This window comes from Zophobas morio, unplaced genomic scaffold (assembly GCF_036711695.1).
Source record: "Zophobas morio isolate AGI-343-1 ecotype UQ-CSIRO unplaced genomic scaffold, CSIRO_AGI_Zmor_V1 ptg000010l, whole genome shotgun sequence".
In the NCBI taxonomy this organism is placed as follows: Eukaryota; Metazoa; Arthropoda; class Insecta; order Coleoptera; family Tenebrionidae; genus Zophobas; species Zophobas morio.
Genome location: NW_026972115.1, coordinates 4802051 through 5378766, shown reverse-complemented (window position 1 = coordinate 5378766; position 576716 = coordinate 4802051). Strand labels below are relative to the sequence as shown.

General features: G+C 32.7%; 18 protein-coding genes and 8 non-coding genes across 61 annotated transcripts; 7 read left to right on the top strand and 19 right to left on the bottom strand.

Moving 5' to 3' along the window:
* Positions 1-22546: 22546 nt before the first annotated feature.
* On the bottom strand, positions 22547-24711 carry Spdo (sanpodo). 2 transcript variants are annotated; one of them, XM_064051784.1, is made up of 4 exons: positions 24488-24711; positions 23782-24432; positions 23140-23730; positions 22547-23090 (listed from the first exon to the last, which is right to left on the bottom strand). In XM_064051784.1, exons 2-4 carry the CDS (start codon positions 24218-24220, stop codon positions 22858-22860), a joined length of 1263 nt encoding a protein of 420 aa, XP_063907854.1. In that variant the 5' UTR covers positions 24221-24432; positions 24488-24711; the 3' UTR covers positions 22547-22857. The 2 variants fall into 2 exon arrangements, with proteins under 2 accessions (XP_063907854.1, XP_063907853.1); XM_064051783.1 differs by having other exon boundaries at positions 23782-24711.
* Positions 24712-30700: 5989 nt separating this feature from the next.
* LOC135126239 (inositol hexakisphosphate and diphosphoinositol-pentakisphosphate kinase 2-like) lies at positions 30701-69600 on the bottom strand. 14 transcript variants are annotated; one of them, XM_064052142.1, is made up of 23 exons: positions 69307-69600; positions 69140-69248; positions 61390-61584; positions 61112-61343; positions 60907-61067; positions 60634-60753; positions 53718-53908; positions 53389-53670; positions 53057-53331; positions 52864-53004; positions 47839-48073; positions 47582-47790; positions 47311-47537; positions 46998-47249; positions 41061-41309; positions 40811-41013; positions 40591-40754; positions 40270-40311; positions 38097-39092; positions 32504-32743; positions 32340-32457; positions 31930-32081; positions 30701-31884 (listed from the first exon to the last, which is right to left on the bottom strand). In XM_064052142.1, exons 2-23 carry the CDS (start codon positions 69215-69217, stop codon positions 30767-30769), a joined length of 5880 nt encoding a protein of 1959 aa, XP_063908212.1. In that variant the 5' UTR covers positions 69218-69248; positions 69307-69600; the 3' UTR covers positions 30701-30766. The 14 variants fall into 14 exon arrangements, with proteins under 14 accessions (XP_063908212.1, XP_063908210.1, XP_063908202.1 ...); XM_064052140.1 differs by lacking the exon at positions 69307-69600 and adding an exon at positions 68957-69069 and having other exon boundaries at positions 69140-69229; XM_064052132.1 differs by lacking the exon at positions 69307-69600 and adding an exon at positions 68385-68539 and having other exon boundaries at positions 69140-69156.
* Positions 69601-75824: 6224 nt separating this feature from the next.
* On the top strand, positions 75825-76956 carry LOC135126237 (non-structural maintenance of chromosomes element 1 homolog). The gene is made up of 3 exons (XM_064052130.1): positions 75825-76161; positions 76211-76665; positions 76716-76956. The coding sequence occupies exons 1-3, from the start codon at positions 76053-76055 to the stop codon at positions 76887-76889; spliced, it is 738 nt and encodes a 245-aa protein (XP_063908200.1). The 5' UTR covers positions 75825-76052; the 3' UTR covers positions 76890-76956.
* On the bottom strand, positions 76892-77863 carry LOC135126238 (vacuolar protein sorting-associated protein 28 homolog). Its single transcript, XM_064052131.1, has 4 exons — positions 77724-77863; positions 77414-77670; positions 77262-77363; positions 76892-77216 (listed from the first exon to the last, which is right to left on the bottom strand). The coding sequence occupies exons 1-4, from the start codon at positions 77737-77739 to the stop codon at positions 76947-76949; spliced, it is 645 nt and encodes a 214-aa protein (XP_063908201.1). The 5' UTR covers positions 77740-77863; the 3' UTR covers positions 76892-76946.
* Positions 77864-77944: 81 nt separating this feature from the next.
* LOC135125999 (uncharacterized) lies at positions 77945-125958 on the bottom strand. The gene is made up of 12 exons (XM_064051782.1): positions 125645-125958; positions 99959-100004; positions 99740-99910; positions 89806-89962; positions 89566-89649; positions 79786-79919; positions 79471-79607; positions 79188-79342; positions 79053-79131; positions 78839-79001; positions 78598-78784; positions 77945-78548 (listed from the first exon to the last, which is right to left on the bottom strand). The coding sequence occupies exons 1-12, from the start codon at positions 125659-125661 to the stop codon at positions 78355-78357; spliced, it is 1524 nt and encodes a 507-aa protein (XP_063907852.1). The 5' UTR covers positions 125662-125958; the 3' UTR covers positions 77945-78354.
* Positions 79689-79761, bottom strand: Trnak-uuu (transfer RNA lysine (anticodon UUU)). The gene has a single exon. It is a non-coding gene; the product is annotated as a tRNA-Lys (tRNA).
* Trnat-ugu (transfer RNA threonine (anticodon UGU)) lies at positions 100966-101037 on the bottom strand. The gene has a single exon. It is a non-coding gene; the product is annotated as a tRNA-Thr (tRNA).
* LOC135126454 (small nucleolar RNA U3) lies at positions 101419-101629 on the top strand. The gene has a single exon (XR_010280039.1). It is a non-coding gene; the product is annotated as a small nucleolar RNA U3 (small nucleolar RNA).
* LOC135126455 (small nucleolar RNA U3) lies at positions 107177-107386 on the bottom strand. Its single transcript, XR_010280040.1, has one exon. It is a non-coding gene; the product is annotated as a small nucleolar RNA U3 (small nucleolar RNA).
* An 819-nt stretch (positions 125959-126777) lies between the features above and the next one.
* On the top strand, positions 126778-126849 carry Trnad-guc (transfer RNA aspartic acid (anticodon GUC)). The gene has a single exon. It is a non-coding gene; the product is annotated as a tRNA-Asp (tRNA).
* A 13967-nt stretch (positions 126850-140816) lies between these two features.
* Trnad-guc (transfer RNA aspartic acid (anticodon GUC)) lies at positions 140817-140888 on the bottom strand. The gene has a single exon. It is a non-coding gene; the product is annotated as a tRNA-Asp (tRNA).
* Positions 140889-165845: 24957 nt separating this feature from the next.
* Trnar-ccu (transfer RNA arginine (anticodon CCU)) lies at positions 165846-165918 on the bottom strand. Its single transcript has one exon. It is a non-coding gene; the product is annotated as a tRNA-Arg (tRNA).
* An 8602-nt stretch (positions 165919-174520) lies between these two features.
* Positions 174521-193932, bottom strand: LOC135126234 (uncharacterized). Its single transcript, XM_064052126.1, has 4 exons — positions 193850-193932; positions 193110-193804; positions 192898-193063; positions 174521-175091 (listed from the first exon to the last, which is right to left on the bottom strand). The coding sequence occupies exons 2-4, from the start codon at positions 193710-193712 to the stop codon at positions 174796-174798; spliced, it is 1065 nt and encodes a 354-aa protein (XP_063908196.1). The 5' UTR covers positions 193713-193804; positions 193850-193932; the 3' UTR covers positions 174521-174795.
* Positions 193933-195330: 1398 nt separating this feature from the next.
* LOC135126236 (uncharacterized) lies at positions 195331-197067 on the bottom strand. The gene is made up of 3 exons (XM_064052128.1): positions 196681-197067; positions 195655-195828; positions 195331-195605 (listed from the first exon to the last, which is right to left on the bottom strand). Exons 1-3 carry the CDS (start codon positions 196793-196795, stop codon positions 195427-195429), a joined length of 468 nt encoding a protein of 155 aa, XP_063908198.1. The 5' UTR covers positions 196796-197067; the 3' UTR covers positions 195331-195426.
* Trnak-cuu (transfer RNA lysine (anticodon CUU)) lies at positions 196570-196642 on the top strand. The gene has a single exon. It is a non-coding gene; the product is annotated as a tRNA-Lys (tRNA).
* Positions 197068-197170: 103 nt separating the features above from the next.
* On the top strand, positions 197171-198207 carry Prosbeta7 (Proteasome beta7 subunit). Its single transcript, XM_064052127.1, has 4 exons — positions 197171-197370; positions 197419-197625; positions 197675-197810; positions 197863-198207. The coding sequence occupies exons 1-4, from the start codon at positions 197255-197257 to the stop codon at positions 198166-198168; spliced, it is 765 nt and encodes a 254-aa protein (XP_063908197.1). The 5' UTR covers positions 197171-197254; the 3' UTR covers positions 198169-198207.
* A 7863-nt stretch (positions 198208-206070) lies between these two features.
* On the top strand, positions 206071-267845 carry LOC135126232 (CLIP-associating protein). Of its 7 annotated transcripts, XM_064052122.1 has the most exons (23): positions 206071-206245; positions 206807-207008; positions 228048-228325; positions 237525-237781; positions 237837-237956; positions 238107-238148; positions 238413-238573; positions 245450-245686; positions 245736-245992; positions 246041-246231; positions 247935-248039; positions 248115-248240; positions 248445-248465; positions 248543-248629; positions 248679-248962; positions 249014-249142; positions 249259-249321; positions 254850-255452; positions 258443-258683; positions 258729-259059; positions 259109-259286; positions 259500-259703; positions 266550-267845. In XM_064052122.1, exons 2-23 carry the CDS (start codon positions 206817-206819, stop codon positions 266748-266750), a joined length of 4308 nt encoding a protein of 1435 aa, XP_063908192.1. In that variant the 5' UTR covers positions 206071-206245; positions 206807-206816; the 3' UTR covers positions 266751-267845. The 7 variants fall into 7 exon arrangements, with proteins under 7 accessions (XP_063908192.1, XP_063908189.1, XP_063908191.1 ...); XM_064052119.1 differs by having other exon boundaries at positions 258443-259059; XM_064052121.1 differs by lacking the exon at positions 238107-238148 and having other exon boundaries at positions 258443-259059.
* Positions 267846-268016: 171 nt separating this feature from the next.
* LOC135126230 (sodium/potassium-transporting ATPase subunit alpha) lies at positions 268017-375011 on the top strand. Of its 10 annotated transcripts, none has more exons than XM_064052111.1 (11): positions 268017-268208; positions 342365-342445; positions 343699-343830; positions 343881-344127; positions 349358-349930; positions 349983-351125; positions 359054-359355; positions 361373-361467; positions 368547-368721; positions 368774-369006; positions 373877-375011. In XM_064052111.1, exons 1-11 carry the CDS (start codon positions 268179-268181, stop codon positions 373995-373997), a joined length of 3132 nt encoding a protein of 1043 aa, XP_063908181.1. In that variant the 5' UTR covers positions 268017-268178; the 3' UTR covers positions 373998-375011. The 10 variants fall into 10 exon arrangements, with proteins under 10 accessions (XP_063908181.1, XP_063908180.1, XP_063908179.1 ...); XM_064052110.1 differs by lacking the exon at positions 361373-361467 and adding an exon at positions 359484-359578; XM_064052109.1 differs by lacking the exon at positions 361373-361467 and adding an exon at positions 360777-360871 and having other exon boundaries at positions 268018-268208.
* Positions 375012-378564: 3553 nt separating this feature from the next.
* Positions 378565-381590, bottom strand: LOC135126226 (uncharacterized). Its single transcript, XM_064052102.1, has 12 exons — positions 381348-381590; positions 381085-381294; positions 380855-381013; positions 380681-380802; positions 380278-380623; positions 380030-380231; positions 379900-379974; positions 379638-379844; positions 379448-379583; positions 379247-379400; positions 378873-379196; positions 378565-378808 (listed from the first exon to the last, which is right to left on the bottom strand). Exons 1-12 carry the CDS (start codon positions 381562-381564, stop codon positions 378630-378632), a joined length of 2331 nt encoding a protein of 776 aa, XP_063908172.1. The 5' UTR covers positions 381565-381590; the 3' UTR covers positions 378565-378629.
* A 6470-nt stretch (positions 381591-388060) lies between these two features.
* Positions 388061-391190, bottom strand: LOC135126228 (uncharacterized). Its single transcript, XM_064052106.1, has 13 exons — positions 391091-391190; positions 390887-390941; positions 390638-390831; positions 390375-390584; positions 390145-390303; positions 389971-390092; positions 389566-389914; positions 389302-389518; positions 389199-389245; positions 389005-389144; positions 388804-388957; positions 388439-388753; positions 388061-388375 (listed from the first exon to the last, which is right to left on the bottom strand). Exons 1-13 carry the CDS (start codon positions 391164-391166, stop codon positions 388209-388211), a joined length of 2205 nt encoding a protein of 734 aa, XP_063908176.1. The 5' UTR covers positions 391167-391190; the 3' UTR covers positions 388061-388208.
* A 5144-nt stretch (positions 391191-396334) lies between these two features.
* Positions 396335-399921, bottom strand: LOC135126225 (uncharacterized). 2 transcript variants are annotated; one of them, XM_064052100.1, is made up of 14 exons: positions 399834-399921; positions 399420-399474; positions 399171-399364; positions 398908-399117; positions 398678-398836; positions 398504-398625; positions 398102-398447; positions 397854-398055; positions 397725-397799; positions 397462-397668; positions 397272-397407; positions 397071-397224; positions 396697-397020; positions 396335-396632 (listed from the first exon to the last, which is right to left on the bottom strand). In XM_064052100.1, the coding sequence occupies exons 1-14, from the start codon at positions 399907-399909 to the stop codon at positions 396454-396456; spliced, it is 2439 nt and encodes an 812-aa protein (XP_063908170.1). In that variant the 5' UTR covers positions 399910-399921; the 3' UTR covers positions 396335-396453. The 2 variants fall into 2 exon arrangements, with proteins under 2 accessions (XP_063908170.1, XP_063908171.1); XM_064052101.1 differs by having other exon boundaries at positions 396697-397017.
* A 294-nt stretch (positions 399922-400215) lies between these two features.
* Positions 400216-403488, bottom strand: LOC135126227 (modular serine protease-like). 3 transcript variants are annotated; one of them, XM_064052103.1, is made up of 12 exons: positions 403381-403488; positions 403083-403137; positions 402834-403027; positions 402571-402780; positions 402341-402499; positions 402167-402288; positions 401765-402110; positions 401516-401717; positions 401386-401460; positions 401127-401329; positions 400657-401073; positions 400216-400608 (listed from the first exon to the last, which is right to left on the bottom strand). In XM_064052103.1, the coding sequence occupies exons 1-12, from the start codon at positions 403454-403456 to the stop codon at positions 400415-400417; spliced, it is 2253 nt and encodes a 750-aa protein (XP_063908173.1). In that variant the 5' UTR covers positions 403457-403488; the 3' UTR covers positions 400216-400414. The 3 variants fall into 3 exon arrangements, with proteins under 3 accessions (XP_063908173.1, XP_063908175.1, XP_063908174.1); XM_064052105.1 differs by having other exon boundaries at positions 400216-400604; XM_064052104.1 differs by having other exon boundaries at positions 400657-401070.
* Positions 403489-403756: 268 nt separating this feature from the next.
* LOC135126229 (actinia tenebrosa protease inhibitors-like) lies at positions 403757-405126 on the bottom strand. The gene is made up of 4 exons (XM_064052107.1): positions 405020-405126; positions 404699-404762; positions 404131-404621; positions 403757-404082 (listed from the first exon to the last, which is right to left on the bottom strand). Exons 1-4 carry the CDS (start codon positions 405093-405095, stop codon positions 403892-403894), a joined length of 822 nt encoding a protein of 273 aa, XP_063908177.1. The 5' UTR covers positions 405096-405126; the 3' UTR covers positions 403757-403891.
* Positions 405127-405314: 188 nt separating this feature from the next.
* On the bottom strand, positions 405315-550256 carry LOC135126223 (papilin). Of its 4 annotated transcripts, XM_064052098.1 has the most exons (30): positions 550089-550254; positions 444813-444870; positions 417092-417328; positions 415596-415675; positions 415397-415547; positions 414970-415347; positions 414786-414921; positions 414387-414727; positions 414154-414339; positions 413933-414106; positions 413550-413880; positions 413247-413500; positions 410291-413195; positions 410066-410242; positions 409831-410010; positions 409573-409743; positions 409214-409495; positions 408997-409167; positions 408738-408947; positions 408494-408694; positions 408248-408445; positions 407988-408176; positions 407634-407861; positions 407369-407581; positions 407186-407319; positions 406980-407130; positions 406376-406864; positions 406039-406194; positions 405872-405985; positions 405315-405820 (listed from the first exon to the last, which is right to left on the bottom strand). In XM_064052098.1, exons 1-30 carry the CDS (start codon positions 550115-550117, stop codon positions 405621-405623), a joined length of 8724 nt encoding a protein of 2907 aa, XP_063908168.1. In that variant the 5' UTR covers positions 550118-550254; the 3' UTR covers positions 405315-405620. The 4 variants fall into 4 exon arrangements, with proteins under 4 accessions (XP_063908168.1, XP_063908169.1, XP_063908167.1 ...); XM_064052099.1 differs by lacking the exon at positions 406376-406864 and having other exon boundaries at positions 550089-550256; XM_064052097.1 differs by lacking the exon at positions 407988-408176 and having other exon boundaries at positions 550089-550256.
* Positions 550257-551303: 1047 nt separating this feature from the next.
* LOC135125997 (uncharacterized) lies at positions 551304-553226 on the bottom strand. The gene is made up of 8 exons (XM_064051781.1): positions 553138-553226; positions 552901-553082; positions 552496-552852; positions 552258-552449; positions 552092-552211; positions 551959-552036; positions 551631-551909; positions 551304-551578 (listed from the first exon to the last, which is right to left on the bottom strand). Exons 3-8 carry the CDS (start codon positions 552770-552772, stop codon positions 551427-551429), a joined length of 1098 nt encoding a protein of 365 aa, XP_063907851.1. The 5' UTR covers positions 552773-552852; positions 552901-553082; positions 553138-553226; the 3' UTR covers positions 551304-551426.
* Positions 553227-562814: 9588 nt separating this feature from the next.
* Positions 562815-571823, bottom strand: LOC135126452 (zinc finger protein 768-like). The gene is made up of 3 exons (XM_064052498.1): positions 571815-571823; positions 569582-569960; positions 562815-564967 (listed from the first exon to the last, which is right to left on the bottom strand). Exons 1-3 carry the CDS (start codon positions 571821-571823, stop codon positions 563943-563945), a joined length of 1413 nt encoding a protein of 470 aa, XP_063908568.1. The 3' UTR covers positions 562815-563942.
* Between the last annotated feature and the right edge of the window lie 4893 nt (positions 571824-576716).

The window sequence follows — 576716 nt, the reverse complement described above, 5'->3', positions numbered from 1 at the left end:
CTCGAAATTCGTTCAATTTTTTTCAAAAATAAAACACCATCGAGTTTTGAAATTCTTTAAATTTTTTCAAAAGCGAATTGTGAAAAGTTTCTAAGATTCTTTAGGGTGCTTCCAGAATTAAAACACTAGAGACCCCTGAGATTCAATAGAACTTTGTTTAAAGAATAAAACACCAGGTCCCCAGAAAACACTCAAAATTCTTAAAATGTTTTCAAAAACAGAAGAATTCAGGGACAGATTAAATAGAATTTTTTCAAAAATTAGCGTAAAAATTCTCGAAATTCTTTCAATTTTTTTCAAAAATAAAACACCATCGAGTTTTGAAATTCTTTAAATTTTTTCAAAAGCGAATTGTGAAAAGTTTCTAAGATTCTTTAGGGTGCTTCCAGAATTAAAACACTAGGGACCCCTGAGATTCAATAGAACTTTGTTTAAAAAATAAAACACCAGGTCCCCAGAAAACACTCAAAATTCTTAAAATGTTTTCAAAAACAGAAGAATTCAGGGACAGATTAAATAGAATTTTTTCGAAAATTAGAGTAAAAATTCTCGAAATTCGTTCAATTTTTTTCAAAAATAAAACACCATCGAGTTTTGAAATTCTTTAAATTTTTTCAAAAGGGAATTGTGAAAAGTTTCTAAGATTCTTTAGGGTGCTTCCAGAATTAAAACACTAGGGACCCCTGAGATTCAATAGAACTTTGTTTAAAAAATAAAACACCAGGTCCCCAGAAAACACTCAAAATTCTTAAATTTTTTTCAAAAACAGAAGAATTCAGGGACAGATTAAATAGAATATTTTCAAAAATTAGAGTAAAAATTCTCGAAATTCGTTCAATTTTTTTCAAAAATAAAACACCATCGAGTTTTGAAATTCTTTCAATTTTTTCAAAAGCGAATTGTGAGAAGTTTCTAAGATTCGTTGGGGTTCTTCTAGAATTAAAACACTAGGGACCCCTGAGATTCAATAGAACTTTGTTTAAAAAATAAATCACCAGGTATCTCCAAAAATTTTTAGGAAACAAAATGCCGGAAACCCCTAAAATTCGATAGACATCTTTCAAAATGAGAGACTTTCAAGATTCTTTTAAAAACGAAACACCAGAAGCCCTTGAAATTTATTAGAATTCTTTCAAAAATTAAATCAGTGATTGTAGAGATTCTTTCAATCTTTTTCAAAAATAAGACAGCAAAGTCGTCAAAATTCTTCCAAAAACAGAATGTCGGAAACCCCTAAAACTGTAGAATTCTTTCAGAATTACTAACCAGGAGTCCTTAAATTTCTCTACAGTTCTTTCAAAACAAAGCCCCTAAGAAAACACCAAAATACCTGAGATTCCTTAGAATTCTTAAAAAAAAACACCAGGTCCCCAGAAACACCAAGATTCTTTCAAAAACAAAACACCAGGGGCTCCTGAGATTCATTAAAATTCGTTTAAACATTGGATCAGAGACACTCAACATTCCTTTGAGATTTTTTAAAAGTTCTTTTTCAAAAATGAAACACTATAGAGCCTCAAAATTTTTCCAAAAACAGAATGCCGAAAACTCCTAAAATTCTATAGAATTCTTTCAAAAATGAGAGACCAGGAACACTCAACACTCTTTAGAATTTTATCAAAACAATACATTAGGGTAGCTGAGGTTCCTTAGGATTCTTTAAAAAATAAAACACAGGAAGTCCCTAAAATTCTCTAGAGTTCTTTCAAAAATAAAACATCAGGTGCACAAGAAACACTGAAAATTCTTTAAATTTTTTCAAAAACAAAAAACCTCAGTGACACATTTATTAGAATTTTGTCTTCCAAAATAAATCACCATTGACTTCTAAGATTCTTTCAAATTATTTCAAAAACAAACCGCCAAGAGCACTTGAAATTGCTTAGAACTCCTTAAAAATGGAGGGCAAGGAGTCCCTGAAATTTTTTAAAATACTTTCAAAAATAAAACACCCCCCTCCCTTCAATTCTTTCAAAAATTAAATTACAGGTTCTTTTTAATTTTTTTCAAAGACAAAACACCAGGGACTCTTAAGATTATTTAGAGTTCTTTTTCAAAAATAAAATACCAGGGGTCCCCAAGATTTTTTCAAAAACAAAATGCCGAAAGCCTCTACAATTCGATAGAGGAGCTGGGATTATTTAAAATAAAAAAAAGCACCAGAGCCCTCTTAAAAATATACCTTACTGAAAAATTGAATTTACAGTAGAAAAACAAGTTTTAGAATGGACAAACTTCCATAGCCAACTCCGTGAACATATTCCGTGAATAATTTCTCAGGTGCGTTAACGCGACATTTTTCAGTGCAAACAACTGGAGAAACACAAAATTTACCCAAATTAATAAACCAGCTGAAGGTGTAATCGATTGTAAAAAACCCGAAACAGCTGGATCCGATAAAAACAAGGTCTGGAGTTCATTAAACGCAGTGCCAAGCAGGTGCCCCGGCGGCTACGCCACTGCCTCCAACTCCAGCAGGCGGCAGAACATTGTTTACACACGAACATAAAGATAACTCAAAAATGGCGAAAAAACAGCCACACTCCTACACACATGTATTTTTAGCCGATTACTTTCTTCAACTTTCATTTCGACACAAAATTATTAAGTAATAAATACAACAGAGAAAGTAAACCGTAACATTAATCACGAAAACGGCCATCAAACTCGCTATAATGACCGTCCTTTGGGGGCGTTCGAAAACAAAACCAAAACAAACAAGCGCAAAAACCCTAATTTAATTGATTCTCACGTGTTCGCCGCTAATTGATGACTTTTTCGATTTTGTTGCAGCGGATTGCGGCGTATGTGGGTCACAGCTACTCCGGTTGACAGCCTTGAGATCCTTCAGATTCCCAGATAGACAAGAGATGTAATATTAATGTTAATGGATGGCAATATGACTTGCGGTTACCTCGTCACATATTTATGTAAATTGACAACAGATCGTCTGTTCACATGCATATTGCACGTGTTGCACGTTGGCTGTGCGTACCTGCATCAAAACGCAGCGACATTCTGGATTTGCCCGGAAAAAATGCAATCGCATCTCGTGTGGTTTCAGTTTTACTATTTTCTTTCATTGCGGGCTTGCGGCTAGAATGCGGTTTGCGTTTTTTCGTTCTGTTTTGCATGCGGTGGACCGTAACGTCTTGCTAGGAGTAACTTCAGTTGCCTTATCAATAGAGAAATCCTATTAGAGCTTGCGTTTGGTTCGAGATTGGGAGTGAACTGGGTTTTATTGCCGTTGGAGAGTTTGATTTGGTATTTTTAAAACGGGTTCATATTTTTCTAATATTTGGTATTTTTAGATGGCTTATTTTTGTTGTATTATTTGTGTCGTGTCAGGTTAAGTACGGGAAATGAATTATTGACAGAGGTGCGAATGTGGGGCAAACATTTTGGGTAGGGGATGTTCCGAAAAATACTGCTAATATGTGTTTACGTGTGCCATTTATATTTTTAGGATTTTTTTTTATAAATGCATAAGAGAAAAATCTTTGCTTGCTACTTTCGGAAATTTCCAAGACAAGTAGAATTTTTTTTTTAATTACACCATAAGTGATTTTGTTAGTATGTGAATTTCGCTAGAAAACAAAATAACAGGAACCCTCAAGGTTCTTCTGAATTCTCTTAAAAACAGAACAATGGGAGCCCTTGAGATTCTTTAAAATTATTTCAAAAATAAATGACTGGATACCTCCGAGATTCTTTAAATACTTTCAAAAATAAAACACCAAGGACTCTCGAGATTCCTTTTTTTTTTCAAAAATTAAACATCAGGGGGCTTACGATTCCTAAATGATTGCAAAATTAAACACCGAGGGAAACCCAAAGATTCTTTCAATTCTTTCAAAAAGAACACATCAGCCGAAGATTATTTCTAATACTTTCCAAACAAAACACCAAAAAACCCTGAGATTCTTTAAATTCTTTCAAAAATAAAACACTTGAGACACCTGAGATTCTTGAAAATTCTTTCAAAATTAAACACTAGAGGCCTCTGAGATTCTTAAATTCTTTGCAAATTGTAACAAGATTCTTTAAATTCTTACAAAAAGAAAACACCAGGACTCCCTGAGATTCTTTAAAATTCTTTCAAAAATAAACACTAAAAGCCCCTGAGATTCTTAATTTTTTTAAGATGGCAACGCCACAGATTCTTTAAATTCTTTAAAAAATAAAGCACCAGAGACTACTGACGACCTTTTTTTTAATTAGCTTCATAAAATTGTTTCAATTCCTTCAAAAATAAAACACTTGAGACCCCCGAGATTCTTTAAAATTCTTTCAAAATTAAACACTGGAGATCCCTAAGATTGTTTAAAAATTTTTCAAAAATAAACACCAAAGGTCCTGAGATTCTTAATTATTTTTAACATGGCAACGCCACAGATTCTTTAAATTCTTTCAAAAATAAAGCACCAAGGACCTCTGAGGTCCTTTTCTTTAGATCAGTTTCCTAAAATTCTTTCAATTCTTTCAAAAATAAAACACTTGAGACCCCCAGATTCTTTAAAATCCTTTCAAAATTAAACACTAGAGGTCCCTGACATTCTTAAATTCTTTGAAAATTGTAACAACAAAGGTCCCCCACGATTCCTTAAATTCATTAAAAAATAAAACACCAGGGGCCCTGAGATTCTTATTTTTTTTAATGGCAACTCCACAGATTCTTTAAATTTTTTCAAAAATAAAGCACCAAGGACCTCTGAGGTCCTTTTTTTTAGATCAGTTTCCGAAAATTCTTTCAATTCTTTCAAAAATAAAACACTTGAGACACCTGAGATTCTTTAAAATTCTTTCAAAATTAAACACTAGAGGTCCCTGAGATTCTTAAAAGTCTTTGAAAATTGTAAGAACAATAGTCCCCCCAGATTCTTTAAATTTTTACAAAAAGAAAACACCAGGAGTCCGTGAGATTCTTTAAAATTCTTTCAAAAATAAACACTAAAAGCCCCTGAGATTCTTAATTTTTTTAAAAACGGCAACGCCACAGATTCTTTAAATGCTTTAAAAAATAAAGCACCAGGGACTTCTGAGGACCTTTTTTTTAATTAGCTTCATAAAATTGTTTCAATTCCTTCAAAAATAAAACACTTGAGACCACCGAGATTCTTTAAAATTCTTTCAAAATTAAACACTGGAGATCCCTAAGATTGTTTACAAATTTTTCAAAAATAAACACCAAAGGTCCTGAGATTCTTAATTATTTTTAACATGGCAACGCCACAGATTCTTTAAAGTCTTTCAAAAATAAAGCACCAAGGAACTCTGAGGTCCTTTTCTTTAGATCAGTTTCCTAAAATCCTTTCAATTCTTTCAAAAATAAAGAAACACTTGAGACCCCGAGATTCTTTAAAATCCTTTCAAAATTAAACACTAGAGGTCCCTGAGATTCTTAAATTCTTTGAAAATTGTAACAACAATAGTCCCCCCAGATTCTTTAAATTTTTACAAAAAGAAAACACCAGGAATCCGTGAGATTCTTTAAAATTCTTTCAAAAATAAACACTAAAAGCCCCTGAGATTCTTAATTTTTTTAAAAACGGCAACGCCACAGATTCTTTAAATGCTTTAAAAAATAAAGCACCAGGGACTTCTGAGGACCTTTTTTTTAATTAGCTTCATAAAATTATTTCAATTCCTTCAAAAATAAAACACTTGAGACCCCTGAGATTCTTTAAAATCCTTTCAAAATTAAACACTACAAGCCCCTGACATTCTTAAATTCTTTGAAAATTGTAACAACAAAGGTTCCCCAAGATTCTTTAAATTCATTCAAAAATAAAACACTTGAGACACCTGAGATTCTTTAAAATCCTTTCAAAATTAAACACTACAAATCCCTGACATTCTTAAATTCTTTGAAAATTGTAACAACAAAGGTCCCCCAAGATTCTTTAAATTCATTAAAAAATAAAACACCAGGGGCCCTGAGATTCTTATTTTTTTTTTTAAATGGCAACTCCACAGATTCTTTAAATTCTTTCAAAAATAAAGCACCAAGGACCTCTGAGGTCCTTTTTTTTTAGATCAATTTCCGAAAATTCTTTCAATTCTTTCAAAAATAAAACACTTGAGACACCTGAGATTCTTTAAAATTCTTTCAAAATTAAACACTAGAGGTACCTGAGGTTCTTAAATTCTTTGAAAATTGTAACAACAATAGTCCCCCCAGATTCTTTAAATTTTTACAAAAAGAAAACACCAGGAGTCCGTGAGAATCTTTAAAATTCTTTCAAAAATAAACACTAAAAGCCCCTGAGATTCTTAATTTTTTTAAAAATGGCAACGCCACAGATTCTTTAAATGCTTTAAAAAATAAAGCACCAAGGACTTCTGAGGACCTTTTTTTTAATTAGCTTCATAAAATTGTTTCAATTCCTTCAAAAATAAAACACTTGAAACCACCGAGATTCTTTAAAATTCTTTCAAAATTAAACACTGGAGATCCCTAAGATTGTTTAAAAATTTTTCAAAAATAAACACCAAAGGTCCTGAGATTCTTAATTATTTTTAACATGGCAACGCCACAGATTCTTTAAATTCTTTCAAAAATAAAGCACCAAGGACCTCTGAGGTCCTTTTCTTTAGATCAGTTTCCTAAAATTCTTTCAATTCTTTCAAAAATAAAACACTTGAGACCCCGAGATTCTTTAAAATCCTTTCAAAATTAAACACTAGAGGTCCCTGACATTCTTAAATTCTTTGAAAATTGTAACAACAAAGGTCCCCCAGGATTCCTTAAATTCATTCAAAAATGAAACACCAGGGGCCCTGAGATTCTTATTTTTTTTTAATAGCAACTCCACAGATTCTTTAAATTCTTTCAAAAATAAAGCACCAAGGACCTCTGAGGTCCTTTTTTTTAGATCAGTTTCCTAAAATTCTTTCAATTCTTTCCAAAATAAAACACTTGAGACACCTGAGATTCTTTAAAATTCTTTCAAAATTAAACACTAGAGGTCCGTGAGATTCTTAAAGCCTTTGAAAATTGTAACAACAAAAGTTCCCCCCAGATTCTTTAAATTCTTACAAAAAGAAAACACCAGGAGTCCCTGAGATTCTTTAAAATTCTTTCAAAAATAAACACTGAAAGCCTCTGAGATTCTTAATTTTTTAAAAAATGGGAACGCTGCAGATTCTTTAAATTCTTTAAAAAATAAAGCACTAGGGACTTCTGAGGTCCTTTTTTTTAATTAGCTTCATAAAATTGTTTCAATTCCTTCAAAAATAAAACACTTGAGACACCTGAGATTCTTTAAAATTCTGAGATTCTTAATTTTTTTTTAAATGGCAACGCCACAGATTCTTTAAATTCTTTCAAAAATAAAGCAGCAAGGACATTTCAGGTTCTTTTTTTTTAGATTAGTTTCTTAAAATTCTTTCAATTCTTTCAAAAATTTGCGACCCCGAGATTCTTTAAAATCCTTTCAAAATTAAACACTAGAAGTCCCTGAGATTCTTAAATTCTTTGAAAATTGTAACAACAAAGGCCCCCCAAGATTCTTTAAATTAATTCAAAAATAAAACACCAGGGGCCCTTGAGATTCTTTAAAATTCTTTCAAAAATAAACACTAGAGGCCCCTAAGATTCATTTATTTCTTTTTAAATGGCAACGCCACAGATTCTTTAAATTCTTTCAAAAATAAAGCACCAGGGACCTCTGAGGTCCTTGTTTTTTAATCAGTTTCCTAAAATTCTTTCAATTCTTTCAAAAATAAAACACTTGAGACCCCCGAGATTCTTTAAAATTCTTTCAAAATTAAAGACTAGAGATCCCTAAGATTTTTAAATTCTTTGAAAACTGAAACACCAAAGGTCCCCCAAGATTATTTAAATTCTTTCAAAAATAAAACACCAGAGGCCCTGCAATTCTTAAATTTTTTGAAAATTGAAACACCAAGGGTCCCTCAACATTCTTTAAAATGTTTTCAAAAATAAAACACTAAAAGCCCCTGAGATTCTTAGATTCTTTTAAAATCATAAAGCACCTGGGGCCTCTGAGGTCCTCTTTTTATAAATTAGAGTTTCCCAAATTCTTTCGATTCTTTGAAAAATAAAACACTTGGGAGCTCCGAGACTCTTTAAAGTGTTTTCAAAAATCAGCAGCCACAGTCCCTTGAGATTCTTTAATTCTTTAAAATTGAAACACCAAAGGTTGCCTAAGATTCTTTAATTCTTTCAAAAATAAATACCATAGGGCCCTGAGATTCTTAAATTCTTTGAAAATTGAAACACCAAAGGTCGCCCAAGATCCTTTAAAATGTTTTCAAAAATAAAACACTAGATATCCATGCGATTTTTAAATTCTTTTAAAATGGCAACACCAAGGATTCTTTAAATTCTTTAAAAAATAAAACAATAGAGGCCTTCGAGGACCTTTTTTTTTTAAATCAGAGTTCCCCAAAATTCTGTCAAAAATACAACACATGGGACTCCTGAGATTCTTTAAACTGTTTTCAAAAATCGAAGGCCATAGTTCCCAGATGTTTTTAAATTCTTTTAAATTTGAAACACCCAAAGTCCCCCAAGATTCTTTAAATTCTCTCAAAAATTAAACACCACGTATCTCTTAATGTGTCAATCCGTAAGGTTCGTACGCCTAGGCTGTTTTTTATACCAGTTCATAAAACGAATTATGCATTACATTCGCCTCTAAATAGCGTTTTGATGATTGCTAACGAATGCAACACTTTAGAGTTTTTTGGTATCTCCCTCAACGCCTTCAAGAAAGAATGTCGCAAATTGTTACTATTATGTTAATATGAATTGTTATGTTAATATTTTGTTATGTACTTTATGTAATGCCTTTACATCTTTCGGCGTAATAAAGCACTATTATTATTATTATTATTATCTCTAAGATTCTTTAAAATTGTTTCAAAAGTAAACACTAGAAGTCCCTGAGATTCTTAAATTCTTTTAAAACTGAAACACCAAAGGTCTCCCAAGATTCTTTAAATATATTTCCAAAAATAAAACACTAGAAGTTCCTGAGATTCTTAGATTCTTTTAAAATGGCAACACCAAGGGTTCTTTAAATTAAGAAAAAAAAGTACCAGGGGCCTGTGAAGTCCTTCTAATTTAAATTAGAATTTATCAAAATTCTTTCAATTCTCTCAAAAATACAACATTTGGGACCCCTGAGATTCTTAAATTCTTTTAAATTTGAAACACCAAAGGTCTCCCAAGATTCTTTAAATTCTCTCAAAAATTAAACACCAGTTTGAGATTCTTTAAAATTCTTTCAAAAATAAACACTAGAGACCTCTGAGATTCTTAAATTCTTTGAAAATTGAAACACCAAAGGTCCTTCAAGATTCTTTAAAATGTTTTCAAAAATGAAACACTAGAAGGCTATGAAATTCTTAAATTCTTTTAAAATGGCAACAGCAAGGATTCTTTAAATTCTTTCAAAAATCAAGCACCAGGGGCCTCTGGGTTTTTTTTAATTAGAGTTTCCCAAAATTCTTTGGAAAATAAAACACTTAGGACCCCCGAGATTCTTAAATTCTTTTAAAATTGAAACACCAAAGGTCCCCCAAGATTCGTTAAATTCTCTCAAAAATTCTTTAAAATTCTTTCAAAAGTAAACACAAGAAGCCCCTGAGATTCTTTAAATTCTTTCAAAAATGAAGCACCAGGGGTCTTCAAGGCTCTTTTTTTAAATTAGAGTTTCCAAAATTCTTTCAATTCTTTAAAAAAACACTTGGGATCCCCGAGATTCTTTCAAATGTTGTCAAAAAGTCCAGAGCCCCTTGAGATCCCTAAATTCTTTTAAAATTGAAACACCAAAGGTCCTCCAAAATTCTTTAAATTTTTTCAAAAATAAAACACCGGGGGTCCCCGAGATTCTTTCAAAAATAAACATTAGAAACCTCTGAGATTCTTTAAAATGTTTTCAAAAATAAAACACTAAAAGCCCCTGAGATTCTTAAATTCTTCTAAAATGGCCATACTAAAGATTCTTTAAATTCTTCCAAAAATAAAGCACCAGAGCCCTCTGTGGACCTCATTTTTAAAATAGAGTTTCCCAAAAATCTTTAAAATGTTTTCAAAAATAGAGAGAGATTTTAAAATTCTTTAAAAATTGAAACACCGAAGATCCCCCAAGATTCTTTAAAATGTTTTCAAAAATAAAACACTAGAAACTCCTGAGATTCTTAGTTTCTTTTAAAATGGCAACACCAATGATTCTTTAAATTCTTTCAAAAATAAAGCACCAGGGGCCTCTAAGGTCCTTTTTTTAAATTAGAGTTTCCCAAAATTCTTTCAATAATAAAACACTTGACATCTCCGACATCTTTATAATGTTATCAAAAATGAAAGGTCAGTCTCCTGAGATTCTTAAATTCTTTAAAAATGGAATATCAAAGGTCCCCCAAGATCCTTTAAAATTGTTTCAAAAATAAACACTAGAGGTCCCTGAGATTGAATGGGGTTTATTATTTAAAATAAAATTTAGACATAATTTACATTATTTATAATGTTCAAATATGGTAAGTAACTATTAATAACTATATGATAATGATAAAAACACGATGGTATTAAAAACAAAGCAATTTGTTTACATATTGTTAAGTTAATCCTGAAAATGTCTAATTTCCCGGCCAAAATATGAAAAATAATTTTTGCAATCTCATCGTGACGTGCGATGACGTCACTGTCACGTGAGCTACCTGTCCAAAGGTCATGTTTTCGGTCCTTTGTGTTCAGTATTAATTTCTGTTTCATGGCGGCAAGATTGTCGCTTCATTTTGGTGTAAAAGTGGAACGTTTTAGTGAATTTCTAATTTATTATTAACACATATTACCGAAAATATGTTGTGTTATTGTTGTGAACAAGGAAGAAAATGGATATTTTTCCGAAAAGGACCGAAAACAGGGTAAGTACGACTTCAGTTTTAATTTATCGGATTCCGTGATTCGTTTATTCGACAATGTTTAAATTTTGGAAAAATTTTCGAAACGATTGAAGTTGGTGGGTCAAAACTATACATTTCCGCTATATAATTAAATAAAATTTAAACATAATTAATATAATTCATAATGTTTAAATATGATAACTATTAATATATGATAATTAAACCGAAAACCATTTCCCGAAGAACACGAGGTTAGCAAAAACAAATTAGTTTGTTTAAACATTGATAAATTAACCCCGAAAATGTACAATTTCTGAGCTAAAATATGAAAAATAATATTTGCAATCTCATCGTGACGTACGACGACGTCACTGTCAGGTGAGCTACCTGTTAAAAGGTCCATTTTTCCGTCCTCTGTGTTTAGTTTTGATTCCGGTCTGGTAGCAACAACACTGGAGCTCCGTTTTGGGTTAAAAGTAGCACGTTTTCGCGAATTTCTAATTTATTGTTAATAAATATTAGCGAAAATGTTTTGTGTTGAGTGCTGTGAACACGAAGGAAAGTGGATATTTTTCCGAAAAGGCTGAAAATCATGGTAAGTACGATTTGAGTTTTAATTTATTGGGTTCCGCGATTTGTTTACTCGACAATGTTTAACTTTTTTGAAATTGGTTGATCAAAGCTATACACTTTCGCGATATAAATAAATAAATTTTAAACATAATTTGTAGCATTTATAATGTTTAAATATGATAATCATTCATATATGGCAATTAAACCGGACCTCGTTTTCTTACAAACCCGAAATTATTAGAAACAAATCAATTTGTATAAACATTGTTAAATTATCCCCGAAAATGTGCATTTTCCCGGCCAAAATATGAAAAATAATTTTTGCAGTCTCATCGTGACGTACGATGACGTCACTGTCACGTGAGCTACCTGTATAAAGGTCACGATCTTCGGTCCTTTGTGTTCCGTATTAATTTCTGTTTGATGGCGGCAAGATCGTCGCTTCATTTTGGCGTAAAAGTGGAGCGTTTTAGCGAATTTCTAGTTTATTATTAATACATATTACGAAAATTTGTTGTTAGTGCTGTGAACACGAACGAAAATGGATATTTTTCCGAAAAGGACCGAAAACAGGGTAAGTACGACTTCAGTTTTAATTTATCGGATTCCGTGATTCGTTTATTCGACAATGTTTAAATTTTGGAAAAATTTTCGAAACGATTGAAGTTGGTGGGTCGAAGCTATACATTTTCGCAATATAATTAAATAAAATTTAAACGTAATTAATAACTATCAATATATGATAATTAAACCGAAAACCATTTTCCTAAGAATACATAATTTTTGCAATCTCATCGTGACGTACGATGACGTCTCTGTCACGTGAGCTACCTGATAAGAGGTCACTTTTTCTCCTCTGTGTTCAGTTTTGATTCCGGTCTGGTAGCAACAACACTGGAGCTCCGTTTTGGGTAAAAAGTAGCACGTGTTCGCTAATTTCTAATTTTTTGTTAATAAATATTAGCGAAAATGTTTTGTGTTAAGTGCTGTGAACACGAAGGAAAGTGGATATTTTTCCAAAAATGCCCGATTTTTTTTCAAATTTGTTAATAACATGCATTCAGCACTGATAAAGTACGGCTTTAGAATAGACAAAGTACTGCGTTCATAATTCACAAAATACCGTATGCATCATTTTTAAAGTACGTCGTACAAATTTACAAAATACGGTGTCCTTCACCCTAGTCCTCTGTTTTAATGGCAAGACGCACTCCAGACCTCCTCGTATTGTTTGGTTCTTGCTGGGCAACAGCAACGAGCGAGCACAGTCATCGCTCTTTGTTGGCAAACGTGGAGAAATTTGTATATTGTAACTTTTGTAATTGAAGCATTTTCTACTGTATTTTTTATGTGTTACTAACTTAACTTGGGTCTTGCCAATTTAGCTCCTGTGGTGCAAATGCTTTGTTTTCACGGTGCACTTGCTTGGGTATTAACTTTGCAACAGTGCATTCTTTGGTTCCGAGTCTGAATTCTCCATGTCGTCAGACGCTCTGGCCTGGGGGGTTATGTTGGCCCTTAGACGCTGGGTCATCATCCTAAAAGGATGAGGTTCATCATCCCAAAGGGATGAGGTCAGTCGGCCCTGTATCTATGCGGCTGCGTTCTCCCTTGGCCGTGTGAGCGCTGCGACCTATAGATTTCGTCCCGAGTTCCATCGGTGTGCTTGCTTGGGTATTCATTTTTGCAACAGTGCATTCTTTGGTTCAGAGTCTGAATTCTCCATGTCGTCAGACGCTTTGGCCTGAGGGGGTTTTGTTGGCCCTTAGACGCTGGGTCGCATCATCCGATAAGGATGAGGTCAGTCGGCCTTGGATTTATGCGGCTGCATTCTCCCTTGGGCGTGTGAGCGCTGCGACCAATAGATTTCGTCTCGAGTTCCATCGGTGTGCTTGCTTGGGTTTTCATTTTGCAACATTCTCAATTTTTGGTGCAATTTCTTCCGGTGGTGTATTGGGTACTAACTTTGCATTTGTATTGTATTTGTAGTGTATTCTGTATTGTAGCTAGATTGTAGGTACCTGTATTGTATTTCCATTGTATTGTACTGTATAACGTTCTATCCCTCATTAACAAATCCTAGCCCTCTCCTTTCCTAGCGAGATCTGCTCCAGACCTTCCCGTGGTTCTTGCTGAGCATCAACTATCGAGGACAGATAATTCCAATTCAAAACCAGCAAAGTTTCACAAAAATCTTGAAAATCGCTCGTTGGTGGCCAACGTGGAGCAAAAGAGACTTTTGTAACTCGAATAACTTTGTTAACTTTGTATTCTTAAGGAAACAAAAATATGTTACATTTAATTTATTATTCATAAGGACAACTGTGAAGACAAGTTATTAACAAATTTTTCCTTCATTTTCCTTTTTTTCCTCGACAACTTCTACCTTTGATAGGAGTCGTTTCTTTGATAAGCGTCATCACTAAATCATCAATGTTAGTATTTTGTGACATTACGTTGGCACTATTGATAATAAAACCTATGCTGCCATGTATCGGTTTGTGCATTTGACAGTTAAATTGTAAAATAGAAATTGTCCATTATTAACGGACTCATTATTCGGAAAAATTTTTAGATGACGATCATTTTTTAATTCCCGAGCGTAAGCAAGGAAGTATTGTAATCGAGTCCGTCGGCCGACTCTCTACTTTTACGTTTTCTCGATCTTTCATGACCCCTAGAAGACGAAGAAATAGGTCTCCCATTTCCGTCTGTCTGTCCGTCTGTCCGTCTGTTGTCCCGGATTTTTATTAGACAGATAATCTCCGAAAGTACTCGACCGATTGTTGTGAAATTTTGTACTTATATTAAGAATATCACGTAGATGGTAAAACGCTAACCAAAATTTGTCTAATCATCCCCACCACTAATGCGATGACGTCACTTCAAAATTGTACATAGTAAATGGGTTTTCAATTGTATAAAATAACATAGTCCTACACATGTAGTTTACAACTCTGAATCGACTTTTCACCCGAAACGTCCAGATTTTTGGAAAAAAAATCAAAATTATAAAACAACATTTTGAAATTTAATTTTTAATCTGCTAACCAGAATGCTTTGAAATGTTGCAGATGTTTTAAGGCTATAAAGAGCATCATAAATCTTTAGTCAAAAAATATTTGCTTATCCCCTCCAAAAACTTGATGACGTCAGCTCAAAAGTTTGTGGAATAAATCATATCTAAAATGTACAAAATATGATGAGTCTGTACTTGTGATCTATCACTCCATTCATATTTTTTGGATTTGCATATACAGGGTGACTCAAAAAAAATTAATGAATGCGTAAATATATTTTATTGATTTAATCAGGAACTGCAAAACCGAATGCTCTGAAATCTTGCAGATGTTTTAAGGTCATAAAGAGCATAATAAATGTTTAGTCAAAATATATTTGCTTATCCCCTCCAAAAACTTGATGACGTCAGCTCGAAAGTTTGTGGAATAAATCATATCTAAAATGTACAAAATATGATGAGCCTGTACTTGTGATCTATCACTCCATTCATATTTTTTGGATTTGCATATACAGGGTGACTCAAAAAAATTAATGAATGCGTAAATATATTTTATTGATTTAATCAGGAACTACAAAACCGAATGCTCTTAAATCTTGCAGATGTTTTAAGGTCATAAAGAGCATAATAAATGTTTAGTCAAAATATATTTGCTTATCCCCTCCAAAAACTTGATGACGTCAGCTCGAAAATTTGCCGAATAAATCATATCTAAAATGTACAAAATATGATCAATCTGTACTTGTGATCTATCACTCCATTCATATTTTTTGGATTTGCATATACAGGGTGATTCAAGAAAATAAATGAAAGCGTAAATTTATTTTATTGATTTAATCAGGAACTACAAAACCGAATGCTCTTAAATCTTGCAGATGTTTTAAGGTCATAAAGAGCATAATAAATGTTTAGTCAAAATATATTTGCTTATCCCCTCCAAAAACTTGATGACGTCAGCTCGAAAATTTGCCGAATAAATCATATCTAAAATGTACAAAATATGATCAGTCTGTACTTGTGATCTATCACTCCATTCATATTTTTTGGATTTGCATATACAGGGTGATTCAAGAAAATAAATGAAAGCGTAAATTTATTTTACTGATTTACTCAGGAACTACAAAACCGAATGCTTCGAAATCTTGAAGATATTTTAAAATTATCATAAGCATGGTAAATTTTTGATCAAAACGTATTTGGTCGTCACCCCTAAAAAATTTATGACGTCACCACAAAATTTTGCTGAAAAAATCCTATCTAAAATGTACAAAATATGGTGAGTCTCTTCTTGTGATTTATCATTCCATTCAATTTTTTTCGATCTGCATATACAGGGTGACTCAAAAAAATTAATGAATGCGCAAATTTATTTTATCGATTTAATCAGGAACTACAAAACCGAATGCTTTGAAATCTTGCAGATGTTTTAAGGTTATAAAGAGCATAATAAATTTTTAGTCAAAATATACTTGGTTATCTTCTACAAAAAACTGATGACGTCAGCTCAAAAGTTTGCCGAATAAATCCTATCTAAAATGTACAAAATATGAATAGTCTGTACTTGTGATTTATCATTCCATTCATATTTTTGGATTTGCATATGCAGGGTGACTCAAAAAAATTAATGAAGGCGTGAATTTATTTTATCGATTTAATCAGGAATTACAAAACCGAATGCTTTGAAATCTTGGGAATATTTTAAAGTTATTATAAGCATGGTAAACTTTTGTTCAAAATGTATTTGTTCATCCCTCCTAAAAAAATTGATGACGTCACCCTTAAATTTTGCTGAATAAATCCTACCTAAAATGCAAAAAATATGATGAGTTTGTACTTGTGATTTATCATTCCATTCATATTTTTTAGATTTTCTTAAGAGGTGGTTCAAAAAAATTAATGAAGTCAATTTATTTTATTGATTAAATTAAAGGCAACACTTATTATTAGTATTACACCCCAACCAACCCAATTTGGTAGACACAAAATTTGTTAAAGGAAAAACTCGGTTGAAACATAAGGGTAGCACGCTTATTTACATCGACTTTAACATTACAGACCTGCATTTGTTTTATGCGTTCACTTGGTTCCGCGAATGTGAAATAGACATGTTTATAATCAACCAATTGTGAATTTCACCGTCAAGAATTAAAATAAAACCCAATGTTTTATATAATAAGCGGAAGTCGAAGCAATAAAACCGATGGTCGTTTTGTTTACAGTTTCTCTGTTTGACTCTCACGTATGCTGTTACGCCTGTCATCTTAAATTAAGAATGTTTATACATACACGATTTTCAGTTGCCTCTGATACGTATACGTGAGTAAATTGTTTCGTTATTTTATTGATTATTACAAATCAATATTCAAAACGACCCAATTCATTTTCCCGAAAATTTGAGAATATAATAATTTTATTCTTAGTATTACACTACATCTATCCCAACTGATATACGTGTCCTTGCAAAAATGTTGATGACGTCATCGCAATTTTTTTTTAAATTCCCACTACAAAAATGTAATGAGAAAAAAAACACAATAGGCATGCAGTCGTCAAGTTTCCGACAGCGAGGGAAGTACTGTCTAAACTCTTTAGACCAATTTTTTGGGGTTGATAAACAGATAACAACACAATTTTGGGGTGGCTCTAGCTCTTGTTCAAAAAATTGCCAGCTTTTTGTGCTACTGCGAGGTCATGAATGATCATGATCTACTTTTCACATTTACTTGTTCCAATTTGTGGGCTATATTTGACTTTTTATTGATTTTTTATGACTTTAAATAGGGTTTCTATGTTTATTTACAGCTTGATCATAAATTACGGAAATGGTTGTCTTTTATTGCACCTATTTATCGCCACTAAATAAGGATGACTAATTGGAACTATACTGTGTATATATAATAATTGCTTTCCTTACAAAAAATAATTTTAATTAAAACTTTGTACACCATTTTCACGTCGACACAAAGTGGACCACCACAGTCTAGACTCCACGTGAATTAAAAAATGCGACGTTTTCATTAACATAAGTGTTTCTAAAGTGCCGATTTCAGGAACGTTAAAATTCATGAATAATTTAAAATATTCGCTATTACTTCGTTCCATAAAAAAGTTCCTGTACCGTTCGGAATTCCTAACAGGACGCCCGAAAAAAATAACCAGACAAGTCAATCTACCACTTTCATAAACGACGAGCATGATTTTACTTTGCACTATCAATTTGCATAATGTTGCAATGAACGCGTCCAGGTTGCTCCACTACAATATATGCAACAAAAATATTTCTTCTTGGAAAGCCAGTTCTAATTTCCTTTTTGTTTGTGTGATCCGAGGTGGCTGTGACCGGCGCTTCGTTCAGATGACGCACTGAACTAGCCCGATCTCGGACCCTCATTTGAACGAATATTTATGATCACACTCCAGTAACTGCTTCAAAATAGGAAGTTATTAATCAAATCACTCCCGTTTTAACCTTACGATTTAGTACTTTCCTTCTTTTCGCTTTTTTTTTAGTGCAGTTGCATCGACATTCATTACAATAAATTATGAATGTTTTATAACTGGAATTATGTAAATGCGAAAACAAAACCAACGTCCAGTTGAAGTTCATTGCACAGACGCGCCGGAAGTCGTATAACCAATGATAAATTAAATAAGTTTAAAGGATAAAAATAAAACAAATTTTACTTTCGAAGAGAAATTGTTGAAGACGAGTATCATCAATATTAATTTTTGTGTGTTTTCTCTGGTTGTGTAATCTCGGCAAAAACGCGCAAAGTCGCGTTTTCGTCGTCGTATTGTCAAACTGTTTAATTAACAAAAAATTCTCACATCACCTTGACGAAACAAGTGTAAAGATTTATTGTTGTGATGGAGTGGCTCTGACGAAACGCCAATGCAATAGTTTTTAAAACCAAATTAAGAAAATAGGTTGCTTTTACAAGCCGAAAATAATTAACACCTACTAAAAATTTTCTACTTTCGGCAGGCGTCAAGTGAAAACACAGAACAAGTGGTTTAGACTGGCTGAGGTGCAATAAATTAATTTTGAAATTGAGTCGGAAACGTTCACCCATTAGCCACTCTGTCAACTTAATAAACTCGTCAGTGTTATTAATTTCGAACAAGCGGATCGGTTTTTTCTGGTGCCGGGATAGGTGTAAAGACGCAAAAATTGCATTTACTGTTAAACGAAAGTAAGCTAAAAAATCCATTAATATCTGTTGGCTGGCGAAAAAGCCAAGTCGGAATTTGGCACGAAATTACGAAGCTTGACAATTTCGCTGAGTATTAAACGCTCCAGTAAATACAAGACAAAGACAGCAGGGGCGGCTCATGACTTGAAAAATTGATGAGGCACAGCACAAAACGCTCTAAAATATAAATAAATCAAGTTTACTTAAATATTTTCTATTTAGTCAAATAAACAAATTTGTAAACTCATTTAACTGTCCACAAAGAACCAACGTGAAGGTGTAAGGAGGTCTTGCAAGGAAAGGATGAGAATGACAGGACAAAAGGAAAGGGAAGCGTGGTCAGAAAAAACTAATATAACTTCTAACAAAAAACAAAATTAAAATAAACTTTAAAGGAAACATATCGAAAAAGATCAAATACAACATAAAATAAAGCTAATTTGATTTATAACAAAAAACAAAATGAAAAAAATATAAAATATAAATACGGATTTATTTAAAAATTTTTTTTATGGATCAATTAACGATTTACTCAAATCAGGAACCGGCGGTTTTAATTCCTTAACTACATACAATTTATCATCATACGTGAAAGTAGAAAAAACAGAACTGCCATTGTCATTTAACGTTAGTAGAGAAAAATTCCGATTTACTCGTAATCTTAAATAACGATTACCGAAATCAAATTATGACAAGCACAAAGCACTAACGCGACCCACGCAAACGTAGGCACTTTTAAGACAAAATTCTGTTACCGAAATTTTGAATCAATTTATACACACACAGATTTGTGGCAAAACAATCAACGGCCTAATTTTGAATACTCCTGCGAATGCAGACTGCATTGCAATCGCACGTTCCCCGCGCGCAAATAATATAGTTGTCCATCTCTTTTGCAAGCACGGAAATGAGGCTAGCCTCAATTTTGTCTTTTTTCAACTCATACCGCTTATAAGTGTATTGCAGGTTGCTTGCCTATTAACAACATGATTTCTATATATGCTGTAGAGGCAAGCTTCGAGTCGGCCTCATTCGCGTCACAAAATACATGTTGTGCCGAGTGTTTAAGCGCGCTGTTTAATTAAGGGAGCAACGAGTACCTACCGAGATAAAAATAAGAATATAATTTTCTATATTTATTTTTAAAATTTTAGAAAAAAGACACAAATTATTGGCCGAAATGTGTCCGTATAAAATAATAAAAATCCTAATAAGGCGTAAAATTCATTGGTGAGGCACTGCCTCACCTGCCTCATAGGACAAGCCGCCCCTGAAAGACAGTCCTGGTAAAGCGAATTGTTTGAGAAAAACAGTGGCTAAGTAGGTTCGTACAATGGTATCTACAACCGCTAAAAAAATACGTTTCGAAAATAATAATAATGATCAGTTTCAATACTTACACAATTTAGGTTTCAACTGGATTGAATTCAATGTATCTTCCTAAGCAGGAAGACAACATTGAGCTCTATGGGGAAGAACCGGTCATAAAACAGTCGAAAATTGAAAATTCTAAAGTTTAAAAAACGAAAAACTGAAAATCGGGAAATCCAGAAGTCGAAAAATCGTAAGCTTATAAAATCGAAAAATTGAAAAATCAAAATCCTGAGAAATTGGAAAATTGAAGCATCAAAAACCTGAAAAATCGAAAAATTGAAAAAGTGAAAAATCGAAACTTTGGGAAGAAATGGGAACATAAAAAAAGATTCCTTCAGAAATCAGAAAACTGAAAATTTAGAAACGTCAAAATTTGAAAAATTCAGAAATTGAAAAATCGAAATATTTAGAAATCGTAAAATTGAAGAGGATAAAAATTGAGAAATTGTATAGCTGAAACATCGGAAAATTCAAAAATCGAAAAATAAAAAAATGGAGAAACCGAAAATTTGAAGAATGGAAAAATTGAAAATGCCCAAAATTGAAGTACTGAAAAATGAAACGTCTAAAGTAGAAAAATCGAAAAATCTAAAAGCCGAGTAATCTCAATAATGTATTTATAAACCACAAGTTCAGGATTATGCTATAGACAAAACTATTGATCCATTTATGGCTGATCAAATAAGAAAAGCCAGCAAGACTACTTTATAATTTTTTTTCATCCTCAACTCAAAAATTGGAAGTTTTATTATCTCAATTAAAAAAAGACACGTGCTGATGCTACTAGAGTTCTCTATACATATCGTGAAGGAATTTCTGCATTCGAGGTAATAAGGGAGACTGAAAGCCAAATGGAAATGTTAAACGTGTAGCTAAATAAATAGTAGAGAAAATAAAACCTTGAAAATGACTGTAATTATGTGTTTTTGAAACTGTATTTTAGTAAAATTCCATGACATACGTGAAAAACTTCAAAAATTGACTCATCCACTATTAATTAATGGTTTCTTCAGTTCAACAGAATCCTTCTTAAAATTATTTCGAGGTGAAAAAGAATTGAGATAGGGAGGATGGGCGGGCTTACATTTTGGCTTTTGATTTTAATATGTGTAGACTTCTTTTCACAACATGAAACTTAAAACGTGTTAAATTTCTTGTTATGAAAAGATGACTATGTATATTAAAAAAAAAAGGCCAAATATAAGCCCCGCCCACCCGCCCTAACTTAATTTTGATGATTCTTTTTTATTCGTTGTAAGCCGAGGGGCGGAGCTTAATTGCAAAATCCTCGCCTTTACCGTTTTATCTTTGAAAGAATTTAAAAATCCTGGCACCCTTCGGTGTTTAATTTTGCCTTTTTGTTTCTGGACTTCTTGTCACAACATGAAACTTAAAACATTTTTAAAATGGAAAATTTGTACAAGGAAATATAGATTTTGCAATTAGACTCCGCCCCATAATTGCAAAATCCGTATTTCCTTGCAAAACCCATTTTAACCATGTTTTAAATTTTTTGTTACGAAAAGATGGCTGTATATATATTAAGAAAAAAAGCAAACCATCTGCCCCGCCCACCCACCCTATCTCAATTCTGATGAATTTTTCATTCGTTGTCAGATCGTAATTGCAAAATCGATATTTTCCTAAACAAATTTGCCATTTTAAACGTGTTTTAAGTTTGTAAGAATAAAAAATCATCACAATTGAGACTTGGTGGGTGGGCGGGTTTTATATTTAGCCTTTTATTCTTAACGTACATAATATTCTTTGAACAACACGATACTCAAGAACATGTTCTTAATTTCTTGTAAAGAAATAAGTATTTTGCAGTTAAGCTCCGCCCCCACGGTTCACAGCGAATAAAAAAAATCATAACAATTGAGATAGGGCGGGTGGGCGGGCTTACATTTTCCCTTTTTGTTTTAATACGTGTAGACTTCTTTTCACAACATGAAACTTAAAACATGTTCAATTTCTTGCTACGAAAAGACGACTATGTAGATTAAGAAAAAAAATCCAAATATTAGCCCCGCCCACCCGCCCTATCTTAATTCTGTTGATTCTTTTTTATTCGTCGTAAGCCGAGGGGCGGAGCTTAATTGCAAAATCCTCGCCGTTGCAGCTTTATTTTTGAAAGAATTTAAAAATCTTGGCACCCTTCGGTATTAAACTTTTGTAAGAATTTAAGAATCGTAAAAATAATTTAAAAAACCTGACCAAACCTGTTCTGACCTGCCTGACTTAAACTGGCGATACCAGATTTGGACTTTACTTGACCTGACCTGAGATTTTGGGAATCCACAACCTTTATTTTAACCACATAAAAATAAATACGCTTACTTAAGTTTCATAATCAACATTTTTGAGAGTTTGTTTTTTTTGAATTAGAATCTTGGGAGGCTTTAGTATTTTTTTTTTTTTAATCAGAGCCAGTTTTCGAGTCCCTCTGTATGTTTTTATTTTAAGAATATGGAAAGATCATGGGGCTACGGTGACGAAGGATAATAACGGTGAATAGTTTTTTTATTTCATCCATAAAACCGTTTATTTAAGAAAAACAGTAACTATACAAATAACTACAATATTTAGTACAATAAATAATAAACCTATTTACAGCCAATAATCGATAAACTAGAAGCATTTGGTCCTGTTTTGTACATAATCTAAAATTACTAAGCAACCTCGTAAGAAACACAAAATCATAAAGACATCTGTTAAATAAATACCAACAATACTTAAGTACTTACAGTAATACAATATTTACATCGTCAGTCACAATTTATAAATATATACTTTTATCAAAGTCCAGCTATAAGATAAAAGTTTCTAAACCGTAAATCCGGGCACGCTGTGCTCCACCCTGTTATCCGGTGGTGGGTACTTACAACAATAACTCGTCAACACCCCCACGGAAGCCAGCACCAGCGACAAAACGGAAATCCCGCACACAGCCCCAGAAGTCATGTCCGCAAGCGGAGTACCTGGCTTGGGTTGCAGTACCAACAGTACCAACAACCCCGCGCACATCAAAAGACTAAAAACACTCAAAAGAATATACCCTAGAAAAAAACCGTTAGAAAAATCGACTTACAAAACCACCCCACCTACCTGATATGTAATTCCTGTTAGGCAACCAGTAGCAATTCCTCGTCCTGAACCCCAAAAGCCCCAAAACCAGACACGTAAACCCCGCTATGATCCCAAAATCCAGAAAATACAACCGCCCCATTATAGACACCATGTAAAAACACAACCCGGACGTGACCCCGCCGCACAACATCATCATCACCGCCGCCACCGCCAGCGTAACCTGAGTGGGTTTCTTGGGCCCTATGTTCATCCACGGCTCGCTTTTAGCGAAAGTGGTATCACTGTAGACGCTCTGAGTGGGGCTGGAGCACATGGGGGCCACGATCGCCGTGTGCCTCTTGTCCTGGTGCACCATCTGCTGCGCCCCCAGGGCGTAGTTGAGCTTCTGGCGGAACTTGGGAGCGGGCTTTGGCGGCGTCAAGAAGGGGTCTCGGTGAGGGGGCGACGGCAACCGTCTCTGGGCCTGCGGTGACCAAATTCGCCCGTTTTGGGGGAGTCGCGGCGACTTCTTCGGGGTGGAGAGGAGCTCGTGGAGTTTCTGGGTGGCGGCGGGGTTGGCGTGGCGCCGGGGGCTGGGGGGCTCGCTGTGAATGTACTCGTACCGGCTTCCTAACAATTAAGCGAGTTAGAGGATTTTGTTTATTGGGTGTGTATATTTACTAGTAACGGTTTTCTGCGGCGACGCCTCCTCGGGGATGTACTCGTACCGGTGCCGCCGCGGCCCCAGGTCCTCGTTGTTCGTCGTCTCCACCACGGCGTACCGGTGCACCTGGACCTTGGGCGGGTTCACGTACCGGCAGTTCTCCTGCATGGGAATGTACTCGTAGCGGGGTTTAGTTTTCGCCTCGATGCGCTCCTCGCCCGGTGAGGACACCACCAGGACCTTCTTCTCCTTGACGACGCCGCAGTCGTCCACCAGCATTTCTTCGTAGAACTCCTGCTCGTCGTAGCACTCTTCATGGTAGTGGCTCTGGGCCCCCACGGGGGACTGGCGCACGTTCTGGACGATCTGCGACAGCGGCTTGCCGTTGTAGAACTCGCTCTGCTGGCTGAAGGCGGGGTTCGAGTAGTAGTTCTTGTGGACGGTGCGAGTTGCCATTTTGGAGCCGAGTTTTAACCGTCATTTGTTGTCGTTTAGGGCACGGCCCGGTGACGACTGGTCGCCTGGTGGTTGTTAAAGAGCTGGCGGCGTAACGGCAGCATGGGGGACGCACTTATCAAACAGCTGCATATGTCTCGCGTCATGTGGGGTGAATTCCATGGGCGTGCACGTGCACAATTAAAGTTGGCGGGTCGGCAGTTTTGGCGCCACTATTTCGTCATACATTAAACGGACAATAATTGCGAGAAAAGTTATCAAACTTACTTCCTGACAACAACGAAACGTCGTGATACAGAAACCAGTGCCCCCCGCTGAGAAACCCTCGTTACGCCACTGGCGGCACGCTTCGCAACACAAAGTCATTTATTGGAAAGTTGCGACGCGTCCATTGTTGTAGTTTTTGAAGCACATCTGGTGTGTACCGAGAATACAACAAATTATTTAAACTGTGATAAGTCGGAGGAAGTATCTGCAGCCAATACGAAAAGCTCAGGCGGTATTCAAACAAGATTTCGTCCAGGCGCTATCTTCGCGCATTTTTCTGGTTCTTGGTTTCCTTTGTACCGGTCGTCGTGCATTGTTGGCGCTCTCGAATGTCAACAAATAACTGGTTGAGTGTATTCGGCTTAATTATACATGCTAGAGGAGCTCGACGTACCGTTGAGCGGATGTCTTGCATATTCTTGGGGGTCATTATGCATAATTTTTATCTTGGATGCAGGAAATTGGAGTAACGTACCTGAGGAGCGGCGGAGAGAAACGTCAGGATGGGTGTTTGTCGAAAAGATAACAAAGGCATTTCGGATAGATAGCGCAATGAATTTTTTATGCTTCAGTTATTTTTACTTTCAAATTTTTAAATTGTTGGTAAATTTTTGTTAAATGATCGTAGAAAAAGTGTGGATTTTTTTAAACGGGTGAACTAACGCCACAAGGGTCATTCATTCATTTTAATATAAAGAATAATTGGTGTCGGGTAGGGGATTATCCCCTGTTTTGGACGTAAATAGAGGTAATAGTATATGTCAAAGTACATACGTGATTCAGGAGTGAGTCACTTATTGCAAATAATGGTTATTGGTTAACAGCAAGGGTGATTTTTTACATCTCCCTAGGGGGACAATAGTGACAACATGAAGATATTAGCAGAGAACATAAATTTCGGTTGAGGACTCCTCGACTTATATTGGCAACAGTGTTTGTTTCTAACTAGGAATAAAATTAACTACGATAGAAAAAATGTCATAATATTTTTAACAACGGGTTCTACTTTCGACAAATTGACACTAGATTTACCAGAACATTACAATTCTTCAATTTTACGATTTTTAAATATTTCGATTTTTCAATTTTTTACTTTTATAAACTCTTTATTTGTCGATTTTTCAATTGATTGATTTTTCAGGTTTTTTGGTTTTTCAATTTTTCAATTTTTTCAGGTTTCGATTTTTCAACTTCACTTTTTTGATTTTCCGATTTCTCAATTTCTCAATTTTTCGATTCTTTAGATTCTCAGTTTTGGAATTTTTCAGTTTTTCGATTCGTCAGTTTTTGTTTCATTTTTCAGTTTTTCGATATTTCAGTTTGGGATTTTTCAATACTTCTGTTCTTCGACTTTTCCATTTTTGACTTCTGGATTTTTCGATGTGTCAACTTTTTACTTTTTCGATTTTTAAATTTTAGATTTCTCAATTTTTTGGTATTTTAATTTTTCAATATTTAAAATTTTAGATTTTTCGATTTCTCGATTTTTCATTTCAACTGTTCCATATTTCAATTTTTCAAATGTTTCGATTTCTTAATCTTTCGATTTTTCGACATCCCGGTTTTAGATTTTCTGTTTTTCAATTGTCGTTTTTTCAAATTTTCGATTTTTCATTTTTCAAATTTGACTTTCATACCTTCAAATTTTCGATTTTAAAATTAATCGATGGTTTGATTTTCCGATTTCTTGATTTTCGAGGGTTTCGATATTCCTGTTCTTCAATTCTTTAATTTTTCGATTTTTCATTTTTTAGTTTTTTAAGGTTTCAATTTTTCGACTTCACTTTTTGGATTTTTCGATTGCTCAATTTTTCGACCGTTCTCAGCTTTTGGATATGTCAGTTTTCGGATATTTCATGTTTTCCATTTTTCAGTTTTTCTTTCATTTTTCATTTTTGGATATCTCAGTTTTTCGATTTTTCAATTTTTCGATTTTTAAATTTTAGATTTTTTAATTTTTAAAATGATAGATTTTTCGATTTTTCAGTTCAGATATTTGAATTTTTTAAGTTTTCGAATTTTTCAAGTGTTTCGATTTCTTAATCTTTTGATTTTTCGACTTCCCGGTTTTAAATTTTCTGTTTTTCAATTGTCATTTTGTCAAATTTTCGATCTTTAATTTTTCAAATTTGAGTTTCATAAACTCTCAATTTTTCGATTTTTCAATTAATCGATGTTTTGATTTTCCCATTTCTTGACCTTCGAGTGTTTCGATTTTCCTGATCTTCAATTCTTTTTTTATTTTTCAGGTTTTTGATTTTTCAATTTTTCGATTTTTTAGATATTTCAGTTTTAGGATTTTTCAATATTTCAATTCTTCGGCTTTTCTATTTTTGACTTTTGGATTTTTTGATACATTTTTATTTTTTCAATTTTTCAATTTTTGGATTTTTAAGTTTTAGGTTTTTCAGTCTTTTGATATTTTAATTTTTCAATATTTCTTAATCTTTCGATTTTTCGACTTCCTGGTTTTAGATGTTCGGTTTTTCAATTTTTCGATTTGTTAATTTTCCATTCCTGATTTATCGAGATTTGATTGTTAAGGTTTTTGATTTATCAGTTTTTCAGTTTTTTATTTTGGCCTATTTCGGTTTCTCAGTTTTTCCAGTTTTCCATTTTTTCGTATTTTGATTTTTCCGGTTTTCCAATTTTTCAACTTTTAACTTTTTGTTTGTTGATTTCTCTATTTTTCGATTTTTCGACTTCATCACTTTTCGATTTTTCGTTCTTTTGATCTTTCAATCTCTCAATTTTTCAATTTTTCTAATTTTTAAGTTTTTTGCGTTTAGTTAAATTTCGAAAATCGTTGAAAATGGGTCGAAATGTGTTTCAGGAATTTTATTTTTGAAAAAATCGTCTAAAAATTCTCAAAAAATTTAGGGTTATAGATCTTGGCGTGCTAATTCCAAAAATATAGGGTGTTTAGGGTCACGCCGCAATCTTTTCGAAAAATTCGGTGTAAAATTCGAATTTTTTGAAATTTTAAAAAATTGCGATATTTCAATGGGCGAACAATTGTTAAATTCCCGAAATCTGTTTTTCAGACATCAATAAGTAAACCAGGTTTAGTAATTTATACGCAAAAATAAAAAATATTCTGATTTAAATTTATTATCGATTGGCTTGATTGGTTATGCAACTAGTAATACATATAATGTGTACATGTCGCGACTTATAATATTAATATTTTGTGCAGTTTGTGCATTTATTCCGTTTAATTTGTCCTACAATAATCATCACACTGGATAAAATAATTCAGTTTGACTTGTTCGTTGATTTCTGATGAGAATAATTTCTAATTTCACTTTGACATTTGAATTTTGCATGGGTAATGAAAAGACGCGATCGCCGAACTTCGACAGTACGACGGAACACTTCGCGACAATTCGGATCGGGCGCGAATTTCAAAATACGATTTTTAAAACCTTTTTACAGTGAATGAGCGCGATGCAACGATTTGAAAAAAATACTGGCCGATAGCCCTCTTCGACCTCCACAAAGGCATCACTCAATAATAGCTTTAAAGTGATCTGGGGAGATATTATAAAATAAAAACCAATTCCCATGTTAATTCCCTATATCCAGACTTGGATGCGGCACCCTGTATATATTTTTTCATGTTTTTTTTTTGTTAGTATTTGCTAAGATAAAACTGAATTTGGCAAATGACATATCCTCTAAGAAAAGTGAGGGCGGGTGGGCGGGCCTAGTACATGCTAAGATAAAAGTAACTTTGGCAAATGATATATATTCTAAGAAAATAGAGGGCGGGTGGGCGGATCTAGTATTTACTAAGGTAAGACTGCACAATAATAAGAGTAGTCACTGGAATGAAGAGCAGGCAGTGGGCGGGGCTACTACTTGCTTACAAGACTCTTAAGAAAAAAGCTATACTCAGCTCCGCCCACCTTTTCTTTTTTCTATTTCACTGACTTATTTTATTTACTGTACAGAGGGAATTGAATTCTATTTTGATAAGCGGTAGAATCTAAAATTTGAAACAAAATCAAAAGTGGCCCCTCCCACCCACCTCTATTCCGTTTTGATCATTCATTTTTATTGGTTCTGAAAAACAAATTTCACAAGTTTTTAATTTTTAATTATTCACTTTTCGATTTTTCAATTTTTGGCGTCTTCAATTTTTTAAAGCGCATTTTTTCAATTTTTCTCTTTTTTGTTAGTATTTGCTAAGATAAAACTGAATTCGGCAGATCACATATCTTCCAAGAAAAGTGAGGGCGGGTGGGCGGGCCTAGTACATGCTAAGATAAAACTGAATTTGGCAAATGACATATCCTCTAAGAAAATAGAGCGCGGGTGGGCGGGGCTAGTATTTACTAAGGTAAGACTGCACAATAATAAGAGTAGTCACTGGAATAAAAAGGGGGGCAGTGGGCGGGGCTACTACTTGTTTACAAGACTCTTAAGAAAAAAGCTATACTCAGCTCCGCCCCTTTTTTTTTCTATTTCACTACCTTATTTTATTTACTGTCAGAGGGAATTGAATTATATTTTGATAAGCGGTAGAATCTAAAATTTGAAACAAAATCAAAAGTGGCCCCTCCCACCCACCCCTATTCCGTTTTGATCATTCATTTTTATTGATTCCGAAAAACAAATTTCACAAGTTTTTAATTTTTAATTAATCACTTTTCGATTTTTCAATTTTTGGCGTTTTCAATTTTTTAAAGCGCATTTTTTCAATTTTTCTTTTTTTTTTTTGTTAGTATTTGCTAAGATAAAACTGAATTCGGCAAATCACATATCCTCCAAGAAAAGTGAGGGCGGGTGGGCGGGCCTAGTACATGCTAAGATAAAACTGAATTTGGCGAATGACATATCCTCTAATAAAACAGAGGGCGGGTGGGCGGGGCTAGTATTTACTAAGGTAAGACTGCACAATAATAAGAGTAGTCACTGGAATAAAAAGGGGGCAGTGGGCGGGGCTACTACTTGCTTACAAGACTCTTAAGAAAAAAGCTATACTCAGCTCCGCCCCTTTTTTTTCTATTTCACTGACTTATTTTATTTACTGTACAAAGGGAATTGAATTCTATTTTGACAAGCGGTATAATCTAAAATTTAAAACAAAGTCAAAAGTGCCAATTCACCCGCCCGCCCTCTGTTTTCTTAGAGGGTAGTCATTTGGCAAAATCAGTCCTATCTTAGCAAGTTTTAACCCCGCCCACCCGCCCTCTGTTTTCTTAGAAAGTATGTCATCTGCCAAAATTAGTCTTATCTTAGCAAGAACTAGCCCCGCCCACCCACCCTCTCTTTTCTTAGAAAGTATGTCATCTGCCAAAATCAGTCTTATCTTAGGAAATACTAGCCCCACCCACCCGCCCTCTATTTACTTACAAAGTATGTCATCTGTGAAAATCAGTCTTATCTCAGCAAGTATTATATACAGTTGCCGCCAAAAATTTCAGACGTCAATGTCATTCAGTCGTCAAATAGTGTAAAGCAACCTAAATCTAACCTAAATATTTGACAGTCATTTTTAACTTTTACATTTGACACTTACATGAAGTTTGACATTCCAGCTGTCCGAAATAAGGACAATAAAGCAATAGAGTACATTAAAATTTTTGACATGACAGAAAAGTGATGTTTGAAAATTTTTGTCGGAAACTGTATATATACAGGGTCATCAAAATTGATTGAGAGAGTTGGTAAACCTGAACTTGCATAATTTGGTTTGTTAAGTTGTATAAAAATATTAGCTGCTAGATTTGAAGTTTCAAGTTTCAAATGTCAAAACTCAGTGGCGTCTTTTTTCGATTTTTTTTTGGTAAAAAATATTAGTTGTCAGATTTGAAGTTTCGAATTTTACATTTGTTTCGGAGTGGTACTCAGACGAATTTGGGGCGTGGAATTATTCTTCAGAATCCACTTATGCTTATGAGTTCGACAATCAACCCCCCGTTCTCTTGTCACGGCACTGAATTCATTGCCACCTAACCTTAAACAAATCTGTCATAAGGTTGACAAACTTCACGGCAAAAACAGGGAGTACCAACTCTCTCAATCAATTTTGATGACTGTATATCAATAATTAAAGCAAATTTTTGTGTTGGCAATTCTAAATTATTGAAATGACCACACCTCACAAACACATGTTGATTAATTTTTAGGATTGAAATACGTTCAGTTGTGCTCCAGAGACCAGGTAAGCTGTGTAAATACCTTCAGACCACCAGAAAAAAAAAACGCTCAACAAAAAAATCTTTATTTGGACAATAATCACAAAGAATTTCAAAGTATACTTATCCCTCTTATTTACGTATTATCGCTTTTATCACTACTAAGACTCCTAAAATAAGAAACCTTACTACCAGACGCAATCTCTTTCTCCTTTTCCCTGTCGCCGTCTCCCTCGCTCGCCGCCTCCGTGACCAAAAACGGCCTGAAGCTGATCCCCATGGCCGCCGCATGCTCGGCCTCGTCCACCAGCGTCGTGGTAAACCTCTTCTTACCTACACCTACATCAGTCAAAGAAGTCTTCCTTAAACCTAAACCGGGAGACGGCATGGTGCTCCCGCAAGGCTGCGACAACTGCGTCACGAACTGAGGCCGCCCGCTCCTCTTTTCCAGACTGCTCTTCCGCCTACTCCCCCCACTCGAACTCGGGAAGTCTTGTTTCAGCGTATCGGGCTGCAGGTTCAAACTACGGCTAGTCAAGGGTATGCCTTCACTGGCTCTCCTGGGAGCCGAACCCGAGATGTCGAGGAAGCTGCTACTCGTGGGCGACTTCCCGTGGAAGCTCCTGGAAATTCGGGTCATCCGTGGGGGCTCTATGTAGTGTTCTTTGACCACGACGGTCCCGGGGTTGGGTTTGGGTTCGCCCGTTTTCTCGAAGGGTTGCTTCTTTTCGGACGAATCTGGAGTGAACGTCGCTTCTAGGAATTTTTCTTTGGTGGTGCACCACTTGTCGGAACCGAGAGCCACCAGGTTCTTACTCGTGCATGGCAAGTCTTTATCGTAGATGTTGGATTTCTTGGTGAAGTTCTTGAAGTCTCTGGTGCGGTCGAATTCGTTGTAGATTCTGCTGGAGGATGGCTGCATTCTGTCGATGTTTTCGATATGTTTGAGACTGATGTTGTCGGAGTTGGATGGGTGCAGGATGTTGGTGCATATGTTGATGTTGGTACTCATGGGTGAGATCACCTTGGGGGTTATGCTACCTTGGCACAGGAGATTGTTTTCGGTCATGCTTGTGATCATGTTGCATGGTAGAGACATGGGGCTTTCGATGCCGTGTTCGTCTCCGAGGAAGCACGAGTCGATGTCTTCGGTAACCGTGACGTCACACTCTGCAGTCGAGCCCGCGGTTGCATCGTTCGTGTTGAATTCGACTTCCGAGCCACCCGAGACTGGAGTGACGTCACCGCTGTCTCCTACAACACCACTGTACTAACACGGATTAGACAACCTTGACGTACCTTGAGGCCTGTGAATCTGGGAGTAGTACTCCGAGAACTCCATCGATCCTGAAATCTCCCGATCGAAATCGAGCAAGATCCCCACATTCCCCAAATCCTGATCCAACCCAGGAGCAGTTGGGAAGATTTTAGTAAAATTGTCCACATTTATCCTACACAAGAAAACCCATCAGTACCCAACCACACCTCAACCACACACAAGCAAATCAGTGCAGTGTGACGTCACGCAAACACAACAACCTAAGTGCCACATATAATACAGACCTGGCCGAAGAAAAAACATTCCCGACAAAAGAACCATGCACATACAATACAGACTGTATGAAAGAGAAAGGGTGAAATAAATAAAATCAAGAAGAATGATGACAGAAAGTGGCTATTTATTTAATTCGTTTAATTTTTGTAAGTACCCATCGGCGCTGATGATGCTCGACGACATCTCGCTGCTCTCCTTCGAGTTCTCGGAGACGCCGGGCGACGACGGGCCGCTGCTCGACACGAAACTCGGAGGGCCGCTCCACCCTACGCCTACAGACAAATCAGAAACAAGAACATCGACCGCGACGCGACTTACTGTTACTCGGCGACTGCAGCTTCAGCGGCTGGGACGCCGAACTCGTCACCATGGACTGGCCGCCGTTGGTGGGCGTCGGCAGCGGCGTCGAGGGGTACTTGGGCGGCGTGGACGACGGCGTCCGGAATAGCGGCGCGGCCGTCATCTGCTCCAAGAACGTGTCGATCTGCCTCAGCGAGAGAGCGTTGTGGAGGGTCTCCAGGGGGCGGATCGGGGGCACCCCGCCGAAACCTTCAATCGCTAAAAAAATTATTTTGCGTGTTGCCGATCGAACAGCGGTCTCCATCAATGGGGATAACGAAAAAATTTGGGGCGAAATTTAAAAAAGTCTGATAAATTGTTGGATTTATTAATGTCAAAATGATATGAATAATTTCAGAATATTAATGTTTAATGCAATAATAAGTAAGTGACTGAGAACTTGTTTGATCTGCAGACCAGAGCGCACTCAGGCCAATATCGACTCTAAGCGCTGATCTGATACTTATCCACTACGAAGAACTAATGTTCCCAACTGATAAAATTTACATTTCAAATTGTATTATCAAATGGTAAAACGCTCACCAAAATTTGTCACCAACAAGATTTTTGGGAAAAATCAACATTTTCCAATTTATAGTTACTGGAAGCATGTTAAATCGTCAGTCAAAATTTATCCGTTCGATAATTTTGTCGAATAAACGTTATTTAAATGTTAAAAAGTAGCATAGTTCTGAACTTGTGGTTTATAATTACGCTACTGAGATTTTTCGGCTTTCGAATTTGACGATTTTTTTTTAATTTTTCAGATTTTGATGTTTCTAAATTTTCAGTTTTCCGATTTCTGAACCAATCTTTTTTTTTATTTTCCCATTTCTCGACTTCCCAAAGCTTCAATTTTTTCAATTCTTCAATTTGTCAGGTTTTTATTTTTGAATTTTTCGATTTTTTTAAGCTTACAATTTTTCGACTTTGCTTTTTTAGTTTTTCGATTTCTTTTTTTATTTTTTTCAATTTTGGGATTTTTCAATATTTCGATTTTTGGACTTCTGGATTTTTTACTTTTTGAATTTTCAATTTTTCGTTAAATATTAATTTTTTTAATTTTTGAAATTCTAGGTTTTTCGATTTATCGAGTTTTCAATTCTTCTATATTTCAATTTTCCGAATTTTTGAATTTTCGATTTTTCCAATTTTTCATTTCTAAAATTTTTCAATTTTTCAATTTTTTGATTTCTCGGTTTATCGAATTTGGATCTTTCGATGTTTTGATTGTTCAGTTTCTCGATTTATCCATTTTTCAGTTTGTAACTTTCGGCTTTCGACTCCTCGATTTCTCGATTCTCTGATTTTTCGATTTCCCGGTTTTTCGATTTTTCAATTTTTCAATTAATTCTGGAGTTTTGATTTGTCGATTTTCCCATTTTTAAATTTTAGATTTTCGAATTTTTAAATTCTGGAGTTTCGATTTCCCGATTTATCGATAGGTATTTCAGTTTTTCGATTTTTAAATTTTAGATTTTCGAATTTTTATTTTTTGATTTTTCAATTATCCGATTTCTCAATTTTTCAATTTTTAAATTCTGGAGTTTCGATTTCCCGATTAATTTTTTGGTTTTTTCATGTTTGGATTTCTTGATTTTTCAATTTTCCGATATTTTAATTGGTCAATGTTTATTTCTATGTTTCAGTTTTTCAAATTTTGACGTTGGTAAATTTTCAGTTTTCCCATTTCTCAATTAATCTATTTTTGATTTTCCCATTTCTCGACTTCTCGAAGTTTCAATTTTTCAATTCTTCATTTCTTCGATTTTTCGACTTTGCTTTTTTTGGTTTTTCGATTTCTGAATTTTCCAGTTCTTAATTTCTCAATTTTTGGATATTTTTTTCAGTTTTGGGATTTTCCAATACTTGGATTCAACTTTTCGATTTTTCAGCTTCTGGATTTTTCGATTTTTTATTTTTTGTATTTTCAGTTTTTCATTTTTTAAACTTTGGATTTTTCAGTTTTTTTTTATTTTTAAAGTTTTGGATTTTTGAATTTTTCGGTTTTTTAGGTTTGCGATTTTTCGACTTTGCTTTTTTGACTTTTTGATTTCCCAACTTTTCAATTCTTTAATTTCTCAATTTTTTGATATTTCGTTCAATTTAGTGATTTTTCAGTTTTTCCATTCAATTTTTCGATATTTCAGTTTTAGGATTTTTAGTACTTCGACTTTTTGATTTGCCAACTTTGGGAATTTCGATTTTTTATTTTTTGGATTTTCAGTTTTTCATTTTTTAAACTTTAGATTTTTCAGTTTTTTTTATTTTGAAAGTGTTTCATTTTTCAATTTTTCGGCTTTTTAAGTTAGCGATTTTTCGACTTTGCTTTTTTGACTTTTTCATTTCCCAACTTTTCAATTCTTTAATTTCCCAATTTTTTGATATTTCGTTCAATTTTGTGATTTTTCAGTTTTTCCATTCAATTTTTCGATATTTCAGTTTTGGGATTAATATTTCGACTTTTTGATTTTTCAACTTCTGGATTTTTCGGTTTTTTATTTTTTGAATTTAGTTTTTCGTTTTTTAAACTTTAGATTTTTTAGTTTTTATCATTTTTAAAGTTTTTGATTTTTCAATTTTTCGGTTTTTTAAGTTTGCGATTTTTCGACTTTGCTTTTTTGACTTTTTGATTTCCCAATTTTTCAATTTTTCAATTTCCCAATTTTTGGATATTTCGTTCAATTTTGTGATTTTTCAGTTTTTCCATTCAATTTTTCAATTTTTCGATATTTCAGTTTTGGGATTTTTAATATTTCGACTTTTTGATTTTTCAACTTTTGGATTTTTCGATTTTTTATTTTTTGGATTTTCAGTTTTTCCTTATTTAAACTTAGATTTTTCAACATTTTTTTTTATTTTTAATGTTTTTGATTTTTCAATTTTTCGGTTTTTTAATTTTGCGATTTTTCGATTTTGCTTTTTTGACTTTTTGATTTCCCAATTTTTCGTTTCTTTAATTTCCCAATTTTTCAATATTTCGTTCAGTTTTGTGATTTTTCAGCTTTTCCATTTAATTTTCCAATTTTTCGATATTTCAGTTTTGAGATTTTTTGTATTTCGACTTTTTGATTTTTCAATTTCTGGATTTTTCGATTTTTTATTTTTTGGATTTTCAGTTTTTCCTTATTTAAACTTAGATTTTTCAAACATTTTTTTTATTTTTAATGTTTTGATTTTTCAATTTTTCGTTTTTTTAAGTCTGCGATTTTTCGACTTTGCTTTTTTGATTTTTTGATTTCCCAATTTTTCAATTCTTTGATTTCCCAATTTTTGAATATTATTTCGTTCAATTTTGTGATTTTTCAGTTTTTCCATTCAATTTTTCGATATTTCAGTTGTGGGATTTTTAGTATATCGACTTTTTGATTTTTCAACTTCTGGATTTTTCGATTTTTTATTTTTTGAATTTTCAGTTTTTCATTTTTTAAACTTTAGATTTTCCAAAGTTTTTTTAACTTTTAAAGTTTTCGATTTTTCAATTTTTCGCTTTTTTAAGTTTGCGATTTTTCGACTTTGCTTTTTTGACTTTTTGATTCCCCAATTTTTCAATTCTTTAATTTCCCAATTTTTGGATATTTCGTTCCAATTTTGTGATTTTTCAGTTCTAGGATTTTTTGTATTTCGACTTTTTGATCTTTCAACTTCTGGATTTTTCGATTTTTTATTATTTGGATTTTCAGTTTTTCGTTTTTTAAACTGTAGATTCTTCAAATTTTTGACAGTTTTATATTTCGATTTCTCAATTTTTCAACTTTTCGATATTTTAATTTTCAATTTTTAAAATCTAGGTTTTTCGACTTCTCGACTTTTTAGTTCTATATGTCAATGTTTCAATTTTCTGAATTTTTAAAATTCGATTTTTCAATTTCCCGATTCTCTAATTTTTCGATGTCTCAGTTTTTTAATTTTTCGATGTTTCAATTTTTGGATTTCTTGGTTTTTCGATTTTTACTTTGGGGCTTTTCAATTTTTCCTTTTTAAAATTTTAAATTTTCGAATTTTTTTTTTTGATGTTTGGATTTCTCGATTTTTCAATTTTGTGATATTTTAATTGTTCAATGTTTTAAATTTAACATTTTTCGATTTCTCGATTTTTTGAATTTTCAGTTGTTCAGTATTTCTATTTTTCAATTTTTCAAATTTTGAAATTGCTAAATTTTCAGTTTTCCGATTTCTCAGTTCTTTAATTCTTGGATTTTTCGATTTTTCGACTTTGCTTTTTTGGTTTTTCGATTTCCCAATTTTCCAATTTTTTAATTTCTCAATTTTTGGACATTTCTTTCAGTTTCGGGATTTTCCAGTATCCTGATTCTTCGACTTTTCGATTTTTCGACTTTCGGATTTTTCGATTTTTTTATTATTTTTTTTAACTTTAGATTTTTCAATTTTTCGACTGTTTTATACATATTTCTATTTCTCAAATTTTCAATTTTTCAATATTTTAATTATTCGGTTTTTAAAATTCTAGATTTTTCAATTTCTCGAGTTTTCAGTTCTTCTATGTATAATTTTATTTTTCAATTTTCCGAATTTCTAAATTTACGATTTTTCAATTTTTTGAGATCTCGATTCAGTTTTGGCCTACTTCGCTTTCTCAATTTTTCGATTTCTGACTTTAGAATCTTTCGATGTTTCGATTTGTCGGTTTTTTTAGATTAAACGATTTTTCATTTTCCAATTTTTTAAATTTTAGATTTTTCGATTTTTCAGTTCAATATTTTTTGATTTTCTCATGTTTCGACTTCCCAAAGTTTAGAAATTTCAGTTCTTCTCTTCAATTTTTCCAAGTTTTCGATTTCCCAATTTTTCAATTTTTCGATATTTCAGTTTTGGCATTTTCAGTATTATGACTTTTTGATTTTTCCATTTCTCGACTTTTTAATTTTTGGATTTTCAGTTTTTCCTTTTTTAAACTTTAAAATTTTTCGACTGCTTTATACTTTCCTAGTTTTACGAGCAAACAGTAGCCCCGCCCACCCACCCGTTCGTCATTCCAGCGACTACTCTTAATATTGTTCAGTTCTATCTTAGCAAGTTTTAACCCCGCCCGCCCGCCCTCTATTTTCTTAGAGGGCATATCATTTGCCACAATCAATCTTATCTTTGGCCAATGAAATACTCTCAAAAAAAGAGAGGGTGGGTGGGCGGGGCTAGTATCTGCTAAGATAAGACTGATTTTGGCTAATGAAATACCCTGATTCGTAAGTAATTTTTAATTTTCCATTTTCCGATTTTTCGAAGTTTCGATTTTTCAATTATCCGATTGTTCAATTTACAATAAAAAAAATAATTCTTAATTAAACAAAAAATAGTTGCATGTCAAAATCGAGTGAAACATGTGAGATGTAATTTTATGTTTTACGCAGAAATTCTAAACGCTTAGAGTCGACATTGGCTTGAGAGCGCTCCGGTCTGTGGATCAAACAAGTTCTCAGGCGACGATATTCTGAAGGGGTTGGGGAATTTTATGATAGCGTTTATCAATAATTAAAATACGTAAGAGAATAAAAAAAAAATCACAGGAAGACCGTGTAGCAGTTGTTGGTTAAATGAAAGAAAATCAACTTACCCGAGGCGCTGGCCGTGCTCGGGATCATGTCCCTCAGGTTGGGGGCGCTGCTGCTGCCCGAGATGACCGCCGTCGAGAAGAGCGAGTTGCCGCTCCCCGCCGCCAGCTTCTTGAAACCTAGAGGTCCTCCGCACCCGAACCCTAGCATCTTGTAATAGCTCATCTGTCCGGCAATACTGTGACGGTGGCGTCTGACTGTTGCGTTGTTGCACTCTGTATCGGACATGCACGGGTGGTTCACAGACACGCCGGGACTGGGGTGAGAGATTGAGCGAGAGGCGCGAGGGGGCGAAGAGAAGAAAGAGAGCAGGTTGGAGGGGGAGCGGGTGAAAGTGGTAGAGAACAGCGACAACGGGGGCGCGTGCTGGGGATGGAAACTGAACGGGATTCGGGACGACTCTCCCGGACTCAGGTTATTGCTCGAGTTCAGTGGCGTACCGTCGCGACTCAGACTCTCGTTGTACTTCTCCAAGAGGAACAGCTTCTCCCCGTCGAGGATGTTCGGGTCCGAGAACGACCGGTGGCGCTTGCTCCTCGCGCTCTCCTCCTCCTTGGCGTCGTTCTCCCAGTTCACCTCCAGCGAGACGTCGTCCACCTGGCTGTCGAGCGTGTTCTGCTTGCTCAGCTTGATGTCGGACAGCGGCAGCTCGTTCGTGCTCATCCTCGACGAGTTGAGGTACTCCTGCTCGGACGTGAACAGGGCGAGGTTGAGCTCGGTCAGCGGCAGCTCGTTGGTGGCGCTCTCGGGCCGCGACTTGGGGGTCTCCTCCGGCGACTTGAGCGTCACCGGGGAGTTCTGGTCGCTGCGGAAGTCGTAGTCGAACGAGCCGGAAATCGGACTGAGCTCGGGCCGGTCCGACCCGATGGGCTTGAACGAGTACGGACAAGAGTCTAGAGGCTCGCTAGGGTCGACGGTACGCACTGGGACCTCGATGGGTGGCGTTTTGGGTATGTTCGTGGGTGTTATTGACGTATCTGTGTCGTTATGGGGTGAGTCTGTGTTCGAATTAAAACGAAAGCAAATCATGGCGAGAGTTAGATGTGTTCGAGTCACCGTTAAAACAAACAAGGGAAGCGAAGCACGGGGTTTGGAAAAGAAAAAAGAATCGAGTCAGTAATTTGCTACCACCACTTGAATACAGTGACAGGGGGAGGGCCGAACCGCCGCCAGAATCAACAAAATCAAATTTTTTCGGACGTTATTCGTTTCTGGTGGCGGTTTGCCCCTCGCTAGACGCCCCCGGGGCCTGCGCACAGCCCACAACTCAAACCACAAAACGCACGCAAACAAACGAAAAAATAGTAAACGTTAAAAGAGGCATGCAGAAGCGAGAAAGATCGAAAGAAGCGAAGCGAGCATGAAATGAGACCTGGGGGGAGGATTTTGTTTCTATAACGATAAAATATCGGTACCGATAAAATATCGGTTACCGATAAAATATCGGTACCGATAAAATGTGGTCGTCTTTATCGCTTCGTATCGTATCGGTAGAAACAAAATCCCATCTCAGACACGATGCCTCAAGAGAAAGGAGGAACCGAAGAGGGAGCAGAATGCGCGGAAATGCATCAAACTCTATCCCGTTTCGTCGAAACGCTAAGAGAAAAATGTATTTCCGACGTAAAAATCGTGGGAAACACCAGTCGCACGGGTCTACCAGACAGATGAGTTCAGTATCACATCAACTTGACTTTGCTCATGCTAAGGCAAGCCGAGATTTCGACACGCCGGGCATAACGGTGAGGAAATCTCGGAAACATCCAGCAACAAGCAGAAAAATGTTCGGTACCAGTGCTGAAGATAACGAACCTTTCAAACATATCTAACTAAACCGACGGCAAAGAAATTTAGATATATTTAAACGGTCGCAAGATACGTGTCGTACGTAAAACGCAGTGCGTGCTTCTCCTACCGAACAAACTTCTACGCGTTCCAGTAACAGAAAAAGCAGAGATGTGGTGGAAGAGGACCCGGAAACAAAATCAAGTTGGATGTAATCGGCAATCAAACACGTGTGCGTTTTAACAAAATCCTGTAACGTCAAGGGGTTTACGCCGGATCGAACTAAACAAAAAACGATTGTCAATTTCTCTTTTCTGTGGACGTGGGGGTTGTCGGACAAAATGCGGCACAGTCAAGGGGAAAAGCTACTAGTCGTTCAGGTTTGCGTACCTTTGCTGTTAACAGCGTCCAGACTTTGATGCAGTTTCTCGGCTGCTCAAACAAATTAGTAGTAGGTTAGAACCGACGCATGCCACACACTCGGAGACAAACCGGGCTTAAATTCCAGTCCTTACTGGAACATAAGGCGCAATGTCGTCTACCACAACACAGACGGACGCTTACGTTCCAATAACGACCACATCCCCAAGCAGTCGCACGTCCTCGATACACCCAAAACCACCCAGCCCACCCTCGCCGGACTAACAAGGCGTACTTTAACCCGATTTGCACAAACTCGAAAGCAACAAAACTGGCTCGCCTCCGTCTCACCTTTCCCCTTCTGAGGACTCTTGTTCTCGTAGCTCTTGGACCTGGTTTCGGGCTCCGGACTTATGGCGCGGTTGGAGTAACTCCGGCTGCTCTGCTGCGCGAGTTCTTCGGTTAACCGCTGGGCGAGGTGCATGGCTTCGTGGCCGCTCACGGTGTGACTACTCCTGCCACAAATTAACGACTTTAGGTTGAAGGTGTCTCAAGGCCGCGTTTCGTTTACCCTATGGGGATGGGCTCGCTCGATTTTCCGTACTGTCGGTAGTACGTGTCGTCCGGCGAAGTCGTCGGCGATTGTTCCGCTGAACTGGCCGGCGTTTCCACGATTTCGGGCTTCTCTTCCTCGATCGGGCCCTCTTCTTCGATTCTTGTCGAACACTGGGGTTTGGGCTCGTCGGGGGTGGCGGTGGCCGAAGTCTCCGAACTCTGCAGAAGTTTTTAATGTTTTGTCAGTCTGTGGTTGGGTTAGTTACCGTGTTGTTTTTGCTGGCTGCGGATTCGTTCCGAGAGTGAGGTCGGAAGCCGGGTCCTGGTGGCAAATTTTTCTGGACGCAGCAATTCACTCCGGGGCTGAAGTGGAGTTCTACGTGGAATCTCTCTTCGCTGCAGGGGTCTTTGGTGGGGTCTTCGTACAACATTATCACAACCTGGGACATGTAGTTTAGTTCGGAGACCATGGATACGTATTCCATGGCTCGGCGCCACTGCTCGTCGCGTTTAATCTGGAAAAATTGGTCGGGAGTTGTTTAGGCTGAATTCGTTTCGAATTATAGCTAGACATCGAAATTTTTTAAAATAATTTGTAACTGAATTCTTAAAACAAAAAAAAAAAGAATATCACTAAACATTATTTCACGTTCTTTGAAAAAAAGGGACTTATTTTGTCAAAAATAAAACGCCAGAGACCCCCGAGATTCTTAAATTATTTCAAAAGTAGAACACCGAAGAGCCCCGAGATTTTTTTAATTAATTCAGAAATAAAACACCACAAGGCTCTGAAATTCTTAAATCTTTTCAAAAATGAAAGATCAGACTCTTGAGGTTCTTTAAATTTGCTTTAATAATGAAATACTAGGCGCCTCTGAGAATCTTTAAAATTGAAACATCAAAGATATCCGGAGATTTTTTTAATCAATTCAAAAATAAAACACCAGAGGCCCCTGAGATTCTTAAATTGTTTTAAAACTGAAACACCACATATATCTCGAGATTTTTTTAGTTATTTCAAAAATAAAACACCAGAGATCCCAAAAATTCTTAAATTATTTCAAAAATCAAACACCAAATGGCTTCCAGATTCTTAATTTCTTTCAAAAATAAAACATTCGAGGTTCCCGATATTCTTAAATTCTTTTCAACTTTAAACTCCAAAAATACCTTGAGATTTGTTTAATTCTTGCAAAAATAAAATAAGAAACGGCCCTGAAATTTTTAAATCCTTTCAAAAATAAGACATCAGAGGCTTTTGAAATTCTTAAATTTGCTTCAATAATAATTGAGAATCTTAAATTCTTTAAAACTGAAATATCAAAAATACGCGGAGATTGTTTTTTATTAATTCAAAAATAAAAGACCCGAGGCCCCTGAGAATCTTAAATTTATTTTAAAACTGAAACACTGCAGATACCCCGAGATTTTTTTTAAATTATTTCAAAAATAAAACACCAGAGGTTCCTGAGATTCTTAAAATTTTTTAAAAAACTGAAACACCAAAAAATACCACGAGATTCTTAAATATTTCAAAAATAAAACACCAAGGAACCCCCAGATTCCCAAACATCAGAGGCTCTTCATATTCTTTAAATTTGCTTCAAAAATAAAACACTATGAGCATCTGAGAATCTTAAATTATTTTAAAACTGAAACACCACAGATACCCCGAGATTATTTTAATTATATCAAAAATAAAACACTAGAAATCCCTGAGATTCTTAAATTAATTCAAAAATCAAACACCAAAGAGCCCCGAGATCCTTAAATCTTTTAAAATTGAAACACCAAGTATCCTCTAGATTTTTTAAATTAATTCAAAAATAAAACACCATTGGCCACTGGGATTCTTAAATTCTTTTTAAAATAAAACACCGGAGACCCCTGAGATTCCTAAATTAATTCAAAAATAAAACACCAAAGATCTCCGAGATCCTTAAATCTTTTCAAATTGAAACACCAAGGATACCCCGAGATTTTTTTAATTAATAAAAAAATAAAACACCATTGGCCACTGAAATTCTTAAATTCTTTTAAAACTGAAACACCAAAGATACCCCGAGATTCTTAAATTCTTTTAAAAATAAAACACCGGAGACCCCTGAGATTCTTAAGTTATTTAAAAAATAAAACACCAAAGAGCATCGAGATTCTTAAATCTTCTAAAACTGAGACACCAAGGATACCGCGAGATTTTTTTAATTAATTCAAAAATAAAACACTAGCGGCTCCTGAGATTCTTAAAATCTTTTAAAAAACTGAAACACCAAAAATACCCCCGGGACTCTTAAATGATTTAAAAAATAAAACACCAAGGAACCTCCAGATTCTTAAATCCTTTGAAACATCAGAGGCTCTTCATATTCTTTAAATTTGTTTCAAAAATAAAACATTATGAGCATCTGAGAATCTTAAATTATTTTAAAACTGAAACACCACAAATACCCCGAGATTATTTTAATTATATCAAAAATAAAACACCAGAGAATCCTGAGATTTTTAAATTATTTCAAAAATAAAATACCAAAGAGTACCGAGATTCTTAAATCTTTTAAAACTGAAACACCAAGGACCCCACGAGATTTTTTTAATTAATTCAAAAATAAAACACCATTGGTCCCAGAGATTCTTAAATTCTTTTAAACTGAAACACCCAAGATACCCCGAGATTCTTTTTTTTTTTTAATAAAACACCGGATACCCCTGAGATTCTTAAGTTATTTAAAAAATAAAACACCAAAAGAGCTCCGAGATTCTTAAATCTTTTAAAACTGAAACACCAAGGATATCCCCAAATTTTTTTAATTAATTAAAAAATAAAACACCATTGGCCACTGAGATTCTTAAATTCTTTTAAAAATAAAACGCCGGATACCCCTGAGATTCTTAAATCATTTCAAAAATAAAACACCAAAGAGCCCCGAGATCCTTAAATCTTTTAAAACTGAAACATCAAGGATACCCAGAGATTTTTTTAATTAATTCAAAAATAAAACACCATTGGCCACTGAGATTCTTACATTCTTTTTAAAATAAAATGCCGGAGACCCCTGAGATTCCTAAATTAATTCAAAAATAAAACACCAAAGAGCCCCGATATCCTTAAATCTTTTCAAATTGAAACACAAAGGATACCCCGAGATTTTTTTAATTAATAAAAAAATAAAACACCATTGGCCACTGAGATTCTTAAATTCTTTTAAAACTGAAACACCAAAGATACCCCGAGATTTTTAAATTCTTTTAAAAATAAAACACCGGAGACCCCTGAGATTCTTAAGTTATTTAAAAAATAAAACACCAAAGAGCCCCGAGATTCTTAAATCTTTTAACATTGAAACACCAAGGTTTCCCCGAGATTTTTTAAATTAATTCAAAAATAAAACACCAGAGGCCTCTGAGATTCTAAAATTCTTTTAAAACTGAAACACCAAAGATATCCCGAGATTCTTAAATTCTTTTAAAAATAAAACACCGGAGACCCTTGAGATTCTTAAGTTATTTCAAATATAAAACACCAAAGAGCCCCGAGATTCTTAAATCTTTTAAAACTGAAACACCAAGGATACCGCGAGATTTTTTTAATTAATTCAAAAATAAAACACCAGAGGCCTATAAGATTCTTAAAATCTTTTAAAACTGAAACACCAAAAATACGCCCAGATTTTTAAATTCTTTCAAAAATAAAACATCAGAGGCTCTCAACATTCGTTAAATTTGCTACAAAAATAAAACACTAGAAGCCTCTGAAAATTCAGTTTTTCCATTTCTCGTTTTTCTCTTGTTTAGATTTATTTTTCAATTTTTCGATTTTTTGATTTCTCAATTTTTCAATTTTTGGAATTTCCTCTATTTTGTTTACATTTTTCGGTTTTTAAATTTTTTGATTTTTCAGTTATTCTATTTCTCGATTTATCAAGATTTAGATGTTTTCGATTGCTCAATTTCTCGATTAATCGATTTTTTTTATTTTTTCTTCAATTTTTTGGTTTTCCCATTTCTCGATTTCTCCACTTTTCGATTTTTCAATTCTTAAATTTTTCGATTTTCCATTTTAGAATATTTCAATCCTACGACTTTTTTTATTTCAATTTCTTGATTTTTCAATTTCCCGACTTTTCAGTTTTTTGATTTCTTAATTTTTCTCCCATTTTACAATTATTCGATTTTCGATTTCTCATTCGTTTCCTGTTCCGATTGTTAAATTTTAGATTTTTCAATTTTTGGATTGTTTTATTTCTCAATTTTTCGATTTTTTTTCAAAGTTTGGAATTTTTTCCATTTTCAATTTCCCGATTTTTCAGTTTTTCGATTTTTTACTTTTCCTTCAATTTTTCAATTTTTCGATTTCACGTTTGTTTCCTGTTTCTATTGTTAAATTTTAGATTTTTTTATTTCTCAATTTTTCGATTATTTTCAATTTTTTGAATTTTTTCCATTTTAGATTTTTCGATTTTTCATTTACCTAATGTATTTCCCGACTTATTACGATTTCGAAGTTTCGATTTTTTAATTTTTCAATTTTTCGAGTTATCAGATTTTCGATTAATTGATTTTTTCATTTTCCAATTTCTCGATTTCTCCATTTTTCAGTTTTTCGATTTTCAGCTTTAGGATTTTTCAATTTTTTAGTTCCTCAGTTTTTCAATTTTTCCATTTCTCGTTTTTTCCTGTTTCTCTTTTTAAATTTTAGGTTTCTCTTCAATTTTTCGATTTTTCAATTTTTGGAATTTTCTGTATTTTATTTGGACCTTTTGGTATATAAATTTTTCAATTTTTCAGTTATTCTGTTTCTCCATTTATCAAGAGTTCGATGTTTTGACTTTTTCAATTTCTCAATTAATCGATTTTGTTACTTTTCAATTCGATTTTCAGTTTTCGCATTTTTCAATCCGACGGTTTTTCAACTTCGATGTTTCAGTTTTGTGATTTTTCAATTTTATCGATTCTTACCTGAGATTCTTAAATTATTTCAAAAATAAAACTCAAAAATAAAACACTAGGAGCCTCTGAGATTCTTAAATTATTTCAAAAATAAAAACATCAGAGATTCTTTAAATTTGTTTAAAAAATAAAACACTGAAGGGGCCCCTGAGATTTTTTAATTATTAAAAAAACAAACAAACCCTAGGGACCTCCTAGAATCTTAAATACCGTTAAAAATAAAACACTATGGGTTTTTTTTTTTTTTTGTTTAAACTGAAATCAAATGTGCCTTGAGACTTTACTATTTATTTCAAAAATAAGACACCACGGACCTTTGAGATTCTTAAAACACTTCAAAAAATAAAGCACCACAGGGGCCTGAAATTCTTAGATCCTTTCAAAAATAAAACATCAGAGGCTCTTGAAATTCTTAAAAACTGAAACACCAAAGATACCTCGAGTTTTTTTAATGAATTCAAAAATTAAATACCAGAGAGCTCAGAGGCCTCCTAGAATCTTAAATTCCTTTAAAAGTAAAACACCAAGGAAATGTGAGGTTCTTTACAATTTGTTAAAAAATAAAACACTATGGTTCCAGAAATCCCTGTTTTTTTTTTTATTAAAACAACAAATATCCCCCGAGATTTTATTAATTATTTCAAAAATAAGACACCACGCACCTCTGAGATTCTTAAAACACTTCAAAAAATAAACACCACGGGCCCCTGAGATTCTTCAATTCTTTAAAAAATAAAACTGAGATTTTTAAAAATTTGTTCAAAAATAAAACACCCTCCGAAGATTCTTGAATTTCTTTTTTTTTATTTAAATTTTAAAAATCCCCTGAGAATCTTTAGATTCTTTCAAAAATCAAACAGGACCTCTTTAAAAACAAATTACAAAGGGAACCGAAAATTCTTCCATATTCTTAAAACAGAAGGCAATAGGAGCCCCAAGATTCTTTCAAACTTTGTTAAAAACAAATCACCAGGAGTCCCCGGAATTGATCATTTTTTATTTATTTATTTATTTCTAAAACAAAAGACATCAAGACCCCAGAAGATTCTTTCACATTAAAAAAGACACTAGGGAGACTGAGCTCCCTTAATTTTTTTTCTAAAAACATACACCAGTGGCTCCAAAAAAAAAACCACTAAATTTCAAAAAGAAAACACTAGGGACTCCCAGGAGATTTACCAGCAAAATTTTAACATGACGTCATCAATTTTTTGGAGGAGACCAACACAAATTAAAAGTGGAATAATTTTACTTACATCTAGTAGTCCGCCGTGTCGCAGGACCGTAATTAACGAATGGACGTGGCTTTCACTGGTAAAATATAACCTAGTTCGGACGTGCCTACCCGGACTTGAAACCCCATGAGAGTACCGCGGATTGAGTCTATTAACACTCTCTTCCCCCAGCTCCTCTATATTTCGTTGAAGATCAGCCCTAATTTTTTTAAGAAGCGGCGTACAAATTCCCTGACCTATAGTTAGCTTCTCCTGGGCTGTCAATCCATATTCCTACATTAAAAAAAAAAATAATAAACAAAAAATAAACCAACATTTTTTTTTCAATAGCAACCTGTGGTATAACAATATCCGCCAAATACTTCGCATAAATGTACAACTCCTCAGCATGTTCGAACTGCAACGTGTGCTGATTATGCTGCAAATCATACTTGATGCAATCATAAATATCCGGGATTTTACTAATATCAAAAATCTTGTTCTTCGTGTAGAAATCCTTCTCGATTTTCCCCCACCGGCGCCCCATCAGCTCCCACGTCTCCCCATGGTACAAAATAGCATCTACAACACACCCATCAAACCTCATCTACACCTCCCCCACCTACCTTTCGTCTTCGGGTCCTCCTTCTTCACGTGGACGATCTCCATCAGCGACTTGATCAGCTCGTGCACGTGCTTGCAACACTTCACCGGGTTCTTGACGAAGTCCAGCGCGTCGGTGATGCTCGACGAGTTACAAGGGTTGATCTTGTCGCGGTCCTCCTGGCTAAAATCGCGGTCCAGCTGCATGAGTTCGTGGAGGCGCGCCTTACACCTGGGTTTGGCATAGCATTAAACGCACGATTCGGCCCGCCGGACTTACATGTTCTGGTACTTGCTGCTGTCGCAGTCGTTGTCGAGTAAGCCGTTGGTGTTGGCGCTCTTCACCATTTGGACTAAAATGGGGGTTAGTTCGCCCTCGAGGGCTAGTAAGCCTTTGGCGAAGGCGGCGGCGGTCATTTGGACGCGGCCTTCGTCGGAAGCGTAGATTTTCAGGTCGTGGCGGAAGGTGGAGTGTAGGCGGAGGAGGCCTAGGCCTTGGGCGCCCGCGTATTCACCTGGTTAAGATTTGGCGGGTTTTTGAAGTGTGTTTGGCGGGGTGGGGGACATTGTCATAACAAATGTGTTCGAGTGCGTTGTACGTTTTTTAGTTGAGATAGATGATCTTGAGTATCTTATGAGAATGGGCTAATAATGGGGGACTTGTATTCATGGGTTGGGTTGTTTGATTGAGTCGGCTAACTTCAAAAATTCGTTGGGCGAACTAGTTCCGTCTACTGTATTTTTTTTAATAGAATGAAAATTCGTATTTTGAAAAACTGAGAAATAGAAAATTTAAATCTGAAACCGCCATCACGATATGTGTAAAAATATACACGAAAAGTGAATTCAAAATTTCCAAAAATTTTCCAAAAAAGTGGTCAAATGTGGTTCAATCTACCAAAAATTGGTGCCAAATTGTGGATAATCTTCGCCTAATTACGAATCTGAAAGCGCCGTCACGATATCTGTTACTATAAACGCGAAAAGTGAATTCAAAATTTCCAAAAATTTTCCAAAAAAGTGGTCAAAAGTGGATCAATCTACCAAAAATTGGTGCCAAATTGTAGATAATCTTCCGCTAATTACGACTCTGAAACTGCCGTCACGATATCTATTATAATAAACACGAAAAGTGAATTCAAAATTTCCAAAAATTTTCCAAAAAAGTGGTCAAAAGTGGTTCAATCTACCAAAAATTGGTGCCAAATTGTAGATAATCTTCCGCTAATTACGAATCTGAAAGCGCCGTCACGATATCTGTTATTATAAACACGAAAAGTGAATTCAAAATTTCCAAAAATTTTCCAAAAAAGTGGTCAAAAGTGGTTCAATCTACCAAAAATTGGTGCCAAACTGTACATGATCTTCCGCTAGTTACGAATCTGAAAGCCCCGTCACGATATCTGTTATAATAAACGCGAAAAGTGAATTCAAAATTTCCAAAAATTTTCCAAAAAAGTGGTCAAAAGTGGTTCCATCTACCAAAAATTGGTGCCAAATTGTAGATAATCTTCCGCTAGTTACGAATTTGAAAGCGCCGTCACGTCAATATTTCCAAAAATTTTCCAAAAAAGTGGTCAAAAGTGGTTCAATTTACCAAAAATTGGTGCCAAATTGCAGATAATCTTCGCCTAATTACGAATCTGAAAGCACCGTCACGGTATCTGTTATAATAAACACGAAAAGTAAATTCAAAATTTCCAAAAATTTTCCAAAAAAGTGATCAAAAGTTGTTCAATCTACCAAAAATTGGTGCCAAATTGTAGATAATCGTCGGCTAATTACGAATCGAAACCGCCGTCACGATATCTGTTATAATATAAACGAAAAGTGAATTCAAAATTTCCAAAAATTTTCCAAAAAAGTGGTCAAAAGTGGTTCAATCTATCGAAAATTGGTGCCAAATTGTAGATAATCTTCCGCTAATTACGAATCTGAAAGCGCCGTCACGATATCTGTTAAAATAAACACGAAAAGTGAATTCAAAATTTCCAAAAATTTTCCAAAAAAGTGGTCAAAAGTGGTTCAATCTACCAAAAATTGGTGCCAAATTGTTGATAATCTCCGCTAATTACGAATCTGAAACCGCCGTCACGATATCTGTTATAATAAACACGAAAAGTGAATACAAAATTTCCAAAGATTTTCCAAAAAAGTAATCAAAAGCGGTTCAATCTACAAAAAATTGGTGCCAAATTGTAGATAATCTTCCGCTAATTACGAATCTGAAAGCGCCGGCACGATATCTGTTAAAATAAACACGAAAAATGAATTCAAAATTTCCAAAAATTTTCCAAAAAAATGGTTAAAATTGGTTCAATCTACCAAAAATTGGTGCCAAATTGTAGATAATCTTCGGCTAATTACGAATATGAAAGCGCCGTCACGATATCTGCTAAAATAAACGCGAAAAGTGAATTCAAAATTTCCAAAAATTTTCCAAAAAAGTGGTCAAAAGTGGTTCAATCCACCAAAAATTAGTGCCAAATTGTAGATCATTTTCCACTAATTACGACTCTGAAAGCGCCGTCACGATATCTGTTAAAATAAACACGAAAAGTGAATTCAAAATTTACAAAAATTTTCCAAAAAAGTGGTCAAAAGTGGTTCAATCTACCAAAAATTGGTGCCAAATTGTTGATAATCTCCGCTAATTACGAATCTGAAACCGCCGTCACGATATCTGTTATAATAAACACGAAAAGTGAATTCAAAATTTCCAAAATTTTTCCAAAAAAGTGCTCAAAAGTGGTGCAATCTACCAAAAATTGGTGCCAAATTGTAGATAATCTTCCGCGAATTACGAATCTGAAAGCGCCGTCACGATATCTGTTATAATAAACGCGAAAAGTGAATCCAAAATTTCCAAAAATTTAAAAAAAAAGTGGTCAAAAGTGGTTCAATCTACCAAAAATTGGTGCCAAATTGTAGATAATCTTCCGCTAATTACGAATCTGAAAGCGCCGTCACGATATCTGTTAAAATAAACACGAAAAGTGAATTCAAAATTTCCAAAAATTTTCCAAAAAAGTGGTCAAAAGTGGTTCAATCTACCAAAAATTTGTGCCAAATTGTTGATAATCTCCGCTAATTACGAATCTGAAACCGCCGTCACGATATCTGTTATAATAAACACGAAAAGTGCATACAAAATTTCCAAAGATTTTCCAAAAAAGTAATCAAAAGCGGTTCAATCTACAAAAAATTGGTGCCAAATTGTAGATAATCTTCCGCTAATTACGAATCTGAAAGCGCCGGCACGATATCTGTTAAAATAAACACGAAAAATGAATTCAAAATTTCCAAAAATTTTCCAAAAAAATGGTTAAAATTGGTTCAATCCACCAAAAATTGGTGCCAAATTGTAGATAATCTTCGGCTAATTACGAATATTAAAGCGCCGTCACGATATCTGCTAAAATAAACGCGAAAAGTGAATTCAAAATTTCCAAAAATTTTCCAAAAAAGTGGTCAAAAGTCGTTCCATCTACCAAAAATTGGTGCCAAATTGTAGATAATCTTCAGCGAATTACGATTTTGAAACCGCCGTCACGATATCTGTTATAATAAACACGAAAAGTAAATTCAAAATTCCCAAAAATTTTTCAAAAAAGTGGTCAAAAGTGGTTCAATCTACCAAAAATTGGTGCCTAATTGTAGATAATTTTCCGCTAATTACGAATCTGAAACCGCCGTCACGATATCTGTTAAAAGAAACACGAAAAGTGAATTCAATATTTCCAAAAATTTTCCAAAAAAGTGGTCAAAAGTGGTTCAATCTACCGAAAATTGCTGCCAAATTGTAGATAATCTTCCGCTAATTACGAATCTGAAACCGCCGTCACCATATCTGTTAAAATAAACACGAAACGTGAATTCAAAATTTCCAAAAATTTTCCAAAAAAGTGCTCAAAAGTGGTTCAATCTACCAAAAATTGGTGGCAAATTGTAGATAATCTTCCGCTAATTACGAATCTGAAAGCGCCGTCACGATATCTGTTAAAATAAACACGAAAAGTGAATTCAAAATGTCCAAAAATTTTCCAAAAAAGTGGTCAAAAGTGGTTCAATCTACCAAAAATTGGTGCCAAATTGTGGATAATCTTCCGCTAATTACGAATATGAAAGCGCCATCACGATATCTGTTATAATAAACACGAAAAGTGAAAATTTCCAAAAATTTTCCAAACATGTGGTCAAAAGTGGTGCAATCTACCAAAAATTGATGCCAAATTGTAGATAATCTTCCGCTAGTTACAAATCTGAAAGCGCCGTCACGATATCTGTTAAAATAAACACGAAAAGTGAATTCAAAATGTCCAAAAATTTTCCAAAAAAGTGGTCAAAAGTGGTTCAATCTACCAAAAATTGGTGCCAAATTGTGGATAATCTTCCGCTAATTACGAATATGAAAGCGCCATCACGATATCTGTTATAATAAACACGAAAAGTGAAAATTTCCAAAAATTTTCCAAACATGTGGTCAAAAGTGGTGCAATCTACCAAAAATTGATGCCAAATTGTAGATAATCTTCCGCCAGTTACGAATCTGAAAGTGCCGTCACGATATCTGTTAAAATAGACGCGAAAAGTGAACTCAAAATGTCCAAAAATTTTCCAAAAAAGTGGTCAAAAGTGGTTCAATCTACCAAAAATTGGTGCCGAATTGTAGATAATCTTCCGCTAATTACGAATCTGAAACCGCCGTCACGATATTTTTATTTCACAAAACTGTAAGATGACGTCATCAATTGCTTAGGGGACATGAACATGACATTTTTTTTGCATAAATTACCATTGCTAGTTACCCAACGAATTTCTGAGGTTAGTACAATCAATTTCAACAACGAAATTCCACAAGGGGCGCAGCTGACGCCATATCTTAGTAGGCCATGGCATTAAATTCCAATAGTGTGTTTTATCGTTGACGCTTAGCACGTCGCGCCAAGATGGCTTCCCAATTTAATTTTTTTCGTTTACGTTGGTATCACAAATGTGCTTACACACAAGTACCCCATCTCACTTAATGTAATTAATCAAGCAATCTATTACAGAACAAAACAAAATCACACGAACTTACCCTACTTAAAAAATTTAGAATCTGTGTACAACAATATTTCGAGACAGTACAGTACAGTACGGGACAAAAGTGCTGTGATCTCTACATTGAACTATACCTAACGACGAAAAACAAAAAGACCATTTCGCAAATAAACCTTAAACGAAATTTTAACCAATAATAAACGCAAATCAAGTGCTCAGTGCTAAAAACTAATTAGGTGTTAATAAGAAGCTGAATACGAACCGGCTAAATGTCTACCTTGTCCGCCAGGGTACATGCACCGGAAAATCCTCCCAAGCTCTTCTGCCTGGATTCTTCCGGCCGGAGTTAACTCGCCCCCCCACTTCAAAATCAAAACCAACGACGGCTCAGCTGGTTTATCTACTGACAATACAATCACAAGGTATTTCATCAGACTAAAAATAGACTTTAGTACCATCGTCGGAACTGGACCCTCTGGGACGCCCCTTGGGCTGGTACTTCATCTGCACCTTGCGGTTAATCCCGGAGAAGTGACCATACATCTCGAGCACACCCTTCAGCTGCTCCAGCTTCCCCTGTTTCTCTTCGATCTCCGGGTCGGCTTCGTGCTGCTGGATCTCGGCCAGGAGAGACCTCGCCGTGTCTAGAATCTCCTGGAGTTGCTTGGGTCGCTTCAGCTTAACGTGACCGTGCTTATACCCATCGTACTTTTCGAAAATTTCGAAAAACCTTCAACAATAACAAATTTTTCAAAAACTAATATCTCTAGAAGGAGCGAAAACTCACTTCGGGTGTCTCACTTCCACCTTCATCTTCTGCTTCGGCGTGCGGTCGCCGTGTCGTATCACCGCCACCACGCACCTCAACTCCATCATCTTCCCGAAGGTGGTGGGCACGATGGGCGGGTCGTCCAGCTGGAACGGCACCGACCAGGGGATGTGCAGCGTGGGGGCGAGCTCCCGCAGGATCATGTTCCCGAGGATTTTGGCACAGTCGTCGTAGTACTTGTTGGAGTTCTTAACGAAACTGAAGCCGTTGACATCGCAGACGAAGGATTTGCCGTTGGCTCTGGAAAGTCGTTGTATAGCACTTTGGACGAAAATTTTCAGGTTTACCTCAGGAGGTCGAAACCGCACACCGCTTGTTTGAAAGCCAGACAGACTTTCCTCGAGATGAGTTTTTCGGCGTTGCTGAGGATCACCGGGTAGCGGATTTCCTTGCCTTCGCGGTCGCGCTCCACTTTTCCGTCGAGGGCTGGGGATTTGCGGGCTTCGGCGTGGGCGTAGTCGGGGCCCACGGTGTATACCTTCACAGATTTAGGGAATGAATTTGGGGGTTTGGACACGGTGGGTTGGGAATTGAGTGTGAAAGTGGCTTTGAGTGTTTCACTCGAAGCGGTCTGAAAATAGCTCACTGAAAGTTCATCGGCGATAAAGGAGGCATGGGTTAGTCAGCGCTATGTGGAAGAGGTTGTTAAGTTTGAAAAACTCATAGCCAAACAAAAATTTGAAACATGTATTAGCCGTAAATCAGTGATGTGTGTTTAGGTTATTTAAATTTTATTGCGATTTTATTGTTTTACGATGTTATTACAATCAATTTATTGTTGTTCAATTTGTGTTTCCTCAATTTACTGTCTGACCTTGACTTCTATCCTCCAATACGAAAACAATGATAAATCGACATTCTTTATTGTTAAAAGTTTCAGCTGAGGAGTCATGTGATTAATTGGTTTATAGTTATTGAGACCGAACTTCCCTTGTTTCTGAAGTACACTCAAAGAAATTCAGTTTCATATATAATTTACAAAATTTGATTCTGCGCATTTTGTTTTTATGATCACTCCTAGAAGTAAATGGGTAAAAAACCGGTACAAAAATGTGACTAAAAATGGCGACAAAAACAGGTAACAAAAGGATAAAAATGTGAAAAGAGAAAAAAAAACAAAGAGTTAAAAAAAACGCAACCAACGTCCACAAAATATATACAAAAAACGGCTACAAAAAGAGGCAAAAATGCAAAAGTAGAAATTAAAAAAAAACAATTAAAAAATGTGAATTAATGTGACGGAATTAAAAAAGGTCACAAAAAAAGACAATGAAAAAAGGACAAAATGTCCATAAAAGGACAACAGAATTTTGTGAAAACAGGGGACAAAAAAACATAAAAAAATTACAAAAAATGCCAAGAAATCGTGAAAATAAAAAATCAATTAACCAAGAAATTGAGTAATCGAAAAATTTAAAACTTAGAAATACAAAACAAATTAAAAAATCGTAACACTAAAACATTGGAAAATTTAGAAATCCAAAAATGAAGAAATCGACAAATCGAAAATTTGAAAAATTGATGAATCGAAAAACTGAAAGTCGAAAAATCGAGAAATGGAAAAACCAAAAAATCAATTAATTGAGAAATTGAAAAATCGAAAATTTCAAATTTTGTAGCGTTAAAACTGAAAAATTATAATATCGAAAAATTAAAAAATCGTAAAAGTGAAAGATCGGAAAACTGAGAAATCTTGTACTGAAGAAATCGAAAAATCAAAAATTTGAAGATTATAAAAAAAGGTCCCGATGAAACAAGAAAAAAAAAACAATCAAAAAAGGACAAAACTCCATAAACGAGCCACAGAATTTTTGAAAACGGGGGACAAAAAATCCACAAAAAATTGCTTGAAAAATGAAGCACTCTAAAAATCGAAAAGTCGAAAAATTTTACAAATCGAATAAACGAGATGTCAAGAAATCGAAACACCATAAAATCGTAAAATCCAGAAATTTAAAAATAGAAATATCGAAGAACTGAAAAATCGATGAGAAATCGAAAATAAAAAATTTTAAAATCGCAAAAATTGAAAAATTCTAAAAATCGAGAAGTCGAAAAATCAAAAAGTCAAAAAATTGAGAAATCGAAGTAGGCTAAAATCGAAAAGTTAAAAATTGAAAACTCGAAGAAAAATTGAAGAATCGATAAAATTGAAAAATCCCAAAACTGAAACATCGACAAATTGAGAAACCGAAGAACTGGAAAATCGAACTAAAAAATTGAATCGAAGTGGGAAAATCAAAAAATCAATCAAGGAATTGGGAAATCGAAGAATTGAAATCTTGATAAATCGAAAAATACAATAAGTGAAAAATCAAAAAATTTAAAAATATAAAAATCCAAAATGGAGAAAATTCCAAAAATTGAAAAAATGCAAAATTTATCTAAAATTTACCAATCGAAACAAGAAAAGAACGAGAAATCGAAAAATCGAAAAATTGAAAAATTGAAGAAAAATTGAAAAATCGAAAAATTGAAAACTTAGAAACGTCAAAAATTGAAAAATTGAAGAGTCGAAAAATTGAAACATCTAAATCTTAATAAATCGAGAAATAGAATAAATGGTAAATCAAAAAATCTAAAATGGAGAAAATACCAAAAAGTGAAAACTCGGGAAATCAAAAAATCAAAAAAAAATTAAAAATCGAAAAATTAAAGAATCGAAATTTTCCAAAATTCCAAAACTGAAACATCGAAAAATTGAAAAATGGAAGAAAAATTGAAGAATCAATAAAACTGAAAAATCACAAAACTAAAACATTGGAAAATTGAGAAACCGAAAAACTGAAAAATCGGGAAATCCAAAATTTGAAAAATCAAACACTTGTAGAATTGAAAACCTGAACACTCTCAAAATTGAAAAGTCGAGAAATTGCGAAATGGAAAAATAAAAAAATCATTTAATCGTGAACGAGAAACCGAGAAATTGAAAACTTAGAAACGCAAAAAACCGAAAAATTGAAATAGTGAAGAGTCGAAGAACTGAAAAATCGTAAAACTGAAACATTGGAAAATTAAGAAATCGAAAAATGTAGAAATCGAGTACTTTGAAAATTTGAGAAATTGATGAATCGAAAAACTGAAAATCGAGAAATTGAAAAATCGAACAATTGAAGAATTGAAAAATCTCAAAACTAAAATATGGGAAAATTAAGAAACCGAAAAATTAAAAAATCGGGAAATCAAAAACTCGAGAAATCGAAGTGAAAAAATCGCAGGATTGAAAAATCCTAAAACTAAAAATCGAATTGAGAAATCAAAAAATCAACTAATCGAGAAATTGAGAAATAGAAGAATTAAAAACTTTGAAACGTCAAAAATTGAAAAATTGAAAAGTCAAAAAATTGAAACATCGAAATCTTAATAAAATAGAAGAAAAATTGAGAAGTCAAAAAATTAAAAAATTGGGAAATCGAAAAGTCGAGAAATCGAAATTGAAAAATCATGGGATTGAAAAATCCTAAAATTGTAAAATCAAAAAACTGAATAATCGAAACATTGAAAAACAATGAAAAAATGACAAAACTCCATAGCTGGGCGACAGAATTTTATGAAAACAGAGGATAAAAAAAATCCACAAAAAATTACTTGCAAAATCGAGCAATCTAAAAATTAAAAAGTCGAAAAATTTTAAAAATCAAATAACCAAGATGTCAAGAAATCGAAAAAGCATAAAATCGTAAAATCGAGAAATTTAAAAATAGAAATATCGAAGAACTTAAAAATCGATGAGAAATCGTAAATAAAAAATTTTAAAATCGCAAAAATTGAAAAATTCTAAAAGTGAAGATGAAAAATTGGGAAATCGGAAAATAGAAAAATCCAAACATCGAAAAATTGGAAAATCGAAAAGTTAAAAATCGAGGAAATCGAAACATCAAAAATTCGAAAAATCGGGAAATCGAAAAGTCGAGGAATTGTAGGATTGAAAAATCCTAAAACTGAAAAACGCATTGAAAAATCGAAAAATTGAATCGAAACATTGAAAAGTGGAGAAATCGAGAAATGAAAAAATCAAAAAATCAATTAATCGAGAAATTGGGGAATCGAAGAATTGAAAAGTCAAAATTTGAAAATTTGAAATATCGAAATCTTTATAAATAATACAATAAGTGAAAAATTTAAAAATTGAAAAATCCAAAAATTAAAAAATCTAAAATCTAACAATCGAAACAGGAAGAAACAAAAAATCAAAAAATCGAAAAATTGAAAAATGGAAGAAAAATTGAGAAATCGAAAAATAATAGTACTGAAAAATCCTAAAACTGAAAATCGAATTGAAAAACGGAATAATTGAAACATTGAAGTCAAAAATCAATTACTCGAGAAATTGAGAAATCAAAGAACTGAAAATTTAGAGACCACAAAAATTAAAAAATTGAAGAGTCAAAAAATTGAAACATCGAAATCTTGATAAATGGAGAAATAAAATAAGTGAAAAATTAACTTGAAAAATCAATAAAACAAAAAAATTAAAAACCGAATCGCCGAAAAATTGAAAAATCACAAAACTGGAACATCGAAAAACTGAAAAATCGGGAAATTGCAAAGTAGAGAAATTGAAATGGAGAAATCGCAGGATTGAAAAATCCTAAAACTGAAAATCGAAAAATCGAAAATTTGAAAAATCGAACACTCGTAGAATTGATTGAAAAGTCGAGAAATCGCGAAATGGGAAAATAAAAAAATCAATAGAAACGCAAAAAACTGAAAAATTGAAAAGTCAAAAAATTGAAACATCGAAATCTTAATAAAGCAAGAAATAGAATAAATGGAAAATCGAAAAACTTAAAAACCGAAAAATCTAAAATGGAGAAAATTCCAAAATTGAAAAAATTGATAATTCAAAAAATCCAAAAATTTAACAATCGAAACGAAAAAAACGAAAATTGAAAAAAGAAGAAAAAGTGAGACATCAAAAAACTAAAAAATCGGAAAATCGAAAAGTCGAGAAATCGAAATTGAAAAATCATGGGATTGAAAAATCCTAAAACTGAAAATCGAATTGAAAAATCGAAAAACTGAATAATCGAAACATTGAAAAGTGGAAAAATCGACAAATAGGAAAACCAAAAAATTAATTAATCGAGAACTTGAGCCATCGAAAAATTGAAAACTTGGAAACCTCAAAAATTGAAGTATCAAAAAATCCAAAAATTGAAAAACCTCAATTTAACAGTCGAAATAGGAAAAAAACGAGAAATCGAAAATCGAATAATTGAAAAATGGAAGAAAAAGTGAGAAATCGAAGTCGAAAAATCATAGGATTGAAAAATCCTAAAACTGAATAATAAAAAAAAAGCTCAAAATCTAAAAAATTGAAAAATCAAACAATGAGAAATAGAAAAAGTGAAAATTCGAAAAATTTTAAAACCGAACAATCCAAAATGGAGAAGATTCCAAAAATTCAAAAAAATCGAAAAATCGAAGCTGGAAAAAAACAAGATATCGAAAAATTGAAAAGTCGAGAAATCGCGAAATGGGAAAATAAAAAATCAATTTATCGAGAAATTCAGAAAAAAAAATGAAAATTTCGAAATGCCAAAAATTGAAAAATTTAAAAGTTGAAATATTCACGTCAAAAAATGGAAAAATCGTAAAACTAAAACATCGAAAAGTTGAGAAATCCAAAAATGAAGAAAATAAAACTGAAACATCGGCAAACTTAGAAATCCAGAACTGCAGAAATCGGGAAATCAGGAATTTGAAAAATCGGGAAATTGAAGAATCGAAAAATTTAAAAATCCCAAAACTGAAATATCGAAAAATGGAAGAAAAATTGAGAAATCGAAAAACTGAAAAATCGGGAAATCGGAAAAATCGAGAAATTGAAATCGAAAAATCCTAAAACTGAAATCGAAAAAATGAAAAATCGAATATTTGAAGAATTGAAAACTTGAACAAACTAAAAATTGAAAAGTAGAAAAATCGCGAAATGGGAAAATGAAAAAATCAATTAATCGAGAAATTTAAAAGTTGAAACATTGAAGAAGTCAAAAAATTGAAAAATCATAAAACTGCAACATCGAAAAACTAAGAAATCCAGAAATTGAAAAACTGGAAATTTGAAGAATCGAATCCCAACGCCGAAATATCGAAAAATTGAAAAATGGAAGAAAAATTGAGAAATCGAAAAACGGAAAAATCGGGAAATCGAAAAATCGTAGGATTAAAGAATCCTAAAACTGAAATAGAAAAATTGAAAAATCGAAAAACTGAAGAACTGAAACACAATCAAAACATTGGAAAGTCGAAAAATCGAGAAGTGGGAACATCAAAAAATCGATTAATCGAGAACGAACCCACAAAAATGGCCTCAAAAAAAAGCTAATCAAAAAATGATGTTTCAAAACAGAAAGTAAAAACAAAAAAATACAAACATTGACAAAATGTCCACAAAAAAACTACAAAAATTACTTGATCACAAAAAAATCATTAAAAAGGTGACAAGGAGGCCAAAACCTGATAAAAAATGCGACTAAAAAAAGGCCACAAAAAGCGACAAAAAGTTCAAAGAAAAAGCTACAAAAAAGGCGACGAAAACATGATAAAAAAAATAAAACTGGCAATTACAAATACTTGGTCGAAAGTTATTTCGACAGAACTTCCCTCGCCTCTGAATTACCCAAGTTTTTCGAAAACTTATGATATTTGATTTTACAAATTTTATTTCTTTTATGATAACCCTTTTAAATTTTTCCGATGACGTCACCAACTTTTTGGAAGGGGATAAACGAATAAATTTTGACTAATGATTTACAATGATTACGATTTTAGAGCATTCAGTTTTACAGTTTCAAAGTTAAATTGCAAATTGTGATTTTTTCCAAAAATAGAGATGTTTACGGTAAAAACTCAACACGGATTCATACACCACAAGGACAAAGGTATCTTATTTTACAAATTTCGGACAGACAGACAGACAAGCAAACGACAGACAGACAGACAGACAGACAGGTCATAAAAGTGGGGACAATTTGAAACTAATTCAAGCTAGACAAATGATAGTGAAACAAATGTTGAAAACATATAGATCGCATTCGCTTAGTATTACATTCTGGTCAAAAAATTATCACAGCAAAACCTGGACGTCACAATCAAAAAACCACCCAAAATCATGCACAAATTATCACTAGTCACTAGTTTTAACGTACGTATGTATCTCTCGCCAACAGTGCTCAGCACAACTTTAATAACACTCACTTTTACGTCAGTGCCGTCCGTCGGCATGAAGTCTTCATAAATAAAACTACCAGTCTTGCGTACCCTGGATTCTGGCGAATAAACGCTACTCCTGCTGCCGATCTGGGAATAATACAAACGCTTAAATTAATTAATAGTTATTTTGCGCACATCTGTTACACTTAATCTGGAAAAATACATAAAAAAAAGACACAACCACGCAACAAAACGTCCCCGAATACACAAAGACAGAGAAAGGATCGAACTAACATTACCCGCCACCCGGATATCTACCTTGCGAAACAGTCTCTGGCTGCCGCCGCCAGCAGACGTCGGATAATAAATGTAGATATTGTGGTCTTCCGCCGACACCGGTTTTTCCACAAAAGGCTTATTAAACACCACCCCGTTCACCTCCACGTGGTCCTCCGACTCCACCAGCTCGTGATCTACAACTACTACATCTAGAAAAGAGCCTTCACCTCCGCCAAACCGCTACGTTTCGGGTCCGAGCTGTCCCTGTCCAGGACGGCGTACCGCGGGATTTCGATCCCCTCGTTCTCCAAAGTGGCATAAACCTTCCTCCGGTCCTGGATATCGTACTGCATGTGCAGGTTATTTATCACGTAGGGGTTGTGCAGCTGGGCGTACTGAATCGCCTTCTCTAAAGGAAAACCTTTCGAATGGAATGATATCAGACAATCACACACGGGCCACTCTTCGACCGGCTTCTACAAAAGCAAATTAAATCAATTCTGAATGCCTGCATATACGTACATGTAAAATCACATCCTCTGGAAAGACCGTCACTTTAATGTACTCGAACTCCTGGAGGCGGGTCAGGATCTCCGTCATCGGCTTGCTCTGGGATTTTTTCGCCATGGCGCACACGCCCACGATGACGACTTTGCCCCCGTCCTCCATCTCTTGGGGGCTTAGCGAGGGGTCGGGGTCGCATAGCTCTAGGTCCCCCTAAAAACGACGATGATGTGATTTTTGACAAGGCGGGGTTTAGGGGCAAGCGCAGGGTTGTGATTATTCCGTGCCAGAACGACAACGTTTCGCCTAGTGATGTGCGCATATACAGGGTGTTTCACAAAGTTAGTGTCTAGGGTATTTTGGTAATTTTGTTACGTAAGAGAAAAAAATTATCTCAAGATTAACAACGTTAAGTAACTTCAGTCAGCTGATTAATTTTGAATATCTTTTAAGGTGACGATTAATATTATTACGCTTAAAATGAAGCTTAGCTTTCTATTTTGGGTTTACTAAGGCTTAGTAGATTAATTGTTATTGATTACATTTTAAATTATTGTTATATAAAAACGTTTCAATTGATATTCGGTTTATCAAAAAGTTGGAGACTACGATGTGCTGTAATATATTTATAATTTTATGAAAAATCTCAAGCAGCTTATCTCCATTAAATAATACACAGGTAATTCTAATTTCCGCATTCCATCAGAAATAAAACAAAAATCGAGAAATTGCGAAATAAAGAAAAAACTGAGAACTTGAAGAATCGGTAAAATCAAAAATTTTAAAAGTCAAAAATTAAAAAACCGAAAAATCTAACACCAAGAAGTCGAAAAATAGAGAAATTGAAACATCAAAAAATTGAAAATTGATAAATCTAAAATCTCAAATATATCAGAAAAAAAAATGGAAAAATCAAATATCTGAAAAATCGAAACATTGAAAAGCTGAATAATAGAATAATCGAAAGCATTGAAAAGTTGAAAAATAGACAAATGGGAATATCAAGAAAATTGCAAATTGGAAAAATCGGGAAAGTCGAAAAATCGATTAATCGAGAATTCGAAAAATCAACAAATGAAAAATTGAAGAATCCAGAAACTGAATAATCAAAAAATTAAAAAAAAAGAGAAATTGAAGAATTAAAAAATCCCAAAACTAAAATATTGAAAAATTGAGTAGTCAAAAAAATTTTAAATCGAGAAATCGAAAAATCGAAAGTCGAAAATTTAAAAATCCGAATTTCGAAGAACCGAAACATTGAGAAAAATCTAAGATTTAAAAGTCAAAAAATTAAAAAATCGAAAATTCCAAAAATTCCAAAAGTGACATACTTACCGAAAAATTGAGAAATCGAAAAATTAAAAAAAAAATCGAGAAATCGGAAAAACGAAAAATCGAAAAAATGGAAAAATTGAAAACTGAAAAATCGAAAAATAGAAAACATTGAAGAATTAAAAAAATTAAAAATTCTAATATTTAAAAACCCCAAAACTGAAATCTGGAAACATTGAATAGTCAAAAAAAAATTGGAAATCGAAAACTGGAAAAATCTAAGACTTAAAAGTCATAAAATTATAAAATCGATAATTCGAAACATCAAAAAATCGAAAAATTCCAAAAGTGACATACCGTAAAATTGAGAAATCAAAAATTAAAAAAAAAATCGAGAAATCGGAAAAACGAAAAATCGAAAATCTGAAATATCGAAAAAAAATGGAAAAATCAAATATTTGAAAAATCGAAAAATTGAAAAATTGAATAATCGAAAAATGGAAAACATTGAAAAATTGAGAAATTGGTAAATGGGAATATCGAAAAATCTAAATGTCGAAAACTCGATTAATCGGGAAATCGAGAGTTCGGAAGATCGACAAATGAAAAATCGAAGAAACCAAAAATTGAAGAATTATAAAATTTGAAAACTGAAAAACCCCAAAACTGAAATCTTGAAACACAGAGTAGCCAAAAAAAAAAAAATGGAAATCGAGAAATGGAAAAATGTAACACTTAAAAGTCACAAAATTAAAAAATCGATAATTCGAAACATCAAAAAATCGAAAATCAAAAAAAAATGGAAAAATCAAATATGTATTTGAAAAATCGAAAACTGAATAATCGAAAACATCGAAAAATTGAGAGATCGAGAATTGGGAATATCGAAAAATCGAAAAGTGGAAAAATCGGGAATTCAAAAAGTGAAAATGAAAGATCAAGAAACCGAAACATCAAAAAATAGAAAAACTAACGAACTGAAAAATCGAGAAATTGAAACATCAAAAAATCGAAAAATTGAAAAATCGAAAAATCTAGAACCGTGACGTCGAAAAAATGAAAGATCAAGAAATCGAAACATCAAAAAATTGAAAAACTGAAAAATTGAAAACCAGAAAAATTGAAGAACTGAAACATCGAGAATAGAAAAATTTAAGATTTAAAAGTCAAAAAATTAAAAAATCGAAAAATCTTAAATTTAAAAAGTGGAAGAATTAAAATATCCAAAAATTTAAAAATACAGAAACTCAAGGTTACCCAAAACTGAAATATGTATTGAGGAATCGAAATCTTGAAAAATCGAGAAATCAAAACACCAAAAATTCGAAAAATTGAAAAGTCGATAAAATCAAAATTTTTAAAAGTCGAAAATGGAAACACCAAAAATTGTAAAACTGAGAAAACCGAAAAACCCAAAGATGGAGAAATCGAAACATCAAAAAATTTGAAAAATTGAAAATGGAAAAATCTAAAATTTCAAAAATCAAAAAATTGAAAAATCGAGAAATCGCAAGCAAAACTGAAAAATCGAGAAATCGAAAAATCGAAAAATAGCAAGTCGAAAACAAAAATTCGAAAAATTGAAAACCAGAAAAATCGAAGAACTGAAACATCGAAAAATCTGAGTTAACGACAACAATTGAAAAATGGAGGAATTGAAAATTTAAAAATTCGAAAAATTGAAAACCAGAAAAATCGAAGAATTAAAAAAACGGAAAAACCAAACATCGGGAAACTGAAGAATCAAAAAATTAAAAAATTGAGAAATCGGAAAGGACGACAAATAGAAAAGTCAAAATATCGACAATTTAAAAATCAAAAACCTGAAAAATCGAAATATCGAAAAATCTAAAGTCGAAAATTTAAAAGTTCGTAAAACTGAAAAGCAGAAACATCAAAAAATCGAAAAATCGAAAAATTCCAAAACCCACATACCGAAAAAAACTGAAAACTTTAAAATCGAAAAATGTAAAATTTTAAAAATCAAATTGAAAAATCGAGAAATTGAAAATTTAAAAATTCGAAAAATTGAAATCCAAAAAAATCGAATAACTGAAACATCGAGAAATCAAAAAATATAGGAATTAAAAATGGAAAAACCAAACATATATAAACTGAAAAATCATCAAATTAAAAAAATTGAGAAATCAGACATACAAAAATCGGAAAGACGAAAAATCGAAAAAACCCAAAACTGAAGTATCGAAAAATTGTGAAATCCAGAAATTGTGGAATACCCAAAACTGAAATATTGAAAAATTGAGAAATCGAAATCTTGAAAAATCCAGAAATCGAAACACAAAAAATCGAAAAATTAAAAAATAGATAAAATCAAACATTTTAAAAGTCGAAAAATTGAAAATCCGAAAGACCTAAAACCGGGAAGTGGAAAATACGAAAGATCGAGAAATCAAAACATCAAAAAATTGAAAAATCTAAAATTAAAAAATTCGAAATATTGAAAAATTGAAAAATCGAGAAATTGAAACATCAAAAAATCGAAGAATTGAAAAATTTTAAATCGAAAAAACTAAAACTACAAAAATCAAAAAATTTAAAAATTCGAAAATTAGAAAACCCGAAAAATCGAAGAACTGAAACATCGGGAATTCGAAAAATTTAAGATTTAAATAATCGAAAAATCGAAAACAGAAAAGTTGAGAAATCGAAGTCAACAAATTGAAAAATCGAAATATTTAAAACCGAAAAGTCAAAAAAACGAAAGATCGAGTACTCGAAACTTCAAAGAATCGAAAAATCTAAAATCAAAAATTCGAAAAATTGAAAAATACGAAAATCAATGAACTCAAAAATCAAGAAATCGAACAATATAAATAAAATATTGAAAAATTGAAGAATCAAAAAATTGAAAAATCGAGAATTTGAAACAGCAAAAAATCGAAAAATTTCAAAAATCAAAAAGTTGATCGAGAAATTGAAAATTTAAAAATTCTGAAGATAGAAAACCAGAAAAATCGAAGAACGAAACATCGGGAAAATTTGAAACATCAAAAATACCAAAAATCGAAAAATTCCAAAACTGACATACTGAAAAATTGAGAAATCTAGAAATTTAAAAAAATAAATAGAGAAATTGGAAAAGACGAAAAACGAAAATTTGAGATATTAAAAAAAAAACTGGACAAATCAAATACCATCTGAAAAACCGAAAATTTGAATATAATCGAAAAGTCGAAAAATCGAAAAATCGAGGAATCAAAAAGTCGAAAAATTGAAAAATCGAAAAATCCAAACCTGATAAGTCGAAGAAACGAAACATCGAGTAATCGAAACCTCAAAAAATTGAAAAATCGAAAATTAAAAGAATTAAAAAAATTAAAAAATAGGAAAATCAAGGAACTGAAAAATCGAGAAATCGAAAAATATAAAATTTAAAATATCGAAAAACTGAAAAATGGAAAAATTGAAAAATCGAGAAATTAAAACATCAAAAAAACGAAAAATTGAAACATTAAAAAATCGAAAAACTGAAAAATTTTAAAACGAAAAATTGAAAACTCGAAAAATCGAAGAAGTGAAACATCGGGAAATCGAAAAATCTAAGATTTAAAAGTGAAAAAATTAAAAAATCAAGAATTCGAAACATCAAAAAAAACAAAAATCGAAAAATTCCAAAACTGACATACTTCCTGAAAAATTGAGAAATCGAAAAAAAAAAGAGAAATCGGAAGACGAAAAATCGAAAATTTAAAATATCAAAAAAATGGAAAGATCAAGTACATTTTTGATAAATCAAAAACTTGAATTGGTATACGAAAAGTCGAAAAATCGAAAAATCAAAAAATCGAAGAATCAAAAAGTCGAAAAATTGAAAAATCGAAAGATCCAAAACCGAGAAGTCGAAAAAACGAAAATTCGAATAATCGAAATCTCAAAAAATTGAAAAATAGGAAGAACTGAAACGAATTGAAAAATCAAGAAATCGGAAAATATAAAATTTAAAATATCGAAAAACTGAAGAATCGAATAATTGAAAAATCGAGAAATTGAAACATCAAAAAATCGCAAAAATTAAAAATTTAAAACCGAAAAATAAAAACCAGAAAAATCGAAGATCTGAAACATCAATCAATCAATACTTTATTGGTGTTAAAAACTTACAAATCCAATTTTACACAAATCAGATAGAACAAACTAAATCTCAATAATCTATTAAAATTCTATACCGAAAATAATCCTCATAATAAGAAAAATTTTTAGTTTTTTTTTTCAATATATTAAAAAAATTTATTACAAAACTCTTCGGATAGATAACACATTAAAAAAAAAAAGAAAACATTGGGAAAATATAAGATTTAAAAATTGGAAAAAACCAAACATCAGGAAACTGAAGAGTCAAAAAATTAAAAAATTGAGAAATCGAACATCAAAAAATCGACCATTGAAAAGATCAACAACCTGAAAAATCAAAAAAAAAAAGAAAACATTGGGAAAATATAAGATTTAAAAATTGGAAAAAACCAAACATCAGGAAACTGAAGAGTCAAAAAATTAAAAAATTGAGAAATCGAACATCAAAAAATCAACCATTGAAAAGATCAACAACCTGAAAAATCAAAAAATGGACCAATTGAAAAATTCCAAGACTGAAATATTGAAAAATTGCAATACTCCCTTAGTTTACGCTCGGTATGATTTCAATATCAATCAATCAATCAATCAATCAAATAAAATATTCATATACACCGTGTTTATAAAAATTATATACATCAGGACTTTTAGATATCGATATTTCAGATTTTTCAAACAGAAGACCCTGTATTTACCTACACCTACACTTACTATAAAAAAGAAAAAGAACAAAAAATAGAATACGATGCAGTAATAAAACACATGGTGTTCTACTTGAAAAAACTGAAAAATCGATATTTAAAAATTGTTATAATTTAATTTTTTTATAAACATTTTGAACATTAAAACTAAATTTTATTTACAATTCTATTGCGATGTGTAAGTACATACGTAGCAATTTATCAGTTTACCTGAATTATGGGTTGCCTATATATAAAAAAAAACACCATGAGAAAGTTTAAGATTCAAAGTCAACTTGATGTACAACCTCATATAAAATCAAATTATAAAAAATAAAAACTTTGCTTACAATAAAATTGAAGTATATGCATTTTTGTACTCCTAGGACTTGAAGTGTCACACAATTCAAAATTAATTTTTTCTCGATCCCTAGTGCGATTATTCTTATCTAAAACCTCAGGGATTAATTAATCCATTTTAGTCCCTTGTTGTGTAATATACTATTTTTAACACAATTTTAACGTTCAGTCACTCTTGAAAAAAGTTGTATTTTGGTAAACCATCAGTGCCACCAAAATATTGCTTATTTTTGAAAAAGTATCGCACAATTTTCATTTTAGACTGTCAGTGCTTGCAGGAGTTAACAGATGGCGCTTTATTAAGTTAGTCTCAAAGAACTAGCCAGGATGTGAATTAAAATCTCTGTATCTATACAATCTATAGTATTCCTGCACCAGACTTGGTCTCATGTGAAAATGGTGCCCAAACGGCGCAAAAGTGACTTTATTTGACAGAACGGCCGAAGGGACCCCATTTTTCCAAATCTGGAGAAAAATTTAGAGTCCAGTTCTGTCAATAGTGTCAATTTTGGTTTGGTTTGCACTTGACATTAAATTAGTGACAAAAATCCGACGTTCGAATTTTCCGAGTTGTCGCTTCGGCACAGAATAACCTAAAAATTTAATTACGTTTTCGGCGTCTTGCAAGCACTCATCGCAAAAACAAACACTGTCGTTTTCACTGGTTTTATTTTTTCTCCACCGCTTTAAACGCCACCAGTCTTTTAACCAAGTCCACTCCATTTTTTTACTCATCACAATTTAACAAAACATTAGAAACTACACTACAAATAAAAAAATCACACAGGTCAAATTCGCTAACAGTGTTAACTAGATGACTACGGAGTATCGAGTGTGAACTAGAGGATGCTGCAATGTATTTAGCACTACGTTCAAGGTTACATCAACCAATAAATTAATGAAACTGTTTTGCAACAAATATTTATCTACCTTCACGATAACACCTCCACATGCACACAATCGCGCTAATCACGATAAGCCAATGGAAACTAAAAAACTGTTGACCTTTTTTTAGGACCGATTAACCGCCCATTATTTGATAAGGCGACTTTTTAATCCGTCTTCGAGCTCCAAAAACGCCGCTACCGATCATTTAGTAAATATTTACGTTGTGCTCATGCCATGTGTTTAATAAAAGCGCCAGCACTACGACAAACACAAGCAGCGCATGCAAATAATACCCAAAATGAAGACGAAAGCAGGGGACTGTCGACGTCTTCGACAAGCACCGAAGGGACAACCTGTTCCCGGAACGCCTGTATCTGATCAGAATTCATGGAAACCAAAGAAACGACTAAATGGAAAGACGTGCGTTTAGACGAAATCCTAGCAATGCGAACGCATAAACAGCGAAAATAACTCACCGCACCGATGTAAAACTGAGTAGGCCTCGTCGCTTTACGAAGACCTTGATAACCGTGCTCCAGTTCTGTGTAAGACATGGCTTTTGCGACACATTCCTGCGGGATTTGCCTGAAACGGGACGTGCAAAGGCCGGTTTAATGGATCAGAAGCCGACGTGGAGGCTCACCTATGTTGCGAAATACATTGGGCAGGTCAGGATATATTGATTGGCCCAGTTTGGTTTTTATGGCGCTTTTGCGATTTAAATCATCGAGGGTTACGCAAATGATCCCAAAATAAACATTTTTAAGGTGAAACGAGTCACCGGCACGGAACCATTCACGAAATGCGATTTTGGATTATTTTTAAACAGATTGCGTTTGACAGGTCATTGACAGGAATGACAAGTGACGTACCGACGCGTTTACAGCAATAAACAATAAATCTCGGACAAGGAATTGGGTTTTTCACACGCAAAACAGTGATTTTTAACATTATCTTCCTTTTTTCTTATCAGAGAAGCTAATTCTAGGTATATGATATGATGGAAAGATTCATTGGTTATTTTACGACCAGTGGCGTAACAAGTGTCAAAATTAAATTTTCCCATTTATCAATTTCAATTTTTCATTTGATCAGCTTTTCGATTTTACGGTCTTAATAATAATAATAATGCGTTAGCCACGGCTGAACCATTTTACAAAATAGTTGAAGTCACGTCAGGTCACGTCACGTGAGGTTAGGTCAGGTCAGGTCAATCTTGCAATTTTTCAGGTTTTACATAATTAAAATTTTCGTTTTTCAATTGTTCGTGTTTTCTACACAACAAAAATTACCAGTTGAAATTTTTTAAAATTCCGAACAAGGAGATTCTTGATTATTTTCCTAGATAGACATCATAACACGCGTTTCTTAGAAAAATTGAAAAATCAAAAAATTGAAAAAATAGAAAAATTGTGAAATCGAAAAATTGAAGTACCTATCGAAAATTTAAGTATTTGAAAACTGAATATTTGAAATACTGTGAAATCTAAAAATTCAAGAAACGAAAAATTGAAACACCTAAAAATTTAAAAAAATTAAAATTCGAAAAACTGAAACGTCGAAAAAATGGAAAAAAACTGAAAATTCGAATAATATAATTGTCCAAAAATTGAGAAATTGAAGAAATGGGAATTTTTTTTGGACTTTGAGATTTTTGACTTTGAAAATTTTCAGTTTGTCAGTTTCAATTTTTGATTCTTCGGTTTTTCGATTTTAAAATTTTGCGATTTTTCAGATTTTACATAGCTAAATTTTTTTAATTCGAACCTCTACGACAAGAGACTGAACAGAAATAAAATCCTTGGAATAAAAACAGGGTGGGTGGGCGGGGCTAGTACCTGCTAAAATAAGACTGATTTTGGCAAATAATATACCTTCTAAGAAAATGGAGGGCGGGTGGGCGGGGCTAGTACTTGCTAAGATAAGACTAATTTTGGCAAATGACACATTCTGTATTCCTAACACATTTCACTTATAGAATTCACCATTTTTAAATTATTTTAAATTATGTAGTTATACAGGTCTTAGAAAAATTGAAAAATCAAAAAATTGAAAAAATCGAAAAATTGTGAAATCGAAAAATTGAAGTATAGATATTGTGATTTTGAACTTTGAAAATTTTCAGTTTGTCAGTTCAATTTTTGACTTCTTCGGTTTTTCGATTTTAAAATTTTGCGATTTTTCAGATTTTACATATTTATTTTCATTTTTTTTATTTCGAACCTCTACAAGAGACTGAACTGAAATAAAATCTTTGGAATAAAAACAGGGTGGGTGGGCGGGGCTAGTACCTGCTAAGATAAGACTGATTTTGGCAAATAATATAGCTTCTAAGAAAATGGAGGGCGGGTGGGCGGGGCTAGTACTTGCTAAGATAAGACTAATTTTGGCAAATGACATATTCTGTATTCCTAATACATTTCACTATTAGAGTTCACCACTTTTAAATTATTTTAAATTATGTAGTTATACAGGTCTTAGAAAAATTGAAAAATCAAAAAATTGAAAAAATCGAAAAATTGTGAAATCGAAAAATTGAAGTATAGATATTGTGATTTTGAACTTTGAAAATTTTCAGTTTGTCAGTTCAATTTTTGACTTCTTCGGTTTTTCGATTTTAAAATTTTGCGATTTTTCAGATTTTACATATTTATTTTCATTTTTTTTATTTCGAACCTCTACAAGAGACTGAACTGAAATAAAATCTTTGGAATAAAAACAGGGTGGGTGGGCGGGGCTAGTACCTGCTAAGATAAGACTGATTTTGGCAAATAATATACCTTCTAATAAAATCGAGGGCGGGTGGACGGGGCTAGTACTTGCTAAGATAAGACTAATTTTGGCAAATGACATATTATGTATTCCTAATACATTTCACTATTAGAGTTCACCACTTTTAAATTATTTTAAATTATGTAATTATACAGGTCTTAGAAAAATTGAAAAATCAAAAAATTGAAAAAATCGAAAAATTGAAGTATCGAAAATTTAAGTATATAATAACTGAAAATTTGAAATACTGTAAAATCTAAAAATTCAAGAAAAGAAAAATTGAAATATCTAAAAATTTTAAAAAATGGAAAAATGAAAATTCGAGAAACTGAAACGTCGAAAAAATGAAAAAAAATGAAAACTCGAATCATTGAAGTGTCCAAAAATTGAGAAATTGAAGAAATGGGAAATTTTTTTGGATTTTGTGATTTTTAACTTTGAAAATTTTCAGTTTGTCAGTTCAATTTTTGGCTTCTTCGGTTTTTCGATTTTAAAATTTTGCGATTTTTCAGATTTTACATATTTATTTTCATTTTTTTTAATTCGAACCTCTGCAAGAGACTGAACAGAAATAAAATCTTTAGAATAAAAACAGGGTGGGTGGGCGGGGCTAGTACCTGCTAAGATAAGACTGATTTTGGCAAATAATATACCTTCTAAGAAAATGGAGGGCGGGTGGGCGGGGCTAGTACTTGCTAAGATAAGACTAACTTTGGCAAATGACACATTCTGTATTCCTAATACATTTCACTATTAGAGTTCACCACTTTTAAATTGTTTTAAATTGTGTAATTATACAGGTCTTAGATAAATTGAAAAATCAAAAAATTGAAAAAATCGAAAAATTGAAGTATCGAAAATTTAAGTACATATATAAAAACTGAAAATTTGAAATACTGTAAAATCTAAAAATTCAAGAAAAGAAAAATTGAAATATCTAAAAATTTTAAAAATGGAAAAATGAAAATTCGAGAAACTGAAACGTCGAAAAAATGGAAAAAAATGAAAACTCGAATAATTTAAATGTCCAAAAATTGAGAAATTGAAGAAATGGGATTTTTTTTTGGATTTTGTGATTTTTAACTTTGAAAATTTTCAGTTTGTCAGTTCCATTTTTGACTAATTCGGTTTGTCGATTTTAAAATTTGGCGATTTTTCAGATTTTACATACTTGTTTTAATTTTTTTTAATTCGAACCTCTACAAGAGACTGAACAGAAATAAAATCCTTAGAATAAAAACAGGGTGGGTGGGCGGGGCTAATACCTGCTAAGATAAGACTGATTTTGGCAAATAATATATCTTCTAAGAAAATGGAGGGCGGGTGGGCGGGGCTAGTACTTGCTAAGATAAGACTAACTTTGGCAAATGACACATTCTGTATTCCTAATACATTTCACTATTAGAGTTCACCACTTTTAAATTGTTTTAAATTGTGTAATTATAGAGGTCTTAGATAAATTGAAAAATAAAAAAATTGAAAAAATCGAAAAATTGAAGTATCGAAAATTTAAGTATATAAAAACTGAAAATTTGAAATACTGTAAAATCTAAAAATTCAAGAAAAGAAAAATTGAAATATCTAAAAATTTTAAAAAATGGAAAAATGAAAATTCGAGAAACTGAAACGTCGAAAAAATGAAAAAAAATGAAAACTCGAATCATTGAAGTGTCCAAAAATTGAGAAATTGAAGAAATGGGAAATTTTTTTGGATTTTGTGATTTTTAACTTTGAAAATTTTCAGTTTGTCAGTTCAATTTTTGGCTTCTTCGGTTTTTCGATTTTAAAATTTTGCGATTTTTCAGATTTTACATATTTATTTTCATTTTTTTTAATTCGAACCTCTGCAAGAGACTGAACAGAAATAAAATCTTTAGAATAAAAACAGGGTGGGTGGGCGGGGCTAGTACCTGCTAAGATAAGACTGATTTTGGCAAATAATATACCTTCTAAGAAAATGGAGGGCGGGTGGGCGGGGCTAGTACTTGCTAAGATAAGACTAACTTTGGCAAATGACACATTCTGTATTCCTAATACATTTCACTATTAGAGTTCACCACTTTTAAATTATTTTAAATTATGTAATTATACAGGCCTTAGAAAAATTGAAAAATCAAAAAATTTAAAAAATCGAAAAATTGAAGTATCGAAAATTTAAGTATATAAAAACTGAAAATTTGAAATTCTGTAAAATCTAAAAATTCAAGAAAAGAAAAATTGAAATATCTAAAAATTTTAAAAATGGAAAAATGAAAATTCGAGAAACTGAAACGTCGAAAAAATGGAAAAAAACTGAAAACTCGAATAATATAATTGTCGAAAAATTGAGAAATTGAAGAAATGGGAATTTTTTTTGGATTTTCGATTTTTAACTTTGAAAATTTTCACTTTGTCGGTTTCAATTTTTGACTTCTTTGGTTTTTCGATTTTAAAATTTTGCGATTTTACATATTTAAATTTTTTTAATTCGAACCTCTACGACAAGAGACTGAACAGAAATAAAATCCTTACAATAAAAACAGGGTGGGTGGGCGGGGCTAGTACCTGCTAAGATAAGACTAATTTTGGCAAATAGTAGACCTTCTAAGAAAATGGAGGGCGGGTGGGCGGGGCTAGTACTTGCTAAGATAAGACTCATTTTGGCAAATGACACCTTCTGTATTTCATTTGTTCTTTTTTTTTCGAAAAACGACTGCGTCGGCGTTTACACACAGTAATAAACAAATAAATTGTATAAAGTAGACACAACTAGATACAGTTGTAAACGCCGCCTATTTTTTCCGGGCCAATGAAATGATTTATTAACGCGGAGCTTTTAGAAGTGGGAGGAACATCGGTAATTTTGCTTTTTAAATATGATTCTCATGTCGGTATGCTTATTCAACACCAATTTAATACTTTTTAGATATTTTGTTTAACAATTTATCAATTCTCTCACCAACGATTAACAGATTTGCCTAAGATTCTAATAAGATAATAATTTTGTCATTAATTAACAACAGCAAGAGTGGTCACTAGAATGAAGAGGGGGTGGGTGGGCGGGGCTATTGCTTCCTTATAAAAAACTCCGTAGGAAAAATTTTAACTTAGCCCCGCCCACCCACCCGTTCTCTCATTTTTTCATCTGTACTAAGAAATAAATCTGTGTAACAAAAATTACGATTAGCCCTTTTTTTCTTTTTTTCTTAACAACCGACGTTCCATTAGTTCCCTCTACAGAAGAACATATAATTAACCCCGCCCACCCACCCCGTCTCTATTTCACTGATTACTTTTATCTGGTCCGAATGAACGGTGATTCTTTAACTGAACAGAAATAAAATTGTTAGAATGAAAACCGGGTGGGTGGGCGGGGCTAGGTCCTTCTAAGATAAGACTGATTTTGGCAAATAATATACCTTCGCAGAAAATAGAGGGCGGGTGGGCGGGGCTAGTACTTGCTAAGATAAGACTAATTTTGCCAAATGACATATTCTGTATTTCTAATATGTGTGGCAATTAGAATTCACCACTTTTAAATTGCCTTAAATTATGTAATTATACAGGGTCGCTAAAAAGTAGAGATGGACGCAATTGAATATCGGTCGAATGGTTTGTTGAATCTTATTGAAATTTGGACTGTTCCTAGAAAATTCTATTTTCTGCAATTTTTTCAAATTTTGTACTTTATTGTTTTTTTTTTACACTTTAATAATAAAGAAATAAATTGTGTAAAGTAGATACAACGAGATACAGTTGTAAACGCCGCCCATCTTCTCCGGGCCAATGAGATGATTTATTAAGGTGGAGCTATTGCAAGTGGGAGGAGCATCGGTAATTTTGCTTTTTAAATATAATTCTCATGTCGGTATGCTTATTCAACACCAGCTTAATACTTTTTATATATTTTGTTTAACAATTTATTTATTCTCTTACCAATGGTTAACAGATTTGCCTAAGATAATAATTTTGTCATTAATTAACAATAGAAAGAATAGTTACTAGAATGAAGAAGGGATGGGTGGGTGGGGCGTGTTCTCTGGGTGAGGCTATTGTTTGCTTATAAAAAACTCCATAGGAAAAAGGTAAACTTAGCGCCGCCCACCCACCCGTTTTCTCATTTTTTTTCATTTGAACCAAGAAATAAACCTTACAACAAATATTATATTTTATTATCCCCTCCAAAAAATTGATGACATCAGCTCAAAATTTTTCTTATGTTTTAGTTTCCAGAAATTCTTTACGGCTACATTTCTCATTAGAAATTCCTACCATTTTTCCATTTACCACTGAAACACGACATGACACTATTATAAAAGAAATATAAGTAACTTGATAAAAAGCTTAGTAAAATTTCAATTACAGATAAAACGTGTTAAGTGTTTCCTCATGCCAAAATATCGATCAATTTATCTTTTAAAATTATAATGACTGAAATTTTGAAATTAACTGTCACAGGATTTTTTCGAAATGAAAAATAGCCTGTTAGGACGTACGTCCAGTACGCCACTGTCCCCCAATTAGCATAAAACACCCAATCACGTCCTCTCGTTACCACCTGGCGGCACATTTTAATTTTTGAGGTTATGTTCTCTGTTTTGCTTTCAAACCCATTTTTGACCAAAACAAACCCGCAAAATGGGCACCGCTTTCAATAACACCCACAGATATTTCACGCAGTTTATGTTGAGCAACGGAATTGTGACCCTGGACAATGCCATGAAGTTCTTCGAAGAAATCAGTCCAGGTAGGAAAACAAATCAACAACAATCAATAAAATTGGGCTTTAATTTCAGAACGAAACACGCTGGCGTTTTTGAAGACACTGGTAATAGAAATAAACCGCGAGATTTGCAAGCAGTCTTTCAAAATCGCTACCACTATTTGTGAAATCACCGGTGACAAGGTGTTTGTGTGGCTCAACACGAAAAGCGACGAAGTGAGTCGCTTGCAGGTGGGATTTTCAGCCGTCGAGTTGGAATATTTTCACGCTATATTGCAAGAAATCGTGACTTCGGAAGATCACGTGATCCAGTACCCCCGTGCCATTAATATAGCGTCAACATTGACGGCGACTTTGAGTAGAGATAATGGCGAGAAAGCGCTAATCAGGTGGATTAAAGGGGGCTATTACGTCAAACAAGACGAACGGGTTTTCCTAGGTCCAAGAACTATATTAGAGTTCACGACATTCTTAAGAACAAACACAGAAAATTGCTCCTGTGATCTATGTTCAGAATTAGTTTTTGTGGTAATGTTACTTAAAAAAAAAACGACTTTCAATTTAAGGGTTACTTTTAGGGAGAAACTTGTAACAGTTGTAGCAAGACCTTCCACAAGTTGTGCATCAACAAATACCTCCAAAACCAACAGTCCTGCCCCAGTTGCAGAAACACCTGGGGGGACCCAAATTCCACCATGGACGTTGACTCTGACGCAGACCCCAGACCCAGCCGCCGCCGCCGCCACAATTAAAATTCCAGCGTAATTCTTATTTAATAGAAAAAATATTTTTACATGTTTCAATAAAAATTAAGAAGAATTGTGCAAAAGCTTATTGAAAGCGGCATAAGAACTTTCCAGATCGAAGAGCAGTTGCCGGATTTGCGATTCTGAGAGCTCATCTGAAGCCTGCATGTTATTCAAAGTGTTAAGCCATTCGGTAACTTTCTGTTTGCCTTCAAAATCCGAAGGTAGGATGCTCAGCCTGTTCATAGTGTCCACCAGATCTCTAATTTCCGGATGAAGGTCATCCATGGCCTTTATGTTTAATCTCAACTTATCCATAATGGTAATAAACAACTAAAACAAAAGTTGAATACTGATAACAACCATGACAAGACTTACAGAGACAATGTCTGCAATACACTTGCTAGTGTTGCCCTTATCATCTTTGATTGTGATTGGTCTGTCCTCTTTTATTCTTTCTAGTGCAGCTGGACAGTCCAACTAAAAGTCACCATTATTATTAGGTGGAAGGGAAAATAGTACACACGTACCCGATATTTACGGACGAAAGCATCCACTGTGGGAAAATCGTTTCCTTTGACCTGTCTGAAGGCTGCTTTGTATTGCACCAACAACTTGCTGCAAGCCCCCGTATATTCTTTCGGGGTGACGCAATCTCTAATGTAGGCCTTCTCTAACTGTTGAAGAGTATTTATCACCGCGAATAAGTCAGCCAAATTATCGTACTTCTCTCGTTCACGGGCATTGTGATAGAGTTTGACTTCCTCGTAGAGTTCGGGGCGGTTTTCTAAGACGTGAGGGTGCATCAAGAGTACAGAAATAGGCTTTAAGTGAACGTACCTTGGTTGACTGACATTGTTATTGAGGAAAGTCGGTGAAAACGAGCCGAAAGTGGTTGATTGATTACAGATTAATTGCTTTAGTCATTTTACGACTAATTGTCAAGTTGACAGGTGTTTGACAGTTCACACTGACAGAACAGACGTGTTAAGATGGCGCTTCAATTTAAGTGAGTCACTAGATGGCGCTGACGAAATTCTCCATTACAATGAAAGACAACATTTTCGAAATACTTTATTGATCGAGACAAATTCAGTAAATTAAAACTAACTTGTTATGTACAGGTTTCAAGTGTTCGACACAAATTTGGATCCGTGTCGTACACCGTTAATACACATACAGAAGAAGAAGTTAATTTTCAAACGAATTCTCCGTGTACGTGTATTTCGTTGAACTAACTAACATCTAACTTACTCTAGATTCATAACTCTGTAATAAACTGCTACTCTAGTGCGTCTTAAGTATAAAATAAATTATGTCGTGTACGCTAAGTTATTTTACGATTAAGATCACTCACTTACGCTTTAAAGAGCTATTTCGTTTCCATAAATATGCACTGATAGGATTACAAAAATAAAGCTTTCGGGTAAAAAATAATTGCACTTGAAATTAAACTACGTTTTAGATTTAATTAATTAATACTGCCCTTGTGGTTCATGTAACCGTTAAACTGGGAACTCGCTAGTACTTTATCTATGGCAACTCTTCTCATTCGGGTGCAGGTGGCTAAAAGCGCACCCCCCAACAGACACATGGCGCCGCCCCCTAGCGCTAGAAGCGCGGAAAACCAGCCGGTTTTTAAGCAAACGCTGTTGGGGTCCATCTCTGAAATTCACAAAATTAACAAAACCAACTAAATAGAGTGAAAAGTCACCATAACGTGTCAACGTTACGTTCCGCTCTTCTTCCGATTCGCCCTCCTGAAGAACCCTCAAAGCCTGAAACAGGTTGACGTTTTCTGATAAAGGCGCTGTGTTTGTGGGTAAGGTGGTGGGTTGAGTGGTGGCCTCGATTGAACGCTTCTTCACGTTTTTCACGTTCCTCCAGTGGCAGGGTTGGCTCTGGAAAGTGACAACAATTGGAATAGTTGTGCGTGGTGTTTCGGAAATGTTTACCGGACATCTTCCATGACACATCCTGACGTCACACTCGATATAAAGGGCCGGCGATCCGGTGAACCGGAACGTCTTCATGTAGGCGAACACTTGAGTTTCGTAGACTCCGGTTTCCGACCAGGAACCCCGGAAGCGCGAAATCAGCTTGTCGTCGACCGGACACCTGAAAACACGCTTTAAGATTTTAATTTTTAATAAATGTGTAAATAGGTACCCGTATTCATCTATGAGCTGGATTTTTTTGTGGGCCCCATTATGGGCAAAGCAGTCGTTTACCACAATGTCGAACCCATCTAAACCATAAAAAAATATTAATGTTAATCAAGTCTGGAAATCAGTAGGTTCTCACCATATTTGCTGCGCATGTAGATAATGAGGGTCAAGGGATCGCCCACCCGGACTGGTCCGGTGACTCGGTTCCCACTCGTGCCGTAACCGTACCGGATTTCCATGTAGCATTCCGGAGGTGTCAACGTAAACACTACCGGATTTCCCGTGGCGACTCTGCAACATCATCTCCTGATAAAAATCGCGCGACGTCGCAACTAACTGTCAAACAATTATTGTTGGTCCACACCGCAAAAAAGACATTATGGTGGCGTTTATTCCGACATTAAGCCGATTTAACTTACTCGACGTCTAAGAACGGAAACGTAACGGTTTTCCAGAAGTCGTAGCCGTACTCGCAGGTCACTTTGAAGTGCTCGTCGTACTCTTCCTCGATGAGGGGGTTGTATTGGACGGTGACGGTGTTCCACATGAAGTTTTTCTAAAACACAGTGGTAGTTGTGGATAATGGTAATATGGTTATAAAACCAAAAACGAATATAAAAAAGAAAAAAAAGTTGGCCGCCCGAGCAGGGACTTGAACCCTGGACCCTTGGATTAAAAGTCCAATGCTCTACCGACTGAGCTACCCGGGCTGTTGATAGATGGTGGGGACTTACTGTAGGGGTTTTCCGGTTGTCGTCGTTGTGGGTATTTTTGCCCAAAGTTCCACATCGATTTAGCTGGATGTAGAATTCGTAATAGTCGCGGCCTGTGCCGTTGATGTACATACAGTCTGGGTCGTAGGCATAACCTGAAAAAAGTTTAATTTAATTCATTCATTTATTTATTAATTGATTTGCCGCCTTGTCGAAATAGAAATTATGGGCAATTTGTCAAACTGGTGTTACGTGTGATTGTGCGGCCGATAGTGACCGTTACTGTAAAAGTGAGCGGCACATTTAGATTGTTAGTGATAGTCTGATTATGAGTTGACCTGAATTAATTCACAGGCACCCTGTATTAATTAGTTCTTATCTGCTTTTTAACGTTGTTGAATTATTTATGTCGTCGTTATTTTTCACCTGCTTTAATAAAAATTTCACAAAAAATGACTGAAACATTTTTTCCGACTTGATAAAATACCATTGTGAAATTTTATCGCTATAAAACAATGTAAAAAAATATTACACTGCCTAGATTCTAAACGGGCAAACATTTCGGAGTGAAAATCGCTCAATGCGACTAGAAAACTTCAGGGAAGTCGAAAATCGAGAAAATCTAAGAACTGAGAAACCGAAAAATTGAAAAATCAACAAATTAAAAATCATTTTTGGATTTTTTTAGCTTTTGGAATCAAAAAATTAAAAACTACAAAATTGTAAAACTAAAAAATCAAAAGAAAAACGAAAATGTATAAGACACAAATTTTGAAAATCTGAAAATTGGAAATGAGGAAAAAATTTAAAAAACGAGAAATTTATTCGATTTATTAATTTTTATAATTTCTCGATATTTCATTTTTCAGTTTTTCGATCTTTACGATTCTGACAGTTCTATAATTTTTCAGTTTTATAGTTTTCGATTTTTAAGTTTCCCCATTTTTAGTTTTTCAGTGTTCAATTTTCCCTTTCCTTAGTTCTTCGATTTGTAATTTTCCTATTTTACAATTTTTCGTTTTTTCAGTTTTTTGATTTTTCAATTTTTTCCAATTTTTATTTTTTCGATTTGCAGGTTTTCAATTTTTCAGCAAAAAAACAACTGATATTTTGAAAAATTGCAAAATGAAATTTTAGGTTATTTTTCCTGATAGACTGTATAAAATCTAGAATTTCAAATATCGAAAAATTAAGAAATCGAAAAATTGAAAAACTCAACAAATTAAAAATCATTTTTGGATTTTTTAACTTTTCGAGTCAAAAAATTAAAAACTTCAAAATTGTAAAATTAAAAAATCGGAAGAAAAACGAAAAAGTATACGACAAAAACTTTGAAAAATCGAGAATTCTAACAAATGGAAAATCGAAAAATTGTAAAATCCAAGAGTTGGAAATTGAAAAATTTAAAAATCGAATGATTAGAAAACGAAAAACTAAAAATCGAAAAACTGAAAAATGAAAAAATGAAAATTTGCAAAATTGAAAAATCGACAAATTAAAGCTAGAGATACAAAAAACCGAAAAATTCCAAGAACGGAAAATTGAGTAATTAAAAACTGAGAAGTCGAAAATCGAAAAAATCTAACAATTGAAAAATTGAAAAATCAACAAATTAAAAATCATTTTTGGATTTTTTAACTTTTCGAATCAAAAAATTAAAAACTACAAAATTGTAAAACTAAAAAATCAAAAGAAAAACGAAAATGTTTAAGACAAAAATTTTGAAAAATCTGAAAATTGGAAATGAAGAAAAAATTGAAAAAACGACAAATTTATTCGATTCATTAATTTTTATAATTTCTCGATATTTCATTTTTCAGTTTTTCGATCTTTACGATCCTGACAGTTCTATAATTTTTCAGTTTTATAGTTTTCGATTTTTAAGTTTCCCCATTTTTAGTTTTTCAGTGTTCAATTTTCCCTTTCCTTAGTTCTTCGATTTGTAATTTTCCTATTTTACAATTTTTCGTTTTTTCAGTTTTTTGATTTTTCAATTTTTTCAAATTTTTATTTTTTCGATTTGCAGGTTTTCAATTTTTCAGCAAAAAAAACAATTGATATTTTGAAAAATTGCAAAATGAAATTTTAGGTTATTTCTCCTGATAGACTGTATAAAATCTAGAATTTCAAATATCAAAAAATTGAAAAATCGAGAAATTGAAAAAATCAACAAATTAAAAATTATTTTTGGGTTTTTTAACTTTTCGAATCAAAAAATTAAAAACTTCAAAATTGTAAAATTAAAAAATCGGAAGAAAAACGAAAAAGTATACGACAAAAACTTTGAAAAATTGAGAATTCTAACAAATGGAAAATCGAAAAATTGTAAAATCCAAGAGTTGGAAATTGAAAAATTTAAAAATCGAATGATTAAAAAACGAAAAACTGAAAATCGAAAAACTGAAAAATGAAAAAATGAAAATTTGCAAAAATGAAAAACCGACAAATTAAAGCTAGAGATACAAAAAACCGAAAAATTCCAAGAACGGAAAATTGAATAATTAAAAACTGAGAAGTCGAAAATCGAGAAAATCTAACAATTGAAAAATCGAAAAATTGAAAAATCAACAAATTAAAAATCATTTTTGGATTTTTTTAATTTTTTGGAATCAAAAAATTAAAAACTACAAAATTGTAAAACTGAAAAATCAAAAGAAAAACGAAAATGTTTAAGACAAAAATTTTGAAAAATCTGAAATTTGGAAATGAAGAAAAAAATGAAAAAACGACAAATTTATTCGATTTTTCAATTTTTCGATCTTTACGATTCTGACAGTTCTATAATTTTTCAATTTTATAGTTTTCGATTTTTAAGTTTCCCCATTTTTAGTTTTTCAGTGTTCAATTTTCCCTTTCCTTAGTTCTTCGATTTGTAATTTTCCTATTTTACAATTTTTCGTTTTTTCAGTTTTTTGATTTTTCAATTTTTTCCAATTTTTTATTTTTTCGATTTGCAGGTTTTCAATTTTTCAGCAAAAAAACAATTTATTAAAACTGATATTTTGAAAAATTCAAAAAAGAGATTTTAGATTATTTTTCCTGATCGACTGTATAAAAGCTATAATTTCAAAAATAGAAAAATTGAGAATTGGAGTAAAGGAAAAATCGAAAAATTGTAAAGTCCAAGAATTGGTAATCGAAAAGTTTAAAAATCGAACGATTAAAAAGCGGAAAACTAAAAATCGAAAAACTGAAAAATGGAAAAAATGAAAATTTGGAAAATGAAAAATCGACAAATTAAAGCTAGAGAAACAAAAAACCGAAAAATTGCAAGAACGGAAAAGTGAATAATTAAAAACTGAGAAGTGGAAAATCGGGAAAATCTAAGAACTGAGAAATAGAAAAATTGAAAAATCAACAAATTAAAAATAATTTTTGGATTTTTTAACTTTTTGAATCACAAAATTAAAAATTTCAAAATGGTAAAATAAAAAAATCGAAAGAAAAACGAAAAAGCATAAGACAAAAACTTGGAAAACTTTTAAAATTGGAAAGGAAGAAAAAAATTGCGATTTGCAGTTTTTCAATTTTTCAGCAAAAAACTCAATTTATTAAAACTGATATTTTGAAAAATTGCAAAAAAAAGATTTTAGATTATTTTTTCTGATGGACTGCGCAAAATCTGTAATTTCAAATATCGAAAAATTGAGAATTCGAATAAATGAAAAATCGAAAAATTGTAAAATCCAAGAATTGGAAATCGAAAAATGTAAAAACCGAACGATTAAAAAGCGAAAAACTAAAAATCGAAAAACTGAAAAATGAAAAAATGAAAATTTGCAAAATTGAAAAATCGACAAATTAAAGCTAGAGACACAAAAAACCCAAAAATTCCAAGAACGGAAAATTGAATAATTAAAAACTGAGAAGTCGAAATCGAGAAAATCTAAAAATTGAAAAATCGAAAAATTGAAAAATCAACAAATTAAAAATCATTTTTGGATTTTTTTAACTTTTCGAATCAAAAAATTAAAAACTACAAAATTGTAAAACTAAAAAATCAAAAGAAAAACGAAAATGTATAAGACAAAAATTTTGAAAAATTGAAAATTCTAACAAATGGAAAATCGAAAAATTGTAAAATCCAAGAGTTGGAAATTGAAAAATTTAAAAATCGAATGATTAAAAAACGAAAAACTAAAAATCGAAAAACTGAATAATGAAAATTTGCAAAATTGAAAAATCGACAAACTAAAGCTAGAGATACAAAAAACCGAAAAATTCCAAGAACGGAAAATTGAATAATTAAAAACTGAGAAGTTGAAAATCGAGAAAATCTAACAATTGAAAAATCGAAAAATTGAAAAATCAACAAATTAAAAATCATTTTTGGATTTTTTTAACTTTTCGAATCAAAAAATTAAAAACTACAAAATTGTAAAACTAAAAAATCGGAAGAAAAACGAAAAAGTATACGACAAAAACTTTGAAAAATTGAGAATTCTAACAAATGGAAAATCGAAAAATTGTAAAATCCAAGAGTTGGAAATTGAAAAATTTAAAAATCGAATGATTAAAAAACGAAAAACTAATAAAAATCGAAAAACTGAAAAATGCAAATTTGCAAAATTGAAAAATCGACAAACTAAAGCTAGAGATACAAAAAACCGAAAAATTCCAAGAACGGAAAATTGAATAATTAAAAACTGAGAAGTCGAAAATCGAGAAAATCTAACAATTGAAAAATCGAAAAATTGAAAAATCAACAAATTAAAAATCATTTTTGGATTTTTTTAACTTTTCGAATCAAAAAATTAAAAACTACAAAATTGTAAAACTAAAAAATCTAAAGAAAAACGAAAATGTATAAGACAAAAATTTTGAAAAATCTGAAAATTGGAAATGAAGAAAAAATGAAAAAACGACAAATTTATTCGATTTATCAATTTTTAAAATTCCCAGATATTTCATTTTTCAATTTTTCGATCTTTACGATTCTGACAGTTCTATAATTTTTCAGTTTTATAGTTTTCGATTTTTAAGTTTCCCCATTTTTAGTTTTTCAGTGTTCAATTTTCCCTTTCCTTAGTTCTTCGATTTGTAATTTTCCTATATTACAATTTTTCGTTTTTTCAGTTTTTTGATTTTTCAATTTTTTCCAATTTTTATTTTTTCGATTTGCAGGTTTTCAATTTTTCAGCAAAAAAAAACAATTGATATTTTGAAAAATTGCAAAATGAAATTTTAGGTTATTTTTCCTGACAGACTGTATAAAATCTAGAATTTCAAATCTCGAAAAATTTAAAAAATCAACAAATTAAAAATCATTTTTGAATTTTTTAACTTTTCGAATCAAAAAATTAAAAACTTCAAAATTGTAAAATTAAAAAATCGGAAGAAAAACGAAAAAGTATACGACAAAAACTTTGAAAAATTAAGAATTCTAACAAATGGAAAATCGAAAAATTGTAAAATCCAAGAGTTGGAAATTGAAAAATTTAAAAATCGAAGATTAAAAAACGAAAAACTAAAAATCGAAAAACTGAAAAATGAAAAAATGAAAATTTGCAAAATTGAAAAATCGACAAATTAAAGCTAGAGATACAAAAAACCGAAAAATTCCAAGAGCGGAAAATTGAATAATTAAAAACTGAGAAGTCGAAAATCGAGAAAATCTAACAATTGAAAAATCGAAAAATCGAAAAATCAACAAATTAAAAATCATTTTTGGATGTTTTTAACTTTTCGAATCAAAAAATTAAAAACTACAAAATTGTAAAACTAAAAAATCAAAAGAAAAACGAAAATGTATAAGACAAAAATTTTGAAAAATCTGAAAATTGGAAATGAAGAAAACATTGAAAAAACGACAAATTTATTCGATTTATTAATTTTTATAATTTCTCGATATTTCATTTTTCAGTTTTTCGATCTTTACGATTCTGACAGTTCTATAATTTTTCAGTTTTATAGTTTTCGATTTTTAAGTTTCCCCATTTTTAGTTTTTCAGTGTTCAATTTTCCCTTTCCTTAGTTCTTCGATTTGTAATTTTCCTATTTTACAATTTTTCGTTTTTTCAGTTTTTTGATTTTTCAGTTTTTTCCAATTTTTATTTTTTCGATTTGCAGGTTTTCAATTTTTCAGCAAAAAAAAAAACAATTGATATTTTGAAAAATTGCAAAATGAACTTTTAGGTTATTTTTCCTGACAGACTGTATAAAATCTAGAATTTCAAATATCGAAAAATTGAGAAACCGAAAAATTGAAAAAATCAACAAATTAAAAATCATTTTTGGATTTTTTAACTTTTCGAATCAAAAAATTAAAAACTTCAAAATTGTAAAATTAAAAAATCGGAAGAAAAACGAAAAAGTATACGACAAAAACTTTGAAAAATTGAGAATTCTAACAAATGGAAAATCGAAAAATTGTAAAATCCAAGAGTTGGAAATTGAAAAATTTAAAAATCGAATGATTAAAAAACGAAAATCTAAAAATCGAAAAACTGAAAAATGCAAATTTGCAAAATTGAAAAATCGACAAACTAAAGCTAGAGATACAAAAAACCGAAAAATTCCAAGAACGGAAAATTGAATAATTAAAAACTGAGAAGTCGAAAATCGAGAAAATCTAACAATTGAAAAATCGAAAAATTGAAAAATCAACAAATTAAAAATCATTTTTGGATTTTTTTAACTTTTCGAATCAAAAAATTAAAAACTACAAAATTGTAAAACTAAAAAATCTAAAGAAAAACGAAAATGTATAAGACAAAAATTTTGAAAAATCTGAAAATTGGAAATGAAGAAAAAATGAAAAAACGACAAATTTATTCGATTTATCAATTTTTATAATTTCTCGATATTTCATTTTTCAGTTTTTCGATCTTTACGATTCTGACAGTTCTATAATTTTTCAGTTTTATAGTTTTCGATTTTTAAGTTTCCCCATTTTTAGTTTTTCAGTGTTCAATTTTCCCTTTCCTTAGTTCTTCGATTTGTAATTTTCCTATTTTACAATTTTTCGTTTTTTCAGTTTTTTGATTTTTCAGTTTTTTCCAATTTTTATTTTTTCGATTTGCAGGTTTTCAATTTTTCAGCAAAAAAAAAAACAATTGATATTTTGAAAAATTGCAAAATGAACTTTTAGGTTATTTTTCCTGACAGACTGTATAAAATCTAGAATTTCAAATATCGAAAAATTGAGAAACCGAAAAATTGAAAAAATCAACAAATTAAAAATCATTTTTGGATTTTTTAACTTTTCGAATCAAAAAATTAAAAAATTCAAAATTGTAAAATTAAAAAATCGGAAGAAAAACGAAAAAGTATACGACAAAAACTTTGAAAAATTGAGAATTCTAACAAATGGAAAATCGAAAAATTGTAAAATCCAAGAGTTGGAAATTGAAAAATTTAAAAATCGAATGATTAAAAAACGAAAAACTAAAAATCGAAAAACTGAAAAATGAAAAAATGAAAATTTGCAAAATTGAAAAATCGACAAATTAAAGCTAGAGATACAAAAAACCGAAAAATTCCAAGAACGGAAAATTGAATAATTAAAAACTGAGAAGTCGAAAATCGAGAAAATCTAACAATTGAAAAATCGAAAAATTGAAAAATCAACAAAATAAAAATCATTTTTGGATTTTTTTAACTTTTCGAATCAAAAAATTAAAAACTACAAAATTGTAAATATAAAAAATCAAAAGAAAAACGAAAATGTAGAAGACAATAATTTTGAAAAATCTGAAAATTGGAAATGAAGAAAAAATTGAAAAAACGACAAATTTATTCGATTTATTAATTTTTAAAATTTCCCGATATTTCATTTTTCAATTTTTCGATCTTTACGATTCTGACAGTTGTATAATTTTTCAATTTTATAGTTTTCGATTTTTAAGTTTCCCCATTTTTAGTTTTTCAGTGTTCAATTTTCCCTTTCCTTAGTTCTTCGATTTGTAATTTTCCTATTTTACAATTTTTCGTTTCTTCAGTTTTTTGATTTTTCAATTTTTTCCAATTTTTTATTTTTCGATTTGCAGTTTTTCAATTTTTCAGCGAAAAACTCAATTTATTAAAACTGATATTTTGAAAAATTGCAAAAAAAGATTTTAGATTATTTTTTCTGATGGACTGTGTAAAATCTATAATTTCAAATATCGAAAAATTGAGAATTCGAATAAACGAAAAATCGAAAAATTGTAAAATCCAAGAATTGGAAATCGAAAAATATAAAAACCGAACGATTAAAAAGCGAAAAACTAAAAATCGAAAAACTGAAAAATGGAAAAAATAAAAATTGGAAAATTCAAAAATCAACAAATTAAAAACCATTTTTGGATTTTTTAACTTTTCGAATCAAAAAATTAAAAAGTTCAAAATTGCAAAATTAAAAAATCAAAAGAAAAACGAAAAGTATAAGACAAAAATTTTGAAAATTCTGAAAATTGGAAATGAAGAAAAAATTGAAAAAACGACAAATTGAAAAATGAGAAACTCAAAAATCGAAGTGCGACATCGAAAAAACGAGTAATTGAGAAAAACACGAAAAAACGAAAAATTGCGATATCAAGAAATTGTGAAATCAAAGAAGGAAAAACGAAGCATTATTATATTATATATTCTTAGAGAGTATGTTATTTGCCAAACTCAGTCTTATCTTAGCAAGTAGTAACCCCGCCCACCCTCCCTCTATTTTCTTATAAGATATGTCATCTGCCAAAATCGTCTTATCGAATCGGAATTTTTTTAACACAAGGTTCTTGATAGGGAAGGGAACAATTTTCAAACAAACAGGGTCCGTTTAAGCGAGATATGATCCAAATCTGAAAAATTTGGCCACAGAATGACCACGGAAAAATTTAGTCGAAAATTAAACAGTTTCCGATCTGCTTGAAATTCGATTTCTAGACTAATTTTGCTCCATTGAGTCCGTTTCTAGCGTCAGTTGTTGAAAATTTTCACTATTTTAAACGAAATTTTTTTTAATTCGTACTCAAAAACCAAATTTTGAGTTTGACAGTCCATAACTTCGAAACCGGCTGAGATTCAGAGTTCAGGTTTTCATCATTCGTTTTTTTGAAGTTTTCTAGTCGCACTGAGTAATGTTCAGGCCGAAATTTTTGCCCGTTTATCCCATCAAACTTACGTTTTAATCTTCAATTCGAAAAACAAAAACCGCCTCAACCAGTAAACGCACTCCGCTCCGTCAAATCCCCGATTTGATGCGATCCTGGCACCTTTCCCACGACGAACCAACCGTCAAAATCGAAGGATCGAAGAACAGAATTGCGGTTTCGCCTCAGGTTAGCAACCTTAAATTTAATTACCGACGACAAAACGGTGCAGGATTAAAAGATTAAACAGCACGTCTCGTTGGCATTCCGTCGCTTATCTAATTACCCATCTTTTTTATTCAAACACCCATCGTTTTGCGCGAAATTACTATCTAGCGAAAAAGCGAACAAAGACGCTCTTGGATCGCCAGCCACCGTGTAATGCGACTTTTTTAAAAACCATTAAAACAATTTAGAGCACTGTTATTTTGATTTGACTTGCATTTCGCACTTCTGCTATGCCGTGATGTAAGTGCGATTTTTTCTCGCCGCTGGAATTCAAACTGGTGCCGTTTTTAATGGACGTTTTGTGGGAGATTATTGCTTCTTTTATGGTAATTTAAAGGCGATTTGCGGAGTTTTTCGGCGTTCTCGAAACGCGATCGATTCCGAGGATAAATGGTAGCGCGTCTGGTTAACAGTTTAATTTGGTGGGTAGCATGGTCTGATAACTGGCGAAAATTCCCATGACCCAGTGGGATTATTACCATCACATCGTTAAAAAGTGTGTGTGTCGTACCTGCCGAGTACACCAGTCCCGTGAAGGTTCCGTTGAATCCGATCCTGATTTTCATGTAGTCGTCCTGGCACTCCGCCTCGATATCTGCAAAGAAAAACCACGTCATCGCCAAAGTAGGCCAGGAGTCCTTATCGCAGGATCGCCGACGGTCACTTTCCCGCCAAGCTGACCGGAACACTTACGCAAACTTAACACCGGAAACACTTTCCGTATCGAGATTAAGTATCGGCGAAAACTTACGTTGGACCCGCGTGGTGTTGAACCGGAATCTCCTGTACTCGCGGTCCCAGCTCTCCACGGGGTGGTGCCAGTCGACGTCGTCGGGGGCGGACGGGAGGTCGCGGGTCCTCAGGTTCGGTAAGGGGACGTAGCCCGAGGTGTCCCCAATAAATACCACCTAAAAATGATTGTTTTTTTCAATGTCGAGCTGAGATAAGTGACAGTGGCACACAAAGCCACAAACCTAGCTCGTGAACATCCCACTGACATAGAAGACATGGGCTCTTTGAGCGATTATGGTCGAAATAGAGCAAAACGGGCGATTTGCATATTACGTTACACGCGTGCGAGATTTCGATGCAGGGGCAGAGGTTTTTCTGTATTAGCCAAAATGATTACCACATCACTTTCTATGCACACAATGGAGGATCTACATCGAAACCTATGTACTCAATTGACATTGCTCAAGAGTTCCTTTATGAGGGATAATAAGTATGTTTCATTTTTGACAGATCGGATACATCTCTGAATTGTAAGGAGGCGTTCAAGGAGCGGGTAAAGGCTGTAGTGAGGTTTTGCCAAAAAGCGAGTCGTAGTTGGAAGCATTTTAACGTTTTTTTTTTAATATGAATTTGATTTTTTTTTAATATCGACCTATTTCAAAATTTTCGAAATTTTGACGTGCTCGTTAGAAGTAAATTTTTAGCTTCATACGTTGGCACAGTTATTTTTTTGCCATCTTAAAATTTTGGTTTACTTTTAGATTAATTCTACTTAATATCTTGAAATTTTAATTATAGTGTGCAAATTTGAATTCAATCAGGTGAAAGTTTCGATTTTTTCAAAAATTTAAATACCTGGAAATTCACTATTTTGAAATTTTGATCCACGTACTTTATTGAAATTTCGGAAAAACGAATTGAAATTTTATTTTTCATAATCTTTATTTATGACGATAGTTCAAAGTTCCCATTTACTAGTTCTAGCTTTTTTTGGTACCTATTTTTGTATGTTCTTTCAACACTTCGTTGAATTTAGATTTGGTTCTACAATTAAGTATTTCAAAATTTCTATTTGGTTAAATTGATACTGAAAGCTTTTATTTCGAAATTTGTATTATTTTTACGTAATTTCTTGTCATTATTTCAAAAATTTGATTTATTACCTCCAAATTTCATAATAATGAACTTCAAATCTCAAATTTCTTGGAATTTCACTAGACGGAAAATTTGTTTTGGGACATTTTGTGCAATCTTTTGAAGTTTTCAGTTGCTTCCCAAAATTTTGACTAGCTAAAATTTCGATTCACTTACTTAAAAATGTAAGCCCGGCCACCCGCCCTATCTCAATTGTTATGATTTTTCTATTCGCTGTGAACCAAGGGGGCGGAGCTTAACAGCAAAATACTTATTTCTTTACAAGGAATTAAAAACATGTTTTTGAGTATCGCGTTGTTCAAAGAATACCACGTACGTTAAGAAAAAAGGCAAAATATTAAACCCGCCCACCCACCCCGTCTCAATTGTGATGATTTTTTTATTCTTACAAATGAAAACACGTTTCAAATGGTAAATTTGTATAGCAAAATATCGATTTTGAAATTAGGCAACGCCCCTCGGTCTGACAACGAATGAAAAATTCATCACAATTGAGATAGGGCGGGTGGGCGGGCTTATATTTTGCCTTTTTTTTTCTTAATATATATAGCCACCTTGTCATTACAAGAAACTTAAAACATGGTTAAAATGGTTTGTGTAAAAAAATATGGGTTTCGCAATTATGGGGCGGAGCCTAATTGCAAAATCCATATTTCCTTATACAAATTTTCTATTTTAAAAATGTTTTAAGTTTCATGTTGTGAAAAAGATATTAAAAGAAAAAGGGAAAATGTAAGCCCGCCCACCCGCCCTATCTCAATTGTAATAATTTTTCTTTATTCGCTGTGAACCAAGGGGGCGGAGCTTAACTGCAAAATACTTATTTCTTTACAAGAAAAACCTGTTTTTGAGTATCGTGTTGTTCAAAGAATACTATGTACATTAAGAAAAAAAGGCAAAATGTATACCCCGCCCACCCACCTCTCTCAATTGTGATGATTTTTTTAATCTTACAAACTTAAAACACGTTTAAAATGGTAAATTTGTATAGGAAAACATCGATTTTACAATTACGCTACGCCCCTCGGTCTGACAACGAATGAAAAGTTCATCAGAAATGAGAGAGGGCGGGTGGGCGGGGCTTATATTTTGCTTTTTTTTTCTTAATTTAAAATATGGTTAAAATGGTTTGGCAAGGAAATGTGGGTGTTGGAATTATGGGACGGAGCCTAATTGCTAAATCGATATTTCCTAATACAAATTTTGCCTTTAAAAAATGTTTTAAGTTTCTTGTTGTAAAAAAAGTCTACACATATTAAACGAAAAGGCAAAATGTAAGCCCGCCCACCCGCCCTATCTCAATTGTTATAATTTTTTTTATTCGCTGTGAACCAAGGGGGCGGAGCTTAACTGCAAAACACTTATTTCTGTACAAGAAATTAAAAACATGTTTTTGAGTATCGTGTTGTTCAAAGGATACCATGTACGTTAAGAAAAAAGGCAAAATATTAATCCCGCCCACCCACCCCGTCTCAATTGTTATGATTTTTTTTATTCGCTGTGAACCAAGGGGGCGGAGCTTAACTGCAAAATAGTTATTTCTTTACAATAAAATTAAAAACATGTTTTTGAGTATCGTGTTGTTCCAAAAATACCAAGTATGTTAAGAAAAAAAGGGAAAAAAATGAAAATTGGAAATGAAAAAAAATTTTAAAAAACGACAGATTTATTAGTTTTATCAATTTTTATGATTTCTCGATATTTCATTTTTCAATTTTTCGATCTTCCGATGGTTTTAGACTTCACGATTCTGACAGTTCTATAATTTTTCAATTTTACTGTTTTCGATTTTTAGGTTTCCCCATTTTTAGTTTTTGAAAGTTCAGTTTTTCTTTTCCTTGGTTCTTCGATTTGTAATTTTCCTATTTTACAATTTTTCGTTTTTTCAGTTTTTTTATTTTTCAATTTTTTATTTTTTGATTTTTTCGATTTGCAGTTTTTCAGCAAAAAAAAAAACAATTTATTAAAATTAATATTTTGAAAAATTGCAAAACTAGATTTTAGATTGTTTTTCCTGATAGACTGTATAAAATCTATAATTTCAAATATCGAAAAATTGAAAATTCGAATAAATGAAAATCCAAGAACTGGAAATCGAAAAATTTAAAAATCGACAGATTACAAAGCGAAAAACTAAAATCGAAAAACTGAAAAATGAAAAAATGAAAATTTGGAAAATTGAAAAATCGACAAATTAAAGCCAGAGAAACAAAAAACCGAAAAATTGCAAGAACGGAAAATTGAATAATTAAAAACTGAAAAGTCAAAAATCGAGGAAATCTAAGAACTGAGAAATCGAAAAATTGAAAAATCAACAAATTAAAAGTCATTCATGGATTTTTTAACTTTTCGAATCAAAAAATTTAAAACTACAAAATTGTAAACTTAAAAAATCAAAAGAAAAACGAAAAAGCATAAGACAAAAATTTTTAAAAATTTGAAAGTTGGAAACGAAAAAATTTAAAAAACGACAAATTTATTCGATTTATCAATTTTTATGATTTCTCGATATTTTATATTGTTAATTTTTCGATCTTCCGATGGTTTTAGACTTTAGGATTCTCACAGTTCTATAATTTTTCAATTTTATAGTTTTCGATTTTTAAGTTTCCCCATTTTTAGTTTTTCAATGTTCAATTTTCCCTTTCCTTAGTTCTTCGATTTGTAATTTTCCTATTTTATAATTTTTCGTTTTTTCAGTTTTTTTATTTTTCAATTTTTTATTTTTCGATTTTTTCGATTTGCAGTTTTTCAGCAAAAAAAAACAATTTGTTAAAATTAATATTTTGAAAAATTGCAACACTAGATTTTAGATTGTTTTTCCTGATAGACTGTATAAAATCTATAATTTCAAATATCGAAAAATTGAAAATTCGAATAAATGAAAATCCAAGAACTGGAAATCGAAAAATTTAAAAATCGACAGATTACAAAGCGAAAAACTAAAATCGAAAAACTGAAAAATGAAAAAATGAAAATTTGGAAAATTGAAAAATCGACAAATTAAAGCCAGAGAAACAAAAAATCGAAAAATTGCAATAACGGAAAATTGAATAATTAAAAACTGAAAAGTCAAAAATCGAGGAAATCTAAGAACTGAGAAATCGAAAAATTGAAAAATCAACAAATTAAAAATCATTTTTGGATTTTTTAACTTTTCGAATCAAAAAATTTAAAACTACAAAATTGTAAAATTAAAAAATCAAAAGAAAAACGAAAAAGCATAAGACAAAAATTTTGAAAAATTTGAAAGTTGGAAATGAAGAAAAAATTGAAAAAACGACGAATTTATTCGATTTATCAATTTTTATGATTTCTCGATATTTCATTTTTCAATTTTTCGATCTTCCGATGGTTTTAGACTTTAGGATTCTGACAGTTCTATAATTTTTCAATTTTATAGTTTTCGATTTTTAAGTTTCCCCATTTTTAGTTTTTCAATGTTCAATTTTCCCTTTCCTTAGTTCTTCGATTTGTAATTTTCCTATTTTACAATTTTTCGTTTTTTCAGTTTTTTTATTTTTCAATTTTTTCCAATTTTTCAGCAAAAAAAAAACAATTTATTAAAACTGATATTTTAAAAAATTGCAAAAAAGAGATTTTAGATTATTTTTTCTGATGGACTGTATAAAATCTATAATTTCAAATATCGAAAAATTCAAAATTCGAATAAATAAAAAATCGAAAAATTGTAAAATCCGAGAATTGGAAAACGAAAAATTTAAAAATCGAACGATTGAAAAGCGAAAAACAACATGTTTTTGAGTTTCGTGTTGTTCAAAAAATACTATGTACATTAAGAAAAAAAGTCAGAAAAATCTACACAGCATTTTTTTAATTATAGTTTCTTCAGAAGGAAAATTAGTTTTGGAATATTTCGTGCTATTTTTTTAAGTTTTCAGTTCATTCCTAAAATTTTGACTCTCTAAAATTTCGATTTAATTATTTAAAAATTTTAACAACGGCTATTCAAAAATTTTTATTTCGTTAACTCAAAATAGGTAGATAATTATTGCCTCAGAATTTTTATTTATTAGGAAGCTTCAAACTTTTGATTTACAAGTTTGAACTTTCGACTTTTTTTTAGTTTTTTTTTTGTGTTTCTTCAACACTAACAAATTAAGATTTCGTTCTACAATTTCGAAATTTCGACTTCGTTAAATTGAAACTAAATTTTTTCATTTCTTTTATTCAAAATTTTGTTTTAGTTTGACGCAATTTCTTGATATTATTTAGAAATTTTCATTTATTACCTCGAAATTTCTATATAATAATTAATCCCAAGTTTCAAATTACTATGTTGAAATTTGAAATAATTTTTAAATTATTTAGGTAAAAATTGTGATTTACTTTTCGACTACTCAGCATTTTTTTAAATTCGAGTTTCATCAGATGGAAAATTTGTTTGTGGATAATTCGTTTTGTTGTTTTGAAGTTTTAAGTTGATTTTTAAAATTTTGACTGGCTTAAATTTCGATTTAATTATTTAAAAATTTTGACAATGGCTGTTCAAAAGTTTCGATTTCGTTGACTCGAAATAGGTAGATAATTAATGTCTCAGAATTTGTATTCATTACGAAGCTTCAAACTTTTGATTTTCAAGTTAGAACTTTCGACTTTTTTTTTAGTTTTTTTTGTGTTTCTTCAACACTAACAAATTAAGATTTCGTTCTACAATTTCGAAATTTCCACTCCGTTAAATTGAAACTAAATTTTTTCATTTCTTTTATTCAAAATTTTGATTTAGTTTGACGCAATTTCTTGGTATTATTTAGAAATTTTCATTTATTACCTCGAAATTTCAATATAATAAGTAATCCAAAGTTTTAAATTACTATGTTTAAATATGAAATAATTTTTAAATTATTTAGGTATAAATTTTGATTTGCTTTTTCGAAATTCCGTCTTGATGTCTCGAATTTTCAAGTCGTACAACAATAAAGTTTCTGTGTGATTATGTTATAACTATATATCTACTCAGCATTTTTTTAAATTCGAGTTTCATCAGATGGAAAATTTGTTTTTGGATATTTCGTTTTGTTGTTTTGAAGTTTTAGTTGATTTTTAAAACTTTGACTCACTTAAATTTCGATTTAATTATTTAAAAATTTTGACAATGGCTGTTCAAAAGTTTCGATTTCGTTAACTCGAAACAGGTAGATAATTAATGTCTCAGAATTTTTATTAATTACGCAGCTTCAAATTTTTGATTACAAGTTTGAATTTTCGTCTTTTTTTTTGTGTTTCTTCAACACTAATAAATTAAGATTTTGTTCTACAATTTTGAAATTTCGACTTCGTTAAATTGAAACTAAATTTTTTCATTTCTTTTATTCGAAATTTTGATTTAGTTTGACGCAATTTCTTGGTACTACTTAAAAATTTTCATTTATTACCTCAAAATTTCAATATAATAATTAATCCCAAGTTTTAAATTACTTGTGTTGAAATTTGAAATAATTTTTAAATTAATTAGGTAAAAATTTTGATTTGCTTTTTCGAAATTCCGTCTTGATGTCTCGAATTTTCAAGTCGTACAACAATAAAGTTTCTATGTGATTATGCTATAACTATATATCTACTGAGCATTTTTTTAAATTCGAGTTTCATCAGATGGAAAATTTGTTTTTGGATATTTCGTTTTGTTGTTTTGAAGTTTCAGTTAATTTTTAAAATTTTGACTCGCTTAAATTTCGATTTAATTATTTAAAAATTTTGACAACGGCTGTTCAAAAGTTTCGATTTCGTTGACTCGAAATAGGTAGATAATTAATGTCTCAGAATTTGTATTCATTACGAAGCTTCAAACTTTTGATTTTCAAGTTTGAACTTTCGACTTTTTTTTAGTTTTTTTTTGTGTTTCTTCAACACTAACAAATTAAGATTTCGTTCTACAATTTCGAAATTTCGACTTCGTTAAATTGAAACTAAATTTTTTTCATTTCTTTTATTCAAAATTTTGATTTAGTTTGACGCAATTTCTTGATATTATTTAGAAATTTTCATTTATTACCTCGAAATTTCAATATAATAAATAATCCCAAGTTTTAAATTACTTGTGTTAAAATTTGAAATAATTTTTAAACTAATTAGGTAAAAATTGTGATTTACTTTTTCGAAATTCCGTCTTGAAGTCTCGAATTTTCAAGTCGTACAACAATAAAGTTTCTATGTGATTATGTTATAACTATATATCTACTCAGCATTTTTTTAAATTCGAGTTTCATCAGATGGAAAATTTGTATTTGGATATTTCGTTTTGTTGTTTTGAAGTTTTAGTTGATTTTTAAAATTTTGACTCGCTTAAATTTCGATTTAATTATTTAAAAATTTTGACAATGGCTGTTCAAAAGTTTCGATTTCGTTAACTCGAAATAGGTAGATAATTAATGTCTCAGAATTTTTATTCATTACGAAGCTTCAAACTTTTGATTTTCAAGTTTGAACTTTCGACTTTTTTTTTAGTTTTTTTTTGTGTTTCTTCAACACTAACAAATTAAGATTTCGTTCTACAATTTCGAAATTTCGACTTCGTTAAATTGAAACTAAATTTTTTCATTTCTTTTATTCGAAATTTTGATTTAGTTTGACGCAATTTCGTGGTAGTACTTAGAAATTTTCATATATTACCTCGAATTTTCTATATCATAAATAATCCCAAGTTTTAAATTACTTGTGTTGAAATTTGAAATAATTTTTAAATTAATTAGGTAAAAATTGTGATTTACTTTTTCGAAATTCCGTCTTGAAGTCTCGAATTTTCAAGTCGTACAACAATAAAGTTTCTATGTGATTATGTTAGAACTATATATCTACTCAGCATTTTTTTAAATTCGAGTTTCATCAGATGGAAAATTTGTTTGTGGATATTTCGTTTTGTTGTTTTGAAGTTTTAGTTGATTTTAAAAATTTTGACTCGCTTAATTTCGATTTAATTGTTTAAAAATTTTGACAATGGCTGTTCAAAAGTTTCGATTTCGTTAACTCGAAATAGGTAGATAATTAAAGTCTCAGAATTTTTATTCATTACGAAGCTTCAAACTTTTGATAACAACTTTGAACTTTCGACTTTTTTTTTAGTTTTTTTTTTGTGTTTCTTCAACACTAACAAATTAAGATTTCGTTCTACAATTTCGAAATTTCGACTTCGTTAAATTGAAACTAAATTTTTTCATTTCTTTTATTCAAAATTTTGATTTAGTTTGACGCAATTTCTTGGTACTACTTAGAAATTTTCATTTATTACCTCGAAATTTCTATATAATAATTAATCCCAAGTTTCCAATTACTATGTTGAAATTTGAAATAATTTTTAAATTATTTAGGTAAAAATTTTGATTTGCTTTTTCGAAATTATGTCTTGAAGTCTCGAATTTTCAAGTCGTACAACAATAAAGTTTCTATGTGATTATGTTATAACTATATATCTACTCAGCATTTTTTTAAATTCGAGTTTCATCAGATGGAAAATTTGTTTTTGGATATTTCGTTTTGTTGTTTTGAAGTTTTAGTTGATTTTTAAAATTTTGACTCGCTTAAATTTCGATTTAATTATTTAAAAATTTTGACGACGGCTATTTAAAAGTTTTGATTTCATTAACCCAAAATAGGTAGATAATTATTATCTCAGAATTTTTATTTATTACGAAGCTTCAAACTTTTGATTTTCAAGTTTGAACTTTCGACTTTTTTTTAGTTTTTTTTTTGTGTTTCTTCAACACTAACAAATTAAGATTTCGTTCTACAATTTCGAAATTTCGACTTCGTTAAATTGAAACTAAATTTTTTCATTCCTTTTATTCAAAATTTTGATTTAGTTTGACGCAATTTCTTGGTTTTATTTAGAAATTTTCATTTATTACTTCGAAATTTCAATATAATAATTAATCCCAAGTTTCAAATTACTTTTGTTGAAATTTGAAATAATTTTTAAATTAATTAGGTAAAAATTTTGATTTACTTTTTCGAAATTCCGTCTTGATGTCTCGAATTTTCAAGTCGTACAACAATAAAGTTTCTATGTGATTATGTTATAACTATATATTTACTCAGCATTTTTTTAAATTCGAGTTTCATCAGATGGAAAATTTGTTTTTGGATATTTCGTTTTGTTGTTTTGAAGTTTTAGTTGATTTTAAAAATTTTGACTCGCTTAATTTCGATTTAATTGTTTAAAAATTTTGACAATGGCTGTTCAAAAGTTTCGATTTCGTTAACTCGAAATAGGTAGATAATTAAAGTCTCAGAATTTTTATTCATTACGAAGCTTCAAACTTTTGATTACAACTTTGAACTTTCGACTTTTTTTTAGTTTTTTTTTGTGTTTCTTCAACACTAACAAATTAAGATTTCGTTCTACAATTTCGAAATTTCGACTTCGTTAAATTGAAACTAATTTTTTTCATTTCTTTTATTCAAAATTTTGATTTAGTTTGACGCAATTTCTTGGTACTACTTAGAAATTTTCATTTATTACCTCGAAATTTCAATATAATAAATAATCCCAAGTTTTAAATTACTTGTGTTGAAATTTGAAATAATTTTTAAATTAATTAGGTAAAAATTTTGGTTCATTTTTTCAAAATTCCGTCTTACTTTCTCGAAATTTTGACCTAATGTGTCTTGAAGTTTTGAGTTGACATTTGTTGTTCTAAAATTTTGGTTCTGATAACTTTTGCTTTAATTTTTCTTTACTATTGTGTTCTTTCAAGACTTTAGTAAATTGACATTTTGAATTTTTTTTCCAAATTTTTGACTTTTTTTTTTGGACTTTTATGACTAAATCTTTCGATCCTTACCGCTTCATGGTCACTAGCGTCTCTCGTCAACGCCTCCCTCGTATGATTCGCATCCGGATCCACCAAGGCGGCACTCTGCGGCACCCCCAGCGACTCATTCTTCGCCTGCTCCACACTAGTACTAGTACTAACACTATACGACACCTCCGTGGTCTCATCGCAGCTGCAACACTACAAAACTCCCCCATTAACCCCAATCAAGCCTGCCAACCAACTCACCGTCAACACCCCCAGACAGATCCCCAGCACGAAGACGGGCCGCCACCTGGACCAAACAAAAGTGAAATTAGGTGAAATCGAACAACTGTAACCCGCAAGGGTCTCGCTAGCCTAACAGTACATAATTCAATTTTCGGTATCCTGGGCACGCTAAACGACCAATTATCTTTTTGCTGGTGTTAATGCAGGCTCGGTCCTAGCTGGATGTGTGACAGTCAAGCGAGAAGCCGTAACGGCTCTCAGTTCCGTGCGGTGGCTTCACACCGCGTAGTATACGCGGTTTTCGCAAAAAAATTGCAGCACTGGGATAACATTAAATGGCCACGCCGTAGTGACCTTGAAACTACCGTTTTAATGTCTGTTTTGTGGCGTTTTTTGCGCGGTAATTATTAGGCCGCTTCCTAGGTTTATTACTATTATTATTGTCATATTGTCTGACATTTATATATATTTATATAAATTACATGGTTTACCAGATCACTTTTTTTTTTTTTCATTTAATCAGAAGTTGCTCCAGATATGTCGTTTTTTTTACAACAATAATTAAAACCGCAGCCACTTCTCGAACGACGCCAGATGTTGCCAACACAAAGATCAAGATCAAACCGTCCTCGACCGGAAGCTCGCATTGATTTTGATCTGGCGTATCTGGGAAAAATCGTCGCTTTCAACGCAAGCCCCAGCAATTTGCTCCGATAAAGCTTTCGTTTAGCGTTTAATTAATTTATTTATTCCCATTTACGACACGAATTAGCCGTCAGTCAGAGCACGTCGACTCTCGCTTCCAGCATTTTGTAATTTAGTTTCTTTAAATAAGTCCTTGGCGGGTCGATTGCGCGAAATAGTACACAACGCTCTATTTCAAGGTCGGTTTTAATTAATTTTTGTGGATGGCTTCGTGGAATCGCGGTATCGATTTGGGAAAAAAACGCCGTATGAATGAGGTTGCGGGAAGCGTTTAGTAAAAAATGCGCGACAAAAAAAAGTGGTTGGTAATGAAATCGATTTGCCTCCTGTGAGGATTGAACTCACGACCCCTGGTTTACAAGACCAGTGCTCTGCCACTGAGCTAAAGAGGCTACGATTGTTTGGGCGGCGTGAAATGGGTGATATGGTGCAAGTAGTATACCGTGCGATTTGGAGTCGATTGGGGGGATAAATGGCACTTAGACTCACGTGAAATCGTGGCAGAGGGAGTTTTCGCGTTTGGGTTGGTAGAAATGTAGTGGAATGTAATGAAATGTAGTCAAAGTACAATTATTATATACAATTATTATTTCATAGAAATCGTAGAACGTAAATTTGATAATATTTTTTTTAAACTGTTCTGTGCAGTGGCGGAGAGGTTCGAAAGTACTTTTATAGTTAGAGTACTTGTGGATAGAGGGCGCTAAAGGGTTGTACTCCCGCGTACCTCACGCTCCTTCGCTAATAACTAGCTTGTGAACTGTGGAGTCATCAAGATCATACTTCACAGGATCATTTCTGTAGTATATCTTCACATACTCCACATTCACATGTGGAGTTGACGCAACCACGATGACGAGTGACAGTTTCGTGTCCTGAGCGTGAGGCAGATCCGTATTCAGTTTCTGAGACTGGATTCAGATCATCGATGATCGTTCAGCACAGGCTTTGCTTGTGTGACGGACATGGAACAGTCTGAGTGGTCTTTTTTTTAATTTCAAACACAAGAATTTCGAGAAGTGATTATATACTCTGATCTCTGATGAACTACTTCTGAATTGAATTGTTCTGTAGTTTTCCTGATTTTTAGATCAGTTTTTCGAAAAATTTGTAAGAATTTTATATATTTTTGAACTTATTAAATTTTTAAAAATTCAGATTCTCTTCAGAAAAGACCAGAAAAATCAAGAAATTTAGAAAATTCTAACATTTCGTTATCTGTGAAGTAAAAGCACTTTCATTTTTTTTTCAATGTACGAAAAAAAAAATTATGCATATTTTAAAAATCCGGGTTTTTTTATTTATTACCAAATCAAAATTTTTAAGTTTTTTTTCCAAATTTGTACAGACATAACAAAATATCACTTTAAAACGCAACACAATAAAGAGTAATAGAAAAATAATTTTTAGAACCATAATTAATCAGTTAAAAATAGTAAAATAATTTAAAAAATATATACAAGAGACTCATAGTTACGACATAATTCATGTAATCAAAATTGATTTTTTTTCGAAAACGTTTAGAGACCAATATTCTTTTTTAAAATATACAACAGGGTGTCACTAAACCCGCGTTCCTAGATATCTCATTATTTATTAGCAATAGAAAAAAAAATTTTGAAGATTTGCTCAGTTTTTTTGCTTTTTGTGTAACACGATTAGTTAAGAACATAAGGTAATTTCTCGTAGAAAAATAAGGATTTTACAATTAAGCTCCGCCCCTCGGCTTAAAACGAATAAAAAAATCATCAGAATTGAGATTGGGCGGGTGGGCGGGGCTTATATTTTGTCTTTTTTCTTTTCAACACTTCTTTTCACAACAAGAAACTTAGAACATGGTAAAGATGGTACATTTTTGCAAAGAAATATGGATTTTGCAATTATGGGACGGAGCCTTTGCAAAATCGATATTTCCTTAAACAAATTTTCAATTTTAAACAAGTTTTAAGTTTCATGTTGTGAAAAGAAGTCTACACATATTAAAACAGAAAGCCAAATGTAAGCCCGCCCACCCGCCCTGTCTCGATTGTGATGATTGTTTTTATTTGTGGTGAACCACGGGAGGCGGAGTTTGACTGCAAAATACTTATTTGTTTATAAGAAATTAAAAACATGTTTTTGAGTATTGTGTTGTACAAGGAATATTATGTATATTTAGAAAAAAACGAAAATATAAACCCCGCCCACCCACCCCATCTCAATTGTGATGATTTTTTTATTCTTAGAAACCTAAAACACGTTTAAATTGGTATCCTTTTGTAAGGAAATCTGGATTTTGCAATTAGGCCCCACCCCTAGGTCTGCCAACGAATGAAAACTTCATTACTTTTTAGATCAGGGCAGGAATGGGTAGGGCTTAATCTTGAGTTTTAATTTTTATCTTAATATATGTACATGGTGTTCTTTGAATAACACTGATACTCAAAAATATTTCTTACATGGTAATTTCTTGTAGAGAAAAAAATAAGAATTTTGCAGTTAAATTCCACTCTTTGACTCTCGAGGATTAAAAAAAAATCATCAAAATTGAGATAGGGTGGGTGGGCGGGGTATATATTTTGCCTTTCATCACATCTTTTCACAATAAGAAACTTAGAACATGGTTAAAATGGCCGACACATATTGACACAAAAAGGCAAAATGTAAGCCCGCCCACCCGCCCTATCTCAGTTCTGACGATTTTTTTTTATTCACCGTGAACCACGAGAGGCGGAGCTTAACTGCAAATTACTTATTTGTTTACAAGAAATTAAAAACATGTTTTTGAATATCGTGTTATCAAGAAATACTATGTATATTAAGAACAAAAACGCAAAATATATATCCCGCCCACCCACCCCATCTCAATTGTGATGATTTTTTTTATTCTTTTAGAAAAAAAAAAAGAATTTTGCATTTAAATTCCGCTCCTTTGGCTTTCGACGATTAAAAATAACGTCAGAATTGAGATAGGTTGGGTGGGCGGGGTTTATGTTTTGTCTTTTTTTTTCTTAATAAACATAGCATTCTTTTCACAATAAAAAACTGCCCGCCCACCCGCCCTATCTCAATTGTGATGATTTTTTTTATTCGCCGTAAACCAAGAGGGCGGAGCTTAACTGCAAAATACTTATTTGTTTACAAGAAATTAAAAACATGTTTTTGAGTATCGTGTTGTTCAAGAAATACTATGTATGCTAAGAAAAAAAGTCAAAATATTAACCCCGCCCACCCACCCCGTCTCAGTTGTGATGATTTTTTTATTCTTAGAAACTTGAAACACGTTTAAAGTGGTACATTTTTGTAACGAAATGTGGATTTTGCAATTAAGCTCCGCCCCTCGGTTAGACAACGAATGAAAAATTCATCACGATTGAGATCGAGTCGGACGGGTGGGGCTTCTTTTTTGGTTTTTATTTACATTCATACATTTAGTTTTCTTTCTATAACACGATTACTTAAGAACAAAGTAAGGATTTTTACAATTAAGCTCCACCTCTCGGCTTACGACAAATAAAAAAAAATCATCAGAATCGAGACAGGGCGGGTGGGCGGGGCTTATGTTTTGCCTTTTTTTCTTGATATATGTATAGCCATCTTTTCATAACAAGAAACTTAAAACATGATTAAAATGATTTGTGCAAGGAAATATGGGTTTTACAGTTATGGGGCGGAGCCTAATTGCAAAATCGATATTTCCTTATACAATTTTCCATTTTAAACAAGTTTTAAGTTTCATGTTGTGAAAAAGTCTACACATATTAAAACGAGAAGGAAAAATGTAAGCCCGCCCACCCGCCCTATCCCGATTGTGATGATTTTTTTTATTCACCGGGAACCACGGGGGGCGGAGCTTAACTGGAAAATACTTGTTTACAAGAAATTAAAAACATGATTTTGAGTATCGTGTTGTCAAGGAATACTATGTATATTAAGAACAAAAACGCAAAATATATAACCCGCCCACCCACCCCGTCTAAATTGTGATGATTTTTTTATTCTTGTATAGAAAAAATAAGAATTTTGCAATTAAATTCCGCTCCTAGGGCTCTCGACGATTAAAAAAAATCATCAGAATTAAGATAGGGTGGGTGGGCGGGGTTTATGTTTTGTCTTTTTTTTCTTAATAAACATAGCCATCCTTTCACAATAAAAAACTGCCTGCCCACCCGCCCTGTCTCAATTGTGATGATTTTTTTATTCGCCGTTAACCAAAGGGGCGGAACTTAACTGCAAAATACTTATTTGTTTACAAGAAATTAAAAACTTGTTTTTGAGTATCGTGTTGTGATTTTTTAATTCTTAGAAACTTGAAACGCGTTTAAAGGGGTACATTTTTGTAAGGAAATATGAATTTTGCAATTAGGCTCCGCCCCTCGGTCTGACAACGAATAAAAAAGTCATCACGATTGAAATCGAGACGTATGGGTGGGGCTTCTCTTTTGGTTTTCTTTTTAAATGAATACATTTAATTTTCTTTCTATAACACGATTACTTAAGAACAAAAAAAGGATTTTTACAATTAAGCTCCACCCCTCGGCTTACGACAAATAAAAAAAAATCATCAGAATCGAGAGAGGGCGGGTGGGCGGGGCTTATGTTTTGCCTTTTTTTCTTAATATTATAGTCATCTTTTCACAACAAGAAACTTAAAACATGGTTAAAATGATTTGGGCAAGGAAATATGGGTTTTACAATTATGGGGCGGAGCCTAATTGCAAAATCGATATTTCCTTATACAAATTTTCCATTTTAAACAAGTTTTAAGTTTCATGTTGTGCAAAAAAGTCTACACATATTAAAACAAACAAGAAATATGTAAGCCCGCCCACCCGCCGTATCCCGATTGTGATGATTTTTTTTATTCGCTGTGAACCACGGGGGCGGAGCTTAACTGCAAAATACTTATTTGTTTATAAGAAATTAAAAACATGTTTTTGAGTATCGTGTTGTTCAAGTAATACTATGTATATTAAGAAAAAAAAGCCAATATATAGACGCCGCCCACCTACCCCATCTCAATTGTGATGATTATTCTTAGAAACTTAAAACACGGTTAAAGTGGTACATTTTTGTAAGGAAATATGGATTTTAGATTTAGGCTCCGCCCCTGGGTCTGCCAACGAATGAAAACTTCATTACTATTTCGATCGGGGCAGGTAGTAGGGTGGGGCTTAATCTTTGGCTTTAATTTAATAAAAAAATCATCACAATTGAGACAGGGCGGGTGGGCGGGGCTTATAGTTTGCCTTTTTTCTTAATACACGTAGTCGCCTTTTTAGAACAAGAAACTTAAAACATGAAGAATAAACATAACATGGTTAATTTTTGTAGCCACGCCCCTCCATCTGACAACGAATGAAAAATTTATTACAATTGAGACTTGAGATCGAGGCAGGTGTAATCTTTAAGAATAAAAAAGTTACAGGAGTTGTATCAAATAAAAGAAACACCCTGTATATTTTTACACATCTTGATTAGTCTCTTTTCTTATTTACAACCAAAGTTTATTTTTGAAATTACGATGCGACGTTGTCACGTTATCCCAATTTTCTTTGAATTTTTTAACACTGGAGGGTTTTATAAAAAAGAACACTGTAGGGTTATTATAAAAATCTGTCTTACAACATTTTGTAGAGAGCTAAAAAAAAGTACGCGCTTTATTGTCGTATAAATGAGATTAAATTTTCTTGTACAGAGTGTTTATAAAAAATCCTACAATTTTCAAATACCGATGTTTCAGTTTTTCAAACAGGAAACCAAATATTTTATTACTGCATCTTGATAGTCGCTGCGATTTTTAATGAGGACAAAACATACAGTAAAGATACAGCAGTAAAATACAGGGTATTCCTTGAAAAAACTGAAACATCGATATTTGAAAACTGTGAAGTTTTAGAATTTTTTATAACCACTCTGTATATTAAAATTTGAATTAGTTGATACCGTAACAACTTTTATTTATCCTTGCACGAATTATTGTAAGCCATACTTTAAAAATAACCCGGTTGCGATTTTTTTTGTAAACCCTTCCATTGCCAAAACACAAGTTTGGTCTAAAACTATAGTAGCATACCTTAAAAATAACGTCATTGTGATTTTTTTATGCAGCTATTGATAAAAAAATTAAAAAAATAGAATAAAATTAACCGTGATTATAAAATCCATGGAATTCTATTTAAATTATCTCCATTTTAAATCTAAAAGAGAAATTCTTTAATCAGCGTTGTTTTGAAGTTGATTAAAGGCATTTCTCTTTTAATAAACAAAATTATGGGCATACTCTATTTACATTTATCGTAACTAATTGTTTTATAAACATTTATAATTATTTTGTTCATCTTTTAAGGTATACACTGTTTGAGCTATCGGTAAAAACTGTAAAAACTTTAATCCAGCATTAAAATAAATATGAGTGGCTAACTTCATTTAGACTTAAAATAAGCAGCCAAAGTTTTCCAAAACTACCGCCTGCAGACAAATTAATCCAAAAATTAACAGATCAGTCAGATTTGATCATTTGAGAGATTTATGTTTGAAACTTAAAAAAGAACCACTCAGACTGTCTCATGTCCGTCACACAAGCAAAGCCTGCGCTGAACGATCATCGATGACCTGAATTCAGCTCAGAAACTGAATACACGTCTGCCTTACGCTCAGGACACGAAACTGTCACTCGTCATCGTGGCTGCGTCAACTCCACGTTTGAATGTGGAGTATGTGAAGATATACTACAGAAATGATCCTGTGAAGTATGATCTTGACGAGTATAGTTTTTACGGGATAGTCATTAGCAAAGGGGCTTCAGGTAATCGGCAACACAAGACCACAGCGCCCTCTACAGCTATATATCAAGACTGTAATAATGATTTTACTGCAGGCATGCGTTATGACGATTATATAATGAACATTTTTCTAAACACTCATTGAAAAAACTACAATTTTGCATTATCGTGGCTAAGAGTGAGTTTAAAGTGTAAAGTGCAAGCAAACTACTAAAAAATGTAACAACACGTCTTTAAACCTTTCTAATTAAAGGTTACGTGGGTAATGGGTAATAAAATCAGACGCTTGTGTCATAAAATCAGTTATTTTTTTCACCCACAATAAACAACTTCTAGTTATTTCATTTTTCAAATCTTTCAAATTGTCTCCCACAAAAAAACATCCAAGAATTTAGCCAATGCTGGAGGATGTTCCGGCTTAGCTACCCGAGAAGCATTTTTGCAAGAAAAGTTCAGCGATTATGGCTCGGCGTTATAATTTGATTTATTTCACGCTAGACGTGAGCGTTTCAAACGACGCTGGACAACGTCTGAGGATTTTCTTGCGCTGAAGCGATTATTTGATTTGCCGAACAACAATCCAAACGACATAAAAGCCTACGCGGTGCGTGAAATGAATTGAATCTTTTTAAAAAGCTCGCTTTGTGCTTCTTTCTTTGGCCGTTCGCGACCGTGTAAAGAGGGACGTGGTGATGCGTTGAAGATGAGGCGTAATCTGCAAGTAAGTGGCTGGTTTTCAGTTTTCAGTGGTAATGGCGAGGATTCGGTTGGACATTTTTGAGGAACTCGAATGTGGTTTTGAGTGTTTAAATAACTGTAAAGAATTCCCAGATCGTTTATTTTTTACGAAGAGTTATGTGCTCGGACGCTATTATTTCAGTTACGAGTGTCTTCACATTTATTACAAACACATTAAATTATTTTTTACTGAAAATGTCGTTATTATTATAAACAGTTGCAGGTTTCTAACTGTATTTAATTTCACTAAATGCAAACAGACACGGAGTGTGTTCACCTTTCTACGTTCCTTGTAGCCATGATTAAATATGGATACTATAATTTAGTTGAAAAAGGTGATGGCTTTAGAAAAATATAGATTTCTCATGCAGACAACAGTACCTTTGTTTTTTGGAAATCAAATAGAAACATTAATCGAATTATTTGTTCGCTCATTTCTAAAATATTTGTGATTTTTTTGTCAAATTGGTAACATATTAAACATTTTATGATGGCGTCCCTGATTGTTAAATTGACAGATTAGCATGGCTGCCAACAATTCAGAATTGCCTACACCCGGTACAAGTCGTGCGGAATACTATTTTAATTAATTTAAACGATGTGGAAGAGCAGTCTTCGGGTTCTTAATAAGAGGACTTAACATTCTCTGGCGTCTTTTCTTGTACAACTAAGAACAGCTAATTTTTTTTCCAAAGACTCAAACATAAAAAAAATCAGACAAAAATCGGGAGCTTTCGTACAATTTTTCTAAAATTAAATTCTTGTTCAGGAGGTTCGAATTAGGGCAGGGAGCAATTTTGAGACAAATCGGGGTTCGTTTAAGCGAGAGAGCTTGATATGATCTAAATCCAAAAATTTTGCCCATTCGGAAAAATTTGCTCAAAAAATTAACATGTTCCAATCGGCCTGAAATTCGGTTCCTTGACTAATTTTACTCCGCTGAGTCCATTTTTGCCATCAGAAGTTGAACATTTTCACTATTTTAAGCAAAATCCTTCTCTAACCCATACTCAAAAACTAAATTTTGAATTTGACGATCCGCAACTCCTGAACGGGCAAAGATAACAAATTTTCGTTTCCATCATTCGCTTTCCTCAAGTTTTCTATGGACGCGGCTGAATTTTCAACTCGGTGTCGATGTCCATTTAGAATCTACGCTTAAATTTATCGGAAGGTGTCATTTTCCGAAAATTCCAATATAAAAAAAATATATATAAAAATCAGGTGTCGTCCTACAATTTTTGTGAAACTAAATTCTTGTTCAGGAGGTTCGAATTAGGGCAGGGAACAATTTTCGGACAAATTGGGGTCCATTTAAAGAAGATAGCTTGTTTTGATCTAAATCAGAAAATTTTGCCCATTTGAAAAAAATTTGATCAAAAAATAAACAGGTTCCAATTGGCCTGAAATTCGGTTTCTAGACTAATTTTACTCCGCTGAGTCCGTTTCTGCCATCAGAAGTTGCAAATTTTCACTATTTTGGGCGAAATCCTTTTTTAACCCGTACTCAAAAACTAAATTTTGAGTTTGACGGTCCGCAACTCTTGAACGGACAAAGATAACAAATTTTCGCCTCCAGCATTCGCTTTCCTCAAGTTTTCTAAGCATGTGGGTGAACTTTCAACTCGGAGTTCATGTCCATTTAGAATCTACGCATAAATTTATCGAAAGGTGTCATTTTTCGAAGACTCTAAAATTAAAAAAAATATTTAAAAATCAGGAGGAGTCCTGCAAATTTCTTGAAACCAAATTGTTGTTTAGGAGATTCGAATTAGGGCGATGAGCAATTTTCAGAGAAATCGGGGTCCCTTTAAGGAAGATATTTTGTTTTGATCTAAATCCGAAAATTTTGCCCATTCGGAAAAATTTAATTAAAAAATAAACATGTTCCAATTGGCCTGGAATTCGGTTTCTGGACTACTTTTACTCCACTGAGTCCGTTTCAGCCGTCAGAAGTTGAACATTTTCACTATTTTAAGCAAAATCCTTCTCTAACCCATACTCAAAAACTAAATTTTGAATTTGACGATCCACAACTCCTGGAGGGACAAAGATAACAAATTTTCGTTTCCACTATTCGCTCTCCTCAAGCTTTTTATGCATGTGGGTGTACTTTCAACTCAGTGTCCATGTCCATTTAGAATCTACGCATAATTTTATCGGAAGGTACCATTTTCCGAAGACTCCAACATAAAAAAAATATTAAAAAAAATCAGGAGGCGTCCTACAATTTTCGTGATACCAAATTCTTATTGAGGAGGTTCGAATTAGGGCGAGGAGCAATTTTCAAACAAATTGAGGTCCGTTTAAGGAAGATAGCTTGTTTTGATCTAAATCCGAAAATTTTGCCCATTCGGAAAGTTTGATCAAAAAATAAACATGTTCCAATCGGCCTGAAATTCGGTATCTAGACTAATTTTACTCCGCTGAGTCCGTTTCTGCCAACAGAAGTTGAAAATTTTCAATATTGTAAGCGAAATCCTTCTTTAACCCATACTCAAAAACTAAATTTTGACTTTGACGATCCACAACTCCTGAACGGACAAAGATAACAAATTTTGGTTTCCACCATTCGCTTTCCTCAAGTTTTCTAAGCACGTAAGTGAACTTTCAACTCGGTGTCCGTGTCCATTTAGAATCTACGCTTAAATTTATCGGAAGGTGTCATTTTCCGAAGATTCCAATATAAAAAAAATATAAAAAAAAATCAGGAGGTGTCCTACAATTTTTGTGAAACCAAACTCTTGTTCAGGAGATTCGAATTAGGGCGATGAGCAATTTTCAGGGAAATCGGGGTCCCTTTAAGAAAGATATTTTGTTTTGATCTAAATCCGAAAATTTTGCCCATTCGGAAAAATTTAATTAAAAAATAAACATCTTCCAATTGGCCTGAAATTCGGTTTCTGGACTACTTTTACTCCGCTGAGTCCGTTTCAGCCATCAGAAGTTGAAAATTTTCACTATTTTAGGCCAAATCCTTCTGTAACCCATACTCAAAAACTAAATTTTGAATTTGACGATCCACAACTCCTGAACGGACAAAGATAACAAATTTTGGTTTCCACCATTCGCTTTCCTCAAGTTTTCTAAGCACGTAAGTGGACTTTCAACTCGGTGTCCGTGTCCATTTAGAATCTACGCTTAAATTTATCGGAAGATGTTATTTTCCGAAGACTCCAATATAAAAAAAATTGGTATAAAAATGAGGAGGCATCCTACAATCTTCGCGAAATCAGATTCTTGTTCAGGAGGTTCGAATTAGGGCGAGGAGCAATTTTCAGACAAATTGAGGTCCGTTTAAGGAAGATAGCTTGTTTTGATCTAATTCGAAAATTTTGCCCATTCGAAAAAATTTGATCAAAAAATAAACATGTTCCGATCGGCCTGAAATTCGGTTTCTGGGCTAATTTAACTCCGCTGAGTCCGTTTCTGTCATCAGAAGGTAAAAGTTTTCACTATTTTGGGCGAAATCCTTCTTTAACCCGTACTCAAAAACTAAATTTTGAGTTTGACGGTTCGCAACTCTTGAACGGACAAAGATAACAAATTTTCGCCTCCGGCATTCGCTTTCCTCAAGTTTTGTAAGCATGTGGGTGAACTTTCAACTCGGAGTTCATGTCCATTTAGAATCTACGCATAAATTTATCGAAAGGTGTCATTTTTCGAAGACTCTAAAATTAAAAAAAATATTTAAAAATCAGGAGGAGTCCTGCAAATTTGTTGAAACCAAATTGTTGTTTAGGATGTTCGAATTAGGGCGATGAGCAATTTTCAGAGAAATCGCGGTCCCTTTAAGGAAGATATTTTGTTTTGATCTAAATCCGAAAATTTTGCCCATTCGGAAAAATTTAATTAAAAAATAAACATGTTCCAATTGGCCTGAAATTCCGTTTCTGGACTACTTTTACTCCACTGAGTCCGTTTTAGCCGTCAGAAGTTGAAAATTTTCATTATTTTAGGCGAAATCGTTCTTTAACCCATACTCAAAAACAAAATTTTGAATTTATCGACCCACAACTCCTGAACGGACAAAGATAACAAATTTTCGTTTCCAGCATTCGCTTTTCTCAATTTTTCGATGCAAGTGGGTGTACTTTCAACTCGGTATCTATGTCCATTTAGAATTTACACTTAAATTTATCGGAAGGTGTCATTTTCCGAAGATTCCAATATAAAAAAAATATAAAAAAATCAGGAGGCGTCGTACAATTTTCGTGAAACCAAATTCGTGTTCAGGAGGTTCGAATTAAGGCTAGGAGCAATTTTCAGATAAATTGGGGTCCGTTTAAGGAAGATAGCTTGTTTTGATGTAAATCCGAAAATTTTGCCCATTCTGAAAAATTTGATCAAAAAATAAACATGTTCCAATCGTTCTGAAATTCGGTTTCTACACTAATTTTACTCTGCTGAGTCCGTTTCTGCCATCAAAAGTTGAAAATTTTCACTATTTTAGGCGAAATCCTTCTGTAACCCATACTCAAAAACTAAATTTTGAATTTGACGATCCACAACTTCTGAACGGACAAAGATAACAAAGTTTCGTTTCCACCATTCGCTTTCCTCAAGTTTTCTAAGCATGTGGGTGAACTTTCAACTCGGTGTCCGTGTCCATTTCGAATCTACGCTTAAATTTATCGGGAGGTGTCATTTTCCGAAGACTCCAATATAAAAAAATTAAAAAAAAATCAGGAGCGGTTCTACAATTTTCTTGAAACCAAATTTTTGTTCAGAAGATTCGAATTAAGGCGAGGAGCAATTTTCAGACAATTCGGTGTCCGTTTAAGGAAGATAGCTTGTTTTGATGTAAATCCGAAAATTTTGCCCAATCGAAAAAATTTGATCAAAAAATAAACATGTTCCGATCGGCCTGAAATTCGGTTTCTAGGCTAATTTAATTCCGCAGAGTCCGTTTCTGTCATCAGAAGGTAAAAGTTTTCACTATTTTAGGCGAAATCCTGATTTAACCCGTACTCCGAAAGTAAATTTTGAATTTGACGATCCACAACTCCTGAAGGGACAAAGATAACAAATTTTCGTTTCCACCATTCACTTTCCTCAAGTTTTCTAAGCAGGTGGGTCGACTTTCAACTCGGTGTTCATGTCGATTTAGAATCTACGCTTAAATTTATCGGAAGGTGTCATTTTCTGAACACTCCAACATAAAAAAATATAAAAAAAAATCAGAAGGCGTGCTGCAATTTTTGTGAAACCAAAGTCTTCTTGAGGAGGTTCGAATTAGAACGAGGAACAATTTTCGGACAAATTGGGGTCCATTTAAAGAAGATAGCTTGTTTTGATCTAAATCAGAAAATTTTGCCCATTTGAAAAAATTTGATCAAAAAATAAACAGGTTCCAATTGGCCTGAAATTCGGTTTCTAGACTAATTTTACTCCGCTGAGTCCGTTTCTGCCATCAGAAGTTGCAAATTTTCACTATTTTGGGCGAAATCCTTTTTTAACCCGTACTCAAAAACTAAATTTTGAGTTTGACGATCCACAACTCCTGAACGGACAAAGATAAGAAATTTTCGTTTCCACCGTTCACTTTCCTTAAGTTTTCTATGCACGTGGGTGAACTTTCAACTCGGTGTCCGTGTCCATTTAGAATCCACGCTTAAATTTATCGGAAGGTGTCATTTTCTGAAGACTCCAACATTAAAAAAATATATAAAAAAAATCAGGAGGTGTCTTACAATTTTCGTGAAAACAAATTCTTGTTCGGGAGGTTCGAATTAAGGCGAGAAGCAATTTTCAGATAAATTGAGGTTCGTTTAAGGAAGATAGCTTGTTTTGATCTAAATCCGAAAATTTTGCCCATTCGGAAAAATTTGATCAAAAAATAAACATGTTCCAATTGGCCTGAAATTCGGTTTCTGGACTAATTTTACTCCGCTGAGTCCGTTTCAGCCGTCAGAAGTTGAAAATTTTCATTATTTTAGGCGAAATCCTTCTTTAACCCATACTCAAAAACTAAATTTTGAATTTGACGATCCACAACTCCTGAACGAACAAAGATAGCAAATTTTCGTTTCCACCATTTGCTTTCCTAGAGTTTTCTAAGCATGTAGGTGAACTTTCAACTCGGTGTCAATGTCCATTTAGAATCCACGCTTAAATTTATCGGAAGGTGTCATTTTTCGAAGACTCCAACATAAAAAATATATAAAAAAAATCAAGAGGTGTCCTACAATTTTCGTGAAACCAAATTCTTGTTCAGGAGGTTCGAATTAGGGCGAGGAGCAATTTTCAGACAATTTGAGGTTCGTTTAAGGAAGATAGCTTGTTTTGATCTAAATCCGAAAATTTTGCCCATTCGGAAAAATTTGATCAAAAAATAAACTGGTTCCAATCGATTTGAAATTCAGTTTCTAGACTAATTTTACTCCACTGAGTCCATTTCTGCCATCAGAAGTTGAAAATTTTCACTATTTTAGGCGAAATCCTTCTTTAACCCGTACTCAAAAACTAAATTTTGAGTTTGACGGTCCGCAACTCTTGAACGGACAAAGATAACAAATTTTCGCCTCCAGCATTCGCTTTCCTCAAGTTTTCTAAGCAGGTGGGTCGACTTTCAACTCGGTGTTCATGTCGATTTAGAATCTACGCTTAAATTTATCGGAAGGTGTCATTTTTCGAAGACTCTAAAATTAAAAAAAATATTTAAAAATCAGGACGAGTCCTGCAAATTTCTTGAAACCAAATTGTTGTTTAGGAGATTCGAATTAGGGCGATGAGCAATTTTCAGAGAAATCGGGGTCCCTTTTAGGAAGATATTTTGTTTTGATCTAAATCAGAAAATTTTGCCCATTCGGAAAAATTTGATTGAAAAATAAACAGGTTTTAATCGGCCTGAAATTCGGTTTCCGGACTAATTTTACTCCGCTGAGTCCGTTTCTGCCATCAGAAGTTGCAAATTTTCACTATTTTGGGCGAAATCCTTCTTTAACCCGTACTCAAAAACTAAATTTTGAGTTTGACGGTCCGCAACTCTTGAACGGACAAAGATAACAAATTTTCGCCTCCAGCATTCGCTTTCCTCAAGTTTTCTAAGCATGTGGGTGAACTTTCAACTCGGAGTTCATGTCCATTTAGAATCTACGCATAAATTTATCGAAAGGTGTCATTTTTCGAAGACTCTAAAATTAAAAAAAATATTTAAAAATCAGGAGGAGTCCTGCAAATTTCTTGAAACCAAATTGTTGTTTAGGAGATTCGAATTAGGGCGATGAGCAATTTTCAGAGAAATCGGGGTCCCTTTAAGGAAGATATTTTGTTTTGATCTAAATCCGAAAATTTTGCCCATTCGGAAAAATTTAATTAAAAAATAAACATGTTCCAATTGGCCTGGAATTCGGTTTCTGGACTACTTTTACTCCACTGAGTCCGTTTCAGCCGTCAGAAGTTGAACATTTTCACTATTTTAAGCAAAATCCTTCTCTAACCCATACTCAAAAACTAAATTTTGAATTTGACGATCCACAACTCCTGGAGGGACAAAGATAACAAATTTTCGTTTCCACTATTCGCTCTCCTCAAGCTTTTTATGCATGTGGGTGTACTTTCAACTCAGTGTCCATGTCCATTTAGAATCTACGCATAATTTTATCGGAAGGTACCATTTTCCGAAGACTCCAACATAAAAAAAATATTAAAAAAAATCAGGAGGCGTCCTACAATTTTCGTGATACCAAATTCTTATTGAGGAGGTTCGAATTAGGGCGAGGAGCAATTTTCAAACAAATTGAGGTCCGTTTAAGGAAGATAGCTTGTTTTGATCTAAATCCGAAAATTTTGCCCATTCGGAAAGTTTGATCAAAAAATAAACATGTTCCAATCGGCCTGAAATTCGGTATCTAGACTAATTTTACTCCGCTGAGTCCGTTTCTGCCAACAGAAGTTGAAAATTTTCAATATTGTAAGCGAAATCCTTCTTTAACCCATACTCAAAAACTAAATTTTGATTTTGACGATCCACAACTCCTGAACGGACAAAGATAACAAATTTTGGTTTCCACCATTCGCTTTCCTCAAGTTTTCTAAGCACGTAAGTGAACTTTCAACTCGGTGTCCGTGTCCATTTAGAATCTACGCTTAAATTTATCGGAAGGTGTCATTTTCCGAAGATTCCAATATAAAAAAAATATAAAAAAAAATCAGGAGGTGTCCTACAATTTTTGTGAAACCAAATTCTTGTTCAGGAGATTCGAATTAGGGCGATGAGCAATTTTCAGGGAAATCGGGGTCCCTTTAAGAAAGATATTTTGTTTTGATCTAAATCCGAAAATTTTGCCCATTCGGAAAAATTTAATTAAAAAATAAACATCTTCCAATTGGCCTGAAATTCGGTTTCTGGACTACTTTTACTCCGCTGAGTCCGTTTCAGCCATCAGAAGTTGAAAATTTTCATTATTTTAGGCCAAATCCTTCTGTAACCCATACTCAAAAACTAAATTTTGACTTTGACGATCCACAACTCCTGAACAGACAAAGATAACAAATTTTGGTTTCCACCATTCGCTTTCCTCAAGTTTTCTAAGCACGTAAGTGAACTTTCAACTCGGTGTCCGTGTCCATTTAGAATCTACGCTTAAATTTATCGGAAGATGTTATTTTCCGAAGACTCCAATATAAAAAAAATTGGTATAAAAATGAGGAGGCATCCTACAATCTTCGCGAAATCAGATTCTTGTTCAGGAGGTTCGAATTAGGGCGAGGAGCAATTTTCAGACAAATTGAGGTCCGTTTAAGGAAGATAGCTTGTTTTGATCTAATTCGAAAATTTTGCCCATTCGAAAAAATTTGATCAAAAAATAAACATGTTCCGATCGGCCTGAAATTCGGTTTCTGGGCTAATTTAACTCCGCTGAGTCCGTTTCTGTCATCAGAAGGTAAAAGTTTTCACTATTTTGGGCGAAATCCTTCTTTAACCCGTACTCAAAAACTAAATTTTGAGTTTGACGGTTCGCAACTCTTGAACGGACAAAGATAACAAATTTTCGCCTCCAGCATTCGCTTTCCTCAAGTTTTGTAAGCATGTGGGTGAACTTTCAACTCGGAGTTCATGTCCATTTAGAATCTACGCATAAATTTATCGAAAGGTGTCATTTTTCGAAGACTCTAAAATTAAAAAAAATATTTAAAAATCAGGAGGAGTCCTGCAAATTTGTTGAAACCAAATTGTTGTTTAGGATGTTCGAATTAGGGCGATGAGCAATTTTCAGAGAAATCGGGGTCCCTTTAAGGAAGATATTTTGTTTTGATCTAAATCCGAAAATTTTGCCCATTCGGAAAAATTTAATTAAAAAATAAACATGTTCCAATTGGCCTGAAATTCCGTTTCTGGACTACTTTTACTCCACTGAGTCCGTTTTAGCCGTCAGAAGTTGAAAATTTTCATTATTTTAGGCGAAATCGTTCTTTAACCCATACTCAAAAACAAAATTTTGAATTTATCGACCCACAACTCCTGAACGGACAAAGATAACAAATTTTCGTTTCCAGCATTCGCTTTTCTCAATTTTTCGATGCAAGTAGGTGTACTTTCAACTCGGTATCTATGTCCATTTAGAATTTACATTTAAATTTATCGGAAGGTGTCATTTTCCGAAGATTCCAATATAAAAAAAATATAAAAAAATCAGGAGGCGTCGTACAATTTTCGTGAAACCAAATTCGTGTTCAGGAGGTTCGAATTAAGGCTAGGAGCAATTTTCAGATAAATTGGGGTCCGTTTAAGGAAGATAGCTTGTTTTGAAGTAAATCCGAAAATTTTGCCCATTCGAAAAATTTACTCAAAAAATAAACATGTTTCAATCGGCTTGAAATTCAGTTTCTAGACTAATTTTACTCCGCTGAGTCCGTTTCTGCTATCAGAAATTTAAAATTTTCACCATTTTACGCGAAATCCTTTTTTAACCCATACTCAAAAACTAAATTTTGAGTTTGACGGTCCACAACTCTTGAACAGACAAAGACAACAGATTTTCGTTTCCAATATTCGCTTTCCTCAAGTTTTTTATAGCCGTGAGTGAATTTTCAATTCGGTGTCCATGTCCATTTAGAATCAAGGCATAAATTTATCGGAAGTTGTCATTTTCCGAACACTACAATATAAAAAAATATAGAAAAAATCAGAAGGCGTTCTTCAATTTTCGTGAAATGAAATTCTTGTTCAGGAGGTTCGAATTAGGGCGAGGAGCAATTTTCAGACAAATTGAGGTCCGTTTAAGAAAGATAGCTTCTTTTGATCTAAATCCGAAAATTTTGCCCATTCGGAAAAATTTGATCAAAAAATAAACATGATCCAATCGTCCTGAAATTCGGTTTCTAGACTAATGTTACTGTACTGAGTCCGTTCCTGCGGTCAGAATTTAAAAATTTTCATTGTTTTAAGAGAAATCCTTCTGTAACCCATACTCAAAAACTAAATTTTGAGTTTGGACATCCACAACTCCTGAACGGACAAAGATAACAAATTTTAGTTTCCACCATTCACTTTACTCAAGTTTTCTAAGCATGTGGGTGAACTTTGAACTCGGTTTCTGAATCCATTTAGAATCTACGCTTAAATTTATCGAAATGTGACATTTTCCGAAGACTCCAACATAAAAAAAATATTTAAAAAATCAGAAGGCGTCCTACAGTTTTCTTGAAACCAGATTCTTGTTCAGAAGGTTCGAATTAGGGCGAGGAGCAATTTTCAGACCAATTGAGACCCATTTATGGAAGATAGCTTGTTTTGATCTAAATCCGAAAATTTTGCCCATTCGGCAAAAATTTGATCAAAAAATAAACATGTTCCGATCGGCCTGAAATTCGGTTTCTAGGCTAATTTAATTCCGCTGAGTCCGTTTCTGTCATCAGAAGGTAAAAGTTTTCACTATTTTAGGCGAAATCCTGATTTAACCCGTACTCCGAAACTAAATTTTGAATTTGACGATCCACAACTCCTGAAGGGACAAAGATAACAAATTTTCGTTTCCACCATTCACTTTCCTCAAGTTTTCTAAGCAGGTGGGTCGACTTTCAACTCGGTGTTCATGTCGATTTAGAATCTACGCTTAAATTTATCGGAAGGTGTCATTTTTCGAAGACTCTAAAATTAAAAAAAATATTTAAAAATCAGGACGAGTCCTGCAAATTTCTTGAAACCAAATTGTTGTTTAGGAGATTCGAATTAGGGCGATGAGCAATTTTCAGAGAAATCGGGGTCCCTTTAAGGAAGATATTTTGTTTTGATCTAAATCAGAAAATTTTGCCCATTCGGAAAAATTTGATTGAAAAATAAACAGGTTTTAATCGGCCTGAAATTCGGTTTCCGGACTAATTTTACTCCGCTGAGTCCGTTTCTGCCATCAGAAGTTGCAAATTTTCACTATTTTGGGCGAAATCCTTCTTTAACCCGTACTCAAAAACTAAATTTTGAGTTTGACGGTCCGCAACTCTTGAACGGACAAAGATAACAAATTTTCGCCTCCAGCATTTGCTTTCCTCAAGTTTTCTAAGCATGTGGGTGAACTTTCAACTCGGAGTTCATGTCCATTTAGAATCTACGCCTAAATTTGTCGGAAGATGTCATTTTCCGAATGCTCCAACATAAAAAAAATATTTAAAAAATCAGGAGGTGTCTTACAATTTCTGTGAAATCAAATTCTTGTTCAGGAGATTCGAATTAGGCCGAGGAGCAATTTTCAGACAAATTGAGGTCCGTTTAAGGAAGATAGCTTGTCTTAATCTAAATCCGAAAATTTTGCCCAGTCGGAAAAATTTGATCAAAAAATAAACATGTTCCAATTCGCCTGAAATTCGGTTTCTAGACTAATTTTCCTCCACTGAGTCCATTTCGGTAACCAGAAGTTGAAAATTTTCACTATTTTAAGCGAAATCCTTCTTTAACCTATACTCAAAAACTAAATTTAAAATTTGACGATCCACAACTCCTGAACGAACAAAGATATCAAATTTTCGTTTCCACTATTCGCTTTCCTCAAGTTTTCTATGCACGTGGGTGAACTTTCAACTTGGTGTCCGTGTCCATTTAGAATTAACGCATAAATTTATCGGAAGGTGCCATTTTCCGAAGACTCCAACATAAAAAAAATATTAAAAAAATCAGGAGGGCTCCTACAATTTTCGTTAAATCAAATTCTTGTTCAGGGGGTTCGAATTAGGCCAAGGAGCAATTTTCAGACAAATCGGGGTCCGCTTAAGGAAGATAGCTTGTTTTGATCTAAATCAGAAAATTTTGCCCATTCGGAAAAATTTGTTCAAAAAATAAACATGTTCCAATCGGCCGGAAATTCGGTTTCTAGACTAATTTTACTGCGCTGAGTCCGTTTATGCCATCAGAAGTTGAAAATTTTCACTATTTTAGGCGAAATCCTTCTTTAACCCATGCTCAAAAACAAAATTTTGAATTTGACGATCCACAACTACTGAACCGACAAAGATAACAAAATTTCGTTTCCACTATTCGCTTTCCTCAAGTTTTCTACGCATGTGGGTGAACTTTCAACTCGGTGTCCGTGTCCATTTAGAATTTACGCTTAAATTTATCGGAAGGTGTCATTTTCCGAAGACTCCAATATAAAAAAAAAAATATTTAAAAAATCAGGAGGCGTCCTACAATTTTCGTGAAACCATATTCTTATTCAGGAGGTTCGAATTAGGGCAAGGGACAATTTTCAGACAAATCGATGTTCGTTTAAGGAAAATAGCTTGTTTTGATCTAAATTCGAAAATTTTGCCCATTCGGAAAAATTTGATCAAAAAGTAAACATGTTCCAATCGGCCTGAAATTCGGTTTCCGGACTAATTTTACTACGCTGAGTCCGCTTCTGCCATCAGAAGTGGAGAATTTTCACTATTTTAGGCGAGATCCTTCTTTAACCCATACTCAAAAACTAAATTTTGAGTTTGAAGGTCCACAACTCCTGAACAGACAAAGACAACAGATTTTCGTTTCCAATATTCGCTTTCCTCAAGTTTTTTATAGCCGTGAGTGAATTTTCAATTCGGTGTCCATGTCCATTTAGAATCAAGGCATGAATTTATCGGAAGTTGTCATTTTCCGAACACTCCAATATAAAAAAATATAGAAAAAATCAGAAGGCGTTCTCCAATTTTCGTGAAATGAAATTCTTGCTCAGGAGGTTCGAATTAGGACGAGTAGCAATTTTCAGACAAATTGAGGTTCGTTTAAGGAAGATAGCTTGTTTTGATCTAAATCCGAAAATTTTGCCCATTCGGAAAAATTTGGTCAAAAAATAAACTCGTTCCAATCGATTTGAAATTCAGTTTCTAGACTAATTTTACTCCACTGAGTCCATTTCTGCCATCAGAAGTTGAAAATTTTCACTATTTTGGGCGAAATCCTTCTTTAACCCATACTCAAAAACTAAATTTTGAGTTTGACGATCCACAACTCCTGAACGGACAAAGATAACAAATTTTCGTTTTCAGCATTCGCTTTCCTCAAGTTTTCTAAGCATGTGTGTGAATTTACAATCAGGTGTCCATGTCCATTTAGAATCTATGCTTAAATTTATCGCAAGGTGTCATTTTCCGAAGACTCCGACAAAAAAAAAAAAATTAAAAAAATCAGGAGGCGTCCTACAATTTTCGTGAAATCAAATTCTAGTTCAGGGGGTTCGAATTAGACCGAGGAGCAATTTTCAGACAAATTGAGATCCATTTAAGGAAGATAGCTTGTTTTGATCTAAATCAGAAAATTTTGCCCATTCGGAAAAATTTGATAAAAAAATAAACATGTTCCAATCGGCCTGAAATTCGGTTTCTAGACTAATTTTACTCCGTTGAGTCCGTTTCTGCCACCAGAAGTTGAAAATTTTGACTATTTTAGGCGAAATCCTTCTTTAACCCATACTCAAAAACTAAATTTTGAATTTGACGATCCACAACTCCTGAACGGACAAAGATAACAAATTTTCGTTAGCACCATTCGCTTTCCTCAAGTTTTCTAAGCATGTGAGTGAACTTTCAACTCGATGTCCGTGTCCATTTAGGATCTACGCTTAAATTTATCGGAAGGTGTCATTTTCTGAAGACTCCAACATCATTTTTTTTTTAAATCAGGAGGCGTCCTACATTATCGTGAAACCAAATTCTTATTCAGGAGGTATGATTAGGGCGGGGAGCAATTTTCAGACAAATTGAAGTCCGTTTAAGAAAGATAGCTTGTTTTGATCTAAATCCGAAAATTTTGCCCATTCGGAAAATTTTGATCAAAAAATAAACATGTTCCAATTGGCCTGAAATTCGGTTTCTAGACTAATTTTACTCCGCTGAGTCTGCTTCTGCCATCAGACGTTGAAAATTTTCACTTCTTTCGGCAAAATCCATCTTTAACCCATACTCAAAAACTAAATTTTGAATTTGACGATCCACAACTCCTGAACGGACAAAGATAACAAATTTTCGTTTCCACAATTCGCTTTTCTCAAGTTTTCTAAGCATGTGGGTGAATTTTCAATTCGGTATCTATATCCATTTAGAATCTACGCATAAATTTATCGGAAGGTGTCATTTTCCGAAGACTCCAACATAAAAAAAATATTTAAAAAATCAGGAGGCATCCTACAATTTTCGTGAAACCAAATTCTTGTTCAGGAGTTTCGAATTAGGGCAAGGAGCAATTTTCAGACAAATTGAAGTCCGTTTAAGGAAGATAGCTTGTTTTGATCTAAATCGGAAAATTTTGCCCAGTCGGAAAAATTTGATCAAAAAATAAACATGTTCCAATCTGCCTGAAATTCGCTTTCTAGACTAATTTTACTCCGCTGAGTCCGTTTCTGCCATCAAAAGTTGAAAATTTTCACTATTTTAAGCGAAATCCTTCTTTAACCCATACTTAAAAACTAAATTTTGAATTTGACGGTCTACAACTCCAGAACGGACAAAGATAACAAATTTTCGTTTCCACCATTCGCTTTCCGCTAGTTTTCTATGCACATGGGTGAACTTTAAACTTGGTGTCCGTGTCCATTTAGAATTAACGCATAAATTTATCGGAAGGTGCCATTTTCCGAAGACTCCAACATAAAAAAATTATTAAAAAAATCAGGAGGCGTTCTACAATTGTCGTGAAACCAAATTCTTGTTCAGGAGGTTCGAATTAGGGCGAAGAGCAATTTTGAGACAAATTGAGGTCCATTTAAGAAAGATAGCTTCTTTTGATCTAAATCCGAAAATTTTGCCCATTCGGAAAAATTCGATCAAAAAATAAACATGTTCCAATTGGCCTGAAATTCAGTTTCTAGACATATTTTACTCCGCTGAGTCCGCTTCTGCCATCAGAAGTTGAAAATTTTCACTATTTTAGGCGAAATCCTTCTTTAACCCATACTCAAAAACTAAATTTTGAATTTGATGATCCACAACTCCTGAACACACAAAGATAACAAATTTTCGTTTCCACCATTCGCTTTCCTCAAGTTTTCTAAGCATGTGGGTGAATTTTCAATTCGGTATCTATATCCATTTAGAATCTACGCATAAATTTATCGGAAGGTGTCATTTTCCGAAGACTCTAATATAAAAAAAATATTTAAAAAAATCAGGAGGCGTCCTACAATTTTGGTGAAACCAAATTCTTGTTCATGAGATTCGAATTAGGCCGAGGAGCAATTTTCAGACAAATTGAGGTCCGTTTAAGGAAGATAGCTTGTTTTGATCTAAATCCGAAAATTTTGCCCAGCCGGAAAAATTTGATCAAAAAATAAACATGTTCCAATCGGCCTGAAATTCGGTTTCTAGACTAATTTTACCCCGCTGAATCCGTTTCTGCCATCAGAAGTTGAAAATTTTCATCATTTTAAGCAAAATCCTTCTTTAACCCATACTCAAAAACTAAATTTTGAATTTGACGATCCACAACTCCTGAACGGACAAAGATAACAAATTTTCGTTTCCACCATTCGATTTCCTCAAGTTTTCTAAGTAGGTGGGTGTAATTTCAACTCGGTGTTCATGTCGATTTAGAATCTACGCTTAAATTTATCGGAAGGTGTCATTTTCCGAAATCTCCAATATAAAAAAATATATAAAAAAAATCAGGAGGTGTCCTACAATTTTCGTGAAACCAAATTCTTGTTCAGAAAGTTTGAATTAGGGCGAGAAGCAATTTTCAGACAAATCGGGGTCCGTTTAAGGAAGATAGCTTGTTTTGATCTAAGTCCGAAAATTTTGCCCATTCGGAAAAATTTGATCAAAAAATAAACATGTTCCAATCGGCCTGAAATTCGGTTTCTAGACTAATTCTATCCCGCTGAGTTCATTTCTGTAATCAGAAGTTGAAAATTTTCACTATTTTAGGCGAAATCCTTCTGTAACCCATTTTCAAAAACTAAATTTTGAATTTGACGGTCTACAACCCCCGAACGGACAAAGATAACAAATTTTCGTTTCCACCATTCGCTTTCCTAGAGTTTTTTAAGCATGTAGGTGAATTTTCAACTCGGTGTCAACGTCCATTTAGAATCCACGCTTAAATTTATCGGAAGGTGTCATTTTCTGAAGACTCCAACATTAAAAAATATATAAAAAAAATCAGAAGGTGTCCTACAATTTTTGGTGAAATCAAATTCTTGTTCAGAAGGTTCGAATTAGGGCGAGGAGCAATTTTCAGACCAATTGAGACCCATTTAAGGAAGATAGCTTGTTTTGAACTAAATCAGAAAATTTTGCCCATTCGGAAAAATTTGATCAAAAAATAAACATGCTCCAATCGGCCTGAAATTCGGTTTCCAGACTAATTTTACTCCGGTGAGTCCATTTCTGCCATCAGTTGTTGAAAATTTTCACTATTCTAAATGAAATCTTGCAACCTATACTCAAAAACTAAAGTTTTTGACATTTTTCTCAAGATTTCGAGCAGAACACTTGTAAAGAACATAGAAAACTTTATTCGTGAAGATTTTAATGAGAAAAGAATTTCTCAGCTTTATTTTGGCTTTCAGTGGAGAGTATACCTATTGATTTCGTTAAAATTTAAACCGATACTTTAACAACGTCTCAGTTTCCTCTAAAATACTTAAGTACACGTTTGTAACAACTTCCTGAAAGTAACGCGCTCGATAATTACATCCCTCGAACTTTTCTCTAATCTTTAACCTTTCAGTTAATTTCAGTGCTGAAAAAGTGCAAAATCACAGTCGTACCACACGCAGGCACTAAATATGTTATAGCAACGTGTAAATACGTTCTGATTGCTTTAATCCTCCAAAGAAACACTTAACTCCGGTAGTCTCCGGTAATAAGAGCCCATGATAAACAAGCGCCAGCGCTTCTAATTGAAAACGGCGTCCGTAACGAAATTATGACGGCGCTAATTTAAAATAAATAACACAAATTAGCTCGATCAAGCCGGGGTAAACACGCGCCATCTTCATTTTCACTTTCCTTGCGCTACACTCTTCGATTTCGTCCGCATAAATCTAAATAACTAATGAAACGAAAGTAAAACTAATTACAACCTTACCTCGTAACAAAATCCATGTCGCTTTTTGGAACTAGTCGAACCAGCAAGACATTGGTTGCAAATTACAAAAGTTTTTAGTGCTTCCTCTTGCAGTATCCTCTTTCGACACTAACCCTCGCACAACATGTAATTTAGCAGATCTCGGACCCGATTAGCGCAAACGACATTAATACCGTCCGATCTTCCACATTTTTTCGCGTGTTCTTCGGACGCACGACACCGCAGGAACGACACCTGGAGATGAGGAAGGCGGGTACTCAACTAGTGAAGAAACGTTATGGAGTAGTTCTTGCGCGAAATCTTCTACGGTTGTAGTGAAATCCTAAATTGCACTGAGATACATATTCTGCCCCTTCCACCGGCTTCTGCTATTTTTTCTTGGCTTTCGTGGCCTAGACATTACCTTCGGTTCGACAAGCCGACATTTTTTGGGATGCATGTAATTTGATTGTTTCGGCGCTTGCGGAGGTTGGGATCTTCGGCGCGCCGGAGAAATTATTGTACGCTTTTTGAGAGAAGATGAGTAAGAATTAGTGAAATTAATTTTGCGCTCGTGAGGGGTTATGGCGAATTTCGGGTTCTTTGGAAGTTGGTTGGTTTTTACTTTGAGGAAACTGTTTATCGTGGAATGTTAATCAGGTGACAAGCGGAGACGATTTTAGGGTTTTCCGGCTGTCTGTTTTCGAAAGAAAAGAGTAACAGTGTTTGTAAATCAAGCATACTTAATGGAATTTCTTCAGAAGAGGATTTCTCGGGACGCTCGCCAATTATTGCGGTTTAATTGCAGAAAATTTATAAATGTAAAATTTAATTAAATGTCTGTTGCTCTAACAAAAATTTTACAATTTAAATTAGAAACTACAAAACCGATTTTAACATCACACACCACAATTCTTCCTACTGTCAAAACTGACAAAGTATGACAAAGTTGACAGTGACATTTAATTTAAATCAAAATCTGTTATTGATTATTATTTTTAAAATGTCGTAATCCAACTTCCTTGACTTTTTAAAAATGCAAGAAATATTTCTCAGATTTAGTAAATTCTACTATCAATTCAAACAGTATTCGATACTTATCGCAGCACCAGTTACAAAACAAGTACGTGTAGTTTGAATAGTCAGACATGAAATCCTCGGTAGTATAGTGGTCAGTATCCCCGCCTGTCACGCGGGAGACCGGGGTTCGATTCCCCGCCGGGGAGGATTTTTTTTTAATTTTTTTTTCTTTTTTTCAGTTCCCTTTGTTTTACTAGAGACTAGGCTGAAACTTTTTCGATGAAGAATATAAAGTACACCGATAAAATAACGAATTTAATAAGTAATGTAAAAGTTGTAAGTAAGTATAGGTCATTTCTATTTACCGTACGGTTGGTTACACTGTCCTGTTAGGGTTTTTTATTCAATACGGTTGTCAGCGACGAGATTTGACGTTCCATCACAAAATTTCGTTTTTACGTGTCATTTCTCTCAAATTCTTCTTGTTTCTTCGAAAAATGGCAAAATTTGATTTTGTTGTTTTTGATGACCTCTATACAGTAAAGACAATGTAGATATTGCTAATCACAATGTAAGATATTTTTTTTGTGAAAATTACAAAGGGAAAATTTCAAATCGGATTCATACACCACAAGTGTATACCATTTATACTTTTTTAATGCAGACACTTTGGAGATGACGTCATCAAATGGTTGCTATAGATGATTAGCCACATTTTGGTTAGCGTTCTACCATCCACATGATGTACTTATATACATACAAAATTTGACAACAATCGGTCCAGTAGTTTCGGGAATTATCGTTCTTATAAAAATCGACACAGACGACAAAAGACAGACAGACGGAAACGGGGACCACTTTTTTTCGTATTCATGAAACGTCGAGAAAACATTAAAATATCCATTCGCTCGATGGACGTTATTACAAAATAATAATCAAAAAGGAGGGAAAATAGGCGATAAAAGAGTGACAAAGAAACACCAAAAACGCGAGCAATAAACGACAAAAAAGACACGAAAAATGATAAAAAAATACAAACTAAAAAAAGGTTACTAAAAAAGCGATAAAAATGAGGGTGAAAGACCACAAAAAAAACAAACCACAGAAAAAGTGATCAAACAGGCGAAAAAAACTATTAAAAATTAAAGAGTACGAAAAAAAGACAACAAACAAATAAAAAGAGAAAAAAAAAACTAATAACGATAAAAGCGTGTTCAAATATTGACAAAACAGGCACGAAAAATGAAGAGGGGGGGGGGGGAAATGTCAAAGAAATAACCCAAAAAACGCACAAAAAATGGATAAAAAATGCCACAGCACAACGACAAACAAACTAAAAAAAAAAATGACCAACGAAAAGGTCAATAAAAAGGTGAAAAAGGCGATAAAGAATAAGACAAAAATCGATAAAAAAAAGCTACAAACAAGTAATCAAAAAAAGAGGACAAAAAATCCAACAGAAAGCCCAGCACAAAAAAAAGATAAAAAATATTACAAAAAAAAAAACAAAAAAACTACAAAACAAAAACGCGACCAAAAAATGATATAAAAAACCACAGAACAACGACAAAATAAGTTAAAAAAACTACCAACGAAAAAGTCAATACAAAGGCGACAAAAAAAAATCAATAACATAATCTACAGAAAGAAAGCCAATAAAAAAAGACAAAACTCGACAAAAAAAAGATGCTACAAAAAAAGAGCAAAAAAAACCAACAGAAAGGCCAGAAGAAAGACCACAAAAAAGTCATAAAAAATATTACAAAAAAAATCAACCAAAAAAGACTATAAAACAAAAATCCAAAAAACCGATAAGTAAGAGACCAAAAAAATAATAAATAAAGGCGATAAAAATGTGGACTAGTTGTGATAAAAAGGGCTCCATAAAAAATTGATGGAGGAGGGAGCGGCGACAAAAAAATACCAAGAAATGACCCAAAAACACGACTAAAAAACTATAAAAAAGATCACAGAACAATGACAAAAAAGGGCTACAAAAACCAACCAAGAAGAAAGGTGAATAAAGACGATAAAAAATCACCAAAAAAATCTTTCAAAAAAAATACGACAAAAAAAGATGCTACAAAAGAAAGTGATGATAAGGAGAAGGAAAAGGACACAAAAAAGCTGATAAAAAATGAGGGTACAAAAAAGCAGCAGAAAGCTTAGAAAAAAGGTCATAAAATGTTCAAAAAATTGAAAAATGTTGACCAATAAAAAGGGGCGACTGGAAAAATGACAAAAAATGCAACAAAAAAAAAATGTCAATAAAAAAAGACGAGAAAAAATCAACACCAAAATCTACAGAACAAAAAGGTGTTAAAAAAAGACAAAAATCGATAAAAAATAGATGCTATAAAAAGAGTGGTCAAAAAAAGGAGGAGAATGGCACAAAGGAGCTGGAAAAAGGAGGACAAAAAATGAAACAGAAAGCCCAGTGAAAGACACAAAAAATATTACAAAAAAATTCAACCAAAAAAAGGTCACAAAACAAAAAGGTAAAAAATGGATAAATAAAAAACAAAAAATAATGATTGGGGGGAAAGGGGAGGTCGACAAAAAAAGGTCAAGAAATCACCAAAAACACGACGAAAAAACGATAAAAAAGACCACAAAACAATGACAAAAAAAACTACAAAATAACCAAAAAAAAGGTGAATAAAAAGATGACAAAAAATCCGCAAAAAAAAAACTATTGAAAAAAAGCCGATAAAAAGAGGGTATAGATAAGGCAAAAAAAGATGTTGCAAAAAAAAGTGATGATAAAAATGAGGGAATAAAAATAAAAGCAACAGAAAGGCCAAAAAAGCTTAAAAAATAGAAAGATGTTGACCAAATAATGGCGACTAAAAAAATGACAAAAAAATCAACAGAAACGGACAATAAAAAACACGACAAAAGAAGGCGACAAAAAAGTGACTAAGAAATAAATCAAAAACGAGACCAAAAATCGATAAAAAAGCCACAGAACAACGATAAAAAGACTAAAAAAACAGACCAAAGAAAAACTCCATAAAAAAGCGACAAAAAAATCAACAAGAAAATCTACAGAAAAAAGAATACAAAACTCATCAAAAAATATGTTAAAAAAAAAGGGACCAAGAAAAAGAGGGAAAATGGCACAAGGAAGCTTAAAAAAAAGAAAACAAAAAATACAACAGAAAGCCCAGAAGAAAGACCACAAAGAGTGATAAAATATTTAATATTACAAAAAAAAAATTCAACCAAAAAAAATTACAAAACCAAAGGGCGAAAAAACAATAAATAAGAAAACAAAAAAATAATGATGGGGTATCCACAAAAAAAGACCAAGAAATCACCCAAAAATACGACGAAAAACCGATAAAAAGAGACCACAGAACGATGACAAAAAAGGACTACAAAAATTAAACAAAAAAAAAGTGAATAAAAAAAAAAGACGACAAAAAATGCAAAAAAATCTACCACAAACAAAGATGGCATAAATACAACAAAAAGAGATGATACAATAGAAAGTGATGAAAAAGAGCAGGGAAAGTACACAAAAAAGTTGATGAAAAATGAGGGAACAAAAAGAATGTGACTGAAAGCACAGAAAAAAGGTCATAAAAAGGTCCAAAAAGGACAATAAAAAGACCACAAGAGAAGGCGACAAAAAAGTGACGAAGAAATAAACCAAAAATGGATTAAAAAAAAGGCTACAGAACAACGACAAAAAAAGACCAAACAAATGACCAATGAGAAAGTCAATAAAAAGGCGGCAAAAAAATCAACACCAAAATCTACAGAAAAAAGGCGATAAAAAAAGAAAACAAAAGTCAACAAAAAAAGATGCTCAAAAAAATTGATCAAAAAAAAGGTGAGAAAACGACGCAAAAAAGCTGAGAAAAAGAGGACAAAAATTCAATAGCAAGCCCAGAAAAAAAGCGCCAAATATTAAAAAAAAAAACAGAAAAAAAGATTACAATATAAAAAGGCAAAAAAACGATAAATAAGACAACAAAAAATAACAAATCAAGGCGATGAAAACGTGGAAAAGTTGTTAAAAAAGTACGCAAAAGTTGATAAAAAAAGAGAGGACAAAAAAAGGCAACAGAAAGCCCAAAATAGGTCATACAAAGGCCAAAAAAATATAAAACTGTTGACCAAAAAAACGCGAATGAAAAAAATTACAAAAAATATAACAGAAAAGGACAATAAAAAAACGACAACAGAAAGCGGCAAAAAAGTAACAAGGGAATAATCCAAAAACGCTACCAAAAATAAATAAAAAAGGCCACAGAACGACAACAACAGACCAAAGAAAAAGTTAATAAAAAGGGCAAATAAAATAAAAAATCAACAACAAAATCTACAGAGAAAAAAGAATCCAAAACTCGACAAAAAAGATGTTATAAAAAGGGACTAAAAAAAGAGGGAAGACGACACAAGGAAGTTAAAAAAAAAGGGGCAAAAAATGCAACAGAATGCCCAGAAAAAAGACCACAAAAAGTGACAAAAAATAATAATAAAAGGCGATAAAAACATGGACAAGTTGTGACAAAAAAGGCACTATAGAATAAAAAGACGACAAAAAAAATCTACCGAAAAAAAACCGATAAAAAAGAAGGCATAAATACGATAAAAGAAGATGCTACAAAAGAAAGTAATGATAAAGAGAAGGAAAACGTCACAAAAAAAAACTGATAATAAAATGAGAGAGCAAAAAAAAAAACAGATAGCCCAGAAAAAAGGTCATAAATAAGTTAAAAAAGAAGTAAAAAATGTTGACAAAAAAACGCAACTGAAAAAAAATTACACAAAATGCAAAAAAAAAGGACAATAGAAAAGAAGACAAAAGAAGGCGACAAAAAAATGACTAAGAAATAACCCAAAAACGTGATCAAAAAATGATAAAAAAGACCACAGAACAACGACAAAAAGACTAGAAAAACCAACCAAGAAAAAAGGTAAAACAAAAAATTGACAAAAAATCTATCGAAAAAACTCGAAAAAAAAGAGGGCATAAATACAACACAAAAAGATGCTACAAAAGAAAGTGATAATAAAGAGAAGAAAAAGGACGCAAAAAATCTGATAAAAATGTGGGAACAAAAAAAAGGGAACAGAAAACCCAGAATAGTATATTAAAGAACGAGTTTCATAAGGCAAATATTGAGGCACGAATCCAAGTTTATAGAACGAGCGGCGAAGCCGCGAGTTATATAAAGGATGAGTGCCTCAATGGCCTTATGAACGAGTTCTTTATACTATTTTTTCTACCGCACACGTTTTTTTCCAAAATTGAATTGAAATTTGCATTTTTTTTAATTTGGGGACTTTTGTCGTGGTTGGTGATGGGTTGGTCTGACACTAACCACGAAATATTTGAGGTTCGAATTTTCACAACAACAATTGTAATTCGAATCAATTCGAGTTTTTGTAATTTAAAATTGGTTAAAATGTCTTGCGAAGAAGTTACGCGTCCGGAAACGTCGGAAATTTTAAGTTTAGATTTGCCACTGACATTCACCTGACATTTCTCGTCATTGCTACCAATCTTACCGATCTAAATTACACCAGATCTATTAAAGAACGCCTTTCCGCTATTAACGAACTGCTGTGACGTCATTTGCGTGCGTTAATAGCTCTATTAGAAAACCAAAAAACGTGGGCGGTAGAAAAAGATCTTTAAAAAGTTCAAAAAACAGAAAAATGTTGACAAAAAAAAGGCGACTGAAAAAATGCAGCAGAAAAGACAACAAAAAAGACGGCAAAAGAAGACGACTAAAAAGTGACAAAGAAATAACCCAAAAAGGCTGCTATAGAAAGGGATAAAAAACAGAAAACCCAGAAAAAAGTGACAAAAATATTACAAAAAATCAACAAAAAAGACTACAAAACAATGCAAAAAACCGATAAACAAGAGGAGAAAAAAATAACAATTAAACGATAAAAACGTGGGCAAATAAAAAAAACAAAAAATGATCAGAAAGAAAATTTGGACTGAGGAGTGGACAGGCAGAAATGGCTTAGACTTTCATAAAATATTAATTTTAATTTTTTAATTATTTTTTTACGACAATCCTTATCAATTAAATTTCTCACAGACTGACTTGACCAAAACTCATCAGACCTCATCTGACCTGACTTGATCTGATCTGACTTGACTTGACCTGACATGACCTGTTCTGATCTGACTTGATATGACTTAATATGACCTGACCCCTAACCAGAGCGTTGCCAGGGAAGTTTGTCGAGTATTATTGACGACCAACAATTAACAGTTTTAGAATAATGTCTAGAATATTTTGGAACTGAAAATGCCCACTACACAATGAAGAGAAAAAAAAAAAAGTAAAAAAAAGGACGTAAAAACGTGCTGAAAATGTCTACAACACAATAAAGAGCAGCGAGGTAAGAAAAAGAATATAAACGACGTACATTTCTCACCCAAACTAGAATCATAACATAAATTTATGGATCTTATCTTGGAAGTGGAACTAAACAAGCCGCAATTTACCGAATTAGGTACCAACGAAAATCTCCACTTTGATCTAGTCATGGTAGATTGTTTACACTCAGTCATGGGCTTTTAACTCTACACCCCGTCCTATTAATTCTGGATCTGGGGAGCCAAAAACTTAGATTGAAATAAAGAAAATCCGTGACATAGCATTTGATAAATCTTTATCTTCGCCCGATAAAGATATTTTTTGTTCGTGAACGTTTTATTCCACTTTTCGTGATTCATCCTTTCATAAGAAAAATACTTTCGCTTAGCACAAACCTCTTCCTAAATTTCGTTCTCAGCCCATTCCTCACTCTAGAACTGGAAGCGCAAGAAAGTGCTTCGCATTTCACACCTGATTATCCGGATCGGCTCGTCCGACGACCGTCGTCGTAAAACAAAGGGCAAATTTAAATCACGGCGGATTTGGCGCTGTGTCATTTCACTGGTCCATGAATGAAACGTGCTTTGTGTATTCTCACGGTGCGTGGGAATCGTCCAATTTCAACCTCACCCTCTCGCTATAAACTCCATTTTTAACTCATTTTTATTAGTCAAAATGGGGCAAAAAATCCCTCGTGTCCGTAACAACGCATCGAACTTTATGGAACACTCGTTAATAACGTAATATAAAGTTTAACCACAACCGGCGAAGAGACGCAAAAAGCTCGCAGTCTCGTTGGCGCGGTTATGGGGTTCTAAAATGGAAATGCCAGTAATTACGCAGCTTTAAACGGGGTTTAATAACGTTCGAGTGCGAAATGGTGTCTTAAATTAAGCCACAAGTGCGCTGAAGCTCGTAATTTTAGACAGAATCGGACGAAAAGTGCAAGTAAAAAATCGAGCTCTGAAACGAAAAGTGTGTCCGCATTGTCGCCAGTGAAAAGCCTCTCTCAAATTAGCCGTGATTGAAAAGCCCACAAAAGCCATAACGCGAAATTATAAAGGACGCTTCGCACGTATAACGCAACAATAACAAACATCTGCGCCGAGTTATTCGTGCAAATCACTTTAACGGTGGTCCGCGCCGGCCAAAGAATTATCATTTTTCAATAACCTCCTCCTCAATATGATGGATAACTGTAACGAAGTTGCACAATGTGACGAGTAGTGCCGCTGATCCGAAAAAATCTCTTAATTTATACGCGACGCGATGCGTAACATTGCGTTAACGCAGCGCCGAACCGCAGTTGTCTAACTTTCAGCAGGATCGTTACAAGAGATCTGGGGATTGCAGGCTACGACATGAAGTGTGTTAAGGTCGGGTGTTGCAAAAGGAAGTGATGTTTACCGGCCACAGCCAAGACGAAAAACGCTAATACATTGTCTTATAGAAAACAAACGGCCTGACGAAATGCATACCCGTTAATTAAATAATTTATTAATTAGTGTGAGGTGAATATAATTACGGGTACAAAGTCAAAGCTGCTGCAACAGGGATTTTGAAACGCAAGGTCGGGCTGGTCGATGCTTTCGGATACGGATTTTTCTCCCAAATTTGCGAGAACTGTAACGATTGTGAAATAGAGTTCTGAAGATACACAAGGCGGACGTCGAGCGTGAAATTCCGGCTTTATCTGCTTGTGTTTGACGCTTGCGAAGAACCAACGAGTCGAATTTGTTTATTGTTGGACTACTTTAAAAAACCAACCTATCTTTGGAGTTTTAACTCCTTTCTTGTCGTAATATAGAACACGTAAACGACGCGCGCCGGATTAGGATGTCGAGTTCGAGCTACGGGCTCGGTGTCGGTGTCGGTGTCGGTGTTGGTGTCGAGGTCACCAATGATATTTCTACATAATAAATAAATAAAAAAGTATATTTTATATTAAACAACAATTAACAATACATGGATATTTACTTTAATTAACCCAATCATAATCATTTTGTCAAAAAATACAAATGCAACATATATTTTTGGAATCAGCACGTCAGGTCGATATACCTAAATTTTTTCAGAATTTTTAGATGACTTTTTTAAAAATTAAATTTTCCGCTTGAAATTTAACTAAATAGATTTTCTTGTAGATTCGAGACTTTAGAAGTCAATTTCCACCTTATTTCTTCGATAACTCCAACCGTTTTTCTAGAATCGTCCATTGCAATATTGCCATTTGTAAAAATCTCAAAAATTCGAATTTTATACCGAATTTTCCAAAAATATTTCTCTGTCACTATAAACACGCAAAATTTTTGGAATCAGTAGGTCAAGATCTATAACCCTGAATTTTTTGACGATTTTTTGACGACTTTTTCAAAAATAAAAATTGCAAATTTCGACCCATTTTCGACGATTTTCGAAATTTAACTACATAGATTTTCTTTAGATTTCGGGCCGCAGAAGTCACTTCCGGTCTCATTTCGTCAATAACTCCAACCGTTTCTTCAGAATCGTCCATTGAAATATCGTAATTTTTTATTTAGAACCTAGGCATAAATTTACCGGAAAACTTGAACATACAAAAATAAAAAAAAAATCAGGAGCCATCCCGGAATTGTTTTGACACCAGATTCTTGTTCAGGAGGTTCTAATTAGGGTAGGTAGCACTTTTCAGACAAATTGGGGTCCATCTAAGGAAGATAGCTTGCTTTGGTCTAAATCTGAAAATTTCTCTTTTGGAAAAATATGGTCAAAAAATAAACATCTCGCAATTTGCCTGAAATTCGGTTTCTAGACTAATTTTGCCCCGCTGAGTCCATTTTTTGCATCAATTGGTAACAATTTTCATTATTTTAAACGAAATTCTTCTTTAACCCGTACTCAAAAACCAAATTTTTAGTTTGACTGTCCATAACTTCGGAACCGATTGAGATTTAGAGTTTCGGTCTTCATCATTCGATTTCTTGAGGTTTTTTAGTTGCAATAGTTAATTTTCAAGCCGAAGTCCTTGCCAGTTTAGAATTTAGGCGCAAATTTATCGGATGGGGTCATTTTTAGAAAACTTGAAGATACAAAAATTAAAAAAAAATCAGGGAGCATCCCGAATTGTTTTCACACTAGATTCTTGCTCAGGAGGTTCTAATTAGGGTAGGGAGCAATTTTCAGACAAATTGGGGTCCGCTTGAGGAAGATAGCTTGCCTTGATCTAAATTTGAAAATTCCTCATTTTTGGAAAAATTTGGTCAAAAAATAAACTTTTTCCAATTTGCCTGAAATTCGGTTTCTAGACTAATTTTGCACCGCTGAGTCCATTTTTGGCATCATTTGGTAACAATTTTCACTGTTTTAAACAAAATTCTTCTTTGACCCGTACTCAAAAAGCAAATTTTGAGTTTGACAATCCATAACTTCGGAACCGGTTGAGACTCAGATTTCTGGTTTTGATCATTCGATTTCTTGAGGCTTTCTAGTTCCTGTAGTTACTTTTCAGGATAAAATTCTAGACCCTTTAGAGTCTAAGAACAAATTTATCGCATGGTGTCATTTTCGGAAAATTCGAACATACAAAAATTAAAAAAAAATCAGGAGCGATCCCGGAATTGTTTTGACACCAGATTCTTGTTTAGGATGATCAAGTTACTGATGGAAGCAATTTTCAGACAAAGATAGATCTGTTTAAGAGAGATATACCTTGATATGTTCCAAATCTGAAAATTTTGGCCCCAGACTAATCACGGAAAAATTTATTGAAAAAATAAACACTTTCCAATCTGCTTGAAATTCGGTTTCTAAACTAATTTTGGCCCCTGAGTCCGTTTCTAGCATCAGTTGTAGAAAATTTTCAGTATCTTAAATTAAATCCTTCTTTAACATACAGGATTATTAAAAACCAAATTTTGAATTCGACAATTCATAACTTCAAACTCAGTTGAGATTCACAGTTTCGGTTTTCACCATTCAATTTGTAGAGGTTTTTTAGTGCTTCCTGGATTTTTCGGTTTTTTTAATTTTCCATTTTTTGGCTTAAATTTTTAGACTTTTCGATTTCTCGATTTTTCGGTATTTCAGTGGAGGAAATTTTCTATTTTTCACTTTCTAAATTTCTTCAAATTTTCAATTGTTTTCCATTTTTCGGTCTCCCAATTTTTCGATTAATCGATTTTTTGGTTTTTCGACTTTTCGATTTTTCGGACACTCGATTTCTGCTTTTTTTGATTTTTTAATTATTTGAAATCTGAATTTTCCGAAGTTTCACGATTTTTGAATTCTTTAATTTTTGACATTTCTTAATTTTCGATTTTTCGATTTCTTAATTTCTCGATTAATCGATTTATCCGTTTTTCGACTTCTTGATTTCTTGATTTTTCGATTTTTCAGTTTTTCAATTCCTCAATTTTACGATTTTTTAAATTTTTGAGTCTTGGGCTTCCATTTTTCGAACTTTTGATATTTCAGTGGTGGGATTTTTCAATTTTTCGATACCTAAATTTCTCGGTTCTTCAAATTTTTTTTTTTTTAGTTTTTGGCGTTTCTAATATCCGATTTTTTCGACTTTTCGGTGTCCCAATTTCTCGATTAATTGATTTTTTGGTTTTTCGACTTTTCGATTTCTCGTCTTTTCTTTTATTTTTCAATTTTTCAAATTTTCAGGTTTATGATTTTTGGAATTTTCGATTTTTTGGTTTAAGTTTTTGATCTTTCGATTTCTCGATTTTTCGATATTTCAGTAGTGAGATTTTTCAATTTTTCGATTCCTAAATTTCTCGGTTCTTCAAATATATCTTTATTGATATCTATTTTTGGTTTTTTGACTTTTCGATGTCTCGACATCTCGATTTCTCATTTTTCTTATTCTTAAATTTTTCGATTTCTCCATTTTCCGAAGTTACAGTTTTACGATTTTTCTATTTTTCGATTTTTTAATTTTTCAGTTTTAGAAACATTTTCGATTTTTCGATTTCTTAACTTCTCGATTAATCGATTTTGTCGTTTTTTGACTTCTCGATTTCTGGATTTTTTGATTTTTCAGGTTTGTGATTTTTCAAGTTTTCCGCTCCCATTTTTCAACTTTTCGATTTCTCGTTTTCTCGTTTTTTTGATTTTTAAATTTTTCGATTTTTCAATTTTTCAATTTTTGACGTTTCTAAATTTTCGATTTTTCGATTCCTTAATTTCTCGATTAATCAATTTTTTGGTTTTTCTTCTTCTTGATGTCTGGCTTTTTCGATTTTTCAGGTTTATGATTTTTCAATTTTTCGATTTTTAAATTTTTGAACTTGCGGGTTCCATTTTTCGATTCTCGATTTCTGAATTTTCCGATATTTCAGTTTTATGATTTTTTATTCGATACTTCCATTTCTCGATTCTTAAAATTTTCGATTTCTCGATTTTTTCATTTTTCGATTTGCTAATTTTTCGATGCTTCAATTTTACGATTTTTCAGTTTTTCGATTTTTCAATTTTTTGATTTTTAAAATTTTTTCAATTCTTCGGTTTCCATTTTTCGAATTTTCGATATTTCAGTGGTGGAATTTTTCAATTTTTTTATACCTAAATTTCTCGGTTGTTCAAATATATCCCAATTTCTCGATTTTTGTTTTTTTGACTTTTCGATTTCTCGACTTCTCGATTTTTCATTTTTCTTATTCTTAAATTTTTCAATCGCTCCATTTTCCGAAGTTGCAGTTTCACCATTTTTCAATTTTTCGATTTTTGAATTTTTCAGTTTTAGAAACATTTTCGATTTTTCGATTTCTTAACTTCTCGATTAATCGACTTTGCCGTTTTTCGACATCTTGGTTTCTTGATTTTTGGATTTTTCAACATTTCGGCTCCCATTTTGCGACTTTTCGATTTCTCGTTTTCTAGTTTTTCCGATTTCTCAATTTTCCGAGCCTTCAGTTTTACGATTTTTCAGTTTTTCAATTTTCGGCGTTTTCCAAATTTTCGAATTTTCGACTCCTTAATTTCTCGATTAATCGATTTTTGGTTTTTCTTCTTCTTGATGTCTGGCTTTTTCGATTTTTCAGGTTTAGGATTTTTCAATTTTTTGATTTTTTAAATTTTCGATCTTTCGGCTTCAATTTTTCGATTTCTCGATTTCTGAATTTTCCGAGATTTCAGTTTTTTTATTTTTTGCTTCATCCGATGCTTCAATTTTACGATTTTTCAGTTTTTCGATTTTTCAATTTTTTGATTTTTGAATTTTTCAATTTTAGAAACATTTTCGATTTTTCGATTTCTTAACTTCTCGATTATTCGATTTTGTCGTTTTTTGACTTCTCGATTTCTGGATTTTTGGATTTTTCAGGTTTGCGATTTTTCAATTTTTCGGCTCCCATTTTTCGATTTTTCGATTTCTCGATTCTTAAAACTTTCGATTTCTCGATTTTTTCATTTTTCGATTTCCTAATTTTCCGATTTTTCAGTTTTTCGATTTTTCAATTTTTTGATTTTTGAATTTTTCAATTTTACAAAAATTTTCGATTTTTCGATTTTTTAACTTCTCCGTTAATTAATTTTGTCGTTATTTGACTTCTCGATTTCTCAATTTTTTTATTTTTCAGGGTTGTGATTTTTCAAGTTTTCGGCTCCCATTATTCGACTTTTCGATTTCTCGTTTTCTCTTTTTTTTTATTTTTAAATTTTTTGAATATCTCAATTTTCTGAGACTTCAGTTTTACGATTTTTCAATTTTTCAATTTTTGACGTTTCTAAATTTTCGAATTTTCGATTCCTTAATTTCTCGATTAATCGATTTTTTTGTTTTTCCTCTTCTTGATTTCTCCGAATTTTCAGGTTTAGGATTTTCAATTTTTGAATTTTCTAAATTTTCGATTTTTCAGTTTTGGGATTTTTTTCTTCAGTATTTCTATTTCCCGATTCTTAAAATTCTAGATTTCTCGATTTTTTCATTTTTCGATTTCCCAATTTTCCGATACTTCCATTTTACGATTTTTCAGTTTTTCGATTCTTTAGTTTTTCGAATTTTCAATTTCTCAATTTCCCGATTAATCGACTTTTTGGAATTTGAGAATTTTTGTGTTTTCAGGATTTGAGGATTTTGGTATTGTGAGGATTTTGGTGTTTTGAGGATTTGGGGATGATGTTGTTTTCAAGATTTGGAGAATATGGTGTTTTGAGGATTTGAGGATTATGGTGATTGAGGAAGAAAAATTTGGTCAAAAAATAAACACTTTCCAATCTGCCTGAAATTCGGTTTCTAAACTAATTTTGACCCCCTGAATCCGGTTCTAGCATCAGTTGTAGAAAATTTTCACTATCTTAAACTAACATATATATATTTAAAATCCAAATTTTGAGTTTGACAGTCCATAACTTCGGAACCGGCTAAGATTCCGGGTTTCATCATTCGCTTTCTTGGAGTTTTCCAAACGCATTGGATTATTTTGAGGCCGAAATTCTTGCCCGTTTAGAATCTACGCACACCTTTATCGAACGGTGCCATTTTCGGAAAACTCGAATTTCAAAAATTTTTCGAAATTCTAAACACATTTTCTTGTAGAGCGTTTTTTTAAAATACAATTTTAAATAAAAAAATCAGTCTATATATTGTCACCAAGAAAATTCTCTTAAGAAAAAAACCGGTCATGGAACTACCTTGTGTGACTTATCCCCACGCTCCCCTAGTTCGAAAATCGCTCCACTGCTCAGTCGTGGCGATACTATTTGATTTGGAGTCGTGAATGTGGCTGTTCGTTGTATTGTAAATAAGATAACAAAAACTTTCCGTGCTTCTCAGAATTTACTGCATTATCGAGTTCACACTTTGATTTAAAAAAATAAAATAAGTAAAAAAAAAACTCCCCGGCGGGGAATCGAACCCCGGTCTCCCGCGTGACAGGCGGGGATACTGGCCACTATACTACCGAGGACTGATCATCGTCACACTCGTACCACTCACAGTCCGTCTGCAAAAATTCGTAGACAATTTTTTACGCAAACGCGAAATAACATTCTCAGGGATAAAAAATGTAAACAGAGCAAATATTGACTGTCACGCTGATTATTGCCTCCATTGTGATTCCTCTCGAGAAACGATTAAATTCTGAATTGGATTTGATGGTCGCTGTTTTTCTAAAATAGCCTGTAGGTAGGTGATGAGAACTCGCAAAAGGACCAGCCAGTCGTGACAGAGGACAAAGACTAGAGCCACTCAAGCGGAGAGTGTTACTTGCAATCTTTACCGATGTTCATATTTGTGCGTTAACATGCCAGACGTTATTTTCGAAACGGAAAACCTCGCTGAAGACGACAGTTTCTAGGGGTTCAGTTCATGGTCGCCGGTTTTTTTCAAATTTTTTTATAGAACCGCTACAACATCGCCAAATTACCCAAATTCACCGTAAAATTAAAAAAAAAAATTAATATATTCATTGAACAATTTTTCATGAAAGCCTAACTGTAAACCCAACCTTGTCAGTTCCAACAATACCCAAATTGAGACTTTTCAATCCGTCTCCTCCAAAAAGTCATACGCTTCCAATTTACTGAAACATTTCTGCTGTCAGTTCGCTCCGGACATCTTCCCACCGAGAATTGATTATCATCTCGAGAAATGGTAGCGCAGCTCCGGGTATTTAGTCGAACCGGTTAGAATGACGGCTGTCTGTTCCGGAGTAGCCGTCCTCTTCCAATTATTATCGCGATTTCGAGTCGAGGAAAGTCCGCATAAAATCAATGTGTGAATGGGACGAAGTACTAATTTCAGCGATGTTTGCAGTTCTGGTTGATTTGATTTCACCGTTAGCGTAGATGCATCCAGGATCGCATGCGGAACGAGCCTGTTATTAGTGTGATGGAGATTCTGCAAAAATGCAGCGGTCAGCCTGATTAGCGCAGTTCGTGGCCAGACTTTTGCGGAAGAGCGGCCAGAGGTACCGCAAATGGGTCAGAAAACTGTTGGATATCGTGCTGAAGGGCTTTCTCAGGGGCGCGAGCTTTACGTCCGTGTCTAGAACGTTGAAATACAGTGCCTAAGATTTTGAGAAACAAAATTTTAACAATAATAACACTTTTTTGTCGAAATTATGCAAAGAACAATTAGAACAACTGATACCGGGATGACAACTCACTATTACAAATGTGGAAGATTCTTGGGGCCCTTGGTATTTTGTTTTAGAAAAACATTTAAAGAATCTTTGGGGCTTCTGGTGTTTTCTTTTATATTTTCTCGACGTTTCATTTTAGGCATCTTTTAAGTTTCTTGTTATCAAAATAAGTCTATACATAATAAGAAAACAAAAGGCAAAATGTAGCCCCACCCACCCGCCCTATCTCAATTGTGATGATTTTTTTTATTCGTCGTGGGCCGAGAAGGCGGAGCTTAAGTGCAAAATCCTCATTTCTCTCTCTACAAGAAACTAAAAACATGTTTTTGATTATCGTGTTGTTCAAAGAATAATATCTATTTTAAGAAAAAAAATAAAGAAGCTGAAGATTAGGCCCCACTCATACCCGCCCCGATCTTAATGCTCAATTGTGATAAATTTTCATTTGTTGCCAGATCGAGGGGCGGGGCTTAACTGCAAGATCCATATTTGTCTATAAGAATTGACAATTTTAAACAGGTTTTAAGTTGTTTGTTCTGAAAAGACGACCATGTATATTAAGAAAAAAGGCAAAATATAAGCCCGCCCACCCGCCCTATCGCAATTGTGATGGTTTTTTTTCAATCGTTGAAACTCAAAGGAGCGGAATTTAACTGCAAAATCCATATTGTTTCTTTACAAAAAATTACCATGTAAGACATGCTTTTGAGTGTCGAAGATTAAGCCCCACCCATACCTGCCCTGATCTAAATAGTAATTAAGTTTTCATTCGTTGACAGACCTAGAGGCGGAGCCTAATTGCAAAATCCAGACTGCCTTAACAAAATATACCACTTTAAACGAGTTTTAAGTATTGTTACTAAGAATAAGAAAAATCATCGCAATAGAGATGGGGTGGGTGGGCGGGGTTTATATTTTGCCTTTTTTTCTTAATATACATAATATTTTTTTCAACAACACGATACTCAAAAACATGTTTTTCATTTCTTGCGAAGAAATAAGTATTTTGCAGTTACGCTCCGCCCTCTTGCTTCACGACGAATAAAAAAATCATCACAATTGACACAGGGCGGGTGGGCGGGCTTATATTTTGCCTATTTGTTTTAATATGTGTAGATTTCTTTCCACAACATTAAACTTAAAACATGTTTAAAATGGAAAATTTGTATAAGGAAATATCGTTTTTGCAATTAGGCTCCGCCCCATAATTGCAAAATCTATATTTCCTTGCAAAGATCTAGCATTTTAACCATGTCCTAAGTTTCTTGTTGTGAAAAGACGGCTATGTATTTAGAAAAAAAATTTAAACCCCGCCCACCCTCCCTATCTCTATTCTGATGATTTGTCGTAAGCCGAGGGGCGGAATTTAATTCTAAAATTCTTATTTTTTCAATGTTTCTTTCCATTTAATAATTTTTCGTTTCTTTAATTTTTCAAATTTTCAATTTTATTTTTGGGTTTCTCAATTTTCCAACCCGATTTCTGAATTTTTCGATGTTTCAGTTTTGCGATTTTTTTCTGCCGTATTTCCATTTCCCGATTCTTAAAATGTTCGATTTCTCGATTTTTTCATTTTTCGATTTCCCAATTTTCCGATGCTTCAATTTTACGATTTTTCACTTTTTCGATTCTTTGGTTTTTCGAATTTTTGAATTTTGTAATTTTTGGGATTTCTAAATTTTTGGATTTTTCAATTTCTCAATTTCTCGATTTTTCTCGACTTTTGGAATTTGGGAATTTTTGTGTTTTCAGGATTTGAGAATTTAAGTGTTTTGAGAATTTGTGGATTTTAACGTTATGACGATTTGAGGATTTTTGGATTTTTCATCAGGTTTGGGATTTTTTGACTTTTCGATTTCTCGTTTTCTCATTTTTTTGATTTTTAAACTTTTCGATTTTTCACTTTTTTGAGGCTTCAGTTTTACGATTTTTCAATTTTTCAATTTTTGACCTTTCTAAATTTTGGAATTTTCGATTCCTTGATTTATCAATTTTGGTTTCTCTTCTTCTTGACGTCTGGTTTTTTCAATTTTTCAGGTTTATAATTTTTAAATTTTTTTCTTTTTCTTTTATATTTTCTCGACGTTTCATTTTAGACATGTTTTAAGTTTCTTATTGTCAAAATAAGTCTATACATGTTAAGAAAATCAAAGGCAAAATGTAGCCCCACCCACCCACCCTATCTCAATTGTTATGATTTTCTTTTATTCGTCGTGAGCCAAGGGGGCGGAGCTTAACTGCACAATCCTCATTTCTCCACGAGAAATTAAAAACATATTTTTGAGTATCGTGTTGTTCAAAGAATACTATATATGTTAAGAAAAAAATTCAACTAAAAATTAGGCCCCACCCATATCCGCCCCGATCTCAATTCTCAGGTGTGATACATTTTTCATTCGTTGTCAGATCGAGGGGTGGGGCTTAATTGCAAAAGCCATATTTGTCTACAAGAATTTACCATTTTAAACATGTGTTAAGTTTCTTGTTCTGAAAAGATGACTGCATATATTAAGAAAAAAAGGCAAAATATAAGCCCCGCCCACCCGCCCCACCTCAATTCTGATGATTTTCTTTTTGTCGTCGTATGCCGAGGGGCGGAAATTAATTGTAAATTACTTATTATTTCTCTTACGTAAGACATGTTTTTGAGTGTCGTGTTATTCAAAGAATACTTTGTATATTTGGAAATAATTAAAACCAACGATTAAGCCCCACCCATCCCTGCCCTGATCTAAATAGTAATGAAGTTTTCATTCGTTGGTGGATCTAGGGGCGGAGCCTAATTACAAAATCCAGATTTCCTTACCAAAATTTACCATTTTAAACGTGTTTTAAGTTACTAAGAATAAGAAATATCATCACAATAGAGATGGGGTGGGTGGGCGGGGTTTATATTTTGGCTTTTTTTTCTTAATATACATAATATTTTTTGGACAACACGATACTCGAAATATGTTTTTAATTTCTTGTAAAAAAATAAGTATTTTGCAGTTAAGCTCCGCCCTCTTGCTTCACGACGAATAAAAAAAATCATCACAATTGAGACAGGGCGGGTGGGCGGGCTTACATTTTGTCTTGTTGTTTTAATATGTGTAGACTTCATTTCACAACATAAAACTTAAAACATGTTTAAAATGGAAAAAATGTATAAGGAAATATCGATTTTGCAATTAGGCTCCGCCCCATAATTGCAAAATCCAATTTCCTTGCAAAAATGTAGCATTTTAACCATGTCTTATGTTTCTTGTTGTGAAAAGATGGCTATGTATTTAAAAAAAAAAGGGAAAATATAAACCCCGCCCACCCGCCCTATCTCAATTCGCATGATTTTTTTTTATTTGTCGTAAGCCGAGGGGCGGAGCTTAATTGTAAAATTCTTATTTTCCCGATTTTTTCATTTTCATTTTCTCAATTTTTCGTTTTTTCATTTCTTTTATTTTTTCAATGTTTCTTCCGATTTTATAATTTTTCGTTTCTTAAATTTCTCAAAGTTTCAATTTTATTTTTGGGTTTCTCAATTATCCAATCCGATTTCTGAATTTTTCGATGTTTCAGTTTTGGGATTTTTTTCTTCAGTATTTCCATTTCCCGATTCTTAAAATTTTCGATTTCCCAATTTTCCGATGCTTCAATTTTACGATTTTTCACTTTTTCGATTCTTTGGTTTTTCGAATTTTTGAATTTTGTAATTTTTGGGATTTCTAAATTTTTGGATTTTTCAATTTTTCAATTTCCCGATTAATCAACTTTTGGAATTTGGGAATTTTTGTGTTTTCAGGATTTGAGAATTGATGTGTTTTGTGAATTTGTGGATTTTAACGTTATGACGATTTGAGGATTTTTGGATTTTTCATCAGGTTTGTGATTTTACAACTTTTCGAATCCCATTTTTTGACTTTTCGATTTCTCGTTTTCTCGTTTTTTGATTTTTAAATTTTTCGATTTCTCACTTTTTTGAGGCTTCAGTTTTACGATTTTTCAATTTTTCAATTTTTGACATTTCCAAATTTTGGAATTTTTGATTCCTTAATTTGTCGATTAATCGACTTTTTGGTTTTTCTTCTTCTTGACGTCTGGTTTTTTCGATTTTTCAGGTTTATGATTTTTCAATTTTTCGATTTTTTAAATCTTCGATTTTTCGGCTTCCATTTTTCGATTTTTCGATTTCTCGATTTCTGAATTTTTCGATGTTTCAGTTTTGGGATTCTTTTCTTCAGTATTTCCATTTCCCGATTCTTAAAATTTTCGATTTCTCGATTTTTTTCATTTTTCGGTTTCTCTATTTTCCGAGACTTCAGTTTTACGATTTTTCAATTTTTGACGTTTCTAAAGATTCGAATTTTCGATTCCTTAATTTCTCGATTTTTTAGTTTTTCTTTTTCTTGATTTCTGGTTTTTTCGATTTTTCAGGTTTATAATTTTTAAATTTTCGATTTTTCGATTTCCCGATTTCTGAATTTTTCGAGAATAAGCAAAATCATCACAATAGAGACGGGGTGGGTGGTCGGGTTTTATATTTTGGCTTTTTTTTTAATATACATAATATTTTTTGGACAACACGATATTCAAAATATGTTTTTAATTTCTTGTAAAAAAATAAGTATTTTGCAGTTAAGCTCCGCCCTCTTGCTTCACGACGAATAAAAAATCATCACAATTGAGACAGAGCGGGTGGGCGGGCTTACATTTTGTCTTTTTGTTTTAATATGTGTAGACTTTTTTCCACAACATGAAAATTAAAACATGTTTAAAATAGAAAATTTGTATAAGGAAATATCGATTTTGCAATTAGGCTCCGCCCATGTCCTAAGTTTCTTGTTGTGTAAAGATAACTATATGTATTAAAAAAAAAAGGCAAAATATAAACCCCGCCCACTCACCCTATCTCAATTCTGATGATTTTTTTTATTTGTCGTAAGCCGAGGGGCGGAGCTTAATTGTAAAATTCTTATTTTCACAATTTTTCATTTTCATTTTCTCAATTTTACATCACAATTTTTTGTTTTTTCATTTCCTTTCTTTTTCAATATTTCTTCCGATTTTATAATTTTTCGGTTCTTCAGGTTTCCAAATTTTCACTTTTGTTTTTGGATTTACCAATTATCCGATTTTCCGATTTCTTTAATTTTCAATATTTCGATTTTACAATATTTTGTTTTCCGATTCTGCACATTTTTCATTTTTCAGATTTTCATTTCTTCAATTTCAATCCTTCAACTTCTTAATTTACATCTTGATTTTATTTTTCAGTTTTACAATTTTGCAATTTTTCCATTTTTTTTTTTATTGAAGAGTTGAGAAATCTAAAAATTGAAAAATGAAAAATTTTTAAAAATCGGAAAACTAATAAATCGAAAAAATTGAAAAATCGAAAAAATGAAAAATCGCAAAATCGAAAAATTTAAAATCAAGACCTTAAAAATCGAAAAAATTTGTGATTCGAAAAATTCGAAAAAAGAAAAATCGAATCGTATCGAAAAATTGGAAAACCCAAGAATTTTAAAATCGAAAAATTGAAAAGTTTTATATCGAGAAACTGGAAAATTAAAAATTTGAACAATGAAAAATCGAATAAATGAAAACGTTTTAAAATCCAATAAATGAAAAATGGAAAAATTCTAAAACATTAAAATTGAAAAAGTGAAAAATTTTTAAAATTATACTTATTATTACACGTTTAAAATGAAAACAAAAAAAAATGTAAATAAAAAATTGTACAATAATTGAAAAATCGAGAAAATGAGAAATCTAAGACTTTTAATTCACTTTCTATAAATCGGATTTCCTCTAAAATTGAAAAAACTAACAATTAAAAAATCCAAAAATTGGAAACCCAAAAAATTGTAAATCGAAAAAAAAAATTCAAAAATTGAAAAATTTTACATTGAAAATTATAAGGATTATAAAATCAGAACATTGAAAAGCAGTAATTTTGAAAAAAATTCAGAAAATAAAAAACCGAAACGAAATGAAAAGTTGAAAAATAAAATTTCAAAACTCGTGAAATTGCAAATCAAAAAATTGAAATATTCAAAAGTTGGAAAATTGAAAAATCGAAAAATTTAAAATGAAAACTCGGAGAATTGCATGTCGTAATTTTGAAGAAACATAAAAAAAAAGAAAAATTGCACATCCAAAAATTTGAAAAAATTTTAATCTAAAAAAATTGTAAAATCAGAACACTGAAAAACTGTAAATAAACAAAAATTAAAAACCGAAACTAAAAATTGCAAGTCGCAAATTGAAGAAATGAAAAATTAATGAATCGAAAAATCCACAAATTAAAAATTGAAAACTCGCGGAACTGCAAAATCTAAAAATTGAATATTCGAAAGTTGGAAAATTGAAAAAGTGAAGAATTTAAAATTGATAACTCGAAAAATTGCAAATCAAAGAACTGAAATATCCAAAAGTTGGCAACTCAAAAAATTGAAAGATTTTAAATGAAAACTCGGGGAGTTGCATGTCGTAATTTTTAAGAAACAAAAAAAAAATTGAAATCGAAAAAAAAATTATAAAATCGAAACATTGAAACTTGTAAAAATGAAGACAATAAAAAAACGAAACGAAAAATTGCAAGTCGAAAATTGAAGAAATGAAAAATTAATGAATCGAAAAATCCAAAAATTAAAAATCGAAAATTTAAAAACTGAATAATTCGAAATTTAGAAAATTGAAAAAATTAAAAATTTAAACTTGAAAACTCGAAAAACTGCAATCAAAAAATTAAAATAACCAAAATTTGGAGAATTGAAAAACTGAAAGAAATGAAAATTTGAAAAACTCGAATAATTACACTCGTAATTTTGAAGAAACAAAAAAAAAAGAGAAATTGCACATCCAAAAATTTGAAAAAATTGGAATCTAAAAAAAATTGTAAAATCAGAACACTGAAAAACTGTAAAAATAAACAAAAATAAAAAACCGAAACGAAAAATTGCAAGTCGAAAATTGAAGAAACGAAAAATTAATGAGTCGAAAAATCCACAAATTAAAAATTAAAAACTCGCGAAACTGCAAAATCTAAAAATTGAATAATTAAAAGTTGGAAAATTGAAAAACTGAAAATTTAAATTTGAAAACCCGAAAAATTGCGATTCAAAGAACTGAAATATCCAAAAGTAGGAAAATCCAAAAATTGAAAAATTTGGAATGAAAACTCGGAGAATTGCATGTCGTAATTTTTAAGAAACAAAAAAAAATTGAAATCGAAAAAAAAATTTTAAAATAGAAACACTGAAAACTTGTAAAAATGAAGAAAATAAAAAAACGAAACGATAAATTGCAAGTCGAAAACTAAAGAAATGAAAAATTAATGAATCGAAACATCCAAAAATTAAAAATCGAAAACTCGCGAAACTGCAAAATCTAAAAATTGAATAATTCGAAAGTTAGAAAATTGAAAAACTCAAAAATTTATACTTGAAAACTCGAAAATTGAAATATCCAATAGGTGGAAAATCGAAAAACCGAAAAATTTTAAATGAAAACTCTGGTAATTGCATGTCGTAATTTTGAAGAAACAAAAAAATTGCACATCCAAAAATTTGAAAAAATTGAAATCGAAAAAAAATATATAAAATCGAAATACTGAAAAACTGTAAAGATAAAGAAAATAAAAAACCGAAACGAAAAATTACAAGTCGAAACTTGAAATGAAAAATTAATGAATCGAAAAATCCAAAAATTAAAAACTGAAAAATCGCGAAACTGCAAAATCTAAAAATTGAATATCGAGAGTTGGAAAATTAAAAAACTGAAATTTAAACTTGTAAATTTGAAAAATTGCAAATCAAAAAACTGAGGAAACAAAAAAATTTAACATTTAAAAATTGAAAAATTCAAGTAAAAGACGTTGTAGTGCTAAGTTTTTAACTTATACTTCAGGGGTGACGGAAATTCTGTCGAAATAACCTTCGACCAAATTTTTAAAAATGTACAACCTTCTCGGGACCCCTAAATGTATTTTTTTACCAATGTGAAACCTTCTCGAAAGTCCCAAGTGTCTTTTTAAAAATGTAAAACCTTCTCGGAGGTCCCAAATATATTTTTTTATGGAAATCGGGAACTTTCCAGCTAGTAGCCGTTGTCCTAGCCGCCCCTGGTGGCACTGAAACCCTTCTGGGGGACAGGAACATTGACCTGAGGTATAAGTGACGCTATAGTGCTAACCTAATTATTTTTCTCACTGAATTGTGACTAAACTAGCATCTATGTAAAGCTTTAATATACAAATCTGGTGAAAATTTTGACACAGATGACGTTTCTTTCTCGTTACGTTTTCTCTGCTACTTTATATTATTCTTCCCAGGCATCCGCCTCCACCCACTCTCCCCTACCGCCCACGCTTACAAAGACAAACTGCCCCACGGAATGACTTCCCGCTTAAAAATGAAATTTCTAATTACCGAGTATTTACGACGGGCATATCGCACTTTGCTCAGCGAAGTGAAGAAGTGAGAAAGTTCACGTGCGTGGAGGTCCATCACGTTGTTCCCCCGAAGGGGCCATTAATTGAATGCCATGGTACACATCGATACCTTTAGTCACTCCGCACTCCAATGATCGCCCATGCAGTACCGGTAATGACAGGATGTGGTCTCTAAATTAAAGATGCTTCTTCGCGCATCATTTATCAAGGAGAAAAAATTCGTGAAAAATATTACGAAAATCGACCTTCCCTCGAGGCAGACGAACTTTGGCTCGCTTTGTTTGGAGGCGTTGAGGTTGTGCGGTTTTTGATCGATTAAGAGGTTCTTGGTTCCACGTTCTTCCGGGAAACGAATCGTACAGTTAGAGAGCGATTCGAGCCGGTGTTTTGCATGTACGCACCTGGAGTAAAATATTGAACTTTTTGGATGAAATTTAATATGTTGACGAAAATCCATTGTGATTACAGTTTTAATAACGTCGTGACACAACATTTTTTCTTCGCTTCAGTTGGAACCACGAATTTCGTACAATGGGAAGAAACCACGAGAATCTAGAAAACGCGCGACTCTAATTACCAAGCGTACAGTTAATCCATCGCCTGGGTTTTAATTAAATAGTCATCTTTTTGTCAGTGAAAGATATACTCCACCACAAAGGTAATAAAAGTAAACTGTAGTCTCATTGTCGGGCTAAATTAAAAACGCAGTAAACTATTTGTGCACGCAAATTATGTGTGGACAACACAGTTACTTATTCATTGCGGGGATTTTTCTCGTCGTACGTACACATCATGGTAACTGTGATATTGAATGGATCGTACTTTATTCATCAGCCACATGGTCGTCCATTGTCGAGATTCAATCAACCCTCGGTGGCGCTTTTCTTCCCATACACATGATTATGACGCAATGGAGCTCTTTACTCGTGTAAATTACTTCCTGAACGGAGTACAGTATTATCTCAAAATAAGGAATTCATAAAGCATAAAGTGTGAAATTGTCAAATAAAAAGATTTGCTCTATTGGGTTTAGTCTGAGAAGATTAAGGTGTTACGAGCTTCACGACAGTTAGTTTTTAATTTATTTGTACGAGAGTTAGCAAGTTTAAAGAAAACGACCTTTGCTTTTATTTAAGCAACTATCCGAACAGATAATTATGGTTCTGGGTTTAATTCAGACTAATTTGATTACTACATATTTAAAATAATAAAATTATACTGAGTTATTTTTCTGGTTAAAATTGTAAGTGCCAAAAACGACTTCCAAACAAAAACTTCTTTTATGAAGAGTCAATTTTCCACCAAATGTTATTCTTAAAATTTCAGTTGGGTTTTTAAACACATTACGGATATCATGCAACATTTAATTTCTCACAAATTTCGTATTTCTGCGTTATAAAATACCGATTCGACTTTAAGTTTCTCCACGGATGACAATTTCACATTTTTGCTTTTTCCAAAAACATGTTTCATTTTAGCTTTGATTTTTTTTATTGTGATTAAAAAATTTATAAAAAAGTCGAGCAAAATTTTTTTAAGCCACGTTTATGAAGAGCCACTTTTTCGTACAGCAATGTCAGAATTACTTTTTTGGACTCAAACTCAAACTTACCTTTTCGTCTTTGCAATTGTATTTTTGTCCAACATTTTTTTAACTTAAACACTCCGTTTTTTGAACTCCACTTTTAGTGAATATCGTTATGAAATATGATGCTACCAATTTTTTTCTTGGTAGGACATTTTGGTTTTTATTAAATCTCCAAACTTTTCTAACCTCAAATTGTCGGCCTCATCTGATTTTCATTTCGGTTGTTTTCAAAAGTAGTAATGAAAAATTAAAAAAAAAGATCTTAAAAAAAGGTAAAAAAACCTCAAAAAGCTGTAAAAAAACAAAAAACGCAACAAAAAGATGACGGGAGACAAAAAACGAGAAAGAAAGGCGACAAAAAAGTGCTGAAAAAGAAGCATAACAACGGGCACAAAAAAAAAGATAAAAACGGCGCTACAGAAAAAGACGGAAAAATCGTGAACAAAAAACGCAAAAACAAGCTACAAAAGGGACGACCAAGAAAAATGTGACTAAAAAATTGATAAAAAAAATATGAAATGAAAATGGCTAAAGCTTCACAAAAAATGCGTAACTAAGAAAACTATAAAAAAAATTGGTCTAAAGAGTTTAAACAGTACTTCCCTCGCTGTCGGAAACTTGACGACTGCATGCCTATTGTGTTTTTTTTCTCATTACATTTTTGTAGTGGGAATTAAAAAAAAAATTGCGATGACGTCATCAACATTTTTGTAAGGACACGTATATCAGTTGGGATAGATGTAGTGTAATACTAAGAATAAAATTATTATATTCTCAAATTTTCGGGAAAATGAATTGGGTCGTTTGAATATTGATTTGTAATAATCAATAAAATAACGAAACAATTTACTCACGTATACCTACGTATCAGAGGCAACTGAAAATCGTGTATGTATAAACATTCTTAATTTAAGATGACAGGCGTAACAGCATACGCGAGAGCCAAACAGAGAAACTGTAAACAAAACGACCGTCGGTTTTATTGCTTCGACTTCCGCTTATTATATAAAACATTGGGTTTTATTTTAATTCTTGACGGTGAAATTCACAATTGGTTGATTATAAACATGTCTATTTCACATTCGCGGAATCAAGTGAACGCATAAAACAAATGCAGGTCTGTAATGTTAAAGTCGATGTAAATAAGCGTGCTACCCTTATGTTTCAACCGAGTTTTACCTTTAACAAATTTTGTGTCTACCAAATTGGGTTGATTGAGGTGTAATACTAATAATAAGTGTTGCCTTTAATTTAATCAATAAAATAAATTGACTTCATTAATTTTTTTGAACCACCTCTTAAGAAAATCTAAAAAATATGAATGGAATGATAAATCACAAGTACAAACTCATCATATTTTTTGCATTTTAGATAGGATTTATTCAGCAAAATTTAAGGGTGACGTCATCAATTTTTTTAGGAGGGATGAACAAATACATTTTGAACAAAAGTTTACCATGCTTATAATAACTTTAAAATATTCCCAAGATTTCAAAGCATTCGGTTTTGTAATTCCTGATTAAATCGATAAAATAAATTCACGCCTTCATTAATTTTTTTGAGTCACCCTGCACATGCAAATCCAAAAATATGAATGGAATGATAAATCACAAGTACAGACTCATCATATTTTGTACATTTTAGATACGATTTATTCGGCAAACTTTTGAGCTGACGTCATCAGTTTTTTGTAGAAGATAACCAAATATATTTTGAATAAAAATTTATTATGCTCTTTATAACCTTAAAACATCTGCAAGATTTCAAAGCATTCGGTTTTGTAGTTCCTGATTAAATCAATAAAATAAATTTACGCATTCATTAATTTTTTTGAGTCACCCTGTATATGCAAATCGACAAAATTTGAATGGAATGATAAATCACAAGAAGAGACTCACCATATTTTGTACATTTTAGATAGGATTTTTTCAGCAAAATTTTGTGGTGACATCATAAATTTTTTAGGGGGGACGACCAAATACGTTTTGATCAAAAATTTACCATGCTTATGATAATTTTAAAATGTCTTCAAGATTTCGAAGCATTCGGTTTTGTAGTTCCTGAGTAAATCAGTAAAATAAATTTACGCTTTCATTTATTTTCTTGCATCACCCTGTATATGCAAATCCAAAAAATATGAATGGAGTGATAGATCACAAGTACAGACTGATCATATTTTGTACATTTTAGATATGATTTATTCGGCAAATTTTCGAGCTGACGTCATCAAGTTTTTGGAGGGGATAAGCAAATATATTTTGACTAAACATTTATTATGCTCTTTATAACCTTAAAACATCTGCAAGATGTCAGAGCATTCCGTTTTGTAGTTCCTGATTAAATCAATAAAATATATTTACGCATTCATTAATTTTTTTGAGTCACTCTGTATATGCAAATCCAAAAAATATGAATGGAGTGATAAATGACAAGTACAGGCTCATCATATTTTGTACATTTTAGATATGATTTATTCGGCAAACTTTCGAGCTGACGTCATCAAGTTTTTGGAGGGGATAAGCAAGTATATTTTGACTAAACATTTATTATGCTCTTTATGACCTTAAAACATCTGCAAGATTTCAGAGCATTCGGTTTTGTAGTTCCTGATTAAATCAATAAAATATATTTACGCATTCATTAATTTTTTTGAGTCACCCTGTATATGCAAATCCAAAAAATATGAATGGAGTGATAGATCACAAGTACAGACTCATCATATTTTGTACATTTTAGATATGATTTATTCCACAAACTTTTGAGCTGACGTCATCAAGTTTTTGGAGGGGATAAGCAAATATTTTTTGACTAAATATTTATGATGCTCTTTATAGCCTTAAAACATCTGCAACATTTCAAAGCATTCTGGTTAGCAGATTAAAAATTAAATTTCAAAATGTTGTTTTATAATTTTGATTTTTTTTCCAAAAATCTGGACGTTTCGGGTGAAAAGTCGATTCAGAGTTGTAAACTACATGTGTAGGACTATGTTATTTTATACAATTGAAAACCCATTTACTATGTACAATTTTGAAGTGACGTCATCGCATTAGTGGTGGGGATGATTAGACAAATTTTGGTTAGCGTTTTACCATCTACATGATATTCTTAATATAAGTACAAAATTTCACAACAATCGGTCCAGTACTTTCGGAGATTATCTGTCTAATAAAAATCCGGGACAACAGACGGACAGACGGACAGACGGACGGACAGACAGACGGAAATGGGAGACCTATTTCTTCGTCTTCTAGGGGTCATGAAAGATCGAGAAAACGTAAAAGTAGAGAGTCGGCCGACGGACTCGATTACAATACTTCCTTTGCTTACGCTCGGGAAGTAAAAAGACGATTAAAAATTAAACTATCGATAAAAAACGCTAAAAAAGGCTATAAGCGATAAAAAAAGAAGCTAAACGAGACAAAAATAAAGGCGCCAAAAAGCGACATAAAAAAGGTAAAAAAGATGACAAAAAATTCACAATTCAAGCCCAAAAAAAACTGAAAATTGGAGCAAAACAAGCGACAATAAACCAAACTAACAGTGAAAAAAAAAATACAACAGAAAAAGGCCGAAAAAATGGGGACGAAAATGCAAAAGAAATGCGACAAAAAAAGGAAAACATCCGATAAAAAAAGAAACCATAGAACCGAGACAAAAATAAAAAGCCTAAAATAGGCGACAAAAAAGGTGAAAAAAGTAGGAAAAATGTGATAAAAATAAAACGAAAAAAGGCGGTTAAAAAAGCCACAACAAAATGACCCAAAAAAGAAAGTAGAGAAAAAAGAGATCAATTAAAAGCAACCAAAAATGCGATAAAAAAATGTAAAAAGGATGACAAAAACCCACAAAAAAATTAAAAAAAAACGGATCAAAAAGCGAGAAGAATGCCAACAAAAAAAAAGACGGGACAATATTGAAAAAAAAAGGCGAGAAAAAAATGGGATAAAAAAAAGAAGCCATAAAAACGGGGCAAAAATACAGACGCCAAAAAATAACACACAAAAAAGTGACAAAAACGGACAAAAAATGGTAACAAAATCACGAGAAAAAAGCGTAACAAAAGTAAAAATGTGAGCCAAAAAGGCGACAAAAAAACACAAAGAATTCACGAAAATAAGCCTAAAAAACTGAAAAATAGGGCAAAAAAAAAGGGGACGCGACAATAAAGCAAACTTAAAGAGAAAAAAAAAACGCACAAAAAAGCCGGGAAAAAATGGTCTCAAAAAAAAAATGCAAAAGAAATGCGACAAAAAGAGAAAAAAACCGATAAAAAACATCGAAACGGGACAAAAATTAAAGCTATAAAAGAGGCGACAAAAAAAGATAATTAAAAGTAGGAAAAAATATGACAAATATAAGACGAAAAGAATACGATTAAAAAAGTCATAAAAAAGCTACCAAAAAACTAAAAAGTAGACGAATAAAAGATGACTAAAAAAGCGATAGAAAATTAAAAGAAGGATGACAAAAACCTACAAAAAATGCACAAAAAACTGCAAAAACGAGCAAAAAGCGGCAAGAATCGCAACAAAGTAAAAAAACACAATACCAGAAAAAAAACGGCGTCAAAAAATGGAATAAAAAAAAAAGCCATCAAAACGGGACAAAAATAAAGACGCCAAAATATAAACCCAAAAGAAAACAATAAAAAGGCATCAAAAAAATGGCCAAAGAGTGTAAAAAAAGTGAAAAAAATGAGCCAAAAAAAAGACTAAAAAGACAAAAACACAACAGAAAAGAACTGAAAAAACGGGGTACAAAAACGCAAAAGAGAGGCGAAAAAAGCGACAAAAAACAAAAAAAGAAAGCTACAGAAAAGAAAAAAAGCCGACAAAAAAAACATTGAAACGGGATAAAAATAAAAGCCATAAAAGAGACGACAAAAAAAAGATAAATAAAAGTAGGAAAAAATATGACAAATATAAGACTAAAAAGATACGATTAAAAAAGTCATAAAAAGCTACCAAAAAATTAAAAAGTAGACGAATAAAAGATGACTAAAAAAGCGATAGAAAATTTAAAAAAGGATGACAAAAACCTACAAAAAATGCACAAAAAACTGCAAAAACGAGCAAAAAGCGGCAAGAATCGCAACAAAAAAAAAGACACAATACTGGAAAAAAACGGCGTCAAAAAAATGGAATAAAAAAAAGAAGCCATCAAAACGGGACAAAAATAAAGACGCCAAAATATAAACCCAAAAGAAAACAATAAAAAAGGCACCAAAAAAATGGCCAAAAAGTGTAAAAAATGTGAAAAAATGAGCCAAAAAAAAAATTAAAAGACATAAACACAACAGAAAAGAACTGAAAAAACGGGGTACAAAAACGCAAAAGAGAGGCGAAAAAAGCGACAAAAAAGAAAAAAAAGAAAGCTTCACAAAAGAAGAAAAAGCCGACAAAAAAAACTTAGAAACGGGACAAAAATAAAAGCCGTAAAAGAAACGACATTAAAAGTTGAAAAAGTACAGAAAAATGTAACAAAAATAAGAAAAAAAGGCGTAAAAAATCCATAAAAAAAGCGACAAAAAATTTCGAAAGTATAAATAAAGCAACCAATATGCGATGAAAAAAAAATTAAAAAATTACAAAACCCACAAAAAACGCACAAAAAAGTGAAAAAACGGACAAAAGCGACAATAATAATAAAAAAAGGTAGGACAATACTGGAAAGAAACGGCGAAAAAAGGCGACAAAAAATGCGATATAAGAACGGCACAAAAAATAAAAACACCAAAAACACAAAAGAAGGCATTACAAAGTACATCAAAAAAGGGATAAAAAAAAATGATAAAAAAGATGATAAAAAATTCACGAGGAAAAAGCGTAAAAAAGTGATAAAATAGGCCAAAAAAAATACGATAAAAAAAAACAAAATATAACACAAAATTATTGAAAAAGGTATAAAAACACAAAAGAAAAAAAGCGAGAAACAAACAACAAAGACTGCCACATAAAACGTGAAAAAAGGGGGGAAAATGCGACTAGAAAAACATTAAAAACACATCAAAAACGATAAAAAATCGACAAGAAAGGCCAATGAAAAGCAACAAAAATGACAGAAAAAATGCCGAAAATAATTGTCATAGATAAAAGTGGCAAAGAAGTCCTTAAAAAACATGGAAGAGGATCTGCAAAAAAAACGACAAAAATAGGAACAATTAAAAAACAAAAATATTTAAATTTGAAATGAAATTTGAAGAAAGTGCAATTTTTAAGAACCGAATTGAAAAGATCCATATTTTATTCTAAAGGTAAATTCTGTCAAGATAAATTTAGACCTTTTTTTCCGATAGCCGCACACTGTGGCTATTTTTGAGTGTATTATTTATACAAGTAATAATTATTTATTATTTATTATGTATATTTTGAATATATAATGTATTTTTTAAAGACTAGCCGAAACGGATTTTTTACAAAAACAACATTCTGAGTATACATAATTAAACTTATAATATAAAAACAGGACGAGCCGGTACTACTTTACAAATAATATTACATATTATTAACAATATGAGTGCTTCAATTATGAAAAAAATGTTTGCTCGTCCACATTATCTTAACACTCTTCCTGTAAAACTAGTTTATAACAGTATTTTTCTGCGTACGACGACAGACGTTCATTTATTAAATTTTATGGCTCTTGTTTATTTTATGCTCGAGTTTGTCGAAGGTATAATGCTGATGAACCATAAAGACCATTTTTAACGTCTTGTGAATCTGCGCTTCTGTTTTACACAACAAATCATTTCCGCTTTTAAAAACGATTTCGTAAAAACAAAGAAAACTAAACTAGACACTAATTTAACCCAGACCTTTAAAGCAATCAGCCTCGCGGGCTTAGATACCACATTAGAGACAACACCATCGACTTCCTGATCCTCTGGTGTGAAATAACAGCACCACAGAACAGTAAAAGTGAATTATGAATATGAGTCCGGTACTGCTCGTAACATTAGTCCAGCGTAACTACCTTCTTGTTCATCCATCATCCCGGACTTGTCGTTCCATTAGCACAGCCAACCGATTAATTTTCCGGGGACAAAAAAAACGCACTCACTTCCAGTAGTCCGGAGTCAATTAATCGAGAATGAAGTGGACTGGTGTGACCCCGGGCGAGCTCGTGACCACGTTTTTCATTTTCCGCCCCATTGTTGCACCTTGTTGGTCCTTTATGACGGCTCTTATCAGATGAACAGGAACACGCCCAAGCTCATACCGGCTGTTTTAATTACACACACTGTAGACATGAGCCGATTAGTTCTGGGTTTTGTTAAAAAGCTGCGTGGGATGGCCGTAAAGAGGAGTTTGAGGAAAAAAGCGAAAGTGGACGCGGGGCAGGGCCGGACTTGGAACTTTAGCTCCTCCAATTAATTTATTTTTCTAAATGATTCTAAAATATGTAACCTAAAGACAAGAAAAATAGTTTTTAACGATTGTAATTATCAGAACACGTTTCTAAATAGCTTCATGTTGATCCAGTTCATTTTCTATGCAAGCGTTAAGTTCGTATGCGGTCTCTGCAGGACTGTCTTTCACTACAACGCATTTTGTGACAATTTCTGCTGCAACTTTATCACTTGTCACGTTTTTGAGGATGTTGTTTTTGAGGACGTCGACGACAATTTCTCCAGATTCGTCCATAATGCCCACCTTAGTCAAAAAACAAAGAGTAAATTTCTTCAGTTTGGGTAGAACGGTGATCTCTGGGTATTGCTCAGGTCGCGAGTTTATCAAGTCTTCTTCACTGAGGCCGTTTTCAACCATACAATCGTTTTGAAATTTTTTGAAATTTTCTTCTGAAAGCTAATAATAAATATGTATCTATCAGAATAGCAATAAGTGGGTTCTGAAGTTACCTGAGCTGAAGCCAACGTGAAAATAAAAACGCAGAGAAGGTATGGACTCATGCTGATTGTAGTACTAGTCGGAAGAAAGTATTTTTTTTAAGTGGGGAGTTTTATTTTTATATGGTTTGCTGACACCTTAATTAAGAGTGGCTTTGGCTTTAGGGGCTGTTTTTTTCCGATATTATAAATACATAAAAGTAACTGGATAAAAGATAACAACTATTGTACTTAGTATACATTTTATTATTCAGTGCGTCTTTAAAAAAAACTGGTCCAAATTTAAAAAGGCAGAAATTCCTTCTTGGTGCTGATAAAAAAATTCGACAGGAAGTCTGAAAAAAAGCTATTAAAAAACTGTCAAAATAAAGAGGCACAAGGTTGTTAGGTCCAAGAAGAATCCCCTCCGTTTCATATTTTTCGTCAGCTCAAAATTTGTTTCATTATTTTGAAAATTCATAATTCGACAACTACCGATGCTACGCATCTAAAATAAAAAATGTTCGATTTCTCAGACTTTTGTGAATCAGAAAAAAAATCACCGACAGGACAGCTTAAGTGGTTTAGTCGCAAAAAACGAATTTATCGGACGATGTCATTTTTCTTAAAGTTGAACTAGGACAGCTCGTAGAAAATTATTGCGACGTCAGAGAGCAAATCTGAAGCCCGATCCTTGTTAAGAAGGTTCGAATTACTAAGTAGAGCAAATTTCAAGAAGATCGGTGCCTTTTGAGAAAATTCTCAAAATCTGATTTCGAAAAAAATGAGAAAAAAATTAAGATTCTCATATCGAACTAAGAATTTGGTCTAAGGTCAATTCGATGCTGCTGAATTGATTTTGACAAACAGCCGTTGCAAATTTATAACGGCTAAAGAAGAATCCGCCTTCATTTCATATTTTTCGTTGCTCAAAATTTTTTTCTTCATTTTGAAAATTCATAACTCGAGAACTACTAATGCTACGCAACTGAAATAAAAACTTTTAGATTCCACAGACTTTTGTGAATCAGAAAAAAAAATCGTCAGTAGGACGGCTTAAGTGATTTAGTCCCAGTAAACGAATTTGTCGGATCATGTCATTTTTCTTAAAGTCGGACTAAGCAGCTCGTAAAAAATTATTGCGGCCTGAGAAAGCAAATCTGAAGCTCGATTCTTGTTCAGGAGGTTCGCATTACTAAGTAGCGTAAATTTCAACGAGATTGATGCATTTTGAGAAAATTCTCAAAAAGTGACGATTTCGCGAATTCGGAAAAAATGAGAAAAAAATTAAAATTGTCACATCGTGCTGAAATTTTGGTCTAAGGTCAACTCGATGCTGGTGAATTGATTTTGACAATCAGTCGTTGGAAATTTATAACGACTAAAGAAGAATCCGCCTTCATTTCATATTTTTCGTTGCTCAAAATTTGTTTCTTCAATTTGAAACTTCATAACTCGAGAACCACTAATGCTACGCAACTGAAATAAAAATTGTTCGATTTCTCAGACTTTTGTGAATCAAGAAAAAAATCGTCAGCAGGACGGCTTAAGTGGTTTAGTCGCAGGAAACGAATTTATCGGACGATGGCATTTTCTTAAAGTAGGAATAGGACGGCTCGTACAAAATTATTGCGAACTCTCAGAGCAAACACGAGCCAAGATGATCAAAACGATGGACGAAAAAGAGAGTAGAAAAGCTTACAAAAAATGACACCAAAAAAAAAACACAAAAAAAGCTTACAAAAAAAAAACATAAAAGAGATTAGAAAAAAATAAATAAAAAACTACAAAAAATTCAACCAAAAAAATACCAAAAAGTATGCGGTTAAAAGGAACCGACAAAAGAAGACTTAAAGAAACGGCAATAAAAAAGGGTGACAAAAAAAGAAACGAAAACATAACAAAAAAAGTAATCAAAAAGGGAGGAAAAGTTGACAAAGAAATGACTCAAAAAACAAGCAAGTGACAAAAAATGCCACAGAAAAGCAACGCAAAAAGACAGACCAAAAATTAGAGTACAAAAAAAGCGAAACGATTAAAAAAAACAAGAAAATTAAAAAAACAAGAACAAGAAAAAATCTTGATAAAAAAGGATTAGAAAACAGAAAAATAGGACAAAAAAAAAACATGACCCTAAAAAATTAATCAAAAAGGGGGGACGAAAAAACTATAAATTTATTTAGATAGATTATCTTAGATTCTCTCACATTCTTCGAAATTCTCCCAGATTTTCGAAGGTTCCCATAAATTCCTTCAGATTTTCCCAGTTTCCTTCACATTCCTTCAAACTATTTCCAAATCTTTCAATTTCTTTCAGTTTCTCGCAGTTTCCCTCAGATTTTTCACGTAATTTTTATCTGATTTCAAATCACTCGTCCCAGATTCTTTCAAATTTTTCCGATTCTTTTCGTTTCTCTACCATTCTGTCTTTCAGATTCTTTCAGATTTTATTAGATTATCTTAAATTTCCTCACATTCTGCGAGATTCTCCCAGCTTCTTGTAGTTTCCCCCAAATTCCTTCAGATTTCCCCAGTTTCCTTTATATCCCTTCTGATTTTTTCCAAATCTCTCAATTTCTTTCAGTTTCTTTAAGTTTCCCTCAGATTCTTTCACATTATTTTTATCTCATTTCAAATCACTTGAGCTCCTTCCAAATTGTCCCAGATTCTTTCAAAGTTTTCCCATTCTTTCTGTTTCTCTGTTATTCTGCCATTCTGTCTTTCAAATTCTCTTAGATTTTATTAGATTATCTTAGATTCCCTCACATTCTTCGAGATTCTCCCAGATTCTCGCAGGTTCCCCCAAATTCCTTCAGATTTTCCCAGTTTCCTTTATATTCCTTCGGATTATTTTCAAATCTCACAATTTCTTTCAGTTTCTTTAATTTTCCCTCAGATTCTTTCACATTATTTTTATCTCGTTTCAAATCACTTGAGGTCCTTCCAAATCGTTCCAGATTCTTTCAAATTTTTCCCATTCTTTCTGTTTCTCTGATATTCTGCCATTCTGTCTTTCAGATTCTCTCAGATTTTGTTAGATTATCTTAGATTCCCTCAGATTCTTCGAGAGTCTCCCAGATTCCCCCAAATTCCTTCAGATTTTCCCAGATTTTTTCATATTCCTTCGGATTATTTCCAAATCTCTCAATGTTTTTCAGTTTCTCTCAGTTTCCTTCAGATTCTTTCACATAATTTTGATCTCATTTCAAATCACTTTAGGTCCTTCCAAATGGTCCCAGATTCTTTCAGATTTTTCGGGTTCTTTCTATTTCTCTGCGATTCTGTCTTTCAAATTCTCTCAGATTTTATTAGATTATCTTAGATTCTCTCACATTCTTTGAGATTCTCCCAGATTCTCGCAGACTCTCCCAAATTCCTTCAGATTTTCCCAGTTTCCTTCATATTCTTTCGGATTATTTCCAAATCTCTCGATTTCTTTCAGTTTCTCTCAGTTTCCCTCAGATCCTTGCACATAATTTTTATCTCATTTTAAATCACTTTAGGTTCTTCCAAACTGTCCTAGATTCCTTCAAATTTTTCCTATTCTTTCCGTTTCTCTGCCATTCTGTCTTTCAGACTCTCTCAGATTTTATCAGATTCTCTTAGATTCCCTCAGATTTTTTCAGATTTTCTCAGATTCTTCCAGATTTCATCAGGTTCTTTCAGATTCTCTCAAAATCTTTCAGATTCTTTCGATTTCTTTTTCGGATCTGTTTAAAATTGTAAGAATTTTCGAAAAAATTTGCCCAACACAACTTTTGGTGGTCTAAATCAACAAACAATTCCGCTACTAATTTTTGAATGCAAAAACAAAAAAAAATATATTGGAAAGTTTAACTTTTGGAAAAGTTACCTAAAAATCAACCAAAAAATCTGTGAAATGGATTCCAAAGAGTTGAATCGAAAAACAGCATGTTGATGGTTCAGGACCAAGATTTTCGAATTATTCGCTTTCAAAGTCGAATTTTTCAAATATCCCAAAATTTCCGTATTCTACATATTTTAGCTAACTATTAAACTGTTAGGATTTTTCGACGAGATGAAGCAGTAAAGAACTACTAGAAATGGAAACCAACAAAAGAACAAAGATCGTGTTGATGGTTTTTGTTCATTTTCAAAATATTGGTTTTCAAAGTCCAATTTCTAAAATATCAAAAATTTTCACATTTCAAGTTGGGAATTCTGAAAAAATTGAAAAATTGTAGTAATTTTCGAGAAATGAAGCCCAAATCAACTATAGAAATCAAAGTTAACACAAGATTTTCTTTTGGTAATTTTCGAAAATGCTAGGGAAAAAGTCCAAAATTTGATCCATGAAGAATTGAGCTTCCGGCAAAAAGTCACAAAAAATTCTGAGACAGATTTCTACGAACTAAAACCAAAAACAAGTCGCGTTGGTGGTTTAAAACCAAGATTTTCAAAATATTGGCCTTCAAAGTGAAATCTCTAAACTATCATAAAAAAATCCATATATTATTTGGCGATTCTCGAAAATTTGTAGGAAACGTCTAAGAAACACAGTCCAAATCAACTTCTAGAAATCGGAATAAAAAAAACAGAAAAAAATTTCAGAAAAGTGATCGAAAACGTTGACGAAAAAGACAACAAAAAATTGGAACAAAAAAAACACAACAAAAAATTTGACCAACAAAAAGAAGGAAAAAAATCGCCCGAAAAGCTACAAACACAAAGCAACAAAAAATCCTCCAAAAAAAAGACAAAAAAATTGGACCTAAAAAAGAAGAATATAAAAATTTTTGATAGGAATTAGAAATCAAAATTTTGAGATGACGTCATCGAGCTTTTAGGGCAGATAAGTAAAACAAATTTTTGTTAACGATTGACAATTCGGTATAGTGGCTTTTAAGTTCAACTGTTAAACTTATCTCACAGTTTTTAGTTTTTCCAAAAATCTAGACGTCAAGGGTGACCTGACTTGACATGATTTGACCTGATCTGACCTATGGAACAGTACAGTTATCTAGATAAGGATAGTTTATCTCCACCTAAGTTAGATCCGACTAATATAGGTCCTACGTTCTACGTGTTTTTAGTAATAAACTTTAATAATAATGTTAATAGAAACTACAACAATAACAACAACAACAAAACAATGCAAATATGGAACACTTTTACGTTTCTGCTGTTTTCTGTTTTCGGGTCCGGCCCTGGTAGCGCGTTCAGATCGCGTTCGCGGCCTGCTCTCAAACTGTCGTAATTTCCTCCCATCCAGATCGTTTAGCGCTTTATCTTTAATTGGCATCGGCCCCCTCCGGGCACTTTTTGCGCAAATCCCTCGTATTTTCGCGCAAAAAAGCACACGTGCCTGCGTCGACCTGCCATCGTCTGCATTTTATGGGAACCAGATCTGCTTAGCGTTTTCACAGCGGCAAAAAAGGGAAAACGTGTGCGGTTACGGAACGGTATCACATTATGGTTTGACTAACCATCTGCAAATGCAAAAAGGTCGCCGTATTTCGTCGATAACTGTTCCGACTGAAACTGCGACCCGAGCCGTGCGTTAACGAACCATAATGCTTTCAGCGATTTTTTTCAGCCGAAGCGACATAATGGGCAAATTGCACGATAAAAGCCGTCTTGCTTGAGGACAAATCGGCCTGGAATGATGGCAATTTGTTCACAGCTTTGTAAACACAACCAGGATTATCCTGAGTACTGTGATTACGGCTTTTTGTTAAATCACTTTGCTTATTTCTGAACATTAAAGCTCGATTACGGTCGTTTAATTAGGTATAATGACGCCGGATAGCGAGGAACTTCGACTGTATTTTATGAGGATGGAGTCCATTAAGTCATACGTGAAATATGATTGATTTGATCAAAAATTACGATAGATGGTTGCTGGTTTATTATGGGTAATGGTATGGTGAATCTATAAAATGTTATGGAGGAAGTAGGAGGAAAAAAAATGTGTACCCCTGGTGGGACTCGAACCCACAGTCCCCGGCTTAGGAGGCCGATGCCTTATCCATTAGGCCACAGGGGCGTTGAGAGTACGCCTGTCCGCGGTTGGTGTTACGTCACCTTGATGCCACATATAAACCAGTTTATTTCTGTTGTTCTTAAATAAAGATTTATTTTAACACTATCACAACGAGAAATAATGAGTTCGACAATGTTTAACGATTTACGACTACAGATGTCAGTATTTATTTGTCTGCTAGGTTTAATTATTTGCGCTTAATGCATAGGAAACTAATTTTTCTGTAATTACTAATTAACCAAGAATCTACAAATATATAGTTTTTAATTTAAAAAATAAAAAAAACTTTTAATTTAATCTTGGTTATTACTAGATTTTTATTTCCTCGCCCCTCAAGTACGGTCCAACAAATCCTGCTTCTTTGAAAAATTAAAAAGTTTGATTAATTTTGAGGAATTTAATTTTTTGTGATAACCTCTAAAAATAACATAAAGTACTAGTCAGAGTGTAAGAGAAGAAAAAAAACGAAAGACTGTTGGGACGAGAAGGTTTCACCTTAAAAAAAGACAGTTGGGGCGCCCGAGAAGGTTTGAGCTTACAAAAGCGACAGTCGAGGGCCCTGAGAAGGTTTCACCTTTAAAAAAAAACCCAGATGGGCCCCCCGAGAAGGTTTCACCTTGTTAAAAAACTCAGTTGGGGCCCCCGAGAAGGTTTGACCTTCTTAAAAAAAAGACAGTTGGGCCCCCCGAGAAGGTTTGACCTTAAAATAAAGACTGTTGGGGCCCCCAAGAAGGTTTGACCTTCTTAAAATAACACAGTTTGGGTCCCCGAGAAAGTTTGACCTTCTTAAAAAAAGACAGTTTGGGTGCCCGAGAAGGTTTGACCTTCTTAAAAAAAGACAGTTGGGGCCCCCGAGAAGCTTTCACCTTAAAAAAAAAAAGACGGTTGGGGCCCCCGAGAAGATTTCATCTTCTTAAAAAAATGTTAGTCAGGGCCCTCGAGAAGGTTTCACCTTTAAAAAAAAAGGTTGGGTCTCCCGAGAAGGTTTCACTTTGTTAAAAAAAATAGTTGGGATCCCCAAGAAGGTTTCAACTTCTTAAAAAAAAACAGTTTGGGTCCCCGAGAAGGTTTGACCTTCTTAAAAAATCACAATTGGTGCCCTCGAGAAGTTTTCGCCTTTAAAAAAAAGACGGTTGGGCCCCCCGAGAAGGTTTCACCTTGTTAACAAAAATAGTTGGGGTTCCAGAGAAGGTTTCACCTTCTTAAAAAAAAAACAGTTTGGGTCCCCGAGAAGGTTTGACCTTCTTAAAAAATGACAGTTGGGGCCCCCGGGAAGTTTTAGCCTTTAAAAAAAAGGCGGTTGGGCCCCCCGAGAAGGTTTCGCCTTGTTAAAAAAAATAGTTGGGATCCCCGAAATGGTTTCAACTTCTTAAAAAAATCAGTTTGGGTCCCCGAGAAAGTTTGATCTTCTTAAAAAATGACAGTTGGGGCCCCCGAGAAGCTTTCACCTTTAAAAAAAAAAGAACAGTTGGGGCCCCCGAGAAGATTTCATCTTCTTAAAAAAATGTTAGTCAGGGCCCTCGAGAAGGTTTCACCTTTAAAAAAAAGACGGTTGGGTCCCCCGAGAAGGTTTCACTTTGTTAAAAAAAATAGTTGGGATCCCCAAGAGGGTTTCAACTTCTTAAAAAAAAAACAGTTTGGGTCCCCGAGAAGGTTTGACCTTCTTAAAAAATCACAGTTGGGGCCCCCGAGAAGTTTTCGCCTTTAAAAAAAAGACGGTTGGGCCCCCCGAGAAGGTTTCACCTTAAAAAAAACGCACAGTTGGGCCGTCCGAGAAGGTTTCACCTTGTTAAAAAAATAGTTGGGGTCCCCGAGAAGGTTTGACCTGCTTAAAAAAAGACAGTTTGGGTCACCGAAAAGGTTTGACCTTCTTAAAAAAAGGCAGTTGGGGCCCCCGAGAAGCTTTCGCCTTTAAAGAAAAGACAGTTTGGGTCCCCGAGAAGGTTTGACCTTCTTAAAAAAAGACAGTTGGGGCCACCGAGAAGCTTTCACTTTTAAAAAAAAAAGACGGTTGAGGCCTCCGAGAAGATTTCACCTTCATAAAAAAACGTTAGTCAGGGCCCCCGAGAAGGTTTCACCTTTAAAAAAAAGACGATAGGGCTCCCCAAGAAGGTTTCACCTTGTTGAAAAAAACAGTTTGGGTCCCCGAGAAACTTTGACTTTCTTAAAAAAAGGCAGTTGGGGCCCCCGAGAAGCTTTCGCCTTCAAAAAAAAGACAGTTTGGGTCCCCGAGAAGCTTTGACCTTATTAAAAAAAGACAGTTGGGGCCCCCGAGAAGTTTTCGCCTTAAAAAAAAAGACGGTTGGGCCCCCCGAGAGGGTTTCACCTTATTAACAAAAATAGTTGGGGTTCCAGAGAAGGTTTCACCTTCTTAAAAAAAAGACAGTCGGGGGCCCCGAGAAGGTTTCACCTTCTTAAAAAAAAAGACAGTTAGGGCCCCCGAGAAGGTTTCACCTTGTTAAAAAAAATAGTTCGGATCCCCGAGAAGGTTTCACATTCTTAAAAAAAAGACAGTCGGGGGCCCCGACAAGGTTTCACCTTAAAAAAAAACACAGTTATGCCCTCCGAGAAGGTTTCACCTTGTTAAAAAAAATAGTTGGGGTTCCCGAGAAGGTTTCACCTCCTTAAAAAAAAGACAGATAGGGCCCCCGAGAAGGTTTGACCTTCTTAAAAAAAGACAGTTTGGGTCCCCAAGAAGGTTTGATCTTTTTAAAAAAAGACAGTTGGGGCCCCGAGAAGCTTTCGCCTTAAAAAAAAGGCGGTTGGGCCCCCCGAGAAGGTTTCGCCTTGTTAAAAAATAGGCAGTTGAGGCCCCCGAGAAGGTTTGACCTTCTTAAAAAAAGACAGTTTGGGTCCCCGAGAAGGTTTGACCTTCTTAAAAAAAGACAGTTGGGGCCCCCGAGAAGTTTTCACCTTTAAAAAAAAAAGACGGTTGGGGCCCCCGAGAAGATTTCATCTTCTTAAAAAAATGTTAGTCAGGGCCCTCGAGAAGGTTTCACCTTTAAAAAAAAAACGGTTGGGTCCCCCGAGAAGGTTTCACTTTGTTAAAAAAAATAGTTGGGATCCCCAAGAAGGTTTCAACTTCTTAAAAAACACAGTTTGGGTCCCCGAGAAAGTTTGACCTTCTTAAAAAAAGACAGTTTGAGTCCCCGAGAAGGTTTGACCTTCTTAAAAAAAGACAGTTGGGGCCCCCGAGAAGCTTTCACCTTTAAAAAAAAAGACGGTTGGGGCCCCCGAGAAGATTTCATCTTCTTAAAAAAATGTTAGTCAGGGACCTCGAGAAGGTTTCACCTTTAAAAAAAAAACGTTTGGGTCCCCCGAGAAGGTTTCACTTTGTTAAAAAAAATAGTTGGGATCCCCAAGAAGGTTTCAACTTCTTAAAAAAAAACAGTTTGGGTCCCCGAGAAGGTTTCACCTTCTTAAAAAATCACAATTGGGGCCCCCGAGAAGTTTTCGCCTTTAAAAAAAAGACGGTTGGGCCCCCCGAGAAGGTTTCACCTTGTTAAAAAAATAGTTGGGATCCCCGAGAAGGTTTCAACTTCTTAAAAAAAAAACAGTTTGGGTCCCCGAGAACGTTTGACCTTCTTAAAAAATGACAGTTGGGGCCCCCGGGAAGTTTTCGCCTTTGAAAAAAAGACGGTTGGGCCCCCCGAGAAGGTTTCGCCTTGCTAAAAAAAATAGTTGGGATCCCCGAGATGGTTTCAACTTCCTAAAAAAATCAGTTTGGGACCCGAGAAAGTTCGATCTTCTTAAAAAAAGACAGTTTGAGTCCCCGAGAAGGTTTGACCTTCTTAAAAAAAGACAGTTGGGGCCCCCGAGAAGCTTTCACCTTTAAAAAAAAGACGGTTGGGGCCCCCGAGAAGATTTCATCTTCTTAAAAAAATGTTAGTCAGGGACCTCGAGAAGGTTTCACCTTTAAAAAAAAAACGGTTGGGTCCCCCGAGAAGGTTTCACTTTGTTAAAAAAAATAGTTGGGATCCCCAAGAAGGTTTCAACTTCTTAAAAAACACAGTTTGGTTCCCCGAGAAAGTTTGACCTTCTTAAAAAAAGACAGTTTGAGTCCCCGAGAAGGTTTGACCTTCTTAAAAAAAGACAGTTGGGGCCCCCGAGAAGCTTTCACCTTTAAAAAAAAAGACGGTTGGGGCCCCCGAGAAGATTTCATCTTCTTAAAAAAATGTTAGTCAGGGACCTCGAGAAGGTTTCACCTTAAAAAAAAAACGGTTGGGTCCCCCGAGAAGGTTTCACTTTGTTAAAAAAAATAGTTGGGATCCCCAAGAAGGTTTCAACTTCTTAAAAAAAAACAGTTTGGGTCCCCGAGAAGGTTTCACCTTCTTAAAAAATCACAATTGGGGCCCCCGAGAAGTTTTCGCCTTTAAAAAAAAGACGGTTGGGCCCCCCGAGAAGGTTTCACCTTGTTAAAAAAATAGTTGGGATCCCCGAGAAGGTTTCAACTTCTTAAAAAAAAAAACAGTTTGGGTCCCCGAGAAGGTTTGACCTTCTTAAAAAATGACAGTTGGGGCCCCCGGGAAGTTTTCGCCTTTGAAAAAAAGACGGTTGGGCCCCCCGAGAAGGTTTCGCCTTGCTAAAAAAAATAGTTGGGATCCCCGAGATGGTTTCAACTTCCTAAAAAAATCAGTTTGGGTCCCCGAGAAAGTTCGATCTTCTTAAAAAATGACAGTTGGGGCCCCCGAGAAGCTTTCACCTTTAAAAAAAAAAGAACAGTTGGGGCCCCCGAGAAGATTTCATCTTCTTAAAAAAATGTTAGTCAGGGCCCTCGAGAAGGTTTCACCTTTAAAAAAAAGACGGTTGGGTCCCCCGAGAAGGTTTCACTTTGTTAAAAAAAATAGTTGGGATCGCCAAGAGGGTTTCAACTTCTTAAAAAAAAACAGTTTAGGTCCCCGAGAAGGTTTGACCTTCTTAAAAAATCACAGTTGGGGCCCCCGAGAAGTTTTCGCCTTTAAAAAAAAGGCGGTTGGGCCCCCCGAGAAGGTTTCGCCTTGTTAAAAAATAGACAGTTGAGGCCCCCGAGAAGGTTTGACCTTCTTAAAAAAAGACAGTTTGGGTCCCCGAGAAGGTTTGATCTTCTTAAAAAAAGACATTTGGGGCCCCCGAGAAGTTTTCACCTTTAAAAAAAAAGACGGTTGGGGCCCCCGAGAAGATTTCATCTTCTTAAAAAAATGTTAGTCAGGGCCCTCGAGAAGGTTTCACCTTTAAAAAAAAGACGGTTGGGTCCCCCGAGAAGGTTTCACCTTGTTAAAAAAAATAGTTGGGATCCCCGAGAAGGTTTCAACTTCTTAAAAAAAAAAACAGTTTCGGTCCCCGAGAAGGTTTGACCTTCTTAAAAAATGACAGTTGGGCCCCCGAGAAGTTTTCGCCTTAAAAAAAAAGACGGTTGGGCCCCCCGAGAAGGTTTAACCTTGTTAAAAAAAAATAGTTGGGGTCCCCGAGAAGGTTTCACCTTAAAAAAAAAGCACAGTTGGGCCCTCCGAGAAGGTTTCACCTTGTTAAAAAAAGTAGTTGGGGTCCTCGAGAAGGTTTGACCTTCTTAAAAAAAGACAGTTTGGGTCCCCGAGAAGCTTTGACCTACTTAAAAAAAGACAGTTGGGACCCCCGAGAAGTTTTCGCCTTTAAAAAAAAGACGGTTGGGCCCCCCGAGAAGGTTTCACCTTGTTAACAAAAATAGTTGGGGTTCCAGAGAAGGTTTCACCTTCTTAAAAAAAAGACAGTCGGGGGCCCCGAGAAGGTTTCACCTTCTTAAGAAAAAGACAGTTAGGGCCCCCGAGAAGGTTTCACCTTGTTAAAAAAAATAGTTCGGATCCCCGAGAAGGTTTCACTTTCTTAAAAAAAAGACAGTCGGGGGCCCCGAGAAGGTTTCACCTTTAAAAAAAACACAGTTATGCCCTCCGAGAAGGTTTCACCTTGTTAAAAAAAATAGTTGGGGTTCCCGAGATTTCACCTTCTTAAAAAAAAAGACAGTTGGGGCCCCCGAGAAGGTTTGACCTTCTTAAAAAAAGACAGTTTGGGTCCCCAAGAAGGTTTGATCTTTTTAAAAAAAGACAGTTGGGGCCCCCGAGAAGCTTTCACCTTAAAAAAAAAAGCACAGTTGGGCCCTCCGAGAAGATTTCACCTTCTTAAAAAAAAAACAATTGGAGCCCCCGAGAAGGTTTCACATTAAAAAAAGACATTTGAGGCCCCGAGAAAGTTTCACCTTATAAAAACTTCATCGAATGTTGTTTCGACAGAACTTCTCTCGCTCCTGAAGTACAATGAAAGGTATCCAGTATTTTCGAATTGAGTTTTTTCTTTACATATTTGTTATAACACATTTTCTTGCTTAATCTGTTTGTTGGCGCTGCTCTATTAGCAAAATTTTGTAAAGTTTTATTTTTGTAATTTTTTTTCTCTTCTTCATTCCCTATTTTTTCTCAAATCAACACGATAATGCTTCAAAAATATTTCGCTCTGTAATTTCTTGTAGATTAAGAAAAAGAAGTCAGTGATTAATTAAGCCCCACCCACCCGCTCCTGTCTCAATTGTGAGGGATTTTTTATTTATTGTAACTTCAAAAAACGGAAAATAATTTCGACAAAACTTCCCTCATCCCTCGAGTACGGTCCAACAAATCCTGCTTCTTTGAAAAATTATAAAATTTGATTGATTTTGAAGAAGTTTATTTTATGTAAAAATAATATAGAAAGTACTAGTCAGAGTATAAGAGAGGAAAAGAAGGTTTCATCTTCTTAAAAACGAAAGACTGTTGGGGCCCCAAGAAAGTGTCACCTTCTTAAAAAAAAGACAGTGAGGGCCCCCGAGAAGGTTTCACCTTTTAAAAACTTGATCGAATGTTGTTTCGACAGAACTTCCCTCGCTCCTGAAGTACAATGAAAGGTATCCAGTATTTTCGAGTTGAGTTTTTTCTTTACACAATTTTGTTATGACACATTTTTCTTACTTAATCTGTTTATTGGCGTTCTTTATTAACAAAATTTTGTAAAGTTCTTGGCTCCCTATTTTTTCTCAAAATAACAGGATAATGCTTCAAACATCATTTCTTGTACAGAACTACGGACTTTGCGGTTAAGCTCCACCCCTCAGTCTCACGACGAATAAAAAAATTCATTACAATTGAAATGGGGCGGGTGGGTGGGGCTTATTCATTTCAATAATAAAATACTTAAAATATCAAATGGTGAATTCGAGGTTAGAATTATGTTAAGCATTATGTTGTTGAAAGAAAAGTCTATAGATTAAGAAAAAGAAATCAATGATTAAAAAAATGTAATAATGTAATTTTTTTACTGTTGGAACAGTCTTGATTGAAAAATAACTAAAAGGGGAAAGGAAAATAGAAAAAATCTAAATAAAACTACCAAATTTCCCTGTTTATTCTGAATTTAAACAGCCGAAATCTCAAAATTTGAACACGGCAGCCCCCAAGAATCTTTAAATTTCTTTTAAGAACCGATGAGCAAGAGCCTCAAGACTTTTTCAACAACAAAACACTGGGGCTTTAAAATTTTTACAAAGTCTTTCAAAAATAGAACATCAGAATCACTCAAAGGTATTTCCAGGCAATGAATCAAGTTTTATATTCTTACAAAATTAGTCCATGAGGTTCCTTTAAATTCTTTCAAAAATTAAAAAACCACCAAAGGCTCCACAGGTTCTTTCAAATAATTTGAGAAGAAAACACCATCAGCTCTCAAGATTATTTCAAAAAAGAGAACACTAGTAGGAGTCCCAGAAATTTTTCCAACCAGTGGATTGTGAACGATCTTATTTTAAAAAATAAAATCGACCCCCAAGATTCTATTTTTTCATTTTTATTTTTTTTTTTAATAAAACACCAGGGACTTACAATATTCTTTCAGATTTTTTGGTAAATTGCTAACTAAAAGTTTTTGAAATTTTGGCAAAATGGTAATATTGATTTAGTGAAAAGAAACAAAATGGAGCTAACAACAATGTGTACAATCTCACTTACCTCGCTCGCAATCTACGAACTCCATCTCGCCCGTTCCAAGCTTTTGGTGCACGCTGTATAAATTTCAATAATTAATAACTGATAATTAGATACCAGCCAGCAAACTTTCCAACGACTCCGCAATAAATCTAATTGTTTTGCCCTTCTGTTTCCGACGCTTTTGTAAAGTGGCCTCCGCGTTTCCTCTTTATCCCATTAACAAGAACATTCAACGAAATCAATTTTTTCAAGGCATCATCTGAACTATTGTTCACAAAAATTTGAAGATACATAATTACAAACAATGGAAAGTGGCCGGTGATTAGCGCATATAATGTTTGTCGCTCCATTCAACACGAAGATGTAGGAGATGCATTTTAATTGACAACACAAAATAAAATGTTATCACGAGAACATTACGTCGCAAAAACGTGTTTTCAAATCGTAAAAAAAAATAATGTTTGTCTGATTTTGAGGGAGATATGTCGAACAATGGTGTTTTCCCTGGAAAGTTTTCCTGAATGAAAATGCCTAAACTAGTTTTCGAATTTGTATAAAACCAGTTACGAATACACCAAACCAGATTGCGATTATTTTAGAAAATAATTATCTCCATCGGGTCGTGTTAATAAGACGCGTCATTTCGTTTGTATTTTTATTCTATTAATGTTTGTGTCTTAAGTAGACGATTTAAATAAAACCTTGACACTCCGAACGTTTATTATATTTATCACAAAGCTCACAATACAAAAATTTCTAAATTTATCTGACATTTCAAAGTTCCTACTATTAAAAACCCTAGGTACCCTATCTAACACTAAACAGACACCGGAACTTGAAAAAGTCAGACAAACTGAAGCCCCAACCCACCAATTACCCCCCATATAATATATACAAAAAATAAATAGTAGAAGCCCTACAGTATTCTTCCGTAGGGCATCCTCCTCGTCGGCGGCTGCCCTAAACACGGGCTTTCATGCAGCAACAATTTGCTCCCGTACGCCGAGCCGCCGCTGCTGCTAGAAAATAAACTCCTTGTGTAAAAAGGGCCCTCGTTTCCGCCCTTTCGGCCTCTGATAAGGGCCAAGGCCGCCACCACGACGGCACACAGGAAGACGATTCCTAGCACACAGAAAGTAATGGCGATTTTATCCGGAGACACGCAGAACGTTCTGTCGCCGGGGAGGTTCGTGAAGGGGAAGGTTTCCGGTTCTGCGAACAATAAAAATAAAAGGTGCAAGAAACACGAAAGCGATGTGACACACAGGGGATAAACACAATGGCGTTTCACTCGCCCATTGTCTAATTATTTAAAAAAATTATAAAGAATCACAAAAATGGAAATAGAAGAATTTATTTACTTACTTGTTTGTGGATTTTTTTCTCCAAGAAAAGCTACATTTCTAACCATACGAGACCATACCAATGAAAACTACAGAAGGAAGGACAGATGCCACCACTAGTACAAAAAATCCCACTTCTTTGAAAAATTATAAAAAATGTTTGCAACTTTTGTTTTCTGATAATTTTAATTTATCAGTTCTTCGATTTTTCTTTTTGTTTTGTTTCTTCAGTTTCTCGATTTGCAATTTTTCGTTTCGGTTTTTTAATTATAATTGAAAAAATAAATAAATAATATATAATAACAATAAAATATTGATTTTATGGGTCGATTGTTAAACATCTTCAGATTGTCCATTTTTAATTGTCCGCTTTTTCAATTTTTCCTGTTTTCGATTTTTAAAAGTGCATTTATTGAGTTTTCAGTTTTAAAATTTTCAATGATTTCAATTTCATGATTTGCAAATTCACAAACTTCGATATTTTGGAATCTCAATTTTTAATGTTTCCATTTATTATTTTTCGATTTTTCAGATTTTAGATATTTTAATTTTTCAATTCTTCGATTTGCATTTTTCTAAAATTAGCAGGACAATTTTGGATTTTATTTGTTAAAATTTTGTTCAAAGTTATTAGACAGAACTTCAACAAATCTAACTTCTTGATGATCTGCTGTGATAACTCCGAATTCTCCGAAATTCTTTAATTTTTCGTTTATTTATTTTATTCAATTTCCTAATTCTTCACTTTTTCGTTTCTTCAAATTTTAGATTTGCCATTTTTCGTTTCGGTTTTTTATTTTCTTTATTTTGACAATTTTTCGATTTTTTAGTTTTTCATTTTTCTTGTTGCTTCAATTTTTAGATTTTGTAATTTTTCGATTTAAAATTTTTCGAGTTTCCAATTTTTGATTTTTTAATTTTTAGATTCTTATTTTAAATTCTCCAGTTTTCCGATTTTCCAACTTTTGGATGTTTCAATTTTTAAATTTTACAATTTTCCGATTTGTAATTTTTCATTTTGGTTTTTTACTTCCTTTATTTTTTCTATTTTCGGTTTTTCAATGTTCTGACTTTATAATTTTTCTTTTTTCAGTGTTAAAATTTTTCTATTTTTTATTTTGCAACTTCAGATTTTTAAATTTTTCGTATTTTTATTTTATTCAGTTTCATGATTTTTCAATTTTTCGTTTCTTCAAATTTTAGATTTGCAATTTTTCAATGTGTAATTTTTCGGTTTTCTATTTTTTGATTCTACATCAGATTTTTTAATTTTTGGTTTTTCTTATTTTAGGTTTGCGTTTTTTCGTTTCGGTTTTTTCTTTATTTTTTCAATTTTTCAATTTTTCGACGTTTCGATTTTATACTTTTTTGTTTTTTCAGTTTATCATTCTTCTTGTTACTTGCATTTTTAGATTTTGCAATTTTTCGATTTAATTTCTGGAGTTTCCAATTTTTATTTTTTTAATATTTAGGTTCTAATTTTAAATTCTCCAGTTTTCCAAATTTGCAACTTCCGGATGTTTTAACTTTTAAGTTTTGCAACTTTTCGAATTGTAATTTTTCGTTTCGTTTTTAATTTTTTTATTTTTCAATTTTTCGGTTTTTCAATTTTTCAATGTGCCATTTTTCGACTTCAGATTTTTTAATTTTTAGATTTTATCGAGTTTTATGATCGTTCAATTATTCGTTTCTTCAAATTTATATAAGCAATTTTTCGTTTCGGTTTTTTATTTTCTTTATTTTTACAATTTATCGATTTTTCAATGGTCTATAATTTTTTATTTTTCCATTTTAAATTTTTTCAATTTTTCGTGTCTTCAATTTATTGATTTTTAATTTTTCGATTTCTCAAATTTTAGATATTTAATTTTCCGTTTTTTCAATTTAAAATTTTTCAGTTTCATAATTTTTTAATTTTTCGTTGCTTTAATTGTTGATTCACAATTTTTCGATTTTTATCATTTTTCTTACAATTTCAGTTTTATCAATTTTTCGTTTTTTCAATTCTTCGATTTGTATTTTTTCAATTTTTGGATTTGCCAATTTTTAATTTTTTCCAATTTTTCAATGTGTAATTTTTTGTTTCGGATTTTTATTTTCTTTATTATTTCAGTTTTTCGCTTTTACAATGTTCTGATTTTATAATTTTTCTTTTTTCAGTGTAAAAATATGTTTCAGTTTTTTGATTTTGCAACTTCACGATTTTTAATTTTTTTTTTATTTTATTCAGTTCCATGATTTTACAATTTTTCGTTTCTTCAAATTTTAAGTTTGCAATTTTTCGTTTCGGTTTTTCGTTTTGTTTAATTTTACAATTTTTCGATTTTTCAATGTTCCGAGTTTATATATATTTTTTAGTTTTTCATTATAAATTTTTTCAATTTTCCGTGTCTTCAATTTTTTTGATTTTCAATTTTTTGATTTCTCAACTTTTAGATTCTTTATTTTTCCGTTTTTTCATTTTAAAATTTTTCGTTGCTTTAATTGTTGATTTATAATTTTTCGGTATTTAATTTTTTTTTATTTCAATTTCATCAATTCTCCGCTTTTACATTTCTTCAATATGCATGTTTTTGATTTTTTTTTAATTTTTAGAATTTACAATTTTTCATTTCTTCAGTTTTTCGATTTGTAATTTTTCGTTTCGGTTTTTTATTTCCTTTATTTTTTCAATTTTTTGCAATTTCAATTTTTCGGTTTTCAATTTTTTGATTTTCCAGCTTGAAGATTTTTAAATTTTTCTTTTTTTATTTTGTTCAGTTTCATGATTTTTCCATTTTTCGTTTCTTTAAATTTTAAGTTTGCAATTTTTCGTTACGGTTTTTAATTTTTTTTTATTTTTACAATTTTTCGATTTTTCAATGTTCAGATTTTATAATTTTTTATTTTTCCGTTTTAAATTTTTTCAACTTTTCATGTCTTCAGTTTTTTGATTTACAATATTTCGATTTTTCAATGTTCGGTTTTTATAATTTTTTTTTTTTAATTTCAATTTTATCAATTTTTTTATCAATTTTCCGTTTCTTCATTTATTCAATTTGCATTTTTTCAATCAGTGGTTTTTTCAATTTTTCGCAATTTCAATGTTCTAATTTTATAATTTTTCAATTTTTAATGTTTCAATTTTTCGATGTGCAATTTTTCGGTTTTCATTTTTTTGATTTTCCAGCTTGAGAATTTAAAATTTTTCCTTTTTTATTTTATTCAGTTTCATGATTTTTTAATTTTTCGTTTCTTTAAATTTTAAGTTTGCAATTTTTCGTTTCGGTTTTTAATTTTTTTTATTTTTACAATTTTTAGATTTTTCAAAGTTCGCATGTTATAATTTTTAATTTTTCCTTTTTATTTTTTTTCAGTTTTTTGATTTTCAATTTTCTGTTTTTTCAATTTAAAATTTTTCAGTTTCATGATTTTTCAATTTTTCGTTGCTTTAATAAAATTGTTGATTTACAAATTTTAGATGTTTCAATGATCGGTTTTTAAAATTTTTGTTTCAATTTCAAGTTTAGCAATTTTCCATTTCTTCAATTCTTGGATTTGGATTTTTCAATTTTTATTTTTTTTTTTTCAATTTTTAATTTTCCAATATTTCATTTCTTCAGTGTTTCGATTTGTAATTTTTCGTTTCAGTTTTTTATTTTCTTTATTTTTACAATTTATCGATTTTTCGATGTTTCGATTTTATAATTTTTTTAATTTTTGGATTTTCCATTTTCAATGTTCCGAATTTATAATTTTTTATTTTTCCATTTTAAATTATTTCAATTTTTCATGTCTTTTTGATTTACAATTTTTCGATTTTTCAATGTTCGGTTTTTATAATTTTTTTTTCAATTTCAATGTTATCAATTTTCCCTTTCTTCACTTTTTCGATTTGCGTTTTTCCATTTCGGTTTTTTATTTTCTTTATTTTTATAATTTTTCGTTTTGGTTTTATCAATTTTTCATTTTTTTCGTTTCTTCAATTTTGCGATATACATCTCTTCGAGTTTTCATTTTTAAGTTTTTCAATTTTCCGAATTTTTAACTTTTGAATATTTAATTTTTCAATTTTTGGATTTTTCAGTTTATCGATTTGCAATTTTTCGGTTTTCAATTTTTTTACTTTCAGATTAGTAATTTTTCGTTTTCTCAATTTTAAATTTTCCAATTTCCCGATTCGATTCTCTTGTTCTTTTTTATAAGTTTTCGTCATTTTTTAATTATTTCCATTTCTAAGTTTCTCGATTTTTAGTTCTTCAATGTTCCGATTTTTCGTTCCTGCAACTTCGATTTGCAATTTTTCGATTTTCCGCTTATTCGATTTTTCAATTTCTTTCGATTTGCCATCTTTTTGAATAAAGAAAAAATGGAAAAATTGAGATTGTAAAATTAAAAAATCAAAAACGGAAAAACGAAAAAGTATAAAATGAAAATTTTGAAAAATCTGATGGTTGGAATTCGAGAACTTGAAAATTTGAAGAAACGAAAATTCGAAAAATCGAAATGTGTATTGTAAAATCGAAATACTGAAAATTAAAGAAATCCGAAAATCGGATAATTGAAAAATTGAAAACTGAAGAATCAAAGATTCAAATTTTGAAAAATTGAGTACCTGAAAAATTAACAATCGAAGAGACATTGAAAAAATAAAGGAAGTGAGAAAACGAAAAATTGCGATATAAAATCGAAAGAATGAAAATTAAAAAATCGGGAAAATGAAAAAAAAATCAAGATCTTGAAAAACTGAGGAAACGAAAAATTGAAAAATTTGGAAGTTAAGAACAGCTGAAAAAAAAAAGTTGAAAATCGAAAGTAATCAAATCCAGACTTTTCGAAAAATTAAAAGATTTGATGTCGCGAATTCTATTTTTTATGATATCCCTTATAAATTAAAATAAAGATATGTACGTAATATTATTATTTTTTTTAATATAAAGTTATATTAAATAAATTGCCTTATTTTTTTTGTCACCCTGTATAAGTAAACTAGAAATACGAATGCAATGACAAATCACAGGTATAGACTCATCTTATTTTGCACATTTGAGATAAGATTTACTCGGCAAAATTTGAACATTACGTCATTAATTTTTTGGAAGAGTATAAATGAATAGATTTTGATTAACGATTTACCAAGGCTACGACAACCTTACAACGTTTGCAATTCAATTAATTTTTTTCCAAAAATCTGTATGTCTCAGGAAGTAAAAATACAAAATTGCGTATTTCTTCAGCCTTGAAGGCACGAATAATCGCTGGAAAATTTCAGTTTAATTTAATTCGAAGCGGCATTATGAATCCGTGCTCCGTCTCTTCATTAATCAAATTTTGAGTCGTAGCCCCAGGCACCTAGAAAATTTTGCGCTCCAGTGCCTCCACTGTCAGACCACCACGGCTTCAAAAATAAACATACTGTGCATAATAACGACGCTATATTAGTTGTTTATGGGGTGCCATTTGTAACGGGCGTCATGGCGTACAAGGATAGATGGGTTTTTATTGTGCGAAATGTCGTTTTAATACTGTGGCGGAAAGGCAAAAAACCCAACAAAGACTATGAGTTGCACTTCATCATACACCCCGACGCTTGTATCATTTCTAGGTGATAATAAATCGCGCTGAGACGTACGTTACAATTACCTCTTGTATCCACTAATTACTTGTGCGCGGCGTAAAATACCGATTGGGATTTAAATTGGCCATTATGGAAAACGGGCCGATAAATCAGACGCGGGGGTTTCGAGAGCTAGTCGCTTATAGGGGAGGGTGGAAACAATATTTTACTTATTTTACTGACAGGTTAGAGTTTATGTCCGTGCTCCCCTACCCATCTCGAGATTCCTACGCTTCAGAAGCAAATAAAAACCGCGATAACAGCGACAGTTCGAATTGTAAATATTGAATCTTGGGGCAAATAAATCTGCCTTGTGTGTTTTATTAGCGCTATCAGTGATCGGCGAAATTATTAAATTGCACGTTTAGTCTCGCTGTTTGATTTATTGTAAGTCAAAACCAGATACCTCTCTATCGGTTTCCACTAAAGCAAATTTAATCAACAAATTGGCACCCCGCCGCTAATAAACTGAAACAATCCGTAGATCATAAATAGAGCCCGATCTTATAATAATAAATCGCAAAATTGCCGCTTTCCCACGACGAGAACGCCGGATTAAATTCGCCTTGGTATTCAAATGTGCTGGCCAAGACCAATCGGGCCCTCAAAGGAGTCAAAGGGGCACTTACTGCTGGTTTTAATTATTGTACCATCAGGTAGCCGCAGATCGGCCGTCACGAATTATTGCGGCCTTCGACAAATTGCTTTTTAATATAATTTTAATGCCCTTGGGTCGCAAGCGTGTGGTGAAGAAAAGGAAGTGTGCTAGGAAGAATAAGAAAAGAGACAGCGTGCATAACGATATATTTACTATATACAGGGTATGTACAAAGACAAGATACAAAGAAGAATGTGGCATTCGGTGCCGAAACCACAGCGCATTTTGGGGTTTTTTCTAAAGGTGGACAGAAGAGAGTCTGTATACCGGAAAAATTGATAACAAAACTACATTAAAAATTATAAAATTTGTATGTTTCTTGGTTTCCGTCTGTCTGTCTGCCGTCTGTCCGCGTCTGTGTCGATTGTTGTCAAATTTTGCCGAATATCGTGTAAATGGAAAAACGCTAACCAAAATTTGTCTAATCATCTATACCAATCAATTACAATAGTAAATGTTATTTAAATTTTATAAAATAATATACTCCTTCACTTGTGGTTTATGTTTCCGTCTTGAGTTTATACTCCAGTATCCAGATTTTTGTAAAAAAAAGCTGTATTTGTTCAACTGTACTTTGGGGACGAGGGAAGTTCTGTCGAAATAACCAGCGACCAATTTTTTTTATAATAATCCCTATATGTTAAAATTGGTTACGTTAAACTGCAAAATCTTATTACAAAATTTTTTTGATTTTTTTTGTCTAAAAATGTGTATATCCAGTATATTTTCGAAATTTTTGGTTTCAAAATTAAATTTTGAAAATATGCAAAAATTGCCAAATTTCATCTGGTCATTCTGGAAAAGTTATCGGAATTTTCGAAGAAAATGACTGGAAAGAAAACAACAAAAAATTCTTTGGTAATTTTCGAACGAGCTACGAAAAAGTCAAAAATTGTATTGAAAATTTGAACTTTTCGCAGTGTCTAAAAATCATCAGACTTTTGGAATTAGATACCACCGAGCTTATTAAAAAAAAGCCTGTTGATGGTCCCTCACCAAGATTTTTGAAATTTTTTCGTTTTTAAAATCAAATTTTGAAAACTTTTCAAAAATGGTCTATCTCCATTTTGATAACTCTGGAAAAGTGGCTTGGAAAAAGTAAAACATTTCAAATTTCAAATTTTGACAAAGTTACCTAAAAGACCTTAAAAAATGAGGAAATATAGATATCGTGAAGCTGATTCAAAAAACATAGCCTCTTGATGGTTCGAGACCAAGATTTTTGAAATTTTCGATTTCAAAATCAAATTTTGAAAATTTTCCAAAACTGATCATGCTTAATTTTGATAATTCCGGAAAAGTGATTAGAATCAAGAAAAAAAAAGCTCCCAAAAATTACTTCTACAAGTCGAAAAATCAACATGTTCGATAATTTTCGAAAATGCTTGGAAACACATCAAAAATTTAAATTTTTAATTTTTTCAATTGTTCGTGTCTTCATTTTTTTATTTCAATTTTTCGGTTTTCGATTCTTTGATTTCTCAACTTTAAAATTTTTTAATTTCCGTTTTTTCAAACTAATATTTTTCAGTTTTATGATTTTCAATTTTTTGTTACTTTAATAAATTGTTGTAGAATTTTTCGATTTTTTAATGTTCGGATTTTATTATTTTTCTTTCAATTTCAATTTTATCGATTTTCCATTTCGGTTTTTAATTTTCTTAATTTTTTCAATATTTCGCTTTTTCAATGTTCTAATTTTAAAATTTTTCTTTTTTCAGTGTAAAGATTTTTCAACTTTTCGATGTGGAATTTTTTGTTTTTCAATTTTCTGATTTTTCAACTTCCAGATTTTTTAATTATTCGATTTTTTAATTTTATTCAACTTCATGATTTTTCATTTTTTCCTTTCCTCAAATTTTAGGTTTGCGATTTTTCGTTTCGGTTTTTTGTTCTCTTTATTTTTGCAATTTCTCGATTTTTCAACATTCCAATTTTATAATTTTTTATTTTTCATGTTAAACTTTTTCAATTTTTCGTGTCTTCAATTTTTTTATTTTCGATTTTTCGCTTTTCAGTTTCTCGATTTCTTAACTCTTAAATTTTTTAATTTTCCGTTTTTTCAATAAAAAAATTTTGAGTTTCATGATCTTTTAATTTTTCGTTGATTTAATTATTTGTAATTGTTCGGTTTTTATAATTTTTCTTTCAATTTCAATTTTATCACTTATCCGTTTTTTCAATTCTTCGATTTGCTTTTTTCAATTTTTAATTTTTTTTTTCAATTTTTGGATTTTCCAATTTTTCATTTCTTGAAATTTTCGATTTGCGATTTTTCATTTCTGTTTTTTATTTTCTTTATTTTTACAATTTTTCCATTTTTCAATGTTCCGTTTTTGTTTTTTCTTCAATTGTTCAATTATCCTTCCTTCAATTTTTCGAATTGCAATTTTTCAGTTTTTTAATTTTGTAATTTCATGAGTTTTCAATATTTAATTTTCCAATTTATCATTTCTTCAATTTTTCGGTTTTCAATTTTTTAACTTTTAAGTTATTCATTTTTGGTTTTTTCAATTTTTCCTGTCTTCAATTTTTTGATTTTCAATTTTTCGGTTTTCAATTCTTTAATTTAAAATTTTTCAGTTTTATGAATTTTTAATTTTTCGTTGTTTTAATTGTTGATTTGCAAATTTTCGATTTTTCAATGTTCGGTTTTTGTAATTTTTCTTTCAATTTCTATTTTATCAATGTTCCGTTTCTTCAGTTATTCGATTTGTAATTCTTCACTGTTTTTTCAATTGTTGGCTTTTCCAGTTTTTCATTTCAATTTTTCGAATTGTGATTTTTCATTTTGTTTTTATTTTCTTCATTTTTTTTATTTTTAAATTTTTCGAATGTTCCGTTTTTTACTCATTTTTTTAATTTTTTAAACTTTTTCACTTATTCGATTTTTTAATTTTTCAGTTTTTCAATTTTTCATTTTTTTTCGTTTCTTCAATTATGCGATATGCAACTCGAGTTTTCATTTTTAAATTTTTAAATTATTCGAATTTCTAACTATTGGATGTTTCAACTTTTAGATTTTTCAATAATTATTATAATTAAAAAAAATCACTTTCTTAATTTTACGATATTAAAATTTTTCAAAAATTACTTCTACAGGTTTTTCGTTAATTTTAGGTAGAGGCTTGGAAAAAGTAAAAAATTTCAAATTTGAAATTTTAATAAAGTTGCCTAAAACTCCTCAAAAAATCCAGGAATATACATATCGTAAAGCTGATTCAAAAAACATAGCCTCTTGATGGTTCGAGACCAAGATTTTTGAAATTTTCGATTTCAAAATCAAATTTTGTAAATTTTCCAAAACTGATCATAGTTAATTTTGATAATTCCGGAAAAGTGATTAAAATCAAGAAAAAAAAAGCTCCCTAAAATTGCTTCTACAAGTCGAAAAATCAATATGTTTTTCGATAATTTTGGAAAATGCTTGGAAACACGTCAAAAATTTCAAATCGAAAATTTGAGATTTTGGCAAAGTTGCCTAAAAATCCTCCAAAAATTCTACGACACATACATCGTCAAGCTTATTTTAAAAACATAGCCTCTTCATGGTTTCAGACCGAGATTTTTCAAATTTGCCATTTCATAATCAAATTTTGAAAATTTGCTAAAAGTGGCCTGATCATAATTAATTTTTATAATTCCGGAAGTGATTAGAATTAAGAAAAAAAAAATGCTCCCAAAAATTACTTCTACAAGTTTTTCGATAATTTTAGGAAGAGGATTGGAAAAAGTAAAAAATTTCAAATTTCAACAAACTTGCCTAAAACTCCTCAAAAAATTCGAGGATATAGATATCGTAAAGTTGATTCAAAAAACATAGCCTCTTGATAGTTCGAGACCAAGATTTTTGAAATTTTCGATTTAAAAATCAAATTTTGAAAATTTTCCAAAACTGATCATACTTAATTTTGATAATTCCGGAAAAGTGATTAAAATCAAGAAAAAAAAAGCTCCCTAAAATTGCTTCTACAAGTCGAAAAATCAACATGGTTTTCGATCATTTTCGAAAATGTTTGGAAACACGTCAAAAATTTCAAGTCGAAAATTTGAGATTTTGGCAAAGTTGCCTAAAAATCCTCAAAAAATTCTGGGACATAACATCGTCAAGCTAATTCTGAAAACACAGCCTCTTCATGGTTCCAGACCGAGATTTTTTATATTTCCCATTTCATAATCAAATTTTGAAAATTTTCCAAAAGTGGCCTGATCATAATTAATTTTTATAATTCCGGAAGTGATTAGAATTAAGGAAAAAAAAATGCTTCCAAAAATTACTTCTACAAGTCTTTGGGTAATTTTAGGAAGAGACTTGGAAAAAGTCAAAAATTTCAAATTTCAAATTTTGACAAAGTTGCCTAAAACTCCTCAAAAAGATCGGGGATATAGAGATCGTGAAGATGATTCAAAAAACATAGCCTCTTGATGGTTCGAGACCAAGATTTTTGAAATTTTCGATTTCAAAATCAAATTTTGAAAATTTTCGTAAACTGATCATACTTAATTTTGACAATTCCGGAAAAGTGATTAGAATCAAGAAAAAAAAGCCCCCGAAAATTACTTCTGCAGGTCGAAAAATCAACATGTTTTTCGATAATTTTCGAAAATGCTTGGAAACAAGTCAAAATTTTCAAGTCGAAAATTTGAGATTTTGGCAAAGTTGCCTAAAAATCCTCAAAAAATTCTGAGACATGGACATCGTCAAGCTTATTCTAAAAACATAGCCTCTTCATGGTTCCAGACCGCGATTTTTGAAATTTTCTATTTCATAATCAAATTTTGAAAATTTTCCAAACGTGACCTGATCATAATTAATTTTTATAATTCCGGAAGTGATTAGAATTAAGAAAAAAAAAATGTTCCGAAAAATTACTTCTACAAGTCTTTCCGTAATTTTAGGTAGAGGCTTGGAAAAACTAAAACATTCAAATTTGAAATTTTGACAAAGTTGCCTAAAACTCCTCAAAAAATTCTGGGATATAGATATCGTGAAGCTGATTCAAAAAACATAGCATCTTAATGGTTAGAGACTGAGATTTTTGAAATTGTCGATTTCAAAATCAAATTTTGTAAATTTTCCAAAAGTGATCCACTTAATTTTTATAATTCCGGAAAAGTGATTATAATCAAGAAAAAAAAAGCTCCTAAAAATGACTTCTACAAGTCGAAAAATCAACATGTTTTTCGATAATTTTCGAAAATGCTTGGAAACACGTCAAAAATTTCAAGTCGAAAATTTGAGATTTTGGCAAAGTTGCCTAAAAATCCTCAAAAAATTCTGGGACATAGACATCGTAAAGCTTATTCTAAAAACATAGCCTTTTCATGGTTCCAGACCGATATTTTTCAAATTTTCCATTTCATAATCAAATTTTGAAAATTTTTCAAAAGTAAAAAATTTCAAATTTCAAATTTTGACAAAGTTGGCTAAAACTCCTCAAAAAAATCGGGAATATAGATATCGTGAAGCTGATTCAAAAAACATAGCCTCTTGATGGTTCGAAACCTAGATTTTTGAAATTTTCGATTTCAAAATCAAATTTTGAAAATTTTCCAAAACTGATCATACTTATTTTGATAATTCCGGAAAAGTGATCAGAATCAAGGAAAAAAAAGCTCCCAAAAATTGCTTCTACAAGTCGAAAAATCAACATGTTTTTCGATAATTTTCGAAAATGCTTGAAGAACTAATATTTTTCAGTTTTATGATTTTAAATTTTTTGTTACTTTAATAAATTGTTGTAGAATTTTTCGATTTTTTAATGTTCGGATTTTATTATTTTTCTTTCAATTTCAATTGTATCAATTTTCCATTTCGGTTTTTTATTTTCTTAATTTTTTCAATATTTCGCTTTTTCAATGTTCTAATTTTAAAATTTTTCTTTTTTCAGTGTCAAGATTTTTCAACTTTTCGATGTGGAATTTTTTGTTTTTCAATTTTTTGATTTTTCAACTTCCAGATTTTTTAATTATTCGATTTTTTAATTTTATTCAACTTCATGATTTTTCATTTTTTCCTTTCCTCAAATTTTAGGTTTGCGATTTTTCGTTTCGGTTTTTTGTTCTCTTTATTTTTGCAATTTCTCGATTTTTCAACATTCCAATTTTATAATTTTTTATTTTTCATGTTAAACTTTTTCAATTTTTCGTGTCTTCAATTTTTTTATTTTCGATTTTTCGCTTTTCAGTTTCTCGATTTCTTAACTCTTAAATTTTTTAATTTTCCGTTTTTTCAATAAAAAAATTTTGAGTTTCATGATTTTTTAATTTTTCGTTGATTTAATTATTTGTAATTGTTCGGTTTTTATAATTTTTCTTTCAATTTCAATTTTATCACTTATCCGTTTTTTCAATTCTTCGATTTGCTTTTTTCAATTTTTAATTTTTTTTTTCAATTTTTGGATTTTCCAATTTTTCATTTCTTGAAATTTTCGATTTGCGATTTTTCATTTCTGTTTTTTATTTTCTTTATTTTTACCATTTTTCCATTTTTCAATGTTCCGTTTTTGTTTTTTCTTCAATTGTTCAATTATCCTTCCTTCAATTTTTCGAATTGCAATTTTTCAGTTTTTTAATTTTGTAATTTCATGAATTTTCAATATTTAATTTTCCAATTTATCATTTCTTCAATTTTTCGGTTTTCAATTTTTTAACTTTTAAGTTATTAATTTTTGGTTTTTTCAATTTTTCGTGTCTTCAATTTTTTGATTTTCAATTTTTCGGTTTTCAATTCTTTAATTTAAAATTTTTCAGTTTCATGAATTTTTAATTTTTCGTTGTTTTAATTGTTGATTTGCAAATTTTCGATTTTTCAATGTTCGGTTTTTGTAATTTTTCTTTCAATTTCTATTTTATCAATGTTCCGTTTCTTCAGTTATTCGATTTGTAATTCTTCACTGTTTTTTCAATTGTTGGCTTTTCCAGTTTTTCATTTAAATTTTTCGAATTGTGATTTTTCATTTTGTTTTTATTTTCTTCATTTTTTTTATTTTTAAATTTTTCGAATGTTCCGTTTTTTACTCATTTTTTTAATTTTTTAAACTTTTTCACTTATTCGATTTTTTAATTTTTCAGTTTTTCAATTTTTCATTTTTTTTCGTTTCTTCAATTATGCGATATGCAACTCTTCGAGTTTTCATTTTTAAATTTTTAAATTATTCGAATTTCTAACTATTGGATGTTTCAACTTTTAGATTTTTCAATAATTATTATAATTAAAAAAAATCACTTTCTCAATTTTACGATATGAAAATTTTTCAAAAATTACTTCTACAAGTTTTTCGTTAATTTTAGGTAGAGGCTTGGAAAAAGTAAAAAATTTCAAATTTGAAATTTTAATAAAGTTGCCTAAAACTCCTCAAAAAATGCGGGAATATACATATCGTGAAGCTGATTCAAAAAACATAGCTTCTTGATGGTTCGAGACCAAGATTTTTGAAATTTTCGATTTCACAATCAAATTTTGTAAATTTTCCAAAACTGATCATACTTAATTTTGATAATTCCGGAAAAGTGATTAGAATCAAGAAAAAAAAAGCTCCCAAAAATTACTTCTGCAAGTCGAAAAATCAACATGTTTTTCGATAATTTTCGAAAATGCTTGGAAACACGTTAAAAATTTCAAGTCGAAAATTTGAGATTTTGCCAAAGTTGCCTAAAAATCCTCAAAAAACTCTGGGACATAGACATCGTCAAGCTTATTCTAAAAACATAGCCTCTTCATGGTTTCAGACCGAGATTTTTTAAATTTTCCATTTCATAATCAAATTTTGAAAATTTTCCAAAAGTGGCCTGATCATAATTAATTTTTATAATTCTGGAAGTGATTAGAATTAAAAAAAAAAATGCTCCCAAAAATTACTTCTACAAGTCTTTCGGTAATTTTAGGAAGAGGCTTGGAAAAAGTAAAAAAATGCAAATTTAAAATTTTGACAAAGTTGCCTAAAACTCTTCAAAAAATTCGGGAATATAGATATCGTGAAACTGATTCAGAAAACATTGCCTCTTGATGGTTCGAGACCAAGATTTTTGAAATTTTTTATGTCAATATCAAATTTTGAAAATTTTCCAAAAATGATACTTGATTTTGATAATTCCTGAAAAGTGATTAGAATTAAGAAAAAAAAAATGCTCCCAAAAATTACTTCGACAAGTCGAAATCATCATGTTTTTCAATAATTTTCGAAAATGCGGAAAAAGGCCAAACATTTCAAATTGAAAATTTGAGCTTTTGGCGAAGTTGCCTAAAAATTATCAAAAAATTCTGGATGTAGATATAGACAAGCTGATTCCAAAACATAGCCTGTTGATGGTTCCACGTCAAGATTTTTGAAATCGTCGACTTCAAAATCAAATTTTGAAAAATTTCCAAAAGTGATCAAACTTCATTTTGATAATTTCGAAAAAGTGGTAGGAATTTTTGAAAAAAATGTTGTCAAAAATGACTTCTGCAAGTCTAAATGAACAAAAAAATATCTTTCCGTAATTTTAGAAAGAGCCTTGGAAAAAGCCAAAAATTTCAGTTGAAAATTTGAAATTTTGGCAAGGTTGCCCAAAACTCCTCAAAAAACTCTCTTGATTTTTGAAATTTTCGATTTCATAATCAAATTTTGAAAACTTTTCAAAAATGATCACACTTCATTTTAATAACTCTGGAAAAGTGGTTGGAATTTTTGAAAACGTGATGCCGAAAATGGCTTCTGCAAGTCGAAATCGACAAAAAAATATTTTTGGTAGTTTTCGAAAATCTTTGGAAAAGAGTCAAAAATTTTTAGTTGAAAATTTGAGCTCTTGGAAAAGTTGCCTAAAAATCCTCAAAAAATTCTGCGATATAAATATCGACAAGTTGATTCAAAAAACATAGTCTATTGGTGGTCCTGACCAGTATTTTTGAAGTTTTCGATGTCAAAATCAAATTTGGAAAACTTTTCACAAATTTCAAGTTGAAAATTTGAGTTCTTGGAAAAATTGGCTAAAAATCCTCAAAAAATTCGGCGATAAAGATGCGACAAGCTGATTCAAAAAACAGCCTGTTGATAGTTCCAGACCAAAAGTTTTGAAATCTTCGACTTCAAAATCAAATTTTGAAAACTTTCCAAAAATGATCATACTTCATTTTGACAAATCCGGAAAAGTGGTTGGAATTAAAAAAAAATTGCCAAAAATAAAGTCGAAATCAAGAAAAAAATGTTTTTCGGCAATTTTCGAAAGTGCTTGGAAAATGGTCAAAAATTTGAAGTTGAAAATTTGGAATTTTGCCAAAGTTGCCTAAAAATCCACAAAAAATTCTGGGATATAGACATCGACGAACTAATTTGAAAAACAGTTTATTGATAGTCCCAAACCAAAATTATCGAAATTTTCGCTTTCAAAAACACTTTTTCAAATTATCCGAAAAAGTCAGATTTTATTTTGATAATTCTAGAGAAATTATTGGAATTTTCGAACAAATGTTGCCGAAAATGACTTCTGTAGGTCGAATTGAAGAAAAAATGTCTTTGGATAATTTTCGAAAGTGCTCCGAAAAAACTCAGAAATGGCATTGTATTGAAATGAAAATTTGAACTTTTCGAAAAGTTGCCTAAAAATCCACAAAAAATTATGCGATACTTATGGATATCGACAAGCTAATTCAAAAAACAGACTATTGATGGTTCCAGACCAAAATTTTTGAAATCTTCGACTTCAAAATCAAATTTTGAAAACTTTCCAAAAATGATCATATTTCTAAAAGTCGAAATCAACAAAAAAATATCTTTTCAGTAATTTTCGAAAAAGCTTGGAAAACGACGTGAACAGGTTGAAATCAACAAAAAATGTCTTTCAGTAATTTTCGAAAGTAATTGGAAAAAGTCAAAAAAAAAATTTCAGGTTGAAAATTAAATTTGAGATTTTGGCAAAGTTGCCTAAAAATCCAGAAAAAAAATCTGGGATATAGATATCGACAAACTTATTCAAAAAACATAGCGTGTTGATGGTTCCAAACTAAGATTTTTGAAATTTTGATTTCAAAATCAAATTTTGAGAAAACTTTCCAAAAAGTTCATATTTCATTTTGATAATTCCGGAAAACTGGTTGGAATTAAAAAAAATCTTGCCAAAAATGACTTCTACAAGTCGAAGTCAACAAAAAAATGTCCTTCGGTCATTTTCGAAAAAGCTTAGAAAATGTCAAAAATTTCAAGTTGAAAATTTGAGATTTTGGCAAAGTTGCATAAAAATCCACAAAAAATTCTGGATAATAGACATCGACGAACTAAATCGACAAACAGCTTATTGATAGTCCCTGACCAAGATTTTCAAAATTTTCGCTTTCAAAATTACTTTTTGAAAATATCCCAAAAAGCCAGATTTTATTTTGGTGCTTCTAGAAAAACGATTGGAATTTTCGAACAAATTTTGCCTAAACTGACTTCTGTAGGTCGAATTGAAGAAAAAATGTTTTTCGGTAATTTTTGAAAGTGCCCCGAAAAAGATAAAAAATTTCAAATTAGAAAATTTGAACCTTGGACAAAGTTACCTAAAAATCCACAAAATTCTGGGATATAGGTATCGATAAGCTGAATTGAAAACAGATCCTCCTGATGGTCTTGGACCACGATTTTTGAAATTTTCGGTTTCAAAATCAAATTTTGAAAAATATCCCAAAAAATACTTATATTTCGTTTTCTTCATTCTGGATAAATGATCGTAGTTTTCGAAGGATGTTACCGAAAATGACGTCCACAGGTCGAAATCAGATTGGATAATTTTCGAAAGTTCTCCGAAAAAACTCAGAAGTGTCATTGTTTTGAAAATTTCAGCTATTGGGAAAATTGCCTAAAAATTCTTAAAAAATTCTGCTATGTATATATCGACAAACTGATTCAAAAAACAGCCTGTTAATGGTTACAGACCAAGATTTTTGAAATCTTCGACTTCAAAATCAACTTTTGAAAGTGGTTGGAATTTCTGAATCACCCTGTATAAGCAATTCTAGAAAATATGAATGCAAAGATAAGTACAGACTCATCATATTTTCCACATTTTAGATAGGAAATTTTAATAAGATGACGTCATCAATTTCGGACGAGGGATAAAAAGATATATTTCGATTAAAAATTTACCTTTGAAAGATTCTGATTTTGTTTAAAAAAAATTGGATGCCTCGGAAAAAACTCAACACGAATTCATAAATTAGACCTGTAGGACTATGTTATTTTATAAAATTTAAATAACGTTTACTAGGTAAAATTTTGACGTGACGTCATAACATTGTTGGTGGGGATGATCAAACAAATTTTGGTTGGCGTTTGACCACTACACCTCCTAGTGCTCCGATATACAGACCCCCTTTGGTCCACCCCCGAAAAAACCCCAAAACACCCCACTTCGGCACCGAACCCCTATATACAACTTCGCCCCGACACACCACAAACTCACCACTAATTTGCAAATTGTCACTTTTCCTCAAATCGTCGATCGCTGGTGCCAGAACCTCGACGCTATTGAACACCTTCAGCCTATCCAGAACCTCCCCTTGAGTCCCTTTGGCCAAAGTCCTCCCCAAACGATTCTCCAAACCTTCACTCTTCGCCCCACAATCCACCTACAACCCACCAAATAACCCCCAGCCACAAAAAACAACAACTTACATTAGGACAAGAACCTCGACACAACTCCAAGTAGCACGACAGATGCAACCTATCTCGATCCGGGAACTTGAAGGCAGCAAACTTAGCAAAAGCTTCTTGGTGCTTCATGAGCGAAATCGCCTGAACGGGACCCATCTGCGGCGATGGGAGTAGCAGTTCGTCGATGGGGCACCCATCATCGTCTAGGAGCCTCTGGGAGGAGTCTCCTAGACCATCGTGAGCGACGCACTCAACGACTTTCCAGCCGATTCCAGAGGGTAGGGTTGATTTGAGGGTGAGGATCGCTGACTCGCCGACTTTGAGGGTGTCAGTGAACTTGTGGAGTTGGTCTTCGGGGGTGATTTCCATCCAGGCACGAGACGCAGAGAGCGCTTCGTTCATTTCTTCACCCACCAGGTCTTTGGTGTCTTCTTTCTTCATTCTACCGCTTCTTTGGTTTTTGTTGGTGCGTTCCAATAGAGTTGTTTTAAGCGCTTGGGCTACGGAGTTGCTTTTGATTGAAAAAGCGTCGTCTTCGACGACGCACTCCAGGTACTTTTCTTGGTCGGCGATTTGTCGTAGGTGACGATCTTGCTGTGCCACTAAGACCACGCTGTAGACCATTTCCTTGTGGGAGTTTTCGTTGATTCTGGAGCTCAAGCGGATGCCGCAGCCCGAAGTCGAGAGACTTACGGTAACCGAGTTCGACAAAGTACCTAAAATAGTGATTGTAGTACCAGTTGCGGTACCAATCGACTTACCCAGGGTGTTACACTCGTGCGAAAAATCCCTGGCGAAAACCAACCCTTTGAATGGGTGCTGGAGCGTTACCGTGGCGTTGAAACTCCTCTGGTCGCAAGTAACATTCGCGTTGACAATCCTGTTCACGGACACTGGAATCGGGTACCTCAGACTCGGAGGAAACGCGGCTTTGGCCACACAAACGAAGCAAAAAAAGCTGATGGCTCGGAGTGTCATTGTTCAAATGATCTGGAAGAAAATGTGAACGGGTTTAGCAATTAAAGAATGATTTTATTGTTCGAGATTCACACGATTTTCTGAATTACCATGTTTTCTCCCGGAGTGAATGGTCGCTCTTAAACGAGTTAATTGGTTTATTTCGGTACGGTACCATCAAAGAAATTCTAATGGAATTGGAATAACCGTTATGGTTGCGGATTTTACCGCGCTCACATAGTGACCCAGACAAATTAGCTAAAAATCGAATTATGCCCATATTGGAAGCGGTTGGCCTTGCCACAGTGATGACCTCAGTACCAAGATAACCAAATCGTTCTTAGCGGTACCGCTAGCTCGCATGCACATTCTAACGTTTCTTCGCGGAGGATTAGGTTACGGTAGATGGGTACTTATGTGGTCCACAGACCAGGATGTCCACAAGGGAATATCGACTTTAATCTTAAGATAACGTTATATAAGTTGCAGATATCATCCACGATTTGCATACAAAGCCCAAGTGATAACAACAAGTGAAACCAACCTGCGAAAAGTGACAACCAAAGTGCGATGCCCGCCTCAGTAATTGCAAGCTCGCCTTAACAATGAAGAAAGTTTTTCATTTTCATTAAGATTTTCGTCTAATTAGACAATCCGTTCTGATTAACGCGCATTACGTTCATTGCACACCCGTCTCACTTTTATTTTTTTTAGTCGGTAGCTGCATACCTAGGGACTATTATTGAATCGTGGATTTACTTTGAAGAATAATCTCGAGATAGAATCGTCGCTCATGCGTTACTAATAACCGCTGGAGTGTGAATGGGCACAACTTCCAAGGGCCAACTACAAAGAAGTCATCACCGACAGATAAAAACTAATATTGGTACCGAGCACCTGCATCGAATTGGTACTTACCTCTTGTCAGAAAATTTCGGAACGACCACTGGACACTGTTTACTTTTGAACCGTGAGCATTTTCGAGCGACTCTTAAGTCAAGTTCGGATTAAACTGCGAGAAGGTGAGCGAACGTACGTAGCGTTACCTGACAAATACAGTTTTTACGGGACTTTGCAGTGGCGTAATGGTACTCTAGCCTGAATCTGCTGGGTCCGTGCGCCCATCAGTATCTCTTGTGCAACAGCACTTCAAAGACTACCGCAGGAGGAAAAAGTGGATAATTAGAGCGGCGTCACGCGCGTAATGGTACTAAATGAAGACGACATTCTTGAAGGGAAAAAACGGTACCATTACATCTGAAAGTGTAGCAATTAAAAAACGAAATCTTCTGGAATTTGTTTATTAAAAATAAATCAGTCATACAAGTTTTAACCTAGATACAAAAATACAAACGAAATTTTCGAGTCGGTATGGCTGGGATTAGGGAGTGATTTCCTGGGTCTCGGCGGAGGTTTCTTCTTGAGCGGGCTCTTCTCTGAGTAAAGTATGATTATGCTTACTATAAGATCTCGCATAGTATTGCAAGATTAGGCCGCTTTTTAGGGTGATGAGGCACCAAACCATGGCAATGACTGCGCTATCTTGGATGGGTAGAAGTGCTAAAAATTTCCATAGTTTGATAAGAGTGATAAAAATACACCGACGTACGTTTTTTGTCCATTATTTCTAGTACCGCGAAGTAGACTAGAATGGAAGTGCTAACTGCGAAGCTGTAGAACCCGAACCAGCTGATTTGGCGCAAGTGTGACGGGTTGTACCATTCCTGGAGTTGGTTCCGGTGGTTGAGGAAGTGCAGGTGGCTCAAGATGGCGTTAATTACACCTAAAAAAAATATTTTTCAAATTTCGTTAAACAATATGTGTAAAAAACGTTTCCAAAAGAAAGATTTAGAGTGTTATTGAAGCTTTCAGCGGCTGGATAATCTTCAGCAGCTGCTCTTTGTTTCGTAACACTTTAAAAGATTAATGTATTTGAAGCGGAATATATTGATAAAATATTTACTTAATGACAACGCGCTTAATTTACATTGAAAATAAGCCAGCTAATAATAAGTAGATCAACTAGAATCTAAGTACAGGTTCTACAATTAGTGTACAAGGTGGTATGAATTAATAAAATTATAGATATAAAAATTACACGTTTTTGTGTCTTAAATGTTATTATTGGGTAAGCAGGATGTACTTAAGTACCAAGTTCTTGAGCAATCGAAAAACAATATATTTTTTTTTAACTCGAATCGAAATATCCAGGAAGTTGTCGCAACGTTACAATTAACAAATCCATCTAATGAGAGCAGTCGAGATTGATAAAAAAATATTACAATCGTGTAACTTTTAAATAAATAATTTTAAGTTCAAATAAAGTAAAATAATTGCGCTAAAACGAAACGTATTAAGACGCTCCGGCACGTGCTTTTTGTCTTGCTCTAAACCCCGATAACAAATATAGTAAACAAGTATCATTACTTTATCAAACATTCACAAATAAGTGACTAATAAATTGATTACAATATTTAAAAAACGCACCACCTGAAATACCACGTATTCTTATCTCCTAACAACTGCCCGGCTAGCTCAGTCGGTAGAGCATGAGACTCTTAATCTCAGGGTCGTGGGTTCGAGCCCCACGTTGGGCGCACTTTTTTTTCCAAAAATAACCGCACAATGCATTTACCTGTTGCAACAGCTAGAACTGCAGCTGGATAATTTTTGAAATAAAAAAACGCGAAACACCCCGATAACCCGACCAGGGTATACGTAAACGAAAAAATAAGTCGCACCCAAGTCATCCCGGATTTAGTTTAGCCCGAATTTTGGAACAGGTCACCGAAACACTTATTAATTGAATCTTATCACAGAACTGAGGCGCGTCGGGAACTACCGCACGAATTATTGCAATATTATGGGCAACAGAAGGTTATGTTTTGCCTAAATAGTCAGGGCCGTACTACCTCAATGTGCTCCGAAGTACACGAAACGCGTTTTTTTACATTTTATAACTCGTATCGTCGTCGTGCGGTGACTACTTAGCAGTCTTGTCGCGCGCGCAAGTCAGTGTCACGTAAACAAAAATAAAGAAAAACTTGTAAAAAGACCGAGTTATTCCGGGCCTGACTTTTATCAAGTGCATTGTTGTCCGACAGGGAATTTAGCGTTCGCGCTAACTCTAATCCTCCTGTCATCTGTCAATAGTGTCAATATTGTCATTCAAACAAACGCGAAATAGTACAGTCACTCTACTAGCGAAAATGTTCAACTCTGTCATGAATGCGCCCCCTTTCTGGCACAACGGTCCCGCCCCGGGTGCCTTCTACAATTTTCCAGGCGCGTCTACGACGCCCCAAGATTTCAGACAACACTCACAGTAAGTTAACCTCAAATGTTTCGAATGACTGGCAAGTTTGTAATTTAGGGCTCCAGTGACCACAGCCACTTCGATCGTAGCGCTGCAGTACAAGACTGGGGTGGTCATCGCCGGCGACATGCTAGGTTCGTACGGCTCCTTGGCCAGATATAGGAATTGTCCGCGGATCTTGAAAGTCAACGACAATATAATTCTGGGGGCTGGGGGCGACTACGCCGATTTTCAGTACGTGAAGGACATCATCGAGCAGAAAATGTAAGTTTGGGTGTGGTTGGTGTAACGCGAGTAACGCGGTGAGTTTCAGAATCGATGAGGATTGTTTAGATGATGGCTTCAAGTTGAAACCCAAGTCGCTGTATTGTTGGTTGACGAGAATTATGTATAATCGCAGGAGTAAGTTTGATCCGTTTTGGAACAACTTTGTGGTTGGGGGAATTCAGGTTTGTCCACTTGCTATTTTTTTTATTTATTTATTAATAGTTGTGGTTCTAGGATGGAGAACCTTTCCTTGGCACTGTAGATAAGTTAGGGACTGCTTATGCAGACAAAATTATTTGTACGGGGTATGGGGCTTACATTGCGGTGCCACTTTTGAGGGATGCAGTGGAGAAGAATCCTAACCTTACTAAAGTTGAGGCACGGCAACTTGTTGAGAAATGTATGGAGGTTTTGTACTATAGGGATGCTAGGAGTTTTCCCAAATACCAGATTGCTACCATTGATGAAACTGAAGGTGCTGTGGTTGAAGGGCCCATAGATGTTAATCAGAACTGGAATTTGGCACACATGATTCAATAAATGTATTTCATTAATTACTTTAATAAATGATTTTTTGTAGTACCGTGTTTTTTTTTAAGATGATTAAGATTTTTTGGTTTTGGTCACATTCTTTAGTTTTTTGGTAATTTTTTTCTCGCTTTTCCTTTTTTTTGTTGCGTTTTTTAGTTGGCTTTGAAGCATTTTTTGTCGTCGTTTTTTCATCATTTCCTTGTAGGTTTTCCCCTTCTTGTTGTCGTTTTTTTGCCACATTTTTTATCATTTATTTCAGTCGGTTTTTTTTTGTTATTTCATCTGTTTTTTTTTGTTGTTTTTTTTTCGTCGTTTTTACTTCCCGAGCGTAAACTAAGAAAATATTGTTATCCAGTCCATTGAACGACTGGCCACTTTCATGTTTTCTCGACGTTTCATGACCCCTAGAATACGAGAAAATTGTTCTCCCGTTTTTGTTTGTCTATCTGAGATTTCCTAGAATTTTAAATATATGAAAATTTTGGAAATACAATGTCAGTAGTCCTAATAAATTCAAAAATCCCAAGATATTCAAGCATTCTAAGAAACCTAAAAAAACTCAAAAAATTCAAAAATAATTCCAAAAAAAACCAAGAAATTCAAGCAACCTGAGCAATCTAAGAAATCCCCAAAAATCAAAATCCTAGAAGACCAAGAAATATTACAAATTCAAGTTATGAAAGCTTCAAGAAATCAAAATTAAAAAAATTACAGAAATTCAAGCACCTACTTAGTGCCAAAAATCCCAAGAATCTAAGAATCGGAAGAATCTCAAGAATCCCAAAAAATTTAAGAATTCCAAGAAATCCAAAAAACTAAAGAAGTTCATGGAATTAAAAAAAAAAAAACAAAAAACCCAAACAACCTGAGAAATCTAGGCAAGTCAAAAAACCACGAAATTCAAGAAACCCAAAAAATTTAAGAAACCCCAGAAATTCAAGCAACTCAAGAAATTTGAGAAACCCCCAAAAAAAAAGTTCCAAGGGGACTAAGAAATTCAACAAATTCAAGACACGAGTGGTTCAAGAAATTTTATATTTTCTAGAATTTCAAAAATTATAGAAATCCAAGAAATTCAATAAGTTCAAGAAACTCCAGAAACTCAAGCAACCCAAAGATCTTAAGAAACCCAAAAAATATAAAGTTCCAAGAGGACTAAGAAATTCAACAAATTCATATACGAATGATTCAAAAAATCTGAGAATTCCTAGGATTTCAAAAATTCCAAAAATTATAGAAATCTAAGAAACCCAGATATTCAAAAAACCCAAGGGACCTAAGAAAGCTTAAAAAAATCAGAAATGCTAGGGGACCAAGAAATATCAGAAATTCAAATTAGGAAAGCTTTAAGAAGTCAGAAAAAATCCAAAAATTGCAGAAATCCAAATAGTGCCAAAAATCCCAAGAATCTAAGAATCGGAAGAATTTCAAGGATGTCAAGAAATCCCAGAAATTCAAGAATTCCAAGAAATTAAAAAACTAAAGAAGTTCAAAAAATTCAATAAAAATAAGAAACCCAAGCAATCTGAGAAATCTAAGTCAAAAAAAACATGAAATTCAAGAAACATAACAAATTCAAGAAACCTCAGAGAATCAAGAATCCTAAGAATACTGAGAATTCTAAGAATCTGAAGAATTTCAAGGATCGAAATAAATCTGAGAAATCCAAGTAGTTCAGGAAACTCAAGGAATTAAAAAAAAAAAACTAAGAAACCCAAGCAATCTGAGAAATCTAAGCAAGTCAAAAAAAAAAACACGAAATTCAAAAAACCCAAGAAATTCAAGAAACCACAGAAACTCAAGCAACTCAAATAACTTACGAAACCCAAAAATATATAAAGTTCCAAGGAGACTAAGAAATTCAACAAATTCAAGGTGCGAGTGATTCAAGAAATCTGAGGTTTCCTAGAATTTTAACAATTCCAAAAATAAAAACCCAAAAAAATCAGAAATGGTAGGGGACTAAGGAATATCAGAAATACAACTTACGAAAGCTTCAAGAAATCAGAAAATTTACAAAAATTACAAAAATCCAAGTGGTGCCAAAAATCCCAAGAATACTGATAATCCCAAGAATCAAGGATCGGGAGAATCTCAAGAATCCCAAGAAATTCCAGACATTCAAGAATTCCAAGAAATCCAGAAAACTAATGTTCATGAATTCAAAAAAAAAAACTGAAAAACCCAAGCAACCTGAGAAATCTAAGCAAGTCAAAAAAAATACACGAAATTCAAGAAACCCAAGAAATTCAAGAAACCTCAGAAACTCAAGCAGCCCAAGGAACTTAAGAATCCCCAAACAAAATATAGAAAGTTCCAAGGGGACTAAGAAATTCAACAAATTCAAGATACGATTGGTTCAAGAACGCTGAAAACTTTAAAAATTCCAAAAATTATAGAAATCTAAGAAATCCAAGAAATCTAAGAAACCTCAGAAACTCAAGCAACCCAAGGAACTTAAAAAACCGAAAAAATATAAAGTTCCAAGGGGACTAAGAATTTCAACAAATTTATATACGAATGATTCAAGACATCTGAGATTTCCTAGGATTTCAAAAATTCCAAAAATTATAGAAATCTAGGAAACCCAGAAATTCAAAAAACTCAAGGCACCTAAGAAAGCCCCCAAAAAATTATAAATGCTAGGGGACCAAGAAATATCAGAAATTCAACTTACGAAAGCTTTAAGAAGTTAGAAAAAATCCAAAAATTGCAGAAATCCAAATAGTGCCAAAAATCCCAAGAATACTAATAATCCCAAGAATCTCAAGAATCTCAAGAAATCCCAAAAATTCAAGAATTCCAAGAAATTAAAAAAACTAAAGTCAAAAAAACTATGAAATTCAAGAAATAAAAAATTCAAGAAACCTCAGACAATCAAGAATCCTAAGAATACTGAGAATTCTAAGAATCCGAAGAATTTCAAGAATCGAAATAAATCTGAGAAATCCAAGTAGTTCAGGAAACCCAAGGAATTAAAAAAAAAACTAAGAAACCCAAGCAATCTAAGAAATCTAAGCAAGTCAAAAAAAAACACGAAATTTAAAAAACCCAAGAAATTCAAGCCCCAGAAACTCAAGTAACCAAAATAACTTACGAAACCCAAAAATGTATAAAGTTCCAAGGGGACTAAGAAATTCAACAAATTCAAGGTACGAGTGGTTCAAGAAATTTGAGGTTTCCTAGAATTTTAAAAATTCCAAAAAACCCCAAAAAATCAGAAATGGTAGGGGAATAAGGAATATCAGAAATTTAACATACGAAAGCTTCGAGAAATCAGAAAAATTCCAAAAATTACAGACATCCAAGTAGTGCCAAAGGACCAAGAATCTAAGAATTTGAAGAATCTCAAGAATCCCAAGAAATTCCAGAAATTCAAGAATTCCAAGAAATCCAAAATACTGAAGAAGTTCAAGAAGTTAAAAAGAACTACGAAACTCAAGCAATCTGAGAAATCTAAGCAAGTCAAAAAAAGACGGAATTCAAGAAACCTCACAAACTCAAGGAACCCAAGGAACTGAAGAAACCATAAAAAAGTTCCAAGGGATCTAAAAAATTCCACAAATACCAGATACGAATAGTTCAAGGAATCGAAGATTTCCTAGAATTTTAAAATTATCGAAATCTAAGAGGAATCCAAGAAACCCAAGGAACTTAAGAAACCCTAAATTACCAGAAATGCTAGGGGACTAAGAAATACCACAAATTCAACTTACGAAAGCTTCAAGAAATCAGAAAAATTCCAAAAATTACAGAAATCGAAGTAGTGTCAAAAAACCCAAGAATACTATTAATAATCCCAAGAATTTAAGAATCGGAAAAATCTCAAGAATCCCAAGAAATTACAGAAATTCAAGAATTCCAAGGAATCCAAAAAACTAAAGAAGTTCAAGAAATTCAAAAAAACTAAAAAATCCAAGCAACCTCAGAAATCTAAGCAAGTCAAAAAAATACGAAATTCACAAAACCCAAGAAATTTAAAAAACCTCAGAAACTCAAGCAACCCAAGGAGAACTTAAAAAATAAAAAAAAAATTCAAGGGGTGTAAGAAATTCACCAAATTCAAGAAACGAATGGTGTAAGGAAACTAAGATTTCCTAGAATTAAAAAAAAAATTAAAAGAAACCCAGAAACTCAAGAAACCCAAGAAACCTAAGAAACCCAAAAAAAATCAGAAATGATAGGGGACTAAGAAATACCACAAATTCAACTTACGAAAGCTTCAAGAAATCAGAAAAATTCCAAAAATTACAGAAATCCAAATAGTGCCAAAAATCCCAAGAGTAGTAATAATCCCAAGAATCTAAGAATCGAGAGAATCTCAAGAATCCCAAGAAATTCCAGAAATTCAAGAATTCCAAGAAATCCAAAAAACTAATGTTCATGAATTCAAAAGAAAAAACCTGAAAAACCCAAGCAACCTGAGAAATCTAAGCAAGTCAAAAAAAACACGAAATTCAAGAAACTCAAGAAATTTAAGAAACCCCAGAAACTCAAGTAACCCAAGGAACTTAAGAAACCAAAAAAAAAAAAAAATAGAACGGTCCAAGGGGACTAAGAAATTCAACAAATTCAAGATACGAATGGTTCCAGAACGCTGAGACTTTCTGGAACTTTAAAAATTGCAAAAATTATAGAAATCTAAGAAATCCAAGAAATTCAAGAAACTTCAGAAAGTCAAGCAATCTAAGGAACTTAAGAAACCCAAAAAATATAAAGTTCCAAGGGGACTAAGAATTTCAACAAATTCATAAAGGAATGATTCAAGAAATCTGAGATTTTCTACGATTTCAAAAATTCCAAAAATTATAGAAATCTAGGAAACCCAGAATCGAAAAACCCAAGGAACCTAAGAAAGCCCAAAAAAATCAGAAATGCTAGGGGACCAAGAAATATCAGATATTCAACTTACGAAAGCTTTAAGAAGTCAGAAAAAATCCAAAATTGCAGAAATCCAAATAGTGCCAAAAATCCCAAGAATCTAAGAATTGGAAGAATCTCAAGAAATCCCAGAGATTCAAAAAGAAGTTCAAGAAATTCAACGAACATAAGAAACCCAAGCAATTTAAGAAATCTAAGCAAGTCAAAAAAAACATGAAATTCAAGAAAGCTCAGAGAATCAAGAATCCTAAGAATACTGAGTATTCTAAGAATCCAAAGAATTTCAAGAATCGAAATAAATCTGAGAAATCCAAGTAGTTCAGGAAACCCAAGGAATTAAAAAAAAAATAAGAAACCCAATTAGTCTGAGAAATCTAAGCAAGTCAAAAAAAAAAAACACGAAATTCAAAAAACCCAAGAAATTCAAGAAACCCTAGAAACTCAAGCAACCCAAATAACTTACGAAACCCAAAAATATATAAAATTCCAAGGGACTAAGAAATTCAACAAATTCAACTTACGAAAGCTTCAAGAAATCAGAAAAATTCTAAAAATTACAGAAATCGAAGTAGTGCCAAAAAGCCCAAGAATACTATTAATAATCCCAAGAATCTAAGAATCGAAAGAATCGCAAGAATCCCAAGAAATTCCAGAAATTCAAGAATTCCAAGGAATCCAAAAAAACTAAAGAAGTTCAAGAAATTCAAAAAAACTAAGAAACCCAAGCAACCTGAGAAATCTAAACAAGTCAAAAAACACGAAATTCACAAAACCCAAGAAATTCAAGAAACCTCAGAAACTCAAGCAACCAAGGAAAACTTAAGAAATCCAAGAAAAAGTTCCAAAGGGTCTAAGAAATTCAACAAATTCAGGATACGAATGGTTCAAGGAAACTAAGATTACCTAGAATTTAAAAAAAAATTAAAAGAAACCCAAAAACTCAAGAAACCAAAACAAAAATCAGAAATGGTAGGGAACTAAGAAATATCATAAACTCAACTGCGAAAGCTTTACGAAATCAGAAGAATTCCAAAAATTACAGAAATCCAAGTAGTGCCAAAAATTCCAAGAATAGTAATAATCCCAGGAAACTAAGGATTGGAAGAATCTCAAGAAATCACAGAAACTCAAAAAAAAACACGAATTTCAAGAAACCCCGGAAACTTAAGCAACCCAGGGAACTTAAGAAACCCAAAAAAATAAATCCAAAAGGACTAAGAAATTCAACAAATTCAAGATACGAGTGGTTCAAGAAATTTGAAATTTCCTAGAATTTTAAAAATCCCAAGAATGGTAATAATCCCAAGGATCTAGGAATCGGAAGAATCTCAAGAATCCCAAGAAATCCCAGAAATTCAAGAATTCCAAGAAATTAAAAAAACTAAAGAAGTTCAACAAATAAAAAAAACTAAGAAGCAAGTCAAAAAAAAAACATGAAGTTCAAGAAAAATAAGAAATTCAAGAAACCTCAGAGAATCAAGAATCCCAAGAAGACTGAGAATTCTAAGAAACCTGAGAAATTCAAGAAATTAAAAAAAATCAAGAAACCCAACAACCCCAAGAAATCTGAGAAACAGATTCCAAGAAATACAGAAATTCTACAAAAAGTCCAAGAAATCTCCGAAATTCAAGAAAAGTAAGAAATTCCAACAACTCAAATTTTAGATTTCCTACAGTTTAAAAATTCCGGGTCCAATAAACACAAGGAAGACAAGCAGACCAAAAAATCCAAAAACTCCGAGAAATCCAAGAAATACAAGAAATACAAGAGATCCAAGGAATCCAAAAACTTCGAAAAATCCAAGAAATCTAAAAAACTAAGGAAGTTCAAGAAATTAAGAAAAACTAAGCAAGCCAAGCAACCTGAGAAATCTAAGCAAGTCAAAAAAAAAACGAAATTGAAGAAACCAAGAAATTCAAGAAACCCCAGAAACTCAAGCAACCCAACGAACCCCAAAAAAATAGAAACTTCCAAGGGGACTAAGAAATTCAATAAATTCAAGGTACGATGAATGCTTCAAGAAATCTGATATTTCCTAGGATTTTAAAAATTTCAGAAATTATAGAAATCTTCAGAAACTCAAGAAACCCAAGCAACCTGAGAAATCTAAGTAAGTTAAAAAAACGAAATTCAAGAATCCCAAGAAATTCAAGAAACTCCGGAGAATTCAAGAATCCCAAGAATACTAAGAATTCTAAGAATCCGACGAATTTCAAAAATCGAAAGGCATCTGAGAAATCCAATTAGTCCAGGAAACTCAAGAAATTAAAAAAAATCAAGAAACCCAACAACCCCAAGAAATCTGAGAAACCGCAGGATTCCAAGAAATCCAGTAATTCCACAAAAAGTCCAAGAATCTACGAAATTCTAAAAAACTAAGAAATTGAAGCAACTCAAATTTCAGATTCCCTACAGTTTTAAAAATTCCAAGTCCGATAAACACAAGGAAGACAGGCAGACCAAGAAATCAAAAAATTCCCAGAAATCCAAGAAATACAAGGAATCCAAGACACCCAAGAAATGCGAGAACCCAACAAATCTAAGATTTTGGTTTTTTATTAGACAGATATTCTCCAAAATTACTGCACTGATTGTTTATGTACATTTGGATTTTTTTTTCGCTTTTTTTTCTCAATTTTTTAGGTGGCTTGTTTTTGTCACTTTTTTTGTGGACTTTTTAATTTTTTGTTTTTTAGTTTTTTCTGAATGTTTCCCTTTTTCGTGTTTTTGGCTCTTTTTTGTCGCATTTTTGCCGTTTCTTGATTGCTGTTGCTTTTTTTTGTGGTTTGAATAAAATTCGCATAATCAGTGTTAATTCAGGGGGAAGGAAAATTTTGTTTAATAATTGTTCAGAATTTTGCATGGCGTCATAAATTTTGTAAGAACAATTATATTGGTAATCAAAACTTTGTTTGTGGTTGTAACGGTCGTTTTCAGTCCATATTGTTTCTAGGTCTGTGGTTTTCTCTACCTTTCCGATTTTGCTGCGGTGCGCCGGCAGGTGTCGCCCTCGTCGCAATGCCGGTAAATCTTGCGTTGAGCGTTGACGGTTGTTGTCAAATCTGTCATGTTGTGGAAAGAATATGGCGGCGTGAGAAGGCCCCCAAAATTAGTTTGTTAGTGAAATTAGTGTCCAAAGTACTGTTTATTGTGATAGTGTAACGTTAAAGGTGGTTTTCCATGAAATTGCACATAACTTGACATGTAAGTCCGCCGAGGATCGCCCCAGCCTACGCACAGCCAATTTTGGCATAAGTGCGGCTAATGCGGCTATTATTTGTGTTTTCTTCGCGGATTAGCACCCATTAAGCAATTTAGAGGTCGGCTTTGTTGCATTTTCTCCCGTCGGTCGCATTCTTTCTCCGCGTTTCACTTTTTTGTGCAATTCGATTTATCCGCGAAGGACATCATCCTTATATGCAGACTTGCCTTTGACATAACGCACTCGATAATTTTTAAACGCGCTTTGCGAATGGTAAATACGCCCTGTTATCCAATTAACGGGCATGTGACGATCGGGTCACACTTTTACTTTGCTATTTTTATCGTCCACTTTGATTTAACTGTAAATCGGGGATTATTAAGACCTCGCCGACTCGGGTATGTCAAGACTTGTTTTACTCTCATACCCATATCAGGTGACATCATTTACGATTTAAACGCATATTTGTTTACAACAAACACTCTTATCGATTTTTTTGCGCAATGATTTGTTTGGAAACATGCCTCTGGTGCCGGTTTCTCTCTACTTCCATGTCTTTCCAGAATAGCCACAATGGCATATTCTCTCCCGAAAGACTTGGACGGGTTCATCCCCCATCTGGCCAAAGCAGACACGAGGTTCCGGCTGCAGGTCGGAGCCGACCTTCTGACTTACCTGGCCGAACCTTCGAATCCTATCGTATGCCAGGACATCGGGCTGCTCATCGACGGCTTGATCCCCTGGATGCAGAGCAGCAACTACAAGGTAAGACAACAATCGGAAAAAAACACCCTTTCAATCTAAATCACTCATCTGAAAGTCTAAAAAGGTAATTTAGTGGCGAACAGATCAGAGGTATTGTCAGCCTCATTAATGCAAATCCGCTTTCGATGCAGATAAGGGCTCATTGTATTTTCAAAACCGCGAAATTTGCGGTTTTGCTTTTTAAATTGGAGGATTAGTAAATCGTTGAATGAATTGCATTTGATGGCGGTTAGAAAGTGATGGATGTGTTTGGTCTTGAATTAAACACGATTTTTGATTAAGTTGGTCTGGCGGTAAAAGATTGCACATTTCCTGTGCACTGGCGAAAAAATCGGTTCACATAGTCTGATGGAACTTATTTAGATCTAATTATTTTTAATTTTACAGAGTGTTCCGTTGGACAGTTTCACGTCAAAGTTGGATTTGTTTAAGCAAAGAATTCATGTTAAGGCTCCTCCTTACAGTCATTAAAATCTGCCGAAATACGGCAAAACGCCACTTCCAATATCATCCTTACTATAGCACTTGAAGACTTGTGCGACATATCTACTTGTTCGTGATACAAAAATCTTCATGGAAATAGTTTTTATATTGCATTAAAGGCTTTCGTTTTTTTAATAAAAAATAAAAACAGAAAAACTTATTTTTCTCTTTCAGTCAAAACTATAACGTATTTTGGCTTATAAAAATCTGAGAGTGTAGATAATATTATTGCTCACTTGGGACTAATAATTATTTTTTCGTTAAACTATCCATTTTTTAGTTATTGTTGATTAAAGCAAGACCTAAAAAGGGCATTTTTTGTAAATGTAGGCAACCAAACATTTTCTTTCGTCAAGAACGAGCCAAGAAAGTGTATGATTTACGATAGGGGTTAGCCACTATTGAGAGATTAGACGGATTTAAAACCCTTGTTGAGAAAATATGCAAATGAGGTCACCGTAGTGTGTTCTACCTGAAGGTTGTGGAATCGTACAATTATGTAGGAGTATTATATTAATCTAATTTCAGAATAACAAATAAATAACCGAGTTTGGATTTTTTACAAAACTGCCTAACTTGTTTCAACAGCTATAATTGCTGCTGATCCCAAATGTGAAATAACTTAGACAAATTTTAAAATTATCACTGAGAAAGAAAAGAATAGAACAACTTTTTCCAAAGCACACTATGAAGATTCTTTATACATATTATAGCCTCTTCTAAATTTAAAAATGTATGTAAATTTTTTTGACTGAGATAGAATATAATAAATATAATGATATAAAAATAAATAATGGTCGGTAAATCATAAATCTTTTTTTATTATAGGACGAAGTTGCTGATTTCGACTCCATCGTGAATCAGTAATTTCTGGGAGCATGGCTTTTAAATAAAATTTTTCCAAATAATTTTCCATTTCCAGGGGTTACGGAAATTTCTATCTCAGTCTACATTTTTAAATTTAGAGGAACTTATAATATAAAGATATAAGGATAAGTAATTCAGTACATACACACGATTAGTGCCAAATAACTATTTAATCTTCATAATTTGCTTTGAATAAGTTTATTCTATTCTATTCATATTCATTGATTCATGATAATTTTGAAATTGGTCTAACTTGGGATCAGCAGTAATTATAGCTGTTGAAACAAGTTAGGCAGTTTTGTAAAAAATCCAAACTCGGTTATTTATTTGTTATTCTGAAATTAGATTAATATAATACTCCTACATAATTGTACGTTTCCACAACCTTCAGATAGAACACACTGCGGTCACCTCATTTGCATATTTTCTCAACAAGGGTTTTAAATCCGTCTAATCTCTCAATAGTGGCCAACCCCTATCGTAAATCATACACTTTCTTGGCTCGTTCTTGACGAAAGAAAATGTTTGGTTGCCTACATTTACAAAAAATGCCCTTTTTAGCTCTTGCTTTAATCAACAATAACTAAAAAATGGATAGTTTAACGAAAAAATAATTATTAGTCCCAGGTGAGCAATAACATTATCTACACTGTCAGATTTTTTTAAGCCAAAATAGGTTATAGTTTTGGCTCAAAGAGAAAAATAAGTTTTTCTGTTTTTATTTTTTATTAAAAAAACGAAAGCCTTTAATGCAATATAAAAACTATTTCCGTGAAGATTTTTGTATCACGAACAAGTTGATATGTCGCACAAGTCTTCAAGTGCTATAGTAAGGATGATATTGGAAGTGGCGTTTTGCCGTATTTCGGCAGATTTTAATGACTGTAAGGAGGAGCCTTAATTAAATTCGGTCTGGAAAAAATCAACCAAATTAATGATCGTCGTTTTCGTTTTTGAATATTTTTTTGTGTTTTGTTAAATTTTTATGCAAAAACACCCACCCACCAAATTTAATACTCAATACTGACACAAAAAATACATCAGTGTCCTTGAAAACTAAATTATTTATAAGAGAATTTTTTTATTGTCTGATAAAGTGAATCCTAAAAATGTTTGGGATTGTCTGCGAATTCTAGTGTGTTTTTCTTAAAGTCTAGAGATTTTTTTTTTGCAATAAAACCCAAATAACTTCGCTGAGACACTTTCTTTTACACTGGTATGAGAATGAAGTTGAAAAATAGAAGTTTAAAATGCGAGTGCAGCGAGCACGTTCAGGTGTAATTAAAAAAAATATTCATTGGTGTCCCTAAGAAGCCAAATTAATAAGAACAATTTTGTTATTTAAAACTGTGAGTTAAAGGATTGTTTGTGATCAGTTTTTCACGTTGACAGAGAAATTTCGAGAATTATTTTAATAAAATCTAAGTAAATGTTTTCATGACAGTAGATTGATTAACCAAAGAACATACAGAATGCGAGTGCAGCGAGCACATTTATATGCTAAGTGAGAGAATTGGGTTTTTTCTCTTCTGCGTTCCCTTTTTTTTCTCAAAATAATTGAAAATGTTTCGGTCATATTTCACTCCGTAGTTTCTTTTACAGAAATATGGACTTTGTGGTTAAGCTCCACCCCTCGGTCTCACGACGAATAAAAAAATTCATTACAAATGAGATGGGGTGGGTGGGTGGGGCCTATCCATTTCAATAGTAAAATACTTAAAATATCAAATGATGAATTCGAGGTTAGAATTGTGTTTTAAGTAATATGTTGTGGAAAATAAATTCTATACATTAAGGAAAAGAAGTTAATGAATAATTATGTATTGACTCCTTTTCACAACATGAAACTCAAACAGGTTTAAAATGGAAAATTTGCAATTAGGCTCCACCCCATAATTCCAAAATCCATATTTTCTTGCAAAAATGTACCATTTTAACCATGTTTTAAGTTTCTTGTTGTGAAAAAATGGCTGTGTATATTAAGAAAAAAAAAAGGCAAAATATAAGCCCCGCCCACCCGCCCTTTGTCAATTGTGACGAATTTTTTTATTTGTCGTAATCCGAGGGGTGGAGCTTAATTATAAAATCCTTGTTTTTCCACGAGAAAATACCATGTGAAATATGTTCTTAAGTAATCGTATTATACAAAGAAAACTAATTGTAATAATTAAAGAAGAAAACCAAAAGAGATTTTCGATTTCTCAGTTTTCCGGTATTACTGTTTTATGACTTGACAATTTTGATTCTTCAATTTTTCAATTTTTTATTTTTGGCGTTTTTAAATTTTCGGTTTATCGATTTTACGACTTCTCGGTTTCTTGACTTTTCGATTTTTTGATATTCCTATTTCTGGTTTTCCCGATTTTTTGGTTTTTCGATTCTTCAGATTTTTTATTTTTCAATTTTTCGGTTGTCTTAATTTTCGATTCGACTTTTCAGCATTTCGATTGTTCGATGCTTCAGGTTTGAGATTTTTGAATTTTTTGGTTTTTCAATTTTTCGTCGCTTTTTTAATGCTTCGATTTTCGATTTATCAATTTATTAATTTTTCAATAAAATTTTTGCGATTTTTCAATTCCTCGAGTTTTTATTTTCGATTTTTCAAATTCTAGATCTTTCGATTTTAAATTTCCAATTTTTTCATTTGTTGATGCTCGATTTCACTGTTTTTCGGTTCTTCGATTTTTCTGTTCAATTTATCGAATTTTTGAATTCTAGATTCTTGATTTTAAGTTTTTCTATTTTACGATTTTTCTATTTTCCAATGTCTCGATATCTCGATCTTCCGATTTTTCGACTTCCAGGCTTTGAAATTTTTGAATGAAATTTTTTATATTTTTCTATTTCTCGAATTATCGACATTTCTATCTAGGAAGGAGCTTAATTACAAAATCCACATTTCTTTAGAAAAATGTACCATTTTCAAGATGTTTTAAGTTAAAAAATGTTTAAAATTGTATCCAGTAAATTTCCGTAAGTTTTATAAAATATCAAGTGTATTTTATGAATTAGTGTTGATGTTTGGCCCGAAACATCCAGATTTTGAAAAAAAAAATCAAAAAGGTATGACAAAATTTTGCAATTTAATTTTGAAACTGCAAAACCGAATGTTCTAAAATTTTGCAAACGTTTTAAGGTTATTATAATTCATAAGCATGGTAAATCGTTAATCAAAATCCGTTTACCGCCTCCCAAAAAATGGATGATGTCTCTCAAGAATGGCTCAAAACATGTTGCTGAAAATGTTATAAATTTGGACCAATTTTTTTAATAAAACCTGGATATGCTCGCTGCGCTCGCCTTCTTAAAGGTCTTTCATTAAAGACTAGTTTCAAAAATATTCAAGAAAGTGTTTTAGCGAAATTGTTTGGGATCATTATAATAATAATTTTGTAGAAAATTTGGGAAACTAACCCTTTGAATACGAGCGCAGTGAGCACATTTAGGTCTTTTTTGTATGCGATAAATAAATTTTTTGTTATAATTTAGCTTCTCATTTGCTAAAATCATTCTTATCTTAGCAAGTACTAACCCCGCCCACCCACCCTGTGTTTTCTTAGGGGATATGTTATTTGCCAAAATCACTCTTATCTTAACAGGTACCAGCCCCACCCACCCGCCCTCTATTTTCTTAGAAGCATCTCATTTGCCAAAAATCAGTCTTATCTATTTTTGTGGTTTTTTAAGCGCCTTTTTACACATTTTTTGGCTTTTTTTATAGTTTTTTTTCATTTTTTTGTCAGCTTTTTCTTATCCTGTTTTTTGTCGCATTTTTAAATCGGCTTCTTATAATTTTTTTATGCCCTTTTTCATTTTTTGTCGATTTTTTCTTTTCGCATTTTCTCCACTTTTTATCAGCTTTTTCGTCACTTTTTTCCGCTCTTTTTAGTTTCCCTTTTTTTTGGCTCTCGTTTTTCATAAAAACGCCTGTTTTTTATCGTTTTCTCCCCTCTTGTTTCATTTTTCGGATGTTGTTTCCTTTTTTCCGTTTTTTGTTTGTCCAACTTTTTTGTCGCATTTTTTTTGTAATATTTTCTCGCCTTTATCGCTTTTTTTTGTACCTTTTTTTGGTCGTTTTTTCCTATCGTTTTTTGTTCCTTTTTTTGGAATTTTTTGCCTTTTTTTTTTATCTCGTTTTTTGTCGTCTTTTTTTGTTTATTTTTTTGGAATTTGTTTATGTCTCGTTTTTTGTCTCGTTATTTATGGCTTCTTTTTTCCCTTTTTTTTTTGTGTTTTTTTTTCGGGTTTGTGTCATTTTTTTGAGTAAGTTTTTTGACGCATTTTCGGGTTTATGACGCCTTTTATTTTTTGGTTACTTTTTTTTGTTGTTTTTAGACCTCATTTTTTGACACTTATGTACACATTTTTTTGTGGACTTCTTAATGTCGCTTTTTTCGTTTCTTCTTTTTTTTCTACCTTTCTTTCGGTGATTTTTTTGTCTACTTTTTTATTGCATTTTTTTGCATTGGATTTGTTATTTCTAAATTTTTGTTCAATGTTCTAAATTTCGATTATCTTAAAATTTTGAAGTAACTTAGATTTTTTTGACTTGATTTTTTGAAATTTTGATTCAATTCAGCCCTAATTATATTGCGACTTGGTTTTTTGAAATTATCACTTGAATTTTGAAATTTTACGAAATTATCTGGGATTTTTTTTTCTTTATAAAATTTTAACATCAACTAGTTCCTGTCAGGAATTTCGATTTTATTGTTTTGTCTGTCAATTGGTAATTTCACAAGTTTTCAGTTTTTTTTCTTCAATTTTTCGAATTGCAATTTTTCTTTTTTTCAATGTGAAAATTTTCAGTTTTTTGATTTATCAACTTTAGATTTTTAAAATTTTTCGTGTTTTCAGTTTTATGATTTTAAAATTTTTTCATTTTTCAATATTTTTTATTTTTCAGTTTTTGGATTTTCCAATTTTTTCGTTTCGATTTTTCTTTTGTTGATTATTTCAATTTTTTAACTTTGGGTTTTTATTTTCTTAATTTTTTTGGTTTTTTAATGTTCTGTTTTTTTTTTCATTGTGAAAATTTTCAATTTTTGGATTTTTAAATATTTTTCAACTGTTAGATTTTTATAATTTTACGGTTTTTTTTGGTGTCGTTTTTTTAGTTTTTTGTCATCTTTTTTGACGCATTTTTCGCTTTTTTGATCATTTTTTTTTGGTGTTTTTCGACCTCTTTGACACTTACGTACAAATTTTTTGGTGGACTATTTAATGCCGCTTTTTCCGTTTTTTTTCTTTTCTTTTTTGTACTTTCTGTTGGTGACTTTTTTGTTCACTGGATTTATTATTTCTGTGTTCCAAATGTTCTAAATAACTCTAATGTGATTCAAATCAATCGTATCTTACCAAGTACTAGCCCCGCCCACCCGCCCTCTCTTTTCTTTAGGGTATCTCATTTGCCAAAATCACTCTTATCATAGCAGATACTAAGCCCGCCCACCCACCCTGTGTTTCCTTAGAGGATATGCTATTTGCCAAAATCACTCTTATCTTAGCAGGTACTAGCCCCGCCCACCCGCCCTCTATTTTCTTAAAGGGATCTCATTTGCCAAAAATCAGTCTTATCTATTTTTGTTGTTTTTTAAGCGCCTTTTTACACATTTTTTTGGCTTTTTTTTTATAGCTTTTTTTCATTTTTTGTCAGCATTTTCTTATCCTGTTTTTTGTCGCATTTTTAAATCGGCTGCTTATAATTTTTTTATGCCCTTTTTAATTTTTCGTCGATTTTTTCTTTTCGCATTTTCTCCCCTTTTTGTGTTTTTGTCACTCTTTTTATCAGCTTTTTTAGTCACTTTTTTTTCGCTTTTTTTATTGTTTTCTTCCCTCTGGTTTCTTTTTTTCGGATTTTGTTTCCTTTTTTGTCGCATTTTTTTGTAATATTTTCTCGTCTTTATCGCTTTTTTTTGTACTTTTTTTGTTTGTTTTTTTCTTATTATTTTTTGTTCCTTTTTTTGGATTTTTTTGTCAATTTATTTATCCCGTTTTTTGTCGTCTTATTTTTTTTTATTTTTTTGGAATTTATTTATGTCTCATTATTTATTTATGGCTTTTCACTTTTTTTTCGGGTTTGTCTCGTTTTTTTGAGTAAGTTTTTTGACACATTTCGGGTTTTTTACGCGTTTTTTTTTGTTTTTTTGATTACATTTTTTTTGTTGTTTTTCGACCTCATTTTTTGACACTATGTACATATTTTTTTGTGGACTTTTTAATGTCGCTTTTTTCGTTTCTTCTTTTTTTTTCTACCTTTCTTTCGGTGATTTTTTTGTCTACTTTTTTATTACATTTGTTTGCATTGGATTTGTTATTTCTAAATTTTTGTTCAACGTTCAAAAGTTTCCAAATAACTCTAAATTTCGATTATCTTCAAATTTTTATGTAACTTAGATTTTTTTGACTTGATTTTTTGAAATTTGATTCAATTCAGCCCTAATTATATTGCGATTTGGGTTTTTGAAATTATGACTTGAATTTTGAAATTTTACGAAATTATCTGGGATTTTTTTTTCTTTATAAAATTTTAACATCAACTAGTTCCTGTCAAGAATTTCGATTTTATTGTTTTGTCTTTCAGTTGGTAATTTCACAAGTTTTCAGTTTTTTGTTTCTTCAATTTTTCGAATTGCAATTTTTCTTTTTTTCAATGTGAAGATTTTCAGTTTTTTGATTTATCAACTTTAGATTTTTAAAATTTTTTGTGTTTTCAGTTTTATGATTTTAAAATTTTTTCATTTTTCAATTTTTTATTTTTCAGTTTTTGGATTTTCCAATTTTTTCGTTTCGATTTTTCTTTTGTTGATTTTTTCAATTTTTTAACTTTGCGTTTTTTATTTTCTTGATTTTTTTGGTTTTTTAATATTTTTCAACTGTTAGATTTTTATAATTTTACGGTTTTTTTTTGGTGTCGTTTTTTTAGTTTTTTGTCATCTTTTTTGACGCATTTTTCGCTTTTTTGATCACTTTTTTTCGGTGTTTTTCGAACTCTTCTTTGACACTTATGTACAAATTTTTTGGTGGACTATTTAATGCCGCTTTTTCCGTTTTTTTTTCTTCTCTTTTTTGTACTTTCTGTTGGGTGACTTTTTTGTTCACTGGATTTATTATTTCTGTGTTCCAAATGTTCTAAATAACTCTAATGTGACTCAAATCAGTCTTATCTTACCAAGTACTAGCCCCGCCCACCCGCCCTCTCTTTTCTTTAGGGTATCTCATTTGCCAAAATCACTCTTATCATAGCAGATACTAACCCCGCCCACCCACCCTGTGTTTCCTTAGAGGATATGCTATTTGCCAAAATCACTCTTATCTTAGCAGGTACTAGCCCCGCCCACCCGCCCTCTATTTTTTTAGAGGGATCTCATTTGCCAAAAATCAGTCTTATCTATTTTTGTTGTTTTTTAAGCGCCTTTTTACACATTTTTTTGGCTTTTTTTATAGCTTTTTTTCATTTTTTGTCAGCTTTTTCTTATCCTGTTTTTTGTCGCATTTTTAAATCTATAAATTTAATTTTTTTATGTCCTTTTTAATTTTTTGTCGATTTTTTCTTTTCGCATTTTCTCCCCTTTTTGTGTTTTTGTCACTCTTTTTATCAACTTTTTTTGTCACTTTATTTTCGCCTTTTTTATTGTTTTCTTCCCTCTGGTTTCCTTTTTTCGGATTTTGTTTCCTTTTTTCCGTTTTTTGTTTGTCCAACTTTTTTGTCGCATTTTTTTGTAATATTTTCTCGTCTTTATCGCTTTTCTTTTTTTTTGTACTTTTTTGTTTGTTTGTTTTTTTCTTATCATTTTTTGTTCCTTTTTTTTGGATTTTTTTGTCAATTTATTTATCCCGTTTTTTGTCGTCTAATCTTCTTTTATTTTTTTGTTATTTATGGCTTCTTTTTTCACTTTTTTTTTTCGGGTTTGTCTCGTTTTTTTGAGTAAGTTTTTTGACACATTTCGGGTTTTTTACGCGTTTTTTTTTGTTTTTTTTAGATTACATTTTTTTTTGTTGTTTTTCGACCTCATTTTTTGACACTTTGTACATATTTTTTTGTGGACTTTTTAATGTCGCTTTTTTCGTTTCTTCTTTTTTTATACCTTTCTTTCGGTGATTTTTTTGTCTACAGTTTTACTGCATTTTTTTGCATTGGATTTATTATTTCTAAATTTTTGTTTAATATTCGAAATTTTCTAAATAACTCTAAATTTCGATTATCTTAAAATTTTGATGTAACTTAGATCTTTTTGACATGATTTTTTGAAATTTTGATTCAATTCAGCCCTAATTATATTGCGACTTGGTTTTTTGTAATTATGACTTGAATTTTGAAATTTTACGAAATTATCTGGGATTTTTTTTTCTTTATAAAATTTTAACATCAGCTAGTTCCTGTCAAGAATTTTATTGTTTTGTCTTTCAGTTGGTAATTTCACAAGTTTTCAGTTTTTTGTTTCTTCAATTTTTCGAATTGCAATTTTTCTTTTTTTCAATGTGAAAATTTTCAGTTTTTTGATTTATCAACTTTAGATTTTTAAAATTTTTAGTTTTTTCAGTTTTATGATTTTAGAATTTTTTGCAATTTTTGAATTTTAGATTTTTCAATTTTTCTATTCCTCGAATTATCGACATTTCGATTATTCATTCATTTCGAAGGACGGAGCTTAATTACAAAATCCACATTTCTTTAGAAAAATGTACCATTTTCAAGATGTTTTAAGTTAAAAAACGTTTAAAATTGTGTCCAGTAAATTTACTTAAGTTTTATAAAATATCATGTTCTTACGTGTATTTTATGAATTAGTGTTGATTTTTTGCCCGAGACATCCAGATTAAAAAAAAAATCAAAAATGTATGACAAAATTTTGCAATTTAATTTTGAAACCTTAAAATGTTCTAAAATTTTGCAAACGTTTTAAGGTATCAACTTTAGATTTTTAAAATTTTTCGTTTTTAATTTTTCAATTTTTTATTTTTCAGTTTTTCAATTTTCCAATTTTTCTTTCGTTTCGATTTATCTTGTGTTGATTTTTTCAATTTTTTAACTTTGGGTTTTTTATTTTCTTAATTTTTTTGGTTTTTTAATGTTCTGATTTTATTTTTTTTCATTGTGAAAATTTTCAATTTTTGGATTTTTTAATTTTTTTCAACTGTTAGATTTTTATAATTTTACGGGTTTTTTTGGTATCGGTTTTTTTTAAGTTTTTTGTCATCTTTTTTGACGCATTTTTCGCTTTTTTGATCACTTTTTTTGGTGTTTTTCGACCTCTTCTTTGACACTTATGTACACATTTTTTTTCTATTTAATGCCGCTTTTTCTGTTTTTTTTTCTTCTCTTTTTTGTACTTTCTGTTGGTGACTTTTTTGTTCACTGGATTTATTATTTCTGTGTTCCAAATGTTCTAAATTACTCTAATGTGATTCAAATCAGTCTTATCTTACCAAGTACTAGCCCCGCCCACCCGCCCTCTCTTTTCTTTAGGGTATCTCATTTGCCAAAATCACTCTTATCATAGCAGATACTAACCCCGCCCACGCACCCTGTGTTTCCTTAGAGGATATGCTATTTGCCAAAATCACTCTTATCTTAGCAGGTACTAGCCCCGCCCACCCGCCCTCTATTTTCTTAGAGGGATCTCATTTGCCAAAAATCAGTCTTATCTTTTTTTGTTGTTTTTTAAGCGCCTTTTTACACTTTTTTTTGGCTTTTTTATAGCTTTTTTTCATTTTTTGTCGGCTTTTTCTTATCCTGTTTTTTGTCGCATTTTTAAATCGGCTTCTTATAATTTTTTTATGCCCGTTTTAATTTTTTGTCGATTTTTTCTTTTCGCATTTTCTCTTCTTTTTGTGTTTTTGTCACTCTTTTTATCAGCTTTTTTTGTCACTTTATTTTCGCTTTTTTTATTGTTTTCTTCCCTCTGGTTTCCTTTTTTCGGATTTTGTTTCCTTTTTTCCGTTTTTTCTTTGTCCAACTTTTTTGTCGCATTTTTTTGTAATATTTTCTCGTCTTTATCGCTTTTCTTTTTTTTTGTACTTTTTTGTTTGTTTGTTATTTTCTTATCATTTTTTGTTCCTTTTTTTTTTGGATTTTTTTGTCAATTTATTTATCCCGTTTTTTGTCGTCTAATCTTCTTTTATTTTTTTGGAATTTATTTATGTCTCGTTATTTATGGCTTCTTTTTTCACTTTTTTTTTTCGGGTTTGTCTCGTTTTTTTGAGTAAGTTTTTTGACACATTTCGGGTTTTTTACGCGTTTTTTTTTGTTGTTTTTCGACCTCATTTTTTGACACTTTGTACATATTTTTTTGTGGACTTTTTAATGTCGCTTTTTTCGTTTCTTCTTTTTTTCTACCTTTCTTTCGGTGATTTTTTTGTCTACACTTTTACTGCATTTTTTTGCATTGGATTTATTATTTCTAAATTTTTGTTTAATATTCGAAATTTTCTAAATAACTCTAAATTTCGATTATCTTAAAATTTTGATGTAACTTAGATCTTTTTGACATGATTTTTTGAAATTTTGATTCAATTCAGCCCTAATTATATTGCGACTTGGTTTTTTGTAATTATGACTTGAATTTTGAAATTTTACGAAATTATCTGGGATTTTTTTTTCTTTATAAAATTTTAACATCAGCTAGTTCCTGTCAAGAATTTTATTGTTTTGTCTTTCAGTTGGTAATTTCACAAGTTTTCAGTTTTTTGTTTCTTCAATTTTTCGAATTGCAATTTTTCTTTTTTTCAATGTGAAAATTTTCAGTTTTTTGATTTATAAACTTTAGATTTTTAAAATTTTTCGTTTTTTCAGTTTTATGATTTTAGAATTTTTTGCAATTTTTGAATTTTAGATTTTTCAATTTTTCTATTCCTCGAATTATCGACATTTCGATTATTCATTCATTTCGAAGGACGGAGCTTAATTACAAAATCCACATTTCTTTAGAAAAATGTACCATTTTCAAGATGTTTTAAGTTAAAAAACGTTTAAAATTGTGTCCAGTAAATTTATTTAAGTATTATAAAATATCATGTTCTTACGTGTATTTTATGAATTAGTGTTGATTTTTTGCCCGAGACATCCAGATTAAAAAAAAAATCAAAAATGTATGACAAAATTTTGCAATTTAATTTTGAAACCTTAAAATGTTCTAAAATTTTGCAAACGTTTTAAGGTATCAACTTTAGATTTTAAAAATTTTTCGTTTTTCATTTTTCAATTTTTTATTTTTCAGTTTTTCAATTTTCCAATTTTTCTTTCGTTTCGATTTATCTTTTATTGATTTTTTCAATTTTTTATTTTTCAGTTTTTCAATTTTCCAATTTTTCTTTCGTTTCGATTTATCTTTTGTTGATTTTTTCAATTTTTGAACTTTGGGTTTTTTATTTTCTTAATTTTTTTGGTTTTTTAATGTTCTGATTTTATTTTTTTTCATTGTGAAAATTTTCAATTTTTGGATTTTTTAATTTTTTTCAACTGTTAGATTTTTATAATTTTACGGGTTTTTTTGGTATCTTTTTTTTTTAAGTTTTTTGTCATCTTTTTTGACGCATTTTTCGCTTTTTTGATCACTTTTTTTGGTGTTTTTCGACCTCTTCTTTGACACTTATGTACACATTTTTTTTCTATTTAATGCCGCTTTTTCTGTTTTTTTTTTCTTCTCTTTTTTGTACTTTCTGTTGGTGACTTTTTTGTTCACTTTTTTTTATTGCATTTTTTGCGTTGGATTTATTATTTCTGTGTTCCAAATGTTCTAAATAACTCTAAATGTGATTCAAATCAGTTATATCTTACTAAGTACTAGCCCCGCCCACCCGCCCTCTATTTTCTTAGAGGGATCTTATTTGTCAAAAATCAGTCTTATCTAAGCCTGTGCGTACTTAAAAAATAATCGTCGGCACTTCCTTACTGAAGTTCTTTTTACTACTTATTATTCACTACTAGAAGCATCCGTAGCTAGCATTTTAAATAATGATAACAATCCGTGGCGACAAAATTTGATAAATTTTAAGTAAATAAGCAATATCGGAATTTGGGTGACTCACTAATAAAAAAAATTCAGTCTTGATTTTTTTTACAGCGTTTATAGAGCATCATTTTTCAGCCAATTAAATTCGAACGTCCACACTTTTAAGGCGTAACCGAGGCACGAAGTCCACCGGATAAGAGCTTTCCACGTATCGATCATTTTAATATTTTTAGTCATTTTTACCCACAGCGTACGTCCGAAGAAAGTTAGACACTATTTATAGGTACTTGCATCAACAATTAAAGATAAAGCTCTTATCATGGTTAAAAAATATCAAATAGTGATTAGTGTGGACATTTAATAACAAAGATTCGTATTTACTTGATTCAGCTACTGGGAATAATTCTAAAACGGAGTGCCAAAAGTTAGTTTACATAACACACCTGCTTGAATTTTTCACTTAAAACAAATAGGTAGAAGTGGCCTTGATATTTTCTTCTATACCGCATTCACTTTTCTGGATAACCGTTATGAAATTATCCGAGTTTTAAAGTGGCTAAATCCCTCCTCATTTTAATTCGAAAGCTGGAAATTTTAATAAAATTCAGAAGTAATTTTAGAAAATTGCGACGACCGGCTGCGACTTAAGGCCATCCTATTCCTTGAATTTATCCCTAATAAATTGGTATTCATAAGTGTTTTATTTATGGTTCGGTTTCTTGGCACAAGCCGCTTTATGTGAGTTATTGCAGTACAGGTCAAAGTAATACATCGATCGAAGCATAAATAAAACACTCGAATTCGTCTGAGTGGCCCTTAAGCAATTCCGATTTTTGTTAATTGAACACTAAAAACACCATAGCCTCAGATGCTTATAGTTTGTATCAGAATGCTTTTAAAATCCGATAAAAATACATCAAGGAATGCAAACTGAAATATATAACCTGGATAACTGGAGTCCGAGAGGGAAATATTTTTATTTGTTGAAAATAACTGTACGAGTCATTCTAAATCGGTTACCGTTACCTATCATTCCGACAGATTGACAGAAATAGCCGAAAATGCGATTTTCGTTAACACTTACCCGTGTTAAATAAAAAGTCGAAAAAGCCGCTCGACGACCGTTTTATTTTTCTGCGTGGGAACCATCCATGACCTCCGCTAAACAATCCAAGTCATTCCGGCGTACGGTAAATCCTCATTCTCACTTTTATTGCAGAAAACGCCTCATTACAGCAGTTAGGCCGTCCCAATGCATCCAGCAACGTGTTTCGGAAAAAAACACATCCTCTTCGGGGTCGTTGCTCTGCCTTAACAGACCTCGATATTTTCAAGAGCATTATTTTCACAGAAAACCTGAAGCGCCCGTGCCATAATAACTGGCCCACATTGTTTGCGTCACCAACCTGTAAACATAAAAAAAATCCGCGCTCCCGCGACCATAAAGATAATTTTTTCGTTCGAAATCTTTACGACTCTCGAATGCGATTAGCCATTATAAAAAATCAATTAACCCGTTGAGGTCGAGGCTATCAATTAAGCCGGAGAACTGTCGCGTTATTAATACCATCATCCACTTCTCCCCGTTTAATGGCGTCATTATTTTAGTCGGCGTTTCGTGTGCACCGTGCAGATTTTCTGCTTCTTGTTTTGTTTGCTCTCGGTCGGGATAAATGTACCGAGTTTTTAAATCTCGGAGTGTCTCTTGAACGTAAATAGAATACGTATTTTTAGATCATACGGTGCACCCGTCAGCGCCGATCCAAGCAGTAGTTGTCCATTATTCAGTGGTTATGTAAACCATTGATGTAAGACGGGCTTAACGATAATGCCCTATTGTTTTTATTAGTATGGGTGTGATGCGCAATCTTGGGCTAAATATAGAATAATTTGCGGACGGCCTTGATTGGTGGGCCCGTGACGCAGAACCCCCTTTCGGGACGCTATTTATGCATTTGCTGCATAAAGAATCAAATTGGCGGCGTGGTAGTTTTCCTGTGGTAGTAATAATATTTCTCTTTGTTTAGGTTAAAGCAAGCTTACAAAATGTTAAAACATGCAATAAATCATTTTTTTCCTTGTATGATTGTGTTCTAAATCATAAAAAGCACGTGTACTTTAAATGGAAAAATTTAATTGCTTTTTTAAGTGTTTCATAATTTAAACTTTAATAAATTGGGACGATCATTGTATTGCTCCTTGTATTGCAGATCATTTTTGTATACCAGGATTAAGAGCGGTCCGAGGACAGAACTCTGTCGAACACCGTATTTAATTTTTTAATGACGATCGGTTATTGACAGTAGTAACAAATTGCCGGCGATTTTATGAGATTGTGTCGCGTGATTGTTTTTTAATTTTTGCTCTAGTTGGCCGTGACACGATATTATTAGATTTGTGAAAATATAACAATTAAGTTTGATGGAAAATTGTATTTATTTTGTTTTTTGTTGTCGCTCTTTTTATTTTTTTTCTGGTGCTTTTTTCGTCGCTCCTATTTTTGTCGCTTCCTGTTGCCTTTTTCTGTCGCATTTTTAAGCATTTATTTTTGTCTCTGTTTTTCGCCGGATTTTTTTTTGCTTTTTTCTAACCTAGTTACCTTTTTTTGCTCTCTTTCGGACATTTTTGTCGTTTTTTAATCGCCTTTTTTGCACATTTTTTTGGTTTTTAGTTTTATAGCTTTTTCATTTTTTTGTCGGCTTTTTCTTATCCTCTTTTTTGTCGCATTTTTAAATCGGCTTCTTTTACACATTTCTTCGTTTTTTGCACCTTTATCATTTTTTATCGCCTTTTTCATTTTTTGTCGATTTTTTCTTTTCGCATTTTTTGCCTCTTTTGTGTTTTTTCAGTCTTTTTTTTAATCGCATTTTTTGTCACCTTTTTTCTCTCGTTTTTTTGTCATCTTTTTTTCTCTCGTTTTTTTACTGTCCCTTTTTTTTGGCTCTCATTTTTATGGCATGTTTTTTATTGTTTTTCCCCTCGTTTCATTGTTTCGGGTTTTGTTTCCTTTTTTCCGTTTTTTGTTTGTCCGACTTTTTTTGCAATATTTTCTTGCCTTTATCGCTTTTCTTTTTTTGTACCTTTTTTGGTCGGTTTTTTCTTATCGATTTTTGTTCCTTTTTTTTTGGATTTTTTGACATTTTTTTATCTTGTTTTTTGCCGTCTTATCTTTTTTCGTCTATTTTTTTGGAATTTGTCTTTTTTTGTCTCGTTATTTATGCCTTTTTTTTTCTATTTTTTGTTGTTTTCTTTCGAGTTTGTGTCGTTTTTTTTGAGTAACATCTTTTTTTGACACTTATGTACACATTTTTTTGTGGACTTTTTAATGTCCCTTTTTTCGTTTTTTTCTTCTTTTTTTTCTACCTTTCTATTGGTGATTTTTTTGTCTACTTTTTTATTGCATTTTCTTCCATTGGATTTATTATTTCTAAATTTTTGTTTAATGTTCGAAATTTGTTTGACTTGATTTTTTGAAATTTTGATTTAATTCAGCGGAAATTATATTGTGACTGGTTTTTTGAAATTATGACTTGAACTTTGAAAGTTTACGAAATTTTCTGGAATTTTTTTTCTTTATAAATTTTAACATCAACTAGTTCCTAGTCAAGAATTTCGATTTTATCAATTGGTAATTCCACAAGTTTTCAATTTTTTGTTTCTTCAATTTTTCGAATTGCAATTTTTCGGTTTTTCAATGTTTCGATTTTATAAGTTTTTTTTTTCAATGTGAAAATTTTCAATTTTTTGATTTTTCAACTTTGGATTTTAAAATTTTTTCGTTTTGTCAGTTTTATGATTTTGGAATGTTGTCATTTTTCAGTGATTGGATTTAAAAATTTTTTCATTTATTCCACTTTTCAATTTTTCAATTTTTCTTTCGTTTCGATTTTTATATTATTGATTTTTAAAATTTTTAACTTTCGGTTTTTATTTTTTATTTCTTCAATTTTTCGATTTGCAATACATATTTTGTTTGGGTTTTTTATTTTAATTTTTTCATTTTTGTTCTGATTTTATAATTTTTTTTCATTGTGAAAATTTTCAATTTTTGGATTTTTGAATTTTTTCAACTGTTAGATTTTTATAATTTTTCGTTTTTTTTGGTGTCGTTTTTTTTTGAGTAAGTTTTTTTGTCTTTTTTTGACGCATTTTTCGCTTTTTTGATCACTTTTTTTTGTGTTTTTCGACCTCTTCTTTGACACTTATGTACAAATTTTTTTGTGGACTTTTTAATGCCGCTTTTTGTCAGTTTTTTTCCTTCTCTTTTTTTGTTCCTTTCTGTTGGTGACTTTTTTGTCCACTTTTTCATTGCATTTTTTGCATTGAATTTATTATTTCTATGTTCCAAATTTTCTAGCCAACTCTAAATTTCGATTATCCTAAAATTTTAATTTAACTAAAATTTTTTTGACTTCATTTTTTGAAAAATTCGCCCCAGATTAAATTGTTACTTGGTTCATTTCAAAATTGTAACATTTTTTTCATTTTTCAATGATTGGATTTTAAAAACTGTTTCATTTATTCCACTTTTCAATTTTTCGATGTTTTTATTCTTTAATTTTTCATGTATCAGTTTTTCGATTCTTCAATTTTTCTTTCGTTTCGTTTTTTATTTTGTTTATTTTTTCAATTTTTCGATTTTTTAACTTTAGTTTTTTTTATTTTTTGCTTCCTCAATTTTTTATTTACAATTTTTACAGTTTTCCTTTAGAATATGCAATTCAGTTTTTCAATTTTTAATTTTTCATTGTTTCGATTCTCCAATCTTTCAATTTCTTCAGATTTTTGGATTTGATATTTTCCTTTTTTTTGTTTCGTTTTAACTTTTTCAGTTTTTCGATTTTCTGACTTCTGGATGTTCCAATGTATGGATTTTGCAAATTTTCGATCGGTAATTTCATGAGTTTACAATTTTTCAATTTTTTGTTTGATTTTTTTAATTTCTTAATTTTTTTGGTTTTTTAATGTTGTCATTTTGTTTTTTTCATTGTGAAAATTTTCAATTTTCGGATTTTTCAATTTTTTTTCAACTGTTACATTTTTTAATTTATCGTTTTTTTTTTGAGTAAGTTTTTTTTTGTCATCTTTTTTTTGGCCTTGATTTTTTGAAAAATTCACCCCAGATTAAATTGTTACTTGGTTTCTTGAAATTATGACTTGAATTTTCAAATTTTACGAAATTATCTCGGATTTTTTTTCCATTTCAAAATTTTAACATCTACTAGTTCCTAGTGAAAGTTTTCAATTTTTTGATTTTTCAACGTTGGATTTTTAAAGTTTTCGTTTTTTATTCTTCAATTTTTTATTTATCAGTTTTTCGATTCTTCAATTTTTTTCGTTTCGATTTTTGTTTTGTTTATTTTTAACTTTGGATTTTTTTATTTTTTGTGTCTTCAATTTTTGGTTTACAATTTTTCCAGTTTTCCTTTAGAATATGCAATTCACTTTTTCGATTTTTAATTTTTCAAATTTTCGATTCTCCGTTCCATCAATTCTTCAAATTTTCGGTTCGTGGTTTATCGTTTGGGTTTTTATTTTCTTAATTTTTACAATTTTTCGATGTTCGGATGTTATAATTTTTTGTTTTTTCAATTTCAATTTCTTCAGATTTTTCGATTTGCTATTTTCCTTTTTTTTTTGTTTCGTCAATTTTTTGACTTCTTCATTTTTAAATTTTTCAGTTTTTCGATTTTCTGATTGGATTTTGCAAATTTTCGATTGGTAATTTCATGAGTTTACAATTTTTCAATTTTTTTGTTTAATTGTTTTATTTTCTTAATTTTTTCGTTTTTTAATTTTCCAATTTTATAATTTTTTTTTCAATGTGAACATTTTCAGTTTTTTTCGTTTTTGGATTTTTAAATTTTTTTTGAACTGTTAGATTTTTTAATTTTTGTTTTTTTTTGGTATCGTTTTTTTTGTTTTTTTTTGTCATTTTTTTGACACATTTTCCGGCTTGTTGACGCGTTTTAACTATCTTCGCTTTTTTTGACCAGTTTTTTTTTTTTGTTGTTTTTCGATCTCTGTTTTGACACTTATGTACATATTTTTTGTGGACTTTTTTCGTTTTTTTCCCATCTCTTTTTTGTTGTACCTTTCTTTTGGTCATTTTTTTTGTTCACTTTTTATTGCAGTTTTTGCATTGGATTTATTATTTTTCGAAATTTTCTAGATAACTCTAAATTTCGATTTTCTTAAAATTTTGATTTAACTTAAATTTTTTGACTTTTTTTTTATTTCATGATTTTAAGATCAAGTTCGTAGAATTTTTCGTAGTCAACAATTTCGATTTTATTGTTTTGTCTTTCAGTTGGCAATTTCACGAGTTTGTAATTTTTCTTTTTTCAATTTTTTTTTCTTAAATTTTTCGAATTGCAATTTTTCGGTTTTTCAGTGTGAAAGTTTTCAATTTTCTGATTTTTCAACTTTGGATTTTTTAATTTCTCGATTCTTCAGTTTTTGATTTGCAATTTTTCTAATTTTCATTTTAAATATGTAATAACGATAATAACATTTTTTCTTTTTAATTTTACGATTTTAGAATTTTTCCATTTATTCCAATTACTGGATTTTAAAACTTTTCGGTTTATTTTAATTTTTTAATTTTTTCGATTTTCCAATCTTTCATTTCTTCAAAATTTCGGTTTGTGGTTTATCGTTTCGGTCTTTATTTTCTTTATTTTTACAATCTTTCGATGTTCCGATTTTTAAATTTTTTCAGTTTTTCGATTTTCCAAATTCTGGATGTTTCAATTCATGGATTTTGCAGTTTTTCGATTGGTATTTTCGTGAGTTGTCAATTTTTCAATATTTTTTTTTTCAATTTTTCGATTTGCAATGTTCTGATTTTATAAATTTTTTTCAGTGTGAAAATTTTCAATTTTTGGATTTTTAAATTTTTTAACTTTTAGATTTTGTAATTTTTCGATTTTTTTGGTCACTTTTTTTGTTGTTTTTCGACCTCTTTTTTTGACACTTATGTACATATTTTTTATGAACTTTTTAATTGCGTTTTTTTTAATTTTTTTTTGCGCATTTTTTTGGTGACTTTTTTGTCTAATGTTCGAAATTTTCTAGATAACTCAAAATTTCGGTTATCTTAAAATTTTGATTTAATTTAAATTTTTTTGACTTGATTTTTTGAAATTTTGACTTAATTCTGCCCAAATTATATTTTGATTTGGTTTTTTGAAATTTTGGCTCGAATTTTCAAATTTTACGAAATTATATCAAGATTTTTTTCTTATTTCAAATTTTTAACATCGACTAGTTCGTAGTATTTTTCCCAGTCAAGAATTTCGATTTTATTAGTATAATATTATTGCGAGTTACATTTAGCAGATCATTTGTTTATCTCAGAAATAAAGCCGTCCAAGGACAGAACCCTGTGCAATTCCCTGTTTAATATTTTTTGATTACGAGATGTTGGTGAAAATCGTCCACTGTACATTTATACAATTTTAGTGGTAATAACAAAAACCGTTTTTAATTGACGACTTAATACACAAATAGTATTAAAAGAATGTCGTGTCATATTTTCGTAGAACGTGACTCACCCTATTGATTAAAGCTGTTTAATATTTACCTATTGTTATCGGACAATTTAAAAAACCCAATCGAAGTTCTCTCACAGCATAATAAAACCCACCGAACCCTGAGAAAAAATCCGTTCATTCATTTCCAACCAAAAATAAAAAATTCTCAACGATACACACAAATGTGACTTTTTTTGCAGGTTTCCAGCAATGGCATCGAGGTCATGACATATCTAATAGACAGGCTCGGGACCGACTTCAGACCATACCTACAGACAGTATTACCAAACGTGATAGACAGATTGGGCGACGCCAAAGACACCGTGAGGGAAAAAGCCCAGCTGCTGATCCTGAAACTGCTCGAGAGGAACGCGCTTTCGCCGCAGACGCTCCTGGAGAAGCTCACGCCGGGCTTCACGCACAAAAACGCCAAAATCCGGGAGGAAGTGTTGCGATGTCTGCTCAACACGCTCAATGAGTAAGGGAATTTCCGCACCTGTTGCATGCAAGGGTTTTAAATCGGTTATAACAAATTTGCGAATTTTGTTGCTAACGGAACTTCGGCTTCAGACGAAGTTCAATCTTGTCGAGATTGCGAGTGTCGTAGACGCGGCGGAATAAACGAGGGGAGAAAATCATTTATGGATACAGCTGCCAGGAGTCAAATAAAACCCCACAGTTAGAAGCTTTCATTGCCGGAGCTTTCGTTGGGTATCGAACCTGTGGATGAGCGGAAGTTTAATTTATGTATAGATTTTGTTTCCGAGGATTGATCTGGCAATGTGGGGGATAAATTATTAGTCGCGCGGAAATTGCGGTCAATTTGTGAACACCTGTTGTGGGAGCTTTTTTCGCAGTTATTTTTAAAGCAATTTACCACTTAATTAATTGGTGGAATCTCAAGATATTATCGGTAACGATGCGGTGATACGTAGTCTCGTTTTGGCAGAAATTTAAAACGAATAAAGCTGTGTTCTAGCTTTCTGGTTCGTTCAGATTTAGTAAAGCAGTAAATACGGACCAAATTCGTCAGACTATTTATTTGTGTAGCGTTTATTGCAGCGTTTTATTCACGCCATAATTGCCAAACTTTGATAATGTTTATTTATTACTTAATTTCAAGGCCGCAATTGATGATACTTTGCAAATACAAACTGCTTAATTCCTATAAGTACTGGTGACTAGCAGAAGTCAAACAATAAAAAGCAAACAATTCGATTTTTCGGGTTCATAAATATTTATGCGATATTTCGGTCGCGATAACGTTGCGAAAAATATCTCCGTGTTATATTTCCATTATTTGCTCCATTATTTCTTGTGGGAAAATCTAATTTTTCTTGGAGTTTTCGAATTCTGTAAAACATTTTTTCACTAATGGAATTCTCTAATCAAACGAAATCTCAGCGAGTGGTCGCTTCAATCAAGGTCGGACGATATTTCGACAGAAATTCCCTTACAATTTTCCAGTTTTTCAATTTTCTATTATTAAATTTTGCAATTTTTCGTTTTGGTTTTTTATTTTCATTTATTTTGTAATTTCTCATTTTTCAGTTTTTCGATTTTCGAACTTTTAAGTTATGCTTAAATTTTTTGTCAGTGTTCCCATTTCAACTTTTGGATTTTTTAGTTTTTCGTTTATCCTACTTTTTTTTTGTAAATATGTAATACTAATTATATATTTAAAATAAATTTCACTTTCAATTTTACGCTTTTAGAATTTTTCCATTTTTCAATTACTAGATGTTTCATTTATTCGGTTTTTAAATTTTTCGACTTTTAATTTTTCAGTTCCTCGATATTTAATTTTTCAATTTTTCGATTTCTCAGTGTTACAGTTCTTCGACTTTGCAATTTTTTGTTTCCAATTTTTCGAATCATTAATTCTTTTCGATTTTTTAGATTCTCAATTTTTCGATGATTCGGTTTTTAGTTTTCTTAGTTTTCGATTTGCAAATTTTGAATTTTCCACTTTTTCGATTTTCCAACTTCTGCATTTTCCAATTTTTAGATTTTGTAAGTTTTCGATTTGAATTTCTCGTGTTTTCAGTTTTTCAATTTAAGATTTTCAATTTTTCATTACTTAAATTTTTCATTTTGGTTTTTATTTTCTTAATTGTTTCAATTTTTCCGTTTTTCAGTGTTCTGATTTTATAATCAACTTTTAGATGTTTTTAGTTTTTCGTTTGTTCTAGTTTTTATTTTAATATGTAACTTTAAAAAAAAAAACTTTTTCAGTTTTTCGATTTTAATTTTTCAATTTCTCGAATGTATTAAAGTTTTCAATTTTTCGATTTCTCAGTGTTACAGTTCTTCGACTTTGCAATTTTGACGATTCCATAATTTTTAGATTTTCCAATTTTTGGATTCGATGCATTTTTTTGTTTCCAATTTTTCGAATCATCAATTCTTTTCGATTTTTTAGATTCTCAGTTTTTCGATGATTCGGTTTTTAGTTTTTTCAGTTCTTCGATTTGCAAATTTTGAATTTTCTACTTTTTCGATTTGAATTTCTCGTGTTTTCAGTTTTTAAATTTTTCATTACTTAAATTTTTCATTTTGGTTTTTATTTTCTTAATTGTTTCAATTTTTCCGTTTTTCAGTGTTCTGATTTTATAATCAACTTTTAGATGTTTTTAGTTTTTATTTTAATATGTAACTTAAAAAAAAAAACTTTTTCAGTTTTTCGATTTTAATTTTTCAATTTCTCGAATGTATTAAAGTTTTCAATTTTTCGATTTCTCAGTGTTACAGTTCTTCGACTTTGCAATTTTGACGATTCCATAATTTTTCGATTTTCCAATTTTTGGATTCGATGCATTGTTTTGTTTCCAATTTTTTGAATCATCAATTCTTTTCGATTTTTTAGATTCTCAATTTTTCGATGGTTCGGTTTTTAGTTTTTTTAGTTCTTCAATTTGCAAATTTTGTATATTCCACTTTTTCGATTTTCCAACTTCTGCATTTTTCAATTTTTAGATTTTCAATTTTTCATTACTTAAATTTTTCATTTTGGTTTTTATTTTCTTAATTATTTCAATTTTTCCGTTTTTCAGTGTTCTGATTTTATAAACAACTTTTAGATGTTTTTAGTTTTTCGTTTCTTCTAGTTTTTATTTTAATATGTAACTTAAAAAAAAAACTTTTTCAGTTTTTCGATTTTAATTTTTCAATTTCTCGAATGTATTTAATTTTTCAATTTTTGGATTTCTCAGTGTTACAGTTCTTCGACTTTGCAATTTTGACGATTCCATAATTTTTCGATTTTCCAATTTTTGGATTCGATGCATTTTTTTGTTTCCAATTTTTCGAATCATCAATTCTTTCCGATTTTTTAGATTCTCAATTTTTCGATGGTTCGGTTTTTAGTTTTTTTAGTTCTTCGATTTACAAATTTTGAATTTTCCATTTTTTCGATTTTCCAACTTCTGCATTTTCCAACTTTTAGATTTTGTAAATTTTCGATTTGAATTTCTCGTGTTTTCAGTTTTTCAATTTTAGATTTTCAATTTTTCATTACTTAAATTTTTCATTTTGGTTTTTATTTTCTTAATTGTTTCAATTTTTCCGTTTTTCAGTGTTCTGATTTTATAATCAACTTTTAGATGTTTTTAGTTTTTCGTTTCTTCTAGTTTTCATTTTAATATGTAACTTAAAAAAAAACTTTTTCAGTTTTTCGATTTTAATTTTTCAATTTCTCGAATGTATTAAAGTTTTCAATTTTTCGATTTCTCAGTGTTACAGTTCTTCGACTTTGCAATTTTGACGATTCCATAATTTTTCGAATTTTCAGATTCTCAATTTTTAATTTTTCGATAGTTCGGTTTTCAGTTTTTTTAGTTCTTCGATTTGCAAATTTTGAATTTTCCACTTTTTCGATTTTCCAACTTTTGCATTTTTCAATTTTTAGATTTTTCAATTTTTCATGTCCTCAATTTTTCGATTTGCAATTTTTCATTCCGGTTTTTCAATGTTCTAATTTTATAATTTTCAACTTTTAGATGTTTTTGGTTTTTTTTCGTTTCTTTTAGTTTTTTATTTTAAATATGTAATGCTGATTAAAATTATATTTAAATTTTTTTATTTTTTTCATTTTACGATTTTGGTTTTTTCCATTTTCAATTATCAGATTTTAAACCTATTTCTTTTGTTCGATTTTACAATTTTTCAACTTTTAATTTTTCAATTTTGTGATATTTAATTTTTTAATTTTTTGATCTTTCAATGTTACGGTTTTTCGATTTTGCAATTTTGACGATTCCATAGTTTTTTGGTTTTCCAATTTTTGGATTCGATGCACTTTTTTCTTTCCAATTTTTTCGATTTTTAAGTTTCTTGTTTTTTAGTTTTTCAATGTTCCAGTTTTTCGTTTCTTCAGTTCTTTGATATGCAATTTTTCGATTTTCCACTTTTTCGATTTTCCAACTATTGAATTTTTCAATTTTTAGATTTTGCAGTTTTTTTATTTGAGTTTCTCAAATTTTACGCTTTTATTTTTCGATTTTTCAATGTTTCGATTTTATATGTATATTTTTTCAGTTTTAGTTTCATTTCCACATTTTTTAATTTTTTTTTTCAACTTTACGAGATGTAACTTTTTGGGTTTTCATTTTTAAGTTTTTCAGTTTTTTGATTTTCCAACTTTTGGATGTTTCATTTCTTAGATTTTGCAATGAACTTTTTGATTTCACGAATTTTCAGTTTTTCAGTTTGTAATTTTTCATTTCGGTTTCTTATTTTCTTTATTTTTTCAATTTTCGGTTTTTCAATGTTCTGATTTTAAAATTGTGTAGAAGTTTTCAATTTTCCGATTTTTCAACTTTGGATTTTTTTTTAATTTTTCGATTCTTCAGTTTTTGGTTTGCAATTTTCTAATTTTCATTTTAAATATGTAATAACGATAATAATGATTTTTAAAATTTTTCGTTTTTTCAATTCTACGACTTTATAATTTTTCAATTATTGAATTTTAAAACTTTTTCATTTATTTGACAATATTTCGATTTTTTGAACTTTGGATTTTTTAATTTTTCGTTTCATTGTAATTTTTTATTTACAATTTTTCTTGTTCTTTTAAATTTACAATGATGATTTTTAAAATTTCTCGTTTTTTCAATTTCGTGTTTAGAATTTTTCAATTCTTCCATTTTGAATTTTTCATTTTTTCAGTTCTCAAATTTTTGATTTCTTCAAATTTTGAGTTTGTGATTTTCGTTTCGGTTTTTTATTTTCTTTAATTTTATAATTTTTCGATTGTATAATTTTTTGTTTTTTCAATTTCAGTTTTTTCAGATCTTTCGATTTACAGCTTTTTTTTTTGTTTCGTCAATTTTTCTAGTTTTTCATCTTTAAATTTTTCAGGTTTTCGATTTTACAACTTTTGGATGTTTCAATTTATAGATTTTTCAATTTTTTGTTTCTACAATTTTTCGTTTCGGTTTTTTATTTTTTTTAGGTTTCTCAATGTTTTCCAATTTTTCAGTTTTTCAATGTGAAATTTTTCAATTTACAACTTCAGGTTTTTTTAATTTCTGGATTCTTCAGTTTTTAATTTGCAATTTTTCTAATTTTATTTTAATTATGTAATAATGGTGATGATTTTCAAGTTTTCGTTTTTTTAATATTACGATTTTAGAATTTTTCCATTTTTCAATTGTTGGATTTTAAAACTTTTTCATTTATTCAAATTTTCAATTTTTGTATTTTTTATTTTTCAGTTTTTCTTTCGTTTCGTTTTTTATTTTCTTTATTTTTTCAATTTTTCGATGTTTTAACTTTAGATTTTCTTATTTTTTCTTTCTTTAATTTTTGTAGTTTTTCATTTAAATATGCAATGATGATTTTTAAAATTTTTCGTTTTTTCTCATTTTACGATTTTAGAATTTTTCCATTTATTCAGTTACAGGATTTTAAACCTTTTCCATTTATTCAACTTTTCAGTTTTTCGATTTTTAATTTTTCATTTTTTCAAATTTTCGGTTTGTGGTTTTTCGTTTCTGTTTTTTTATTTTCTTTACTTTTACAATTTTTCGATTGTATAATTTTTTGTTTTTTCAATTTCAATTTTTTCAGATGTTTCGATTTGCAGCTTTTTTTTATTTCGTCAATTTTTCGAGTTTTTCATCTTTAAATTTTTCAGGTTTTCCATTTTACAACTTTTGGATGTTTCAATTTATAGATTTTTCAATTTTTTGTTTCTACAATTTTTCGTTTCAGTTTTTTATTTTTTTTTTCGGGTGTTCAATGTTCTGATTTTCCAATTTTTCATTTTTTCGATGTGAAATTTTTCAATTTTTCAATTTACAACTTCAGATTTTTTAATTTCTGGATTCTTCAGTTTTTAATTGCAATTTTTCTAATTTTATTTTAATTTTGTAATAAAGATGATGATTTTCAAGAGTTTTCGTTTTTTTAATATTACGATTTTAGAATTTTTCCATTTTTCAATTGTTGGATTTTAAAACTTTTTCATTTATTCGAATTTTCAATTTTTGTATTTTTTATTTTTCAGTTTTTCCATTCTTCAATTTTTCTTTCGTTTCGTTTATTTTCTTTATTTTTTCAATTTTTCAATTTTTTAACTTTAGATTTTCTTATTTTTCCTTTCTTCAATTTTTTTCTTTTAAATATACAATGATGATTTTTAAAATTTTTCGTTTTTTCTCATTTTACGATTTTAGAATTTTTCCATTTATTTAACTTTTCAGTTTTTCGATTTTTAATTTTTCATTTTTTCAAATTTTCGATTTGTGGTTTTTCGTTTCAATTTTTGTTTTTTTTTTTTAACAATTTTTCGATGTTCCGATTTTATAATTTTCAGGTTTTTCAATTTCAAATTCTTCAGATTTTTTTATTTGCAATTTTTCTTTTTTTTTTGTTTTGTCAGTTCGAGTTTTTCATTTTAAAATTTTTCAGTTTTTCGATTTTCCAACTTGTGCATGTTTCAATTTATAGATTTTTTAATTTTTCGATTGGTAATTTCACCAGTTTTTAAAATTTTCAATTTTTTGATTTGCAATTTTTTGTTTCGTTTTTTTATTTTTTCAATTTTTCTTTTTTTTAATGTTCTGATTGTATAATTTTTGAATTTTTCGTTTTTAATTTTTTCAATTTTTGGATTTTTTACATTTTAGATATTTCAATTTTAGATATTTCAATTTTAGATTTGCAATTTTTCTAATTTTCATTTTAAATATGTAATAATAATTATAATTTAACAAATTTTATCACATTTTTAGTTTCCCAATATTTAATTTTTCAATGTTTCGATCTTTCAATGTTACAGCTTTTTGACGTATAATTTTTGGGTTTACTTATTTTTCCATTCGATTCTTTTCAATTTTTCGTTTCTTCAGTTCTTCGATTTGGAATTTTTGGATTTTTCAGTTTTTTCCTATTTTTTAGGTTTTCGATTTTTTATTTTTCCATTTTTCAACTTTTTATAAAAAAATAAAAAAATTGTAAATTTGGAAAATCTAAGAACTTGAAAAATTGAGAAACTTAAAAATCGAAAAAACGAAATATTCGTTGTAAAGAAACCGAAAAATAGGATAATTGGAAATCCAAAAATTGCAAAGTTAAAAATTGAAAAATTGGAAAACCGAGGAATTAAAAAATCAAAGTTTGAAATTTCAAAAAATCGAATAAACGAAAAATTATAAGATCAAAAGAAACATTGAAAAATATTGGACATGAAAAAAAAAAAGGAAAAACTGATACAAAAACGAAAAATAAAAAAATTAAAAGCTTGAAAAATTGAGGAAACGTACAATAAAAAAATCGATTGTAGTACGTGTCGGATAATTGCAAATCGATAAATTGAAGAAACGAAAAATTGAAAAATTTGGAAGTCTACATTTCTCGACTCGAAACACTGAAAAATGAAAGATAATGAAAAACGAAAAATTGTGATATCAAAAAAAATATATATATCACTTCAATTTTGCAGTGCTTGGATTTTAAAACTTTTCGATCTTGATACATAATAAAGTTTCAATTTCAATTTCCATCTTTCAATGTTACAGCTTTTTGACTGTACAATTCTGACAGTTCTATAATTTTTCGATTTTTTTGGATCCGTTGAATTTTTTTCTTTCCAATTTTTGGAATCATTAATTCATTATTTATTAAACATTCAATGTAAGGAATCCGGAAAATTGGAAAATTGAAAAATTGCAAATCGAAGAACTAAAAAAACTAAAAACCGAACCATTGAAAAATTAAAATTGAGAATCTGAAAAATCGAAAGTAAATTAATGATTCGAAAAATTGGAAGGAAAAAAATGCAACGAATCCAAAAATTGGAAAATCGAAAAATTATGAAATCGTCAAAATTGCAAAGTCGAAGAACTGTAACACTGAGAAATCGAAAAATTGAAAAATTAAATGCATTCGAGAAATTGAAAAATTAAAATCGAAAAACTGAAAAAGTTTTTTTTTAAGTTACATATTAAAATAAAAACTAGAAGAAACGAAAAACTAAAAACATCTAAAAGTTGATTATAAAATCAGAACACTGAAAAACGGAGAAATTGAAAGAATTAAGAAAATAAAAACCAAAATGAAAAATTTAAGTAGTGAAAAATTGAAAATCGAAAATTGAAAAACTGAAAACACGAGAAATTCAAATTGAAAACTTACAAAATCTAAACATTGGAAAATGCAGAAGTTGGAAAATCGAAAAAGTGGAAAATTCAAAATTTGCAAATCGAAGAACTAAAGAAACTAAAAACCGAATCATCGAAAAATTAAGAATCTAAAAAATCGAAATGAATTAATGATTCGAAAAATTGGAAACAAAAAATTGCAAAGTCGAAGAACTGTAACACTGAGAAATCGAAAAATTGAAAAATTAAATATCGAGGAACTGAAAAATTAAAAGTCGAAAAATTTAAAAACCGAATAAATGAAACATCTAGTAATTGAAAAATGGAAAAATTCTAAAAGCGTAAAATTGAAAGTGAAATTTATTTTAAATATATAATTAGTATTACATATTTACAAAAAAAAGTAGGATAATTCTGACGGTTCTATAATTTTTCGATTTTCCAATTTTTGGATCCGTTGAATTTTTTTCTTTCCAATTTTTGGAATCATTAATTCATTATTTATTAAACATTCAATGTAAGGAAACCGGAAAATTGGATAATTGGAAATCCAAAAATTGCAAAACTAAAAAATTTAAAAATTATAAAACCGAGGAATTGAAAAATCAAAGTTAGAAATTTTGAAAAATCGAATAAACGAAAAATTGTGAAATCGAAAGCAATATTGAAAAATAACGGACTTGGAAAAAACGAAAAACTGATATAAAATCGAGAACATGGAAATTAAAAAAAAACGGCAAATGAAAAATAAAAATCAAAAACTTGAAAAATTGAGGAAACGAACAATTAAGAAAATTGGAAAAGAAATCTAGGAACTGAAAAAAATAGTTTAAAAACCGAAAAATTTTAAATAGAAACATTGAAAAATGGAAAAATGAAAAAAAATGAGAAACGAAAAATTGTTATATATAAAAAAAAATTATATTTTGGACATGATAATGTGGAGTCGCTGTCGCCAAGCGTCGGTTTTCCACGTTTACACTTTATCGTACAAAATCTGGTTGTAATAATTTCCTAGTTTATAATAAAATTTCAATTATTTCGTTTGTACTAAAAAAAACCGCTTTTTGCCAGACACGGCGCCCAGTCGCTCACCCTGAGCCGCTTCATCCCCGACATAGTGAAACTCCTATCGGACCCCACCTCCACCGTCAGAGACACCGCTTTCAACACCCTGGTCGACCTCTACAAGCACGTCGGCGAAAAGCTGAGGGTAGACCTCCAGAGACGCAACATCGTGCCGCCCGCTAAATGGCAGGCATTGTCCGCCAGGTTCGACGAAGTCAAAGATAGTGGGGAATTGCTCCTGACGGCCAGTAGGTCTGCGGATTGTTAGTACTGCTATAATTAGTAGGAATCGTCGGGATTAATCTCGCAACTCCGCAGATAACACCGACGAGATAGACAGGGCGGTGATGCAGAAGCCGGTGATTCCTGTGAAGAAGGCCAACCTGGGCAGCGGCGTCAAAGCCAGGACCATCACGACGGCGAGCAGCGCCAATCCCGGTGAGGAATGTTCATAAAAAAACAATGTTAATCCATCATCAGTTCGTTGCTTTTTTTATTTATTATTTTCTATCGTGAGTTAACCTTGTTTAATTTTGTTTTAATCTTTTTATTTCTTTTTTTCATTATTAATTTCTCTTGCATGAACAGTTTTAAGCAGAGTGGGTTCCGTGAGAAAACTTCACTTTTCATGTAAGTTAGCATTTGTTTACGTCATTGCCATCACGACTAATCTGTGTAGGGCGTGCCCTTGTAAAACCGGGCGGCGGACGTGTGGAAAAGTGTTATTACGTCACGTGCAGGACCGCAATTAAACTCGTAGCGCAAATACGACCCTGTTCGGGGTTTTACGACCAAAATTATTATTATAAAAAAAAAAATTGTTTCTTTTCCACCCGTTTGTCGGCTCGAAGGGCACAAAATCTCGACAACCTCATCCACAACATAAACTTTCAGCGGGTTCAGCTGGTAGCGTGGACGAAGATACGTTTACCAGGTCGTTCGAGGACGTGCCCACGGTGCGAATTTTCTCTCCACGTGAAGTGAACGACCATATGAAAAACATCCAGGACACGATATCCGACCCTAGTAAAGAATGGAACAAACGAGTGGACGCTGTAAGTAATTTTCACTTTAATCAAATAAAGTCGGCGATTTCTTCGTCTATTGCCGGCTGGGGTGTGCGAGAATTATGATTTATTCCGACGCAATTGGGACGTTGTGGCTCTGGGGGCGTAAGTGATACTTGACTTACGCTTCGAGGCCAACAATATTTTACCGATGTTAATCTGCACCTCGACCCATATGATTTGAGGTTAAATTCTATTTTTATGTAATTCTTGGTTGTTGAAAGTTCCAAGAACAATGCCGTAACAAGATCTCAAAGACTCGACAATAAAAAACAACAAAGGCCAGTTTCACTAACAGTAATTTTCAATAAAGTTGAATTGAATTGACGACACCTCGTTTTATCCGTCCTTAACAAAATCGCCCTTATTGCTATCAGGAGGTTTTCCTGGAGACGGTGCTCCCATTTTCCCGACTTTGTGTGTTGTTTCCATGGAGCTATTGAATTCCCTTTATAAAAGGAATTGTTGGTGGCGGCTGTTAATTTTCGTTTTCTCGTTGATTTCCCTTATTCTAGGGCTGATTATTGAGTTTAGTGGGGGCGATCGTGAATTTGGGGGCGAGATAAGGAACACAATGCGTAGATGTGCAAAAAGTAGGGGTGCGACTCCTCCAGGAAACATCTATAGAGAGTCACGTGTATGAATGTGAGGGTCCAATTCCGCCAGGAAATTCCATTTTACGACAAACAATTCTTCAAATTTTTCCTTTTAAAATGTTTCAGTTTTTCGTTTTTGCAACTGTTGAATTTTTCAGTTTATGGATTTTACAGTTTTTTGATTGGTAATTTCACGAGTTTTCAATTTTTTGATTTTGCAAATTTTTATTTCTCGAATTTTTCGATTTGCAGTTTTTCGTTTCGGTTTTTTTGTCTTTATTTTTTCAATTTTTCGTTTTTTTAATGTTCCGATTTCATAATTTTTCTTTTTTCATTGTGAAAATTTTCAATTTTTGGATTTTTCAATTTTTTGGTTTTTAGTTTTTTCAATTTTAGATTTGCAATTTTTCTAGTTTACATTTCAAATATGTAATAATAAATTATTTACAATTTAAAACATTTTTCACTTTTTCAATTTTGCGGTGTTCGAATTTTTCCATTTTTATTTTAAGACTTTTCAATTCCTCAATATTTAATTTTTCAATATTTCGATCTTTCAAATTGTTTTTCGATTTTTCAATTTTTGGGTTTTCTAATTTTTTGATTTGATTCGTTTCAATTTTTCGTTTCGTCTATTCTGGATTTGCAATTTTTCGATTTTTTATTTTTCCATAATAATTAATAAATTTAATAAAAAAATGGAAATGCTGTAAAATTGAAAAATCAAAAATGAATAAACGAAAAAGTATAACCTCAAAAATGAAAAATCTAAAAACTGAAAAAATCTAATCCAAAACTTGCAAAACTGAAAAATTAAAAAAATTGAAAAGCCAAAGTTTGAAATTTTGAAAATTCGAATAAACGAAAAATTATTCCATCGAAAGAAACAATGAAAAATAACGGACATGAAAAAACGAAAAATGAAAAAATGAAAATATTGTGAAATTGAAAATTCAGAACTGAATAAATGAAAAATCTAAAAACTGGAAATCAAAAAGTTGAAAAATTGATGAAACGAAAATTTGAAAAATCGACATTAAAAATTGAGTAAGTTAAAAATTGAAAGCACGAAATATTCATTGTAAAAACCCGGAAAATCGGATAAGTGAAAATCCAAAAATTGCAAAATTGAAAAATTAAAAAGTTGGAAAACAGAGGAAATCAAAGTTTGAAATTTTGAAAACTCGAATAAACGAAAAATTATAAAATCGAAAGAAACATTGAAAAATAACGGACATGAAAAAACGGAAAAACTGATATAAAATCGAGAAAATGGAATTTAAAAAAAATAGGGAAATGAAAAATAAAAAAACTTGAAAGATTGAGGAAACGAATAATTAAAACATCGAAAAATTAAAAATTGAGAAACCGAAAAATTAATAAAAAATGAAAATTTTGTAAAATTGAAAAATCAAAACTGAATAAACGAAAAAGTGTAACATGAAAAATAAAAAATCTGAAAACTGGAATTCAAAAACTTGAAAAATTGATGAAATGAAAATTTGGAAAATCGACAGATTGAGAAATTTAAAAATCGAAAAAACGAAATATTCATTGTAAAGAAACCGGAAAATCGGATAAGTGGAAATCCAAAAATTGCAAAATAAAAAATAAAAAAATTGGAAAACAGGAATTGAAAGATCAAAGTTTGAAATTTTGAAAACTCGAATAAACGAAAAATTGTAACATCGAAGGAAACCTCGAAAAATAACGGGCATGAGAAAACGAAAAACTGATATAAAATCGAGAAAATGGAAATTAAAAAAATCTGGAAATGAAAAATAAAAAAAAACTTGAAAGATTGTGGAAACGAATAATTAAAAATTGAAAAATTAATTAAAAATGACAATATTTTAAAATTGACAAAGCAAAACTGAATGAACGAAAAAGTATAAGTTTTTGCTTTTAAAATTTTTCAGTTTTTCGTTTTTCCAACTGTTGAATTTTTCCGTTTAAGGATTTTACAATTTTTTGATTGGTTATTTCAGGAGTTTTCAATTTTTTTATTTTCCAGATTATTTCTCGAATTTTTCGATTTGCAGTTTTTCGTTTCGGTTTTTTTGTCTTTATTTTTTCATTTTTTGTTCCATTGTGAAACTTTTCAATTTTTTGATTTTTCAATTTTTTGGTTTTCAATTTTTTCAACTGTTAGATTTTTTTTAATTTTCGTTTTTTCAATTTTAGATTTGCAATTTTTCTAGTTTTCATTTTTTCAATTTTACGGTTTTAGAATTTTCCCATTTTCATTTTAAAACATCTTCAATTTCTTAATATTTAATTTTTTAATGTTTCGATCTTTCAAATTTGTTTCTATAATTTTTCGATTTTACAATTTTTGTGTTTTCCAATTTTTCGATTTGATTCGTTTCAATTTTTCGTTTCGTCAATTCTTTGATTTGCAATTTTTCGATTTTTCAGTTTTTTCCTATTTTTAAGTTTTCGATTTTTTATTTTTCCATTTTCACTTTTTTAATAAAAAAATGGAAATGCTGTAAAATTGATGAAACGAAAATCGACAGATCAAAAATTGAGAAATTCAAAAAACGAAATATTCATTGTAAAGAAACCGGAAAATCGGATAAGTGGAAATCCAAAAATTGCAAAATAAAAAATAAAAAAATTGGAAAACAGGAATTGAAAGATCAAAGTTTGAAATTTTGAAAACTCGAATAAACGAAAAATTATAACATCGAAGGAAACCTCGGAAAATAACGGGCATGAAAAAACGAAAAACTGATATAAAATCGAGAAAATGGAAATTAAAAAAGTCGGGAAATGAAAAATAAAAATGCTTGAAAGATTGAGGAAACGAAAAATTAAAAATTGAGAAACAGAAAAATTGAAAAATTAATAAAAAATAAAAATATTGTAAAATTTAAAAATCAAAACTGAATAAACAAAAAGTATAACATGAAAAATGAAAAATCTAAAAACTGGAAATCAAAAACTTGAAAAATTGATGAAACGAAAATTTGAAAAATTGACATTAAAAATTGAGAAAGGTAAAAATCGAAAAAATGAAATATTCATTGTAAAGAAACCGAAAAATCGGATAAGTGGAAATCCAAAAATTGGAAAATTGAAAAATTAAAAAATTGGAAAACAGAGGAATTGAAAAATCAAAGTTTGAAATTTTGAAACCTAGAATAAACGTAAAATTATAAAATCGAAAGAAACATTGAAAAATAACGAACGAAAAATTGATATGGAAATTAAAAAAAATCGGGAAATGAAAAAAAACTTGAAAGATTGAGGAAACAAGTAATTAAAAAATCGAAAAATTAAAAATTGATGAACTGAAAAATTAATAAAAAATTAAAATATTGTAAAATTGAAAAATTAAAACTGAATAATGAACGAAAAGGTGTAACTTGAAAAATGAAAAATTTAAAAACTGGGTCTTAAAAAGTTGAAAAATTGATGAAAATATGAAAAATCGACATTAAAAATTGAGAAAGTTAAAAATCGAATAAGTGGAAATCCAAAAAATGCAAAATTAAAAAATTGGAAAACAGGAATTGAAAAATCAAAGTTTGAAATTTTGAAAACTAGAATAAACGAAAAATGATAAAATCGAAAGAAACATTGAAAAATAACGGACATGAAAAAATGAAAAATTGAAAATGAGAAAGTTAAAAATCGAATAAACGAAATATTCATTAGAAAAAAACTCTAAAATAGAGAAATTGAAAAATCAAAAATTGAAATTTTGAAGACAGGAATAAACGAAAAATTATAAAATCGAAAGAAACATTGAAAAATAACGGACATGAAAAAAACGAAAAATTGATATGAAATCGAGAAAATGGAAAATAAAAAAATCGGGAAATGAAAAAAAACTTGAAAGATTGGGAAAACGAATAATTAAAAAATCTAAAAATTAAAAATTGGTAAATTGAAAAATGAACAAAAAATGAAAATATTGTAAAATTGAAAAATTAAAACTGAATAAACGAAAAGGTGTAACTCGAAAAATGAAAAATCTAAAAACTGGGTCTTAAAAAGTTGAAAAATTGATGAAACGAGAATATGAAAAATCGACATTAAAAATAGAGAAAGTTAAAAATCGGACAAGTGGAAATCCAAAAAATGTAAAATTAAAAAATTGGAAAACAGGAATTGAAAAATCAAAGTTTGAAATTTTGAAAACTAGAATAAACGAAAAATGATAAAATCGAAAGAAACATTGACAAATAACGGACATGAAAAAAAAGAAAAATTGATATGAAATCGAGAAAATGGAAAATAAAAAAATCGGGAAATGAAAAAAAAAAACTTGAAAGATTGAGGAAACGAATAATTAAAAAATCGAAAAATTAAAAATTGATAAACTGAAAAATTAATAAAAAATGAAAATATTGTAAAATTGAAAAATTAAAACTGAATAAACGAAAAGGTGTAACTTGAAAAATGAAAAATCTAAAAACTGGGTCTTAAAAAGTTGAAAAATTGATGAAACCAGAATATGAAAAATCGACATTAAAAATTGAGAAAGTTAAAAATCGGAAAAGTGGAAATCCAAAAATTGTAAAATTAAAAAATTGGAAAACAGGGGAATTGAAAAATCAAAGTTTGAAATTTTGAAAACTAGAATAAACGAAAAATTATAAAATCGAAAGAAACATTGAAAAATAACGGACCGGAAAAAATCGAAAAATTGATATAAAATCGAGAAATTGGAAATTAAATAAATCGGGAAATGAAAAGTAAAAAAAAATTGGAAGTTTAAGGAAACGAATTATTAAAAATCGAAATATTAAAAATTGAGAAACTGAAAAATTGAAAAATGAAAAATAAAAAAATTAATAAAAAATGAGGATATTATAAAATTGAAAAATCAAAACTGAATAAACGAAAAGGTATAACATGAAAAATGAAAAATCTAAAAACTGGAAATCAAAAACTTGAAAAATTGCTGAAACGAAAATTTGAAAAATCGTCAGATGAAAAATTGAGAGAGTTAAAAAGCGAAAACAACGAAATATTCATTGTAAAGAAACCGGAAAAGTGGAAATCCAAAAATTGCAAAATTTGAAAAATTAAAAAATTGGAAAACAGACGTTGAAAAATCAAAGTTGAAATTTAGAAAACTCGAATAAACGAAAAACTAATATAAAATCGAGAAAATGGAAATTAAAAATAATCGGGAAATGGAAAATTAAAAAAAAACTTGAAAAATCGAGGAAACGAATAATTAAAAACTCGAAAAATTAAAAATTGAGAAACTCAAAAACTGAAAAATCAAAACTGAATAAACGAAAGAGTATAGCATGAAACATGAAAAATCTGAAAACTAGAAATCAAAAACTTGAAAAATTGATGAAACAAAAATTTGGAAAATCGACAGATTAAAATTTGAGAAAGAAAAATCGAAAAAACGAAATATTCATTGTAAAGAAACTGGAAAATCGGATAAGTGGAAATCCAAAACTTGCAAAATTAAAAATTAAAAAATTGGGGAACAGGAATCGAAAAATCAAAGTTTGAAATTTTGAAAACTCGAATAAACGAAAAATTATAACATCGAAAGAAACATTGAAGAATAACGGACATGAAAAAACGAAAAATTGATATAAAATCGAGAAAATGGAAATTAAAAAAAAAAATCGAAAAATGAAAAATTGTAGTACAAATCGGAAAATTGCGTATGGCCACTATGTGAAGATCAACCGATCGTTAAACCAACACAATTTTTAGCGGTGACGCTTAATTAACTTCATAAATGTACCGTATAAATTGAACCGCAATAAATTCGTTTTTGGCATTTTCGTATTTTCATCTAGGAAACTAGATTTATTAAATTCTATTGTGGGAACTAGGGAATTATCATCTAAATAACTTTAGATGAATTTTTATAACGCAAGTTTTTTATTAAAAATATAAGAGAGAATTTTTTAGCTTAATATATACAGGGTGGGTCACTAAAGAAAATCAGTGGTGAAAGTTGAACAATTCTTTGAAGAATATACTTTAAAATTATGTTTAACTATACAGAGTGTTGTTTCTTTATCTCCTCACAAAATGTTGTAACAGAGATTTTAAAAATAACTCCACTATATTTTTTTTTTGTAAACCTTTCTATGCTCCAAAATTCCAAAAAAATTACAATAACGTGGCAACGTCGCATCGTAATTGAAAAAATAAGCTGTGGCTGTACAGCCTAGGAAGCGGTCACTTAAAATATGTAAAGATATATATTTCATTTACTTGACCTGACTTGTGCTGACCCGGCCCTATTACACCTCAAGTAACGTAACTTCCCCCACAGTTGAAAAAAATCCGCGCCCTCATCCTCGCCGACGCGATGAACTACGAAGAATTCCACCACGGCCTTAAGCAACTCGACATCCCCCTCCAGGCCACCATCAAAGACCTGCGATCCCAGGTGGTGCGAGAAGCCTGCATCACAATCGCCTACCTATCCCAGGTCATAGGCAGCAAATTCGACCGAACCGCCGAGCTCCTCATGCTGCCCCTACTCAACCTGATCCAGAACTCGGCCAAGGTAACCGCCCCCGACCCGCCGACCCCATCTTCACCCTCACCCTTTGCAGATCATGTCCACGTCCGGCATCGTCACCCTGAGGTTCATCATCCAGAACATCCACAGCCCGCGCCTCATCCCCATCATCACCAGCCACGCCGCCACCTCCAAGAGCAAGGACATCCGCAGGAGCTGCTGCGAGTTCCTCGACTACATCCTCAACAACTGGCCTCCGCACTCGCTCGAGCGGCACGTGGCGGCCCTCCAGGAGGCCGTGAAGAAGGGAATCGCGGACGCCGACCCGGACGCCAGGGTGTCATCGCGAAAGTAGGTTGGAGGGTTGCAAAAGTTCGCCAGGTAATGAGGTGGTTGCAGGGCGTTCCGGGGCTTCCGGGAACACTTCCCGGACCAGGCGGAAGCGCTGCTGCAGAGTCTGGAGCCTAGTTACCGAAGGGCCTTACAAGGGGATGGGATGTCGGCGAGTTCGTCTAATAATAATCTAGCGAGCGGGTTCAAGACGCCGAGGGGGTATGGACGGACTTTGGCAACGCCGCAAAGTGCCACAGGTACGATTTTTTTAATTTCTATTTTTTATAATTTATTTTTTTTTGGGGGCGTAGGCAAAGTTATGTTGTATATGGATTGGCAATAATGAAAAAGAAAGGTTAAGGTTCAAATCGCGTTTAGATCGATCGCGTTGTTAACCTTTTGGTAACGAGTTTTGTTTTGCTTGTCACAAGAAGGTGATTTAATTTGAATTAAAATAAAAACGGTGTTTCAAAGGTTTTAGGCGCTGAAGGGGTTTAAGTCAAAGTTAGCCGACGAGTAATTAGACGATAAAAATAGACGTTTATGAGAATAATGAACTTTTGGGAGTTTATATCGCTAGAAGCACGATGAGTTTTAAACTTGTGTTCAGAATTTAGAAAGCGGTGATAATTTTTTTGTTTGTAAAAATAATTGGTTTGGCTATTTAGACAAAAGAAGTTTTTTGTTTTAAAATTGGTACACACTATAGAGTGCGTTTTTTAAAATTATTTGGATGGTAGTGTCATTTTTCAGTGCAAAGATGCTTGTCAGGTTCTAAAAAGGCAGATATTTTTTAACAGTTTGCATGTTCTTTTTCCACCATTTTTCGGTAGGTCTTTTAAGTCTGAAACCCTAGAAAAATTGTCGAGTTTAAGCTAGAAATTTCTTGTTTTTAAATTTTGGTGTTTCCCCAAACCGTCTCAGTTTCTAAAAAAGACGATCCATATCTATATGACGGTGGTAGTTTTGGTTGGATAATCAGAATTGTGGTCCTAATATTTCCAAGTCTTTTCTAACCTTCGTAATGAATCTAGCTTTTTTTTAAAACAGCCATTTTAGTAGTTTTTCCATTTTTGTTACTTTGAATATTTTTGGTGTACGATTTTCTTTCTGCATGGGGATGTTTTCCATACTATACCTGAATGACCAACAATTTAAATATATTTTTTCAGAAATCACGAAGGAGTAGATTTATATTTTTTAGAAAATGATTTGTCTTCCTGTATTATGTAAATAAGCATCCATTATTTTTGTTACTTAAGTTAGAGAGTATTTTTTGACTCGAATTATATACGTCTATTAACGTTTCTTCCTTAACTCCCATCTTACTTTTAAATCATTATTTAACCACTTGTTATCGAGTCACCTTAACCTCATTGTAATTATATTTTTTTATAAATAAATAGCCAAACAGTTGTAATGTTTTATAGCTCAAAATAAACGTAATGTGCAATTAACAACGTTTAATTTTTTCCAAGCTTGCGCCCGCCATCACGCAACTTTATTATAAATAGATTTAAAAGTGGCGACAGTCACGGAACACATGTGATTATCACTTAATTAAATACGGTGTTTTTTACACTTCGTGATGCAGACATTTAACACGAAATTTGGAAATTAGGACAAAATTTAGCGAAATTACAGAAATCGGAAAATATATTAATGATTTCCCGCATCCTCAAATAAACAGCGACGTTTAATCAACCTCTATTGACTCTAATGATGCAAGTTTTGCTTATTTTCGCAATTAATGGAACTGTGCATGCGTGTCACTGCAATAACAAACTCCATTAAGTCAGGCTTTGAGCAGTACGTGGGGGATTTGTGTGCGATTTGATAAAACCGACTCGTGTAGAAATTGCACCGGAAGCAGGTTATCGCAAGCGCAACCATACAAAACGCTAATTAAGGGAAGTGGTGATTTAAAATTTTTTAATCTGTTTTGCTGCTGGGACGTCAGGTAGCACCGAAAACCTCACCGGTACCGGTGGTGGCCTTCAGAGGGCGCCTTCGTTGCCCAGAAGCTACAGACAACGTAGCGGGATACCGGTACTCTCAAGGGAAAGTACGTCAGTTCGTTGTACATTGTTAATCTAGCCAAGTTTTCAATCTGAGAGTAATCGGAGCTTTCGGTTTTCAGATTCAGGCCGCAAAGGCTTCCGAAGCAATTCAGCCATCGATTTGCAGGCGGCCCAGAGGGCGAAAGTGCGAGCTCAATATGCCGCCATGGGGCGTAATAAAATATCGTCGGGGACGGCTAGTCTGCGTAAGTGCTTACTTGTCGGGGGGTACTAGTACATCTGTTATCACCCTGCTCACTAATAATAATAATAAAAATAATACGAATATCTTTTTTGTATTCTAATTCGAATAACAGCAAGCGACGTAATCGTAGATTTTAACATGCTTTAGTTTTAGGAGTGTTCTTACCATTTTCTAACCTAGTTGTTGCTTTTTTCCATGTCTTTAGAGGGAGAGGTTGCGCAATCAGGTATTTAACATTTTTTTTAACAATTATTAACTAATCGTCGTTTTGAAAATGCCGAATTTTAAGTATTTGTTGTCCAGCACGGCCGAGGAAAGCCGCCGACACGGTCTCCACCCAGTCGCCAGAACGCCTCGGAAGAACGAGGAACAGAAACTCGCAATCTCAACGTAACTATTTTCACTGATTATCGAACTCTCGTAATAATAAGCGTTGCAGCGACCAGCAGATCGGGCTCTCCGAGTTCGCGTCTGGCCTACTTGTACAATAGGAGCACGGAGCACGATTCTCCCAGACCTCGAAGACTGTCTTCAGGCATCCCCAGGTCCACCACCGGATCGCGGGACACCTCCAGAGAGACCAGCCCCAACCGATCCACTCTGGGTAGATTTAGAAACCGAGGAAGCGAGAGGCCTCCTCTGAGCCCGGCCTCCAGGCCCGTGCTAGCCCAGAAAATCCTCCAGCAGAGTCGAGAGGCCGAAAACGCTTTGGCGGACGCTTTCGTGAGTATTTTCTTACGAGACTTTTTGGTCGCTTACTACTATTGTGTCTAGAATGACTCAGCGGACCACTACCGGAGCCCCAGGAAAACCATGCGTTCCTTGGAAAACCACTCAGACGAATCCGAGACGTCTAGCGTATGTTCGGAGAGATCTTTTGATTCGTTTAGGCGACCCAGTGACGTAAGTGTTTAGTTTACGTGTTGCTTGATGCGTTAATGTCGTCAAGCTTGATGTTTTTTCGTTTCGTAATCGATGTTTTATGTTGTGCTTGTGATAACGAAGCGTTTTTTTGTCAGTCATATTCATGGAGTGGTTCTCAGCAAAGACTTTCGAGCAGGGAGTTGTGGGAACCCTGCCGTGTAAGTAATTTTACGTTACGGATTGTACTAATCTCATTCTTTAACAACATTACGCACTAGTGGTTGCAGTTCATTTTGGTTTGCTTATTTAGACGTTTTTTTCTGAGGACGGACTTTGCATGACTGAGTTATTACTAGCTGGGAATGCTTGGTGTAGTGACCACGCACGGGTGTCCCATTGTGTGTGGACGCCACTATTTTCCGTGCAACGTATCAGATTGAAGTGGGATTTATAAACGTGCTGTTGACGTTGAAGTTCACGCTGCTTTTAGAGCTGGAAATTGTCATTTATATTTGTTGCCAAGTATAGTAACTTTGACGTTCAACTTTTGCCATAATTAAAGGGGTTGTAGTAGAAAAGTGGCGGATTTAAGTTGATTACTACAAAAGTTTATTATTTTTAACATGTTTAAAGTTTCTTGTTGCCGAAATAAGTCTACATATAAAAAGAAACAAAGCCAAAATGTAGCCCCGCCCACCCACCCTATCTCAATTGTGATGATTTTTTTTATTCGTCGTGAGTCAATGGGGCGAAACTTAACTGCAAAATCCTTATTTCTCTACGAGAAATTAAAAATATGTTTTTGAGATGTGATTGTGATGAATTTTTCATTCGTTGTCAGATAGAGGGGTGGGGCTTAATTGCAAGTTTCATATTTTTCTACAAGAATTTGCTATTGTAAACATGTTTTAAGTTTCTTGTTCTGAAAAGACGATTACGTATATTAAAAAAAAAAAACGCAAAATATAAACCCCGCCCACCTGCCCTATCTCAATTCTGATGATTTTTTTTTATCGTCGAAAGTCAACGGAGCGGAAATTAACTGCAAAATCCTTAATATTTGTCTACAAGAAATTAAGAAAAAATTAAAGCCAAAGATTAATCCCCACCCATAGCTGCCCTGATTTAAATAGTAATGAAGTTTTCATTCGTTGGCAGCCTTAGGGGCGGAGCCTAATTGGAAAATCCATATTTCCTAACAAAAATTCACCATTTTAAATGTGTTTTAGGTTTCTAAGAATTAAAAAAATCATCACAATTGAGGTAGGGCGGGTGGGCGGGGTTTATATTTTTGATTTTTTTCTTAATATACTTGGTATCTGAATAACACGATACTCGAAAACATTTTTTTTTAATTTCTTGTAAAGAAATAACTATTTTGCAGTTAAGCTTCGCCCTCTTGGTTCACGACGAATAAAAAAAATCATCACATTTGAGATAGGGCGGGTGGGCGGGGTTTATATTTTGGATTTTTTTCTGAATCTAAAAACTGAGAAATTGAACAATCGAAAAATGGAAAGTTCAAAATCTATAAAAAAAAAAAATCGAAAAATCTGGAATTTTAAAAATCTCGAAAAATTGAAAAATTGTGAATTTAAAAATCGAAAAATTGAGAATCCAAAAGTCGAAAAATTGAATCGAAATTTTGAAAAATCTCAAACCTGAAATATCGAAAAATTGAAGAAAAAGTGAAATTAAAAAAACGAAAAATTGAAGGATTGAAAACTGAAAAATCGAAAAATTTTGAAATTGAAAAATGTAAACTTTAAACATCGAAAACCCAAAAACTAAAAAATCGAGAAATCGATACATTGAAAAGTAAAAAAATTGAATCTCAAAACTGTTATCGAAAAACCGGAGAGAAATTGAAAAATCCCAAAATTGAAAAATCGGGAAATTGAGAAATCAAAATGAGAAATCGACGACGAAAAATCGAAAAACTGAAGAATTGAAAACTGAAAAATCGAAAAATCGAGAAATTGAGAAGTCAAGATGTGAAAGTCGAAAATCTAAGAAATCGACTAATCGAAAAATTTTGAATCTTAAAAATCGGAAATTTAGAAACGTCGAAAAATTTAAAAAGCTAGCAATATAAAAATTGAACAATCGAAAAATCGAAATTTCAAAATCTCCATAAAAAAGAAATCGAAAAATCGAAAATTTTTAAATAAAAAAAATTGAACAATCGAAAAAAAAAATTAAATTGAAAAATTCAAAAACCGAAAAATTAATACAGAAGAGTCGAAAAGTCGAAAGATCTAAAGATCGAAACATCAAAAAATTCAAAAACCTAAAATTGAAAAAGTTGAAAAATAGAAATGGCGAACTGAAAAATCGAGAAATCGAAAAATTAAAAATTGACAAATTGAAATATGTATCGAAAAATTAAAGAATCTAAAAAACATGTTTTTTATTTCCTGTAAAGATATAAGTATTTTGCAGTTAAGCTTCGCCCTCTTGGTTCACGACGAATAAAAAAAGTTACCACAATTGAGACGGGGCGGGTGGGCGGGCTTACATTTTGCCTTTTTGTTTTAATATATGTAGATTTCTTTTCACAACATGAAACTTAAAAAATGTAAAATAGAATATTTGTATAAGGAAATATCGATTTTGCAATTAGGCTCCGCCTCATATTTCCTTGCAGAAATGTACCCCCACCCACCCGCCCTATCTCAATTGTGGTGATTTTTTTTATTCGCTGTGAATCAGCCGAAGGGCGGAGCTTAATTGTAAAATTCTTATTTTTTTACGAGAAATTACCATTTGAAATATGTACTTAAGCAATCATGTTATACAAAGAAAACTAAATGTATTCATTAAAAAAGAAAACCAATAGAGAAGCCCCACCCCCGTCTCGATCTCAGTCGTGATGACATTTTTCATTCGGGGCGGAGCGTAATTGGAAAATCGATATTTCCCTATGCAAATTTACCATTTTAAAAATGTTTCAAGTTACTTGTGAAAAGGTGACTACACATAATAAGAAAAACAAAGGCAAAATCTAGCCCCGCCCACCCACCCGGTCTCAATTGTGATAATTTTTTTATTCATTGTGAGCCAAGAGGGAGGAGTTTATCTGCAAAATCCGTATTTCTCATGTTTTTGAGTGTCGAGTTGTTCAAAGAATACTATGTATATTAAAAAAAAAAATTAAAGCCACAGATTAATCCCCACCCATATCTGCCTAATTCCAGAATCCATATTTCATTCATCACAATTGAGATGGGGTGGGTGGGCGGTGTCTATATTTTCCCTTTTTTACTAAATATACATATTATTCTTTGAAGAATACGATACTCAAGAAGATGTTTATTTCTTGTAAAGAAATAAATATTTTGCAGTTAAGCTCCACCCTCTCGGTTCACGGCAAATAAAAAAAATATCGCAATTGAGATAGGGCGGGTGGGCGGGCTTACATTTGGCTTTTTATTTTGATATGTGTAGACTTTTTTTACAACATGAAACTTAAATATCGATTTTTCAATTAAGCATAACTGCAAAATCCATATTTCCTTACAAAAATGTACTATTTTAACCGTGTATTAAGTTTCTTGTCGTGAAAAGATGGCTATGTATAAAGAAAAAAAGGCTAAATATAAGCCCCGCCCGCCCGCCCTATCTCAATTGTGATCATTTTTTTTTTAATCGTCGAGAGCCAACAGAGCGGAAATTAATTACAAAATCCTTAATATTTGTCTACAAGGAATTAAGAAAAAATTAGAGCCAAAGATTAAGCCCCACCTATACCTGCCCTGATCTAAATAGTAATGAAGTTTTCATTCGTTGGCAGCGTTAGGGGCGGAGCCTAATTGCAAAATCGATATTTCCTAACAAAAATTTACCATTTTAAACGTCTTTTCAATTTCTAAGAATAAAAAAAATCATCACAATTGCGATGGGGTGGGTGGGCGGGGTTTATATTTTGGATTTTTTTCTTAATATACATGGTATTTGAATAGCACGATACTTAAAAGCATTTTTTTTTTAAATTTCTTGTAAAGAAATAAAAATTTTCCAGTTAAGCTTCGCCCTCTTGGTTCACGACGAATAAAAAAATCATTACATTTGAGATAGGGTGGGTGGGCGGGCTTAGATTTCGCCTTTTTTTTTAATATGTGTAGACTTTCCTTGCGGAAATGTACCATTTTAACCATGTATTAAGTTTTTTGTTGTGAAAAGATGGCCATGTATATTAACTAAAAAAGGCAAAATATAAGCCCCGCCCACCCACCCTGTCTCAATTCTGATGATTTTTTTTCGTCGTAAGCCGAGGGGCGGTGCTTAATTGTAAAATCTATATTTCCCTATACAAATTTACTATTTTAAAAATGTTTCCAATTTCTTGTTGTGAAAAGATGACTGCACATATTAAGAAATAAAAGGCAAAACATAAGCCCCGCCCACCCGCCCTATCTCAATTGTGATGATTTTTTTTTATTCATTGTGAGTCAAGAGGGCGGAGCTTAACTGCAAAATTCCTATTTATCTACGAAAAATTGAAAACATGTTTTTGAGTATCGTGTTCAAAAAATACTATGTTATTAAGAAAAATTAAAGCCAAAGATTAAGACCCACCCATACCTGCCCTGATCTAAACATGTAGTAATGGAAGTTTTCATTCGTTGCTAGATCTAGGGGCGGAGTCTATTTCCAAAATCCATATTTCCCCACAAAAGTGTAGCAGTTTAAACGTGTTTTTACGTTTCTAAGAATAAAAAAAAGTCATCACAATTGAGATAGGGTGGGTGGGCGGGGGTCTATATTTTCCCTTTTTTTTCTAAATATACATAGTATTCTTTGAACAACATGATACTCATACATGTTTTTAATTTCTTGTAAAGAAATAAGTATTTTGCAGTTAAGCTTCGCCCTCTTGGTTCACGGCGAATAAAAAAAATCATCACAATTGAGACAGGGTGGGTGGGCGGGCTTACATTTTGCCTTTTTGTTTTAACATGTGTAGACTTCTTTTTACAACATGAAACTTAAAATATGTTTAAAATGGAAAATTTGTATAACGAAATTTTGATTTTGCAATTAGGCTCCGCCCCATTACTGCAAAATCCATATTTCCTTACAAAAAATGTACCATTTTAACCAGATTTTAAGTTTCTTGTTGGGAAAAGATGGCTATGTATATTAATAAAAAAAAGCTAAATATAAGCCCCGCCCACCAGCCCTATCTCAATTCGGATGATTTTTTTTATTCGCCGTAACCTTATTTTTTTACGAGAAATTATCATGTTAAATACGTTTTTAAGTAATCGTGTTATACAAAGAAAACTAAATGTATTCATTAAAAAAGAAAACCAAAAGACAAGCTCCACCCATTAAATTTACTATTTAAAAAATGTTTCTAGGTTCTTGTTGTGATAAGATGACTATTGAGAAAAAAAAGCAAAATGTAAGCCCCGCCCACCCGCCCTATCACAATTATGACGATTTTTTATTCGTCGTGAGTCAAGGGGGTGGAGCTTAATTGCAACGTCAACGAATGAAACGGCGCATACCTTTGCTGCGTGTTTATTTATCTTACAACGGCAACGTCAGCGGCAAGTTTATAAATCGACCTCTAGACTCCGGATCAAAATAGTGAAAAATTTGGGGACACCTGTGTATACAAAACCGAGGTTTCGATTCTACCACTTTCTTGCCACATTTAGAAACCATAAAACTCAAATTTGGTGTTTTTCACAATGGTGTCGCTCTAGTCACCGCCCCCTCTAACTCCCTTTTCTTGCAGGACATCAACGAGATCATCTCCCTCTGCGCCAGCACCGTGTGGCAGGAGCGCAAGGACGGCCTCTTATCCCTGCAATATTACCTCAGCAACGAAGTGCCGCTAACCCCCGGCGAGCTAAAATACCTGACCGAGATCTTCACGAAGATGTTCATGGACTCGCACACGAAAGGTCTGAGCGTGTTCCTGGACACCCTCCACGAAGTGATCAAGATGCACAAGAACGACCTCCACAGCTGGGTGTACGTTCTTCTGCAGCGAGTTTTCCTCAAGATCGGCACGGAAACCCTCAACTCCGTCCAGTCGAAGCTGATGGCCACGCTGGAGATCGTGCGCGCCAACTTCCCGATACCGCTGCTCATGCAGAACGTGTATAGGTTCCTGGTGGACGCGACGCAGACGCCTAACGTCAAAGTCAAGACGGTGGTGTTGACGTTCCTGACGGCGCTATGCAACTGCGCCGACGGCAGCCAGTTCGTGGGGGCGGCGCCGGCCAATCAGGCGCTCCAGAAGATCGTGGCTTTCACGCAAGACATGAAGTCGGTGGAGTTGAGGAACGCGGCGAAGATTTGTATTGTGGCGATGTGGAACTGCAACACACCTCAGGTATTAATAACTAGCTGACCTCGTGAACTTCGTTTCACCTACAATTTAATTTTGAATCTGCAAAATCGAATGCTTTGAAATCTTGCAGATGTTTTAAACATATGATAAGCATAATAAATTTTTATTCAAAATATATTTACTTATCCCCTCCAAAAAATTGATGACGTCAGCCCAAAATTTTGCCAAATGAATTCTATCTAAAATGTCCAAAATAGGATGAGACTATACTTGTGATTTATCATTCCATTCATATTTTTTAGTTTTGCTTATAGGGGGTGTCTCAAAAAAATTAATCACTGAGTCAATTTATTTTATTGATTGAATCAAGAATTATAAAACTGAATTTTGAAATATTGCAGAGGTTTTGAAGTTACTGTTTGACATGGTAGGTTTTCAATCAAAATATATCTGTTTATCAAGCCCAAAAACTTGAAGACGTCATCTCAAGATTTTGCCGAATAGATCCTATCTAAAATGTGGAAAATATCATCAGTATATTTTCGTAATTTATCATTGCATTCATATTTTTTAGATTTGCTTTTACAGTGACTGCAAAAAATGTATGGATCAGTCAATTTATTTTAGTGAATAACTCAAGAGTTGCAAAAATGAATACTTTGAGATCTTGCAGACGTTTTAAAGTTATTGTAAGCATGGTAAATTGTTAAGAATATTTATTTATTGCCCCCAAAAAATTGATGGAATGGCTCACTCGATTTTCGCAGATAATTTTGGGAATACAATACAGTTATTTTTAGTATTACACTGCACCAATCCAAGGTGGTATACGTGTTGATCGTAAATGTTGATTAGGTCATCACAAAATTGTGTGAAGAAAATACTCAACTCGAAAATGCTGAATATGTTTCATTATACTTTTGGTGCGAAGGAAGTTCTGTCAAAACAACGTTCGATCAATTTTTTGACAATGGTTGATATAAATAAAACTCAATAGATGCTCATACTCGAAATACGAAGTATCTACTCGAATATCAAATCAAAATATTTCTAGTTTTTCTAGATGATATTAATACTTCAGTAGGTAACAGTTGATGCTCAAATAGCATCTCGATACAACAAAAAAGGACAACAGTGACAGTGTTCAACCATCAAAGCAAAAATCGAGTCACCAAAATATAAGTTAGTATGGGGTAGACACCTTGAGATGAGAATCTCTATGGCCAGTGTTATAAAAAACGCACTGCACAATTTATGCATAAATAAGAGTTAATTACCTGAAAAATTTTCGATATTCATGCTCCTAATGTGTTTTTCAAACTGAATGCACCTTTTGACGACGTTCCACGTTCATGAAAGTCGCCATGTTTAGTTAAAATTCACTCTTACAACGATCCTACTCGTTTTCTAAACTGCTTTACAGACAGCTCAGTTATTTGCCACGCCGATCCTCATTTTTAGATTAAATGCTCACAAAACGCGTAGATGTTCAATTTGTGTCCGGGGATATACAATGTTTCCAAGTAGGTACTCAGTACATAGAGTAGATGCTCAGGTATATAAGAGTAATAATGAAGTAGGTACTCCGTACTTCGAATATTAGTTTCTACTCAGTTTTATTCATTTTATTCATGTTGATTATGAGCACAACGCTGATCAACTTCCATATCCGAATTACCCATGAAATAAATCATTGCGGTTTGCACCTGAGGTAGTTCGTCGCACATTTGATTGACTTCGTGGACCTATGTGAGACTGTCGTCTTCTCGGCATTTTAATGAACTTCATAAAACGACACAGAATTATTTTCACAGTCAATCAAATCTGTAAATTTTGTCTTGAGAATTTTAAAATATTGAAAACTTCAAATTAAATCCTCAAATAACGGTAAAGTTTGAGGTTTTGTCGAAACCAACAAAGTGAATATAGGTAAATAGAATGGCAGATCAAAATTAATAAGAAACTTTCGCAATGTGTAATTAAATTCACCAAGACTTTTCTTAAAATAAACGACGTTTTTTTTTACGAAAAACAAAGAACGATTTGAAATGCAATATACTTTTCACAATTGCACGGAAGAATTAGTTTTGTGTGACACGTCAGTTAGACGACAGGTCCGTCAGAAATGCCAACTATTGAATTAATTCGAAGTGGCGATTCCCGTACAAAATTTTTAGATTTTTTTATTTTTTAACTGTTCTTTTAAGTTTTCCTTATTTTTTTTATTTATAAACCATCCCCGTAATATATAAAATTCTTCAAATCGGTCAAGCCGTTTTTGAGTCTTAGCGAGACTAACAGGAACAGCAATTGATTTTTATTATATAGACGATTAAAAAATGGGGGTTGGTGGTAGAAAGGTGAAAATTTAGGGTTATGTGTATTTTTTGATGCCAATTCTTAAAAAAATAAAAATAAAAAATGTTGTCCAAAAAATAGACCAACATTTTTTAGGGTGGGCCACCCTTATCACTTAGGGGTTTAAAAAATAGTTTACAACCTATTCTCAGACCTACCGAATATACATAAAAAATTTCATACAAATCGGTCAACCCATTTCGGAGAAGTTCGGTTACAAACACTGTGACGCGAGAATTTTACACATAATGCATTATTATTTTAGAACAAATTTCATTACCATAAAAAAGGTTATACTGAGTCGACTTTAAAAGATAGACATATGCTGTCGCGGACTTTTCTTTAGAACTTTTAGAGGGGAACAATTTCGTCATACATGATTTTTACGTAACTTTAACCGTTTAAGCAGCGTACGCAACGGAAGCTCTCAAAGGAGGAATAATTTTCCCGTTTTTCCGAATTTTTCATTGCCACTTCGCTCCTAATGATCGTAGCGTAATGTTATATAGCCTATATGTAGATATGATACATAGACTATCCAACACAAAAAGATTTTTTGAATTTGAACCAGTAGTTTCTGAGATAAACGTGTTCAAATAAACAAAAGCTTCAGTTTTATTATATAAGTATAGATAATAGTAGTAATGGTGTGGTGGTAACGTGGTTGGTTGCAGGTGACGATGATGCTGTCCGAGTTGTCCAAGGAGCAGCAAGACGTCGCCAGGAGCATAGTCCACAACCACATGAGGAAAAACTCGACCGGGAGCGAGCCGGGCAGCCCTCTGGTGAACCCCAGCCCGAAGACCCTGTCACCTGGGACGCCGCCCCTGCGCGAGGGTCTAGACCAAGAGGAGATCTACAGGAGTCTGAGGAAGACCACCGCCGAGATCCAGAACTACAGCTACGAGACGCTAGGTTCGAAATTAGACAGAGACAGAGATACCACGTCGCAAGATTCAGGAATATCGCAGATGTCCATCGGGAACGACATCAAAAGCGACATCGGCATCCTGGAGGAGAGGATGGAAGATCTCACCATTCGGGCCAATTTCAATTCCCGTTCCGGACCCAGGTCCTTGCCGCCGTACACTTCCGTCAACGGGATCACGGAAACCGACTCGAACGGCTACAAGAGTCTGGGCGAGTGGAAGGAGTCTGATATTATTAAGAACATTTTCGAGAAGTGCGTGGTGGATCATCCGACGCCCGTGCAGGAGAAGAGGATGCTGCTGGCGCAGTTGATCGACATGATCAAGCAAGGGCAGACGGAGTCGATCGTTCAAAATTTTAAGTAAGGTTTCGGAAGGGAGTTGCGATTTATTGCAGTGGTTTGTTTGCAGGAAGCTTCTTCGTCTGCTGATAGACAATTTGAATGAAAAAGACACGAACACTCAGGTTATTGTATTAGAAATCCTAAGTGCGATTTTCCAAAGCAAGGAACTGAAGGATTGTTGGTGCAATTTTGTAGAGTTGCTCACGTTGAGAGTCCTGAATGCCCACTGTGATGAAAAACGAGAGGTAGGTGCACAATAAAATGCCTTTAAAAAAACGAAGGATGTGTACCATTTATTGACAGTTTGCGTATTATTGGTTGCATAACCAAGAGTTACAATTGACGTATTATTGGTTGCCTAAGCACCGTTTTGAACAATGAGAAGATATTTACATTTTATTTCTAATAAATATAAAAAGTACGAAGTTGCGACTGCTGACAATTTCTGTTTTCTCTAGGTTGTGAAAATGGCGGAAGCGACTGCCGCCGCCATGAGCGTTTGTCCATTCCATACCATCGTGACGACGCTCGCGCCTTTAATCCAGACGAGTCCTTACCCTCCGGTCCTGGGGGCCATCAAAATGCTCACGAAGCTGATCGAAACGAACCCTACCGACGTGACTGACGAACACTTATCGATGATAATGCCCGGATTAATCAAGGTTAGTGCTGTGTTGTTGAGGACTCAATTTTTAAGGTCGATTCATGAACTGCCGCTGCTGTTCGCCGTTGACGTTGCCGTTGTAAGATAAATAGAGATTTTTCTGGTTGACAGCACTAATTCCAGGAAAATCATATTTTGATGAGGTCCACTAATGTTAAGCCCTCTTGACTCACAATGAATAAAAAAATCATCACAATTGAGATAGGGCGGGTGGGCGGGACTCATTTTGCATTTTTTCTTAATATACGTAATCGTCTTTTCAGAACAAGTAACTTAAAACAGGTTTAAAATGATAAATTTGTGTAGGGAAATATCGTTTTTGCAATTACGCTCCGCCCCTCGGTCTGACAACGAATGAAAAATTTATCACGATTGAGATCGAGACGGATGGGTGGGGCTTGTCTTTTGGTTTTCTTTTTAATTAATACACTTTGTTCTTTTTGTATAGCACAATTACTCAAGAACATATTTCATATGGTACTTACTTTCTCGTCGAAAAATAAGGATTTTACAATTAAGCTCCGCCCCTTGGCTTACGACGAATAAAAAAGTCGTCAGAATTGAGAATGGGCGGGTGGGCGGGGCTTGTATTTCGCCTTTTTTTCTTAATATACATTGCCATATTTTCACAAGAAGAAACTTCAATCGCCAAATTTTTAAATTCTCACCCACACCCTGTGAGTGAGAATTACCGAATCTTGCGTGTTTTTCTAATGTGTCTTTTAAAAAAGTAACTTATAATTAACTTTCAATTTCGAAAATTGAAAAATTCAAATATAGAAGAACTGAAAACTCGAGAAATCGAATAAAAAGTCGAGAAATCGAAAAATCCAGAACGTGAAAAATCCAAAAGTCGAAATACTAAAAAAACCCCAAAATTGAAAAATTGAAGAATCGAAAAACTGAGAAAACTCACAAAATTGAACGAAATGTCCAAAAATTTGGAAATTAAAAATTTGAAAAATTGGGAAATCGAAAAGCCGAAAAATTGCAAACCTAAAGAATCGAAAAATCGAAAAATTGAGGAACTGAAAAACTGAAAAATCGAAACCTTGGCAAGTCGAAAATGGGAAAATCAAAAAATAGATTAATTGAGAAATCGGAAAACTGAAAATTCAGAAATTCAAACTTGAAAATTTAAAAAATTGGACAATTGAAAAATCGGAAAATTCAAAAATCGAAAAGCCGAAAAGTAAAAAAACGAAAAACCGATAAATCGAAAAATTCAAAAACTGAGACAATTAAAACATCTAAACATCCGAATCTCGCTAAATCGAGTTCTCAAAAAATTGAAAAATCGAAAAATTCGGAAAAAAGAAAAATTAAAATATGCAAGAAGTGAAAAGTCGAAAAATTCACAAATCGAAATATATATAAAACAGTCGAAAATCAAAAAATCGAAACTGCGAATTCGAGAAACGGGAAAATAAAAAAATATATATATTAATCGAAAAATCGGAAAACTGAAAATTTAGCAACGTAAAAATTTGAAATACTGAAGAACTGGAAAATCAAAAAATCCAGAAATCGAAAAATCTAAAATTTTTTAAGACATTGAACAATTGAAATATCGAAAATTGAAAAATGGAGAAATCCAAACATCAAAGAATCAAAAAAGAAAAATTCGAAAATCTAAAACTGAAAAATCGACAAATCGAAACTCGAGAATTTAAAAAAGTTCAAAAATAAATCGGATAACTGAAAAATCGAAACATCGAAAAACTGGAAAATCGAAACATCGAGAAATAGAAAAAAATTGAGAAATTGATAAATTGAGAAATTGAACAATCAAAACATCCAAACATCTGAATTCGATAAATCGAGAAATAAAAAAAAATTGAAAAATTTTAAAAAAGAAAAATTAAAACATCGAAAAGTTGAAATAGTATATTAAAGAACGAGTTTCATAAGGCAAAGATTGAGGCACGAATCGAAGTTTATAGAACGAGCGGCGAAGCCGCGAGTTATATAAAGGATGAGTGCCTCAATGGCCTTATGAACGAGTTATTTATACTATTTTTTCTACCGCACACGTTTTTTCCCAAAATTTCATTAAAATTTGCATTTTTTTTTAATCTGGGGACTTTTGTCGTGGTTGGTGATGGGTTGGTCTGACATTAACCACGAAATATTTGAGGTTCGAATTTTCACAACAACAATTGTAATTCGAATCAATTCGAGTTTTCGTAATTTAAAATTGGTTAAAATGTCTTGCGAAGAAGTTACGCGTCCGGAAACGTGGGAAATTTAAGTTTAGATTTGCCACTGACATTCACCTGACATTTCTCGTCATTGCTACCAATCTTACCGATCTAAATTACACCAGATCTATTAAAGAACGCCTTTCCGCTATTAACGAACTGCTGTGACGTCATTTGCGTGCGTTAATAGCTCTATTAGAAAACCAAAAAACGTGGGCGGTAGAAAAAAACAATTAAGAAATCGAAGTATAACACTGTCGAAAATTTGAGAACTCCAAAAAGTAAAAAAATGGTGGAAACTCAAAACTGCATACTGAAAAATTTAAAAATTGGAAAATCGACGAATTGGAATCGATTGGCTTGAAAATTTGAAAAATTGAATAAACGAAAAAGTGGAAAATCGAAAGAAACAACAAAAATTAAGGAAATGAAAAGACAAAAAATTGTGATATAAAATCGAGAAAATGAAACATAAAAAATCAGGAAAATGCAAAATCAAAATCGGGGAGTTGAAAAATTGAGGGGACGGAAAATTGAAAAAGGACACAATTAAAAATCGAGAATGTGAAAAATGGAAAAACGTGAAATTTTAATATTGAAAAATTGGAAAATTTGGAAGTCGAGAAATTGTAAAATTGAAAAATCAAAAATAAAAAAACGAAAAAGTGTATAATAAAAACTTGAAAAATGTACAAAGTGAAAATCAAACTTGAAAATTTGAAGAAAAATTGCTAAAAACCTGAAAATTTGAAAAACTTAATAAAGGAAAAACTGTAAAATCGAAAGAAACAGCAAAAAATAAAGGAAATCAAAAAAAGGAAAATTGTGAGATATAAAATCGAAAAAGGGAAAATTAAAAAATCGGGAAAATGAAAAATAAAATCGGAAACAAAAAATTGGAAAAAGGAAAAATGAAAAATTGAGAAACTGAAAAATCGAAAAATGAAAATCTGTAATATTGAAAAATTGAAAAATTGATGCAAACCGAAAAATTGAAGGAACGAAAAATTGAAAAATCGAAAAATAAAAAAAATCGGAAAAAAGAAAAATTAAAATATGCGAGAACTGAAAACTCGAAAAATTCACAAATCAAAATATATATAAAACAGTCGAAAATTGAAGAACTGAAAAATCGAAACTGCGAATTCGAGAAACGGGAAAATAAAAAAAAATATATTAATCGAAAAATCGGAAAATTGAAAATTTAGCAAAGTCGAAATTTGAAAAATTGTAAAATAGAAATACTGAAGAACTGGAAAATCAAAAAGTCCAGAAATCGAAAAATTTAAAATTTAAAACATCGAACAATTGAAAAATGGAGAAATCCAAACATCAAAGAATCAAAAAAGAAAAATTCGAAAATCTAAAACTTAAAAATCGAAAAACTGAAAAATTGACAAATCGAAACTCGAGAATTTAAAAAAATTGAAAAATAAATCGGATAACTGAACAATCGAAACATCGAGAAATAGAAAAAAATTGAGAAATTGATAAATTTAGAAATTGAACAATTAAAACATCCAAACATATGAATTCGATAAATCGAGAAATAAAAAAAATAAAAAATTTTTTAAAAAAGAAAAATTAAAACATCCAAAAGTTGAAAAAAAAATTAAGAAATCGAAGTATAAAACTGTCGAAAATTTGGGAAATCTGAAGTTTAACGAAAAATTGAACACCCAAAAAGTAAAAAAAGGGGTGGAAACCCAAAACTCCAAACTGAAAAATTTAAAAATTGGAAAATCGACGAATTGGAAGCGATTGGCCTGAAAATTTGAAAAATTGAATAAACGAAAGATTGAAAAATCGAAAGAAACAACAAAAATTAAGGAAATGAAAAAACAAAAAATTGTGATATAAAATCGAGAAAATGAAAAATAAAAAATCAGGAAAATGCAAAATAAAAATAGGGGTATTGAAAAATTGAAAAAGAGCACAATTAAAAATCGAGAATGTGAAAAATGGAAAAATGAGAAATTGTAATATTGAATAATTGGAAAATTTGGAAGTCGACAAATTGTAAAATTGAAAAATCAAAAATAAAAAAACGAAAAAGTGTGTAATAAAAACTTGAAAAATGTACAAAATGGAAATCAAGCTAGAATTGAAGAAAAATTGCTAAAAACCCGAAAATTTGAAAAATTTAATAAAGGAAAAATTGTAAAATCGAAAGAAACAACAAAAAATAAAGGAAATCAAAAAAAGGAAAATTGTAATATAAAATCGAAAAAGTGAAAATTTAAAAATCGGGAAAATGAAAAATAAAAATTTTAAATAAAAAATTGGAAAAGGGAAAAATTAAAAATTGAGAAACTGAAAAATCGGAAAATGAAAATCTGTAATATTGAAAAATTGCCAAATTGAAAAACTGATGCAAACCGAAAAACTGAAGGAACGAAAATTTGAAAATTTTGGAAGTCGAGAAATTATAAAATTGAAAAATCAAAAATAAAAAACGAAAAATTACTGAATGAAAACTGGAAAAATTTTAAGAATCGAAAGAGTGAAAAAAAAAGAAACGTGTATTATGAAATAGAAATATTTAAAATTAAAGAAATTGGAAAATCGGAAGACTGGAAATCCAAAAACTGCAAACTGAAAAATTTAAAATTGAAAAATGGACGAACTGAAAATTCAAAATCTGAAAATTTGAAAAATTGAACAAATGAAAAATTGTAAAATCGAAAAAAAAAACACAGAAAATAAAGAAAATGAAAAAACGGACAATTGTGATATAAATCTAGAAAATAAAAATTAAAAATTTGCCACACTGATAAATAAAAATCGAAAGAAACAACGAAAAATAAAGGAATTGAAAAAATGAAAATTTGTGATATAAAATCGAGAAAATGAAAATTTAAAAAATCGGAAAAATGAAAAATAAAAATCGAGAACTTGAAAAATTGGGGAAACGAAAAATTGAAAATGACAAAAATTAAAAACTGAGAGTGTGAAAAATCGAAAAATGAGAAACTACTATCGAAAAATTGTAAAATTAAAATAATGCAAATCGAAAAATTGAAAAATTTAGAAGCCAAGAAACTGTAAAATTAAAAGATCAAAAATAAAAAAACGAAAAAGTTTATGCTGAAAACTTGAAAAATGTCAAAAGTGAAAATCAGACATGAAAATTTGAACAAACAAAAATTTGAAAAATCGAAAGATTAAAAATTGAAAAAGTGAAAAATAAAAACAAGAAATATGTATTGTAAAATCAAAATATTGAAAATTAAAGAAATTGAAAAATTGGAAGACTGGAAATCGAAAAACTGCAAATTGAAAAATTTTAAACGTGGAAAATCATGGAATCAAAAAACGAAAAAGTGTATAATAAAAACTTGAAAAATGTACAAAGTGAAAATCAAACTTGAAAATTTGAAGAAAAATTGCTAAAATCCTGAAAATTTGAAAAATTTAATAAAGGAAAAACTGTAAAATCGAAAGAAACAACAAAAAATAAAGGAAATCAAAAAAAGGAAAATTGTGATATAAAATCGAAAAAGTGAAAATTAAAAAATCGGGAAAGTTAAAAAATAAAAATTGTAAAAGGGAAAAATTAAATAGTGAGAAACTGAAAAATCGAAAAATGAAAATCTGTAATATTGAAAAATTGCCAAATTGAAAAACTGATGCAAACCGAAAAACTGAAGGAACGAAAATTTGAAAATTTTGGAAGTCGGGAAATTGTAAAATTGAAAAATCAAAAATAAAAAACGAAAAATTACAAAATGAAAACTTGGAAAATCTGAAGAATCGAAAAAGTGAAAAATCAAAAAAAAAGAAATGTGTATTATGAAATAGAAATATTTAAAATTAATGAAATTGGAAAATCGGAAGACTGGAAATCCAAAAATTGCAATGTGAAAAATTTAAAAATTGAAAAATGGACGAACTGAAAATTCAAAGTCTGAAAATTTGAAAAATTGAACAAATGAAAAATTGTATAGCCGAAAAAAAAACACAGAAAATAAAGGAAATGAAAAAACGGACAATTGTGATATAAATCGAGAAAATAAAAATTAAAAATTTGTCACATTGAAAAATAAAAATCGGGAACATGAAAAATTGAGAAACTGAAAATTCGTAAAATTGAAGAAACGAAAAATTGGAAACTCGAAAGAAACAACAAAAAATAAAGGAATTGAAAAAATGAAAATTTGTGATATAAAATCGAGAACTTGAAAAATTGGGAAAATGAAAAATAAAAATCGAGAACGTGGAAAACCATGGAATTAAAAAATGAAAGCCTGAAAATTTGAAAAATTGAATAAACAAAGAATTGTAAATCGAAAGAAACAACAAAAAAATAAGGGAAATAAAGAAACCAAAAATTGTGTTATAAATTCAAAATAATAAATTTTAATATAAGGGGGACCATCGTCCTAAGTCAATTTCTCTCGTTTTTACAGGACATTTCAAATGGGATGAAAACTGTCCCAAACCAGGCCTTAATCTGTACACACTTATTTCGGCATCAAGAAACTCAAAAAATTCTAAAATGTTAAATTTTTGTAGTAATCAATTCATATCCTCCACTTTCTTCCTTTAAATACGGCAAAAGTTGACCATCAAAGCAACGTCAGCGGGACCAGCAACTCCAACGTCGCCAGCAAGTTTACAAATTTGACTTTGTTTGTTTTCAGAGCACGGATCATCTGGAAAGTGCCGTGAGGAAGAGTTCGATTTTCTGCATGGTGGCGCTGTACAAGGCGGTGGGCGAGGAGCGCCTGTCCTCGTACATTTCGTGCTTGACCGGGAGCAAAGTCAAGTTACTGAGATTATACATAAGTAGGTCGCAGCAGAACGCGTCTGTGCCGACCAGTCCAAAAAATTCAGCTAGCTAGTCCTTTGAGAGTTTCGGTTAATCTTCCAGATGATAGTTTAGCACATTTTTATTTTATAATAAGCTTAATGATTTCGAGAATGCGTAGGTTAGTTTTTGTGTTATATTTGGCAGTAAGTTTACAAACCAATGTGATGACACGATCTAAAATGAGAAATTTTGTATATAGTAAATATAGTCACTTATTGCTTTTGTGTTAATTTTATAGTTAACCTTTTTACTAATGTTACTGTTGTTCATTTTTATCGGTTAGGCGCACTGGAGTTTATTTAAGTGCCATTTGCGAGGGAATTTTACAAACAAAAACAACAAATTTACATTTGCAGCTTTAAGTTTAACGTTGTTCTTTGAAGTAGAGTTATTATGCGTGTTTATGGGCTTGATGAGTTTACACTTTGGAGAGAGGTCTTATTTGTATATAAGTGTAATGTTGTTTTTGTTACTATTCTTCATTTACATATATTTATTGAACGTTCGATTTATGGGAAGAGTTGAAAAGATAGAGTTTCGCGTGAGGTACTCTGCATTTAATTCGCGTGTTGTGATGATTACTGTAGTTCGTCAAATGTGAGTTTATTTACGTCAACCTTGCACATTAAGTTTATCTCCCTAGTCATAGACATCTGGTATTGTTGTTGTCTTTTAAGTTTTTGCGATTGTGTGGGACAGTTTTATCATTCGGCTGTACATATTTCAATTTTGATGTTTTCTAGACTAAGACCAGACGTTATTAGATTTGATCTTTTTTTTTTTATTGAAACGTTTTGTATGACTGCGTTGATGATTCGGTTAAATCCAACTGATATAGAATATTTTGAAGACTTGTAACATGCAACATATTTGAGTAGATGATATAACTGCAGATTTTTTACATAGAAATTTCAAGATCTAGCTTAAAGAAATGATATTTTATATGCCAAATAATATATTAACTGTATGTGCTATATCTTTTTTTAAACAACCTTCGTAGCCTGTATATACTGTACCTTAGGACTAGCGCTGCAACCACGTCAAAGAAGTGCTTTGCCATTGGTTTTGTTTTCAATAACCATCCCAGCTGTACATTTCAGTATGACCTATTAAAACCTAATTTCAACACCACCTGTTTCATTTACCACACCCAAAACGATGCAGTCATACTAATAATAACAAAAATTCTAAACATATTTTTGCGTTGTTTGAAACGCGCGCTTCTGGCGTCGCCAGTGCTACCAACCCTCACCCGGCTCCCCGATTGAGGTTAAGTCCCCCCAAAAGTAAACAATCGTGCTAATCTTCCACCAAGCACTCACCTGCCACGTAAAGAATGCATCGCGAAATATAATCCGCCCCCGGCGCTCTCCATCAACACAACAATCGCGTTACCATTCCAAGAAACACCTGATTTAGTGTCGTTGCGTTTGCCACACTGTCCGTCCAGGTTGTTCTGATGGCTTTGAAGAGCGAGATGAAGGAAGAGGTGAGTGATTTTTTTTGATTTCTAAGTGAATGATTTTTGTAAAACGCGTTCGTTCGTGTTTTCAAATGATTGCATTGTTGTGGGAGCGCGTTTTCGCGCACTCCACCTGATAAGATAACGGTCGCTGGATTGTTGTTCTGGTTGCCAAGGCCACGCCTATTCAGTGTTTTTGTTGACAATTGGGGTGAAATGCCAACATGACAACAGGTGCATTGCCCCAATTAGGCGTTAATTTTGAATTAAACCCTCGCCCCGAACGACACAAGGGGGAAATTCGCCGAATTTTGGATTGAAATCGATCCTCGGCGCGTAATTAAGTCGAGGTGTGTCGTTGATTGAATTAATTATCGCTGTGACTAATGCGGTCGCTTCGGGTTTCAAAGATTCACGACACGAATTGACCGCTTAATTCCACTTTAATTATTATTTAGGACTTCGCTAGATGTGTAAATACTAATTAAATAAGCGCCTGATAAAATGGGGATTGTGCAGAAAAAATTCAAATTTCGAAAATCTAGTCGCCTTTGAAATTTGAACTGTCAAAAGTATAAAAAATTATGGCTGAAGTTGCATCGAAATACAAGAAGCCCCCTTTTTCGTACTTAATTTAGTGATAACCAGTGAAAATCAAGATTATCTAGGCAGGGTTGTGCTCTTCTTTGAAAGTAGGTATTGATTAAATGTCAGCAATGTTTTTATTATATTTATTTATGACCCCAAATCTGCACATCTTGGGTAGCGCTTTTTCCTCTATCTATGGAAATTGGCGACGATTCAGATGAAGAATTTCCTCACAATCGATTTAACGAATAAAATAATGTAATAATAATCATAATAATAATAAGATTGTGCGCACACACCGCCTTCATTTCACTTCATATGTGTATATTGTGTTGCATAACTTAGCACAATGCCCTTTAAATTTTGTCAAGATTCCTCGCTAGACGAGGTATAACATTTTTTTGGTTTTTTGTATGAAAAAATGATATTAATATAGATGTGTCATACATCAAACTGCAGCTTTTTGCATATTCTAGGGCGCAGAGACAAGTTCAATCAACTAAAAAAATATGGCTGAGAAATATCGTAAAAAAGCACCATTTTATTTTTCTTTTCAAGTTTTTTGAGTCATAACCATCATAAAATCGCTTGAAAATTCGCACATGGATAAAACATCACTTTTTACAGGGCGCAGAATCATTAAATGTTTGTTAGTGGTACAATTTGTTTAAATAATAATGTGTTTATTAAAATCAAAATATACCACAAATTAATGCAAAATACGTCGAATAGTTTTAACAGGAATATCAGAGGAAAATTAATGATCTATTGTTTAGCAGAGTTTTTAACCAAAACTAACAGTTATTGAAAATAATGGGTATCAATTCGACAGAATTTGAGCAGTTAGTTCAGTACTTTGCCGATAGGAGCGCCACTAAAATTTACGGAAGCGACTTTTCAGGTAAAACGCTTATCGCCTGGTCTACCATAAGCTGATTGTTAGAGTTCTCGGCTGATTTTTCTAATTTATGGCAAGGAACTCAGTTTTATAACAAGCCGCCAGGACCGGCCGTAGTAATCTATTGTTAAGGAATTTAACTTTTACCCAATGAGGTACTATCATAAAACCGAATTAAAACTGGGGAACTATAATATTTTTACTCCACTCAGGATCCTGAATTCAATACACATGATTACTAAAAATTCATTGTAATATTATTGTTAATATATATTTGGTTTCTTAATTAATAAAACTAATAAACATATTTATAATAATAATAAAAAATATATAAAATACAGCTTTTGTTTAACACGTATAAGTAGCAAAGTGTATCTACTACTTATCCCAGAAAGGAGGTGTTTTAAAAAAGCCCTACGCCCAGTAACTTCTCCCTTCATTGTTTACTCGAAAAAAGTGCTCGTATATGTTTTCATTTGCCGAGAGATCATTTTCAAAATATATTTATAATAAAAATATGCAAGTCTTGGTGATGAAAAATATACTCCTAATAAATTATTAAAGTACATAAAAAAATAGAAACAAATTTTATTTAGGTGTTTTAAAAAAATCTCTCGCAAAGGCAGGTTCCTCTCTCTTCTTGAATCAATTATTTCGGGCAATAAAGCACCAAAGCAAAATCTGCCATCTTTTTTCATATATTTCTTCGTCTTTATAATTTTTTTCTATATTTATTCCATTGGATGTCCATACAACAAAATAAACTTGTGAAATACCCGTAACAAGCATTTGTCCCTGGACTTGAAAGTAGTAATCATGATTTTTTTTTAGTTTCAATTCTCTGTCTGTCAATGTACAAAATTTGATTATTTTTTTTCTAACCGCTTCTTCGGGAGACAAATCTTGCGATTTTGAAGGGCATTTAATTTCGACTAATGCACTCCTATCCTCTAGAACCCTGTCTGGACTAGCAGCCAAGAAAGGAAATTGTTTTGAAATAAACAAGCCACACAGTTCAGTTTTTATATTTTTATTTATTTCAAAACACTTGACAGCTTTTTCCTCACTTTGCTGTCCATGGTATGTATGACTGTTACCTCTAAATGTACTGTACAACAGAGACTCCACAGTTTTAGCTATTGCTGTAGTCGGTCTAAGTTTGTAAATACGTCCAAAATTTGAAGTCGTAACCCTAATTTCTCTTTCTTTTGCCCAAATGTGCCTGTTGCCTAGTGTCTATTTCAGTTTGGTGTAAATTCAAAGATAATTTTCTCAGAAAAACCCCTTTGGCTGTCACAAATGTTTCTACATCCATGACAGGATTTTCTAAAAAATATTTAAACCATAATCGCAGTCGGAACCAGCATACGTAAATTTTTTTACGACATACTTTTTTACGAATACTTTGTCTAAGACGAGCTTGTTTTATAGACGAACAACATTTTTTTGTTATTAAACCAAGACCGTTTTAATCACAATATATTTACTTATCCCCTCTAAAAAATTGATGACGTCACCTCAAAATTTTGCTGAATAAATCCTACCTAAATTGTATAAAATATGATGAGTCTCTTCTTGTGATATATCATTCCATTCAAATTTTTTCGATTGGCATATACAGGGTGACTCAAAAAAATTAATGAATTCGTAAATTTATTTTATTGATTTAATCAGGAACTACAAAACCGAATGCTTTGAAATCTTGCAGATGTTTTAAGGTTATAAAGAGCATAATAAATTTTTAGTCAAAATATATTTGGTTATCTTCTACAAAAAACTGATGACGTCAGCTCAAAAGTTTGCCGAATAAATCGTATCTAAAATGTACAAAATATGATGAGTCTGTACTTGTGATTTATCATTCCATTCATATTTTTGGATTTGCATATGCAGGGTGACTCAAAAAAATTAATGAAAGCGTGAATTTATTTTATCGATTTAATCAGGAATTACAAAACCGAATGCTTTGAAATCTTGGGAATATTTTAAAGTTATTATAAGCATGGTAAACTTTTGTTCAAAATGTATTTGTTCATCCCTCCTAAAAAAATTGATGACGTCACCCTTAAATTTTGCTGAATAAATCCTATCTAAAATGCAAAAAATATGATGAGTTTGTACTTGTGATTTATCATTCCATTCATATTTTTTAGATTTTCTTAAGAGGTGGTTCAAAAAAATTAATGAAGTGAATTTATTTTATTGATTAAATTAAAGGCAACACTTATTATTAGTATTACACCCCAACCAACCCAATTTGGTAGACAAAAAATTTGTTAAAGGAAAAACTCGGTTGAAACATAAGGGTAGCACGCTTATTTACATCGACTTTAACATTACAGACCTGCATTTGTTTTATGCGTTCACTTGATTCCGCGAATGTGAAATAGACATGTTTATAATCAACCAATTGTGAATTTCACCGTCAAGAATTAAAATAAAACCCAATGTTTTATATAATAAGCGGAAGTCGAAGCAATAAAACCGACGGTCGTTTTGTTTACAGTTTCTCTGTTTGGCTCTCATGTATGCTGTTACGCCTGTCATCTTAAATTAAGAATGTTTATACAGACACGATTTTCAGTTGCCTCTGATACGTAGGTATACGTGAGTAAATTGTTTCGTTATTTTATTGATTATTACAAATCAATATTCAAACGACCCAATTAATTTTCCCGAAAATTTGAGAATATAATAATTTTATTCTTAGCATTACACTACATCTATCCCAACTGATATACGTGTCCTTGCAAAAATGTTGATGACGTCATCGCAATTTTTTTTTAAATTCCCACTACAAAAATGTAATGAGAAAAAAAACACAATAGGCATGCAGTCGTCAAGTTTCCGACAGCGAGGGAAGTACTGTCTAAACTCTTTAGACCAATTTTTCTAATTTATGGCAAGGAACTCAGCTTTATAACAAGCCGCCAGGACCGGCCGTAGTAATCTATTGTTAAGGAAATTAACTTTTACGCAATGAGGTACTATCATAAAACCGAATTAAAACTGGGGAACTATAATATTTTTACTCCACTCAGGATCCTGAATTCAATACACATGATTACTAAAAATTCATTGTAATATTATTGTTAATATATATTTGGTTTCTTAATTAATAAAACTAATAAACATATTTATAATAATAATAAAAAATATATAAAATACAGCTTTTGTTTAACACGCATAAGTAGCTAAGTGTATCTACTACTTATCCCAGAAAGGAGGTGTTTTAAAAATGCCCTACGCCCAGTAACTTCTCCCTTCATTGTTTACTCGAAAAAAGTGCTCGTATATGTTTTCATTTGCCGAGAGATCATTTTCAAAATATATTTATAATAAAAATATGCAAGTCTTGGTGATGAAAAATATACTCCTAATAAATTATTAAAGTACATAAAAAAATAGAAACAAATTTTATTTATTTAAAAAAAATCTCTCGCAAAGGCAGGTTCCTCTTTATTCTTGAATCAATTATTTCGGGCAATAAAGCACCAAAGCAAAATCTGCCATCTTTTTTCATATATTTCTTCGTCTTTATTATTTTTTTCTATATTTATTCCTTTGGGTGTCCATACAACAAAATAAACTTGTGAAATACCCGTAACAAGCATTTGTCCCTGGACTTGAAAGTAGTAATCATGATTCTTTTTTTAGTTTCAATTCTCTGTCTGTCAATGTACAAAATTTGATTATTTTTTTCTAACCGCTTCTTCGGGAGACATCTTGCGATTTTGAAGGGCATTTAATTTCGACTAATGCACTCCTATCCTCTAGAACCCTGTCTGGACTAGCAGCCAAGAAAGGAAATTGTTTTGAAATAAACAAGCCACACAGTTCAGTTTTTATATTTTTATTTATTTCAAAACACTTGACAGCTTTTTCCTCACTTTGCTGTCCATGGTATGTATGACTGTTACCTCTAAATGTACTGTACAACAGAGACTCCACAGTTTTAGCTATTGCTGTAGTCGGTCTAAGTTTGTAAATACGTCCAAAATTCGAAGCCGTAACCCTAATTTCTCTTTCTTTTGCCCAAATGTGCCTGTTGCCTAGTGTCTATTTCAATTTGGTCTAAATTCAAAGATAATTTTCCAAAAAAACCTCTTTGGCTGTCACAAATGTTTGTACATCCATGACAGGATTTTCTAAAAAGTATTTAAACCATAATCGCAGTCGGAACCAGCATACGTAAATTTTTTTACGACATATTTTTTTACAAATACTTTGTCTAAGACGAGCTTGTTTTATAGACGAACAATATTTTTTTGTTATTAAACCAGGACCGTTTTAATCACAATATATTTACTTATCCCCTCTAAAAAATTGATGACGTCACCTCAAAATTTTGCTGAATAAATCCTATCTAAATTGTATAAAATATGATGAGTCTCTTCTTGCGATTTATCATTCCATTCATGTTTTTTGGATTTGCATATACAGGATGACCCCAAAAATTAATGAATGCGTAAATTTATTTTATTGATTTAATCAAGAACTGCAGAACCCAATGCTTTGAAATCTTGCAAATGTTTTAAGGTTATAAAGAGCATAATAAATTTTTAGTCCAAATATATTTGCTTATCCCCTCCAAAAAATTGATGACGTCAGCTCAAAAGTTTGCCGTATAATCCTATTTAAAGTTTACAAAATGTGATGAGTCTCTTCTTGTAATTTATCATTACATTCATATTTTTTGGTTTCGGATATACAGGGTGACACAAAAAATTTAATGAATGCGCAAATTTATTTTATTGATTTAATCAAGAACTACAAAACCGAATGCTTTGAAATCTAATGTGAAAAAAAAACATAATAGGCGTGCAGTCGTCACGTTTCCGATAGCGAGGGAAGTACCGTCTAAACTCTTTAGACCAATTTTTTTTATTTTCCCATTTCTCAATTTTTCAATGTTTCAGTTTGGGATTTTTTCACTGTTTCGATTCTTTAATTTTCCTTCCATTTTTAGGTTTTTCAATATTTCAGCTTTGGAATTTTGCAATATTTCGTTTCTTCAATTTTTCAGATTTTTGATATTGTGTTTTCTCGGTTTTTAAATTTTTCGATATTTTAATTTTTCAGTGTTTAAAGTTTTAGGTTTTTAGATTTCTCACTATCTCGACTTTTCGATTTTTCAGTTCCATGATTTTTCAATTTGTCGAATTTTTAAATTTTAGATTTTTTGTTCTCGATCATTCAATTTTCTGAGTTTTCAGGCTTAGATTTTTTTTGTTGTTCAATTCTTGGATTTTTAAAATTTTTGTTTTTTAAATTTTCCTATGTATCAACTTACTGGGATTTCAATGTTTTGATTTTTACTTCCCGAGCGTAAGCAAAGGAAGTATTGTAATCGAGTCCGTCGGCCGACTCTCTACTTTTACGTTTTCTCGATCTTTCATGACCCCTAGAAGACGAAGAAATAGGTCTCCCATTTCCGTCTGTCTGTCCGTCTGTCCGTCCGTCTGTCCGTCCGTCTGTCCGTCTGTCCGTCTGTTGTCCCGGATTTTTATTAGACAGATAATCTCCGAAAGTACTCGACCGATTGTTGTGAAATTTTGTACTTATATTAAGAATATCATGTAGATGGTAAAACGCTAACCAAAATTTGTCTAATCATCCCCACCACTAATGCGATGACGTCACTTCAAAATTGTACATAGTAAATGGGTTTTCAATTGTATAAAATAACATAGTCCTACACATGTAGTTTACAACTCTGAATCGACTTTTCACCCGAAACGTCCAGATTTTTGGAAAAAAAATCAAAATTATAAAACAACATTTTGAAATTTATTTTTAATCTGCTAACCAGAATGCTTTGAAATGTTGCAGATGTTTGAAGGCTATAAAGAGCATCATAAATTTTTAGTCAAAAAATATTTGCTTATCCCCTCCAAAAACTTGATGACGTCAGCTCAAAAGTTTGTGGAATAAATCCTATCTAAAATGTACAAAATATGGTGAGTCTCTTCTTGTGATTTATCATTCCATTCAAATTTTTTCGATTTGCATATACAGGGTGACTCAAAAAAATTAATGAATGCGTAAATATATTTTATTGATGTAATCAGGAACTACAAAACCGAGTGCTCTGAAATCTTGCAGATGTTTTAAGGTCATAAAGAGCATAACAAATGTTTAGTCAAAATATATTTGCTTATCCCCTCCAAAAACTTGATGACGTCAGCTCGAAAGTTTGCCGAATAAATCATATCTAAAATGTACAAAATATGATGAGTCTGTACTTGTGATTTATCATTCCATTCATATTTTTGGATTTGCATATGCAGGGTGACTCAAAAAAATTAATGAAGGCGTGAATTTATTTTATCGATTTAATTAGGAATTACAAAACCGAATGCTTTGAAATCTTGGGAATATTTTAAAGTTATTATAAGCATGGTAAACTTTTGTTCAAAATGTATTTGTCCATCCCTCCTAAAAAAATTGATGACGTCACCCTTAAATTTTGCTGAATAAATCCTATCTAAAATGCAAAAAATATGATGAGTTTCTACTTGTGATTTATCATTCCATTCATATTTTTTAGATTTTCTTAAGAGGTGGTTCAAAAAAATTAATGAAGTCAATTTATTTTATTGATTAAATTAAAGGCAACACTTATTATTAGTATTACACCTCAACCAACCCAATTTGGTAGACACAAAATTTGTTAAAGGAAAAACTCGGTTGAAACATAAGGGTAGCACGCTTATTTACATCGACTTTAACATTACAGACCTGCATTTGTTTTATGCGCTCACTTGGTTCCGCGAATGTGAAATAGACATGTTTATAATCAACCAATTGTGAATTTCACCGTCAAGAATTAAAATAAAACCCAATGTTTTATATAATAAGCGGAAGTCGAAGCAATAAAACCGATGGTCGTTTTGTTTACAGTTTCTCTGTTTGACTCTCACGTATGCTGTTACGCCTGTCATCTTAAATTAAGAATGTTTATACATACACGATTTTCAGTTGCCTCTGATACGTATTGTTTCGTTATTTTATTGATTATAAGAAATCAATATTCAAAACGACCCAATTCATTTTCCCGAAAATTTGAGAACATAATAATTTTATTCTTAGTATTCAACATCTATCCCAATTGATATACGTGTCCTTGCAAAAATGTTGATGACGTCATCGCAATTTTTTTTTAAATTCCCACTACAAAAATGTAATGAGAAAAAAAAACACAATAGGCATGCAGTCGTCAAGTTTCCGACAGCGAGGGAAGTACTGTCTAAACTCTTTAGACCAATTTTTTGATTGTTCAATTTGTCGATTTTTTGAATTTTTAGTTTTTGAAACGATTTTTTTTTCAAAAATTTTCAGTTTTTCAATTTATTAACTTTACGATATTTCAGTTTTACGATTTTTAATTTTTTTTATTTTTCAGTTTTCAATTTTTGACGTTTCTAAATTTTTCGATTTTTCAATTTTTCGATTAACTGATTTTTTGATTTTCCCATTTCTCGATTTCTTGATTTTTCAATTCTTTCTTCAATTGTGATTTTTCAATTGTACGATTTCTGGATTTTTCAATGTTTCAGTTTTGGATTTTTTCACTTTTCCGATTCTTCAATTTTCTTTCCATTTTTCAGTTTTTCAAGATTTCAGTTTTGAATTTTTTCACTTTTTTGATTTTTCAATTTTCCTTCCATTTTTCAGTTTTTCAGTATTTCCGTTCTGAGATTTTGCAATGTTTCGGTTCTTCAATTTTTCCATTTTTTGATGTTTCGATTTCTCGGTTTTTCAGTTTTTCGATAGGTATTTTAATTTTTCAATTTTTAAGTTCTAGATGTTCCGTTAATTTTTTGTTTTCCTTGATGTTTCGATTTTTAAATTGTTTAATTTTTAGATTGTTCAATTTCTCGATTTATAAATTTTCCAATAATCTAAACTTCTTCGGATCGTCTGGTGGTCAATATATTGATTGGGTTTTACCTTAGGGCTACTTTAAATTATTTAAAGGCAGCAACCGCACTACAATTTGAGTTGGATTTTCCGTGTTGTATCATGCAAGAAGAAATTGTAAAATAATCAATACCAACTGTGAAAATAGATGTAAACCACGTAAATTTATCGGAATAAATAAACGTTAACGGAGTGTAATAATCAGAACTTTAATGACAATAACAAATACAAATCATTGTTAGTAAATTAATTAAAGTTAATACTCGCGATATTTATCTTCCGGCAAACATCAGCCAAATCTAAAACCCGTTTGAGATAGTAGACATCAATTAAACCGTTTTTTATTTGTGATTTCAATGTTTATGTCACTTTCTAGATAACGAATCCATGTTTACTTGACATTTGAATTTCAGTTACAAAAATAGTGATAAATTTATATAAATTCTGTGTTAGAAATCTTTTTGAATTGTTTAATTCTGAATTTAACACAGTGAACGTCGATGATCTTATCTATTTTGAATAATTGTCCTTATCAGCAAAATTAGTTTATATGATTACAGCATTCACGTCACGACTCTTTCAAAGAGTGAAAATTTGTAAATCTAGTTGATAAAAGTCGAGTGTTTGTTGCGAAAACCCCATTGCACCTGGCACGATTAAGATAATAATAATTACAAAATTGTGTAAATAATTATTATTTGTATTTTAATTAATAAAAAGAATCGTTCCCCAAATGCGCTCCCCAGTTGGTTCTACTATTTATTTAAAGCTTTGGAATTTCCGTACGTTACTATGCCCCGTGTTATTTATTTGCCTTGGCGTTAAAGGATGAATGGTCCAAACTCGCCAAAACCTCCGTTATTGTTTTATATTTGCCGAAAGAATTACAATCGTCCTTATCTACACAAACGATTTTTCTCAGTGTACGCCCAGGCGTGACGTCAAATGATAAAACTCCCGTCTGGGACAGCTAGTAACAAGCAGTCTTACATCGTCGCGATATTTTCTTACTGTCAACTTTGACCCACTCGACGAAATTTATCAAGCACGCTATGCACTCTTTGACCCATTTTTGCCAGTCATGGATCACGTGGGAGGAAAAGAAGCGTTTTGTCAAAATAATCAATTCGGACGTCCCTATGTGAGAACGAATCAAACTGGCACGGCGTCTTGCAGACTGCCACCGCTGTCGGAGGGTCGCGACTTCCATCGATCCTGCAAGGTCGCTCACATCACGAAAGCCTTTATCGACATTTTGCCGTCAGGGCTCCCGAAAAAGCTCGCAATTATTTATGTATTAAATTCAATCAGTGTCGAGGGGAAATTGTTGGGCCGAAGGCTGGAATTCGAGCCGGAAAAATGGGGGTGGGCAGTCGGGGTTAGTGGGTGGGTGGTTTCGAATAATCGAGGAAGAGCGAGGTGGATTGGACGAGTGGTTCAGAAACGTGAGGTTTCGTATGCTTCGGATTTTCATGTGGGTGCATGCATCAATTTAGTGGAACATTCAAGTAATTGGTTTTTCAATTGTCCAGTTGTTCGGTATTTGATTTTTCAGTTATCAAATTTTTCAATTTTGCGATTTTGGAATCCTTTGATTTTTCAATTTTTCGATTTTTCATTTTTCAATTGTTCTATTTTTCAATTTAATAATTATGAAATTTGTCGTTTTTACAGTTTAATCAGTTTCTTGTTGGGAAAAGAAGACTTCGTATATTAAGAAAAAATGTACAAAATATAAGCCCCCCACCCCACCCCCCTACTCCATTGTGATGAATGTTTTATTCATCATGCGCTGAAGGTCGGAGTTTAGTCGCAAAATCCTCATTTTTCTACAAGAAATTATCATATGAAATATATTTTAAAAAGGGTAGAATTTTCTAGAGAAATAATATACATAATATTAAATAATTAAACTCCGCCCCTCGTCTGATTAGGAAAGATATAATAAAAAACATAAAGTCAATCTATTATTCAATAATTTTGGACTGTATTCCGAATGTAAATCACGTAGTAACTTGTGCTTTTTTTTCGAAAACTGAAAAATCTAAAAATTGAAAAATTAAAAATGGAAAACTCGTGAAATCTCAATCGAAAAACTGCAAAATCGTTAAATTGAAACGTCCAAAAGTTAGAAAATCGCAGAACTGGAAAATTTAAAAATGAAAACTCGAAGAGATATCGTAAAATTAAAGAAAAAAAAAAACGGAAAATTGATAAATTGCAAATTGAAAAACTGACGAACCGAAAAATTGAAAAAACAAACAATTATAAAATCGGAACATTGAAAAATTGTAAAAATTAAGAAAGTAAAAACTGAAAGAAAAATGGCAAATGGAAAAATTAAAAATTGAAAACTCGAGAACTCAAATCGAAAAATTGCAAAATCTAGAAATTGTATTGAAAAATTGGAAAATTAAATTTAAACTTCAAAACTCGAAAAAATTCAGGAACAAAAAAAATGAAAAATTGAAGAAAAATTAATTTTTAATATTTCAAAATTTCGATTTCCAATTTTCTCTTTTTTAATTTTTAATTTCATGATTTTACAATTTTTCGATTTTCCAATTTTGTAATTTTTCTGTTTAACAATTGATGATTTTTCAATGTGAAAATTATACGATTTTTCAGTGTTGTAATTTTGCATTTTTTTTTAGTTTTCAGTTTCATATTTTTACAATTTTTCGATTTCTCAATTGTCCAATTTTTAATGAAGTTTTAGAGATTTTTCAATTTTTCAAGTCTTCGATTTTTGAAATTTTCGATTTGCGATTTTGTTAATTTTTCCACTCCTCAGTTCTTCAAATTTTTTACTTTTCGATTATGCGATATTAAAATTTTCAACCTTTTTATTTTTTTATTCGTTTCTTCATTTTTTTGATTTTTTTTGATTTTCAATTTATTTAGAATTTAGTTCCAAAATTTTATATTTTTTAATTTTTGAATATTTGGATTTTGTAATTTTTCATTCCTTCAATTTTTAGATTTTTCAAATGTTCAATTTTTCAGTTTTTCTGATTTTTTGAATATTCCCTTCTTCAATTTTTCGATCTTTAGTTTTTTGTTTCTTCAAATTTTCGATTTTCAAATCTAATTTTTTTAATTTTTTGATTTTTCAGCTTTTGAATTTTTGAATTTTTTATTTCTTCAGATTTTTCGATTTTGGGCTTTTTGTTTTTTCAATTTTCCAACTTTTGAATATTTTTATTTCTTAAATTTTTTGTTTTTTGGTTTTTTTTATAATTTTTCTAGTTTTCAATTTCAATTTTTAAGTTTACAGATTTTGAATTGTTTGATTTTTAAAATTTTTCATTTCTTCATTTTTTAGATTTTCAATTTTTCGAGTTTTGAAGTTAAAATGTTTGAACCATTGAATTTTTTGTTATGTCAACTTTAGAATTTTTACATTTTTGTTTCGATTGTTCAATTTGCAATTTTAATTTTTCAAACATTCAAATTTTCAATTTATTTAGAATTCAGTTCTTAAATTTTGTATTTTTAAATTTTTGAATATTTGGATTTTGTAATTTTTTATTTCTTCATTTTTTAGATTTTTCAGATGTTCAATTTTTCAGTTTTTCTGGTTTTTTGATTTTTCCTTTCTTCAATTTTTCGAGATCTAGTTTTTTGTTTCTTCAAATTTTCGATTTTCAAGTCTAAATTTTTGAATTTTTTGATTTTTGAATTTTTGAATTTTTCATTTCTTCAGATTTTTCGATTTTGCGCTTTTTGTTTTTTCAATTTTCCAACTTTTGAATAGTTTTATTTCTTAAACTTTTTGTTTTTCAATTTTGTATAATTTTTCTAGTTTTCAATTTCAATTTTTATATTTACAGATTTTGAATTGTTTGATTTTTTTAATTTTTCATTTCTTCATTTGTTAGATTTTCAATTTTTTGGATCTTTCAGTTCCTTGTTGGTTCAATTTTTCGAGTTTTGAAGTTAAAATGTTTGAATTATTGAATTTTTTGTTTTTAGAATTTTTACATTTTTGTTTCGATTGTTCAATTTGCAATTTTTCGAGTTTTCAATTTTAATTTTTCAAACTTTCAAATTTTCAATTTATTTAGAATTCAGTTCCTAAATTTTGTATTTTTCAAATTTTTGAATATTCGGATTTTGTAATTTTTTATTTCTTCAATTTTCAGATTTTTTGAATGTTCGATTTTTCAGTTGGTTTTCTGATTTTTTGATTTTTTTTTCGATATTCGCTTTTTCGATTTTAGAATTTTCGACTTTCTGTATTTCTTTTTTTTCTATATTTCGATTCTCGGATTTTTAGATTTTAGATTTTCGGTTTTCCGATTTCTTGGATTTTCCAGTTTTCTATTAATTCATTTTTCGAATTTTCGATTTTTTTCAGTTGGTTTCATTTCATTTAGATTTGTGATTTATTCAATTTTTCCAGTCCTCAGTTTTAGACTTTTCAATTTTTTTACTTTTCGATTATTCGATATTCGAATTTTCAATTTTTACATTTTTCAATTTTTAGACTTGTCAGTTTTTTTTTCGACTTCTCAAATTTTCAATTCCATTCTTCAGTCTTTCGGTTTTTCAAGACAGAGTTTGGCACTTTTGACATTTTCGGAACATAATTAGTATTGATTCTACAGTCATCAAATTTTCAATTTTTCGGTTTTTCATTTTTCTAATGTTCTATTTTTCAATTTAATAATTATGCAATTTGCCATTTGTATAGTTTAATAATTTTCGATTTTACAATTATCCAATTTTTCAATTTTAAAATTGTACAATTTTTTGATTTTTTATTGTTCAAAATTTCTATTTTAATTTTTCAACTTATTAATTTTTTTTCCGTTTTTGAAGGTATCCGATTTTTCAGTTTTTGATTTTTCCATTACCCGAATTTCATTGTTTCGATTTCCTAATTTTTTGATTTTTAATATTTCAAAATTTCGATTTCCAATTTACTCTTTTTCTGTTTTTTTAATTTTATTATCTTACAATTTTTTAATTTTGTCATTAAAACACTCACTTGAAACATACACATATCATGCTTCTTTACCTTTACTTTAAGATTGCATATATAACTTATTTTAAGTTATAGGGTTATTATAAAAAATTAAATGTGATAATTTTTTAGAAAGCTGGACTGTTGTATTCCAGGGGCGCTAGTTTTGTCTAAAAAACTTTAGGCCAATTTTTCAATTTTGTGTATTTTTACAAATTTTTAAATTTTTCTATTTTTCATTTCTCAATTGCTTGACATTTGAATTTTAGAATTTTTGCGATTTCAAAATTTTTAGATTTTACAGTTATCAAATTTTTCAGTTTTTTGATTTTTTAACTGAATGATGTTTCAATTTTAGTGCATATGATTTTACAATTAGTTTTATTCATTTTTGCAGTTCAATAATTTTTCGATTGTAAAATTATCCAATTTTCCCATTTTGGATTTGCACAAAGCTTCAAGTTTTTCGTTCTCCAATTAATTATTTTACGATTTTTCGGTTTTAAAGGTATCCGATTTTTCAGTTTTTGATTTTTCAATTACCCGAATTTCAGTGTTTCGATTTCTTATTTTTTTTATTTTAACTGTTTCAAAATTTCCCAAGTTTCTAAGTTTTTGATTTGCAATTTTTCGATTTTCTAATTTTGTAATTTTTATTTTATGTACAATTGCCTGATTTTTCAATTTTAAAATTATACGCGTTTTAAGTGTTGTAATGTTGCAATTTGAGTTTTCTGTTTCATATTTTTACAATTTTTCGAATTCTCAATTGTCTAGTTTTTAATGAATCAGTTCTTCAATTTTTTATTTTTCCGTTTTCAGATTTTCGATTTTAAAATTATCCAAAATTTCGATTTTAATTTTTCAAGTTTTTGACTTTCTAGTTTAATTATTTTACAATTTTTCGTTTTTAAAGGTATGCGATTTTTCAATTACCCGAGTTTCATTGTTTCGATTTCCTACTTTTTTGATTTTTCAATTTTTCGACTGTCTAATTTTGCAATTTAGTTTAATAAATTTTCGAGTTTATACATAGTTTTCCCATTAGATTGTAATTTTATAATTTTTCAATTTTTTTACTTTTAATTACTCAAAATTTCAATTTTAATTTGATTGGTATCCAAGCGTAAGGTAAGGAAGTAGGTATATAGGGTCTATCGGTAATTGAGTATGGAAAAATAGGTCTCCCGTTTCCGCCTGTCTGTCTGCCGTCTGTCCAAGCTTTTATTATACAGATAATATCCGAAACTACTGGACCGATTGTTGTCAAATTTTACATGTATGTTAGGACTATCATGTAGATGGTAAAACTGTAACTAAAATTTTATAGAATAATTATTCTCCTGTATTTGAGTTGTTCCTGAGGCATCCACATTTCCGCAAAAACATAGAAATTGTAAAGCAACCGTTTACACTAGCATTGCAAAGCCGAGAGAAGTCTTATTCGAATAACCTTCGACCAGTTTTTCATTGTTGGGCAAAATATTGCCCACAGACTTCGGTTGTGTGAACTCTTTTAATTGTATTATTTGCAACAGCAATGTTCCTTGCATGCGGGTCTTGGTTTTAAAATTCCGCCCACGAAAACATCGCTTTCGTCCTCAATATCGTCAGTAGTTGTGTTGATTAATTCATGACAATAGTAAACGCTGGCTATTTCGATAATTCAGGCAACCTTTTAAAATGAGCGACGGCAGTGAAGAATAACGAAATATCAAATGCCACATTGATCCCGTTTTCATGAATAAGCGATCTTCGTCTTGTGCTCTTGTGCGGATTTCGCCAAAGATCTTCGAAAACTGTGCCCTGTGTGATATACGCGATTTTAAAATCACTAGAGGCCAATGCAGGGAACTTGTGAAAATCGTAGAATTCTTATTTGCTAATGTTAATAATAGCATATCAAATAATCCTGGATATTTTTGGTGGTTTATCAATGAAGAAAAGAAACAATGGTAATTAATCTTAACGAAATTATATTTATCAAAGAGTGCGCTATAACCTATAGGTTTTGCCGGATTGTTATTATTAATTTATATACCTACTTTGTTTCCAGGATGTATTAATGATTTCACGCTTCTACGAGGAACAATTTATTTACATTATCATAAAAATTTTCGCTTTTGGTTGATGGGATAAGTCGTAACGTAAATGAAGTTAAAGAAATCTCACGTCGGATCGCCAAATTACAGTACTCAACTTTAGATTAGCTTTAATGGTGCGATAAAACTATTAGATCCACTTAATAATATTAAAATTTCACAACATAGAGACGGTTAAGTCGGTGGAGACCCGATTTAGAGTGGCGAGAAAAGTCTAGAATTGACGGTTTGAAGTACCGCAGATAGTCACTAGTTTACGTATAAATAGGGACCTTTTTGGTACTAACCTCTGTCGAGTCCGCCGCTCCATTGATCAAAACGGTCGATTCATGTCAATACCCGAAGGCCGCTCCACCATTTTTCACCCATTATTCGTCCGTCCAGTGACGCAATTCGCAATAAGGGCATTTCCGGTGTCGCCCCCCTAGTTACGTCACAAGGCTACACTATTCAACCGCTATCATACACTTAATTCATTGAGTATAATGTGACTCATTTATTCGTTAGATATGTGTTAGTAGCACAATGGATCTAAGGTAATCCCTCCCTTCCCCCAAGCGTCGCCGCCGCCACCTTCCACGTTTTTCCGCCACCGAACCGCAGGAAGTGCCCGATTGAAAAAAGTCTAGCAGGATTTTTGAGGACTGCTCCGGTTCTAACTCGTTAATATTAAATTAGAAAATAAGCGTGGCCATAATTGAATTTGTCTGAAGAACGAAACGGATTGCTCGCCGGTGCTAATACGAATTTCTTGCCTGCGTTTTTTCGGGGTTTAACTCCCGATTAGCGCCCTAATGCGAAACGCAACGTTGAGTGACTTTAACATGTAAATAATTGCAAGGTTTTTTGATTTTTTTCAGCAGGAAAATTTATTTTCCAATTTTACTAGTTTTCGCTGAGCGCTTGCACTATGTTGTCGTAAAAATTGATCACCGATTGTCTGCGTTTTTGTCTTCGTTCTTGGCCTTCCCGAAGCGCGGCTGCTGCCCCATTGACGCCATAATAGCATGTAATGTCGCGGGATAATTGAGGTAATTATGGCTAGTTGTGCCCCGTGTGGGCCAGGCCTGTGGATCCGCTTTGCAATTTCATAGTTGCCAGTAGCAGTGAACGTACCTAGCGCGACACGACGACGGCTCTTGCTCCAGAGGTCTAGTGATAAGTGCCAATGGCCACAGTACAGCAGAACGACCCCAACCCCTTCGACCTGGACGACGAGGTAAAGCGCGGCTTCCCGCCGGAAGCGAACGCATGATCTCGAGCTTGCCAAAAACGCAAATTTCGGCCGTCCGCGGGCTCACGCTTCTTCGGCTTTGGCAAAATTACGTCGTAAATTTTCGCGCTTGTGCAATCTTTGCGAAATTACGAGCATCTCCTTATTTCGCGAAATTACAATTTGAGAACTATAAAAGGATGATTTATGACTTCCTAGTTACGAATGTATCCTGGGCTTTTTATGGGATTAAGATTAGATAATCTGGGGCTCGTTTGAGATAGATGAAGGAATTTTACAGTGACAGTCTGAGATTGCTGCGATTGGACGCGGTACGGCGACGCCACATTAAATGATTGTTGGATTTTAGATTTTTTTTCTTGGCCGAATTCGAAAAACATTTAATTCAGTTACGCTTTTGCCAGTTCGGTTCTTTCTCACGAATTCCAGCGGGAATTTTAAAGGTTAACTAAAAATTAATAGGCCGCCCAGGTATTTATCGACGGGCACTTTTATTGCTCCCTCATCGTGGTCTCCCAGTGTTCACGAAAATTTATTTTCATTAGAATTTCAGTTTTTTGTCTTGGATTCTATTTGCCTTTCAACTCGGCGAATGCAATTATCGGTCATTGAAATGGAGAAAGGGTGGGTGGGCGGGACTAATGTTATTATGTATTGTTTTTTAATGTTTTTATCTTTCATTTCATACCAAATAAAATGGGTGCTCTTAATTTAATTTTCTGTGTCTTAGATTCTAGTATTTGCCAATGTAAAGTCTGTCTTTGGTGTCAAAGCGAATGAATATTCTGTGTGAACGTTCGTCGCCTGTGTTAGTTTTTATTAGAGAGATAAGCTCCGAAACTACTAGACTGATTGTTGTCAAATTTTGTATTTATATTAGGAATATCATGTAGATGGTAAAACGCTAACCAAACTTTGTCTAATTCAAACTATGTTTGTCCCCCGTGAAAAATTGATGACATCATCTCAAAATTTTGCCAAATAAATCCTACCTAAAAATGTGTGAGTTTTGTGACACATTATTGCATTCGTAGTTTTCATAATTACTTTTACAAGCTGACTCAAAAAAAAAATGTTTGAGACAGTTTATTTTACTGATTAAATCAGGAAAAGCTCAACCCATTTTTTTTTGTTATTACTGTTGATATACGCAAAAATGTTGACGTCGTCATCACAAAATTTTGTAAAGAAAACGCTCACTTGAAACATATACGTAGCATGCGTCTTTATTTTAACTTATAGGGGTGTCATAAAAAATGAAATGTTAAAATTTTTCGAAAAAACTGGATTTGTTGTATTGTATTCCAGGGACGCGAGAAGTTTTGTCTAAATAACTTTAGACCAATTTTGTAATTTTTAAGTTGTATTTTTTACAATTTTTCCATTTTTTTAATTATATAATTTAAAATTTTTCGTTTTTGTAGTTTAATAATTTTCGATTTTACAATTATCCAATTTTTCAATTTCGAAATTGTACAATTTTTCAAGTTTTTGAAGTTTAATTGTTCAAAATTTCGATTTTAATTTTTCAAGTTACTGATTTTCCAGTGTAATTATTTCCAATTTTCTGTTTTCGTAGGTATCCGATTTTTCAATTTTTGGTTTTCCAATTTTGTAATTTTTTTTTCAATTGTCTGATTTTTCAATTTAAAAATTATACGATTTTTGAGTGTTGTAATTTTGCATTTTTTTGAGGTTTCAGTTTTATATTTTTACAATTTTTCGATTCCTCAATTGTCCAGTTTTTAATAAATCAGTGTTCTTCACTTTTTGATTTATCAATTATCAGATTTTCCAATTTTTCGGTTTTGAAGTCCTTAGATTTTTCAAGTTTTCGATTTTTTATTTGTTCAAAATTTCGATTTCGATTAATTTTTCAACTTACTGATTTTCCAGGGCAATTATTGTACAATTTTCCGTTTTTGAAGTTATCCGATTTTTCAATTTTTTATTTTTCATTACCCGATTTTCATTGATTCGAATTCCTAATTTTTTGATATTTACAAATTCAGAATTTCGATTTCCTATTTTCTCAATTTTTGATTTTTCAATTTCATCTTACAATTTTTCGATTTTTCAGTTTTGTAATTTTTCTGTTTTACAATTGTCTGATTTTTCAATTTTAAAATTAGACGATTTTTCAGTACTGCAATTTTTTTTTGACTTTTCCGTTTTAGATTTTTTACAATTTTTCGATTTCTCAATTGTCCAGTTTTTAGTGAATCAGTTCTTCAATATTTAATTTTTCGGTTATCAAATTTTTCAATTTTCCGATTTTTCATTTTTCAATTGTTCGACAAATTTTTCAATTTAATAATTTGTCATTTTTACTGCCTAATAATTTTCGATTTTACAATTATCCAATTTTTCAATTTAAAATTGTACAATTTTTCAAGTGTTTGATTTTTAACTGTTCAAAATTTCGACTTTAATTTTTCAACTTGTTGATTTACCAGTGTAATTATTTTACAATTTTCCGTTTTTGAAGGTATCAGACTTTTCAGTTTTTGATTTTTCCATTACCCAAATTTCATTGTTTCGGATTCCTAATTTTTTGATTTTTAATTTTTCAAAATCTCGATTTCCAATCTTCTCATTTTTGATTTTTCAATTTCACGATCTTACAATTTTTCGATTTTCTAATTTGTAATTTTGTGATTTACAATTGTCTGAATTTTCAATGTAAAAATTATACGATTTTTCAATGCTGTAATTTTGCAATTTTTTTTGTTGTCAATTTTATATTTCTGCAATTTTCCGATTTTTCAATTGTCCAGTTTTTATTAAATTAGTTCGTCAATTTTTGATTTTTCAGTTATCAAATTTTCCAATTTTTCGATTTTTCAATTTTGGAATCCTTAGATGTTCTATTTTTCAGGTTTATAATTACGCAATTTTTCGATTTTACAATTATCCAATTTTTCAGTTTTAAAATTGTACAATTTTTCAAGTTTTTGATTTTCAATTGTTCAACATTTCGATTGTATATTGATTTTCCAGTGTAATTATTTTGCATTCTTCCGTTTTTGAAGGTATCCGATTTTTCAATTTTTGATTTTTCTATAACCGGAATTTCATTGTCTGGATTTCCTAATTTTTTAATTTTTAATATATCAAAATTTCGGTTTCCAATTTTCTTTTTTTTTTCATTTTTCAATTTCATGGTCTTACAATTTTTCGATTTTCCAATTTTGTAATTTACCTTTTTTTACAATTGTCTAATTTTTCAACTTTAAAATTATAGGAGTACAATTTTTGACTTTTTTTGAGTTTTCAGTTTTATATTTTTACAATTTCTCGATTGTCCAGTTTTTAATAAATTAGTTCGTCAATTTTTGATTTTTTGAATGTTCAAAATTTCGATTTTAATTTTTCAACTTATTGATTTTCCAGTGTAATTATTTTACAAAAAGGCATCCGATTTTTCAATTTTTGATTTTTCCATTACCCGAATTTCATTATTTCGATTTCCAATTTTCTCAGTGTTGTAATTTTGCAATTTTTTTTGAGTTTTTAGTTTTGTGTTTTTACAATTTTTCGGTTTCTCAATTATCCAGAATCAGTTGTTCAGTTATTGATTTTTCAATTTTTGGAATCCTTGGATTTTTGAATTTTCCAGTTTTTCATTTTTCAATTGTTCTACATATTTTTCAATTTAATATTTATGCAATTTGTCATTTTTAGAGTTTAATAATTTTCGAATTTACAATCATCCAAAATTTCAAATTTGAAATTGTACAATTTTTCAAGTTTTTGATTTTCAATTGTTCAAAATTGCGATTTTAATTTTTCAACATATTGATTTCCCAGTGTAATTATTTTGCGATTTTCCGTTTTTAAAGGTATCCGATTTTTCAATTTTTGATTTTTTTATAACCCGAATTTCATTGTTTCGATGTCATAATTTTTTGATTTTTAATATTTCAAAATTTCGATTTCCAGTTTTTTCAGTTTTTGATGTCTCAATTTCATGATCTCACAGTTTTTTGATTTTCCAATTTTATAATTTTTCTGTTTTACAATTGTCTGATTTTTCAATTTTAAAATTATGTGTTGTAATTTTGCATTTTTTTTTGAATTTTCAGTTTTATATTTTTACAATTTTTCCATCTCTCAATTTTTGAATTTTCAGATTTTCCAATTTTTTGGTCTTTCATTTTTCAGTTGTTATATTTTTCAATTTAATAATAATGAAATTTGTCATTTTCACAGTTCAATAATTTTCGATTTTACAATTATCCAATTTTTCAATTTTGAATGTCTACAATTTTTCAAATTTTTGATTTTTAATTGTTCAAAATGTCGATTTTAATTTTCCAAGTTGTGAATTTTCAGTGTAATTATTTTACAATTTTTTTGAAGGTATCCGATTTTTCAATTTTTGATTTTTCCATTACTCGAATTTCATTGTTTAGATTTCCCAATCTTTTTTTCTGATATTTCAAAATTTCGGTTTTTTATATTTCTATGTCATGATTTTACAGTTTTCGATTTTCCAATTTCTTAATTTTTCTGTTTTACAATTGTCTGATTTTTATAATTTTAAAATTATACGATTTTTCAGTGTTAATTTTGCAATTTTTTTTTTGAGTTTTCAGTTTTATATTTTTGATTTTTCAATAATTAATTATCAGATTTTCCAATTTTTCGATTTTCCAGTTTTTCGATTTTCCGGTTTTGGAGTCCTTAGATTTTTCATTTTTCAATTTAAAAATGATGCAATTTGTCATTTATACAGTTTAATAATTTTCGATTTTACAGTTACCCAATTTTTTATTTTAAAATTGTACAATTTTTCAAGTATTCGATTTTTAATTGTTCAAAATTTCGATTTTAATTTTTCAAGTTATTGATTTTCCAGTGTTTTTGATTTTTTAATTTCATGATCTTACAATTATTTTTCGGTTTTCCAATTTTGTAGTTTTTCTGTTTTACAATTTTGCAATTTTTTGAGTTTTCACAATATTTTTTAGTTTTCGATTTCTCAGTCCGGTTTTTAATAAATCAGTTTTCCAGTTTTTCGGTTTTGAAATCCTTGGATTCTTCAATTTTTCGATTTTTCATTTTTCAATTGTTCGATTTTTCATTATTCAATTGTTCGATTTAATAATTTGTGTCGAGTTTACAGTTATTGACTTATATCAAAATTTTATAATTTTTCAATTTTTTGATTTTTATATGATTGTTCAAAATTTCAATTTTAATTTTTCAGGTTAATTTTACAATTTTTTCTTTTTGAAGGTATCCGATTTTTTAATTTTGCGATTTTACACTTTTTTCATTGTTCGGTTTTTAATTATAGTCAAAATTTTTCAAAATTTCAATTTTCAAGTGATTTTTCAATTTCATAATTTTGTAATTTTTCGATTATTCAATTTTGTAATTTTTTATTTTACAGTTAGCTGACTTTGCAGTTTTTGGAATCTAAAATTATTCCATTTTCAATTTTATACTTACTTATTTATGGAATTTTTCGGTTTTACAGTTGAAAAATTTTTCGATTTTACAATTATCCAACTTTTCAATTTTGCAATTTTGCTTGCCTTTTGTTTTTCCCAAAACAAAAATTATAGTCTGTCAAAACTCATCTGTCAGTTGTCATTTAGTTTCGTACACTGTTACTAGTATTGGTTATGTTTGTTTTAATGTATAGACGTTATCATAAATAAAAGTTCGCAAAATCATTTTTTTTATTTTTCAAAGAAGCGGAATTTGTTCAATTGTACTTCAAAGGCAAGGGAAGTCGTGCCGAAATAACCTTAGACCATTTTTTTTTATTTTAGATGTAAAATCTTAATTAATAAAATAAAAAAAAAAAAAAAATCTGCGTTTGGTGTCACAGCCAATGAAATCAGTCATCACACCGGAGAAGGGGTGGGTGGGCGGGCCTAGGTTTATCTTTTGAATACATTTTTCATCAAAATCACAAACTTCAGAAATGAGATGAATGCCAATTTTTCTAAAGATTCTAAATACGAATTGATCCTTTTTCTATTGACTGATTGAGTTCAACAAAAAACCGTGTGAACATCCTTAACTTTCCACGTAAGCATCCTCCACAAACCCCTAATGCGAATTCCTTGTCGGCGCCCGATCTTTATTTAAAAATTAACCGAAATCAGGGTTTTCCACTAACGCAATCTAATACGTTACGGCGGCGACACGGCTCATAAATTTTCCTTTTATACGTGAAAATGTGAGGTATTTATAAGGGTGTAGCCGGCCATTTCACGCATGGACTGAAAACTTCAAGTTATACGGCGGCATTAAGATAACAGGGTTTGAGGGTTCGACGATTCTGCGGTGCCACAATTCAATTATACGTCGTCTCGACCACCATGGAGGGTTATCTAGTCGTGTTATTTTCCGAAGAGAAGCTCGCGAAAACCGCCCGGAATATTGAATTCTGGCACAATAACAAACAAGCAGAGAGGATTATCGGTGGCCGATGGAAAGGGAACCGTCTGCCGAGTTTGCTCTTCGAGTCGCCGCCTAATTGGGGGCGGAAAGTTTTTTCGCGGCGACGTTGAGTTCAGTTAATGCTTAATTATTTCGGGTTTTGCGAAAAGTGGAGGGAAGCCGCAGAGGGGACCGTTTCGGATTTCTATAGAGTGTAGAAACGCAAATGGGGGCTGAACTGGTTACTGGTTTATTTTGGCGACGTAGCCAATTTTTGCTTTTATCGTGTGAATGCTTCGTTTGCATATCATTATTGTGTGGAAGTGGAAGCACAAAACGATTCCGGTTGGGAAGATCGTATGGGAATCAATTTGGACGAACAAGTAATAATGTGTTGGTGATGGAGAGGGGTTAATATTTTATTTGTGATTGGTATTTTTGGAAGCGGGGGACTTGGGTGCTGGTTGTGGATTTTTTTCATCAATTATTCTGTTTGTGTGGAAGTTTCCGTCGATTATTCACAATTGTGGTGTTTGTACAAGATCGATTTTTTCGGTCGTTACTCGTAGTCTTTTAAATTGGTTTTCTTGTAGAGTAATTTTTTAGGTGAATGTAGTTTTGCACCTTTTCATATTTTTGCATCGTTTTTCTTACTTGTTTTCCTCTTGTCTAAATAACTGTCCCAAAAATAAATTTGTATTTGCGGCATACCAAATAATTCGTGTTTAAGATTGGATTTTGGTCTGTGATTATTAAAAAAAAAACATAGTCAACCTGGTATAATTTTTTATTTTTATTATTATTATTATTATTATTATTATTAGTTACGTTGGCCAACAGGTATTACAACCCAATTACAGACCAACGGGAAAAACTTTGGCTTTAGATGAAACAACTCTGTTAACAACAGCTAATATTACTGCAGTACCCATTGGGATACAGAGACACAGCGGATTTAGAAATACGTATACTTTATAACCACATACCAAATTAAAGAAGTCTAAAGTAACTACCTAAAAATATCAAAATCATTCTGGTGAGTGTTGTACTGGGTGCACATTTCATAAATAGGTGAGTGTTTTGTGATATTTAAACGAGGAGTGGACAAGTAAAAACAGGGACAAGATCTCGATGCCAATCTGGGAACCAAAAAGTATAATCTATCAAGTAGATTAGGACAGTCAAATTGAAAATGAATAAGTTTACACAGAAAGGACATGGACGCATTTACTCGTCTACTATCTAGGCTTTGAAATTGAAAGCGTTCTAAAAGAAGGGTATGAGAGATACCTCGCTCAGGATATATGCCATCAACTTTAAATACTAAGTATTTAAGAAACCGACGTTGTATTTTCTCCAAGGATTCAATATGAATACGGGAAAATGGGGACCAAACCACACTAGCATACTCCAGCTTAGAGCGGACATACGCAAAGTAAAGAGTACGAAGGCAGCTAATGTGATTAAAAATTTTACCACATCTCATAATAAAACCAAGAGATTTTAGTGCTCCTGAACAAATGTTACTTATATGGTCAGCGAAAGTAAGCCTCGAATCGAATGTAACACCCAGATCACGAAAAGTATCAACTCTAGTTAGTATACCGTTATTAAGGGTATAACCATACGATATTAAAGATGTCTTGTTAGTAAACGACATGATGTAACACTTAGCATAATTTACAGGTAGTAGATTGGAATTACTCCAGTTGTGAAATGTGTGAAGATCATTTTGTAGTGACAAGCAGTCTTCGAATGAATTAACTTCTCTGAATATTTTTAGATCATCAGCATACATGAGAACATTTGATTTGATATCCCTAACAACGTCATTGATGTAGATAACAAAAAATAGCGGCCCCAATATAGAACCCTGTGGGACTCCAGAAGAGACAACAGTTTTGGAGGATTCATAGCCATTATACTTTACAACTTGAACTCTGTTGGATAAATAGGAACTGATTAAGTCAAACAGGGCACTTGAGAAGCCGAAATTTCGCAGTTTTACAAGTAAAAGGCCATGATCTAATTTGTCAAAAGCCTTAGAGAAATCTGTATAGGCCACATCCACCTGGCGTTTAGCATCAAGATTATCAGCTACAAACTGCGTGAATTCGCAGAGATTGGAGGTGGTAGATCGTCCATTAACAAATCCATGCTGAGACACAGTGATTAAACTCCGGGTATTAAATGAGATAAATTTATGTAGAATAGTCTCAAAAATTTTCGCAAAATTACAGATTAACGATATAGGCCGATAATTTTCAATCATAGTTCTATTTCCAGATTTAAAGATAGGTGAGATGATAGACAATTTCCACACATCTGGGAACACACCAGTTCGAAAAATTAGATTGAATATTATCATAAGAGGAAAAGCTAAAATGGATGCACAGTCGAACAGCAGAAAAGCTGGAATCCTATCATGACCAGATGTAAAGTTAGGTTTAATTTTCTTTAAAGCCCACAGTACATCAGGTTCAGAAATATTAGTACAGATAATATTATTATTAAACGAATCCTCTGAATAAGCGTCAGCGATAGCTGTGGGACCCTTGTTTAGATTGAAGTTGCTACAGAAATGTTCCGCAAATGCATTTACAATATCATAAGGATTTGTTAAAAGACTGTTAGAGTATGACATCTGAGAGGGAATACCATTACAGTTCTTTAAATTATTAACATGTGACCAAAATTTACCCGGATTAGATTTGATATTAGATTCCAAATTCAATATATAACTACTATATGCTGTTTTAACGTCCTTCTTAATTTCAGTTCTAATTCTTTTAAACTCATCATGAGTTTCCGTGTTCTCAGTTTGTCTGAATTTACGTAATAACTTCCACTTGCGCTTCAGCTTACCAATAATAACTGGAGTAAACCAGGATGGAAAATTTGAGTTACGTATTATTACGTATAGTTTATTGTAATACAGAAAATGATTTTGTCTTATCGAGAAAAATATTTCCAAAGTAAATTTGTGTCTGTAACAAAAAATAGTTTGTACGGTTTTCCATGAGTGTTGTGCTCGATAACGCACATTTATCCTGATGTTGATAATAAAATTGACGAAACATGTTACGTATTTATGCACCAACAATGAAATTACATCGTGTCCAAATCTTACAATAGTAAATATTATTTAATTTTTATATAGTAACGTATTCCTCTACTAGTGGTTTATGAGTCCGTGTTGAGTTTTTACCCTAGGTATTTTTGTAAAAAAGTCAAAAATGTACAACATTTTGTCGAATTTTCGTTCTTTCGGCTTTCGATTTCACGATTTTTCAACTTTCTATTTCTCATTTTTCAATTTTGATTTTCTAATTTTTCGCGTTTCTAAATTTTCGACTTCTGAGATTACTCGATTTTTGAGTTTTTCAATTCTACAATTTTTCGACTTTTCTATTTTTGAATCTTTCAGTTTATAGATTTCTCAATTTTTGATGTTTTAGTTTTGGAATTTTTCAAGACATTTGTGTTCTTCGATTTTACGATTCTTTAATTTTTCGATATTTTAATTTCCGGTTTTTTAAATTTTAGATTAGATGTTTCAATTTTTCAGTTCTTCGGTTTTTCAATTTGTGGAATTTTTAAATTTTAGTATTCTCAAATTTTCGATATTTAAGTTTTGGAATTTTTCAGTCTTGATTCAATTTCTCGATTTTTCAGTTTCATGATTTTTCAATTTTTCGATATTTTTGTTTTGGAATTTTTCAAATTTTCGATTCCATTTTTCGATTTTTAAATTTTCGACTTCTCGATTTTTTTGTTTTTTGAATTTCTCCATTTTTTTTATTATCGACTTTTTGATTTCTCAATTTTTCGTTTTCTCAATTTTTAGATGTTTCAGTTTCAGGTTTGGATGTTGATAAATCCAGAAATCAAAACATTTGAAAAATCGAAAAATTGAAAATCAAAATATTGAAAAATTTAAAAATTGAAAAATCGCAGAACTGAAAATTCGAAAAATTAAAAAAATCAAATGGCAAAAAATTGTAGAATCGCAAAATTGTTCTTCTATTTTTCACTTCTTCGATTTTTCAATTTTTGTATTTCCCGATTTTCAATTTTTCAATATTCTAGTTTTGGGATTTTTTAATTTTTTTATTTTTAAAATTTTCTAATTCTCAATTCTCCGATATTTCAGCTTCACGATTCCTAAATTTTTCAATATTTGGCATTTCTAAATTTTCGAATTTTCGACTTCCCGATTTTTCGTGTTTATGATTTTCCCATTCCTAAATTTTTCGAATTTTCGATGTTTCACGTTTCGAATTCTCAATTTTTCATTTTTTCGATTTCTTAGTTTTTAGATGTTTCAGTTTCAGAATTGAAACATCGGAATGTCGATTAATCGAGAAATCAAAACATTTCAAAAATCGACAAATTGAAAAATCGAAAAATCCAAAACCGAGTGGAAAAATGGAAAGGAAAAATCAAATCATCAAAATATTGGAAATCTAAAATTTAAAAATTTCCAAAAATTGAAAAATAACAGAACTGAAAAATCGAGAAATCGAAAACATAAAATATCGAAAAATTGAAGAATCGCAAAATTGAAAAATTCTTCGATATTTCGTTTTTTGGTTTTCGGTTTTTCACGTTTTCAAATTTTTAAATTCCAGTTTTTTTGATATTTCACTTTTTTGATTCATCAGTTTTTCGATTTTTCAATTTTTCAATTTCTCGTTTTTCAATTTTCAATTTTTCAGTATAATTTGGGATTTTCAGGTTTTGGTTTTCCAATTTTTCCGTTTTTCATTGTTTCCACTTTCCGATTTTTCGAATTTTCGATGTTTCGATTCCTCGATTTTTCAGGTTTTGGTTTTTCGATTTCTCAATTTTTCGATTTTTCGAATTCTCAATTTTTAGATATTTCAGTTTTAGTATTGAAACATCGAAATGTCGATAAATCGAGAAATGAAAAGATTTCAAAAATCGAAAAATTGAAAAATCAAAAATTTCGGAAATTGAAAAATCGAAAATTCAAATTCAAGAGAGGTCAAAAAATGGAAAGGACGAAAAATCGAAACATCAAAAAATTGAAAAATCTAAAATTTAAAAATTGCAAAATTGAAAAATTCTTCGATTTTTCAGGTTTTCGGTTTTTTACTTTTTCTAATTTTTTAATTCCAGATGTTTCAATTTTTCGATATTTCAGCTTTGGTATTTTTGAGTTTTTTTGATTCATCAGTTTTTCGATTTTTCAATTTTTCAGTGTTAGTTTTTCAATTTTTAAAATTTTCGATTTCTCAATTTTTTATTTTTCGATTTCTCCATTTTTTTATTTTTCGATTTCAAAATTTTTCAATTTTTCGGATTTCTAAATTTTCGATTTTTCCTGTTTTTGATTTTCCCATTCCTAAATTTTTCGAATGTTTGATAGTTCGATTTTTGAAAAACTAAATATTTAAAAAATTGAAAATCCAAAATTTCGGAAAATGAAAAATCGAAAAATCTAAAACCGAAAGAGAAGTCGAAAATGGGAAAGGACCATAAATCGTGTCATCAAAAAATTGAAAAATCTAAAATTTAAAAAAAAGTAAAAATTGAAAAATCGCAGAACCGAAAAATCGAGAAATCGAAAAAATAAAATATCGAAAAATTGAAATCGCAAAATTGAAACATTCTTCAGTTCTTTGCTTTTTCCCTTTTTCGAATTTTTAAATTCCACATTTCTCAATTTTTCGCTATTTCAGTTTTAGTATTTTTCAGTTTTTTGATTCATCAGTTTTTAGATTTTTCGATTTCTGTGTTTTTCAATTTTTTGATTTTTAAAATTTTCGATTTCTCGATTGTTTTATTTTTCGATTTTTCAATTTTCGGATATTTGAGTTTTACGGTTTCTAAAATTTCCAATTTTTGGCATATCTAAATTTTCCATTTTTCGTATTTCTGATTTTCCCATTCCTATATTTATCGAATTTTTGATGTTTTCTCGATTTTCTAGGTTTTGGTTTTTCGTTTTTTCCATTTTTTAGTATTTCGGCTTTCGATTTCCGGATTTCTTAATTTTTAGATGTTTCAGTTTCAAGATTGAAACATCGAAATTTCAAAAATCGAAACATTGAAAAATTGAAAAATCAAAAATTTTGGAAATTAAAAAATCGATAAATCTAAAACCGGGAAGTGGAAAAATGTAAAGGACGAAAAATCGAAACATCAAAAAATTGAAAAGTCTAAAATTTAAAAATTCCAAAAATTTAAAAATCGCAGAACTGAAAAATTCTTCGATTTTTCGATTTTTCAGTTCTTCGGTTTTTCACGTTTTCAAATTTTTAAATTCGAGATTTCTCAATTTTTCGATATTTCAGTTTTGGTATTTTTCGGTTTTTTGATTCATCAGTTTCTCGATTCTTCAGTTTCTCGATTTTCCATTTTTCAGTATTTTAGTTTTGGGATTTTTCATTTTTTCGATTTTTAAAATTTGCTATTTCTCGATTTCTTTATTTTTCGATTTTTCGATTTCTCAATTTTCCGACATTTCAGTTTACGATTTCTAAATTTTGCAATTTTTGGTATTTCTAAATTTTCGATTTTTCGGCTTTCCGGTCTTCCGTATTTTTGATTTTCCCATTCCCCAGATTTTTCTAATTGTCGATGTTTCGATTTCTCGATTTTTCAAATTTTGGTTTTTCGATGTTCTATTTCCCAATTTTTCAATTTTTCGATTTCTCAATTTTTGATGTTTCAGTTTCAAGATTGAGACATCGGAATATCGATGAATAGAGAAATCAAAACATTTCAAAAATCGAAACATTGAAATTAAAAAATTGAAAAACTGAAAAATTGAAAAATTAAAAATTTTGGAAATTGAAAATCGAAAAATCTAAAACCGAGAGAGAAGCCGAAAAATGGAAAGGACGAAAAGTTGAAAAATCGAAAAAGTAAAATATCCTAAAATTGTAGAATCGCAAAATTGAAAAATTCTTCAATTCTTCTGTTCTTGGGTTTTCCGCTTTTTCGAATTTTTAAATTCCAGTTTTGGTATTTTTCAGTTTTTGGTCCACCAGTTTTTTGATTTTTGAATTTGTCAATTTTTCGATTTTCAATTTTTCTATGTCTTAGGTTTGGGAATTTTTCAATTTTTAGCATTTCTAAATTTTCCATTTTTCGACTTTCCGATTTTTCGTATCTTTTTCTCAATTTTTCGACTTTTCAATGTTTCGAATTCTAGATTTTTCAATTTTTTAAATTGTCGATTTTTCGACTTTTCTATTTTCTACCTTTCGATTTTCCATTTTTCAATTTCTGCATGTTTCAGTTTGGGATTGAAATCAAAACTCGAAAATCGAAAATTTCTTCCGTTTCTCTATATCTCAATTTTTCAATTTTCCTTCGACCTTCGACCAATTTTCTTTTTAATACAGAAATTTTTCCACTGTTTGCAAACAATTGTTACGAAGACAAACGCTAATTAAAAGTTCGTTACGTAAATAGTAATACATAAGCGATTAGTTGCCTCTATAATTTAAAATAATGTTTGTCTAAGCACTAACAAATAGAAAACAGTTTACACAAGCGTAGTTTTGTAACGTCTGCTGTGTAAAACAAACCCATCTATTTTATTCTCTCTCCCATTCGTGCTTTTTACAATTATCTCGAATTCTTTTATGCGAATTTTTTAATGTAATTCCGCGACCTCGCATACAAACGAACTGCTACACTTTTCATAACGTTCCTGACGTCGGAAAAATTTAAGTAAATAGCCATTAATGGATGGAAACGTATTTAATTAAACCGGTTTACAGCTCTTATCCTGCCTTCCCTTTTCGGCACTCATCCCGCGTCCATTTTGAATTCTCACCCCCACACACTGTGGCTGCCTTTCAACTGTGTATTTTTTAATCGCACCTTCGTATAACCCTAGTTTTGTTTCCAAGAATTCATTAGCGCTAAAACCTGTATAAATCAAAGGAAACAAGAGCCAAAGAAAATCGCCCGAAATAACCCGAAATCTTGCAAATCCACCCCTGACATTTCCGACTTCAAAAATATCAGCAATAATTTGTACAAGAGCCCTCAATAACGAAACACGGAGAACAAAAAAGTTAATTGAAAATATCTGCTGGGTCGATTTCCCCCTCCAGACGCCCCAAAAAAATACCCCGGCTCAGACCTCCCGAGCGCGATAGGGGAGAGCGGGCACATTTGACAGCCGACAAAATGGCGCTTTTAATTTGAACTGTCAACCGAAAAGGTACATATTGACTTGTATATGACACCGTGTTCCGTTTTTTTTTGAACGCTTGATACATCGTCATAAATCTTTTACTGTTACTAATATTATTATTATTCTTGCATTAATCAGTTAAATATTAGTTTATCGACGGGATGACTCAGCCGGTCTCGTTTGATCAAACACCCCCGAAAGCAATCTCATAAAGTAAATCTCCCCGTCGCACACGCCGCCCCCGGCCTTCTAATTTTACACGGATTCCTCGAGCACCTCCTCCAGGGCTGCCGCTCTAACCTGGGGAAATCGCGAAATTTTAATAAAACGCCTCTATCAAATAACAAACGCGTGAGGAGACGGCGACGGGACAAGGCCGAAGCGGTCCTCCAACCCCCAGTCTGGAGCGAGAGGGAGAAGGGCCGACGTGCGCGCCGCCGAGGTTCGGGGGCGGCCGCGCGACGGAGACGGAGCGAGTGACCCGGAGTCTGGAGCCGACGGGTGGATCCGGTGGCAGGCGAGTCTATGCATGTCCTGGGGGTGGCCGTTGCTATTGATCGCCGCCAAGAACGAGGTCACCAGAATCTGTTCGCCTTCGCAACAGCGGGATGGAGCGAATTCGGCTGAAATGGGAATTCTCGCAGAACGGGAGACGTGGTCTAGGGAAAAGTAGTCGGGGTCAAAAGGGGTACTTGTTATTACGGGTGATTGTGGCCCAGATGACGTTATGGGGTGATTATGGTGGAAGTGGTTATTAATTTTCACGAATGTTTATTACTACGGAACCGTGGGGGGTTGTAACGGTGTTTATTTTTCAAGCCCGCGTAATGAAGATGAATTTCGGTTAACTTTTATTGGTGGAACGAAATAATAATAGTCATTAATTCGTTATTGCGTACGTAAACAGAAAAACGGGTCACTAGTTTTATTTTTTGTTCGAAAAAAAAAAATCGTTTCGATTCATTATTTAGGAATGTGTGTCAGTCGCTTAGGAAATAATCTCTGTCATCACTACTGTCGTCATATAAATCGATAGTTAATGCCGTTCCTAATCGTTCTCTGTAAATATTTTCCTCTTCTATCACATGGTTGTTTTCGAAACTTTTTCCTTGATTATATTGATCCACGATGGCTAATTTTTGGCGCAGCATTTTTTCTTCCGACATGACTAAATTTCCGGTCGAATCGGAACTGGATTAAAATTTTTAAAGTTTTAGTCCTTCCAAAATTTGTTTATTTGTGTCATATCTTTACAGAAAATTTTAGTCAGAGTTTGGAAATTTTTGATATGTCCCAGACCATATGAAAATCCCTGATATTTTTGAAATTATTTCAAAAACAGGACACACAAGGGGTTCTTTCAAAATACTTCAAAAACCAGGAACAAGGGTTCCTCGAGATTCTTTCAAACTACTTCAAAAACCATACAAAATGGTCCCCGAGATTCTTTCAAACTACTTCAAAAACAAAACACAAAGGGTTTCTGAGATTCTTTTAAACTACTTCAAAAACCAGACATAAGAAGTCCCCCAGATTCTTTCACACTACTTCAAAAACCAGACATAAAAGGTCTCCGAGATTCTTTTAAACTACTTCAAAAACCAGGCACAAGGGCTCTCCCAGATACTTTCAAACTACTTCAAAAACTACACACAAGTGATCCTCGAGATTATTTCAAACCACTTCAAAAACGAAACAAAGGGTTCCCAAGATTGCTTCAAATTACTTCAAAAACCAGAAAGAAGGGGTCTCCAAAGTTCTTTCAAACTACTTCGAAAAAGGCAAAATATAGGCCCCGCCCATTCTTAAGTGCGATTTTTTTTTAATCGTCGAGAGCCTAAGTAGCAGATTTCATTGCAAAACCCTTATTACTTCTCTACAAGAAAGTACCATATAAGACATGTTTCTGAGTATCGTGTTATTCAAAGAATACTATGTATATTGAGAAAAAATTAGAACCAAAGATGAAGCCCCACCCATACCTGTCCTGATCTAAATAGTAATGAAGTTTTCATTCGTTGGCAGATCTAGGGGCGGAGCCTAAATGCAAAATCCATATTTGTTTACGAAAAAATTTACCATTTTAAACGTGTTTAAAGATTCTAGGAATAAAAAAATCATTACAATTGAGATGGGGTGGGCGGGTGGGGCTTATATTTTGTCTTTTTTTTCTTCACCTCCATGATTCACAGGGAAAAAAAAATAACGAAATATCGATTTTGCACTTTGCCTCCGCCCCATAATTGCAAAATTCATATTTCCTGGCAAAAATGTACCATTTCAACTATGTTTTAAGTTTATTGTTGTGAGAAGATGGCTATGTATATTATAAAAATAAGGCAAAATATAAGCCCCGCCCACCCGCCCTATCTCAATTCTGATGATTTTTTTATTGGACGTAAGCCGAGGGGCGGAGCTTAATTGCAAAATCATTATGTCTCTACAAGAAATAAAAAACATGTTTTTGAGTGTCGTGTTGTTCAAAGCATTCTACGTATATGAAGAATAAAACAAGCCAAAAATTTTGGTTTCTTGAGGTTCTTTCAAACGACTTCAAAAACCAGATTCAAGGAATTTTCGAAATTCTCACAGACTATTTTGAAAACAAAACGTTCTTTCAAACTATGTATTTACTTTAAAAACCTGACACAAGGGGTCCCCGAAATCCTTTCAAACTACTTCAAAAAAGGCAAAATATAAGCCCCGCCCACCCGCCTATTCTCAAGTGTTTTTTTTTTTTAATCGCTGAAAGCCAAAGGAGCGAAATTTAATTGCAAAATCCTTATTACTTCTCTATAAGAAATTGCCATATAAAACATGTTTTTGAGTATAAAAAAGTCCTCACAATTGAGCAGGGGGGGGTCTATATCTTGTCTTTGTTGCTTAATATACGTAGTATTCTTTGAATGAACACGATACTCAAATACATGTTTTTAATTTCTTGTAAGGAAGTAAATGTTTTGCAGTTAAGCTCCGCCTCCGTGGTTCACGAATAAAAAAAATCATCACAATTGAGATAGGGCGGGTGGGCGGGCTTACATTTTGTCTTTTTGTTTTAATGTATGTAGACGTCTTTTCACAACATGAAGCTTAAAACATGTTTAAAATGGAAAATTTGTATAAGGAAATATCAATTTTGCATGTAGTCCCCGCCCCGTAATTGCAAAATCCATATTTCCTTGCAAGAATGTACCATTTTAACTATGTATTAAGTTTCTTGTTGTGCGAAGATGGCTATATATATTTAAAAAATAAGGTAAAATATAAGCCCCGCCCACCCGCCCTATCTCAATTCTGATGATTTTTTTATTCGTCGTTAGCCAAGGGGACGGAGCTTAATTGTAAAATCCTTATTTCTCTACAAGAAATAAAAACATGTTTTTGAGTATCGTGTTATTCAAAGAATACTAGTATGTTAAGAAAAAAACGAGCCAAAAATTTTGGTTTCTTGAGGTTCCTTCAATCTACTTCAAAAACAAGATACAAGTGGCCTCCTAGATTTTTTCAAATTATTTCGAAGACGGGCAGTGCGGTAATATTTTTTTACACAGCCATTTTCAATTTGCATGTAATATCATTCTTTACATTCTTTTCACTGCATTTATCGCACCATTTTTGTCGTAGTGTCGTGGTTGTCACACCATGTCCCATTAAGTAATTTAATGCTACATTTCCATGACGGAATTTTTTAATTTGCTCAAATAATAATTAACACACCATTCCCAATTTCGTGAAGATTCCATTAATACCTGGCTTTGTTAGCTATTTTCAACCGAAATTCCATTTAATGACAGTTATAAAATAATAATCTTTGCCAATAAATCCAATAAATTAATTAAAGTTGACATAGTCACATCTAAAACACGTTTGAGATAGTAGATTGTATAGTTATGGTTCTAAAATGGTGAACATACAGCCATAATTTTGAATTTGAACTTGGGGGGTTCACATTTAATCGTCTCTGTAAAACTGTTTACTTTGTGTTTTGCGCAAATATTACCAGTGACTTTAAAGCAGTAACTATCGAATTTATGAAGTCTCGTAAACATTTCATTGTTAGAATAGATAGGGTGATTTATGGGGATGTAAAGGGTGAGATCATCCCTACGATGGTCATTGCCACCCATTTATAACCCTCGTAAATAAGCTTATCAGTTCTAGCAGTGAGATATTTGTGAGACTTATTAATCTTTCGGGAGTTGGTGTTTTAAAGTCACGTAGATTCTACCTGCCACGTTACACTTTTAGTGACACAAAAACGGCCCTAAGCATACTGTTAATCTTGTAGTATACGAAAGTGCAGGTTTTTCGTCATCCTGTATTCCTGTGTCAATATATCACTCCGTTCGGATTTATTAGACACAAAACATCCAAATCTACTCTAGAAAAACCGCCTCAAGGTGCCGACTTGCCAGAGTTAGTTTTTGTCCGCGCCGTCAGTGCGTCTGGATCTCCCCGAGTTTTTGCTTCATTAAATGGCAATTACTGGATGGAGTGGAGGGATTGAGCAAAAAGCGCGAATGGCAGCCAGGGCGTTACCGTTGTTCATGGAAAGATGATTTCAGACGATAGCGGAATAACGACGAGGAGGGCCTGAAAAATGTTCCAGTTGCGCTTTATCAGTTTTCAGTGGACAAGTTATCGATTAACCATATCTCATACACCTCCCCTCAAAAGAAAAACACATATTTCAAAGAGTCTTTAAAACTTGACCCAATTCCCCCGCAAAAGCCCGGAATTACTCGAAAAGAGACTGCTTTTATTCGTGTGGATGGTGTAGATGGATACACAGCGCAAGGGCGTAGCTGCTACTCTATTGAATTAGTCGGGGGAATTTCCTGAATATTTCATCCGAAAGCCCGATTATGAAGTTGTTTACCAGGTTGCAATTTGTTTTTGTTCGACGGACGTCAATAGCTCGTTACCGAACGCAACTAAATCATAGGTCGTTCCAGGATTGTCTGGAACGAACGCCCCTTGTTCCTGCCGCATTCACCAGAGACAGAGTTACGTTGCTGAAGTTTCATTACATACGGTTTAATAGGTTAACAAAGCCACCGCAGCAATTTTCCAGATCTGTCTACCTAACAAGAAACGGGATTTAATTAAAAGTATCGGTTCGGGAGGAAGCGAGACGGCCGTTTCGTTCGACTATGACAAAAGGAGCATTCGAAATTCATAATGGTGAAGTTTTTTAATCGAAGGGAATGAATAAAAGTTCCGACTGCGACAAACAAAACCGTAATGGTAAAAGTTTAGGAATATCTGGCTTGTTTTAAACAAAGGGGACTGTCTGGATAATGGATTGACCCAGAAGAGACGCGGACTGCCAAGGGAATACCTGGATGCGTTTGAAAAACGTCACGAGACACAAAGAAACGGGATTTTTTGCAAATTTTAAAGGGAATAGGGGCGGCTTAAAGGTGACTAAAGAGCTGGTTAGCGAGGGAAAATTGAAATCTTGGTTGTTCGCAGTTTCAACAGTACGTGCGACGAAAACGCTTAATTGCATAATCGAAAATTATTATGGAAATGGAGTTTAATAATACTTAATTATTCAAGGAATTTTATTTCGATGTAATAAAGCATCACGCAACGACGAAAAAAGTGTGTGGACGATGTAGACACTTCAAGTTGAAACTCATTTAGAATAATAGATAAAAGTTAAAAAAAAGATCAGGCAGCCCCGTACCCCAATTCTGAAACCGGATTCGTATTCAGAAGGGTCGAATTAGTAAAGACACAAATTTTCAGAAAGCTGAGAGTCTGATTAACAGGGGATAATTTGGAATGGTCCAAGTTCGAAATTTTCATGCGGAAAATGAGATGAAAAAGTCTTTGGATTTGCCAGAAATTGAATTTCTACGGTAATTTTTCAGGACAGGATTCAGGCATTAATTCAATTTTGGAATATTAATTCGATTTGAAGAAATTGCCTTTCAATCTAATTCTCAAAAACGGCTTAAGATATCTAGTTGTCGTTCGGGGACCCGTTGTGTCTGGTTTTTGAAGTAAATACATAGTTTGAAATCATGTTTTGTTTTAAAGTAGGTTGGAAGAATTTCGAAAATTCCTTGTGCCTGTTTTTTGAAGCTGTTGGAAAGAACTTCAAGAAACCAAAATTTTTGGCTTGTTTTTTTCTTAATATACGTAGTTTTCTTTGAACCACACGATACTTAAAACCAGGTTTTTTATTTCTTGTAGAGAAATAAGGATTTTGCAATTTAGCTCTGTCCCCTTGGCCTACGACGAATAAAAAAAATCATCAGAATTGAGGTAGGGTGGGTGGGTGGGGCTACATTTTGATTTTTTTTCTTAATATGTGTAGACTTATTTTGACAACAAGAAACTTAAAACGTGTCTAAAATGGTAAATTTGTAGAGGGGAATATCGATTTTGCAATTATGCTCCGCCCCTCGGCCTGACAACGAATGAAAAATTCATCACGATTGAGATCAAGACGAATGGGTGAGGCTTCTCTTTTGGTTTTCTTCTTTAATTAATCCATTTAGTTTTCTTTGTATAACATGATTACTTAAGAACATATTTCAAATGATAATTTTTCGTATAAAAATAACTATTTTACAATTAAGCTCCGCCCCTCGGCTTACGACGAATAAAAAAATCATCAGAATTGAGATAGGGCGGGTGGGCGCGGCTTATATTTTGCCGTATTTTTTTAACATACATAGCCATCTTCTCACAACAAGAAAATTTAAAAACATGGTTGAAATGGTATATTTTTTCAAGGAAATATGGATTTTGCAATTATGGGGCGGAGGCTAATTGCAGCTTATCAACTTAACTTTCGGCCTTCGACTCTTCGATTTCTCGATTCTCTGATTTTTCGATTTCTCTGTTTCAGTTTTTGAATTTTTCGATATTTCAATTTTTTGACTTCTCGGTTTTTCGATTTTTACTTTTGGGCTTTTAGATTTTTCGATTTTTCAACTTTTCAATTTTTTAAATTCTGGAGTTTCGATTGGCCAATTTTCCCATTTTTAAATTTTAGATTTGACGATTTTTTTTTTAATTGATTTTTTTGGTGTTTGCATTTCTAGATTTTTCGATTTCTCGTTTTTTTGAATTTTTGCTATTTTTCAATTTTTTGAATATTGCTATTTTTCAATTTTTCAAATTTTGAAGTTGCTAAATTTTCAGTTTTTCGATTTCTCAGTTTTTTAATTCTTGGATTTTTCGATTTTCTACTTTGCTTTTTGGCTTTTCAATTCCTCAATTTTCCAATTTTTATTTCTCAATTTTTGGATATTTCTCTCAGTTTTTGGGATTTTCCAGTATTTTGAGTCTTCGACTTTTCGATTTTTCGATTTTTAATTTTTCGGATATTCAGTTTTTCATTTTTTAAACTTTAGATTTTTCAGTTTTTTTATTTTTAAAGTTTTTGATTTCCCAATTTTTCAGGTCTTTAATTCCCCAATTTTTGGATATTTCGTTCAATTTTGTGATTTTTCAGTTTTTCCATTCAATTTTTCCATATTTCAGTTTTGGGATTTTCAGTTTTTCATTTTTTAAACTTTAGATTTTTCAGTTTTTTTATATTTAAAGTTTTTGATTTCCCAATGTTTCAAGTCTTTAGTTTCCCAATTTTTGGATATTTCGTTCAATTTTGGGATTTTTAGTATTTCGACTTTTGATTTTTCAACTTCTGGATTTTTCGATTTTTTATTTTTTGGTTTTTCAGTTTTTCATTTTTTAAACTTTGGATTTTTCAAAGTTTCGACTGTTTTATATTTCGATTTTTCGAGTTTTTAGTTCTTCTATATTTCAATGTTTCAATTTTCCAAATTTCTAAAATTCGATTTATTCCAATTTTTCCTTTTTAAAATTTTTCGATTTTTCAATTTTTTGATTTCTCGATTTATCGAATTCAGATCTTTCCATGTTTTGATTGTTCAACTTCCCGATTTATCAATCGGGTCAAAAATATAAGCAAAATCGATATTTCTTTATACAAATTTTCCGTTTTAAACATGTTTTAAGTTGGATGTTGTGAAAAGAAGCCTATATATATATTGAAACAAAAAGGCAAAATGTAAGCCCGCCCACCCGCCCTCTGTCTATTGTGATGATTTTTTTTATTCGCCGTGAACCAAGGGGGCGGAGCTTAGCTGCAAAATACTTATTTCTTCATAAGAAATCACAAACATGTTTTTGAGTGTCTTGTTCAAAGAATACTATGTAACTTTGGAAAAAAAAGCAAAATATAAACCCCGCCCACCCACCCATCTCAATTGTGATGATTTTTTTTCTTCTTAGAAACTCAAAATACGTTTCAAATGGTAAATTTTTTTGTAAGCAAATATGGATTTTGCGTTTAGGCTCCGCGCCTAGATTTGCCAACGTCTGTGTCCGGTTTTTGAAGTAATTTTGAAGTAATTTTGAAATAATTTGAAAAAATCTTGGGAACTCTTTGTGTTAATTTTTGGAAGTGTTTTGAAATAATCTCGAGGATCACTTGTGTGTAGTTTTCGAAGTAATTTGAAAGTATCTACGAGAGCCCTTGTGCCTGGTTTTTGAAGTAGTTTAAAAGGATTTGGATGACCCACTTTTGTTTTGTTTTTGAAGTAGCTTGAAAGGATCTCGGGGACCACTTGTGACTGGTTTTTGAAGTACATAGTTTGAAAGAATCTCAGGGAACCCTTTTCTTTTGTTTTTAAAGAAGCTTGAAAGAGCTTCGAAGGTCTCTTATGTCTGGTTGTTGAAGTTGTTTGACAGAATATCGAAAACTTCTTGTATCTGGTTTTTGAAATTGTTTGAAACCTATAAAGCGGACGATCTCATTTTTCAGAGATAGTTTGAAGTGGTAGAAGTTCGAAATTTTCATTCGCGGAAAATATAGTGAAAAATGAAACTCTTCAGATCTGAGTAAAATTGAGTTTCCATAGTAATTTTGCAGTGCAGAATTCACTTCTACCCTCAGATGTGGAATATAAATTCGATTTCAAGAACTAATTATATTTTTTGAGTTTACGGGTTCATCATTCCAAAACGGTCCAAGATATCGACTTGCGGTTTATACCATTCGATTCCTTGGAGTTTTCTAGTCTCATAAATAATTTTTTTGAAGAAAAGAGTTAGCCGTTCGGACCTGAGGGACCGATACAACTCACGATGTCATATTTCCATAGATAGCATCATTCAAAAAATCGAAAAAATTCAGGATGCTTTGTAAATCAATTCTGAGTCTGGATTCATATTTAAGAGATTCGAATGAATAAAGACCCCAATTTTCCGAAAAGAAAGGACATCTCCGGTTAAAATCTCCCTCTGTAAACCTCACCCACCACCTAGTTTACAGCTGTGGCGAGTTCCTAGACCTAATATCCGTTTAAACCGCGTAATTGTACTTTATGGTAGTGGATCGCCTATTTCGGCGCTAATCCCCCACAGGTCATAAACTGCGCCCGGATTTCCATCGAAGCGGCCCCAAAGCCACCCGATTTACTGTCTCCAGCGCGAAAAACGTGAAGCAAGTATAAAGCAGTCACTCCAGCCCTCTCAAAAACGCCTCCTCGAAACTAGCGACGTGATTAATCCCGAAATTATGTGCGTCCATGCAAATTCCCTAAATTTCCCGCCCACTCCAAGATGATTAAAAAAGCGACGGATATCCTCTGGTCCAGCTACAAAGCCTTTCATTACGGCTTGCAATAAACTAGTAACCCAATCTTTCCGTTGTGTGTCACGTTAACATCGCATGACCAGAATAACAATTGATCCAACAATGCGCAAGATGCACACGAGTCGAAAGTAGATTTTAACGTTATGCCGTTTATCCAGATCCTGGCACTCCATTACGATATGAAGAATGTCGGGCGTTCGAAATATCTAGAATTTCCCCGGCGGAAAAGCAATTTTTAATATCGATACGCCATAACAATCGTGATGGAATCGACACGGTTTGAAAAATGGACGACGGTTTTAATGGAAGAGACCTTCTGGTTCATTACGTTTTGGCCGAATTTGCATAGTAGGAACAATTTAGTTAGAAGATACTTCCTATTCATACGATAATAAATAACGAGCTTAATTAAGTCGAGAGCCACTATAATGGAGCACATAATTTTCAATTAGTTTGTCGGTTTCCTCGCATGCCATTTATTCGGAGAGGTCAGTCAAAGGATCTAATTAGCGCCGCGAACTTGCTCAATCAAAACTTGACCCTTTTTCCTTCTTAATTCCACTTAGTGGTGGGGCAGTTGGAGGATTCGCGGCTTGAAAATCCTGGTTTTTGAATGAGTGACAATGGGAATTTAACACCCTGGGAAAACGATCCCAACACGTAAACGAAGACTTCATTTATGGCATATTTGTTTATCGGGAGACTAAAAATATCGGGAATAAATCGGGACGTAGTATTTTGTGGTTCAAACTAGATATTGTTTTGAAATATCATATTGTACTTTAATTTCAGCAGCTTTTCCCACCACATGAAAAATTCGTTCAATTTCCTGGAAATGAAGCTTTAAAATTTCATTTCTGGTGGGTGGATTTGTGGGAAAACAACAGAATTTAAAATATCATGATTTCTCTAGCTCACTATCTAAAGTTTTCAGACTTCGAGTGCCTTCTAATTTCCAGATCACTCAATAAAAGAGCTAGATAAACTCGGTCGTAAATAATTGTTACAATCTTTGATACCATGTGTCCAATACCCAGTTCGTTATCCGAAGCCAACCATCCATTTATTATAGATTTTTCATTTATTTCCGTCTTATTTACGACTTAATTAACGACGCACGAATTGCGCTTTTAATCAACTTCCACAATAAAATATTCACTATCGATATGAATTTTTCCGCGCGTTCTGAAACTTTGATCACTTTTTTACGTCCTCACGAATCCCGAATTATATTTTTGGAAAAGTACCAATTTCATTAATGACTTATTTTAGTGCCCCTAATTAATGCAAACGTGCTATTTTTGGCGGCCAAATGCCACGCGGAATTATTCATATTCGGAGAACAGCGAATTTCTTGTAATTAGATTGCAGAACATCTTTATCTTAAGCCGAGTTATTCGCGATACCAAAATGAGAAAATTCTAAATTTAGATGGAGGTTTATCGCCGGGATGAGATGAGAATCGCTGGAAATAAATAATTTTCTCGGTAAATTGGGGGGATTAAAGAAATGGAAGGAATAAGATAACTGCGTGCATGACCTCTTTTAATATTTAAATAAAAGCGGTGTGGGACGATGTAAATAATATATCGTGCGGTCTTGTAAAATAACGTTGTTTTCGAACGACTCGTAAAATACTTATGAACTTTTGAGTGGCAATAACTGTGCAGCGTTGAAAACTTCCGGACTTTAACATACTTTGTTACTTTTGGACGAAAAGTAGCAGTTTTATGGCCTCCCAATATTGTAATTTTTCGCTGTTTCGCTAATTGAAAAGGTTGCATCGCTCTCATCTTTAACACAACACTTACAACACACAAACACCGTGTGATGCAATGTGTGTTTACACTCTGCCTCCTAAATTTAATCAACTGCTTGTTTCAACCCGAGAAATGACTAACACCTTTCCCCGAAGCGAAAATCCACTCGTAACAAATTTTTCGTCTAGAAATAATTATCACTAGTAATTAACATCGTTTAAATTATGCACAGACCTTCAAATAGGGGAAATTGCGCCCGGAGCCTTTATTCAGCAACGCTTCGCCTCCCCAATTCCGCAATAATTGCAGCAAGAATTGGCGCAATTAGGAATTTCGGAATTCGATCAAACAGCAATTTGGAATGCTTTGATGTCTCAAAATTAAACCCGTCTGGCACACTTGCCATGCAGTGAGTCAGCAAGACATACAGTAGGTTGTGTAATGCGCCACTTCCTCTGTGTAGGCCACTAATAATTCATGTAACCCTGAACGCTTCCAACAGGGCATGGTGTCGTGGCCCTAATTTTCGTGAACCAGAAATGCGATTTTTACTGCTGGCTCAAATTTTTTCGTCATTGCTGAAAGGTTTTGGAAGGAAAAACTAATTTTTGGGAGTTTGAATGTGGTTGTGGTGGACGTGGATTTGGTATTCAGAGGAAGTTGAGTAATAAAACCTTGGCGTGGGAGAGTATTAACTAGTAAGTTAGGGAAAATAAAGGTGAATTAGAGATGAATTAATGACTACAGTTTAGCAGCAAGTGAAGTCAGTTTGAGCTTGGAAGGTGTTATTTTTTGCACCAGAAGATCCTCGTTGATAACAAAGTCCAAGCAGGATTTCATACTCTGATTTCTTTCCAAGTTTTGTATTTTTTACTTCCCGAGCGTACGTTTTCTCGACCTTTCATGACCCCTAGAGTACGAAGAAATAGGTCTCTTTTCCGTCCATCTGTCTGTCTATCCGTGTGTCTGTCTGCCGTCACGGATTTTTATTAGACAGATAATCTCCGAAAGTACTGACTGGGTCCATTGTCGTCTAATCATCGCCACCAATAATATGATGACGTCACTGCAAAATTGTGCATAGTAAATCGGTTTCAGATTGTATAAAATAACATAGTCCTACACATGTAGTTTATGACTCCGTGTTGAGTTTTTAGCCACAACTTCCAGATCAAAAATGTCTAAAATACCATGAGTCTGTACTACTTGTGATTCAAATCAGTCTTATCTTACTAAATACTAGCCCCGCCCGCCCGCCCCCTATTTTCTTGGGGGATATATCATTTGCCAAGATAAGACTTGTGTTAGCAATTACTAGCCCCGCCCACCCGCTCCTATTTTATCAGAGTATATGTAATTTGCCAAAATCAGTCTTATCTTACTAAGTACTAGCCCCGCCCACCCGCCCTCTGTTTTTTTGAAAGATATGTCATTTGCCAAGATAAGACTTGTGTTAGCAAGTACTAGCCCCGCCCACCCGCCCCTCGTTTTTCATGGGATGTCATTTGCCAAAATAAAACTAGCAAGTACTACCCTCTGATTTTGGCAAATTTGTTAAGATAAAACTTATTAATCTTGTAAAAACTTGTGAAATTTAAAGGTGATAAATTGCATAGTTCCATAGTAACGAGTTAAATTCCTAAGTCTGATAATACTTGAGCGTCAGATTGCTATTATCTAGTGTTGAAGGACAAGGGTTGTTAGAGATGGATTATTTCAAGTTCAACATGGTGAGTCATCAGAATCTGACAACGGACTATCAGTCAGTAGCGTAACATGCACACTTCAGAAGGTGGTGGTTTTTAAATTTATTTTTTTTTAATCTCGATAACACGCGGAAACATAAACTTAAGTGAACTGGTCAACACGTTAGCACGAATGCGGGTGAATCTATTAGGCACTAATCTAAACAGGTACAGGTCCCCATCCCAGGTAGGAAAGTACTTATATACTATGACAGAGAAACGATGACGGACGCCTCTGAGGGTGTGCCCATTCGAAAATGCTGGATGTTTCACTGTACTTTAGGAGCGAGGGAAGTTCTGTCGAAACAACTTTCGACCAATTTTTTAAATTTGCTTAAACAGGGAGACTCAAAAAAATTAATGAATGCGTGAATTCATTTTATCGATTTAATCAGGAACTATAAAACCGAATCCTTTGAAATCTTGGAGATTTTTTGAAATTTTTAATCAAAATGTATTTGCTCATCCCCCCTAAAAAAAAAATCTTAAATGTGCAAAATATATATGATGAATCTATACTTGCGATTTATTTTTAATACATAAGTAATATTTTTTAATTTACTTATACAGGGTGTCTCAGAAAAATTAATGACTGAGTTGTTAAAAAATAAATATCCAATCAGATTTAGAAATTTAACTCGTTACTATGGAAATATGCAATTTAAAACCTTTTACAAGATTAATAACGGCAAGATCAGTTTTATCTTAACGAATACTAGGCCCGCCCATCCGCCCCTATTTTCTTGGAGGATGTGTTATATGCCAAGATAAGACTTGAGTTAGCAAGTACTAGCCCCGCCCACCCGCCCATGTTTTCTTGTTGGATATGTCATGTGCCAAAATAAGACTTATCGTATCAAGTACTAGCAAGTACTATTCTCTGAGAGAATAAAAGGCGGTTGGGCGGGGCTAGTACTTGCTAACACAAGTCTTATCTTACGGAAACAAACTTCAGTGAACTGGTCAACACGCTAGCACGAATGCGGATGAATCTATTAGGCACTAATCTAAACAGGTACAGGTACCCATCGCAGGTAGAAAAATTCACTATGACAGAGAAACGATGACGGATGCCTCTGAGGGTGTGCCCATTCGAAAATGCTGTATATTTCATTGTACTCTAGGAGCAAGGGAAGTTCTATCGAAACAACTTTCGACCATTTTTTTAAATTTGCTTAAACAGGGAGACTCAAAAAAAATTAATGAATGCGTGAATTCTTTATTGATTTAATCAGGAACTACAAAACGAATCCTTTGAAATCTTGGAAATTTTTTGAAATTTTTTATCAAAATGTATTTGCTCATCCCCCCTAAAAAATTTATGACATCACCTCAAAATATTGCTGAATGTGCAAAATATGATGAGTCTATACTTGCAATTTATTTTTAATATATAATTAATATTTTTTAAATTTGCTCATACAGGGGTCTCAGAAAAATTAACTAAGTTGTTTAAAAATAAATATCCAATCAGATTTAGGAATTTAACTCGTTAATATGGAAATATGCAATTTAATACCTTTAAATTTCACACGTTTTTACAAGATTAATAGCGGCAAAATCAGTTTTGTCTTAACAAATACTAGACACGCCCACCCGCCCCTATTTTCTTGGAGGACATGTTATATGCCAAGATAAGACTTGAGTTAGCAAGTACTAGCCCCGCCCACCCACCCATGTTTTCTTGTTGGATATGTCATCTGCCAAAATAAGACTTATCGTATCAAGTACTAGCAAGTACTATCCTCTGAGAGAATAAAAGGCGGTTGGGCGGGGCTAGTACTTGCTAACACAAGTCTTATCTTGGCAAATGACATATCTTCCAAGAAAATAGGGGACGGGTGGGCGGGGCTAGTACTTGGTAAGATAAGACTGAGTTTGGCAGCTGATATATGCTCCAAGAAAATAGGGGGTGGGTGGGCGGGGCTAGTATTTGTTACGATTAGACTGATTTTGGCAAATGACATCCTATAGGGAAACATGGAGCGGGTGGGCGGGCCAAGTATTTGTTAAGATAAAACTGATTTTGCCCCTATTAATCTTGTAAAAACTTGTGAAATTTAAAGGTGTTAAATTGTAACTTTCCATAGAACGAGTTAAATTCTTAAGTCTACCCGAAATATGCAAAATTTTTAGATCTGCTTATACAGGTGGCTCAAAAATATTAATAATTTTGTCAGTTTATTTTGTTCATTAAATCAGGAATGGCTTACTCCATTTTCCCAGAAAATTTTGGAAATACAATACTGTTATTTTTAGTATTACAGTGCATCAATCCAAGTTGATATACTTGTCCTTGCAAAATGTTGATGACGTCATCACAGAATTGTGTAAATAAAAAACTCAACTCAAAAATGCTGAATAGGTTTCACTGTACTTTAGATGCGAGGAAAATTCTGTCCAAATAGCTTTCGGTCAATTTTTTTCTGCGTGTAGAAAGCAACTGTTGACATGTTCTATTTTTTTCTATGTTGATGTATTTATTGAATTTTAAATAGTAATTAATATAAATATATTCATATTTTGAACAATAGAAGCAAACTTCTACTTTCAAGTTTCTCTACGTTCTTAGTGACTCGCTCTACAATAAAAAATATGTGATGGCAGGTTCAGCTTGAAAAAACATCGACAAAGGAAAGTCGCGTCAGAGGAACACCCTGTAGATGTTAAAAAAGCCTATTACCGTGTTATTACAGACTGTGTTAGTTCTAATTCAGTCATTCACTCAAAATTTGTTTTGTTTATTTAAGTTCCTGAATGTATTCGAACTCATTTTTCTAACCCATTTTTTCGTACAAAACACAAATTGGTAAATTTAGCTGTGGAGCTTGGTGTCGCAGTTAATGGCAACCACCGACTTTCCGAAAACTCGACCTACTATTTGTTGTCATTTTTTCCGCTCAATGACTTTGTTTTCAACAGTGTAATCCAAAATTAGCCCTTCCGTGTGGTTAATTGAATCGTTTTCTCACCAAAAATCCCCAAACGAATTACACTTCGCACTTTTGGCAGATGCATCAAAGAAACACGTAACTGTGTAGTAAAACTACCGGGTTTGAAAACAAATACTGACGTATTTAACGTCATGACTCCCAAATAATTTTTCTTTGACGGCGTCGTAGATTATTTAATTAAGAAAATGAACGCAAATTTTTAAAAACGTGGATTGATCTCATAAAATATTGTGCAAGATATTTATTTGACGACGTGTGCTGCTAAAATAGATTAATCGCGCGATTTTTTGACGCTTTAGTTACCTACTCAAAGACGTCGTTGGCCACCACACGCTTGCCAAAATTTCTGGCACGTGTTCGGACCAAACGAGTGCACACTAGTACAAGTAAATTTTCCTCGGTTTTGTCAAGTCATCTCTCGAATCGATGATAATACCAAAATTTGAGTGGTTGGAATTTTTTCTAAGTACTAATCTTGACTTTTACCACTCACTTGATAAATCTGTGGACGCCTCTATCAAACGTAAATTATTATCTACACGATTTTTACGAAGCCCGGAGAAAAATGAATACTGCAAAGCTTACATCACGTTTTATGTAGCAAAGCTTTCACCTTCCCCTACGAATTAAGCCCATCCTGTAAAAACTCCGAAATAAAATCTTATGATCACTCGGGCTGTTTTTGATGTCGCTCCACGTGAACATAATGACAGTAATCAGTTCTGTTGACAGCGCTGATCCCAAAAACAACCCCTTCTTTCGTCAAAGCGCACCTCGTAATCGCGATCTTAAAAACATCTTGTAATTAAAATTAACGGGCCATCACTCAATAGTTTCGCAACTGCGTAAATTTGGCGAGATTCCTGAAAAATTTCAAAATATCTCAACAAAGAGCTCTTTAAGCGTCGTTCGGCGACAAAGCGAACGCGTTCTCGACTTGAGGCAGGTTCGATTTTCACATCTTTATAATTAAAAATGTGAGTCAAGGGTAAATTGAACAGACTGCAACGCTACAAAAATAAACGCTTAATCGATAGCTTCGCGGGAAACTATAGGTTTGTATTTTCTTTCTATTTATTTTTATGCGGCACAAATCTGGTGTGTATAGAATAAACTGGATCGAAAAGCATGAATGAAGTAGAAAACCGGTTTGAAACCGGTTTGTTTACTAGAGTTACTACTAGTGATTGGGCAAAATGTCGTTTTTATTGTTGCGGACGGACTTGACTGATCTAATCAGAAGCAAAAATTAATCCTTATTATATCGCGTCTAGCGACGTCATTAGTGACGCCGGCTAATTTTAACCCGGATAGTCATCTATATTTGTCCGTGCAAATTAACGCAAATTTGACGAAAGGGGTGACGTAAAACACGCATTATAAATTCGGGCCGACGTAAAAAGCGCTTTACGACTTTTAAGCACGAATAAGGAACGGATTTATGCGAATTGTATGCTACATTATTAGCCGAATCTCGTGCTGCTGAAAAATTGAAATTTTGAAAACTTTCACTATCTTGGCAATAAACAAAAACTATATATTTTTGTTGGGGGATCGATATCATATTTGGATACATTTTTCTATATTTATATGTCTTTTTATGGCCTTTTGTTAACGCTTTATTAAGTGATGATTTTCTTTGTATGAGTTTCAGTCTCCTAAAAACAGTCTCTTTCAAGATTACTAGCTAAACTTGCTTACTTTTCTTGTCGTCATTGGATTTTTTCAAAATTTTAAATGCGATTTCTAAAATAATTCTGAATGAATATATGTAATTATCCTGATTTTCAAAATTTCTGAAAATTGCCATATTCCCGTTTATTAGTAAAATTTTTCTAACAATAACACTGAAATCTTATTTTGTTAGTTTTGTATTTTAAAATATAAAAACTTGCCCTTTTGACAGTTTAAAATGTGTTGTAACTGGAACGGAAAATTATTCGGTTTTTATTGTTAAATTTCCTCCCAACTCTGGATAATTAGTAAGACATGAAAAATTCTAAATTTTATGTATTTTTCGGCGCTCCCGGAGATTCTTGTTCAAGAGGTCCAAATTACTAAAGAAAGCAATTTTCAGACTAATCAGACACTCAACTCAAAAACATTTCTTGCCCCCTTTACTAATTCGAATTTCCTGAAACAGAATCCGGACCTAAAAGATGTCTCTAAAATTATAAAGGTTACAGACATCTCTTGAGTCAGGATTCTTGTTCAACAGGTTTGAATCAGTAAAGAAAACAATTGTTTTCAGCCAAATTGGAGCTAACGCTTTACTATTTTCAAGTACCGATATTTCAGTTTTTTCAAATGGAACACCCTGTATTTTATTACTCCATCTTACTTTATTTTTTGTCCTCATTCTTCTAATAATTAAAAAAAAATTAATGCATGGATAGAATTTATTTCGAAATTATCCAGAAATTTTTGCGTTGACATCGACTTGCAGAAGTTATTTTTGTCTTATTTCTTCGAAAATTCCAACCATTTTTCTAGAGATAACAATGTTTAATTTTGAAACCGAAAACTTCGAAAATGTTTGTCTAGCTCCATCAACAAGGTGTTTTTTCGAATTAGCTCGTCCCGATTTACAGCTCAGAATTATTGATGTATTTTTAGGCCATTTTCACAAAAGTTCAAATTTTTGAAAACCCTTTTGAAACTTCTGATTTTTCCCGAGCATTTTCAAAAATTTCCGAAAGATTTTTTTGTTGATTTTGACTTATAGAATTCATTTTCGGCTTAATTTTTTCGAAAATTCCAACCATTTGTCCAGAATCGTCAAAATAAAATGTAGAAATTGTTGCGATTTATTAAAAATTTGATTTTGACATCTAAAACTTAAAAAATTTTGGTCTGGCTTCATCAACAGGCTTTTTTTCGAAATAGCTCATCGAGATTTGTATCCCAGAATTATTGGTATATTTTTTGGCCATTTTCACAAAAGTCCAAATTTTCAAAACCCTTATCAAATTTTTTACATTTTTCCAAACATTTTCGAAAATTATCCAGAAATTTCTGTATTGACTTCGACTTGCAGAAGTTATTTTTGTCTTATTTCTTCGAAAATTCCAACCATTTTTCCAGAATTGCCAAGACGAAATGTGACGATTTTGGGATATTTAAAAAATTTGATTTTGAAACCGAAAATTTCGAAAATCTTTGTCTAGCTCCATCAACAAGCTGTTTTTTCGAATTAGCTCATATACATTTACAGCTCAGGATTATTGGTGTATTTTTAGGCCATTTTCACAAAAGTTCAAATTTTTGAAAACTTACGAAATTTCTGATTTTTCCCGAGCAGTTTCAAAATTCCCCAGAGATTTTTTGTTGATTTTGACTTGCAGAATTCATTCTCGGCTTAATTTCTTCGAAAATTTTAACCATTGTTCCAGAATCGTCAAAATAAAATGTAGACATTTTTGCGATTTATTAAAAATTTGATTTTGACCTCTAAAACTTCAAAAATTTTGGTCTGGCTTCATCAACAGGCTTTTTTTTCGAAATAGCTCATCGAGATTTGTATCCCAGAATTATTGGTATATTTTTTGGCCATTTTCACAAAAGTCCAAATTTTCAAAACCCTTATCAAATTTTTTACATTTTTCCAAACATTTTCGAAAATTATCCAGAAATTTCTGTATTGACTTCGACTTGCAGAAGTTATTTTTGTCTTATTTCTTCGAAAATTCCAACCATTTTTCCAGAATTGCCAAGACGAAATGTGACGATTTTTGGGATATTTAAAAAATTTGATTTTGAAACCGAAAATTTCGAAAATCTTTGTCTAGCTCCACCAACAAGCTGTTTTTTCGAATTAGCTCATATACATTTACAGCTCAGGATTATTGGTGTATTTTTAGGCCATTTTCACAAAAGTTCAAATTTTTGAAAACTTACGAAATTTCTGATTTTTCCCGAGCATTTTCAAAATTACCTAGAGATTTTTTGTTGATTTTGACTTGCAGAATTCATTTTCGGCTTAATTTCTTCGAAAATTCCAACCATTTTTCCAGAATTGCCAAAATAAAATGTAGACATTTTTGCGATTTATTAAAAATTTGATTTTGACATCTAAAACTTCAAAAATTTTGGTCTGGCTTCATCAACAGGCTTTTTTTTCGAAATAGCTCATCGAGATTTGTATCCCAGAATTATTGGTATATTTTTTGGCCATTTTCACAAAAGTCCAAATTTTCAAAACCCTTATGAAATTTTTTACATTTTTCCAAACATTTTCGAAAATTATCCAGAAATTTTTGTATTGACTTCGACTTGCAGAAGTTATTTTGGTCTTATTTCTTCGAAAATTCCAACCATTTTTCCAGAATTGCCAAGACGAAATGTGACGATTTTTGGGATATTTAAAAAATTGGATTTTGAAACCGAAAATTTCGAAAACCTTTGTCTAGCTCCATCAACAAGCTGTTTTTTCTAATTAGCTCATATACATTTACAGCTCGGGATTATTGGTGTATTTTTAGGCCATTTTCACAAAAGTTCAAATTTTTGAAAACTCTTACGAAATTTCTGATTTTTCCCGAGCATTTTCAAAATTCCCTAGAGATTTTTTGTTGATTTTGACTTGCAGAATTCATTTTCGGCTTAATTTCTTCGAAAATTCCAACCATTTTTCCAGAATCGCCAAAATAAAATGTAGACATTTTTGCGATTTATTAAAAATTTGATTTTGAGATCTAAAACTTCAAAAATTTTGGTCTGGCTTCATCAACAGGCTTTTTTTTCGAAATAGCTCATCGAGATTTGTATCCCAGAATTATTGGTATATTTGTTGGCCATTTTCACAAAAGTCCAAATTTTCAAAACCCTTATCAAATTTTTTACATTTTTCCAAACATTTTCGAAAATTATCCAGAAATTTCTGTATTGACTTCGACTTGCAGAAGTTATTTTTGTCTTATTTCTTCGAAAATTCCAACCATTTTTCCAGAGTTGCCAAGACGAAATGTGACCATTTTTGGGATATTTAAAAAATTTGATTTTGAAGGCGAAAATTTCGAAAATCTTTGTCTAGCTCCATCAACAAGCTGTTTTTTCGAATTAGCTCATATATTTACATTTACAGCTCAGGATTATTGGTGTATTTTTAGGCCATTTTCACAAAAGTTCAAATTTTTGAAAACTCTTACGAAATTTCAGACTTTTTGTTGATTTTGACTTGCAGAATTCATTTTCGGCTTAATTTCTTCGAAAATTCCAACCATTTTTCCAGAATCGTCAAAATAAAATGTAGACATTTTTGCGATTTATTAAAAATTTGATTTTGACATCTAAAACTTCAAAAATTTTGGTCTGGCTTCATCAACAGGCTTTTTTTCGAAGTAGCTCATCGAGATTTGTATCCGAGAATTATAGGTATATGTTTTGGCCATTTTCACAAAAGTCCAAATTTTCAAAACCCTTATCAAATTTTTTACATTTTTCCAAACATTTTCGAAAATTATCCAGAAATTTCTGTATTGACTTCGACTTGCAGAAGTTATTTTTGTCTTATTTCTTCGAAAATTCCAACCATTTTTCCAGAATTGCCAAGACGAAATGTGACGATTTTTGGGATATTTAAAAAATTTGATTTTGAAACCGAAAATTTCGAAAATCTTTGTCTAGCTCCATCAACAAGCTGTTTTTTCGAATTAGCTCATATACATTTACAGCTCAGGATTATTGGTGTATTTTTAGGCCATTTTCACAAAAGTTCAAATTTTTGAAAACTCTTACGAAATTTCTGATTTTTCCCGAGCATTTTCAAAATTCCCTAGAGATTTTTTGTTGATTTTGACTTGCAGAATTCATTTTCGGCTTAATTTCTTCGAAAATTCCAACCATTTTTCCAGAATCGCCAAAATAAAATGTAGACATTTTTGCGATTTATTAAAAATTTGATATTGAGATCTAAAACTTCAAAAATTTTGGTCTGGCTTCATCAACAGGCTTTTTTTTCGAAATAGCTCATCGAGATTTGTATCCCAGAATTATTGGTATATTTGTTGGCCATTTTCACAAAAGTCCAAATTTTCAAAACCCTTATCAAATTTTTTACATTTTTCCAAACATTTTCGAAAATTATCCAGAAATTTCTGTATTGACTTCGACTTGCAGAAGTTATTTTTGTCTTATTTCTTCGAAAATTCCAACCATTTTTCCAGAGTTGCCAAGACGAAATGTGACCATTTTTGGGATATTTAAAAAATTTGATTTTGAAGGCGAAAATTTCGAAAATCTTTGTCTAGCTCCATCAACAAGCTGTTTTTTCGAATTAGCTCATATATTTACATTTACAGCTCAGGATTATTGGTGTATTTTTAGGCCATTTTCACAAAAGTTCAAATTTTTGAAAACTCTTACGAAATTTCAGACTTTTTGTTGATTTTGACTTGCAGAATTCATTTTCGGCTTAATTTCTTCGAAAATTCCAACCATTTTTCCAGAATCGTCAAAATAAAATGTAGACATTTTTGCGATTTATTAAAAATTTGATTTTGACATCTAAAACTTCAAAAATTTTGGTCTGGCTTCATCAACAGGCTTTTTTTCGAAGTAGCTCATCGAGATTTGTATCCGAGAATTATAGGTATATGTTTTGGCCATTTTCACAAAAGTCCAAATTTTCAAAACCCTTATCAAATTTTTTACATTTTTCCAAACATTTTCGAAAATTATCCAGAAATTTCTGTATCGACTTCGACTTGCAGAAGTTATTTTTGTCTTATTTCTTCGAAAATTCCAACCATTTTTCCAGAATTGCCAAGACGAAATGTGACGATTTTTGGGATATTTAAAAAATTTGATTTTGAAACCGAAAATTTCGAAAATCTTTGTCTAGCTCCATCAACAAGCTGTTTTTTCGAATTAGCTCATATACATTTACAGCTCAGGATTATTGGTGTATTTTTACGCCATTTTCACAAAAGTTCAAATTTTTGAAAACTTACGAAATTTCTGATTTTTCCCGAGCAGTTTCAAAATTCCCTAGAGATTTTTTGTTGATTTCGACTTGCAGAATTCATTTTCGGCTTAATTTCTTCGAAAATTCCAACCATTTTTCCAGAATCGTCAAAATAAAATGTAGACATTTTTGCGATTTATTAAAAATTTGATTTTGACATCTAAAACTTCAAAAATTTTGGTCTGACTTCATCAACAGGCTTTTTTTTCGAAATATCTCATCGAGATTTGTATCCCAGAATTATTGGTATATCTTTTGGCCATTTTCACAAAAGTCCAAATTTTCAAAACCCTTATCAAATTTTTTACATTTTTCCAAACATTTTCGAAAATTATCCAGAAATTTTTGTATTGACTTCGACTTGCAGAAGTTATTTTTGTCTGATTTCTTCGAAAATTCCAACCATTTTTCCAGAATTGCCAAGACGAAATGTGACGATTTTGGGATATTTAAAAAAATTGATTTTAAAACCGAAAATTTTGAAAATCTTTGTCTAGCTCCATCAACAAGCTGTTTTTTCGAATTAGCTCATATATTTACATTTACAGCTCAGGATTATTGGTGTATTTTTAGGTCATTTTCACAAAAGTTCAAATTTTTGAAAACTCTTACGAAATTTCAGATTTTTTGTTGATTTTGACTTGCAGAATTCATTTTCGGCTTAAATTCTTCGAAAATTCCAACCATTTTTCCAGAATCGTCAAAATGAAATGTAGAAATTGTTGCGATTTATTAAAAATTTGATTTTGACATCTAAAACTTCAAAAATTTTGGTCTGGCTTCAACAACAGGCTTTTTTTTCGAAATAGCTCATCGAGATTTGTATCCCAGAATTATTGGTATATTTTTTGGCCATTTTCATAAAAGTCCAAATTTTCAAAACCCTTATCAAATTTTTTACATTTTTCCAAACATTTTCGAAAATTATCCAGAAATTTCTGTATTGACTTCGACTTGACAAGAAGATTTATTTTGACAAATGACATATTCTCTGAGAAAATAGGGGGCGGGTGGGCGGGGCTAGTACTTGCCAAGATAAAATCGATTTTGGCAAATCACATACCTTCTAAGAAACGACAGGGTGGGTGGGCGGGGCTAGTACTTGCTAAGATAAGATCGATTTTGGCAAATGACATACCTTCTAAGAAACGACAGGGTGGGTGGGCGGGGCTAGTACTTGTCAAGATAAGACTGACTTTGCCTCTACCAATTTTATAAAAACTAGTTCAATTTAAAAGGTGTTAAATGGCAAATTTCCACAGTAACGAGTTAAATTCCTAAATCTGATTGGGTCTTTATTTTTATGTTTCATTCTACTTCAGGAGCGAGAGAAGCTTGTTGAAACAACTTTCGACCAATTTTTTTATTCTATTTCTAACAATTGCTGAGATATCGAGGAACGCACACTTGGTGACTCACCTTGTACATCGAAAGAGTTCGATTATTAGCACGTTCGCTTAACAATTGCTTTAAAAGAAAATGAAATCTGATGAAGTTGTCGCTGTAGAACTGAGAAGAGAAGTAATTAAATTGCTTAATTTCCATAAGGAGCAAAATGGTCCGAATATTATTTTGAGCGAGGATCTGATGTAATGGTTATTATTATATTATTATTAAATATAGGCGGGCGCGACATTACTGTATTTTTCCATTTTCGAGAAAAAAAAATGGAGACGCTGAGGGATCGAACTGATGTGACTAAAGAAGAAGAAGAAGGTTGAAACAATAATAATAATAATAAATAAAAACAGGGCGGATTCATAAAGTACAAATATGGGAATATAATTTTGTGAAATTTAAATAATGTTTACCTGACCAGTGGACACAGATGTGCAGTTGGAAATGGGAGACCCATTTTTTTGTTTTCTAGGGATCATTTTGATTTAAAGTGAAGTATTTAGAATATAATTTCACAAATAAAATAAACACTCATTTTGTTATGGAAATAAATTTGTCAGTCTAATACCGGATGATTTTTAAAATTTCTGATCTAGTAACCCAGGAATAGCGAAAACTAAATCAGAAATTTAAAAAATCACCCGGTATTTACGACAAGTTGCTCTTAGAGATTCGAAACTGTAGCACTACTAAATCAAGCTAAAATTGTGAGTAACGAGTAAATTATGTCAAAAAAATAGTGCCAGATACGACAGATTCAGTCGATTTTTTTAACTTTTCAGATAAAGTCGTCGATTTGATAGGAGTTGAATTGACAAAATCTGGCCAATATTTGCTTTTCAGTTTAATGTTCCGGAATAAAGAATACAGAAAGAAATTGACTGTGCTTTTTTTCCCAAATCACATGTCATTTTTTTTTTTGAGTGTGTTTCTAGCAAATAATGACGCCATAAATTAATAACAATAAAATAAAAATTACAACGAATAATCAAATGATGGAAAACTGAATCGCGTATTGAAAATAGAACGCCGTAGGTAGTTATTTTGAAATTTTCAAAGCACGGTTGTAATATTGTCGAGGAAATTGCACCCAAGACATCAACCGGCGAGATTGTTCCTGCATTCTTTCCCGTAAAAGCGAATAACTCCTGTTTAAGATGTTATTACATTGACTTTTACCTTAACATACACGACACCATAAACCCGGTATTTGCGCGTTGAAATTGCAACTGCAGAGGATCGGACTGCAGTGGCAATAAACATTTAGCGAAACAGTTCTAGCAAATTAACACCAGCCAATCTTTGTTGATAAACCAAACGCGTTGTGTAGCTTCACACCGATATTTATTAAACTGTAGCGATTGATGTGACAGCGTAGTGATATTATTGGTAAAAATACTTGCATCGATTTTAATTACTTTCTATTCATTAAAATTCTATCGGTGCTTGTTTCAGTCTAGTGGACTCATCAATTGTGGCGCTGGACTAACAACACCATTGTTTAGTAGCACAATGAAAAGAATTGCTTCATCGTAAAAAAATATCAGCAATGAGATCGAGCAGTCGCTTTTTCGATCGAATTAAGCTCTTCGTACGTCTCAGTTTCAAAGTAATCCAGCACTCCGTAATCCCTCAAGAGCACATAACTAATTTATATTTCCCCGACTGTGTTTGACGTTCGGGGCATTATTTACATTTTGCCTTCTCTATGTTTCGCAATCTATCTGACATCTCCTTCCATAAAACATGAAGGCATCGTCAAGATTGATTCCATATGGGAAGCATGCCTATGAAATGCAATACCCTCGAGCGGAACAGCTGATAAAATCGTAACTTTATTCAGGTTTTTTAAATTCAGTTGATGCTAATCTTAATTTTTAACTACAGGGTGTGAACAAGATCTTGACAATTCGGACCACGCAAAACAAACAAACACGCGGTTTAGTCAACTTTTACACGAATTTTCTAAGTAAACAAATTGTTAGCACGTGTATTACCGAGAAGATGATTGCTCATTTTTGCGATCGTGGAGTAAATTTTATTGTTGGTTTAAATCATCCGATTACCCCGGTTTGTGTTTATGATTAGGATCTTATCAGTGAATGTACACTGGCATGACGAACAAAACTGATAAGCCGTGCGTCGGTCGAGCAAGAACGTTGCGGTTCCCGGTGTTTGTTTTTAGAACTTCCACAACAATAAAATTTACATTCGGGAGTAAAGTCTCTGGAATAACAGTAGACCGGCGAGGGGAGTCTGTACACAATTAGAATAGTCGATGTTTATCTACAGAGCTAAGAAAACACAAACAGAGTGGCATGTCGTGGACTGAACGTAATTTCAAACTTGTACATTATTTATAAGCATGAGCGTTTGTTGAAACGGATTTTTTCTGGAGTCACGTTTATGACTGAATAGAGCACAAGGATGAGCAAAAATAGGATTACGGGTTTAGTCTCCAACTACCAAATTTTTATTGTAGTGGTAAATCTGAAAACACGTTTTTTTTTGTAAAAAAAAAACCTCTTTAGTGGTTTTCAGAAATGTAGAAAAATTACCACAAACCTGTTTGAGTGGTTTATAAAATATTGAAATTGATTAATGCGGTTTTCACGACGCTGTTAATATTTCATGTTCATTTTATGTGTTTTAAAATTTTCAATGAGTTCGGTACTGTGGTATCAAAGTCTACTACAAAAAGATAATTGGCGATAAAGAATAATCACAACAGTAATTGGCGTCACGACATCACGTTCATCTAAGCCATAATTATAAACAATAAGTTCGCTTTAAAAAATAGTCAATTGAAACTTTTGTGTTTCCAAATGATTCAACAAGACGGTGCGCCGCCTCATTAAATTAAAGTAGATTTGACAGGTTGATTATAGAAGATCAGTAATGTGATTTATCGGACGATTACATAATCCATTTTCGAAATGGATTTCCTTGGTACAACTGCATCCATCGAGTATGTTTTATCTGAAGTGTGTCAATAACAACCTCAATCAGATGTTTGCGTTTTTCTAACTCATGTGGTACTTCATTGACGCATAGGTATAGTTAATGTCGTCAAACAAATGAAGTGGATGAATCTGGATTTTAAATCATGTTTAATTAGAGCTTAAGTGTAAATAGTCGGCAATAAAGGTAATTACCTGAATTTAGAGTCTTGGAGTGATAGTACCGTTTTCATCACCCAAGAAAAATTATTAACTCCGAACTATGCAAGATTTTATTTCTATCGAAAAAATGCTGTTTACAAGAAAACAGGTCTTTACAAAGGCTATAACACTCCCTAAGCAGATGTAGCCCCCGAAGCCCGGAAAATGCGTCCCCGTCCTAGAATAGGTGAATAAACACCGAAAGGGATGATAAACAAAGCCATAAAACAAATCGATTCCATTACGAATGCATGCATTAAACTGAAATATCCTTCAGTGTCACCCTGTTCCAGCGCAGCACCTCGCCGCCAGTGGCGTAACAAACGAACTTTTTTAGAATAACTCGAAAATTACAAATAACGTAATTTAAAAGTGGCGTTCCAGGGGTCTGTCCTTGGACCGTCCTTATTCCCAGAATATGTAAATGATCTCTCAACTGTAACCAATAATGATGTAATTCTTTCTGTTGATAATGTTACGGTGCTTGAAAGACGTGCTAATTTTATTTAAATAAATAAATAATAAAGCATCTTTAGAAGCACGTAAGGAAGTTATTAAATCGAATTAACAAATCGTTATGTGCTAACAAATTACTTAGTTTCTAATTGTGACAAAATTCAATAAATTTTTTTTTTTCTTAGCACCGGGTTCTAAATACTGTGTACATTTTGCCCATTTTATTAAAAGTTTAAATCGTAAAACATTTAAAACATCAGTTGTATTTTTTCGTTTAAACATGCTTCTTACGATTTTTCAGTTTAAAATTCTGGTAGAGAAAGAAATTATTGACTAACAAGCTGTTATTTTTCATTAATAAATAAACCAAAAAAAAAAAAAAACATTTAATAAGACATTTCTAAATTATACAACAAAAACAAAACCAACAATAGAAAAATCCATTAAAGTATGACCAACTAAACACTAGAGAAGATGTTAAAAATTCCTGCTTTGTGCATACACTTAAGTAAGTTCATGATGTTTTCAAATTTCGATCATTTTTTTTGTAAAAGTTAGTCATCAACTCATCAGTAGTTTCTAAGATAAAACTGATTTTGGCAAATGAAATACTCTCTAAGAAAAGAGAGGGCGGGTGGGCGGGGCTAGTACCTGCTAAGATAAAACTGTTTTTGGCAAATGGGATACTCTCTAAGAAAAGAGAGGGTGGGTGGGCGGCGCTAGTAGCTGCCAAGATAATACTGATTTTAGCAAATGACCTATCCCCTAAGAAATTATTTTAAGAAAAGATACTAGAGGTTCCAAAGCACTTTCAGTTTTTTTCCAAACTGGAATACCTAGAACCGCAAGAATGTTTTAAGTTTTTCAAAAAAAAATAGAAAACACCAAAATCCCCCAAAGTTGTTTTAAATAATTTACAAAAAAAAATTCCAGGAGCTCCCAAAATAATACACCATGAGTACCCAAGAGTCTCCCCAATTAAAAAAAAAACACTGTGGCACTCGAGACTTTCAGTTTTAATACTAGTTATTATGATAATGAATGTGTTGTTTAGTTGTTAAATGTAGCAAAAAACCAATTTTAAAATCTTTGTAACTCCAGCAAAATGTGAGAAGGAATTTTTTTACTGTTTTTTCCAGAGTCACCAGTTGATTGTTAACAGCGTAGCGGAGAGTTTATCCACCATTTTGCAGACACGCGGTATATATAATTTCGAGTACCATAACCTGTTACGGATAATAAATTAATACACATTTGTTACTTTAAAACCAACTTTACTTGTTCTGCCTGAAGACGAGAACGTAGGCTCTCGAAACATGTTCCGTTACTAATAAACTAATTTTCAAAAACATGGGGACGTACTTTTTTCAAATTTTAACCTCCATTTTCTGAAATAGGATCGGTAAAATTTTTTTAATTTAGTTCTACTTAAAATATATTTTTTCTCGTACTATTTCAAATACGAATGGCGTTCTGAAAATCGGTGATCTATTTAGTTTCCAAATGCCAAAATTTAGATATTAAAATTTTAAAATGTTTGTTACTTTAAAAACAACTTTAATTTTTCTGCCTGAAGACGAGAATGTAGGCTCTCGAAACATGTTGCTAATAAAACTAATTTCAAAAAACATGAGGAGGCACTTTTTTCAAATTTTAAGCTCCTTTTTGTGAAATAGGATGGGTAAAAATTTTTGGATTTTAATTCTACTTTAAATAATTTTTTTTTTTCGTAGGAATTAAAATACGAATGGCGTTCTGAAAATCGGTGATCTAGTTCTCAAATGCCACAATTAGATATTAAAATTTTACAAAATCCGAGTCGAAACAGATACACCACGATCAAAAACATTTTGATTTAGAGTTGGCCTTACGAGCGCTCGCGTTTCAGACCATTGATATTGTTGACAAAAATTACAGAATTCAAGTGACATTTAACTAGGGTAAAAATTAAGGTTCAAGAGCATTTTATTTAGATAGACAAACTTTATGGTAAGAATAACTCTTTTCTCTTTAATCATAGCTAACTCTGAACCAAAACGTTTTCGACCTTCATAAACTATCAAAAAAAGCAAAAAACACAATTTATACTCATAATTAATGACTACATAAAATAGTAACATCTAATGTTATTTAACGTTACACAAAAATCGGTTTTTGTGAATAGAGCTGTATTTAAAGTAAATAAGTCGATTATAAAATAAAAATTAATTTATAACTTAACTTCGTCTGACCTCACAAGACCTGATCTACTCTGACATGACTTGACCTGAGCTAACTTACGCTGATCTGACCTGACCTGAGTTGAAAACAAAACCATAAATCCACACCGAAATATGATATTTTTCATTCTATATTTTATATATCATTTCGAGTACCATAACCTGTTAGGTATAATTAGAAACATGAATTTAAAAATCTTGATTTTCAAAACTTTTATTTAATGGAAATAACGATTAACATCATAATTATTTATACAAAATGATAAATTTATCATCGCCACACCTGCTCTTGGAAGCAGAACACACATTTCTTACTTTAAAAACATAACTGTAATTTTTCTGCCTGAAGACGAGAACGTAGGCTGTCGAAACATGTTCCGTTACTAATAAACTATTTTGAAAAACATGGGGAGGTACTTTTTTCAAATTTTAACCTCCATTTTCTGAAATAGGATCGGTAAAATTTTTTGAATTTAGTTCTACTTAAAATATATTTTTTCTCGTACTATTTCAAATACGAATGGCATTCTAAAAATCGGTGATCTATTTAGTTTCCAAATGCCAAAATTTAGATATTAAAATTTTAAAAATGTTTGTTACTTTAAAAACAACTTTAATTTTTCTGCCTGAAGACGAGAACGTAGGCTCTCGAAACATGTTGCTAATAAAACTAATAAAATTAAAAAAAAGCTAATAAAAAACATGGGGAGGCACTTTTTTCAAATTTTAAGCTCCATCTTGTGAAATAGAATGGGTACAAATTTTTGGATTTTATTTCTACTTTAAATAAATTTTTGTTTTCGTACGAATTAAAATACGAATGGCGTTCTGAAAATCGGTGATCTAGTTCTCAAATGCCACAATTAGATATTAAAATTTTACAAAATCCGAGTCGAAACAGATACACCAGGATCAAAAACATTTTGACTTAGAGTTGGCCTTACGAGCGTTCGCATTTCAGACCATTGATATTGTTGACAAAAATTACAGAACTGAAGTGACATTTAACTAGGGTAAAAATTAAGGTTCAAGAGCATTTTATTTAGATAGAGAAACTTTACGGTAAGAATAACTCTTTTCTCTTTAATGGTAGCTAACTCTGAACCAAAACGTTTTCGACCTTCATAAACCATCAAAAAAAGCAAAAAACACAATTTATACTCATAATTAATGACTACATAAAATAGTAACACCTAATGCTATTTAACGTTTTTGTGAATAAAGCTGAATTTAAAATAAATACATAAGTCAATTATAAAATAAAAATTAGTTTATAACTTAACTTCATCTGTCCTCACAAGACCTGATCTACTCTGACGTGACTTGATCTGACTTAACTTACCCTGATCTGACCTGACCTGAGTTGAAAACAAAACCATAAATTCACACCGAAATATGATATTTTTATAATTCCAACTTGAATTTAAAAATCTTGATTTTCAAAACTTTTATTTAATGGAAATAACGATTAATATCATAATTATTTATACAAAATGATAAATTTATCATCGCCACACCTGCTCTTCGAAGCAGAACACACATTTGTTACTTTAAAAACATAACTGTAATTTTTCTGCCTGAAGACGAGAACGTAGGCTGTCGAAACATATTCCGTTACTAATAAACTAATTTTAAAAAACATGAGGAGACACTTTTTTCAAATTTTAAGCTCCATTTTGTGAAATAGGATCGATACAAAATTTTGAATTTTATCTCTACTTAAAATATATTTTTTCTCGTACGAATTTAAATACGAATGGCACAATTTAAATATTAAAATTTCACAATGTTACAAATATTTACAAAATCCGAGTCGAAACAGATATACCAGGATCGAAAACATTTTGATTTAGAGTTGGCCTTAGGAGCCTCCGCGTTTCAGACCACTGATATCGTTGACAAAAATTACAAAATTGAAGTGAAAGTTAACTAGGGTAAAAATTAAGGTTCATGGGCATTTTATTTAGTAACAAACTTTACGGTAAGAATAACTCTTTTCTTTAATCATAGCTAACTCTAAACCAAAACGTTCCCACACCTTCATAAACCATCAAAAAAAGCAAAGAACACAATTTAAATGTATCGACGGAACTCTTAAATTTATAAAGACAAAAAGTTTATCAGTAATACTTGGAATTTCGTTGTTTCTGATACGAATTTTAGAGTCTAAAAAATTTCGACAATAATTAACAAAATCACAAATCTAGACCAAAATCTCATATTTTTGGAATGACCTGATCTGACCTAATTTTTTTCTTAGCACTAAATGTTATACCGGGTGTTTGGAAAATGGCAGATTAACTCTCCGCTACGCTATTAACTATCAACTGATGAGTCTGGGAAAAATACTAAAAACATTCCTTCTCACATTTTAGTGGAGATAAAATGTCATTTGCCAAAATCAGTTTTATCTTAGCAGATATTGGCCCCACCCACCCGCCCTCACTTTTCTTAGAGGATATGTGATCTGCCAAAATCAGTTTTATCTTAGTAGGTACTAGCCCCACCCACCCGCCCTCTTTTTAATTAGAGGATATGTGATTTGCCAAAATCAGTTTTATCTTACTAGCCCCGCCCACCCGCCCTCTCTTCCATTAGAGGGTATCCCATTTGCCAAAATCAGTTTTATCTTAGTAAATACTAATCACTAGTATTGCCAACTTTACTTTTATAATATTAGGTTTATTTCGTAACATACTTCATAAAGAATTGTTTTATTTATTAATTTTTTTTGGGATTTCTGAAACCCTCATACATAGCGTACTGAAGAGTTAATCCGCCATTTTCCAGACACCCGGTATATAATATATATTCATTATACATAAATCAGAGTGAGCGAGGAAACCCCAGTCATAGTTACGCCACTGCCAATTGTTCTTTCTTGCGACGTCATAAAAAAGCGACTCGTACTCCCGAATGAGTAAGCGCGTCTACGTCAACGTAGGGGAAGGGGGCCTAAAGCGGGCATAGAGCCTAAAGCGGGCACTCTCTTTAGTTTTGGCGTTTCAAAAGATGGTGCGCCCTAACCGCGCGGACATAGTGCATCCCCCTCCGCATATTTCACATCAGTCGCCCGGGTCTCCTGCGAGTACCCAATTATGTGCTGTAATAAATAAATAATTTTAACATGATTTTGAAAAATATTGCAAAGTGTGTCACATCTGTTTTTTCTATGTTTGTGATTTTTAAGCTAAAAATGAAATTCGTTAATCAATTTGTGTTTATTCGGCTACCATAAGGTAGCAGTTAACTGCCACTTGTCGCATCTTTTTGAGTTTAGATGTTGTTTGCAATTTTAATTGTCGAAATGGGCAAAGCGGGCAGGGCAAAGCGGGCACTTGTCCGGTTTGTCCTTCTAGTGTATTTACTATATATCTATAGTTGTTTCGAAAAGAAGAACAAAGGCAATGTGGAGTCTGTGAAACAAATTATAAAAGAAGAACTTGCTGAAGATAAAACGAAGTCTAAGAAGTGAAAAATCCAAAAAGAAAAATACGAGATATATCGGTTTAAAAAAATTATATTTCGAATTACCAAACTTCAGTCCAGGGGACCTTCATATTTATATTCATATCTAGTCTACAGTTTTTACAAAAAAAAAATTATAGAGTTGAGCAACTTTTACATCACACTTTAATCGGCACATTGATGCATTTTTTGACGAAGTGCTGAAGAGGTTTGCATTTTGAGATAGAAGGTCATCTGGGGAAAAGTGTCAGCTTTCTTTTGATACCATTTATAATCCTAAAAAAATCCATGACTGAAGTAAATAACTCTCGAAAATCAAAATCTATTAAAATGAGCTTACTTAACTTCTGGTTTGGTTGCAGACTTCAGTATTTCTAAAATGCAATTCCGGAAACCCCGACAATGTTTTCAATGTATTTAGTATAGAGCGAAATCGAACCAGACGCCAACCTTTACCATTGCCTGATTTGCCCTAGCTGAATGCCCGCTTTAGGCCTCCCCGTAGGGCAAAGCGGGCAGTTGTAAAGATTTAGTTATCTGCTTATAACTTTTTTTTTAATAAACTTTCTTCAATTTTAGTTATGCATCATTGAAAAGGGTTAAATCAAGCATTATAATATAAAAATTTAAAGGATCTAGATTATCCATAAACTACTTTTTTAAATATTTTTCCTTATGGTGCCCGCTTTGGGCCCTCTTCCCCTATTTAGTTTCAAAATTGAAAATGCCCAAATTATGGTTACTGGGTGTACAGAAACCCTTTGAACAATTTTTGATTTTTTTTTTTCGAAAATATGACACCGGTTGGATTTTTCGGACGACACTCAATACGGCGTTCAGCAGCCACGCTGTCATCTCGGCCCCAACTGATGCAATATAAAAAATTTTCTCATGCCTTCCCCCGACCGTCCGCCCCTCCCACCCCCATTTGCTAATCCTGTCCATCAGCCCCCGATTGAAATAGCACCGCATGCATAAAAATAGGCGTCGCAGCAGTCGCGCCCTTCCTGCCACCCCTTCGCCTCGGCCTCCACTTAACCGTTACGTCAACTATGACGTATGTGATGCAACCGCCTCCTAGGGCAGAGCCGGCCGCGACCCGGGTCCGAGTATCGACGCTCTTCGAGGGAGCCCAACGCCGAAGTCCGTAACTTGGGGCAGGTTTGAGGCCGGAGGTCTGTCCCTTCGGCGCCCCCCGCCACCGTCGCGGCGCCGATCCGCAGTATGACGTCAAGGCTCAATACGTGCCGCGGCAGCGCAGGCGGCGAACTTCAGTGGGTCCGCGCCCGTCGTCGTTGCTCTAGTGCGATTTGTGTGCAGTGTCCGACATCACATGAAGTACTGTATTTAACACCGCTCCCCGGGATCTTATCACACAAGCAGCATGGGGGAGGTATGTGATTGAGCGTCCGTCGCGGACGCGGATTTACTTTTGCGAAAATGACGACCCGAAATCGGTTATCGATTGGGGCCCGGAGGCCGGCGGGCCGATTTTGCGAAACCGGAAAAGCCGGCACGGGATCGATAGGGCTCCGGGGGCAGGGTTGGTCTTATCGGTTATGTAACGACAAAACGGAGATTAATGATAATGATAAGTATCGGTGATGGGTCGAAAATCGGGCGAGATTTCGACAACTGGAATTTTTCGCTCTGGAAATTTACGTACAACCGAATCGTTTAGTAGTAGTATTGTGCAACGCAAACGAGACAATTCGACTTCGACGGGTCGTTTTGGTGGCCTAAATTCGCCAAAATTTCCGATTCCTTGCCACCGGCGAAAAGCGCAGGCTCCCGGCCACTAAAATAGATCAGAAACGGATTTTTGCGTTTATGCTTTATCTAGATTGTTACCACATCGATTCATAACTGTGCAACTTTGTAGCACCCGACTTTGTGTTTCGAACTAAAACCGTAATTTAATTCCTGGTGGGTCAAAACCGCCAAAGCGCCAGCTGGTTTTAGTTAGTTATCGCGTCCGAGTGACCTCCGCTCCCAGTCATACAACATCTTCATAATTCGATCGCACCGAATCGATTGACATGATTTACAGAACAATGTAACCTAGTCCTTGAATTTCGACTGGAATTTAAACGCGCGTTACATAACCGAGTTCATTAACCAAAAAGTACACGCAGCGATGACTCACAAGGTGTTTTCAAAAGCCGATTGCATGGAATTGCGTGTAATGGTTGTGTACTTTAATTGAAAATTTTTGGGTCGGAGGCGCCTCGGAACGGTGGCCGGTTCTGCGGTGGCTTGCGCAGCATCGCGCCAGACTGGGTGTCTGGATGGGAATTCATTCCACCCGAAGTGTCAATTTTTCGGGAAAATAAATTCGAATCAATTCGCTGCGATAGAAATGGGATTTAAACGTGGTATTTGAATCGTGGAAAGCTGATTTATAAGTAGTTCACGGGAAAACCGGTATCTGGGAGTGACGCGGGGACTCCTCTTGGAACCGGCGTTTATAATGATTTTTGTCAGTGATGTAACATTGTAGCCAATTGCGAAATGTCGTTACGAGCAGAATTTTAAAACGATTGAGTGATATTGTTTTGAGACTGTCACACTGTAATTCATTACTTTTTTTTATAAATAAGACATAAATCCATTGAAAGATTAATCCTTGATTTCAAGGGATTACTGTATTATTTTTAGACAGCAATGATAAATTTTCACGGGCAGGCCTTAATGCGCAATGAAATATTTAATAAGGCATTAATTTTTAATTTGCTACATAGGAAGCGACCCTGGTGTGGTTGCAACTAAGTGACTTACACACAAAATGTTACCACATCCTACCTTACATGGGATGTAGTAGAGTTTTGTAAAATTAAATTTGTAGCTACGGAAAATGTTTTAGAAAAAGAAGTAATTTTAAAAGTACATGTTTATTTAAATTTACACCCTATAGATGAGCAACGCATTTTTTAATGGCTTTGAAATAAAAAAAAAGCTTTAGAGATCGTGTGGATTCATAAATGAATAATTTTCAGATAATTTAATACTAAAAATTTTGGCGAAATTGTCATAAATATTTTGAAAATTGGTAAATGGAATCTATTCAGTAAGATTTTTTTTCCATTGAAAATTTCCAAAATTTCCAAGATTAGTTTCCTATTTTTCAAAATTTTTAGTTGAATATATATTTTAAATTTAGTAAAATAGCAAGTTTTTTGAGTTAGGTATTCAAAAAAAAAATATATATATTAAGAAACTAAAAAAATTAAAAGATTTTTGAGAATGAGAACTCTTTTAATTTCAGAAACTTTGCTCATTTAAAAAAAAACCATTTTAAGTGCCCAGATAATAAAAAATAGAAATTTTAGCACTGACATTTTTTGCTAGTCTTTTTCATAGAAAAAAACTCCCAACTTTTGCAAATTTTTAACTTCAAAATTCAAAATATCTTTAATCGTTTTCTAAATAAATATTTAAAAAGCGACTTTTTCTAAGTTCGATACTTAAAAAGAATAAATTGATCTTCAAACAAAGATTTTTTTAATTAAATTAATTTAATTTTAATAAATTTTGCAACATAATTTTTGCTTCCAAAATAATTTACTTATAACAAATTTCTACAAATAAATTGATTTTAAAAAAAGTTGGCAAACTGTTGGTAATTTTTGAGTATGCAACTCTTTTTTCCAATTTGTGTCATTTCAAGATCCCAAAATTCTCTAAAGGTAGTTCACAAACAAAAGAGTCCTTAAATAGTCAAAAAATTAAAACGCCTTGTGTCCAGATTTATTTAAAATAAAACGCCAAGAGCTCCTCGATTTTTTCGAATTTTTTCAAAAACAAAACCTCAGGTGTCCCTGAGATATTTGAAACTACTTCAAAAACAAAACATCTGGGGCCCATGAGATTCTTTAAATTCTTTATTAAACAAAACACCAAGTGCCCCTGAGATTCCTAAAAATACTTCAAATACAAACGTCTGGATCTTCTGAGATCCTTTAAAACTACTTCAAAAACAATCATTTTGGCCCCCTGAGACTCTTTAAATATACTTCAAAAACAAAACACCGGGTGCCCCTGAGATTCTTAAAACTACTTCAAATACAAACGTCTGGAACCCCTGAGATTCTTTAAAACTACTTCAAAAATAAACGCTTGGGGCCCCTGAGATTCTTTAAATATACTTCAAAAACAAAACACCGGGTGTCCTTGAGATTCTTAAAATTACTTCAAATACAAACATCTGGGACCCCTGAGATTCTTTAAAACTACTTCAAAAACAAACGTTTGGGGCCCCTGAAATTATTTAAATCCGTTAATAAACAAAACACCAGGTGCCCCTGAGATTCTTAAAGCTACTTCAAATACAAACGTCTGAAACCCTTGAGATCCTTCAAATTGTTTAATAAAACAAAAAAAAAACATTTAGGGCTCCTGAAATCCTTTAAAACTACTTCAAAAACGAACATTTGGAGCCCCTGAGATTATTTAATTCTTTAATAAACAAAACACCAGGTGCCCCTGAGATTCTTAAAACTACTTCTACTTCTACTACGTCTGGAACCCCTAAGATTCTTCAAATTCTTTAATAAAACGAAAAATATCTGGGGCCTTGAGATTCTTTAAATATACTTCAAAAACAAAACATCAGGTTCTCCTGAGATTTTTAAAACCACTTCAAATACAAACAGCTGAAACCCCTGACATCCTTTAAAACTACTTCAAAAACAAACGTTTGGGGCCCCTGAAATTCTTTAAATATACTTCAAAAACAAAACATCAGGTGACCCTGAGACTTTTCAAATTCTTTAATAAAACAGAAAACATCTACTACTTCAAAAGCAAACGTTTGGGGCCCCTGGGATTCTTTAAATTTACTTCAAAAACAAAACACCAGGTCCCCTGAGACTCTTCAAATTCTTTAATAAAACAAAAAACATCTGGGGCCCCTGAGATTCTTAAAACTACTTGAAATACAAACGGCTGGAACCCCTGAGATCCTTTAAAACTACTTCAAAAACAAACGTTTGGAGCCCCTGAAACTCTTAAAATATACTTCAAAAACAAAACGCCTGGGACCCCCGAGATTATTTCAATTCTTTAATAAACAAAACACCAGATGCCTCTGAGATTCTTAAAACTACTTCAAATACAAACGTTTGGAACACCTGAGATTTTTCAAATTCTTTAATAAAACACAAAACATCTAGGGCCCCTGAGATCCTTTAAACTACTTGATCAGCAAACTTTTATGGTTCCTGAAATTCTTTCAATATACTTGAAAAACAAAACGCATAGGATACCAGAGATTATTTAAATTTTGTATTAAACAAAACACCAGGTGCTCCTAAGATTTTTAAAACTACTTCAAATAGAAACGTCTGGAACCCGTAAGATTCTTCAAATTATCTAATAAAACAAAAAACATTTGGGACCCCTCAGATCCTTTAAAATTACTTCAAAAACAAACATTTGGGTTCGCTGAGATTCTTTAAATATACTTCAAAAACAAAAAACACCTGGGGTCCCTGAGATCCTTTAAAAGTACTTCAAAAACGACGTCTGAGGCCCCCGAGATTCTTTAAAATTATGTCAAATTCAAACGTCTGGGGCCCCTGAGATTTTAAAAACTACTTCAAATAGAAACGTCTGGAACCCATGAGATTCTACAAATTATTTAATAAAACAAAAAACATTTGGGACCCCTCAGATCCTTCAAAATTACTTCAAAAACAAACATTTGGGTTCGCTGAAATTCTTTAAATATACTTCAAAAACAAAAAAACACCTGGGGTCCCTAAGATCCTTTAAAAGTACTTCAAAAATGACGTCTGAGGCCCCTGAGATTCTTTAAAATTATGTCAGATTCAAACGTCTGGGGCCTCTGAGATTTTTAAAACTACTTCAAATAGAAACGTCTGGAACCCGTGAGATTCTTCAAATTATTTAATAAAACAAAAAACATTTGGGACCCCTCAGATCCTTTAAAATTACTTCAAAAACACACATTTGGGTTCGCTGAGATTCTTTAAACATACTTCAAAAACAAAAAACACCTGGGGTCCCTGAGATCCTTTAAAAGTACTTCAAAAACGACGTCTGAGGCCCCCGAGATTCTTTAAAATTGTGTCAAATTCAAACGTCTGGGGCCCCTGAGATTTAAAAAACTACTTCAAATAGAAACGTCTGGAACCCATGAGATTCTTCAAATTATTTAATAAAACAAAAAACATTTGGGACCCCTCAGATCCTTTAAAATTACTTCAAAAACAAACATTTGGGTTCGCTGAGATTCTTTAAATATACTTCAAAAACGACGTCTGAGGCCCCCGAGATTCTAAAAACTACTTCAAATAGAAACGTCTGGAACCCATGAGATTCTTCAAATTATTTAATAAAACAAAAAACATTTGGGACCCCTCAGATCCTTTAAAATTACTTCAAAAACAAACATTTGGGTTCCTTGCGATTCTGTAAATATGCTTCAAAAACAAACATTTGGGGCCCCTGAAATTCTTTAAATATACATCAAAATCAAAACGTCTGGGGCCCGTGCGATTCTTCAAATTATTTAATAAGACAAAAAACATCTGGGCCCCGCAGATCCTTTAAAACTACTTCAAAAACAAATGTTTGCCTATGAGATTTTTTAAATTGTCAAAAAATTTAAAAATCGGGTACGTGTGGTTTATGAATCCCTGTTGAGTTTGTACGTTAGACATGCAGATTTAACAAAAAAATCTATAACAACATTTTGCAATTTAATTGTAAGGTTATCACAGACTTTGTAAATAGTTAATCAAAATTTATCCGTTTATCCCCTTCACAAAATTGATAAATAAATAAATCAAAACACATATATATACTACAAGTATAGACTGTAGTTCATCAATGCTTTTATATTTTTAGAATCACTTATACAGGGTGACTCAAAAAAATGGAAACATTTGCTTGAAATATACGCATAGCATGCTTTTTGCCTGTATTTTATTAATCCACACTGATTTTTTTTAACTTATTATCGTATTTTTCTAAGTTTTCTTTATAATTTTTCGAAAAAGCTGGATTTGATGTGAAGTAATTCAAATGCGAGGAAAGTTTTGCCTAAATAATTTATATAACTCACAATGCTTAATTATCAGTCGTGAAATCCCACACAGAAAAAAATAGTTGTTTTTTTTTTTTTCAAAAATGGCCAAACAAAATAATAAACGTTACTACGAAATCTAGTACCCTGGAATGTTACTTACACTGCGTTGTATTATCAAACTTTGTAAACTTTGACCAGAACTTTTCTAATATACTCATAAACATGAACTTTTCAAATTCAATTTTTTTTTTTTTTTTCAAATAATTTTGAAAATACCCAAAATTAACAGGTTACTCGTTTTACAATACTGTAACAATTTTTTATTTTTTCCCACTTAAAGGCTACAAAAAATGTAATCTTCTTAGCAGCCATTGCCAAATATGTTTTTCTTATCCCGATATAATTGTTATTATCATTCCGTTGTTCAGTTACATAATCACTAGTATTTTAGAAAGAATTTTAATCGGGAAGCAACGAGTTTTTTATCTATATCTCAATTTCCAATTTATGTCGATAATGATGTCCTAGACCCAAAAGATTTGTAAACATTGACAAAAAACAAACAAAAACTCGTAATCAGAGAATCGATTAAGCTAATTCTAAGTAAACGCTCTGATAACCTTCGCACAATTTTTCGAAAACAAGCCGCCAAAATAACGCCACATTGCAACCACCCTGTATACGACATTTCCGCTATTCAAAACGCGCCAGCAGGTGAGACCCGACTCCAAAATGGCGCTTTTCCGGAATTTCCCCCAACCGCCGCTCAATTAGAGCTCGTCCATCGGAAAATTTCCACCTGCCCCATCGTTCCGGCCCCGATAAACCCACCAAAGGTGTTCCCACACGCAAATCGATTGAGGGTCTATTTATAGTTTTGGCACCAGAAGTCCCGCATGAGTCCCGCCAGCAATGCAATCATTAATTCGGCGATTTTTGCTCTGTCTTGTTTGTTTTGGTGTGACGGCGACACATTTCGGCCGAATTCCGAAATGTGTCGCTCTTTTTCGACCGAAGCAGAGTGAAGCGGTATGTAGGAATGAGTGTTTTTAGACCGTAGTGATTTTTTCAGCACGGCCGTTCAGACTCGTACCGAGTGGCAACGATTCCGTCCAATTACGACGACAACAAAACCGCAGACGGTAGAGCTAAGGTATTTTTCGACACTACATGTGTACTTACGTCTTGTGGGCTCTCTACTTTGTTTATTTCTTTTCACACTTTGAGTAGGTTGTTGGGTCAAGGACTCTACTATCTTGTTTTTCTCTGTTTCTAATGATTTATTTATTTAATGCCGTTTTACTTTTTGTTTGATTAGATCGATTCTTTTATTGGGACTGGGGTCTGGTTTTTATTGATCGCGATGTTTGGAACCACTATAATCTGACGGATGTAACCAGTGGAGGTAGGTCATTGATAACGCGATCAAGTCTTCACAAAATTTTTGCATCGGACATCCTGAATCGGCTGGATGCCCCAATGACGTCACCACAGATATCGCGATAACTTAAAGTAGTAGTAAAATTATTCTAGTAAAATTTGACATTTGAAAATGCTGTTTATCTCTAGACTTGGAGCTTGTTATTTACATTAAAAAAACTTAGTTAAATATACGGAGCTTTTGGAAGATTAAGGTACGACACTTTATTAAATGTCATACATTCTATTCTGTGGTACATAGATAAAGTATTGCGAATTTTTATAGAACAAGGAAGCGAAAATGAGGCTAAAGCTAATTTCTGGGCGATCGATCGCATCCACTGGTTATTTTTAAACGTACTAAGAAAGTGTCAGAATCTAGTGGTTCGTATTTTCGAAAATAGTAAGGCGGCAATTTTGGTTTTGTGTCACCCGTAAGTAATTCAGCGCTAACACCACTAACAGCACTCCGCAAATATTGCACTTAGGTATGTATATAAGACGTAACTCCGTAACAACTTAATTGTTTTATGGCTCGTTATCTGTGCAATACAACAATAGTAGTAATAATAGTCCCTCTAATGCTTGTTAATTTTCTAACTTAGTCGTTATCAGTAACGTAAAAAATGGCAGTCCGCCTACAGGATTAACCAACGTTTCCTGCGGGTTGGTTTCGTTATCTCGTAAGGAAAAGCGTAATCTCTAACCGTAACGCTAGTTCCTATGACGTCAGCCTACCGCGTCCATTTCTTCCAAGGTTTGAGAGTAGATCTTTTGAATACACCGTTACTGGATCGTTGCAGTTAAACTCAGATTGTCTAGACATAACTAGAACGAAAATGACCCCCCACCTCCAATTATCACAATTTCCTCGCTTGCATGAGCCGCTTTGGTTTTGGTATTTTTTGTAATAATTACGGAATTGGGTTCGAACCGGTTAAATCGAAGCCTAACCGATTCTCTGTGCTAATTCGTTCGATTTTCTAGTCACGGAGGAAAAATGTAAAGAAGCAAAGGAAAGCGGAAGACTTAGATGACTTGAAACAAGAATTGGACATCGACTATCACAAGATCACCCCGGAAGAGTTATATCAAAGGTTTCAGACTCATCCAGAAAATGTAGGTATGCGCGCAGCGCACGTGCCGCCTGATCGAGCTTGCTGTTTCAGGGCCTCAGTCACGCGAAAGCGAAAGAAAATTTGGAACGGGACGGACCCAATGCACTCACGCCCCCAAAGACCACCCCCGAATGGGTGAAGTTTTGTAAAAATCTCTTCGGGGGTTTCGCTCTCTTATTGTGGATCGGCGCCATCCTTTGCTTCATAGCCTACTCTATCCAGGCTAGCACCGTCGAGGAGCCCGCCGATGATAATCTTTATCTTGGCATCGTCTTAGCTGCCGTTGTTATCGTTACAGGTGGGTTAAAGTGTACGAACTTTCGGTTTTCTGTAAATAGCGCATTTTCATCATAATAGTGATTGTGTTGTTGTTTGATCTTCGCAGTTGAATACAAAAGACAATGCACTTTTGACTTGTGACAAAAAAAAACGGGGTCATAAAGATATAGAAATTTCGTCACTTCAGCTACTTACTTGTTCGTTGTTTGGTTCTCCACACAAACTGTAACTAATTGGTAAAAAAAATGTTTATAGCCTATTAAATTGCAATACGTGTTCGAAATAGTAACCTTGCATTAAACGAAGTTGCTGTAGAGCCTAGATAATTGTTGTCAGGTATAAATAAAAACTTTGAGTTTATTGTGTCAAGTTTTAATTTAAAATTGTTGAAATTTTTGTGTTTTATGTCGGAAAAATTTGACGAATCGGATACTCCTAAATTCCTGACCCGATTTGAGGTCGTTCATTTTTTAATTTTAACTTAGATTAGCAAACTGGATAAAATACGGATTATGTTCATTCAGATGCAGGAATCCAGCCTGATTTTGAAGGTTTTTGGAAAAAAAAAAATAAAAAAGGCGAAATGATGATTCTTTAATAAACAAAACACCAAATGCCTCCGAGACGCTTTAAAACTACGTCGAAAACAAAAGGTCGTAGGCCCTTCAGATTATTATGTAAATTTTCAAAAAAATGAAACACGAAGGGCCCTCAATATTTTTTCAAATTATTCGAAAATGAACGTCAGGTACCGCCAGATTTTTTTAGATCCTTCAAAAATAGAATGCCATACCACCTAGATTCTTTCGAATTCTTTAAAAAAAAAAAAAAACATCATTTGCCCTTGAGATTCTTTAAAACAACGTCTGGAACCTCTGAGATTCTTTAAAAATTCTAATAAACAAAATCCCAGGTGCCTCTGAAACATACTTTAAAACTACTTCAAAAACAACGTCTGAGGCTCCCGACATTCTTTAAAACTATGTTAAAATCAAACGTCTGGAGCCCTTGAGATTCTTTTAAACTACTTCAAAAACAAACGTTTGAAGCCCCTGAGATACTTTAAAAACTATATCAAAAACAAACATTCAAGACCCTGAGATTGTGTAAAACTATGTCCAAATCAAACGTCTGGCGCCCCTGAGATTCTTTTAAACTACTTCAAAAACAAACGTTTGAAGCCCCTGAGATACTTTAAAAACTATATCAAAAACATTCAAGACCCTGAGATTGTGTAAAACTATGTCCAAATCAAACGTCTGGCGCCCCTGAGATTCTTTTAAACTGCTTCAAAAACAAACGTTTGAAGCCCCTGAGATTCTTTAAAACTATATGAAAAACAAACATTGGAGCCCCTGAGTTTCTTGAAAGCTATGTCAAAATTAAACGTCTGGCGTCCTGAGATTCTTTAAAACTACTTCAAAAGCAACGTCTGAGGCTCCCGAGATTTTTAAAACTATGTCAAAATCAAACGTCTGGCGCCCCTGAGATTCTTTTAAACTACTTCAAAAACAAACGTTTGAAGCCCCCGAGATTCTTAAAAACCATATCAAAAACAAACATCTGGGACTCTTGAGCTTCTTTAAAACTACTTCAAAAATAAACGTCTGGAATCCCTGAAATTCTTTAAAAGTTTTAATAAACAAATATTCTTTAAAACTACTTCAAAATCAAACGTGTGGCGCCCCTGAGATTCTTGTAAACTACTTCAAAAACAAACGTTTGAAGCCCCTGAGATTCTTTAAAACTATATCCAAAACAAACATCTGGACTCTTGAGATTCTTTAAAACTACTTCAAAAACAAAGGTTTGAAGCCGCTGAGATTCTTAAAAACTATATCAAAAACAAACATCTGGACCCTTGAGATTCTTTAAAACTACTTCAAAATAAACGCCTGGGATCACTCAGATTCTTTAAAAATTTTAATAAACAAAATACCAGGTGCCTCTGAAACATTCTTTAAAACTACTTCAAAAACAACGTGAGGCTCCCGACATTCTTTAAAAATATGTCAAAATCACAAGTCTGGGGCCCCTGAGATTCTTTTAAATCACTTCAAACAGAAACGTTTGAGGCCCCCGAGATTCTTAAAAACTATATCAAAAACAAACTTCTGGAACTCTTGAGCTTCTTTAAATCTACTTCAAAAACAACGTCTGGGTTTCCCGGGATTCTTTAAAACCATGTCAAAATCAAACGTCTGGGGCTCCTGAGATTCTTTTAAACTACTTCAAAAACAAAGGTTTGAAGCCGCTGAGATTCTTAAAAACTATATCAAAAACAAACATCTGGACCCTTGAGATTCTTTAAAACTACTTCAAAATAAACGTCTGGAATCCCTCAGATTCTTTAAAAAATTTTAATAAACAAAAGACCAGGTGCCTCTGAAACATTCTTTAAAACTACTTCAAAAACAACGTGAGGCTCCCGACATTCTTTAAAAATATGTCAAAATCACAAGTCTGGGGCCCCTGAGATTCTTTTAAACTACTTCAAAAACAAACGTTTGAAGTCCATGAGCTTTTTTAAAACTATATCAAGAACAAACATTGAAGCCCCTGAGATTCTTGAAAACTATGTCAAAATCAAACGTCTGGCGCCCCTGAGATTCTTTTAATTCACTTCAAAAAGAAACGTTTGAGGCCCCCGAGATTCTTAAAAACTATATCAAAAACAAACTTCTGGAACTTTTGAGCTTCTTTAAAACTACTTCAAAAACAACGTCTGGGTTTCCCGGGATTCTTTAAAACCATGTCAAAATCAAACGTCTGGGGCTCCTGAGATTCTTTTAAACTACTTCAAAAACAATGGTTTGAAGCCGCTGAGATTCTTAAAAACTATATCAAAAAAAACATCTGGACCCTTGAGATTCTTTAAAACTACTTCAAAATAAACGTCTGGGATCACTCAGATTCTTTAAAAATTTTAATAAACTAAATACCAGGTGCCTCTGAAACATTATTTAAAACTACTTCAAAAACAACGTGAGGCTCCCGACATTCTTTAAAACTATGTCAAAATCAAAAGTCTGGGGCCCCTGAGATTCTTCTAAACTACTTCAAAAACAAACGTTTGAACTCCATGAGATTCTTTAAAACTACATTAAAAACAAATATTGAAGCCCCTGAGATTCTTGAAAACTACGTCAAAATCAAACGTCTGGCGCCCCTGAGATTCTTTTAAACCACTTCAAAAAAAAACATTCGAGGCCCCTAAGATTCTTTAAAAGTACTTCAAAAACAACGTTTGAGGCTCCCAAGATTCTTTAAAACTAGTCAAAATCAAACGTCTGGCGCCCCTGAGATTCTTTTAACCACTTCAAAAAAAAAAAAGTTTGATGCCCCTGAGATTCTTTAAAAGTACTTCAAAAACAACGTGAGGCCCCTGAGATTCTTTAAACCTATGTCAAAATCAAAAGGCCTGAGATTTTTTTAAACTACTTCAAAAACAAACATTTGAAGCCCCCGAGATTTTTAAAAACCATGTTAAACACAAACATCTGGGACTCTTGAGCTTCTTTAAAACTATGTCAAAATCAAACGTCTGGCGCCACTGAGATTGTTTTAAACCACTTCAAAAAGAAACATTTAAGGCCCCTGAGATTCTTTAAAACTACTTCAAAAACAACGTCTGGAACTCCCGAGATTCTTTAAAACTATGTCAAAGTTAAACGTCTGGGAGCCCTGAGATTCATTAAAACTACTCCAAAAACAAACATCTACCGAAATTCTTTAAATATTTTAATAAGGAAAACACCAGGAGCTGTTGAGATTCTTAAAAACTACTTCAAACAAAAGTGTTTGTTTGAGGTCCTTGAGATTCTTTGAAACTATGTCAAAAACAAACGTCTGGGGCTCCTGAGATTTTATAAATATTTTAAAAAACAAAACACGAGGTTCCTCTGATATTTTTGAAAACTGCTTCGAAAAGAAAACGCGTAAAAGCCATGACATCTTATAAAATTATTTCGAAACGTGTAGGGCCTGAAACTCAAAATTTTCAAAAAATTAAAACCTTGGGTGTCTCCTAGATTTTTTTAAATCCTTTTAGAAATAAAACACCTAATAAGTCCCTGAGATTCTTTATAAATTAAAACACCACGGACACCCAAAATTCATTCAAACTTTATCAAAAATAAAACGCAAGGAGTACTCAAAATTCGTTAATAAAATGCAAAAACGAAACATCGAGGATCGTGAGCTTCTTCCTTTCTTTTTTTTTACGAATAAAACGCACTTCACCCCTCAAGATTTTTTACAATTATTTCAAAAACAGTGACAGCCTTAAGATTCATTAATTTTTTTTCAATATCTTCAAAAATAAAACACCAGGAGCCTTATTGTCCCGCTTACGTGTTTTCTTTTGCATCTAAGTTTAAAAAAATCAACTCGAAGTATATTACCAATCATTCAAATATTCGTTTTCGATTCGATTTGTTAATTGCTTCGTCGTTGCATTTTTAACCAAAAAATTTACAACAAAATATAATTTTTTTCCAAATTTCCAAACTTTAATTCTATAACTAACGGTTTTTCTTTGATATCAGGTTTTCCGTTCCTCCTTTCTGGTGCGATTAAGATATTTTAAAATTCAGAACTAATTAAATTTAAAACAGATGCCTAAACATTGTCTGTTTACGTATCAAAAATCGAACTATTCATTCTCTACTAACATTGTAGCACATTTTATTACTCCACTGTGTACTTTAGTGTTCTGCTCCCAAATTTACTTTTAATGGCGTGTTTATTTTAACTTTGTCAGGCGAAACATAATAGCGTTAGATACAAATTTCTTGGAAATGTTTAACGTAGCGCAAAATAAGTAAATTTTGCGAGCCTGGCCTCCGGGGCCGCCTCTGGCTGCATAATTCCTTTGAACTAACAAAATATTTATCGCGGAATTTCGAGTTTAAATTAAATTCTCGAACAGAGATATTATAAGTGAAACACCCTTTAGAGGTTATAGAAGCTTTTTACAGTCGTACTGCATCTAATCGAAATGTTGTTTCTGTTCACGCTTCCTACTTCGGGTCATAAATGCTAATGAAATAATGAAACGCTTTGTTTACCAGTAATAAAACATAACTTTATTCAAGGAATGAAAACGTTTATTACATAAACGAACACAATTGTTCCCAGTATGCACGTAAATCAATAAGGTGGTTTTTCCTTTAGTATTGTTTTTAAATCAGAGTCGCAACATTATTATTATTATTATTAGTATTATTGATGTTGATGGGTTGTTGCAGGTATATTTTCTTATTATCAAGAAAGCAAGAGCTCGAAAATCATGGAATCGTTCAAAAACATGGTCCCCCAGTTCGCTACCGTACTTAGAGAGGGCGAAAAGCTGACCCTCCGCGCCGAAGACCTGGTCTTGGGCGACGTGGTCGAGGTGAAATTCGGCGATAGGATCCCGGCCGACATCCGAATCATCGAATCCCGAGGCTTCAAAGTGGACAACTCATCACTGACCGGCGAATCAGAACCGCAATCCCGCAGTCCGGAGTTCACTCACGAGAATCCTCTCGAAACGAAGAACTTGGCGTTCTTCTCCACTAACGCCGTCGAAGGCACTGCCAAAGGTGTTGTGATTAGTTGTGGTGACAATACCGTGATGGGCCGCATCGCTGGTCTCGCCTCCGGACTGGACACCGGCGAAACACCCATCGCCAAAGAAATCCATCATTTCATCCACCTCATCACCGGCGTCGCCGTTTTCCTCGGTGTCACCTTTTTCCTCATCGCGTTCATCCTCGGCTACCACTGGCTCGACGCCGTCATCTTCCTGATCGGTATCATCGTCGCCAACGTCCCCGAAGGTGAGTGAACACTGTTTTTACGACAATCGGGGTTCGAACCGACTCGTTTCAGGTCTCCTGGCCACCGTGACCGTCTGCCTCACCCTCACCGCCAAGAGGATGGCCTCCAAAAACTGCCTGGTGAAGAATCTCGAAGCCGTGGAGACATTAGGCTCCACCAGCACGATCTGCTCTGACAAGACCGGAACGCTCACCCAGAACCGGATGACGGTGGCCCACATGTGGTTCGACAACCAGATCATCGAGGCAGACACTACCGAGGACCAGTCCGGCGTGCAGTATGACCGCACCAGCCCCGGCTTCAAGGCGTTGTCGCGCATCGCCGCCCTCTGCAACCGGGCCGAGTTCAAGCCCGGCCAGGACAACGTGCCGATTCTCAAACGCGAAGTCAACGGCGACGCCTCCGAAGCCGCTCTCTTGAAGTGCATGGAACTAGCCCTCGGCGACATCATGTCCATCCGACGCAAGAACAAGAAGGTGTGCGAAATTCCATTCAACTCCACGAATAAGTACCAGGTGTCTGTCCACGAGAACGAGGACGCCAGCGACCCCAGACACATCCTGGTGATGAAGGGCGCTCCAGAGCGCATCCTGGAGCGCTGCAGCACGATCTTCATCTGCGGAAAAGAAAAAGTATTGGACGAGGAGATGAAAGAAGCGTTCAACAACGCATACTTGGAGCTAGGTGGCTTGGGAGAACGAGTGTTGGGTTTCTGCGACTTCATGCTACCAACGGATAAATTCCCCATCGGGTACAAATTCAACTCCGACGACCCCAATTTCCCTCTGGACGGGCTGCGCTTCGTGGGTTTGATGTCGATGATTGATCCCCCGAGAGCCGCGGTGCCGGACGCCGTCGCCAAGTGCAGGAGCGCCGGTATCAAGGTCATCATGGTGACGGGCGATCACCCGATCACGGCGAAGGCTATCGCCAAGTCGGTGGGCATCATCTCCGAGGGTAACGAGACCGTGGAAGATATCGCGCAGAGGCTCAACATTCCGGTGTCGGAGGTCAACCCGAGGGAGGCCAAGGCTGCTGTTATTCACGGTTCGGACCTCAGGGATTTGTCGTCGGAGCAGTTGGATGAAATCCTGAGATATCACACTGAGATTGTATTCGCTAGGACTTCGCCTCAACAGAAATTGATTATCGTGGAAGGTTGCCAACGGATGGGTGCTATTGTCGCTGTGACCGGTAAGTGGGATTTGTGATTGTTTTGGGTCAAAGAACTCGCGGTTTTGATCGTTTAGTCGGGATTAAGAGCGACGGCGGGTTGATTAGCGTGGAATTGGAGGTAACGGAGCGAGTAATGTGATGTTTTGAGTACGTTTCGTTTACGAGAGTTGTGTAATGAGCGTAGCGAGTTTTGTAATAGGCGTCGATTGGATTTTCGATAAGTGGAGGTAATGAAACTGACTCATGGATTTAGCGTCATTCTATTTCGTAATGTCGTTTACATTTTGCTATTAATTTTTTAATTAGAAATTTGGACTAGAACGAAAACTCCCCTTCCCTTTCGATTCGTTTTTCAGTTGTATTATAATCTGGCTTATATAATATGGGCGAACGAATAACAGCAACAATAAAAAATATCCGAAAAAGCGGCGAAACTTTTTATTAGTTCTGAAAGAAACTGTCTGTAAAAGAAAATAATGTCCACGAGCCAGACAAACAACAAAAAAAGACGCTGAAGGAAAGTTCTTTTCCTTTGAAACTTTATGCCAAAACTCCACTTGACGAATTGCTAAGTTTATGTTTTCTCGACATTTCATAGATCCTAGGCTGTAAAAAGTGGGTACCCTTTCCGTTTGTCGTTTTTGGCGATTTTCTTAGGCAGATCATTTTTTAAACTGGGTTTGTTTGATTCCTTTAAATTCTTCCAAAAACAAAATACCAAGGGGTTTCAAATTTCTTTCAGCCGTTTCCAAAAATAAAATATTAGGGTAGCCAAAAATTGTTTTAAATTCCTCCAAAAATAAAGTACCAAGGGCCCTCAAGATACCTTCATATTCTTTCAAAGTTTTCCAAAAATAACAACTTTAGGACCCCCAAGATTCTACAAAATTCTTTCAAGATGCTTTCAAGGTCTTTCAAAAACAGACATCAGGGTTCCTACGTGAATTTTTTATAAAAATAAAACATTAAGGGATCTCAAGATTCTTTCGAATTCTTCCAAAAATAAAACATTCAGGACCCCCAAGATTCTTTAAAATTCTTTCAAAATAAAACACCACGGGCCCTCAAGAATCTTAAAAATACTTCTAAAAATTAAACAATAAATACCCTCAAGATTCTTTTAACTTCTTACAAAACTAAAACACCAGTGGTCTCACAGATTCTTTCCACTTCAAAAAATAAAACATCAGGGACCGCAAGATACCTTTATATTCTTTCAGAAACAGAACACCAAGAACCCCCAAGTTTTTTAGCTTGTTCCAAAAATAACACCTTTAGGATCCCCAAGATTCTTTAAAGTTTTTTCAAAATAAAACATGATTGGTTCCGGAAATTCATTCACCTTCTAAAACGAAACCAGCATGGGTCCCCAAGATAATTTGATATTCATCCAAAATAAAATACCAAGATTGTTTCAAGTTCTTTCAGAAACAGAACACCATAAGCCCCTAAGATTTTTTCAACTCAAAATTAAACCTTTAGGACCTCAAGACTTTTTAAAATGTTTGCAAAATAAAACATTGGGGTAGTTTTTCCTTCACCTCGTTCCAAAAATTAAACACCAGCCCCCCTCCCCTTCCCAAGATTCTAACTTTTTCCAAAAGTAGTATAACACCAGGAGTCTCCAAAATGCTTTTAGATATTTTAAAAATACAACACCAATTTTTAGCTCTTCAATAATCTTTTAGCTTCTTTAAAAAATAAGCCAGTGATGTTCGAGATTTTTTCAACTTTTTCCTAAATAAAACACCAGGAACTATCAAAATATTTAAGATATTTACTTTTATAGTCTTTCAAAATAAGACACCAAAGGGCGTCAAAATTAGCCCAATTTCATTCAGAAACAAAACCTAAAAGCCTCCAAGTTTTTTTAACTTCTTCCAAAAATTAAATCTTGAGTACTTCTAAGGTTCTTTAAAATTCTTTCCAAAATAAACACCAGTGGACTCCAAGAATGTTTTATTTTCTACCAAAAATAAAACACCAAAGGCCTTCAAGATTGTTTCAGCTTTCTCTAAAAATAACACACTAGGGCCCGCCAAAACTGTTTCAACTTTTACCAAAAATAAAACACCAGAGACCCCCAAAATGATTTCATCTTCTTCCAAAAATAAAACACCAGAGCCACCCAAGATTGTTTCAACAAAAAAAAAAAAAAAACAAAGACCCCTAGGGGTCTCCAAAATTGTTTATTAATCTTTTTCAAAAAATGAAGCACCAAGGTCCCCCAAGATTGTTTCATCTTCTACCAAAAATAAAACACCAAAAAAACCCAAGATACCTTTATATTCTTCCAAAATAAAACACCTAGGGTCCTCAAGAGCACCAAAGTCCTCGCAAGTTTTTTCAACTTTTTCCAGAAATAAAACCTTTGGAAACCCCAAGATTCTTCAAAATTCTTCCAAAATTATACACCAAGGACCCCCAAGATACTTTCAACGTCTTTCAAAAACAAGAAATCTGGGGTACCAAAATTCTTGGAAATTTTTATAAAAATAAAACATTTGGGGACTTCAAGATTGTTTCAAACAAAACCCCACGATTGTTCTAACTTCTTTCAAAACAAATACATCAATGCTTTCAAGATCTTTCAACTTTTTCCAAAATTAAACTCCAAGAGATCTCAAGATTCTTTAAAATTCTTGCAAAATAAAACACTAGTGGTTCGCGAGATTTATTCTTTCAACTTCTTCTAAAACTAAACCACCATGGACTGCCAAAATTCTTTCAACTTTTTTAAAAATAAAACACTGGAGGCCCCTAAGATCATTCAATTTCTTCCAAAAATAAAACACCAAGGGACCTCAAGATTTTTTATAATTCCTTCAAAATGGAACACCACAGGCTCCCAGAATTCTTTCCACTTCTTCCAAAAACAAAACTTAAGACCGTCAAGATGTTTTTCAAATTCTTTCAAAATAAAACATCAGTGCTCTCCGAAATTCTTTGCTCTCCGAAATTCTTTTAACTGCGTCCAAAAATTAAACACTTCTCCCCAAGATTCTTTTAGATTTTTTTAAAAATAAGAAACTAGTGATGTTCGAGATTCTTTCAACTTTTTCCAAAAAGTAAAACATCATGGGTCGCCAAAATCATTTCAATTTCTTTCAAAAATAAAACATTTGGGACCACCAAGACTATCCTAACTTCTTCCAAAAATAAAACACCAGGGGCTCCGAAGGTATTTACTTTTATATTCTTCCAAAATAATACACCAAGGGACTTCAAAATTATTCCAAAGTCTTTCAGAAATAGAACACCAAAAGCTCTCAGGATTGTCTCAAATTCTTTCAGAAACAAAACACCAAGGACCTCCAAGATTTTTTCCACTTCTTCCAAAAATAAAACCCTAAGGACCCAAGATTCTTTTAAATACTTCTAAAAATAAAGCACCTAGTACTCTCAAAGTTCTAACTTCTTTCAAAAAATGCAAAAATAAAAACCAGTGGTCCCCTAGATTTTTTTCATCTTCTACTAAAAATAAAACACTAGGTGCCCCCAAGATTGTTTCCACTTCTATGAAAAAAAAGGACACCAACACTAAATTTAATTTTTTACCAAAAATAAAACACTAGGAATCCAAGATTGTTTCATCTTCTACCAAAAAAAGAACACCAGTGCCCCCTAACATTGTTTAATCTTTTGCCAAAAATAAAACACTGGGAACCCAAGATTGTTTCATCTTCTACCAAAATAAAACACCTGGTGCCCCCTGATTTTTTCATCTTCTACCAAAAATAAAACACTAGGTGGTCTCTAGTTTGTTTCAACTTCTACTAAAAAAATAGAACATCAGTGGCCCCTAACATTGTTTAATCTTTCTCCAAAAATAAAGAACACCAAGAACCCCCAAGATTGTTTCATTTTCTACCAAAAATAAAACACCAGGTACCCCTGATTTTTTGATCTTCTGCCAAAAATCAAACACTAGGTGTCCTCAAGATTGTTTCAACTTCCACTAAAAAAAAAACACCAGGGGCTCCTAACATTGTTTAATCTTTTGCCAAAAATAAAATACTAGGAATCCAAGATTGTTCCAATTTCTACAAAAAATGAAGCACCAAGGTCCCCCAAGATTGTTTCATCTTCTACCAAAAATAAAACACCAAAAAAACCCAAGATACCTTTATATTCTTCCAAAATAAAACCCCTAGGGTCCTCAAGATTGTTATAAATTCTTTCAGAAACAGCACCAAAGTCCTCCCCAGTTTTTTCAACTTTTTCCAGAAATAAAACCTTTGGAAACCCCAAGATTCTTCAAAATTCTTCCAAAATTATAACACCAAGGACCCCCAAGATACTTTCAACGTCTTTCAAAAACAAGAAATCAGGGGTCCCAAAATTCTTGGAAACTTTTATAAAAATAAAACATTTGGGGACCTCAACATTGTTTCAAACAAAACCCCACGATTGTTCTAACTTCTTTCAAAACTAATACACCAAGGCTTCCAAGATCTTTCAACTTTTTCCAAAATTAAACTCCAAGAGATCTCAAGATTCTTTAAAATTCTCGCAAAATAAAACACTAGTGGTTCGCGAGATTTATTCAACTTCTTCTAAAATTAAACCACCATGGACTTCCAAAATTGTTTCAACTTTTTCTAAAAATAAAACACCGGAGGCCCCTAAGATCATTCAATTTCTTCCAAAAATAAAACACCAAGGGACCTCAAGATTTTTTATAATTCCTTCAAAATGAAACACCACAGGCTCCCAGAATTCTCTCCATTTCTTCCAAAAACAAAACTTAAGACCGTCAAGATTTTTTTCAAATTCTTTCAAAATAAAACAGTGCTCTCCGAACTTCCTTTAACTGCGTTTAAAAATTAAACACTACCCCCTAAGATTCTTTTAGATTTTTTCAAAAAGTAAAACATCATGGGTCGCCAAAATCATTTCAATTTCTTTCAAAAATAAAACATTTGGGACCACCAAGACTGTCCTAACTTCTTCTAAAAATAAAACACCAGGCGCTCCGAATTCTTCCAAAATAAGACACCAAGGGACTTCAAAATTATTCCAAAATCTTTCAGAAATAGAACACCCAAAGCTCTCAGGATTGTCTCAAATTCTGACAGAAACAAAACACCAAGGACCTCCAAGATTTTTTCAAAATAAAACACTAACCCCGCCCTCCAAGATTCTTTTAAATACTTCTAAAAATAAAACACCTAGTACTGTCAGTCCCCTAGATTTTTTTCATCTTCTACTAAAAATATAACACTAGGTGCCCCCAAGATTGTTTCCATTTCTATGAAAAAAAAAAAAAAAGAACACCAGGGGTCCTCAACACTAAATTTAATCTTTTACCAAAAATAAAACACCAAGAACCTAAGATTGTTTCATCTTCGACCAAAAATAAAACACTAGGTGGTCTCTAGTTTGTTTCAACTTCTACTAAAAAAAAAGAACATCAATGGCTCCAAACATTGTTTAATCTTTTGCCAAAAATAAAACACTAGGAATCCAAGATTGTTCCAATTTTATTTTCTTAGAAGAATAAGTCATCTGCCAAAATCAGTCTCATATTGACAAGTACTAGCCCCGCCCACCCACCCTTTACTTTCTTAGAAGAATGGGTCATCTGCCAAAGTCAGTCTTATCTTGACAAGTACTAGCCCCACCCACCCACCCTTATTTTCCTAGAGAATATGTCATTTGCAAAAATCAGCGTCATACTTGCCAAGATAAGATTGATTTTGGCAGATGACCTACTCTTCTAAGAAAACAAGGGGTGGGTGGGTGGGGCTAGTACCTTTTCTTAGAAGAGTAGGTCATTTGTCAAAGTGAGTCTTATTTTGGCAAATACTAACCTGGCCTATGCGCCTTTTATTTTCTTAGAGGATAGATTATTTGGCAAGTACTACCATTGTGTAAAATTTCATTTTTGAAAAAGTTGTCTAAAAATTCTGAAAAAATTCAGAGATATATTCCGACGTGTTGATTCCAAAAATATAGCATGGTTATGGTCACGAAGTAATATTTTTTCGAATGTATCTTCGAAATTTCGAAGTTGTTATTCAATTTTCTTTCAGCTTTTTGGGAAATTCGCTGATCCGAACAAATCGCTACTCCGAACACACCGTTCCCCAATTAATTCGGATTATCGAGGTTATACTGTATTTCGATTTTTGAAATTTTGACATTTTTAAATTTTCAGTTTTCCAATTTCTGAAGTAATCTTTTTTTTTATTTTCCCATTTCTTCCCAAAGTTTCCATTTTTCACTTCTTCGATTTCTCAGATTTTTTATTTTTCAATTTTTCGAATTTTTGAACTTACGATTTTTCGACTTCTGGATTTCCCGATTTTCAGTTTTTCGTTTTTTAAACTTTGGATTTTTCAATTTTTCGGCTGTATTATATTTCGATTTCTCAATTAATCAACTTTTGCATATTTTAATTTTTCAGTTTTTTAAAATTCTAGATTTGTGATTTCTCTAGTTTTCAGTTCCTCTATATTTCTGTATTTCAATTTTCGGGATTTTAAAAATTTTCGATTTTCCATCTTTTTTTTAACCTTTCGATTATCCAATTTTTCGATGTTTCGATTTTTCAATGATCCGATTTTTCAATTTCACAGTTTTTATTAAATTTTAGATTTTCCATTTTTTTATTTTTTTGTTTTTTTCATGTTTGGTTTATTTATTATTGCTAAAAGATAAAGCAAAAAATAACTACCAAAATTGTGACTAAAAATATACAAAAATAATAATAACTGTACTTTCCCAAAAAATCTCTTTTATTTTCCCATTTCTCGACTTCCCAAAGTTTCAATTTTTCACTTCTTGAATACTTGAATTTTTCCATTTTTCAGGATTTTGATTTTTCAATTCAAGTTTAGATGTTTCAATTTTCCAGTATTTCAATTATGGACATTTTCAATTTTTCAATTCTTCAAATTTTCGGTTTCTCGATTTTTCAATTTTCCGATGTTTCAATGATACAATTTCTCAATTTTTTTCCCCCGATTATTTTACGATTTCTAAATATTTTGATTTTTGAATTTTTCAAATTTTGATGTTTTTAAATTTTCAGTTTTTCGATTTCTGAAGTAATCTTTTTTTTATTTTCCCATTTCTTCCCAAAGTTTCGATTTTTCACTTCTTCAATTCTTCAATTTTTCGATTTTTCAGGATTTCGGTTCGAATAAATTTGTTCTTTTAGTTAAAAAATCGAAAAATGACAAATCGTGAAAAGGAAAAATTTTAACTTGCGAATTTAAAAAATTAAAAATCAAAAAATTCAAAAATTGTGAAGTTAAAACTTGAAAAATAAAAAGATTGTCAAACAAATTATCAAATGAAATATTCAAAAGTTGAAAAATCTAAAAACTGATTAAACATTGTTTAATCTTTCTCCAAAAATAAAGAACACCAAGAACCCCCAAGATTGTTTCATTTTCTACCAAAAATAAAACACTAGGTGTCCTCAAGATTGTTTCAACTTCTACTAAAAAAAAGAACACCAGGGGCCCTTAACATTGTTTAATCTTTTGCCAAAAATAAAACACTATGAACCCAAGATTGTTTCATCGTTTACCGAAAATAAAACACCAGGTGCCCCCAATTTTTTTATCTTCTACCAAAAATAAAACACTAGAAATCCAAGATTGTTCCAGTTTCTACAAAGAAAGAACACCAGGAAGCCCCCGATTGTTTTATCTACCAAAAATAAAACACTAGGTGCCCTCAAGATTGTTTCGATTTTTTGGAGTCTGTCTAATACATGTTAAGTTTAAAAAAAATTGTACAAAAAAATTTTACGACTTAATTTAGAGGACCACAAAACCAATTGGTTTGAGATTGTGCACACGCTTTAAAGTTGTCGTATCATGTGCCCCTTCCAAGTACTTGATGACGACATCTCATAATTGTGCTAAGCAAATTTCGTTCAAATTTTATTTTCGAAATGCTCTCGGAAATTGTACAGATTTTTCGTTTTTCAGGTGACGGCGTCAACGACTCCCCCGCCTTGAAGAAGGCCGACATCGGCGTGGCCATGGGCATCGCCGGCTCCGACGTGTCCAAGCAGGCCGCCGACATGATCCTGCTCGACGACAACTTCGCCTCTATCGTAACCGGAGTGGAAGAAGGACGGCTCATCTTCGATAATCTTAAGAAATCCATCGCCTACACCCTCACCTCCAACATTCCCGAGATCTCTCCCTTCCTCGCTTTCATCCTGTGCGACATTCCTTTGCCCCTCGGTACCGTAACAATTCTCTGCATCGATCTCGGAACAGACATGGTGAGTTGAACCGCACTTTCCACTAGTATGGTTATTGTTTTCATTACCCCATGAATACAAAATAATGAGATATTTATAAGTTGATAAGGCATCAGTTGTACGGTTATATACATGTTGTTTCATCGAAGGTGCCGGCCATTTCTCTCGCTTACGAAAAAGCCGAATCCGACATTATGAAACGACGACCACGTGACCCGTACGCTGATAAATTAGTTAACGAAAGGTACAAATAAAACAGTGCGATAAGCATGTAGTTTTCTTTTTGGAGATTTTTCTTATGAAATTTGCACTGGTAGGCTCGGTTATTCAAACACTTCTGTTTTTACGTTTATGAATTGTAGATAGTTGACGTTCCGTTTTTCAGTAGATATTTTTTTTATTATCATAATTATTATTGTGCGGAAGGTCACGATTTAACCGACAAGGTACGTTGTTTCAGAATTGCGTCTTGCTCAGTTACTTTCGTTACTTTATTATTGTGTTCATGTCCCGTAGGCTTTTTCTTCTCACCTGAGCCTGATAGAATTTAGCGAGCTACAGAGTTTGCATCAATAAGTTTCTGTTTCCTTTGTCCGTACAACCAAGACAATCGATCACTTATCACAGACCATATTTTATTTATCTTTTTTTTTTTATTTTTGGTGAAATTTAGGTGCCGGCCATTTCTTTGGCGTACGAAGAAGCTGAATCTGATATTATGAAGAGACCACCCCGAGATCCGTTGAACGATAAACTTGTCAATGATAGGTGCTGTTTTACTCTTTTGTTTTTCGCTAACAATGTGGTCGTTTTATTTTGTACTGTTTTTTAACTAACTGTACATATTTGCAGTTTATTGGGGTATTAAACACTAATAACGGGTTGCACTGATGCCTGGTGGGTTATAATGTAACTGCATGCCATTGGAAATAACTAAATTAACCAGTCACTTGTGACCATTTTTGTTTTGTTTTTTTTTGGTTTTGGTTTTATTAATCATTAACTTGGTGACAAGATAAACAGTGTTGTTGAGCTTTTTGTCTTGTCGATGGGGTTGTAACATTTGGTTTTTGTCGTTGGGTTATACTGTATAGCTATTATTATTAAGGACAAAAGACACAAACACACATTTCCCCTCCATATATCACGCATAAAGCGTAGTCGCCTTGCTTGGCACAGCTGGCTCGACCCCTAGTCTCTTATTAGAAGTTCATAGAAGATGTGCGAATCATAGCTGTAGTTGTCATGACACGTCCATTACGTCACATAGTCAAAGCTCGTTCTCTGGTGACGTAATGGACGTTTCGGCGCGCGCACATCTAGACTAGACTTAGGCAAGTCAAGGAGCAGTGCTGGCATGTAAGTGTGCCCTCCCGGTTCATTTGTAATCCCTCCATCTCCCAAATTTTTGTTTTGACGTGTATTTGTTTGGCCGAGCTCAGGTCCCCGCCATATCCCTGGCATACGAGGAGGCAGAGTCTGATATAATGAAGCGCCGTCCTAGAAACCCTTTCAGTGATAAACTCGTCAACGAAAGGTAATAGGAATGTCACGTGTTCTCTCCACTTCATTCTACCTTTACATACTAAGAGAGATTGGATCAGAACGGCTGCATCGAATCGATGTGTCCGACGTATCGTATGCCATGTGTACGCGATAACTTCTGCTTCCCCTTCTCTCCCACCCCGTGTGTTTATTCAACTCTGTATACCTTCGATCACTTTATTTCGCTTTTTTGCTTGTCGCGGCGGCCGAGCGCCCCATTACACAGTCAGTGGAGATTTGCGATAATCCACGATACGCTCGAGGTGGCGCGCTCGGCCGCCGGCTCGCGCTTTGCCGCGCTGTGGTACAGGGTAAGTTTTATTTATTTGTAAGCAGCACATCATTCATTCTGCACCCCGCTTATCAGCTAAGGCCCCGTTCCTCCTCCCGGCCCGCAACCTCTTTCAACACACCAGTCTAGACAGGTCTACTCAACTTCTGCATGTTTGATTTCTCACTACTAACTTTGTGTGTTGCGCCGGCCACTGTATAGGTGCCTGCTATTTCTCTGGCTTACGAAGCCCCGGAGTCCGACATAATGAAACGTCAGCCGCGCGACCCCTATAGGGACAACCTGGTTAATCGCAGGTGGGTCGCTGAGCGGTGTCGTGGCGGGTAACAGCACCACAACTACAACCTCGGCACATGATGATGGCGCGGTCATAAGTGTCCCTGATTACTTACTATACGTGATGTTGCGTCATTGCTGCCTGTCACTATGTTGGCGTCCGAACGCTATGACGTTTTGGCACTTTGTGATTTGAAAGACACCCATTGTACTGTTAGCACCGTATACGAGTTGCAGGCAGACGAAATGCGACCTTGACTTGAGTTTTTTAATTGGGTTTGGGGGATTACGGCGCGGCGAGGTTCAGTCTAGCGAAAGAAATTGCAAGCTTGTGGTGGGCACTAAAAGGTAGGAACAAGACTTAAAACTTTAAGTAGTCGCAATTCTTACGCTCACCCAGATTGTCACAACTAGAATTTATTCTGTAAACGGCATTGTTTTAGCTCAAAGAACTCCAATTAATCTTTTTTCAGTCGTTTTTGATAAATGTAGATAAAGAAATTTTAATCTCTATGGTTTCCACAAGAAACTTCAAATTTGTCCATTTTTTTTGAACACCCTGTATATATCGCCTATTTGTTGGATTTTAATGTCATTGCATTTCACAAGCATCCGGGCTCCCAAGATTTTTTAAATTTCTTTTGGAAAAAAAAACACAAATTGTCCACAAGATTCTTGAAAATTCTTTAAAAAAGCACCAGGGGTCCTCAAAATTATTTAAAATTGATTCTAAATAAAACATTAGGGACCCCCAAGATAATTTCAACAAACCAAAAGAGTTCTAAAATTGTCTACACACTTCAAAGTGATCGTAGTTTCCTCATAATTTCGATTTGTTGGAATTGTAGTACAGGGACGAAATGTATATACAGGGTGAATTATTAGAAATAGAAAAAAACCAGAAGTTGTATCGTTCTTTGAAAACTATATTTTCTAACATTATTTTTAGCTATACAGAGTGTTCTGTTTTTAAGATGTAACACATAATTTAGTGATTTTTTTATGAGATACCCTATATATCTTTACATATTTTGATTGACCTCATTATTACTTTACATCCACAGTTTACTTTTGGAATTCCGATGCGACGTTGCCACGTTACTCTAATTTTCTTGAATTTTTATCATTGGACGGGTTCAAAAAAAGAAAGTAGGGTTGTTTTTAAAGTCTGTCTTACAATATTCTATGGAGAGATAAAGAAAGGTGGCGCTTTGTTATAGTATAAATGACATTAAATACAGAGTGTTTATAAAAAATGTTTTAATTCTTTAATTTAACCTTTTATTTTATAATATTTTTTGTTCTGTATTTGTTGATAGTTATGGCGATTTTTTATTTTTTCGTTAAAAGAATGATGCCAAGAAAAAGAGTAAAATACAGAGTGTTTCATTTGAAAAACTGAACTATCGAGATTTGAAAATTGTAAAGTTCTAGAATTTTGTAAACACTCTGTAAACTGTAAATATTTATAGGGTGTTTCATTTAAAATGCTAATTTGTGTGATAGTCTTAATATCTATCATATAAATAATTATCGAGAACCGCGCACTTAATGAGTCACCCTGTATATAAACTACCTGTTGAATTTTAAAATGTCTACATTTTTTCAAAAGCAAGATATCAAGGCTCCTAAGATTTTTTTAAATTTTTTTCAGAAAGCAAACACCAAACACGAATTGTACTACAGGGTGTTTAAATAATTATTTGGTAAGATAAGACTGATTTTGGCAAATGACATTTTCTCTAAGAAAACACAATAATATATCAATTTTTGCTTTTTTCGTGCTTTTCAATTGTCGTCCCCCTCAATTTTTTAAGCCCTTGATTTTCATCTTTCATTTCCCATTTTTGTGTCATCATTTTCTCGATTTTGTATCACAATTCTTCGTTTATTCAATTTTTGATTTTTCAGTTTTTGCAGTTTTTGGATTTCTCAATTTTGCGATTTTCCGATTTCTTCAATTTTCAGCATTTCGATTTTACAAAATTTCGTACTGTTCATATTTTCAAGTTTCTCAATTTTTAATTTTTCCATTTTTAAATTTGTCGTTTTCTCAATTTTTTAAGTTGTTCATTTCAGGTTTTCCGAAGTTTTCGTCCCATACTTTTTCGTTTTTCTTTTGATTTTTTAATTTTACAATTTTCAAGTTTGAAATTTTTTGATTCCAAAAATTTTAATTGCTGATTTTTCAATTTCCCGATTCTTAGATTTTTCAATTTTTTGACTTCTCAGTTTTTAATTATTCGATTTTTCGTTTTTTCAACTTTAATTTTTTCAAATTTTCAATTTTTTGTTTCTAAAAATTTTCGAATGGCAATTTTCCGTAATTACAATTTTTCATTTTTCGATTTTTCCATTTTCCGTTTCCTCAATTTTTCAAGTTTTTGATTTTTATTTCCATTTTCCCAATTTTTTTATTTTTCTTTTCTCGATTTTTGATCACAATTTTTCCTTTATTTTTTCAATGTTTTTGATTTTATATTTTTTCGTTTATTCAATTTTTCAAATTTTCAACGTGATTTTTCAATTTTTTAATTTTCCAATTTTGCATTTATTTTGCATGTAGATAAAGAAATTTTAATCTCTATGGTTTCCACAACAAGAAACTTCAAATTTGTCCTTTTTTTTTTGAACACCCTGTATATATCGTCTATTTGTTGGATTTTAATGTCATTGCATTTCACAAGCATCCGGGCTCCCAAGATTTTTTAAATTTCTTTTGGAAAAAAAAAAACCCAAATTGTCCACAAGATTCTTGAAAATTCTTTAAAAAAGCACCAGGGGTCCTCAAAATTATTTAAAATTGATTCTAAAATAAAACATTAGGGACCCCCAAGATAATTTCAACTCACCAAAAGAGTTCTAAAATTTTCTACACACTTCAAAGTGATCGTAGTTTCCTCATAATTTCGATTTGTTGGAATTGTAGTACAGGGACGAAATGTATATACAGGGTGAATTATTAGAAATAGAAAAAAACCAGAAGTTGTATCGTTCTTTGAAAACTATATTTTCTAACATTATTTTTAGCTATACAGAGTGTTCTGTTTTTAAGATGTAACACATAATTTAGTGATTTTTTTATGAGATACCCTATATATCTTTACATATTTTGATTGACCTCATTATTACTTTACATCCACAGTTTACTTTTGAAATTCCGATGCGACGTTGCCACGTTACTCTAATTTTCTTGAATTTTTAGCATTGGAAGGGTTCAAAAAAAGAAAGTAGGGTTGTTTTTAAAGTCTGTCTTACAATATTCTATGGAGAGATAAAGAAAGGTGGCGCTTTGTTGTGGTATAAATGAGATTAAATACAGAGTGTTTATAAAAAATGTTTTAATTCTTTAATTTAACCTTTTATTTTATAATATTTTTTGTTCTGTATTTGTTGATAGTTATGGCGATTTTTTATTTTTTCATTAAAAGAATGAGGACAAGAAAAAGAGTAAAATACAGAGTGTTTCATTTGAAAAACTGAAATATCGAGATTTGAAAATTGTAAAGTTCTAGAATTTTGTATAAACACTCTGTAAACTGTAAATATGTATAGGGTGTTTCATTTAAAAAGCCAAGTTGTGTGTTAGCCTTGATATCTATCATATAAATAATTATCGAGGACCGCACACTTAATGAGTCACCCTGTATATAAACTACCTGTTGAATTTTAAAATGTCTACATTTTTTCAAAAGCAAGATATCAAGGCTCCTAGGCTTTTTTTAAACTTTTTTCAGAAAGCAAGCACCAAACACGAATTGTACTACAGGGTGTTTAAATAATTATTTGCTAAGATAAGACTGATTTTGGCAAATGACATTTTCTCTAAGAAAACACAATAATATATCAATTTTTGCTTTTTTCGTGCTTTTCAATTGTCGTCCCCCTCAATTTTTTAAGTCCTTGATTTTCATCTTTCATTTCCCATTTTTGTGTTATCATTTTCTCGATTTTGTATCACAATTCTTCGTTTATTCAATTTTTGATTTTTCAGTTTTTGCAGTTTTTGGATTTCTCAATTTTGCGATTTTCCGATTTCTTTAATTTTCAGTATTTCGATTTTACAAAATTTCGTACTGTTCATATTTTCAAGTTTCTCAATTTTTAATTTTTCCATTTTTAAATTTGTCGTTTTCTCAATTTTTTAAGTTGTTCATTTCAGGTTTTCCGAAGTTTCGTCCCATACTTTTTCGTTTTTCTTTTGATTTTTTAATTTTACAATTTTCAAGTTTTAAATTTTTTGATTCCAAAAATTTTAATTGCTGATTTTTCAATTTCCCGATTCTTAGATTTTTCAATTTTTTGACTTCTCAGTTTTTAATTATTCGATTTTTCGGTTTTTCAACTTTAATTTTTTCAAATTTTCAATTTTTTGTTTCTAAAAATTTTCGAATGGCAATTTTCCGTAATTACAATTTTTCATTTTTCGATTTTTCCATTTTCCGTGTCCTCAATTTTTCAAGTTTTTGATTTTTATTTCCATTTTCCCAATTTTTTAATTTTTCTTTTCTCGATTTTTGATCACAATTTTTCCTTTATTTTTTCAATGTTTCTTTTGATTTTATATTTTTTCGTTTATTCAATTTTTCAAATTTTCAACGTGATTTTTCAAGTTTTTAATTTTCCAATTTTGCATTTATTAATATTAATTAATTAATTGATCACTTCGAAGTTTTCTTTAAGCATTTTGACCATTGAAAAAAACCCTTTACTTTCTTAGAGAGTATGTCATTTCTCAAAATCAGTCTTATCTTAGCAAGTACTAACCCCCCTTGATTTCCTCAGAGGGTAGTACTTGCTAGTACTTGCTAAGATAAAATTGATTTTGGGAAATGATAAACCTTCTAAGAAAATAGAGGGTGGGTGGGCGGGGCTAGTACTTGCCAATATAAGGTTGATTTTGGAAAATGACGTAGACTTTAAGAAAATAGAGGGCGGGTGGGTGGGACTGGTATTTGCTATATAGAGGGTGGGTGGGTGGGTGGGCGGGTGGGGCTAGTACTTGCCAAGATAAAACTGATTTTGGAAAATGACATAAGACTTCAAGAAAATAGAGGGCGGGTGGGCAGGACTAGTATTTGCTAAGATAAGATTTATTTTAGCAAATAATAAATCTTGTAAGAAAATAGAGGGCGGGTGGGCGGGACTACTATTTGCTAAGATAAGCTTTTAAAATACAAGACGGATTTCGGCAAATGACATTCGTCTAAGAAAATATAATAATATAATAATTTTTCGTTTTTCCTTCTTCTATTTTACAAGTTTTTGATATCGCAAGTTTTGCTTTTTTGTGTTTTTAACTTTTCATCTTTAATTTTTCAATATTGCAGTTTTTGTATTTCTCAATTATCCGGTTTTTCGATTTCTTTCATTTTCAGTATTTCGATTTTACAATACTTCGCACTTTTTCTATTTTTAAGTTTCTCAATTTTTAATCTTTCCATTTTTCAATTTGTCGTTTTTTTAATTTTTCAAGTTGTAGATTTCAAATTTTCAGATTTTCCAAAGTTTTCGTCTTATACTTTTTCGTTTTTCTATTGATTTTAAAATCTTACAATTTTGAAGTTTTTCATTTTTTGATTTGAAAATTTAAATTGTTGATTTTTCAATTTTTCGGTTTCTCAGTTTTTGGTTATTCAATTTTTCGTTCTTGCAGTTTTTCGATTTTACAATTTCTTGATATCATAATTTTTCGTTTTTTCAACTTTAATTTTTTTCAAATTTTCAATTATTCGTTTCTTCAAATTTTCGAATGGCAATATTCCGTTATTACGATTTTTTATTTTTCATTTTCCCGATTTTATGTCACTATTTTTATAATTATAATCAGTGACGAAATTTGTATAATATGCAAAATAATTGACCCACATAACTCAGTGTTCAATCAGTATATGGGGTGGAGCATAAGAAAGTGACGGAAATTGCGGGTTTCCGACTTTTGGTTACTTTTTAGTGCCCGCGCAGTACATTGACATTTCTTCTCGATTTTCACTCTAGCATATTTTTTGATTCTTTTTTCTATCTTCTGCCTTAGCCTTCGCTTTAAGGCGTTTTCTAACTGTTACTACATTTTTACGTAGTTTAAGCTAAAAATTTTTTGCCGAGGTATAGTTTGTGATGCCCGTAGAAGAGCATTTTTAGAGGAAGCACAGTTATTTTAGCGATTTTTTTTCCTGCTCTAGGTGTGTTGGACACACACGAGATAATCTGCCTTCAACATAGTTCTTTCTGTTTCTCTCATAGATTAGACTTAGCGTTATAGTTTGTAGTTTCTAAAGACCAGTTTTGCATGCGACACAACACCTGTCTAAATTTAACCTTTATTACCTTCCTCGGTATGCTTCTTTGGAATAGATCTATGGATTTCATAGATTTAAGTAGCGTAGTTAGCTTAGTTTTTGTTTTGTTTTTGTACAGAAGAGGTGAAATTTTGCCTAGACGGTACTAAGAGTTTCCGACCAGCTTGTTAAGTCATAGTTCCGACATTGTAGCACCAACTTGATTGAAATTAATTTCGTGCACTCGACAGTGCGTTTCGCTTTGTTTGGTTTGAGCGTTTAAAGGATTCACCTCGTAAGCAGTCGCAGTGAATCTTTTAAAAATACCTTTTGCCTTTTTCTCTTTTAATCTTTTATAATAATGAAACTTTCCAAACAGTTTTAGTCCGTTGTTTTACGATCAAGTAAGTAATTTTCGTTTTGATATTCAAAGAACCATACAGGGTCCCTCCACTAACCCACACTCCCGTATGAAGCAGAAGTAACGCTTACAGTACGATGGTGCACCGTTTTCTTATCATGTCACTTAAGTCAGTCAGTCGCAGTCAGTCAGTCTCACCCCAGCACATGATATAAAAGCGTTGTAACTCACTCGATGGTAATATGTATACTTAATGTACAGATTGCATGCGGTTTAATGTAATTGTGCTATAAATGTAACAGCATGAAACGTGGGATGTGCTTTCGTAAGTATGTGGGACTTGCCGTGGTTTTTTCGACCGAAAAACCACCCTTTCACACTGAGTGAGCGTTCGAAAAAATCCCGGCAAGGAGTCAAATATTCTGTCGACCCCCTTCTAACTCTCCCGTCCAACGCACAGGTTGATCTCGATGGCGTACGGCCAGATCGGCATGATCCAGGCCGCCGCCGGCTTCTTCGTCTACTTCGTCATCATGGCTGAGAACGGCTTCAGACCGACCGACCTCTTCGGCATCAGAAAGCAGTGGGATTCCAAGGCCGTCAACGATCTCAAGGACTCGTACGGACAAGAATGGGTGAGTGTGTCGAGCGCAGCGAGCGGGGTTGAGCTGACGCTTCGGTTTGCAGACATATCGAGACAGGAAGACGCTGGAGTACACGTGCCATACCGCTTTCTTCGTTTCCATCGTCGTCGTACAGTGGGCTGATTTGATCATCTGCAAGACTCGTCGCAACTCCATCGTCCACCAGGGCATGCGTAATTGGGCTCTCAATTTCGGGCTGGTGTTCGAGACCGCCCTCGCCGCCTTCCTCTCGTACACGCCGGGCATGGACAAGGGCTTGCGCATGTTCCCGCTCAAGTGAGTACAGTTACATATTGCTATATATATATAGTTTGTATACTCGTAAAATTTTGCGACCGCACTTCTAATTATGACCTCATGTTATGTTCTGACGAACATACGACAGCATAAGTTTAAAATTAAATGCGCAAACTATTATTTTTAGGACGCAAAAGATGAAATTTGTTTTGGAGTTTGGGTATCCATCGCTGGAAAAAAAAAATCAGGAGCTCTCACACATATCTTTTGAGCTCGGATTCTTGTTCAAGTGGTTCGAATTAGCCGAGAGAGCAGTTTTTAGACAGATCGGGAGATTTTTTTGACTTAATTTTTTCGAATTCTGAATTTTTTTATGAATAAGCAATCTCGCTTAAAAAGTTTAGATTCGTCTAAAAATCAGTCCTGGTACTAATTCGAACCTCCTGAAAAAGAATCCGGGCTCAAAAGATGTTTGGAGGACCTCTTGAATTTTTAAAATTTTTTTATGAGGACATTCCCCAAAAATGACATCGTCCGATGTATCCGTCTGTTGATTCTAAATGGGTATAGAGTGCGGCTTGAAAATCGAGAAGTACGACTGACAAACTTCAAAGAACCGAATGGTGAAAACCGAAATCCGATATCTCATCGGGTTCCGGAGTTACGGGTCGATAAAAGTGAAATTTGTTTTTTGAGTATGGGTGTCGATCGCTGAAAAATTAAAAAAAAAAAACAGAAAGTGTTACAGATATCTTTCGAGTTCGGATTCTTGTTCAAGTGGTTCGACTTAGTCGAGAGTTTTTAGACAGATCGGGAGATTTTTTTTGACTTAATTTTTTGTAATTTTGATTTTTTTGGGATTTAGAGCACATTTCGCTATCTCGCTTAAAAAGACTTAGATTCGTCTGAAAATTAGTCCTGGTACTAATTCGAACCTCGTGAAAAAGAATCCGAGCTCAGAAGATGTTTGGGGGACCTTTTGAATTTTTTTGATTTTTTTTATGAGGACATTTCCCAAAAATGACATCGTCCAATGTATCCGTCTGTTGATTCTAAATGGGTATAGAGTCCGGTTTGAAAATCAATCAGTACGACTAACAAACCTCAAAGAACCGAATGGTGAAAACCAAAATCCGATATCTCATCGCGTTCCGGAATTACGGGTCGTTAAAAGTGAAATTTATTTTTTGAGTATGGGTGTCGATCGCTGAAAAATTCAAAAAAAAATTCTGAAAGTGTCACAGATATCTTTTGAGTTCGGATTCTAGTTCAATTTGTTCGACTTGGTCGAGAGAGCAGTTTTTAGACAGATCGGGAGATTTTTTTTTGACTTAATTTTTTGGAATTTTGATTTTTTGAAAATTAGTCCTGGTACTAATTCGAACCTCGTGAAAAAGAATCCGGGCTCAAAAGATTTTTGAGGGACCTCTTGAATTTTTTTAATTTTTTTCATGATGACATTCCCCAAAAATGACATCGTCCGTTATATTTTGCTTACGATCGGGAAGTATTGTAATCGAGTACGTCTGCTGAGTCTTTACTTTTGCGTTTTCTCGACCTTTCAAAATCTCCGAAAGTACTAGGCTGATTGTTGTCAAACTTTGTATTTATATTAGGAATATCATTAAATTTGTCTAATCATCCCCACCAATAACGTGATGACGTCACTCCACAATTGTACATAGTAAACAGGTTTTAAATTGTATAAAATAACAAAGTTCTATAGGTATATACATGGTTTATGACTCCATGTTGAGTTTTTACCCGAAACATCCAGTTTTTGAAAAAAATTAAAATTATAAAACAACATTATGCAATGTAATTTTGAATCGCATGATAAATTTTTAATCAAAATATATTTACTTATCCCCTCCAAAAAATTGTTGACGTCAGCTCAAAATTTTGCCGAATAAATCCTATCTAAAATGTACAAAATATGATGAGTCTCTTCTTGTAATTTATCATTCCATTCATATTTATTGGATTTGCATATACAGGGTGACTCAAAAAGAAATAATGAATGCGTGAATTATTTTACTGATTTAATCAAGAAGTAAACCTTAGAGATCTTTTAAAGTCATCACAAGCATTGTCAATTTTTGATTAAAATGTATTTGCTCATCCCCCCTAAAAAAATTGATGACGTCACCTCAAAATTTTGACGAATAAATCCAATCTTAAATGTGCAAAATAAGATGAGTCTATACTTGTGATCCATCACTGATTAATATTTTTTAGATTTGCTTATACAGGTGTCCCAAAAAAATTACTGAATGCGTAAATTAATTTTATTGATTAAATCGAGAATTGCAAAACTGAATACTTTGAAATCTTGCAGATGTTTTGAAATTGTACATCTTTCGACCAACAAGAAACTTATTTAAAATGGTAAATTTTTAAGGCAATTGGATTTTGCAATTACGCTCCGCCCCTCGGTCTAACAACGAATGAAAAATTCATCACAATTGAGATAGGGTGGGTGGGCGGGGCTTATATTTTGCCTTATTTTCTTAATATACGTAGCCTTCTTTTCACAACAAGAAATTTAAAATCTGTTGATTCTTAATGGGTGGTTAAAAGTGAAATTTGTTTTTTGAGTATGGGTGTCGATCGCTGAAAAATTCAAAAAAAAAAAAAATCAGAAAGTATCACAGAAATCTTTTGAGTTCGGATTCTTGTTCAAGTGGTTCGAATTAGTCGAGAGAGCAGATCGGGAGATTTTTTTTTTTGAGTTAATTTTTTGGAATTTTGATTTTTCTAGAATTTAGAGCACATCTCGTTATCTCGCTTAAAAAGACTTAGATTGGTCTGAAAATTAGTCCTGGTACTAATTCGAACCTCCTGAAAAAGAATCCGGGCTCAAAAGATTTTTGAGGGACCTATTGAATTTTTTACTGTTTTTTTATGATGACGTTCTCTAAAAATGACATCGTCCAATGTATCCGTCTGTTGATTCTAAATGGGTATAGATTCCGGCTTGAAAATCAACCAGTACGACTGACAAACTTCAAAGAACCGAATGGTGAAAACCGAAATCCGGTATCTCATCCCGTTCCGGTTTTATCGGCTGCCAAACTGGCAATTGGTTTTTTGAGTGTGGGTTTCGATGGCTAAAAAATCAAAAAAAAAAAAAATCCGAAGATCCCGGAGGCAACTTCTGGGCCCGGATTGTTATTGTTTAATAGGTTCGAATTAATACAGAGGGCAATTATCAGACAGATCCGAAAAATTGTTTTTTATTTTTTATTCAATGTTTTCAAATTTTTTTGGATTTAGACCACGTCAAGCTATTTCGCTAAAACAGACTTATATTTGTCTGAAAATGACCCTTTTTACTAATTCGAACCTCCTGAAGACGAATCCGGGCGCAAAAGATATCTCGGGGATTTCCTGAATTTTTTTGGTATTTTTTAACGACACACATTTCCGAAAAATGACACCGTCTGATATATTTGTTTCTTGATTCTAAATGAGTGTATAATTCGGCTTGAAAATCAACCAATACGACTACAAGACTTCAAGAAATCGAGTGGTGAAAACCGGAATCCGGTATCTCATTCCGTTCCGGTGTTATCGGTTGTCAAACTGGAAATTTGTTTTTTGAGTGTGGATGTCGATCGCTAAAAAATAAACAAAAAAAAATCCGGGGATCCCGGAGACTACTTTTGGGCCCGGATTATTATTGTTTAATAGGTTCACTTAGTACAGAGAGCCACTTATCAGACAGATCCCGATTTTTTTTGTCTTAATATTTTCAATTTTTTTAGAATTCAGAGCAAATCAAGCTATTTCGGTAAAACAGGCTTATATTTGTCTGAAAACGAATCTTTTTACTAATTCGAACTTCCTGAAGACGAATCCGCGCTCAAAAGATGTCTCGGGGATTTCCTGAATTTTTTTGGTATTTTTTAACGACACACATTTCCGAAAAACGACACCGTCTGAGGTATTTGTTTGTCGATTATAAATGAGTGCATAATTCGGCTTGAAAATCAACCACTGTGACTAAAGGACTTCAAAAAATCAAATGGCGAAAACCGGAATCCGTTATCTCTTCCCGTTCCGGGGTTATCGGCTGTCAAACTGGCAATTTGTTTTTTGAGTGTGGGTGTCGATCGCTAAAAAGTCAAAAAAAAAACCGGAGATCCCGGAGAGAACTTCTGAACCCGGATTATTATTGTTTAATAGGTTCGAATTAATACCGAGAACAATTATCAGACAGATTCAGAAAATTGGTGTTTTTTTTTTATTTTTTTAATTAAATGTTTTCAAATTTTTTAATATTTAGACCACATCAAGCTATCTCGCTAAAACAGACTTATATTTGTCTGAAAATGACCCTTTTTACTAATTCGAACCTCCTGAAGACGAATCCGGGCTCAAAAGATGTCTCGGGGATTTCCTGAATTTTTTTGGTATTTTTTAACGACACACATTCCGGAAAACGACACCGTCTGATGTATTTGTTTGTTGTTTCTAAATGAGTAGATAATTCGGCTTGAAAATCAACTGTTGCAACTAAAAGACTTCAAGAAATCAAATGGCGAAAACCGGAATCCGTTATCTTTTCCCGTTCCGGGGTTGTCGGCTGTCAAACTGGCAATTTGTTTTTTGAGTGTGAGTGTCGATCGCTAAAAAATCAAAAAAAATCCGGGGATCACGGAGAGAACTTCTGGGGCCGGATTATTAATGTTTAATAGGTTCGAATTAATACAGAGAACAATTATCAGACAGGCGGAAGATTTTTTTGAACTTAATTTTTTCGAAAGTGTCTATTTTTTTTTTGTACTACTTTGAACGATTTGAAAAATAATTCGACTTCGAAAAGAGCGCTGTTGATAATCTCTTTGCAAGATTGAAAGATGAATTAGTCTATTTCTGGTAATTTTAAGTTTGTTATTGTTTTCAGGTTCGTGTGGTGGCTGCCCGCGATCCCGTTCATGCTGTCCATCTTCATCTACGACGAGACCCGAAGGTTCTACTTGCGTCGCAACCCCGGCGGATGGCTGGAACAGGAGACCTACTACTAAGCGCATCACTCCGTTTTGCGTACTGCCACCAGGTGGCACTGCGTCTGCTGCCGCAGGTCACAACAACAACAAATAACAACAAACAAAACAAAAAACAATTCACACTCATCTGTCGATCGGAAGGACTCCGTTTCACCCGCCGTGACGGCGTCGTTCCCATGTCGGTCGTTGTGTACAAAATCCTGTTGCTACTTCTAGTAAATTTGCTGCATGCTTACGCTGCAGTCCGTACATTTGTAATTTGAGAGCGATTGAGAGAGAGTGAGAGCGTGCGCGTGAACGAGGGCGAGAGAGCGCGAGCGAGAGGCCGCAGGGCTGCCGTTGGTTGGTAGGTTGGTTGGTTGGTTGGTCTGCGAGTCGAGCAGCAGTGTAGAGACGCAATAGTGTTTTCATACATTCCAAGTTGAAAACAGTTGCCTTAGTGATGTCGGACTGTGTGCGAGTGGGTGGGGGCGGAGCCTTGACGGACGGCGGTTGCTTGTTGCGCGGCCTTCGGGGCTCCGCCACTGAACGTCTTGAACGAGGTAGTATTATTTAGGCTTTCAACACTTAGGTTAGCTAGATTGTAACTGTGTTGTTATATCGTGTTAAGTGTCATACCAGTCGTGCTCAATACACATGACTACTAACTACTATCACGATTGTAAACGTTTGACATTCGTTTCGTTTGTTGTGTATATAGTTTACGTAACGGGCGGGTAGCAGTTACACTGTGTAGGCAGCACGAGTCCATAATATTGTTTCTAAATATTGTTACGTTAAACGTGCGGTTAGTTGTTCAACGTTGGAGCCACACTTCTGGAGGTCTGCTTCTGTAGAGCCCTATTTTCTTATACTCTCTGATGCGCGCTGCGTTGGTCTGAGACCAGCCGACCACGGTATTGTTATCTTATTGTAAATATTTTTAAGTGATCACTTAATTATTTTTCGCTTGTGTTCTTTTCACATTCATGTTTTAGTATGTAACGAAGCTGTATAAATTTGGGTTTTAATAAAATGGATGATAGTATTACACGATACTCTCTTATTCACTCGTTTTTCCCTATAGTGAGATCGAAAAAAATCTCGGAACAATCTCATGACTGTTAAATTGTGTTAGAACCAGTTAACGATTAAAATCCTAACATGAACTGTGAATTTACAAACAATAAAACAAATTTATACCACCTGTTGGCGTCGGTCGAAAATTCGCATATTTCCACTTGGAAAAATAGCAATAATTTGCTACGCTTGTTGAGCAAACTGTGGTGTGGTCACCGTTACGATTAATTTTGGTTAATTATATAAATAATATAACACTTTTCAGTGTAAACGAGGTTAGTTCGATGTAATTTTTAAAAAGACCTGACCTGACTCATTTCACAACCGAGATCTCTAAGTTTAAGCTCCGACCTTGTGAAAATCCGTCCTTTTGCTTATTAAAAAAAATTTCCAATTTTGTAACAAAAGATACTTGGTGGCGGTACTTATTTAATCTTAATTTTTTATAAATCTACATCCACAGTCAGAAATTTCGTTGTTGAAATTAAAATTCACGACATCGAAATTGATTATCAAAATGTCGATAAAAAGGTTTACAATCGATAAAAATTGGTCTAAAGAGTTTAGACAGTACTTCCCTCGCTGTCGGAAACTTGACGACTGCATGCCTATTGTGTTTTTTTTCCCATTACATTTTTGTAGTGGGAATTTAAAAAAAAATTGCGATGACGTCATCAACATTTTTGCAAGGACACGTATATCAGTTGGGATAGATGTAGTGTAATACTAAGAATAAAATTATTATATTCTCAAATTTTCGGGAAAATGAATTGGGTCGTTTTGAATATTGATTTGTAATAATCAATAAAATAACGAAACAATTTACTCACGTATACGTATCAGAGGCAACTGAAAATCGTGTATGTATAAACATTCTTAATTTAAGATGACAGGCGTAACAGCATACGTGAGAGTCAAACAGAGAAACTGTAAACAAAACGACCATCGGTTTTATTGCTTCGACTTCCGCTTATTATATAAAACATTGGGTTTTATTTTAATTCTTGACGGTGAAATTCACAATTAGTTGATTATAAACATGTCTATTTCACATTCGCGGAACCAAGTGAGCGCATAAAACAAATGCAGGTCTGTAATGTTAAAGTCGATGTAAATAAGCGTGCTACCCTTATGTTTCAACCGAGTTTTTCCTTTAACAAATTTTGTGTCTACCAAATTGGGTTGGTTGGGGTGTAATACTAATAATAAGTGTTGCCTTTAATTTAATCAATAAAATAAATTGACTTCATTAATTTTTTTGAACCACCTCTTAAGAAAATCTAAAAAATATGAATGGAATGATAAATCACAAGTACAAACTCATCATATTTTTTGCATTTTAGATAGGATTTATTCAGCACAATTTAAGGGTGACGTCATCAATTTTTTTAGGAGGGATAAACAAATACATTTTGAACAAAAGTTTACCATGCTTATAATAACTTTAAAATATTCCCAAAATTTCAAAGCATTCGGTTTTGTAATTCCTGATTAAATCGATAAAATAAATTCACGCCTTCATTAATTTTTTTCAGTCACCCTGCATATGCAAATCCAAAAATATGAATGGAATGATAAATCACAAGTACAGACTCATCATATTTTGTACATTTTAGATACGATTTATTCGGCAAACTTTTGAGCTGACGTCATCAGTTTTTTGTAGAAGATAACCAAATATATTTTGACTAAAAATTTATTATGCTCTTTATAACCTTAAAACATCTGCAAGATTTCAAAGCATTCGGTTTTGTGGTTCCTGATTAAATCAATAAAATAAATTTACGCATTCATTAATTTTTTTGAGTCACCCTGTATATGCAAATCGAAAAAATTTGAATGGAATGATAAATCACAAGAAGAGACTCACCATATTTTGTACATTTTAGATAGGATTTTTTCAGCAAAATTTTGTGGTGACGTCATTAATTTTTTAGGGGGGACGACCAAATACGTTTTGATCAAAAATTTACCATGCTTATGATAATTTTAAAATATCTTCAAGCTTTCGAAGCATTCGGTTTTGTAGTTCCTAGTAAATCAGTAAAATAAATTTACGCTTTCATTTATTTTCTTGAATCACCCTGTATATGCAAATCCAAAAAATATGAATGGAGTGATAGATCACAAGTACAGACTGATCATATTTTGTACATTTTAGATATGACTTATTCGGCAAATTTTCGAGCTGACGTCATCAATTTTTTGGAGGGGATAAGCAAATATATTTTGACTAAACATTTATTATGCTCTTTATGACCTTAAAACATCTGCAAGATTTCAGAGCATTCGGTTTTGTAGTTCCTGATTAATCAATAAAATATATTTACGCATTCATTAATTTTTTTGAGTCACCCTGTATATGCAAATCCAAAAAATATGAATGGAGTGATAAATTACAAGTACAGACTCATCATATTTTTACAGTTTGGATATGATTTATTCGGCAAACTTTCGAGTTGACGTCATAAATTTTTTGGAGGGGATAAGCAAATATATTTTGACTAAACATTTATTATGCTCTTTATAACCTTAAAACATCTGCAAGATTTCAAAGCATTCGGTTTTGTAGTTCCTGATTAAATCAATAAAATATATTTACGCATTCATTAATTTTTTTGAGTCACCCTGTATATGCAAATCCAAAAAATATGAATGGAGTGATAGATCACAAGTACAGACTCATCATATTTTGTACATTTTACATATGATTTATTCCACAAACTTTTGAGCTGACGTCATCAAGTTTTTGGAGGGGATAAGCAAATATTTTTTGACTAAAGATTTATGATGCTCTTTATAGCCTTAAAACATCTGCAACATTTCAAAGCATTCTGGTTAGCAGATTAAAAATTAAATTTCAAAATGTTGTTTTATAATTTTGATTTTTTTTCCAAAAATCTGGACGTTTCGGGTGAAAAGTCGATTCAGAGTTGTAAACTACATGTGTAGGACTATGTTATTTTATACAATTGAAAACCCATTTACTATGTACAATTTTGAAGTGACGTCATCGCATTAGTGGTGGGGATGATTAGACAAATTTTGGTTAGCGTTTTACTATCTACATGATATTCTTAATATAAGTACAAAATTTCACAACAATCGGTCGAGTACTTTCGGAGATTATCTGTCTAATAAAAATCCGGGACGGCAGACGGACAGACGGACAGACGGACGGACAGACGAACGGACAGACGGACAGACGGACGGAAATGGGAGACCTATTTCTTCGTCTTCTTGGGGTCACGAAAGATCGAGAAAACGTAAAAGTGGAGAGTCGGCCGACGGACTCGATTTACAATACTTCCTTTGCTTACGCTCGGGAAGTAAAAAGTTGTTAAATTTAACTAAAATCATACCTGAACACGGCTTTTCTATGAAAAAATCACCTCAGAACACAACACAGACATCATTTTGAACAAGCTTAATTTTGAAGTTTGCCCGGTCTGTCAAATGTGTTGCCAACCAAAAATAAACAAAATTAAGACTAATTCATTTACACTCGAGAAATAATAATGCACAAATTATATTGAATTTCTTTTAACAAAGTATGAGATTAGCAATAAATTACGCTTTAAAAAATGATATTCAATCGGTGACTATTGTTGTCTGCTCCGTTAGATTGACCACTGGTATCCAGCCCGCCTCCGTGCAAGACTTACAACAGAATTTCGCGTAATTTTGGCGCGCACAGTGATTGCTCAGTACGATGACACGACAATCGGGAAATAACGGGTTATCCTGGCAGTCGGGTTGGGCGTCGGTTCCTAGAAAAAACAAAATCGTGGTCAAAATTTAACAAAACTGGCAATTGTAGTGGTTTAACTAGACCTTTCGGATTCGTGTCGTGATTGGTTTGTCTAGCCTCCACGGTGACCGACCAACTGGCAGATTTACCCACACCGTTGTAAGCTTGACAAGTATACACCCCAAGATTTGATGATGTTACGGATGCTATGTGAAGAGAATGGTCTTTGCGTGTTTCGAACTGACTAGATTTTATAGGAATAAGAGTGTCATTTTTCCACCAGGTTACAGCAGGGAGAGGATAGCCCACGACTAAACAGTTGAGGGTTAATGAAGAGTTTAGCGACACCACAACTTTTGCTTGACTCTCTGATTCCAGTATAGTTGCAGGCCAGTGAGGACCGTCTACTTAATTAAATTAAATTAGACCAAATTTTTATGTTCGGAGCAAGACTTACCAATAACGACCAAGTTTATTCGTTTCATTGTAGCTTCACCTGTAGTGTTGTCGGTGGTACATAGATACACTCCTGCGTCAGACTTTTGAAGCATAATTATATGAAGTGATTGGTCCAGCTTAATCCTGTACTTAGCACCTTGAGTACCATCGATCTAATAAATAACATTAACATTCTTGTTGCACCTTCAGCGTTCATTACCAGTGTGTTATCTTTAGTCCAAGTTATCTTTGGTGTTGGGTTGCCGGTAGTAGCACACTCTAAAGTGACGTGGTCACCAAAAAGACCGTGAACTTCTTGTTCAGTAGCTACCAAGTCCTGTGTTTTGGGTGTTGCACTTGCTGTGAAAAATACAAATCTGAAGATAAATGTTCTGAGTTAGAATGAATACATGCCTAAACACTCGCCAACATTGGATGACCAGAATTCGTTCTCGCAAAACAGGCTACCGTGGCCACTCAGAGTATAATTCGGCTTACACTCTATTTTCAAAACAGTGCCTGGTACCACCAATGTTCCTGGCATAAAGTGATTGGAAGGTGCACCAAAGATGGACCAGTTGCCAAACGTGGGATGATCGGGTAATATACAACCACTTCTGAAGTCATAGATACGTTGAGTTATTTTTATCGTAATATCGGTCTACATTTTACCTTGCAGAAGTTATTGATACGTTTGTAGAAGCAGTGAAACAATCATCGTCAGTGCAATACACATGGTGTTCGGAGCTGCAATATCGTCAAACCCAATCATGCAATCGCTCCAAATTCAAAAAGTACTTACGGCGCAAATCTGGCTTCTACGTCGATTAAAAAGTCTTCAATGTAATACGAAAATCTGGTGTACAACCCATATTGTTGACTATCACATCCACCAACAGCTGTAGACGATTGTGGCGCAATACTGACGACGGCTATGATGTAGTATCTACCACCGTGCTTGGTCACCAGACCTCCGCCGCTATCGCCCTTGCACACAGATTTGCCTGAAAATCGTTCCTACTAACTTTCCAAATATTTTTAAACAATTACCAGATTCTAAGAAACCGGCACATAGTTTATCGTCGGTCAGATACTCTAGATCATCTTCAGACAATCTGCGTTCACACTCATCTTTACTTATAAGTGGAACTTTCAACAATTTAAGAACGTCTGAAGGGTTATTATTTTCGGAAGTAAAGCCCCAACCGCTCGCGTAAGTTTGGTTCACTCTGGTGACATTTTCTAGTGACTGATGAAATTTTTTTTCCCAAACTACACAAACTGATTGAACGTTAAGCGAAAGCACGAATGTTGTATTTGCAACTATTATTGCGATGTCTCCAAAGTAATGTTGAATGTACCCTTTGTATTGTCTAGAAACGTACATTTCTTGTATCTGAAACACAAAAAGCTGCTTAATGTTAATTTTGCGGTAAATAGCTGGTTACAGTACTGAAGAAAATTGAGCTGCGTTGTCCCTCGAATCGTTGTAGCTGCGATAAGACTTGCCAACAGCCACTATGTAGTTTTCTTTCGGTTGTAGTTGACCTTTGTCGTTTGTCACGCAGTGTGCAGCTATAATTGATCAGTTTGGAAACAGATAATCAAACTGTGAAGAGGTTATCACCTGTCAAGATTGTCTTTTGACTCAGTAGTGTTCCTCCACAGATTAATACTTTGGTTCTTTTAAAATATAAGGCCGTCTGCCAAGGGTATTCAAGTGACGTTGTGTTGAAACCTCCCACAATTAAAGTAGGATCCTTTGTAATGCCTTTTTTACCGCACACTGAAAAGAGAGACAGTTTTCCGTTCGTGCAAATAAAATAGTACTCATTTAAAAATTCGGTGAACCATTACCTGGTACGCATTCTGGAATACCACCACTCCACTGTCCCCTGGAACATATTCTTACTGGAAACTTGTTCAGCCCTTGGATTTCATAAAACGGGGAACATTGGAAATGTGCTCTCGTTCCTTTAACCACGTCCAAACAAGTTGCTAAAGTTTCCCCTTTGTAGGTACAACTAACTGTCGTAATAGTGGTGGTACGTAATGAAGGACAAGTACCTGTGGTAGTACCTTGGTAATAATTAATTTTCAATCAGAAGTACCATAATTACGTAAACATTGACCCACTTCGGGTCTCCATTGGCCCCGAATGCAAGCAGTGATCGCACCACCATTTAATTTGTAACCGTAGTAACAACTGATTTCAAGAATGGTACCCACAGGCACGGCATCGCCCACAGATGGGGCAAGATTTGTTTGAAACACAGTCCATCCACCAAATCTTGGATGAGGCGGCAGTGTACAGCTGAAAGTGTCAAGCAAATGCATCAAAAACAAGATCAAAGAGATTTAATAATTACTATATTTATACTAATTTGGGGTGTGCTGGCGTCTTTAATCGCATTTATATTTTTAACTAAAATATGAATATACCACAGACCAGTGAGATCAAGTTGTACAATCACCTGGTCGTAAAAAACTCCCCCCTTGACTAACTACCGTTAGGAATATTATAGTACATCCTTCAACAAAACAACAAAATCGCGAAGGTCAGAGTTCACTCTGATAAGTGATAAACAACTATTTTTAAACACTCTGTATTTGTATGGTCAACGGCGGGGGAGTTTTTAGTTATTTTTAGTAACTCACACAAATTACACAGGAGTATTACATCCGTCAAAATTTTAATTTTTGTTTGCGTCAAAAATGATCGTATTACATACATTTGGAATAGTTCAAGACTTGGCGATAACTAATCCTCCTCTTAATGAACACGCTTCTTTTGGATTTGATACAACGTAATTTCCAAGAATATAATAAATTGTTATCAGCCAACATACAAAACAACGCAATCGGCAAGAATCGTAGTTGGAAAAATCATTTCGACATTTTTAAATGTAGGGATTTTGTTTAATTTCTAACGCAAAAGAAGTTGCTACAGTCGTAACTTAAAAACAACGCCCTTTTTCCTTAACTGACACTTTGTGAATTATTTAACCATAGTTTAAGCATCAAGACAAACACATCATCAGTGAAAAATTTATATTAAAATTTTCAATTTTACAATGTAATGAACACATTTTGACATTAAAAAATTGGTCTAAAGAGTTTAGACAGTACTTCCCTCGCTGTCGGAAACTTGACGACTGCATGCCTATTGTGTTTTTTTTCTCATTACATTTTTGTAGTGGGAATTTAAAAAAAAATTGCGATGACGTCATCAACATTTTTGCAAGGACACGTATATCAGTTGAGATAGATGTAGTGTAATACTAAGAATAAAATTATTGTATTCCCAAATTTTCGGGAAAATGAATTGGGTCGTTTTGAATATTGATTTGTTATAATCAATAAAATAACGAAACAATTTACTCACGTATACGGCGCCGGCGTGTAATATGAGAGGGAACTGAAAATCGTGTATCTATAAGCATTCTTAATTTAAGATGACAAGCGTAACAGCCCCAAGCAGCAGACTGTAGTCTAATTCACGTCAATTTTTGGTCATAACTCGTCGGCGACGTCATTCGCCCAAAAAATCACGTGATAATGACGAGATTTTTATGACTTACTTCTGACGTCAATTAATGACGTCAAAAGGCCGTCCTTTCTTGGTCATTTTTTTATAGATTATATGATCAATTAGATGTGGATCGTCGTATTCTTTAAAAAGTGGCCTTCATAATGCTTAATTATTATCTTTAGAGCAAAAAAACAACAACGGCTTTATTAGAAATACACCAAAGAGAAGTTTTTTCATCTAATAATTTCTAACCAAATAATTATTTCTGAAAACTTGTTTATACTCTGGAAGTGTTATTTTGTAAGTACCTGCTTGGCAAATTATAAATAGAACATCCGGGGTTGAGCGTATAATAGTGAAAAGAGCCCACGATACAAACAAAGTCATAAAAAATTGTTTGTCCATTGTCCCTAAAACGGGACAAGGTTTTGAAGAATTCCTTCGTCGAATTTTGATTTTATAAAGACGTTTATAAAGTGATGATGGTTACCAAAAAAATTAGAGAGTGATTTAATATTTAGTTTTATTAAATTTATTTCATCTAATGAAAAAATAATGCTCAACTTCCGTATTTACCATACAATACATCAGATGTTTGAGGCGTGCATTCGGACTTTTCCTTTTCCAGTTGTGTGAAAATTTATGTCATTCAGTGTGAGTTGTACTTATTTATACTAGGTAAGTTAATATCTAATAAAGTAATCATTTTAATTTTTACGTGTTTCTGTTATTTTTGATAACTGTACGTAGATAACAAAAGCAGTTTTTTCAGATAAGCTGGAAAGACCACCATTAATCACTGAAGATACTCCCACTGATTATGAAGAACTTACGGTGAATGTTTTTGAAAATGAGGCGCTATAAAATATTGCAAAGGTATGTTATGCAATTTTTTTATGAACTAATGCTAATGAACATAATTTTATTCTAGATTTGAAACAAATACAAAACACATGTGCCAAACTAAAGAAATGCTAAAGGAAACGAGTGAAAAAATCTCCAACCTGGAACGTCCTCAAATCTGACAACTGAAAAAGAAAACAAAAACAGAAATTATGCCGCCAAAACCACACCTAAACAAATTTTGACGAATTACAAGATTATGTTTGCATTTTACAACAAGCAGATTTCTTTGTAAGTTAAAAAAATACAATGAATTCATATATACACATACAACATTAATATTGGATATTATATACCGGTAGATGCCTGTAATACTACGATACTTTTTGGTAACTTACTATTTACACATACACATTTCGCTTCATTGTAAAAAGTATTGACAACGAGATTTTCCTGATAGGCTGTACGTTTTTGTCAATGCAACCATTTTACAATTATCCGTTAGATTCAAGTAAGTTTAGCATTTTTAAAATACAGAATTTGTCTACTGCTTTAAGCTGTAATCCCTTAAATTTAATAATAGTCAAATGCTTGCTATTGCCCATAGATGAAAAAATGATTGCATTTCCATTAATCCATGCACTCTAACGGGTTTTTCTTTTCGATGCAATAAATTGAGGCAAACTTAAAAAACTTAGGTTATTGATATGATTGTTAAAACAGAATTAATTACGTATACTGTGGTTTTACAGTGCATTTTCAATCAAGTAACTTCAACAACACGATTCAATTGTCTTTTCCCTTTATTCTAGTTTTTTTTTTAAATATTTTTGGTAAATAGATTTATTTGTGTTTTTAAGACTGATCTATAGTTTATTATAGTTTTTTTTTTTAATATTCTTTGTAACTAAATAGATTTCTTTGTGTTTTTAAAACTGATTTTTCTTTAAATAGCATATTTTATTGCAACGTTTATTTTTGATTATATATTGTACAATATCCTTTTTTTTGTTTATACTAATTGTACTTGTAATTATCTGTATGTAGATTTGTTTGTGCTCTTAGGAGTGGTTTATCTTTAATTTGTTTAATTGACATAATTTTTATTTGTTTATTGAAGTTCATTGTTGGTTGTACAAAATTGTAGTAAATTTAATTTTTTTACTCTAATTTGTTTTAACTTTAATTAATATATACTTTGTTTTGGGCTTTACTTGGTGATTATAACGAATTCTAATATTTTATTTAAGCTAAACAATATAAAAAAAATAAAATTATTTCAGGGTTTTATTTATTGCATATTTTTTTCTAAAAATCAAAACATAAAAAACGTCTTAAAATGGACAATAAATGCCGTCTCTAGGACGTCAGTAAATCACGTCAATAATTCGTTACAAAATGACGACTCTAAGACGTCAGTACATCACGTCAATAGTTCGTCAGAAAATGACGTCATCTAGACGAGACATTTGACCGTCATTGGTACGTCAATATCACGTGAAATCTTTGGTCACTATGACGTAATTGATGACCATTTATTCACGTGAAAAAAATGACATCATGTTGCCTGGGCTGTGGTCTGCAAATTAGAAACGCCTGGATAAAATTCGTACTTTTGGCTGTTCAATAACGGGATTTAAATCAAGCAGTATTTATGATTCATTTTTCCACCAAAATTGCATTTTTTGTAGCAAAAGACACTTGGTGACAGTCAGAAATTTCGTTGTTGAAATTGAAATTCACGACATCTAAATTAATCGTCAAAATGTCGGTAAAAAGGTTTAAAATCGATAAAACGTGGTAAATTTAGCTAAAATCGTACCTGAACACGGCTTTTCTATGAAAAAATCAGCTCAGAACACAACACAGACACCATCTTGAACAAGCTTAGTTTTGAACGGTTTTGAAGTTAGCCCGGTCTGTCAAAATTGTCGCCAACCAAAAAAAAAAAATTGGTCTAAAGAGTTTAGACAGTACTTCCCTCGCTGTCGCATGCCTATTGTGTTTTTTTTCTCATTACATTTTTGTAGTGGGAATTTAAAAAAAAAATTGCGATGACGTCATCAACATTTTTGCAAGGACACGTATATCAGTTGGGATAGATGTAGTGTAATACTAAGAATAAAATTATTATATTCTCAAATTTTCGGGAAAATGAATTGGGTCGTTTGAATATTGATTTGTAATAATCAATAAAATAACGAAACAATTTACTCACGTATACCTACGTATCAGAGGCAACTGAAAATCGTGTATGTATAAACATTCTTAATTTAAGATGACAGGCGTAACAGCATACGTGAGAGTCAAACAGAGAAACTGTAAACAAAACGACCATCGGTTTTATTGCTTCGACTTCCGCTTATTATATAAAACATTGGGTTTTATTTTAATTCTTGACGGTGAAATTCACAATTGGTTGATTATAAACATGTCTATTTCACATTCGCGGAATCAAGTGAACGCATAAAACAAATGCAGGTCTGTAATGTTAAAGTCGATGTAAATAAGCGTGCTACCCTTATGTTTCAACCGAGTTGTTCCTTTAACAAATTTTGTGTCTACCAAATTGGGTTGGTTGGGGTGTAATACTAATAATAAGTGTTGCCTTTAATTTAATCAATAAAATAAATTGACTTCATTAATTTTTTTGAACCACCTCTTAAGAAAATCTAAAAAATATGAATGGAATGATAAATCACGAGTACAAACTCATCATATTTTTTGCATTTTAGATAGGATTTATTCAGCAAAATTTAAGGGTGACGTCATCAATTTTTTTAGGAGGGATGAACAAATACATTTTGAACAAAAGTTTACCATGCTTATAATAACTTTAAAATATTCCCAAGATTTCAAAGCATTCGGTTTTGTAATTCCTGATTAAATCGATAAAATAAATTCACGCTTTCATTAATTTTTTTGAGTCACCCTGCATATGCAAATCCAAAAATATGAATGGAATGATAAATCACAAGTACAGACTCATCATATTTTGTACATTTTAGATACGATTTATTCGGCAAACTTTTGAGCAGACGTCATCAGTTTTTTGTAGAAGATAACCAAATATATTTTGACTAAAAATTTATTATGCTCTTTATAACCTTAAAACATCTGCAAGATTTCAAAGCATTCGGTTTTGTAGTTCCTGATTAAATCAATAAAATAAATTTACGCATTCATTAATTTTTTTGAGTCACCCTGTATATGCAAATCGAAAAAATTTGAATGGATTGATAAATCACAAGAAGAGACTCACCATATTTTGTACATTTTAGATAGGATTTATTCAGCAAAATTTTGTGGTGACGTCATAAATTTTTTAGGGGGGACGACCAAATACGTTTTGATAAAAAATTTACCATGCTTATGATAATTTTAAAATATCTTCAAGATTTCGAAGCATTCGGTTTTGTAGTTCCTGAGTAAATCAGTAAAATAAATTTACGCTTTCATTTATTTTCTTGAATCACCCTGTATATGCAAATCCAAAAAATATGAATGGAGTGATAGATCACAGTACAGACTGATCATATTTTGTACATTTTAGATATGATTTATTCGGCAAATTTTCGAGCTGACGTCATCAAGTTTTTGGAGGGGATAAGCAAATATATTTTGACTAAACATTTATTATGCTCTTTATGACCTTAAAACATCTGCAAGATTTCAGAGCATTCGGTTTTGTAGTTCCTGATTAAATCAATAAAATATATTTACGCATTCATTAATTTTTTTGAGTCACCCTGTATATGCAAATCCAAAAAATATGAATGGAGTGATAGATCACAAGTACAGACTCACAATATTTTGTACATTTTAGATATGATTTATTCCACAAACTTTTGAGCTGACGTCATCAAGTTTTTGGAGGGGATAAGCAAATATTTTTTGACTAAAGATTTATGATGCTCTTTATAGCCTTAAAACATCTGCAACATTTCAAAGCATTCTGGTTAGCAGATTAAAAATTAAATTTCAAAATGTTGTTTTATAATTTTGATTTTTTTTCCAAAAATCTGGACGTTTCGGGTGAAAAGTCGATTCAGAGTTGTAAACTACATGTGTAGGACTATGTTATTTTATACAATTGAAATCCCATTTACTATGTACAATTTTGAAGTGACGTCATCGCATTAGTGGTGGGGATGATTAGACAAATTTTGGTTAGCGTTTTACCATCTACATGATATTCTTAATATAAGTACAAAATTTCACAACAATCAGTCGAGTACTTTCGGAGATTATCTGTCTAATAAAAATCCGGGACGGCAGACGGACAGACGGACGGACAGACGGACGGACAGACGGACGGACAGACGGACAGACAGACGGAAATGGGAGACCTATTTCTTCGTCTTCTAGGGGTCATGAAAGATCGAGAAAACGTAAAAGTAGAGAGTCGGCCGACGGACTCGATTACAATACTTCCTTTGCTTACGCTCGGGAAGTAAAAATTAATAAAGCAATAATTTCAAAATTAAATTAATAGCGGTCTACAAACACCAAATTAAACAAATATATTATAAAAAATATCTTAAATTTCTCTTAACTCTTAACAAAGTATGAGACTAGCAATAAATTCGGCTTTAAAAAATGATCCTCAGTCGATGACGATTGTTGTCTCCTTTAGATTGACCACTGGTATCAAACCCGCCTCTGTACAAGTCTTACAACAGAATAGCGCGTGATTTTTGTGTGTACAGAAATCGATGCGACGACAATTGGCAAAGAACGGGTTGTCCTGGCAGTCGGGTTGGACGTCGGTTTCTAGAAAAAACCAAATCGAGGTCAAAATTTAACAAAACTGGCAATTCTAGTGGTTTAACAGACCTTCCGGATTCGTGTCGTAATTGGTTTCTATAGCCTCCACGGGGACCGACCAACTAGCAGATTGACCCACACCGTTGTAATTATACACCCCAAGATTTGATGATGTTACGGATTCTATATGAAGAGAGTGGTCTTTGCCTGTTTCGAACTGACTAGATTTGATAGAAATAAGAGTGTCAATGAACCACCAGTTTACAACAGGGAGAGGATAGCCGACGGCTAAATAGTTGAGGGTTAATGAAGAGTTTAGCGACACCACAACTTTTGCTTGACTCTCTGTTTCCACTATAGTTGCAGGCCGGTGAGGATCGTCTACTTAATTAAATTAAATTGGACCAAATTTTTATGTAGGGTGCAAGACTTACCAGTAACGACCAATTTTATTCGTTTCGTTATGGCTTCACCTGTAGTGTTGTCAGTGGTACATAGATATACTCCTGCGTCAGACTTTTCAAGCATATTTATCTGAAGCGATTGGTCCAGCTTGATCCTGTACTTAGCACCTCGAGTACCATCGATCTAATAAATAACATTAACATTCTTGTTGCACCTTCAGCGTTCATTACCAGTGTGTTATTTTTAGTCCAAGTTATCTTTGGTGTTCGGTTACCGGTAGTCGCACACTCTAAAGTGACTTGGTCACGAAAAAACCCGCGAACTTCCTGTTCAGTAGCTGCCAAGTCGTGTGCTTTGTGTGTTGCATTTGCTGTACAAAATACAAATTTGAAGATAAATATTCTGAGTTAGAGTGAATACATGCCTAAACACTCGCCAAACGTGGGATGATCGGGTAATATACAACCACCTCTGAAGTCATAGATACGTTAAGTTATTTTTTATCGTAACATCGCTCTACATTTTACCTTGCAGAAGTTGTTGATAGGTTTGTAGAAGCAGTGAAATTCATTACAAAGTCAATGTAATACGAAAATCTTGTGTACAAACCATATTGTTGACTATCACATCCACCAACAACTGTAGACGATAGTGGCGCAATACTGATGACGCCTATGATGTAGAATCTACCATTGTGCTCGGTCACCAGACCTCCGCCGCTATCGCCCTTACACACAGATTTGCCTGAAAATCGTTCCTACTAACTTTTCCAAAGATCTTTAAACAATTACCAGATTCTGAGAAACCGGCACATAGTTTATCGTCGGTCAGGTACTTAACAACATCTTCGGACAAGTTGCGTTCACACTCATCTTTACTTATAAGTGGAACTTTTAACGATTTAAGAACGTCTGAAGGGTTCTTATTTTCGGAAGTAAAGCCCCAACCGGTCGCGTAAGTTTGGTTCACACTGGTGGCATTTTCTAGTGACTGATGATAAAATTCTTTTTCCCAAACTACACAAACTGGTTGAACGTTGAGCGAAAGAACGAATGTTGTATTTGCAACTATTATTGCGATATCTCCAAAGTAATGTTGAACGTACCCTTTGTATTGTTTAGGAACATGCATTTCTTCTATCTGAAACCCAAAAAGCTGCGTAATGTTAATTTTGTGGTAATAGGTGTCTACAGTACTGAAGAAAATTGAGCTGCGTTGTCCCTCGAATCGTTGTAGCTGCGATAAGACTTGCCAACAGCCACTATGTAGTTTTCTTTCGGTTGTAGTTGACCTTTGTCGTTTGTGACGCAGTGTGCAGCTGTAATTGATCAGTTTGGAAACACATAATCAAACTGTAAAGACGTTATCACCTGTCAAGATTATCTTTTCACTCAGTAGTGTTCCTCCACAGAGTAATCTTTTGCTACTGTTGCAATATAAAACCGCCTGCCAAGGATATTCTAATGACGTTGTGTTGAAACCTCCCACCATTAAAGTAGGGTCCTTTGTAATGCCTTTTTTACCGCACACTTAAAAGAGAGACAGTTTTCCGTTCGTGCAAATGAAATAGTACTCATTTAAAAATTCGGTGAACCATTACCTGGTACGCATTCTGGAATACCACCACTCCACTGTCCCTCGGAACAATTTCTTATTGGAAACTTATTCAGCCCTTGGATTTCATAAAACGGGGAACAGTGGAAGTGTGCTCTCGTTCCTTCAACCACGTCCAAACAAGTTGCTAAAGTTTCCCTTTTGTAGGTACAACTAACTGTCGTAATAGTGGTGGTACGTAATGAAGGACAAGTACCTGTGGTAATACTTTCGTAATAATTAATTTTCAATCGGAAGCACCATAGTTACGTAAACATTGACCCACTTCGGGTCTCCATTGGCCCCGAATGCAAGTAGTGTTCTCACTACCATTTAATTTGTAACCGTCGGAACAACTGATTTCAAGAATGGTACCCACAGGCACGGCATCGCCCACAGATGGGGTAAGATTTGTTTTAAAGACGGTCCATCTACCAAATTTTGGGTGAGGTGGCAGTGTACACCTGAAAGTGTCAAGCAAGTGCATCAAAAACAAGATCAAAGAGATTTAATAATTACCTATTTATACTAGTTTGGGGTGTGCTGGCGTCTTTAATTCCATGTATATTTTTAACTAAAACATGAATATACCACAGACCAATGAGATCAACTTGTACAAACACCTGGTCGTTAAAAACTCCCCCTTGACTAACTACTTTTTTTATTATTTATTATTTGTACGGTCAACGGCGGGGGAGTTTTTAGTAATTTTTAGTAACTCACACAAAATACACAGTAGAATTACGTCCGTCAAAATTTTAATATTTTTTTGCATCGAAAATAAATGTATTATATACATTTGGAATAGATGAAGACTCGAGGATAACTAATCCTCCTCTTAATGAACATGCTTCTTTTGGATTATATATAACGTAATTTCCAAGAATATAATAAAATGTTATCAGCCAACATACAAAACAACCAAACCACAAAAATCCTAGTTGGAAAACAATTTCGATATATTTAAATGTAGGGATTTTGTTTAATTTCTAACGCAAAAGAAGTTGTTAGGGTCGTAATTCCAAAAACAACGCCCTTTTTCCTTAAATGCCACTTTGTGAATTATTTAATCGTAGTTTAAGTTTTCATTTAAAATCTTTCAATTTTTCAGTTATTAACTTTTCGATTTTTCAATTTTGGTCTAATTTGATTTCTTAATTTTTTAATTTTTGACTCCTCTACTGATTTTTCGGCTTTTCGAGTGTTCAATTTTTCGATTTTTGAATTTTGGATTTTTGTTTTTTTGATTTTTTTGGTGTTTAGATTTCCCAAATCTTCAATTTTTCGATACTTTAATGTTTCAATTTTTCGAATTTTTTAATTTTTGATTTTTCTTTTCTTTTATTTCTCAATTTTTGGATTTTTTAAATTTTATATTTTGGATTTCTCAATTTTTCAAGTTATCAATACTCAATTTTTCAGGATTTGAATATTGAGAACTTTTCAATCGATAATTTATGACAGGCGGCCCACAACATACCTTCAGCACAGAATAATCATTTCTCGTATTCTTTTGACATACTAATTTTAATATTCGAGATAATTATTATATTATTCAAACACAATTTAGACACTGTAGAGCAAAAATTTAAAAATTTATAAATCGAGAAATTGAACAATCTAAAAATTAAACAATTTAAAAATCGAAGAATTGGAAAACCAAAAAATCTAAACCGAGAACTTGAAAAATCGAATAATCGAGAAATCAAAACATCAAGGAAAACAATAAAATTAACGGAAAATCTAGAACTTACAAATTGAAAAATTAAAATACCTATCGAAAAATTGAAAAACCGAGAAATAGAAACATCAAAAAATGGAAAAATTGAAGAACCGAAACATTGCAAAATCTCAGAACTGAAATACTGAAAAACTGAAAAATGGAAGGAAAATTGAAAAATCGAAAAAGTGAAAAAATTCAAAACTGAAATCTTGAAAAACTGAAAAATGGAAAGAAAATTGAAGAATCGGAAAAGTGAAAAAATCCAAAACTGAAACATTGAAAAATCCAGAAATCGAAAAATTGAAAAATCACAATTGAAGAAAGAATTGAAAAATCAAGAAATAGAGAAATGAGAAAATCAAAAAATCAGTTAATCGAAAAATTGAAAAATCGAAAAATTTAGAAACGTCAAAAATTGAAAACTGAAAAATAAAAAAATTTAAAAATCGTAAAACTGAAATATCGTAAATCTAATAAATTGAAAAACTGAAAATTTTTGAAAAAAAAATTGTATCAAAAACTAAAAATTCAAAAAATCGAGAAATTGAACAATCAAAAAATCAAAACATTGACATCCCAGTAAGTTGATAAATAGGAAAATTTAAAAAAGAAAAATTTTATAAATCCAAGAATTGAACAACAAAAAAAATCTAAGCCTGAAAACTCAGAAAATTGAATGATCGAGAACAAAAAATCTAAAATTTAAAAATTCGACAAATTGGAAAATCATGGAACTGAAAAATCGAAAAGTCGAGATAGTGAGAAATCTAAAAACCTAAAACTTTAAAAACTGAAAAATTAAATTATCGAAAAATTTAAAAACCGAGAAAACACAATATCAAAAATTTGAAAAATTGAAGAAACGAAATATTGCAAAATTCCAAAGCTGAAATATTGAAAAACCTAAAAATGGAAGGAAAATTAAAGAATCGAAACAGTGAAAAAAATCCCAAACTGAAACATTGAAAAATTGAGAAATGGAAAAATGGGAAAATAAAAAAAAATGGTCTAAAGAGTTTAGACAGTACTTCCCTCGCTATCGGAAACGTGACGACTGCATGCCAATCATGTTTTTTTTTCACATTACATTTCAAAGCATTCGGTTTTGTAGTTCCTGATTAAATCAATAAAATAAATTTGCACATTCATTAAATTTTTTGAGTATCCGAATACAAAAAATATGAATGAAATGATAAATTACAAGAAGAGACTTATCATATTTTGTAAATTTTAAATAGGATTATACGGCAAACTTTTGAGCTGGCGTCATCAATTTTTTTGAGGGGATAAGTAAATATATTGTGATTAAAACGGTCCTGGTTTAATAACAAAAAAATATTGTTCGTCTATAAAACAAGCTCGTCTTAGACAAAGTATTCGTAAAAAAAATATGTCGTAAAAAAATTTACGTATGCTGGTCCCGACTGCGATTATGGTTTAAGTATTTTTTAGAAAATCCTGTCATGGATGTAGAAACATTTGTGACAGCCAAAGAGGTTTTTTTGAGAAAATTATCTTTGAATTCAGACGAAATTGAAATAGACACTAGGCAACAGGCACATTTGGGCAAAGGAAAGAGAAATTAGAGTTACTTCTTCAAATTTTGGACGTATTTACAAACTTAGACCGACTACAGCAATAGCTAAAACTGTGGAGTCTCTGTTGTACAGTACATTTAGAGGTAACAGTTACACATACTATGGACAGCAAAGTGAGGAAAAAGCTGTCAAGTGTTTTGAAATAAATAAAAATATAAAAACTGAACGGTCTGGCTTGTTTATTTCAAAACAATTTCCTTACTTGGCTGCTAGTCCAGACAGGGTTCTAGAGGATAGGAGTGCATTAGTCGAAATTAAATGCCCTTCAAAATCGCAAGATTTCTCTCCCGAAGAAGGGGTTAGAAAAAAAATAATCAAATTTTGTACATTGACAGACAGAGAATTGAAACAAAAAAAAATCCTGATTACTACTTTCAAGTCCAGGGACAAATGCTTGTTACGGGTATTTCACAAGTTTATTTTGTTGTATGGACACCCAAAAGAATAAATATAGAAAAAAATTATAAAGACGAAGAAATATATGTAAAAAGATGGCAGATAAACTTGGCGGATTTTACTTTGGCTCATTATTGCCTGACATAATTGATTCAAGAAGAAAGAGGAACCTGCCTTTGCGAGAGATTTTTTTTAAATAAATAAAATTTGTTTCTATTTTTTTATGTACTTTAATAATTTATTAGGAGTACATTTTTCATCACCAAGACTTGCATATTTTTATTATAAATATATTTTGAAAATGATCTCTCGGCAAATGAAAACATATACGAACACTTTTTTCGAGTAAACAATGAAGGGAAAAGTTACTGGGCGTAGGGCTTTTTTAAAACACCTCCTTTCTGGGATAAGTAGTAGATACACTTAGCTACTTATACGTGTTAAACTAAAGCTGTATTTTATATATTTTTTATTATTATTATAAATATGTTTATTAGTTTTATTAATTAACAAAGCAAAATATATATTAACAATAATATTACAATGAATTTTTAGTAATCATGTGTATTGAATTCAGGATCCTGAGTGGAGTAAAAATATTATAGTTCCTCAGTTTTAATTCGGTTTTATGATAGTACCTCATTGCGTAAAAGTTAATTTCGTTAACAATAGATTACTACGGCCGGTCCTGGCGGCTTGTTATAAAACTGAGTTCCTTGCCATAAATTAGAAAAATCAGCCGAGAACTCTAACAATCAGCTTATGGTAAAGCAGGCGATAAGGGTTTTACCTGGAAAGTCGCTTCCGTAAATTTTAGTGGCGCTCCTGTCGGCAAAGTACTGAACTAACTGCTCAAATTCTGTCGAATTGATACCCATTTTTTCCAATAATTGCTAGTTTTTGTTAAAAACTCTGCCAACCAATAGATCATTAATTTTCCTCTGATATTCCTGTTAAAATTATTCGACCTATTTTGCATTAATTTGTGGTATATTTTGATTTTAATAAACACATTATTATTTAAACAAATTGTACCACTAACAAACATTTAATGACTCTGCGCCCTGTAAAAAGTGATGTTTTATCCATGTGCGAATTTTCAAGCGATTCTATGATGGTTATGACTCAAAAAACTTGAAAAGAAAACATGCAATGGTGCTTTTTTACGATATTTCCCAGCCATATTTTTTTAGTTTATTGAACTGGTCTCTGCGCTCTAGAATATGAAAAAAGCTGCAGCTTGATGTATGATACATCTATATTAATATCATTTTTTTCATACAAAAAACCAAAAAAATGTGATGGAATAAATCTGATTAAAAATAATTATATTGTTAAATAAATAACGTTCACGGCTGTTATCATAACGTCCGTGGCTGTTATCGATGACATAACTTCCATGAAGAACTACGGATATGATCAAATAAAGAGATATGACTAAAACGTGTTATCGGTATGGTTAGAAGTTAGGATAAAATAATAGTCATTTATAATAATCAAGGAAGCAAAGTGAAACATTTCCTCCCGCGGATTCAGATTGAGGCCCGAACGAACGTTTACAATCAATTTTATAAAAGTTTAAATGAAAAAACTATTACCGCAATAAACTAAGTCATCTAGATAGTTTCTGTGACAATTTTTAAACAAATAAAAAATTAATTGCATTTGATGGCATTTGAACAAAGCGTCTCGTGAATTGTATTTTTGTGTTCCTTAAAACGCATTAATTTTGGAACAAATGGAGGATTTGGATGAAAGTAGTGCTTCAGATAATAATTGTACCCGTCCAGACGATTTAGAAGTGGCAAGTTTATAAATTTATAATAGTTATTTATATATTAAGCGCCGAAAATGAGACTTTGTATCCGAGCGTATTTGTAGCGCGAGAGCGAAGTTCGAGCGCCACAAAAGCGCGAGGATTGCAAAGCCGTTTTGGCGTGAGACATATACAACATTTTTTAATTACTATTTTCATTAATAAAAAAACTAGTGAAATTGTCTTGTAACAAAAATATGTTGCCACTACCTTCTCCGTTACCATAGCAATCAGTAACAATTCCGAAAAAATTTGATGAAAACTTTCAAACTGGTGCCGATAAAGTGAATTCGCGGTAAAATGAGTGATTTTGTACAAAAATACGCTGAAGAGGTATTGTCGGGGTTGCTTCCTGCGAAATCTCTCACTCGATACCAAGAGGAGCTTAAGAAATTCACAAAATGGTGCGACGAAAACAAAATTAAAAACAGACACACTGAGACGACGTGTATTTCAAACTCAAAGCATTTCTCAATAATAATGCAAAAATTATATTAAATTTCTCTTAGCAAAGTATGAGATTAGCAATAAATTACGCTTTAGAAAATGATACTCAATCGGTGACGATTGTTGTCTTCTCCTTTAGATTAACCACTGGTATCAAACCCGCCTCCGTGCAAGCCTTACAACAGAATCTCGCGTAATATTTGTGCGTACAGAAATTCGCCTTTACGATGAGACGACAATTGGCAAAGAACGGGTTGTCCTGGCAGTCGGGTTGGACGTCGGTTCCTAGAAGAAACCAAATCGTGGTCAAAATTTAACAAAACTAGTATTTGTAGTGGTTTAACTAGACCTTTCGGACTCGTGTCCTGATTGGTTTCTCTAGCCTCCACGGTGACCGACCAACTAGCAGATTTACCCACACCGTTGTAAGTTTGACAAGTATACACTCCAAGATTTGATGATCTTACGGATTCTATACGAAGAGAGTTGTCTTTGCCTGTTTCGAACTGACTAGATTGGATAGAAATAAGAGTGCCATTGAACCACCAGGTTACAACAGGGAGAGGATAGCCGACGGCTAAACAGTTGAGGGTTAATGAAGAGTTTAGCGACACCACAACTTTTCCTTGACTCTCTGATTCCAGTATAGTTGCAGGCCGCTGAGGACCGTCTACTTAATTAAATTAAATTAGACCAAATTTTTATGTTTGATGCAAGACTTACCAGTAACGACCAAGTTTATTCGTTTCGTTGTAGCTTCACGTGTAGCTTTCTCGGTGGTACATAGATATACTCCTGCGTCAGACTTTTCAAGCATAATTATCTGAAGCGATTGGTCCAGCTTGATCCTGTACTTAGCACCTCGAGTACCATCGATCTAATAAATAACATTAACATTTCTGTTGCACCTTCAGCGTTCATTACCAGTGTGTTATCTTTAGTCCAAGTTATTTTTGGTGTTGGGTTGCCAGCAGCCGCACACTCCAAAGTGACGTGGTCACCAAAAAGACCGTGAACTTCTTGTTCAGTAGTTACCAAGTCCTGTGTTTTGGGTGTTGCACTTGCTGTGAAAAATACAAATCTGAAGATAAATGTTCTGAGTTAGAGTGAATACATGCCTAAACACTCGCCAACATTGGACGACCAGAATTCGTTCTCGCAAAACAGGCTACCATGGCCACTCAAAGTATAATTCTGCTTACACTCTATTTTCAAAACAGTGCCTGGTACCACCAACGTTCCTGGCATAAAGTGATTGGAAGGTGCACCAAAGATGGACCAGTTGCCAAACATGGGATGATCGGGTAATATACAACCACTTCTGAAGTCATAGATACGTTAAGTTATTTTTTATCGTAACATCGCTCTACATTTTACCTTGCAGAAGTTATTGATACGTTTGTAGAAGCAGTGAAACAATCATCGTCAGTGCAATCTACACGTTGTTCGGAGCTGCAATATCGTTCAACTAATCATGCGATCGTTCGAAATTCAAAAAGTACTTACGGCGCAAATCTGGCTTCTACGTCTATTAAAAAGTCATCAATGTAATACGAAAATCTGGTGTACAAACCATATTGTTGACTATCACATCCACCAATAGCTGTAGATGATTGTGGCGCAATACTGACGACTGCTATGATGTAGTATCTACCACCGTGCTTGGTCACCAGACCTCCACCGCTATCGCCCTTGCACACAGATTTGCCTGAAAATCGTTCCTACTAACTTTCCAAAGATTTTTAAACAATTACCAGATTCTAAGAAACCGGCACAGAGTTTATCGTCGGTCAGGTACTCTAAATCATCTTCGGACAAGCTGCGTTCACACTCATCTTTACTTATAAGTGGAACTTTCAACGATTTAAGAACGTCTGAAGGGTTCTTATTTTCGGAAGTAAAACCCCAACCGCTCGCGTAAGTTTGGTTCACTCTGGTGACATTTTCTAATGACTGATGGAATTTTTTTTCCCAAACTACACAAACTGGTTGAACGTTAAGCGAAAGAACGAATGTTGTATTTGCAACTATTATTGCGATGTCCCCAAAGTAACGTTGAATGTACCCTTTGTATTGTCTAGAAACATTCATTTCTTCTATCTGAAACACAAAAAGCTGCATAATGTTAATTTTGTAGTAATAGGTGGTTACAGTACCGAAGAAAATTGAGCTGCGTTGTCCCTCGAATCGTTGTAGCTGCGATAAGACTTGCCAACAGCCACTATGTAGTTTTCTTTCGGTTGTAGTTGACCTTTGTCGTTTGTCACGCAGTGTGCAGCTGTAATTGATCAGTTTGGAAACAGATAATCAAACTGTGAAGACGTTATCACCTGTCAAGATTGTCTTTTGACTCAGTAGTGTTCCTCCACAGATTAATACTTTGGTTCTTTTGAAATATAAGGCCGTCTGCCAAGGGTATTCTAGTGACGTTGTGTTGAAACCTCCCACAATTAAAGTAGGGTCCTTTGTAATGCCTTTTTTACCGCATACTTAAAAGAGAGACAGTTTTTCGTTCGTGCAAATGAAACAGTACTCATTTAAAAATTCGGTGAACCATTACCTGGTACGCATTCTGGAATACCACCACTCCACTGTCCCTTGGAACATATTCTTATTGGAAACTTATTCAGCCCTTGGATTTCATAAAACGGGGAACATTGGAAGTGTGCTCTCGTTTCTTCAACCACGTCCAAACAAGTCGCTAAAGTTTCCCCTTTGTAGGTACAACTAACTGTCGTAATAGTGGTGGTACGTAATGAAGGACAAGTACCTGTGGTGGTACCTTCGTAATAATTAATGTTCAATCAGAAGTGCCATAATTACGTAAACATTGACCCACTTCGGGTCTCCATTGGCCCCGAATGCAAGCACTGATTGCACCACCATTTAATTTGTAACCGTAGTAACAACTGATTTCAAGAATGGTACCCACAGGCACGGCATCGCCCACAGATGGGGCAAGATTTGTTTGAAAGACGGTCCATCCACCAAATCTTGGATGAGGTGGCAGTATACAGCTGAAAGTGTCAAGCAAGTGCGTCAAAAACAAGATTAAACAGATTTAATAATTACCTATTTATACTAGTTTGGAGTGTGTTCGCGTCTTTAATTCCATTTATTTCTTCAACTAAAACATGAATATTTCGCAGACTAGTGAGTTCAAGTTGTACAAACACCTGGTCGTAAAAAACTCCTACCGCAGTTGATGCAATATTTTAGTTTCTTGTAACACCTACTCGAGAATAAAATCGCATTCAAAAATTTTTAAGTTGTTAGAGTGTTCTTGATTTTTGTTACATTAACAGCTACTTTTAGTGCATTACAAGAAGTTTAATAATGTAAGAGTGATTTGACATTCGATTATTATAGTTCATCATTCGATAAGATCGCGAAGGTCGGAGTTCACTCTGATAAATAACTATTTTTTAACACTCTGTATTTGTACGGTCAACGGCGGAGGAGTTTTTAGTTATTTTAGTAACTCACACAAAATACACAGGAGGATTACATCTGTCAAAATTTTAATATTTTTTTGCATCGACAATAATTGTATAACATACATCTGGAATCGACGAAGGCTTGACGATAACTAAACTTCCTCTTAATGAGCATGCTTCTTTTGGATTTGATATAGCGTAATTTCCAAGAATATTATAAAATGTTATCAGGCAACATAAAAAATAACGTAAACGCAAGAATTGAAAAAACCGTTTTCGATATTTTTGAATGTAGGGATTTTGTTTAGTTCTTAACACAAAAGAATTTGGTTAGAGTTGTAATTCTAAAAACAACTCTCCAATGCCCTTTTTTTTTAAATCGTACTTTGTGAATTATTTAACCGTCGTTTAAACATAAAGACAACCAAACCCTCAGTGAAAAATTTATATTAAAAATTTTCAATTTTACAATGTAATTAACTTAATTTAATAAATTACACACACTGTCAACATATATCTACAATTGTTTACGTGGAAACTAGACAACACATTAAATAGTTACTTTTGCAGAGTTCTTCTTCTTGTCTTGATCACACATCTGTAATACCTTAAGGATATTTGTAACCACTCTCAACCACTCTTCTTACCAACACTATCGTTCTTCACGCAAAGAGCAAGACATTCCTCTCTGGTCTCGAATCTGTTATTGTTACCCAAACAACCCCCATAGATGAACTGTGCGCAGTGTTTACCCTCTGCTTCATAGAACCATTGCGAATGATTCTTTTCGCACGGTCCAGACACCTTCGGAAGCTTGCATCTATCTAAATAAACACTTTAAACTCTTAGTAAAAAACAACACAATTAATTACCAAGTCCCTCAGGGTTGACGCATATACCAACACACTCCTCCTGAGTTTTAAACCGATTAGCGTTACCATCGCAGCCGCCGTACCAAAACCGAGAACACCCACCATAGTCCATATCAAAGAACCACCTAATAGAGTGGTTGCGACAGGACCCCCGTTCTTTCGACAGGCTACAACGCTCTTGCAAATTTTCAGGAACAATTTCGCAACCTTCAAAGTTTTTACTGGACACACACCCGCAACCCGTATAATTGGAACCCCTCGCAGGAGTTATGTCATCGGGACAGCAACCATGTGTCGTATATTCGCAACCACATCCTGCATTGTTGGGTCCTGTAGCTGTTGTGAGGTTGTCTGGACAACAACCGTATGCGCTGGACAGGAAACAATCTTCAGCAGTGGTGTTGAGTGCTGCACCTGCTGTGAACAAACGAAACTGAATATAAAGATTTTGGGGTAGAGGGAGTACGTGCCTAAGCACTCGCCAACATTGGATGACCACAATTCCTTCTCGCAAAACACACTACTGTGGCCACTCAGAGTATAATTCAACTTGCACTCTATTTTCAAAACAGTGCCTGGTACCACCAACGTTCCTGGCATAAAGTGATTGGAAGATGCACCAAGGATGGACCAGTTGCCAAACGTGGGATGATCGGGTAATATACAGCCACTTCTGAACTCATAGACACGTTAAGTTGTTTTTAATCGTAACATCGCTCTACAATTTACCTTGCAGAAGTTATTGATGCGTTTGTAGAAGCAGTGAAACAATCATCGCTAGTGCAATACACATGGTGTTCGGACCTGCAATATCGTCAAACAAAATCATTCAATCGCTCGAAATTCAAAAAGTACTTACGGCGCAAATCTGGCTTCTACGTCGATTAAAAAGTCTTCAATGTAATACGAAAATCTGGTGTACAAACCATATTGTTGACTATCACATCCACCAATAGCTGTAGACGATTGTGGAGCAATACTGACGACGGCTATGATGTAGTATCTACCACCGTGTTTGGTCACCAAACCCCCGCCGCTGTCTCCCTTACACACAGATTTGCCTGAAAATCGTTGCCACTAACTTTTCCAAAGATTTTTAAACAATTACCAGATTCTAAGAAACCGGCACATAGTTTATCGTCGGTCAGGTACTCTAAATCATCTTCGGACAAGCTGCGTTCACACTCATCTTTACCTATAAGTGGAACTTTCAACGATTTAAGAACGTCTGAAGGGTTCTTATTTTCGGAAGTAAAGCCCCAACCGCTTGCGTAAGTTTGGTTCACTCTGGTGATATTTTCTAGTGACTGATGGAATTTTTTTTCCCAAACTACACAAACTGGTTGAACGTTAAGCGAGAGTACGAACGTTGTATTTACGACTATTATTGCGATGTCTCCAAAGTAATGTTGAATGTACCCTTTGTATTGTCTAGAAACATACATTTCTTCTATCTGAAACACAAAAAGCTGCATATTGTTAATTTTGTGGTAATAGGTGGTTACAGTACTGAAGAAAATTGAGCTGCGTTGTCCCTCGAATCGTTGTAGCTGCGATAAGACTTGCCAACAGCCACTATGTAGTTTTCTTTCGGTTGTAGTTGACCTTTGTCGTTTGTGACGCAGTGTGCAGCTATAATTGATCAGTTTGGAAACAGTTAATCAAACTGTGAAGACGTTATCACCTGTCAAGATTGTCTTTTGACTCAGTAGTGTTCCTCCACAGATTAATACTTTGGTTCTTTTGAAATATAAGGCCGTCTGCCAAGGGTATTCAAGTGACGTTGTGTTGAAACCTCCCACAATTAAAGTAGGGTCCTTTGTAATGCCTTTTTTACCGCACACTTAAAAGAGAGAAAGTTTTCCGTTCGTGCAAATGAAATATTACTCATTTAAAAATTCGGTGAACCAATACCTGGTACGCATTCTGGAATACCACCACTCCACTGTCCCCTGGAACATATTCTTACTGGAAACTTGTTCAGCCCTTGGATTTCATAAAACGGGGAACATTGGAAATGTGCTCTCGTTCCTTCAACCACGTCCAAACAAGTCGCTAAAGTTTCCCCTTTGTAGATACAACTAACTGTCGTAATAGTGGTGGTACGTAATGAAGGACAAGTACCTGTGGTAGTACCCTGGTAATAATTAATTTTCAATCAGAAGTACCATAATTACGTAAACATTGACCCACTTCGGGTCTCCATTGGCCCCGAATGCAAGCACTGATCGCACCACCATTTAATTTGTAACCGTAGTAACAACTGATTTCAAGAATGGTACCCACAGGCACGGCATCGCCCACAGATGGGGCAAGATTTGTTTGAAAGGCGGTCCATCCACCAAATCTTGGATGAGGTGGCAGTGTACAGCTAAAAGTGTCAAGCAAGTGCATCAAAAACAAGATCAAAGAGATTTAATAATTACCTATTTATACTAGTTTGGGGTGTGCTGGCGTCTTTAATCCCATTTATATTTTTAACTAAAACATGATTATACCACAGACCAGTGAGATCAAGTTGTACAATCACCTGGTCGTAAAAAACTCCCCCCTTGACTAACTACCGTAATACACTATTAGGAGTATTATAGTTCATCCTTCAACAAAACAACAAAATCGCGAAGGTCGGAGTTCACTCTGATAAGTGATAAACAACTATTTTTAAACACTCTGTATTTGTATGGTCAACGGCGGGGGAGTTTTTAGTTATTTTTAGTAACTCACACAAATTACACAGGAGTATTACATCCGTCAAAATTTTAATTTTTGTTTGCGTCAAAAATGATCGTATTACATACATTTGGAATAGATGAAGACTTGGGGATAACTAATCCTCCTCATAATGAACATGCTTCTTTTGGATTTGATACAACGTAATTTCCAAGAATATAATAAATTGTTATCAGCCAACATACAAAACAACGCAAACTGCAAGAATCGTAGTTGGAAAAACCATTCCGATATGTTTAAATCTAGGGATTTTGTTTAATTTCTAACGCAAAAGAAGTTGTTACAGTCGTAACTTAAAAACAACGCCCTTTTTCCTTAACTGGCACTTTGTGAATTATTTAACCATAGTTTAAGCATCAAGACAAACACATCATCAGTGAAAAATTTATATTAAAATTTTCAATTTTACAATGTAATGTATACATTTTGACATTCAAAAGTCATAAAAAGTTTAACATAATAGTCAGACGACAGATTAAACTGTTACACACACGTCTGTAACACCTTAAGGATATTTACCAACACTATGGCCTTCCACGCAAAGAGCAAGACATTCCTCTTTGGTATCGAATCTGTTATTGTTACCGAAGCAACCCCCATATATGAATTGTGCGCATTTTTTACTCTTCGCATCGTAGAACCACTGCGGATGTTTCTCATCGCATTGTCCCGACACCTTCGGAAGCTTGCATCTGTCTAAATAAACACTCTAAACTCTTAGAAAACAACAACACAATTAATTACCAGGTCCTTCAGGTTTGACGCATATACCATCACACTCCTTCTTAGTTTTAAACCGATTGGCGTTACCATCGCAGCCGCGGTACCAAAAAGGTGTACACTTACCTAAGTCTATATCAAAGAACCACTTAACAGTGTAGTTGCTACAGGACCCCGGTGCCATCGGGAGGCTACAACTCTCTTGCAAATTTTCAGGAACAATTTCGCAACCTTCAAAATTATCACCGGTCGCGTTCGTGTTACCGTCTAAAGTTTCATCTTTGTCTGTACGAGTAGTGCAATTAGAAGCACTATAACTACGTAAACATTTGCCCATTTCAGGCCTCCATTGGCCCCGAACACAAGCAGTGGTCTCACTACCATTTAATTTGTAACCGTTGTAACAACTGATTTCAAGAATTGTACCCACAGGCACGGCATCGCCCACAGATGGGGCAAGATTTGTTTGAAAGACGGTCCATCCACCAAATTTTGGGTGAGGTGGTAATAAACAGCTGAAAAGTGTGAAGCAAGTGCAAAACAAGATCGATTAAAGAAAGTCTTATTGTCCGAAAACTTAATTAATAATTACCGGCTTCTACTAGTTTGGGGTGGAAGAGTACTGTTCTCGTCTTTAATTCCATTTACATTTTTCACTAAAACATAAATATACTGCAGGATAGTGAGTTCAAGTTGTACAAAGACCTGGTCATAAAAAACTCCCGCCGCAATAGTTATAGTCAGTGTAGTAACATTGACTAACCGTTACTTTAAGCTACAAATTAACACTGTTTTGACACGACAAGATTGCGAAGGTTGTAGTTCACTATGATAAATAATCAATTTTTAAACACTTTGTAGCTGTATGATCAACGGCGGGGGAGTTTTTAGTTATCTTTAATTAGTAACTCACACAAAGTACACAAGAGGATTAGTTCCGTCAAAATTTTGCTGCGTTTTTTCATTGAAAATAGTTGTATCCCATACATCTGGAATCGACGATGACTTGACGATAACTAAACCTCCTCTTACTTATTATTTGACATAACGTAGTTTCCAAGAATATAGTATGTTAACGCAAACGCAAGAATCGTAACCAGAAAGAACATTTTCGTCATCTATAAATGTTTAGTTTCTTAAGGTCCTTTTGTCCTTAAACCACACTTCATGATTTTTATAACCGTAGTTTAAGCATGAACACAAACAAGTCAGTGAAAAATTTATATTAAAAATTTTCAATTTTACAATGTAATGAACACATTTTTACATTAAAAAGTCATAAAAATATTAACGTAATTTTTATATACATACATGAGTTACATCAATAAATTGCACACACTGTAAAAATATATCTACAATTGTTTACGTGGAAGTCAGACGACATATTAAGTACAAAAAAAATTGACGAAGCATACACGTTCTTAAAAACCTAAATTTTGTTAGTCAAATAAAAAAATACTTTCCGTAACTCTTAACAAAGTATGAGACTAGCAATAAAATACGCTTTAAAAAATTTATACTAAGTTGTTGATGAGTGCTGTCTGCTTCTCACTGCTGGATAAATGAGACCCATCCACTGGTAACAAGCCTGCCTCTGTGCAAGACCTACAGCAGAACTTCGCGTAGTATTTGTGCGAACAGAACTTCGCCTTTACGATGAGATCACAATTGGCAAAGAACCGGTTGTCTTTGCAGTTCGGGTGGATGTAGATTCCTGGAAGCGACAAAATCGATATTGAAATTTAACAAACCGTAGCGAACTTACCGTCCACCAGGATCGTAACACTGCTGGATGCTGTCGAATACGCATTCGCGGCTTCACACTGGTAAACGCCAGAGTCTGCCTTCGAAGCTTTCAAAATCGTCACAACATGATCGTCTACAAGCAAGACAAATGTAGCTAAAAGCAACTACATACTACTACACTAGTACCTGAAACGCGAATCCGATCAGATGGTACAATGGGGATACCATCCTTGTACCACTTGACTTGTGGCATAGGGTACCCATGCACGACACATGGGAGAGAAATGTCCGCGTTCGTTGGAAACCGTTGACTCTCGGACGTGATGTTCGTCTCCACAGGCACTGCGTCGGACAAACTTAGTTAGAATTGGGGCACTTATAGTTGTGTGCAAAATCAGCTGACTCGGCGAACATTGAGTCCACTGAGTCAGCTGAATTTGACAACGCTGGTCTTTGTTAAAACAGGTGTATGGTTAAACTATGAGTGTGTCACTAGTTGTTAGAAAGATATCGAGCACTTTACCAAAATTAGGAGGTCCCTGAGGTGCTGTGTCCCTGTTCGGATTAATCTCGTTATTTGCAGGCGGTAAGTAAGGGGGAGGAGTAGGTCTAAAGACAGGCTGGGCTACAGTAGGAGCCACAGTCGTAGGTAGTTCAGGTGGATTCACTATATATTTTAGGAACTTCTGGTCTTTGGGGTTCGTGCTGTGGTATGGTCCTCTAGCCTTCACGGTGACCGACCAACTAGCAGCTTTACCCACACCGTTGTAAGCTTGACAAGTATAGATCCCAAGGTTTGTTAATTTAACGGAATGTATGAGAAGGGAATAGTCTTTGCGTACTTCGAACTGACTAGTTTTTAGAGGGATAAGACTGTCATCTTTCCACCAGGTTACGGCAGGGAGGGGATTGCCTACTGCTAGACAGTTGAGGGTTGCTGGAGCGTTAAGTGACACCACAACGTTTGGTAGAGTCTCGGGTTCCAGTACGGTTGCAGGCCGGTGAGGACCGTCTAGTTAGTTAGTTAGATTAGATTAGACAAATTCTACCACACATGATTAGAACAAGTGTTAAATTAGCTCAAACAAGAAAAATCATAGCTACATGTGATGCAAGACAAAACTTACCGATGACGTTCAGTTTTATTTGATTCGTTAAAGGTTCACCTACGCTATTTTCGGCAGTACAAAGATACACTCCTGCGTCAGTCTTATGAAGCGTAATGATCTGAAGCGATTGGTCTAACTTGATCCTGTACTTAGCTTGAGTGCCGTCGATCTAAGACACAAAAGTTAGTAACTTTGCACCACCTTCGTTTCTAATTAGTCATTACCAATAAATCGTCCTTCTTCCAAGTTATCCTGGGTGTGGGATTACCGGTAACCGCACACTTCAAAGTGACGTGGTCTCCAAAAAGCCCCTGAACTTCCGGTTCGTAAGATTCCAAGTCAATCTTCGGGGGTGAAACTGGAAGTCGTAGTTTTAAAACACTTGAGGAACGTTTTTGTCAACTTACAGTCGCTTTGGACGGGCGCTTCGGTGTACACCGGTGCGTACTGTGTTACCAACTCTGCAGGTGGTACTTGAGACACCGGTTCCACGCACGAGGTACCACAACCGGTGGTGCAACACTTGAGGTGCAGAGGACAGTCGGCGTCGTTTCTACATTCCTGTTCGCACTGATCTTCCTCGTGGCGTTCCAAACTCGGGCACTGGCCTTGTTTATTAACTGAAAATCGCGTCATTCCAGGATTGGAACAATGGTACTAACAAAAATTTACTCTCTCGACAAATCGCAATGAAATCTGGGTCCTGGCTGCTGGTCCTGTTGCGGTTGATATCAATAGCACACTGCGACTCCCGTGGACAGTCCACCTTGCTACACGGATTCTGGCACTGGCACCGGTTGCACTGGTTGTCGTCCACGTAGGCCTCGATGCCGTAAGGACACCTCAAAGTGGCGCATTCGTCGAAGTGCGCTTGACACGGGTGATCTTGAGGACCTGCCGCTGTACAACACAACCATTAAAAAACAACCTCAAGCAAGAATGAAGAGTAAAGTGAAAAAGCTCAGCGTGGTCCCAATAACAGCGTGTGCATTGTGTGCAAATGTGAATAATAACGGCAAAACTTACGAGCTTGAGTTACTGTCAAATAATCGTTACAGAATTCAACGCAAGACTGGAATGTTTTAAAATTATTTAAATTTCCCCCGCAACCACTGAATATGAAGGCTATGCATTCGCCACGTGCATTATCGAAGTACCACCTCTTATGGTACCCATCCTGACAAGTACCCTTATCCACAGGCAATTCGCAGGCAACTAGGAAGAATTAGTGTTTTATTCAACCATCACCCAGAGTGAAGAGAGTGCGAAAAACTCGAAGTACTCACCGGTACTGGTCACATTCGTGCGTTTCTCCTCGTGCGTTACGCAGATTGACTCGCACTCTTCGTTCGAGCTGAACCTGTTGCCGTTGCCTCCGCAGCCACCGTAAGCGAACTGGCCGCAGCGGCCCGCTCCTTTGTCGTAGTAGTATTTGACGAAGTACCCCTTGCACGGACCTTTGTCCCTCGACATGTTGCAAACATCTTTAAATCAAAAAATCAGAAAAGTGCGATGCGAAATCAACCAAGTACCTTGTCCCCGGAAGCTGCCGCACTGTCGTTCGCACTGTTCCTCGCTGGCGAAGCGATTACCATTACCCCCGCACCCTGTATACGTGAAAGGAGTGCACACCCGGGTGGCTGCGTCGTAGAAAAAGACCGAAAGGGTGTCCGTACAGTTTCCGGCATCGGCTTGTTCGTAGCACATTGCGACGTTGCTGGGAATTGTGGGTACTACTTAATCAATGACGGTACTGTCACGACACGCCGTACTTACCCGGAGGTGCTTGCGTCTGGATAGGTTCCTCCCTAGTCGGCGGAGTCCTCTTACATCTTTGTTCGCACGACGCTCGATCCGGGAATCTGTTATAGTTGCCTTCGCAGCCTCCATAGATGAAAGAGTTGCAAGTATCGGTACTCGCGTCGTAGTAGAACTGCTCGTATTCCGCATCGCACGGGCCTACGACCTGAGGCAACCTACACAGATCTTCAAAGACAAATAGTATGCCAGTGTGTATGTATATGGAGGGTGGTACCTTGCGCGTTGCCACAATGTTGCAAGCACTGATCCACCGTGGCGAAGTTATTTTTGTTGCCTCCGCAGCCGCCGTAAGTGAAACGTTTGCAGACGCCATCTCCACTGTCATAGTGGTAGCGGAGTTCCGCGATTCGGCAAGTCCCGGGTTCGCTGGGTAAGAAACACGAAGCTACGAAAAGTGGGTTAGAGATTGTTTAATCCTTTTTGGTGAGTACCTGTGGTGAATGGTTCTTCGGACGGCTGTGGTGGTCCTGGTGGTCCTGGCGGTCCTGGCGGTCCCGGTGGTCCAGGCGGTTCCGGTGGTTCTGTAATTCGCGATGGTACTCTCTTGTCGCATCTTTGTTCACACTGTTCTTGCGTTTCAAAGTTGTTGCCGTTTCCGTCGCAACCGCCATAGTAGAACTGACGACAACCTTTCTCCCTCGTGTCGTAGTACCACCGACTGGTATAAGTTCCGCAAGTGCCGATATCGGCAGGCAGTTGGCACAAATCTTTCTCTGCGTGACGAAAGTTGTATTAGTACGTGTTGGAACTATTATTGTCGAGGATTAGTAACAGTGCAACGTCCACTCACCAATTTCCTTCGGGCAATCAGTTTCGCATGCTTCTCTACTGTTGAAGTTATTGTTATTACCATTACAACCGGAATAGTAAAACGGCAAGCATTGTTTTTCAGGAATGTCGTAGTACCATCTGGGTTCCCTCCCCGTGCAATTACCCTGAGCTCTCGGAAGAGAACAGTGATCTAACACGCAAGTTAGTGAATTATTTACGACTCATGCTTTCAATCTAAGGTTATCACATGCAGTCTACGAGGGTCCAAAGTACTTACCTTTTTTACGACCCGGTTGGGTACACTGTTGCTTACAGGCTTCCTCTGTCGGGAAATTATTATTGTTGGCTTTGCAGCCTCCATAGATGAATTCTCCACAGGTTTTGGTGTTTTTGTCGTAGTACCACCTTAAATAGTTACCTTTGCAAGGTCCTTCATCTTTCTCTTGTTCACATGCGTCTGTAATACCGATGTTAAGGTTATTTGCGATCACTCTCAAGCATGGTAGCCTTACCAACACTGTCGTCCTTCACGCAAAGAGCAAGACATTCCTCTCTGGTCTCGAATCTGTTATTGTTACCCAAACAACCCCCATAGATAAACTGTGCGCAATGCTTCCTCTCCGTATCGTAGAACCACTGCGGATAATACCCTTCGCACGGCCCAGGCACCTTCGGAAGCTTGCATCTGTCTAAATAAACACTTTAAACTCTTAGAAAACACCAACACAATTAATTACCAAGTCCTTCAGGTTTGACGCATATACCATCACACTCCTCCTTAGTTTTGAACCGATTGGCGTTACCATCACAGCCGCCGTACCAAAACCGAGAACACCCACCGTAGTCCATATCAAAGAACCACTTAACAGTGTAGTTGCGACAGGACCCTCGTTCTTTCGGCTGGGTACAACTCTCTTGCAAATTTTCAGGAACAATTTCGCAACCTTCAAAGTTATCACCCGTCGCTTCTGTGTTACCATCTGGACAACACCCGAATTTACTGGAATCGCAACCGCACCCTGCGAAATCAGGACCTTGAGCAGGAGTCCTGTCGTCCGTACAGCAACCAAATTCGGTGTTTCGACACCCACAACCTTGCTGGTGCGGTCCTTTGGCCACCGAGAGGCCATCTGGACAACACCCGAACTGGAATGTGTGACAGAGGCAGCCTTGGTAGTCGGGACCAGCCGCTGGGGTGTATTCGTCGGGACAGCAACCATGTTCGGTGTATTGGCACCCACAACCTTCGTTGTTGTGACCTCTAGCTGCTGTAACGTTGTCCGGACAACACCTATAAGGTGAGTATTGACAGCCGCAGCCTTCAAGATTGGGTCCTCTGGCTGGAAGTATGTTGTCTGGGCAACAGCCATGTGGGCTTGCAAGACAGCAGCCTTCACCGCTGGGGCCGTGTGCTGGAGTGATTTTGTCAGGGCAACAACCGAATGGATTGTCAGAGCACGGCATTCTGCAGCCTTCGTAATTTGAGCCTTCAGCTGGTGTAACACCGTCTGGACAACAACCGAAGAAGGCTTCGTTGCAGTCGGTGATGTTGCAGCCTTGGTAGAATTCACCCTCGGCGGCTTCGAAGCCGTCGGGGCAACAACCAAACGTAGAGTTATTGCAATCTTCCCCTTCCCACTCTGTGGTACTCGAAATCGTAGTACTATATTCTTTCTCCTCCTCTTCTTCTTCGCAACCTTTATAGTTAGCTCCTTGCGCTTCAGTGACGTTGTCCTTACAGCAACCGTATTCAGACAACGTACAAGCCGGAGGTGGTGGTGGACAACCTTCATCATCGTTACCCTCGGCGATGGTTGTATTATCAGGGCAGCATCCAAACAACGTTTCGTTACAATGCGTCTCAGGACACCCTTTGAAGTCGGGTCCAAAAGCGGGGGAAACTTCGTCCTCGCAACAACCGTACTTGGATTCTTTGCAGGTTTTAGGGTTAGGGCAACCTTTGTCGAAAGGTCCTTCAGCTGGAGTAATTTTGTCCCAACAGCATCCATACATTGTCTCCTTACAAGTCTTTTGTTTCTTTCTCTTACACATTTTGTGTTTCGTGGGTTTCAAAATTTCCACCAAGGGAGTGGTTTCCCACAGTTCAGTGCTCTCTTCAGTAACACCGCTTTCAGTGGTCGACGACCAAATGTCGATTTCCGTTGCTTCAGTACCAGCCGAAATTTCAGTGGTAGGTTCCGGAGATTCCGCTTTAGCTGAAACGTCGGTGACTGCTTCAGTAGTAGCACCTTCTTCGGTGGCTGTTTCAGTCGTCACACGTCCTTCAGTGGTTTCTTCAGTAGTCACACCTTCTTCAGTTGTTGCTTCCGGTGCTTCTGAAGACACTACAGGTGCTTCTGAAGACACAACAGGTGCTTCTGAAGACACGACAGGTGTTTCAGAGCTTTCAGGAGTTTCGGTAGCAACCTCCGAACTAATTTCACCAACAGTACTACTTTCCGTACTTTCAACTTGTTCGGTGGTAACTTCAGAACTGATTGCACTTTCAGACGATGCCATGCCTTCAGTGGTGCTCGAAATTTCCTCCGTGCTACCTTGCGTCGTAGGAGCCTTGGTTGTTTCCCTTTCAGATCCAAGATCTGATTCTCCAATGAACACTTCGCCTGAGTCTTCCGTTTTCTCACTTGTGGTTGCCACACCCGCTTCTTCTGTTGTAACTTCTGTAACCGCTGAAGCAGACTCTGAAGTTGCTTCACTACTTTCAGACACATCAGTGGACGAGCTGCTATCAGTGACTGACTCCACAGACGACGATTCGCTTTCAGAACTTTGCGAAGAAGTGACTTCGGTACTTTCCGTGACGTCGGTTTCTTCGGCACTTGTACTTTCCGTGCTTACACTGCTTTCTGTAGCTTCACTGCTTTCGCTCGTTTCACTAGTTTCTGTCGTCACGGTTGTATCAGTACTGTCTGTATCTTCAGTAGCTTCAGTGTCTGTTGTTTCATCAACATCTGAAGACGTACTAGACTCGGAAGAACTAACAATGGCTGAACTTTCAGACGCTACCTCTGAAGACGTGGCTATGGATTCAGACGGTTCTGTCGTAGCTCCGGATTCGGATAATTCCGTCGTACCTTCGGATTCAGACAGTTCCGTCGTTCCGCCCGACTCAGCTTCTTCCGAAGTCGTTACGTCCGATGAAACAGAAGACACTATTGACGAATCGGTTGTAACTTCCGGGGACTCTGACGAAGCAGGAGCCGACACGTCAGTAACACCAGAAGACTCTGTCGATTCATCACTAGCCGCTGTTGTTTGCTCAGAACTCTTGTCGCTAATTTCAGTTCCTTCGGGCTCACTTACTGTGGTCACTTCTTCTCCAGGTGGTTGACTTCCCAAACTAGACGCCTTTTCTGGTTCTATCGGGACATCAGTTTCAATTGTCCAGGGTTCGGTATCCCCAGATCCTTCCACCGTGGACTCCATAGCGGAAGTAGTACCTTCAGAATCACCCGGCACACTTGTAAGTTCCTGATCACCCGAACCCGCAACTTCGGTGTCTTCGCCGCCTCCTGGGGAAGACGGAGCATCACTGAGCATGAGATCGTCCATCGACAAGTCGGTTTCTTTCGACCAACCGGTCACACTCGATTCGGTACTCGCACCCAGTTTATCGTCACCCTGTAATAAAATCAATTAAGAATAAGCAAAAATTGTTACAGATGTGGGTACCAGCGCCTTGGTGGCTTCTTTGAGGGCGGCTGGTGCCCTTGCTTTGAGGGCAGCCGGCGCTGAGACTTTAAGGGCCGCCGGTTCCGCTTCTTGTTCCACCCATTCGCCGTCGTCACACTCATCAGATTCTACAATTTCGTACTCGTCCGGTTTTTCTTTGTCGCTTGGCGTGGATTCTATGTCAACCGACGTAGTGAATTCTTTAGATTCTGATTCGTCGACCGACTTGGTGACGTCAGTTGGGATGATAGTGTCTAGAAGAAACGAGGGGTTAACTTTGGAAGCAAAAATGGGTGGAGGTACCTTCGGAACAAGGTTGTGAGTTGCATTCTTCCTTGCTGAAGATAATCGTGTCTGGGCTGCACTGAGAAGCGTCAACGACCTGGAAGTCTTTCAAACAAACCACTTTCTTGCTTCTTTCGCCACCTCCACAAGGTTTGGAGCAGTCGGTCCAGGGGCCGCTGTACCATTCCCCTGGACACTTTTCCACCTCCCCGGTACAGTTCCTGATGGTTTCGTAGGTCTTGTTAGAGTCACACTTTTCGTTTTCGACTTTTTTAACGGTACCACCTTCAGTGACGAGTCCGCAGAACAAAGTACGAGTTTGTACACCTTGTCCACATTGAGCAGAACACTACTAATTCCAATACAATAAGAAGAAACTAGGACAATCGATTTATAATCACCTCGCTCCACTGCGACGCATACCAGTTATAGTCACACTGTGCCTTAGTTCCATTGCACTGTCGTACCATCTCTGGTTTTCGTTCGGCGTCGCATAAATCGTCTGGGTACACTTGTCCGGCAGCCGTAGCACACTTAACTTTCCGTGTCTCATTGGTCAACCCACACTTGTCACACTGGAAACCCTTCTTAACCAAGTCCACACCAACTAGTACCGACTTACCCCACTCCATACGGAATTAATCCAGTCGACACCCTCACAAGGCCTTAAATTGCACTTTCTTTCACTCTCGGGCTTCTCTTCGATTGCGGTACACTCCGAATCGTCCACAACCACAATCTTGTCGTTCTCCTTCCGGTAGCAAACCACTTGACGTTTTTCTTTGCCGTCACCACACAAGTGGTCACACTAGGTACTACATCAGTATAGCGTCTCGTATGGACCGGAATACTTACGGGTTTCCACGGCCCAGCGTGCCACTTCGAACAAATCCTACCCTTGTTGCAAACTTGTTGCTGGGGAGGTTTAGCTCCTGTTTTAAGACACTCGGATTCGTCTACCAGAGACGGGTACCCATTGGAGATGATCTGCTGGCAGGCGATCTCTCTGGTTTGAACACCGCCATCGCCACACGGAGCCGAGCAGTTGCCCCAAGGGTACGGCGTCCACTGGGCTTCGCACGCGATCTCCGCGCACTTTTGACTGGTGGCTGGTTTGTTGTTGACGTCGCAGAGGCTATCGTCGGCGGGCTCTAGGGTCTTGCGACCGGCGCAGGTTACGTTTCGGTGTTGGATACCTGGAAGATGTTGTATGTAAAGGGACACTAAGAAAGATAGAGGTGTGGGTATTGGTACCTCCGCCGCACGTCGCGCTACAAGTCGTGAACTGGTCGAAAGTCCAGGCGTAGGTTTCCGTTTCGTAGCCAGGTTGGATGTTAGTCGGAAGACTGTATTCGTAGTCTACGCCAACGTTGCGGTCTTGGAACAACATCTAAAACCCTCAATGTAGCTCTACTTGACTGGAAATAGTGAAACGTACCACAATGAAGAGGGGCTCGTCTATAGGTCCCAAGCAACTTATTCTATCAGGGGCTGAAAACCCTTGAGGGTTTCTCTCGTAGAGGAACCTGCACCCGGCGAAGTCCATCGACCTGGGGAAATCTATCCGCCAGTTCCCGTTGAGGTAGTAGTGACCTGAGGTGTTCCGAACCGCCAGATAATTATTGGAAGGTGCGACTTCTGCAACTAGAATGTTCGTAGCGCCCCCTGGTATCAAAAGAATGTCGTTGTATCCCACTTGGAGGTCTTGCATATCCAGACGCCCCGTCACCGTCTTACACGTACTACCATCGCCTCCACAAATCCTACAGCGATCTTCCCGAGCCGGTGAACCCAACATCATGTCGCACCCCACTGGCTACAAGAAACAGCTTAATTTTGACCCTCCAAACCCTCACCGAAGTTACTTGGCATTTCCCTTCGATGCACACATCCGGGTTCTCGTCGTTGCACCTCGTACCATCCACCACCCGGTCCCTGTGCCTGTAATAGAACCTCTCCCCGCGTGGCATGCAGTTGAGCTCGCACGGATTAGGCGCCTTCGTGTACGGAATCCACCTACAACACCGCGTTAGCTCGTTTTCCCACCAGCAACCCTTTACCTACTGGTAGAGCACCCCGTTGAAGGGCACACTATCGAATTCCCCGCATTGCTGAGCCCTGAAGTCCCCGATATCCGGACAATCCTGAAAATAACCCACAAGATTACGACCGGCGGTGCGATTGTATCTCCAAGAAGGGGGCAGACCTCATTATTAATTGCCGCGTCAGGAGTTATGGGTGAATAATGACCCATTTACTCTTATCGACGCACGTGGGAGCGATCATTGCTCGGAAGCGGTGAGTGGGAAAAATTTTTGAAAACCCGTAAGGTTCGTGGACGTCTCCAATAACTATAATTCATCGAGATAAAATGGGCGACCTTGAACCTGGCTAGAATTTATGAAAGGGTCTGTTGTGCGTTCGGTGAGGAGGAATTTCTTTTTCGAGAGGCCGCCACGTGGTTCAAATAACTAGACACATGATTGAAGCTATTGTCTAAATGTTGATTATGTTAAGCGGGTTATTAACCGTGTAATAGTGATTCGGAGCATTCGGTGCTAACTGGACGTAGGAACTAATTGATTTTATTGTTATGTGATGGGTTTGTTAATGGGAAGGTTGGAACAATGGGCTGGGATGTGTCAATCTTGGATGAATGGAAATATCGCGCTTATTAGTGGCGATAGCGAGAAAAGCTCGAAAAAGTCAATTTCCCGGACGTATTTTTTCTTGCGTGTATATTGTGTTGCCTACCCTATAAAATTGTTGTTAATTAAACACGGATCTTTGTGAATTTTAACATTAAATTTAAACGAAAATAATAACAGACGGGCGTATGGAAGTGACACTAATAACACAGCACGTTCCAATCTTTCAGAGCGACCGACCAATTAAGCAGCCCGATCCTCATCCCTGCAAAAGTTTTAAGATGTTTTCTTTTGATGTGCCGCTTATAAACGGAAGACCTAATAACATCTTGTTCATAAACCGGGCGAAGTAATAACATGGGGCAAAAGAGGTATTTTTAAACTTCCTGTGGCCTAAAATGATAAATTGTGAACTATTTCAATCAATTTTTAAAGTTTTATTTAAATTAGTGCCGGAACTAATTACTGATTTAGGTGACAACAGTGTTTATTTCCCAAGCGATTGAGCTTATCACTGTGATAAAGCCCGACTTCGCTTTCCTATCTTCGACCTCTCATTTCAAGCATTTCACGGCCACTGCTGGAGTCACTTCCCCGCACATCCACATTCTTTTTATTCAAAATTTCGACCACAACCTGTCCACCAGCCTCCTCGCAACGAAAATAGACCTCTGACACAATCCGCACGAAACACCCCCTGTTTATTATCACAATTTTGGCGCCGGGTTTATTTTTCTAGAGCGCGCTTTCTTCTGCCACTGTCTGCTTAATTTTGAGGAAGCATAAGTTTAAACAAACATTGCGAATTCCCATGGATCGGTTTATTTATAATGAAGCGCGGCGCGAGGTCATTGCCTGATCGTCTACCATTCTATAAATAGTTTAATTGTGCCAATGTCTTCGTTTCATTACCTGAGTGTTGCATGAGAAATGTCGGCTGGTAGGCCCTTGGCACGTGTACCCTGGGGTGCACTGCCGCGTCTCGGTGGACACGCCGCCCCCGCAGGACCGCGAGCAAGGACTGGGGGAGGACCAGTCGGACCAAGGGCCCAGATCCGGCCCTTGGCCGCCCTCGTACACGTAACTACCAGCCAGGTACAAGTGCTCGCCCTGCTGCCGTTTGAAGCGGTCCCGGTGGTGCCGGATGCGCTGAAAAGAAAAAGACATTAATCACGGGAAATTGACCCAAGGATGTTTAAACAATTGCTTAGTTTAGGCTAGTACTGTTTGCAAAACCATCAATCATCGCATCCAGATTCCTGTGTTATGTCTGGAAATTGGGTCGCCGCTTTGATGAGTCGAATCTGACAATGGTATTATTCGAGCGACCATCGTTTGCCGTTAGTCTGTAATTTTTATTTGCGCTGGTATGATTTCAGTGACAAAAAACCCATCCATAACTGATGGAACGGAAAATGGAATGCCGCTCTCCGCATAAGGGCGGGCGGTCGTCTAGTCCGCGTCTGGTCTAGCGATTTTTGCCGTTGATTTTATAACTTGGTTGACATTCCAATCAGTTCGAGTTATGGTCTGCTGGATACCCATTGTTGCCGCAATGAAGCTATTAAAGATGGCAATAAAAATTATCAAGGTTAAGGCGGACTGTTATCGGGGTCGGGACGTAACACTGTTGTAACTGGGTGCGCCGTTCTGGTCGCAGTTTTATTATTATTTTTTCGAAAAAAAGACCCATTTTGGTAGTGTGACCAGTCTGTCTGTTGTCTCCAAATAGGAGTCACTTTTTCCTGCTGTGACAATTGTGACATTTCAAATAATTTTTTAAACTCAAGGAGTCATTATTCAAAATTTAAACCCTATTTTGTGAACTGTTTTGTGGTAATACCAGAGTAGTTTTGAATTATTAATTTATTATTACATATTAAAAATTTTAGCATTTTCCATTTTAGTGGTGTCTCTAGACACTCTCTAGACATTAGTCACTTTGTGCCTACTGTGAAAATTTGTGACATTTCAAATTTTTTTCTAACTCGAAAACACCCAATTTTTCAAAAGTGACACTCTTTTTGGTGGACTATTTTGTGAAAAACTGATAATATAAGAGTTTTGTCGATATTACAGTGGTAATAATACCACAAAACGTAAAATTTTTAAATTCGGACAAAAGTGAGGTTATGTAACCAAAAACTACATAAAATAAAATAATTACGTGAGAATTTAGGGTAAAATCGTGCAGTATATTTCTAATACGAGTGTTTTACAATTGCATCTTGCGAATTACAACTGGAGAAGAGGTTATGGTGAAAACTGAAGTACGTCACGGTCCATATGGGTTTGTATTAATTTCCAGAAGCAAAGACAAGAGGACTGCAAGACCGCAGGTAAGTTCTGTCTTAGAGATCGATTATTGATTTTTTCGTTATCCGATTTTTTACTTTCGCTATTTTTTCAACATTTCGGTATTTCAATTTTTTTTTGTTCAATGTTTCATTTTTTCAGTTTTCGATTTTTTAATTTTACAGTTTTTTTGATGTTTGTTTTGACATTCTTTAACTTTTGAGATTTGTCGATTTTTTATTTCTAGAAAATTTTGTTTTCCGTATTTTTCTATTTCTCGATTTTGTTTTTCGATTTTACAGTTTCTTTTTTCAATTTTTCAAATTTTCAGCTGTCGAAGTTTTCAATGTCTCAAGTTTTAAGATTACAATTTTTTTGTTTTTTAAATTTTCAGTTTTTTCATTTTTAAGGTTACAATTTTTCCTTTTCCAATTGTTAACCTCTTAATTATTCGATTTTGAGTTTCTTTATTTTTGCAGTTTTTCGATTTCTCAATTTTTAAATTGTTCGGTTTTTCAGTGTTTCTTTTCCATTTTTCAGTTTTTAATTTTTTGATTTTTCAATTTTTCAGTGTTACAATTTTCCGATTTTTTGATTTTTTAAAATTTCAGTTTTCGTAAATTTGTCCTTTTATTGAGAAATTAAAAAACGTAAAATTGAGAAAGTAAAAAATTAAAAAATGAAGTACATACTTCCAAGTAGGTAATTCCAGATTATTTTGTTTCTTCGATTTTTTTTTTCTCAATTCGAGATTTTTATATTTTTGGTTTTTTTAATTGGTAATTTTTCTATTTTTCCGTGTTTCGGTTTCTCCATTTTTTAGTTTTTTGATTTTCATTATGGAATTGATGCATTTTTCAGTAACATTTTTGTATTTGTCGATTATTTAATTTGTAAATATTTTAATTTTTCTATTTTCTGTCTGTTAAATTTTACAATTTTTCGTTTTTTCGATTTTTCAGTTCCTAGATTTTTAATTTATCACTTTTTCAGATTTCAGTATGTATAACAAATTTTCGATTTTACACTTTTTGATTTTCAATTTTGGATTTTTTTCAATTTACAGTTTTGTAGTTGTTTCATTTTTAAATTTGCCGATTTTTATTTTTTCACTTTTTTCAAATAATTATTGGGGTTTTTATTATTCAAGTTTTGGCTTTTCCATTTGCCGATTTTTCAGTTTCTGTATTTTTTCAATTCTTCGATTTCCCAACTAAAATTTTTCGGTTTTTCAGTGTTTCGTTTTTTCGATGTTACAATTTTTTAATTTTTCCATGTTACGCTTTTACAATTTCTTAATTTTTTAGTTTTGCCGTTTTCATTTTAAAATTTTTGAATTTTGTTTTTTTTTGTATTTTTGATTGTTTAATTTATAGAAGTTTTTGTTTTTCGTTTTTTCAATTTTTCACTTTTTCGATTTTTAATTAATCAGGGTTTTCAGGTTTCAATATTATAATTTTTCGATTTTTCAATTGTTTTTTCAATTATTCCATTGTTCAATTTCTCAATTTTTTCATTTTTCGATTTTTCAATTTTTAAATTTTTCGATATTTCAATATTCATTTTTTAAGTCTCATTTTTTCGGGTTTTTTCAAGTTTTCTTTAATTTTTCAATTCTTCGATTACTTATTCAATTTTTTGATTTTTCCATTAAATTCAAAATTTCGGTTTGAATAAATTTGTCCTTTCGTTGAACAATTAAAAAATGACAAATCGAGAAAATGAAGAAATAAAAATCGAGAATTTGAAAAAAAAATATATCGAAAAATTGCAGACTTGTTTCGTTTGTCGATTTTTCGATTTCTCGATTTTTAATTATCCAATTCAATTTCTGAATTTTTTCATTTTTCGATTTTTCAATTTTTCGATATTTCAAGTTTCATTTTAAAATCTTTGGATTTTGAAATTAAAAATTTTTTGGATTTTTGATTATTTATTTTATAGAAATTTTTGTTTTGCGTTTTCTCAATTTTTAATTTCTGGATTTTTAATTAATCAGGGTTGTCAGGTTTCTATATTACAATTTTTCGATTTTTCAATTGTTTTTTCAATCATCCACTTGTTTAATTTCTCATTTTTACATTTTTCGATTTTTCAATTTTTCTTAAGGTAATTATTTTAATTATTCGACTTCTCAATTTTTAAATTTTTTGATTTTTCAATTTTATAATTTTTAGACGTTTCAGTGTTACAATTTTCTAATTTTTAAACTTTTAAATTTTTCAAAATTCCGGTTTGTATAAATTTGTCCTTTTGTTGAAAAATTAAAAAACAAAAAATTGAGAAAATAAAAGTGCTTCCAAGTAGGTAATTTCAGATTATTTTGTTTCTTCGATTTTTTGATTTCTCAATTCGAGATTTTTATATTTTTGATTTTTTTAATTGATAATTTTTCGATTTTTCCGTGTTTCGGTTTCTCCATTTTTTAGTTTCTTGATTTTCATTATGAAATTGATGCATTTTTCAGTAAAATTTTTGTATTTGTCGATTATTTAATTTGTAAATATTTTAATTTTTCGATTTTATAATTTGCTTTTTCATTTTTTTTTCGGTTTTTCGATTTTTTAGTTCCTAGATTTTTAATTTATCACTTTTTCAGGTTTCAGTGTTACAAATTTTCGATTTTACACTTTTTGTCTTTTTCTCAGTTGTTCCATTTTTGTATTATTTTTTCGTTACCCAATTTTCAGGTGCCAATTTTTTCAATTTTTCGATATTTCAAGTTTGGTTTTTCAATTTCTCATTTCTTTAATTTTTCCATTTTTATTTTTTTTCAAATTTATAATTTTACAATTATTTCATTTTTAAATTTGCTGATTTTTGATTTTTCACTTTTTTCAAATAATTATTAGGGTTTTTTTATTATTCAAGTTTTGGCTTTTCCATTTGCCAATTTTTCAGTTTCTGCATTTTTCGATTTCTCAACTTTTAAATTTTTCGGTTTTTCAGTGTTTCGTTTTTACAATTTCTTAATTTTTTAGTTTTGCAATTTTCATTTTAAAATTTTTGAATTTTGATTTTTTTTTAAATTTTTGATTGTTTAATTTATAGAAATTTTTGTTTTTCGTTTTTTCAATTTTTCACTTTCTCGATTTTTTGATTTTTCAATTCAATTCAAAATTGCGGTTTGAATAAATTTGTACTTGCGTTGAACAATTAAAAAATGACAAATCGAGAAAATGAAGAAATAAAAATCGAGAATTTGAAAAATTTTATATCGAAAAATTTTAGGATTGTTTCGTTTTGTCGATTTTTCAATTTCTCGATCTTTAATTATTTATCCAATTCAATTTCTCAATTTTTTCATCTTTTCAATTTTTCGATATTTCAAGTTTCATTTTAAAATCTTTGGATTTTGAAATTAAAAATTTTTGTATTTTTGATTATTTAATTTATAGAAGTTTTTGTTTTTCGTTTTTTCAATTTTTCACTTTCTCGATATTTAATTAATCAGGGTTTTCAGGTTTCCATATTACAATTTTTCGATTTTTCAATTATTCCATTGTTCAATTTCTCAATTTTTTCATTTTTCGATTTTTTAATTTTTAAATTTTTCGATATTTCAAGATTCATTTTGCATTTTTTCAATTCTTCGATTTCTAAATTTTTTGATTTTTCAATTTAATTCAAAATTTCGCTTTGAATAAATTTGTCCTTTCGGTGAACAATTAAAAAATGACAAATCGGGGAAATTAAGAAATAAAAATCCAGAATTTGAAAAATTTTATATCGAAAAATTGCAGAATTGTTTCATTTTGTCGATTTTTCAATTTCTCGATTTTTAATTAATCAGGGTTTTGAGGTTTCAATATTACAATTTTTCGATTTTTCAATTTTTCGATATTTCAAGTTTCATTTTAAAATCTTTTGAAATTAAAAATGTTTGTATTTTTGATTATTTAATTTATAGAAATTTTTCTTTTTCGTTTTTTCAATTTTTCAATTTCTCGATTTTTAATTAATCATATTTTTCAATTGTTTTTTCAAATATCCACTTGTTTAATTTCTCAATTTTTTCATTTTTCAATTCAGTTCAAAATTTCGGTTTGAATAAATTTGTGCTTTCGTTGAACAATTAAAAAATGACAAATCGAGAAATTGAAGAAATAAAAATCGAAAATTTGAAAAATTTTATATCGAAAAATTGCAGAATTGCTTCGTTTTGACATTTTTTCAATTTCTCGATTTTTAATTAATCAGGGTTTTGAGGTTTCAATATTACAATTTTTCGATTTTTCAATTTTTCGATATTTCAAGATTCAGTTTTCACTTTTTAAGTCTCATTTTTTCGGTTTTTTCCAATTTTCTTTATTTTTTCAATTCTTCGATTTCTTAATTTTTTGATTTTTCAATTCAGTTCAAAATTTCGCTTTGAATAAATTTGTGCTTTCGTTGAACAATAAAAAAATGACAAATCGAGAAATTGAAGAAATAAAAATCGAAAATTTGAAAAATTTTATATCGAAAAATTGCAGAATTGCTTCGTTTTGACGTTTTTTGAATTTCTCGATTTTTAATTAATCAGGGTTTTGAGGTTTCAATATTACAATTTTTCGATTTTTCAATTTTTCTTAATTTTTTTAATTCTTCGATTTCTCAATTTCTTGATTTTTCAATTCAATTCAAAATATCGGTTTGAATAAATTTGTCCTTTCGTTGAACAATTAAAAAATGACAAATCGAGAAAATGAAGAAATAAAAATCGAGAATTTGAAAAAATTTATATCGAAATATTGCAGAATTGTTTCGTTTGTCGATTTTTCAATTTCTCGATTTTTAATTAATCAGGGTTTTGAGGTTTCAATATTACAATTTTTCGATTTTTCAATTATCCAGTTCAATTTCTCAATTTTTTCATTTTTCGATTTTCAATTTTTCGATATTTCAAGTTTCATTTTAAAATCTTTGGATTTTGAAATCAAAAATTTTTGTATTTTTGATTATTTAATTTATAGAAATTTTTGTTTTTCGTTTTTTCAATTTTTCAATTTCTCGATTTTTAATTAATCATATTTTTCAATTGTTTTTTCAAATATCCACTTGTTTAATTTCTCATTTTCTACTTCTCAATTTTTAAATATTTTGATTTTTCAATTTTTAAATTTTTAGAAGTTTCAATGTCACGATTTTCTGATTTTTAAACTTTTAAATTTTTCAAAATTTCAGTTCGTATAAATTTGTCCTTTTGTTGAACAATTAAAAAATGAAAAATCGATAATTTAAAAACTATTATCGAAAAATTTCAGGATTTTTTCTTTTTTCAAAATTTTCAATTACCGATTTTGCAGTTTTATTTGTAATTTTTCCTGGTTTTTACAATTTTTCAGTTTTTCGGTGTCTCAATTTTAATTTTAAAATTTTTGTGGTTTTCATTGTTTCAATGACACAATTTTCCAATTTTCCAAGATTTTAGTTTGGATAAATTTGTTGAAAAATAAAGAAACACGAAATTAAAAAATTCAAAAACTAAAAGTTTAAATCGGCACGCGTGCGAAAATTAATGTATGCTGAGGAAAATTGCTCTAAACTTGTTAGACTGAACTTTCCTCGTCCCTCACGCATAATCGCCGCTACTTTTCAATTTTTTCCCCAAAATCATAAAATCAACACAGCTTGTTGACGTAGTCTTGGTTTATTATCCTAGGCACAAATGTCGCTGCATGGCTAAGGACGTGCCTAACACAGCTCGTCCTTCGTAGCCTCATCGCATATTCAAATTTAAACAAATCGTCCTAATTAAAATTAATTCTTTGTTATATTGATCTAACTAGTTATTAATATCACATCTCATTTGAATAATGTCATCATCACCGTTTAATTAAGTCCTCGATCTGTCAGTCTATAACGATAAAATATTAGCTTAGTCGTTAAGCACCTACTTGTATAAATAAAATATGATCACTTTGTTCTTAATTCGTAGGTGTCAAACCTATTAATATCCTTTGATAACATCCCGAGAATGAAAAGCATCTCGTCGCACCGCCAGATTTGCGTAACACAAGCATCCTTCAAATTTAATATACAATATCTAGTCCTCTTTTTCATATACAAAAGAAAACCGCCATGTGTTGCGACTTGGATTTGGAATTTCAAACATTCCACATGTGTCTGGAAACGTAAATAAAACTTTTCTTAGATTAAAACTTTCTTTTGCGAAAGAGGGACACAACTAGACTGATTCGTTCCTGTTTTACGAATACGGGTCAAAATTGAAAGATCATTGGGTGTCGCAGTAGGTCGACTAGAGGGGACTAACATAAATATTTCCTCTCTATCCTGTAAAGTGAAGAAAAACAAATACCGCCTTTCAGGTATTATTTCTGTATTTGAGACAACTGGCGTTCTTGATTTCCCTCTCCGGGTCAATAGAACTCCTCCACCGCGTCCTTTTTACTTCCCGAGCGTAAGCAAAGGAAGTATTGTAATCGAGTCCGTCGGCCGACTCTCTACTTTTACGTTTTCTCGATCTTTCATGACCCCTAGAAGACGAAGAAATAGGTCTCCCATTTCCGTCTGTCTGTCCGTCCGTCCGTCTGTCCGTCCGTCTGTCCGTCTGTTGTCCCGGATTTTTATTAGACAGATAATCTCCGAAAGTACTCGACCGATTGTTGTGAAATTTTGTACTTATATTAAGAATATCATGTAGATGGTAAAACGCTAACCAAAATTTGTCTAATCATCCCCACCACTAATGCGATGACGTCACTTCAAAATTGTACATAGTAAATGGGTTTTCAATTGTATAAAATAACATAGTCCTACACATGTAGTTTACAACTCCGAATCGACTTTTCACCCGAAACGTCCAGATTTTTGGAAAAAAAATCAAAATTATAAAACAACATTTTGAAATTTAATTTTTAATCTGCTAACCAGAATGCTTTGAAATGTTGCAGATGTTTTAAGGCTATAAAGAGCATCATAAATCTTTAGTCAAAAAATATTTGCTTACCCCCTCCAAAAACTTGATGACGTCAGCTCAAAAGTTTGTGGAATAAATCATATCTAAAATGTACAAAATATGATGAGTCTGTACTTGTGATCTATCACTCCATTCATATTTTTTGGATTTGCATATACAGGATGACTCAAAAAAATTAATGAATGCGTAAATATATTTTATTGATTTAATCAGGAACTACAAAACCGAATGCTCTGAAATCTTGCAGATGTTTTAAGGTCATAAAGAGCACAATAAATGTTTAGTCAAAGTATATTTGCTTATCCCCTCCAAAAACTTGATGACGTCAGCTCGAAAGTTTGCCGAATAAATCATATCTAAAATGTACAAAATATGATCAGTCTGTACTTGTGATCTATCACTCCATTCATATTTTTTGGATTTGCATATACAGGGTGATTCAAGAAAATAAATGAAAGCGTAAATTTATTTTACTGATTTACTCAGGAACTACAAAACCGAATGCTTCGAAATCTTGAAGATATTTTAAAATTATCATAAGCATGGTAAATTTTTGATCAAAATGTATTTGGTCGTCCCCCTAAAAAATTTATGACGTCACCACAAAATTTTGCTGAATAAATCCTATCTAAAATGTACAAAATATGGTGAGTCTCTTCTTGTGATTTATCATTCCATTCAAATTTTTTCGATTTGCATATACAGGGTGACTCAAAAAAATTAATGAATGCGTAAATTAATTTTATTGATTTAATCAGGAACTACAAAACCGAATGCTTTGAAATCTTGCAGATGTTTTAAGGTTATAAAGAGCATAATAAATTTTTAGTCAAAATATATTTGGTTATCTTCTACAAAAAACTGATGACGTCAGCTCAAAAATTTGCCGAATAAATCGTATCTAAAATGTACAAAATATGATGAGTTTGTACTTGTGATTTATCATTCCATTCATATTTTTGGATTTGCATATGCAGGGTGACTCAAAAAAATTAATGAAGGCGTGAATTTATTTTATCGATTTAATCAGGAATTACAAAACCGAATGCTTTGAAATCTTGGGAATATTTTAATGTTATTATAAGCATGGTAAACTTTTATTCAAAATGTATTTGTTCATCCCTCCTAAAAAAATTGATGACGTCACCCTTAAATTTTGCTGAATAAATCCTATCTAAAATGCAAAAAATATGATGAGTTTGTACTTGTGATTTATCATTCCATTCATATTTTTTAGATTTTCTTAAGAGGTGGTTCAAAAAAATTAATGAAGTCAATTTATTTTATTGATTAAATTAAAGGCAACACTTATTATTAGTATTACACCCCAACCAACCCAATTTGGTAGACACAAAATTTGTTAAAGGAAAAACTCGGTTGAAACATAAGGGTAGCATCGCTTATTTACATCGACTTTAACATTACAGACCTGCATTTGTTTTATGCGATCACTTGGTTCCGCGAATGTGAAACAGACATGTTTATAATCAACCAATTGTGAATTTCACCGTCAAGAATTAAAATAAAACCCAATGTTTTATATAATAAGCGGAAGTCGAAGCAATAAAACCGATGGTCGTTTTGTTTACAGTTTCTCTGTTTGACTTTCACGTATGCTGTTACGCTTGTCATCTTAAATTAAGAATGTTTATACATAAACGATTTTCAGTTGCCGTATACGCGAGTAAATTGTTTCGTTATTTTATTGATTATAAAAAATCAATATTCAAAACGACCCAATTCATTTTCCCGAAAATTTGGGAATACAATAATTTTATTCTTAGTATTACACTACATCTATCCCAACTGATATACGTGTCCTTGCAAAAATGTTGATGACGTCATCGCAATTTTTTTTAAATTCCCACTACAAAAATGTAATGAGAAAAAAACACAATAGCCATGCAGTCGTCAAGTTTCCGACAGCGAGGGAAGTACTGTCTGAACTCTTTAGACCAATTTTTTCCTCTGAGATCCCGATCGGAAAAATGCGCAAACCAGATCCCCATGGTGTTAAAAATCGAATACAATACGAGCGCGATCTGTTCGCCGCGTTTATCATTTATTTCAAATGAAAATATATTTGTATCTTTACAACAGCTTTGATGAGAGAAGCCCCGGGGCTCAAAGACCGCGCAGAACAAAGAGCTGGTCGTGGATGCCTGATTTAAATCCTTTTATACCTTTTGTTCGAGCTCGATAAGTCACAACTTGCATACAGCGGTTGTGCGAGTGCACTTTGTCGCTGGAAAAGTGTAAATAATGCTCGTCCGGATCGCTATCTAATATTAGTTCGACATTCTCTTCTTTATTTCTTGCGATGTTTATTATGAGAAACGTAAAATTTCAAAGTTAACTACCGCTAGTTATTGCCTCATATGCCGTAACGAGTCTGATTATAGTCGCACACATTTTCAAAACAGACAGCGATGTGGAAAGAAAACGAAAAGGCGAGATTTACATAATTCTAATCCAATTATTCTAAATATGCTGTTAGGAACGATAAACGGGAAGAGCGTGACAGACACTTTTTAAACTGCCTGAAGAGGACAATTAATTCTTACTAATTGAATACAACTTCCTCTTGCATAATTTTCCTCGTTAGAGCGTCCTGTCAATGTTTATATTGACATTACGGTATTTTTTCGAGTAAAATGTCAGTGCTGGTTGCGGCTGCACTTTCGAACTTTCGCTAATTCGGTCTTACCTGAATGCCGGATGTAAATGTTTTGAGCCTATGGGCGGATCATTTTTGCCGGTCGTCACCGAAGGAGGCGGTACAAATCGTCCAAGGGCAGAATTTGTAGGTAGGCTCAAACTAAACGAAATTTACGTGTTGACCAAATTCTTACTCTGAATTAGTTTTAATTTTATAAATACCCTATCTAAAATGTTCAGAATATGATGAGTCTATACTTGTGATTTACCATTCCATTTATATTTTTTGGATTTGTTTATACATACAAGGTGACTCAAAAAAAATAATGACTGAGTAAATTTATTTTATTGAAGAAATCAAGAATTGCAAAACTGAATACTTTGAAATCTTGTCAATTAGTTGGAACCTGAGCCCAATTTTTTTTGCAATATCTGTGATGTGCTATTAGTTTCCGTAACTTATAAAATTAGAAAAAAAAACCTATTCTGCTCTAATAAAATCGAGAATATGCTCTAAATCACACTAATATTAGGTCTAATTGTGCCAACCATAGTTATAAAATTCACATTAAATTAAGTCACGGACATTTTTTGAAGTGTACTACATTTCAAAAAACAAAAAAAATGTTCAGTTTATAAACTTCATAATCTCTTGGGTCGAGGTGTAACACCGCACCGAACGTTCTTGGACCGATAGGATAATTTATTACTTCCGACATCTTTTCGGTGACAAATTTAATCTTCGCATACTTCAGCGTAGTTAGTGAACTCGTTGTGACCACTGGAATATACAAAGAGTAAATTTTGAAATGGAACGAAAGTCGAAGAATACTTTCAAAGCCACGATCAAAATGTATTTGCTTATCTTCGCCAAAAAATGCATGACGTCATGGCAAAATTTGATATGATGAGTCAGTACCTGTGTAGTAATATTTTTTAGATTTACTTATACAGGCTGTCTCAAAAAAAAATCACTTCGATTTTCGATTTTTCGTTTTTTCGACCAACCGTTTCATCTAATTAGATTTTTCAGTTTCCATTTTTCTATCAACTTTTCGATTTTTTTACTTTCCCATTTTCTGATTTTTCAAATTTGCGGTATTTCGAATTTTCGAGTTTTCGGTTTTTCCGTTTTTCGATTTGTTGATTTTTCTGTTGGTCAGTTTTTAGACTTTGCTGCAACTTTTTTGCATTTTTCGATTATATTTTACTTTCCGATTTTTTTGATTTTTAATTTTCGATTTTACGTTTTTAATTCTTCGATTTCCGATTTTTCAATTTTCCGGTTTTTTAATTCTTCTATTCTCGATTTTTCAATTTTCCATTAATCATTAAATTTTTCGATTTTTCGGTTGTTTTATTTTTCGACCTTCAATTTTTCAATTTTCGAGTATTCGATTTTCCATTTTCTGATTTTACGATTTTTCGATTTTCGTTTATCCGATTTTTTGGTTTTTCGATTTTTCTGTTTGTTTCAGTTTTTATGGTTCTGCGATTTGTTTTATTTTTTCATTTTTCGATTATTTCACTTTCCGATAGTTTGATTTTTGAATTTTTGGTTTTTTCATTTTTCGATTTGGGATTTTTCAATTTTTCGGTTTTTTAATTTTTCGGTTTTTTAATTTTTCGAGTCTCGATATTTCGATTTTCGATTTTTGAGCATTTCGATTTTTCCATTTTTAGATATTTTTCGATTTTTTTTTATTTTTCGATTTTTCTGTTCGTCAGTTTTAGACTTTGCAATTTTTACTTTTCCACTTTTCTATTATTTTAGTTTCGCATTATTCGATTTTTGAATTTTCGTTTTTTTTTTTCATTTTTCGATTTCCGATTTTTTAATTTTCGATTTTCCACTTTATGATTTTACGAGTTTTCGATTTTTCTGTTCGTCACTTTTTAGGCTTTGAAATTTGTTTACTTTTCGATTTTTGAATTGTCGACTTTTAGAGTTTTCAATATTATGAATTTGCGAATTTTCTGTTTTCCTATTTTTCGATTTTTGAATTTTCCGTTTTTCGGTTTTTTGATTTTTCAATTTTCGGTTTTTCAATCTTGCAAATTTCCGATTTTTCAGATTTGTGAATTTCCGGTTTTTCGATCGACCTACGTATTATATTCATTGAATTTTCGATTTTCGGTTTTTCCATTTTTAGATTTTCGATTTTTCAGTTTTGTATTTTCAGTTTTCTGTTTTTCGCATATCTGATTCATCAAATTTTCGATTTTTCGATATTTGATTTTCGAATTTTCGATTGTTCAGTTTTCCATTCTTCAGCTTTTAGACTTCATTTTTTTTACTTTTCGATTTTCCGAATTTTCGAGTTTCAATTTTCAGATTTTTGATTTTTCGATTTTCCTTTTTAAATCTTTGAACTTTTCGGTTTTGATTTTTCGAATTTTTGATTTTTAATTTTTCCATTCTTCGGTTTTTAGACTTCAATTTTCTTTCTTTTAAATTTTTCAATATTCTATTTTCCGCTTTTCAGAATTTTCGATTTTCAGTTTTCAGACTTTCGACCATTGGAATTTTGGATATTTCGGTTTTATGATTTTTCGATTTTTAGAAAATTTGAGCAGTCGAATTTTCGATTTTTCAATTCATCGATTTTTCTATGTTCAATTTTTCAATTTGAATTTTGCGATTTTCAATTTGTCCATTGTCGATTTTTAGAATTTTCGGTTTTTCAATTTTTCCATTCTCACCTTTTAGACTTCAATTTTGTTTCTTACCGATTTTTTGGTTTTCGATTTTCCAATTTTCAGAATTTCCAAGTTTCTTTATCCAGATTTTCGATTTTCCACTTTTTCGATTTTAGATTTTTCGAATATTTGTTTTTCCAATTTTTTGCTTTTTCGATTTTTCTGTTCGTTTCAGTTTTTAGGCTTTGCAATTTTTTTCTACTTTATATATTTTGATTATTTTAATTTCCGGTTTTTTAAATTTTTGTTTCTGATTTTTTTCATTTTCAGTATTACAAATTTTTGACTTTTTGATTTTTTGGTTTTTCCGTTTTTCAATTTTCGATTTTTGAGGTTTGTGAATTTCCACTTTTCGATCGACCTCGGTATTTGATTCATTGAATTTTCGATTTTTTGGTTATCCATTTTTAGCTGCAACTTTTTTGCATTTTTCGATTATATTTTACTTTCAGATTTTTTTGATTTTTGAATTTTCGATTTTACGTTTTTAATTCTTCGATTTCCGATTTTTCAATTTTCCGGTTTTTTAATTCTTCTACTCTCGATTTTTCAATTTTCCATTAATCATTAAATTTTTCGATTTTTCGGTTGTTTTATTTTTCGACCTTCAATTTTTCAATTTTCGAGTATTCGATTTTCCATTTTCTGATTTTACGATTTTTCGATTTTCGTTTTTCCGATTTTGTGGTTTTTCGATTTTTCTGTTTGTTTCAGTTTTTATGGTTCTGCGATTTGTTTTATTTTTTCATTTTTCGATTATTTCAATTTCCGATAGTTTGATTTTTGAATTTTTGGTTTTTTCATTTTTCGATTTGGGATTTTTCAATTTTTCGGTTTTTTCATTTTTCGAGTCTCGATATTTCGATTTTCGATTTTTCAGATTTGTGGATTTGTGTCCGTTTTTTCGATTTTTAGAATATTGATTAATCGAATTTTCGATTTTTGAGCATTTCGATTTTTCCATTTTTAGATATTTTTCGATTTTTTTTTATTTTTCGATTTTTCTGTTCGTCAGTTTTAGACTTTGCAATTTTTACTTTTCCACTTTTCTATTATTTTAGTTTCGGATTATTCGATTTTTGAATTTTCGTTTTTTTTTTCATTTTTCGATTTCCGATTTTTTAATTTTCGATTTTCCACTTTATGATTTTACGAGTTTTCGATTTTTCTGTTCGTCACTTTTTAGGCTTTGAAATTTGTTTACTTTTCGATTTTTGAATTGTCGACTTTTAGAGTTTTCAATATTATGAATTTTCGAATTTTCTGTTTTCCTATTTTTCGATTTTTGAATTTTCCATTTTTCGGTTTTTTGATTTTTCAATTTTCGGTTTTTCAATCTTGCAAATTTCCGATTTTTCAGATTTGTGAATTTCCGGTTTTTCGATCGACCTACGTATTATATTCATTGAATTTTCGATTTTCGGTTTTTCCATTTTTAGATCTTCGATTTTTCAGTTTTGTATTTTCAGATTTTCTGTTTTTCGCATATCTGATTCATCAAATTTTCGATTTTTCGGCTTTTCGATTTTTCGATATTTGATTTTCGAATTTTCGATTGTTCAGTTTTCTATTCTTCAGCTTTTAGACTTCAATTTTTTTACTTTTCGATTTTCCGAATTTTCGAGTTTCAATTTTCAGATTTTTGATTTTTCGATTTTCCTTTTTAAATCTTTGAACTTTTCGGTTTTGATTTTTCGAATTTTTGGTTTTTAATTTTTCCATTCTTCGGTTTTTAGACTTCAATTTTCTTTCTTTTAAATTTTTCAATATTCTATTTTCCGCTTTTCAGAATTTTCGATTTTCAGTTTTCAGACTTTCGACCATTGGAATTTTGGATATTTCGGTTTTATGATTTTTCGATTTTTAGAAAATTTGAGTAGTCGAATTTTCGATTTTTCAATTCATCGATTTTTCTATGTTCAATTTTTCAATTTGAATTTTGCGATTTTCAATTTGTCCATTGTCGATTTTTAGAATTTTCGGTTTTTCAATTTTTCCATTCTCACCTTTTAGACTTCAATTTTGTTTCTTTCCGATTTTTTGGTTTTCGATTTTCCAATTTTCAGAATTTCCACGTTTCTTTATTCAGATTTTCGATTTTCCACTTCTTCGATTTTTGTTTTTCCAATTTTTTGCTTTTTCGATTTTTCTGTTCGTTTCAGTTTTTAGGCTTTGCAATTTTTTTCTACTTTATATATTTTGATTATTTTAATTTCCGATTTTTTTTAATTTTTGTTTCTGATTTTTTTCATTTTCAGTATTACAAATTTTTGACTTTTCGATTTTTTGCTTTTTCTTTTTCAATTTTCGATTTTTCGATTTTTGAGGTTTGTGAATTTCCACTTTTCGATCGACCTCGGTATTTGATTCATTGAATTTTCGATTTTTTGGTTATCCATTTTTAGATTTTCGATTTTTACGATTTGTATTTTTCGATTTTCTGTTTTTTGCATTAGTGAATTTCAGTTTTTCCGATTTTCGATTTGCGGCATATTTGATTAATCAAATTTTCGAAAAAGTTACCATGCTTACAAAAACTTTTAAACATAATTTCAAAGTATTCAGTTTTGCTATTCTTGATTTCTTCAATAAAACAAATTGACTCAGTCATTAACTTTTTTGAGACATCCTGTATAACCAAATCTAAAAAAATATTAATGCAGTGATAAATCACAAGTATAAAAACTCATCATATTTTATACATTTATTTTTTAGAGGGGATAAGCAAATATATTTTAATAAAAAATGTATCATGTTTATCATGACTTTAAAACATCTGCAAGATTTCAAAGTATTCGATTTTGCAAATTCAAAATTAAATTGCAAAATATTGTTTTATAATTTTGATTTTTTTTCCAAAAATCTGGACGTTTCGGATAAAAATTCAACACGGAGTCATAAACTACATGTGTAGGACTATGTTACTGTATACAATTTAAAACCCATTTACTATGCATAAATTTTAAGTGACGTCATCACATTATTGGTGGGGATAATTAGACAAATTTAATAATTTTGCGACATTTATGAAAAAAATATCAGTTAACAAAAATGGCACGTTTTTATTATTATGCCAGTTACATGTCACTCAACGACAATATCGTTTTTTTTTTATTTATTTATTATGAACATTTAAAAGTATTTTATTTGAAAAAGTGATGAAATTTTTTATACGGAACAATTGGTCGAAAGATGTTAGAAAGCAAAATAATTCCTGTCCGGACCATCGTTACTCACGAACGAAAGTGACCATTATTTTATGGGAACAACTACCTGCCAAATCTTCTCCGACAAATTCGAGGAAACTGGCGTGAGTCGTAAATATTTCTTACCAAATGTAACTACTGTCCGTCCCGTTTTTGTCAATAAAATTTTATGGAGTAAAATGTAAATTTCGTTGTAGTTTGAGCCTACCTACAAATTCTGCCCTTGAAGGATTTGGACCGCCTTCTTCGGTGAGGGCAGGCAAAAACGATCCGCCCATAGGCTCAAAACATTTGCGTGCGATTGTACCTATGTCGTTTCTGTGAACAATTTATTACTGAAAGCTATCGCTCGCCCACTGCGCATCACCGTGTTCCCGTTTAAAAAAATCCAATTGAAAGATGGCCGATAAACCCCTACGATCCCTACAGAGTCCATAACGAGCGAAAGGAATCTCCAGCCGTATTTCATGCTTTGCATATTTACGATTGCGCATTATCTTTTAATACAATACCGTTAAAAATCATCCGCGAAACTCCGCAAACATAAATCACGTCGAGATTTATGGGTTACATGAAGATCGAGCAATTATCTATTTTATCTCGGTAATTCCCAAAGCGACCACACGGGAGCTTCGAGATTGCTTTTCGTAGATGATTACGTTTAATTTCATGTCTTTACACGCAATAAATCAGCGCTTTCCGAAGAAAAAAGCGTCACGGTCGAACGCGTCGACGAATTTTAAATTTTCCCGGAGTGATTCGGGACCATAAAATTAACTAACGACCCGGCTTGATTGATCCGGTTTAATAAAGCTGCCACATATTAATAACAATATCACATCTGGTTTCTGGAAAAAGTCTATCCATAAAGTAAATATTTACTCTGCAGAAGCATCAATTATGATCCCGCAATAATGACGTAATGGCAGTGGACGCGGTTATGCAAGCGAAATGAACGAGCTTTGGGTTGCCAAGCGCGAAAGTTCAAACGCCAAATTTACGCTAGTAAATCTCATTTAAATTTTACAAAATTAGATACTCCCGTACGTCTAGTTTATGAATCTGAGTTTTTACTCTATCGCACAATCAAATGTTTTTCTTTCATGTTTCTTACTTATTCAAAACCAACTTCAGATTAATGCAATCTTCGTTTTTTATTTGTTACTTTCTTGTTGCACCTCAAAAGCAACTGCACAATCACAATTCGTGAGAAATCCTCAGACAAAAAGCTCATCTTTATAACTCCGGACAAAAAATCCATTTATTACTTTTGCCGAAAGCCCATGCTATGACTCACTCTTCTGCAGCGTGTGGCCTTGGACAGTGTGCAGTCATCATGCGCTAATTTTACCACTTGCACAATTAATTTCGCTTTTTCGTCCATCTCCATTCTTTAATTTTCCGTCGCAGTTTTCTCTCTAACCGACTAACCGATCTCCTCTATTTTTAGCCGGATTCGACCCAAGTTTGATGGTTGTTTAATTCGGTTTGTTTGGTTACTTAACGGCTTCTGGTTCTGTACTTAACAACATTTGTATAAATCTCTCTATTCATAGAATTCGCAGGACAGTGACCGAAATTTTTCAAACGAAAGGTGGATTCATATCAGAGAATATAGAGAAGTGGCATAGTTTAAATTAAATGACGGTTGAGAACTCGACTTATGTTGGCAACAGTGTTTGTTTCTAACTAGGAATAAAATTAACTAGAAAAAATGTCATAATATTTTTAACGTTTTACTTTCGACAAATTGACACTAGATTTGCCAGAATATTACAAGCTGCTTACTGTTTCCTTCACTTTAATTCAGGTCACACGAATTACTTTCGAATTCTCAGTTTTTCGAAATTTTAGTTTGGGGACTTTTCAGTTTACTCCTATTCACTTTTCTGATTTTTCGATTTCTCAATTTTTCAATTTTTTAATTTCTCAGTTTTTGAACATTTCAGTTTTGGGATTTTTCAGTTTACTTGTTATTCAATTTTTCGATCTTACGATTTTGCAGCTTTTTGATTTTTCAATTTTTCGATTTTTTTAAGGTTTCGATATTTCGACTTTACTTTTTTGATTCTCAATTTTTCGATTCTTCAGATTCTCAGTTTTTGGATATTTCAGTTTTTCGATTCGTCAGTTTTTCTTTCATTTTTCAGTTTTTCGATATTTCAGTTTTGGGATTTTTCTATATTTCTTTTCTTCGACTTTTCCATTTTTGACTTCTGGATTTTTCGATGTGTCGATTTTTTAAATTTTGGATTTCTCAATTTTTTGGTATTTTAATTTTTCAATATTTTAAATTTTAGATTTCTCGATTTTTCATTTCAGTTTTCGAATTTTTCAAATGTTTTGAGAGTTTTCGAAGTTTTCATTTTATACTTTTTCGTTTTTCCATTTTGGGTTTTTCACTGTTTCGGTTTAATAATTTTTCGTTTTTGGAATTTTAATTTTTTCAATTTTTCAATTTATCATCTTGCAAATTTTTCGATTTTTCATTTCTTCAATTTTTCGCTTTGCAATTTTTTGATATAACAATTTTTCATTTTTCGATTTTTCATCCCAATGTTTTGATTTTTCAATTTTTCATTTCCTCAAACTTTTAAGTTTTTCATTTTTACTTTTCATTTTACCCATTTTATGACACAAGTTTTCTTTCCTTCATTTTCTTTAATTTTTCAAGGTTTCTTTCGACTTCAGAATTTTTCGTTTATCAAATTTTTCAATTTTTCGTTTCTTTAATTTTTCGATATTACAATTTTTCATTTTTTCGATTGCTTAATCTTTTGATTCTTCGACTTTCCGGTTTTAGATTTTCTGTTTTTCAATTGTCATTTTGTCAAATTTTCGATTTTCTAATTTTTCAAATTTGACTTTTATAAACTCTCAATTTTTCAATTTCTCATGTTCCAAATTTTTCGATTTGCAATTTTTGGATATTACAATTTTTCATTTTTCGATTGTTCATCCCAATGTTTCGATTTTTCAATTTTTCGTTTCCTCAATTTTCCAAGTTCTTAATTTTTCATTTTCCCGATTTCTTAATTTTCATTTTTTCCAATTTATATCACAGTTTTTCTTTTCTTCATTTCCTTTATTTTTCCAGGTTTGTTCGATTTTATAATTTTTCGTTTTTTAAATTTTTCAAATTTTCAATCTTTGGTTTTTCAGTTCTTCGACTTTCCATTTTTAAAATTTTTCAATTTTGCAATTTTCGAATTTCCCAATTTTTAGATTTTTTGAAGTTTTCATTTTAGGTTTTTCAGTTTTACAATTTTGCAATTTTTCCATTTTCACTTTTTCGGTTTCATAATTTTTCGTTTTTGCAACTTTAATTTGTTCAATTCTTTAATTTCTCATATTCCCAATTTTTCAATTTTCCGTTTCTTCAATTTTTCGATTTGCAATTTTTCGGTATTACAATTTTAATTTTTCGATTTTTCATCCCAATGTTTCAATTTTTTATTTTTTCGTTTCCTCAGTTTTTCAAGTTTATTTTTCATCTTCCCGATTTTTTAATTTTCATTTTCTCGAAATTTTGTATCACAATTTTTCTTTTCCTCGCTTCATTTCTTTGGATTTTTCGTTTATTCAATTTTGCAATGTTTTGATTTAATTTTCATTTTCTCAATTTTATATCACAATTTTTTTTTCTTCATTTCCTTTATTTTTTCAAAGTTTCTTCGGATTTTATAATTTTTCGTTTATACATAAATTTTTTCAAATTTTCAATCTTTGATTTTTTTTCGATTTTCGATTTTTAAAATTTTTTAATTTTGCAATTTTTGGATTTCCCAATTATCCGATTTCCGATTTCTTTCCTTGTCAATATTTGGTTTTCACAATATTTAATTTTTTCAATTTTGCAGTTTTTCGATTTAGAATTTCCCATTTAATCTCTCAGTTTTTTATTTGTTCAATTTTTCTCTTTTTTTCGTTTCTTCAATTTTTCGAGTTCTTGATTTACAACTTTTAGAGTTTTAGAAGTTTTAATTTTATACTTTTTCGTTTTTTCATTTTGGGTTTTTCACTGTTTCGGTTTCATAATTTTTCGTTTTTGGAATTTTAATTTTTTCAATTTTTCAATTTCTCATCTTCCAAATTTTTCGATTTTTCATTTCTTCAATTTTTCGCTTTGCAATTTTTTGATATAACAATTTTTCATTTTTCGATTGCTTAATCTTTGGATTTTTCGACTTTTCGGTGTTGGATTTTCTGTTTTTCAGTTGTCATTTTCTCAAATTTTCGATTTTCTAATTTTTCAAATTTGACTTTTATAAACTCTCAATTTTTCAATTTCTCATGTTCCAAATTTTTCGATTTGCAATTTTTGGATATTGCAATTTTTCATTTTTCGATTTTTCATCCCAATGTTTCGATTTTTCAATTTTTCGTTTCCTCAATTTTCCAAGTTCTTAATTTTTATTTTTCATTCTCCCGATTTCTTAATTGTCATTTTTTCCAATTTATATCACAGTTTTTCTTTTCTTCATTTCCTTTATTTTTCCAGGTTTGTTCGATTTTATAATTTTTCGTTTATTCAATTTTTCAAATTTTCAATCTTTGATTTTTCAGTTCTTCGACTTTCCATTTTTAAAATTTTTCAATTTTGCAATTTTCGAATTTCCCAATTTTTAAATTTTTTGAAGTTTTCATTTTAGGTTTTTCAGTTTTACAATTTTGCAATTTTTCCATTTTCACTTTTTCGGTTTCATAATTTTTCGTTTTTGCAACTTTAATTTGTTCAATTCTTTAATTTCTCATCTTCGCAATTTTTCAATTTTCCGTTTCTTCAATTTTTCGATTTGCAATTTTTCGATATTACAATTTTAATTTTCGATTTTTCATCCCAATGTTTCAATTTTTTATTTTTTCGTTTCCTCAGTTTTTCAAGTTTATTTTTCATCTTCCCGATTTTTTAGTTTTCATTTTCTCGAAATTTTGTTTCACAATTTTTCTTTTCTTCCCTTTATTTCTTTGGATTTTTCGTTTATTCATTTTTGCAAATCTTCAATTTTTGATTTTTCAGTTCCTTGATTTTCATTTTTAAAATTTTTCAGTTTTGCAATTTTTGGATTTTCCAGTTATCTGATTTTCCGATTTCCTGATTTCTTTCATTTTCAATATTTCGTTTTTACAATACATCCATCATTTTTTCGATTTTTAATTTCTCAATTTTTAATCTTTCAATTTTTCAGTTTTTCGTTTCTTCAATTTCTCACTTTTTCATATCTTCAATTTTTCAAGTTCTTGATTTACAATTTTTAGATTTTTCAAAATTTTCGTTTTAGGTTTTTCAGTTTTACAATTTTGCAATTTTTCCATTTTTCAATTTCTCATCTGCCAAAGTTTTCAATTCTTCATTTCTTCAATTTTTCGGTTTGCAGTTTTTTAATTTTGCAATTTTTCGACATTACAGTTTTTCATTTTTCCACTTTTCATCCCAATGTTTCGATTTTTCAATTTTTCGTTTCCTCAGTGTTTCAAGTTCTTAATTTTTATTTTTCATTTTTACCCGATTTTTAATTTTCATTTTCTCAATTTTATATCACAATTTTTTTTTCTTCATTTCCTTTATTTTTTCAAAGTTTCTTGGGATTTTATAATTTTTCGTTTGTACATAAATTTTTTCAAATTTTCAATCTTTGATTTTTTTCGATTTTTGATTTTTAAAATTTTTTAATTTTGCAATTTTTGGATTTCCCAATTATCCGATTTTCTGATTTCTTTCCTTGTCAATATTTGGTTTTCACAATATTTAATTTTTTCAATTTTGCAGTTTTTCGATTTAGAATTTCTCATTTAATCTTTCAGTTCTTAATTTGTTCAATTTTTCTCTTTTTTTCGTTTCTTCAATTTTTCAAGTTCTTGATTTACAATTTTTAGAGTTTTCGAAGTTTTCATTGTATACTTTTTCGTGTTTGGAATTTTAATTTTTTCAATTTTTCAATTTCTCATCTTCCAAATTTTTCGATTTTTCATTTTTTCAATTTTTCGCTTTGCATTTTTTGATATAACAATTTTTCATTTTTCGATTTTTCATCCCAATGTTTTGATTTTTCAATTTTTCATTTCCTCAAACTTTTAAGTTTTTCATTTTTATTTTTCATTTTCCCGATTTTTTAATTTTCATTTCACCCATTTTATGACCCAAGTTTTCTTTCCTTCATTTCCTTTAATTTTTCAAGGTTTCTTTCGACTTTAGAATTTTTCGTTTATCAAATTTTTCAATTTTTCGTTTCTTTAATTTTTCGATATTACAATTTTTTATTTTTTTGATTGCTTAATCTTTCGATTTTTCGACTTCCCGGATTTAGATTTTCTGTTTTCAATTGTCGTTTTAAATTTGTCGTTTTTTCAATGTTTTGATTTTCCGATTTAGTTCCCCATTTTTAGTTTTTCTTTCAATTTTCAGTTTTTCGATATTTCAGTTTTGGGATTTTTCAATATTTCGATTCTTCGACTTTTCGATTATTGACTCCTGGATTTTTCGAAGTGTCGATTTAGTTACTTTTTCGATTTTTCAAGTTTTCGATTTTTAAATTTTAGATTTTTTAATTTTTAAAATTTTGGATTTTTCGATTTCTCGATTTTTCATTTCAGTTCTTCGATATTTCAATTTTCCCAAGTTTTCGAATTTTTCAAATGTTCCGATTTCTTAATCTTTTGATTATTCGACTTTCCGGTTTTAGATTTTCTGCTTTTCAATTGCCATTTTGTCAAATTTTCGATTTTCTAATTTTTCAAATTTGACTTTTATAAACTCTCAATTTTTCGATTTTTCAAATAATCGATGTTTTGATTTTCCCATTTCTTGACCTTCGAGTGTTTCGATTTTCTTGTTCTTCAATTCTTTAATTTTTTGATTTTTTAGTTCATTTATTTTTCAATTTTTCGATTTTTAAGGTTTCTATTTTTCGACTTCACTTTTTCGATTTTTCAATTTTTGGGTTTTTAAATTTTAGATTTTTCAATCTTTTGATATTTTAATTTTTCAATATTTCTTAATTTTTCAATTTTTCGACTTTCTAGTTTTGGATGTTCTGTTTTTCAATTTTTCGATTTGTTAATTTTTCATTCCCGATTTATCGAAATTTGATTGTTCAGGTTTTCGATTTATCAGTTTTTCAATTTTTTATTTTGGGCTATTTCGGTTTCTCAGTTTTTCCAGTTTTCCATTTTTTCGTTTTTTGATTTTTCCGCTTTTCCAATTTTTCAACTTTTAACTTTTTGTTTGTCGATTTCCCTATTTTTCGATTTTTCGACTTCATCACTTTTCGGTTTTTCGTTCTTTTGATCTTTCAATCTCAATTTTTCAATTTTTCATATTTGTAAGTTTTTTGATTTCTCGATTTATCGAGATTCGGATTTTTCGATACTTTGATTGTCAATTTCTCAATTTATAAATTGTTCAATTTTTAACTTTTCGATTTTTAGATTTTGGCCTATTTCGGTTTCTCAATTGTTCGACTTTTCGACTCCGCAATTTCTTGATCTTTTTTTTTGATTTTCCAGTTTTTCGATGTTTCGATTTTTCAGTTATTCGATTTTTTAAATTTGGGAGTTTCAATTTCTCGATTTTTCGTTATTCGTTCGACTTTGCTATTTTTGAGTCTTTCAGTTTTGATGTTTTAGTTTTGGAATTTTTCAAGATATCTGAGTTCTTCGATTTTACGATTCTTTAATTTTTCGATATTTTAATTTCCGGTTTTTTAAATTTTGGATTAGATGTTTCGATTTTTCAGTTCTTCGGTTTTTCAATTTGTGAAATTTTTAAATTTTAGTATTCTCAAATTTTCGATATTAAAGTTTTGGAATTTTTCAGTCTTGATTCAATTTCTCGATCTTTCAGTTTTACGATTTTTCAATTTTTTAAATTTTCGATTTCTCGATTTTTTTGTTTTTCGATCTTAATTTTCCGATGTTCTTAAATTTTCGACTTTTTGTTTTCTCAATTTTTCAATTTCTCGATTTTTAGATGTTTCAGTTTCAGGATTGCATGTCGATAAATCGAGAAATCAAAACAATTAAAAAATCGAAAAATCGCAGAACTGAAAATTCGAGAAATTAAAAAAATAAAATGTCAAAAAATTGTAGAATCGCAAAATTGAAAAGTTCTTCGATTTTTTTGCTTCTTCGATTTTTCTATTTCTCTATTTTTCAGTTTTTGTATTTCCCGATTTTCAATTCTTCAATATTTTAGTATTGGGGTTTTTCAGTTTTTCGATTTTTAAAATTTCTAAATTTTTCAATTTTTGGTATTTCTAATTACGATTTATCAAATTTCCGATTTTTCGTGTTTATGATTTTCTCTTTCCTAAATTTTTCGAATTTTCGATGTTTCGCGTTGTGGTTTTTCAATTTTTTGGTTTTTTAAAGTTTGGAATTTTCGATTTCCCAATTTTTAATTTTTTCGATTTCTCAGTTTTTAGATGTTTCAGTTTCAGAATTGAAACATCGGAATGTCGACTAATCGAGAAATCAAAACATATTAAAATTGAAAAATCGAAACATTGAAAAATTAAAAAATTGAAATATTGCGAAATTAAAAATTGAAAAATCAAAAATTTTGGACGTTGTAAAACTCGAAAAATTTAAAACTGAGAGATTAGTCGAAAAATGGAAAGGACGAAAAATCGAAACATAAAATTTCAAAATCTAAAATTTAAAAATTTCAAAAATTGAAAAGTCGCAAAACTGAAAAATCCAGAAATCGTAAATATAAACATGGAAAAATTGAAGAATCGCAAAACTGAAAAATTCTTCGATTCTTTAGTTCTTCGGTTTTTCATTTTTTCGAATTTTTAAATTTCAGATTTCTCAATTTTTCGATATTTCAGTTTTGGTATTTTCCAGCTTTTTGATTCATTAGTTTTTTGTTTTTTGGGATTTCTCAAATTTTCGGTTTTTAAAATTTCTCGATTTTTCTACTTTCCGATTTTTCATATATTATTTGATTTTCCCATTCCTAAATTTTTCGAATTTTCGATCTTTCGATTTCTCAATTTTTAGAATTTTTAGTTTCAAAATTGAAACATCGGAATGTCGATAAATCGAGAAATCAAAATATTTCAAAAATCGAAACATTGAAAAATAAAAAAAAATGAAAAACTGAAAAATCAAAAATTTTAAAATTAAAAAATCGCCAAATGTAAACGACGAAAAATTGAAACCTCAAAAAATTGAAAAATAGAAAAAATAAAATATCGAAAAATTGAAGAATCGCAAAATTGAAAAATTCTTCAATTTTTCGTTTTTCAGTTGTTCGATTTTTCACTTTTTCGAATTTTTAAATTCCAGATTTCTCAATCTCTCAGTCTGTCGATATTTCCTTTTTTTGATTCATGAGTTTTTCGATTTTCCAATTTCCTCTATTTTTCAAATTTTCAATTTCTCTATTTTTCAGTTTTTCAATTTCTCGATTTTCAATTTTTCAATATATATAGTTTTGGGATTTTTCAATTTTAAAAATTTTCTATTTCTAGATTTTTTTATTTTTGATTTCTCAATTTTCGGATTTCTCAATTTTTCGATATTTCAGTTTTAGGATTTCTAAATTTTTAAATGTTTGTCATTTCTAAATTTTCGGTTTTTCGATTTTCCGATTTTTTGAATTTCCAATACCTACTTTTAGAATTTTCGATCTTTCGATTTTTCAGCTTTTGGTTTTCCAATTATCCGTTTTTCAAAGTTTCCACTTTTCGATTTCTCAATTTTCAGATGTTTAAGTTTTAGGATTGAAACATCGGAATGCCAATAAATCGAGAAATCAAAAGATTTCAAAAATCGAAAAATTGAAAAATCAAAAATTTAGAAAATTGGAAAATCGAAAAATCTAAAACCAAGAGAGGTCGAAAAATCGAAACATCAAAAAATTGAAAAATCTAAAATTTAAAGATTACAAAAATTGAAAAATCGCAGACCTGAAAAATCGGGAAATCGAAAAAATATTTTATCGAAAAATTGTAGAATCCCAAAATTCCAGAATTCTTCCATTATTCAGATTTTCGGTTTTTCAGTTTTTTGATTTTTCAATTTTTTAATTTCTCGTTTTTCAGTTTTTCAATATTTTAGTCTTTGGATTTTTAAAATTTTCGATTTCTCGATTTTTTTTATTTTTCGACTTATCAATTTTTTTATTTTTAAATCTTTTAATTTTTGGCATTTCTAAATTTTAGATTTTTGAATTTTACATTTTTTCCGATTTTCTGATGTTTCATTTTTCAATTTTCAGTTCTTCGATATTTCGATTTTTCAATGTTTCGGTTTTACGATTTTTCGATTATTAGATTTCTCGATTTTTCGAATTTTGGATTATTTTAATTTTTCATTTTTTTTCTCACTATTAATATCTTACAGTGTATCGACAACAGCCACAGAAATTGTCATTAAAAACATTTAAAAAATCATACAAAATAGAACACAGTGTTTCCAAAACATTTTCCCGAAAAAAATCCATTGGGTTTTACGATTTCTACAATATTGTTAGTTAAGGACGTTTTACTAGTATAAAACACAAATAAAGAATTATTTCTTAGTTAAACAAAATATGTAAAACCATGTAAATATGTACCAAAAATATTCACTTAGTCGTTATAAAAAACGACCAAACAACTATTTGCCGCAGAAATTGTAGTCCAAACCAACCAAATCGGTTCTGAACGCTTAGAGTCGACATTGGCTTGAGCGCGCTCTGGCCTGTAGATCAAACAAGTTCTCAGGCGTCGAGTTGTACTGAAGCTAGTTTTTTTATTGGCATCGAGTATTTAAATTTGGCGCTTGAGGACTCCAATGTCAATAAGGATGGTTTTGCAAAATCAGCCTGTATGTCGCATCTATATTAATCTATGTTCATACTTACGTGTCTGCCGAGGACGCTGCTGCAGGATGTGACGAATACGAAGAGGATCAGCGGCGACCTGCAACGAAACCAAGGGTCAGAATAAAGCACCTCATATCCACGTATCCTCCTATAATGCCGTGATTTAATGAGACATTTAATTATCGGGACTGTTAACGTAACAAGTTGGAAACCGAGTAATTGATGGCTTGTATCTCCAGAGGGATAATTAATAGGCGAGCTCGTATGCGACTCACGCACGAAGAAATTTGAATTTTAGTTGAGTAGTAAAGTGTACGTCGGCACCTGGACTCAACATTCTTAATTGGGGACAAAGGCAGGTGTAATTAGTTTTGACAAGAGGACGAATTTATCGCACCCGATGATTAAATTCCTAGGCACTAGGTGCGATCGATATTTCGGCTCCTCGGCTTCCAAATGGGGCACAACGCCGGTCCAATTTATACGCACTATCTGTCTTAATCGTATGAATAAACAAAATCTTTAATCTCGACCGGTTTGTGGGTGAAGAGCTCGGCAGGACGTCGAAGGAAAAAGGTTTTCGTTTTTGGTTGGGCGTTAACGAGCTTGAGTTTATTTATACGTATTTTTTACTTACTTTTTATGAATATCGTAATTGTTAATCAAAATGTATATTCATTTATTCCTCCCAAAAATTAATGACATTTCAAAATTTTGGCGAATAAAACTTCTCTGAACTATGCAAAATATTATGACTCTATATTTGTGATTTATCAGTGCATTAATAGTTTTATAGAATTACTTATACAGGGCGACTCAAAAAAAATTAATGAATGAGCCAGTTCATTGTATTGATTAAATCATTGTATTGAACAACTCACACCATTTTCCCCAAAAATTTGGGAATACAGTCCTGTTATTATTAGTATTATAATGCATCCAAATTTCCAAATTGATATAGTTATCCTTTTTTGATATCACAATTTTTCGTTTTTTCATTTTCTTTAATTTTCCAATTTTTACATTTTTCGTTGTTTCTGTTTCATAATTTTTCGTTTTGCAAATTCATTTTTTCAGTTTTTCAATTTCTCATCCAAATTTTTCAATTTTACATTTCTTCAATTTTTCGATTTGCAATTTTTTAATTTTGCAATTTTTCAACATGACAATTTTTCATTTTTCGATTTTTCAATTTTTCATTTTCTCGATTTTATATCACAATTTTTCTTTCCTTCATTTCCTTTATTTTTTCAAGGCTTTTTTTGATTTTATCATTTTTCGTTTATTCAGTTTTTCAAATTTTCAATCTCTCATTTTTCAGTTCCTCAATTATCCATTTTTAAAATTGTTCAGTTTTGCAATTTTTGAATTGCCCAATTATCCGATTTTCCGATTTCTTTTATTTTCAATATTTCGTTTTTAAAATATTTCATTTTTTCGATTTTTAATTTCTTCAATTTTTCAGTTTTTCATTTCTTCATTTCTTCTCTTTTTCGTGTCTTCAATTTTTCAAACTCTTGAAATACAATTTTAGATTATTAAGTTTTCATTTTATATTTTTTCGTTTTTTCATTTTTGGTTCTTCAATTTTATAATTTTGCAGTTTTTCCATTTCCATGGTCTGGTTCGGTTTCATAATTTTTCGTTTTTGCAACTCTGTTTTTTTCAATTTTTCAATTTCTCATCCAAATTTTTCAATTTTTCGTTTCTTCAATTTTTCGATTTTTCATCCTAATGTCTCAATTTTTCATTTTTTTCGTTTCCTCAGTTTTTCAAGTTTTTAATTTTTGTTTTTCATTTTCCCGATTTTTTAATTTTCATTTCCTCGAGATTTTGTATCACAATTTTTCTTTTCTTCATTCCCTTTATTTATTCAAGGTCTCTTAGGATTTTATAATTTTTCAGTTTTGCAATTTTTGGATTTTCCAATTATCGAATTTTCCTATTTATTTCATTTTCTTTATTTCGTTTTTACATTGTTTAATTTTTCCGATTTTACGGTTTTTCGATTTTTAATTTCTCAATTTATCAGTTTTTCATTTTTTCAATTTCTCACTTTTTCATATCTTCAATTTTTCGAGTTCTTGATTTACAGCTTTTAGATTTTTCTAAATTTTCATTTTATACTTTTTCATTTTTTCATTTTTGGTTTTTCAATTTTGCAATTTTCCGATATTACAATTTTTCATGTTTCGATTTTTCATCCAAATGTTTCAATTTTTTAATTTTTCGTTTCCTCAATCTTCTAAGTTCTTAATTTTTATCTTTCATTTTCCCGATTCCTTAATTTTCATTATCTCCATTTTATATCACAATTTTTCTTTTCTCCATTTCCTCTATTTTTTCAAGATTTCTCTGGGTTTTATAATTTTTCGTTTATTCAATTTTTCTAATTTTCAATCTTTGATTTTTCAGTTCCTTGATTTTGCGTTTTTAAAATCTTTCAGTTTTGCAATTTTTGGATTTCCCAATTATCCGATTTTCCGATTTCTTTCATTTTCAATATTTCGTTTTTAGAATATTTCATTTTTTCGATTTTGCAGTTTTTCGATTTTCTATTTCTCAATTTTTAATCTTCCAATTTTTCGATTTTTCATTTCTTCAGTTTTACTCTTTTTTCTCTTCAAATTTTCAAAATTTTTAAATTTTTCGAAATTTTTATTTTATACTATTTTGTTTTTCCATTTTGGTTTTTCTATTTTACAATTTCGCAATTTTTCCATTTTTCAGTTTCAGTTTCATTATTTTTCGTTTTTGGAATTTTAATTTTTTTCAATTTTTCAATTGCTCATATTTTTCATTTTTCGATTTTTCTCCATTTTCAATTTTTCTTATCTTCATGTCCTTTATTTTTTCAAGGTTTTTTCGATTGTATAATTTTTCGTTTAATCAATTTTTCAAATTTTCAATTTTTGATTTTTTAGTTCGTCGATTTTTCATTTTTAAAGTTTTTCAATTTTGCAATTTTTGTATTTCCCTATTATCCGACTTTCCGATTTGTTTCATTCTCAATATTTCATTTTTACAATATAGCATTTTTTCGATTTTTCAATTTCTCATCTTTCAAATTTTTCAATTTTTCGATTTACAATTTTTTAGTTTTCCTATTTTTCGATATTACATTTTTTCATTTTTCGAATTTTCATTTTCATTTCCTCCAGATTTTGTATCAGAATTTTTCTTTTCTTCATTCCCTTTATTTATTCAAGGTTTCTTAGGATTTTATAATTTTTCATTTATTCAATTTTTGTAAATCTTTAATCTTTGATTTTTCAGTTACTCGATTTTTCATTTTTCAAATTTTTCAGTTTTGCAATTTTTGGATTTTCCAATTATCCGATTTTCCTATTTATTTCATTTCTACATTGTTTAATTATTCCGATTTTGCAGTTTTTCGATTTTTAATTTCTCAATTTTTAATCTTTCAATTTTTCAGTTTTTCATTTTTTCAATTTGTCACTTTTTCATATCTTTAATTTTTCAAGTTCTTGATTTACAACTTTTAGATTTTTCTAAATTTTCATTTTATACTTTTTCCTTTCTTCATTTTTGGTTTTTCAATTTTGCAATTTTTCCATTTTTCACTGTTTCGCTCTCACAATTTTCAATTTCTCATCTTCTAAATTTTTCAATTTTTCGTTTCCTCAATCTTCAAAGTTCTTAATTTTTATTTTTCATTTTCCCGATTTCTTAATTTTCATTATCAGTCAATCAAATTCATTTTATATCACAATTTTTCTTTTCTTCATTTCCTCTATTTTTTCAAGATTTCTCTGGGTTTTATAATTTTTCGTTTATTCAATTTTTCAAATTTTCAATCTTTGATTTTTCAGTTCCTTGATTTTGCATTTTTAAAATCTTTCAGTTTTGCAATTTTTGGATTTCCCAATTATCCGATTTCCCGATTTCTTTCATTTTCAATATTTCGTTTTTACAATATTTCATTTTTTCGATTTTGCAGTTTTTCGATTTACTATTTCTCAATTTTTAATCTTCCAATTTTTCGATTTTTCATTTCTTCAATTTTATTCTTTTTTATTTCTTCAAATTTTCAAAATTTTTAAATTTTTCGAAATTTTCATTTTATACTTTTTGGTTTTTCCATTTTACAATTTTGCAATTTTTCCATTTTTGGAATTTTAATTTTTTTAATTTTTCAATTTCACATATTTTTCATTTTTCGATTTTTCATCCCAATGTTTCCATTTTTCAATTTTTCGCTTCCTCAATTTGTTAAGTTCGTAATTTTTATTTTTCATTTTCCCGATTTTTTAATTTTCATTTTCTCCATTTATATCACAATTTTTCTTCTCTTCATGCCTTTATTTTTTCAAGGTTTTTTCGATTGTATAATTTTTTGTTTAGTTAATTTTTCAAATTTTCAATTTTTGATTTTTTAGTTCCTCGATTTTTCATTTTTAAAATTTTTCAATTTTGCTATTTTTGTATTTCCCAATTATCCGACTTTCCGATTTGTTTCATTCTCAATATTTCGTTTTTACAATATATCATTTTTTCGATGTTTCAGTTTCTCATCTTCCAAATTTTTCAATTTTTCGATTTACAGTTTTTTAGTTTTGCTGTTTTTTGATATTACATTTTTTCATTTTTCGATTTTTCATCCCAGTGTTTCGATTTTTCAATTTTTCGTTTCCTGAGTTTTTCAAGTTCGTAATTTTTATTTTTAATTTTTCTGATTTTAATTTTCTTTTCTTCATTTCCTTTATTTTTTCAAGGTTTCTTTGGATTTTATAATTTTTCGTTTATTCAATTTCTCAAATTTTCAATCTTTGATTTTTCAGTTCCTCGACTTTTTATTTTTAAAATTTTTCAGTTCTACAAATTTTGAATTTCCCAATTATCCGATTTTCCGATTTCTTTCATTTTCAACGTTTCATTTTTTCGATTTTGCAATTTTTCTTTTTCGTATCTTCAATTTCTCAAGTCCTTGATTTACAATTCTTAAATTTTTCGAAATTTTCATTTAAAATTTTTTCATTTTTTCATTTTAGGTTTTTCAATTTTACAATTTTGCAGTTTTTCCATTTTTCACTGTTTCGGTTTCATAATTTTTCGTTTTTGGAAGTTTCATTTTTCCAATTCCAAATTTTTCAATTGTTCGTTTTTTCAATTTTTCGATTTGCAATTTTTCGATATTACAATTTTTCATTTTTCGATTTTTGATCCCAATGTTTCGATTTTTCAATTTTTCGTTTCCTCACTTTTTCAAGTTCTTAATTTTTATGTTTCATTTTCCCGCTTTTTTAATTTTCATTTTCTCAATTTTATATCACAATTTTTCTTTTCTTCATTTCTTTTATTTTTTCAAGGTTTCTTTCGATTTTATAATTTTTCGTTTACTCAATTTTTCAAATCTTCAATCTTTGTTTTTTGAGTTCCTCGATTTTTCATTTTAAAAATTTTCCGGTATTGCAATTTTTTGATTTTCCAATTATCAGATTTTCCGATTTGTTTCATTTTCAATATTTCATTTTTGCAAATTTTTTCGATTTTGCAGTTATTAATCTTTCAATTTCGCAGTTTTTAAATTTTTCGAAGTTTTCATTTCATACTTTTTCGATTTTTCATTGTTGGTTTTTCTGGTTTACAATTTTTCATTTTTCTCTGTTTCGGTTGCATAATTTTTCGTTTTTGCAACTTTTATTTTTTCAATTTTTCAAGTTCTCATTAAAATTTTTCAATTTTTCATTTCTTTAATTTTTTGATTTGCAATTTTTCGACATTATAATTTTCCTTTCGTCTCCTCAGTTTTTCAAGTTTTTAATTTTCATTTTCCCGATTTTTTAATTTTCGTTTTCGTGATTTTATATCACAAATTTTTCTTTTCTTCATTTCCTTTATTTTTTCTAAATTTCTTTCGTTTTATAATTTTTCGTTTATTCAATATTTCTAATTTCCAATCTTTGATTTTTCAGTTCCTCGGTTTTCCATTTTTAAAATTTTTCGGTTTTGCGATTTAAGGATTTCCCGATTATTATCCGATTTTCCGATTTTTTTCGTTTTCAATATTTTGTTTTTAAAATATTTCATTTTTTAGATTTTACAGTTTTTCGATTTTTAAGTTTACTCAATTTTTAATCTTTCAATTTTTCAGATTTTTCTAAGTTTTCATTTTATACTTTTTCGTTTTTTTGGTTTTTCAATTTTACAATTTTGCAATTTTTCCATTTTTTTTTATTAGAAAAGTTGAAAAATTAAAAAATTCAAAATCGGAAAACTGAACAAACGAAAAATTGCAAAATCGGAAAAGTGGAAAATTGAAACATTGAATATCGAAAAACTGAGCAAACGAAAGACAAGAATATTAAAAAAACTAAAAATCGAAAAAAAATTAATGAATGGAAAAATTGGAAAGAAGAAAAAACGAATCGAATCGAAAAATTGGAAAACCCAAAAATTCTAAAATCGTAAAATTGAAAAAGAGAAAAATTTCAACAAATTATTATATATTTAAAATAAAAACTAGGAAAATTGCAAAAAAAACCTCAAGAAACGAAAAATTGGAAAATCGGAAACTGAAAAATCCAAAAAACTGCAAATCGGAAATTAAGAAACAATAAAAAAGAAAAATTAAACACTAAAAAATTCAATTCAAAAACGCTGCGGGAGTGTTATTTACTCTACTGGTTTTTATTTTATAGAAATTATCAGAAAACAAGAACCGAGATTTATTGGCCTGCACTTCACGGGCGAGCGAAGTTCTGTCCAAGTAACCTCCTTCGAATTTTTTTAAATCATGCTATACATGGAACAATCTGTTATCAATAAATTCCCAATTGTTATAATCAAGTTTTTCGCGCCCCCGAGCTTCCACAGCCCCCACATCGCCCCAAACCGCGAATAACCTTGTGCGGGGTCGACACACGGGTTATTATTACTTCCTGGTGATCAGGAGAGCCGAGAACCGCGGAGGTTTCCGTCCTCAAATTCGGGACCTTATCCTTGATCCTGGACTCCTTCAGACGCGACACGCCCACACAGCACCCCCTCCTCGCCGCCCCCGTCCCGGCATCCCGCCGCCGAGCGCGCCCGCACGCCACAGGTGTCGTCTCCAGACGCCCGGAAATCCCCGGAACAAGTTATTTTCCTGCAAGCATCGATCCGGAGCCGCCGCCGCTTTCCTGCGAGGATGTTCTCCTGGTATTCGGGGACCGCGCGATTTTACCTACCGCGTTTTATTGCGTTGGCTTAGGTCAGGACGAGGTGTGGGAACCGTGAGCCTCTTGCGAAAGAAGTGTTTATCGAACGGTTGTTGATAACACGCTCGTTGTCAATGCGTGTCTAAATTACATGCACGCATCTTCTAAAATGCAATCAGACGGCCCGTTATGGCACATCAGGCGAGCTAATAGATCGTGCAAGCAACGCAATTATACGTAATTACCACTCGCGGGTTGCGTAAAGATGCTCGGAGCAGTGGCGGAGGAGAGGTGATAGATGGGTGAGGTTTGATGAAGGAAACCGATCATTTTGGCGTCAAATGGTTTTGCTAGAGGAGCGGTAGTTTGGTTTGGCTAGGGATTGTAATTATATTCGTGTGTGATAAGATCGAGGAAGTGTCAAAAGGTTGGGTTTGTAATAGCTACTTGTGCAACGTGTGTGGACGAGGTTTTCGAAACGAGGATGGGAAAATCGGTGCGTCGCTGAAAATTATACAGACATTTTTTTACATTTCGGATTTCATTCATGCAAATCGTAAAATAATAAAAAATAGATTGAATGAAAATTATACACAACAGTTACATTGTTGTCTACTATTAAAATAAGACTTAGACGAAAATTGTGAATTTTTATTATTATTGAGATTCTTTAAAACTACCTTTTATACTCTATCAAAAACAAAACACCAGGTGCCACCGAGATCCTCGAAAACTACTTCAAAAACAAATGTCTGGGGCCGCTGAGATTTTTTAAAATTACTTCAAAAACAAAACCTCTGTAGCCCTTGAAGATTATTTAAATTGTTTAAAAAATAAAACATTGGGAGCCGCCTAGATTCTTTCAAAAACAAAAGATACCTTTGAGATTCTTTAAAACTACTTCAAAAACGAACGTCTGTGGCCTTGAGATTCTTAAAACTACTTCAAAAACAAGACGTCTGAAGCCCTCGAAGGTTAATTAAATTTTTTAAAAGCTCAAATATCAAATGCCCCCTACATTCCTTCAAATCCTTTCAAAAATACCAGGTGCCTAAGAAATTCTTTTAAACTACTTCAAAAATAAACGTGTGTCGCCCCGAGATTCTTTAAAATTACTTCAAAAACGAACGTGTGGCCCCCTAAGATTCTTTAAAATTACTTCAAAAACAAAACCTCTGCAGCCCTTGAAGATTATCTAAATTGTGTAAAAAATAAAACATTAGCAGCCCTCTACATTCTTTCAAACACAAAAGATGCCTCTGACATTCTTTAAAACTACTTCAAAAACGAACGTCTGTGGCCCTGAGATTCTTAAAACTACTTCAAAAACAAGACGTCTGAAGCCCTTCAAGATTAATTAAATTTTTTAAAAGATCAAAATCAGCTGCCCCCTACATTCCTTCAAATCCTTTCAAAAATACCAGGTGCCTATGAAATTCTTTTAAACTACTTCAAAAATAAACTTCTGAAGCCCTTGAAGATTATTTACATTATTTAAAAAATACAACATCCCCTTACATTCTTTCAAAACCTTTGAAAAACGAAACACCAGGTGCCCATGAGATTTTTTAATATTTCTACTTCAAAAATAAACGTTTGTCGCCTTGAGATTCTTTAAATCTACTTCAAAAACAAACGTCTGGGGCCCTGAGATCCTTCAAAACTACTTCAAAAACAAATATTTGACGCTCCAGAGATTCTTTAAAATTACTTCAAAAACAAAACCTCTGCATCCCGTGATGATTATTTAAATTGTTTAAAAAATGAAACATTGGGAGCCCTCTACATTCTTTCAAAAACAAAAGATGCCTTTGAGATTCTTTAAAACTACTTGAAAAACGAACGTCTATGGCCTTGAGATTCTTAAATCTACTTCAAAAACAAGACGTCTGAAGCCCTTGAAGATTAATTACATTTTTTAAAAGATCAAATATCAGATGTCTCCGTTCAAAATCCCCTCAAATCCTTTCAAAAATACCAGGTGCCTTCGAAATTCTTTTAAACTACTGCAAAAATAAACGTCTCGGGCTCTGAGATCCTTCAAAACTACTTCAAAACAAATGTCTGGGATCCCTGAGATTCTTAAAACTACTTCAAAAACAAGACGTCTGAAGCCCTTGAAGATTAATTAAATTTTTTAAAAGATCAAATATCAGCTGCCTCCTACATTCCTTCAAATCCTTTCAAAAATACCAGGTGCCTATGAAATTCTTTTAAACTACTTCAAAAATAAACTTCTGAAGCCCTTGAAGATTATTTACATTATTTAAAAAATAAAACATCCCCTTACATTCTTTTAAAACCTTTGAAAAACGAAACACCAAGTGCCCATGAGATTTTTTAATATTTCTACTTCAAAAATAAACGTTTGTCGCCTTGAGATTCTTTAAATCTACTTCAAAAACGAGCATGTGGCGCTCTAAGATTCTTTAAATCTACTTCAAAAACAAACGTCTGGGGCCCTGAAATCCTTCAAAACTACTTCAAAAACAAATATCTGAGGCTCCAGACATTCTTTAAAATTACTTCATAAAACAAAACCCCTGCAGCCCTTGAAGATTGTTTAAATTGTTTAAAAAATGAAACATTAGGAGCCTTCTACATTCTTTCAAAAACAAAAGACGCCTCTGAGATTCTTTAAAACTACTTCAAAAACGAACGTCTGTGGTCCTGGGATTCTTAAAACTACTTTAAAAACAAGACGTCTGAAGCCCTTGAAGATTAATTAATTTTTCTACAAGATCAAATACCAGCTGCCTCCTACATTTCTTCAAATCCTTTCAAAAATACCAGGTGCCTATGAAATTCTTTTAAACTACTTCAAAAATAAACTTCTGAAGCCCTTGAAGATTATTTACATTATTTAAAAAATAAAACATCCCCTTACATTCTTTTAAAACCTTTGAAAAACGAAACACCAAGTGCCCATGAGATTTTTTAATATTTCTACTTCAAAAATAAACGTTTATCGCCTTGAGATTCTTTAAATCTACTTCAAAAACGAGCATGTGGCGCTCTAAGATTCTTTAAATCTACTTCAAAAACAAACGTCTGGGGCCCTGAAATCCTTCAAAACTACTTCAAAAACAAATATCTGAGGCTCCAGAGATTCTTTAAAATTACTTCATAAAACAAAACCCCTGCAGCCCTTGAAGATTGTTTAAATTGTTTAAAAAATGAAACATTAGGAGCCTTCTACATTCTTTCAAAAGCAAAAGACGCCTCTGAGATTCTTTAAAACTACTTCAAAAACGAACGTCTGTGGTCCTGGGATTCTTAAAACTACTTTAAAAACAAGACGTCTGAAGCCCTTGAAGATTAATTAATTTTTTTACAAGATCAAATACCAGCTGCCTCCTACATTTCTTCAAATCCTTTCAAAAATACCAGGTGCCTATGCAATTCTTTTAAACTACTTCAAAAATAAACTTCTGAAGCCCTTGAAGATTATTTACATTATTTAAAAAATAAAACATCCCCTTACATTCTTTTAAAACCTTGGAAAACGAAACACCAAGAGCCCATGAGATTTTTTAATATTTCTACTTCAAAAATAAACGTTTGTCGCCTTGAGATTCTTTAAATCTACTTCAAAAACGAGCATGTGGCGCCCTGAGATTCTTTAAATCTACTTCAAAAACAAACGTCTGGGGCCCTGAGATCCTTCAAAACCACTTAAAAAACAAATATCTAAGGCTCCAGAGATTCTTTAAAATTACTTCAAAAACAAAACCCCTGCAGCCCTTGAAGATTGTTTAAATTGTTTAAAAAATAAAATATTAGGAGCCCTCTAACTTTTTTCAAAATCAAAAGATGCCTCTGAGATTCTTTAAAACTACTTGAAAAACGAACGTCTATGGCCTTGAGATTCTTAAATCTACTTCAAAAACAAGACGTCTGAAGCCCTTGAAGATTAATTAAATTTTTTAAAAGATCAAATATCAGATGTCTCCGTTCAAAATTCAAATCCTTTCAAAAATACCAGGTGCCTTCGAAATTCTTTTAAATTACTGCAAAAATAAACGTCTCGGGCTCTGAGATCCTTCAAAACTACTTCAAAACAGATGTCTGGGATCCCTGAGATTCTTAAAACTACTTCAAAAACAAAACGTTTGACGCCCTTGAAGATTATTTCAATTTTTTAAAAGAAGCCTCCTATATTCCTTCAAATCCTTTCAAAAACATAAGATGCCTCTGAAATTCTTTTAAATTCTTTCAAAAAATAGACGTCTGGGGTCATGAGATTCTTTAAAACTACTTCAAAAGCAAAATGTCTGAAGTCATTGAAGATTATTTAAAAAATGAAACATTAGGAGCCCCCCACATTCTTTAAAATTACTTCAAAAATAAACGTTTGAGGTCCCTGAAATTCTATAAAAGTACTTCAAAAATAAACGTGTGCGCCCTGAGATTCTTTAAAACTACTTCAAAAACGAACGCCTGGGGCCCTGAAATACTTTAAAACTACTTCAAAAGCAAAACCTCTGAAGCTCTTGAAGATTATTAAATTAGGTAAAAAATAAGACACCGAGTCTCCCACTTTCTTTAAAATTACTTCAAAAACAAACATTTAAGGTCCCTGATATTCTTTAAAACTACTTCAAAACAAAACGTTTGAAACCCTTGAAGGTTATTAAATTATTTACAAAATGAAACACCAGGGGGCCCCACATTCTTTAAAATTACTTCAAAAACAAACATTTGAGGCCTCTGAGATTCTTTAAAACTATTTCCAAAAAAAAGGTGTGATGCCCTGAGAGTCTTTAAATCTACTTCAAAAACGAACGTGTGGCGCCCTGAGATTCTTTAAAACTACTTCAAAAACAAAACATCTGCAGCCCTTGAAGATTATTTAAATTATTTAAAAAATAAAACACCAGGAACACCCCACATTCTTTAAAATCTACTTCAAAAACGAACATGTGGCTCCTCGAGATTCTTTAAAATTACTTCAAAAAATTACGTCTGGAGCCCTAAAATTCTTTAAAACTACTTCAAAACAAAATGTTTGAAATCCTTGAAGGTTATTAAATTATGTACAAAATAAAACACCAGGAGCCTCCCACATTTTTTAAGATTACTCCAAAAATAAACGTTTAAGGTCCCTGAGATTCTTTAAAACTACTTCAAAAACAAAACCTCTAAAGCCCTTGAAGATTATTTAAATTATTTAAAAAATAAAATACCAGGAACCCTTCACATTCTTTAAAATCTACTTCAAAAACGAACATGTGGCGCCTCGAGGTTCTTTAAAATTACTTCAAAAAATTACATTTGGAGCCCTAAAATTCTTTAAAACTACTTCAAAACAAAACGTTTGAAACCCTTGAACGTTATTAAATTATTTACAAAATAAAACACCAGGGGGCCCCACATTCTTTAAAATTACTTCAAAAACAAACATTTGAGGCCCGTGAGATTCTTTAAAACTACTTCAAAAATAAACGTGCAACGCCCTGAGAGTCTTTAAAACTACTTCAAAAACAAACGTGTGGCGCCCTGAGATTCTTAAAAACCACTTAAAAAACGAACGTGTGGCGCCTTGAGATTCGTTGAAATCACTTCAAAAACGAACGTCTGGGGCCCTGAGATTCTTTAAAACTACTTCAAAAACAAAACCTGTGCAGCCCTTGAAGATTATTTAAATTATTTAAAAAATAAAACACCAGGAACACCCCACATTCTTTAAAATCTACTTCAAAAACAAACATGTGGCGCCTCTAGATTCTTTAAAATTACTTCAAAAAATTACGTCTGGAGCCCTAAAATTCTTTAAAACTACTTCAAAACAAAACATTTGAAACCCTTGAAGCTTATTAAATTATGTACAAAATAAAATACCAGGAGCCTCTCACATTCTTTAAGATTACTCCAAAAATAAACGTTTAAGGTCCCTGAGATTCTTTAAAACTGCTTCAAAAACAAAACCTCTAAAGCCCTTGAAGATTATTTAAATTATTTAAAAAATAAAGTACCAGGAACCCTTCACATTCTTTAAAATCTACTTCAAAAACGAACATGTGGCACCTCGAGGTTCTTTAAAATTACTTCAAAAAATTACATTTGGAGCCCTAAAATTCTTTAAAACTACTTCAAAACAAAACGTTTGAAACCCTTGAAGGTTATTAAATTATTTACAAAATAAAACACGAGGGGGCTCCCACATTTTTTAAAATTACTTCAAAAACAAACATTTGAGGCCTCTGAGATTCTTTAAAACTACTTCAAAAATAAACGTGCAACGCCCTGAGAGTCTTTAAAACTACTTCAAAAACAAACGTGTGGCTCCCTGAGATTCTTAAAAACCACTTAAAAAACGAACGCCTGGGGCCCTGAGATTCTTTAAAACTACTTCAAAAACAAAACATCTGCAGCCCTTGAAGATTATTTAAATTATTTAAAAAATAAAACACCAGGAACCCCCCACATTCTTTAAAATCTACTTCAAAAACGAACATGTGGCGCCTCGAGATTCTTTAAAATTACTTCAAAAAAGAACGTCTGGAGCCCTAAAATTCTTTAAAACTACTTCAAAACAAAACATTTGAAACCCTTGAAGGTTATTAAATTATGTACAAAATAAAATACCAGGAGCCTCTCACATTCTTTAAGATTACTTCAAAAATAAACGTTTAAGGTCCCTGAGATTCTTTAAAACTACTTCAAAAACAAAACCTCGAAAGCCCTTGAAGATTATTTAAATTATTTAAAAAATAAAACACCAGGAACCCCCCACATTCTTTAAAATCTACTTCAAAAACGAACATGTGGCGCCTCGAGGTTCTTTAAAATTACTTCAAAAAAGAACGTCTGGAGCCCTAAAATTCTTTAAAACTACTTCAAAACAAAACGTTTGAAACCCTTGAAGGTTATTAAATTATTTACAAAATAAACACCAGGGGGGGGGGGGCACATTCTTTAAAATTACTTCAAAAACAAACATTTGAGGCCCCTGAGATTCTTTAAAACTACTTAAAAAATAAACGTGTGACGCCCTGAGAGTCTTTAAAACTACTTCAAAAACAAACGTATGGTGCCCTGAGATTCTTTAAAACCACTTAAAAAACGAACGTGTGGCGCCCTGTTATTCGTGGAAACTACTTAAAAAACGAACGTCTGGGGTCCTGAGATTCTTTAAAACTACTTCAAAAACAAAACCTCTGAAGCCCTTGAAGATTATTTCAATTATTTACAAAATAAAACACCAGGAGCCTGCCACATTCTTTAAGATTACTCCAAAAAGAAACGTTTAAGGTGCCTGAGATTCTTTAAAACTACTCCAAAAACTAACACGTGGCGCCCCGAGATTCTTTAAAACTACTTACTTCAAAAACAAAACGTCTAAATTCCTTGAAGATTATTTAAATTAAAAAAAAATCAAATACTAGGAGCCTCCCATATTCTTTAAAATTACTTCAAATACAAACGTTTGAGGTGCCTGCGATTATTTAAAACTACTTCAAAATCGAATGTGTGACGCTTTGAGATTCTTTAAAACTACTTCAAAAACATTAGACGTTATGTTTTTGAAGTAGTTTTAAAAAATCGTCAATTATTTAAATTCTTTAAAAAAAAAAAACACCCGGAGTCCTCCACATTCTTTCAAATCATTTCATAAACACAACACCAGGTGCCACTGAAATTCTTTAAAAATATACCTCAAGTTTTTTTTTTTTCATTTAGGTCAGCAATTAATTTCAAATGGAAGGGAAAGGATTTTTTTTAGGAAATGTATATCTTTTTGACTCGATTAATATTCCCAAATTAAGATCTGTTAAAGATTGTTTAACTGAGGGTTTTCAAGAAGAATTGATTTAACTTCAGATTATTTAATTAAAAATTTAAATATGTTACAATTAAATCATGATATCGAAAGAATTTTATCATCGTAGAAAATTATTTTAACCGATCGGAAACAAAGATCAAAAATACGATGAACAATATGGAAAAGTATTTAACATCCTACTGGTACCTGGTCGATAGGTACGAAGCTGTAAATAATAAATACTATTTAATAAAAAGGGTTTTTATTTCAAGTCCTTTTGTCCTTCTATAAAAGTTCATCAAACTGTAGTAAAGAATTTTATTAATGCACACTTAAAAACATAAAAGTATAAATAAAGTCACATTTTGATGATTGTTATAGACGTTTGTTTGTCAGCACATTTTAGTATACATTTTCAGCTCTACTCATAGCAACATGTGCACTCGCGCCGCCACTGTCCACTCGAATAAGCGTAAAACGGCCATTACGAGTCCCGACTCACTCCAACTATTGATTAACGAGAAATTAATTACAAAAAATATCTTCATCAATGATAACTAATTAATTCCTCACAGTCAAGAGCCCGCACTCCCGCCGACAACCCGCCAACATCTCTTCTCCGAATTTTACCCATCGTAAGGCACCACTTTCACGTCCGAATGTCAATGCTCGCCCGAGCAACCATCGCGACCCGCTTCCAAGTTCTGTAATAATTACGTAACGCCCAAAAAGTTAATTAACACCTGTTAGAATTCGCTTTTAACGTTGGGGTTCTGGTCAAAGGAGCGCAGAAACGCCGAGAGGTGACCCGGCATTTGCTTTCACCTGGAAGCGACATTTGCACCACGAGTTCGGCGCTCAGCTAGACCTTACAAGGATAAACAAACATCGTAGTGCTATTAGCAAGAAGTCGGTGTAAATCCGTCGTCGGATACAAAATGGACTGGAAGCCGCTATTACTCGACATGAAAAATAAATCTGTATGGAGCAATAATAACAAACGAGGCCGTAAAACGAACAGTGTGGGCTTTATTAGTCGCTGGCGAAGTGGTAGACGGAGCTTGATTGGTGTTTATCGTTATGTGAAGAGTGTGAGGCTTCCGATGAGGGTGAATCAGGGGGTGACGACCTCGCCAAAAACGATATCCAATGAGAGTCAAAGCGTTCTCGTGGTGCAAACTCCATTCTCCGTAATTCGATACCGCGCGCAATGCACCAGGTATAATCCGTCCAGGTATGCAAAGCGTACCTCACGCACCTCCTCCTCCGTCTACTTTCCTATCACTCGGATGGCGAAATGCCACAGGTAAGTTTTGTTTATATTTTTTCCCTTGTAGCCAACTTCCGCGCGGATCACTCCCTGGCCCCGTTCCCGGAGCCCAGCTAATGATGTCACCGAAAAACCCAATTTCGCATTAAAACTTCTTGTAATTGTTACAAGTTCGAAATAATAAACCGTCGGTCCCGATTTGTGCGGAAAGCGTGGGCTTGCGTGGGGCTAGGAAGTTCGAAGAGATATCCCGGCTTCTGCTGCCATCGATAAAGCTCATATGTCCGAGGATGGGTTTGATTAACCTATATTCGCGAATCGAAAGCTGTTTCGTAATGTTTGGGGGCACTGGCACGGTTTATGGCGTCAACACAAGCGGCCGGGAATAAATATGCAAATCCGGGTCTGGGTATGTCAATGGGCGACGAGCTGCCATTTGCATAAATTTGGTGTTGAGCACGGGGGTTCGTTTAACAAGTAGTTATTTATTTACGACTTGTTTTCTCTTTTCAGGTAGAAATAATCTGAACATTAAAATGCTGAACTCGGAAAGCTAGGTTATGTCAACAAGAAATAAACCCTTGTTATATTTAAAATGATTTATTTATGATAAGTAACATATTTAATTCTATTTAGAATTCTATAATTCTTCAGGATCTTAATATCTTGAAGCTGCAACTGACTCCTCGAAGAAAATGGGTCCAAATAGGCATATTTTACATACTCTAATATAGGAAACCAGGCTTGAAAATGATATCGAGAAGATCACTGTTCATTGTTTGATTAAATCAGTTACAATAAGTCATTCTCTTTTCATGATCAGGTAGAAAGTTCTGAAACACCTGCATTTTGTAGGGCAACAACATTAGGTTCTTTTTAACAATTCTCTGACAAGTTGTAACAAGTCAACTTGCTGAGAAAGCCTTCTTAAAGATGTAGAGGGTTTTCATCCATAACCTGTCGCACATTTTCAGCAGCCTCGGAAGTTCCTTTCTTTAATATGAGACTTCCTGATTTCCTCTAAATGCCATCAATGGATAGTTTTGATTCACTTTCAAATAAAGATTTTTAAAAAACAGAATTTTTTCGAAAATTGGAAAAAAAATGCTAAAATGAAATAAAGTACAATAGCAAATCAAAAAAAATCACACGGTATTATACCCTGAGATGAACAAGAAATTCAACACTGAGACAACCATTCTCATTTGCGATTCGTTGGGTCGAAGATAAATATTGACCTCGCGCAAAGTATTGTAGGTACAGATTTTCTTCGAGTGGGAATGAAATAAACTTATAGCAAAATACACTTAAAGCAGACGGACTCAGATGTAACATATAATGAGCAATGCGGTCAATGACCACGTTGTACCAAAAATTAAAGAATTGCGTTCGGCAATCACGACTACCACTCTATCGATGGATAATTTTTAGGACACACTTGGGATTTCGATGCTGCACATTTTAATTAATTAAAATCTTGAATTATTATCGGTAATTCAAAAAATACCACGTCTCTCGTAAGTTTAGCTTTGAGAAACGATTAAAATGTAAAAACAGTGGCTGGCCTCCGACGTTTTTTTTTTTCTAAAAGAGATTAAAAAATCTCAGGGGCTTCCGACGTTTTATTTTTTAAAGCCTTTCAAGAATCCCAGGGGATCTCAACGTTTCATTTTTGAAAGGCATTTTAAAGAATCTCAGGGGCTCCCTACGTTTTATTTTTGAAAGGCTTTAAATAATCCCAGGGGCTCCCAACGTTTTATTTTTGAAAGGCTTTAAAGAATCTCAGGGACTCTCGACGTTTTATCTTTAAAAGGCAGTTTAAAAAATCTCAGGGTCTCCCGACATTTTATTTTCAAAAGAGTTTAAAGAATCCCAGGGGCTCCCAATGTTTCATTTTTGAAGGGCTTTAACAAATCTCAGGGCTCCCAGCCTTGTATTTTTGAAATACTTTAAAGAATCTCAGTGGCTCCCGACGTTTCATTTTTGAAAGGCTTTAAAGAATTTCAGAGGCTTCTAACGTTTTATTTTTGAAAGGCTTTAAAGAATCTCAGGGACTCACAACGTTTCATTTTTGAAAGGCTTTAAAGAATCTCAGGGACTCTCGACGTTTTATCTTTAAAAGGCAGTGTAAAACATCTTAGAGATTCTCGACGTTTCATTTTTGAAAGGCTTTAAAGAATCTCAGTGGCTTTCAACGTTTTATCTTTCAAAGGCAGTTTAAAGAATCTCACGGGCTCACGACGTTTTATCTTTAAACGGCAGTTTAAAAAATCTCAAGGGCTCCCGACGTTTTATTTTGGAAAGGCTTTAGAGAATCTCGGGAGCTTTCGACTTTTTATGTTTAAAAGGCAGTTTAAAGAATCTCAGGGGCTCTTGACGCTTCATTTTTGAAAGGCTTTAAAGAATCTCAGGGACTCCCTACGTTTTATCTTTAGAAGGCTGTTGAAAGAGTCTCAGGGGCTCCCAGCTCTTCATTTTTGAAAGGATTTAAAGGATCTTAGGGTCTTCCTACGTTCTATCTTTAGAAGCCAGTTTAAAAAATCTCAGGGACCGCCAACGTTTTATTTTTGAAGAGGTTTAAAGAATCTTAGGGACTCCCGACGTTTTATTTTTGAAGAGGTTTAAAGAGTCTCAGGGGCTCCCTACGTTTTATCTTTAGAAGGCAATTTAAAGAGTTTCAGGAGCTCCCGACGTTTCATTTTTGAAAGGTTTTTTGAAGAATCTTAGGGGTTTTCAACGTTTTATCTTTCAAAGACAGTTTAAAGAATCTCAGGGGCTCAAGACGTTTTATCTTTAAACGGCAGTTAAAAAAATCTCAAGGGCTCCCGACGTTTTATTTTTGAAAGGCTTTAGAAAATCTGGGGGGCTCTCGACGTTTTAAGTTTAAAAGGCAGTTTAAAGAATCTCAGGGGCTCCTGACACTTCATTTTTGAAAGGCTTTAAAGGATCTTAGGGTCTTCCTAAGTTTTATCTTTAGAAGCCAGTTTAAAAAATCTCAGGGACCGCCAACGTTTTATTTTTGAAGAGGTTTAAAGAATCTCAGGGACTCCCGACGTTTTATTTTTGGAGAGGTTTAAAGAGTCTCAGGGGCTCCCGACGTTTCATTTTTGAAAGGCTTTAAAGAATCTCAGGGGCTCCCGACGTTTTATCTTCAGAAAGCAGTTTAAAGAGTCTCAGAGGCTCCTGACGTTTCATTTTTGAAAGGCTTTAAAGAATCTCAGGGGCTCCATACGTTTTAGCTTTAGAAGGCAGTAAAGAATCTCAGGGGCTCCCGATGCTTCATTTTTGAAAGGCTTCAAAGGATCTCAGGGTCTCCCTACGTTTTATCTTTAGAAGTCAGTTTAAAAAATCTCAGAGGCCGCCAACGTATTATTTTTGAAGAGGTTTAAAGAATCTCAGGGGCTCCCGACGTTTTATTTTTGAAGAGGTTTAAAGAGTCTCAGGGGCTTCCGACGTTTCATTTTTGAAAGGCTTTAAAGAGTCTCAGGGGCTACTGACGCTTCATTTTTGAAAGGCTTTAAAGGATCTCAGGGCCTCCTTACGTTTTATCTTTAGAAGTCAGTTTAAAAAATCTCAGGGGCCGCCAACGTTTTATTTTTGAAGAGGTTTAAAGAATCTCAGGGTCTCCTTACGCTTTATTTTTGAAAGAATTTAAAAAATCTCAGGGGCCTCCAACGTTTTACTTTTGAAGAGGTTTAAAGAATCTCAGGGGCTCCCGACGTTTTATTTTTGAAGAGGTTTAAAGAATCTCAGGGGCTCCCGATGTATTATTTTTGAAGAGGTTTAAAGAGTCTCAGGGGCTCCATACGTTTTATCTTTAGAAGGCAGTAAATAATCTCAGGGGCTCCCGATGCTTCATTTTTGAAAGGCTTCAAAGGATCTCAGGGTCTCCCTACGTTTTATCTTTAGAAATCAGTTTAAAAAATCTCAGGGACCGCCAACGTTTTATTTTTGAAGAGGTTTAAAGAATCTCAGGGGCTCCCGACGTTTTATTTTTGAAGAGGTTTAAAGAATCTCAGGGGCTCCCGACGTATTATTTTTGAAAGGTTTTAAAGAGTCTCAGGGGCTCCCTATGTTTTATCTTTAGAAGGCAGTTTAAAGAGTCTCAGGGGCTCCTGACGTTTCATTTTTGAAAGACTTTAAAGAATCTCAGGGGCCTCCAACGTCTTATTTTTGAAGAGGTTTAAAGAATCTCAGGGGCTCCCGACGTTTTATTTTTGAAGAGGTTTAAAGAGTCTCAGGGGCTCCCTATGTTTTATTTTTAGAAGGCAGTAAAGAATCTGAGGGGCTCCCGATGCTTCATTTTTGAAAGGGTTCAAAGGATCTCAGGGTCTCCCTACGTTTTATCTTTAGAAGTCAGTTTAAAAAATCTCAGGGGCTCCCTACGTTTTATTTTTGAAGAGGTTTAAAGAATCTCAGGGGCTCCCGACGTATTATTTTTGAAAGGTTTTAAAGAGTCTCAGGGGCTCCCTATGTTTTATCTTTAGAAGGCAGTTTAAAGAGTCTCAGGGGCTCCTGACGTTTCATTTTTGAAAGACTTTAAAGAATCTCAGGGGCCTCCAACGTCTTATTTTTGAAGAGGTTTAAAGAATCTCAGGGGCTCCCGACGTTTTATTTTTGAAGAGGTTTAAAGAGTCTCAGGGGCTCCCTATGTTTTATTTTTAGAAGGCAGTAAAGAATCTGAGGGGCTCCCGATGCTTCATTTTTGAAAGGGTTCAAAGGATCTCAGGGTCTCCCTACGTTTTATCTTTAGAAGTCAGTTTAAAAAATCTCAGAGGCCGCCAACGTATTATTTTTGAAGAGGTTTAAAGAATCTCAGGGCCTCCCGACGTTTTATTTTTGAAGAGGTTTAAAGAATCTCAGGGGCTCCCGTCGTATTATTTTTGAAAGGCTTTAAAGAGTCTCAGGGGCTCCCTATGTTTTATCTTTAGAAGGCAGTTTAAAGAGTCTCAGGGGCTCCTGACGCTTCATTTTTGAAAGGCTTTAAAGGATCTCAGGGCCTCCTTACGTTTTATCTTTAGAAGTCAGTTTAAAAAATCTCAGGCACCGCCAACGTTTTATTTTTGAAGAGGTTTAAAGAATCTCAGGGACTCCCGACGTTTTATTTTTGAAGAGGTTTAAAGAGTCTCAGGGGCTCCCTACGTTTTATCTTTAGAAGGCAGTTTAAAGAGTCTCAGGGGCTCCCGACGTTTCATTTTTGAAAGGGTTTAAAAAATCTTCTCAGGGGCTCCCGACATTTTATTTTCAAAAAGTTTAAAGAATCTCAGGGGCTCCCAACGTTCTATTTTTGAAAAACTTTAAAAGTTGACAATTTGAAAGGATTTAAAGAACCTCGGGCATTCTCGACATTTTATTTTTTTCAAAAGAGTTTGAATAAATTCAGGTTTTCTGGACGTTTTATTTTTATTCTCAATCAAGCTGGATCTTTGAAAAATTATTATTTGTCTATTGAATATTTCATACATTGGTTAGAATTTTTTCAAATCGGGATCTTGAAAAAGACTATTCTAAATGTAGACTGGCACTCAGAATAAAAACACTATATTTGTTGAATTTTTACTCTGAAGTAATCGTCCAGCCATCTGGCGGTCATTACATCTACACAGTTTTACTCGAGGGCTCCCATAACCTATTTAAAGAGAGCTAAAGCAGTAATCACACTATAATTTTAATTGGACCATAATCCCGAAGCGACTCTGGTAAACCGTGTAAGAATTACACAAATTCGTCACCACTTCTCCACATAAATATGCAAATCGAACAACTTCTTACGTAACAAGTGCACCAAATCGATCTTCTCCCTTGTTCCTTCGCGCCTCATTCTCTTTCCACCACCAGCTAAAAAAATGCAAATCAATGAGGCCGTTTCATTGATAATCCTGTCCGCGTGATTGCTCTCCTCAGCCTTGCTAGGGCTCTGACTGTGAAACATTTATTATCCATTGTGATGGATGAGCACGGCATATAATCTGATATTACCGACTTGTTTATGGGCGCTTTGTTTTGTATGTTTTGTTCAAGTATGACAGGTTTAAATTACTCGACTTTATCGATAGAATGGGGTTTAACACATGTACAAATCGATTAAGGCGTGTCTGAAGGGTAGACGCTTAAAATTCAAGAGATGTTGTCTCAGATTAGATAAAAATTACTCTATCTCACGAAATCAACTTGTCTCTGCTTCTGAGAACTGGTGTACGCGCATCGTACGATTCCATTCTTCTGTCGGAGCTCGAAATTGCTACCTAATTATGTGTTTTAGAGTCGTGAAAAAACGGGTTTCGACGCAATAATTTCGTGAAAGGAAAAAGTCGCCGGTTCGGCCGTTTTGGAACATCAAAGAGGGTTTTTTCGGGTTGGTTTGATTACTGTTGTCAGTGTTGTGAAAGGCGCCTGGTTTTTACCACATTCGAACCAAAAAATGTTCACTGGACACAGAGTGGTATGAGTGTGAAAATAATTTGCATACAAAGTATGTATCTATGTCGAGTTTATTCTCTTCTGTTGTCCTAATCGGTTCCGTTAAGGTTACTCTCCACAACATGTTTGCATACTACATACACTACAATACCTACATAAATATTGGATTTAGTACACGTCCGTGCGTGCTCGGTTTTAACGACCTTAGCGCAAAATATTAGCTTGTCCTAGTATCCTTGAACTTAAACACTGTCAGACTCGATCCGTCAAGTCGATCATTTTTCATCGTTTTTTTCGCATTTGTGTGTCGACTCTCATCACTCTTACGCACAGCTAATCATCTGACAACTTGTTTTCTTGCTTTTTTTCGGAGCGCTATAGATTTATCAATACCGTGTACGAATTATAGCTTCTGACACTTCCTTTTGTGGTAAAAAATCAGGTTTCCCGAATCACGCGATGCACTTCGATGGGTGTTTTTTAAATTTATTTTAATTATCGATAATTTGTGGGGCGTGCTATATTTCATCTCGTTAGTGTCAGGACCATTATGCTAACATTCGTTGACGACTCAATAGTGGATTAAGGAATGTGGCTCAACAATGGGAGAAAATTAACGCTTTGCGGGTATAATGCATAGAAAATCTTTGTCGCACCGAACTTTTGTACAGACTTCGTGAAAAGAAAGGAATTTGTAGAGCCGTTATTCCGTTTTTTGCGGAGAGATACTTTTGACCTGTAGTTATAAGTTCTCGTGCAACTTTAATCAGCAGGTTTTGGATCTAAATACTAAAATTAGTGGGATATATCGCACCTGCCACAAAGCTGTAACAAAGATATTATTTTTTGTACGCAAAAAATTAGCAGTCAATTCGAGTAAGTTGAACTGGTTTCTATTTACGGGATTGCGTTGAGTATAATTAAAATAACGCAAAAAAACTCCACGCGATATTATCATCAATAATAATAAGACACCTAATAAGGTATACTTTGATTTTTAAGTTTTTTTGTAACTTTGTTAAGTCACCACTATTTTTGTAGCTCGTACGCGTCATGTACTCGGATTCGTGGAATTTTATGGAAAACAAATAACTCGTTGAAGATCCTTTATTCTTAGTTTTTATGAAATGGATCTCGTTTAAGAACAACGCGAAAGTTTTTATTGGGATTGAAAAAATGAAAGTGGTTCCAATTTATCTGAAATTTTGTTGTCGGTTCACCATTCACAGAAATTTTTAAAATTCAAAAATCAAAATTTCAGCAACTGCGAATAAATAAAATTACAAAACCAACTGTAACAATTTGGAAAAAAAAACGTAAAGTAGATGTTAAATTTTCTGTTTTTTCTGTTCCTCATCTTGTAAATTATTAAAAGTCGGTCTCCAGTTTTCGTTTGACTGTCAATAATATGTTATGTTAATATCTAAAAAAAAAACTGCAATGGTACACTGTTAAGAAAACTCTGAAAAAAATTTAGAATCTGTAAAAACGAATGCTTTGAAATCTTGCTGATCTGAAGTTATCACAAGCACAATAAATTTTTCATCAAAAGTGCAAAAGGAAGGAAAAAAGGAATCTGAGAGAATCTGAAAGGATCTGATTGAATCTGAAAGAATCTGCGTGGATCTGGGGGATCCTGAGAGAATCTGACAGAATCTGAGGAAACCTATAAGAACCTAAGGGAATCTGAGATAATGTGAAAGAATTTGTGAGAATCTAAAGAAATCTGAGAAAATGTAAGAGAATCTGAGAGAATTTGAGAGAACATGAGAGATTCGGAAAAATCTGAAGTCATCTGAAAAAAACTGAAGGATTCTGACGAAATGTGAGAGAATCTGACAGAAACAGGGAGATTCGGAAATATTTTTCAAGGAATCTGAAGGGAAGTGAAGGAAACTGAGAGTATCTAATGAAATCAATGAGAAACTGAAAGAATCTAGTCGGGTCTATAGTCGAATCTGGAAGAATCTGAAAGATTTGGAAATCATCTGAGGAAATCTGAAGGAACCTAAGGGAATCTGAAAGAAGCTGAGGTGAATTGAGTGAATCAGAGAATTTGAAAATTCGAAAAAGGATTCGAAGAAAATCTGAGAAATTCTAAACAAATCTGACAAAAATTCGAGGAATCTGAAGGAATCTGAGAGAATCTGAAAAGATCTGAAGCAATCTGAAGGAACGTTAGAGAATTTAGGAAAAACTGGGAGATTCGAACAAATCTGAAAAATTTGGAAAGAATCTGAGAAATTTGGAAAGAATGTGAGGCAATATGCAGGAATTTGACGAAATCTAAAAAAAATCTGAGGGAACCTGTGAGAATCTGAGAGGATTCAAAATAATCTGAGAGAATATGAGAGATTTGGTAATAAACTAAGGGAAATCTGACAAAAGTCTGAGGGAATCTGAAAGAACCTGAAAGAATCTGAATGAAACTGAAGGATTCAGAGAAAATCTGAGAGATTCAGAAAGAAACTAAGAAAAATCTGACAAAAATTTGAGGGAACAAGAAGAAATCTAAGAGAATCTGAAGAATCTGCGGGGATCTGAGGGATCCTGAGGAATCTGACAGAATCTGAAGGAACCTCTGAGAATATAACAGAATCTGGGATAATGTGAAAGGACTTGTGAGAATCTAAACAAATCTGTGGAAATCTAAGAGAATCTGAGAGAATTTAAGACAACATGAGAGATTCGGAAACATCTAAGAGAATCTGAAGGCATATGAGAAAATATGAAAGAATCTGAAAAAACTGAAGGATTCTGGCGAAATGTGAGAGAATCTGACAGAAACAGGTAGATTCGGAAAAAATTTGAAGGAATCTGATGGAATGTGAAGGAATCTGAGAGTATCTGATGAAATCAATGAGAAACTGAGAGAATCTAGTCGAATCTAGTCGAATCTGGGAGAATTTCAGAAATTTGTAAATAATCTGAGGAAATCTGAAGGAATCTAAGAGAAGCTGAAAGAATCTGAGGTGAACTGAGTGAATCAGAGAATTTGAAAATTTGAAAAAGGATTTGGAGAAAATCTGAGAAATTCTGAAAAAATCTTAGGAAAATCTGACAGAAATTCGAGGAATCTGAAGGAATGTGAAGGAATCTGAGAGTATCTGATGAAATTAATGAGAAACTGAGAGAATCTAGTCGGATCTAGTCGAATCTAGTAGAATCTGAGAGATCTGGAAATAATTTGAGGAAATCCGAAGGAACCTAAGAGAATTTGAAAGAATCTGAGGTGAACTGAGTGAATCAGAGAATTTGAAATTTTGAAAGAGGTTTCGGAGAAAATCTGAAAAATTCTGAACAAGTCTGACAAAAATTCGAGGAATCTGAAGGAATCTGATAGAATCTGAAAGAAGCTGAAAAGATCTGAAGCAATCTGAAGGAATCTTTGAGAATTTAGGAGAAACTGGAAGATTCGAACAAATCTGAAAGATTTGGAAAGAATCTGAGAAATTTGGAAAGAATGTGCGGAAATCTGCAAGAATTTGACGAAATCTAAGAAAAATCTGAGGGAACCTGTGAGAATCTCAGGGATTCTGAGAGGATTCAAAATAATCTGAGAGAATCTAAGAGATTTGGTAAAAAACTAAGGGAAATCTGACAAAAGTCTGAGGGAATCTGAAAGAACCTGAAAGAATCTGAAAAAAACTGAAGGATTCAGAGAGAATCTGTGAAATTCGGAAAGAAACTAAGAAAAATCTGAGGGAACCTGTGAGAATCTGAGAGATTCTGAAAGGGTTCAAAAGAATCTGAGAGGATTCAAAATAGTCTGAGAGAATCTGAGAGAGTTGGTAAGAAATTACGGGAAATCTGACAAAAGTCTGAGGGAATCTGAAAGAATCTGAAAGAAACTGAAGGATTCAGAGAGAATCTGAGAGATTCGGAATGAAACTAAGGGAAATCTGACCAAAATTTGAGGAAATAGGAAGAAATCTAAGAGAATCCGCAAGAATCTGATTGGATCTGAAAAAATCTGCGGGGATCTGAGGAATCCTGAGAAAATCTGACAGAATCTGAGGGAGCCTATGAGAGTCTAAGAGAATCTGGGATAATGTTAAAACATTTGTGAGAATCTAAAGAAATCTGAGAAAATGTAAGTGAATCTGAGAGAATTTGAGAGAACACGAGAAATTCAGAAAAAATCTGAGGGAATCTGAAAAAACTCAAGGATTCTGACGGAGTGTGAGAGAATTTGACAAACTAGGAAATTTGGAAAGAATTTGAAGGAATCTGAAGGGATGTGAAGGAATCTGAGAGTAGTCGGATCTAGTCGAATCTGGGAGAACCTGAGAAATTTGGAAATCATCTGAGGAAATCTGAAGGAACCTAAGAGAATCTGAAAGAATCTGAGGTGAACTGAGTGAATCAGAGAATCTGAAAATTTGAAAAAGGATTCGGAGAAAATCTGAGAAATTTTGAAAAAATCTGAGGAAAATCTGAAGGAACGTTAGAGAATTTGGGAAAAACTGGAAGATTGGAACAAATCTGAAAGATTTGGAAAGAATCTGAGAAATTTGGAAAACATGTGAGGGAATCTGCAGGAATTTGACGCAATCTAAGAAAAATCTGAGAGATTCTGAGAGAATTAAAAAAAATCTGAAAGGATTCAAAATAATCTGAGAGAATCTGAGAGATTTGGTAAGAAATTAAGGGAAATCTGACAAAAGCCTGTGGGAATCTGAAAGAACCTGAAAGAAACTGAAGGATTCAGAGAGAATCTGAGAGATTCGGAAAGAAACTAAGGGAAATCTGACAAAAATTTGAGGAAATACGAAGAAATCTAAGAGAATCTGAAAGAATCTGGATCTGAAAGAATCTGTGGGGATCTGAGGGATCCTGAGAAAATCTGACAGGGAACCTATGAGAATCTAAGAGAATCCGGGATAATGTGACAGAATTTGTGAGAATCTAAAGAAATCTAAGAGAATCTGAGAAAATTTGAGACAACATGAAAGATTCGGAAAAATCTGAGAGAATCTGAAGTCATCTGAGAAAATCGAAAGAATCTGAAAAAACTGAAGGATTCTAACGACATGTGAGAGAATCTGACAGAAATTTGTAAAGAATTTGAAGGAATCTGAGAGTATCTGATGAAACCTATGAGAATCTGAGAGAATCTGACGTAAACTGAGTGAATCAGAGAATTTGAAAATTGGAAAAAGGATTCGGAGAAAATCTGAGAAATTCTGAAAAAATCTAAGGAAAATCTGACAACAGTTCTAGGAATCTGAGAAAATCTGAAGCAATCTGAAGGAACTTTAGAGAATTTGGGAAAAACTGGGAGATTCGAACAAATCTGCAAGATTTGGAAAGAATCTGAGAAATTTGGAAAGAATGTGAGGGAATCTGCAGAAATTTGACGCAATCTAAGAAAAATCTGAGTGATTCTGAGAGGATTCAAAATAATCCAAGAGAATCTGAGAGATTTGGTAAGAAATTAAGGAAAATCTGACAAAAGTCTGAGGGAATCTGAAAGAACCTGAAAAAATCTGAAAGAAACTGAAGTATTCAGAGAGAATTGACAGATTCGGAAAGAAACTAAGGGAAATCTGACAAACATTTGAGGAAATAGGAAGAAATCTAAGAGAATCTGAAAGAATCTGATTGGATCTGAAAGAATCTGCGGGGATCTGAGGGATCCTGAGAGAATCTGACAGAATTTGAGGGAACCTATGAGAATCTAAGAAAATCTGGGATAATGTGACAGAATTTGTGAGAATCTAAAGAAATCTGATAAAATCTAAGAGAATCTAAGAGAATTTGAGACATGAGAAATTCGGAAAAATCTGAGAGAATCTGGAGGCATCTGAGAAAATCTGAAAGAATCTGAAAAAACTGAAGGATTCTGACGAAATGTGAGAGAATCTGACAGAAACTGGGAGATTCGGAAAGAATTTGAAGGAATCTGAAGGAATGTGAAGGAATCTCAGAATATCTGATGAAATCGATGAGAAACTGAGAGAATCTAGTCGGATCGAGTCGAATCTGGGAGAATCTGAGAGATAGGGAAATTATTTGAGGAAGTCTGAAGGAACCTAAGAGAATTTGAAGGAATCTGAGGTGAACTGAGTGAATCAGAGAATTTGAAAATTTGAAAAAGGATTCGGAGTAAATCTAAGAAAATCCGAAAAAATCTGGGGAAAATCTGAGAAAATTCGAGGAATCTGAAGGAATCTGAGAGAATCTGAAAAGAGAGAATTTGGGAAAAACTGGGAGATGCGAACAAATCTGTAAGATTTGGAAATAATGTGAGGGAATCTGCAGGAATTTGACGAAGTCTAAGGAAAATCTGAGGGAACCTGTGAGAATCTGAGTGGATTCAAAATAATTTCACAGGATCTGAGAGATTTGGTAAGGAATTAGGGGAAATCTGACAAAAGTCTGAGGGAATCCGAAAAAAACTGAAGGATTCAGAGAGAATCTAAGAGATTCGGAAAGAAACTAAGGGAAATCTGACAAAAATTTGACGAAATAGGAAGAAATCTAAGAGAATCTGAAAGAATCTGATTGGATCTGAAATAATTTGCAGAGGTCTGAGGGATGTGAAGGGACACGCTACATTTTTAGAATCAGCACGTCAAGATCTAGAACCCTGAATTTTTTGAGAATTTTTAGACGATTTTTTCAAAAATGAAATTTTTCCAAGTGCAAATATCGACCCATTTTCGACGATTTTCGAGAATTAACTTTATACATTTTTTTGTGGATTTCGGCCTCATTTTTTCGATAACTCCAACCGTCTTTCCAGAATCACCCATAATGCAATTTTTAAAAATTTCAAAAAATCCGAATTTCACTCCGAATTTTTCAAAAATATTGCTCCGTGACCGTAAACACGCTACACTTGGCACACTTGAATTTTAAAGAGATCTGATCAGGCCTGACCTGATCTGCCTCGACCCGATCAGTATTGACCCGACTTGACCCGACCTAATCTGGCAGGAATTTTCGAACAAAAAGTTCAGTCAAGCTTTTAGCGAAGTTGTATTCTCATAGTCAAGAAAGTTAGGTCATGATTATGAATGTGACTCACATTTGTGACGAGTAGTCATCAATCATCACAACGAAGCGGCAAAAATCACAAAATTACAAAGCCAACTTAATGTGCGATGATTTGACACAGCAAACTCCAAATGAAGTCAGTCGCCGTCGTAAACTAGTTTTTTATTAAAAAAAGAAGGTACAACTCGACATAAAAAAACGATAAAGCTTTTATTGAAATAAATTAGTCTTGCGCTGACTCGTTGTACCCGTTAGTTTTCCGCCTCGTCGTACAAAACGCTTTCCCCCAATTAAGTATAAATTTATACTGTTCATTACGATCGTTATCAGTTTAACGTCGGTGCCGGTGTAATTCGGCTTAACTGCTTTTTAAGAGGTGTCATAAGTCTCCTTCTCCATGTGTGCGCATCAACGACGTTTCCAGTAACCCAGTCCGTGAGAATCGGCTCCAAATAGGGCTAGTCACTTTCCCGATCTCGCCTCGAACAAATGCAGCGCATTTATAACACTGAACTGGTTCTGGAGCGTAGGAGCGTCGCTTCCGACACGGCGGAAGGAATTTCGGGCATTTTTCAAAGCCCGACGTACACTAATTCATTATTTTTACGACGTAAGCCGTAATGAAGTCGTCTCGTTGCATCACCGTGCCTTTGTTGCGTCCGCGTTTGTCGGTAGCACCTTCAGAAAGAAGGAAATTCCTTCAGATGAAGTGTTTACGTCGTAAAGTCTTTCACACTTACGGTTTCATTTCTCAATAAATGTCGGAGGACGTAAATCGTTGCTCGAGATGAAACGAGATGTGAAATAGGCTTTGTTGTGTCACAGGAGGCTTGACCGAGGCTTGTCTGCTAGATGAAATTTCTCGGACAATTGCTACACCACAAGAGAAATTCAATTTTGCTGGCGGAGTCAAGGGCATGAAATGAAAGTCAATAACGTCGATTGCAAATCTCTGGACGGAGATCGAGGGAATCGGAAGAGCTTGCGGTTAACAGCGGAGAGGAATAAAAACACGATTGGTAATGCGGTGCAAATAGACACAAACGACAGACAGACAGACAGACAGACGGAAACGCGAGACCACTTTTTCGGCTCCAAACTTCGCGACCACACTGTACATTGTGGTCAAGACCCCACTAATCACAAATAAATTGCATACCATTACAAAACCGCCACACCACCAAACCCAAATTGTATAAGTACCAGAAATGATGAATTCGCAGTTCGCTAAACTGCCATAAACACTTAAACGCTGCGCGTTTAAAAATAATTGTACGATTTTTTGTCTCGCATTGTAACTAATGTTCTAGCTGGGAAACCACGTGATTACACCAAATGGTTGCTTCAAGATTTATGGTCATCAGGTTACGCAATCTGGCCTCCAGCCCGAAGCGATAAGTCTGCTTGGTGTCTGCGAAGATGAATAATTTTAACACTTTGCAGCAAGTGCTACACCTCCCGACCTCATCCAATGACACCGCGCGATTAATCGTGGATTCGGGCTGGCGTCCACGTGGTGCTTCACCCATCACCAGTGTCAATTAGTACGGTCTTCCCCGGCCTTGATGGGTGTCCCTGTCCTTCGATAAACAAACACTTCTGGGAGCATTTTTCACGCCTGTCGAACCCGTGAATGATGGTAGAAATGGGGTGGTACGTGGCACGACAAAGACCACCGGTCGACTTTAGTTATTTATGGTACTACTAAGCACAATCGTCTCTTCCGTGCCATCAGACGCTTAATTAGTCAGAGTCCATGGGAAAGCCTTGTGACCTTGCAGTCCGAAACCCCCATAAAGCAACAACAACAAGTGTCGTGGTAGTGATTTGATTTATTACGCGGCTTAGCCTCCATATCGTAAATAGCGTTTTATTGTTGATCGTTTATTCACTTATTAACGAGCAAAAATTGGTACTGAATTCATTAAGCGCGTCCATAAACGAAGACTCAAATTGTTATTAATTAACGTCGTTCAGCCACCTCGACTTCGGCTCGTTAGTACGGGAATAAAAATTTGGGGATTTTATTTGCACCACGGCCGGCTTAATTGCGAGTACTTAGTTGGTGTCAAGAATGCAGTTAAACAGCTGTTAGTACAATGCAAGCGATCAAAAGTGCAACTGTTGAAAGTCCAGAAGTCCGTGTGTTTCAATTAAAGTCGAACAAAATTCCAGTAGCTTGTTACAGTGGACGGACGAATTAAAAATTAAATTGAGTCGGGTCCTAATGGATGAGGTTGTTGTTGACATTCGGGGCTTATCTTGTCGTTACGGTACGAAGTCGTTAATCACGAAGATAACAGGGTATCGTACAACTGAGATTGGCATCTTGGACATTTTTTCACGGGAAACGGGAGACACTTTCTTTTCCCAGAATGACGAAGTGGCCGGAAAAGGTACGGTTTTTAGGAACACGGTTTTGGAGATCAACGGATTCAAAATGTACCAGCTGTAATATTTCGGCGCGTTGCTAACGATTTTTTTTATTTTTAAGAGTGACTCGGAGTAATTTTGGTCAATTAATTAAGTTGTCTATTATTGGAAGTGAACAAGACTTTAATAGATAAACCCTTGGAGTGTCAACGCACTTTCGCTTATAAAATGACATTCTCGTAATCTCCTAAATTATCAGCAACAAAATTTTACTGAATCTTTAGAATCCTCTGGATCCTATAAAATTTGTTGTCATTAGTTGATTCGGAGTGATCTGCTTTCGCTTTCCTTAATTGATTTAGAATGATCTTCTTTTAATGATCTATAATGTATAAAAAAATTGTGGTTTCGATTTAGATCGTCAGGGCTTTTCTTGGAAGAATTATTAGTGCGACTTGAAGTAGGGTTTCAGTCAGTTTATTAAATTCTAAGTGGTAATCTTCACTTACCAGAAGAAACATTCTATAAAGAGTCGACTAGAAGTTCTTCATTGTTCTCTATTGAGGCTATTTTACATGAAATCAATAATACAGAACATGTAGTTTTCAACTTCTAGAATATCAGTTTATATCATCTAGAAAAAGATGAAAAGTTTTCATCTCCTAGACATACGCTTTTACTAAATCTTTAGAAATTCCCTTCATTTTATAAAACCCGACATCACCTTATCAGAATGATCTGCTTTTGGTGATCTGAAGTGATATCTTCTAGAAATTGGTGAAGAATCTTTGTGTCCCAAACGTGGCCTTTTACTGAATCTTTAGAAAGCCTCTGGACTCTATAAAACTCATTGTCATCACCTGATTCATAATGATTTGATTTTAGTGATCTAAAGTGCTGTTATTTAGAAATTGATGAAAAGGGAAAAATCTTCACATCCTAAACGTAGCCTTTCACTAAATCTTAGAAATCCTCTGGATTCTATAAAATTCGCTCTCGTCAATTGATTTAGAATAATCTTCTTTTAATGATCTATAATGCTATGAAAAAATTGTCGTTTGGATCTAGATCCTTAGGATTTTCTTGGAAAGATTTTTAGAGCGACTAGGGTTTCAGTCAGTTTATTAAATTCTAAGTGGTAATCTTCATTTACCAGAAGAAACACTGCTAAAGAGCCGACTAGAAGCTCTTGATTTTTTCTCCATTGAGGCTATTTTACACAAAATCATTAATATAGAACAACATCTGGCTTCCAACTTCTAGAATATCAATTTATATCATCTAGAAAAAAATGAAAAGTTTTCATGTCCTACACATACACTTTTACTAAATCTTTTTGAAATCCCTGAAAACTCGTTGGTTATCACCTGATTCAGGATGATCTGTTTTTGGTGATCTGAATTGCTATCTTCTAGAAATTGCTGAAGAGTCTTTGTGTCCGAAAAATGGCCTTTTACTGGATCTTCAGAAAGCCTCTGTATTCTTTAAAACTTATTGTTATCACCTGATTTAGAATGATCTGATTTTAGTGATCTAAAGTGCTGTTATCTAGAAATTGGTGAAAAGGGAAAAATCTTCACATCCTAAACGTAGTCTTTCAGTAAACTTTAGAAATCGTCTAGATTCTATAAAATTCGCTCTCGTCAATTGATTTATAACGATCTTCTTTTAATGATCTATAATGCTATGAAAAAATTGTCGTTTGGATCTAGATCGTTAGGAATTTTCTTGGAAAAATTTTTAGAACGACTAGAATTACGGTTTCAGTCAGTTTATTAAATACTAAGTGGTAATCTTCACTTACTAGAAGAAACACTGTTAAAGAACCGATTAGAAGCTCTTGATTTTTTCTCCATTGAGGCTATTTTACACAAAATCATTAATATAGAACAACATCTGGCTTTCAACTTCTAGAATATCAATTTAGATCATCTATAAAAAAATTAATAGTTTTCATGTCCTACACATACGCTCTTACTAAATCTTTTTGAAATCCCTAAAAACTCGTTGGTGATCACCCGATTCAGGATGATCTGTTTTTGGTGATCTGAATTGCTATCTTCTAGAAATTGGTGAAGAGTCTTTGTGTCCGAAAAATGGCCTTTTACTGAATCTTCAGAACGCCTCTGTATTCTTTAAAACTTATTGTTATCACCTGATTTAGAATGATCTGATTTTAGTGATCTAAAGTGCTGTTACCTAGAAATTGGTGAAAAGGGAAAAATCTTCACATCCTAAACGTAGCCTTTCACTAAACTTTATAAATTCTCTGGATTCTATAAAATTCGCTCTCGTCAATTGATTTAGAATGATCTTCTTTTAATGATCTATAATGTTATCAAAAAATTGTCGTTTGGATCTAGATCGTTAGGAATTTTCTTGGAAAAATTTTTAGAGCGACTAGAATTACGGTTTCAGTCAGTTTATTAAATTCTAAGTGGTAATCTTCACTTACTAGAAGAAACACTGTTAAAGAACCGATTAGAAGCTCTTGATTTTTTCTCCATGGTGGCTATTTTACACAGAATCATTAATATAGAACATCATCTGGCTTCCAACTTCTACAATATCAATTTATATCATCTATAAAAAAATGAATAGTTTTCATGTCCTACACATACGCTCTTACTAAATCTTTTCGAAATCCCTGAAAACTCGTTGGTTATCACCTGATTCAGGATGATCTGTTTTTGGTGATCTGAATTGCTATCTTCTAGAAATTGGTGAAGAGTCTTTGTGTCCGAAAAATGGCCTTTTACTGAATCTTCAGAAAGCCTCTGTATTGTTTAAAACTTATTGTTATCACCTGATTTAGAATGATATGATTTTAGTGATCTAAAGTGCTGTTACCTAGAAATTGGTGAAAAGGGAAAAATCTTCACATCCTAAACGTAGCCTTTCACTAAACTTTATAAATTCTCTGGATTCTATAAAATTCGCTCTCGTCAATTGATTTAGAATGATCTTCTTTTAATGATCTATAATGTTATCAAAAAATTGTCGTTTGGATCTAGATCGTTAGGAATTTTCTTGGAAAAATTTTTAGAGCGACTAGAATTACGGTTTCAGTCAGTTTATTAAATTCTAAGTGGTAATCTTCACTTACTAGAAGAAACACTGTTAAAGAACCGATTAGAAGCTCTTGATTTTTTCTCCATGGTGGCTATTTTACACAGAATCATTAATATAGAACATCATCTGGCTTCCAACTTCTACAATATCAATTTATATCATCTATAAAAAAATGAATAGTTTTCATGTCCTACACATACGCTCTTACTAAATCTTTTCGAAATCCCTGAAAACTCGTTGGTTATCACCTGATTCAGGATGATCTGTTTTTGGTGATCTGAATTGCTATCTTCTAGAAATTGGTGAAGAGTCTTTGTGTCCGAAAAATGGCCTTTTACTGAATCTTCAGAAAGCCTCTGTATTGTTTAAAACTTATTGTTATCACCTGATTTAGAATGATATGATTTTAGTGATCTAAAGTGCTGTTATCTAGAAATTGGTGAAAAGGGAAAAATCTTCACATCCTAAACGTAGCCTTTCACTAAACTTTAGAAATCCTTTGGATTCTATAAAATTCGCTTTCGTCAATTAATTTAGAATGATCTTCTTTTAATGATCTATAACGCTATGAAAAAATTGTCGTTTGGATCTAGATCGTTAGGAATTATCTTGGAAAAATTTTTAGAACGACTAGAATTACGGTTTAAGTCAATTTATTAAATTCTAAGTGGTAATCTTCACTTACTAGAAGAAACACTGTTAAAGAACCGATTAGAAGCTCTTGATTTTTTCTCCATGGTGGCTATTTTACACAGAATCATTAATATAGAACATCATCTGGCTTCCAACTTCTACAATATCAATTTATATCATCTATAAAAAAATGAATAGTTTTCATGTCCTACACATACGCTCTTACTAAATCTTTTTGAAATCCCTGAAAACTCGTTGGTTATCACCTGATTCAGGATGATCTGTTTTTGGTGATCTGAATTGCTATCTTCTAGAAATTGGTGAAGAGTCTTTGTGTCCGAAAAATGGCCTTTTACTGACTCTTCAGAACGCCTCTGTGTTCTTTAAAACTTATTGTTATCACCTGATTTAGAATGATATGATTTTAGTGATCTAAAGTGCTGTTATCTAGAAATTGGTGAAAAGGGAAAAATCTTCACATCCTAAACGTAGCCTTTCACTAAACTTTAGAAATCCTTTGGATTCTATAAAATTCGCTTTCGTCAATTAATTTAGAATGATCTTCTTGTAATGATCTATAACGCTATGAAAAAATTGTCGTTTGGATCTAGATCGTTAGGAATTATCTTGGAAAAATTTTTAGAACGACTAGAATTACGGTTTCAGTCAGTTTATTAAATTCTAAGTGGTAATCTTCACTTACTAGAAGAAACACTGTTAAAGAACCGATTAGAAGCTCTTGATTTTTTCTCCATTGAGGCTATTTTACACAAAATCATTAATATAGAACAACATCTGGCTTCCAACTTCTATAATATCAATTTATATCATCTAGAAAAAAATGAAAAGTTTTCATGTCCTACACATACACTTTTACTAAATCTTTGGGAACTCTCTAAAAACTCGTTGGTGATCACCTGATTCAGGATGATCTATTTTTGGTGATCTGAATTGCTATCTTCTAGAAATTGGTGAAGAGTCTTTGTGTCCGAAAAATGGCCTTTTACTGAATCTTCAGAACGCCTCTGTATTCTTTAAAACTGATTGTTATCACCTGATTTAGAATGATCTGATTTTAGTGATCTAAAGTGCTGTTACCTAGAAATTGGTGAAAAGGGAAAAATCTTCACATCCTAAACGTAGCCTTTCACTAAACTTTATAAATCCTCTGGATTCTATAAAATTCGCTCTCGTCAATTGATTTAGAATGATCTTCTTTTAATGATCTATAATGTTATGAAAAAATTGTCGTTTGCATCTAGATCGTTAGGAATTTTCTTGGAAAAATTTTTAGAACGAATAGAATTATTGTTTCAGTCAGTTTATTAAATTCTAAGTGGTAATCTTCACTTACTAGAAGAAACACTGTTAAAGAACCGATTAGAAGCTCTTGATTTTTTCTCCATTGAGGCTATTTTGCACAAAATCATTAATATAGAACAACATCTGGCTTCCACCTTCTAGAATATCAATTTATATCATCTATAAAAAAATGAAAAGTTTTCATGTCCTACACATACGCTTTTACTAAATCTTTTTGAAATCCCTAAAAACTCGTTGGTGATCACCCGATTCAGGATGATCTATTTTTGGTGATCTGAATTGCTATCTTCTAGAAATTGGTGAAGAGTCTTTGTGTCCGAAAAATGGCCTTTTACTGAATCTTCAGAACGCCTCTGTATTCTTTAAAACTGATTGTTATCACCTGATTTAGAATGATCTGATTTTAGTGATCTAAAGTGCTGTTACCTAGAAATTGGTGAAAAGGGAAAAATCTTCACATCCTAAACGTAGCCTTTCACTAAACTTTATAAATCCTCTGGATTCTATAAAATTCGCTCTCGTCAATTGATTTAGAATGATCTTCTTTTAATGATCTATAATGTTATGAAAAAATTGTCGTTTGCATCTAGATCGTTAGGAATTTTCTTGGAAAAATTTTTAGAACGAATAGAATTATTGTTTCAGTCAGTTTATTAAATTCTAAGTGGTAATCTTCACTTACTAGAAGAAACACTGTTAAAGAACCGATTAGAAGCTCTTGATTTTTTCTCCATTGAGGCTATTTTACACAAAATCATTAATATAGAACAACATCTGGCTTTCAACTTCTAGAATATCAATTTAGATCATCTATAAAAAAATTAATAGTTTTCATGTCCTACACATACGCTCTTACTAAATCTTTTTGAAATCCCTAAAAACTCGTTGGTGATCACCCGATTCAGGATGATCTGTTTTTGGTGATCTGAATTGCTATCTTCCAGAAATTGGTGGAGTCTTTGTGTCCGAAAAATGGCCTTTTACTGAATATTCAGAAAGCCTCTGTGTTCTTTAAAACTTATTGTTATCACCTGATTTAGAATGATCTGATTTTAGTGATCTAGAGTGCTGTTATCTAGAAATTGGTGAAAAGGGAAAAATCTTCACATCCTAAACGTAGTCTTTCAGTAAACTTTAGAAATCGTCTAGATTCTATAAAATTCGCTCTCGTCAATTGATTTAGAATGATCTTCTTTTAATGATCTATAAGGCCATGAAAAAATTGTAGTTTTGATCTAGATGCCTAAAAATTTTCTTGGAGTATTTTTATTGTTTTTTTTTTCCAGTTAATTTATTAAATTCTAAGTGGTCGTTTTCACATACCAGAAGAGATATTGTTAAAGAGCCGACTAGAAGTTCTTCGTTGTTCTTCATTGAGTCTATTTTACACAAAATCATTAATATAGAACAACATCTGGTTTCCAACTTCTAGAATATCAATTTATATTATCTAGAAAAAGATGAAAAGTTTTCACATCCTACACGTACGCTTTTAGTAAATTTTTGGAAATTCCCCTAATTTTATAAAATTCGTCGTCACATGATCAGAATGGTCTGCTTTTGGTGATCTGAAGGGCTCTGTTCTAGAAATTGGTGAAGACTCTTTTTGTCCTTTTACTGAATCTTTAGAAAGCGTCTGGATTCTATAAAACTCGTTGTCATCACCTGATTCAGAGTGATTTGATTTTAGTGATCTAAAGTGCTGTTATCTAGAAATTGATGAAAAGAGAAATCTTCACATCCTGAACGTAGCCTTTCACTAAACTTTTAGAAATCCTCTAGATTCTATAAAATTCGCTTTCATCAATTGATTTAGAATGATCTTCTTTTAATGATCTATAATGCTATGAAAAAATTGTGGTTTTGATCTAGATGCCTAAAAATTTTCTTGGGGTATTTTTATTGTTTTTTTTTTCAAGTTAATTTATTAAATTCTAAATGGTCGTTTTCACATACCAGAAGAGACATTGTTAAAGAGCCGACTAGAAGTTCTTCGTTGTTCTTCATTGAGTCTATTTTACACAAAATCATTAATATAGAACATCTGATTTCCAACTTCTAGAATATCAATTTATATTATCTAGAAAAAGATAAAAAAAAAAAAATTTTCACATCCTACACGTACGCTTTTAGTAAATTTTTGGAAATTGCCCTCATTTTATAAAATTCGTCGTCACATGATCAGGATAGTCTGCTTTTGGTGATCTGAAGTGCTATCTTCTAGAAATTGGTGAAGAATCTTTGTGTCCTTTAACTGAATCTTTAGAAAGCCTCTGGATTCTATAACACTCATTGTCGTTCAGGATGATCTGATTTAATGATCTGAAGTGTTATCAAAAAATTGATAGATCATCTTTTGCTTTGTATTTTATGTCTTCTTTTTTCACCAGAAGAAAAACTGTGTCGACTTGATCTTCTTTTGTATGAGTGCCACAAAGACTCACTACTAGTTCGTTTACTGTATGAGAAAGTGGATCGTTTATGCAATGATCAAAATAATGATTAATTGCCGGCTTGATTTATGAAACAAGAGAAATATAATGCAGAGTGGTTAAAGTTTTTTCTTCGTAAATTACTCTTCCATTAATAACTAATGAACCGATATGCAAGATTAATGATACACAAAGGAACTTGTACGGACTATTATATAGTATAGGCATTTTTCCAAAACGTAAAAATATCTTCTCGTTAGTTGTGGTGTTCCTCGTGTAAGACATTGTAAATCTTAAGTGTCCAGGTTAAATTGCCAGGTAGTAAAGCTGAATTTACACAAAGATGCTGAAGAACGTTAATAAATTTTCGAAACCTTTTTTAAGATACGTATTTACATTTACAGCGTTGAGGTTGTCCATCCGTCAGAATCTTTACCGAAAAACAAACTGAGTCACACCCGACTCGCTTTAATTTTAAGACGGCTTTATTATTAGAAAATCAATTTCCTTGCTTAACAACAAATCACTTAAGCTAGAATCGTGAAATATGAAATAGATTACATCCTAAACTTTAATTTTCTAAAATTTACATCTGTTTAGCGTTACCAATAATACGAGAGTGATTTTGGAAGTTTACGTAAAGTAGGTGTAAACTCCAGGAAGAAATTACCAGGATTTTTTGCCAACTCTGTTTACATAACCCGTTAAAAATAAAGAAATATGTATTTCTCGTAAAATTTCTCGCCAAATCACCCGAAAATTGTTGCAATAAACACGACAAATGACGTCAAATATCGAATTTTATTTCAAGTTTAAGATCGCGTTTACTTTAAATCAACTTTGCGCTCGTTGCAGCCGCAATAAAACAAAAAAAAATAAATCGTCCGAAATAAACGCACCTCCAACAGGTTGTTTAGACGCCGCGCAACAAAACGCATTAAAAGCCGAAATCGAGATAGGAAAATTTCGCTATCACCTGTTGATTAACGAGACGTTACGTAATTTTGGCGGTGACCGGCAAAAAACGCGAAATTAGAAAAAATCTCGCGGTCTTGTTTAATCGATCAACAAAGCATTGAACTCCTTGACGAGAATAAAGTGTTAATTATTAAGTCGACGTCGCGCCTTTGACTGGATCGGGTCCGATTTTTTTTTGACAGACACTTCTAATTTAGACATTGTGAAAACGGTCAGTCACGGTGCAAGCCGAGCTGATTATTACCGCGAAGCAGTCATCCGTGGCCTGTGGTGGCCCAACGATGTCTAGGTGGAGCCAGCCTTGATGGCGGACCACACAGCAAGCCCACCGATGGTCCGGCTCGTCTACACCTCGCCCTAGACTCTTCGCCGATTAATTACCGGGAGATGGTATCGAATTTCGGAAAGCGGAAAAAACGGGGCGAAACACCAGAGCAACATCGGCGCTCCGCGGGTAGTGATGAGCCGATTTTTTGAAATTTTAGTTCATTTTCATGCACACATTGCTCAGCGTCGCGACTGCGACACGTCTTCTTCAATAAATCCATCATCTTTATAGGAATGCAGGCACGTGTCTAGAATTTTCATAACCTAGGTACGTCTACACCGAATATCCTCCCAACTTCTCATCATTCGTCGCCACAAAAATATCGCTTCTAATAAATGTCAAACCGACACATGATGACACAAACAGGAAGTGCAACACAGTTGGACCCCAAATTTCGATCATACGATGTTTGGAGGGGTCAAGGACCACGTTTTGCAACAACGCATCATAACAAGCCAATAAAATTAGCGTTACGGAAGCCATAAGTCTTGACAACCACATGCAAAGCTCTTGGATCTTCTTTCATGCGGCAAAAAAGTAGAGTAATAGTTTAACAAATGGTGAGACAGCACGGCTTAGTCGGGGTTACATAATGTGCAGCATGCAGGTCTGCGAATTTCTTCTGTTCTGTTTTGCGTTCTCGGCTTATCGTTCGAAGAACCAGAGCCGGCGTGAGTTATTTCGTTTCTGGATGGTCTCGAATTATTCGTTTATCTAGCTACGTGATAAATTGCCTCAGACGAGCGGAGAAGACTCGAACGTGATTCTTTCTTCCGAGGTTTTGGATTAGTCCTGCATTCCGAGTTATTTCGGTGAAGGAGGTGTTGATAACGGAGAACCAATACACCAACATCTTAATAGTTGGGCTCTTAGCGGTGATCATGTTATTTACTCACCGGCGGCCATTAGGCGGATAAGAGAGGCAGGAAACGGCTAAAATCATAATTGGAGCGAGAACAGGAACAAAAAGAAGTACTTCGACCGGCTTCCATCGATGTCTGATGGGTCTCCTAAGGCAAGGTTTTAGTCTTGCAATATAAAAATATGGAGATTTTTCAAATTTCGCGCGGTATTTCCGTCGATATTATTACTATTATTGAAAGTTGAATAACAGAAGTGCAGTTATAAGCCAACATAATGAACAGTTAGGTACAGAAAAAGCATATTTACTGTTTACGTACAATGTATTCTATTCTATGAATAACATGTGACACACAATTAAACAGTAAATAGAATGCATTTGATTATGCTTCCGAACCAATAAATTAAAAAAAAGGTTTCAAAAATCATTTCGTCAAGATTAAATTTGATTTTCAAATTTCATGATTTCCTCATCGATAATTACAAAGTTAAAATTTTTGTAATAATCAATAAGTAAAGTAGAACAATACAGCTCCCCCGGGATCCTGAAGTTTGATTTTTGAAAAACTGAAAGAATCTTAGCCATTCCTGCTGGCCTTTTTTTTAAGAATTTGATAGAATTTCGGAGATCTCTAGTGTTTTATTTCTGAGAGAATTAAAAAATTTTTCGAAGACTCCTGGCGTTCTTTCTTTTGGAAGAGTTTGGAAAAATCTTCGAGGATCCTGGTGTTTTGTTTCTAAAAATTTGTGGACCTCTGGCATTTTTTTTAAGACGAATTTAAAGGAATTTTGAGAACTCTTGTGGTGTTTCTCAAATAAGTTAATTTTTTAAGAATTTGAAGGAATCTGGGGGGTATTGTTGAGTTTTTTTTAAGAATCTTCAAGGCTTTTTATGTTTTATTTATTGTTATTTAATTTTAAAATTCTAGGGGGACTCTTGGGTTTTTTCCAACGTGTTTTGAAAAATCTTGGGGGCCCCTAATGGTTGTTTTCCAAGAATTTGATAGAATTTAGAAGATCCCTATTTCAGTCCTGAGAGAATTTGTAAGAATTTCGGCGATTTTTGGCGTTTTTTTTTTCGAGAAAATTCGAAAGAATCTTGGGGATCCTGGTGGAAAATAAATTTAAAAAATTTGAGGGCTCCTGGTGTTTTATTTCTGAAAGAATATAAAAGAATCTTCGGGCCTTTTTGTTTTTTTTACGAATTTAAAGGAATTTTGACAACTCCTGCTATATTGTTTCCGCAAAAAAATTTGAGGGTCCGTGGTAGTATTTTTTAACAATTTAAAAGAACCTTGAAGACTACTGGTATTTTTTTAAGGATTCGAATGAATCTTAGAAGCGCCTAGTGTTTTATTTGAAAGAATGTTTAATTTTTGAAAAAATGTAGAAAAAAAATTTGAGCCCATCGTGTTTTCGAGGCTTTTGGTGTTTTATTTAGAAAAAAATTAAAGTTTTTTGGGGACCTCTAGGTTTTTTTTATGAATTTGAAAGAATCTTGGGTGTTTCGGGTGGTTGTTTTTAAGAGTTTGATAGAATTTTGGGTATCCTAGTGTTTTATTTCTGCGAAAATTAAAAAAGATCTCGGGGGATTTGGTGCTTTTTCTAAGATTTTGAACTGATCTTGAAAGTCCCAGGTGTTTTACTTTTGAAAAAAATTTAAAGAATCTTGGGAACCTATGGAGTTTTATTTCTGAAAGAATTTGAAAGAATCCTAGAGGCCTCTGTGTTTTCTTAAGAATTTTAAGAAATTTTGAGAACCTCTACGTGTTGTTTCTGCAAGAATTTCTAAGAACTTATATAAAATGATCCTGGTGGAAAAAAAATTAAAAATCTTGGGGACCCTTGGTGTTTTATTTTTAAAAGAATTTGAAATAATCTTGTTGGCCCTTGTGTTTTGTTTACGAATTTAAGCAAATTTTTAGAACTCCTGCTATATTGTTTGTGAAAAAATTTTGGGAGCTCCTTGTAATATTTTATGGAATTTAAAGAATTTTGAGAACTACTGGTGGTTTTTTAAGGATTCCAATGAACCTTGGAATCGCCTGGTGTATTTTTGAAAGAATTTCGAAGAATCTTTGGAGCCCTGATGTTCAATTTTTTTTTTTTTAATTTGGAAGAAATTTGGAAACTCGTCGTGTTTTTTTAAGAATCTTTGAGGCTATTGGTGTTTAATTTAGAAAAAAAAAAATTGAAGATTTTTCAGGTCCTATGTTTTTTTTTAAGGAATTTGAAAGAATCTTGCGGGTTTCGGATGATTGTTTATAACAGTTTGATAGAATTTTGGGGACCCTAGTTTTTGATTTCTACGAAAATTGAAAATTTTTTTTTTAAGAATTTGAAGAAATTTTGAAAACTACTGGTGGTTTTTTAAGGATTCCAATGAATCTTGGAAACACCTGGTGTTTTATTTTTTAAAGAATTTGGAAGAAATTTGGGAAGCCGTAGTGTTTTTTAAAGAATCTTCGAGGCTCTCGGTGTTTTATTAAAAAAAAAAGATTTTTGGGTACCCTTTGGGGTTTTTTTTTAAAGAATTTGAAGAAATCTTAGGGGTTTCGGGTGGTTGTTTTTAAGAGTTTAATAGAATTTTGGGAATCCTAGTGTTTTATTTCTGCGAAAATTAAAAAATATCTCGGGGGATGTGGTGCTTTTCTAAGAATTTCAACTACTTTTTTGAGAGTCCCAGGTGTTTTATTTTTCAAAAGAATTTAAAGAATTTTGGGGACCTATGGAGAGTTTGAAGAGATTTTGAGAACCTCTATTATGTTATTTCTGAAAGAATTTGTAACAACTTACACAAAATAATCTTGGGGACCCTGGTGGAAAAAAAATCAAAAATCTTGGGGACCCCTGCTAATTTATTTCTAAAGGAATTTGAAAGAATCTTGCAGGCCCTGGTGTTTTTTACGAATTTAAAGGAATTTTGGGAACTCCTGTTATTTCTGAAAAAAATTGGGGGCTTCTGGTGGTATTTTTCAAGAATTTAAAAGAATTTTGAGAACTACTGGTGGTTTTTTAAGGATTCCAATACATCTTGAAAACACCTGGTATTTTATTTTTGAAAGAATTTGAAAGAATCTTTGGGCCCCTGATGTTTAATTAAAAAAAAAAAATTGGAAGAAAATTGGGAACCCGTAGTGTTTTTTTTTAAGAATATTCGAGGCTCTTGGTGTTTATTAAAAAAAAAATAAAGATTTTTGTGGACTCTTGGGGTTTTTTTAATGAATTTGAAAAAATTTTGGGGGTTTCGGGTGGTTGTTTTTAAGAGTTTGATAGAATTTTGGGGACCTTAGTGTTTCATTTCTGCGAAAATTGAAGAAGATCTCGAGGAATTTGTGCTTTTTCTAAGAATTTAAACTAATCTTGAAGGCCGCAAGTGTTTTATTTTTGGAAAAAATTTAAAGAATCTTGGGAACCTCTAATCTTTTTTTATGACTCTAAAAGAATCTGCTGTTTTTTAAAGATTTTGAAGAAATTTTGAGAACTCCTATTATGCTTTTTCTGAAAGAATTTGGAAGAACTTACATAAAAGAATTTTGGGGGTCCCGGTGGAAAAAAATTTGAAAAATCTTGGGGACCTCTGATCTTTTATTTCTAAAAGATTTGAAAGAATCTTGCGGACCGTGGTATTTTTTTTTACGAATTTAAAGTAATTTTGAAAACTACTGGTGGTTTTTTAAGGATACCAATGAATCTCTGGTGTTTTATTTTTGAAAGAATCCTTGGGGTCCTTATGTTTAATTTTTGAAAAAATTTTTGAACCTTTAGTATTTGTTTTTTAATCTTCAAGGCTCTTAGTGTTTTATAAAAAAAGTATTAATAAAGATTTTTAGGGACCTCTTGGTATTTTTTTAATGAATTTGAAAGAATCTTGGGGGCTTAGAATTTTGGGGATTCTAGTGTTTTAAAATGAAAATTGAAAAGATCTCCAGGGATTTGGTGCTTTTTCTAAGAATTTGAACTGATCTTGAAAGTCCCAGGTGTTTTACTATTGGAAAAAATTTAAAGAATCTTGGGAACCTATGGTGTGGAATTATCCTAGGGGCCTCTGGCGTTTTCTTAAGAATTTTAAGAAATTTTGAGAACCTCTATTGTGTTGTTTCTGGAAGAATTTCTAAGAACTTATATAAAAGAATCTTGATGATCCTGAACTAACCTTTAAGAATCCAGGTGTTTTATTTTTGAAAAAAATTTAAGGAACCTTAGGGACCTCTAATTTTTTTTATGAATTTAAAAGTATTTTAAGAGCCTATGGTGCTTTATTTCCGAAAGAATTTGAAAGAATCTTTGGGACCTCTGTTTGCTTTTTTGAAAATTTGAAAAAAATTTGAAAACCCTTATTGTGTTGTTTCTGAAAGAATTTGTAAAAATTTATATAAAAGGATCTTGAGGACTCCTAGTGTTTTTTTTTCAAAGAAATTTTGAAGAGTTTTATTTTTAGAAAAAATTTGAAAGTTCGTGAGAACCTCTAGTGGTTTTTAAATGAATTTGAAAGAATCTTGGGGGCCCGTGGTAATTGTTTTTTAATAATTTAATAGAATTTAATCCCGAGTGTTTTATTTCTGAAAGAATGAAAAAATTTGGAAAAATTTTCCGACATCCTGATATATTTTTTTAAGAATTTGAAATAATCTTGGACCCGCCTGGTGTTTTATTTTTGAAAAAAAAAGATTCTTGGAGATCTCTAGTACTGTTTTAACGAATTTAAAACAATTTTGGGACTCTTGGTGTTTTATTTCTGAAAGAATTTGAAAGAATCTTAGGGGCCCGTGGGTTTTTTTAAGTTTGAAGAATTTTTGACACTCTTTTTCTGTTGTTTCTGAACTTTTAAGAATTTTGGAGACTCTTGGTGTTGTTTAGGACTTGAAGGAAGGAACGTCAAGTGGAAAGAAATTTCGGAATTCGTAATGTTCTTTTGAAATGAATTTTAAAGAATATTCGGACCTCGAGTGGTTATTTTAAATGAATTTGATAGAATGTTCGAACCTCTGGTGTGTTTTTTTTTTCAATTTTAACAAATTTTAAAAACTTCTAGTGTGTGTGTTTCTAAAAGAAACAAGTGTTTTTTAAGAATTTAAAAGAATCTTAAGGACTTCTGGTGTTCTTTTTTTGAAAGAATTTGGAAGAAGCTTGAGAGCTTCTGGTGTTTTTTTTTTTTATTATTATTGTTTGAAAGAATATTGAAAACGCTGAATGTTCTGTTTCTGAAAGAATTTGAAACGATTTTGACGGTCCCTGGTGTTTTTTTTTAAGAATTTAAGAGAATTTTGGAGGCGCCTGGTGTTTTTTCAAGATGTGAAGTTTTTGGTTTCTGAGAGAATTTTAATGAATCTTTGGTGCCTCGATGTTTTATTTTTCAAAAATTTGGGGACCCGTAGTGTCTTTTTAAATTTGAAAAGTTGCTTTATACCGTCGGTACTTCGAAAAATTCAACCGGATTAAAAAATTCAAAAACTCGTTTTTTACAAAGTATAACGTTTTTTCTAAATTTTCAGCAGTAACCGAACTCTTTATCAGAAGTTAAAATATTCTAAATTAAAAAATAATCTCTCACGTTTGGAACTACCAACCGAAGCATCGTTAAGCACATCCACCCATTTATCTCGATTAAACGTTTGAGATTCACGCAGCGACTAAATAACTACCTATAACCATCTCTGGAATGAAATAATTTCTATCAGCCAGTGTGAAAGCATTTTACCACAAGAACGATGTAATTTTCCACCATCCAACCTCACCGACACCTGTGTACAGCCACAGACCACAACCAACACCACTTTTTCCCCCACACAAAACCCTCAAATTCCTCTAAATTCCCTTCCCATTCCAACACCACTTCCCATCATTATAACCCGATTTCGCGGCGCGGAATTGCAAAAAGACCGTCCAGATTTGCCCCTTTGTTGCATCTCCAATAAACAAACACATGGGAGTTTCTACAAATAAAACGCTCCGGTCGTGGGACCAAGCAGTAAAAATCCGGAAAACATGTGTGCATCCAGCTGGCGGCTTTTCTGCATCGTGCTAGTTCGAAGGAGATCAGATGGCTTATCTAACCGCACCGAGAATCCTTTATTCGTTTTTGCCACCCATCTAGAGTCCTCGACCGAAAGTATCAATTTTGTTGCAATTATCTTTAATCACTCGTTGATGGTGATGAAGCGCGACCTCCCAGGGTTATGTCAATGAAGGGTTCATAATAATGTAATTTACAGCCCCGGATGACTGGGCTCTTCTTTTGATTAAGCCAACTTCACATTTATCAAAGCGCTTAATCCTATTAGCGTTGTCGACCCTTTTTGATGTGGAAGATGAAGGGTTAATGGGAAGAATTTTAATCTGGTGTCAGGTGTTGGAAGGGATTGGGGTTATGGTGTGTTGATTTAGTAGGAACTAGTTTCAATATGGGAAAAATAAGTTTTCGTGTTTACATTTCAAAATATTAACAAACCATTTCGACAAACTTCTTGTCCCAGAACCATAAACACCATTCAGCGACCAGCTACATTTAATAGAAGCCAATTTTATTTGTTTATCTTAGTGGAATTAGATTCACAAAAATGTTTCTTCTCTCGTGGAGGAGAGCTTCTGGGAAACGTGAAGGTTACCACATCGCACAGCTCCTCTTCCATATAAGGCCCGAGACCTCTTTGTCTCGCGTTATTTGCCTAGCGCTTTTATCAAAACGCCTTTTTCTTGGGCAATCTCGGCCATTACCATTAATTATTGACCGTGCGTATGGGCTATCTTCGGCGTAATTACATCGCACCAAAACCCGGGGATTAATTACGATATTTTTAGTTCGACGGTCGAAGGGAATGCCCGTTTTATAGGTAATTAAAAGTGCCGATAAAGCGATGCGGGGCGCTGCAATTAGGGAGTGCACCGCGAGGATTCTCACGTGCACCTACATTTTTTATGTGATGGAGGACCCCAGGTTGGGGGTCACGGTCGCAGTTTCATTCACTAATGATACGATCCGATTATATTACGTATTCGTGCCGGCTGTGTAGTACATATGTGAAAGTTACCGCGCTCATTCATTCTTGTGTTTATGGTAAATGCGCGTTCCGGAAGGTCAATGTTGGTTCGAAGTGGGTTGATGGTCGGGGGAGCGAGCTTTCTCGGGAAATGGGAAGAAAATGGCGTGAGTGAGTGGTATTGCGCGTGGTATTTACCCAGACTTTGGTTGCGTTGGAGGGAATTCTTGGGATACTTGTTGGATGCCGTTCCCGCAGTGGTGTTTTAGGAACGCTGGTAATGGAGTACCGACATTTGTATGAATTTTATTGCTGCGTACCATAAAAGACTCCTGAGGCTCCTGATATTTTCTTTTTTGAAGCAGTTGACAAAATGTTAATATTGGGACTCCTAGTGTTCTTTTTTTGAAAGAATTTGAAAAAATCTTGGGGACCCCTCCCATGCTATGATTTTTTTAAGTATTTTTAAGAATTTTGGGATTTCTGATGTTTTATTTTGAAAGAAGTTGAAAGAATTTCGATGATACTTAGCATTTTATTTCAAGAAGAATTTGGAAGAATCTTAGGGGCTTCTAGTGTTTAATTTTTGAAAGAAATTGAAAGAATCTAGGAGACCACTGATGTTTTATTTTGAAAGAATTTTAAACAATCTTGAAAGTCCTAAAAGTTAAAGTTGAAAAAATTTTAGGGGCCCTTGGTGTTTTATTTTGGAAGATTATAAAAGTTTTTGGTAGTCCTGGTATTTTATTTTTGAAGAATATAAAAAAATCGTGGGTTTCCTGACGTTTAAATTTTGAAAGAATTAGTGTTTAATTTTTGAAAGAAATTGAAAACATTTCGGGGATCAATAGTGTTTTAATTTGAGAGAATTTTAAAGAATCTTGGGGTTGCTCAATGTTTTATTTTCTGAAGAAATCTAAAGAATTTTGGGGCCCTTGATGGTTTATTTGAAGCAATCTAGGTCCACTAGTGTTTAATTTTTGGAAAAAGTTTAAAGAATCTCCGAGACCACTGGTGTTTTATTTTTGAAAGAAGTTGAAAGAATTTCGATGATATTTAGCATTTTATTTCAAGAAGAATTTGGAAGAATCTTAGGGGCTTCTAGTGTTTAATTTTTGAAAGAAATTGAAAGAATCTACGAGACGACTGATATTTTATTTTGAAAGAATTTTAAACAATCTTGAAAGTACTAAAAGTTCAAGTTGAAAAAATCTTAGGGGCCCTTGGTGTTTTATTTTGGAAGATTATAAAAGTTTTTGGTAGTCCTGGTATTTTATTTTTGAAGAATATAAAAAATCGTGGGGTTCCTGACGTTTTAATTTTGAAAGAATTAGTGTTTAATTTTTGAAAGAAATTGAAAAAAACTCGGGGATCAATAGTGTTTTAATTTGAAAGAATTTTAAAGAATCTTGGGGTTGCTCAATGTTTTATTTTCTGAAGAAATCTAAAGAATTTTGGGGCCCTTGATGGTTTATTTGAAGCAATCTAGGTCCTCTGGTGTTTAATTTTTGGAAAAAGTTTAAAGAATCTCCGAGACCACTGGTGTTTTATTTTTGAAAGAAGTTGAAAGAATTTCGATGATACTTAGCATTTTATTTCAAGAAGAATTTGGAAGAATCTTGGGGGCTTCTAGTGTTTAATTTTTGAAAGAAATTGAAAGAATCTAGGAGACCACTGATGTTTTATTTTGAAAGAATTTGAAACAATCTTGAAAGTCCTAAAAGTTCAAGTTGAAAAAATCTTAGGGGCCCTTGGTGTTTTATTTTGGAAGATTATAAAAGTTTTTGGTAGTCCTGGTATTTTATTTTTGAAGAATATAAAAAAATCGTGGGGTTCCTGACGTTTTAATTTTGAAAGAATTAGTGTTTAATTTTTGAAAGAAATTGAAAACATTTCGGGGATCAATAGAGTTTTAATTTGAGAGAATTTTAAAGAATCTTGGGGTTGCTCAATGTTTTATTTTCTGAAGAAATCTAAAGAATTTTGGGGCCCTTGATGGTTTATTTGAAGCAATCTAGGTCCTCTAGTGTTTAATTTTTGGAAAAAGTTTAAAGAATCTCCGAGACCACTGGTGTTTTATTTTTGAAAGAAGTTGAAAGGATTTCGATGATACTTAGCATTTTATTTCTAGAAGAATTTGGAAGAATCTTGGGGGCTTCTAGTGTTTAATTTTTGAAAGAAATTGAAAGAATCTAGGAGACCACTGATGTTTTATTTTGAAAGAATTTTAAACAATCTTGAAAGTCCTAAAAGTTCAAGTTGAAAAAATCTTAGGGGCCCTTGGTGTTTTATTTTGGAAGATTATAAAAGTTTTTGGTAGTCCTGGTATTTTATTTTTGAAGAATATAAAAAAATCGTGGGGTTCCTAACGTTTTAATTTTGAAAGAATTAGTGGTTAATTTTTGAAAGAAATTGAAAACATTTCGGGGATCAATAGTATTTTAATTTGAGAGAATTTTAAAGAATCTTGGGGTTGCTCAATGTTTTATTTTCTGAAGAAATCTAAAAAATTTTGGGGCCCTTGATGGTTTATTTGAAGCAATCTAGGTCCTCTAGTGTTTAATTTTTGGAAAAAGTTTAAAGAATCTCCGAGACCACTAGTGTTTTATTTTTGAAAGAAGTTGAAAGAATTTCGATGATACTTAGCATTTTATTTCAAGAAGAATTTGGAAGAATCTTGGGGGCTTCTAGTGTTTAATTTTTGAAAGAAATTGAAAGAATCTACGAGACGACTGATGTTTTATTTTGAAAGAATTTTAAACAATCTTGAAAGTCGTAAAAGTTCAAGTTGAAAAAATCTTAGGGGCCCTTGGTGTTTTATTTTGGAAGATTATAAAAGTTTTTGGTAGTCCTGGTATTTTATTTTTGAAGAATATAAAAAAATCGTGGGGTTCCTGACGTTTTAATTTTGAAAGAATTAGTGTTTAATTTTTGAAAGAAATTGAAAACATTTCGGGGATCAATAGTATTTTAATTTGAGAGAATTTTAAAGAATCTTGGGGTTGCTCAATGTGTTATTTTCTGAAGAAATCTAAAGAATTTTGGGGTCCTTGATTGTTTATTTGAAGCAATCTAGGTCCTCTAGTGTTTAATTTTTGGAAAAAGTTTAAAGAATCTCCGAGACCACTGGTGTTTTATTTTTGAAAGAAGTTGAAAGAATTTCGATGATACTTAGCATTTTATTTCAAGAAGAATTTGGAAGAATCTTGGGGGCTTCTAGTGTTTAATTTTTGAAAGAAATTGAAAGAATCTACGAGACGACTGATGTTTTATTTTGAAAGAATTTTAAACAATCTTGAAAGTCGTAAAAGTTCAAGTTGAAAAAATCTTAGGGGCCCTTGGTGTTTTATTTTGGAAGATTATAAAAGTTTTTGGTAGTCCTGGTATTTTATTTTTGAAGAATATAAAAAAATCGTGGGGTTCCTGACGTTTTAATTTTGAAAGAATTAGTGTTTAATTTTTGAAAGAAATTGAAAACATTTCGGGGATCAATAGTGTTTTAATTTGAGAGAATTTTAAAGAATCTTGGGGTTGCTCAATGTTTTATTTTCTGAAGAAATCTAAAGAATTTTGGGGCCCTTGATGGTTTATTTGAAGCAATCTAGGTCCTCTAGTGTTTAATTTTTGGAAAAAGTTTAAAGAATCTCCGAGACCACTGGTGTTTTATTTTTGAAAGAAGTTAAAAGAATTTCGAAGATACTTAGCATTTGATATTTAGAAGTACTAAGAAGAATCTTGGGTGTCGTTAGTGTTTTATTTTGAAAGAATTTTAAAAAATCTTGAAGGTCCTAAAAGTTCAAGTTAAAAAATCTTAGGGAGACTTGGTGTTCTGTTTCTGAAAGAATTGGAAACAATTTTGAGGTCCCTTGGTGTTTAATTTTGGAAGAATATAAAAGTTTTTGGGAGTCCTGGTATATGATTTTTGAAGAATATAAAAAAATCTTGGGGTCCCTGACATTTTAATTTTGAAAGAATTTGAAAGAATCTTGAGGGTCCCTAGTGTTTAATTTTTGGAAGAAGTTGGAAGAATCTCAAGGACCACTGGTGTCTTAATTTGAGAAGAAGGTGGAGGCCACTGATGTTTTGTTTTTGGAAGAAGTTATAACACTCTTGGATGTCCTGGTGTTTTATTTTTGGAACAAGTTGAAATAATTTTAGAAAACAATGATGTTTTATTTTTGGAAACAATTGAAAGACTCTCGGGGACTACTGGTACTTTTTTTGAAAGATGCTAAAGAAATTTTGAGAATACTTGGTGTTTTATTTTTACAAGTATTTAAAAGAATTTTGGGGGTCTCTAGTGTTTAATTTTTGGAAGGAATTAAAAAATCTCGGGGATCAATAGTGTTTTAATTTGAAAGAATTTTAAAGAATTTTGGGGGTCCTTAATGTTTTATTTTTTGAAGAAATCTGAAGAATTTTGGGGCCCTTGATGGTTTATTTGAAACAATCTAGGTCCCCTAGTGTTTAATTTTTAAGAAAAGTTTAAAGAATTTCCGAGACCCTTAGTGTTTTATTTTGAAAGAAATTTAAAGAATCTTGAAGGTCCTAAAGATTCAAGTTGAAAAAATCTTACGGACCCTTGGTGTTCTGTTTCTGAAAGAATTGGAACAATTTTAAGGCCCCTTGGTGTTTAATTTTGGAAAAATATAAAAGTTTTTGGGAGTTTTGATTGAAACAGTCTAGGTCCCCTAGTGTTTAATTTTTGGAAAAAGTTGAAAAAATCTCCGAGACCACTGGTGTTTGATTTTGAAAGAATTTTAAAGAATTTTGGAGGTCCTAAGATCTAGAGGTCTACAGATTGTATTTTTGAAAAAATCTAGAGGGCCCTTGGTGTTTTATTTTGCAAGACTGTAAATGCTTTTAGGGGTCCTGGTGCTTTCTTTTTGGAAGAATATAAAAAATCTTGGAGATCTCTGATTTTGGAAGAAGTTGACAAGATTTTGGCAGCCCTTGGTATTTTATTTTGGGAGAATATAATAGTTTTTGTGGCAGCCTGGTGTTTTATTTATGCAGAATATAAAAAAATCTTGGGGTCCCTGACGTTTTAATTTTGAAAGAATTTGAAAGAATCTTGAGGGTCCCTAGTGTTTAATTTTTGGAAGAAGTTGGAAGAATCTCGGGGACTACTAGTGCTTTTTTTTTTAAAGAAGCTAAAAAAGTTTTAAGAATGCTTAGTGTTTTATTTTTACAAGTGTTTGAAAGAATTTTGGGGGTCTCTAGTGCTTAATCCTTGGAAAGAATTTTAGAGAATCTTGGGGGTCTTTAATGTTTTATTTTTTGAAGAAATCTAAAGAATTTTGGTGTCCCCTAGTGTTTAATTTTTGGAAAAAGTTTAAATAATTTCCGAGACTACTGGTGTTTTATTTTTGAAAGATTTAAGTTGAAAAAATCTTGGGGACCCTCGGTGTTCTGTTTCTGAAACAATTTGAAACAATTTTGAGGTCCCTTGGTGTTTTATTTTGAAAAATATAAAAGTTTTTAGGAGTCCTGGTATTTTACTTTTCAAGGACATAAAAAATCTTGATGTTTTAATTTTGGAAGAGTTTGAAAGAAGCTTGACCGTCTCTAGTGTTTAATTTTTGGAAGAAGTTGGAAAATCTCAAGAACCATTGGTATCTTAATTTCAGAAGAAGTTGGAGGCTCCTGATGTTTTATTTTTGGAAAAAGTTGAAAGAATCTCGAAGACAATGATGCTTTTTTTAAAGAAGTTAAAAAAATCTTGAGAGTGTTTCATTTTTACAAGTATTTGAAAAAATTTTAGAGATACCTAGTGTTTAATTTTTGAAAGATACTGAAAGAAATAGGGGGATCAATCAATCAAGAATTTTAAAGAATCTTGGGGGGGGGGTCCTTAATGTTTTATTTTTTTAAGAAACACAAAGAATTTTGGAGCCCTTGATCATTTATTTGAAACAATTTGTGTTTAATTTTTGCAAAAAGTTGAAAGAATCTCCGAGCCCACTGGTGTTTTATTTTGAAAGAATTTTAAAGAGTTTTGGAGCTCCTAAAAATTGTATTATTTATTACTCCTATTTTAAAAGAATTTGATATAATTTTGAGATCCCTTGGTGTTTTATTTTGAAAGAATATAAATGTTTTTGAGGACCACAATGCTCTATTTTTGGAAGAATATAAAAAATCTTGGGGACTCCTGATGTTTTACTTTTGGATGAATCTGAAAGAATCTTAAGGGCTGCTAGTGTTTAATTTTTGTAAGAAGTTGGAAGAATCTCGACGATTACTGGTGTTTTATTTTCGAAGAATATAAAAACGTTTGGGCGTTCGAAGAATATAAAAAATCTTACGGGCCTCTAGTGTTTAATTTTTGGAAAAAGTTGGCAAAATCTCGAGGGCAGAAACACTGGTGTTTTAATTTTAGAAGAACTTGAAAGATCTTGGAGCCTCCTGGTGTTTTTTTTATTTTTGAAAGAAACTGAAAAAATGTTGTGAATTCTTAGTGTTTTATTTTTGCACGTATTTGAAAGAATTTTGGAGGTATCTAGTGTTTAATTTTTGTAGGGAACTTAAAAAATTTTGAGGATCGATAGTGTTTTAATTTGAAAGAATTTTAGAGAATCTTGAGGGGTCCTTAATGTTTTATTTTTTGAAAAAATCTAAAGAATCTTGGGGCCCTTGATAATTTATTTGAAACAATCTATATCCCATTGTGTTTAATTTTTGGAAAAAGTTTAAAGAATCTCCGAGCCCACTGGCGTTTTATTTTGAAAGAATTTTAAATATTTTGAAACTCCTAAAATTTTATTTTTGCTGTTCTGTTTCTCAAAGAATTTGATATAATTTTGAGGTCCTTTGGTGTTTTATTTTGAAAGAATATAAATGTTTTTGGGGACCCCGGTGCTCTATTTTTGGAAGAATATAAAAAATCTTTGAGGTCTCTTATTTTTGAAGAAGTTCGAAAGATTTTGACCGCGCGTGGTGTTTTATTTTTGGAAGTGTTTGAAAGAATCTCGAGGATTACTAGTTTTTGTTTCTGAAAGAATTTGATACAATCTGGAGGTCCCTTGGTGTTTTATATTCGAAGAATATAAAAATGTTTTAATTTTGGAAAAAGTTGAAAGATTCTAGCAGCCCATGGTGTTTTATTTTTGGAAGTGTTTGTAGAGAATCTTAGGGGCCCCTAAATGTTTTACTTTTTGAAGAATTTGAAAAATCTTGAGGGTCTCCAGTGTTTAATTTTTGGTAGAAGTTTGAAGACTCTTGAGGAGAGGAACACTTGTCTTTTAATTTTAGAAGAAGTTGAAAACTTTTGGGACGACCTGGTGTTTTATTTTTGAAAGAAACTGAAAAAATGTTGTGAATTCTTAGTGTTTTATTTGTACGAGTATTTCAAAAAATGTTGGGGGCCCCTGGTATTTAATTTTTGGAAAGATTAAAACAATCTCGGGGATCACCATTGTTTTATTTTCAAAGAATTTTAAAACATCTTGGAGGCTTTTGGTGTTCTGTTTCTGAAAATATTTGAAACAATGTTTAGGTCCCTTGGTGTTTTATTTTGAAAGAATTTAGAAGAATCTTGAGAGTTGCTGTGATGTTTTATTTTTGGAAAAAGTGGAAATGATTTTAGCGTCTCATAGTGTTTTATTTTTGGAACAAGTTGTAATAACTTCGAAGACCACGGGTGTTTTATTTTAGAAAGAAGTTGGAACTATTTCGAGCATACTTGATGTTTTTTTTTGAGCAATCTCGAGTTTCCCTAATGTTTTATTTTTGTAAGAATTTTAAAGACTCTTGAGGTCCCTGGTGCCTTGTTTTTGGTAAAAATTGAAAGAATCTTGAGAGCCCTTCGTGATCTGTTTCTAAAAGAATTTGAAACAATCTTGAAGTCCCTGGGTGTTTTATTTTGGAAGAATATAAAAAATCTTGGAAATCGCTGGTGTTTTTGGCAATATTTAATGTTTTATTTTTGTAAGAAGTTGAAAGAATTTTGTAGGCACTTGGTGTTTTATTTTTAAAAATGTTTCAAAAAATCTTGGGAGTCCCTGGTGTTGGACTTTTCTAAGAATTTGAAAGAATCTCGGGGACCATTGGTGTTTTACTTTGAAAGAATTTTAAAGATTCTTGAAGGTTCTTAATGTTTTATTTTTGAAAAAAGTCAAAGAATCTTACGTTCCTAGTGTTTAATTTTTTGAAGAAATTGAAATAATCTCCGGGTCCACTAGTGTTTTATTTTGAAAAAAATTTAAAGAATCTTGGGGGTCCTAAATGTTTTATTTTTGGAAGAAGTTGAAAAAACCTTGGTGTTCAATTTTTGAATGGAAAAAAAATTGAGATCCCTTTGTGTTTTATTTTGGAAAAATAGGAAAGAATCTTGGAGACCCTTGGTGTTTTATGTCTGGAAGAACTTGAAATGAGTTTAACTGTCCGTAGTGTGTTAGTGTTGGAAGAAATACTGTTGAGGGCTCTGGTGTTTTGTTTTTGGAAGAAGTTATAACAATCTTGGATGTTCCTGATGTTTTATTTGGAAAAAGTTGAAAGAATCTCGGGTATCACCAGGGTTTTATTTTGACAGAATTTTTAAAAATCTTGGGGGCCCTTGATGTTTTATTTGAAACAGTCTTGATTCCCTAGTGTTTAATTTTTGGAAGAAGTTGAAAAAATCTAGAGGGCTCTTGGTGTTTTATTTCGCAAGAATGTAAGTGTTTTTAGGGGTCCTGGTGCTTTATTTTTGGAAGAATATAAACAAATCTTGGAAACCTCTGATTTTGGAAGAAGTTGAAAAGATTTTTTCAGCCCATGGTGTTTTATTTTCAGAAGTGTTTCTCAAAGAATTTTAAACATTCTTGAAATCCCTTGGTGTTTTATTTTAGGAGAGTATAACAGTTTTTGTAGCCGCCTGGTGTTTTATTTTTGGAAGAATATAAAAAATCTTGGGGATCGCTGATGTTTTATTTTTATAAGAAGTGAAAGAATTTTGAAGGCACTTGGTGCTTTATTTTTAGAAATGTTTGAAAGAAACTTGGGAGCTCCTGGTGTTTTACTTTTTGGAAGAATTTGGAAGAATCTCGAGGACCACTGGTGTTTTATTTTAGAAGTATTTGAAAGAATCTCAGGGACCACAGGAGTTTTATTTTGAAAAAATTTTAGAGATTCTTGGGGGTCCTCTGTTTTATTTTTGGAAAAAGTCAAAGAATCTTGGGGTCTCTTAGTGTTTAATTTTTTGAAGAAATTGAAATTATCTCCTGGTCCAGTGGTGTTTTATTTTGAAAAAATTTGAGACCGCTTTGTGTTTTATTTTCTAAAAATAGGAAAGAATCTTGGAGACCCCCGGTGTCTTATATTTGGAAAAACTTGAAATGATTTTAGCTGTACATCGTGTTTTATTTTTGGAAGAAAAAATCTTGGGGGCTCTGGTGTTTTATTTTTGGTAGAAGCTGTACCCACAAAAAATGGTGGCGTTTTCAAAAAAATGCTAAAAAATCTACGATTTAAGTGTGCACTTGCCTTGCGAATTTTTTTGCAGCTTCACCAAAACGTGATTATTTCATCATAACATTCATAACACTTATATCATTATTTTTCTAGTAAATACTTCTGGTTCAACAATATTTAGAAACCAATAGCTCTAGTTCTAGGTATGGAAACATCCTGCATCCCGAGCCCGTAAACGCCTTTAATTACCCAACACAACGCCCATCGCCCTCATTCATCCCAACTGTTTCTCCTTTTCCGTTTTACGGCGTACGCAGCCCATTGTGAGCACGTTTAACGACATGGAGGTTATTAGCATTCCCCTTGTAAACAGCGCAAGTGTCATCATCATCAGCGTGCATCTTATCTTCGAGTGGGCCGGCTCGAGCCGCGCTGTCTACCACTACAACCTCGCAGTTTCACTTCGCTTCCAATCCAATAAATTATTATCCTGTCATATCAACACTAAGACAATGGCTCGTTCCGACGACCGGAATGCCGCAGCAGCACTTTTATTGGTCGCCGTAATGGTTCTTTTATATGTGAACGCCACACCCTCACCGTAAACCCCCTATTAAGTCCCGGGAACACGCCACGTAACCCCTTCGGGAACGTTCTTTCCACTTGGACGCTTTCGAAGCCGTTAGATCCTCGTCACCGCCGATGAAGGTTATAATCGGAAGGTACACAAGAATTATTTAGCACGGTCGGGCTTCAAAAGCGAAGGCACGAGCCACTCGAGCTTTGCGAAGCTTCGAAGAAGCAGGTAAAAGGCCGTTTTACCGTTGCCAACATTGCATGTTGGTTAATTGTTTGCTTTATGTAAACATTAAAGGTCGCTACCGTTGGCTACAGGTGCATTGATCGGCTTGGACCTAACGCTGGACCTTGATCTTGATAGAATTATAGTAGAATTTTAACCTCCTAGAAAATTAAGAGAGAATTAATTCCAGCCCCGTAGCTACGGGGGGGCAAAAGGGGGCTGAGCCCCCCCTAGCAGTTGTGGTTGCCCCCCCTGGAAGACTTATACATTATAAATTTCAAATTAGTAATAAAATTTCAATATAATGCCGATTGCCGAAGCATATTAACTGGCCCCACCCGCCCCATCTTTATTTTCTTACAGGGTATATTATTTGGCAATATCACCCTATAAAAAAATGAACATGTCACATTTTATTCCATAGCCTACTATGTACTTGAGAAAAGTCAAAAATATTATATGGATTTTCTAAAAATTGAGCTTTTATTGAAATGGACAAAAAATAGACAAAAAATTCTGAGATGTACATCTCGATGAGCTTAATCAAAAAACATAAGGTCTTGATGGTCCCAGACCAAGATTTTTCAAAAATTCGGTTCCAAAGTCGACATTTCAAAATTTCTGAAAAATTACATTTCTTTTGGCGGCTCTGGAAAAATTGTACGAATTTTCGAAAAAATAAAACCAAAAAAAAAAAAACATTTGGAGATCGAAATCAATAAAAAGATCCCTTCTGCTAGTTTTCGAAAATGCGTGGGAAAAGTCAATTTTTTTTTTATAGATTTTCAAAAATTGAGCTTTTGTTGAAATTGGCTGAAAATCTACAAAAAATTCTGAGATGTAGATCTCGACGAGTTTAGTCAAAAAACATAAGGTCTTGCTGCTATTCGGTTTCCAAGTCGACTTTTTAAAATTTCTCAAAAATTATACTCCTATTTCTTTTGACGATTCTAGAAAAATTTTACAAATTTTCGATCAAATAAAGCCAAAAACAACATCTGAAGATTGAAATAAATAAAAGAATGACTTTTGGTAATTTTTGGAAATGCTAAGAAAAGTCAAAATTTATTTAGTTTTCAAAAATTGAGCTTTTGTTAGAGTTGACAAAAAATTCTGAAATATAGATCTCGATGAGCTTAATCGAAAAACATGTTCATGCTCCCGGAGCAAAATTTACGAAATATTGGGTTCTACCTAAAATTTCTAAAAAATCTCAAAAGTGACTTAAAAAAAAGTTATTTCTTTATGCGATTGTGGAAAAATTCGACGAAATATCAAAAAAATAAAACCAAAAATAACATCTGTAGATCGAAATCAATAAATATATCCCTTTTGCTAATTTTCGAAGATGCTTGGGAAAAGTCAAAAAATGTATATGGATTTTCAAAAATTGAGCTTTTGTTGAAATTAACAAAAAATCAACAAAAAATTCCGAGATGTAGATCTCGATGAGCTTAATCCAAAAACATAAGGTCTTGATGGTCCCAGACCAAGATTTTCGAAAAATTCGGTTTCAAAGTCGACATTTCAAAATTTCTCAAAAATTACATTTCTTTTGGCGGTTTTGGAAAAATTGTACAAATTTTCGAGAAAATAAAACCAAAAACAACATTTGGAGATCGAAATCGATAAAGAGATCCCTTTTGCTAATTTTCGAAAACGGTTGGGAAAAGTCATAAACATTTTATAGATTTTCAAAAATTTAGCTTTTGTTGAAGTTGACTAAAAATCCACAAAAAAATCTGAAATGTTGATCTCGACGAGCTCAATCAAAAAGCACAAGGTCTAGATGGTCCCAGATCAAGATTTTCGAAACATTCGGTTTCAAAGTTCAAAAATTACATTTCGTTTGGCGATTGCTGAAAAATTTTACGACTTTTCAACCAAATAAAACCAAAAACAACATCTGGAGATCGAAATCAATAAAGGAATCCCTTTTGGTAATCTCGAACGTGCTTGAAAAAAGTCAAAAAATTGATACAGGTTTTCAAAAATTGCCATATTTCTTCCATCGATTCTGGAAAAATTGTAAGAATTTTCAAAAAAATTGAATCCAAAACGATTTTTGGAAATCGAGATGAACAAAGGAGTCTCTTTTGATAATTTTTAAAAATGCTTGGGAAAAGTCAAAAATTTTATATGGGTTTACAAAAATTGAACTTTCGTAAAAGTTAACAAAAAATTCTGAAATATAGATTTGGACGAGCTTAAAAAAACATGACAGGTTCATGGTTCCGGATCAAAATTTTCGAAATTCTCGGTTTCGAGCTCGAATTTTCAAAATTTCTCAAAAATTACCACATTTCTTTTGGCGATTGTGGAAAAATTGTACGAATTTTCGAAAAAATAACCAAAAACAACATCTGGAGATCGAAATCAATAAAGGAATCCCTTTTGGTAATTTCGAACGTGCTTGAAAAAAAGTCAAAAATTTGACACAGGTTTTCAAAAATTGCCATATTTCTCCCGTCGATTCTGGAAAAAAAGTAAGAATTTTCAAAAAAATTGAATCCAAAACGATTTCTGGAAATCGAGATGAACAAAGGAATCTCTTTTGGTAATTTTCTAAAATGCTTGGGAAAAGCCAAAAATTTTATATGGGTTTTCAAAAATTGAACTTTCGTAAAAGTTGACAAAAAATTCTGAAATATTGATTTCGACGAGCTTAAAAAAACATGACAGATTCAAGGTTCCGGATCAAAATTTTCGAAATACTCGGTTTCGAGCTGGAATTTTCAAAATTTCTCAAAAATTACCATATTTCTTTTGACGATTATGGAAAAATTGTACGAATTTTCGAAAAAACAACCAAAAACAACATCTGGAGATCGAAATCAATAAAGGAATCCCTTTTGGTAATTTCGAATGTGCTTGAAAAAAGTCAAAAATTTGATACAGGTTCTCAAAAATTGCCATTTTTCTTCCGTCGATTCTGCAAAAAATGTAAGAATTTTCAAAAAAATTGAATCCAAAACGATTTTTGGAAGAAATCGAGATGAACAAAGGAATTCTTTTGGTAATTTTCGAAAATGCTTGGGAAAAGTCAAAAATTTTATATGGGTTTCCAAAAATTGAGCTTTTGTTAAAGTTGACAAAAAATTCTGAAATACACATCTCGACGAGTTAAAAAAAACATGACAAGTTCATGGTTCCGTACCAAAATTTTCGAAATATTTGGTTTCGTCGGATTTTTAAAATATGTACTAAACATGCAAAAAAATAAACTCAAACAAATTGGATGTTACCTATATGGTCACTACACAAATTTTTGGATGCAGTACAGCTGTTTGTGAATCTACATTCTCTGTTTTAACCAGCATTTTAACCAAGTACCGTACTAATTTTTTGGACTTCGACAGGTTTTTACGAAAATTTAGCATGAAAAATCGACATTTCCAATTATTTTAATGTTCTTTCAAATATAAAAACTCAGAAAAAATAAAGTAGTTATCTGAGTGTATTATTAAAATATAAATATTTACATGAAGCCCCCTCTGTCGACAAACTTGCCCCCCCTGAATAAGTTTTCTAGCTACGGGGCTGATTAATTCTCTTCTTTAGAACGCCAAAAATGCGCCCAGCGATGACGCTAATTCATCTGAAGTTTGTGAGGATCTGACGCGACCAGCCAAGTCAACAACCCTTCTGACTTCTGAAAACCATTAAAATTCCTGGCCATCTGCAAGTTGTAGTCTACCATTTTTTACCGGCTTAGACAAATCTGAAGAAGCGTTCGGCACATATCTCGCCGGTTTCGGCCTTCTCTATTGTACTCCCTCGTGGAAGCCACTAACAAGCAGCCGTGGGCGCTCTCTTTGTCGGTCACCATGTCGAAAATCGACTGTTTATTTTTTCCGGCGAAGAAACCCAAAGGTTTTGCGAGTGTTTATTTTTCTTCTTTCGCCGGGTAATTTTGTTTCAAAATTTTAATTCCTTCGAGTGCTCGCTTCGCGCCGGTGTCCCCTACTAAGCCGTCTCGTTAGCGCTTAACCAGGTACGCTGCAATTTCTTTACGATGCTGTCGTGTAAGATGGTAATCTCTAAACGAACATAATAATCCGAAAATTATGTAGCAGAAAGTGCACATAATTCCGACAACTGCGCTTATTAGCGAGCTTTGGAGAGAACGCCAAATTGTAGTGATCGCGCGAATGGGGTTCCGGAAGATTAAATTAAGCCGGGATCTCGACAATAGTTTGCCCTGTCAACAGGTCTGCGAGGGGCTAATCATGGTAATATACGGTGGAAGCCGGCGACCTGTTCCGACGATTTTTCCTTCATTATGCGTCGCAATCATAAATCTATGCATATCGTGAGCAGGACGGGAGCTTTAACTGCGTCAGACCAGAGAGCATAGAGAAGCGTCACAGTTTAAATTAACTACAATAGAAAAAATGTTATAATATTTTTAACGACGCGTTTTACTTTCGACAAATTGACACTAGATTTACCAGAATATTACAAACTGCTTACTGTTTCCTTCACTTTAATTCAGGTCACACGAATTACAGTTCGTCGTCTGAGAACTTGTTTGATCTACAGACCAGAGCGCACTCAGGCCAATGTCGACTCTAAGCGTTCGATTTATAAGCCATCTGATGCACATCCTAACCGGTTTCGACCAGAATTTCTTGCTGTTTCAAGATTCAAATTCTCAGTTTTTCTTTTCAATTGTAGGATTTTTAAATATTTCGATTTTTCAATTTTTGACTTTTATAAACTCTTATTTGTCGATTTTTCAATTAATTGATTTTTCAGGTTTTTTAATTTTTTATTTTTTTATTTTTTCAGGTTTCGATTCTTCAACTTCACTTTCCTGATTTTTCGATTTCTCAATTTTTCATTTTTTTAATTTCTCAGTTTTTGGACATTTCAGTTTTGGGATTTTTCAGTTTACTTGTTATTCAATTTTTACGATTTTGCAGGGTTTAGATTTTTCAATTTTTCGATTTTTTTAAGGTTTCGATATTTCGACTTTACTTTTTTGATTCTCAATTTTTCGATTCTTTAGATTGTCAGTTTTTGGATATTTCAGTTTTTCGATATTTCAGTTTTGGGATTTTTCAATATTTCTGTTCTTCGACTCTACTATTTTTGACTTCTGGATTTTCGATGTGTCGACTTTTTAAATTTTGGATTTCTCAATTTTTTGGTATTTTAATTTTTCAATATATTAAATTTTAGATTTCTCGATTTCTCGAGTTTTCATTTCAGTTCTTCGATATTTCAGTTTTTCAAGTTTTCGAATTTTTCAAATGTTTTGATTTCTTAATCTATCGATTTTTCGACTTCCCGGTTTTGGATTTTCTGTTTTTCAACTGTCGTTTTTTTAAAATTTCGATTTTTCAATTAATCGATGTTTTGATTTTCCCATTTCTTGATTTCGAGGGTTTCGACATTTCTGTTTTTCAATTCTTTAATTTTTCGATATTTCAGCTTTTTTATTTTTCATTTTTTTAGGTTTTTTAAGGTTTCGATTTTTCGACTTTACTTTTTGAATTTTTCGATTGCTCAATTTTTCGACTTTTTAGGTTCTCAGTTTTTGGATATTTCGGTTTTTCGATATTTCAATTTTGGGCTTTTTCAATATTTTGATTTTTCGACTTTTCGATTTTTGGCTTCTGGAGTTTTCGATGTGTCGATTTTTTTACTTTTTAAGTTTTCGAATTTTTCAAATTTGACTTTAATAAACTCTCAATTTTTCAATTTCTCATGTTCCAAATTTTTCGATTTGCAATTTTTGGATATTACAATTTTTCATTTTTCGATTTTTCATCCCAATGTTTCGATTTTTCAATTTTTCGTTTCCTCAATTTTGTAAGTTCTTAATTTTTATTTTTCATTTTCCCAATTTCTTAATTTTCATTTTTTCCAATTTATATCACAGTTTTTCTTTTCTTTTTGAAGTTTTCATTTTAGGTTTTTCAGTTTTACAATTTTGCAATTTTTCCATTTTCACTTTTTCGGTTTCATAATTTTTCGTTTTTGCAACTTTAATTTGTTGAATTCTTTAATTTCTCATCTTCCCAATTTTTCAATTTTCCGTTTCTTCAATTTTTCGATTTGCAATTTTTCGATATTACAATTTTAATTTTTCGATTTTTCATCCCAATGTTTCAATTTTTTATTTTTTCGTTTCCTCAGTTTTTCAAGTTTATTTTTCATCTTCCCGATTTTTTAATTTTCATTTTCTCGAAATTTTGTATCACAATTTTTCTTTTCTTCGCTTTATTTCTTTGGCTTTTTCGTTTATTCAATTTTGCAAATCTTCAATCTTTGATTTTTCAGTTCCTTGATTTTCATTTTTAAAATTTTTCAGTTTTGCAATTTTTGCATTTCCCAGTTATCCGATTTTCCGATGTCCTGATTTCTTTCATTTTCAGTATTTCGTTTTTACAATACATCCTTCATTTTTTCGATTTTTAATTTCTCAATTTTTAATCTTTCAATTTTTCAGTTTTTCGTTTCTTCAATTTCTCACTTTTTGATATCTTCAATTTTTCAAGTTCTTGATTTACAATTTTTAGATTTTTCAAAATTTTCATTTTAGGTTTTTCAGTTTTACAATTTTGCAATTTTTCCATTTTCACTTTTTCGGCCTCATTATTTTTCGTTTTTTTCAATTTTTCAATTTCTCATCTGCCAAAGTTTTCAATTCTTCATTTCTTCAATTTTTCGGTTTGCAGTTTTTTAATTTTGCAATTTTTCGACATTACAGTTTTTCATTTTTCCACTTTTCATCCCAGTGTTTCGATTTTTCAATTTTTCGTTTCCTCAGTGTTTCAAGTTCTTAATTTTTATTTTTCATTTTTACCTGATTTTTAATTTGCATTTTCTCAATTTTATATCACAATTTTTTTTTTCATTTCCTTTATTTTTTCAAAGTTTCTTCGTATTTTCTAACTTTTCGTTTATACATGCATTTTTTCAAATCTTCAATCTTTGATTTTTTTTTGTTCGATTCGTCAGTTTTTCTTTCATTTTTCAGTTTTTCGATATTTCAGTTTTGGGAGTTTTCAATATTTCTGTTTTTCGACTTTTCCATTTTTGACTTCTGGATTATTCGATGTGTTTACTTTTTCGATTTTTAAATATTAGATTTCTCAATTTTTTGGTATTTTAATTTCTCAATATTTAAAATTTTAGATTTTTCGAATTCTCGATTTTTCATTTCAGCTCTTCCATATTTCAATTGTTCAAATGTTTTGATTTCTTAATCTTTCGAATTTTCGACTTCCCGGTTTTAAATTTTCTGTTTTTCAATCGTCGTTTTTTCAATTTTTCGATTTTTAAATTTTAGATTTTTCAGTTTTTTGATATTTTAATTCTTCAATATTTAAAATTTTAGATTTTTCGATTTGTCGATTTTTATTTCAGTTCTTCGATATTTCCGTTTTTCATGTTTTCGAATTTTTCAAATGTTATGATTTCTTAATCTATCGATTTTCCGACTTCCCGGTTTTAAATTTTCGATTTTTCAATTAATCGATGTTTAGTTTTCCCAATTTCTTGACTTTCGAGGGTTACAATATTCTTGTTCTTCAATTCTTTAATTTTTCGATTTTTCATTTTTTAGTTTTTTAAGGTTTCGACTTTTCAACCACCTTTTGGATCTTTCGATTGCTCAATTTTTCGACTTTTTAGGTTCTCAGTTTTTGGATATTTCAGTTTTCGGATTTTTCAGGTTTTCCATTTTGCAGTTTTTCTTTCATTATTCAGTTTTTGAATATCTCAGTTTTGGGATTTTTCAATATTTCGATGCTTCGACTTTTCGATTTTTGACTCCTGGCTTTTCGATGTGTTGATTATTTTACTTTTTCGATTTTTAAATTTTAGATTTTTTAATTTTTAAAATTTTAGATTTTTCGATTTCTCGATTTTTCAGTTCAGTTCTTCGATATTTGAATTTTTTAAGTTTTCGAATTTTGCAAATGTTTGGATTTCTTAATATTTTGATTTTTCGACTTTCCGGTTTTAGATTTTCTGTTTTTCAATTGTCATTTTGTCAAATTTTCGACTTTTTAATTTTTAAATTTGACTTTCATAAACTCTCAATTTTTCGATTTTTCGATCAATCAGTGTTTTGATTTTCCCATTTTCTTCAGTTCTTTAATTTTTTGATTTTTCAGTTTTTAGATATTTCACTTTTAGGATTTTTCAATATTCCAATTCTTCGGCTTTTCTATTTTTGACTTCTGGATTTTTCGATGTGTCTACCTTTTTACTTTTTCGATTTTTCAATTTTCGGATTTTTGAATTTTAGATTTTTCAATATTTCTTAAACTTCCGATTTTTCGACTTCCTGGTTTTAGATGTTCTGTTTTTGAATTTTTCGAGTTGTTAATTTTTCATTCCCGATTTATCTATATTTGATTGTTCAGATTTTCGAACTTTTTATTTTGGCCTGTTTCGGTTTCTCAGTTTTTCCAATTTTCCATTTTTTCGTTTTCTGATTTTTCCGCTTTTCCAATTTTTCAACTTTTAACTTTTTGTTAGTCGATTTCTCTATTTTTCGATTTTTCGACTTCATCACTTTTCGATTTCTCGTTTTTTTGACCTTTCCCAAATGATGACGTAATCTTACATTTTTGTGGAATAAATGTTATGTAAGTGTTAAAAAGTAACATAGTCCTGAACTTGCGATTCATTGATTCGGGTTGAATTTTTATCCTAGACATCGAGATTTATAGAAAAAAATCAAAATTGTATAACAATTAAAATTTCAATTTTTAATTTTTTCCATTTTTCAATTTTTGTCGTTTCTGAATCGATTTTTCGACTTTCAAATTTTTAATTTTCTCATTTCTCGAATTCTGGACTCTTCTGTTTCGAATTCTCGATTTTTCGATGTTTCAGTTTTGGGATTTTTCAATTTTTCTTTAATTTTTCAATTACGATTTACCGATTTGTTGATTTTTCAATATTTCAGTTTTTTTAATATTTCAATCTTTCAATTATTTATTGATGTTTCGATTTCTGGATTTTTCAGTTCGATTTTTCTATTTTTCTATTTTCGGGATTTTTAAATTTTGGATTTTTCAATTGTTTGATATTTGTATTTATCGATCTTTCTTTTTTCTTTACTTTTCGATCTCAGATTTTTCGGTTTTTCAATTTTCCGATTTTTCAATTTTCCGATTTTTCAATTTTTCGATTTATCTAGATTTCGACGTTTCGATTGTTTAGTTTCCCTACGTTTTAATTTTGTAATTTTTCGATGTTTCAGTTTTGAGATTTTTGAATTTTTCGTTTCTATAATTTTTCTTTAATTCTTCAATTTTGCGATTTATCGATTTATTAATTTTTCATTATTTCAGTTTTATTGATTTGTCGATTTTTCAGTTCGTCGGTTTTTTACTTTTCGATGGTTCAGTTTTGGGATTTTTGAATTTTTCGTTTCTTCAATTTTTCGTTTTATCGTTTATTAGTTTTTCAATATTTCATTTTTTTGACATTGCGATTTCTCAATTATTTATTGATGTTTCGATTTCTCGATTTTTCAATTTTTGGATTGTTGCAATTTTTAATTTTTTCGATTTTACAGTTCGTCGATTTTTTTAATTTTCGATTACAGATTTTTCGCTTTCTCAATATTTCAATTCTTCGGCTTTTCTATTTTTGACTTCTGGATTTTTCGATGTCTACCTTTTTACTTTTTCGATTTTTCAATTTTTGGATTTTTCAATTTTAGATTTTTCAATCTTGTGATATTTTAATTTTTCAGTATTTCTTAATCTTCCGATTTTTCGACTTCCTGGTTTTAGATGTTCTGTTTTTCAATTTTTCGATTTGTTAATTTTTCATTCCCGATTTATCGATACTTGATTGTTCAGTTTTTCAATTTTTTATTTTGGCCTGTTTCGGTTTCTCAGTTTTTCCAGTTTTCCATTTTTCCGTTTTTTGATTTTTCCGTTTTTCCAATTTTTCAACTTTTTAACTTTTAGTTTGTCGGCTTCTCTATTTTTCGATTTTTCGACTTCATTACTTTTCGGTTTATTGTTCTTTTGATCTTTCAATCTCTCAATTTTTCAATTTTTCGAATTTTTAAGTTTTTTGATTTCTCGATTTATCGAGATTTGGATTATTCGATATTTTGATTGTCAATTTCTCAATTTATAAATTGTTCAATTTTTGACTTTTCGATTTCTCGATTTTTCAATTTTTGGATTGTTCAATTTTGCAATATTTTAATTTTTTCGATTTTACAGTTCGTCGATTTTTTTAATTTTCGATTACAGATTTTTCGCTTTTTCAATATTTCAATTCTTCGGCTTTTCTATTTTTCACTTCTGGATTTTTCCATGTGTCTACCTTTTCACTTTTTCGATTTTTCAATTTTTGGATTTTTGAATTTTAGATTTTTCAGTCTTGTGATATATTAATTTTTCAATATTTCTTAATCTTCCGATTTTTCGATTTATTAATTTTTCATTCCCGATTTATCGATACTTGATTGTTCAGTTTTTCAATTTTTTATTTTGGCCTGTTTCGGTTTCTCAGTTTTTCCAGTTTTCCATTTTTCCGTTTTTTTTATTTTTCCGTTTTTCCAATTTTTCAACTTTTAACTTTTAGTTTGTCGGTTTCTCTATTTTTCGATTTTTCGACTTCATTACTTTTCGGTTTATTGTTCTTTTGATCTTTCAATCTCTCAATTTTTCAATTTTTCGAATTTTTAAGTTTTTTGATTTCTCGATTTATCGAGATTTGGATTATTCGATATTTTGATTGTCAATTTCTCAATTTATAAATTGTTCAATTTTTGACTTTTCGATTTCTCGATTTTTCAATTTTTGGATTGTTCAATTTTGCAATATTTTAATTTTTTCGATTTTACAGTTCGTCGATTTTTTTAATTTTCGATTACAGATTTTTCGCTTTTTCAATATTTCAATTCTTCGGCTTTTCTATTTTTCACTTCTGGATTTTTCCATGTGTCTACCTTTTTACTTTTTCGATTTTTCAATTTTTGGATTTTTGAATTTTAGATTTTTCAATCTTGTGATATTTTAATTTTTCAATATTTCTTAATCTTCCGATTTTTCGATTTATTAATTTTTCATTCCCGATTTATCGATACTTGATTGTTCAGTTTTTCAATTTTTTATTTTGGCCTGTTTCGGTTTCTCAGTTTTTCCAGTTTTCCGTTTTTCCGTTTTTTTATTTTTCCGTTTTTCCAATTTTTCAACTTTTAGTTTGTCGGTTTCTCTATTTTTCGATTTTTCGACTTCATTACTTTTCGGTTTATTGTTCTTTTGATCTTTCAATCTCTCAATTTTTCAATTTTTCGAATTTTTAAGTTTTTTGATTTCTCGATTTATCGAGATTTGGATTTTTCGATATTTTGATTGTCAATTTCTCAATTTATAAATTGTTCAATTTTTAACTTTTGATTTTTCGATTTTGGCCTATTTCGGTTTCTCAATTGTTCGACTTTTCGGCTCCACGATTTCTCGATTTTTCGTTATTCGGATTTTAAATTTTAGATTTTTGAATTCTACATTTTTTCGATTTTCAGTTCTTGGATATTTCGACTTTTCAATGTTTCGGTTTTACGATTTTGATTTTTCTATTATTAGATTTCTCGATTTTTCAAATTTTCGATTATTTTAATTTCTCATTTTTTTTTCACTGTTAATATCATACAAAAATTGTCACTAAAAACATTAAAAAAATCATACAAAATAGAACAGTGATTCCAAAACGTTTGCCCGAAAAAAAATCCATTGGGTTACTACGATTTCAACAATATTCTTAGTTTAAGACGTTTTGCTAGTATAAAACACAAATAAAGAATCTCCCGCAGAAATTATAGTCCAAACCAATCAAATCGCTTTTGAACGCTTAGAGTCGACATTGGCCTGAGCGCGCTCTGGTCTGTAGATCAAACAAGTTCTCAGGGGACGAGTTGTATTGAAACAAGACAAGACTCCAATGTCAATAAGGGTGGTTTTGCAAAATCAGCCTGTTTGTCGCATCTATATTAATCTATGGTCAGACGTATGTACCCTCCTCCCACACGGACTCCTCGCTGTGCTTCGAAGGCACCCAAAATGTTCAAATTAATTTTACGTGTACGTGCAAGTAATGAAGTCTGCCGCCCTAGTTCGGTACGGACACGCCTACGTGCTTGGGTCCTAATTATCCGAGCGTGATAAGGCGAGCTGGGTCTACGGACAGGTACATAAACATGAACACTAGGACAACCTCTTTCCGTGCTTCGTGCTCACAAGCTATATGCTAATCAAAAAACGACCGGAATTTTTACTTTAATACACTACAAGGTATGCACCGGTCGTAGTTTTCGGCAATATCGACGTTCACGAGACACTAGAAAAGTTTAGTAAATTTCCGAGAACCGCTCTTTATCGCACTGTGTGGGCTTAAACACACATTTCACAACGCTCGGTAGTTCCTCAAATCTCCATACAGCCGACTTCTCGTGAGCAATAAAAATAATTAATTCCAAATAACTTATCTTACAAGATAGCCCGTCTCTCAGAAACATCACAGTTCACCCAGTTCGCGCCGAATTTCCGCCCCCGATAAATCACTCGCGTCGCTCGCGATCAGCAATTCAAATTTTCGAAATTACCGGAGGAATTTTATGGCCGCTAATGAGCAAAGACTCCAGCAAATGAAACTCGGCGGCAGCACATAGCCGTGTAATTGGAAGTGTAAGTAACCCGTCCATAACGTATGCACGATGAACTTGGCCTGTAATTTGTATTCTCCGCTTATTGTTCTGTCAGTTTATTTATCTTTTATTTTCGGTCCTTTTACTCTTGTTCGTCGCTTACGCGGACGTCCACCTATTAAAAATTTAATAACAGCGAGTAACGGAATTGAGCAACAGGTGGTTCTTCGCAGCACAATCGCGAAATTAGAAAAGCGCACTCCGGGTGAATGACTCGGGGGGAGAACGAAAATCGCAATCTCAGTCATCGCGCTTTCGGAGGTCCTCCGGCGACGCTTTGACCGCCCGCCGACACTCAAATTGCACTCCAAGCGCGATGCACTGATTATGACCCACATATGAGTTATTGTCGTCGCGGTGAACTCTACGGATGGTATCTCGTTGGTTTCTTGTGAATTTCTATTTCTGTGCTACCTTGGAACTATAACCACTGGCGTTGCGATAAGCGGTGATAAAGTGGCCGTTAAAGAAATTTACAAGTAGTGCACTCTCTTTGTCGACGTTCCGTAGCTGCTAGACTATGAAAAAGTAGGTCCGCCATTTATCGTCGTCGCTAAAAACAGTACAAACAAAAATTTTGACTTTTTTACTTCCCGAGCGTAAGCAAAGGAAGTATTGTAATCGAGTCCGTCGGCCGACTCTCTACTTTTACGTTTTCTCGATCTTTCATGACCCCTAGAAGACGAAGAAATAGGTCTCCCATTTCCGTCTGTCTGTCCGTCCGTCTGTCCGTCTGTTGTCCCGGATTTTTATTAGACAGATAATCTCCGAAAGTACTCGACCGATTGTTGTGAAATTTTGTACTTATATTAAGAATATCATGTAGATGGTAAAACGCTAACCAAAATTTGTCTAATCATCCCCACCACTAATGCGATGACGTCACTTCAAAATTGTACATAGTAAATGGGTTTTCAATTGTATAAAATAACATAGTCCTACACATGTAGTTTACAACTCTGAATCGACTTTTCACCCGAAACGTCCAGATTTTTGGAAAAAAAATCAAAATTATAAAACAACATTTTGAAATTTAATTTTTAATCTGCTAACCAGAATGCTTTGAAATGTTGCAGATGTTTTAAGGCTATAAAGAGCATCATAAATCTTTAGTCAAAAAATATTTGCTTATCCCCTCCAAAAACTTGATGACGTCAGCTCAAAAGTTTGTGGAATAAATCATATCTAAAATGTACAAAATATGATGAGCCTGTACTTGTGATCTATCACTCCATTCATATTTTTTGGATTTGCATATACAGGGTGACTTAAAAAAATTAATGAATGCGTAAATATATTTTATTGATTTAATCAGGAACTACAAAACCGAATGCTCTGAAATCTTGCAGATGTTTTAAGGTCATAAAGAGCATAATAAATGTTTAGTCAAAATATATTTGCTTATCCCCTCCAAAAACTTGATGACGTCAGCTCGAAAGTTTGCCGAATAAATCATATCTAAAATGTACAAAATATGATGAGCCTGTACTTGTCATTTATCACTCCATTCATATTTTTTGGATTTGCATATACAGAGTGACTCAAAAAAATTAATGAAAGCGTAAATTTATTTTACTGATTTACTCAGGAACTACAAAACCGAATGCTTAGAAATCTTGAAGACATTTTAAAATTATCATAAGCATGGTAAATTTTTGATCAAAACGTATTTGGTCGTCCCCCCTAAAAAATTTATGATGTCACCACAAAATTTAGCTGAAAAAATCCTATCTAAAATGTACAAAATATGGTGAGTCTCTTCTTGTGATTTATCATTCCATTCAAATTTTTTCGATTTGCATATACAGGGTGACTCAAAAAAATTAATGAATGCGTAAATTTATTTTATTGATTTAATCAGGAACTACAAAACCGAATGCTTTGAAATCTTGCAGATGTTTTAAGGTCATAAAGAGCATAATAAATTTTTAGTCAAAATATATTTGGTTATCTTCTACAAAAAACTGATGACGTCAGCTCAAAAGTTTGCCGAATAAATCGTATCTAAAATGTACAAAATATGATGAGTCTGTACTTGTGATTTATCATTCCATTCATATTTTTGGATTTGCATATGCAGGGTGACTCAAAAAAATTAATGAAGGCGTGAATTTATTTTATCGATTTAATCAGGAATTACAAAACCGAATGCTTTGAAATCTTGGGAATATTTTAAAGTTATTATAAGCATGGTAAACTTTTGTTCAAAATGTATTTGTTCATCCCTCCTAAAAAAATTGATGACGTCACCCTTAAATTTTGCTGAATAAATCCTATCTAAAATGCAAAAAATATGATGAGTTTGTACTTGTGATTTATCATTCCATTCATATTTTTTAGATTTTCTTAAGAGGTGGTTCAAAAAAATTAATGAAGTCAATTTATTTTATTGATTAAATTAAAGGCAACACTTATTATTAGTATTACACCCCAACCAACCCAATTTGGTAGACACAAAATTTGTTAAAGGAAAAACTCGGTTGAAACATAAGGGTAGCACGCTTATTTACATCGACTTTAACATTACAGACCTGCATTTGTTTTATGCGTTCACTTGATTCCGCGAATGTGAAATAGACATGTTTATAATCAACCAATTGTGAATTTCACCGTCAAGAATTAAAATAAAACCCAATGTTTTATATAATAAGCGGAAGTCGAAGCAATAAAACCGACGGTCGTTTTGTTTACAGTTTCTCTGTTTGGCTCTCACGTATGCTGTTACGCCTGTCATCTTAAATTAACAATGTTTATACATACACGATTTTCAGTTGCCTCTGATACGTAGGTATACGTGAGTAAATTGTTTCGTTATTTTATTGATTATTACAAATCAATATTCAAACGACCCAATTCATTTTCCCGAAAATTTGAGAATATAATAATTTTATTCTTAGTATTACACTACATCTATCCCAACTGATATACGTGTCCTTGCAAAAATGTTGATGACGTCATCGCAATTTTTTTTTAAATTCCCACTACAAAAATGTAATGAGAAAAAAAACACAATAGGCATGCAGTCGTCAAGTTTCCGACAGCGAGGGAAGTACTGTCTAAACTCTTTAGACCAATTTTTTTGTTAATGGGGCGAGAGCAGGCTTGATTATCTATATGGGTGGCTTGACCATCTGTCTGTTCTTCCCTCTGGGGCAGCACACGAGACAAGGGTATTATTAGCTGTCAGAGTTAACATTTCTGTCATCTTTTAAATTAATAAATGAGTTCGGGGCGCCGTTCTAGTTGAAAAGAAAACACCTTTTTATGTGGTCGTTCCCTGATAAAGATTGTAATTGCATGTAACGTATAGCTACCTGTAGTCGCTTGAGAAATCTTCCGGCACTCCTTTTTATGTCTCTGCCTACCTTTAAAAGGTTTAAGTACTTAAGTGTTATGTAACAGTCCTTATGTCTAGTGTCTTCCTCTGCATGGGATGAAATACACATGTTTGATGCAGTGGCGTAACTATTGTTATTTTTACGTCCCGAGCGTAAACTAAGGGAGTATTGAAATCGAGTCCATCGGGCAACTAGCTAATTTTATGTTTTCTCGACGTTTCATGTTTCCTAGAGTACGAAAATATAGGTCTCCCGTTTGCATCAATTTTTATTAGACAGATACGAATCCGTACTCATGATGTTATCTTCAGATTTTACAATAGTAAATTTTATTTAAATTTTATAAAATAACGTACTCCTCCATTTGTGGTTTATGAATCCGTATTGAGTTTTTACGTTAGCTATTCAGATTTGTGGAAAAAATCAAAATTGTAAAGCAACATTTTAGAATTAAACTTTGATTTGTCATCTTACATTTTTGGCGAATAATTGTTATTTAAATGTTAAAAAATAACATAGTGCTGCACTTGCGGTTTATGAATTCGTGTTGAATTTTTATCATAAACATCGAGATTGTGAAATTCTTCGATTTTTAATTTTTTCGATTTTTCAATTTTTGGCGTTTCTGAATTATCGATTTTTCGACTTTCAGACTTTTGATTTTCCCATTTCTCGATTTCTGGACTCTTCGATTTCTCAATTTTTCGATATTTCCGGTTTGAGATTTTTCAGTTTTTCGTTTTTTCAATTTTTCTTTAATTTGTCAATTTTTCAATTTCTTGATTTATTAATTTTCCAATGTTCCAGTTTTTTTATGTTTCGATTTTTCAGTTATTTCTTGATGTGTCAATTTCTCGATTTTTCAATTTTGCAATTTTTTAATTTTTCAAATTTTCTATTTTTCAGTTTTCGGAAACTTTGGATTTTTCAATTTTTCGATTTATCTAAATTTTGACGGTTCGATTGCTCAGTTTCCTGATTTTTGATTTTTTTAATTTTTCAATGCTTCAGTTTTGGGATTTTTCAATTTTTCGTTTTTTTAATTTGTCGATTTTTTTGACATTTTGATTGTTCAGTTTTCCGATTTTTCAGTTTTTTAATTTTTCGAGTTACCAATTTATATAGATTTTGATGATTCGATTGTTGAGTATCCCGATTTTTCATTTTTTTAATTTTTCGATTTCTCAGTTTTTCGATGTTTCAGTTTTGGGATTTTTCTTTAGTTTTTCAATTTTTCGATTTATCGATTTTTCAGTTTTTCAATGCTTCAGTGTTTTTTTTTATATTTCAGTTTTTCAATTATTTATTTATTGATGTTTCGATTTCTCGATTTTTCGATTAAATATATTAAATTTTGCAATATTTTAATTTTTCGATTATTCGATATTGGGACTCTTCGGAATTTTTAAATTTCGATTTATCGATCTTCCGATTTTTTACTTTTCGATTTCAGATTTTTGCGGTGTTTCAATTTTTCGATTTTTAAAATTTTTGAATTTTCAATTTTTCAATTTATCGATTTATCTAGATTTTGACGTTTCGATTGTTCAGTTTCATGGTTTTTTAATTTTTTTTTCGATTTCTCAATTTTTCGATGTTTGAGTTTTGAGATTTTCCAATTTTTCGTTTCTTCAATTTTTCTCTAATTTTTCAATTTTTCAATTTATCGATTTATTAATTTTTCAATATTTCAGTTTTTTAGTATTAAAAGTTTAGATTTCTTGATTTTTCAACATTTCGGTGACTCAATTTTGCAATATTTTCATTTTTCGATTTTTCAGTTCCCCGATTTTTCTATTTTTGGGAATGAATTTTTATATTTTAGATTTTTCAATTTTTTGATATTTCGATTTATCGATTTTTTGATTTTTTTACTTTTCGATTTCAAATTTTTCGGTTTTTAATTTTCCGATTTTTTAAATTTTTGATTTTCCCATTTTTCAATTTTCCGATTTATCGATTTGTCTAGATTTTGACGTTTCGATTGTTGAGTTACCCGAATTCTCAATTTTTTAATTTTTTAGATTTTAAATTTATCGATGTATTAATTTTTCAATATTTCAGTTTTTTCAATATTTCGATTTTCCAATTGTTTATTGATGTTTCAATTTCCCGATTTTTCAATTTTTCGATTATTCAATTTAACAATATTTTATTTGTCCGAATTTTCGATTTTGGGATTTTTCGAATTTTCAATTCGTCGATTTTTTTATTTTTCGATTTCAGATTTTTCGGTTTCTCAATTTTTAGATTTTTAAAAGTTTTGATCTTCAGATTTCTCAGTTTTTCGATGTTTCAGTTTTAGGATTTTTCAATTTTTCGATTTCAAGATTTTTCGACTTTTAAATTCGTCCATTTTTTACCTTTCGATTTCAGATTTTTCGGTTTTTCAATTTTTCGATGTTTCAGTTTTGGGATTTTTCAATTTTTCGTTTCTTCAATTTTTCAATTTTTCGATTAAATATATTAAATTTTGCAATATTTGAATTTTTAAATTGTAGAATTTTGAATATTTTGGTATTTCGATTTTTTCGGTTTTTCAGCTTTTCGATTTTTAAAATTTTTGATTTTCGGAATTTTTAATTTTTCAATTTATCTTGATTTTGAGGTTTCGATTGCTGAGTTTTCCGATTTTTCGATTTCTCAATTTTTCGATGTTTCAGTTTTGGGTTTCAATTTTTAGATTTTTAAATTGTTCGATTTTTTTCGTTTTTCAATTTTTCGATTTTTAAAATTTTTGATTTTCCGATTTTTTCAATTTTTCGATTTATCTAGATTTTGAATTTTGAATTGTTCAGTTTACTGTTTTTCAATTTTTTAATTTTCTGATTTATCCATTTGTCAAAAATGTTTCGGTTTTTCGATTTTGGGACTTTTCAGTTTCTTGATTTCTTGTTTTTTGATTTCTCAATTTTTCAAAATTTTTAAATTTTAGGTTTTTCAATGTTTCGGTTGTTGATGAATTTTTCGATTTTTTGACTTTCAGAATTCGATTTTTCGGTTTTTCAATTTTCGATTTATAATTTTTTTTCCCATTTCGTCATTTCTGGACTATACAATGTTTCGAATTCTCGATTTTTCGATTTCGCAATTTTTCTAAGTTTCAGTTTTGGGATTTTTGTATTTTTCGTTTCTCCAGTTTTCTTTAATTTTCCAATTTCAGGATTTCTCGATTTATTAATTTTTCAATATTTCAGTTTTTTTTTAATACATATTTCGATTTTTCAATTACTTATTGATGTTTAGATTTCTCCATTTTTCAATTTTTCGATTTTTAAAATTTTTGATTTTCCGATTTTTCAATTTTTTAATTTCGGGATTTTTTTTATTTTTCAATTTATAATTTTTCGGTTTTTTGATTTTTGGATTTTCCAGGTTTTAGATGTTTCGGTTTTTCGAATTTTTGATTTCTTGACAATTTTTCAATTTTTAAAATTCTTGGACTTTTCGTTTTTTCGATTTCTCGATTTATCTAGATTTTGACATTTCGATTGTTCAGTTTCACAATTTTTCAATTTGTCGATTTATCGATTTTTTTTTTAATTTCAGTTTTTAATTTTTCAGTTTTTCGATCTTAAAGGTTTTCGATGTTTTGATTTTTTGAATTTTCAATTTCTCGACATTCCAATTTTTAGATTTTTAAAGTTCATCAATTTTCCATTTTTGATTTTTTAAATTCTACATTTTTCAATTTCTCGACAATCCAGTTTTTCGTTTTTTAAAATTCTTCGACTTTTCGTTCTTTCGAATTCTCGATTTATCTAAATTTTGACGTTTCGATTCTTCAGTTTCCCGATTTTTCTTCTTTTTAATTTTTCGATTTATCGATTTAAAAAAAAATGTTTCGATGTTCCGATTTTGGGATTTTTCAGTTTCTCGATATATTGTTTTTTGATTTTTCAGTTTTTTGATTTTTCAATTTCTCGACATTCCAATTTTTCGATTTTTAAAATTCTTCGACTTCGTTTTTTCGATTTCTAGATTTATCTAGATTTTGACGTTTCGATTGTTCAGTTTCCCGATATTTCAATTTTTTAATTTTTGGATTTATAGATTTTTTAAAAAAAATCGGTTTTTAATTTTCGGTTTTTCGATTTTTTGATTTTCCATGTTTTCGATGTTCGCTTTTGGGATTATTCATTTTTTCGATTTCTTGTTTTCTTGATTTTCAGTTACATTTTTCAATTTCTCGACATTCCAATTTTTCGATTTTTAAAATTCATCGACTTTTCGTTTTTTCGATTTCTCGATTTATCTAGATTTTGACGTTTCGATTGTTCAGTTTCCCAATTTTTTTTTTAATTTTTGGATTTATCGATTTTTAACAAATTTTTCAGTTTTTAATTTTTCGGTTTTTCAATTTTTCGGTTTTTCAGGTTTTCGATGTTTCGATTTTGGGATTTTGAAGTTTCTCGATTTCTTGTTTTTTTGATTTTTCAGTTTTTCGATTTTTCGGTACTCCAATTTTTCGATTTTTAAAATTCTTCGACTTTTCGTTTTTTCAATTTCTTGATTTATCTGGGTTTTGACGTTTCGATTGTTCAGTTTCCCAATTTTTCAATTTTTTAATTTTTCGATTAATCGATTTTCAAAAATTTTTTAATTTTTAAATTTTTTGGTTTTCTGATTTTTCGATTTTCCAGGTTTTCGATGTTTCGATTTTGAGATTTTTCAGTTTTTCGATTTCTTGTTTTTTTATTTTTTAGTTTTTAGTTTTCCGAATTTTGTAAATTTTACATTCTTCGATTTCTCGATTGATTTTTAAAATTCTTCGACTTTTCGCTTTTTTCGATTTCTCGATTTATCTAAATCTTGACGTTTCGATTGTTGAGTCTCCCAATTTTTCAATGTTTTAATTTTTCGATTCTTTGATTTTCAAAGTTTTCAATGTTTCGATTTTGGGATTTTTCAGTTTTTCGATTTCTTGTTTTTTTAATTTTTCAGTTTTTCGATATTTCGGTTTTTTAAATTTTACATTTTTCAATTTTTCAACATTCCAATTTTTCGATTTTTAAAATTCTTCAACTTTTCGTTTTCTCGATTTCTCGATTTATGTAGATTTTGAAGTTTCGATTGTTCAGTTTCCCGATTTTTCATTTTTTTAATTTTTCGATTTATCGATTTAAAAAAAAAATCAGTTTTTGATTTTTCGATTTTTCGATTTTCCAAGTTCTCGATGTTTCGGTTTTGGGATTTATCAGTTTTCCGAATTCTTGGTTTTAATTTTTCAGTTTTTCGAGATTTCGATTTTCTAAATTTTACATTTTTCAATCTCTCGACGTTCCAATTTTTACAGATTTAAAATTCTTCGACTTTTCGTTTTCTCGATTTCTCGATTTGACGTTTCGATTGTTCAGTTTCCCAATTTTTCCCTTTTTTTTTGGTTTTTCGATTTATCGATTTTAAAAAAAAAATTCAGTTTTTAATTATTCATTTTTTCCATTTTTCGATTTTCCAGGATTTCGATGTTTCGCTTTTGGGATTTTTTAGTTTTTCGATCTCTTGTTTTTTGATTTTTCCACATTCCAATTTTTCGTTTTTTAAAATTCTTTGAATTTTCTTTTTTTTTTTCGATTTCTGGATTTATCAAAATTTTGAAATTTCGATTGTCACGAGTTTTCTTCATTTTAATTTTTCGATTTATGGATTTAAAAAAAAAACAGTTTTTAATTTTGTGGTTTTTCGATTTTTCGATTTCTTTTTTTGATTTTTCAGTTTTTCGGTACTTCGATTTTTTAAATGTTACATTTTCAATTTCTCGACATCCAATTTTTAAAATTCTTCTTTTCCTTTTCTCGATTTCTTGATTTATCTAGATTTTGATGTTTCGATTGTTGAGTTTCCCGATTTTTCAACTTTTTAATTTTTCGATTTATCGATTTTTTAAAAATTTTTCGGTTTTTCGATTTTCCAGGTTTTCGATGTTTCGAGTTTGGCATTTTTCAGTTTCTCGATTTCTTGTTTTTTTTTTATTTTTCAGTTTTTCGAATTTTTAAATTATACAGTTTTGTATTTTTCGATTTCTCGATATTCCAATTTTTTGACTTTGAAAATTATTCGATTTTTCATTTTTTCGATTTCTGGATTTATCTAGATTTAGACGTTGCGATTGTTCAGTTTCCCGATTTTTCAATTTTTAATTTTTCGATTTATCGACTTTTCTTAATTTGTCGGTTTTTCGATTTTTCGATTTTCCAGGTTTCCGATGTTCCGATTTTGGGATTTTTCAGTTTTTCGATTTCTTGTTTTTTTGATTTTTCAGTTTTTCGGATTTTCGATTTCTCGATTTATCTAAATTTTTGACGTTTCGATTATTAAGTTTCCCGATTTTCAATGTTTTAATTTTTCGATTTGTCGATTTTTAAAAAAAATTCAGTTTTTAATTTTTCGGTTTTTCGATTTTTCGATTTTCCAGGTTTTCGATGTTTCGATTTTGGGATTTTCAGTTTTTCGATTTCTTATTTTTTTGGTTTTTCAGATTTTTGGTGTTTCGATTTTTTTTAATTTTATATTTTTCGATTTCTCGACATTCCAATTTTTAGATTTTTAAAATTCTTCGACTTTTTGTTTTCTCAGTTTCTCGATTTATCTAGCTTTTGACGTTTCGGTTGTGCGGTTTCCAAATTTTTCTTTTTTTAATATTTTGATTTATCGATTTTGGAAAAAATGTTTAATTTTTTATTTTTCGGTTTTTCGATTTTCCAGGTTTTCGATGTTTGGATTTTGGAATTTTTCAGTTTTTCCATTTTTCTTGGTTTTCGATTTTTCAGCTTTTCGAATTCCAATTTTTCGATTTGTAAAATTTTCGACGACTTTTCGTTTTATCGAATCCTGGAATTATCTAGATTTTGAAATTTCGATTGTTCAGTTTCCCGAATTTTCAATTTGTTAATTTCTCGATTTATTGATTTTTAGAAACATTTTCAGTTTTTAATTTTTTACTTTTTCGATTTTCAAGTTCTCGACATTCCAATTTTTCGATTTTTCAAATTTTTTTAATTTTAGATTTTTCAGTGTTTCGGTTGCTGAATCTTTCACTTTTTTGACTTTCGGAATTCGGTTTGTCGGTTCTACATTTTTCAATTTTTCGGTTTCTCAGTTTTTGTTTTTTCAATTTTTGATTGTTCGATTTCTCGATATTTCGATTTTTTAAAAAACATTTTTGGGTTATCAGAAAACAAAAATGACAAAATAAATTATAATTTTTCGAAGAAGCGGCATTTGATGGGCTGTTGAAATAACCTTCGACCAAGTTTTTTAGACGGAGAATTGAAACAAAAAAGTACATTCTCTATCAATTGAATTTATGGGCAAAAAACACAATTTATCTTCCTACAAGTATTATGTACACATCGCTAATATTTATTTGAAGTCCATGATCACCCATAACGTGCTCACATTTATATCTATGTACTCGACTCATGTAAGACAAAATAAACAAGAAAATAGTACATCAACTCAAACATCAAACATTACAAAGACGTGAGCGCCACTTCAAAAAACAAGTCTCTCAACTCTAAATTTAGCAAATGATACTGAATGGACCCACAACCGAAACCTGATTTTTGCGTTTTTTTGTTTGTATTAATACCTATGTGTTAATAGTATCTGCAGATTATGCTACGACATTTAGCACTGTTAATAACTTTCCCAACAAAGGAGACATTTATCTAGCCATAAAAATTTTGGGTTGTGTTAATTGAACTTTTTCTTGCTGCAAGTGCATAAATTTGTATAGATGTCGCTAATTAAATTCGCAAATAGTTGAGTTGGACGTATTATTAATCTAATAACTAAAGCAATGTAAACAGAGGTTGTTTTCGTAGTGGGTCGAACCATTCAATGAATCGCGAAATCTGTTACCAAGAGAGGGTATTTATTTTATTGTCGATAACCTCTTCTTTATATTTGCACACACAACAAGAGGTTTCTCAGAAAAATTAGAAATTATAATAACTAGTTTTTATTTGACCACGTGTCGGAGAATTACTCGAACGTAAGTTAAAAGCACTTAATTAAAAAAATTAACCATGGGACTCTCCGACCATCCCTTTTCCCAAAGTCCCGTAATTACTCCTTCACCAGCTTGTCCACGCCGCCCCACACGCACCGCTTTTATTGCTAATAAACCCACCAATTAGCCTCGGTCGGGCCCATCTCTGGAATACCACAGCCGCAAATGTAATTCCACTACCATTAAGCTTTATTGTTTTCCAACAAGAAAAGCACCACGCATCATTAATATTCCCCTCTTCCAAGACGCTGACGCGCGATTCGCTAATTACCGGTATTTTTTTCGACTTTGCTACAAATTCGGCCAATTACAGTAATTGCCCCGAATTAACAAAAAGCCGCTCCGGCGGCGATCAAAAAAATCCGCGCCAAAATAATGGCGAAAATGACAGACGAAGAAGATTAATTAAGACGGCATAATAAAGGCCGTAATGAGCTGCACCGCGCAGAACTTAACCCCGTTGAAAGCGTCTAGTTCGAAGAACCCCACCGGATGGTATCGTGTTTCGACATTTTTTGCGGCAGACGCTCTTGTGGGATGGTGGTGAGGCTTCCAAGGCCACGGAATTCGGACAGCACAAGAAGCGAGTTGGAGGAAGGTTTGGCGTGTTGCTGGTGGATTGTAGCTCGAAAGCTCAATGGATTTCGGTGACAGACGAGATCATGTAGTGGTCATTTTTCAGTGGCAGGTCATCGATCAAGAAAGTAAACGGAACGACGAAATAATCAGATTTTACTGATGGGTACGTGGGAGAGGCTAGAGTGGTCAGCTAGATGTCCCGATTTAACACCATTGGATTTTTTGTGGGGTAAAATCCAATTTTGTTGAGAAATTAGTGTAACAACTATAAAATAAATATTGAAAAACTTGAACAGATAATTTTCACAGTTGCGCCACTGACAGAACGCCCACATTGCAACACACGACGCAGCTATTTCTTGTCAGCCCCTGGATAAACAATTAAAATGATAAAGTATTCATTAATTTATATGTAATCTAAATCAGTAATGGCCTGAATCTGTAAAAATAGATCACGTGGCAATACTACCATAAAACATAAGGATATAAATATTAATATCCAAACGATAATTTAAAATGTGAAATCTTAATTTTTGAAATGTTAGATTTAAAACTCCGCGGCCTTATATCTTGAGAACGACTAGAGAAATTGAAATTCTGTAAACGTCATTGTTTTTAGCTTGAAAGGAAAAGCTTTATTTTTTAAATTGTACGTGATGTTCGCTGTTATATTTTTCTCGAAATTGTAAAAAGTGTCAAAACTCAAGACAGCTTTTTCTCTAAAACAAAATTTTTCATTTCTGTGGCTAATTTCGTGTTTTTTGGGCGTTGTATATAAAAACAGTCGGTCCGGTGGTTTCAAAGAATATTTTTGTAGTAAAAATTGATTTTTTTACTTTACGATTTCAGATTTTTCGGTTTTTCAATTGTTCGATTTTTAAAATTTTTGATTTTCCGATTTTTCAAATTTTCGATTTATCAATCTATCTGGATTTTAATGTTTCGATGGTCCAGTTTCCCGATTTTTCAATTTTTAAAATTTTTTGATTTATCGATTTTTCGATTTTCCAGGTTTCGATGTTTTGATTTTGGGATTTTTCAGTTTCTCGATATGTAGCTTGTTTCTTTGATTTTTCGATTTCTCGACATTCCAATTTTTCGATTTCTAAAATTCTTCGACTTTTCGTTTTTTTGGTTTATCAAGATTTTGACGTTTCGATTATTCAGTTTCCCGATTTTTCACATTTTTAATTTTTCGATTTACCGATTTTAAAAATTTTTTTCATTTTTTAATTTTTTGGTTTTCCGATTTTTCGATTTTTCAGGTTTTCGATGTTCCGATTTTGAGATTTTTCAGTTTTTTGATTTCTTGTTTTATTTTTGTTTTGTAGTTTTCCGAATTTTGTAAATTTTACATTTTTCGATTTCTCCACATTCCAGTTTTTTGATTTTTAAAATTCTTCGAGTTTTCGCTTTTTTCGATTTCTCGATTTATCTAAATCTTGACGTTTCGATTGTTGAGTCTCCAATTTTTCAATGTTTTAATTTTTTGATTTTTCGATTTTCGAAGTTTTCAATGTTTCGATTTTGGGATTATTCAGTTTTTCGATTTCTTGTTTTTTTAATTTTTCAGTTTTTCGATATTTCCGTTTTTTAAATTTTACATTTTTCAATTTCTCAACATTCCAATTTTTTCGATTTTTAAAATTCTTCAACTTTTCGTTTTCTCGATTTCTCGATTTATGTAGATTTTGAAGTTTCGATTGTTCAGTTTCCCGATTTTTCAATTTTTTAATTTTTCGATTTTTCGATTTTCCAAGTTTTCGATGTTTCGATTTTGAGATTTCTCGACATTCCAATTTTTCCAGATTTAAAATTCTTCGACTTTTCGTTCTCTCGATTTCTCGATTTGACGTTTCGATTGTTCAGTTTCCCGATTTTTCTTTTTTTTTGGTTTTTCGATTTATCGATTTAAAAAAAAAAAAAATTTAGTTCTTAATTATTCAGTTTTTCCATTTTTCGATTTTCCAGGATTTCGATGTTTCGCTTTTGGGATTTTTCAATTTTTCGATCTCTTGTTTTTTTGATTTTTCCACATTCCAATTTTTCGATTTTTAAAATTCTTTGAATTTTCGTTTTTTTCGATTTATGGATTTATCTAGATTTTGACCTTTCGATTGTTCAGTCTCACGACTTTTCTTCATTTTAATTTTTCGATTTATGGATTAAAAAAAAAAATCAGTTTTTAATTTTGTGGTTTTTCGATTTTTCGGTTTTCCAGGTTTTCAATGTTTCGCTTTTGGGATTTTTCAGTTTTTGGTTCACTTGTTTTTTGATTTTCCAGTTTTTCGATTTCTCGATTATTTAAATTTCATATTTTCAACTTCTCGACTTCCAATTTTGCGATTTTTAAAATTCTTCGACTTTTTCCCGATTTCTCTTCTTTTTAATGTTTTGTTTTTTCGATTTTTCGATATTCCAGGTTTTCGATGTTTCGCTTTTGGCATTTTTCAATTTTTCGATTTTTTTTTATTTTTCAGTTTTTCGATTTTTCGATTTTTTAAATGTTACATTTTCAATTTCTCGACATCCAATTTTTAAAATTCTTCTTTTCTTTTTGTCGATTTCTTGATTTATCTTGATTTTGATGTTTCGATTATTCAGTTTTCCGATTTTTCAACTTTTTAATTTTTCGATTTATCGATTTTTTAAAAATTTTTCGGTTTTTCAAATTTTCGATTTTCCAGGTTTTCGATGTTTCGATTTTGGCATTTTTCAGTTTCTCGATTTCTTGTTTTTTTTTTTATTTTTCAATTTTTCGAATTTTTAAATTTTACAGTTTTGTATTTTTCGATTTCTCGATATTTCAATTTTTTGACTTTGAAAATTATTCGATTTTTCATTTTTTCGATTTCTGGATTTATCTAGATTTAGACGTTGCGATTTTTCAATTTTTTTTAATTTTTCGATTTATCGACTTTTCTTAATTTGTCGGTTTTTCGATTTTTCGGTTTTCCAGGTTTTTGATGTTTCAATTTTGGGATTTTTTGGTTTTTCGATTTATTTTTTTTGGTTTTTCAGATTTTCGATTTTTTTTTTAATTTTACATTTTTCAATTTGTCGACATTCCAATTTTTCGATTTTTTAAAATTCTTCGATTTTTTGTTTTCTCGATTTCTCGATTTATCCAGATTTTGACGTTTCGATTGTTCAGTTTCCCGATTTTCCAATTTTTTAATTCGATTTATCGATTTTTAAAAAAATTTTCAGTTTTTAATTTTTCGGTTTTTCGATTGTCCAGGTTTTCAATGTTTGGATTTTGGAATTTTTTGTTTTTTTTATTTTTCAGTTTTTCGAATTTTTACATTTTTCGATTTCTTGACATTCCAATTTTTCGATTTTAAAATTCTTCGACTTTTTATTCTCTCGATTTCTCGATTTATCTAGATTTTGACGTTTCGATAGTTCAGTTTCCCGATTTTCCAATTTTTTAATTATTCGATTTACCGATTTTTAAAAAATTTTTCAGTTTTGAATTTTTCGGTTTGTCGATTTTCCAGGTTTTCAATGTTTCGATTTTGGAATTTTTTGTTTTTTTATTTTTCAGTTTTTCGAATTTTTACATTTTTCGATTTTTCGATTTCTTGACATTCGAATTTTTCGATTTTTAAAATTCTTCGACTTTTTGTTTTCTCAGTTTCTCGATTTATCTAGATTTTGACTTTTCGATTGTTCAGTTTCCAGATTTTTCTTCTGTTTAATTTCTCGATTTATCAATTTTTAAAAAATTGTTCAGTTTTGATTATCCAATTTTTCGATCATCCAGGTTCTCGATGTTCCGATTACGAGAATTTTCAGTTTTTCGATTTCTTGTTTTTTTGATTTTTCAGTTTTTCGATTTTTGGATTTTTTAAAATTAAATTTTTCAATTTCTCGACATTCCAATTTTTCGATTTTTAAAATTCTTCGACTAGTCGTTCTTTGGAATTCTCGATTTATCTAAATTTTGACGTTTCGATTGCTGAATTTCCAGATTTTTCAATTTTTTAATTTTTCGATTTATCGATTTAAAAAAAAAATTAGTTTTTACTTTTTCGGTTTTTCGATTTTGGGATTTTTCAGTTTCTCGATTTCTTGTTTTTTTGATTTTTCAGTTTTATGATTGTAAAATTTTTTTGATGTAAAATTTAATCTACATTTTTCGATTATTCGATTTCTCGACATTCCAATTTTTGAACTTTTAAAATTCTTCGACTTTTCGTTTTTTAGATCTATCCATTTATCTAGATTTTGACGTGTCGATTGTACAGTTTCCCGAATTTTCAATTTTTTAATTTTTCGATTTATCGACTAAAAAAACAGTTTTTAATTTAAATTAGTTTTTAATTTTTCGGTTTTTCGATTTTGGGATTTTTCAGTTTCTCGATTTCTTGTTTTTTGATTTTTTAGTTTTTCGATTTTTGGATTTTTAAAATTTTACATTTTTCAATTTCTCGACATTCCAATTTTTCGATTTTTAAAATTCTTCGACTTTTCGTTTTTTAGATTTGTCCATTTATTTAGATTTTGACGTTTCGGTTGTTCAGTTTCCCGAATTTTCAATTTTTTAATTTTTTGACTTTTCGAAAAAAAAAATCAGTTTTTAATTTTTCAATTTGCTAGGTTTTTCATGTTTCGAATTTGGAATTTTTCAGTTTTTCGATTTCTTGTTTTTTGATTTTTAAGTTTTTCGATTTTTGGATTTTTTAAATTTTACATTTTTCAATTTCTCGACATTCCAATTTTTCGATTTTTAAAATTCTTCGACTAGTCGTTCTTTCGAATCGATTTATCTAGATTTTGACGTTTCGATTGTTGAATTTCCAGATTTTTTAATTTTTTAATTTTTCGATTTATCGATTAAAAACACAGTTTTTAATTTTTCGGTTGTCCAGGTTTTTGATGTTTCAATTTTGGGATTTTTCAGTTTTTCGATTTCTTATTTTTTTGATTTTTCAGATTTTCGATTTTTTTTTAATTTTACATTATTCAATTTGTCGAGATTCCAATTTTTCGATTTTTAAAAATTCTTCGACTTTTTGTTTCCTCGATTTCTCGATTTATCTAGATTTTGACGTTTCGATTGTTCAGTTTCCCGATTTTCCAATTTTTTAATTATCCGATTTTCGAATTTCCAGATTTTTCAATTTTTTAATTTTTCGATTTCTCGATTTTTTTTTAAAGTAGTTTCTCGATTTCTTGTTTTTTTTGATTTTTTAAATTTTACATTTTTTAATTATTCAATTTCTCGACATTCCACTTTTTCAACTTTTAAAATTCTTCGACTTTTCGTTTTTTAGATTTGTCCATTTATTTAGATTTTGACGTTTCGGTTGTCCAGTTTCCCGAATTTTCAATTTTTTAATTTTTTGACTTTTCGTTCTTTCGAATTCTCGATTTATCTAGATTTTGACGTTTCGATTGTTCAATTTCCAGATTTTTAATTTTTTTAATTTTTCGATTTATCGATTTAAAAAAATAATCAGTTTTTAACTTTTCTGTTTTTCGATTTTTCGATTTTCCAGGTTTCCCGTGTTTCGATTTTGGAATTTTTCAGTTTCGCGATTTCTTGTTTTTTGATTTTTTAGTTCGATTTTTTAATTTTTCCATTTATCGATTTTTAAAAACATTTTCAGTTTTTAATTTTTCGGTTTTTCGATTTTCCAAATTTGCGATATTTCGATGTTGAGATTTTTCAGTTTTTCATACCCTCTAAGAAAAGAGAGGGTGGGTGGGCGGGTCTAACACCTGCTAAGATAAGAGTGATTTTGGCAAATGTGATATCCTCTAAGAAAAGAGAGGGCGAGTGGGCAGGGCTTCATAGAACACCCATCCCCCTCTAGTGCAAATGATTTACCACTGGTCACAGCTTAAGTGACAGATTGTGATGATTGAAACACGTTCTTCTCATAGTGTTTCAACTCTACTTTAATTAGAAGACACAGAAATATACAGCCTAGGGTAAAAATATTGAACTAATCCAATATCTGTAAAACTATTTATTGCAATGTATCTTTTTTCAGAAAATGTGTTCTCTTTTACGAATGAAAGTATAAAATTATGTTATTTTATAAAAGACAGACGGATGGACGGAAAGGGGAGATTATAATGCTACAATAAATATTTAAAATCAAAAACCAACATAAAATCTTACGGAAAATAATACATCCTGAGTTGCATGGTATATTATAAGTTCAGCAATGACGTGAAGCCCATTTAAATTTCTGCTGGACGTCCTTGTATGACGTGGGCAGTTATTATCACTGCAAGAATTTGTTAATTTGGTAGATAAATTGAAAAACAACATTCCGATTTTTTATAGATCGATAACAATCACACGACAAAATTTTCAGTCAGAAAACCCCGAAAAACGAATTCCGGCGACGTTGTCCGCAGCCAGAATGTACTCATTTGTGTATAATTAATCAAACACATGATTATTTTTTAGTTGTAAATATTTACAGCGTGTTACACAATCTGTAGAAACTGATTTTAAATTTAATCCACCTTATGCTAGTAAATCAACATCGTAGCACCCAAAATTCACGATTCCGCGTCTATTCGTGTAGGATCTAATTATTGCTAGCAACCTTCACTTGGCAATTGATTCAATTACAGTTTATGTGTTCGCGTTTACGACCAGCTATCTGTATCTACATCAAAGTGCATAAATTTTACCGAGTGCAAAAAGCACGCTTTTACGAAACAAATCATTAACCGCAGTCAATATTGAACGAGCAATAAATGATAATTGCTGTTATTATTATGTATGGATTTTAAATGTTATTCAAATTTCGCCCGACAATAAATAGCAATCACCTGTGTTTATCCTACCTGTGTGCACGGGCATTTATTGATTGTTACATAACATCGTCCAACAAAAAAATTGCACAAGTGTTTAAACCAGCGCTTCAATTTATTCCCGACTTTTTGCCTGCATCCGCTTAATAGCGAATGCAAATGACTGCAATTAAACTGCACAAAAATTGCAGCGTGTCAAACAACCATTACAAATTTGAGCTGAAGTAACTCGAAATAAAAGAAGCGAATCGCTTGAGCGGCATTGATCTCTGTTTGCCTCAAACATTAAAGCCAAATATTGTCCAAAGTGAGAATTGCTTGGATTTGCTCAGCCATCCGTACAAGGACTTCTATTTTTGCATCCTTGCATTCGATTAACCGAAATAAGTGAATGCGAAGTTCTTCCTGCTTGCTGCTAACGCACCCAACGCAGGTCCGAGTCGGTTTTTACGACTTTGTTATGATCGATGGGTCCATGATTTGGGTACCAAAGAGATATCGTTATGTAATCCTTCGATGCATTTTTAGCAGTGTTCATTTGCATGCAAGGACTGGTTCAACAAACCTCTAATGCAGGATGAAGTTTAACGACCATTTCAATCGAGCCGCTAAGAATAGAAGAAGAACGGGGGAGAATGTCCACCTGGTGGGGTTTTAATTACATATTTTAGTCCTGAAAGCTCGTCTCGGCAGCGAAAATTTCGTAAAAAACGCTTCAATTAAAATTGTTGGAATTTCGTGAGCTTTGCTATTTTTACTTCCCGACCGTAAGCAAAGGAAGTATTGTAATCGAGTCCGTCGGCCGACTCTCTACTTTTACGTTTTCTCGATCTTTCATGACCCCTAGAAGACGAAGAAATAGGTCTCCCATTTCCGTCTGTCTGTCCGTCTGTCCGTCTGTCCGTCTGTTGTCCCGGATTTTTATTAGACAGATAATCTCCGAAAGTACTCGACCGATTGTTGTGAAATTTTGTAGTTCAATCAATCAATTCAATCAATCAATTTATTGTGCTTAAATGTACACACATTTTACACTCGTCAAAATACAGAGATAACATAAATGTCATTTACAATGTTTGATAGTAATAAATCAAGAAAAGTTGTACAGAAGAAAGAAAACATTTAGAACATGATACACATTATTGCATGGATACATTGATGTCGTTCAGAAACTGATCATAGTTATAGTAGGCTTTGTTAATCAGAAAGTTTTTTACGACCTTCTTAAAATTAACTGTATCTAACTTTCTAATCGACTCAGGAAGTTTGTTGAAAAATTTGATACCCAAGTATTGAGTACTGTTCTGTGACGACTTTAAACGTATGTGCCTCAGACATAAGTTTTCCTTATGTCGTGTGTCGTATTCATGGTTGTCTTTGTGTTTGGAGTATGTGTTTATATTTAGTCTCAGATTGATCAAGCTGTTAAAAATGAATATGCAGGGCACCGTAAGAATTCTTAATTTTTGAAACATACGCTTACAATCATCTCTGTAGCCAAGACTTCCCACTATTCGGACTGCCCGTCTCTGTAATCTAAATATGTTCGTCATCATGCTTGAGTGACCCCATGCTAAGATACCATAACTTATATTACTATGGCATAATGCAAAATAAGCTACTTTTAATGTCTCTATCGGAAGCTTTCTACTTAGATTTCTCAACGCAAATATTCCTGTAGAAATTTTCTTAGCTAGGTTCTCACCGTGTGTATGAAACCTCATTTTTGCGTCTAGTGTTATCCCTAAAAAGTTTGTCTCTTTAACTATGTCTGTAGGTAGTGGGCCGGTGTTTTTTAGAGTGAATGAGACTTTAACCGTTTTATTTTTGTTTAGGGTTAGTTTGTTTGTTGTAAACCAATGAGTTGCCTTCAATTCTGTTTCCTCATTGCGATTTAGGGCCTCTGCGAATGTAGCTTCATTAGTTAATAAGTTCGTGTCATCCGCAAATAGTACAGTTTTTGTGTTTAGAAAGAAGGGAAAATCGTTGATATAAATGAGAAATAATAATGGGCCCAGGACTGACCCTTGGGGCACTCCTAGTACCACTGGTAGCTTTTCCGATTCCCTGTTATTATGTCTTACTGACTGAAGCCTATTTACCAAGTAGGATGTTATCATGCTGCAAGCGAGAGGATGTAAATTGTAGCAGTATAACTTTCTTATTAGTTCTGAGTGGGAGACGCAATCGAAGGCTTTTGACAAGTCTAAAAAGCAACCGATGCTATATCTGCCGCGCTCTAGGCAATCTCCGATAAAACTTGTGAGATCAAGAATGGCTTTGGTTGTATCTCGACCTTTTCGGAAGCCGTACTGACTATTGGAGAGAACATTACCATCTTCAAGGAAGTTACTCAATTGGTCATAAAGTATCCTTTCTAGAATCTTAGAGAAGACTGGTAGAAGTGAGATCGGTCTATAGTTAGTAGGGTCGTTTCTATTACCTTTTTTATGCACTGGTATCACTGCAGCGATTTTGAGACAGTCTGGGAATGTTGTGGTCCTTATGCATTCATTTATTAATCTAGTTATTGGTGAAATGATGGTGTCTTTCATAGATTTAATAATATTGACGCTTATGTTATAACAATCTTTTGAATTGCTATTTTTTAGTTTGCTAATGGTGTCTCTAACAGCTACACTGGAGACTTCTGAGAAATTAAAATATTTAGAATTATTACAGTGCATGTTGCAGTTCTTAATAATTAAGTCAATGGGATCTTGAGTAGCTATAGGAAGTGTTTTTATTGAATTTGGCCCGATATTAGTAAAGAACTTGTTGAAATCGTCATTTGAAATTTCACAGTTTGCCTCACTACCTATCAATGAATTTTTATTTCGGTTGTTATTTATTACTTGCCAAATTGCTTTACTTTTATTATTCGATTTATCTATAAAACTCTTGGTGTAGTTTACTTTTTTTATTTTAATTGTTTCTTGATAAAGGTGTCGACATTTATTTCTAGCCTTTCTAGTCACGTCCGTTTGAACAATTTTATGAAACTCGTCAAGAAATGATAATTCTTCGCGTATTTTTCGCAATTCGTCATCAAACCACTTAATGTCCATTTTGCTATGGTTGGTTTGTTTCAGGATTTTTTCTGGGAAGGCAAGATTCATGTTGTCGATAATTTCCTTTATAAACAATGTAAACTTAGTATTGATATCAAGGGTTTTATCGTCAACAAAGTACCAGTCAGCTTTACTTATATTATTGTATAATTTGCACTTGCCTAGTTTAGTAATCGGGCGGCACTTATAAGTAACATGTTTGTTCTTAGCGTCAGATACAGTTAATTTGAAGTCTATACCTAAATGATCAGACATTAGGCTATTGAACGGTTTTACACTATAGTTTAGAGTGTGAATGTTGGTAAAAATGTTATCAAGAGTATTATTGCCCCTGGTCGCGAATTTTACGATGGGATACAAGCCAAATTCAGTTAAGGTGTTACAAAGTTTTAGTTCTAGCATGCTATTAGTGTTGAAATGTATGTTAAAATCTCCACTTAGGATAACATTGTTTTTGACTACATCTATTGTATCCAGTACATCAACAATAATTTCACAAAACAGATTAAAATCACCAGATGGCGGCCGGTATATATTTATAACAATAAGTTTGCAAGAGTTGACTAGTGATGCTGAGATTTCACAATGATTTTCAATAGACATATTTTCCAGATTATGTAGAGTAGTATATTGTAAATTATGTGCTGCAAATAAGAGGGAACCTCCATAATTACACAACTTACGGCAAAAACTGGATGCTACGTGCATATTTTCGATAGAAAGGTTGTCCACTTCCGCGTCGTTTAGCCAATGTTCGCAGATAGCCGCCAACGAGAAATTTCCCTGGTGTAACAGTAGTTCAAACTCTTGGAGTTTTGATCTAATTGATTGCGAATTAAGCACAAGGATTCTTAGCTCTTTAGTTGTTGTTGTCGGGGTGGGTGAAAAAACCTGTTAATTCGTGTTCCCTTAGGCCATATTTCCGATTTCATAACGGTTTCCAACTCATCAAAGTCCAAAGTTAGTTTGAAACTGGAATAGAGGTCCGGATACTTTGAATTCAATTTTTCGATATCAAATTCGTTAAGATAGGATTTCAGATGTTCTTGCATCTGTTCTTTAGTTGTTTTAGGAGATAATCTGTATACGTGAATATAAGCTTTTTTTGAGATAGCTTCCAGACGTGTAGTTCCAGGAAGGGATCCAATAACTGTTGATTTGAGTTGTCGTTTTTTGATTTTGGTATCAATAATAGGCTGATCCTTTTTTTCGTCAGAGGCTTGCTTAACCTTAGATTTGTTCCAAGGAGTTGTCTTAGGTTTGTTATTGATGTTTGTTGTTATTAAGGTAGGTGGTTCCTTATCGTTGGTGTTTTTCTGAGCAGTGGCGTTTGTTTCTCTTTTTTTTTCGTTGTTCGGTTTCTCGTTACCTTTAATGATGTTTTTGCTTGTGGTACCTGTAGAGGCTGCCATGGAAAGTTGATTATTTAGTAGCTGTATTTGTTGTCTTAGTTCATCAATAATAATGTCCTTTTGTTTTATTATGTACGTAAAGATTCTGAGGTCCATACCCGTATTCGGCTGCTGTTGGAGACGATTAACTGCGTCCCAGAAGTCGGGGTCTGTCATTTCTGTAATGGTGTCTTCGTTTTCACAACAAGTAAAAGTTGTTCCATCGTCCGAGTATTTGGCAGAGTTCTTTGCACAGCTAGGATGAAATGGTTGCTGGCACTTTAGGCATTTTACACTAGTCACTACTTTATTTTTGCACTTTTTACACAGCGCAGTACTATCCGTGTCTGTGTTCTTTGTCGCCATCTTGAGTCTTGAATCTTTACGATCTGTTAGTTATACGATCTGATAGTTATATTAGGAATATCATGTAGATGGTAAAACGCTAACCAAAATTTGTCTAATCATCCCCACCACTAATGCGATGACGTCACTTCAAAATTGTACATAGTAAATGGGTTTTCAATTGTATAAAATAACATAGTCCTACACATGTAGTTTACAACTCTGAATCGACTTTTCACCCGAAACGTCCAGATTTTTGGAAAAAAAATCAAAATTATAAAACAACATTTTGAAATTTAATTTTTAATCTGCTAACCAGAATGCTTTGAAATGTTGCAGATGTTTTAAGACTATAAAGAGCATCATAAATCTTTAGTCAAAAAATATTTGCTTATCCCCTCCAAAAACTTGATGACGTCAGCTCAAAAGTTTGTGGAATAAATCATATCTAAAATGTACCAAATATGATAAGTCTGTACTTGTGATCTATCACTCCATTCATATTTTTTGGATTTGCATATACAGGGTGGCTCAAAAAAATTAATGAATGCGTAAATTTATTTTACTGATTTACTCAGAAACTACAAAACCGAATGCTTTGAAATCTTGCAGATGTTTTAAGGTTATAACGAGCATAATAAATGTTTAGTCAAAATATATTTGCTTATCCCCTCCAAAAAATTGATGACGTCAGCTCGAAAGTTTGCCGAATAAATCCTATCCAAACTGTAAAAATATGATGAGTCTGTACTTGTAATTTATCACTCCATTCATATTTTTTCGATTTGCATATACAGGGTGACTCAAAAAAATTAATGAATGCGTAAATATATTTTATTGATTTAATCAGGAACTACAAAACCGAATGCTCTGAAATCTTGCAGATGTTTTAAGGTCATAAAGAGCATAATAAATGTTTAGTCAAAATATATTTGCTTACCCCCTCCAAAAACTTGATGACGTCAGCTCGAAAATTTGCCGAATAAATTATATCTAAAATGTACAAAATATGATCAGTCTGTACTTGTGATCTATCACTCCATTCATATTTTTTGGATTTGCATATACAGGGTGATTCAAGAAAATAAATGAAAGCGTAAATTTATTTTACTGATTTACTCAGGAACTACAAAACCGAATGCTTCGAAATCTTGAAGATATTTTAAAATTATCATAAGCATGGTAAATTTTTGATCAAAACGTATTTGGTCGTCCCCCCTAAAAAATTTATGATGTCACCACAAAATTTAGCTGAAAAAATCCTATCTAAAATGTACAAAATATGGTGAGTCTCTTCTTGTGATTTATCATTCCATTCAAATTTTTTCGATTTGCATATACAGGGTGACTCAAAAAAATTAATGAATGCGTAAATTTATTTTATTGATCTAATCAGGAACTACAAAACCGAATGCTTTGAAATCTTGCAGATGTTTTAAGGTTATAAAGATCATAATAAATTTTTAGTCAAAATATATTTGGTTATCTTCTACAAAAAACTGATGACGTCAGCTCAAAAGTTTGCCGAATAAATCGTATCTAAAATGTACAAAATATGATGAGTCTGTACTTGTGATTTATCATTCCATTCATATTTTTGGATTTGCATATGCAGGGTGACTCAAAAAAATTAATGAATGCGTGAATTTTTTTTTATCGATTTAATCAGGAATTACAAAACCGAATGCTTTGAAATCTTGGGAATATTTTAAAGTTATTATAAGCATGGTAAACTTTTGTTCAAAATGTATTTGTTCATCCCTCCTAAAAAAATTGATGACGTCACCCTTAAATTTTGCTGAATAAATCCTATCTAAAATGCAAAAAATATGATGAGTTTGTACTTGTGATTTATCATTCCATTCATATTTTTTAGATTTTCTTAAGAGGTGGTTCAAAAAAATTAATGAAGTCAATTTATTTTATTGATTAAATTAAAGGCAACACTTATTATTAGTATTACACCCCAACCAACCCAATTTGGTAGACACAAAATTTGTTAAAGGAAAAACTCGGTTGAAACATAAGGGTAGCACGCTTATTTACATCGACTTTAACATTACAGACCTGCATTTGTTTTATGCGCTCACTTGGTTCCGCGAATGTGAAATAGACATGTTTATAATCAACCAATTGTGAATTTCACCGTCAAGAATTAAAATAAAACCCAATGTTTTATATAATAAGCGGAAGTCGAAGCAATAAAACCGATGGTCGTTTTGTTTACAGTTTCTCTGTTTGACTCTCACGTATGCTGTTACGCCTATCATCTTAAATTAAGAATGTTTATACATACACGACTTTCAGTTGCCTCTGATACGTATACGTGAGTAAATTGTTTCGTTATTTTATTGATTATTACAAATCAATATTCAAAACGACCCAATTCATTTTCCCGAAAATTTGGGAATACAATAATTTTATTCTTAGTATTACACTACATCTATCCCAACTGATATACGTGTCCTTGCAAAAATGTTGATGACGTCATCGCAATTTTTTTTAAATTCCCACTACAAAATGTAATGAGAAAAAAACACAATAGCCATGCAGTCGTCAAGTTTCCGACAGCGAGGGAAGTACTGTCTAAACTCTTTAGACCAATTTTTAAGTCGGTGTTTAGTATAAAACTTATATTAGATTATTTTAGAGATATCGGACCGTTATAATTGGAACAGGTAGGTGTAGTCTTTAAACTCGGGGGCTGAATGATGTAAAGCAGATAAGCTAATCGTTGTCTATTAAAGTCGAACTTCAAAAATCTTGCAAAAATAAATTATAGTTTAATTGAGTTGCACTTGGAAAAATATACAAACGGGGGAAAGACCTTCATGTGCGTAATGAAATAACATAATAAATACGTTACATACATCATAAACAACCAAAATGGATCAGTGAGAAATATTTTCAGCACAAGGACTCTCCAACAGCGCTGACGCTATTTTTTTTAATAAACGCTTCTGGATAATCAACCATTTATTTTTTAATCACGTAGGATAACCGCTATTGTGACACAACCGCTTTGTTGACGAATAACTAAATTTAAAATGACATAAAGTACAAATCACGTTTGATGATCTCGCCGAAAATTTTGATTATATAAAACTCGGAATGCGTAATTGGGTGTAGGTGTGTTTGAAGTTGCGCTAAACCAGGTAATCTTGTGAAAAGCTCAACAGGTACATTTCACGAGCTGGATCTGGTTCGAAATCACCAGGATCAAGTTTCACATAAACGCTTTAATTGAACAGGATCATAATAAAAATGATAACAGAATTATTGCGCGAAAACCAGAAACGTGACTCGTGCACAAGATGCAATCTACGCTTACGCTTGATAGAAATATCTCCGTCTACTACTTTTATGAGCGCGATTTTGATCGAACCAATAAACCATCTAAGTTTAGATATCCTTGAGTATAAAAAGAATTTGATGGTTATTGAATTATAGATCATTGTGATCGGACGTAAATTGAGCAAAAAGTTTAGTGGTTTGCAGATCATAACTCAGCCGGGAGAGAGCGATTTTTTCGTCGAGCAAGAAGCGAATCGTTCTTTGGATAACAATAAACGACCACGAACAATTTTGCTGGATTACCTATTTTATTATTGTTTTGTCGTCTGTTTTATTTTTAACTTTATCAATGTTTTTGAAAAAAAAAATCAAAATTGTACAAGTATTCGATTTCGATTTCTCTGAAATTTTTGTGCGAAATCGCCACTCAAAATTCACCTGTTCATCCCTACCAACAATTTGTTGACGTTATCTCCAAAATTTACAGTAGTAAATGTTATTTAAATTTTATAAAATAAGATACTCCTGTACATGTGGTTTATGAACCCCTGTTGAATTTTTATCCAGATGTTTTGAGAAAAAAAACAAAATTACAACATTTTCCAATTTAACTTTGACACTGCTATGAAATTTTGGGTTTCGTAAGCATGGTAAATCGTTAATCACATTTTTTTCGTTTATGCCCCTCTAAAACAATTATAACATGATTTTTTTACTAAATATATATAATTTTGAATTACTCGAGTTTAAGGATTGGATTATGTTAAACATGTTTTCAGTTTCTTGTTGGAAAAAAAAACTCCGTATATGAAGAAAAAATGGACAAAATATTAGCCCCCGCCCACCCACCCCTTCTCAACTGTGACGAATGTTTTATTCATCATGAGCTGAAGGGCGGAGTTTAGTTTGCAAAATCTTCGTTTCCCTATAAGAAATTATCATGTGAAATGTTTTTAAAAGGATAGAATTTTTTAGAGAAATATTGATGTTACAATTAAACTCCGCCCTTGAAAAAGTCATCACAATTGAGACCGGGGTGGATGGGGCTTAAATTTGTTTTTTTTAATATATGGAGTTTTGTTTCAACAACAGGATAGTTAAGCATGTTATCAGTTTCTTGTTGGAAAAAAAGACTTCGAATATTAAGAAAAAATATACAAAATATTAGCCCCGCCCACCCACCCCTTCTCAATTGTGATGAATGTTATATTCATCATGAGCTGAAGGGCGGAGTTTAGTTTGCAAAATCTTCATTTCTCTACACGGAATTATCATATGAAATGTTTTTAAAGGGGTGGAATTTTTCAGAGAAATATTGATGTTACAATTAAACTCCGCCCTTGAAAAAGTCATCACAATTGAAACCCGGGTGGGTGGGTGGGGTTTAATTTTTTTTTTTTTTAATATATAGAATTTTCTTTTTACAACAGGATAGTTAAACATATTTTCAGTTTCTTGTTGCTTGTTGGGAAAATAAGACTTCGCATATTAAGAAAAAATCGACAAAATAGAAGCCCCGCCCATCCGCCCCTTCTCATTTGTGATGAATGCTTTATTCATCGTGAGCTGAAGGGCGGAGTTTAGTTTGCAAAATCTTCATTTCTCTACAAGAAATTGTCATATGAAGTGTTTTTAAAGGGTAGATTTTTTTAGAGAAATATTGATGTTACAATTAAACTCCGCCCTTGAAAAAGTTATCACAATTGAGACCCGGGTGGGTGGGTGGGGCTTAATTTTTGTTTCTTTCTTAATACATAAACTTTTTTTCAACAACAAGACAGTTAAACATGTTGTCAGTTTCTTGTTGGAAAAGAAGACTTCATATATTACGAAAAAAGGAAGTTCTTGAAATTTATTAGTTTTTTAGAAGATGGTGTTTATCCTATAAGGGGTATAGACAACTCAATTTTACTCTCTAGATTTAATTTTAGTTCTTTGTCTACACGTAGGATATCATTTAGTATTAATTTTCTTCAGGGATTATTAAATAATAAAATTGATTGCTGTTGGTTATTATCTAAATTAAATTTTCTTGTCCCAAGAATAAATTCACGATTACAGCACTCATTTTATTATGATTCAAATAGAACTAACACACTTGTAAGATCACCAATTACGATCATGTCGTACAATTATAATAGAATATCGAATGAATTTGATGTTTATTTTCACTCACATGGAAATATTTTAAAATATGTTACTGCAGTGTTCGGTTTATAATAGATATGCATTTTATTTTGTTATAGCCTATTTAGTTTTTATATGTAGAATTTTATTTATGTTGTACCTTTATACTTTATGTTGTTATTATAATTTTCCTGTAATTGGGCTTGTCCCGTTGGAGAATAAACCTTATTATTATTATTATTATTATTATTAAAAAACGGACAAAATATTAGCCCCGCCCACCCACCCCTTCTCAATTGTGATGAATGTTATATTCATCAAAGCTGAAGGGTGGAGTTTAGTTTGCAAAATTTTTATTTCTCTACAAGAAATTATTATATGAAATGTTTTTAAAAGGGTAAAATTTTTTAGAGAAATATTGATGTTACGATTAAACTCCGCCCTTGAAAAAGTCATCACAATTGAAACCCGGGCGGGTGGGCGGGGCTTAATTTTTGTTTTTTTTTTAATACATAGACTTTTTAACAATGGGATGGTTAAACGTGTTGTTAATTTATTGTTGCGAAAAGAAGACTTCGTATATTAAGAAACAATGGACAAAATATTAGCCCCGCCCACCCACCCGTTCTCAATTGTGATGAATGTTTTATTCATCATCAGCTGAAGGGCGGAGTCTAGTTTGCAAAATTCTCGTTTCTCTACAAGAAATTATCATATGAAATGTTTTTAAAAGGATAGAATTTTTTGGAGAAATATTGATGTTACAATTAAACTCCGCCCTTGAAAAACTCCTCACAATTGAGACCCGGGTGGGTGGGTGGGGCTTAATTTTCGTGTTTTTTTTTCTTAATATATAGAATTTTGTTTTAACAATAGGATAGTTAAACATGTTTTCAGTTTCTCGCTTGGAAAAGAAGACTTTGCATATTAAGAAAAAGTGGACAAAATAGAAGCTCCGCCCACCCGCCCCTTTTCATTTGTGATGAATTCTTTATTCATCATGAGGTGAAGAGCAGAGTTTAGTTAGCAAATCTTCATTTCTCTACAAGAAATTACCATATGAAATATGTTTTCAAAGGGGTAGAAATTTTTACAGAAATGTTGATGTTACATTTAAACTCCCCCCTTGAAAAAGTCATCACATTTGAGGCCAGCGTGGGTGGGTGGGGCTTAATTATCGTTTTTTTTTTCTTTAGATTATTTTGAATTTTTAATTTTTTTGGATTTCGAGTTTTTTGAGTTTCTTGCATTTTTACATTTTTTGAAATTTTTTGGATTCTTTAACATTTGGATTTTTGTGATTTTTTTGGATTTCTTGAGTTTTTTGAGTTCCTAGGTTTTTTAAATGCTTTGATTCTGTTTTTTTTTTTGTATGTTTTTGTATTTTTTGAGTTTTTTAATCTTTTTGGATTTTTTCTAGGTAGTTTTTGAATTTTTTCATTTCTTTTGATTTATAAGTTTTTTGAGTGTCTTGGATTTTAGATTTGTTAGTTTTTCGGAATTACTGGATTTTTTGAGTTTTTTTGAGTTTCTTAGATTTTTAAAATTATTTCCTTTTTGTAATTTTTGTTGAATTTTTTTAGTTTTCTGATTTATTGTTTCATGGATTTTTTTAGATTTTTCTTTGATGTCCGTATTAGATTAATGGACTTTTTTTTTCATTTTCTGACTTTTGGATTTTTGAGATATTTTTCTTTTGGTATTGGATTTCTTGAGTTTTTTTGATTTTCTAGGTTTTCTTAAATTCTTTTTTTTTTTTAAATTCGTTTTATTTTTTTATTTTTTTGATTTCTTGAGTTTTTTGAGTTTCTTGGATTTTTTACAATTTTTTTTAATGTTTTTAAATCTTTTGATTTTTTGGATTTTTGTGATTTTTTTAAGATTTCTTGAGTTTTTTGTTAGTTTTTTTTTTTAATATATAGAGTTTTGTTTCAACAACAGGATTGTTAAACATATTTTCAGTTTCTTGTTCGGAAAAGAAGACTTCGCATATTAAGAAAACATGGACCAAATATAAGCACCGCCCACCCGCCCCTTCTCATTTGTGATGAATGTTTTATTCATCGTGAGCTAAAGGGCGGAAGTTTAGTCTGCAAAATCCTCATTTCTCTACTAGAAATTACCATATGAAATATTTTTAGAAGGGTAGATTTTTTTACAGAAATATTGATAATTAAACTCCGCCCTCGAAAGTCATCACAATTGAGACAGGAGTGGGTGGGTGGGGTTTAGTTTTTGATATATTTTTTAATATATACAGGTTTTTTTTTTCAACAACAGGATAGTTAAACATGTTGTCAGTTTCTCGTTGGGAAAAGAAGACTTCGTATATTAAAAAAAAAGACAAAATATAAGCCCCGCCCACCCACCCCTTCTCAATTGTGATGAATGTTTTATTCATCGTGAGCTGAAGGGCGGAGTTTAGTTTGCAAAATCTTCATTTCTCTACAAGAAATTATCATATGAAGTGTTTTTAAAGGGTAGAATTTTTTAGAGAAATATTGATGTCACAATTAAACTCCGCCCTTGAAAAGGTCATCACAATTGGGACCGGGGCGGGTGGGTGGGGCTTCCTTTTTATTATTATTTTTTTAATACATAGACTGTTTTTTAACAATAGGATAGTTAAACATGTTGTCAGTTTCTTGTTGAAAACAGAAGACTTTGCATATTAAGAAAAAATGGACAAAATATTACCCCGCCCACCCACCCCTTCTCAATTGTGATGAATGTTTTATTCATCATCAGCTGAAGGGCGGAGTTTAGTTTGCAAAATCCTCATTTCTCTACAAGAAATTACCATATGAAATATGTTTTTAGAAGGGTAGAATTTTCTAGAGAAATATTGATGTTACAATTAAACTCCGCCCCTCGGTCTAACAACGAATGAAAAACTCGTCACAATTAAGATCAGCACGGATGGGTGGGGCTTAATCTTTCTTATTTTTCTTTGTATATGTAGTTTTCTTTCAACAATTTTTGGCGCAAAGAACAAGAGATATTATAATAAAAAAGATAAAGTCGATCTATTATTCAATAATTTTGGACTGTAGTCCTAATGTAGGTCACGTAGAATAATTTGTACTTTCTCGTTTTTCGCGAAAAACTGAAGAAATGAAAAACTGAAAAATCCAAAAAATGAAAATTAAAAATTCGTGAAATTTCAAATCGGAAAACTGCAAAATCTAAAAATTTCATGAGTTAGATATAGTTAAATTGAAGAAAGGTAAAAAAAACTTATAAAATCGGAACATTGAAAAATTGAAAAATTGTAAAAATAAAGAAAATAAAACAACTGAAACGAAAAATTGCATCTGGAAAAATCAAAAACTGAAAACTCGAGAAACTCAAGCTGAAAATTTGCAAAATGTAGAAATTGAGTTGAAAAGTTAAAAAATTCCACCCACTTGATAGAGGTTATTAGAAAACAACAATCGCAAAAAATGATAATTTTTCAGAGAAATGGGATTTGAAGCTGCACTTCAAGCGTAAGGGAAGCTCAGACATTCGACCATTTTTTTGTAAGTTGTGGATTTCTAAAGTTTTTGACCATGATTCCAGCGGATCCATATAGAAACCGCTGACTGAGATTTTTATAAAAAAAAACAAAAAAAAACACAAACGTCAATTTGGTTTTTAGATCACAAATCAAGAAAATCACCCGGTGGAAGGCCCTTGTAACAACACCCTTAAGCATTAAGGTAAGTTCAATAACTGTGTATAAGGTTCAAATATTGGAGGAAGCCTCAAATAACTAGGAAACCTCTACAGAAGTAGCTGAATTAAACAAATTTTAGAAGTAAAATTTTCTGCGATCCATATATTAAAATTTATAATAAGTTTCCAAATTCATTTTCTACGCAAAAAAAAAACAATTTTCTGGGACCTCAAATTATCAAGAACGTTAAAACTTGTACAAAATTAAATATTTTTATTTACACAAAAAACTGATCATTTTTCCCCAAATCTCATTATCGCGTTTAAGGAATAAAACGAATGACTCATGTTTATTGCAAAACCACTTATACATCATATCCAAATATACTTTCCGTCCAAAAATTAACAACTGCAAGATTTCGAAAAAAATCTTCACCTCATAAAATAACAAAAAAACCGATTTCCCCTGAACCTAATCCAAATTTATAATTCGGCTGTTTAAACCCCAAGAAAAATCTCCGTTTTGATGAACCCATAAATCATCCAACTTCACAGCCCCTCGGGCATAAAAAATTTGATGGTTATTGAATTATAGTTATTGTGATCGACATTAGCAGGACGTAAAATGAGCAAAAAGTTTAGTGGTTTGCGGACCGTAACTCAGCCGTTATGGAGCAAAATTTATTTCTTTTCCCAAGCAACGAACTACTTGTTCTTCCGCGAAAAAAATCGCAACGGAAAATTAATTAAAATAGTGATAAAAAACTAAACCAAGATAGTTTCTTATAAACTAATAAATAAAATAAAAATATGTATTTATTTATACGTTAAACTTACACATTTTGAGTACATTTTAAAATAGTTGTGTTTATCTTTTTCATTTATTTGCGTCGTTCGTACGTTCGACTAAATAAACAGTCGTTCCTTCGACACGAAAATCTGCATTTTTCGTAAATTTGGTGCAATATTTAAAAATTTTGGTTGCTCTTTCACGGGCGCGAATTTGGCGAAACGAACAAACCATCTAAGATTAGATAGCCTTGAGTATGAAAAGAGTTAATTATTATCGAATTATAGATCATTGTGATCTAAATCAACTATTAAGTCGAGGCATTCGCTCGACAAAAATTGGCGCAGCCGCCCCCAGACCAAACCGCCTCTTCAGCCGCCACCCCCCAACACCAACAACAACAAAAATTTCAATTAGCGCCCAAGCGACCAAACTGTACTCACATGTGGTGCCGCCTCCGAAGAAAGCGCATCCTTGCGACCGCCGCAACTCCTCCGAAGCTTGCTCTTGCACTTGAAACACTCACAAAGTGCGCGAGAGGATCGCCGAGGAAACCGAACGCGTCTCGAGGTACCGCTTTCGCAGTACAGCACGATGGAATGGACCGTCTAGTACTGGAACCTCTATTTATACCCTCTGTTCACGGCGACTATGAGGGCCCTTCGGACCGCATCTTCATGTCTTCTTCGTCTCCGCTGGCTCGTCGCCGGCCCAAAGGGCGGCCCTTATCGACACACAGATCGCTGCTTCGAGCGACACGACTTTGACAAGCTTCGGCTTTTAGTACCGGCTCGGCTGGAGAAGCGTTTTCACGCCAGAAAAGGCTTAAGAGATTAGGGAAGGTAAACAGCGGCGAGGAGGTGACAAGTGGACGGTAAATAAACAGCTTTCGGCAAACAGAAAGGGCTGGTTTTTGCACTGCCACCAAAGAAAATTATTAATTAATTCTTGCATCAACTTTCATGAAAACTTTCTTTAATAATTTTTATTCATGACGTCATCAGGTTGATAGGAGGGAGGAATCAATTTTAGTTCACGTACGACAAACTGTAAATTTTGTACTTTTTTCAGATTTCAGAAAATTCCAAGGAACTATAAGCAAGAAAATTTAAATAATTTCGTCTGTTTTTTTTTTATAAACAATTTAAATTCAAGAGTGTCGCTATTCCAGTCAGAGAGAGTCCGAGAAGTGACAGCTTGGGGTTGGGCGAAAATGACACATAATGCGTTAATTGACATTCCAAGTCAAAAGTATGAGGTTCTCAGCCTAAACTGTTCCATAACGTTGCGAAATTAAACCGAATAGAAAAGATGGGGCACAATATAGCGGAAGTGGTTTAGAGGAAGCGTTTATCTGTGTTGCTTCCCACTCCTACGTTACCTCGTGTATAATTAATCTTCTTTTGATTTCCCTATTTCATGAATACTTAACATTCTTTTATTTAGAACACGAAACGTACTACACCGGATACATAGTGGTAGGTTTTTATCTTAGCGAGATACGTAGACTTTAATTAAAAATAGAATTATCAATAGTAGCATCATCCTGCTTTGAGAGGAACATGTTTTGAATTTCATTCATGATCAGTCTTTGACGAGCTTGTAACTAGAGTGGCGCCCTCTGGCAGGTGGTAGTTGGAAATATCAAATGAGGCGCGTAGTCTTACACAGATTTCTTTTATTTCCTGATATACAATAATATAAATAGAAAAATAGAAAAACTTCATCGATGAATTATAATATAAACAAAAAATAAAATAAAATAAATTGGGTAAAAAAAACTACGAGCCTAGCATCGACTGCTGCATCATTGTAAGCGAATGCAGCCAAGAATCAGCCGAATATAGCGCTCTTTTGCCCCTACTGGTAGATGGAAGATTTATCCCGCTTGAGTCTGTTGTTGAATCTGTTGTGACGTCTGCAGATTTTTTCGCTACAACATTTATTAGACTATATTTTAATGACCATACTCATACTCATACTACCTTTTTTATTAGATTCCCTGTCCACACTGACAGCCCTGCGTTTTCTTGTTTTCTGAGTAGTCATTTTTTCTTGACCACCAGATTTCACAATCAAACTTTTTGACCCCCTTTTACCTGAAAGAGTGTTAGTCCCCCCTGAAGACGCCCCTGCCTTCTTTTCTTTATTGTTTTTGGGGGTTTTCTGAGACACATTTAATTTTCGTTTAGACTTGCTTTTAATTGGCGAGTGACTTAACAGAAATTTTGATTCCACAATCTGCCCTTTCACTTTTCTTTTCACTAGAAAATACGTTTCCCCATTTTTTTTTTCACTCTTAGTAAGACTTACCTATCTGAGGTATAGGAGTGGATGATGGCAGTTTTAAAGAAATTAGTGACATCCGATCACAGTGTACAAGCTCTCTATCTAAAATTATAAACTTAGAAAGATGCAGTTGGTATTAATAATAATCATGTGAAACCTTGGGCAAATTCCAGTAAGCGCTGTGAGCGCCTCCTTCCCAGTTGAGTCTCAGAAGTCTCAACGTGATTTGGAGTCCCCACTTCCGGTGACTGGGGGTCATAAATGTGACATGATTCAACTACAAACTGACATTACACTTCACATTAATTAAACAAAAAACAAACCTTGTGATTTTGTTTTCGTTGTAACCCTGCGTGCTATCACTCCGTTTTTCCGTGGATTTTTCTTTGCTTTAGTAACTTTATTGTTTACAGTTTTATTAATTTTGGAACCGTTGTTATTAAAGAGCTTTAAATTTTTAAAGAAGACGGTTTTTATTATGAAAATCTGGCTTGTCAGCCACTGTTTAGGACCACCTACGAACAAACAACTTATTTTAAGTTTATCAGACTGCAAGCGTACCTTCTTCTAGTTTGTTCAAGTATTTTTCGACCCGGTTCAACATTCCTAACACAAAAAAGAAACTGTCTTCTGGGGTTAAGTCCGCTTCTTCTAACGTCTCGCGTGTTATTTCAAAATCCGACTCATCAGTTTCGGGTTGTTGTGAAGGTTCATTTAGTGTGTTCTCTGGTTCTGGTAGCACCAAATTAGTTGTGCAAGACTCGTCCGAGTCGTCGTGGCGTGTAACTATACAATTGTCATAATTGAAAGATTCAAGTTCGGCCTCCGTGTCACTCATGTTTGAAAGATTAACAGCACTCGAATCACCTAAAGAACTGTTTCGTTGGACGAATGTGGGTGCTTGTTTATACACATAACCTAAAACACTTAACCTAAATAACGAACTAACAACACTGAATCTAATACCAGTCAAAACTCATATTTTGAGTCACCCAAACCCAACACAGATAAATAAATTGGTGATTGTGTTTCGTAAAAATAAATATTTGCGGTTTTTGGCGGCAAACCGTTTGGGTGACGTAACGTGATCGTTCGGATTCAAATAAAAACTGGGTTATGGTTGGTCGTGACAAGTCGACACATTTTGGCTGCAATTTAAACAAAGATTGGGGTTTGATTGCTTGCTTTTTTGTTTTTACGCACACAATCTTTGTGAGTTGTTTGATAATGGCTAATTTGTTGAAAATCCGGCGATTTTTGTGAAAGTTTTCAAATTCAAGGCCAACTGTGAGCCAGTTTTTGGTGGAACTTGTCACCGCAGTCTGTCACTACCAACCGCACGGACGAAAATCACCAAATCAAGTGTCGCTTGTAAACACACAAATGATATATTCTTTTAATTTATAATCTTTTTGTTTGTCGATTTTTCCATTCATTGATTTTTCAGGCTTTTTGGTTTTTGAATTTTTCTATTTTTTCAGGTTTCGATTTTTCAACTTCACTTTTTTGATTTTTCGATTGCCCAATTTTTCGACTTTTTAGGTTCTCAGTTTTTGGATATTTCAGTTTTCGAATTTTTCAGGTTTTCCATTTTCAGTTTCTCTTTCATTTATCTCAGTTTTTGATTCCTGGATTTTTCGATGTGTCGATTATTTTACTTTTCCAATTTTTCAATTTTTCGATTTTTAAATTTTAGATTTTTTAATTTTTAAAAGTTTCGATTTCTTTTCAATTGTCATTTTGTCAAATTTTCGATTTTTTAATTTTTCAAATAGACTTTCATAAACTCCCAATTTTTCGATTTTTCAATTAATCGATGTTTTGATTTTCCCATTTCTTGACCTTCGAGTGTTTCGATTTTCGTGTCCTTTAATTCTTTAATTTTTTGGTTTTTCAGGTTTTTGGTTTTTCAATTTTTCTATTTTTTCAGGTTTGGATTTTTCAACTTCACTTTTTTGATTTTTCGATTTCTCAATTTTTCGATTCTTTAGATTCTCAGTTTTGGGATTTTTCAGTTTTTCGATTCGTCAGTTTTTCTTTCATTTTTCAGTTTTGGGATTTTTCAATATTTCTGTTCGACTTTTCCATTTTTGACTTCTGGATTTTTCGATGTGTCGACTTTTTACTTTTTCGATTTTTAAATTTTAGATTTCTCAATTTTTTGGTATTTTAATTTTTCAATATTTAAAATTTTAGATTTTTCGATTTCTTGATTTTTCATTTCAGCTCTTCCATATTTCAATTTTTCAAATATTTCGATTTTTCAACTTTCCGGTTTTAGATTTTCTATTTTTCAATTGTCGTTTTTTCAAATTTGACATTTAAACTGTCAATTTTTCGATTTTTCAATTAACCGATGTTTTGATTTTCCCATTTCTTGACTTTCGAGGGTTTCGATATTCCTGTTCTTCAATTCTTTAATTTTTCGATTTTTCCTTTTTTGGTTTTTTAAAGTTTCGATTTTTCGACTTCACTTTTTGGATTTTTCGATTGCTCAATTTTTCGACTTTTTAGGTTCTCAGTTTTCGGATTTTTTAGGTTTTCCATTTTTCAGTTTTTCTTTCGTTTTTCAGTTTTTCGATATTTCAGTTTTGGGATTTTTCAATATTTTGATTCTTCGATTTTTCGATTTTTGACTCCTGGATTTTTCGATGTGACGATTATTTTACTTTTTCGATTTTTCAATTTTAGATTTTTTATTTTTTTAAATTTTAGATTTTTCGATTCCTCGATTTTTCAGTTCAATTTTTCGATATTTGAATTTTTCAAGTTTTCGAATTTTTCAAATGTTTCGATTTCTCAATCTTTTGATTTTTCGACTTCCTGGTTTTAGATTTTCTGTTTTTCAATTGTTATTTTGTCAAATTTTCGATTTTTCAATTTTTCAAATTTAACTTTCCTAAACTCGCAATTTTTCAATTTTTGACTTTTATAAACCCTTTATTTGTCGATTTTTCAATTAATTGATTTTTCAGGTTTTTTGGTTTTTCAGTTTTTCTATTTTTTCAGGTTTTGATTTTTCAACTTCACTTTTTTAATTTTTCGATTTCTCAATTTTTCGATTCTTTAGATTCTCAGTTTTGGGATTTTTCAGTTTTTCGATTCGTCAGTTTTTGTTTCAATTTTTAGTTTTTCGATATTTCAGTTTTGGGATTTTTCAATATTTCGTTTCTTCGACTTTTTCGATTTTTCAATTTTTCGATTTTTAAATTTTAGATTTCTCAATTTTTTGCCATTTAATTTTTCAATATTTAAAATTTTAGATTTTTCGATTTCTCGATTTTTCATTTCAGTTCTTCGATATTTCCGATTTTCATGTTTTCGAATTTTTCAAATGTTTTGATTTTTTAATCCATCGATTTTTCGACTTCCCGGTTTTAGATTTTTGTGTTTTTCAATTGTTGTTCCAAATTTTCGATTTTTCAATTTTTCAAATTTGACGTTTATAAACTGTCAATTTTTTGATTTTTCAATTAATCGATGTTTTGATTTTCCCATTTCTTGACTTTCGAGGGTTTCGATATTCCTGTTCTTCAACTCTTTAATTTTTCGAATTTTCAGGTTTTTGATTTTTTGATTTTTTGAAGGTTTCAATTTTTCGACTTCGCTTTTTGGATTTTTCTATTGCTTAATTTTTCGACTTTTTAGATTCATCAGTTTTTGATATTTTGGTTTTCGGATTTTCAGATTTTCCATTTTTCACTTTTTTTCATTTTTCAGTTTTTCGATATTTCAGTTTTGAGGTTTTTCAATATTTTGATTCTTCGACTCTTCGATTTTTGGCTTCTGGAGTTTACGATGTGTCGATTTTTTTACTTTTTCGATTTCTCAATTTTTCGATTGCTTAATCTTTCGATTTTTCGACTTCCAGGTTTTAGCTTTTCTGTTTTCAATTGTCGTTTTAAGTTTTTCGATTTTTCAGTGTTTTGATTTCCCGATTTAGTTTCCCATTTTTAGTTTTTCTTTCATTTTTCAGTTTTTCGATATTTCAGTTTTGGGATTTTTCAATATTTCGTTTCTTCGACTTTTTCGATTTTTCAATTTTTCGATTTTTAAATTTTAGATTTTTTAATTTTTAAAAATTTCGATTTCTTTTCAATTGTCATTTTGTCAAATTTTCGATTTTTTAATTTTTCAAATAGACTTTCATGAACTCTCAATTTTTCGATTTTTCAATTAATCCATGTTTTGATTTTCCCATTTCTTGACCTTCGAGTGTTTCGATTTTCCTGTCCTTTAATTCTTTAATTTTTTTATTTTTCAGGTTTTTGGTTTTTCAATTTTTCTAATTTTTCAGGTTTCGATTTTTCAACTCACTTTTTTGATTTTTCGATTTCTCAATTTTTCAATTCTTTAGACTCTCAGTTTTGGGATTTTTCAGTTTTTCGATTGTCAGTTTTTCTTTCATTTTTCAGTTTATCGATATTTCAGTTTTGGGACTTTTCAATATGTCTTTTCTAGGACTTTTCCATTTGGGCCTACTGGATTTTTCGATGTGTCGACTTTTGACTTTTTCGATTTTTAAATTTTAGATTTCTCAATTTTTTGGTATTTTAATTTTTCAATATTTAAAATTTTAGATTTTTCGATTTCTCGATTTTTCATTGCAGCTCTTCCATATTTCAATTTTTCAAATGTTTCGATTTTTTAGTCTTTCGATTTTTCGACTTCCCGGTTTTAGATTTTCTGTTTTTCAATTGTTTTTTCACATTTTCGATTTTCCAATTTTTCAAATTTGACTTTCATAAACTTTAAATTTTTCGATTTTTCAATTAATCGATGTTTTGATTTTCCCATTTCTTGACCTCGAGTGTTTCGATTTTCCTGTTCTTCAATTCTTTAATTTTTCGATTTTTCATTTTTTTTTTGTTTTTTTAAGGTTTCGATTTTTCGACTTCACTTTTTGGATTTTTGGATTGCTCAATTTTTCGACTTTTTAGGTTCTCAGTTTTCGAATTTTTCAGGTTTTCCATTTTCAGTTTCTCTTTCATTTATCTCAGTTTTTTACTCCTGGATTTTTCGATGTGTCGATTATTTTACTTTTCCAATTTTTCAATTTTTCGATTTTTAAATTTTAGATTTTTTAATTTTTAAAAGTTTCGATTTCTTCTCAATTGTCATTTTGTCAAATTTTCGATTTTTTAATTTTTCAAATAGACTTTCATAAACTCCCAATTTTTCGATTTTTCAATTAATCGATGTTTTGATTTTCCCATTTCTTGACCTTCGAGTGTTTCGATTTTCCTGTCCTTTAATTCTTTAATTTTCTGATTTTTCAGGTTTTTGGTTTTTCAATTTTTCTATTTTTTCAGGTTTCGATTTTTCAACTCACTTTTTTGATTTTTCGATTTCTCAATTTTTCGATTCTTTAGATTCTCAGTTTTGGGATTTTTCAGCTTTTCGATTCGTCAGTTTTTCTTTCATTTTTCAGTTTTTCGATATTTCAGTTTTGGGACTTTTCAATATGTCTTTTCTCCGACTTTTCCATTTTGGACTACTGGATTTTTCGATGTGTCGACTTTTGACTTTTTCGATTTTTAAATTTTAGATTTCTCAATTTTTTGCTATTTAATTTTTCAATATTTCAGCTCTTACGTATTTCAATTTTTCAAATTTTTCGATTTCTTAATATTTCGATTTTTCGACTTCCCGGTTTTAGATTTTGTATTTCAATTGTTTTTTCAAATTTTCGATTTTTCAATTTTTCAAATTTGATTTTCCCATTTTTGGCTTTCGAGGGTTTCGATATTCCTGTTCTTCAATTCGTTAATTTTTCGATTTTTCAGTTTTTAGATATTTCAGTTTTAGGATTTTTCAATATTTCAATTCTTCGGCTTTTCTATTTTTGACTTCTGGATTTTTCGATGTGTCTACATTTTTACTTTTTCGATTTTTCAATTTTTGGATTTTGGAATTTTAGATTTTTCAATATTTCTTAATCATCTGATTTTTCGACTTCTTGGTTTTAAATGTTCTGTTTTTCAATTTTTCGATTTGTTAATTTTTCATTCCCGATTTATCGATATTTGATTGTTCAGGTTTTCGATTTATCAGTTTTTCAATTTTTTATTTTGGCCTATTTCGGTTTCTCAGTTTTTCCAGTTTTCCATTTTTTTGTTTTTTGATTTTTCCGCTTTTAAAATTTTTCAACTTTTAACTTTTTGTTAGTCGATTTCTCTATTTTTCGATTTCACGTTCTTTTGATCTTTCAATCTCTCAATTTTTATTAGACAGATAATAATTCGTTTATCAAAATTTATGAATTCATCCCCTCCTCCCAAATGATGATGTAATCTTACATTTTTGTCGAATAAATGTTATGTAAGTGTTAAAAAGTAACATAGTCCTGAACTTGCGATTTATGGATTCGGGTTGAATTTTGATCCTAGACATCGAGATTTATAGAAAAAAATCAAAATTGTATAACAATTAAAATTTCAATTTTTAATTTTTTCCATTTTTCAATTTTTGTCGTTTCTGAATCGATTTTTCGACTTTCAAATTTTTGATTTTCTCATTTCTCGAATTCTGGACTCTTCTGTTTCGAATTCTCGATTTTTCGATGTTTCAGTTTTGGGATTTTTAAATTTTTCTTTAATTTTTCAATTACGATTTACCGATTTGTTAATTTTTCAATATTTCAGTTTTTTTAATATTTCAATCTTTCAATTATTTATTGATGTTTCGATTTCTCGATTTTTCAGTTCGATTTTTCTATTTTCGAGATTTTTAAATTTTGGATTTTTCAATTGCATTTATCGATCTTTCGATTTTTTTACTTTTCGATCTCAGATTTTTCGGTTTTTCAATTTTTCGATTTTTAAAATTTTTTATTTTCCGATTTTTCAATTTTTCGGTTTATCTAGATTTTGACGTTTCGATTGTTCAGTTTCCCCATGTTTTAATTTTGTAATTTTTCGATCTCAATTTTTCGATGTTTCAGTTTTGAAATTTTTGAATTTTTCGTTTCTATAATTTTTCTTTAATTCTTCAATTTTGCGATTTATCTATTTATTAATTTTTCATTATTTGAGTTTTATTGATTTTTCGATTTTTCAGTTCGTCGGTTTTTTACTTTTCGATGGTTCAGTTTTGGGATTTTTGAATTTTTCGTTTCTTCAATTTTTCGTTTTATCGTTTATTAGTTTTTCAATATTTCATTTTTTTAACATTGCGATTTCTCAATTATTTATTGATGTTTCGATTTCTCGATTTTTCAATTTTTGGATTGTTCAATTTTGCAATATTTTAATTTTTTCGATTTTACAGTTCGTCGATTTTTTTAATTTTCGATTACAGATTTTTCGCTTTTTCAATATTTCAATTCTTCGGGTTTTCTATTTTTGACTTCTGGATTTTTCGATGTGTCTACCTTTTTACTTTTTCGATTTTTCAATTTTTCGATTTGTTTATTTTTCATTCCCGATTTATCGATATTTGATTGTTCAATTTTTCAAATTTGACTTTAATTTAATAAATTTTCAATTTTGCGATTTTTCAGTTAATCGATGTTTTGATTTTCCCATTTCTTGACTTTCGAGGGTTTCGATATTCCTGTTCTTCAATTCTTTAATTTTTCGATTTTTCATTTTTTAATTTTTTTAAGGTTTCGATTTTTCGACTTCACTTTTTGGATTTTTCGATTGCTCAATTTTTCGACTTTTTAGGTTCTCAGTTTTTGGATATTTCAGTTTTCGGATTTTTCAGGTTTTCCATTTTTCTGTTTTTCTTTCATTTTTCAGTTTGTCGATATCTCAGTCTTGGGGTTTTTCAATATTTCGATTCTTCGACTTTTCGATTTTTGACTCCTGGATTTTTCGATGTTGATTATTTTACTTTTCTGATTTTTCAATTTTCCGATTTTTCAATTTTTAGATTTTTAAATTTTAGATTTTTTAATTTTTAGATTTTCCGATTTCTCGATTTTTCAGTTCAGTTCTTCCATATTTGAATTTTTCAAGTTTTCGAATTTTCAAATGTTTCGATTTCTTAATCTTTTGATTTTTCGAATTCGCGGTTTTAGATTTTCTGTTTTTCACATGTCATTTTGTCAAATTTTCGATTTTTAAACTTTTCAAATTTGACTTTCATAAACTCTCAATTTTTAAATTTTAGATTTTTCATATTTTTTGATATTTTAATTTTTCAATATTTCTTAATCTTTAGATTTTTCGACTTCCTGGTTTTAGATGTTCTGTTTTTCAATTTTTCGATTTGTTAATTTTTCATTTTCGATTTATCGAGAATTGTTTGTTCAGGTTTTCGATTTATCAATTTTTCAATTCTTCATTTTGGCCTATTTCGGTTTCTCTGTTTTTCCAGTTTTCCATTTTTTCGTTTCTTGATTTTTCCGCTTTTCCAATTTTTCAACTTTTAACTTTTTTCTCAATTTTTCGATTTTTCGACTTCATCACTTTTTGATTTCTCGTTCTTTTGATCTTTCAATCCCTCAATTTTTCAATTTTTCGAATTTTCAAGTTTTTTTGATTTCTCGATTTATGGAGATTTGGATTTTTCGATATTTTGATTGTCAATTTCTCAATTTGTAAATTGTCTAATTTTTAACTTTTCGATTTTGGCCTATTTCGGTTTCTCAGTTGTTTGACTTTTCGACTCCACGATTTCTTGATCTTTTGATTTTTCGATTTCTCAAATGTTTCGATTTCTCAATCTTTTGATTTTTCGACTTCCCGGTTTTAGATTTTCTGTTTTTCAACTTTCATTTTGTCAAATTTTCGATTTTTAATTTTTCAAATTTGACATTTATAAACTGTCAATTTTTCGATTTTTCAATTAATCGATGTTTTGATTTTCCCATTTCTTGACTTTCGAGGGTTTCGATATTCCTGTTCTTCAATTCTTTAATTTTTCGATTTTTCATTTTTTAGTTTTTTTAAGGTTTCGATTTTTCGACTTCACTTTTGGATTTTTTGATTGCTCAATTTTTCGACTTTTTAGATTCTCAGTTTTTGGATATTTCAGTTTTCGGATTTTTCAGGATTTCCATTTTTCTGTTTTTCTTTCATTTTTCAGTTTTTCGATATCTCAGTTTTGGGATTTTTCAATATTTCGATTTTTAAATTTTAGATTTTTTCATTTTTAAAAGTTTAGATTTTTCGATTTCTCGATTTTTCATTTCAGTTCTTCGGTAGGTATTTCAATTTTTCAAGTTTTCGAATTTTTCAAATGTTTCGATTTCTCAATCTTTTGATTTTTCGACTTCCCGGTTTTAGATTTTCTGTTTTTCAACTTTCATTTTGTCAAATTTTCGATTTTTAATTTTTCAAATTTGACTTTTATAAAATCTCAATTTTTTGATTTTTCAATTAATCGATGTTTTGATTTTCCCATTTCTTGACCTTCGAGTGTTTCGATTTTTCTGTTCTTTAATTATTTAACTTTTTGATTTTTCAGGTTTTTGGTTTTTCAATTTTTCGATTTTTTAGGTTTCTGTTTTTCGATTTCATTCTTTTTATTTTTCGATTTTTCAGTTTTTAGATATTTCAGTTTTAGGATTTTTCAATATTTCAATTCTTCGGCTTTTCTATTTTTGACTTCTGGATTTTTCGATGTGTCTCTTTTTACTTTTTCGATTTTTCAATTTTTGGATTTTTAAATTTTAGATTTTTCATATTTTTTGATATTTTAATTTTTCAATATTTCTTAATCTCTCGATTTTTCGACTACCTGGTTTTAAATGTTCTGTTTTTCAATTTTTCGATTTGTTAATTTTTCATTCCCGATTTATCGAGATTTGATTGTTCAGGTTTTCGATTTATCAGTTTTTCAATTTTTTATTTTCGCCTATTTCGGTTTCTCAGTTTTTCCAGTTTTCCAACTTTTAACTTTTTGTTTGTCGATTTCTCTGTTTTGATTTTTCGACTTCATCACTTCACAATCTCTCAATTTTTCAATTTTTCGAATTTTTAAATTTTTTGATTTCTCGATTTATCGAGATTTGGATTTTTCGATATTTTGATTTTCAATTTTTAGCTTTTCGGTTTTTCGATTTTGGCCTATTTCAGTTTCTCAATTGTTCGACTTTTCGACTCCACGATTTCTTGATCTTTTGATTTTTCGATTTCTCGGTTTTTCGATTTTCCAGTTTTTCGATGTTTTAATTTTTTAGTTATCCGAATTTTTAAATTTGGGGCTTTCGATTTTTCGTTATTCGGTTTTTAATTTTAGATTTTCGAATTTTACATTTTTTCGATTTTCTAATGTTTCATTTTTCGATTTTCAGTTCTTCGATTTTTCGATTTTTCAATGTTTCGGGTTTTAGGATTTTTTAAGGTTTCGATTTTTCGATTATTAGATTTCTCAATTCTTCGAATTTTCGATTATTTTAATTTTTAACTTTGGTTTTGCAAAATCAGCCTGTATGTCGCATCTATATTAATCTATGAATCGACTATTAATGTTAGCGATTTTTGTTTTGTTAATTGGCAACATATTCAAAACTTTATGATGGCACACTTGATGTCAAATTGACATTGTAGTCACCATTTCAGTAGCTGCCATCTTCTCATAGGTTTTTAGGAGCCTCATGTCAAATTGTTGCCAATTATTTAGAATTGCCAACCCAAAAATTTGTTTCAATTATTGATAGCCTACTATATCAACAGCCAGTACCAAAAAATATCGGGTGACTACAGAAATTAACGATTGGAGTAAATTTTTTGGTTGGTAGTTCTGAATGTCACTTCATATTGCCAACGTAACAAAAAACTCACGAACATTTATGTTGATTTACCTGAAATTTAGGTCACTAGTACGACCCAAATGATTTTATCTGGATGACTAATTTCTACACACTTCTTATTAATTAAACGTGTTACCAACCTCGCGGAGCCAAGGAACCCACAAATCAAAGCCGCCTCTTCCATTTCCGAAAACTCTTTTATTACATAAAATAAACACACGGGTAAATACATGGGTGCTTTTATATACATTAAATTACATAGAATTTACACGAATGTACAACTTAGAACTACCGTCCACAGGTCGAGATCAATAAACTGATTGTAATCAATTTTACAAAAATAAAAAACTGTGCCTGTGGCTCACTACGCTTTGACTAGAATCACTCGCAGAATAGAAATTTACATCTTATTCTTAGATAAAACTAACTTAAACTAGACTAGATTTAAGACTAGACGATACAGGGTGATGACTAATAACTTAAGGACTAGAGACGGTTCATCTGTACTAAATTAATAATGCACGTGTTTTACACCTTTAAACAGAACGGTTTTAAGTGTGGTAAGTTGCCGCTTTAAGCTTATTGCAAACTTCTTCCCTTGCCCGCACTGTCTTAACCTAAATTCCTTTTTTTTAATACAAAGGGTGCGAGCTTATTCAATTTGGCACCTAATTTACTTAACTTATATTTATTTTGATTTTGGTAAAGTTCGCTTAAAGCTATAAATTATTATCACAAGAAATTTTACACAAAAGCAATGAAAGACATTTGGAATTTTTAAAATTATGACTAGGTTTAATTTCGACTAGAATAGAAGACTAGGGCGTTGTAAATAAAACGACGCGTATAATTGGTTGCCTATCTGACTAGCGCTGGTATAAATTCTTGCCCAGGTGTTTAAATGACACACACACTGGGTATCGAACTCAAGTGACTGACTAGATAAGTACGTAAAAGTAAAATAAAATATATATTTAGTGTGAGTGACTAGAATTAAGGACTAGAACTTAATAGGAAATTGAAACCTGGGCACACTGCAGGAACTAGACTAGAACACACTTAAATCAAATTTGTACTGAACTTAATCTATGACTAGACACAAAACCGACTAGAGCATCGCCGAAGACTAGAACCATGAACTATTTACAAGATTTACACTATGTACAACCTAAAAATGGTTCAGCCACGTAATACTGGGTACGTACCTTTCCGAGTTGACGGCAACCTGGTTGACTGGTGGAAGCGGCGGGGGCCTCCACAACCTAGGCGCCATCCTAGGTATCGGCCTGACGGGAACAAGTCTTTGTCAGTCCATCTGGTGTATCGCTTGGTGCTTCCTCAAATATGCAATCCTCCGAAACCTCTTCCCGCACTCCCCGCAAGGAAACTGCTCCGAACTGTCCTCCCCCTCCTCGCTCTTGGGCTCCTTGTTGGTCGGCGGCCTGGGCTTGTGCCACCTCCTGTGCGACGCCAGGTTGGCCGGACAGTTGAAAACCTTATCGCACTCCGGACATCTGTACTCCACGTGGACTATCCTCGAGCACCTGTGCTGCGCCAGCCCGAAAGCGTCCTCGTACAGCTCCTTGCACAGCCGACACACGTAGTCCCCGATGTGGTTCTCGATCTTGGCCAGCTCCGCCTTGGCCTCCTCGGTGATTTCAACGACGTTGAACGCCGGGTCGATGTCGCCCTTGCGCACCACGAGGTTCTCGTCGGGCCGCAGCTCCCTGATGATGGTGCCCGACACCGGCGAGCTGTTGTCCTCGTCGAAGTTGAGCTTGCGCGTGGCCTTGCTCTTCTTCGGCGGGCTGGCGGGCGGGCGCTTCTTCGGCGGCGCGTCGGGCGTGGGCGAGCGCGCGCGCTTGGCCCCCGGCGACGGCGTGCACGGCGGCGTGATCGGCTGGCTCTTGAGGCTCAGGTCGAGCGGGTAGGCCAGCTCCAGGGGCTCGCTGTAGCGCAGGTATTGTTGGAGGTGCACGGCGGTGGAGGAGAGGAGGTGCGGCTCGAGGCCCAGGCGCTGGAGGACGGTCGGCTGGCTGTAGCTGGGTCGGAAGGCGGCGAATTCCATCTCATGGTGGTAGTAGACGCGAGGCATCCCTCGGGGTGTGCGACAGCCGACTGAACTTGGCGCTTTTCGGGACGCGGAGCTTCGCGAGCTCGCCAATAAGGGCTTCACCCCGCCTAGGCGGCGCAAGAAGGGTGCGCTAGGAGGGGCCGCGGCCCCACCCCCGGCCGCGATTGGCAGGCAAATCTGGATGTGAGCTTGGCCGAAAAAGCTCGCACTAACGGATTTTGCATGCTGGATCGCGGAGACGGCGGCGTAACGGTCGGCTACAACAAATCGTTGGACGGATTCCCCCGCAGATGGTTGTTATTACACCCTCGACCGGTGTTTAGGGGGCGGCGGTGTCTTGTGGGATTTTTTGTTAATTGCTTAACGGTCGAGGTGCACTATCGGGGAATCGACAGTTTTATGCCGGGTTTCGTGCTTCCGTTACGACTTCGAGATTTATTGATGTCTCATTTCCGGGGGGTTATTAAATGACCGGGGCACGCTTAGGACTTTCGCTTTTTTACTACTAGCATAAGCTAAGGAAGTATTGTAATGGAGTCCATCGGGTAACTTGACAGTTCCATGTTTTGCAGAGTGGTCATGACCTCTAGAGTACAAAAAAATAGGTCGTCTGTCTGTCTGTCGTCCGTGTCGATTTTTGTTAGACAGATAGTTTCCGAAACTACCCGGCCGATTGTTGGCAAATTCGATATGTGTATTATGAATATCATGTAGATGGTAAAACGCTAACTAAAGTTTGTCTAATCATCCCCACCAAGAATGTGATGACGTCTTCTCAAAATTATACATTCTAGTAAATGAGTTTTAAATTATATCATAAAATAACATAGTCCTACACGTGTGGTTTATGAATCCGTGTTGAGTTTTTACCCAAGACATGCAGATTTTTGAAAAAAAAAACAAAATTTTAAATCTTGCTGATCTTATAAAGTTATAAGCACGGTAAATTTTTCATCAAAATACAGGGTGTAAAAAAATGGCGCACCAGCTCTATGACACGTTCTTCAGGACTATTTATGGAGCAGAGAAAAAATAATTTAAAAAGCCTTTTTGTCCAAATATAGAAGATACAACCCTTCAAATTTTGTTTTTTCTCGAAGTTTCACCATATCCTGTTCACTAATACTTCCTGTTGAATATTTGAAATCGATTGGACTTTCATTATTCAAAATAATTTTGGAGGCATCTTTCTTGTCTGTATTTAGACATTTTATATCATTACAAAAAACTTCTTTAGGATGAAGTGGCTAAATTTTCACATTTTCTCAGTTTTGAGGAGAATATTAATTTAGTTCGTGAACCATTGCAATACTAAAAAAAAATAAAAAAATTGGAACGACATGGCAACGTGGCATAGGAATTAAAAAACTATGCTTATCAAACCTAGAAAGAGGTGTTCTTCTGTAAAGTGAGAATGGGAACTAATAAAGTGTAGGCTGTTTAAAAAAAAAGCGCTAATCGTAATTTGCTAGAAGATTTATTTCTTATTTCAGAAGAAAAATGATAATTTTATGTTTTTTTATACAGTGAAAATTGAAACTAACAAAATGTAAACTGTTAAAAAAAACGCTAATCGTAATTTTTTGTAATACTATTTTCTATAAGATGTATTTCTTATTTCAGAAGAAAAAACTGAGAGAACGGGTGGGTGGGCGGGGCTAAGTTTAACTTTTTCCTACAGTTATATATAAACAAGCAGTAGCCCCTCCCACTCACCCTGTATTTTCTTAGAGGGTACGTAACTTTCCAGAGTCAGTCTTATCTTAGCAAATACGAAGTGTTTATAAAAATCTAAAACCTAACAAATCTCAAATGAAACACCCGTCGTCTATTTTCTTAAAGGGTGTCTTTCGTCAATATCAGTCTTATCTCAGCAAGTTAGCAAGTACTAGCCCCGCCCACCCACCTCTATTTTCTTACAGGGTATATCATTTGCTAAAATCAGCCTTATATTAACAAGGCCACCAGTCCTCTATTTTCTTGGAGGGTATTTAATTTCCAAAAATCAGTCTTATCTTTGCAAGTACTAGACCCACCCACCCGCCCTCTATTTCCTTAGAGGATATATGATTCGCCAAATTCAGTCTTACCTTACAAATACTAGCCCCGCCCACCCGCCCTCTATTTTCTGGGAGAGTATTTAATTTGCAAAAATCAGTCCTATCTTAACAAATTCTAGCCCCGCTCACCCACCCTTTATTTTGAAAATTGGTGTAACGTGACAACGTCGCATCGTAATTAAAAAAAAACTGTGATTGTAAAGCTTCCGAGGAGGTCAGTCAAAATATGTAAAGATATATAGACCGTTTCATTTAAAAAAGCTAAGTTGTGTGTTCGCTTAGAAACAAAACACTCTGTATAGTTAAACATTATTTTAGAGTATTAGTTCTTAAAGAACCGCACAGTTTTGGTCTTTGACTTTTTTTTCTATTTCTAATAATTATGAGATATCGAGGAACGCGTATTTAGTGACACATTATTTCCACTTGCAGCACGCAAGCAAATACTATCCCCACCCACCCACCCTTTATTTTGATTTTCTTTTCATTTGCCAAAATCAGTCTTATCTTAACAAGTACTAGCCCCGCCCACCCGCCCTCTAGTTTCTTGTAGGGTATTTAATATTCAAAAATCAGTCCTATCTTAGCAAGTACTAGCCCCGCCCACCCACCCTCTGTTTTCTTAGAGGATATATCATTCGCCAAAATCAGTTTTATCTTAGCAAGTACTAGCCCCGGGGACCCGTCCTTTATTTTGAAAATTGTAATAACGTGGCAACGTCGCATCGTAATTTCAAAAATAAACTATGATTGTAAAGCTTACGAAGAGGACAATCAAAATATGTAAAAATACATAGAGCGTTTCATTTCAAAAAAATCAGTTGTGCGTTAGAAACAAAACACTCCGTATAGTTAAAAATTGTTTTCAAGCATAGTTCTTAAATATTGAGGAACGCGTATTTAGTGACTCACCTTGTATATGTCACGTGGTACACATTATTTCCACTTACTCGCAAGCGAATATACTAGTCCCACCCACCCACCCTTTATTTTCTTCGAGGGTATTTCATTTGCCAAAATCAGTCTTATCTTAGCAAGTACTAGCCCCGCCCACCCGCCCTTTATTTTCTCAGAGGGTATTTTCATTTGCCAAAATCAGTCTTATCTTAGTAATGTAAATAATAAGTAATGTATCTTGGTCTATTTTTTGTTCTTAAGTTTCTAATATGTCGATGTGTTTCTTAAAAAAACTTATCAACTTTAAATATAGAACATATTAAATAAAAAGAAATAACAAACAATGAAAATTGTAATAATTAAAACATTTTTATAAACACTCTGTGTATGGAAATTTAATCTCATTTATATCACAAGAAAATTGGAATCACGTGGCAACGTCGCGTCGTAATTTCAAAAATAAACTGTGATTGGTAAAGCTTACGAAGAGGTCAGTTAAAATATCTAAAGATATACAGAGCGTTTCATTAAAAAAACAAGTTGTTGGTTATACTTAGAAACAAAACACTCCATATAGTTAAAAATTTTGACTTTTTTTCTATTTCTAATAATTATGAGATATCGAGAAACGGGCATTTAGTGAGTCACCCTGTATATGTCACGTGGTACACATTATTTCCATCTACAGCACGTTAACTGAGGGTACTGCAACAAATCATTTTGATTAATGTTTAATATTATTTTTTCACGCCATTTCACAGTTCGTAGAAAACTAAAATCCAAATTTCTTATTTTAGCCTATTTGTTGTCGCTTTGTTCTATAACTTATTAGGACAATAATTTTCGAACTAGTGAACATATTGCTTTGAGATTTTTGAATTTGACGTCATCTTAAAAAAAAATTCAACAAATTGTAAAATGTCAAAAAAGTGGACCAACTCTATTTGCTATTAACATGATTTATTGCATTATAAATGACACAATTTTTGTATTTATCCCCACCAATAAATCGATGACGTCGTAGCAAATAAACTAACTATTTCGAAAAAATCTTTGCAGATAATTATTTTGTGTTAACTGTTTTAGCACATAACTAGAATTAAAAAAATAAATAAATAAAATACATTATTTGTAATAAAAAATCAGAGACAACCGATGTAATTTCCAAATAAATATTTTGGAATTCTTCGAACTATTTACTAGAAATCTTTGGTAATTCGTCGGAATTGTTGGAATTCATCAAAGTCGTTTTTAATTCAATCAAATTATACTAAAATTTCACAAAACTTGAAGCACAACACATGTATAAATATTTGGAAATAAATTTCAAGAAATAAAAAATTTCCAGTTAGTCAGGACCGATTTCCCATCTGGGGAAAAATTATGAATCAAAATAAAAAATAAATGAAGCAACTCGTAACTGTTTCGAAGAAATTACTTAGTAGTTATATTTATACAGCCCCAGATTCTGAGTAATTCCTTTGGAAACGACAAATAGGTCGTATACTTGGAAATAATTTAGTCACTGGAAACTCCTGAAATAGTTGTAATTACTTCCAAGTACCCCGAAATGTCTGCAGAATTATTGGAATTTACCAGAATTAACTGCATTTGCTGCGAAGTTCTTCGAAACTCCGGTTATTAAGTAATTTTACATAGTTCGCGCCGCCACCAAACCCTCCCACAGGTAATTTTAGCAGTCTCTGATTAACCTACTAATCAACAGCAGCAACAAAAATAATCACCCAACCAGACACCAATTCCACTCAAAACACGCCAAACTCTCCCCAAATTGCCCGTACCATTCTCCAATAAGGATCGGAATTCGTCAGTAACAGCTCAATTTGTCCCGTAATTTCCTTCCTAGGGGCGAACCGTCCCTCTCGATGCCGCCGCCGATAAAAATTCACTCACGAGTCCAGCCGACCCCCCGCCACCAAGACGGGGCGGAAAGCAGACGCACCGGGTCTTGCAGCTGCGGCTCCTTTGTTACCGATACAAGGGCGAAAGGTAAAGGGTGCAGGGCACGCGTCTGCACGCCCCCTTCGCCCCCCGCCGCATTACCTGCCGCCGCTCCGCTAATAATCAAACGTCTCGATAATTGGCTCGCCGACTTCTTATCAACGTCTCGAACACCTGATAAGAATGTAAAACAGGTGCTAAATTGTGTATTGGCAACAGGTGTCGTGTTGTTGATGTGAATGCACTCCGGGAATAATAAGACACCCTTCTTTAAGGTGTGTTCCTTTGAAATCACGGCGACCCACTGAGGGGTTGTTAAGTAGCTGGGGCACTTGTGGAGACACGGGTGTTGAACAGTCAATGGTCGGTGACTCGGGGGTGCGAAGACTTGTCGCAGGGGCGAGCCGGTCTTCGGGCTTATCTCATTAAAATTTATGAAGAAGGAGGAACAAGAACAAGTGTAAAGTGAAAGTGGGTTTCGGGGAGAGGCGATTAAGTAAATAATCGGTTTTAAGGAGGAGGACGACGTATTATGTGCTCTATTTTTAAAAATGTGGCGATGGTTATGCGACGGAAGGAACGTAAGAGGAATTTACGAGGCGAGGAGGTGGTTTGGGGTCGAGCGTGAGTGAGGACTACAAACAAAACTATATTTTGTAGTTATACGATCACAAACATAATTACAATTCGTTGCACTTTTCAGTGACCAAGTCATAACCGAGTTTTACTGTAATTTTAAAGAGACGGACGGACAACTGACGGAAATAAAACTATTTTGTGATAACATTAGTAAAACAAAAATTCTATTGTTACAATGTACAGTGCTTAACTTCGAGTGTTTATGTTTATACATCGAAATAATGTCACGTGCGACTGGAAATTTGTTTAATTTGAATACTTTTGTCTCATATCAATATTGTAATAAATCATGTTAATAGAGGATAGAGTTAGTTCATTTTTTTGACATTTTCATTTTGTTAATATTTTTTTAGGATGACGTCATCAAGTTAATGAATTTATTTATCATTTTCACTGTGACTCTAAAGTCCTCCAGAAATTTCAAAACAATCTATTCACTAGTTCGGAAATTATTGTCCTAATAAATTGTAGAACAAAGCGACAATAGGCTGAAATAAAAAAATTGAATTTTCGTATTCTACGAACTGTGAAAAAATAATAGTAAACATTAATCAAAATGACTTGTTACAGTATCCTCAGTTAACGTGTTGTAAATGGAAATAATGTATGTATACCTCGTGACATATACAAGGTGAGTCACTAAATGCGCGTTTCTCGATATCTCATAATAATAATTAAATAATAATAAATTAAAATAAATGAAATAGAAAAAAATTCAAAGACCAAAGTTGTGCGGTTCTTTAAGAACTATACTCTAAAATAACTTTTAACTATACGTAGTGTTTTGTTTCTAAGCGTAATACACAAATTAGTTTTTTTAAATGAAACGCTCTATATATCTTTAGATATTTTGATTAATCTTTCGTAAGCTTTACAATCACAGTTTGTTTTTGAAATTACGACACGACGTTGCCACGTTATTTCAACTTTCTTGTAATATAAATGAGATTAAATTTCCATATACAGAGTGTTTATAAAATGTTTTTTATTTAGTATGTTCTATATTCAAAGTTGATAGTTGCTGCGATTTTTTACTTTTTTAAGAGACACATCGACATAAAAAAATATGAGAAACTTGAGAACAAAAATTAGACCAAGACAGATTACTTATTATTTGCTAAGATAAGAGTGATTTTGGCAAATGAAATATGCTCTAAGAAAATAAAGGGCGGGTGGGCGGGGCTAGTATTTGATAAGATAAAACTGGATTTGGCGAATGACATATCCTCTAAGAAAATACAGGGTGGGTGGGCAGGGCTAGTACACAAGTAAGTTTTTTTTTGGTCCAATTTTATACACAGGGTGAGTCACTAAGCGCGTGGTCCTGGATATCTCATTAATTATTACAGATAGAAAAAACAGTGAAAAATCGTCCGTCTTACAATATTTTGTGACAGCATAAATAAAGGTACGAGCTTTATAGTGGTATCATCTAAATCAAATTTTAATATACAGATTGTTTATAAAAAATTTCAAATTTTATTTTCAAATATCGAATTTCAGCTTTTTCAAATGGAACACCCTGTATTTTATTACTGTATCTTACTCTCCTCATTGTTCTAATATGTCGATATGTCTCTTAAAATAGTAAAAATTGCAGTAACTATCAACTTTAAAATGGAAAATACTCAGCAAAAACGAAAGAGCACAAAAATAGAATAAGATTCTATTAATAAAATAAATTTTAAAAAATAACGTACTCCTATATTTTTATTCGTAAAAGAGAACACATTTTCTGAAAAAAGATACATTTTATATATGTAATTTGTATTATATGGTTGCAATAAATAGTTTTCCATATATTGGACTAGTTCAATATTTTTACCCTAGGCTGTATATTTTTGTTTCTTCTAATTAAAGTAGAGTTAAAACACTATGAGAAGAACCTAGTAGTGATACATTTGCACTAAAAGGGGATGGGTATTCTATGAAGCCCTGCCCACCCACCGTCTATTTTCTTAGAGGATATCTTATTTGCCAAAATCAGTCTTATTTTAGAAGGTACTAGCCCCGCTCACCCGCCCTCTCTTTTCTTACAGGGTATCTCATTTGCCAAAATCAGTCTTATCTTAGCAGGCACTCTCCCCGCCCACCCACCCTCTCTTTTCTTAGAGAGTATTTAATTTGCCAAAATCTGTCCTATCTTAGCAAGTAATAGCCCCACCCACCCCGCCCTCTGTTCCTCTATTTTCTTACTACTGGGGCTGTAATAATTAAACCATTTTTTATAAACACTCTGTATATGGAAATTTAATTTCATTTTTACCGCAACAAAGCGCGTACCTTTATGTATCTCCTCAAAATATTGTAACACAGATTTTAGTTTAATATTTAATAACCCTATTGCGATTTTTTGGTAGTCTTCCATTGCTAAAAAATTTCAAGAAAATTGGAATGGCGTGGCAACATCGCATCGGAATTTCAAAAATAAATTGTGATTATAAAGTTTAAGACGAAATAAATTAGACTATGTAAAAATATATAGAGTGTTCCATTCGAAAAACTAAGTTATGTTACATCTTGAAAACAGAACACTCTGTATATTTGAAAGTAAGTTGAGCGTATAACCTTTAACTTTCTTACGGTTTTTTACAGTTTTTCAAGACAAAGTTTATACTATATGATTAAAAAAAAAGTCGTCTAGTACTTGGTAAGATAAGATTGATTTTGGCAGATGACATATCCTCTGAGAAAAGAGAAGGTGGGTGGGTGGGGCTAGTATTTGTTAAGATAAAACTGATTTTGTTCCTATTAATCTTGTTAAAACTTGTGAAATTTAAACGTGTTAAATTGCAAATTTCGATAGTAACGAATTCAATTCCTCAGTCTATCCGAAATGTGCAAAACATGATGAGTTGTTACTTGTGATTTATCATTGCATTCATATTTTTAGATTTGCTTATACAGGTCGCTCAAAAAAAAATTAATGAATGCGTCAATTTATTTTATTGATTAAATCAGGAACGGTTCACCCCATTTTCCCAGAAAATTTTGGGAATACAATACTGTTATTTTTAGTATTACAGTGCACCAATCCAAGGCGGCCTTGCAAAAATGTTAATGATGTCCATCACAAAATTCTGTAAAGTAAAAACTCAACTTAGAAATACTGGTTATGTTTCACTGTACTTTCGGTGCGAGGGAATTTCTACCGAAACAGCTTTCGATCAATTTTTTTAAGAATGTAAAACTTCTCGGGGGTCCTAATTGTCTTGTTTTAACAATGGGAAACCTTCTCGAAATTTAATGTTGGAAGAATTGTTGACAACACCAACTGTAATGCCAATATAATTTTAAAAATAAATTTCATGGTTTACTCAACGACTTTTTTTTCCAGTACTTGGAAACAAAGGATATTTTGTTGGCTTTTACCGATACGAAATTTGGATTAACCAGGAAGGTTTTGAGATCGTTTTTGACCAAAATCCCATTTTATTCCTGTTTGAAATTTTAGATAAAAAACAGCGTCCATTATTTTCGAAAATTTATAATATTTCTTTTACATTTCAAGCAAGAAACGGAAAAACAAATACAATGTTTGTTATTTTAAAATCTAGTAGACTAGAATACTGGATTGTGATATTTAAGATTTTCAAAAAGGTCAAATTTCAGATTCCTTCAGGATAATAGTGAAACTACTGAAAATATTATATTACTTGACCGAATTCGGGTCTTGTTAATTAAATTAGATAGTGTGATTTTGTAACACAACACAAACATAGTTTTAGATAGTTAATTTGTATGAAACAGGAAACAGTTTTTTATTCAGAGGAAACGTATTTATTTCACTTTCGAAAATAATAAAAGAAAAACAATTAAAAAACTCAAACTTTAACTACGATAATTTTTTTTATAATTTTGATGAAAATATTGAAAATATTTGACCTCTCAGGGACCAACAACGCCCCCACTGACTTTACCCTACCTAATAAAAATTACATTCCCTCTATTTGAATTTTCAAGCGGCGTCAAATTTATGCACACAATCAATTTTCTTCGCCCAATAAAATTCCTCCGGCGCGCAATCCAGGCCTGAAAATCACCGACTCGCCCCGTGAGTGTTATTAGTTTATGAATATAAATCGATTCGCTTAAAATTTCCATAATCCCCTTAATTTTTAATCGGTCTTTTTCGACCGGAAACCATCCGCCGTGTGCCATCACGAAATGTCACTTGGCGACAGTCTTAATAATTCCATAAGTGACATTTCTCGTGTCCTCCGGAGCCGTAATTGGAAAGGATAATTTCAGCGTCTTAATATTGAAGCTCCCATTAATTTTTAATAAACGCAACACTTGAAATTTAATAAAGGCGATGTTTACTCCGGGATCACGAAGCAACAATTAGCCGGAGAAAAGTGCGCTCGACTGGGCCCTAAATTAGCGCCGCCAAATTAAAAACGGTGGGTTTTCGGGGCACAAAGGTCGCAATCGATTCTAGTCCTAGCTGGGTGATAGAAAAAATCGTAAACAAAGTTGAGCAGGGGGTTTTTGAGCCAATTCGAAGGAATTTCTTGCGTATTATTATGTTACACGGTAATGGCGTAGCCCCGGGACGAAGTGCATTAAAATATCAAGTATCTATAACATATTTACATCAACATTTGCATTCCGGTTTGAAAACAAACAACTCTGCTACAAATAGTTCCGTTGTTAGATCGAAATCGATACAAACAGAGCGGCCAACAAAAATCCGGATGGGTAATATAGCGGGGGATTTTCTAACGGTATGGACAGGTGTGACGGGGAATCAATAATGAATCACCCCGATTCCAGAACTGAGTGATTCACTAGCTAAATCCATTGTGGGCCGGTACGGGAGCTTTTACTTTCGTTGTGGCGATTAAATTTTTGAATGTCCACATTTCCGGCTCGTTATCTAATGGAAAATAAGTATAAATAAGTGCACGGGGTTTATCTTATCGCGCTATCACAAAATGATCAGCCCCTATTAAAATTTATTTTATAAATATACACACATGATTGATAATAAGTGCTTGCGCTTTATCTAAATCCCCTAGTTTGTCAAAGCTCTTGGCACCTGTCTCTGGTTTTCGGTATTTTCGGAGGCCACATCAACAATGTTGTTCAGCGAAAGTGGCTATTTCATCATTTTTTGGTTTCAGCTGTCGGCGAGGATTTTATTGGAGTACGATAAAGTTTTAGGTTGGAAGTTGGAATTCGACCAAGCGGGCTTTAAGTATGAGGGGTGAAGTATTTGAAAGGGAAAAAGGTGCTATTTTACATTGGCAATACATAGAGCTCGGAGATTCTTTAAAATTGATCCAATCAAAACGTCGGGTGCCCCTGAGATTTTTTAAAACTACTTCAAAAATAAAACACCAAGCTCTCTAAGATTCTTCTAAATTCACAAAACACCAGGTGACCCTAAGATTCCTTCAAATTCTTTTAAAACCAAATCACCAGTTGCCCGTGAGATTCTTTAAAATTACTTTAAATACAAAGCGTTCGATGCACCAGAGATTTTTTAAAATACTTCAAAAATAAAACATCCATGTGCTCCTGAGATTCTTTCAAAAACAAAACACAAGGTGCCATTGAGATACTTTAAAACTACTTCAAATAAAAAGAGTTCGATTCCCCAAAGATTCTTTAACCTACTTCAAAAATAAAACACCAGGTCCTCTAAGATTCTTCTAAATTTACAAAACACCAGTTGCCCGTGAGATTTTTTTAAACCTTCTTCAAATACAAAGCGTCCGATGCCCCAGAAATTCCTTCAAAAACAAAACACAAGTTGCCCCTACTTCAAAAATAAAACACCAGGCTCTCTGAGATTCTTCTAAATTCACAAAATACCAGGTGCCAAATTCTTTTAAAAATGAAACACCAGTTGCCCATAAGATTCTTTAAAACTATTTCAAAAACAAAACGTCGGGTGCCCCTGAGATTCTTTAAAATACTTCAAGAATAAAACACCAATCCCCCTGAGATTCTTTCAAATTCTTCTGAAACAAAATACCAGTGGCCCCTGAGATTTTTTAAAAATACTTCAAAAAGAAAACTTTGGATGCCTCTGAGATTCTTTAAAATACTTCAAAAATAAAACACCAGGTGTTCCTTAGATTCTTTATAACTACTTCAAAAACAAAAACGTCGGGTGCCCCTGTGAGTACTTACTTCAAAAATAAAATACCAAGTCCCCCTGAGATTCTTTAACACTACTTCAAAAATAGAACGTCTGAAACTTTGAGAGTTCTTTAAATTCGTTAAAGAGTAGAACCTCATATGCCCCTGAGATTTAAAACCACTTCAAAAAGTAAGCATCAGAGGCCCATGGATTTCTTTAAATGCTTAAAAATATAAAAACAACAAGGATCCTCAACATTCTCTCAAATTCTTTTAAAAATAAAACATCAGGTCCCCCTGAAATTCTTTCAAATTCTTCTAAACTACTTCAAAAACCAAACGTTGGATGCCTCTGAAA

Excerpts from the sequence above, each read along its gene's own strand:
- LOC135125999 (XM_064051782.1), bottom strand. Across the intron at positions 79,920-89,565 it reads GGGACTGGTGTACTCGGCAG|GTTATGCCTACGACCCAGAC; the intron begins GTACGACACACA and ends AACTTTTTTCAG. Across the intron at positions 79,608-79,785 it reads ACAACCGGAAAACCCCTACA|AAAAACTTCATGTGGAACAC; the intron begins GTAAGTCCCCAC and ends ACTGTGTTTTAG.
- LOC135126229 (XM_064052107.1), bottom strand. The coding sequence starts at position 405,095 with ATGTATGGGATACAACTATTTTCAATGAAAAAACGCAGCAAAATTTTG. Across the intron at positions 404,622-404,698 it reads CCCCAAACTAGTAGAAGCCG|CTGTTTATTACCACCTCACC; the intron begins GTAATTATTAAT and ends CACACTTTTCAG. Across the intron at positions 404,083-404,130 it reads CGTCAAACCTGAAGGACCTG|ACAGATGCAAGCTTCCGAAG; the intron begins GTAATTAATTGT and ends GTGTTTATTTAG.
- LOC135126239 (XM_064052132.1), bottom strand. The coding sequence starts at position 68,510 with ATGAGTAAAAAAATGGAGTGGACTTGGTTAAAAGACTGGTGGCGTTTA. Across the intron at positions 60,754-60,906 it reads GCCAGAGACTGTTTCGCAAG|CGTTTGTATTATTCCCAGAT; the intron begins GTAGATATCCGG and ends AATTAATTTAAG. Across the intron at positions 47,538-47,581 it reads GGAGGACCCGAAGACGAAAG|ATGCTATTTTGTACCATGGG; the intron begins GTAGGTGGGGGA and ends GGTGTGTTGTAG.
- LOC135126452 (XM_064052498.1), bottom strand. Across the intron at positions 564,968-569,581 it reads GCGGGGGGTCGGCTGGACTC|CCGACCGTTACGCCGCCGTC; the intron begins GTGAGTGAATTT and ends GATTTGTTGTAG.
- LOC135125997 (XM_064051781.1), bottom strand. The coding sequence starts at position 552,772 with ATGAGTGACACGGAGGCCGAACTTGAATCTTTCAATTATGACAATTGT. Across the intron at positions 552,450-552,495 it reads CTTGAACAAACTAGAAGAAG|GTGGTCCTAAACAGTGGCTG; the intron begins GTACGCTTGCAG and ends GTTTGTTCGTAG. Across the intron at positions 551,579-551,630 it reads CAGGGAATCTAATAAAAAAG|CGAAAAAATCTGCAGACGTC; the intron begins GTAGTATGAGTA and ends TAAATGTTGTAG.
- LOC135126227 (XM_064052103.1), bottom strand. The coding sequence starts at position 403,456 with ATGTATGTAATACGATCATTTTTGACGCAAACAAAAATTAAAATTTTG. Across the intron at positions 402,500-402,570 it reads TATTCCAGAATGCGTACCAG|TGTGCGGTAAAAAAGGCATT; the intron begins GTATTGGTTCAC and ends CTCTCTTTTAAG. Across the intron at positions 401,718-401,764 it reads TGCCGGTTTCTTAGAATCTG|GCAAATCTGTGTGTAAGGGA; the intron begins GTAATTGTTTAA and ends AACGATTTTCAG.
- LOC135126226 (XM_064052102.1), bottom strand. The coding sequence starts at position 381,564 with ATGCATTTGCTTGACACTTTCAGCTGTACACTGCCGCCTCATCCAAGA. Across the intron at positions 379,975-380,029 it reads GTAGAAGCCAGATTTGCGCC|CTCCGAACACCATGTGTATT; the intron begins GTAAGTACTTTT and ends ACGATATTGCAG. Across the intron at positions 379,845-379,899 it reads GTATCAATAACTTCTGCAAG|AAGTGGTTGTATATTACCCG; the intron begins GTAAAATGTAGA and ends CTATGACTTCAG.
- LOC135126230 (XM_064052111.1), top strand. The coding sequence starts at position 268,179 with ATGGCTTTGAAGAGCGAGATGAAGGAAGAG. Across the intron at positions 349,931-349,982 it reads CGTCGCCAACGTCCCCGAAG|GTCTCCTGGCCACCGTGACC; the intron begins GTGAGTGAACAC and ends GACTCGTTTCAG. Across the intron at positions 361,468-368,546 it reads GACAACCTGGTTAATCGCAG|GTTGATCTCGATGGCGTACG; the intron begins GTGGGTCGCTGA and ends TCCAACGCACAG.
- Prosbeta7 (XM_064052127.1), top strand. The coding sequence starts at position 197,255 with ATGTTCAACTCTGTCATGAATGCGCCCCCTTTCTGGCACAACGGTCCC. Across the intron at positions 197,371-197,418 it reads GATTTCAGACAACACTCACA|GGCTCCAGTGACCACAGCCA; the intron begins GTAAGTTAACCT and ends TTTGTAATTTAG. Across the intron at positions 197,626-197,674 it reads GACATCATCGAGCAGAAAAT|AATCGATGAGGATTGTTTAG; the intron begins GTAAGTTTGGGT and ends GGTGAGTTTCAG.
- LOC135126225 (XM_064052100.1), bottom strand. The coding sequence starts at position 399,909 with ATGTATGTTATACAATTATTGTCGATGCAAAAAAATATTAAAATTTTG. Across the intron at positions 398,626-398,677 it reads TCAAAAGACAATCTTGACAG|CTGCACACTGCGTGACAAAC; the intron begins GTGATAACGTCT and ends GATCAATTACAG. Across the intron at positions 397,225-397,271 it reads GGACTAAAGATAACACACTG|ATCGATGGTACTCGAGGTGC; the intron begins GTAATGAACGCT and ends GTTATTTATTAG.
- LOC135126237 (XM_064052130.1), top strand. The coding sequence starts at position 76,053 with ATGGGCACCGCTTTCAATAACACCCACAGATATTTCACGCAGTTTATG. Across the intron at positions 76,162-76,210 it reads CTTCGAAGAAATCAGTCCAG|AACGAAACACGCTGGCGTTT; the intron begins GTAGGAAAACAA and ends CTTTAATTTCAG. Across the intron at positions 76,666-76,715 it reads GTTCAGAATTAGTTTTTGTG|GGAGAAACTTGTAACAGTTG; the intron begins GTAATGTTACTT and ends GGTTACTTTTAG.
- LOC135126223 (XM_064052098.1), bottom strand. The coding sequence starts at position 550,117 with ATGCGCTTTCTTCGGAGGCGGCACCACAT. Across the intron at positions 408,446-408,493 it reads CGGCAGCTTCCGGGGACAAG|ATGTTTGCAACATGTCGAGG; the intron begins GTACTTGGTTGA and ends TTTGATTTAAAG. Across the intron at positions 406,865-406,979 it reads AATAAAACTGAACGTCATCG|ACGGTCCTCACCGGCCTGCA; the intron begins GTAAGTTTTGTC and ends CTAACTAACTAG.
- Spdo (XM_064051783.1), bottom strand. The coding sequence starts at position 24,220 with ATGGCAACTCGCACCGTCCACAAGAACTACTACTCGAACCCCGCCTTC. Across the intron at positions 23,731-23,781 it reads GCCGCAGAAAACCGTTACTA|GAAGCCGGTACGAGTACATT; the intron begins GTAAATATACAC and ends CTTAATTGTTAG. Across the intron at positions 23,091-23,139 it reads TAACAGGAATTACATATCAG|GGTATATTCTTTTGAGTGTT; the intron begins GTAGGTGGGGTG and ends GTTTTTTTCTAG.
- LOC135126228 (XM_064052106.1), bottom strand. The coding sequence starts at position 391,166 with ATGTATATAATACATTTATTTTCGATGCAAAAAAATATTAAAATTTTG. Across the intron at positions 389,915-389,970 it reads ACGCAGCTCAATTTTCTTCA|ATAGAAGAAATGCATGTTCC; the intron begins GTACTGTAGACA and ends TTTGGGTTTCAG. Across the intron at positions 388,958-389,004 it reads GGACTAAAAATAACACACTG|ATCGATGGTACTCGAGGTGC; the intron begins GTAATGAACGCT and ends GTTATTTATTAG.
- LOC135126234 (XM_064052126.1), bottom strand. The coding sequence starts at position 193,712 with ATGGTCTACAGCGTGGTCTTAGTGGCACAGCAAGATCGTCACCTACGA. Across the intron at positions 193,064-193,109 it reads GTCGAGGTTCTTGTCCTAAT|GTGGATTGTGGGGCGAAGAG; the intron begins GTAAGTTGTTGT and ends GGTGGGTTGTAG. Across the intron at positions 175,092-192,897 it reads TGACAATTTGCAAATTAGTG|AACCGGAAACCTTCCCCTTC; the intron begins GTGAGTTTGTGG and ends TATTGTTCGCAG.
- LOC135126232 (XM_064052119.1), top strand. The coding sequence starts at position 206,817 with ATGGCATATTCTCTCCCGAAAGACTTGGACGGGTTCATCCCCCATCTG. Across the intron at positions 238,149-238,412 it reads GAGAAAACTTCACTTTTCAT|CGGGTTCAGCTGGTAGCGTG; the intron begins GTAAGTTAGCAT and ends ATAAACTTTCAG. Across the intron at positions 259,704-266,549 it reads TAATGCCCGGATTAATCAAG|AGCACGGATCATCTGGAAAG; the intron begins GTTAGTGCTGTG and ends GTTTGTTTTCAG.
- LOC135126238 (XM_064052131.1), bottom strand. Across the intron at positions 77,364-77,413 it reads CTTTCGTCCGTAAATATCGG|TTGGACTGTCCAGCTGCACT; the intron begins GTACGTGTGTAC and ends GGTGACTTTTAG. Across the intron at positions 77,217-77,261 it reads GTATTGCAGACATTGTCTCT|TTGTTTATTACCATTATGGA; the intron begins GTAAGTCTTGTC and ends CTTTTGTTTTAG.
- LOC135126236 (XM_064052128.1), bottom strand. The coding sequence starts at position 196,795 with ATGACTTGGGTGCGACTTATTTTTTCGTTTACGTATACCCTGGTCGGG. Across the intron at positions 195,829-196,680 it reads AGTTCTAGCTGTTGCAACAG|GTGTAATTAACGCCATCTTG; the intron begins GTAAATGCATTG and ends TATTTTTTTTAG. Across the intron at positions 195,606-195,654 it reads AGAAATAATGGACAAAAAAC|CACTTCTACCCATCCAAGAT; the intron begins GTACGTCGGTGT and ends GGAAATTTTTAG.